The 489,794-nt window shown below is 38.7% G+C and overlaps 4 protein-coding genes, 1 long non-coding RNA gene and 3 pseudogenes across 36 annotated transcripts, besides 24 other annotated features; 4 read left to right on the top strand and 4 right to left on the bottom strand.

The window, feature by feature from the left end:
• Positions 7,082 to 8,281: an enhancer, noted in NCBI's record as "P300/CBP strongly-dependent group 1 enhancer chr14:61644987-61646186 (GRCh37/hg19 assembly coordinates)". NCBI's record gives its function as "activates an origin of replication core promoter dependent on BRD2, BRD4, P300/CBP, MED14 and CDK7 cofactors, with strong dependence on P300/CBP, by STARR-seq in HCT116 cells {active_cell/tissue: HCT116}" and the evidence as "EXISTENCE:reporter gene assay evidence [ECO:0000049][PMID:35650434]".
• Positions 8,396 to 8,897: an enhancer, noted in NCBI's record as "H3K27ac hESC enhancer chr14:61644371-61644872 (GRCh37/hg19 assembly coordinates)". NCBI's record gives its function as "activates a minimal SCP1, AML or CMV promoter by ChIP-STARR-seq in naive H9 embryonic stem cells {active_cell/tissue: H9 hESC(naive)}" and the evidence as "EXISTENCE:reporter gene assay evidence [ECO:0000049][PMID:30033119]".
• Positions 11,757 to 12,258: an enhancer, noted in NCBI's record as "NANOG hESC enhancer chr14:61641010-61641511 (GRCh37/hg19 assembly coordinates)". NCBI's record gives its function as "activates a minimal SCP1, AML or CMV promoter by ChIP-STARR-seq in primed H9 embryonic stem cells {active_cell/tissue: H9 hESC(primed)}" and the evidence as "EXISTENCE:reporter gene assay evidence [ECO:0000049][PMID:30033119]".
• Positions 59,905 to 60,199: a silencer, noted in NCBI's record as "tiled region #14232; K562 Repressive non-DNase unmatched - State 24:Quies". NCBI's record gives its function as "represses a minimal TATA promoter and a strong SV40 promoter by Sharpr-MPRA in K562 cells {active_cell/tissue: K562}" and the evidence as "EXISTENCE:reporter gene assay evidence [ECO:0000049][PMID:27701403]".
• Positions 81,717 to 82,631: an enhancer, noted in NCBI's record as "H3K27ac hESC enhancer chr14:61570637-61571551 (GRCh37/hg19 assembly coordinates)". NCBI's record gives its function as "activates a minimal SCP1, AML or CMV promoter by ChIP-STARR-seq in primed H9 embryonic stem cells {active_cell/tissue: H9 hESC(primed)}" and the evidence as "EXISTENCE:reporter gene assay evidence [ECO:0000049][PMID:30033119]".
• Positions 81,717 to 83,200: a biological region, named in NCBI's record as "MED14-independent group 3 enhancer GRCh37_chr14:61570068-61571267".
• Positions 82,001 to 83,200: an enhancer, noted in NCBI's record as "MED14-independent group 3 enhancer chr14:61570068-61571267 (GRCh37/hg19 assembly coordinates)". NCBI's record gives its function as "activates an origin of replication core promoter dependent on BRD2, BRD4, P300/CBP and CDK7 cofactors, and independent of MED14, by STARR-seq in HCT116 cells {active_cell/tissue: HCT116}" and the evidence as "EXISTENCE:reporter gene assay evidence [ECO:0000049][PMID:35650434]".
• Positions 84,464 to 85,380: an enhancer, noted in NCBI's record as "OCT4-NANOG-H3K27ac hESC enhancer chr14:61567888-61568804 (GRCh37/hg19 assembly coordinates)". NCBI's record gives its function as "activates a minimal SCP1, AML or CMV promoter by ChIP-STARR-seq in naive H9 embryonic stem cells {active_cell/tissue: H9 hESC(naive)}" and the evidence as "EXISTENCE:reporter gene assay evidence [ECO:0000049][PMID:30033119]".
• Positions 95,821 to 95,960: an enhancer, noted in NCBI's record as "active region_8485". NCBI's record gives its function as "activates an Ori minimal core promoter by ATAC-STARR-seq in GM12878 lymphoblastoid cells {active_cell/tissue: GM12878}" and the evidence as "EXISTENCE:reporter gene assay evidence [ECO:0000049][PMID:35858748]".
• Positions 97,024 to 97,525: an enhancer, noted in NCBI's record as "H3K27ac hESC enhancer chr14:61555743-61556244 (GRCh37/hg19 assembly coordinates)". NCBI's record gives its function as "activates a minimal SCP1, AML or CMV promoter by ChIP-STARR-seq in primed H9 embryonic stem cells {active_cell/tissue: H9 hESC(primed)}" and the evidence as "EXISTENCE:reporter gene assay evidence [ECO:0000049][PMID:30033119]".
• Positions 102,817 to 205,305, bottom strand: SLC38A6 (solute carrier family 38 member 6). Of its 23 annotated transcripts, none has more exons than XR_007063987.1 (18): positions 205,168 to 205,305; positions 203,912 to 204,042; positions 201,747 to 201,820; positions 170,594 to 170,646; positions 166,970 to 167,009; positions 156,027 to 156,105; positions 149,409 to 149,491; positions 148,867 to 148,925; positions 143,338 to 143,403; positions 143,047 to 143,100; positions 141,125 to 141,204; positions 140,383 to 140,483; positions 135,914 to 136,038; positions 134,619 to 134,763; positions 134,415 to 134,509; positions 107,623 to 107,720; positions 106,748 to 106,814; positions 102,817 to 103,000 (listed from the first exon to the last, which is right to left on the bottom strand). XR_007063987.1 is itself a non-coding variant. In XM_017021022.2 (17 exons), the coding sequence occupies exons 1-16, from the start codon at positions 204,892 to 204,894 to the stop codon at positions 107,631 to 107,633; spliced, it is 1,311 nt and encodes a 436-aa protein (XP_016876511.1). In that variant the 5' UTR covers positions 204,895 to 205,305; the 3' UTR covers positions 102,817 to 103,000; positions 107,623 to 107,630. The 23 variants fall into 23 exon arrangements, 19 of the variants coding, with proteins under 19 accessions (XP_016876511.1, NP_001166173.1, XP_047286958.1 ...); XR_007063988.1 differs by having other exon boundaries at positions 102,817 to 102,995; NR_033344.2 differs by lacking the exon at positions 106,748 to 106,814 and having other exon boundaries at positions 107,623 to 107,740; positions 204,859 to 205,305.
• LOC101927756 (uncharacterized) lies at positions 137,147 to 155,323 on the top strand. Its single transcript, XR_943921.2, has 5 exons — positions 137,147 to 137,234; positions 141,014 to 141,076; positions 145,214 to 145,359; positions 153,828 to 153,865; positions 155,197 to 155,323. It is a non-coding gene; the product is annotated as an uncharacterized LOC101927756 (long non-coding RNA).
• On the top strand, positions 204,860 to 215,109 carry TRMT5 (tRNA methyltransferase 5). 3 transcript variants are annotated; one of them, NM_001350253.1, is made up of 5 exons: positions 204,860 to 205,526; positions 206,664 to 207,319; positions 208,912 to 209,036; positions 210,424 to 211,075; positions 211,356 to 215,109. In NM_001350253.1, exons 1-5 carry the CDS (start codon positions 205,432 to 205,434, stop codon positions 211,439 to 211,441), a joined length of 1,614 nt encoding a protein of 537 aa, NP_001337182.1. In that variant the 5' UTR covers positions 204,860 to 205,431; the 3' UTR covers positions 211,442 to 215,109. The 3 variants fall into 3 exon arrangements, with proteins under 3 accessions (NP_001337182.1, NP_065861.3, NP_001337183.1); NM_020810.3 differs by having other exon boundaries at positions 205,471 to 205,587; NM_001350254.1 differs by having other exon boundaries at positions 205,471 to 205,706.
• Positions 205,202 to 205,581: an enhancer, noted in NCBI's record as "active region_8484". NCBI's record gives its function as "activates an Ori minimal core promoter by ATAC-STARR-seq in GM12878 lymphoblastoid cells {active_cell/tissue: GM12878}" and the evidence as "EXISTENCE:reporter gene assay evidence [ECO:0000049][PMID:35858748]".
• Positions 208,485 to 208,779: a silencer, noted in NCBI's record as "tiled region #5996; HepG2 Repressive non-DNase unmatched - State 3:PromF". NCBI's record gives its function as "represses a minimal TATA promoter and a strong SV40 promoter by Sharpr-MPRA in HepG2 cells {active_cell/tissue: HepG2}" and the evidence as "EXISTENCE:reporter gene assay evidence [ECO:0000049][PMID:27701403]".
• Positions 212,115 to 212,223, bottom strand: RNU6-398P (RNA, U6 small nuclear 398, pseudogene; annotated as a pseudogene).
• MNAT1 (MNAT1 component of CDK activating kinase) lies at positions 216,585 to 451,789 on the bottom strand. 6 transcript variants are annotated; one of them, XM_017021332.3, is made up of 9 exons: positions 394,849 to 395,193; positions 393,473 to 393,506; positions 390,181 to 390,333; positions 388,390 to 388,463; positions 378,122 to 378,225; positions 374,423 to 374,563; positions 367,703 to 367,828; positions 306,715 to 306,836; positions 216,585 to 218,321 (listed from the first exon to the last, which is right to left on the bottom strand). In XM_017021332.3, the coding sequence occupies exons 1-9, from the start codon at positions 394,856 to 394,858 to the stop codon at positions 218,201 to 218,203; spliced, it is 885 nt and encodes a 294-aa protein (XP_016876821.1). In that variant the 5' UTR covers positions 394,859 to 395,193; the 3' UTR covers positions 216,585 to 218,200. The 6 variants fall into 6 exon arrangements, with proteins under 6 accessions (XP_016876821.1, NP_002422.1, NP_001171434.1 ...); NM_002431.4 differs by lacking the exons at positions 393,473 to 393,506; positions 394,849 to 395,193 and adding an exon at positions 451,599 to 451,789; XM_005267688.4 differs by lacking the exons at positions 393,473 to 393,506; positions 394,849 to 395,193 and adding an exon at positions 451,599 to 451,789 and having other exon boundaries at positions 217,870 to 217,991.
• Positions 242,165 to 242,459: a silencer, noted in NCBI's record as "tiled region #14697; HepG2 Repressive non-DNase unmatched - State 23:Low". NCBI's record gives its function as "represses a minimal TATA promoter and a strong SV40 promoter by Sharpr-MPRA in HepG2 cells {active_cell/tissue: HepG2}" and the evidence as "EXISTENCE:reporter gene assay evidence [ECO:0000049][PMID:27701403]".
• Positions 252,025 to 252,319: an enhancer, noted in NCBI's record as "tiled region #12651; K562 Activating DNase matched - State 6:EnhF". NCBI's record gives its function as "activates a minimal TATA promoter and a strong SV40 promoter by Sharpr-MPRA in K562 cells {active_cell/tissue: K562}" and the evidence as "EXISTENCE:reporter gene assay evidence [ECO:0000049][PMID:27701403]".
• On the top strand, positions 266,387 to 267,568 carry SRMP2 (SRM pseudogene 2; annotated as a pseudogene).
• Positions 393,025 to 393,234: a silencer, noted in NCBI's record as "fragment chr14:61260034-61260243 (GRCh37/hg19 assembly coordinates)". NCBI's record gives its function as "represses an EF-1alpha promoter that drives an FKBP-Casp9 reporter gene in an ReSE screen in K562 erythroleukemia cells {active_cell/tissue: K562}" and the evidence as "EXISTENCE:reporter gene assay evidence [ECO:0000049][PMID:32094911]".
• Positions 395,939 to 396,468: an enhancer, noted in NCBI's record as "OCT4-NANOG hESC enhancer chr14:61256800-61257329 (GRCh37/hg19 assembly coordinates)". NCBI's record gives its function as "activates a minimal SCP1, AML or CMV promoter by ChIP-STARR-seq in naive H9 embryonic stem cells {active_cell/tissue: H9 hESC(naive)}" and the evidence as "EXISTENCE:reporter gene assay evidence [ECO:0000049][PMID:30033119]".
• Positions 405,283 to 406,685, bottom strand: MAD2L1P1 (mitotic arrest deficient 2 like 1 pseudogene 1; annotated as a pseudogene).
• Positions 406,057 to 406,557: an enhancer, noted in NCBI's record as "H3K4me1 hESC enhancer chr14:61246711-61247211 (GRCh37/hg19 assembly coordinates)". NCBI's record gives its function as "activates a minimal SCP1, AML or CMV promoter by ChIP-STARR-seq in primed H9 embryonic stem cells {active_cell/tissue: H9 hESC(primed)}" and the evidence as "EXISTENCE:reporter gene assay evidence [ECO:0000049][PMID:30033119]".
• Positions 406,558 to 407,058: an enhancer, noted in NCBI's record as "H3K4me1 hESC enhancer chr14:61246210-61246710 (GRCh37/hg19 assembly coordinates)". NCBI's record gives its function as "activates a minimal SCP1, AML or CMV promoter by ChIP-STARR-seq in primed H9 embryonic stem cells {active_cell/tissue: H9 hESC(primed)}" and the evidence as "EXISTENCE:reporter gene assay evidence [ECO:0000049][PMID:30033119]".
• Positions 432,435 to 432,484: an enhancer, noted in NCBI's record as "active region_8483". NCBI's record gives its function as "activates an Ori minimal core promoter by ATAC-STARR-seq in GM12878 lymphoblastoid cells {active_cell/tissue: GM12878}" and the evidence as "EXISTENCE:reporter gene assay evidence [ECO:0000049][PMID:35858748]".
• Positions 432,895 to 433,174: an enhancer, noted in NCBI's record as "active region_8482". NCBI's record gives its function as "activates an Ori minimal core promoter by ATAC-STARR-seq in GM12878 lymphoblastoid cells {active_cell/tissue: GM12878}" and the evidence as "EXISTENCE:reporter gene assay evidence [ECO:0000049][PMID:35858748]".
• Positions 451,496 to 451,565: an enhancer, noted in NCBI's record as "active region_8481". NCBI's record gives its function as "activates an Ori minimal core promoter by ATAC-STARR-seq in GM12878 lymphoblastoid cells {active_cell/tissue: GM12878}" and the evidence as "EXISTENCE:reporter gene assay evidence [ECO:0000049][PMID:35858748]".
• Positions 451,676 to 451,775: an enhancer, noted in NCBI's record as "active region_8480". NCBI's record gives its function as "activates an Ori minimal core promoter by ATAC-STARR-seq in GM12878 lymphoblastoid cells {active_cell/tissue: GM12878}" and the evidence as "EXISTENCE:reporter gene assay evidence [ECO:0000049][PMID:35858748]".
• SIX4 (SIX homeobox 4) lies at positions 462,199 to 477,011 on the top strand. 3 transcript variants are annotated; one of them, XM_005267759.3, is made up of 4 exons: positions 462,199 to 462,294; positions 462,503 to 463,338; positions 466,105 to 466,790; positions 472,347 to 477,011. In XM_005267759.3, the coding sequence occupies exons 1-4, from the start codon at positions 462,292 to 462,294 to the stop codon at positions 473,141 to 473,143; spliced, it is 2,322 nt and encodes a 773-aa protein (XP_005267816.1). In that variant the 5' UTR covers positions 462,199 to 462,291; the 3' UTR covers positions 473,144 to 477,011. The 3 variants fall into 3 exon arrangements, with proteins under 3 accessions (XP_005267816.1, NP_059116.3, XP_047287430.1); NM_017420.5 differs by having other exon boundaries at positions 462,199 to 463,338; XM_047431474.1 differs by lacking the exons at positions 466,105 to 466,790; positions 472,347 to 477,011 and adding an exon at positions 465,406 to 465,442 and having other exon boundaries at positions 462,199 to 463,338.
• Positions 462,717 to 462,786: a silencer, noted in NCBI's record as "silent region_5816". NCBI's record gives its function as "represses an Ori minimal core promoter by ATAC-STARR-seq in GM12878 lymphoblastoid cells {active_cell/tissue: GM12878}" and the evidence as "EXISTENCE:reporter gene assay evidence [ECO:0000049][PMID:35858748]".
• Positions 464,065 to 464,134: a silencer, noted in NCBI's record as "silent region_5815". NCBI's record gives its function as "represses an Ori minimal core promoter by ATAC-STARR-seq in GM12878 lymphoblastoid cells {active_cell/tissue: GM12878}" and the evidence as "EXISTENCE:reporter gene assay evidence [ECO:0000049][PMID:35858748]".

Raw genomic sequence — 489,794 nt, 5'->3', positions numbered from 1 at the left:
GACCTCTACTCTATAAAATAAACCACAATTATGCAAACATTTTACAGCCTTAATCAGTAGCCCCTTCAAATGCAATGGTCTAAAAGTGCACACTAGTCTGGAATTGGAGATCATTGCCAACCTTCCATTACATTCTTTTCATTATGTTGGAGCAACTCTCCTTTTTGTAATCCTTATATATCCCCTGGCCTCAAAGAGAACACCCTGAACCAAAGACAGGTCTCAGAGAATTCTGACAGTTTTGTTTATGTCAAAAATAATGAAAGATGACAAGCTATCACATTTAGGCTTGTAACATGATAATTTGCTTCAGGACTCCCTGCTAAGATTAATTTGGAGACAGGGAAGAAGAAGGAAAAAGAGGAGGATGACAAAGAGGAGAAGGAAGTGGGGGTGGAGAAGGAGAAAAAAAAGAAGAGAAGCTATCAGATGCTCTCCTGGAAAGTAAGGGAGAGGGACTGGCAACTTGGTAGGTGATTTTTACTTAGCCAAGGGGCAGGAGAAAATCGAGTAAATCTGTGTGTGTGGGTTTTCATCTCATATTCTTTATATTCTAAAGGCATATTTGGCTGAGGTGCATTACAGTGAGAAAAAATAGAACCTGTTGGTGATAATGCCTCAGGTATGGAAGATGTGGTGAGAAAAACTACCCTCTACTGTATGCTCAATGTCACCACCACCACCACCACCACTACTGCCACTATCACCACTACCTCCACCACCACCACCACTACCACCACTATCATCACTACCTTCACCACTACCACCACCAACACCAACCACTACCAATAACATCACCACCACAACCAGCACTACCAACAAAAACACCACTGCCACCAACACCAGCAACATCACTACCATTATTATTGCCGTTATTACCACCACCACTACCTCCATCATCACTACCATTTCTACTATCACCAGTACTACCATTACTACCGTTACCACCACTACCACCACCCCAAATAAGGAAACATAATTTCTCTGGGTTAAACTTGTATACCCAAAGTAGTTACTTGCTTTCTTTCTCTCAATCCAAACCAATCAGACTGTAGACTTCAACTTTTCTATTTTGCAGGGATTTCTTCTCATTCTCAAGCTAAGGTCCTGACACACCAAAGGGAAACTGAGTCTCGAGGAGAGGGATTCTTTTGTGAAATGGTCCTTGGTGCTGGGGTTGGTAGTAGGAAGAAGCCAAGATAATATGGCAAGCAAGCAACTTCTCTCTTAGATGGACTTGGGGGAAGTCATACGAGATTTTCTGCCAACAGACCTGGGTACAGAAGACAAAAGCACTTAAAACTTTTAGCTTCAAGTAGAAACCAGCACACACAGACCTTTTTTTGAAACAAAAAAGGCTTCCACCTTCACCAGCCAGCCTTAGATGGGATGGAAAGAAAGTTTCATATAAAAGGTTAATTTCTATCTATTGGTGGTAGCTTCCTGGGACACTGTACTGAAAGTTTTCTTAGGGCTCAACCAAAGAAAGGAATACAAAGACCACATATGCACACACACACACACACATACACACACACACAGTAATCAGTTGTTCCTGCATGCCCATGAGGGAATGGGAGAAAAATGAAGACCTTTCCACCAATTATTTTTCATCTCCAACCCCCTACTCTCTCTCCCAGGTAGCCGTGTGTCTGATAATTCCACATTTCCACATGATCACTTCCTAATGTGCTAGCATCAGAGGCTTAATACCATCTTCTGAGAACCAAGAAATGCATTGCTAATACATTGGTTATTGGTTCACCTGACTAAACCATACAAAACGAGAGGTGACTTGAGTCAAAGCCTTGAACGCCAGCAGGATTGGAGCAGGGGTCAGTGCTTGCCTCATAATCATGATGCCACTCACTGAGCACTTACCAGGTACACTTACTGCTAAAGGCGTCCTTACTGCTAAAGGCAGAGAGGAAAACCCCAGTTCTTTACTCATATTCTTGAGGACAACCCCAGAACACAAGTGTTTTCTCTGTTTTATAGACGAGGAATGTGAGCATCAGAAACTTTATCAACTTTCCCAGAATCATGCAGATGTTAAGGGAGAGAGTTGGGATTTGAACCCATTCCATCTGGTACCAAAGCTCTTAACCACTAAGCCAAACTGTCTGAAAAAAATGACTCAGATAACTAGTCACACCCCCACCTTAATCATGTCACTCTAGGAAAAAACTTCTAAGTTGCTAACAGAGTTGTGTTTTCTTTAGGTTTGGGTAAAGGGTTAAAAATGCAAGGCCCTGTCCAAACCACACTAGTGACTTTTCCCTTTTGTTGCATTCCAAGCACACATGTACTTTCCGCCTGCTCCAGGGGTTGTAACATCCTTGCAGAGGCTGCGGCTTATGACCTATCATCACCTTCAAGATCAGCCTGGAAAGTAAGAAAAATATTATGTGAGAGGTTTTCTCTCCCAAAGCCAGTCTTAGGGAACTAGCCATTTTCAGAGGAAAAGCAGGATTGTGGAAGAGCCAATACACAGTGGGTTTATTTTAGCCCCATGTGATGCAATAATAATAATAATTATTATTATTTTATATATATGTATATGTATACATATATATATATAAAGTGTTGCTTAAGAAAAGACTGTCGAGAATTAAGAGTCGGCTGGCTAGGGTTTTAAGAACTGGTATGCAGCAAAACAGCCAGAAATAGTTCTTTAGGGGAAAAGAAATCTCAAAAGAAAAGAAAGCTCCCTAGGTTTGGGCAAGGGCAATAAAGCATATGAAGGTGTGTGCACAGTGCCAAAAGCAAAAGAATCTTCTACTAAAACCACAACTCCAGTCATATGTTATTACTTACACTATAGTTGACAATGACTGGCACAGGGCATGAAACGATAAGTCTGGTGGATTTGGCATCGCTCTATGTTAACAGGAAACTGTGTTCTTTTGATTCCATTGATTGGTTTCCTGTTGAAGGCCATTCATGGCAGAGCAGAGAGTATACAAGACTATCGTCCAATTTCCATTTTTCCCGGTGCCTCTTGCTTCTGGCAGGGGAAGCTGGCAGCCTTTATTTGAGGTGATCAGGGCCCAGTCGGGGGCAAATAATGCCTGCAAGGCTGGTTGTAAATGTTGCATTTAGCAGATTAGGTTAGGGAAGGAAGAAGCCATTGAAATGCAAAAGCATACACATGTACAAACAACCACAGATGAAGCTCCATTTGTTTGGTGGCAAACGTATAAACTTGATTCATTCACTGCCATCAAATCAAGGGGCCAAGACACAATGTAGCAGCTCTGCCTCCCAAGGAGAACTTTGGAAATGTTTCAAAGGGGTAGACTGGCACATGGGAGAGGAAGAATGAGAATAGTTGGAGTTTGGCTGAGCTTTGGGTTTCCTTCCTTCATGGTTTCAAAGCCACAGCATCTTGATAAGTGTCTGAAAACTTGGTGGAGGATAGGATGGGTGGGCTTGAGTCTGAGAAAACCCACAGTGATTTGCTGGTGTCACCTGCCTGGGGATGTCCACATGCAGGCTTGGTATTCTCAATAACATCATGGACAGAATTTTATATTTGATGTATATCATGCATACTTGTCATTGATTTGATTTCAGGATGGGATTGGGGATATTTTTGTTTTGGCCTTCTGTTATTTTAATATCATTTCTGAAATAAAACAATTATTTAAAAATGACAAAGAAATGCAATTCATGTTGATAATGGGCTTCCGCTGGTCCCTGGTAAGGCTAGACCACCACTTCTGGGACATTTTCGTCCTAGGCATTCCCCTCTGTCTCTCAGCAATCACCAGGCTGCCAGCCAGGGTACAGATTCTCTGTTTCTTTAACCAGAGACATGATGGGCTCAGAGGTTCACCCTGAATGTCTCTCATAACACCCCTCACTGATTTAAGCCAGCAGCACATCACATGCTCTGTCTCCTTTTTCAAGAAAAAGTAATAGTAACAACAATAATAGTAATTTATCTCATTTCCAGGTAAGGAACTGTAGAGCACACAGCATATACGGGAGTACATTATGGGTATTTACTCAATCACAGATTCTGCTGGGTCTGGCTTAATTCATATTGTTGGATGGCCACCAAGCTAAGAGACCCTTTTTAGCCCTGACCTATGAAACACAAATCCCTTTTCTTGGAGCTATAAGTACAACATCTACATTTCTCCTACACACACACACACACACACACACACACACACACACACACACACGTCAAAATCATATTCTCTGCAACCAACAAAGCTTTGATCTGCCACTTCTGATTGGCTTTGGTGGGTGGCCTGAAGCCAGACAGATAGAAAGAAGCCTTAGGGGCCGAGCACGGTGGCTCACGCTGTAATCTCAGCACTTTGGGAGGCTGAGGCAGGCGGATTACCTCAAGTCAGGAGTTCAAGACCAGCTTGGTCAACATGGTGAAACCCCGTCTCTACTAAAAATACAAAAATTAGCCGGGTGTGGTGGCGCACACCTATAATCCCAGCTACTCGGGAGGCTGAGGCAGGAGAATTGCTTGAAGCCAGAGGGCGGAGGTTGCAGTGAGCCAAGATCACACCACTGCACTTCAGCCTGGGTGACAGAGTGAGACTCTGTCTCAACAAAAAAAAAAAAAAGAAAGAAAGAAAAGAAAGAAAGAAAGAAACAGGCTTCAGAAGGAGTAGCTGAGGCCTTTCCAGCAGGATGAGGCTTCTTGGGAATGTGTAGGAACAGGAGGCAGAATCTGAGCTGAGCTCCCCTCCCGTCTCTTATTGAGTGGGGGATTGGGTGCTGGGAGTAAGAGCAGAACTCTGAGAACCAAGCAAGAGGGATGACAGTGATTAAGAAGAGAGTTGCGGCCAGGTGCGTTGGCTCACGCTTGTAATCCCAGCACTTTGGGAGGCCGAGGCAGGCAGATCAGGAGGTCAGGAGTTTGAGACAAGCCTGACCAACACGGTGAAACCCTGTCTTTACTAAAAACACAAAAATTAGCTGGGCGTGGTGGCGCACACCTGTAATCCCAGCTACTCAGGAGGCTGAGGCAGGAGAATCACTTGAACCCATGAGACGGAGGTTTCAGTGAGCTGAGACCGTGCCACCACACTCCAGCCTGGTGATAGAGTGAGACTCCGTCTCAAAAAAAAAAAAAAAAAAAAAAAAAAAAAAGAAGAGAGTTGCTGGGGAGAGTCTGGTCGAGCTGCACCTTGGTGGTCCCTGGAGATTATCAGGAAGCGCTGGGCTGGTTCCAACTCTCTCTTTGGTTAGCGTTACCCACTCTCACCTGCTGCTGGCTCTTCTGGCTCCAGCCTCAGCCAGCCTTTAGCTGAAGACTTCCCATGGCTGTCTCTCTCCTTCCACTTTTCCTTTTCTTCCCTTCCCCTCCATTCCTACCTTTCCTCTCTCTCTCTCTATCTCTCTTTCTCTATCTCTCCCTCCCTCTCTCGTTATTGTCATGTTTTGTTATCGGCTTTTTTTTTTGAGACGTCGTCTCGCTCTCGCTCTATCGCCCAGGCTGGAGTGCAGTGGCACGATCTCGGCTCACTGCAAGCTCTGCCTCCTGTGTTCAAGCCATTCTCCTGCCTCAGCCTCCTGAGTAGCTGGGACTACAGGCGCCTGCCACCACGCCCGGCTAATTTTTTTTTTTTTTTTTTTTTGTATTTTTAGTAGAGACGGGGTTTCACCGTGGTCTCAATCTCCTGACCTCGTGATCCGCCCGCCTCGGCCTCCCAAAGTTGTTACTGGCTTTAATAAAGACTTCACTCTGAGGCTACCTGTCCTGGATGAATTGCTGTGTAGCAGTTCCTGGGAGGTCAGTTGGGAGGACAGAGCCTTGAAGGGTGGTCCAGAAGGTAGGGTCAAGACAGCAGGCAGATGGCCAGAGAGGGTGTGTGGCCCAAGGGTGTTGGGGAGTTCTGCCCTGGGTTTAGAAAATACAGGCTCCAGTCAGGCAAAACTGCCTTCCTCTCAGCAGCAGGGTAGCCAGGCAGCCTTCAGCTCTTCCTCTAGACCAAGTTTGTCCAACCCGCAGCCTGACACAAACTCATAAACTTTCTTAAAACATTATGAGATTATTTTTAAGGTTTTTTTTTTTTTCTCATCAGCTATCGTTAGTGTATTTTATCTGCGGCCCAAGACGAATCTTCTTCCAGTGTGGCCCAGGGAAGCCAAAAGATTGGACACCCCTGCACCCTCCCAGCCCTCCTTGAATCCGGGTCACTCAGGTTCTGGAAGCATCTCAGTCCTTGTCCTTCACTCTGGCTTCTTGGAGGTTTGGGAGATGCTGGGGTCCCAGCCGCTCACTGCAGCTCTTGATGTTGGTCCAGTTGATCTCGTCTTTTCGGGTGCCCACCTTCTCTCTAGCCATGCCTGTTCCCATCCTGGTTGAGTCCTTCCCTGGGTCTCTTGATGTTCTGTTTTCCATCTACCCAGCTTATAGGACTCCCTCCGGGGGCCAGTGAGTGGCAAGCCCAGATGGGAACCCAGATCTTTGATAACTGATGCTTGGCGCATTGTACTCCTCAATATTGCTTTCCTTTGCTTTGCAAATTCCTGCCTGTTGGCCACAAATAATGCTTTGTAAGACATAGCCTGAGATTTATTATTCCAAGTCAAGCAGAAGTCATGCTAATCTGGTGAAAAGTGTTTTCTGTTTGTTTTGTTTTTCTGTTGGTGGTTTAAGATCCTACTGGAAGGCTGGACACAGTGGCTCATGCTTATAATCTTGGCACTTTGGGAGGCCAAGGTGGGAGGATCGCTTGAAGCCAGGAGTTTGAGACCAGCCTGGGCAACAAAGTGAGACCCTGTCTGAAAAAAAAAAAAATTAAAATCTTACTGGACTTGGGACATTGCTTTCTTGTTTTCAGACACACTTCTGGAGTTCATGGTTTAACTGACATCTTCTACATTTGCATTAAGAAGGCTTTTACTTGGATGAGGCTTAGAACATACATAATAGGGGGATCAGGGACACCCTCTATTTTTCCCCTTCCAAGCAGGCCCACACCCCTGCCTATTCTTCCAGGAAAGGGGAGAGTCAGGACTCCAAGACAACCCTTTGAACTGCTGAAGTCCAGTGCCACTGACGAGTCACATTCCTTTGTCCTCCCCCCTGGTGCAGCAAAGTGTGCATGTTCTCACCATCCTGGATCTGTTGCATTTCTGTTAATAAGTCAAAAGGGTCGAATTAAAATGTACCATTTGATTGGCCATTCCTTTGTTGTCTTTCTCTTCCACTGAGATAAATGCCACCAGGGCAGGACTTTACATTGTTCCCCCACTACATCTCCCGTGCCTAGAATCTGGAAGACCAAAGGTGCTCAACAAATACTTGTGAAATAAATGCGTGAGTGATGGCCCCAACTCTTACATTCTAAATTTCTGTCGTTACAAGAGACAAAAGGGCAGAGTCCATTTCGGCTGCCCCCATCCCTTCATCCCCAGAGTTATGAAACTACAAATCCTGAGACCTCAATTCTCCTCATTCCACTCGGAGATGATTCCCACCTCTTAATGTCCTTTCTTTTTGGCCTTGTTTTTCTTTCCATTCTTGCATGTCTTTAACTCTTCTACTAATAACACAAGTGACCCCATTTCCTCTGTTGTCTCCAAACCACTATCCATGCCATTTTCCCTTCAGTTTGCCTTTGGTGAGAAAAAAAAAATATTCTCCCAGAAATGTGACTCAGAAGTAATCAATGTAAATGTCATCCAAGGCCATGGGGAATTTCTTGGCCATGAATCACATCCCTTGTGCTGAGAACCTGGGTTATAGTCATGGCAGAAAGTCCCAGCACCCAGAAACACCCCCTTCCTCCCCAGCCCCATGCCCACTGGATGCAAGAATTTCTCCTCGTCCTTTTTTGTTGTGGCTGTCCTTGGGCACATTGGGCAAAGGCTCATGCAGGCTTGTTTCCCTTCCCAGCTTGGTTCTGTGACTGTTGCAATGGACTTTAGCGCCTGGCAGGAAGTGCCTGGCTCACCTCCGCTCCAGCAACTGTGGCTGCCACTGCTGATGGAGGAATGAGAGACACAACCCACGGCCAGGTTTCAGCACAGGCTCAGGACCAGGGCACCTCAGATTTTCCATGCCAGCTGGAAACAGGACATGAAAGGTACAGGTTAGGAAGGAGCTATGGCTGGCGAGTTCAAAGGCCCCATTCATGAAGTTTAAAAAAAAAAAAAACACTTTCGGTATTTAGATTGCTCTGCCTTCTTTGTTCTTTCACTTTTTCTCTCAAGTTTGTAGAGCAGGTCCCAGTGCATGAATTTGAAAATAAGAAAGAAAGAAAGACAGGAAGGGGCGGGGGGAGGAAGGGAGCCTAAAGCTCATCAAAACCTGCACAAAGGTGACACTCATGCATATGCTATCAAAGTGGAAGGGAAATACATCTGTACCCACACATAACAGGCAGTGACAAGTTTAGAAATTGTTATCCCGGTCATGGGAAGGTCATTGACAAGTTTTTCAGGTCTCCAGTAAGTAGGAAAATGATTGGGGCAGACTGAGTGTCTAGCAACCTTGAATGAGAGAAGCAGAAAGGCACAGGGGTAGGCGCGTGGGCTTGGAGCCAGTCTGTTTGGGCATTCCAATTGTAGGAAGTAAATGAAATAAACCACACAAAAAAGAATCATCCTGGCACATGATGGGCTCTCAACAAATACCAGTGAAAGTAATGAATGAATATGTGAAGTGCTTCTCAGAGGCCCAGGGCACGGAGGGGTGCTCACTGAAGAGCAGCAGCAGGAGTAGTCATGCTTGAGCCCAATGTTGGAATCCCTTCCTGTCACTCGGCTGGGTTTGACTGGGAGCAGTCGGGACACCACAGGACTAGGGGAAAGAGGAGGATCCACTACACCCAGAGCATCTGCTCTGCCGGTGAGCAAGGCTGATGACACAGATCGCAATGGCAGTGACAGGAACAGTGAAGGGTCACTGTCTTTAGAAAAGGCCATGTCTAAATGGGTGCAAACCTAGCCAATCCCCTCCAAAAGAAAGTTCCCAGCTTCTCTGACCGGGGACTTTCTCCGCCAGCACCCAGGGGATGAAGGAACAATTTTCCTTTATCCTGTGCCTGCAGCACAGCACGGCACAGGCAGAGCCTCCTGTTTCAAAGGCAAACCTTGAAGTTTACAGTGCCCTCTACCTGAAGAGAGTTAGTTTAAAAATCAAAACGTGGCAGAAAGTCAGAGCTGGTAGAGAATTTGAATATTACCTAGGTAACCCCATATTCACTGAGGCTCTGCATTACTCAAAAAACCCACCTGGAGGCCAGGCGCGGTGGCTCATGCCTGTAATTCCAGCACTTTGGGAGGCTGAGGCGGGTGGATCACCTGAGGTCAGGAGTTCGAGACTAGCCTGGCCAACATGGTGAAACCCTGTCTCTACTAAAAATACAAAAATCAGCCGGGCGTGCTGGTGGGCGCCTGTAATACCAGCTACTTGGGAGGCTGAGGCAGGAGAATCACTTGAACCCGGGAGGTAGAGGTTGCAGTGAGCCGAGATAGTGCCACTGCACTCCAGCCTGGGTGACAAGAGTGAAACTCTGTCTCAAACAAAACAAAACAAAACAAAACAACCCAAAAACCCACCTCAAACTACTTTAAGCAAAAGAAGAAAATTCCTTGGCTCACAACACCCAACTTGCAGAAGACAGTGAGTTGAACTGGCTTTAGGAACTAGTAGGAACAGGGACTTAAACGTGGTCAGAGCTCTTATCTTAACTTCTGGTATTTCCAGACTCATTTCCAAGCTGTGGGACATTCCTCAGAGTCAGTTTTTTCCATCCGTGTAATGGGAATATTAACTTTCCTATCTACCTCCCAGAATTATTAACATGATCAAATGAGAAAATACATGAACAGAGGTACATATACAGTTGGTTATTAACACTTGTTTTTAAAATGTGAATTTATTGTGATTGAATTAAAGTATTGGGGACAATGTGAACATAATTCAAGTTTCTCATAGGCAATTTTATCTGCAAGAGAAAACTAGATTAACATAGAAGATGGCACCCAGCTGAACTGAGTCTTGTCAGGATTCACAAAATGCCACATGCACATATTCCACGCATCTGCCCTACTACCTTGCAGATGTGTTATTCTAACTAATCTACTTATCACAACCAACTGGGTCATCCTACGAGGTTATATTTTCCTATTCTTTCACATTTGTAAAGTGTTGTGTATTAAAAAGAATTCATTCAACATCTCCAACATGTCTAAGCATCACAAGCAGGGCATGGGAAAGAAAAGCTTTGTGTATTGAGGGGGGAAATTGAAGTAAAGCATTTTGAGAGAATCAAGAGAACCTATGCTATCTCCCAAGCAACAGACCATAGAAATAAAAGAAATGTCTGTGGATGGAATAAGTTCAAGTGCTGAGAAATCAATAAGAATAAGGCATGATCCACCCACCTTGGACACCCAAAGTGCTGGGATTATAGGCGAGGTCAAGAGATCGAGACCATCCTGGCCAACATGGTGAAACCCCATCTCTACTAAAAATACAAAAATTAGCTGGGCATGGTGGCAAGTGCCTGTAGTCCCAGCTACTTGGGGAGGCTGAGGCAGGAGAATCGCTTGAACCTGGGAGGCGGAGGTTGCAGTGAGCTGAGATTGCACCACTGCACCCCTCCAGCCTGGTGACAGAGCAAGACTCCGTCTCAAAAAAAAAAAAAAAAAAAAAAAAAAAAAAAAAAAGGCATGAAGACATAGAAGAGATGGAAAGATGAGCATTGTTGAAACCGAAAACTAGGTGGTGAAAAATAAGGGCAACCTCGCTCACAAAGAGAAAGCACTATCTACGTGCAAAAACCTTAATGGAAATTACCACATTCTGCAGAAATGACACCTTTTGTTCTATGAGGGGCTGATTTGGTGATTTCAAATATCACCACAATTTCCAAAGACTTCAGCTATTGAGTGAAGTCCTCAAGTGTGGATGAGAAAACTGCAAAGGAATTTCCAGCAGGGATACAGAAATTAACTAAAGAAGAAAATGCTACATTTTCAAATTTTCAATTTTGATGAAACGGATATCCATTATAAATGCATGCTTCAAATGGCCCACATTTCAGAATTTTAAGGCTGCAAAAAATCAAAAATGTTGGTGATCTTTCTTCTACTACTTCATCCTAACACAAGCAGCAACCCTCTCAGCTCCCTCTTCCATCAGCAAATGGCAGGTATTTTTAAAGATAAAGTGCCATATTTATTGTAGTATTTACATTTTTTTCATTATTTAACATGCACAAAACTGTGCTATCATTTTTATTAAGTTCCTATCTTTTTTATATTACCAACAAAGTGTTTAGGTACTGTGCCCCTGACCCTGTCTTTTCTCTAAGCCTGTGGTTTTTATTGTGCAATTTTGCATAACACAGTGAGTTTTAGGAATGCATGTATCATGTTATAGCAGAACTATCTGGATCTTTTAATTCCCACACATCTCTCCCTCAGCCATGGTTTGGCGACCACAGGCTACAGGTGTGAACCCATAATTCAAATCTGCCACTCCCCTCTGGGCCCCAGGACCAGAACCTCTCAAACTCCTCTTCACCCCTGCAGGCCTTCAGGGCCGAATCAAATTTCTTGACAACTCTACACTGTGCAGCTACTTTTGATGGACCCTCCGGAAATCGCTTGTCCTTTTTCATCTTCAACACCACTGATCTTATCCTTTCTTACTTAAGGCTCCTTGCTAGGCCTTGTATCTCTGTTGTGGTTCCTAGTGTTTTCTTTCCACTGAAGAAGTACCTCCTCCCCTTCCCCTCATCAGATGGTGCTGACTGAGCTGACAGGACTTAATTGAAGCTGGCATTATTTCCGATGAGAGCAGCGATTGAAAACTAGCATAGCTCTTGTGTGACACCGACACACACTCTCAGAAGGAGACTCAGCGGTGTGCTGGAGAGCCGCTGAGCTATTGTTGAGCTGTTCTGGAAGGCTTTGGCTTTCCTGCAGGACCCTAGATCTGTCTCTGCAAAAGCAACCTAAGACCAGCCCTGCATGAGGTAAGAAGAATGGGATGGAAATCAGGCCCATAGCTACCTAGAAAACCACATTTTAACAGCTGCCATTTATGGAACGCTTTTCCTGGGGAATTTCATTATTCTTTCCTGACTACCTAACACATGTCAGAATTTGGAAAGTTAAGGAAATACCCCACTGGGTAAGCTTTAAAATGCGAGTTTCTAGCTCTTCCTGTTTCTAAACTCCAGTAGCTTTGTCTACATAAGAACACCACTGTGTGGTTCAGTAAAGACAACCCTAGAATGAAAGGTGTAAATTATGTCACTCAGTGAAGTAGAAACTTCCAAAATATTTTAGTACTAAAGAGTCTAAAGGTTGAGATCAACAGAATTCTCCTGAAATCTGGCAGACGTCCTTTAACCCTTTAAGTTCAGCTGAAGTGTGTATGGCTTAGGAATGGTTTTTAAGGGGATAACATTGAATTTGATTAGCAATTAGGAGAATTGCACTTGATTCCAAATTCATCTCCTGACATGTTGGCATCTGAATATTTCAGCTCTAAATTACAGACCTCAATAACATAATGCTAAACAGTATCTAACACCAAAGTGAAAACACAGTGTGTTTTAGTCATTTTCTGTTGGTGTAACAATTCCACAGACTGAGTCAAGAAAATAGTTTAGGCCAGGCGCCGTGGTTCATGCCTGTAATGCCAACACTTTGGGAGGCCGAGGCAGGTGGATCACAAGGTCAGGAGATCGAGACCATCCTGGCCAACACAGTGAAACCCTGTCTCTACTAAAAATACAAAAAAATTAGCTGGGTGTGGTGGCAGGCGCCTGTAGTCCCAGCTATCGGGAAGCGGAGCTTGCAGTGAGCTGAGATCGCGCCACTGCACTCCAGCCTGGGTGACAGAGTGAGACTCTGTCTCAAAAAAAAAAAAAGGAAAATAGCTTATTCAGCTCATGATTCTGGAGGCTGGAAAATCCAAAAACATGGTATCAGCATCTGAGGAGTCATCCCGTGGTGGAAGAGCAGAAGGCAGAAGTGAGCCTATGAGACAAAGAGAGGAAGGGGACTGACTTTGTCAGGAACCCATTCCCATGATAACTAACCCATTCATTCAAAAATGGCATTGATCCATTCATTGCCAATTGTCTACCAAAGGCCCTACCCCTTAACTCTGCTACGGTGGCAACCAAGTTTCCAACACGTAACACATTCCAACCATAGTACACCATTTATACCCTGAAGAATGTGTGTGTATTGAGAAGGGTGATTGTGGAGACACATTTAAGTAAGAAGTGCAGTCTTTTAAAATGAGGCCAGACATCCACATCAAAGGTTAGGGATTTGCCTAGTGTATTAGTCCATTCTTACATTGCTATAAACAACTACCTGAGACTGGGTAATTAATTAAAAAAAATGTTTAATTGGCTCACGATTCTGCAGGCTGTATAGTCTTCTGCTTCTGGGGAGACCTCAGGAAACTTACAATCATGGTAGAAGGTGAAGGGAAAGTGAAGAGGAAGCAGCTACATCTTCACATGGCCATCAGAGAGCAAAGGGGAAGGTGCTACTCACTTTCAAACAACCAGATCTCATGAGAACTCTATCACAAGACAGCACTAGAGGGATGGTGCTCAACCATTAGAAACCAGCCCTATGATCTAATCATCTCTTACCAGGCCCCACCTGCAACACACAGGATCACAATTTAACATGAGATTTGGGTGGGGACACAGCTAAAACATATCACCTAGTGATGTTCTTGCTTGGAAAAGTAGTGGGGTCCTATATGTAAGAGTGAGCTTTGCTGCCAGGCTGCCTGGGTTTTATACTTGGCCTTGACATCAACAAATTACCTGACTGTCATGAAGTCACTTTCTGTCCTCTCTTTCCTTAACTGTAAAATAAACATAGTAACATCTGATTCATAGATAACTATAAAAATCCAATGGAGAGTTCATGAAATCACCAGGTATATAGTATGCACTCAATGAATGTCAGCTATTTTTAACCATATCAAACTGCCTTTTGAATAGTCTAGAATGATGTATAGTTTCATTCAGAGTAATCACCATGGTGAATACTCTGAATGAAACTATACATTATTACTATTATTATTATAATAGACATGGTGAATCCCTTCTTATTTGTTTAAAAGGTACAGTAGTCCTAATAATAGTAACTTCCTAATAGGGTTATAAAGATAAAATGAGTTAATACATGGACCTGGTACATAGTGGGCACTCAGTAAATGGTACCTGTTATCGACCATCTCAAACTGTTTGTGACTAGAATAATGTGGGAAAACATTCAAAAATATTTGTCGTTCTTATTTTATGAAAGGTGCAGTCCTCGGCCTTTTCTGCCTATTTGGATCCAAGTACAGATTTTGGTTCTGATAAATGACTTATTTTAGCCTGAGTTCATGAGGTCATACTTGAAAGAATCAGAGCTGAATGCTGGTTGATTGTGTTAAAAGAGGAGAAAAAACACACAGAGTGCACAAAATTATAGAAAATACACCAGAACCTCTAAGAATTTGCTGGTCCCCTCCTTCTGCAAGGGGCCAGCACCCCTCACTCATGGGGACAAGAATGTGCTAAAGTCTGCTCCTAGCAGGCTGCCAGAATTGATTTTGCACATTTCTTCCCAACTCCTCTTTCAGTGACACATTTTACGGGTCGGTAGCCTGAAATTGGCAATGGTAGGAGTATTTACTTGATGAAAATTGGCCAAGGCTATGAATCAGGAATTTTTTTGAAGTCATTTATACAAGATTTTTTAGCACATACTGTGTGATGGTGTCAGAAAATTTGTTTCTTCTTGAACAAATCCTTTTTCCAGAGATCCTCTAGAGACTAGGAACTGTCTGCCTCCTCAGCTGCTGGCTTATCTGTGGGAGCCTATTATCTGGTCCTCTGCAGTGCTGTTCCTCCCGATGGGCTGTCCACCTTTTCTCCAGGAAAGAAGGAGGCAGGAGGACCCGCTTCTTTTTGCCACTTTACCCCCTCAGTCACCACAATATCATCACACAAACTGCAAAGACACAGGCAGATTTCTTTACTGGTGGGTTGGTATACTTTCAGAAAGAAACTGTAGCACAGGAGGGACAAAGGCTGAAACTGAAATAAATTTGTACTTAATGGGTCCAGAACCCATTCCCAGAGAGAAAATGACATCCCCTCCTCTGGGAAAACTCCACACCTACCTGTACTCATGGGAAGAGATCTTACTCCTGGAATGCTTACCGAAAGCTGCAGTTTAAGGAATCCCTCCCCTGCAATCTTTAGCAGGGTGAACATGAGTGTTTATTGACACTTTTAGCTTGGGAGACAATGAGAACATGAAGGAGTGTCTGTAATTTCATGGATGAGGGTGGACATGGATCCTCGAGTTCAAGTTTATTTTGCACCATTCCCAGTTTCTGTACTAGTTGACCTCTTAAAGTAAGTACACCTCCACAAGACAAACATTAATTTTCTCAGATTGCACCAACCTAATAATACAATCTAAACCAATGATTCTCAACTCTGATTGTACCTAAGAATCAACCAGGGAGTTGTTTTTTTTTTTTAAATGCTGATGCCTGGGCTACACCCAGCATTGGGTTTTGGCCCAGCCATTGTTATTTTTTAAGGTTTCCCAGGTGAATCTAATGCGCAGCCAGGTTTGGAAACCACCAGTCTAAATCCACGGTGGGGAACGAGCAGTTCCCTAATCAGCAGGCTTGGTCTCAGAATTGGGCCTTTGTTCTCATGTCAAAGAATTGGTCTTTTAAAAATTCCTTTGATTCAGTAGTCCTCCTCTGATTGAAGTGTCAGGTGGGAAGGAGAAGACATAAATTACCAGTCCTTCCAACATGCACAGTTCACTTGGTCATTAATCTTTCTGCTTTACCTAGTGATTCAGACATAAACTCAAACTTTGTAACTGCTAAAAGGTAGCACAGCTGATCAGTTTGAGTTTTATCTCTCGTCTTGACTTTTCCCCCTTTGAGGTCCTAATTATCAAAATTACGAAGAGAACCAGTAGATAAGCATGAGAGGAGCCTAAGAAAAAACAAACAAAAACAAAGAGAACCAGTAGAAAACAGTAGAAAAAAATTTTGAAGACCCAATTAATTGACTGTTTGAATCATTGCCTTATAACTGTCCTTCACCGTCTGCCCTTGGCTGGACAGACAGAGAGATTCTCATACTTCCCAGTAACTTACATGTCATTGGACCAGGGCACCCCAAACCAAATTTTACTGTCCTATTTCCATTGACAACTACCTCTGGAAGTTTCTGTAGCCATTCATCCCAAATCAGTAGGAATTTCTCCTCCTAAGACCTTGGCCTTACATTCATTGAGTTCTTCACTGAGTTCATTGAGGTCCTCCGGTGGCCTCCATCCCCTTCCATGACCAGAACAGTCCAGACTCAGAGAGAGGCTTCCCTTCATAGGGAGCTGCGTGAGGGGAGAGAAAGAGTTTGTCCCAAAAATCCTGAATTAGAGTGGAGATACCCTACCGAGGGGTCCCAGAGTAGAAAGAGCCAGAGAGCTGAGTTGGAGCAAAGTCTGGAAACAGGACAGAAATTGAAGATGAGAACCCTGAGGTCTAGAAGAATAAGTGGAGCTGAAAAGGGATCCATTTGCTACATTCAAGAATGGGATTCATGCACAATGATGTCAAGTAGAGGTTCCTAACTCAGCTAGAGGACACTGGGCTTGGTTGGGGTGGCGGAGAAGAACCAGGTGTCAAAAGAAGGCTTGGAGACTTGCCCAACCTAGATTTGAACTACTCTCAGCTCAACAGAATCTCTCATCACTCTGAAAATTGATTTCATTTCCAGGAAAAAAATTATGAAAACTTTCCTGTCAGTGTGACAGGTGAGGTATAAATACTGAAAATAGATTCATATTTGTGGAGATAAATCCAAGTGTTTTGTTTCCCATGTAAAATTTAAACAAAACACCCAAACAGAAAAAAAATTTCCATTTGGAATGCAGTCTGGGTTCCCCAGATGTTTTGAAATGCTTTGCCAGATATTTAAACACAACCCAAAGTATGTTTGGCTAGTACTTCCTTATTAAAATTTTGGGTAAATTTGAGGGAAGGTGTATCCATATATTTCTGATTCATTTGCATTTAACTCATCAAACCAATATTTAGATGCCACTTCATTTCAAAAAATCTTTACAGAATTAAAAACCAGGAAGTTCTATTTTACAAAGCGTAAACAAATTTGAACATCAAACTGTTCTTATTGGTGGGATTTGCCTAGACTAAAGAGACTGAATTAATTCTAAACTTGGCAAAATACAACCCCCCACCTCTGTACCAGACTGACTCTGTCATTTGCAGAAGGTCACAAAGTTGTGCTCTTGGGAGAATATATATATATATATGTATATATATGTGTGTGTATATATATATATATATTTTGTTTGTTTGTTTTGTTTTGTTTTGTTTTGTTTTGAGACGGAGTTTCACTCTTGTTGTCCAGGCTAAAGTGCAATGGCGCAATCTCAGTTCACCGCAAACTCTGCCTCCCGAGTTCAAGTGATTCTCCTGCCTCAGCCCCCTGAGTAGCTGAGATTACAGGCATGAGCCACCACACCTGGCTAATTTTGTATTTTTAGTAGAGACGGGGTTTCTCCATGTTGGTCAGGCTGCTCTCAAACTCCCAACCTCAGAGGATCCACCCGACTCAGCCTCCCAAAGTGCTGGCATTACAGGCGTGAACCACCACGCCCAGCGGGAGAATATTTTTTAATGTATTCTTGATTTGCATACAAAGCTTTGTTCATACCAAACTGGAGAAGAAACTTTAAAAGTATGAAAAGTTTCTGTTCTCTGTGTTGTGGTTCCAATCTCAATTTCTCATGGGATTCTACGGGACAGAACCAATTTTCTCATTACTAGAACTCAGGCCTCTTGAGGAAGAGATAGTCCTGCATATGGCACTCTTAGAGGAATAGGGTGAAGGGTTTTATTCATTGACTACAGTGTCTGCAATGGCAATAATTTATTTTTCCATAAATTGTAGTGATCATGTGAATGGCTTGTTACGTTTAAAGAGAAAGTGTATAAAATCCCTAAATGGTTTTTCATGATAGCTTATTAACTTTTTTTGTCTTTAGTCATTCAGCTTTTCTACTGAGAAAGAATAATATATGAAATGCTGGCATTGCAAGTACCCAGGAGTTTAAGTAAAGATCACCTAAGATTGGCCAGATGACCAAAACTTTTAAATTATTAGTCTCTTAGTCACTAAAAGGGATCCAAGCACAAAAACATTAGACTTAAGTTCAAGTGGTAATATGGAATGACATCAGAGTACCAGCCAAAAGTTGGGAACAAAAGACAACATAAATGCGGGTGTGAAGTAACAAATTCTTTATTGAAGGAATTCTTTTTAGCTCCAACAATTGATAGGTTCTATTATAATCAAACCCTTTATAGCAGATTGATTTCATTAATCTTAACCGCTCAAATTCTTCACATTTCCCTGCATCCACAGAGTGTCGTGTCATGTGGCTTTGTAGGGCCTTACCACTCTGGGATGAAGTACCATACCTGGTTTTGTTTTTTTTTTTTTCAGTTATAAAAATTTATAATTTTATTGAGTTATAATCTGTATACAATAAAATCCACCCATTTTTAAATGTATAGTTTGATGAGTGTATACAGTTGTATAGTCACCACCACAATCAAGATATAGAACATTTCCATCACTCAAAAAGGTATTCATATGACCCTGTGCAGCTAATCTCATTTCATCATCTCCAGCCTCAGGCAAAGACTAATCTGGTTTCTGTTACTATAGCTTTGCTTTTCCTAGAATTTCATAAAAATTGAAACATACAGCACGCAGTCTTCCATATCTGGCTTCTTTTTCATTTAACATAATGCCTTTGAGATTCACCATGTTATTACATGTATCAGTAGTTTACTTCTTTTTGTTATTGAGAAGTATTCCATTATAAGGAAATACTATAATTTGTGTGTACATGAATAAACAAATTTTTTATTTGAATTATTTTCAGCTTTTAGCTACTGGAGATGAAATTGCTATGAACATTTATGTACATATCTTTGGGTGAACACATGTTTTTATTTCTCTAATGTAAATATCTAAGAATTGAATTACTGGGTCATATGATAAGTATATATTAAATTTTATAAAAAGCTTTTAAATTGTTATTCAAAGGACTGCACCATATCACATTTCCCATTAGTAATGTAAGAGAGTTCCAGGTGCTCCATGTCCTCACCAATGTGTAGTATTATAAATATTTTTAATTTTAGCCATTCTAATGCATGTAATGGTACCTCATTGTGTTTTTAATTTGTGTTTCCCTAATGATGAATGAGCATTTTTCATGTCCTTATTTAGCATTTGGATATCTTCTTTGGTGAACTGGCAGTTCAAATCTTTTGCCCATTTGTTTCTCATTTACTATTTGAAACTCATTCAAAAAGAAATAGATAGTAATCCATTATCAGTTAAGGAAATTAGATTTGTACTTATCCTTCTCACAAAGAAGGATCTGATGACTTCAGTGGTGAACTTAACATTAAGGTATAACTATTACCAATTCAACTGGGAATACTTCCCAGTTCATTTTATGAGTCCAGCTTTACCCTGATACCAAAACCAAAGACATTACAGAAAAAGAAAACTAAAAATAAATTTCTCTCATGACATAGCCCCCACACCCAAATTTAACAGATTTGAACAAATCAAATCCAGTAATATATAAAAAAGGTAATACATCATGACCAAGTGGTTGGTATTTGTCTCAGAATGTAAGTTTGGTTTAATACTAAAAACTGTTAGTGTAATTCACCATATTAACAGACTGAAAAAGTAAAATTGACTAATTATCTCAATAGATGCACATAAAGCATTTGACAAAATTCAATTTCGATTCATGATAAAAGCTCAGCAAACCAGGAATAGATGGGAATTTCTTCATTCTGATCAAAAATCAGGCATGGAAGACCTACAGGTAACATTATAGTTAGTTGTAAAAGACTGAATGCTTTCCTCTAGGATTATGTCCTATCTTATTACTCTTACTACTTATATTCATCACTGTACTGGAGATCCTGGAAATGGGGCGGAGGTTGGGTAGGGTGGAGGCAGGGGGTAGAGGAAGCATGGCCAGTGGACAAGAGGAAGTAAAACTTTCTTCCTTTGTAGGCAACATGATTATCTACATGGAAAATCCTAAAGAATTCTCAAATAGGTTACAAGAATGAATAAGTAAGATTAGAAAAGTTGAAATATGCAAGTTTATTAAACAAAGATCAATTGTATCTTTTTTTGGTCACTATATTAGGGTTCTCTAGAAGGACAGAACTAATAGGATAGATGCATATATAAAGGGGAGTTTATTAAGGAGTATTGGCTTACACGATCACAAGGTCCCACAATAGGCCATCTGCAAGCTGAGGAGCAAGGAAGCCAGTCCGAGTCCCAAAGCTGAAGAACTTGGAGTCCAATGTTCAAGGGCAGGAAGCATCTGGCACGGGAGGAAGGTGTAGTCTGGGAGGCTAAGCCAGTCTAATGTTTTCACGTTCCTCTGCCTGCTTTTATTCTGGCTACACTGGCCGCTGATTAGATTAGCTGATTAGATTAGCTGATTAGATTGTTACCGCCCAGATTAAGGGTGGATCTGCCTTTCCCAGTCCACTGACTCAAATATTAATCTCCTTTGGCAGCACCCTCACAGACACACCCAGGAAAAATACTTTGCATCCTTCAATCCAAACAAGTTGCCACTCAGTATTAACCATCACAGTCACAAAGAGTTAGGACTTGAGAATTTAAAATATAACATTTGGGCTGGACGTGGTGGCTCACGCCTGTAATCCCAGCACTTTGGGAGGCCGAGGCAAGCAGATCACGAGGTCAGGAGATCGAGACCATCCTGGCTAACATGGTGAAACCCCGTCTCTACTAAAAATAAAAAAAATTAGCTGGGCATGGTGGCGGGCACCTGTAGTCCCAGCTACTCGGGAGGCTGAGGTAGGAGAATGGCATGAACCCGGGAGGCGGAGGTTGTAGTGAGCCAAGATTGCACCACTGCACTCCAACCTGGGCAACAGAGTGAGATTCTGTTTCAAAAGAAAAATAAAATAAAATAAAATGTAACACAATGGCATCTAAAAACATGAAAATACCTAGGTATAAATTTAACAAAATGTGTGCAACACCTGGATACTAAAACATAAAACTTCATGGAATGAAATTAAAGAAAGACAGGTTAATAGAGAGATATTCCACATTTATGAGTCAGAAAACTCAATAATGTTAAAATCTCAGTTCTTCCCAAATTAATGTATAGACTCAACACAATCCAAATCAATATTCTAACAGATTTTTTATAGAAATCAATAGTTATTTAAATGTTTTTATTAAAATGCAAAATTATTTTGAAAAAGATAAAAGTTGGAGGAATTACACTGCCTGATTTTAAGATTTATCACAAAGCTACATAATTAGGGCAATGTGGTGTTGGATAGACAGATAGATCTGTGGAACAGAATGGGGGCCTAGAAATAGATCCACACATATATTGTCAATTGATTTTCAGTGAAGGTGCCAATGTAATGCCATAGGGAAAGGAAAGTCTTTTCAAAAAGCCACTGGATGTCCATAAGAAAATAAAATGATTCTTTACCCTAATCTCACATGTTATACACAATTTATTTACATAAATGGATAATAGAACTAACTGTAAGAGCCGAACTATAAAGCTTCTAGAAGAAAATATGTTTTTAAAAAATTGAACTGGGTTAACACAAAGACTTTATTATACAGGATATAAAAAGTGCAAACCTTGAAAGATAAAAATTAATTAACTGGATTTCTTTAAAATCATAAACTTTAGCTCTTCAAAATTCACTGTTAAGAAAATGAAAAGCAAGCCACTGAGTTGGAGAAAATACTTGTGAAACGTATATATTATAAAAGATTGTAGCCAGAATATATAAAGAACTATTTAAGCCATTTAAACAGGTGTGTAATGGTATCTGATTGGGGTTTTAATTTGTTTTTTCCTAATGATTAATGATAGTAAGTAATTTTTGTTTTTTGGTCTGTTTCTGTTTTGTTCTGTTCCGTTTTTAACCACCCATATCTCACTGTTGGTAAAGTGTTTGTTCAAATCATTTGCCTATTCTTTTCTTTTTATTGGGCTCTTTCCCCTTATATTTCTTTTCTTTTCTTTTTTTTTTTTTTTTTTTTTTTTATTTGAGACAGGGTCTTGCTCTGTCACACAGGCTGGAGTGCAGCTACAGTGTTGTGATCTCAACTCACTGCAACCTCTGCCTCCCAGTTCAAGCGATTCTCATGTCTCAGCCTCCTGAGTAGCTGGGATCACAGGCATGCACCATCATCCCCAGCTAATTTTTTGTATTTTTAGTAGAGATGGGGTTTTGCCATGTTGGCCAGGTTGGTCTCAAACTCCTGGCCTCAGGCAATCCACCCACCTCAGCCTCCCAAAGTGCTGGGATTACAGGTGTGAGCCACCACACCCAGCCCTCTTGTATTTCTTTTAATGTCTGTTGGATCTGTAGTGCTGTCTTCTCATTCATGCCAGATATTGGTGATTTTGGTCTTCTATTTTTTAAAATCAGTCTCACCAGAGGTAGATCCATTTTATTAATTCTGTCAAAGCTTTTAGTTTTATCTCTTTTTCGTCCATTTTGTTTCATTTATTTATGCTCTCATTTTTATTATTTCTTTCGTTTTTATTTTTTAGGGGTTTAGTTTGCTTTTCTTTGTCTAGTTTCATAAGGAGAAAACTGAGGTCATTGATGTGAGATCTTCCTTCTTTTCTAATTTAAGCATTAAATATTACAAATTTCTCTCGAATCATTGTACTGGTTGATTTCACAAGATTTGATACATTTTGTTTTCATTACCATTCATTTAAAAATACTTTCTAATTTTCCTTACAATTTCTTCTTGGATCCATGAAATATTTAGAAGTGAGGAGAGTTTTGATTTTGTTTTGTTTTGTTTCTTGTTTGTTTGTTTGTTTTTGAGACAGGGTCTCACTCTGTCAACCAAGCTAGATGGCAGTGGTGTGATCATAGCTCACTATAGCCTCAACCTGATGGGCTCAAGTGATCCCCCCACTTCAGCCTGCCGAGTAGCTGAGACCACAGGCATGCACCACCACACCTGGCTAATTAAGAAATGTATTTATTTATTTTTTGTAGAGATGAGTTTTTGCTATGTTGCCGAAGCTGTCTCTCAAACTCCTGGACTCAAGCAATCCTCCCAGCTCAGCCTCACAAAGTGCTAGTATTATAGGCATGATCCACTCCCCCTGGCCAGAAGTGAGCTTTTAAATTTCCAAATATTTGGGAATTTTCCAATATCTTTTTGTTTAGAGCTTAATTTTTGTGGTCAGAGAATAATACATAGTATATGATTTAAATCTTTTAAAACTTACTGAGATATGTTTTACAGCCTAGGATATGGTCTGTCTTTGTAGATATTTCATGTTCTCTTGAAAAGAGTATGTATTTTGCTCTTGTTGGATAGAGTGTTCTCTAAATGTCAATTAGGTAGATTGATGAATAGTGTTGTGCAAGGCTTCTATATTTTTACTAATTTTTGTCTACTTATTCTGTCAATTTATTGAGAGATAAATATTGAAATCTCCTATATTTGTCTTTTTCCTTTTAGTTCTGATTCTTTACTCTTATTTTTATAATAGTTTTGGGTATACAAAGAGAGTACAGAGCATTCCCACATGCACTGAACCCAGTTTCCCCTGCTGTTAATATCTTACATTACTATAGTTAATTTGTTGCACAAAGGAACCAACATGCCTTTTAACCAGACCCTATAGTTTATTCAATGTCATTCTTTCTTTCTTAGTATCCGTTTTTTGTTCTAAGATCTAATCCAGGATATTACATACCATTTAGCCATTAAATCTCCTTAGCCTCTTCTTGTCTATGACAGTTTCTCCAGACTTCCCTTATTTTTAAGGACCTTGACAGTTTTGAGGAGTTCTGGTCCAATATTGTGTACACTATTCCTCAATGTGGGTTTGTCTGATGTTTTTCTAATGGTTAGACTGATGCTATGGGTTTGGAGAAGGAAGATCACAGAGGTGAAGTGCCATTCTTATCATGTCATATCAAAGGTACATGCTGTCAATGAATTATTATTGATGAAGTTAACCTTGACTACTAGGCCAAGGCGGCATTTGCCAGGTTTCTGCACTGTAAAGTTACTTTTTCTCTCCTTTCCGTACTTCACTCTTTGTAGGTAAGTCACTAAGCACAGCCACACTCAATGGGAGGGTGAAATATATATTATTTGGGATACTTCTACAAGGAGATTTGTGTCTTCTTTTTTATCTATTCTATCATTTTTATATCCATGTTGATTTAAGGCCATGTATTTTATACTTTAGGATATAATCCAATACCACATTATTTATTTTGTTGCTCAGAATGTTCCAACTTTGGCCATTGGGAGCTTTTTCAGCTTGGCTCCAATTCTGTCAGGTTTTGCTTCATGTTTTTTGAAGTTCTCTTATGAGGTGCATACATGTTTAGGACTGTTATTTTCTCCTACTGAATTTATTCCTCTCTCATTAAGAAATGTTTCTGTTTGTCTCTGGTATTATTTCTTCTGTGTGCATCAATATACATTGAGTTCATGGGTAGTCTGATTAAAAATAAAACAAAAACCCAGGAGGTTTCTGGAAGATCTTTTGCTCTGATCGGGGTTATCCTGGTTATTTCAGTCTAGGGCTACAAAGCAATGCTTGAATCACCATCGGATCAGACCTATCAAGGAGAAATCCAGTTGGCAATAAGGAGCTGGATTGCCTAAAAGTATTTTCAAATATCACAGTCTTGAATTTTCTCAAACCAACAGGAAATTAAAATTTATTGCAAACTCCTATATCAAGGCTCACAAACCAGAATGAGTAAAAAATGAGATGATGAAATGTCAGGACTGATTTATGAGGTTTTGGTTTGTGAACTGTTTGGTTACTCCCTATCTGTCTTTTTCTGTCTGTCTCAGTTTCGTCAAAACTTTTCCCAAATTATGTAAATCATGCCTGGTGGGGCCCATGATTTCTGCTCATATTGAGGACAGAAAACTGTCCTAATGCCCTTCTGTCATTCCTTCCTCCGTTCCTCCCTGCCTCTTTCTTTTCCTCTTTTCTCAATCTCTTTTTGCTTTCCTCGTTATTAAACATTTATTTATCGATTGCCCACTATGCATAAAGTCTGGTAGTACAGTTGCTCTCAAACTTTTTTGTTCATGATCAATACTAAGAAACACATTTTTATATCAAAACCCAAAACCCAGCTCTCTCTCATATGCACACACACACACACACACACACAACCACACACATTTCACTGAACAACTCTCCTGTAGGCACATTAGTCTGCTCAGGCTGCCATAACAAAATATCGTAGACTGGGTGGCTTAAACAGAAATGTATTATCTCACAGTTCTGGAGGCTAGAAGTCCAAGACCCAGATCCTTCAGGGTAGGCTTCTGGTGAGGGCTCTCTTCTGGCTTGCAGACGGCCACCTTCTCACTATCTTCACATGTGTGTATATAAGAGGGAAAGAGAGAGAGCATGCTCTCTGGTGTTTCTTCTTAGAATGACACTAATCCTATCAGATCCACCCCTATTACTTCATTTAATCTTAATTACTTCCTTACTCCAAATAGAGCTACACTGGGGGTTAGGGCTTCAAACTATGAATTTGGGGGTGAGGGAAATATACATGCACTAAATAACACTAGATATTTTGCAATCAGAAATTTTCTGTTCTATTTCATTCTGATTATTTTAATTTAATGTTGGTGACACTTACTAAACTAATTTCATGATTTGCTACTGGGTCAGGGCCTATATTTGAAAAATGCTGCTGGGAAGAATATAAGGAGTTAAAAGGCAAAGTTCCTACCTTGTAGAGGCTTACATTCTAATTGGGAGAGTAGGGCATGGCCTCCAATTGCAGCAACCTGTGGCACTATGAGACATGTGTTTATCAAGAGCAGAGCAGGCTGGGCGCAGTGGCTCACGCCTGTAATCCCAGCACTTTGGGAGGCCGAGGCAGATGGATCACGAGGTCAGGAGATCGAGACCATCCTGGCTAACATGGTGAAACCCTGTCTCTACTGAAAGTACAAAAAAATTAGCCGGGTGTGGTGGCGGGTGCCTGTAGTCCCAGTTACTCAGGAGGCTGAGGCAGGAGAATGGCATGAACCCAGGAGGTGGAGCTTACAGTGAGCGGAGATCGCACCACTGCACTCCAGCCTGGGCGACAGAGTGAGACTCCATCTCAAAAAAAAAAAAAAAAAAAGAGCAGAGCAGAGTTTGCCTGGGGTGACATGGAGATACTGAGTGGAGGAGGTGGGGTTTGAGTCAGGTCCTGGTGGGTGGATAGACCAGGACCCACATTAAAACCATGTCCTTTGGACAGTTTGCCACGGGATGCACGTCTTCAGGATGCCTGCCCTACATCTGCAGACCCTCAGAGCCCTGATAAATGTGAAAGGAGGCCGGGCGTGGTGGCTCATGCCTGGAATCCCAGCACTTTGGGAGGCCGAGGTGGGCAGATCATGAGGTCAGGAGTTTAAGACCAGCCTGACTAACATGGTGAAACCCTGTCTCTACTAAAAATACAAAAATTAGCTGGGCATGGTGGCACATACCTGTAATCCCAGCTACTCAGGAGGCTGAGGCAGGGGAATCGCTTGAACCCGGGAGGTGAAGGTTGCAGTGAGCCGAGATAGTGCCATTGCACTCCAGCCTAGGCAACAGAGTGAGACTCCGTCTGAAAAATAATAATAATAATAATGTGAAAGGAATGGATGTTGGCCTTCCTACCTTAGTAAGCAGCGTGTCCCCTGCCTGGAGGCAGCTACCTGAGTGGTGGGAATCAGATAGCCCTGCCAACCTGGCCAGCCTGCGGGGGAGCCTGTCAGAGCCTCATAACTGTCCAGTGGAGTGGTGTTCAAAAGTTCCTACGACTTTCATCTCAGGAGACTGAAGTTATACTGCCAGGGCTACAAGTGGGGCAAGTGAATTTATGGGCCTCATCTTCACCTACCTGTGGACATTGCAAGGACAGAGCCTCAGAGCACCATCCAATTCAGGACAATTTTGACACGAGTAACAGGTTCGGGCTGAGAACAGCCCCACTCAGAAAATGTGTGGTGTCGAAAACAGTAAGATCAACAACTATGGGTTTGAATCGCAACTCCAGCACAGTTGAGAGACTTTGGGCAAGACGCCCTGTCATTCCTCATTTCTCATCTGTAAGATAGGGTAGTATCAGCCCCAGCCTCATAGGGTCATTTGAGAATGGGCTGAATTAGCATCTGTAAGGTGGTTAGAACAGTGTCTGGCATAATACACAGTATGAAATAGTATGTTAACTAAAGCCACCATCACCGTTTATTAAATCCTTTTTATATTGGCTACCATGCTAATTGCCTGAGATATGTTATTTGATTTGATCCTCACATCAACACTATGAGGTAATATTATTATCTGAAAGAAAAAGAAACTAGGATCTAGAAAATGTAAATAACTTCCCAACAGCAAGCAGCTGGTGAATGACAAAGTTGGGTTTGAAAAGTGATGGTGATGGTTTTAAGCATTGTAAATGCAGATGATTTTGTTTTATGGTTATATAAAATATTCACATGGATCCAGAGTCAAATGTACACAAATTTAACTTCTGTCCCTGTCTCTTCCATCCTATTCTTGTCCTTCCTATATAGACAACTGTTTTTTAAAATTGTTTTTCAGGCCAGGTGCAGTGGCTCACGCCTGTCATTCCAACACTTTGAGAGGCTGAGGCAGGTGGATTGCTTGAGCTCAGGAGCTTGAGACCTGCCTGGGCAATATGGGGAAACCCCATCTCTACCAAAAAATACAAAAAATTATCCAGGTGTGGTGGCATGTGTCTGTGGTCCCAGCTACTAGGGAGGCTGAGGTGAGAAGATCTCTTGAGCCTGGGAAGTTGCAGTGAGCAAGGATGGTGCCACCGCACTCCAGCCTGGATGACAAAGTGAGACTCTGTCTCAAAAAAAAAAAAAAAAAAAAACCACACAAATAAAATAAGACTGTTTCTCTTTTTCTTTAAAAAATCTATAAGCATGTATTGTATGTATAGGTATATGTGTTTATATGTATACATATATAATATGATTGTTCTATGGTAGGGAGTTTGGTTCTATGAGAGAGTTTGGTTCCAGGACCCCCACAGATACCAACATTGGAGGATGCTCAAGTCCCCAATATCAAATGGCGTATAACCTGTGCACATCCTCCTATGTACTTCAAATCATCTCTAGATTACTTATAATACCTAAGACAATGTAAATGCTATGTAAATAGTTGTCATACTGTGTTGTTTACAGAATAATAACAAGGGAAAAAACTCTGTACATGTTCCATACAGATGCAAACAAACATTTTTGTTTTTTTCCTGAATATTTTTGTTCCTTGGTTGTTTGAACGCAGGGATGCAAAACCCATGGATAAGGAGGGCCGACTGTACTCCTATTCTTCGATAAACAGTGGCAGGCTGTCCAAAATATATATATGTATTTTTTTTCCCACTTTGCTTTTTGTTTTTTACTTACCAATATTTACCTTCTGAGATCATACCCAAACCCCCATTATTTGCTTCAGTTGCAGAGTACTCCATCGTGTGCCTGTATCATAGTTTATTCAACTCATTCCCATTGATGGACATACAGGGGATTCCAGTCTTTGCTTTACAGATGATGCTGCAGTGATTAGCTTTGTGCATACAACTTTTCATATATTTTCCAGTGTATTTTGAAATAGATCCCTGAAAGTAGGCCTGCTAGGTCAAGAGGGAAATGTAGACATGTTTTTGCTCGATCTTGCCAAAGCCCCTTCCATGGAAGTTGTAGCATTTTGCACTACTATGTCCCCACAGTCTTCCCAAGAAATATGTTTTCAAATTTTCAAATTTTTGTCAAGCAAATTTTTAAAATAATTTTTTCCTTCTTAGAGAAACAATATGTGTTATTTTTAGACATTTTTGGGGAAAAGGCACACTCTGAAATTCTCAGCAATCCCTTTTCCTAGAATTGTTTTGCCCTTAAATATTTAATGGCTAGTCCTCACGTGAGAAATTCAGGACCCTTCCTTCCCAGTATCTCCAGGTAATCATGGGAGGGTTTGCCCAACTCTTTTTGTCATGCCATGCTTCGAGTTACTATTCTAGCTGAATCCATGGTGCCTGCCTGTGCCCCTGCCCTCCATGAAGCATCTCCTTCACTCTGAACACATCCATGTCTTTCTGATCTAAATAACCACAATCCAAAGCTGTATATGGAGCTGACGTTACTGAAGGCTGTGGCAGTAGAGGGGTCACATTCACACAGCAAGAGTCCACAAGCTTCAGAGGAATAGCAGACAACAGCAGCCCCTGGCCTCCAGCCCCCAGCAAGGAATTCTCAGTGCCAGAGCCCTGGCCTCTAGATGCCCTGGGCTTGCTGTGCTCCTTCCTCAAATACCCACATCTCTTCCTTCCCACTCGCAAATCCAAGCTTCTCACTTTACTATGCAAAGAATCTTAGCTTCCATTGTCATACCAGCTCCCTCTAGTTTGGAGTTTCTATCATTTTTGCTCATAAAATGGCTCATCTCAGCGTTTTGATGACCAAAACGCTTTTTATCTATAAAAGAAATTCTACCAGCATATAAACTCATTTTCCTCCCAATTAAATTTTAAAAATATAAAGAATAAAACCCTAATCCTTTCACCTAGACAGAGATAAACATTGTCAACAGATTGGTATAATTCATTCAGGACTGCCCCCTAGGTTGTGTGGGACACTAGGTACAGATTTTTTGCAAAACTTCTGTCTATAAGAAATATCTGAGTCACCCCAAATCAGCAGGTCAGCACCATCCTAGCTGCCCAGTGTTGAACAATCCCATGAAAAAAATCCTTGCCAGGCAGCAGGAACACTCCTAAACCTGGAGTCCAACCAGGATAACCCCATAAACACAAGTTCTGCAGCTCCCTGGAGCATCTGGTTGACTCCCAACACCCAGAATAGGGAGTGGCACAGGGTCAGGGTATCCCAAAAAAAGGAGAAACATGGGCCAAGCGCTCCACTTGGACATCCCTGCTGGTCTTGTCTGGTCCTGGACACCAAAGAAGACTTCCTTGGAGAAAGGTACGTAAAGCTGGGGAGTGGGGCAAGGATGAGTCATGGGGCCCAGTATAGGGCACTGTTTATCAGTCTAAGGATGGTACCATATCTGCTAACAAAGCTGTGTAAACCAATGCCAGGATCTCATATCCCGCGATGCTAATCAAATTGGTATGGTGCAAAGCACACATATCTCTTTTATTATTATTTTATTTGTTAACAGTGGCCTAGCTTATGGGATTTTATTTATTTAATTTTTAGTTTTTAATTTTTGTGGGTACATAGTAGTTGTATATATTTATGGGGGTACATAAGATGTTTTGATACAGGCATGCAATGTGTAATAATCACATCATGGAGGATTAGGGTATCCATCCCCTCAGGCATTTATCCTTTGTGTACAAATGATCCAATTATAGTTATTTTTAAGTGTATAATTAGATTATTATTGACTATTGTCACCCTGTTGTGCTATCAAATACTAGGCCTTATTCATTTTAACTTTTTTTTTTTTTTTAACCCATTAACCATCCCCGCCTCCCCCTCACCGCTCCACTACCCCATACCTCTTTCAGAAACTGTCCAGGGGATTTTTTTTTACCACGGAGTCAGAGTTGAGAGCATTCAACTTAATAGTGTTTAAAATCCTTGCATCTCCCTTCCTGGGAAATTGAGATTATAATATTGAAGGAACTGGCCCCAAGCCACCCAGTGGGCCAAGACTACAGCCCTAATATCCTGCATGTACCCACACCCCACTCCCTACTTGCCTTAAGAGGCTGAGTGTCTAGGCTGCTCAGTTCCTTCCACCTAGCACGATTTAAGTACTCCTTTCTTCTCTCTCGCTCTTTTTTTTTTTGTTTTTGGTTTGAGATGGAGTCTTGCTGTGTTGCCCAGGATGGAGTGCAATGGCACGATTTTGGCTCACTGCAAGCTCCACCTCCCTGGTTCAAGCAATTCTCCTGCCTCAGCCTCCTGGAGTAGCTGGGATTACAGGTGCACACCACAACGCCCAGCTAGTTTTTGTATTTTTAGTAGAGATGGGGTTTCACCATGTTGGCCAGGCTGGTCTTGAACTGCTAACCTCAGGTGATCCACCTGCCTTGGCCTCCCAAAGTGCTGGGATTACAGGTGTGAGCCACTGCACCCAGCCCTTTCTTCTCTTTTGATGTAGTTTTTAGGTACTTTACCTGCCAGTAACATCTCTGCTGTTACGGCCCTTACTAATCTTTACGCTATCAAGCTAAACGTGTGCTCATGAATAGCTGGGAAGGGTCTTAAGAAAGACACAGCCTTTTTCGACTAATCGGCATTAATCATTTCCTTTGGTTAAACTGGCTGAGACAAAACCCAGAGGGGTGCTTGTTCTTTTTTATAATCAGTGAGACTCCATGAGGAAGTGCAGGTGATGTGACTTCCAGGCCTATTCTCCATGGTGCAGAACCAGGCTGAGAGCAGAGAGGAGCTGAGAGCACACATTTCCCTCTGCTGATGTTCAATTACAGGGCTGGCTGGCTGACAGCTGACGGGTCTGGTTCAGACATTGTAGCTCAAGCTGGGATTTGGATTCTTTCAAACCACCTACACATAAGGAAGGGAAAACAACAACGTGATTTTCTCTGACACTTTCCCTGAGTTCCTTTTCCTTTATTATTGTTAGAAATTCCAGAAAGAAAAACACTGAATTAAGCATTACATACATTCCTCTCTGGATGAGAACTGGGTGTATGGATTCTTGGGTTCATGATTGAAATTCTTGTATACCAAGTACTTGGTAGCCCACGAATAGCCAGAAAATCTTCATGCCTACCTTTCTTTGGCTATAAAATGGGGTCAACACATTGGCTTCGAAGGCCGAGCTACTCATTCTAGCCTTGCTTGAATTTTCCTGATAGCTTGTTGGGATGGTTGACAAAGATGTGTCCTCTCCTAAGTAGAAGCTAACCTGAGCTGGAATGTCAGTCAAGTCCCGGCAGGAGCAGATGGCACACTTGGAAGAGAGTTTTTGAATAGATGATTTACGGATGTGTGGGTAAACCTACGAGAAATGAGGAAGTGTCCTGGGGCTAACGACAGCACTGTGGCCTTCCCATCCCCAGGCCTGAAAGGACAGGAAGAGAAACTGGTTTTAGGAATCTGGTGAGACTTGTCATCGTAGGAGCTGTGGTCTTCAGTAGAGATGCAGCCCCTGCCAACCCACCACCCAGCAGGGAGGGCTTGGGGAGTAAATACCCCAAACTCACTCAACGCCCCCCTCTGATCTCCTACTGTGCCTCCCTTTGGCTAAACCCAGCAGGAAACCAGAAGGCAAGAGAGCCCAGCTGCTGCAGCCCAAAGAGGTCAGCCTCGGGGTCACAGAACAGGGTGGAGAAAGAAAGTGAATCCCATAGGGCAAAAGGAGAATATCCCCTAGAGCTGGACAAACAGCCCCATAACCCCCCACCCCAATAACAAGTCTCCAAATATGCATCTACAATGTACGCACCTCCTTCAAGGTTGGGTCCTGATGCTCACTGTTAAACACAATGATGTACATAAAATCACACAACCAACTGTAAAGACCTACACATATTCCAATTTATTACTATGGTTGTTGTTATTGGAATTAGAAACCTAGCCATTAGATGTCAGGGACTAAGCAAATAGAACAATGTAGCAACTGTCAGCCCCCGAGGCTGTTGTCAGGCTCCCTCCGCCTCCGTGCTTTGGTGCCTGTGCCCCATCTGTGACCAGGTGGCCCCACTGGAAATTCCAACAGCATAAGCTACAGTCATTCTGCCTGCTCAGTGTTGATTTTCCTCTCTCCTCAGCTCCTGCAGGGTGGAATGTCAGCTAAGTGGCAGGGAGCCTGCTCACCAAGGGGCTGGCTGATTGCTTAGGAAACCCATCCCTCTACTGGAATTTAATAAAAACCACCCACCAGACACAGGGTGGGGGCATTGGCTCTTTAAATGATGCTTTTCTTTAAGGGGGAAAAAAATCTATCTGTGCCAGTAAAAGAAAGAAGAGAAAGAATCTAGTTATTCAAAGATGGAAGAAAAAAATGTTTTTAATTTGTAACTTTGCTAATTTCATTCTGCTGCTCAAAACTCTTTGATGGCTATCATTGCCTAGGGAATATATTTCAAATGCTTTAGCCTGAGATCTGGCCTCAGCTTTTCCTACCAAACCTTTCATTACTCTCCTTCAATTATCCTTCTTCCATCAAATTGCATGACTCAGAGGACATTTTCTGGGCAGTTCCAGGTATCCTCCCACACACAGCTTTTTCATGCTGTAGACCAGTAGTTCCCAACACAGGCTGTTCTTGCCCCTCGGGGGACATTTGGCAATGTCTAGAGACATTTTTGGTTATTACGCAGGGCCAGGGGTGCTACTAGCATCTGGTAGGTAGAGTCCAGGGATATCGCTAAACATCATACAATGCACAGGCCAGGCCCTGACAACAAAGAGTTATTCAGCCCAGCATGGCAGCAGGACTGAGACTATGCCCAGCTGTCTCCCCACTGTCTACATCTTGTGTATTCATTGATTCATTGATGAACCTTGTGTATTCACCACAGTGAAACCTGCATTGTCCAGGACACTAGCCACTTATCACATGTGGCTGTTGAGCGCTTGAAACGTAGTTTGTCCAAACTCGATGTGTTGTGTCAAATGTTAATCAGATTTCAAAGACTTCATATGAAAAATGGAATGTTATTGTTCCATTGATAATTTTTATGTTGATTACATGCTGAGATTATAATATTTTGGATATTCTGGGTTAAATAAAATACACCATCAAAATTAATTTTACCTTTTTTTTTACTTTATTAAAGTAGCTACTAGAAAATTGTAAATTACAGATATAGCAGAATTGTAATGTTATTAACACTGGTCTAGAACAGGGATTGACAAACTTTTTCTGTAAAAGGTCAGATAGGAAATAATTTAGGCTTTGTAGGCCTCTGTCCCATTTCTCCTCCTCCTCCTCTTTCTCCTCCACCTTTTAAAAATACAAACTTTTTTTTTTTTTTTTTGAGACAGTGCCTCACTACATCGCCCAGTCTGGTCTTGAACGCTTGGCCTCAAGCAATCCTCCCACCTTGGTTTCCCAGAGTGCTGGGATTACAGTCATGAACCACTGTGCCTGGCCAAAATATAAACCTTTTAAAAAATACAAAACCCTCTTAAACTTTTTAAAAATATAAAACCTTTTAAAAACACAAAAGAAACATTCTCAGTTTGAGGGCCATATAAAAAACAGACCTTGGCCCCAGATTCAGACGGTGGGTCACAGTTCATAGCTCATGGCCCTGTGGAGGTCAGTGAGCTCCTGAAGCAACCCTTCCCTCCTGTCCTTTCACAGTGGGCTACTTGGACTTCACTGCGTCCTTCCTCCCATCAAGTCTGGTATCTGCATCTCAGCCCTTTCTTAATCCTTGGCTCCTAGAAGTTGATATAGTCTTTCCAGGCCGGGCAGTGGCTCACACCTGTAATCCCTGCACTTTGGGAGGCTGAGGCGGGTGGATCACGAGGTCAGGAGATCGAGACCATCCTGGCTAACACGGTGAAACCCTGTCTCTACTAAAAATACAAAAACTTAGCCAGGCATGGTGGCGGGCGCCTGTAGTCCCAGCTACTTGGGAGGCTGAAGCAGGAGAATGGCGTGAACCCAGGAGGCGGAGCTTGCAGTGAGCCACGATCGAGCCACTGCACTCCAGCCTGGGAGACAGAGCGAGACTCCGTCTCAAAAAAAAAAAAAAAAAAAGTTGATATAGTCTTTCCCAATGTGGATCCTCCAGAGAGACTGGCATGATGCCTCACACCAAGCATGGCCTGATGAGGGAGGCGGTAGCATACAGGGGTGAGGCGCCCAAGCTGTGGCAGGGTCTTGACCTTGCCCTCCATGACCTTCCATTTTCCTTACTTCTAAGTGGAGCAAATGACAGAGTCTCACTCAGAGAGTGAGTGTGATGATGAACGCAAAAATAGACAAATGGAGCACTTAGTACTTTACTCTGAACATGGTGTGCTTCTCATTATTATTGTTAACATTTTTATATGAGTCATTATTGTAATTTTTGAAACTTACATGTTTGTTGAGTTACAGAGATGAAAGAAATGTGAAAATGATTCTTGTTATTCTTCTTATTAATGGTTACTTTTAAAAACCGAGTTTTTATTGAATTGCATTTTAAAGTCCATAGAACTATGGTCTACTACTTTCAAAAATTTGACTGTTTTTCCAGTGAGTTACATACATGCATAAATGTGTATATGTTGGCAGCTCAGAATTAACAGAGTATTTTTTTAAGTTCTAAATTCCTCTCAAATGGGAACGAAGTGTTCTCCTGACCCTTTCTACACTCCTTATTACTGTCGACATCTGCAACTAATTGTTGATCTATAAGTCAAAACTGTGACCAATGCAAAAAACCTTTAGCAAAGCCTGCCTGGGCTTGGGTGACCCTTCTTAATGTATTTCAGATTAAGACTGAAACAAGCCACCTTTTAACTGTCCAACTGAGCACCAAACAGTAGCGGTGAGTATTTATCAAACATCAAATAATAACATGATCAGATAACATGCTTACCAGTGAAAATCTAATTTAGAGCTTTAAAAATGTTTCATTTGAATTTTCAAAACCCAGACTTTTTGATAGGTACAAAGAAATACATTTTCAGCGTGCAATTTGATTGACTAAAGTAACTATGTATCAACAAAATCAAATTTTGACCATCTGAATATCTTTGTAGTAAATGAATGGCGTTTTAAGAAACCACAGGAAAAGGCAACATCCCATTCTGGTCAAGAATTTGGGTTCTGGAATAAACACACACAAGTTTATGCCCCAACTCTGCCATTTACTAGCTGGGTGATGCGGGGCAAGTTACCCAACTTCCTTGAGCCTCATCTGTGAAATGGGGGCAACAGAAGCTTCCTTGTAGAAGAATCCTTATGATAAGCATTTGAAGGGAAGTGTTTGGCACACTGCAGACTATGTTTCAAACACTAGTAACAGAAAGGCTACAAAATGTATAGTCTAGACAAGCAACAGCATCCTTTAAAAAGTTAAACTAGGCTGGGTGCAGTGGCTCACACCTATAATCCCAGCACTTTGGGGGGATCGCAAGCACTTGCTGAGGATAGCAAGACCCTCATCTCTACAGAAAGAAAAGACCTTCAGCTCTACAGAAAGAAAAGAAAAAAGAAAAGAAAAAGAAGGAGGGAAGGAAGGAAGGAAGGAGAAAAAAGAAAGAAAGAGAGGGAAAGGAAGGAAGGAAAGAAAGAAGAAAGAAAAAGAAAGAGAGGGAAAGGAAGGAAGAAAAGAAGAAAGAAAAAGAAAGAAAGAAAAGAAAGAGAAAGAAAGAAAGAAAGGAAAAAACAGAGAGAAAGGAAGGAAAGAAGGAAGGGAGGGAAGGAAGGTAGGAAGGAAGGAAATTAAACAAACTAAATAAAGATAATGGACATTATAGCATTACAGGCTATTTGTGTGTACTAACTGGTTTAGTTTGTATTCTTCAGAATAGTTAAAGGAATAAATCTGTTTTCCTCACTTTGCAGCTGACTACCCAGAGTTGCTCTACAGGAAGCAGCATGTTGCAAATCAACAACCACGTTCCAATGTGGGGCTCATCCACCGCCATTTGTTTTCTTGGCCCAGCCTCTTAGTTCGAGGGCCACTCCTCCCTGCCTGCCAGGCACAGCTACCTGTCACTAGATTTCAGTTTCATTCCCTCTGGCAAATGATTACTTATCTCTTCAAGCTCTCTCCCAGGGCAGAGCCTACATTTTCTGTCACCCTCATCACACCCTCCAAAATTGGTAAAAATCTATACATCCATTTTCACAAGATGTGGTAAAGTCAAAGAAACATAAACTTCACATCTAAAATACAATTTTGTTTATTTTGGAATCCATGTGATTCCAAAATCAGATTTTATGGGATCAATATTTATGAACTTTTAAATTATCGATAGCCTTGAGAATGAGGATTCGATTTTTATTTTTTTTCTTTGACATCTCCTGCATGTCTCGAGCTCTGGGCCAGCCATCTGTGTAACTGCAGACATTGCCTTCCACTTCAGCTGCTACTTCTTAGCCTTGGACCACTATCCTGTGAAATGAGAGGGCAGAGGCAGGATCCCTGGAGCCAAAGACGCAGGGGCAGTGGCCATATTCACCTCAAATGGACAAGCTCCTTCGGCTGGAGCATGGGTGCGCTTTAGCCTCCTTCCACCTATAGGGTTCTGAACCTGTTTGGGGTGGAGGGGAGTGCACCAACCACAGGTCCACACTAAAGCCCTCCGCCCCTTTAGACAGCTACAGCCACTCCCAGCCAAAGGCCAGGCCACTAAGGAGCCCTGAACACCACATCCTCTGGGGCCACACTTAGGAGGAAAGTTGTCTTCCCACAGCTGAAGCCATTGATAGGCTGAGCTAGCCCCTCTTCTATGATCAAAACTGTGTGTGTCTATTGGGCAATCAAATATCAATAGTGACTGAAACTCCCATTTCCTTCTAGCCCAAGCATGCTCTGCAACAGGGGAGGAAAGGGTGGCTATTGACTAAGTGTCTCCAAGGTGCTTTCACAAGATGCTTGGTGCTTTGTATATATTATCTCATTTAAATCACAACCACCATTGGAATAAGGCATTTTAATCCCCATTTCATGGCTGACAAAGTTGAGGTTCAGAAACGTTAAGTCATTTGACTGAGGTCCTGTGGATCACAAGTGGCAGGGTCCAACCCAAGAATGACTAGAATGTTCATAATCAGACTGCCGCAGCAGGCCAAGACGGGGTGGGCAGAGGGGGTGCCAACACTGCTCCATAATCCCACTCCTGATGAATGGACAGCCATCTATGTCAGGGTCACCGTGACTGGGTCTTTGTTCCAGTGCTGAATGCATGCACACACACCCACACACGTGCACACACACACACTCACATGCACCACAGGGTGCCGGAGTAATGTGGCTGTTTTGATCTGCTCTGAGGTTCCTAACTCAAGCACTGAAGTCCTGGGCTCGGCTTGAATTCAACCTGAGCCGAGAGCTGGCCAGGCCTCAGAAACGCGGGGCCGTCCATCACTTACGTCTCAGGTCTGCTCCTCGGAGAGCTGGAGTTGACCACAACTGCCTTGGCACAGTTCCACTGTGAGGGAGTCACAAAACTGGCATTTAAGTCCGGAGCGGAAAAAACACCCCAAGCTTGTTCGTTTTTCTGACAGGTGCTGGAGCCCATGAAAGGTCAGATTCCAGCTCACAGTCACATCCTGGCTTAGCCGGCTCCAGGCACACAAAGGCCTGTCTGTCTCGCCCCAGCGTGGGGAGTGGGGATGGAGGCCAAGGGCTTAAAATGGCCGCCTGATGGCCTGCTCCTGCTGATCCATTCCTTCACGCACATTGGCCTCAATGAAGCATTGGGAAACCCAGCTGCCAGGGATGTGTGAAATGGGAGGAATGAAGAAGAATGCAGGCTTTTTTCTTATTTGGAATTGCAAGAGATGTTAACCCCCCGGCAGCCCATGAATCCATGCCCTGACATCAGCCTGCTGTGGCTCATTTTGTAAGAGCCCCGGGGACACGTCTGTTTCATGTTCAAAGCCTTACCAGGCTGGAAAATTGAGTGAGAGCTGTCCCTCCAAGCCCTCAGCAAGGATGTTGGGAAACGAAGGAGTTTATTCTCTTCCTTGCTGGTGCATCAGGGATAGCTCAGAATCGCGGTGTTATTGGAACAGAGGGCGTGTGTTTAAATGCACGTAGCCACATGCTTTCATCCAGGAAGGTTTATTTTTGCAGCCTTTATGAAAACATCCTCCAATTCAAAATGGCTCCAAGGACCCACAGTCCTGTATTTTAAGTTTCTCACCAGCTGCTGTAGGCTGAGATTCTTTACCGCTTCTAACTTCTTCAAAAGATCTCACCACCCTCTCTTGTCACATGACTCCTTCCCCTCCCTCTCTGTCACCTCCCCATAACTTTACGCCAAATTATAATGCTGACAAGAAGCCAAGAGTTACAGCAGCTGCTGCACATCATCCTTGTAAAGAATCCTGGGTGATATTGATCATATAATAAAAACTTCAATTGACAGCTTCTTTTAAAATAACAAGCTCAGAGTACCAATACAATTCTTAAAACAAAAAACAAAAAAAAAAACTTGCTTTTGAAATTAAAAAACAGTGGTTTTGGAATAATTTTCTCCCCACCAGTTGAAAATCTCACCCTGACAAGAAACTTTCTCAGTAAAATAAGCTGTAGACTGGAAACTGGAGGCCTGGCCTCTTGTCACAGCTGTATCATGGAGTTATTCTGCATCAAATATGTTCATAGTCAGATGATGGGGAAGCCCCAGCTTTCTGAAGGGGTGATCACCAGCAAAAGACTGACTGCAGAGCTCTCCTATGTGTCCTGAATGTGTCCCCAATCCCTAAAAACCCTGTCCTTGCTGCCTTCTGTTAAGATTCCACCCCATCACCTCCACAAATGATTGACTCAATGAGCTTTTGCTCGCAGCCTATGTGAAAAGGTACAGTGTCCTTGGGGCCTGTCCCACAGCCACTCTGTAATTTCATGTCTCCATCTCTCAACAGGAAACACACTCATTCCCCTAGGAAGCATATTGATGATCACAACTACTATGTACATACATTGTGCTAAGTTCTTTTCAGGCACAGTCGTGTACTTTTTCCACCATTTTATGAAGTAGGTATGTTATAACCTATTTTGTAGAATGTATCCCATTTTATAGAAAAGGTGCCCGAGGCTCAGAAAGGCCCCCTGATATGGTGGAGCGAGCACACAAGTCCATATCAATCTGACTCCAAAGATTGTACTCTTAGCCACCACCCTGTAGGGCCTCCTAGCATAACTGGGACTATGAGGAATAAATACTCTCCAATAATTTTTTAAAGAGCACAGTAGAAATGCTTTCGTCAAAATAACTACCATTCGTTGGGCCTTCAGTACATGGTGGGAACTGCTAGGAGCTTTGTGTAAATCTCTTGTAACATTCTCATAGGGTAGGTATTCACGTTCCCATTTTACATGTTAGTGGCTTGATGACACCAAAGACAAAACAAAATCCTGGGCTCAATCCAGGAGTAAGAGACCTTGGCAATTCAGCTGGACGATGTACAGTGCAAATTTGGCAGCATTCAAAAGTCTTACTGCTACAGCTCTTTTATTATTATCAGAAATAATAACTATGGCATTTATTGAGCCTGGAATGCCACATGCTTTAGGGCTCCCTTCCTGGTAGGCTGTGGTCATGCTTTGGATATGTCAGCTTTCCAAAAATGTGGTTCCTGTGATTTCCAGACTGCCTGGGGCTCCGTGTGTGTGTGTGTGTGTTGGCACACACCCCATGATGTGTGTCTGTCACACTGCAGGGAGCTTTCCTTCATTTAAACAGCCAATTAAAACCCACTTTGGCACTTAACGCATGTCACTGCTTCTCGGCACTCAGCTGGCTTCCCAGCAGGCCTTTAATTTGATAAAGAGCTTCTAATAACGACTAACAGAGGGCCTGGTAAGTTAATTAAACCTTGCCCTTTATTTTGCTTTCAAGGTGTGCCTCCTCGTAAAAGCCCAAGTTTTGTGCTTGCAAATGACTTTAGACAATGTTCCATGCTTCAATGAGAAAAGTATGTCTGTCATGTCCTGGCAAGTTACTCTTAAAGTCTCAATTTCAGCATCATGTCAGGCTTTCACGGAGGCCAGAAGCAGATGGAAAAAAACCTCTGCACCCAATTGTAGGGAGGCCAGATTTAGCAATGGAAGATGAGTTTCCTCTGAGAGTACAACGCTGAAAGATGAGCTGGCTGTCATATCGAACTCCATTTATCCCATTTCTTTAAAGTAATCTGAGAGTCCAGATGGGTTGTATAAACAGAAGAGGAGGTTCCTGGGAGTTCACTAGCTTAATGAAGCCCGTATGTTTGACTCATGTAATAAGTATTTAATCATGCTGATGAAATTCATTTAAACTCCAGCCACACACGCTGTTGCTGAAGCCCTGATAATACCCTACATCACTCGTGCTGGCAGCACTGGAGCAAGACAGGTGACAAAGAAAATTGTGGCATTTCACAGGGTAAATAGGCTTTGGAGGGTCTGCAGGGGAAAGATAATGAGCCATGGGGGGCTGACTTGTTAGGCCATTGCCTCTGAGTCCTTGGAGCTCCCCTCTGTACGTGGCCATGGTGAGGTGCTAATGGCAGGGTAATAACTCACACATGCTTGCTTCTTCCTTTCTGAGTGATTGATGCAGAGAAGGTGTACCCATCAGGAAGCTTTCTGCTGCAAGTAACAGAAACCTCAACTCCACTAGCTTGAACAATCTGGAATTTTTCTGAATACATATTACCAGAAGTCCTAATATAAAGTGCTGTGAGACCTGGTTATTTCAGCAGCTTGAGCATATCCTCAAGGCCTCTGGTCCTTTCCCTATCTCTGTGCTGTACCTCATGATGTGGTCAGTTGTGGTCCCAGTCCAGAATATTTTCTGCTCATAGGCCAATGACTGCCAGTGATATGGTGATATGGTTTGGGTGTGTCCCCACCCAAATCTCATCTTGAATTCCCATGTGTTGTGGGAGGGACACAGTGCAAGGTAATTGAATCATGGGGGCAAGTCTTTCCTGTGCTGTTCTTGTGATAGTGAGTAAGCTTCATGAGATCTGATGGTTTTAAAATCTCTCTCTTTGCCTGCTGCCATCCATGTAAGACATGACTTGCCTTGCCTTATGCTATGATTGTGAGGCTTCCCCAGCCACGTGGAACTGTAAGTCCAATTTTCCTTTGTAAATTGCCCGGTCTCGGGTATGTCTTTATCAGTAGTGTGAAAACAAACTAATACAGTAAATTGGTGCTGAGAGCGGGGTGTTGCTGAAAAGATACCTGAAAATGTGGAAGCAACTTTGGAATTGGGTAACAGGCAGAGGTTGGAACAGTTTGGAGGGCTCAGAAGAAGACAGGAAAATGTGGGACAGTTTGGAACTTCTACACAGAAGTCGAGAATTGAGATTTGGGAACCTCCACCTACATTTCAGATGTATGGAAATGCCTGGATGTCCAGGCAGAAGTTTGTGTCAGGGGTGGGGCCCTCATGGAGAACCTCTGCTAGGGCAGTGCGAAAGGGAAATGTGGGGTCAGAGCCCCAACATAGAGTTCCTACTGGGGCACTGCCTAGTGGAGCCATGAGAAGTGAGCCACTGTCCTCCAGACCCCAGAATGGTAGAGCCACTGATAGTTTGCACCGTGTGCCTGGAAAAGCTGCAGACACTTAATGCCAGCCCATAAAAGCAGCCAGGAGGGAGGCTGTACCCTGCAAAGCCACAGGGGCTGGGCTGCCCAAGACCATGGGAACCCACCTCTGGCATCAGCATGACCTGGATGCCATGGAGTCAAAGGAGATCATTTTGGAGCTTTAGGATTTTACAGCCCTGCTAGATTTCAGACTTGCATAGGGACTGTAGCCCCTTTGTTTTGGCCAATTTCTCCCATTTGGAATGGCTGTATTTACCCAAGGCCTGTACCCCCACTGTATCTAGGAAGTAACTAACCTGCTGTTGATTTTATAGGCTCATAGGTGGAAGGGACTTGCTTTGTCTCAGATGAGACTTTACACTTCAGACTTTTGAGTTAATGCTGAAATGAGTTAAGACTTTGGGGACTGTTGGGAAGGCATGATTGGTTTTGAAATGTGAGGACATGAGATTTAGGAGGGGACAGGGGCAGAATAATATGGTTTAGCTGTGTCCCAAATCTCAACATGATTTCCCATGTATTGTGGGAGGGACCTGGTGGGAGGTAATTGAATCATGGGGGCAAGTCTTTCCTGTGCTGTTCTCATGATAGTGAATAAGTCTCATGAGACCTGATGGTTTTATAAAGGGGAGTTCCCCTACACAATCTCTCTCTTCACCTACTGCCATCCATGTAACACGTGACTTGCTCTCCTTTGCCTTCTGCCATGATTGTGAGGCTTCCCCAGCCATGTGGAACTGTAAGTCCAATAGCTTTCCTTTGTAAATTGCCCGGTCTTGGGTACATCTTTATCAACAGCATGAAAATGGACTAATACAGATGGGATCACCATGATTGACTATTATCTCTGAGTGGCAATGGGGCAGTGTTGGTTCAAAGCCAGCTCCCACCAGCTCATGCAAGCTGATAGTGCACATCTCCTCCCAGCTTTGCGTTTAGTGACTTCATGTTGGTAGCTTGAAATTGGGCATGATGGGCAACACCACAGGAATTGGCAAACACTACATAGCAGGGCTTTTTCTCCTGAAAAGCCAGTTGGCAAACATTTACCTGCATATCACTGTGACAAGGTCACCTTCCTTATGGCTGGATGCCAGAATAAAACCAGGGTTCTTCTAGCAAGAGAGAAAAATGGTAAGGACATTCAGAATGTGCAGTAGACAGGGGAAACTATTCCTGACCTTCTTTTGACTAAAAAGCTGTCTGCTGTGCCAGCAAAAATTCATGTACCAACCTGACCAAGCTTATCCATGGATGGGACTACCATTCTGATGTTTGTCTTGCTCTGAATGTCTGCTTGTCACCTGCTTAGGGTTATTGACCGTGATTCTGGAAATCATTTTTGTTATACATGACCCCTCTGACTTTGTGGTTTTCTCTACTGGATTAACAATGATAGCCATAGGTGCTTTTTTGTTGTCCTTACTGCAATGACAGCCCTGTATAAAGTTATAGTCAACAAGAACTTGCAGAAAACCATGAGGCCAAGACTAGGAGTGATACGAAGGAGCAGAGGTCCCCAAGGCACTACAGAGCCTTCCATGACTCAGTCGCTGATCAACAGCACCTTGTTGTAGCTGTACATTGAAACTGGATATCTTCACGGCTTTGGAACTTTTAAGTCTCCTGAGCATTGTTTTTAAATACAAATAAAATCTGGCTTTAAAAAAAAAGAAAGAAAGAAAAAGAAAAGCATCTGTGCTCTTCACAGCCCTGCCTCCCCATACACACCCATCTCCATGGGTTCTGCACTCCTGATGTGTTACCTCCCTGAAAGCAGGGTTGCATAGCTTTTATACCCACTTAGTTACAGATATTGCACTTGGTAGACCCCCACTTCTAACACACAAGAATACACACAGTTGCCCCTCTCCAAGCACACACACCCTTCCTGCCCATTTTGATGGGAGACAGAAAATCACCAAGCCTTGGAAAGTAGGTTACAGGGGGTGACTCCCCCCACCCAATGCCAACCAGTGATGGGTGAATGGTGGGCATGGAGGGCAGAGGAGCCCCTGATAGAAGTGGTTCCTGGAACAATATCAGATGTTTCCCCTTCTCCCATTCCCACAGCAATGTGTCTCCCCCTCTTTCTCCTGGAGGAGAAGGTTTGGCCAAACAAGGATAAAGTTCTTGGTGGGAGAACTCTTTTTTTTTTTTTTCTGGGGGAGACAACATCTCCCCCAGAAAGGCTTGGGTTGCCCTCTGCTCATTCTCTTTGGAAACATAGCACTCGCAGTCTGAGGAAGACTGAAGCAACTTACAAATGGGAGAACCCAAAGTACCCTCAAAAGTGTCCTAAAAGAGCCTGCTCAAGTAGGAAGCACTTGTCTTGTTGGTTGGCTTCATTTTTCTTTCTTTCATTTTTGTTGCTGTTGTTTTTGTTTTGAGATAGGGTCTGGCTCTGTCACCCAGGCTGGAGTGCAGTGGCAAGATCATGGCTCGCTGCAGCCTTGATTTTCTGCGCTCAAGCAATCCTCCCACCTCACCGCCCAAGTAGCTGGGACTACAGGTACACACCACCAAGCCCAACTGGCTTCATTTTTCTACCAAAATTAAAAAACTTCTCTAAGAAGCTTTTGATTTCTTTTCAGCTAAAATGATTCTCCACACTTAGTGGGCATCACAGTCACCTAGGAGAGTCTGCTAAGATGGCAGTTTCCTGGGCTGTTCTTCTGGTAATCTGGTTCAATAGTTAGGGTGCTGGGACCAGAAACCTGCACTTTTAGCAGGCATTCTCCGCCACCCCTGACCCCACCTCTCAGTGACTCTGAGGCAAGTTGTCTGAGAAGCCCTTCCATGAATGGGAATAAAATGTTCCCTTTGGTGGTCTAATCCAGAAGTTGGCAAACTGCAGCACACTAGCTAAGAAAGGCTTTTATAGCTTTGAATGGTTAAAGAAGTCAAAAGATTATCTTGTAATATTAAAATCATGCAAATTTCAAATTTCAGTGTTTCTAAATAAAGTTTTATTGGAACACAGCCACACTCTGATTATGTCATGTTTGTGGCTGCCCTCACACTATAGCAGCAGAGTTGAGTCATTGTGATGGAGATCATATGGCCTGCAAAGCCTGAAATATTTACTATCTGGCCCTTTATGGAAAAAGTCTGACAACCCCTGGTCTAACATGTTCCATTATCTCTCAATTCCCTGGCAGGAGGGCTTCCAATGAGTTAGTTCTGAGCCACTGACCACATCAGAGCCTTGCAGCCTTAGTAATAGTCTGCAGCTTTATGTCATTTGGCTCAAGGACTGAAAACAATGGCCAGGTGTCTTTCTGAGTGCAAAAGAGCCCTAGAGAGATGACGACTAGAGCAGGTAGTGGTGTGTTTCTTAGTGATATGCTGCAACCCACCCCAACCAGTAACCATTGTGCCATGATCCATGGAGCGTTGACTCCGTCCACAGCATGTGCATGCCCATGGCAGGGTCAGTGGGAAGTGGATGCAAACACACACATCTCATGACCCCTGCCCCCCTGGAACTTATACTTTAGCTGAGAAGAAAACACAGAGGACTTCTAGGCAGGGCAAAAATAGTGGTGGCTCCATTTCAAGCTGTGGGGCTTTTCTCAAATCAGTTCAGGAATGTGTTCAAACATTTACCATCCCAGGTCAAAACTCTGTGAAGTCAGTGTCCTCCATGAAAGAGGAAACCACGAAGGAGAGCTTCCAGGACTGCAGGCCTTGCCTTGTGACCCTGGCAGGTCCCATCCAGGCAGTATATGTTGGCAGAATGCCTCTGATGAGTAGGGCCCAGCATGGGAACTTAAGTAAGAAGGGCACTTGGAGAGAGGGCTGAGCCAAGAGGACAGAAAAACACACAGAGAAGGTGATCTTGAGAAGAGTAGCAGCGGGGAGGACATGGAAGCGGGGAAGGGGAGGATGGGCGAAAAGAATGGCTCACCTCCTGGTGGGGTTGGGCTGGGGTGTTTAGGCTGAGAAGGTAGGGTCGGTCATATTGTGGAGAGCTCTGAGTGCCAGAGTCAGAAACTGGTACGTACGGAAATCCATGGGAGAGGAGGAGCCATGAACAGGTTTTTGAATGTAAACTTTACATTAAAGTATAACATATAAAATAAGGGCACAAATGACAGGTGAATTTCCAGAAGGTAAGCACATTCATGTAACAGTGGGTCAATTACCTGCAATACCCCTACCTGTGGGGATTCTCCTGTTCCTGTAACTTATATTCAGTTAGTAATAACAGTGACCACCATGACTTACACTTACATAGAATGTTTTGATTTACAAATTGTATTTATGTACATTAAGTCTCTCAACACCGTGTGATGGGTACTATTACTATTGTTTTTATTTTACAAAGGCATAAAGCAACAAGATCATGTGAGTATTAAGCAGAAGAATTTGGATTCCACCCTTTGTATTCTTACCCCATTATTGGTGCAGCCATTAAGATAATGTAGATAGATATTTATTCATATAGGAACATGATCAAAATATATTATGAAGTTAAAGAATAAGATACAGAAGGGTTATGTAGTATATATCTTATGGAAAATATAATAGAGCAGTAAAGGATACCAGAGTCAAATCATCTGTGTTTAAACCCTGGCCCTGACACTTACAAGCTGTGTGACCTTAGACAAGTCATGCAAATTCAGAAAGGCTCACTTTTCTTTTTCTATTTATTTATTTTCTTTTTTCTTTATTTTTTCTTTCTTTCTTTCTCTCTTTCTCACTTTCTTTCTCTCTCACTTTCTTTCTCTCTCCTTCTCTTCTCTTTCTTTTTTCTTTCTTTCTTTCATTCTTGCTTTCTTTCTTCGTTCTTTCCATCTTTCTTTCTTTCTCTCTCTTTTTTTTCTTTCAGACAGGGTCTCACTCTGTCACCCAGGCTGGAATGCAGTGGCACAATCATGACTCACTGCAGCTTCAACCTCTCAGGCTCAGGTGATCTTCCCACCTCAGCCCCCTCACCCTCAAGTAGCTGAGCCTCACTTTTCTTATCTGCAAAATGGGAATAATAAGTGTCAGGCCTCTGAGCCCAAGCTAAGCCATTATATCCCCTGTGACCTTCACGTACACATCCAGATGGTCAGTTCCTGCCTTAACTGATGACATTCCACCACAAAAGAAATGAAAATGGCCTGTTCCTGCCTTAACTGATGAGATTATCTTGTAAAATTCCTTCTCCTGGCTCATCCTGGCTCAAAAGCTCCCCTACTGAGCACCTTGTGACCCCAACTCCTGCCTGCCAGAGAACCCCCCTTTTTCCTTTACCTACCCAAATCCTATAAAACGGCCCCACCCCTATCTCCCTTAGCTGACTCTCTTTTCAGACTCAGCCCGCCTGCACCCAGGTGAAATAAACAGCCTTTGTGTGTTGCTCACACAAAGCCTGTTTAGTGGTCTCTTCACGTGGACACGAGTGAAGTTTGGTGCCGTGACTCGGATCGGGGGTCCTCCCTTGGGAGATCAATCCCCTGTCCTCTTGCTCTTTTCTCTGTGAGAAAGATCCACCTACGACCTCAGGTCCTCAGACCGACCAGCCCAAGAAATATCTCACCAATTTCAAATCTGGTAAGCGGCCTCTTTTTACTCTCTTCTCCAACCTCCCTCACTATCCCTCAACCTCTTTCTCCTTTCAATCTTGGCACCACACTTCAATCTCTCCCTTCTCTTAATTTCAATTCCTTTCATTTTCTGGTAGAGACAAAGGAGACACGTTTTATCCGTGGACCAAAAACTCCGGCGCCAGTCGTGGACTAGGGAAGGCAGCCTTCCCTTGGTGTTTAATCATTGCAGGGATGACTTTCTGATTATTCACCCAGGTTTCAGAGGTGTCAGACCATGCAGGGACGCCTGCCTTGGTCTTTCACCTTTAGCGGCAAGTCCCACTTTTCTGGGGGAGGGGCAAGAACCCCAACCCCTCCTCTCTGTGTCTCTACCCCTTCTCTGCTTTTCTGGGGGAGGGGCAAGAACCCCTCAACCCCTTTTCCTTCACCCTTAGCGGCAAGTCCTGCTTTTCTGGGGGAGGGGCAGGAACCCCGACGTCTTATCTCTGTGCCCCGATCCCTTATTTCTGTGCCCTGACCTCTTATCTCTGTGCCCCGATCCCTTATTTCCGCACCCCGACCTCTTACTCTGTGCCCCAACTCCTTATTTCCATGCCCCGACCCCTTCTCTGCTTTTCTGGAGGGCAAGAACCCCCCACCCTTTCTCTGTGTCTCTACTGTCTCTTTTCTCTGGGCTCACCTCCTTCACTATGGGCAAGTTTCCACCTTCCATTCCTCCTTCTTCTCCCTTAGCCTGTGTTCTTAAGAACTTAAAACCTCTTCAACTCTCACCTGACCTAAAATCTAAGCATCTTATTTTCTTCTGCTATGCCGCTTGACCCCAGTACAAACTCGACAGTAGTTCCAAATAGCCAGAAAATGGCACTTTCAATTTTTCCATCCTACAAGATCAAATAATTCTTGGCGTAAAATAGGCAAACGGTCTGAAGTGCCTGATGTCCACGCATTCTTTTACACATCGGTCCCTCCCTAGTCTCTGTTCCCAATGCAACTCGTCCCAAATCTTCCTTCTTTCCTTCCCACCTGTCCCCTCAGTCCCAACCCCAAGCATTACTGAGTCTTTCTAATCTTCCTTTCCTACAGACCCATCTGACCTCTCCCCTCCTCGCCAGGCCGAGCTAGGTCCCAATTCTTCCTAAGCCTCTGCTCCTCCCCCTATAATCCTTTTATCACCTCCCCTCCTCACACCCAGTCCAGCTTACAGTTTCATTCCGCAACTAGCCCTCCCCCACCTGCCCAGCAATTTCCTCTTAAAAAGGTGGCTGGAGCTAAAGGTATAGTCAAGGTTAATACTCCTTTTTCTTTATCCGACCTCTCCCAAATCAGTTAGCGTTTAGACTCTTTTTCGTCAAATATAAAAAACCCAGCCCCGTTCATGGCTCGTTCGGCAGCAACCCTGAGACGCTTTACAGCCCTAGACCCTAAAAGGTCAAAAGGCCGTCTTATTCTCAATATACATTTTATTACCCAATCTACTCCCAAAATTAAATAAAACTCCAAAAATTAAATTCCAGCCCTCAAACCCCACAACAGGACTTAATTAACCTCGCCTTCAAGGTGTACAATAATAGAGTAGAGGCAGCCAAGTAGCAACATATTTCTAAGTTGTAATTCCTTGCCTCCACTGTGAGACAAACCCCAGCCACATCTCCAGTACACAAGAACTTCCAAACACCTAAACCGCAGTGGCCAGGCGTTCCTCCAGGCCCACCTCCCGCAGGAGCTTGCTACGAGTGCCAGAAATCTGGCCACCAGGCCAAGGAATGCCTGCAGCCCAGGATTCCTCCTGAGCTGTGTCCCATTTGTGCAGGAACCCACTGGAAATCGGACTGTTCAACTCACCTGGCAGCCACTCCCAGAGCCCCTGGAACTCTGGCCCAAGGCTCTCTGACTGACTCCTTCCCAGATCTTCTCAGCTTAGCAGCTGAAGACTGACACTGCCTGATCGCCTCGGAAGCCCCCTAGACCATCACGGATGCCGAGCTTTAGGTAACTCTCACAGTGGAAGGTAAGTCCGTCCCCTTCTTAATCAATATGGAGGCTACCCACTCCACATTACCTTCTTCTCAAGGGCCTGTTTCCCTTGCCTCCGTAACTGTTGTAGGTATTGACGGCCAGGCTTCTAAACCTCTTAAAACTCCCCAACTCTGGTGCCAACTTAGACAATACTCTTTTAAGCACTCCTTTTAGTTTTCCCCACCTGCCCAGTTCCCTTATTAGGCTGAGACACTTTAACTAAATTATCTGCTTCCCTGACTATTCCTGGACTACAGCCGCATCTCATTGACGCCCTTCTTCCCAATCCAAAGCCTCCTTTGCATCCTCCTCTTGTATCCCCCACCTTAACCCACAAGTATAGGATACCTCTACTCCCTCCTTGGCGACCAATCATGCACCTCTTACCATCTCATTGAAACCTAATCACCCTTACCCCACTCAATGCCAATATCCCAACCCACAGCACCCTTTAAAAGGATTAAAGCCTGTTATCACTTGCCTGTTACAGCATGGCCTTTTAAAGCCTATAAACTCTCCTTACAATTCCCCCATTTTACCTGTCCTGGAACCAGACAAGCCTTACAGGTTAGTTCAGGATCTGCACCTTATCAACCAAATTGTTTTGCCTATCCACCCTGTGGTGCCAAACCCATATACTCTCCTATCCTCAATACTTCCCTCAACAACCCATTATTCTGTTCTGGATCTCAAATATGCTTTCTTTACTATTCCTTTGCACCCTTCATCCCAGCCTTTCTTCGCTTTCATTTGGACTGACCCTGACACCCATCAGGCTCAGCAAATTACCTGGGCTGTACAGCTGCAAAGCTTCACAGACAGCCCCCATTACTTAAGTCAAGCCCAAATTTCTTCCTTATCTGTTACCTATCTCAGCATAATTCTCATAAAAACACACGTGCTCTCCCTGCTGATCGTGTCCAACTAATCTCTCAAACCCCAACCCCTTCTACAAAACAACAACTCCTTTCCTTCCTGGGCATGGTTAGATACTTTCACCTTTAGATACCTGATTTTGCCATCCTAACAAAACCATTAGATAAACTCACAAAAGGAAACCTAGCTGACCCCATAGATCCTAAATCCTTTCCCCACTCCTCTTTCTGTTCCTTGAAGACAGCTTTAGAGACTGCCCCCAACCCAGCTCTCCCTGACTCATCCCAACCCTTTTCATTACACACAGCTGAAGTGCAGGGCTGTGCAGTCGGAATTCTTACACAAGGACCGGGATCGTGTCCTGTAGCCTTTTTGTCCAAACAACTTGACCTTACTGTTTTAGGCTGGCCATCATGTCTCTTTGCAACGGCTGCTGCCACCCTAATACTTTTAGAGGCCCTTAAAATCACAAACTATGCTCAACTCACTCTCTACAGCTCTCATAATTTCCAAAATCTATTTTATTCCTCACACCTGACACATACACTTTCTGCTCCCCGGCTCCTTCAGCTATACTCACTCTTTGTTGAGTCTCCCACAATTACCATTGTTCCTGGCCTGGACTGCAGTCTGGCCTCCCACATTATTCCAGATACCACACCTGACCCTCATGACTGCATCTCTCTGATCCACCTGACGTTCACCCCATTTCCCCATATTTCCTTCTTTCCTGTTCCTCACCCTGATCACACTTAGTTTATTGATGGCAGTTCCACCAGGCCTAATCGCCACACACCAGCAAAGGCAGGCTATGCTATAGTACAAGCCACTAGCCCGCCTCTTAAAACCTCTCATTTCCTTTCCATCATGGAAATCTGTCCTCAAGGAAATAACTTCTCAGTGTTCCATCTGCTATTCTACTACTTCTCAAGGATTATTCAGGCCCCCTCCCTTCCCTACACATCAAGCTTGAGGATTTGCCCCCACCCAGGACTGGCAAATTAGCTTTACTCAACATGCCCCGAGTCAGATAACTAAAATACCTCTTAGTCTAGGTAGACACTTTCACTGGATAGGTAGAGGCTTTTCCTACAGGGTCTGAGAAGGCCACCGCAGTCATTTCTTCCCTTCTGTCAGACATAATTCCTCCGTTTAGCCTTCCCACCTCTATACAGTCTGATAACAGACCAGCCTTTATTAGTCAAATCAGCGAAGCAGTTTTTCAGGCTCTTAGTATTCAGTGAGACCTTTATATCCCTTACAGTTCTCAGTCTTCAGGAAAGGTAGAACAGACTAATGGTCTTTTAAAAACACACCTCACCAAGCTCAGCCACCAACTTAAAAAAGACTGGACAATACTTTTACCACTTTCCCTTCTCAGAATTCAGGCCTGTCCTCAGAATGCTACAAGGTACAGCCCACTTGAGCTCCTGTATAGATGCTCCTTTTTATTAGGCCCCAGTCTCATTCCAGACACCAGACCAACTTGGACTGTGCCCCGAAAAACTTGTCATCCCTACTATCTTCTGTCTAGTCATACTCCTATTCACCGTTCTCAACTACTCATACATGCCCTGCTCTTGTTTACACTGCCAATTTACACTGTTTCTCCAAGTCATCACAGCTGATATCTCCTGGTGCTATCCCCAAACCACCATTCTTAACTCTTAAAGTAAATAAATAATCTTTGCTGGCAAGGCTATGCTGAACCTCCTTAGGCACTCTCTAATTAGATGTCCTAGGTCCTCCCAATTCTTAGTCCTTCAATACCTGTTTTTCTCCTTCTTTTATTCCGTTTAGTTTTTTAATTCATACAAAACTGTATCCAGGCCATCACCAATAATTCTAAATGACAAATGTTTTTTCTAAAAACCCCACAGTATCACCCCTTACCACAAAATCTTCCTTCAGCTTAATCTCTCCCACTCTACGTTCCCCCGCCGCCCGTAATCCCCCTCGAATCAGCCCTGAGAAACATCGCCCATTATCTCTCCATACAACCCCCCAAAAATTTTCACCGTCCCAACACTTTACCACTATTTCCTTTTATTTTTCTTGTCAATATAAGAAGACAGGAATGTCAGGCCTCTGAGCCCAAGCTAAGCCATCATATCCCCTGTTACCTGCACGTACACATCCAAATGGCCGGTTCCTGCCTTAACTGATGACATTCCACCACAAAAGAAGTAAAAATGGCCTGTTCCTGCCTTAACTGATGACATTATCTTGTGAAATTCCTTCTCCTGGCTCATCCTGGCTCAAAAGCTCCCCTACTGAGCACCTTGTGACCCCCACTCCTGCCTGCCAGAGAACAACCCCCCTTTTTCCTTTACCTACCCAAATCCTATAAAACGGCCCCACCCCTATCTCCCTTAGCTGACTCTCTTTTCAGACTCAGCCCGCCTGCACCCAGGTGAAATAAACAGCCTTGTTGCTCACACAAAGCCTGTTTAGTGGTCTCTTCACGCGAGTGAAAATAAGAATATGTATTCATCTGTTTTCACACTGCTGTGAACAACTTCCCTGAGATTGGGTAATTTATAAAGAAGAGAGGTTTAATTGACTCACAGTTCTGCATGGTGGGGGAAGCCTCAGGAAACTTACAGTCATGGTGGAAGGGGAAGCATTCACCTTCACGAGGAGGCAGGAGAGAGAATAAAAGAGGAACTCACAAACACTTATAAAACCAGCAGACCCTGAGAGAACTCAATCACTATCACAAGAACAGCATGGGAGAAACTGCCCTCGTGATCTAGTTACCTCTCTCCCTTGACACGTGGGGATTACAATTCGAGATGAGATTGGGGTTGGGACACAGAGCCCAGCCATATCAGAATACATACCTCATATGGCTATCATGTAGACTAATAAGGAAACCTATGCATGATAGGCAGAATAGAGGCCCCTCAAAGATGTCTACGTCTTTGGGATTCTGCTGTCAAGGCCTCATCCCAGCCACATAAATCCAGGTGAGGCTAGGAGGTGTGTTCTGAGCCTCTCAGGAGCAGAGAAAACCATTTGCAGCTGGTGGCTGCCTTAGACTCATCCGAGGAATTGAAGGGTTTGATGTGTTCCTGCCTTGTCCCAGCCCATATTCTGGAAAATGCTTTATCTAAACAGCCTGGCTTTAACTGTTGTTTGGAATTTTGACTAATTTTCTTAGTGCTCCTTAAATATCTGAATTCCCAATAACCCTCATAGAAGAAGGCTGTACAACTTACTAAGCACACGAGAATTTAAATCATGTGTCCAATTCTTGGCTCTCCCTGTTACTAGTATGTGATCTTGGATAATTATCTAATCTTCCTAAAGCTCAGTTTCCTCATCTGCAAAAATCAGGCAATAGTGTGCTCCTGACAGGCTGTCGAGAGGGTTCAATGAGATGATATAAATAAAGTACTTAGCACAGTGCCTGGCAGAGAGTAAGTGCCCCAAAATGCTAGCATATATTATTAATCACCCACAGTATGCCATCACCCTGAGAGCAGGGGCTGCTGAAACAGTGCCTCTCCCACACCCAACAACATCCCGAACAACAGGGCCCCAACACATCCCATAGTCTCCAGCACAGTCTTGTGCACAGGCAGGCTACAGAAGCCCATGAAGGCCGCCAGAGAACAGAAAGATGAAGCCACATGCAGCAGCCTGGTAACCTTGGAGAAGCAGCCCCGGCATCCCAGAGACCTGACAAGTCCTTCTGCTGCTGGCTGCCACATTTGGAGCTGAGACAATCAGCCTGGCTTACATCAGTTCTCTTGAGTGGATTGTGGAGGGGCTGCTATGGGTGAGGGCGGGTGGGCTTGGTGCCGGACTGACTGCTCACTTTTTCTTCCTTCCCCATGCATGACAGAGGAAAAGGGACTGGACTTCACAGAGTGATTGGTGTTGCATTTTGTCTGTGATTTTCCATAGATGGCAGCCTCTCCTGATAAATTCCCAGGCACTTCTTGGGGGTGTAAGTGAGTGAAGGCTCTTTGCCAAGGACCTCTGACTCCCAAAGCTGGCGAGGCTGGGAGGCATTTCTCAGTCTCCCTCCCACTCTGTCTTGGCTGTGCCTCTTCCCTGCTACCCCCCTGACCCTGAGGACACCACTGCACTGATGTAGCGCCAGAGCAATGCGAAGGCACCTGAGAATAACAGAGATGGACAGCCATCTTCTTTCATTTTTGACCTCTTGGAGCTAAGACATGACTTTGAAAAAGCTCAAGGCCCTTCATTGTACAACACAAAGCAGGCTCAGGGCACCAGCTGCTTCATGATTGTTCTCTTGCTATGGAAGGCAACCCCAGCCCCCTGGAGTCTTATGCCAAGAAATCAAGATGTATGGATTATTTGGATGGAAGGAAGGAAGGAGGGAGGGAGGGTAGGAAGGAAGGAGGGAGGGAGGGAGGGAAGGAAGGAAGGAAGGAAGGAAGGAAGGAAGGAAGGAAGGAAGGAAAGAAGGAAGGAATTTAGGTCAGGAGAGGAAAGTTTGACCTTGTAGTTTGGAGGCAGGTCTATTCTAGATAGGCAATATATCTGAGCAACCAGCAAAGCCATCGAGAGAGCCCTGTGGCTGATGCTGTGGCCGGCACCACATAAAGAGCTAAAAGTGCCAGTGAAATGGATGTGGCTGCTGACCAATAACCATCATCCCCTGACAGCAGGTGCAGGGGGCAGAGGGACAAGTGGAACCTCTTTGTCTTGTCATTGCAGACCAGAGTGCCCACAGCGATGTGAAACCTATTTGTCCTGGAGGAGGAGGGAGGAGGGAAAGGGAAAAAAAACAACTGGCTCACTCTGGCTCCATAAATCACTGGAAGGGAGAGCCCTTGCCTGGTGAAGTTGGAGATTCTACCTGGAAGCTCCCTGATGGTGCACTGAGCCGGGGTGTCGTAAATCACCAGGGCTCCGCCAATGGCAGCCCTGCCCACTGGCCCATTGAAAAGGGGCTGGTTGTTTTGCTGGCAGCTGATGCAGTGCACTGTCCCAGAAAGCCGGGGACAGGTGTCTGCCAGGCCATGGACCCAGGCCTACTTTGTGTGCTTCCCTTGGGTGTGATGGGGGGAGAGAGGCGGTGGATTGCTGTCCCTGGGAACTTGGCCCGGTGGCCTGGCATAGCCGGAATGTCCTTGGCCAGCTCTTTGTGAACAGCCAGAGGCAGTCAGGAGATGCATCTCATGATCAGATGGCCTGGGCTTGTGGAGTCTTTTTCCCAGGTTTCAGAATCATCTGAGGTCACTTGAGTGTCCTTGCTGTCCTTGTTAGATCCCTCAGGTAGCTCTCTGAGTCCTAATTGTTCAGCTTGTGCTGATTTTGTTTAGCCTGGATGGGCATGCCCCAGGGGTAGATGTGTCCACATGGACCTTTAATAGTTTACCTCATTGTCCCAACCATCAAGGAGAGGGGCCATCCCCCCAAAAAGGGACAATAGCTGCCCCCTTTTACCTCCCCAGGTGGGCTACATGTATCCCCACCACCACCCTTCATCACCCTCAGAATCACATCCCTGCTCACACACCTGCAATGCCTCTTCCATCTGGCAAACGCTTGACAATGCTACTAGGCCCTCTTTGAATGTCCTGACTTCTGGACCTCCCATGACATCTCTCATCACCACCTACCAGAGAACCAACAAGAGCACTTCTTTCCTTCATTTGTTTAGTAAACAATTATTAAGCCTCTACTATGTCCCAGATGCTGTCAACACAGGAGAACACAACATGGATGCAACCTCTGCCCTCATGGAGCCAGTGGATTAGAGACACAATACACATAATAAATAAGATGGTTCCTTCAATTCATGTTTTCAAGGAAATAAACAAGAAGCTGAGAGCAAATAATGCAGTTTAAAGTACAGAAGCTGCTATAAAGGGGGTGACAGAAGAAGCCTCTGAGGAAAGGACATTTCAGCGGACACTGAAGATGGAAAGGAACAGGCTGTGCGTGGTACAGTGGGAGGAGCGGTCCAGACAGAGCGGGAAGTTTGTGCAGACAGAAGATCAGGGAACAAGGGGGACAGGGACCCCTGTGTGAGGGGAGGGGAGCACATGGTCTTGGGAAGGAGGTGGGTAGAAGTCTCTGCCCGGGTGCACTCATCCTTTGGCATTTGCCTCTCCCTTGGCAGGTCTTTCATATTCACCTCATTGGTTTACTGCCCTGGCCTCCACACTGAGTATGAGCCCTTCCAGGGCAGGGCTGCGTCGCATCCTGTGTGCATCCTTGCCCATTCGATGAGTCACAAGTAGACAAGCTGCCTATTGGGCCCTGAATACCTGAGTAGGTTTCATACCTGCCTGGCCTATCCCCTCTCCCTCCCTTCCAAAGGTAAACCAGAAGTCCCTGCTGGCCCCTCCTGTAGGAGAAGGGGATGCAGAGCCAAGTGGCTGGAGGAACTGGCCTGACTTTCATCCTGAGATAACCCTGGTACCTGAGACACAAAGTCCACAGGCTTGGAACTGCTGCAGACTCTGGGTGCTTTTCCAGCTGCTGGTGATACCAGGGGTTCTCAGCAAGGCTGAGCACCTTTTATGGACTCCCCCTGTCTTGCATGCCTGCCTGGAACTTGTGATCAGTTTCTGTCCATTGTTTAGAAAGTGTTACCATATATAATAGCTGCTAAGAACAAAAAATGACATGTGCTCATCAACATAGGATTAGATGTGTGGCAACCAGCATTGATCAGATACACACTTTCCATTTCAGTTCACCACGTGTTTCGGTGTCAGGCACAGGGTTGCCAAGAACAATGTGGCCCCTACCTTAGAGAGACTATGGTCTGGTGGAAAAAAAAAAAAACAAAAAACCAAACAGATTTGTGAACAATTAAATCGTAGAAAATATTTTATTTTATTTGCTATGATGTAGACTTCAGTTCAGCTTACAGATAATCAATTTTACCTGGGGAGGAAAGGAAGAGTAGGGGATATTGGAAAGGTTTCCATGCAGGAGAAAGTGAGTTCACATCAACCAAGCAGGCAGGAGAGAAAAGGCCCTTCAGGGAGAGGGAGCAGTGTGAGCAAAGAAACAGGAAATGGTATGTTTGTTGCATTAACTGTAAGAATATTTGACAAGGTTTGAGAGTCAGAGGCCAGGGGCAGCAGTCAGGCTACGGAGGGATTTGTGTGCTGGGCTCAGGAGCTTGGGCTTGATCCCACTGGCATAGGGAGCACCGCTGAAGAGCTTTAGGTAGGAAAGGGGGTGGTAAGGTCATATTTACCTCAGGGAGAGATTGCTGGACTGGCAGTGTGGAGACTGGAGGAGAAGAGTTCAACTCAGGAGGCCAGGCAATTAGTCCTGGCACAAGTGAGAACTGTCACTGGGCGTAGCCAGGGGCTGGGAAAGAGGGAAGATTCTAGAGGCCTGAAGGAGTTGGAGTCAGCAGGACTGAATGCTGCATTGGAGATGGAGAAAGAGGAGAAGTGAGGGGTTAAGGCCAGGCTGTCAGGGTTCTCCTGCAGGAGACAGTGAAAACTTTCATGAGGCAGAATGTAGAGGAAGGAGCAGATTTGGCATCCAGTTTGGACAGCTTGAGTTGGTCATACTCAGCAGCAGACTTAGATCCTGGCAAGGGGTCTCTTCCATAGGCCCCACATTTTGGGGGCTCCATTCTAGCCCTTCCTGGGTCATACCACTTTCCATGAGCAAGACAAGTTAGTGGGACCATGGAGACGGGCCCACCTCGATCCAGCAAGGCCTTCTTCTAGAACTTGCTCCAGGTAACAAGCCTGGGGGTGCCCAGTCCAATGACCCCAGCCTGTAGCTTCTTCCCGGGTGTGTCCTCTGAAAGATGGCCCACATTTCTGATGTGAACTCCCCAGCTTCCAGCAGTGGCCAAGTGGCAGTTTTCTGGTGGGGTGTGGAAATGCAGCTTGGATGTGCAGCCTGGGTTGTCCACATATGTACATGTGTGCAACTCCTCTTGCAGTGGGACAGAGTAGGGGTTTGGAAGATAAGAGGTCTCCATTTATCTCCCACAAATATGAGGGACAGACCTGGAGACAACCTGCAGGGTTATCTGAAATCTTCTCTTTTCCAGACTAATTATAGTATCAGCCCCCTACCTTACCTAAGCTGATCTGACTCCATTTCCAGACCCCTCATTGTCCTGTTACCCTCCTTTGAATTGACTCTAAATTTTACGTAATGAGGAGGCATACAGATAGCTTCTGTATGAACTCTACAGTCAGGGATAACCGGAGTATGTGGATTCAGTTCCACTTGCTGCATCCCCAAAGGCACTGATGGAGGCAGAGGTGACTCCAGGATACCTTAGCGGGTGGGAGAGATGGGAGCTACCTGGGGAAGGGTTTGGAGCTGGCAAGATGTAATTCAGAGGAGCAGATAATGAGAAAAGGATGGAGAGAAAGGCGTAAAGGCATTCAGGACTTGCCTTTCATAGGATTCCAATAAAGACAAAGGAAGGGTCTGCTTTGCTTTCAAGCCTGTGGTCCTCACCCAGACTCCCCTGCAGGGGCTCCCCTTTGTCTCTTTCATGAAAGCCAGTAGGTCTCCTTCACCCTTTTTCTCTGCTCTGATTACAACACAGAGCCTTCTCTTTGGGAGCAATAGCCATCTGGATTATCTTCTCTTCGTCTGGCCACCTCATCAACTCATCATCTTTTTAATAATCTCATCTGAAAACATATCCTTTCTCATTTGCTTCTTAATTTCCCCATTGTCCAGTGACTTTTCTCTCTCTCCCTTTCTCTGAAACCTTATTCTTATTACTTTATAGAACACTGGGGGATAGATTGCCCAGAAAATATGTACTATAAAGTAAATGCATATGGTGATATCTATGAATTGCCCAGATCCAGTCCATCTGTGCAATGTCACAGGCCCAGCTGTTTACTTGTGCACAGTGCAATTGCAATGGCTTTATGACATGGGCACTGGCTTACAAGCTACTCTGGTGCTGGTCAGGAGCTTCATGTGCACAGTTAACCTTAGATCACTGTGATTAATCAGAGTGCAGCCATGGTAGATCACAGGCTAGTCCCCTGGCAAGGCCAGCAGGAGCACTCCTCCAGCCTGAGCAAGCGGGGAGCAGATTTTAATTCCAGGCTGTTAGGTGCTGCCTGACATTGGTGTCCCTGTGGTGTTTCATAAGCCCTGACAGTTCCTCACCATTGTTTTAGGGAAAGCAGGCACTCCTCTCACTTTACCACCCCATTGCCTTCCCTGGAAATGAACACTTTCTCCCCACTTTGAATCTTGTGCCAGAAGGAAGGAGGGGAAATGACTGCACATTCCAAAAAGGTCAAAGATGGTCTGAAAGCAAAGGATGCACGCGTCTGCATCATTTCCAACAGCCCTTTGCAGTTCCTTTTAATTAGCTCAGTTTATGTTCCCCTCAGGTGGGGAGAAGCCCAGGATCACTCTGTCAACAGTTCTATCTATAGCAGAACCCCCATCCTTCACCCCGGCGTCTCCACTTGCACAACACTCGCTGACCCCGAGACTCAGCTGTGAGAATCAATCATCTCCTTCCAGAATTCATCATTCAGCAGCTGCGGGGCCTCAGCTATTTTTATCACCGCAGGAAGCTGGTGGCCAAGGACGTGCTGGGCTACCTTTGCAGGAGGTGTTGCTGTAGAAATGAGCTGTGGGTTGTCAGGGCAGCTGAGCCTCTGCCTCAAGGTTAAATCCAAAGTGCCTGACCTGGAACAGGAGAGCACTTGATCTTCTTCCATTCTGCAGCAAAGTGCCCCAGAGGCATATGCTGGGGAAGCAGATGTCCCAAGGAGGGGACACTGTGGAAGGACTCCGGATGGGAGGGAGAGGCAAACAGAGTGGACATGTGTGAACATGTACCTGGGTTTCTCCTACCCAGACTGGGAAATGGGATATCTTAACCCTAGGCAGCTGGCTTCAATCACCTGCACAGTACCAGCCAAGGAATTCCCACTTTGCTGTGTTCCCACCAACCACCAACCCTTGTGGGGCGCCTTCTATGTACCAGACCCTGGACTGGGGCTGAGGCTCCAGGATCTGCCCTGGAGTTGTCTCGAGTCTAGAGGAGAGGACAAATCAGACGCAGTATCACCAAACCCTGATGGCCACTTGCTCCAGTCACCCCAGGTCCTTTGCTGTGTTCCAGGGGAGGAAGCCATGGGGTGTAACAGCAGGTAACTCGGAAGGATTTTCTATTTGTAAATGTTCATCCGATACTCTAAACAAGCTCCTTCAGCACAGGCCTCTGAGATAAGGCAGTATTTTTAGTTTATTTAGAAATCATCTGGCTTGTTAGCTGTGCACATGTGTGCTTTGCTCACAAAGTGGGAAAAGCAGAACTCACTAGCATCCTAACAGAGAGAAGAGGGAAAGATGTCCCCGATTCCCTGGACATCTCTCATTTCAGAAAAGGAAAGGGGGGTAGTACTCGAGGCTCTGCTGCTGTGAGCCTCTGTAGCCTTTAGGAAGGGGGAAAGTGACCCTATATTCTCTGCTGGAGGGATGGGGGGATGGGGAAATGGAGGCTGTTCATCTCTTCCAAACTCCAACTGTTATAGGAAAGCGGTCCCAATCCAGATCCCAAGAGAGGGTTCTTGGATCTCACGCAAGAAAGAATCAGGGCAAGTCTGTAAAGTGAAAGCAAGTTTATTAAGAAAGTAAAGGAACGAAAGAATGGCTACTCCATAGACAGAGCAGTCCTGAGGGCTGCTGGTTGCCCATTTTTATGGTTCTTTCTTGATAATATGCTAAACAAGGGGTGGATTATTCATGCCTCCCCTTTTTAGACCATATAGGGTAACTTCCTGATGTTGCCATGGCATTGGTAAACTGTCATAGCACTGGTGGGAGTGTAGCAGTGAGGATGACCAGAGATCACTCTCTTGGCCATCTTGGTTTTGGTGGGGTTTAGCTGGCTTCTTTACTACAACCTGTTTTATCAGCAGGGTCTTTATGGCAGGGTCTTTATGTGCTGACCTCCTATCTCATCCTGTGACTTAGAATGCCTTAACCATCTGGGAATGCAGCCCAGGAGGTCTCAGCCTCATTTTACCCAGCTCCTATTTAAGATGGAGTTCCTCTGGTTCAAACACCTCTGACACAATGACATAGAGAGAAATGAGTCTGGGTGGGTCCAGAAGTCCAGTTCCCTACTGAGCAGGGGAGAAGGCCAGTTTGCCCACCGCCAACCACATCTGCTGAGGACAAGCTAGGGGTATTTGCTGAGGGGTGCCTACCCAAGGGGCCCTTCCTGGTTATAGAGGTGGAATGAGAGCTACCCCAGGGAAAGTTGCAGGGCTTGGGGGAAGAATTTGCTTTGAGCACTGGAGCCAGTGGGAGCCAGGCTACGGAGAAGCACCGGAGGTCCTGGGAGGTTTATCAACTGCCCCAGGGCCCTGGAGTCCCCCAAGGCCAAAAGCTCCCTCACACCCTGGGCTCTCTGTGGCTGTGACTCTGACCAGATATTTTACTGACCTAAAATAGTCTCTTCCACAGACAATGTCAAGTTAGCAAACTGTTTAAAGAATAAAGTCACTCAACACTCTCATTTAGAGCTTCAGAGTGTGCAAATTGACATAACCTTTCTGGAGGACAATTTGGCAATTAGTATGGGACCTTAGAAATATTCACACTCCTCGAGCTAATAATTTCTGCTTTGTAAATTTCCCCAAAGCAAAGAATATCCAAAAATAGTGGAATGGAGAAATGAATGATGGTGCATCTTTTTGATGAAATCCAGTGCTGCTAAATATTTAATGATATGGGAAAGTGCTAAAAGTGTAACGCTCAATTTAAAAAGGCAGAATAAAGAATGTATGTAGAGTATGATCTCAAGATTTTTGTTATTGTAACAGTTGCTATAAGAACGGTCCTTATTTAAACAAAGTCCTTTATAAGCAACTTCCTTGCATTAGAAGGAAGACCATAGGGGAGGGGGGCAAAGAAACAGAAGAGATGCTTTGGGGGCCGCTGGTGGGGAGGGCTGGGGGAGGGGCATGGAACCAAGGGGGAAGCCAGGAGCCTGGAGGTGTGAGTCTGAGGCCTCCCAGGGTGAAGAAGTCACAGATACTCTGCCTGGTAGCTGCCTGGAGGACACAAAGATGCCTGGTGTTTTGGCTGCTACTGTGGTTTCAAACTAACTCCAACTCCACCCCCTCCTAAAATTTTCAGTGAAGTCCACCCCATCAATAATTGATCTGTGTGAGTGCAGATTTAGGGTAGAAACCCAGGGTAAGACGTACTCTCCATCTGTGTTCATGAAAAACGGAACAACACCAGGAAATTAGCTATAGAAATCCATGCTTGGGGGCAGGGGTGATCCTGAGGACTGAAGACCCCATGGAATTTCCAGAAGGCTTGGGGAGGACTTTAGACTTCTAGAGGGCATGGAACAGGGTTGAGCCTCTCCAACAGTGTGAGAGGCTGGGGAATCCTTACTGATATCCAACATGGGTATAAATGGGCATATAGGCATATACAGATACAGGGCTGGAGGAACAGTGCCAGTACCCCGTGGCACTCCCTGGCAGTGGGATTATGGTGATATTTATTTTCCTTTTTATATAGCTTAGAATTTCAAATTCTTGTAAAACAAACACCGATTTTATAATTTTTTTTTAAGAGTCAAAGTTTCACTCTGTTGCCCAGGCTGGAGTGCAGTGACACAATCATAGCTCACTGTAACCTTGGACTCTTGAGCTTAGGTGATCCTCCCACCTCAGCCTCCCAAGTAGATGGGACTACAGGTGTGTACCAGCATGCCTGGCTAATTTTTTTATTTAGCCATGTCGAGACAGGGTTTTGCCATGTTGCCCAGGCTGGTCTCTAACTCCTGGGCTCAAGGGAACCTCCCACCTTGGCCACCCAAAGCACTGGGATTACAGCCATGAGCCACCGTACCCAGCCAGATTTTATAATTTTTTAAAAACTAATAAATGTAGATACAAAGCACTGCCATTCCATGTTGCTTGTAGAGTCTGTTTCTGCCTCTGGGTTGGTGAGAAGACTGTGGGCCCAGATCCTGCCATGGACTCAGACTCTTCATGTAACTGAGGTCAGTGCTGGGATCCAGGGGCCCTGCCCACTCACTAACACACCAGAGATCACATGAGATCCCCAAGATGGAACTCAAAGACATATTGGACACCTTCCTGTCTGGGCTGCAGCCTGGAGCATGCTATGGGTCCCAGAACAGGGTCCATGAAGAGGAATGTATTTCCCTGCAAATTGAGGCACGGTTGCAGTTGCTGGAAGGACATAATCAACGATGGCATCCTGGTTTCTCTGCCTCCCTTTGAGCTTCTCTGTTTATGCACATCTCCTAAAGGCTTGCAAGTCAAATGCCATTTCTTGCTGGTTTTTGTCTTTGAGTATCTTTCCTCTCCTAAAATAGAGCAGAAGCCTACAATGCAGGGTTAGTTTTCTTTCCTCCCTTCTTTTGTTGAAGGGAAATTCTGCACATAATACATAGAGAAGAAAATACAATCAACCCATACGATCATTGTGCTTTTGGGTGGACAAGGCAAATATTTCTGTCTTCGATGACAATACATATTTGTAATATCACACTTGGAGCTTTTCTGCCGTTGCCTATGTGGGGATCTGAAAGTGTTTTCTACTCAGCCATTCATCTTCAAACCATCTTTCAGGAAAAAGACAGGAAATTGAGAAAAATTATTTGCAGGCTTATTTTTCTGAATGATGCCCTCAAACGTTTTTTGACTGTGGCCCAACTCAGGCTTGGCAGAGGTCCCCACAGCCATCTCCCTCTGCCTGCCCCCTCTTTCCAGAAGAAAAACAAAACTCAGTGATAATAAAGAATATTAGAGGAACAGACAAGAACCTCTTATTTACTTTATAAAAATATTGTAAACATTATATACATGACTTTATGCTATATTGTTCCTTATTACTCATTTTGCATAGTTTATTATAATTATTTAACATAAATATTTTTATGTTGTATTCTATTTTATAATGCAAAACAATATTTTAAAAGAAGTTTCGTAATGCTTAATGTTTCTTGGTAGGATTCAAGTAAATAGCCTTTGGTAGGGCTTAATAATGTTTACAGCATTGGGCATGGTTTGCACATAAGATCTTGGCATTTGAGATTTCGTAATCCCTGCTCAGCCCTTCTAAGGAAGGAAACCGCCTCTCATATTTTCTTTTGCCTATTTGCCTAATTTCTCCCTCAAAGAAAAGAAAAAGTAGGAGTTAAAGAAAAGGCAGAAGTGAAATTCAATAGTCAAACAACCCGGCACCACACCCCAGGCCTGGTAGTTAAAGATCAACCCCTGACCTAATCGCTTATGTTATATATAGATTCCAGACATTGTATGAGGAAACATTGTGTAACTCCCTGTTCGGTTCTGTTCTGTTCTGACCACCGGTGCAGACAGCCCCCGTCACGTAGTCCCCACTTGCACAATGTATCACGACCCTTTCATGTGGACCCCTTAGAGTTGTAAGCCCTTAAAAGGGACAGGAATCTTGACTTCAGGGAGCTTGGTTCTTGAGATATGAGTCTACCAATGCTCCCAGCTAATTAAAGCCTCTTCCTTCCTAAAACTGGTATCCGAGAGGTTTTGTCTGTGACTGGTCCTGCTACATTTCTTAGTTCACGCTACATTTCTTAGTTCCCTGACCGGGAAGTGAGGTGATTAACGGATGGTCAAGGCAGCCCCTTAGGCAGCTTAGGCCTGTCCTGTGGAGCATCCCTGTGGGGGACTCCAGCCCTGTGACACGGATCCTGAGAGCACTCCCAGTAGGCCATCGCCCAGGTGGAATGCTTTGCCAGAGCAGTGCGCGGCAGACCCCCATGGAGGATTAACACAGCGGCTGAACACTGGGAAGGAATCCGTGCTTGGAGTCCTGACATCTGGAACATGGTAAGACCGGTCTTGGAACTTGCCCACTCCATCTGAGTGGAAGCATGGCCTGATCACCCACGGTGTGCCGTTATCAGCACTTTGGTTTTGGTTTTGATTTTGACTGGATTTGAAATGTTTTGGTTTTGATTTCAGTTCTGACTTTTGGATTTGAACTGTTTTGGCTTTGATTTCGGTTCTGACTCGGCTCAAATTGCTTGATGAATGAGTAACTCCTTATCCGTCCTTTGGTTTTAGATTTAATTTTGATCTGGTGTGAATTGGTTGGTGAGTGAGTGACTTTTTGCCCCTTTTCCCTTCCCTCTTTGTGGTAAGAGTGTTGTTTTGTCTGCTGAGAGAGGAAAATGGGTAAAACACAGAATAAGCCTACTCCGTTAGGAACTGTGTTAAAGAATTTCAAGAAAGGATCCAATGGGGACTATGGAATTGCTATGACACCTGGAAAGCTTAAGGCTTTGTGTGAGATAGATTGGCCGGCATTAGAGGTGGGATGGCCATCAGAAGGAAGTCTAGACAAGTCCCTAGTTTCAAAGGTATGGCACAAAGTAACTGGTAAATCAGGACACCCAGATCAGTTTCCATACATAGATACTTGGTTGCAGTGAGTTTTAGACCCCCCACAGTGGTTGAGAGGACAGGCAGCAGCAGTGTTAGTGGCAAAGGGACAGATAGCCAAGAGGGGGATCTCGTTCCACCCGCTGAGAGAAGTCAGCTCCTAAGGTTCTGTCTGACCCAACATCACAGGATGCATGGCAGGCAGTGGCACCAGTGGTGCCCCCCCTTACCGAGAAGAGAGACTCCCCACTCCTGAGCCCACAGCACCTGAGCCTCCACAGGACACACACACCCCTAGACCACCCAGAGTAGACAAGAGAGGAAAGAGAGAGAGAGGCAAAGAGGCAAAGAGAGAGAAAAAGAGAGAGAGAACAAGAGACAGAGAGACAAAGAAGGAGTGAAAGACAGAGAGAGAAAGAGAGGCAGAGAGAGAGGAAGAGACAAAGACAACAGGAAAGTCAGAGAGAGAGACAGAAAGTCAAAGACAGAAAGAAAGAAAGAGATATACAAATAGTTAAAACAACAACAACAGTTTACCCTATTCGTTTAAAAGCCAAGGTAAATTTAGAAACTTTAATTGATAATTAAAGGTCTTCTCTGAGACCCTACAACACTCCAATACTACCTTGTTGTCAGTGTAAACAAGGGTGTAGCCCGAAAGCACTGAGGCCACTGACAATCCGTAGCCTTCCTGTAAAAATCCTTAATCCAGTACCCCTTGGATGGCCTAAATACATTCAATCTGTAGCGGCAACAGCTTTGCTAACAGAAGAAAGTAGAAAAATAACTTTTAGAGGAAACCTCATTGTGAGCACACCTCACCAGTTCAGAACTATCCTAAGTCAAAAAAAAAAAAAAAAAAAAAAATGGGTGGCTTACTAACTCAAAAATCTACAAGTATGGGGCTTTTCTGTTAGAAAAAGATGATTTAACATTAACCACTGATAATTCCCTTAACCCAGCATGTTTCCTAATAAGGGATCTCAATCTTAATTAATTACCAAAGGTCTGACTAGACCTAGGAGGAAGAACTCCCTTCAGGACTGGATGATAGATGGTTCCTCCCGGGTGACTGAGGGAAAAAGACACAATAGGTATTTAGTAATTGATAGGGAAACTCTTGTAAAAGCAGAGTTAGGAAATTTGCCTAATAATTGGTCTGCTCAAAGTGCCAGCTGTTTCCACCCAGCCAGGCCTTAAAGTACTTATAGAACCAGGAAGGAACCATCTATACCAATTCTAAGTTAATTTGGACTAAACAAGGGCTTATTAACAGCAAAGGATAATTGAAATCCCAAACTTACAAGGTTTTCAACAAAAGTAAAGTTTGCTAAAAGTTAACAGTGTAACATGTATTATCCTAACTTCTAATCTTACGGCCTTAGGCAGTCTAGTCCACAGACATGAAGAAAGTTCACTTTGGAAAAGAATGGTTATCATCTTTAGGGGAAAAAAAGGCGGGGGGAGGGGGGAGGAGAATTTATGTAAAAGAATGTTATATGGTAAATTATTTTCCTAAAATAACTGGTTATTTAAAGAAAGGGATGTTTGCAAGAAGTCAGAAAGTTGAGGCATGTCGAAGAATTGTCTGTGAAAGTCGTGAAAGAAAAAAATGTGTTATAAAAAGGAATTTATGCAAGAAATGTTGTATAATTTAAAAGTAATTAGGCCTCCTGAATGTAAAACTATTGAAGAAAGTTTATGTGCAAGGTGTATAAGGAAAGTAAAATATACTTTTAGTAAAAGGATTATAAGGAGACATAAGAATGTGGATTTTTACCTATATTAAAAGGTTAAAAACAAATTTTTGTTTTGAAGGTTTAAGCAAGTTTTAAAACATTAATCGTAACGAAAATTCTGTGTGTCAATATATTGGCTAAAGTTAAAGGGGTATCATCCAGTTTTTCTGTGAACTGGACATCAAAATAAAAACACGATGGGTTTTTCTTAAAGCACTGACCTGCTCTTTAACAAAAATTATAAAAGGTTAAAAAGAGTCTATAAAAATCTTACCTTATGGTCAGACATTAAAAATTGAATAAATATGTCTACAAAGTTTTATTAAAACTAAGTTTAACATTAATAACACTAATATAAAGGTGAAATTTAGCTTATCTGGTACAAAATCATACGGAAAGCATTGTCAAATATAAAATGGTGTTTGGCTTTCTTTGGTCTAAAAACTAATAAAAATAGGTGCTAAAGGAAATTTCTCAGTAAGAAGGCACCAAGGACTATAAAGTCCACTGCCGATGTCCCCACATTTAAAACAAAATGTCAATTTCTTATAAATTATATACTTGGTTTGTTTTCCACTTTCCTTTCCCTCAAAACTAAAAGGCTTTTAGCACATGTACCACCCCTAGAATTTCCAGTAAACCAGCACCAGCCTGAAGATCACATTCTCATCAAAAGGTGGAAAGAAGGAAAAATCGAGCCAGCCTGGGAAGGACCCTACCTTGTGCTGCTAACCACCGAGACTGCTGTTCCTACAGCAAAAAGGGATGGACTCATCACATCCGAGTCGAGAAAGCACCAACCCCTTCAGAGTCGTGGGCCATAGTCCCAGGGGAAAACCCTACCAAACTAAAGCTAAGAAAAATTTAACTCTTTCATCTATTGTATTACTCTTTTTTCTTTCCTTGCTCTATTGCTGACCATCTAGACATAACCAAGTCAATTTCACCTCAAACTATTGCATTTAATGCTTGTCTTGTTATACCCTGTGGGGACTTGCCAAGTCAAAGACAGCTCTCTACTTCAGAAAAGTACCTCTGTCCCTCCTGACTCTCCTCAGACTAGGCAATAGTAAATTAGGACCATTTAATCTGAGGAGATTTTGATAAAGACTCCAGTGTCAACCAGGAGTCTTGCCCCCCAGTGTAGAGCTTTCATGCCATAGTTGGTCCAATATTCTGTGGACCACTAAAGAGCAAGGATGGACTGCCCCAACTGGTTTTTGTAATTTCTTAAAACCATACATTCATTTCACTAGAGGATCACAGAAGTTAAAGACTTAAAACAAACTTTGACAATTAAGACAGGATACCAAGATGCAAATGCCTGGTTGGAATGGATCAAATATTCTGTCCGCATGTTAAACAAAAGCAATTGTTATGCTTGTGCACATGGCAGGCCAGAGGCCCAGACTGTCCCCTTTCCACTAAGGTGGTCCTCCAGTTGGCCAGGCATGGACTGCATGGTAGCTCTTTTCCAGGATTCTACAGCCTGGAGTAATAAGTCATGCCAAGCTCTCTCTGCTATATCCCGAAGTTCAGCACCTTGCGGGTCGCCCCTGAGGGCCATCCAGCTTCTGTCTCCCAACACTAAGTTCACTTCGTGTCTCTCATGACAGGGAGGAAACTTAGCACTCCTTGGAGACCTGAAGGGATGCAGTGAGCTTAAGAATTTTCCAGAGCTTACCAATAAGTCAACCCTTTGTTCATCCCCAAGTGGATGTGTGGTGGTATCATGGTGGACCTTTACTGGACACTCTGCCGAATAACTGGAGTGGCACTTGTGCTTTAGTCCAATTGGCTATCCCTTTCACCCTGGCATTTCATCAACCAGAGGGAGGGCAGGTAATAAAAGAAGGATGGATCCAGTTATCGGACAGAAGAATAGCCATGCCACAAGTGCTAGGAACCACAGTCGTACTGGCTGTGCATGAGACCACCCGCGTAGGCCAAGAGTCACTTGAAAAGTTGTTAGGCCAGTACTTCTACATCTCGTGTCTGTCAGCCCTTGCCAAAACAGTAGTGCAGCAGTGTGTCATCTCCTGGCAGCACAATGCTGGGCAAGGTCCAACCGTCCTGCCTGGTATACAGGCTTATGGAGCAGCCTCCTTTGAAGATCTCCAAGTAGACTTCACCGAGATACCCAAATGTGGAGATCTCATCCCTAGGTTTGGACTGCCTTTATGAATTGGCTCAGACAACGGGCCAGCGTTTGTCGCTGACTTGGTACAGAAGACAGCAAAGGCGATCGGGTGTAGATCAAGGATTAGAATGCAGCCCCCTTGCAACCACAGTGAAAAGGACCCCAGACTGTCGTCTTGACCACTCCCACAGCCGTGAAAGTAGAAGGAATCCCAGCCTGGATCCACTACAGCCGCATGAAACCCACAGCACCTGAGACCTGGGAGGCGAGACCAAGCCTGGACAATCCCTGCAAAGTGACTCTGAAGAAGACAACAAGCCCTGCTGCAGTCACACCCGGAAGCTGACTGGTCCATGCATGGCCGAAGCATGAGGAAACTCACCATGGGACTTATTTTCCTTATATTTTGGACTTGTACAGTAGGGACTTCAACTGACCTTCCGCAAACTAAGGACTGTTACCAGTGTATACATCAGGTCACTAAGTTAGGTCAAAAAGTTAAAACTGTCTTTTTGTTCTATAGTTATTATAAATGTGCTGGAGCTCTAAAAAGGACTTGTTTGTATAATGCCACCCAGTACAAGGTATGTAGCCCAGGAAGTGACCAGCCTGATGTGTGTTATAACCCATCTGAGCCCCCTATGGTCACAGTTTTAAAAATCAAATTAAGAACAGTCACCTGGTAAGGTCTAAACCATACTAAAAAGAATCCATTTAGTAAGTTTCCTAAGTTGCAAATTGTTTAGGCCCACCCAAAATCTCCCTGGGACTGGGCAGCTCCAGCTGGACTATACTGGATATGCGGGCATAGAGCCTACACTAAGCTACCTGACCAACGGGCAGGTAGTTGTGTCGTTAGGACCGTTAAGCCATCCTTTTTCCTACTGCCCATAAAAACAGGTGAGCTCCTAGGCTTCCCTGTCTACGCTTCCTGAGAAAAGAGCATAGCCATTGGCGACTGGAAAGATGATGAGCGGCCCCCTGAAAGAATCACACAGTACTATAGTCCTGCCACATGGGCACAAAACAGCTCATAGGGATACTGAACCCCCATCTACATGCTCAACCGGATTATATGGTTACAAGCTGTCTTAGAAATAATCACTAATGAAACGGGCAGAGCTTTGACTGTTTTAGCCCATCAAGAAACCCAAATGAGAAATGCCATCTATCAAAATAGATTAGCCTTACACTACTTGCTAGCAGCTGAAGAAGGGGTCTGTGGAAAATTTAACCTAACCAATTGCTGTCTGCATACAGACGACCAAGGGCAAGTAGTTGAAGACATAAAGATATATACAAAGCTGGCACATGTGCCCATGCAGGTGTGGCATGGGTTTGATCCTGAGTCCATGTTTGGAAAATGGTTTCCAGTGCTAGGAGGATTTAAAACTCTTATAATAGGAATTATAATAGTAATAGGAACCTGCTTGTTGCTTCCCTGTGTGCTGCCCTTGCTCCTTCAAGTAATGAAAAGTTTTGTTACTACCTTAGTCCATCAAAATACTTCAGCACAAGTGTACTACATGAATTACTATTGATCTGTCTTACAAGAAAACCTGGATAGTGAGGATGAAGATGAGAACTCCCACTAATAAGTGAGATTCTCAAAGTGGGGAATAAGGAAGGAGACCACCTCTCATATTGTCTTCTGCCTAATTTCTGCCTCAAAGAAAAGAAAAAGTAGGAGTTAAAGAAAAGGCAGAAGTGAAATTCAATAGTCAAACAACCTGGCAGCACATCCCAGGCCTGGTAGTTAAAGATCGACCCCTGACCTAATCGCTTATGTTATCTATAGATTCCAGACATTGTATGAGGAAGCATTGTGTAACTCCCTGTTTGGTTCAGTTCTGTTCTGTTCTGATCACTGGTGCGTGCAGCCCCCATCACATAGCCCCCTCTTGCACAATGTATCACGACCCTTTCACATGGACTCCTTAGAGTTGTAAGCCCTTAAAAGGGACAGGAATCTTGAGTTCAGGGAGCTTGGACCTTGAGACGCAAGTCTACCGATGCTCCCAGCTGACTAAAGCCTCTTCGTAAAACCAGTGTCTGACAGGTTTTGTCTGCGACCAGTGCTGCTACACTTCCACTGGCCTTGGACCATCACTCAGCAGCTGTGTTTTCCTGGGAGACAACAACCTCGACATTTCGAACATGGATTCTTTTTGCTTGGAAATGATGCCTAAGCATAATGGTGCTCACATTCTCAGAAAACAGACACCTATTCTAATCATGCATTTTCTCCTCAGGTCTTCTGAGGAAATGATCTCTTTCCAGACCCTCATTTGCTTTTTCCAATCAAGGATCTTGAGGTAGTGAGTAGGAGGCAGTGGAGAGACCTGAGGAATGAAGATAGAGAAGTTAGTTTACCAACTAAGATTCTTCCTCAAATGCCTAAGATCATCTCCCTGGGGTTTTACAGTTAGGATTTTGAGCACTGAGTCAGAAGAAAAGTGCTGGCAAACAGAGAAGTGGAGTTTAGGGGAAGACCAAGCCATGTTCACGACAAGGCCTGAGTAGAGGAAGAAAGCCAAGACACACCGAGGCAGCAGGTGCAGGCTCAGAAGGCCGCCTCACAGCAGGGAGACCTCCCGCACAATGAAGAGCACAGTCAGGGAAGGAGCAGCTGGCTTACTCACTGAGGGATTAAAATCGATCCCCACGGTCCAGAGACACAGAGAATTGCAGCAAATGGAACTGCTCAAGTGCTTCAATCCCCAAGGGACTGGCACTCTTCAGCTTCCTTACTTCTCCTTTTCTTCTAGAATCCAGTTTGGATGCAAGTTCCTCTTGGTTTCAGTGAAATCCTAGGCCTTTAAGGAAACAGTTTCAGTGAGGGGTCCCTAAGGCTTGCTGACTGTAAAATAAACAAAGCCCAGTGGTGAGGGACTCCTTCTTCCACACTTCTCTAAAATTTCAAGGCCCTTTAAGAACACTAGATTCTTTCATATACAACTTAAAACTCAAAGAAGCACTAACTGTCTTCACTTTTTTTTTTTTTAAGATGGAGTTTCACTCTTGTTGCCTAGGCTGGAGTGCAATGGCGCGATCTCAGCTCACTGAAACCTCTGCCTCCTAGGTTCAAGCAATTCTCCTGCCTCAGCCTCCCAAGTAACTGGGATTACAGGCACCTGCCACCATGCCTGGCTAATTTTTGTATTTTTAGTAGCGACGGGATTTCGCCATGTTAGCCAGGCTGGTCTCAAACTCCTGACCTCAGGTGATCTGCCTGCCTTGGCTTCCCAAAGTGCTAGGATTACAGGTATGAGCCACCTTGCCTGGCCTCCATCTTCAGTTTTACAGATGACAACATTGAGGTGCAGAGAGGTTAAGAAACATTTTTAAGGGTACCGAGGTGATAAATGGCAGAGGCAGGCCTGGAGTCCAGGTGATTCCAGAGCCTGGGCTCATACATCTGCAAGGGTGGATGCCCTGGGCTGGGGCATCGACCTCAGGTCTTGAATAGCCCTGGAGAAGTGAAAGAAAGGGCAACAGAGCCAGCTGCAGAGGGGCTGGAGGAATGGGAAGGGGAAAGCTGCCATAAAGGAGTGTGTTCAACCAGGCAGTGAATGACAGGCACCTTCTGAGACTCTGTCCCCATGCTGAGCACTGAGGAGGGCACGAAGGAACAGAAGCAAGTAGTCCTTCAGCTGTGTGAATGAGGCTGGATGAGGGCAGAGAAAGGGGCAGCCCAGGGGCTGAGCTGGGGGCCCCGCTGTGTGGAGCAGGAGGACTCCCAGGGCCCTGCTCAGGGAGTGGGGACAGCCCCGTGGAGAACACACATCCTGGCTGAGGAGACGCTCCAGGACAGGCAACATGGGGCACAGCATGATCAGTACATCTCACAGGGAACATGCTGCTGTTCACTTTAACAAACACTTTAGACACTGAGGTTAAAGTCACCTGTGCACAAAGGCCGGGCACAGATCTTTCCATGAGTAACACAATGGTGTGCAGAGTAACATCTGGGCTGGTTTTCATTTCATTTTTTTTCTTTTTTTTGAGACAGGGTCAAGCTCTGTCTCAAACAGTGAGGAGCGCAGTGCAGTTGAGTGCACTGGTGCAAACACAGCTCACTGCAGCCTCGACCTCCTGAGCTCAAGCGATCCTCCCACCTCAGCCTCCAGAGTATCTGGGACTACAGGTGTACACCACCATGCCTGGCTAATTTTTTGTATTTCTGTAGAGACGGGGTCTCACTATGTCGTTCAGGCTGCTTGGGTGGTTTCATTTGTACTACAAAAGTAAATATTGAAAAATTTGTGACATAGAAAATAGAAATAAACACCATGAGACTCTGGTGCAACTCACTGGACAATGACACAGAGCTTCTGATTGCAAAGTCTGCCGATTCTTTGTCTTAGGCACTCTGTCACCAAAGCAGCAGCTCAATGGGGCTGCACCAAGGCCCCCATCCCCACTGCACTGCAACCTTGCCCCCTTGCAACTCTCTAGGCTTCCCTTTGCTGTGTGCAAGACTACCTGTCAACCTGTTCCTCCTCACAGGGGCCTTTATACACCCACCGGAGGCCCGGCCTCGCCACTCGGGAAGTGCCCTGGCAGAGAAGATAGCACTTACCCAGTTGACTATGGGTCTGGCTTTCATCCTCCATTGTAGCTAAGTACCTGTCTCTGAAATTAAAACAGTTTGGTGGATTCTCTCCCCAGGTTTTATATTCTTCCAGGATTGGGCACTGTCACTGCACTCTGGAAACCTCTGTGAACCTGGTCTGGTCTTGTCTGCACACAAACAGAAATGGCTAGATGGAACCAAGGCCAACGGAAAGGGTTTGGCCAAGCCCCAAAGAAAATAAAACGATTCGACCCCAAGGAGGCAGACAGTCCTGATTCCGGGCACACGAGGTAAACGCCAAATGGAAATCCAACTGTTGCGGAGAGTGATTGCTCAGATGGGGCAAATGTGCTGTGAAATCAGCCCTTGGAAAATCATCTGGCGTTCATCTTAGTGAAATCCAAAAACAATGACTGCCTCCCCCAGCCTGCTCCAGAGGGAGCCTCAGGAGCTCCCCTCGTCGAAGCCCGGAAAGCCGCGGCAGGAGCGAGGCCCCGGGTCTTCCGACTCAACCCTTGTTTATTTACGAACCTGCCCTGCGTTTCTTTCCCGCTTCAGTTCATCCTTCACCCCCGCTTCCCACCGCCTCCGCCCACCACGGGAGGTCCAGGGCATTCATCATGCCTCTTGCATGACAGGCAGCAGAGACACAAATAAAAATGGGACCGTTAACTCCACGGCTACCAGGCACAGGGATGGGGGCCTAAGCTCACACATTTGGGGGCCTTAGCAAATAAATCCTGATGTGTCCCCCAAAGACTTCCTGCTTCACTGGGGGAAGGTTGGGCAACCTAAGATTTTACTCTCAGACATGGCAACAAAAGTTGCAGTACAGAGAATTAGAAGGGGTTGCTGATACTTCCTAGAAAAGAGACTGAGCCTGAGTTGGGCTTTTCATTTCACAGTGCACATTCGAAACCGCCAGGGAAGCAGCTCTGGTCCCTGGCCCCTGGCCCCTGGGGCCTATTTTTATTCTGGCAAAGTGGCCTGAGTTCATCTACATTCTTAGAGGGGCAGGAGTTCAGCCCAGGGAAAGACCACGTCCCCACCAGCCAGGAGGCTTCTGAGTCTTTCCCGCACCACACTTTCTATAATTGCTCCCACAGACAATGTTGGAGCTCTGAGTAATTGAGGAGTTAGTTGCCATATGATGGGCTGGGTTTTGATATTGCTAAAGATCAAGGGACATGGGAGACTTTTTGGAGGACTGATGGTTTCTGTCCCCAAATCTCACATCTGCCCTTGACACTCTCCTAGAGTCTGAAGCCAACCCACTCTGGGTCTGTGATCTCACTTGGAAAATTCAGATGGTGGGGCTGAAGCGAAGTTGGAGAGAGTGGAGGGAAGGAGCGGGAGGATGTTTGTAAGCTGCTTAGCAGATCAAAGTGACAACGTGTCACATTTTCCAAGCTGGTTTCCAAAGCACTATGTTAACGGATCTTCCAGAAGTCCATCTCTTAACAACCTGAAAGAGGTTTGGTTCTCAATGTTTTCTGCCACAACACACAAGATGACGATGGTCATAAGAGTGGCATACTTCTGTGGACTAGCCCACTCTTGTGCACAATTCCCCACCTACAGCTGCCTCCTACTCTTTTTCTTTCCCACCCAGGAAAGCAAATCGGAATAAAAGTGAGTGTGACAGGCATTATTATGGGGTATCTTAGAATCCACTCTAGTTAAAAAAATCTTAGTGTATGAATCATTCACAGACTTTCATACTTGGCCAGAAGGGACATGACTTTTACATGGGACCATGGTTTTACTGGGACATGGTTTTTCATGGCAGAGAAAGATACCCACAGCTAGCATCGAGCTTGCTGAGGGCTTGTGTTTGATCCCTGGTCAGCAGGGCTGGCTGTCCAAATTTCAGGGTCTGGCATGTGGGTGTGGGAAGAGAGCACATCACCCTGAAGCTGGTGTCCCCGCTAACTTATGTGAGCATCAGCTCTCTTCACCCCTGGTTGTTGTGGGCTGAGAAATCCCACATCTGGCAGGGTTCAGAGTAACTCAGGTATAATTACACTGTCAAGGTGACCAGGCTTAGGATCACAGGGCTCAAAAGAAGGCATGAGACCTGAAAATGGAGCTGCACTGTCAGGCCACACAGAGAGTAGATGAGGCAGAGAAGGGGGCTGGCAGGAAGGGTCTTAGGACTTTGGGAGGAACAAGAGAGGATAGCATGGGGAAATAATGTCTGTGAGAATTCTCAGAAAATGGGGTGGAAGGATTCTCTCAGCCTCTAGAACCTGCTTTCTATGTCCCACAACTTGGGCCTCCAGAAAGCTGGTAACATCTTTCCTTTCCTTCCTGCCTCCAGCAGACAGTGCAGTTGAAAGCTCAAATTTCAGGGCTGCAAATTGAGCAAGGAGGGTAGTGACAGCAGTCCACCACACCACACACCAGCTGCCTTCTTCCCCCGAGGCCACCAAGCCCTGTTCCTCACACCATGGCCAGAGGGCCTTGGACCAACTATTACTTGGGAACGCAGCTGCCCTCATCAACAGGCCCAGGGGTCTTTTAAGTGAGTAAGGTCTTCAGACGTGACTGAATCCAAAATGGGCAAGGGGAGTCAAGGTTTTACTCTTAGTTTCCTTAGCATGCTTTCCACAGGTGTTCCACCGTGGTAAGTGCAACAGACACAGCCCCCCTCACGAGTGGTTCTTCCTCTGGTGGAGGCAGGCAGGAAATAAATACAGAATCATCAAAAATCAGCTCCAAGATGGCAAGAGTTTTTGTCTGTTTCCCCAGAACACAGAATGGTGCTTGGCACATGATAGGCGCTCAGTAAACAAATATGTTAATAACCAAGGGAAAGTGTCGGAGTGCTAGGTGCCATGGCCAGAATGAGAGTGTGCTGGGACACAGATAGGCCAGAGGTTTTGCCCACAAGTTGCAGCTGCAGTGAGAACACGTCTGATGATGTACTGCTCAGCACAGGACGGTTCCACGATGAATGTGTCAGTTTCCTCGGAATACCATAAGAAGCCACAGACTTAAACAGCAGAAACTTACTGTCTCATGGTTCTGGAGGCTAGGAGTCCAAAATCAAGCTGCTGGGGGGTTGTTTCCTTCCGAGGGCTGTGAGGGCAGGATCTCTTCCTGGCCTCTCTCCTTTGCTTGTGGATGTGGCCGTCTTCCTCTCCCTTTGCATCATCTTCTCTCTATGTGTGTCTCCATGTCCAAATTTCTCCCTCTTGTGAGGACGCCAGTCATATTGGATTAGGGCCCATTCTCATTTTAACTCTTCAAAGACCCTGTCTCCAGTTAAGGTCACACTCTGAGGGACTGGGGGTTAGGACTTCAACATACGAATGAAAGGGGGCCCAATTCAACCCATAACAGTAAGGATTAAATACATAGTAGTTATTAATGATGATAATAAAATCAATAACAAGGAAAAAGTAGAAATAAAAACCAAAACAAAGCCATTAATAACAAAGTCAAAACTTTCGCTTTATTAGCACCAAGCAACTCTTCCAGCAGCTCCATGTAGCCTATGGGACAAAGGCCAAGTTCCCTGGACTGGCAGTCAAGGGCTTCCACGGGGAGCCTCCGCCTTGTTTTCCACCTTCCCTCCCTGCCTAGGCAGTGTCTCCCAGTGCTCACTTCATCTCTTCGTGAACATTGCTGGGGCTGTGCTGCCCCTACAAAGCCCTTTTTCCTCTTCTCTGCTTATCCAGCTTCAGCTCATCTCAGGAGCCCAGATGCGGGTGCTGCTCCTGCAGGAAGTACTTCCTAAACATTGTCTGCCAGTCATCATGCAAACAACCTCAAGACAACTCTGAAGAAAAAAGGGGCTGCTTCCAGAGTGGGGAGGCTCAGGGAACCCAGTAGGGAAATGGGGACCAGCAACAGCAGGAAGCCATCAAGCTCCCCTAGTCCTGCCAGAGCTGTAGCTCTGGAGGAACCTGCCAGTGCCAGAATCACAGCAAAACAGGGAGGAAGCAGGGAAAATAAACCCCGGCCTCACTTTTCCTCTGCTCTGTGACCTCCTGCCCACTGCTCCACCAGCAAGGCCACTGGAAGCTGGGGCAAAGGGCCTGTTGCTGCAGCCTGCAGCCATTGCATCCAGGACACATGGCAGGGAAAAGTGGACACAGGGGTGAGTAGGGGGCAGACAGAATAATCAGCACACGTACTGCCTGTGTCAACCTTGCCCTTCTCTGAACCCACACAGTATTGTTTTTTAATCTGGACCACTTGTGTGCCCCGTAGTCCGCCAGGGCCACCTTGGCTAGGAAGCTCACTTCCAAGTGTGTGGCCATCAACTATGGCTGGAGTATGAGGCCGAGAGCAGAGAACACATCAGATGCCTCCTCTGTGCCCTGCCTGCTTCCCCGACCTGCAGTGCTGAGTACAGAGCCAGGCTTGTAGTACGTGCTTAGTAAATCAGAGCTGAACACAAGTGGGGGTTTTGGAGATGAAGCGTGGGTGGGATCCATGCAACTACATATTGAAAAATCACTGGCTCTGGAAGAGCAATTGTCAGGCCCATTTCCTGCTGCAGACGAGCCAGGAGACACTCGGGGCTTGGCAACCTGACAGTGGAGGAGCAGCCAGGGAATTTAGCAGGAGACAGAGAAAATGAGCCCTGCGGGGCTGGCGAAGCCCCATCAAAAGCAGACTCAGGCAGAGTCTCCCTTCCCCGATTCAGGGGCCAACACCGGGGTGGGGTGCCGGCTCTGCTTGCTCAGGTCCTCTGTAAGCCAGAGCGTGCGGGAGTCAGGGAGAACAATGCATCATTTTGGAAGCTGATGCTTCAGTCTGAGGCCAGGCATAGCTTGAGGGCCACAGAAATTGTTGCCTGAGGAGAGCACAGATGTGTCAGTCCTGGCACCTGCCATGCCAGGTCAAAGTTGGCCTTTGGCCTCAGCGGGTTTGGGGCTGGGGATAACCCCTGTATGCACCAGCAGAGGGCACCTTAATTGCAATCTATCCATAGGCTGGCCACTGATGTGTGTGGTGGGCATCGCAGCCTCCACTCCAGCATGGTTTTCACCCCAGAGGACCTGCATAGTCACTTCATTTCCCTTTCCAATTCAGGAGTGAGTGTGTGACCCAATTCTGGCCAAAGAAATTTACAGGGAGTCCAGGTGCAGTGGCTCATGCCTGTATTCCCAACATTTTGGGAGGCCAAGTGGGAGAATTGCTTGAGGCCAGGAGTTCAAGACCAGTCTGGACAACAGAGCAAGATCCCATCTCTATAAAAAATAAAAAAATAAGCCAGGTGTGGTGGTGCATACCTATAGGACTATCTACTGAGGAGACTGAGGGGGGAGGATTGCTTGTGTCCTAGAGTTCAAGGCTGCAGTGTGCTATGATCGCACTACTGCACTCTGGCCTGGGTGATGGAGCAAGACCTTGTCTCTATAAATAAATAAATACTTAAAAAAATGTATAGGGAAGTCTGCTGGGTGCTTTTTGAAAGCAGAATGACAATCCGTCTTCTTCCTCTGAACAATGTGTCTCAATATGATGCCTATGACTGCTGCTACTGCCATCTTGCTACTACCCAGAAGATGAAGCCAAACCTGATGCTCGCAGGACTGAGACGGAGAAAGAATGTCAGTCTTTGATGAGATAATATAGCCTCTAAAACAACCAGCCCTCAAACCACATTATTCCAATATTTCAGTTCTGTGAGACAATCAGTGTTCTAATTGTATATATAATAGGCTAAATATTAAATTATTTATATTAATATAATTATATATTACATATAATTAGATATAATACACTAAGTATAAAATATAATATATAACATATATATATATATATATTTTTTGGTAGAGATGGGGTTTCACCATGTTGCCCAGGCTGATCCACCTGCCTCAGCCTCCCAAAGTTCTAATTCTTTAAGTCCGCATCAGTGGGATTCCCATTACTTGCAGCTAAGAGCATTCTATTCAATGCCACCTGAGAGATCATTAGCTAAGCCAGGTAGACTAACTCCCTCCAGGACCTGTTGAGGACAGGCAGCCCACAAGCAGCTGAGGAGATAACTTTAACAGTTACACAAACATGTATTTTAATAGCTATGTGATTGTTTTAACAACTTTTAATTTTTAAATATAAGCAGGATGTCAAACCTATGATACAATATTTCCTTCTGAAATCTGTTATTTAAGTAAAAGCATGAATTATTTGTAAAGGAGAATATTAAGTACACTACAGTACTGATGGGGGTCAGGACACACTACACGAAAGTACGGCACCTTGGTATTTGAGGAAACAGCAGAAGCAGGAAAGTCACCGTCAGACTTTCTCCCATCTCTCTCCCTTGAAGAAGGTCATAAGACCACCGTTTGAAAGATGCCTTCCCTATATCCAGAGGAAATGAATGTCCTTATCTCTGAAGACACTGGGACACAGAGAATATGAGCAAATGGGCCTTGCCAAGTCCCCCTTCCCTGTTGATTCCCATTAGATCAAAACTTTTTGTCCTCCAGTCATACTTCTTCATGACCGGATATCCACACTTCATCAAACCTAAGCATAAAAATACACAGGTTTCCCTGTTTCTTTGGCTCTTTATTTCTGAAAGCTCCTGTGTCACATAAAATTTACATTGAATACATTTGTCTGCTTTTCTCTTGTTAATCTGTCGTTTGTTATAGGGGCTTTGGCCATGAACCTAGTGATGGGTGTAAAAGAAATATCATCTCCCCTGTAGTATAAATTATATGAAGTGAAATAATGGAATGTGACTGTCTGAAATGCTGGCCAAGTGGATCAAGGCTACTGTGGGGTTGACTGGCCAGTAAGGAGGCAGAGGAGCAGAAGCACCAAGAGCAAAGGACTTTCAATTCAGCAACTATGAATTGAGCATCTTTTATGTGCCCAGCCTGGGCCAAGTACTAGGGTTGCTGCAAAGAAGACGGTGACTCGTCTAGCGGCCCTGATGCTTCCATCTAACCAGGAAGATGGACATTAACCAAATGACTTCACAACACATTATTTAAATACAGAGGTGGTAAATCCATGTGGAAAACAGAGGGGTGTTAGGAGTGCATATAACAGAAACACCTGACTTCAACCAGAGGGAATGGAAAGGCTGTGGAGACAGAAGTGGAAAGCTGTCTGGGGCTGCCCCACATTGGCCTTGCTCAGCTCCAGGCCATCAACATCCTTAAACAGGCTTTTGCTCTGGGAAGCCAAGTAATTTTGTCCTCCCACCAGAAAACTGGCATGTTGAAGTCCTAACCCCCAGTCCCTCAGAATGTGACCTTAAGTGGAGATAGGGTCTTTAAAGAGGCAATTACGGTTAAATGAGGTCACGAGGGTGGAGCCTAATCCAACAGGAGTGTGTCCTTTTAAAAGAGGAAGACATAGACATATGCAGATGGAGGACCACATGCATTTGCAGAGAAGACAGTCTTCTGCAAGCTGAGGAGAGAGGCCTCAGAAGGAATCAACCCTGCAGACAACTTGATCTTGGCCTTCCAGTCTCCAGAACTGTGAGACAATCCATATTTGAGCCATCCAGTCTGTGGGACTTTGTTAAGACAGCCCTAGCAAACGAATATAGCAGCCTAAGTGAGGAGTTTTTGTCCTTTGCAATCGAAAGAGCCCTACTAATACTGGGAGCAAACAGGCTCCATTTTGGGAAGGGAGGATCCTGGCTGGGCCTGAAGATGTCACTGGGGCTGTCTGGGCACAGGACAGCTCCCTTTGTGTCTGTTCAGCCTCATTGTTCTTCCCATCCCCCCACACGGGGAGATTTGCAGCAGACACCCGCTTCCCTGCTGCATGGGGAGCAAGCTGGTAAGGAGAAACCCCCGCCCTGCGTGGTTATGGGCTCCCTGATGTTCTAACTGTGGATCAGTTATAACAGTCCTGCAGGGAGGAGGGGGTTTACTGCCAGGAAGAAAAACCCCAGGAACCCAGCCTTTCTGCTTCTCGGGACAGTGGGGGCCGTGGGGTGGAGTGAGATTCTCCAGCCATGACTCATGCTAGGTTTCATGAGTAAGGGAAGTTAAGAGAGTCATAATGACTGTACTGAAAAGCAGTTAAGTCCATCTTCACAGCAGCATTACACGGAATTAAAAACTGCACAATTTGATCCTATTTGCAACCACAGCTGCCATAAACTAACATATAAGCAAACTGAGCAGAGTGAACTCAGTGCCCCTGATTCAGGCTACGCATATGGGCCTGTATCCACAGTGCTTTGAGCTTCAGCAGAAAAGACCTCACCCTTCCATTCCGTTCCTATTCCTCCGAACCACTGAAATCACATGGGTGTCTGCCCTTTGGGTGGGGACACCATCAGAGCTGGCCTCTGCCAGGGGAAGAAGAATAGGGGCCTCACTGGCCAGGCCTCAGAGATTCTGAGAATGAGACTCACTGTTGTACCGGTAAGAAGAAAACCCGCAGGCTGCTGGAAAGGTGAATTATTTGTAGCCATGGCTAGAGCTGACTTCCCATTCCCACACTTCCAGCAGAAGAAAGACTTGGACAGACAGCACTGAAAAAATCCTGGAGAAGTGGCGGGCCCAACAGGGAGAAATGCAGGCTCTTTCACAGAGGACAGGAGATTGACAGGTGCTAAGTAGGGTGTGTGAGGCCCGCCAGGGGCTTGTGCCGCACACCCATAGTCAGAAGTGGAGGGAACCTCTTCCTCTCCATTAGCCAATGCTCTGGACACTGGGTATCGAGTACTTTCAATCCAGCTAGTTGGCACCATTGCTTCCATATGTGTGCTGGAATTTATTGAGTACCAAGTGTTTACAAAGTGCAATATTACCCACAGAAGAAAGCTTCAAAAACAGGAGCAGACTACTTTCGGTGGCTCTGCCTTTGACCTTTGTGCAGATCAGCAGCGGCAACTGACCTCCCTACGCCCTTTTTCAGTGGAGTAAACAAGAGGCAGGGATGGTCACAGAAAAGGGAGTTAGTCATCCAACCCCTTTAGTTGTCCCTGAGCCCACCCAAGCCCTATTTGCTTTGTGCTAACCTGGCCTCCAAAGGCAACAACCAATATTTGCTGTGTGCCTTGCCAGGGAGACATACAAAGCAGCCCATGTTGGAGTGCGAGCCAGCAGGATTTTTTTCAACCTAACTGGAGGAGACATGTGCACGTGAACTATTACCAACAGCACAGGCATTGTGGATAAGAGCCAGGTGAGGGACCTAGACTTCTGAGAACCAGGGAGAAGCCATTTGCTCTCCTACTTCCTCAAGTCACCCTTTGATGACACCCGTCCATGCCTCCCCATGAGGCCAAAAGGAGAAAACAGAGCACAATGAAAGAGACCATATTCTCTCAGCAGTCTCTACTCTCATACCTCTACCACCCTGTCCCAGAGTGGGAGGGAAACCTTGAACTGCTAAAGGAGCTCACTTCCCTTCCCTAAACAAGTCTTAACAATGAAAACCAAAACTATTTCTTGAGGGCCTACTCTGTGTCCTGCACTGTTTGGTTATTCTTTCCAATCTTCATAATAATTCTGCAATACAAGTGGTATTTCCCCATTTCACAAGTGTGAAAATACAGACAATGAAATTGTTAAGTCACTGCCAGGCAGGATGTAATGCAGGAGAGTCTGATGACAAAAGTTTCCTCCCCAGCCTGCCTTGAAATTGCTCAATGTTTCCATAATCAGTGATTACAACTCATTCGATTTCAGGAATAATAAATTTAGAGTGTGTCTGAAAAGGAGTTGAGCAGCTATAAATAAATACTTGTGTACATTCTCTTGAGCGAGATCCAGGAAATGGTCAGGAGCCACAGTTCTTCTACCTGGAATCCATTTTTCATTCAGGACACAAATCGGCAGCCTGCTGATCTCTGTGCATCACAATGCAAGGAGAGTGAGGCTGTCAGCACTGTTTCCTTGAATCCTGCTGTGCAGTGGCAATTTATTCTAGGAAGCACGCTGCAGAGCATGACCAAAAATAGAAATGCAGGTTTTGCATATTTCATTTCCTAATGCTAGTAGCACTATGACACTTTTGATAGAAGGCTGGGATGGCTGCTATGATGTATCAAACTTTATTGACACTTGATGTGTCCCAAGTTGGCTTGAAATGCCAGGTACCTCAAAGGGGACAGTTTCCTTGAGAAAAGCACTTGCTTGAGAGTCTAATATTTGAAGCACATTAGCCTCACCTGATGCATTAAGTTTCTAAACCTAAATAGGCACCAGGACTAATGTGCTCTTTAAGGCTTGGGCTGTGGTCAAGCATGTGTTTTGACTTCATGTTTTGAAACCATGAGGATAGCAAATTAAGGAGACAAAAGATTCATACAGGTCAATTCCTGACTCGGATGGTTTGGGCTGTCCATCCTGGAGACCAAGGCCCAGTTCTGACAACGGTTACATGCTGGAGGCTGACAAAGCTGAGCTACAGAGCATGCAGAGATCTTGGAGGCAGCACCCCGTCCATGCCAAGGACACACAGAAAACCAAGACTATTTGTTTCTTCTTCCTCAATTTGTTCCCACTCCGTCCCTGCTGGTGTCTGACTTGCGACCATTAGGTATGCATCCCTTTGAGTTAATGCAGACCATCACAGGTCAGCAGCTGAATAAAGGTAGTAGATTTTTCATAAACCAATTATATTCCATTTTAAAAACTGTATTTGAAATCCTTTCCCACTATTTTATTATTGTTAAAATATGCTTTCTTTTAGAAAGCATGGGTAATATTAGGTGGGAATGCATTTTCTTTTTAATGTTCTCACTTAGCAAAATAAAAAGGTATCACTTTGTCAGAGGTTACCAAAACTGGGGGGAATTCTACTGGTCTAGGAACCTCTGCATTAAGACATCATTCCCAGAAAGCTTGCATTTTAGGATGCAGACCCTGCATGGTAAGCCTGGGACAGCCCAGTGAGAATGAGCTCACAGGTTCCTTTTTCACTGAAAAATGGGAGCCCAGGTTCAGTGAGCACAGGGAGAACCCACCCACTGAAATCCCCTGGAGGTGGGAGTGGGGGCGAGGGGCACTGGGCAAAGACACACTGTGATTATTTTGATCATTTTGCTAAGGCTCCTCCTGTCTTCCTCTTCCCCAAACAAAGGGGAAAAAAAACATGAAAATAAATCCCCCAAGGAAAGAGAAAGGGAACTGGACAGGTTATGGTTTGAAAGTTTTATTATGGGTGATTTACCATCCCTCAAAAAAGATGGGTTATTATCAGGGCATCTCTTATCAGGGTTTTCTCTCTCTCCAAAATCCTGAACAAGAGGAAATTGCCTCAAAATGAAGCAAGAATGGGTCTAGATAGTATTTGCTGTTCCTCTACCTTCTCTATCTTTCGAGGCTCAAATTAATCTTCATTCTGACACAGTTCCCGGCTCCCACAGGCAGGCCCAGTGGTTCCTTCCTTGATGCACCCACAGTACTTTATCCATACCTCTAGTGTTGTCCTTCTCATTAGGTATTTCTAAATACTCTATTTTCTTCTGATTACAAAACACAAAAGTTAAAAAGCAGACCCTTTGAAATAACAATAACACTATGTGCCTGGCCCTCTTCTAAGCAGATCACAGTTATTACCCTGTTAATTCTCTCCATAACCCAGTGTCTCAGCAACCCAAGTGTCTCCCTAAATTTATAGCTGGAATCTTTCTACCTCTGATGCCTGACACAGTGTTGGCCTCAGTCAATACCTAATAAATAATTTTGAGTTTACAAGAAAGACAAGAGTTTGATTTGGATATTTCACATGTTGCCAAATTTAGGAAAATGGGTCTGTTCAGGTGACATTTGGGAGCTTTCTCTAGCTTAAAGAGCTAGTATTGTGGGCACCTTTTATTAGTCCGTTTTCACACTGCTATAAAGAAATACCCAAGACTGGGAAATTTACAAAGAAAAGAGGTTTAATTGACACAATTCTGCATGGCTTTGGGAGGCCTCAGGAAACTTACAATCATGGCATAAGGGGAAGCAGGCACATCTTACATGGCAGCAGGTGAGAGAGAGAGAGAGACAAGAGAGAGAGAGGAACTGTCAAACACTTTAAACCATCACATCTCATGGGAACTCACTCACTATCATAAGAACAGCATGGAGGAACCACCCCCATGATCCAATCACCTCCCACCAGATCCCTCCCCCGATACGTGGGGATTACAATTCGAGATGATATTTGGGTGGGGACACAGAGCCATACCATATCACACCTGTAATTTACTTGCACACTTTCTTGTCTTATTGGGTGTTTGTATACATATGTGTGTCAATACACTCATAATTTACCAATTTATTAATCATTGGCTGCTATGGGTAATTCTGAAAGTGGGTGGGTGTGTACAAAATTAGCTATATGTGTGTGTGTGTGTCCCAGAAGGATTGGCAAATTAGTAATTTATGTCTCTGTCAACATTTCTATTCTGAAACTAAAATATTTACTTACTTAACTAACTTTTGGCTTTACTAACAGCTGTTAGCACAACAAACTGGTGCTTGATGATGTAGGAAAAATAATAAAGCATGTGGTAATTCAACTGCTTTTTAAAAAACACATCTTTGCTGGGAAGGCAAATTGGAGCTGGAGGACATCCAGAGAAATGCAACATATGGTCAAGAAAATGGAATGGCTTCTATACAGGCAAAAAAATGTCTTTTTTTTTTTTTCCGGGAAAGATAAAAAAAGTTAAAGGGAAAAAAGCTATAAAGTTATAAAATTGTGAAAGACACAAAGAAGATAAACATGGAGAGTTGGTTTCAAATTCCAAAATAATGAAATTACTTGTCCTTTCTACCTTGGATGTCAGGTAAATTTAGATAAGTAAAATGAAATATTACTTTTTACATATTGGGTAGGAGGTTAAAAAGAAGTACTACTCCATACACAGTGATAACTGGGAGTTGATGATTGGTTTAGGAATGGGTGGATGAAGGAATCATAAGAAATTATAAGAGAAAAATAGGATGTTGGGGGAGGGTGATAGCTTCCTAAACTGATGATGCTGACATTGTGGCAGACAGCTATGCCTCTACCAATCATGCCTGAAACAAAAGACTATGTTGATGGACTATGAGTCAATAGATAAATATTTGTTTAAACTTACATTTCTATATTTCCTATTGTGTCTGTATAGTTTGATTTACATTAGTATGAGGAGTTTGATTTTCATTAGTATGTATAAATTATTTCCCTCTGACCAGTTTCATAGGGTCATTATTTTATAAAAACAATTGGCTTCCAATAAATGGTCTTATTTTGGCCAGGCATGGTAGCTCACGCCTGTAATCCCAGCACTTTGGGAGGCCAAGGCGGGAGGATCACCTGAGGTCAGGAGTTTGAGACTAGCCTGGCCAACATGGTGAAACCCCCATCTCCACTAAAAATATAAAAATTGGCCAGGCAAGGTGGCAGGTGCCTGTAGTCCCAGCTACTTGGGAGGTGGAGGCAGGAGAATTGCTTGAACCCAGGAGACAGAGGTTGCAGTGAACCGACATCGCTCCACTGCACTCCAGGCTGGGTGACAGAGTAGGACTCTATCTCAAAAAAAAAAAAAAAAAAAAAAGGGCGGGAGTTCCAAGATGGCCTAATAGGAACAGTTCCAGTCTACAGCTCCCAACGTGAGCAACGCAGAAGATGGGTGACTTCTGCATTTCCAACTGAGGTACCGGGTTCATCTCACTGGGGCTTTTCAGACAGTGGGTGCAGCCCACGGAGCGTGAGCCAAAGCAGGGCGGAGCATCGCCTCACCCGGGAAGTGCAAGGGGTCGGGATATTCCCTTTCCTAGCCAAGGGAAGCCGTGACAGATGGTACCTGGAAAATCGGGACACTCCCACCCTAGTACTGCGCTTTTCCAATTGTCTTAGCAAACAGCACACCAGGAGATTATATCCTGTGCCTGGCTCGGAGGGTTCCATGCCCATGGAGCCTCGCTCATTGCTAGCACAGCAGTCTGAGATTGAACTGCAAGGTGACAGTGAGGCTGGGGGAGGGGCGTCCACCATTGCTGAGGCCTGAGTAGGTAAACAAAGCAGTCAGGAAGCTCGAACTGGATGGACCCCACTGCAGCTCAAGGAGGCCTGCCTGCCTCTGTAGACTCCACCTCTGGGGACAGGGCATAGCTGAAGAAAAGGCAGCAGAAACTTCTGCAGACTTAAACCTCACTATCTGACAGCTTTGAAGAGAGTAGTGGTTCTCTCAGCATGGAGTTTGAGATCTGAGAACGGATAGACTGCCTCCTCAATTGGGTCCCTGATCCCCAAGTAGCCTAACTGGGAGGCACCTCCCACTAGGGGCTGACTGACACCACATACAGCCAGGTGCCCCTCTGAGACGAAGCTTCCAGAGCAACGATTAGGCAGCAACATTTGCCATTCTGCAATATTTGCTGTTCTGCAGCCTCCGCTGGTGATACCCAGGCAAAAAGGGTCTGGAGTGGACCTCCAGCAAACTCCAACAGACATGCAGCTGAGGGTCCTGACTGTTAGAAGGAAAACTAACAAACAGAAAGGACATCCACACCAAAAGCCCATCTATATGTCACCATCCTCAAAGACCAAAGGTAGATAAAACCACAAAGGTGGGGAGAAACCAGAGCAGAAAAGCTGAAAATTCTAAAAATCAGAGTGCCTCTTCTCCTCCAAAAGAACGCAGCTCCTTGCCAGCAACAGAACAAAGCTGGATGGAGAAAGGCTTTGATGAGTTGAGAGAAGAAGGCTTCAGATGATCGGTAATAACAAACTACTCCGAGCTAAAGGAGGATGTTCGAACCCATCGCAAAGAAGCTAAAAACTTGAAAAAAGATTAGATGAAAGGCTAACTAGAATAAACAGCATAGGAAGACCTTAAATGACCTGATGGTGCTGAAAACCATGGCACGAGAACTACGTGATGCATGCACAAGCTTCAGTAGCTGATTCGATCAAGGGGAAGAAAGGGTATCAGTGACGGAAGATCAAATGAATGAAATGAAGTGAGAAGAGAAGTTTAGAGAAAAAAGAGTAAAAAGAAATGAACAAAGCCTCCAAGAAATATGGGAGTATGCGAAAAGACCAAATCTACATCTGATTGGTGTACTTGAAAGTGACAGGGAGAATGGAACCAAGTTGGAAATCACTCTGCAGGATATTATTCAGGAGAACTCCCCCAACCTAGCAAGGAAGGCCAACATTCAAATTCAGGAAACACAGAGAATACCACAAAGATACTCCTTGAGAATAGCAACTCCAAGACACATAATTGTCAGATTCACCAAAGTTGAAATGAAGGAAAAAATGTTAAGGGCAGCCAGAGAGAAAGGTCGGGTTACCCACAAAGGGAAGCCCATCAGACTAACAGCTGATCTCTCAGCAGAAACTCTACAAGCCAGAAGAGAGTGGGGGCCAATATTCAACATTCTTAAAGAAAAGAATTTTCAACCCAGAATTTAGTATCCAGCCAAACTAAGCTTCATAAGTGAAGGAGAAATAAAATACTTTACAGACAAGCAAATGCTGAGAGATTTTGTCACCACCAGGCCTGCCTTATAAGAGCTCCTGAAGTAAGCACTAAACATGGAAAGGAACAACCGGTACCAGCCATTGCAAAAACATGCCAAATTGCAAAGACCATCGATGCTAGGAAGAAACTGCATCAACTAACGAGCAAAATAACCAGCTAACATCATAACGACAGGATCAAATTCACACATAACAATATTAACCTTAAATGTAAGTGGGCTAAATGCTCCGATTAAAATACACAGACTGGCAAATCGGATAAAGAGTTAAGACTCATCAGTGTGCTATATTCAGGAGACCCATCTCATGTGCAGAGACACACATAGGCTCAAAATAAAGGGATGGAGGAAGATCTACCAAGCAAATGGAAAACCAAAAAAAAGCTGGGGTTGGAATCCTAGTCTCTGATAAAACAGACTTTAAACCAACAAAGACCAAAAGAGACAAAGAAGGCCATTACATAATGGTAAAGGGATCAATTCAACAAGAAGAGCTAACTATCCTAAATATATATGCACCATACAGGAGCACCCAGATGCATAAAGCAAGTCCTTAGAGACCTACAAAGAGACTTAGACTCCCACACAATAATAATGGGAGACTTTAACATCCCACTGTCAACATTAGACAGATCCATGAGACAGAAAGTTAACAAGGATATCCAGGAATTGAACTCAGCTCTGCACCAAGTGGACCTAATAGACATCTACAGAACTCTCCACCCCAAATCAACAGAATATACATTCTTCTCAGCACCACAGTGCACTTATTCCAGGATTGACCACATAGTTGGAAGTAACGTATTCTTCAGCAAATGTAGAAGAACAGAAATTATAACAAACTGTCTCTCAGACCACAGTGCAATCAAACTAGAACTCAGGATTAAGAAACTCACTCAAAACCCCTCAAATACATGGAAACTGAACAACCTGCTCCTGAATGACTACTGGGTACATAATGAAATGGAGGCAGAAATAGAGATGTTCTTTGAAACCAATGAGAACAAAGACACAACATAACAGAATCTCTGGGACACATTCAAAGCAGTGTGTAGAGGGAAATTTATAGCACTAAATGCCCACAAGAGAAAGCAGGAAAGATCTAAAATTGACACCCTAACATCACAATTAAAAGAGCTAGAAAAGCAAGAGTAAACACATTCAAAAGCTAGCCGAAGGCAAGAAATAACTAAGATCAGAGCAGAACTGAAGGAGATAGAGACACAAAAAACCCTTCAACAAATCAATGAATCCAGGAGCTGGTTTTTTGAAAAGATCAACAAAATTGATAGACCACTAGCAAGACTAATAAAGAAGAGAGAAGAATCAAATAGATGCAATAAAAAATGATAAAGGGGATATCACCACCGATCCCACAGAAATACAAACTACCATCAGAGAATACTATAAACACCTCTACAAAAATAAACTAGAAAATCTAGAAGAAATGGATAAATTCCTTGACACATACACCCTCCCAACACTAAACCAGGAAGAAGTTGGATCCCTGAATAGATCAATAACAGGCTCTGAAATTGAGGTAATAATTAAGAGCCTACCAACCAAAAAAAGTCCAGGACCAGATGCATTCACAGCCAAATTCTACCAGAGGTACAAGGAGGAGCTGGTACCATTCCTTCTGAAACTATTCCAATCAATAGAAAAAGAGGGAATCCTCCCTAACTCATTTTATGAGGCTAGCATCATCCTGATAACAAAGCCTGGCAGAGACACAACAACAAAAGAGAATTTTAGACCAATATCCCTGATGAACATCAATGTAAACATCCTCAATAAAATACTGGCAAACTGAATCCAGCAGCACATCAAAAAGCTTATCCACCATGATCAAGTGGGCTTCATCCCTGGGATGCAAGGCTGGTTCAACATATACAAATCAATAATCATAATCCATCAAATAAACAGAACCAAAGACAAAAACCACATGATTATCTCAATAGATGCAGAAAAGGCTTCCGACAAAATTCAACACCCCTTCATGCTAAAAACTCTCAATAAACTAGGTATTGATGGGATGTATCTCAAAATAATAAGAGCTATTTATGACAAACCCACAGTCAATATCATACTGAATGGGCAAAAACTGGAAGCATTCCCTTTGAAAACTGGCAAAAGACAGGGATGCCCTCTCTCACCACTCTTATTCAACATAGTGTTGGAAGTTCTGGCCAGGGCAATCAGGCAAGAGAAGAAATAAAGGGTATTCAATTAGGAAAAGAGGAAGTCAAATAGTCTCTGTTTGCACATGACATGATTGTATATTTAGAAAACCTCATCATCTCAGCCCAAAACCTCCTTAAACTGATAAGCGACTTCAGCAAAGTCTCAGGATACAAAATCAATGTGCAAAAATCACAAGCATTCTTATACACCAAAAACAGACAGAGAGCCAAATCATGAGTGAACTCCCATTCACAATTGCTTCAAAGAGAATAAAATACTTAGGAATCCAACTTACAAGGGATGTGAAGGACCTCTTCAAGGAGAACTACAAACCACTGCTCAACGAAATAAAAGAGGACACAAACAAATGGAAGAACATTCCATGCTCATGGGTAGGAAGAATCAATATTGTGAAAATGGCCATACTGCCCAAGGTAATGTATAGATTCAATGCCATCCCCATCAATGCCATCTGTGACTTTCTTCACAGAATTGGAAAAAACTACTTTAAGGTTCATATGGAACCAAAAAAGAGCCCACATTGCCAAGACAATCCTAAGCCAAAAGAACAAAGCTGGAGGCATCACACTACCTGACTTCAAACTATACTACGAGGCTACAGTAACCAAAACAGCACGTTACTGGTACCAAAACAGATATAGATGAATGGAACAGAACAGAGCCCTCAGAAATAATACCACACATCTACAACCATCTGATCTTTGACAAACCTGAGAAAAACAAGAAATGGGGAAAGGATACCCTATTTAATAAATGGTGCTAGGAAAACTGGCTAGCCACATGTAGAAAGCTGAAACTGGATCCATTCCTTACACCTTATACTAAAATTAATTCAAGATGGATTAAAGACTTGAATGTTAGACCTAAAACCATAAAAACCATAGAAGAAAACCTAGGCAATACCATTCAGGACATAGGCATGGGCAAGGACTTCATGACTAAAACACCAAAAGCAATGGCAACCAAAGCCAAAATTGACAAATGGGATCTAATGAAACTAAAGAGCTTCTGCACAGCAAAAGAAACTACCATCAGAGTGAACAGGCAACCTACAGAATGGGAGAAAATTTTTACAATCTACCCATCTGACAAAGGGCTAATATCCAGAATCTACAAAGAACTTAAACAAATTTACAAGAAAAAATCAAACAACCCCATCAAAAAGTGGGCAAAGGATATGAACAGACACTTCTCAAAAGAAGACATTTATGCAGCCAACAGACATGAAAAAATGCTCATCATCACTGGCCATCAGAGAAATGCAAATCAAAACCACCATGAGATACCATCTCACACCAGTTAGAATGGCGATCATTAAAAAGTCAGGAAACAACAGGTGCTGGAGAGGATGTGGAGAAATAGGAACACTTTTACACTGTTGGTGGGACTGTAAACTAGTTCAACCATTGTGGAAGGCAGTGTGGCGATTCCTCAAGGATCTAGAACTAGAAATACCATTTGACCCAGCCATCCCATTACTGGGTATATACCCAAAGGAATATAAATCATGCTGATATAAAGACACATGCACACATATGTTTATTGAGGCACTATTCACAATAGCAAAGACTTGGAACCAACCCAAATGTCCATCAGTGATATACTGGATTAAGAAAATGTGGCACATATACACCATGGAATACTATGCAGCCATAAAAAAGGATGAGTTCATGTCCTTTGTAGGGACATGGATGAAGCTGGAAACCATCATTCTGAGCAAACTATTGCAAGGACAGAAAACCAAACACCGCATGTTCTCACTCATACGTGAGAGGTGAACAATGACAACACTTGGACACAGGATGGGGAACAGCACACACTGGGGCCTGTCTTTGGGTGGGGGGTGGGGGGAGGGATAGCATTAGGAGATATACCTAATGTAAATGATGAGTTAATGGGTGCAGCACACCAACATGGCACATGTATACATATGTAACAAACCTGCACATTGTGCACATGTACTCTAGAACTTAAAGTATAATAAATAAATAAATAAAAGGTCTTATTTTAAGTGATGAATGATGCCTCCTAACAGAACAACCAGCAGAACACTAATTAATGCATAGGCTTCTTGGCTGGTCTCTCTTATAAACATTAGCCCAAGTTCTGCTTTCAGCCACCACACATCTCTCTCTCCTGTGGTTCCAAATCATGTAAGTGATCCTTCTGCTAATAAACTCTCTTTGGCCTTGGGCTGGGCACACTGAGTCCTGGCACCCACTCCCTGGATGTCCCCATAGGGACATGTTCTATATGCAAAAATGGTGACGATGAAAAAGGGCTGGGACTTCATGGATTTTGGTTTGGTGAGCTGTTACCACTCCTCTGGCTTCTCCTGACAGAGCCTTCACTTAGCAGATCATCACATTTCACCCTTCAGAGCATGAGACTTGTACTAATGCTGCAGCACTACCCAGCAGGGAGCCAGCTTTCCCATGGTCACTGGATGTGTGTGGTGTTCCACAGAGCCAGGGCTGCGCCAAGATCTTCAGCTCCAAGTAAAATCTTGGAGACCTTTGCCTTAAATGGTAATTACTCTGGCAAAGGTCCTTTATACCTTGCTCTAAATGTTATCCCACCCAAAGTAGAAAATGACTTGTGGAAAGTCTTTCTTGTTTTAAAAAATAGCTATAGCTATAGTAAGGGCATAGCAGCTTTAGAAATGGAACACGTATATTTTTTATAGGCCATTATGAAATAAACTTGCAGTAACTAATTCTTTCTCACACCCATTTGCCTCTTTCAGAGACCCTGCAGGATTTAACATCCCAAACCAAATATACTGTTATGTGTTCCCAAACTATTTTTTCTCAGGGCTAAAGGGAAATTCCCATGAAGTGCTATTTTTCCAGAATGTAGCCCCCTGTCAATGCCAAAGAGAATACTTTAAAAATGATATTTCTCAATATTAGGGCACATTATGGATACAAAATCTTAGCCCAAATCCCCTTGGTCATATAAAACATGTCACATAATTGTATTTTCGGTTAGGAAGGAGTGTTACAAAATAAATATTTCCCCATTAGAACATACTGGGAAATGTTTGCTGACACCTACACTCAAACCCAGCAGGTTCCCTTGGAAGAGTTTGGCAAAGAACAGGCCCCTCCTTAATGAGGTGCTGGAGTTGGTTGAAAATTCAATATTAATTTACAAAAAATGGTTGCATTTAAGAAGTCAAAACTGAGGCCTGCTTGTGGGCGTCTGTGCCTTCTGCATTCTGGGTCTGTGAAATATCCTGGGTCAACCGAGGATCACTGTCCTTGATTGGATTGCATCAGTCTTTCTCTTTCTAAAGCAGTCTGTGGAAAACATCAAGAAGGGTTTTGTTTTGTTTTCTCAGAATTTTTTTTCCTTTCTCTATTTCTCCTACTGGAAAATTCTTACCACAATTGTTGATGGTTGTTTCATTTGATTTTAAGAGATGCATGGCCGCAAGGGCCGTGGGAGTACAAATCAATAGCTGTGATCACTGCTGGATCCTCTTGGAGGGTTTTCCCCTTTTTTGCCTGTAGCACACAATCTACATAGTCCTTGAGGGGAGCCTTACCTGGCCTGGTTCGGGCTTTTCTCTAGCTGCCAGATTGAAGTGTGACAACCACAGAGGTGGCTGTGGGGCTTTTGCTCCTCTCCTCTTGTCCCCAGAAGATTTAGAGTCCGCATTCTCAGCTACTCGGGTGCTCTCAGTTCCAGATCCAGTCATTTCCCCTCTAGCTCCCCTGTTCTTAACAGAGTCCCTCTCCATACTCACTCACTCACTGACTCACTTAATTCACACAATACTTTGTCTAGATCTGTGACCTTAATTTGTAAGTGCAGTGATGGTTGCACATTAGTTATTATGCTGGTCCTTCCAACACAAACTGCATACATTTTCATCCTCTAAGGTCCTAGAACTATTTTTCTGCACTCTAATGCTGGAATTTCAAGACACCAAAACAAAACAGGTGGGATTTAGAGGCAGGCTGGCCTTGGAGGTGGTCTTTCAATCACAATCCGCTCTGACTGCTCTATTCAGATCTTGGGAATGAAGTTTCGACAACATCTGGGACTGAAGTCAGTTTACATATTTTGATACCATGTCAATCCAAAAGGAATTCTTTTGGAGGTGTTTGGGTTTGAGGTACTTGAGCAAATGATTCTAAAGTATATTTAAGAGAACAGATATGTGAGAATAGCCAAGAAAATTTTTAAAAAGAGAATAAGGGCAGGGTCCATGCTTGATTAGCTATGAAAACACAGGAGTTCCCCTCCTGCTTACTATAAAGAAAGCTTAAAATAGTGTCTCTCCCACCCTAACAACAACAATAAAGTCAGATGACCAAAAACCCATACCTTTTCTTGAGTCCACCAGAAAGCTGAGATCACACGGAACCCAAAAGCCTGAAATCTAAGGAAAGGCTGCGTCCCCAAGAAGAGATGTGGCTGAGTATGGGAAGAAACACTGGGTGCCATACAAAAACATAAAAAGAATTCATCTAAAGCTTTTAACAAATTACTAAAGGCCAGAAGCAGACTAGCATGAGTGTAGCACCCCTGGGGGCTGCAGACACAAGAGGAATTGGTGCCCACTTGCAGGCTCTTCTCCACTCCCTTCCACCTACTGATTGAGAAAGGACTGAAGGCAGGGTGGGAGAGCAAAGAAGCCTCCCTGCACAGTGCAGGCCCAGGAAAGAGGGGCAACATTGCTGAAGGAAAGGCATAAGGCTACAGCCACACCCTCCTCCCACCTAAGCCACTGGGGAGGGACAGTACAGCCTGTTGCAGTCAGGGCACAGGTGAAGACCTACTGCAGCTTGGGGAAGGGGAAAGCCAAAACACCCTTGATCCCTGGGGAACGGGCAAGAAACAGTCCTGAGCCCCAGATCCAGACATTCTCTCCTGCACATGACACAAGGCAGGGTTCAGCTGCCACAGGAGGAGGAGGAGGAGGGGCAGGATTTCTGAGAAAGCCTTACTCCTAAGATCCAGGCATACAGGGCCTGCCAAAGCCTGAGAGTGTACTAGGATCAAGCGCACCCCTGACTCCCCAGCACTAAGTAACAAGCAACAACATTCTACCCCAAGGCTGAAGACTTCTCATTAAATATTAAAACTTCTGAAATCTTGAAATTGTTTAATTAATTGAGTAATTTAGCCCTAGCATAGATTAAGGAGACATTAAGAAAAGTTCAGAAATACAGAGTTCACAAATTCAAACATACTTAAGAATTTAGTAACTCTGAAGAAAATGTTAGCTAGTACCTCGTACCTTAAAACAAAATTAGTTCTATATGATTATTTTATTAAAAAAAAACACATAAGAGTACCAGTAAAAAATGTAAATACTGTTACCATTTTGGGACGGGAAAGTTATTTTGAAGTATCAACCAAAGACAGAAACTATAAAGCATTGTTTAATAGACTATATACAAATGGGGAAAAAATTCAGAATAGAATAAACAAAGCAAAAACACAAATAAAAATTGGGGGAAAATAGCAATATACATGGCCATTATACCTTAATATATATGATGTATAGATCCACAGATGTTAGACAGATAGATGCCTTAATATAAAAGGAGAATCATTTGAACCTGGGAGGTGGAGGTTGCAATGAGCTGAGATCATGCCACTGCACTCCAGCCTGGGTGACAGACAGAGACTCCATCTCAAAAAAAAAATTATATATATATACACACACACACACACATATATATATATATATATATATATATATATATACATACACACACACATATATATATATACACACATATATATATATATACTTATATATATAAATATAAATAAAATTATGAGCTCTTATAAATTAAATAAAAAGTATGTTCCTTTCCCTCAAAAGAATTATGAACAAAAGACAATAGCAGTCACTCACAAAGCAATAATCACAAACAGCTAACAAATATTTACAAAGTCACTGAACATAAGTAATAACTCAAAAATTTCACAAAGATAATAATCTAAGTTGGTAGTATGCCTGGAAATCAACATTGTCATAAAGGCATATGACTGATGGTAGTATAAATTGTCACAAGTTTTTTGAGGGAGAGGTTAAGAAATTTGGCAGTATGAATCAAAAACCTGAAAAACGTACCTACCCTTTGATATAGCAATTCTACATCTAGAACTTTAAGGAAATAATTAGTTAAAATCCAAAAGATTTATATGTATAGATATGCATAGCAGTGTTGTTTATTATAAATAAATGTTAGAAGCAACCTAAATGTCCAGTCATGGGAGATTGGTTAAACAGATTACAATAAATCCCTATAAGTTAATGCCAGGCAATAATTAAAATGATTAAATAGAGCAACATCATGGACATGGAAAAATGTTGACAGTATATATGTTTAAGTAATAAAGTAACAGGACAATATAAGCAGTATAATGCCATTCCCATTTTTTAATACATACACACACACACACATGCGCGCATGCACACACACACACACATTGTTGATAACAACAGAAGGAATAAACTCTGGATATCAGGTAGAAAATAGCCTTATTAGAAGGTAGCTTATAGACTCAACAATAAGGCTGGTGAACTAGGGTCGGCAACAGGGCAGGAACAAAGGGTGGTGAGGCAACCAAGAACACAGCCAGCTCATATCATGGTCCAGCCTGGTAGTGTTATAAACAAAATCCCACCATCCCCGGACACAAACCTCTGCATTGAGGGACTCCTGATTCAGCTGTCCTCATGAGAAATCTCCAACAGCCACCTGTATAATTTCATTACTTCCTTGAAATTTGAGCCCAGCATGGGAGCACCTGATCGGTCAAGACTCAGTCATATAGTTATACCTCCCATGAAATAGAGAGAAGAAATATCTATCTGGTCCCTTTAGCTTGCTGGTAAAGACATATATTTTGAGATTCTCCTCCAATACTGATAATGTTTGAATGCTGGATAGTCAGAAAGCAAGAATGATAACTCCATAAATACACACACAAACACAAACACACACACAAACACACACACATGGAAAACTGGACATTCATAACATGTCATGATTAAGAATTCACATATTAATTAGGTCGGGTTTTTTGGTGATGGTTTGGGATTTTTTTTTTTTTTTACATAAACAATCCTATTGTCAGTGAGTAGGGACTATTTCATTTTTTTCATTTCCAATCTGTATGTTCTATATTTCTTTTTATTGCCTTATTGCACTGGCTAGGCCTTTCAGTAAAATGTTGAACAGGAGTGGTATGAGAGGATATTCTTATCTCCTAATATTAGGAGAAAACATTCAGTCTTTCAGCATTAGGTATAATATTAGCTGTAGGGTTGTTTTTTGTTTTCATTTTTTTAGATGCCCTTTATCAGCTTGAGGAAATTTCCAATTCCTATTTTGCTGAGAATAACTATCATGAATGAATGCTGACTTTTGTCAAATGCCTTTTCTGCATAAATTAATATAATCATGCAGCTTTTCTTCTTTACGCTGTTAATATAATGGAATAATTATTTTATTATTTAAAAATTAATTTAAAAAATCAAACTTGCTTTCCCAGCATAACCCATTTGTTCATGTTGTATTCTTCTTTTCATAATTTCTAATATTTTGTTGAGTATTTCTGCATCAATGCTCATGAGAGATACTGGTCTATAGGTTTCGAAACTGTCTTTATCTGCCTTGATATCAGGGTAATGCTGGCTTCATAAAATGAATTGAGATGTTACCCCCTCTTTTATTTTCTAGAATATATCGTATATAATTAGTGATAGTTCCTCTTTAAATGTCTGGTAGAATTTTCCATTGAAATATCTAGACCTATTCTTGTTTGTTAACTGTTGAATATTTCAGAGGCTTATAAGTACAATTCAATTTCTTTAATATATATCACTATTAAAATTGTATATTTCTTCTGGGGTGAGTTTTGATCATTTGTATCTTTTAAGAAATTAATTCATTCATCTGTGTTGTCCAATGTATGGTCATAGAGTTGTTTATAGCATTCCCTTATTATCTTGTTATTGTCTATGGGATCTGTAGTAGTTTCCCTCTTTCATTCCTGATATTGGTAATTTGTATCTCCTCTATTTTTTGTCAGTCTGGCTAAAGGCTTATCAATTTTATTGATATTTTATAAGAAATAGGTTTTGGTTTTATTGACTTTATTGTTTTTCTGTTTTTCAATTTCATTGACTTCTACTCTTATGAACACTTTTTTATGATTGCATTTTATCTCCATTATTTGATTTATAGTTGAGAAATTTTTTAGTTGTTGTCCTAGCATTTACACAATACATCTTTAATTGATCAGAGTTTACCTTCAAATAATATACTGCTTCATTCATAATGTAAGGATCTTAAAATAATTTCTCCTCAATTCCTCCCTCCCAACCTTTGTATCATTGTTACGATACATTTTACTTTTACCTATCCTATACACACATAATACATTGCTACTATGTTTACTCTTGACAGTCATTTATCTTTTAGGATCATTTAAACATTTTACATGTATCTTAGTTTACCTTCATTTAATCAATTTCCAGCGCTCTTCATATTTTTGTGTCTTTAGTTACGCATTTCTATCTTGTTTCACATTTCTCCTACCTGAAGAACTTCTTTAACATTTCTTCTCAAGTACATTTATTGGCAATACATTCTTAGTTCTTGTTTCTGTATTCCTGCCCCTTCCTTGGGACAGAGAGGTATTTTGTTCTGTTCTTCCCTAAGTTTTGCCAGTAGACTAAAGGAAACAGTATTTTTCCCTTTCTCCTGTAGATTAAGGCTTTTTTTCTAGAAAGGAGAAAGGGTGGGGTTCATGCCCCTTTGCAGTGGCTATTTTCCCTTTCCCCCATACCTGCACTGTGAGGGATTCTTTCTCAGGACTTTGGCCAGTCTTTTCTGGTGGGATACAGTGCCTGGTGGAGTCCATGGAGAAAAGTCTCCAAGAAGGTGCAAACTCCCTCTACATATGCATTCCCCAGGGTCTCCATACTCTCACCAGTCCTCACTCATTCGCCACCAATTCTTTACCTACTCCTGCTGAGTTCTTCTGTTGGCTACATCTGCTCCAGGTAAGCAAGGGCTTGTGTCCCATGCTTCTTCATAGGCCTCCTCCAGTCCTTAGATTTTTAGGCTAATTGGCTGCCCTGTGACCTCAGCTCTCCAAAAAAAGTAGTAAACTTGCAGTTTGTCTGGCTTTTTTTTAAAAGTTTAAGTGACACTCTTCCTAGACCTTCACATGCTGAGATTTTATTCTCTTTTCACCTGTCTAGCCCACAGGGCCATTTCATTCCTCAATAGCTTTTCACACCCACAAGAATGCCTTGTGGTGTAGAATTGGATAGAGATAGTAATAAGCTAACAAAAAAGTGTTCCTATTGCCCTGGAGGCATCATCCTCCCAGGGGAGAACTCTATTTTGTGAAAGGTCAGATGTCCAACTGAGGAATAAGCCTGGTCTCTTGGCCCACTCTGGGAAGGGCCAGTAGCGAGTCTAGCTTGCAGAGAGGGCAAAGACTCTAGCAGCATCCCCATGTTATGTCAGGATTTCCCTCTTTGGAGCTATGGGGACAGTGAAGATTGTGTTTTAGCTTGGGCAGGTGAAAATAACATGGTTGAGAAGCTTCATTTATTGGAAATAGGAATGAGGAGCCAGAAACAGAATCTCATCTTACTGCATACTGTGTACCTATTTAGGTGTCTGAGCTGCTCTGGCCTCCAGATTTGACTTCATTCCCAAACGAAAAGGAAGAAGGGAAAGAGATGCTCCATTCACCGGTTGTATGTATGGGGCCTCTACAGCAGGAGACTGTGAAGTAAAAGTTGAAATTGATTGACTGGTTGTTTATGAAGAGCTAATGAAAACCTGACTGAGAATAGGTTGGTACACGGGTCTCTGTCTCTGCTGCACTGTGGTTTTCAAGGTTTCCTGGACTTGGGAGGAGGGCATAGAAAGTTGCTGGGCAAATCGCACAGTCTCCCCTATGCTAGACTCAGAGCTGCCTTCCCTAGTAAACATCACCATTTTCTTGCCTTCAAAGATTTCAATGCTTTGTGCGTATGTATCAATGAAATTGTTTACAAATACTGCTATAGAAGAGCAACCTTGTTTCCTTACTGGGTTATCGCAGTCCATTCATATCTGCATCCAACATGTTGCCTCAAAATACCCCAAAAAGGCAGCTTTTGTTACCTATGCTTTACGAAGAGGAAAACTGAAGCTCACAGGGAATGATCAGTCCAAAGTCACTCACCTTCTAAGAAAAGGAAATACCCTGGAGTAGCACTAGGGTACCCAGGTGGGTTCACATGATAGGGAGGGACACCGGTAGCAGGGAGACACTTCCAGTGACAGATTTTCTTGCCTTTGTCACTAAAACCTCCTGTTGGCATCTAAGCCTGGATATCCATCAGGGTCCCAACAAGAAACAGATGACTTCCCAAAAGGAAAGCTTACCAGAAGGACTTACACACTGTAATAAGCAACATTTAGGGAAATCCCCATGGAATAGTAAGTACCACTGTATTAGTTTGCTAGAACTGCCACAACAAAATACCACAAACTGGGTGATTAAACAACATCATTTATTTGCTCACAGTTCTGGAGGTTGGGAAGTGCAAGATCAAGGTGTGGACACGTTTGGTTCTCCTGAGGCCTCTTCCCTTGGCTTGTAAACAGTTGCCTTCTTGCTGTGTCCTTGCGTGGCCTTTCCTCTGGGTGCACATCTCCATGGTATCTCTTCCTTTTCTTACAAGAACACCAGTCACATTGAATTAGGGCTTAATGGCCTCATTTTAATTTAATTACTTCTTTAAAGACCCTATCTCCAAATACAGTTGCATTCTGAGGTCCTGGGGATTGGGGCCTCAACCTACGAATTTGGGGTTGGAACACAATTGAGTGCATAACAGCTAATAGCAATGAAGGGGGCTACCACCCTATGACTGAAGGGGCAAGAGGAGGTGGAGGTTTCCAGAACCCAGAACCTGGCAAGCATGGCTACACATGGGGAGGGCCACCTGAGGTGTAGTCTACCCACAGTGGCCTGGCAGGCAGGGAGGAGGCAGCAGACACCTTGACCTCACTTTCCTCCCTCTGTAGGCTCCCACTGGTGCTGCTCTCTGGCTGAACCCAACAGGAAGCCAGGGGCAAGGGAATCCATTGCTACAGTCCACTAGGTGAACCTCTGGGCTCAGAGCAGGAGGAAATGGTAGAGGGCCAAGCTCAAACTATTTGGTGTGGCTTGCAAACCAAACTCTTAAGTTCTGCTCTGAAGTGATGGTGATTTATGAGAGGCACATTTGATTGCCTGGTTTTTTCAATTATTCCCGGATATGTTCAAAGGTGAGAGGACACTGAGAAAACACTGTGTCTATAGGGTCATTCTGAGGAAACACTGTAATAAAACAGCCTTTAGAGATGACTTCCCTAAGGCTAGGGTCAGGAGTCCCTTCCACAGGGCTCCAGTGGACAGCAGAGAAGGCCCCTGTCCTGGAGTGCAGGCAGAGGCAGCTGCATGGACAGAGGCCCAGAGGCATGATCCCTGCAGTCATGAGCAGGATGTGGCGTGGTGACTAGAAAGGGCCTTGAGGAGAGGGGTAGAAACCTAGGGCAGGCCTGACCCTTCTCTACTGTTCATCTGAGCAACGTGGAAGGCACCTACAGGCGTCTGCAGGTGAGTCTCTGCTTCAGTCAAGCAAACAGGAATTAAACTACAATGCTACTACGGGGTAATGAGTGCTGCAGAAGCACACTGAAGGGGCACCTAAGCTCGGCATGAGAGCCCAGCAAAGGGTTCTGGGAGTGAGTACTCCTCTTGGAGGAAAAGTAAGAGGTGGCCAATGAAAAGGAGTGTGCCCTTCACTTGACTAAAACAGAGACTCATGGAACAAGAAAGCCCATTTGCAGAGACCCATCATGGCAACAGGTCTTGGTACAAGTTAAAAAACAAAATCAAAGCAGTCAACAGGACTAAAGACATTCTCTGAATTTCCAGTGAGTAAGTAGGCTCACTGGAGCTGTGACAGGCAGACCAGTTTTACGATTTCAGCCGTATGACAGAAGACAACAGCAGGGGATGGGGTGGTTATCCAAAGATCTCAAACTTTTCAGTATGTTTTAGGTGAGGGTGGTGCGGGGGTGCTAATATTCATCCATCCATTGATGCACACTTTGGGGGACACTGTGTTAGGAAGTGTGGGGATGCAGAAAAGCAGAGGTGATGGTCACTGCCCTGCAGTTGTTTACAGCCAGGCACCTGGGACTACACATAAACACGAGGCACTACAGCACTGCTGTGCACTCCCATGTGGCATCTTCCTGAGGCACAGCCTGTCTCTCCCATGTTACCGATACCACGTTCCACAGAAAATGTAGTACTACACAGCCTACCCCAGTGGTTCAGAACCTAAGCTTGGAATCAGGATTCCATCCTGACTTTTAAAAGTTTGACACTGGATACATTATTTAACCTCTCTGAACCTGTCTTGTCATCTGTAAAAGAGAAATAATAAAGCCTTCCCTTTGGAATTGTGAGGGTAAAATGAGCTAGTCGCACAAATTAAGTACTCAGTAACAAAAGTACTTAGGGATTCAGGAGAGAAATTTTTTTTTGAGACAGAGTCTCGCTCTGTCGCCCAGGCTGGAGTGCAGTGGCGGGTATTGGCTTACTGCAACCTCTGCCTCCCGGGTTCAAGCGATTCTCCTGCCTCCACCTCCTGAGTAGCTGGGATTACAGGCACACACTACTACGCCTAGCTAATTTTTGTATTTTTATTAGAGATGGGGTTTCACCATGTTGGTCAGGCTGGTCTCGAACTTCTGACCTCTGGTGATCTAACCACCTCAGCCCCTGCTGTGGGATGGGTGGTCAGGAAAGGCTTCATGGAACATGAAAGACTTACGCTGGACCTGGGAAGATGGGTCTGGGATTTCTATGAGTGATGAGCAAAAGGACAGTTCAAGCAATGACCCAAAGCACTGGTCAAAGTAGAATAATTCCTGTGGTCTCTGGGCCCAGATCCTTGTCCAATTTACCTTGGTTTCCATTCTTCAATCAAACTTCCTGGCTCAGACAACACCCCATCTATGGCCCCTGCTTCCAGGTCTGGCTAATTCCTCTCCTGCTCAAAACGCCTATGATTTGCTACTTGCCATGTGGCCCTCTAATTCCATCCCAAGGCTCCAGAGGTGCAGATCTGCAAACCAGCATGATTAGCCACCATTGCTGGCTTCCCATTCAGCATATAAATCTAGTGCCTGGGATTACCTCATGCCAGAAAACCGAAATCCAAGTCAGATGGTTAAAGCATTAATAGCAGTGAGTGTTGTAAAGACTCAACAATGTGAACCTTCCCAAAATGAACCATCCTGACCTCCCTCGCGCTGACAATGCGTGTGTGACATCATGTGTAAATGAGCCTTAAATTTGAACCAGGTGCCGAGAGCTGTCTGGCGTCTCCTGGCTGCTGTATTAACCACTAACATGCACAGGGGGATTCTGAGGCAGTAAAATGGAGCGAAACCAACAGCAGTGACCAGGGCCCGGTGCAGCAGCTGTAGCAGAGAACATTCAAATCACACCCACCCGACTGGGCCTGGGCCCCCGGGTCCTGTAAAGCATATTTCCGGAGGGCTGGGGAGCCTAGGGAATTTGGCTGCCTTCATGCAGAGACAAAAGCTCCCCATGCAAATCAAACCACTTCGACTTGCTTCCCAGACTTGATTCTGAGCTGTTTTGATTTGCATCCATGAGGGTAGAACTCAAGTTCAGACTGAAGCTGCAGTTGGTAAGAACCAAAACCTATTGCATGCAGGTACAGGCAGTGTAAGATATATTTTTGGAAGGCACAATTTCCAAAGGAGAGAGTCAGCTCCAAATTCTCAGGTGCTATGACTTTCACCAGGCTGGGACCTGGAGAAAAAAGTGTGCCTTTGTCCATTTGGCATCACAGAGTCCCTCAGCTGAGCCTCTCCCCACAATAGGTCACATAACACGCCAGCTCTAGAGAACACGAAATCAAATTTGGAGGGATGGAATTAGGTGTGTATAGTGGGTGGGTGTCCTTATCATTGTCAGTCATAGGTATGAGAAAGTAGATGAAGAAGAGTAAAAGCAAGTTAGGAAGAAATAGTTCTTTAAAAAATTAAGCCTGCATAAAATTAACAGGTTATGTTGTTGTTGTTGTTATTGCCTTTTAATGCTTATTGTTCATGGTGCCCAATCTCAGGTTATTAACAGCTTGGCCATGTTAAAACCTGTATCCTGATCATCACTAGCAGGCCTACAGCAGAGACTGGAGACAGTGAGGATAAGAAAGAGGTGTACCAAGTGATCCTCTCTTGCTGGGGACTGTTCTAGAAGCTCTACACATGCTGGGGAAAGGAGCAGAAGCCAAAGACAGGTGAAACTCCCATTCCATGGATCCCACAGGATTTCAGCCTCAAAGAAATCCTTCGTTGTTCAGGGCACACTCTTAAACCATCAACACTCACCAAGTATACTGCACTGTACCATGAAGTCTCTGAGGTGGATGGGTAAAGTAGGGATGGGAGGCAGGTTCTGGATGGAGGATACAAAGGAGTTGGCAGATGTGGAACCTTTCCTAAAGGCTGTCGCAGGGTGGTTAGACATACAAATATACAAGAATTTGTATATTTTATCATTTAGAGAAATTAAATGTAGCATCAAGATGTTGAGCATAGGTTTCCTGAGTAATGGAGCAGTTACATTAAGTCATAGTCAGGTAAGTCCTTCTAGAGGAGGTTGAGTGTGGAAACAGGTTTTGAGGGAGAAGAAACGCTTTGGAGGGGAAAGAGAAAAACAACATGAATGGTTTGTGCAAAAGTTTGGAGGCAGGAGGCCGGGCACAGTGGCTCACACCTGTAATCCCAGCACTCTGGGAGGCTGAGGTGGGTAGATCACCAGAGGTCAGAAGTTCGAGACCAGCCTGACCAACATGGTGAAACCCCGCCTCTAATAAAAATAGAAAAATTAGCTAGGTGTAGTAGTGTGTGCCTGTAATCCCAGCTACTCAGGAGGTGGAGGCAGGAGAATCGCTTGAACCCGGGAGGCAGAGGTTGCAGTAAGCCAATACCCGCCACTGCACTCCAGCCTGGGCGACAGAGCGAGACTCTGTCTCAAAAAAAAAAAAAAAAAAAAAAGTTTGGAGGCAGGAACTCATAGGAAGTCTCTTAAGATGCCAGAGGTCTTGACCTGGCTCGGTGGCTCACGCCTGTAATCCCAGAATTTTGGGAGGCCAAAGTGGGCGGATTGCTTGAGCTCAGGAGTTCGAGACTAGCCTGGGCAACATGGTGAAACCCTGTCTCTACAAAAAGTACAAAAATTAGCTGGGCATGGTGGCGCATACCTGTAGTCTCAGCTACTCTGGAGGCTGAGGTGGGAGGATTGCTTGAGTCCGGGAGGCAGAGGTTGCAATGAGCTGAGATCACACCACTGCACGCCAACCTGTGCGACAGAATGAGACCCTGTCTCAAAATAAATAAATAAATAAATAAATAAAATAAAAAATAAAAATAAATAAATTAAATAATTAAAAAAAAAAAGATGCCAGAGGTCTTAATAGGATCTGAGGGCATGAGGAATTTTCCAAAACTCCAGAAAAAGTTCCTCATATGCCCAGGAGCTGAGACTTAAGAACAAATCAAGTGTGGTTTTTAGATAACTAGCCCTTGAAGGCCTAAAGTGCTTCTTTTTAGCTTTTGGAAGACGATGGCACTAGTCCAATGCAGAGAGGCAATTAATCTTTCTCTACCACTTCTACTTGATGTAAAGTCCAAGCTCAGCCTGGGTCCAGCATTCTCTACATCAGGATCCTACCCTTCAGCTTTACTTCTCAAATTGCTATTACATCTGTGCTCCTGGCAAAATTTTTACTTGTCATCTCCAAAGTATACCTTGTATTTTCCTGTACATATTGTTAGTATTTTCTTTCCAAACAGGAGTATCTTCCTTTCATTCTCATTTCTACTTTGGTTATCCTTCAATTTTACTTCAGTTGTTGCTTTCTTCACAAAGTCTTCCCCACTCACCCAGAAGGCAGTGAACCCCACCTCTATGAGCTTATCCAGCAGAGCTTTTAATGTTCATATTACTCACCAAGATATGTCATTCTTTCAACAAGCACGCACAGATGGCCTCATGTGCATGTGGCACATGCAATAGCCACACCCTGCGCTTCAGGGTATTACCGTCCCAGGTATTGTATAGAGGTCACCTCCATTGGATTGTAAGTTCCAGTAGTTTACCAACTAAAGAAAAATACTGTACCTACCTAACAATGCTTTGTGACAGGGAAAATCAGCTATTCACAAATGAGGCTGGAAATATAATTTGAGAATTTGCTCTCGCCAGAATAAAGTTCTAGATTGCTACAGTAGGGCTCTCTGATTTATTAAAAGCAAATTACTTTTTGTTTTACTATAGAAGTAACAACATTATGAAATGTTTAAGTAACTGAGTGTGGGAGTGATTAGACATCTTTTGGGAGAGTTGAGTAGAAAAAAAAATTGAGGAAAGCCATTTTACACTGAAATTAAAATGTATGAATACAAGTCTATTTATGTAGTCTCATGAGCTAATAAATTGAGAACCATTCTGGATGAATGAAAGCAAAGAATTTATTTGAATGCAAATGAATGACAAATCTTTAGACAAAGACAAGGAGAGGCTCCAAGTATTTTGCTTCCCTGTGAAATGTAAATATTATTATGGTATAATCCTTACTGACTTTTGATATATCATATAAACTTAGGAAGTTATATAGTAAAAATGTCCTGTGTTTTTTTCTGAATTCTGAAGTGTTGACAAAAATTTTGCAAATTTGTAAACCAGAACTTATTTAGATATTTTTCGCTCCCAAAGGTTAGGATTAGTAATGACTGGGGAAAGAGTCAACTAGGTCATCAACGAATTTTGTAATCAAGATCTGTTTTTGTATCTACTTCTTTCCACCTATAAGATAACTGAAGTCAATGAGCATTAGAAGTGAAGAAATCTTTACTGAATTTTTGAATATAGACTGGTTATTTAGACTGATAGTTTCCAAGTGTTGGTCTATGAGAAAGTTTTCACTGGTCTTTGATGAGATAAATAACTATGTAGCAAGTTTTTCACAAAGGTTATAACCTTCCTTAATTTTTTATATTGAAAGTGGCAAGTTTAATATCCTTAATCAATTTATAAAATAAAAAGTCTGCAATCTTATCAATGTCCCAAGATTCATTTTGACGTTCTAAAGTTCCAAAAGAAATCTCAAATCTGGGAAACACTGAATTAGACTACTGATGGTCTAAGCTATATTTGGATTTTTAAAAATTGTGTTTGTAGAAAGTCACAGAACACAGAAATGGATTTCTGACATTGTTTCGTAAGACATCCAAGTTTTCTCAGTCTAGTTGACAACTACTGGAACACATCCCTGCTCTACTTGAAGACCCATATACCTTTCCTTTGTCCAGAATTTCCTCTGAAATACTTAACAAAGGAGAAACAACAGTGCTGTGGCAATGAACCATGACTCAAGAGGACACAAGGCCGGCCAAAATACTGTCTGGCTGATGTAACAGAACAGATTTAGGTGCCACATTTTAAATGAATAAAGCAGCCTTCAACACAGTCAATATTGACTATGTATCTGCTATGAGCAGAACCTTTTTGTAGAAAAAAACTCCAACAGTTGGATACACTTTATTTACATGGTAATTAAGCACACAGCCTTTATAGTCAAACTTCAGTTTCTATTCTTAGGATGGCATCTTAAGGATGTATAACCTTGAACAAGTCATTTAACCTTACAGTCTCTCTAAACTTTAATTTCTAATCTATTAAATGGGGAATATAACTGTGCTTACCTCAGATTACATGAGAATGTGCTTGGCATAGAACCTGGTCTATACACCGAAGTGCCAGCTCAGTAGTGTCATATTATTTTATGAGACTAATGATCTTCCATTCATTTAAAGTATGAAACTTTTTCAGATTTTAGCAGGTTGGAGAACTGGGTAAGAAAACCAGGGAATTATAAAATTTGTTTCTACTCTTTTTCCATGGGAGTGCTCTTCCCTAGGGGCCCCACTCCCTCTGATTCCTACTGCCACCATCTAAGTAGAAGTTGAGTTGAAGGCCGGGTGTGGTGGCTCATGCCTGCAATCCCAGCACTTTGGGAGGCCAAGACGGGCAGATCACCTGAGGTCGGGAGTTCAAGACCAGCCTGATGAACATGGAGAAACCTCGTCTCTACTAAAAATACAAAATTAGCTGGGTGTGGTGGCTCATGCCTGTAATCCCAGCTACTTGGGAGGCTGAGGCAGGAGAATTGCTTGAACCTGGGAGGTGGAGGTTACAGTGAGCCGAGATCACAGCATTGCACTCCAGTCTGGGCAAAAAAAGTGAAACTCCGTTTCAAAAAAAAAGGAAGTTGAGTGGCTCTGATCCCAAATACATACACACACACACACACACACACACACACACACACACACACACACACACACACACAAACAGGTTGATCTATGGCACGTTCTTGGAGCCTGATTTCTGAACTACCAGGCTTTGTTACAGAGAACCTAGCAAGATGACCGTAAGGGGAAATGTTAGAAATTCTAGAACTGCTCCAATCTCCAAGATCTACCTCTGTGGAGGTCTGGTCTCTTGTCTCTAAAAAGAGGCATTCCCCTACAGGTACAATTGATGACTAGTAAATAATGAGCCCTTAAAGCAATGAAATGACAATATATTGCCAATGAGATGTCAAGGAAAGTTCAATACACTTTGAGAATTAGGAAAAGTTGGTTCAATCACATCCCTCATATGAGGATCGTCCCACAACCCTCCTGATGTGCCCACGGACTCTGGGAGGAAGCAAGTGGCTTACATTTTTTCTTGGCCATCTCTGCCTTTGAATTTCACTTTTTGAGGTTTCTGGATCACCTGGATAGCATAAGGCTGTATGTGTTCTGTCCCATGTGAGTCTAAAGAAGGGTTTACATGCACAATTCTGTTCACACAAGGTATTTTTGTGTCTACTGACTTTATTAGTTTCAGGAGACAGAGACAGGCAAATTAAAACTGAATATTAAACGCTTCTGTTCTTAAAATGCCCGTCAGCCACTTTTCCTCTAGACTCCCACCACTGGGTTAGCACTCTCTGCCTCTTTCCCTTTGCTTTTCTCCAGTTCCCAAATTCACATTTTCTCTTTTATGCAGAGTGGTTTAGCTATCTCTCTCACTTCCTCTCCTCTTGCCAACCATTTTCATAGGGTCACATTTTTTTTGATTGAGGTGAAATTCACATAACATAAAATGACCCTCTTTAAAGTATACAATTCACAGGCATTTAGTAAACTCACATTGCTGTGCCACTGTATAAGAATTCACCGTTCATACCTAAATGACTTATCAAGATATTCCCCACCACCACCAAAAAAAAAAAGACATTAAGGATATTTCCCTTACTAAGAGAAGTTCTGGTGACAGCTGCATCAAGCAGCTTCTTATCCTTTTGGAGAAAGGGACAACATTTGTGAAAGAAGAAAGAAAGAAAAGAAAGAGAAGGAAGGAAGGAAGGGAGGGAGGGAGGGAGGGAGGGAGGGAGGGAATAATAGGCTTGTTCACAGAAAGTTCTGTGGACAGAATTGTGTCTCCTCCAACCCCTCAATTCATATTGAGGCCCTAACCCACAAGTATTTCAAGATGGGGTCTTTGGGAGATAATCAGGGTTAGATTAAGTGATGAGGGTGAGACCCTCATAATGGGATTAGTGGCTTTATAGGAAGAGGAACAGAGATCACTCTTTCTCCACCATGTGAGGACACAAGAAGGCAGCCATTTGCAAGCCAGGAAGAGGCCCTCACCAGGACCAAAATAATTCTAGCCAGCACCATGTTCTTGGACTTCCCAGCTTCCAGAGCTATGAGAAATAAATTTCTGTTAAGCCATCCAATCTATGGTATTTTGTTATAGTAGCCTGAGCTAAGGTAGATGGTGACTTTTACAAAAAATAATTTTCAACTTTACTTACTGCTTCATGGAATGTCAGTAACTTACTTTGCAAATTATTCAGCAAATATAAATGTATTTACAGTTGACCTTTGAACAATGTGGGGGTCAGAGGTGCCCACCCACCACACAGTTGAAAATCTGTGTACAATTTTTGACTCTCCCACCAAAACTTAACTGCTAATAGCCTACTGTTGACTGTAAGCCCTACCAATAACAGTTGATTAACACACATTTTGTATGTTATTTGTATTATATACTATTTTCTTACAATAAAGTAAGCTAGAGAAACAAAAATGTCATTAAGAAAATCATAAGAAAGAGAAAACATATTTACTATTAAGTGAAACTGGATCATCATAAAGGTCTTCATTCTCATTGTCTTCATGTTGAGGAGGCTGAGAAGAAGGCAGGGGAGGGGTTGGTCTTGCCTTCTCGGGGTGGCAGAGGCAGAAAAAAATCCCCATATAAGTGGACCCACACAGTTAGAAAACCCATGTTGTTCTAAAGTTAACTGTATATTTACATATAAATATAATTTATATGTGAGTCACAAAATAAATACGACCAAATGCTAAGTTTCAGTGGTAGGTATATGGGCATATTATTTCAACTTGCATTCATGTTTAAAATTTTTCATCATAAAAAGATGGTAAAGAACTTACAGAGGAGAGCCTTTCCATTTAGCTAATTTATACTTAATTATTCAAACAAACCAAATTTGATAATAGATCCAAGGATTAGTTGGCCTTTCTGAGTTAATGATAATACAGGATCCTGGAAGAAAAATATAAATGAATGGTGTCTGCTATGGGTTAAATGTTTGTTCCCCCCAAAACTCACGTTGAAATTTAATTGCCAATGTAATGGTATTGGGAGATGGAGCCTTTAAGAGGTGATTAGGCCATGAGGGCTCCACCTTCCTCAGTAGGTTTAATATCATAATAAAAGTGCTTTCAGAAGAAAATATCTGCAAACTACCCATCTGAAGTGGGATTAAGAATCAGAATATATGAGGAACTCAAACAACTCCATTGGAAAAAATATAATAATCCAATCAAAAAATGGGCAAAATATTTGAATAGACATTTCTCAAAAGAGGACAAACAAATGGCTAACAGACATATGAAAAGGTGCTCAACATCACTGATCATCAGAGAAATGCAAATCAAAATTGCCATATCATCTCACCCCAATAAAAATGGCTTTTATAAAAAATACAGATAATAATAAATGCCGGAGAGGATGTGGAGAAAAGGGGAAAGGGGACCTTTATGCACTGTTGGGGGGGATGTAAATTAGTACAACCACTGTAGAGAACAGTTTGGAGGTTCCTCAAAAAACTAAAAATAGAGCTACCATATGGTCCAGCAATCCCACTGCTGAGTGTATACCCAAAAGAAAGAAAATAGGTATACTGAAGAGCTATCTGCACTCCCATGTTTGTTGCAGTACTGTTCATAATAGCCAAGATTTGGAAGTAACCTAAGTGTCCATCAACAGATGAATGAATAAAGAAAATGTGGAACATATACACAATGGAGTGCTATTCAGCCATAAAAACAATGAGATCTTTTCATTTGCAACAACATGGATGGAACTGGAGACCATTATGTTAAGTGAAATAAACCAGACACAGAAAGACAAACATCAAATGTTCTCACTTATCTGTGGGATCTAAAAATCAAAACAGTTGAATTCATGGACATACAGAGCAGAAGGATGGTTACCAGAGGCTGACAAGGGTTGTGGGGTAGTAGGGGCAGGGTGAAAATGGTAAATGAGCACAAAAAAATAGAAAATATGAGTAAGACCTACTATTTGATAGCATAACAGGATGACTATAGTCAATAATTACTTAATCGCACATTTAAAAATAACTAAGTATAATTGGATTGTTTGTAACACAAAGGATAAATGCTTGAGGGGATGGATACCCCATTCTCCATGGTGTGACTGTTTCACATTGCATGTCTGTATCGAAACATGTCATGTACTCCATAAATATATACACCTACTATGTACTCACAAAGATTAAAAATAAAAATAATAAAAATAAAATAAAATAAAAGTGCCTTTGGAAGCGGGCTTTCTCTTTTCACTTATGTGTCATTTGAGGAACAGTATTCCTCCCCTCCAGAGGGTGGAACATTCAAAGGCCATCTTGGGAGTGGAGACAAGGCCCTCACCAGACACCAAACGTGTTGGTACCTTGATATTGGATTTCCCAGGCTCCAGCAACACAAAATAGACTAAGCATCTCGCCTAAGAATATCACACACAATCACACCCTTTCCTGGAAACAGCAAACATGCAAAGGGGACAATTCTCACATGGGACTCATCAGAAACGCCACTCATGGGAAAACTCCCTAAATACACAAGATTTAACAAATATTTACTGAGCACCAACTACTGTGAGAGATGCTAATATGTAATGTCATAGTTCCTGTCTTTGGGTTAATTACAACGGAGTCAGAGAGGTAAAGTATTTAAATGTGAAAAGCTAAATAACAACACAAAATTGAAAGGGTAATTCCTACATAGTTGTTGTGAATATAAATCAGTATATCTTCTTTTTTCCTTTTTTTTTTTTTGAGACAGGATTTTACTCTGTCACCCAGGCTACAGTGCAGTAGAGCAATCACAACTCACTGCAGCCTCAACCTCCCTGGGATCATGTAATCCTCCCACCTCAGCCTCGCAAGTAGCTCGGACTATGGCCACACGCCACCACACCTGGCTAATTTTTGTATTTTTTGTAGAGAGAGGGATTTGCCATGTTGCCCAGGCTGGTCTTGAATTTCTGGGCTCGAGTGATCCACTCACCTCAGCCTCCCAAAGTACTGTGATTACAGGCATGAGCCACTGTGCCCAGCCAATAAAATCTTTAATGAAGGTCAATGTAGTAATACCTACCAAAATTAAAAATGCACATGCCCTTTGACCCAGAATTCCAGTTAAATGGATAGAAATATATACTACAGATATATTAATATATGTGCTAAATGACATATGTATACAAAGATAACATTTGAAGCATTATATAAAATTGCAACATTTGAAAATAAAAAATCCCTCAATATGCATTGATAGGAAACTAGCTAATTAAATTATGGTCTATGCATTAACAGAATACTATGCAGCTGTTAAAATATTTAGGGAGTTTTGTGTATACTGATACAAAATAATCTCCAAAACATAATGCTAAATCAAAAATAGACAAGTGGGACAACATCCAACAGAAGAGATTCTGCACAGCAAAAGAAATAATCAACAGAATAAAAATCTTAAGGAGAGAGAAAATATTTGCAAACCGCATATCTGATAAGGGGTTAATATACAAAATATAGAAGGAACTACAACAACTCAGTAACAAAAAAATTAAATTTTAAAATGGGCAAAGGACATGAAAGAAATTTCCCCAAAGACATACAAACGACCAGACATTATATGAAGATGCTCAACATCACTACTTATCAGGGAAATGCAAAACAAAACCACAATGAGATATTGCCTCACACCTGTTAGGATGATCATTATCAAAATAACAAAAAACAAATGCTGGCAAGGATATGGAGAAATTGGAACCCTCGTGCACTGCTGATAGAAACATAAAATAGTGCAACCATTAAGGAAACCAGTATAGAGATTCTTCAAAAAATTTAAAATAGAACTACCATATGATACAGCAATCTCACTTCTGGATATTTAAACAAAATGATTGAAAACAGAATCTTGGAAGAGATATTTGCACTCCCATGTTTGTTGCTGCATTATCCACAATAGCCAAGAGGTGAAAACAACCTAAATGTCTATTGGCAGATTCATGGATAAAGAAATTGTGGTATACACATACAATGGAATATTATTCAGCCTTAAAGAATGAAGAAAATTCTTCCATGTGCTGCAATATGCATAATACTTGAGGACAATATGCTAAGTGAAACAAGCCAGTCACAAAAGGACAAAATACTACATGATTCCTTGGTACAAGATGGCGAGAGCAGTCAAACTCATAGAAGCAAAAAGTAAAATGGCAGTTGCCAGGGACTGCAGGAACAGGGAAATAGGGAGTTGCTGTTCAATTAGGCACAGAGTTTTAGTCATGCCGGATGAAAAAGTTTTAGGTATCTACTATACAATGTGCATATAATTAACAACACTATATCGTACACTTACAAGTTTGTTAAGAGGGCAGATTTCATGTTAGGTGTTGTTTATTTTTTGTTTTAGCACAACTAAAAAAAGTCATAATGTTAAGTAAAGAGAAGTCAAAGGGGCAAAGGATTTCATGTTGTATGCCAACATTTGCGGGTGTATATCCGTGTATTCTCCTTGTGTTTGTGTATTCTCTCTCTCTCTCTCTAAGAGAGGCATAGAATATACTGGGAAGAACACAGAAAGTTGTAAAAGTGGTTGCTTCCAAGGAGGAAAACTGGATGCTGGGGATAGAATTGGATGGGAGGGTATTTTTGTAAATTTAAAATCTGTACCATGTGCACATTACCCACTCAAAAACTGAATACAAAATTACAAAAGTAGTTTATGAAAAAAATACGAAAAATCTTACAAGGTACTAATGGTATACCAAAATAATCATACAGATAATAAGGGGTAGACTAGAGTGGAGAATAAAGTGTTTACAGAAGTGGGATTTGAGCTGGGTGTTGAAGAATGAGAAGCATTTGGATAGGTGGAAAATAAGTCACATTCTGGGTATGTACCTGGAAGTGGGAGTAGGGAGAGGAGTAACAATATAGAAGAGGGTAATAAAAGGCAAATCAAGTGCTAGACAGAAAAAACAGTTTAAGGGTATTGTAGAACATACGTAAGAAAGGGCTCAAATATAGCTTAGTGGATGAGGCAAGGGAATCTGGGATTAATGGGGGTAGTAGCGAGCCATTATCTGGGATTAATGGGGGTAGCAGTGAGCCATTATCTGGGATTAATGGGGGTAGTAGTGAGCCATTATAGGTTCTTGAGCAAGAGAGTAATACTATGAAAGCAGGATTCCAAGGAGACCAGAGAACAGTAACAGGCAAAATGGGCTGGAAGACATACATCTGCTAGCAGGTAGATATGGCAATCCAGTAGTTGTGCATTGGAGTCATCTGGGAAGCTCTAAGAAGTTTATCGATGCCTGGGTCGTAACCCTCAGAGATTTGGATTTAATTGGTTGGGGTGGAACCTGCATGTGGTAATTTTTGCAAAGTTGCCCAAGTGATGCCAAAGAACAGCCTGAAGTGATAATCACTGCAATACTTCAGGCACAAAGAGATGAAGGCTGAGATTTAGATAGGAGTCTGGCAGGAGGCTGGGTCAGCATAAAAGCAAATCTAGGAGGCATTTCAAAGAAGAACTGACATTGTGACAGATTAGAGGTAAAGAGTAGAAGGACACAGTCTGTTAGATTCCTTTATGCATTCATTCAACAAATATTAAGCCACTCCAAAGTACCAGGCACTGTCCTAAGCTCTGAGGATTTGGTTATAAATAAGACAGTTATGTCCCAGTTCTTATGAAACTTTCAGTCTAGTGGACACAGACAACACATAAACAAGATTTCCAGCAGTGACCTGTATAACAGGGTAAAGTTAAAAGCACTACCATGTGTTGGGGGCCATAAGACGGTCATGACCATAAGACAGGCAGGGCAGACCTCTCTGAGGGGGTGACAGTTGACCCGAGGCTTAAATAAGAAGCCCGGCTTGCAAAGGTCTTTGAAAATTATGCTCTAAGTAGGGAAAACAGTAAGTGTGAGGGAACAAGCTTGGTGTGTTCCAGGGGCAGAAAGGCCAGTGTGGCTGGAGAATGAAAGATACATTGACATCAGAGAAATAAGTAGGTACAGACAAAATTGAGCCTTGTAGGCCATGGCATGGATTTCATTCTAAGTGAGATGGAAAGCCCTTGGAGGAAATTAATCAGGGTAGCAATATAATCTGATTTGAATTTTTAAACAACTACTTTGCAGTATGAAAGTGGACTGTAGGTAGCAGGAATGGAAGCAAGAAAGCCAGTTGGGATGTTGGATGAAAACAGGGGCTGCTGACAGATATGAGAAAACTGTAGTGAGGAATGGATTTGGACATGTTAAGTTTGAAGTGATTGTGGAGCCCCCAAGCAGAAATGTTCTGAAGCAACTAGAAATACAGAAAACAGATAGGAGTTTAGGCTGTACCCACTGATTTGGGGGTCACTTCCAAGGGAAGTGAGGAAATGCAGGTTAGATGACACTACAGGAATATTAACAACTTCATCCAAAGTATAGATTAATAACAACTCAAGAGAAATACTGATAGCGGTGGGCTGCAGGGCCCTCTGGTTAGTCTTGTCTCATTTAACATTTTTATCTGTGAATGGGATGAAAAAATGTAAGTATGATGAAGAATGTCACAAAAGCGGGAATGGTGACTGATGCACTAGAATCAAGATTCAAAAAAAAGATCTCAACTGCTTAAGTGGTGCACTGAAGCTAACAGGATGAAATTTAACACATAGATAACAGATACATATGTATGTATGTATATGTGTACCTATACATATGTGTATATATATATATGTGTGTGTGTGTGCATGTATATTCCCTCATATTTAAAAAATGTAAATCAACAGCACAAGTACAGGGTTCTAGAAACCAGGGTAATTTACCTAAAAAAGGCCTGCAGCTTTTCTGACCACATACTTTATAAGCCAAAAGTGTAATGTCATTGCTAAAAATGCTGATGTAAAGTCAAAATATGTGGATAATATTTACTATGAAACTACAAGAATTACTTTTTCCGGGGAAAAATACATCAGTAGTGAAAATAAATGCATTGGTCAGGATATTTCTAGAATACCGTTTTCTAGTCAGGCTGCTGACTAAATGTCTGAAGCAGAGACGGCAGAAGAGACAACATGGTTGGAAGTTATGTGATTTGAGGGACAGTAAAGTAATAAAAGTGTACGTATATTCAATGCTTAACGGCTTACTCGAGTTTTTCCCAAATATGTAATCTCACTTGAAGGAGAGTTTCCTCTGGTTGAGAGAAAACCCAGTCAAATATTGAGTCTTCAGCAAGTTCAGAGAATAGTAACTTGTCCAAAATTAGAAAGATATAGAAAGAGACAGAAGCTGGGATTCGAACACAGGTAATTTTGACTCCAAAATCTTTTTTTAAAAACATATGTATATATTAAAAATACATGTATAATTTTTCATTTAAGCAATTTCACTTATCAAGTTGGTCTGAAAATGTTCAGTCAGAAAAATAAAAGTTGTATCTGAACTTTTTTCAAGCAAGATGTATGTATGTCTTACATAGTTTCATGACCTTGGGACTAGCTCAACTTCTAGGACATAATATGTGCTAAGAATTTGCTGAATGAATTAGCCAGCCCTTTTGCTTGTGTTGTGTATCTGTCCACTGATGAACACTAGATAAAATATATACACAGTTGACTCTTGAACAACATGGGTTTCAACTGCACGGGTTCACTAACAGTTGACTTTTTTCAATCAAATACGGATAAAAAATATAGTATTTTCAGGATGCAAAATCTGCGCATGTTTACACAGGGTTGATATTTTGTATATGTGGTTCTGCAGCAGGACTTGAATGTGCATGGATTTTGATATATGAGGGAGATCCTGGAACCAATCCCCCAAGGGATGACTGTACACTCAAACAAGTGAGAAACATTTCTCTGCAAGTCTTTTTCTTTATAGCATCCCATATTACAATGTCTTTTCATCCATCTGTTTTTGTGTTTTTTTTTTCTCCCTGGCAACTCAATTTTCCTTTCTACCCATTTACTTTGTACCACAGGTGAATAAACCTCTTATTCCCACCTGCCCACCTGGCCATCAGCCAAGATGAGTCTTCCTGTTCCTTATAATTGCTTGTCCTGACTGACAGCTTGGCAAAGCAGGACAACAGATTACTGTGATAATAAACACATTTATCAGATTGTTTAGGAAGGGTGACAAACAGAAAGGATTCTGATTGCAATAAAGAAACCATGTCCACAATATCTTTATTCATCCTCCATCAAAATTTTGTTTCCTACTTTTCCTACCTCCTTATGGAAAAAATACAGGAAGATTATCAGAAGAATAAATTGTGTATTTGAGTTTTTTAAAAAACAAATTTCTCAGTACAATAAAAAGATTCTGAAATGTTCTAAGGTCAAAAATTATGACACCTAAAATCTAGGCAGAAAAATTTGCAGGAAGTAAAGTATGTTTAACATAGGGCTAATTCTAACACAGCCACAGAGAGCTGTTAACATGCCAAAAAGAAAAACAGGTTAAAATTAATTCAGTTTGAGTCCCTCTGTTTCTAGCATCTATTTTCTCTCTGTATATACTGTATTGGCAGTGTCAGCACTACAGCCAGCCAGAGTGGAAGTACTCTCCACACCTAGCTACCCACAGATTACCCAGTAACCTGAGCCTGCAAACATGCAGGACAGAGAAGAGAGAAGAGAAAAATCTGTTTACCTTAAAGATAGATCTTCCAAACTCATTAACATCTTATACAGTGTTTGCCATTTCATTTGTGTTAAGATAACCTTATTCCCAGGCCCTAAAATGAATCATTTCAGGGTCAAATGGCTGTAGCACTTCCACCAATGGGTGGAATACACATTTCAAATACAATATAGAACTGGTTTAAAGGACACATTGAGAAAGAAATGTCTCTTTTTCAACTGATCTCTGCTTACTTCACTACCCCAGGGATATGAGAAAAAATTGTAAAGTTCTTAAAGGTAGATGCTTTATATGTAGGTAAATATAGAACAGGAGATTTTGCAAAGATGAAAATGTTTTAAAAAGGAGCACATGAAGACCAATGCTTAGCTCATAACCCATCTGAAGGCACATACAAAGTTCACCGGAAAATGGATAATTCGTTTCTGCTTTTCCACTGATGGATTTACCAGTATACTAAGCTGAAGTTTAAAAAATGCTGTGGTAGGAAGAAACACTACAGTACAGTAGCAAACAAAGCCAGAGAGGTTGGGTTGATCCAGTAACGTGCTACCCGTCAAATGCCAGATATGGAATTGCTGGATAGCAGAGAATCTTTAGTATTTTCAAGACCTCGATTCTATACCTAGATTGTATTGAATTTCAGATCCTGCTTCTAGATGGAAAAGCATACACACACACACACACACCCCAAAGATTTCCAGACCTTGGGTGTTTAAAGGGCCTTCACACAGTAAATCAACCTACTGCTGTCTTGTTTTCTCTGCAACCAGACTGAAATAATATAGCACAAGCAGAGGTGTGAATTACCCCCATTCATCTTAATGGAGTGTTAACTTCAAAGCCTTGTTTTAACCATTTAAATGCTAAGCTCATGAGTAAACATTCTGTTAAAAATAAAAAAGTACAATTTAAACATTCACCCTCAACATACGAAAGTAATTTATAGTCTTGGCACTTCGTCTTTTAATTTAGCAAACAAGTCTCCAAATGTTAGAAAAGTATATATTTTCTGCTTTACTTAGTTTTATTTTAAATAGTTATTACCTAATAAATTATGAACATTAAGCCCATAATGAGAAGGCCCATATTTCCCAGGAAAAATTCTGAGGGGCATTTGAACAAGGTTTTTTTTGGTAATCTTGGCTGAAGGGGGCACTGCTCTCACCAGCCATCTTATTAACCTCATCTAAATGCACAGAGAAAGTTGTGACTCAAAACAGGCAACTAGATAAGGCAGAACATTAAAGTAAAATAAAAATGAATACCTGCACAAATAATTTTTCTTGCTACTAAGTTTTGTGCAGTGTTCAACAGACTGTCCCTTTGCCAAACCTCCCATGATCCTATCTCATGAGCAGGTGACAAATGTATTAATTGATGCCCAGCTGTCATCACACTTAACAATTGCCCCCAGGGGGCATCCTTGCATCTGTTGCAGATTTAGGGTTATTTTGGTATTACTGGAGTTAGACTTATTTAAGTAGCTGCACACCTATCTGTATTTGGATCCATAATGTCATAAACAGAAGAAGAGGGTACGAGTAGTAGGATATCGGATTGACTGGCTCTGGCTGACCTGAAGCCACATGGGAGGCCATGTCTGGCTGTGGCCTGGGACCATTCTAAGTGCCTAGTTTCAGGAAGGCATTATTAGTAGGAGAGTACAGCTGAGGTAAACTGTGGGAAAGCACTCAAAACGTGCACCTGGGGCCAGTTCCCCTGTGAGTGAAGGCTAGAGAAAGATTCTGAAAATAATTCTCATGCAAGATGAAGAAATTCAAGGTATGTTTCCATGTCCTTAGTGGAAAGCAAACTCATTTCATTGGTCCAGATAAGGGAATGGACAAAGGGGATAAACATTTAATCTATCAAAAGAGTCTGTTTTGGTCTGCACCTAATTTATACAGAGCATTTAATTCTATCAATATGACCCTGTATAATAGGCATTAACTCCATTTTACAGATGTGAACATGGAGGCTTATAGAGGTTACGTAGTGTGCCTTACACTGAGACTTGAATCCAAGTCTTTCTAACCCAAGAGCTTGGTCTTTTACCATTACACTACACTGTTCTCCAGTTGCTAAATATCTTGATCTTCTCAAAAGAGAAGCTCAGTTGTCAATTTTTCGGCTTATTTCCTAAGTGAGAAGCAAAGGTGCACCTGCAAAAGAGTGTATTTCCATATATGAAAACCGGCACTTTGCATGCAATTCTCTACTTTACATGTGTACTGGGGTAGGATTACATTTTTACTGATACACCCTGGCTTTAGTAGAATTTCATGGGAGGAGAGCCCTAGGTTCTGGTTCCTAACCTGAAATAAGCCATGTCAATGAGAAGCTGCAATGATTTATAACCTCCAAACAAAATATTATAGAAATGATCAACATTTTGTCTCTGCCAAGTAGAATGTTGCCTGTTTTAGTGACCAACTAAGAAAACTCAGAGAAAGGACTTTGAAGTACACAGGCAGTCATCACAGGTCTATCTCATAATGAACAGAAGAGGAAAGTTATAAAAGTTTTTAGATAGGATTTAGAGGGAGGGCAAAATCCCTCTAAATTCTACCAAGTAGAACAATCTCAGTTTTGTTATTAGTGACTGATGCTAACAAAATTAAAACATAGCTAAGAATCAATTTTGTATATAAATTTAATACACTGATTTCTTAAAACAAACAAACAAAAGATTGACCCAATATATTTAAGAACATTTAAACACTTCTGCTCTTTGAAAGACACTGTTAAGAGAATAAAACAGCAAGCCACAAAATGGGGAAAAAAAAATCTTTGCAAAACACATATAAAGAACAGAAATTGGCTGGGCATGGTAGCTCATGCCTGTAATCTCAGCACTTTGGGAGGCTGAGGCGGGCAGATCACTTGAGGTCAGGAGTTTGCGACCAGCCTGGCCAACATGGCGAAACCCTATCTACTAAAAATACAAAAATTAGCTGGGTGTGGTGGCGTGCGCCTGTAATTCCAGCTATGCAGGAGGCTGAGGCACTAGAATTGCTTGAACCCAGGAGGTAGAGGTTGCAGTGAGCCGAGATTATACCACTGCACTCCAGCCTGGGTGACGGAAGTGAGACTCTGTCTCAAAAAAACAAAACAAAACCCCAGAAATATAAAATCTAAAAAGAATGCTTAAAAGTCAACAATGAGAAAACAATTAACAAATGGTGGTATGTGCCTGCAGTCCCAGCTACTCAGTATGCTGAGGCACTGGGATCACTTGAGCCCAGGAATTTAAATCCAGTCGGGGCAACATAGCAAGACCCAGTATTTAAAAAAAAAAAAGGCAAAAGAGAGTTGAGCTAAACAGATACTTTACCAAAGAAAATAAACAGATGGCAAATATGCATATGAAAAGATGCTCAATATCATATTAGGGAACTGCAAACTAAAACAACGAGATACCACTACATGCCAATTAGAATGGTGAAAATCTAAAACACTGACACCACCAAATGCTGGTGAGGATGTAAGACAACAGAAACTCTAATTTACTGCTCTCTGGAATATAAAATGTTACAGCCATTTTGGAAGGTAGTTTGGCAATTTCTCATAAAACTAAATACATTCTTACCATACAGTGTAGGAACTGTGCTCCATGGTATTTACTCAAATAAGCTGCAAATTATGTCTACATAAAAACCTACACAGGGGCTGGGCATCGTGGCTCATGCCCAGCACTTTGGGAGGTCGAGGCGGATGGATCACCTGAGGTCAGGAGTACAAGACCAGCCTGGCCAACATGGTAAAACCCCATCTCTACTAAAAATAGAAAAAATTAGCCAGGCGTAGTGGTGGGTGCCTGTAATCCCAGCTACTGGGGAGGCTGAGGCATGAGAATTGCTAGAACCTGGGAGATGGAGGCTACAGTGAGCCGAGATCACACCATTGCACTCCAGCCTAGGTGACAGAGTAAGACTCTGTCTCAAAACAAAACAAAACAAAACAAAACAAAAAAACCTGCACACGAATGCTTAGAGCAGCTTTATTTGTAATTGCAAAGACTTGGAAGCAACCAAGAGATCTTTCAACAGGTGAATGGATAAACAAACTGTGGTACATCCATACAATGGAATACTATTCAGTGCTACAAAGAAAGGAGCTATTAAGCCACAAAAAGACATAGAAGAAACTTAATTGCATATTTCTAAACGAAATAAGGCAGTCTGAAAAGGCTACATACTATAGGATTGCAACTATATGACATTTTGGAAAAGACAAAACTATGGAGACAGTAAAATGATCAGTGGAAATGTACAAAGACGAGCAGGTACTATTCCTACAGAAACTACTCCAAAAAAATTGAGGAGGAGGGACTCCTCTTAACTCATTCTATGAGGCCAGCATCACCTTGATACTAAAACATGACAGAGACACAATAAAAAAAGAAAACTTCAGGTCAATATCTTTGATGAACATTGATGCAAAAATCCTCAACAAAATACTTGCAAACTGAATCCAGCAACACATTAAAAGTTAATCCACCATGATCAAGTACACTTATACGGGATGCAAGGTTGGTTCAACATATGCAAATCAATAAATGTGATTCATCACATAAACAGAACTAAAGACAAAAACCACATGATCATCTCAATAGGTGCAGAAAAGGCTTCTGATAAAATTCAACACTTGGGGGAGGAGCCAAGATGGCCGAATAGGAACAGCTCCGGTCTACAGCTCCCAGCGTGAGCGACGCAGAAGACGGGTGATTTCTGCATTTCCATCTGAGGTACCGGGTTCTTCTCACTAGGGAGTGCCAGACAGTGGGCGCAGGCCAGTGTGTGCGCGCACCGTGCGCGAGCCGAAGCAGGTCGAGGCATTGCCTCACCTGGGAAGCGCAAGGGGTCAGGGAGTTCCCTTTCCGAGTCAAAGAAAGGGGTGACGGACGCACCTGGAAAATCGGGTCACTCCCACCCGAATATTGCGCTTTTCAGACCGGCTTAAGAAACGGCGCACCACGAGACTATATCCCACACCTGGCTCAGAGGGTCCTACGCCCACGGAATCTCGCTGATTGCTAGCACAGCAGTCTGAGATCAAACTGCAAGGCGGCAACGAGGCTGGGGGAGGGGCGCCCGCCATTGCCCAGGCTTGCTTAGGTAAACAAAGCAGCCGGGAAGCTCGAACTGGGTGGAGCCCACCACAGCTCAAGGAGGCCTGCCTGCCTCTGTAGGCTCCACCTCTGGGGGCAGGGCACAGACAAACAAAAAGACAGCAGTAACCTCTGCAGACTTAAGTGTCCCTGTCTGACAGCTTTGAAGAGAGCAGTGGTTCTCCCAGCACGCAGCTGGAGATCTGAGAACGGGCAGACTGCCTCCTCAAGTGGGTCCCTGACCCCTGACCCCCGAGCAGCCTAACTGGGAGGCACCCCCCAGCAGGGGCACACTGACACCTCACACGGCAGGGTATTCCAACAGACCTGCAGCTGAGGGTCCTGTCTGTTAGAAGGAAAACTAACAAACAGAAAGGACATCTACACCGAAAACCCATCTGTACATCACCATCATCAAAGACCAAAAGTAGATAAAACCACAAAGATGGGGAAAAAACAGAACAGAAAAACTGGAAACTCTAAAACGCAGAGCGCCTCTCCTCCTCCAAAGGAACGCAGTTCCTCACCAGCAACGGAACAAAGCTGGATGGAGAATGATTTTGACGAGCTGAGAGAAGAAGGCTTCAGACGATCAAATTACTCTGAGCTACGGGAGGACATTCAAACCAAAGGCAAAGAAGTTGAAAACTTTGAAAAAAATTTAGAAGAATGTATAACTAGAATAACCAATACAGAGAAGTGCTTAAAGGAGCTGATGGAGCTGAAAACCAAGGCTCGAGAACTACGTGAAGAATGCAGAAGCCTCAGGAGCTGATGCGATCAACTGGAAGAAAGGGTATCAGCAATGGAAGATGAAATGAATGAAATGAAGCGAGAAGGGAAGTTTAGAGAAAAAAGAATAAAAAGAAATGAGCAAAGCCTCCAAGAAATATGGGACTATGTGAAAAGACCAAATCTACGTCTGATTGGTGTACCTGAAAGTGATGTGGAGAATGGAACCAAGTTGGAAAACACTCTGCAGGATATTATCCAGGAGAACTTCCCCAATCTAGCAAGGCAGGCCAACGTTCAGATTCAGGAAATACAGAGAACGCCACAAAGATACTCCTCGAGAAGAGCAACTCCAAGACACATAATTGTCAGATTCACCAAAGTTGAAATGAAGGAAAAAATGTTAAGGGCAGCCAGAGAGAAAGGTCGGGTTACCCTCAAAGGAAAGCCCATCAGACTAACAGCGGATCTCTCGGCAGAAACCCAACAAGCCAGAAGAGAGTGGGGGCCAATATTCAACATTCTTAAAGAAAAGAATTTTCAACCCAGAATTTCATATCCAGCCAAACTAAGCTTCATAAGTGAAGGAGAAATAAAATACTTTATAGACAAGCAAATGCTGAGAGATTTTGTCACCACCAGGCCTGCCCTAAAAGAGCTCCTGAAGGAAGTGCTAAACATGGAAAGGAACAACCGGTACCAGCCGCTGCAAAATCATGCCAAAATGTAAAGACCATCGAGACTAGGAAGAAACTGCATCAACTAATGAGCAAAATCACCAGCTAACATCATAATGACAGGATCAAATTCACACATAACAATATTAACTTTAAATATAAATGGACTAAATTCTGCAATTAAAAGACACAGACTGGCAAGTTGGATAAAGAGTCAAGACCCATCAGTGTGCTGTATTCAGGAAACCCATCTCACGTGCAGAGACACACATAGGCTCAAAATAAAAGGATGGAGGAAGATCTACCAAGCCAATGGAAAACAAAAAAAGGCAGGGGTTGCAATCCTAGTCTCTGATAAAACAGACTTTAAACCAACAAAGATCAAAAGAGACAAAGAAGGCCATTACATAATGGTAAAGGGATCAATTCAACAAGAGGAGCTAACTATCCTAAATATTTATGCACCCAATACAGGAGCACCCAGATTCATAAAGCAAGTCCTGAGTGACCTACAAAGAGACTTAGACTCCCACACATTAATAATGGGAGACTTTAACACCCCACTGTCAACATTAGACAGATCAACGAGACAGAAAGTCAACAAGGATACCCAGGAATTGAACTCAGCTCTGCACCAAGCAGACCTAATAGACATCTACAGAACTCTCCACCCCAAATCAACAGAATATACATTTTTTTCAGCACCACACCACACCTATTCCAAAATTGACCACATAGTTGGAAGTAAAGCTCTCCTCAGCAAATGTAAAAGAACAGAAATTATAACAAACTATCTCTCAGACCACAGTGCAATCAAACTAGAACTCAGGATTAAGAATCTCACTCAAAGCCGCTCAACTACATGGAAACTGAACAACCTGCTCCTGAATGACTACTGGGTACATAACGAAATGAAGGCAGAAATAAAGATGTTCTTTGAAACCAACGAGAACAAAGACACCACATACCAGAATCTCTGGGACGCATTCAAAGCAGTGTGTAGAGGGAAATTTATAGCACTAAACGCCTACAAGAGAAAGCAGGAAAGATCCAAAATTGACACCCTAACATCACAATTAAAAGAACTAGAAAAGCAAGAGCAAACACATTCAAAAGCTAGCAGAAGGCAAGAAATAACTAAAATCAGAGCAGAACTGAAGGAAATAGAGACACAAAAAACCCTTCAAAAAATCAATGAATCCAGGAGCTGGTTTTTTGAAAGTATCAACAAAATTGATAGACCGCTAGCAAGACTAATAAAGAAAAAAAGAGAGAAGAATCAAATAGACACAATAAAAAATGATAAAGGGGATATCACCACCGATCCCACAGAAATACAAACTACCATGAGAGAATACTACAAACACCTCTACGCAAATAAACTAGAAAATCTAGAAGAAATGGATACATTCCTCGACACATACACTCTCCCAAGACTAAACCAGGAAGAAGTTGAATCTCTGAATAGACCAATAACAAGCTCTGAAATTGTGGCAATAATCAATAGTTTACCAACCAAAAAGAGTCCAGGACCAGATGGATTCACAGCTGAATCCTACCAGAGGTACAAGGAGGAACTGGTACCATTCCTTCTGAAACTATTCCAATCAATAGAAAAAGAGGGAATCCTCCCTAACTCATTTTATGAGGCCAGCATCATTCTGATACCAAAGCCGGGCAGAGACACAACCAAAAAAGAGAATTTTAGACCAATATCCTTGATGAACATTGATGCAAAAATCCTCAATAAAATACTGGCAAACCGAATCCAGCAGCACATCAAAAAGCTTATCCACCATGATCAAGTGGGCTTCATCCCTGGGATGCAAGGCTGGTTCAATATACGCAAATAAATAAATGTAATCCAGCATATAAACAGAGCCAAAGACAAAAACCACATGATTATCTCAATAGATGCAGAAAAAGCCTTTGACAAAATTCAACAACCCTTCATGCTAAAAACTCTCAATAAATTAGGTATTGATGGGACGTATTTCAGAATAATAAGAGCTATCTATGACAAACCCACAGCCAATATCATACTGAATGGGCAAAAACTGGAAGCATTCCCTTTGAAAACTGGCACAAGACAGGGATGCCCTCTCTCACCGCTCCTATTCAACATAGTGTTGGAAGTTCTGGCCAGGGCAGTCAGGCAGGAGAAGGAAATAAAGGGTATTCAATTAGGAAAAGAGGAAGTCAAATTGTCCCTGTTTGCAGACGACATGATTGTTTATCTAGAAAACCCCATCGTCTCAGCCCAAAACCTCCTTAAGCTGATAAGCAACTTCAGCAAAGTCTCAGGATACAAAATCAATGTACAAAAATCACAAGCATTCTTATACACCAACAACAGACAAACAGAGAGCCAAATCATGAGTGAACTCCCATTCACAATTGCTTCAAAGAGAATAAAATACCTAGGAATCCAACTTACAAGGGATGTGAAGGACCTCTTCAAGGAGAACTACAAACCACTGCTCAAGGAAATAAAAGAGGACACAAACAAATGGAAGAACATTCCATGCTCTTGGGTAGGAAGAATCAATATCGTGAAAATGGCCATACTGCCCAAGGTAATTTACAGATTCAATGCCATCCCCATCAAGCTACCAATGACTTTCTTCACAGAATTGGAAAAAACTACTTTAAAGTTCATATGGAACCAAAAAAGAGCCCGCATTGCCAAGTCAATCCTAAGCCAAAAGAACAAAGCTGGAGGCATCACACTACCTGACTTCAAACTATACTACAAGGCTACAGTAACCAAAACAGCATGGTACTGGTACCAAAACAGAGATATAGATCAATGGAACAGAACAGAGCCCTCAGAAATAATGCCGCATATCTACAACTATCTGATCTTTGACAAACCTGAGAAAAACAAGCAATGGGGAAAGGATTCCCTATTTAATAAATGGTGCTGGGAAAACTGGCTAGCCATATGTAGAAAGCTGAAACTGGATCCCTTCCTTACACCTTATACAAAAATCAATTCAAGATGGATTAAAGATTTAAACATTAGACCTAAAACCATAAAAACCCTAGAAGAAAACCTAGGCATTACCATTCAGGACATAGGCGTGGGCAAGGACTTCATGTCCAAAACACCAAAAGCAATGGCAACAAAAGCCAAAATTGACAAATGGGATCTAATTAAACTAAAGAGCTTCTGCACAGCAAAAGAAACTACCATCAGAGTGAACAGGCAACCTATAAAATGGGAGAAAATTTTTGCAACCTACTCATCTGACAAAGGGCTAATATCCAGAATCTACAATGAACTCAAACAAATTTACAAGAAAAAAACAAACAACCCCATCAAAAAGTGGGCGAAGGACATGAACAGATACTTCTCAAAAGAAGACATTTATGCAGCCAAAAAACACATGAAGAAATGCTCATCATCACTGGCCATCAGAGAAATGCAAATCAAAACCACTATGAGATATCATCTCACACCAGTTAGAATGGCAATCATTAAAAAGTCAGGAAACAACAGGTGCTGGAGAGGATGTGGAGAAATAGGAACACTTTTACACTGTTGGTGGGACTGTAAACTAGTTCAACCATTGTGGAAGTCAGTGTGGCGATTCCTCAGGGATCTAGAACTAGAAATACCATTTGACCCAGCCATCCCATTACTGGGTATATACCCAAAGGACTATAAATCATGCTGCTATAAAGACACATGCACACGTATGTTTATTGCGGCACTATTCACAATAGCAAAGACTTGGAACCAACCCAAATGTCCAACAATGATAGACTGGATTAAGAAAATGTGGCACATATACACCATGGAATACTATGCAGCCATAAAAAATGATGAGTTCATGTCCTTTGTAGGGACATGGATGAAATTGGAAACCATCATTCTCAGTAAACTATCGCAAGAACAAAAAACCAAACACCGCATATTCTCACTCATAGGTGGGAATTGAACAATGAGATCACATGGACACAGGAAGGGGAATATCACACTCTGGGGACTGTGGTGGGGTCGGGGGAGGGGGGAGGGATAGCATTGGGAGATATACCTAATGCTAGATGACACGTTAGTGGGTGCAGCGCACCAGCATGGCACATGTATACATATGTAACTAACCTGCACAATGTGCACATGTACCCTAAAACTTAGAGTATAATAAAAAAAAAAAGAAAAAAAAAAAGAAAAAGACTTAAAAAAAAAAAAAATTCAACACTGCTTCATGTTAAAAACTCTCAACAAACTAGGTATTGTAGGAACATACCTCAAAATAATAAGAGGCATCCATGACAAACTCATGGCCAACATTATACTGAATAGATAAAACCTGGAAGCATTTCCCTTGAAAACTGGCGTTAAGACGAGGATACCCTCTCTCACCACTCCTATTCAACATAGTATTGGAAATCCTAGCCAGAGCAGTCAGGCAAGAGAAAGAAAGAAAGGACATCCAAATAGGAAGAGAGGAAGTCAAACTATCTCTGTTTGCAGATGACATGATTCTATATCTAGAATGGTCTCCACCCAAAAGCTCCTTGAGCTGATAACTTCAGCAAAGTTTCAGGATATAAAATCAATGTACAAAAATTACTAGCATTCCTATACACCACCAATAACCAAACTGAGAGCCAAATCAGACAATCCCATTCACAATTGCCACAAAAAGAATAAAATACCTAGGAATACAGCTAACCAGGGAGGTGAAAGATTTCTACAATGAGAATTATAAAACACTGCTTAAATAAATCAGAGAAGACACAAACAAATGAAAAAACATTCCATGCTCATGGATAGGAAGAATCGTTATCATTAAAATGGCCATATTGGCTAAAGCAATTTACAGATTCAATGCTATTCCTATAAAACTACCAATGACATTCTTCACAGAACTAGATAAAACTATTTTAAAATTCATATGGAACCAAAAAAGGGCCTGAATAGCCAGGGCAATCCTAAGCAAAAAGAACAAAGCTGGAGGCATCACATGAACCCACTTCAAACTATACTACAGGACTACAGGAACTAAAACTGCATGACAGTGGTATAAAAACAGGCACATAGACCAATGGAACAGTATAGAGAACCCAGAAATAAGGCCACACACCTATGACCATCTGATCTTCAACAAAGCTGAAAGAAACAAGCAATGGGGAAAAGACTCACTATTCAATAAATGATGCTGGAATGACTGGCTAGCCATATGCAGAAGATTGAAGCTGTACCCTTTCCTTATACCATATATAAAAATCAACTCAAGATGGATTAAAGACTTAAATGTAAAACCCAAAACTTTAAAAACCCTGGAAGACAACCTAGGCAATACCATCCCAGACATAGGAATGGGCAAAGATTTCATGACAAAGGCACCAAGCAATTGCAACAAAAGCAAAAATTAACTGACAAATGAGATCTAATTAAACTTAAGAGCTTCTGCACAGCAAAAAAAACCAAACAGCCTACAGAACAGGAGAAAATATGTGCAAACTATACATCCAACAAAGGTCTAATATCCGGCATCTATGAGGAACTTGAACAAATTTACAAGAGAAAAACCACCCCATTAAAAAGTGGGCAAAGGACATGAACAGACACTTCTCAAAAGAAGACATACATACATGCTGCCAACAAGCACATAAGAAAGCTCAGTAGCACTGATCATTAGAGAAATGCAAATCAAAACCACAAGGAGATTATCATCTCCCATCAGTCAGAATGGCTATTAATAAAAAGTCAAAAAATAACATACTGGTGAGGTTGTGGACAAAAGGGAACATTTATACACTTTTGGTGGGAGTGTAAATTAGTTCAACAATCGTGGAAGCACTATGGTGATTCCTCAAAGAGCTAAAAGCAAAACTACCATTCATCCCAGCAATCCCATTACTGAATATATACCCCAAGGAACATAAATTATTCCACCATAAAGACACATGCACGTAAATGTTCACTGTAGCACTGTTCACTGTAGCACTATTCACTATAGCCAAGACATGGAATCACCCTATATACCCATCAATGACAGACTGGATAAAGAAAATATGGTATATATATATCATGGAATACTATGCAGCCATAAAAAATAAGATCATGTCTTTTGCAGGAACATGGATGGAGGTGGAGGCTTTTATCCTTAGCAAACACACACAGGAAAAGAAAACCATATATTGCATGTCTTCATTTCTACGTGAGAGCTAAATAGTAAGAACTTATGAACACAAAGAAAAAAACAACTGGGGCTGGTGGGTAGAGGGTGGGAGGAGGGAGAGGAGCAGAAAACGTAACTAATGAGTACTGGGTTTAATACCTGGGAGATGAAATAATCTGTATAACAAATTCCCGTGACACGAGTTTACCTATGTAACAAGCTTTCACATGTACCCTTGAACCTAAAATAAAAGTTAAAAAAAAATCAGTGGTTGCTAGTGGCTGCCAAGAATGAAACCTAAGGTAAACTATGAACTTTAGTTAATAATAATAGTTAATATTGGCTCATCAAATGTAACAAATGTACCACATGAACGCAAGAGTTAATAATAGGGGAAACTGTATGTTGGGGTAAAACGGTATATGTGAACTCTGTACTTTCTGTTCAGTATTTCTGCAAACATAAAACTACCATAAAAATATTAATTTAAAAAACAAAAGATCAACCCAATATATTTAAGAGCATTTCGAGTTTGTTTCTTTTTTTGATTAAAACTGCCACACTCTTACTTCCCCATACCCACTGCCATTTTGTTCTGCTTTTCTGTTAATAATTTTTATTAAAATGTTATTTTTCATCCAGGGTGTCTTCCGGAATAATTCATTCTTGCAACTAGGGGTATATTATTCTTGTAAGAAGTAGGAAAATATTTCTTTTATTTATTAATCCAATCAAAAATGATGAGTGCTAAACTAAAATTCCCAACCAAAATTCCAAAGATGAGCAAAACGAATGCCTGTGGAAATAAGAAAAAAGATAAAAGATAAGAAAGATAAAAGAAAAAAGATAAAAAAATACAATTGGATTATTTGTTAAATCTCTACTCTCTGCAATAATGTATTCTATATTTTAAAATATATTGACTTTCTTGATGCAGGTAAAATAATATAAACTGACAAACTATTTCTTAAAATAGAAGTCTTGAAAGAAAGAAACAAAAACAACCTACCCCAAGCTTTTTCCATGACAGAAAATCCTCTCTGCTAAGTTTAAGATAAAATAGTCCTGGGAATATAAAAATCAAACATGTTGATGTACTGGCACCTTTAAAGTGGAGGGAAAAAAAAGAGAGGATATTGCTGGATTCAGATGTGAGGCTGGGTAGCAATTTTATCAATTTTATTATGTGAACTTTTTGAAACAGAAAACTTACCAACTACACCAAATACATTTCTAATGTCAGGAACATATATTGCAAGTAAAACGATGATAATATTGAGTGCTAGAGTGATCAAAAAATGGCGAATCCATGAGAATGGAAAATTGGAGAAAAACATCATTGTTACAGCTTTTCTGGCCTGTATTACAGAAAAATAAACATATAGCGAAGAGGAAATGTCAAAGTCCAGATATTTGCTGAGAGAAACATATACAACAACCATGATATTTTTGCCTCCTACATCATTTAGATTTCAAAAATACAGCATAAACTATTATTATAAAGTATTTATACACATAAACTGTTTATATACTAACCCTTTCTGTGTAAGCTTCATAAAAATACTTAGCTTTAATGCTAGAAAAAGTTTTCACATGCAATTTTTTTAGGTTGCATAATTTTTAAAATTACCAACAATAAAAATATGAAAAAAGTCTCAAAGAATGATTTTCATTAAATGCAACAGATTAAAAAAACAGACAATTTATAATAGAAAAAGAAATCATGCCATGGGAAAGAAATACCACTTACTATTTTATTTTATATGTTTCACAGCCTGTAAATATGAAAAAATAGTTCACTACACTTCCCATTGCTAAGAGCACAGCAGGCGGTCACATGCCAAAAAATTTATCCAGTCCCTGCTGTAATCTTGGCACTGCAGCCCACACAGGGAGGAGGCTTGAAGCCCCAGCTCTTACAAAACTCAGCATTAGAGATTCAAGACATCCATGCAGATGCATTTATACCCAAAGCCTTTGTTCCCTTTTTCTCAGAAATTCTTAAGATTCTCAAGTATAGCAACCAGATGCAATGAAAATCTGTTTTGCCCCTTAAATTACAATTCTAGAGCAAATAAAATATTTTCACCAAGATTGAACTAGAATGCTTATGTGAAAATAAATTTACAATAAACCCAGAAGGAGCTTATTTTTCCTGACTTGACTTTTTCCTCTTCATGCACATTTTTTTGAAAACAGAATACAGAATTAAAGGGGGGAAAAACCCAAAACTTTAGAAGAACTATAGTTTCTAAATTGGAAACAATGCTGTGGGAGAACGTAAATCTAAACTAAATCTCAAAAAGCACAAATTAGCTTAGTGGCTCACTGTTATTTTTATGCTTTTACGGGGCCATATGCAAGTATGAAGTCTTTGATCAATTACTTGACAAGTGAATAAGATATACAAGACTAGATGTGATTCAAACATTCTATTCTGCAAAGAATTAGTGTTTCCCTATTAGGAAGCGTCTATACTAGGCAACAAAACCCTTTAAGAGTACTTACAGGGAAGTGGATTAGAGGGACTGTCAAAAGCACAGCAAATAGTATGCATAACTTCACAGTCATGACAACAACATCATGTGATAAGTATTTACTATAACCTTTTAGTAATTCTGACTCCACTTTGTCTGTAAATAAAATAATAAGGATCACATTATAAAGTACTAAGGTATCAATAGTAACAAAATTGTTTTCCTTTGCACTAATGGATGATAACAGATTTTAGATTCCCATTACCAAATCCTGGCCTTTCCCCTAGCCTATGAAACACAGAGACATTAATTAAATATCTTCTTGAAACCTAACACCCTTTTTCCTTTAATAAAAACCAGAATAAGCAGAACCTCTCAAATTATGACAATGAATATGTATACTAAATTATCTCTTTGGAACTTTTCCATAATCTAAGGGTTTGAACATTTGTGCTGTTTGTTTATAAAGTGCTTTCACACGTGTTGTTGAATTTAGTCCCCATGATAACAATATTAATACGCAGGTAGGTCCAAAAGTGTTAAATGATTTGCCTAAGATCACATAACACAAAGGGGCAGTGCCATACACCTACTTCTTTTTGGTGCTAGAGACAGCATCTTTTCCTCAATACCACAACGTTTTCTAGAATCTCAGAGCTTGGTGCATGTTACGTTTCATCTGTGGATTCATGTTTTATGAAAAAAAGAGAAGTGTTAGGGAAATGTCTTACTTAGTAGGCCAGTGTGTGGTGGTCAGCAATAGGATTTATACATGCCGACCAAGCTTTGCTCCAGTGTTCTTGCATTCTCACAATGTCTCCCTAACCTCAACCCAGACAAGGGGAAAGAAGACTGAGGGTGCTCAGAAACACTGGATATCAGTGTTTTGTGGGAAAATATCAGTTTGTACTTAAAATAGAATGGTGCCTTTTAATTTGAGAGTGTTTCAGAAAGGATACTTTGAGGGAAACCAAAAACAAAAGGAAACATACCTCTGTTCTCAGGGAACTTTAAGAAGAGATGAGATGAATACACATAGCTATGATAGAAAGTGTGATATACACATGTAAGTGGCCAGAGAGTTCTAAACAAGAGCTATGGAGATTCTAAACTGTGATGACATAGAACATGTTCAAACCCCACCAGTAACTAGCAACTTACACTGAGTCTCTCAGTTCCTACATCTTTAAAATGGGGATGGCCATATACTAAACTATAGGGTTACTGAGAACATTACATGAGTCAATGAATGTGTGCTGATGTTCAAAGATGTGGGGGAAGAGATTCTCTAGAAGCAAGGAGCAGCACAAACAAAGCAAAGGGAATGTGCATCTGAGAAAATAAGTGGTCTAGTAAGTACTACAGTGGATGAAACAGTGTGTGGGTGATAGGGCTGGAAATGCATTTCAGACCTAGTAATACAGTTCTGCATGAGATGTGGCCTCAACCTGGTAGGCCACAGAAATGCAATAATGACTTACAAAGAACAGTGTATTATGATCTGAACTAAAGCAGGAGTACGGATTGGAAGAAAAAGAGACCCCAAACAGGCATAACAGCTACTGTTACAATCACTGAGAGGTAAAGAGAATCTGAACTAGACTAGTGATAATGGAAACAGGAGAGAAATGAATTGTCCAAAGTATCAAAAACATACTTTACACAATGTGGGATTTGGACTAAGTAGGAGACTAAGAAGAGCCAGGAAATCTGGATTCTATTTCCAAATCTGTGAGATACTTGTGAGTCTTTGGAGAAATATGGCAAACTATTTTATTTCCATTTTCTGAATCATAAAATGAGCTATTAACACTTCTTGCTTAACAACCTCATAGACTTTTTAAATGGCCTGGTTATTATGCAACATTTGGGCACTGGCCTGGCTCACCAGAGGAACCCTTTTCTCTTCCTTTCACAGCTGTAATCAGAGCAAGTATCATTAATCTAGGTACATACCTATAAGTCCCTTTAATCTGACAAATTTAGAAATTAAACTTTAGGAGCTCTGGATAAAAGGATCCAAAGCAGCTCCTGAATCTTGAAGAACTAGATTTATTACAAATTCAAAATAGATGTCACATGTCCACTTTCTACTTTCCCAGGATGAAAACACTTCTTCTGAGCCAGTCACTCTGTGTTCTTAACTGAGCCATAACATATGTGAGGGATAGAGTGGTGCATGCTTCCCTGGATTCAGACAAATCTCTACAAATCTCAGAAAGGGCCTAATGGTGATCTCTGCAAGTTATATATGCCATTGAAGTCAGGAGGCTGTCCTGTTTAATACACATTGTCAAACAGGGTATTAAGTTTACAAAGATTATCACAAAGTAGCAGAAATAACACTGGATTAGTATTCAGGAAACCTGCCTTTAATTCTGTGACAGGTCACTTCACCTCTCTGGGCTTTAGTTGTTCATCTGTAAAATGAATTGGAAGCCTTAAGTTGAGGCTAGCCCTTATAAGATCTCAGGTTCAACCAGCAATTTCTTCCTATGACACAAAGCTCCTGTTATCCTGGTAGAAAGATATGATCAAAGGTTTTTCTTGGTTATGATTCACAATCCAAGAGCAAATCAATATCTGCCTCTTCTGTCTTTGGAGAAGAACTTACTACTTTTGTATCATTTATTCTATTTATGTATGTATGTATGTATGTATGTATGTATGTATGTATGTATGTATGTATGTATCTATCTATCTATCTATCTAATCTATCATCTATTCATCCACCCATCTATCTGCCTACCCACCTACCTATTAATCAATCATATACCTACCTACCATGTGATTTTCTTAGATGTGTATTTCTCTATTATATAAAATTTGCATACTCTGAAGAATTTGCATTAGTGGAGAAGAGATTAAATCAGAGACAACATAATGGTTTTACTTGATATTAGACAAATCCCTGTCTAGGAAACATGCCATCTACATGATGAAAACCTTTAGCCTTTGTGTTCAAGCAGCAATGTTAGATAGATAGATTATACATAGATACATACATAGATAGATGCCTAGAGCTTAAGTGAGTCATATTTTTCTAAAAGATCACCTTAACAAAAACTTGGAATAAAGGAAATCTGGCTTCTATAGCACAATTTCTGAGTAGACAACACAGTAATAAAGGCATTGGCTTTGGAGAGAGACAAAACTAGATTCAAATCCCAATTCCACTATTAACTGGCTTCAAGTATCTGGTCTAATTACTCAACCTAAATGAACCTACACTGAGCTTGCAGAATTGTTATAAGGATTAAGTTAGGGAGTATATATAAAATACCTGACACTGTCTTAAATGTTAGCTCAATAAATGTATTAGCTTCCATCCTTCCTCCACATCCCTTTCAATCTAATACAGCTACAATTTAATACAGTTTCTAAGCACCTAATGGTGATTCATCTAACAATTTCTCAGCCAGCCTGGATATTGGCAAGCCATCTGAGGTTTCTTCCAGATAGTTCTATTTATCCATAGGGAGAAGAAGGAGGTCAGTTTTTTTGGACTTTTTCTTATTGCTGAAGATCCCTAAATATAATAGTGTTTGTGCCAGGTAGCAATTTTAATAAAAGAAATATATAGCTATTCCACTATACAAAATATTTTTGGATCCCAAGAGACCCTGTTACAGTATCTTATTGACACAGAAAAGTCTTATTGAGTTCAAGTCTGTATAAAAACTAACAAACCCAACATCCAAAAATAAAGTTTATATATTTAAGTAATTTTGTTTTATTAATGATGATCAGAAAAGCTTGACAATCTGTTTTAACTTTCTTTGTAGCGTCTCTAGCAGGGCACCATGCTCACATTGGAAATAATGCTTTTCCTGATGGTGTACACAGAACTTTACTTTTTCTTGAGGTTCTTATCAGAAGAGGAAAAAAAGTCAACATACAAAGCAGACAGTTTTTGCAAAAGAAATAAAACACAATTTTATTTTTGTTGCATAAATTTAAAAGAACCTGTAAAAATAATTAAGGAGGAAGGTCATGGTGCATCATAGAATGCACATCTGCTGAATCCTGTGATAATTAGATCTGAAGGCAGAGATGTCTGACATCTAAGTATACAGATATAGTTCTGTGTAAAACCCTTTCCTTTCTCAACTTGTTCTTTTGCAATTAAGATGACTGACTCACCCAACCCCCACACTTCTGAATTAGACTAATATATTGAATTCAAAATTTAAGAAAAACAGAATCATTAAAATTGCACATTTTTTCTTATAGAAAGAATCATGTCCCTAAGCCTGAAGTTTTACTTAAGTGTTTAAGAAAATTTTCATAAGAAGTCATTAATCTTAAACCTGAACTACCTTTCTAAAAGAAAGATAATCCAATTGTTTAGGCCTCAAGAGCCACCACAGTACTGCATTGTAATTTGGTGATCTGAGCAAATTAACTTAGTAATAAAAGGCATAGGTAAAGTCTATAGATTGGCGTGAGGCCATCTATGTAACTATTATTTTGTCATCTATAATTTTAAAATGTACTTACCATAAAAAGTGAGGTACCCAAAGAGTGCAGATATAAAATAAATGAGAAAACTTAAAGCAATTGCTGTATTGGTAACATTCTGCATTCTTTTCTTTGAAGGACTAAAAGACAAAAATGACAAAGGTAGAATAAGTGATCTGAATTATATGTAAAGAAACAAGTATGTCCTAAGCTGGTCGAGAGAATTCCTCATTCAAGAACAACTCCATCAATAACTATACACTAGAAGTCCTCATTCGAAATTAGTACACAAAGATTACACTTCTTCCTTTTTTTTTTTTTGAGACAGAGTCTTGCTCTGTCGCCCAGGCTGGAATACAGTAGTGTGATCTCGGCTCACTGTAACCTCCACCTCCTGGGTTCAAGCGATTCTCCTGCCTCAGCCTCACAAGTAGCTGGGATTACAGGTGCCCGCCACCACGTCCGGCTATTTTTTTTGTATTTTTAGTAGAGACGGGGTTTCACCATGTTGGCCAGGCTGGTCTTGAACTCCTGACCTCAGGTGACCCGCCTGCCTCGGCCTCCCAAAGTGCTGGGATTACAGGCCAGCCTCAAAGATTACACTTCTAGGAAACATTCTTAACTTGGACAGAACTAACTCTTGTTTGTTTTGTTTTAAACTAACACTTAGGATCCACTGATGAGAGGAAAGGATTAATAAAAGAGGATGTCATTCAATCCGAAAGCCTTAGAGGTAAAAAGATACACAATATATTTAAAATATTCCAGGATTCTACAGTACCTTTGAAGTTCACAGTATATGGGCAATATTGAGGTATGGCAGAGAAATGAAAAAGCCATGGTTGGTAAGGCATAAGCACTCTGAAAAAAATTTTAAAGAGACAAAATTATTAAATGCCACTCTACTGAAACCATTATTTCATTTGACAACAAACTCAGTTCTTTAAAAAATCAATTTGATTACATTTATTTCATCTTTAATGAGTCTTCTCTTTATAAAATAAGAATTTTTTAAAAGAGAAAAACACTTGTGATCCAGCAAATATTTTATTTGATAGTGGGCTTGCCTGTACTAGCCAGAATATTTTTTATTTGGCTGCCCATACCATGCTGCTTTTACTACAATCACTACTTCTACATTATCTGGATAAGATTTTAAAAATTACATAAGATAAATAATATTTAAATGAGATAAAAATAACATTTTAGAAATGCTCTTTTTTAATTCTCTGTCTTCTAAATGTACGCACAATTTAAATGTATCTTATTACTCTAAGCAGCACTAATAGTTAATGCTCTTGAACCTGCTTTCATGAACTCAATCCAAGGGAATACTGAAAATATTAATCACATTTTAATATTGCCAGCATCTTTGATTAGGATCTCTTTCAATGGGAATGAATATCATTTATTCTAGACCTACAAACTCTTAAGAGATCCAATGTAATATACAAATATAAGGTTTTGTTTTGTTTTTATTATTAGAATACTTAAGAGTCAGAGTAAAGCAAAAAAAGTTACCATTTAAGTGAAAATACCATCTTTACCAAATAGACGATGGTGATCTATTTTCTCCTTTCTGCTCTAAAAAAATTTCCACTTAACTAACTTCAGGCTCTTAAACAAAAGAAATTCCAGAAATGAAGACCTATCTTGGGACATAATGCCTAGAGTCTTAAAATATCTGAAGGGGGTTAGGAGAGAGGAAGCTGTAGTGTTTCCTGAGGCTGGACTAGGAAAATGAGAGTTTAATTCACAAATTCTCCATTTCATATATTGCTCAGTTTCCTGGCTTGTCAATTATCCTACCTAGATCTTTACGGCACCTGGAGGTCTTTACCATGTAAAAGATGTGGTAATCTCCCTTTTGGGACCAGAGAGATATTTCTCATTTAAAAACTAGAGATAAAAAGGAAAATTCTGCATGGTGGAGTAACCAAGCTAACATTCTACACTAATAGAGTTTTACATGAGCAGGGGGGATTCTAGCATCTGGGAACTATACAAAATAGCATTTCAGCAGAGTCAGAAAGTATAGACAAATAAGCCTGCAGCAACAGGGAAGACTTTGAGCTCTTCTAGAGTGGTAAAGCAGAGACCATCCATGTCACAGTTCTTGTCTCCTCTGCTGATGCTCAGGGGCTCTTACAGGCATTTCCAGTATCCTATGGCTTTTAGGGAAGGCAAAGGGACTTGGTCTCCTAGTCTCTACTCCTGGCATCATGAATTTCAACTTTGGAATGTCGGCCAGAAGATATATTGGCAGTGCTCAATCCCTAGTCCAATGATGAGGCTGTTTAGCTACAGACCAAGGTTCTACTCACAGGGGAAGAGTTTTTGATATAATTGGCTATTTAGCTTTACAAGTGCAGAGGGCAACAGGAAGTTGGTATACACAGAGGACCTTATTGGCCAGACCAGACATTCGGTAAATCTGTTCTTTCAGGCAGAGGCCCATTTAAAACAGGCTCCATTCAAAGGCATACCAGGAAAAAAAAAAAAAAAAAAAAAAAGGTGGCTGTTTCATAATAGGCCACCCTGTGTTAAATAATAGTAGTCTTCTGGTAGGCAATCCTATACTTAGCACTTTCATGAAAATTAATTAGTCACAGGTACAAAGACCTAAGAGACCCTGTTACACAAACCTCTTAAAACTTGAAATGTGAAAAATCAACTAAAAGTATCTGTTAATAACTTACACACCTCTTTGGAGAAATGAAAGAGCTTTGGCTTACAATCATCTGTAACATTTGAAATCTGTTTAAGAGCATTGAGGGGAAAAAGAGAAACCAACAGCCATTAAATTTCAGAATATATCAATAAAAATGATGAATTTATTATTACTAGGCTTTCAAATGAAAGTATTTCAAAACAAAGTTCTAAAATGCAATATAGCCATTACTTTTTCATCAATCAGAAAAGAATCATTAGTCTTTCTTTTCTTTTTAGTTAAAATAAAAAGGAAGAAACTGAAAAGAAAATATAAGCTATTACCTGGAAACCTTTCTCTACATAATTTAATGTCAGAGGACAAGGGATGGACCATTTTTTAATTATTACCTAAAAAAGTAAACAGAATCAGCACTCAGATCATTTCTTATAAAATTAATAAGAAACTGAATTGAAATAGGTCAGTATCATTTCAATTAAATAAGATGCTAATAGAAGAGTCTCTGCTTCTGTGACTTTTCCCGGTTAGAATGGGGTCAACATTTAACATGGTCACCTGTGGTAGGGAGGCGGTTGGAGACTGCAGGGTGTTAAGTAGAGATCTCCCCCATTAAAGACTAAGGGTACTCCTGTGTCAACTTTCAAAATTCCAACAGCATCAAGGCATTTTTTTTTAAGTGCAACTCAAAACAGGAACATGATGTTTTCAGTGACTGTCACACAGGAATATGGTTATTTGTAGAGTAGGTATTAGTGAATAGAGAAACATTTAACAGCAGTTTATGGAAAGGCCACAGGAAGAAATAAGTACAGACTTTATACTCAGAAGGAGCTCAGGGATTTCTGATGTACACATTAAGTGCTGCCCCTCCTTACTTTTACAGATCTGAATTATTTTTGGTTAATGTGGAGAAAGCTGGCTGGAATAGGAGCATATAGCTAGGGAACTCCAGCTGGTAAAAACAAACAAACAAACAAAAAAAACATTAAAAGAAATCCAGAGGGATGCTGTTTCCCAGAATTAATCAATGAAAATGTTTCATGTTTTTACTCTTAATTGTGGCCATCCTGTTATCAGACCTATAGCTGTGGCTCTGTCAATATTACCATTGTTGCTGTTGTTTCAGGGCACATAATTACTCTGTAAATGTTTGCTCCAGGGTGAATCCCAGTGCACAAAAGGACAAGAAAGAATAAAGGAAGTATTTGTTCTTTGTAGGAGACCAATATGTAAACACAATTTCTATTCCTACTTGGTATTTACCTAGTTTTGGATTTTGACTAATTTAATCAAAATTTTACACAGTGATAAAACAAATATAAGGAAAACATATACTTTTAGGATTAAGTTAATGAGTGAACTAAAGAATCACTCTTAATTAAAAACCTCACCAAGAAAAAAATTACTGTAGAAGGATAAACTAGACAAGCTGCTTTGACATTTCTAGGTAAGTTTTCAATATGACATAAAATGAAACGGTCAACTTACCAAAAGGAAATAACAAAATCAAAAGCAATAATCTCACCATCATTATCTTTATAGGTTTTCAAAGAAAAACAACAACAACAAAAAAAAACGATGAGGATGAGGTGAGGGTGAAACTGCTCCAAATTCAGTTTCTTTTCTTGTTTTTTTTAAGACAGGGTCTCACTCTGTCACCCAGCCTGGAGTGCAGTAACACAATCTCAGCTCACTGCAACCTCCACCTCCCAGGCTCAAACCATCCTTCCACCTCAGCCTCCCGAGTGCCTGGGACTACAGGTGTGTGGCCATCACACCCAGCTAATTTTTGTGTTTTTTGTAGAGAATAGATTTTGCCATGTTGCCCAGGCTGGTCTCAAACTCCTAGGCTCAAGTAATCCGCCTGTCCCAGGCTCCCAAAGTGTGGGATTACAGGCGTGAGCCACTGCACAGGCCCAAATTCAGTTTCTTATATTTTCCCCTAACTAACAGTGGTAGTGTTGGCAGAAAAAATCATTTACTGAGGACTTGCTGTGCACCAGGTACCTAGATAAACTCTGTATGTGAGCTGCCTCATTTATCAGTTGTTATTTCTTAAGCTTTCAAATCAAAATATTTCAAAGCAATGCTCCAAAGTGCAATATTATCATTAATTTTTATTAATTTGAAAAAAATAAGAAGTAGCCTGATTTTATATTAATAGACAGTTCAGTTACTACAGCTAATTTCTCTGCAAAGATCCATCCCAACTCCAAGCCTGTATGGTGGTATGGGGTGGATAGAGATGATGTCCCACAAAGCAGAAGTACAGAACGGGAGTGAAACGAGACCCAACAACAGAGAGGAAAGATTAACAGGAAGTCCTTGCTTAGGTTGGTAAGAAGGTAAGTCTTGGGGTTGGAATGACAAAGGGAAAAAGGAGACTAAGTATTAAAAATATTTGTTCACTTGCACAAAAGGCCTCCCTTCCTTCTCTCTGCTCTAAGCCCTTTGCTTCTTTTGTGGCTCAACTCAAGTTGTATTTCCTCTAAAATCCTTCTTTACTCTAGCTCTCAGTGAGCCTTCTCTCCTCTCAACTCTTGAGACTCTTATTCTGAAGCAAATATATCAATACTTATTTATATATTGCACACACTGTTCTCCATGTTTGAAAAGAAATTTATCTCCCCTACTAGATTGACAGATCCTTAAGACTAGTGTCCAGGTTAAATTTCCACATCCTAAAATGCCTAACATAGTGTTCAGTAGAAGCAAAGCTTCTGACTAAAAACCATTTAAATAATTCTCTATTTCAGGCCAGTGCAGTGGCTCACGCCTATAATCTCAGCACTTTGGGAGGCCAAGGTGGGAGGATCACTTGAACATAGGAGTTCAAGGCTAGCCTGGGCAACATAATGGGACTCTGTCTCTACCAACATTTAAAAAAAAATTTATCTGGCCAGGCGCGGTGGCTCACACCTGTAATCCCAGCACTTTGGGAGGCCCAGGCGGGCGGATCATGAGGTCTGGAGATCGAGACCATCCTGGCTAACACGGTCAAACCCTGTCTCTACTAAAAATACAAAAAATTAGCCAGGCGTGGTGGCGGGTGCCTATGGTTCCAGCTACTCGTGAGGCTGAGGCAAGAGAATGCTGTGAACCTGGGAGGCGGAGCTTGCAGTGAGCCGAGATGGCGCCACTGCACTCCAGCCTGGGTGACAGAGTGAGACTCCATCTCAAAAAAAAAAAAAAAAAAATTATCCAGGCGTGGTGGTATGCAGCTGTAGTTCTAGTGATTCAGGAAGCTGAGGCAGAAGAATCACCTAAGCCCGGCAGTTTGAGTCTGCAGTGAGCTATGATCATGCCACTGCACTCCAGTCTGGGTGACTGGAGAGAGTGAGATTCTGTCTCTTAAAAAAAAAAGTTGTCTAACTGGATTACCGACGTATTAAAACGTTGCTTAGAATACTAATCTGTACTTAAGATAGAACTTTTAGAACGAATGGTAATCCGCTTGTGCTCTAAAATACACCAAAAAAAAAGTAAATTTACCAAAAAAAGGTAAATCCATCTTGATGGTATCATTCTGAGACAGATATAATTTATTTTTAAAATTGCAAAATATTTTAGAGGGGGCAAAAATTTAGGTTAAATTTTTTTAATGAAAATACAGATCTGGGAGAACAGATAAAATATAGGTTTTAGTTTATATTATTCAAAGAATATAAGAAAATAATAGTTCCTGAACTGATTTTTAAAAAATATGATATAAATGCTATACATATTTACAAACACATATTGACAAGAATAATAAATGAAAAACTGGTATCCTTCCAAAATTCTGGGTTAATATATATACGTTTCCTTTTCCTAACCACTATGTATTTTAAAAGATAACATTCAGAGAATCTAAAATAAATATGGTGGCTGGGCACGGTGGCTCACGCCTGTAATCCCAGCACTTTGGGAGGCCGAGGTGGGTGGATCACTTGAGGTCAGGAGTTCAAGACTTGCCTGGCTAACATGGTGAAACACCATCTCTACTAAAAATACAAAAAAAAAAAAAAAAAATTAGCATGCACCTGAAATCCCAGCTACTTGGGAGGCTGAGTCAGGAGAATTGCTTGAACCCAGGAGATGTAAGTCACAGTGAACTGAGATCGTGCCACTGCACTCCACCCTGGGTGACAGAGCAAAACTCTGTCTCAAAATAAATAAATAAATAAATAATAAAATAAACATGCCAATTAAAAAGAGTATTTAAAAAAGCATACAGAGTATTCTTCATTGCCCCACTGTAGATTAAACTGTGCTCACAGGTAAAAATCTGAGCAGATGGTTTATAAGGCATTACAATAAATGTAGAATATGGGTATTATTTCCATATGGCTGCTACATTAGAAATCTGCATTGAATTAAAGAGTATCTGTCATGACAGAAACAAAACTACAGTAGACATATCATATCAATACATTTAACCTGCTTTAAGCTATTGGCTATGAAAACTAAATTACTCCTATCTATGCAATGATTGCATTGCCAATTATCTGTGAGAGAAAAATTCAATATGTTATCTATACTGATTCTCTTTAATATCCATACATTCATTTGCATATGTAGGCCACTTCTAACCACACTTCTCAACAATCAAATGATGATGGAAATATTTAGTTTTTTTCTTTTTCAATATGGAGCCTACAAAGTGTATGTTCAATTCACTTATCTGTAAGATATAAGTCAGACAACTGGGGAGAGAAGAAGAGGAATGATTTTAATGTTGTTAAATTCAACAAATGATTAAATGTAAACACTGTTAAATGTTTTTAGTTTTAAGAGCATTCAATAGAGAATAAATGCTTATATATACTAAAATCAGAGTCACTTCCACTTTGTTTAAATAATTTAAAGTTATTTTATCCCTGTGTCTCAGAAGATAGCTTAGCCTAAGTTAAATGCACCCTAGGTTGTTTTGACAGCTTTGAAATCTGGATCTTTAATATGGCTTAACTACTGATGTGCTGTTCTGCTCTTACATATGGCTGTTTCTTTCATGCATTTTCAAAAACAAGAAAGAGTTGAACCAAGCTTATGAAAAGCTCATTTGGACATGTATATTCTTGGAAAGTTAAAAATGTTTATTTCTACTTAAGGTTTGACATTTAGATACTGATTATGGAATAAACTGCTATACAAAGAAAAAAGACTTAAAAAATTTCACACAAAGGTACTATCTTTAGAATGTTAAGATGTTTTAGAAGAATTAGAAGGAAATAAATTTAAATTCTTATCTTTATATTATTTTATAATATCAAAATAAGTTAAATTTACCATCTGATATTTTTATATAATAAAAATGAGCTAATTAAAAAATAAGGAATATATCCCACATGTGAAGAAAAATATTTGTAGTAGTGTTTTTATGAGAATTTATCTATGCTGAATAAACCAGACAAAATAGAATTCAGTCAACCCAGTTCTTACTAGATCTCCTCAATGTAGTACCAGAAGCTCTGTTTTTTTATTAATGGAATAAAGTTTCAAAATTAAGATGACTAGTCTCAAACAGATTTTACAGATTAGAACCAGACTGATTCTTCATACAGTATGGTACAGGAATAAATTTACACACCTACACAAAGAATTACACTCCATCTAGGATTTTAACAGAATTGGCACGCTCTCCTCTCTAGTTAACCACAAGAAATGCTGAATTTGAAATGCTGTTCTAGCTAAGCCTCTTCAAAATAGATACAATGAAGGAAATAATTTAATGGAACAAAAGTGCTTTTAATAACACAGTGAAATAAAATGAGATACCCTTCCCAACACAAAACAGTTAAAAGTAAAAAAGACTAACACAATGAGTCCAATTTTAGTGAGGAGATAAGCAATGTATTATATTTTAAACTTACCACAAGAGCAAAGAACATCATAAAGAAAAATGATAAACTACTTGTGTAGCCAAGAAAGCCTGTAAAATAACAGTAAAATAAAAAGCAATTTATAAGGAAAGCGATTTTAACGTACAACTAAAGCTATACATCTTAGGCATGTTTTCTATTATAGTGGTTGGTATCTGGGGCTTAGGGCTCAGAATAACAACATTCCAACTATCTGTCACAGATCATTTATGTAGCTCTGTACAGCAGAATTGGAACTGGCTTACCACTAATGGTACACTGTAAGGAAAGGCTGCTCTTTAATGTTCCGCTGTAAAGATTTTATTTTAGTGGGGCAGACAAAATACTACTGCAAACCAAGTAATAGGTTAACTAGGCAGGGCTGAAGGCTGAACAACCTAAAATAAGGCCAAGTTTAAAATTATACACAACCACCATCCTTCTGCCAAAAATGTGGTACTGTGAAATTTTAAAGCCCCTTAATATTTGTCTCTCTTTCCCTCCCTCCCTTCTTTCCTTTTTCTAAACAAATAATGTGCTCTATAAAGACTTACCTATTTTGGGAAGAAGTGCAAGAGGGAACACAATGCCAACACATATGATTATTAGTAGTGTTTGTCCATCAAGATACCAATATCTATTATAAAAAAAGTTCTACTTTAGGCATGGGACTCCAGTGTTTGTTCTGACACACACACACACACACACACACACACACACACACACACACACACAGAGTTATAACCATTACAACCAGCTATTAGGAAAAGCCTACTTCCTTTCATTAAAATGTTCTTGTGGGATCCTATTTTTCTTATTAATGAATTGACATTTAGAAATGAATAAAAACAAAGAGATGCCATTTCCAACTACTGAATTAATAAATATTTAAAAATAAGATAATAGTCAACATTAGTGAGGAGTGATGAGGTGTGTAAAAAGCTGGTGAAAATGCAAATTATATAAATTACCTTTCTGGAAAGCAATTTGGCAATAGATATAAAGAATTTTCAAATAATTATATACTTGAAAACACTTATAAAAGACTATTAAAAATAATAAGAACATACACTTTTTGTAAATTTTTATTTTATTTAAGTTCCGTAGAACATGTGCAGAATGTGCAGGCTTGTTACGTAGGTATACATGTGCCATGGTGGTATGCTGCACCTATCAACCCGTCATCTAGGTTTTAAGCCCTGCATGCATTAGGTATTTGTCCTAATGCTCCCCCTCCCCTTGCCCCCACCCACCAACAGGCCCCAGTCTGTGATGTTCCCCTCCCTGTGTTCATGTGCTCTCATTGCTCAACTCTCACTTACGAGTGAGAACATGCGGTGTTTGGTTTTCTGTTCCTGAAGAACAAAGACTTTTATAAAAAGATGTTTACTGAAAACATTTAAAATAATAAAAATTGAAAACAAACCTCCAAGACCATGATAATTTTGAAATAACAATATACTGAATATTCAGTAAACATCATATATTTGTGTGTATATAGCATGATAATTTTGAGGAAAAACATGGATGCATTAAAAATGGAAAGGAACTAAAATATATTGATAGCCATTATCTCTGGGTGGTAAAATAATAGGTCATTTTTCTTCTTTATAGTTTTCTATATACATTTTTCCAAATTTCAGGAAAGGGCATTAATCACCAATTGTAAAATATTAAAATTTTCATATAAAGGCATTAGAATACAGAATGAGAAAAAGGTAGGTTAACGTGATTTTGTATTTGTTCATTGAAAAAAACAAAACTGGATGCACATATAAAGCCAGAAGGATATACTTAAAATACCAAAAAGTAGATATTTTTATGTGATAGCAATATGAGCAATATGTGAGATACATATGTAGACATTTTTAAAAGTTAAAGTTAATTCCCAAGACCTCAATAGATTTGTATGCAAAGGAGAAACAATTCATGAAAGAAATACAACTAGTAAATACACATGAAGAAAATCCAATCACTGGTGCTAATTAAAGAAATAATGAGACTGTTTCAATTAATCTAGCAAAATTAGTAAACAAAAATATTCAAGGATGTGGCACAACTGGACTTCATACATTGCTAGTGATCGTGCCAATTAGTACTATCTCTTGGAAAAACAATGATTATATGTAGCAAGAGCAATAAAAATGTAGTGGCAATCTAAGAAAATAAAATAGAGAAAATTCTATGTATGTGAAGCTGTTGAATATATTATTATAATATTGAGAAGCTGGAGGAAAACTCTATATACCCAACATTTGAAAATATTTAGAACAGCATACTCAATGGAATGTTACGTGGCTTTAAGAAAAAACACAATGAATAAAATGGAAAATGATGATGATATAAATATAATTATTAACTATAGTTTTGAAAGCTTTTGCGAAAAATTCAAAAGAATTAAAAGGACAGTGACTAGGTTAGAGATGTTATGCATGATTTTTCTTTGCTTTTTTTTCTCAATTTTCTTTATCGTAGCTGTCAGATATTTACACTTAAGTGTATACACATACATACACACGCACAATAGTAACAAAGTAAAACTTATGCAAAAATGGGAGCTTGGGGCATCAAAGACCAATAGGGACTTTTTCAAATTGTTTGGTAGATAATCTCAAAATTCCCACTTTGCAATAACGCATCCTCTTTCATTCTCTGCCAGATACCAGTCTCCCACTGCCATGTTAAATTAGGCAAAGGTCTTCTACATGGATTTCAACCAGTGGCTTCTAACATGAACTTAATTGTTACTGTTGGGTGCTGACAACTTCCTCTTTAACAGAACAAGAGAAGGAGCAGCTGCAGAAACAGCACCATGATGACACTTTTCCCTTCTCCACCCTAATTTGTATCATTAGGAAATACATATGCCAGAAACTATAACCTATGCATAAGTATTTACAGCTTTAGTGGACCTGAAGCTTTGCTCTCTCCATTTGCACATGCCCCTCAATTCCTGGTATGCAGGAAGTACTAAAAGAGTACACATATCAATAATACAAAAATGATACTCAACGTGTTTATCTTCTAGTCACTCTTGAGTAAGAATCAAAACAGAAACTTCAAAAGATCTTTCATTGAGGAACACCTGGCAACCAAATTTCTGAAGCTGGCAAAAGGCCCAGGGCTCTATGTCTGAAATGTGTTTCCTTCTGGGACCCAATGTTAGACCCAGACAGTTGCAGTGCCAGGAGGAAAAATGCCCAAAGGAGTACCAAAGGAGATTCCATCTGTTAGTTTTGCTGTCTCTCGTAGATAACAATACCGCATTATACACTTGAAAATCTGTTGAGAGTGCAGATTTCATGTCAAGTGTTCTTACCGTAATAAAATAAAACAAAAAATTATTATAAGCCAATTTCACTCTTTAAAAGAAAAAAAAATGTCACGAAGCTAAAGTTGTACAAAAGGGAGCATTTAATCCCCAGGACCAGGACTCTTTTCTCTTGCACAGGAATAAAGGAACACTTTTTGAAATTCTGTACACCAGTTACTTTATACTATTTCAGATCACAATTCATTTATGTCCATAAAAGTCATATAACTGACCAAAGCACTGAACTGTGGGACTGAAGATAACTTTACCTCCTCCCAGCAGTAACTCAGAATCACAGTTATGGAATGTTAGAGCTGGAAGAGACCTTAGAGATCATCTGGCTCAACAACTTCATTTTATATGTCTGTAAAATCAGCAAAAGGAAGGTGACAGTAGCAATGGAAATACTTTCAGATACTACCTCATTTATTTCAAGATCATGCTTTGCATTCTCCTTTTCATAGGATTGAACTTTAAATTCTTAATATAAAAATAATTATACTGTAAAATGTAATTTCTCTATCCTTGTCTTGGCTACTGGTTATCGTTAATCATTTCTTATCCTTAATAATTCATCTTAATAAAGCCAATTTTAAATACAGTGCTTTTCTTTACCATTCATTAACAATAAAGGCAACACAGTAAAGCACAGTAAAATTAGTTTAGATTTCACATGTGTGTCACAGACAAATGAATTGTGTTTCTCAATGGATATTTTCTAAAGAACAGAAATTATTAAACTTACAAAATAAAACTGCTGCCTGAGAAAAACAAACTAGTAAAAAGAAATCTCAAAAAGTACATATTAAATACATTTATTTTGTAAATAAGCATTTCAGAAGAATGTACTAACTTTAATTTTTTCCTAAGGGGGGAATAAAGAACGATCTAACAGAACTCCTGTTTTCCTACTGTGATCTAAATATACATTCTCTTTAAGCCAAAAGAATTAGAGTAAAAACCTTTATACTTCCTAGAGAACTTGTTTGATCTGTGGATTTAATCCTGTATGATAAAAATGTTCCAAGTATGAAATATAGAGTATAAATCCTTAGCTGTATTGCAAATGCTTTGGCATGCAGATGTTTTTTTCCATATTTTAATGAAAACCAGATTTATTTATAAGTCGCTTTAATTTCATTCTCGAAAGGAATGGAACAAGAGTATCATATGTTCTGAATTAGGATCTTACTCACATCCCATATCAATTATGTAACTAAAATGCAAGACAACTTAATTGTGTCAATCATATTCCCCGACAAGATCATTAAATGTTAACAGAGAGCTTCCAACTTTAACAGCCACAGATTTTAAAAATGTAAGTTATTCTATGAAATATATAGATATATCATGAAAGTTCAGTATAAGTATTATAGCTTCTGACTTCTATTAGAATATTATGAACACAGTTTCATTCTGATATCTTTATAAAGATTTATATTTCAAAGGTACACCAAGCTCGCAGATAACCCAGAAAATTAGCATACCTGAAAGATCTTAATTAAAATTTATTGTATATCAAACCCTAAAATAAAAGCTTATCAATATCATGTTTCTCTCATAGAAGAAATACTGCCTACTGTAAGTCTATCTAGAAAAAAACTGTCCTTTATGGATAGTAAAGTCAATTATCATATTTTGTTTCTTACTTATTTTCTAGCATCAAGCTTTCAAGACTAATGATTTATCTGCATTCAAGTAAGTTAATATAATTAGCCAAAAATAAATGAATATATATTACATTTAAAACAAGATAAGGTTGTTAAAAAGATGTACAATTTTAAAACATAACAGAGATGATGCAAACTGACCACAGTATTTTGAAGTATATGATTTTAAAAATGTATTTCTAACATGTAAAAATAACATTTTAATCAATTTTCTATTAATATGAATGAGATGGAAGTTCATTTTAATTTTTATTTAAAAAACAAAAAAATCAATGCAACAATGTAAATCATTTGCCAATTATTTAAAATGAAGCTACGGTAAAAATATCACTTTTAGAGAAAGAAGACCTAAATTTCAATACCAGTTCTGCCACATACTACTTTAATTATTTCTAAAATATTACATATATTTCTAATCCCTCCTCTTTCCACCGACATATGACAATAAAAGAATATAAATAGGAGCCACCAAATTCAGGATCAAGAAAAAAGAAAACACTTGTGACAACTGTTGGAATTAACACAGTTATATTAATTCAAATGTGTCACATTTGACTCTGAGCTTCCTGGCAGTCAGGGCAAAAAGGGAAACACCACGTTTAATATAGTAATTATTAGAATTCCTTAATTCTCCACACTGTGCTGTAAGTTTGTGTACACACATGCTTGTTTATACACATGCTATTAGCATGTGTATATATATCTTACTTGATCATCCCAGCAACTTTATTGAGAAGGCAATATTGGTACCCCCATTATATCACATAAAAAAACCTAAGGCTCCAAGTACTTTATATAGTCAAAAGAAGTTAAATTAAGTTCCTGAGATTATTGAATATTAAATGGATAGAACACATATCTCCTTACTCTTAGTCTAGCCCTCTTTATTCTACCTCATATTGCCTTGAGTTCTTAACCCTAAAATATAAATTTCTCACATAGAATTTGAGTAATAGAAGGTGCCCTCAATGTTTTTTACAGCAGATACAAAAATGAATTTCACATAGCTATTTCTTATAGGAATTGTTTATCAACCTAAGCATAAAATCAAAATGTAACTAGATAAAGCTGTAGATAAAATAAGGTAGTTTTGAGTATCAGATGTGATAATGCATGTGGAAACCTCATTAACTGTAAAGTATCATACAAAGGAACAATATCTTCTGATGAAGAGAAATCATTTAGGACTTCTACTTGTCTTTTTTTAACTACATTTTCTTGATGGTTTCTATTCAGATCTAAAGTACACCACACTTTTCTTACAAATATGTATTTGCAGTTGTCTAAGTAGAATTCTTTAATGGAAGCTGAAATGTAAAAGCTAAAAACTAATTTTTGAAACCTTTCCTTGCATTCCAGAACAAGTTCAATTATTGAAGCAGAACAACCCAGTATTCAAATCTAAAAGTCTGACAGGTTTTGTACTGTGGTTTGAAACTTAACTATGTGAAATAACTTGATGGCAATTAAAATGATTTATTCTGTCTTTTCAAGTTCCTTTTTCTAGAATGTTCTTGTTCTACACAGTGAAAAGTACAATTAATTTTGTTTTTTCCCTATAAAGAGGTGAGTCAAAAATGTAAGATGCATTTTTTAAAGAAAGATAAAAGAGATACAATGTAGTTTAGTATTGTTTATAATATTGTTCAAAAACAGGAAATGAAACAATTAAGTCCTTGCAAATAATTTATTTTTTTGCCATGGTATATAATAGGAATTTCAAACAGGTATAGTTGTAACTGCCACATTTTTTATCACTATGATTTGCTGAGAAATGACAGCAATATCATTCACTCCCCTCCTTTGTTTAAGACCCGTACTGTCAGTATATTCAACCTTCTCCCATCCCCAACCTGTGTCTTGCATATCCCCAGAAATTTACCCTTTATTCCTCCTTAAGAGCATCTCAATCTCAGACCTGTCTTAGCCTATCTCACACCCCCAAGGAATGCAAGGATTATATCTGGTGCTTCATATGGTTCACAGAACAGCGCTTTCATATGGGTAATCAAACATTGGCTGAGTAGTTTCTATTCTATTACTGCTTCACTTCTGCCTAATTTGTAACTGTCTTGAGGGCAAGGACTACATTTATTTTACCTGCCACTACAAGTATTGCCATTTACAGCTTAATACATATTTATCAAATTAATACATGAACGGACACAATGTAAAATACTTTTTCTTACCTACTATAGTCTCCAGTCAAAAATTCTGCAATAGCAGCAGGAAGCTCTGTTTTAATAATTAAAAGATAAGATGACATAGCTGCAAAAGAATAAATAGTGTTCCTATTAGAATTCTATGATTCTTAACCATTTAAACAATAATCCATCTAGGAAAAGAGATGTCCATTAGAGCTATGACAACATATGGAAGATTAACATATAACACACTATACCAAAGATACATACACACACACACACACACACACACACACACACACACAGAAAAGTAACTGTAGAGAAGAATAACAATTGTTAAGTTCATTAAGTATCTTTTGTTTACATTTCAAGTCCAAAGCAAACTAGGTAAGAGAAACAGTCTTGATTACAGGCTACTTTTAAATGAAATTTTGTACAAAGTTTTACAAAAACTCTCTTATATGTTATCACTCCGTCTAAGGCATTAGAGGTTAGTTTAGCAACAACAGACATAGACACAGAAGTTTAATAGGTATGGCTAGTAACTGGATTATCTGTTCCTTCTTACTAGAGAAAGATGCCTCCCCACAACAGAGAAGTCTCATTCCCTCTGTCCCTTTCTTTTCCTCTCTCTACTACCCACCCCTGCATTATGAACACATATAATTATAGGATAAAAAAGAATACATAATGAATTACATTTAAAATTAGTCTCTAAAAAGATTAGAGAAAGTTCAATATAAACCATTAAATATATTAAAAAGACAAAACTTCCAACTTTTATTCCATTTTATTAACAGGGTTCATCTATATTATGTAATCATAACCTGAAGCTAGCATTATTTCTCACATTTAATCTAACAGAGTCCGATAAATAACTACCTTTTATAGCACTTTAATAACGATCCTAATTCTGATGTAGCTATAAAAACAAATTCTATAAAAATACTAGGAAAAGTTTTAATATGGTTACAGAATACAGAACTCATTCATATGTAAATACTTGAGTTTAAGCTTAAATATATAGAAACTCAGAAGATTTGTAGTCAGAACTTCAATTTAACAGAGTAAGATTCTCTTTCCTCCCAGAGATTATGTTTGTGTGTATGTGTTGGGGCCAAAAAGGAAACGCCCATGAAGAACAAAGAGTGTTTGGGAGGCCAAGGCGGGCGGTTGACGAGGTCAGGAGTTCGAGACCAGCCTGGCCAACATGGTGAAATCCTGTCTCTACTGAAAATACAAAAATTAGCCAGGCGTGGTGGCAGTTGCCTGCAATACCAGCTAACCTGGGAGGCTGAGGCAGGAGAATCGCTTGAAACTGGAAGGCGGAGGTTGCAGTGAGCCGAGACTGCACCACTGCACTTCAGCCTGGGTGAAAGAGCAAAATTCCACCTCAAAAAAAAAAAAAAAAAAGAATAAAGAGTATACTTTGTGTGCACATTAATTTTATTACTTATTTATATATCAGGAAACATTTCACTTTCTCCTTACAAAACTTACAAAAGCTAAGAACAAAAATGAAAGTCAAGTTTCAATGGCAAAAATCTGGGGAAAAATTGATTAAAAGGCTCAAATAGTTTAAGAAGAATGTATATTTCTCAATCAACATCATTTGAAAGGAGCTGAACTTCATGATTACAATGCTATGTGACCATTTAACTTGAGGAAAAAAAGGATACATGCTACTTTGCGTGTAAATTTGTATGGAGATAGATAATACTATAGACACAAAAACATACACTCTCAATTTTTTTTAGTAAAATAACATGTATTTATGTCAAAGTAAAATTTAGAACAGTTAAATAATCACTTCTCTGTGATGAAAATATACATATACATATTTTTTCAGTTTACAACGATTTCTTTTTCCCTAGCAGAAGTACAGCTATGTCTCAGTGGGTTGACTAAAATCCACTGAGACATTTCTGCAAAATCTTTTAGTTATGGGGTATTACAACTGATTGTATGTGAAAATGTGTTCTGTATTGTTCATATTCTCGTAAGGAAAAATGCTATCAATTTGGCACAGAACAGAAGGAAGGTTTAGACTAACCTTCTCCATTCAAGGATTTGGAGTTTTTATAATATTTTACCGATTCCAAAGAACTCTACACATATGGTGCAAAGATAAAAATTGTGAACTGAATTTTCTGAAACCGGCCTAGACTTACTTAAATATATCTTGTGAGAGAGACAGAAAAGAAAAAAGACAAAATACTTTGAAAACAAGGAAAGCAGACTTCCTATAAAATGTAATTTATTATCTGCCCATCTTTCTTTCTTGCTTGGATTAATCCAACACCACATGCATTTCTAAAGTTTCAGACATTCATCTCTTTCAGTAATTTTCTATTATTTCTTTTGGACCTTTAGCTGTAGAAAGCTTCAGTGAATATGAGATCCTATTTCTTTCTAATATAATATCTGTCATTCTTTCCAGAATTTCTATTAGCCCCTGGCTAATCATCTGATCACTTTTATCCTTTGTTGTACCCTCAACTCTTTGGTTTTCAAATGGGAGTACTATTTCATTAGATTCCAGTCTGAAGAATCATGTATATTTTAAGAAATATGAACTCACCAAACGTGTTTCTCTCTCAAAGAAGACCTCACATACAAGATACAAATATAATAAAACATGCAAAACATTGCTTCTTTTCTAGAGAATGTTAGTATATATTTTAAGAGTATACAACCACAGAACTTACTATAGGGGAAAACCCACACGGATTAAGCCAGTAAAACAAAGGCCACCACCATTCTATTCACTATGAAAATTATTTTTTTCTTAATCACAAGTAAACTTTCATGTAAGAACTAGCTAGCACTTTAACACATTATATTATATATAATACAGAAAAGAAACAAAAAGATTACCAAATACACATTAAGTTAGGAAATATATCTTAATTAAATTCATACAAAAGAACAATCAGCTCAATAAAATGAACTGGAAAAGTTTTAAAGATATACTATTGATAGGAATGCTCATATTGCCTTTGTTTTTAACTAAAAGGTTTACTAGATCAAATAGCTGTCTGCCACAGTTTTTGTCTTATGTCTTTTATAAATGGCATAAGAAAGTGTTTAAGCACTTATCTTACAGACCAATCATAAGCAAAAATTTGCAAATGATTTTGGGTGACATGGACACCTAGTATAGATTCCTAAAACAAGACACACCATGTTCTACTCTAAATTAATAGCTGCAACTGGGTCATCCACAAGAGCCATGCATATAGTTAAGTGGCCCCAAACCACCAAAGCCAAAATCAGTGCCAGAAGATATACCTTGATGTCAGGTATTCAGCCATTATAAATCACTTAGTTTTAGCACATTAACTAAATAGGTATTCTTTTCTACTTAATTTTAAACTAATATAACTCATTTAATAGAAACTTCTCTGGGAAAAAATAAAACATCTGTCAACTGAAAACACAGAAGTTGAAAGCACTCTTTAAAAACAACATGGAGAAGCAACAGTAATATTAAAAAGTGACTAAAATGGGGTAAAATCTGATTAGGTAATAGCAAGTTGCAAGGTGTTAATATCTGCTGATCTAATTATAAAGTGAAATAAATGAATTGGGCCCGGGAGGTTGAGAGGAGAGATGTTAGAAACACAGAAACAGGGAAGGGACTCTGGGCAGAGATCCATGAAAACAGCTAACATCTTTGTTTTTTAGATGCCTACTGTATGCTTGGTAGTATTCTACACAAGTTATTTCCTCACTTAATCTTTACACAAACCTGTGAGGTACATATTACTTATTTCACAGAATATAAGGAAGCACAAAGAAGTAACTTGCCCAAGCTAGTGATGGTGCAAACAGCCCGCCTGGGTTGAGAAACTCGTTCTATTAACTAGTATGCCATGAGAAAGTGCAGGAGCAAAGTGAAAAAGTAAACCAACAAAACAAAGACAAATAAGGAAAGTCTACCAGAAGTACCACTCTTCAGAATTATTTTTCTTTTTTAAATCAGTATTTAAACAAACTACTTTTGAATGCTGAGATTAACAGTTGACTTCAAAGGAAATGAATATCACAGAGAACATTAGTCAGAAGCTTTAGTAACACTTAGAATTTTCATTTCATCTTGAGATATATTTTCAATGTATTTCATTTTTCAGTATTGGAGCTCCTTTGGTGATGTGATTAGTTCAAAATTCATGGAGTTTCATGATGAGATTCTATTGCATCTACTGCTATGACTCTACTGTATTTACGGCTGTGATTGTAGTTCTGAAGAGGAAGTTTCCTATTCTCACGTATTTGAAATATTAACACTCCACTGAAATCCAAAAAATAAAAATCAGTCTCTGTGCTTCCAAATACTGTATTCTTATGAGTTATTTTTCGCAGCACTCTGAAAATGCTTCCCAAGTTGTCGTTATTAAGCATACAAACTTAAAAAAAACAAACCAACCCTAATTGGAGTTTGGGCCTAAGACATCATTACAGTTTATGAAGATAAGAATCTTTTTTGTTAAACATGTAAAATATATGTATGAGGACAGAATTACTTACAGCTATTTTTAAAACAGAATTAGGTTTTCAGCACTTGGGGGAAGTTCAGCAATTCTTAAAGGATTACTCAGCCCTAAACAAACGGATGTGCTACGGGGAAAAAATAAGTTTGCCTTTCTGTCTCAGAGAGATTCAATTTTATTTCAAACATGTTTTTAGTCATGGATACTAACTGGTTTATTCTATTCAATGTGTCTCATTAATCTGGTGGTCCCACAAAATATCTAAATGCCACTGAAGTTCTATATGCACTCAAATAGTACAGAACACATGCATAAATGAAAATCAAAATATATGGGGGAAAATGCTCCCCCATGACCCTAGAAAAAAATGTATATCTTTGTCTTATCATTTTCAGGATCTTAAATTTGATTAAAAAATGACCAAAATATCTACTGTTCTGAAAATTTTATAATTTTCAATAGAAATTACTATGAAAAATATTTTCAAAACCTTAAAAAAGATACACTACCAGTAAATGTTGTCAAATGAAGTGCTTGTGAAAAAGACTCTCCAAATTTCCTGTACCTCTCCTATTCTAAGGCAGTGCTTTCTAGAATTTCTAGACAAGTCTCAAGAAAGCTGCAGTTTCACCACAGATAAACTGACCAGCAGATGGCGATGTATCTGCGCGCCCAATCCTAGTTTCCCAAGAGACAATACAAACTAGTATATCTGAAACACTCTTAGTACTTTACTAGCCTACCAAAAAGTAAATAAATAAAATGCATGAATGAATATACAGGAAGAAAGCAAATCCAAGTAGTTTCTAGCATCTAATATTGTGAATTTTTCAAATACTGAGAATTTGAGATTTTTATAATTCTCAATTGAAAATGATCTTATTTATACCTTTCTGAGATTTAGAAATGGGGTTACCCGAGTCCATAGATTACCAAACTGAGGTGTTAATAAAGGCTGCAAGAGTAAGGTGTGTGGATTCTGTGCCAGACTGAAACATCTGGGTCATTCTAGCAATTTCAGGAGGTTTCAGTAAGACTACTAATGTTTATGGTTTTCCTTTCACAAAACGTAGTAATGATTAAATTTTTAATCTCCTTTAAAGAACTGGGGCTTTGAAGAATTAAGGAAAGCATATGCTATTCATAGTAATCCTTCATATTTATAAGAGCAAAATAAGAATATAACATCCCCCTAGGAGCTACTCATCTTTCCACATTTTGAATTGGGCAAGTTGTGAAACCAGAAATAACATCAATTGACTTCACTGTTATCATGTGCTTGTAAGAGTTAATAAGACTTTTTCTGGCTTGACTAAGAAGATGATTGGGATGTAGTGTTTGATTTCTAGTGATAATTCTAGCCTACTGAATGGTTTACTTCAGGAGTTCAAATGAATGTGAAACCAACTACTTACCTTAGTTTTTAAGAAAAGAATCACATAATACAACACTGTTACAGGAACTATGTGAAAACTACCTTATACTTACTTTCTACTACAGTTATTAATCTTTTATCTTTAGTTAGGCTGCCAAATTCAAACTCTCTAAGCCAGAATTGTCCCCTATAACAGCATTAAATGTTAAAACTTCCAGACACATCTTTTCTGACTTTGGGTCCCAGTAGCAGTGGCTCTCAACAAATGCTACTCCAGCACCTGAGGAAATGGGCTGCAGAGGGTTACCTCTGGCTCTAGCCAATGTTGAGCCTGTTATTCATTAGTATTGGGAAGATATCAGGAATTGCTTTTAAGTAGTAATTTACTATATGGTTCCCAAATTTCCAAAGCCAAGGATTTCTATAACCTTAGAATAAGAGTGTTAAATCTAGTGTGTTGCATTTTTTTCCATTATAAAATTTAGAGATTTACAGACAGTAGATTTTTTCAATCAATTTGTCAGACCACACTAGAGCCTTGTGACTAATACTTGGTGCCTGATTAATCTTGGGGGAGAAAAACGATTTTCTGTGAAGTTCTAACAGTAGACGCTTTCCTAAAAACTATATGCTCACTTACATATACTGGGCTTTCTCTTCCTGGTCAATCAACTCTCTTTTTGCTCTTGAAGGAGTACTAAGCCAGGTCACTAGCTTTTCCCCCTCTCCCCTCTTAGTCCTTTCTTTCTTCCTATAATAAATGTTATTTACTAAATGTATACTATGTGCTAAGTACTAGGGATGTAAATAAATGAGCACATTAATTTGATTTATGGAATATGGAAATGTGGGAAATAAACTGGGTCTTTGGCGAAAGACACATGAAACAAATATTGATCAAGGGCAATCCATGGTCATTTTGCTTTTAAAGGCCTTCCATTTCAATTTTTTTCATGGATTCACCACAGGAATTGTATCTCATGAAAACTGAGAAGTATTTAAATGTTACAAAGAATAAGAGAGTTAAGAAACATTAAGATATGATTTTCTTAACCTGAAAATAATAGATATTTTACATATATGTGTGTGTGTGTGTGTGTATATATATATATTATTATTATTATTATTATTATTATTTTTGAGACAGTTGCCCAGGTTGGAGTTCAGTGGCGAGATCTTGGCTTACTGCAACCTCCGTCTACCGGGTTTAAACGATTTTCCTGCCTCAGCCACCTGAGTAGCTGGGACTTACAGGCACACAACCCCAAGCCTGGCTAATTTTTTGTATTTTTAGTAGAGACTGGGTTTCACCATGTTGCCCAGGCTGGTCTCAAACTCCTGAGCTCAGGCAATCCTCCCACTTTGGCCTCCCAAAGTGCTAGGCTTACAGGCGTGGGCCTCCACACCCAGCCTATTTCAATATATTGTTAACCCATTTTACATAAATGAGATCTAACTCTCCCCAGTATTTTGAACTTTTAAATTTTTATATAATTCTAAACTAGAAGTCATTCTATGGTCTTTCAAGTTTCTTTTTTTATCACTTACATAGTATATTCAATTGTCTCTTTGAGGCAAAATCTTAGGCTTTTAAGCAGAACTTTAAAAACTGTCCAATTCATTCAACAAATACTACTTATTGAGCTCTTCTCAGAAACTAGGTAAAGTTAGGAAAACAAATAAAAACACATAGTTCCTGTCCCCAAGAAGTTAGAAAATCTTCAACATTTAATCTTTTCACATTTTTCAAACATTTGCTATATCATAGCAGAAAGAATAAAGGCCAACTGAGCAAGGTTTGAATCCAAGCTTCATTATGGGATAAATGTGAGCAAGCTACTTATCTCCACTGCACACTGATCTCTTCTCTATAAAATGAAGATAATATCTATATTGAAGAGTTGTTATAATTAAAGTATCTAGTAGAGTGCTTGACCTAAATAGAATCTATTACATTATTTTTCAGTTTTAATGTAAACAACCACTGCAAAAGTCAGATAATTTATACTAACAAACATTCTTTTAAAAAAAAGTTATCTGAACTACATTATTTGCAGACAGGCACTTAAGATGTGTAAAAATTCAATCTGATTTACACTTAATATAATCTTTTAAATATCCAATATATTTCCAATTAATAAAGAAAATAATCAAAATCCATTTTAATGAAGTAACATTGGTCATTGTACGATTAACTTATTTATTATAATAAAACTGTATATATATATATATACTTATTTAATATAATGACACAGTATATTAAATATCCTCCCAAATAAGTATGTTGTTTGCAAGCATACATGGACTAGAAGTTCCACAGATTCTGTATATATCAATCAAGAAACTACTTTTTAAGGCTAGGGTTCCTAGACTTTAACCTAAGAGGAGGTTCTAAAGGGTAGTCCTAAGAACTGAAGTTCCCTTTTGCTTAGTGACAAAAAATAGCATCCATGAATGCTTTTAGGGCAATAGTTATTGATTTGTTAAAGATACCTAAGAAAGGGCCAAATCATCTTTTGAACCAAGTATAACCCTCGCATTGAACTTTCCTGTAATAAAATACGTTAATACGTTAAAATAATTAATATGCCTCCCAATGTGCCAAATTTGAATTCAAATTTTGGGGTAAGAAGGGACCTTAAACTCCCTGCTTCCCACTCTACCGTCCAACAATTTAACAAAGAGGGAACTGAAGCCAAGACAGTGAGAGTGAGGGATTTCCACAAGACACATGGCTACCCAATGGCAGAGACTGGAGTAGACAGAATTCAAGGTATCTGACTTCCAATCTAGTGTTCTGCTCACAAGAGCAAGCTTCCAATTCTATTATAATAAAGAAATGGTTTATGTACATCTGGCTACGAAAAAAGACAGAAAAAACTCTGAAAATATGTATTTGGTTATTACTGACTGGGCACTTAATACACTTTTAACCAATGTGAAGAAAATCATGAGGATATCATTCTAAAAACTAAATAAGCATTACTAGCTTTTCTAAATTTAAGGGACATTAAAAACTGCTGTGACCACTCTAAATCACCTTTTTAAAAAAAAGTTCTAAAATAAGCAAGCAAGCAAACCAACAAAATTAAGAGTTGGGAAAACTCATGATTTATCCACCTCCAAATGCAAGAATCCTTTCTAGAATTCTGGCAACTGACCAACCAGCTCTGTTTGAATGTTTTCAGGGCTAAGGAGCATTTTCAAAGGGATGTAGGCCATCCTCATTATCACACAGCTTAGTTACAAGGGTACTCCGAATAAGAAAACCCAAAACAGCTTCTCTGTAGATTTCTATACATTAGCACCAGTTCTGCCCTCTGGAACAATACTTGAATTAGTCTAGTGTCTTTTTTATATTTCATGTTCAGTCTTTCAAATACCTGAAGCTAGATGCCGGTCTAGCATTTCCCTTTTCTCTTCTTGATAAATATATCTAGAATATTTAAGGTACTTAGAAAGAGATTATACAAATCATTTCAGCTCTATTCTGCTCAACAAGTTTATCAATTCCCAGGTGTAATAGGTGCTGGGAGTACAAAGAGAAATGAGGCATACTTTTGAGCTAAAGGAACTTAACAATATAGTGGGGTACAGGAGCATACATACAGAGAAGTTAAATCTAGTAGCAGCCAAGTGCTACAGTATAGCCATCTCCAATAACAGTTATAAACAAGATTAGAGAACAAGGAAGGAATCAAGGTGAAAGGGACAAAGAATACAACAGTGGGCCTTGTGCCAGGGTCACAAATTTGGATCTAAATTGCTGAACTGAACAGTCTACATAAACTGTTAAACAATGGTTCAATCTAACCTAAACAATATGTGATAGTTCTTAGAATCTATACAGAGAGGATAAAGAGGGATTAAAAATATAAAAATATACATCATATTCAGAAACATTATCAGTGCACAGTTAAGCAATACTTAGTTGCTAAATAAATTATTCCAAAATAGATCTTAAAATCAATGACTATAATAAATTCATAAATGAAGAGACTGGTTTTCTTGACTTTCTACTGTGAAGTGTGAAGTAGTGTGTGTTAGGAGAAAATTATTTGGTATGGCATGCAAGAAAGCATTCTTTTTATTCATATTTTTTCATGAAAATTCAAAGAATTAAAACAGGATTCTAAAACAATGGCAGCACAATTCACTGGTGGAATGTCAATTTTTCCTTAACCAAAAAAACCTATTAACGATGGAATTTGATTGAACAATACTTAAAGTGATATAGCTCAGACCTCTTGATTATGAGAGCTGAAGTTTATTAAAACTGTCATCTTTGAATTAAACTGTTACATGTAAAAAATAAGATTAAAATGTCCTCTGACTATACAATCCTGTATAAGATCCAAAGTACATGTCAAACTTTTCTGTGTATTTTCCTTTAAGAGCATTTATTTAGCACTCCAGTCAATGATAAAAGAAAACGAAGATATTGTTCAGCACTACGCAACTTCTTTACAACATATACACACATGATACCCATATTTTGGATTTAAATGTTTAATACATTTACTCAGTAACTGTCTATAATTAACAGTAGTTTTATTTCTACATAGTTCTCAATATTGAGATCATTTCTAGAATTGGTTATTAATAGGAACAAGATACAGGATAAATGTGAGAATGCTTATTTATCTCAGATTTATTTATGTTTTAAACCACTTGGTCATTTTAAATTCTTGGTTACAAGAGGACACTGTTGTCCATACTTGCTTGTTCACAGCCCACGGAACACTAATCCCTCTAAAGTAGTATCTGCCAATAGGGTGATTAGAACAAAAGTAGAGGGAAAATATTTTAAAATCACCAGGAGAGCTTTTCCAGACTGTATCCTACCTTCAGAATCACAGAAAGCCAATGTTTTAGAGGTGTGTTGCAGACCTAATAACACGACTGCAATCAGGGTTTAGCTCAAACTGAATTTAGAAGCTACTGTCACAAGTGCTGCTAAAAAGGATCCAAAAAAAAAAAGAGTAAAGAGGCCAACACACAGGCTTCTGAAGATAGCTATGTCTACAGAAGTTCCCAGCTAGATCTGTAGTAAGATAACAATTCAAAGGACATTATTGCCATCACATTTATGTATAAACAGTGCACTTGCAATTGCTTACCTCCAATATTCTGAATTATTATGGTGCCTGCCACCACCAACTGTAAAAGAACAGAAATATTCAGAAGATAGAAGGGGAAACAATATAAAAGGATCAGTATTTTATTAAAATCCAGTAACTATTACTAAAAAAGCAGATGCAGAAGTTGTGAGGAGAAACTAAAAAGAAATCTGCCAGTCATTTGAAATACATAAAATTAATAATCATCACATTAAAAAGTATTTCTTTAATAGTTCCAAAGTTACTATAAAGAAGTTTTTGAAATTTTTCTTGGCAGTCACTTTTAAATTGTTAAAAGTGTTAAAAGCTAGTAATCGATGATTATCAAGTATAAAAATTAAAAGTGTGGGAGTGGTGTCTCATTCCCTTCTTGCTGGTTTTATCACACTGCTTAAATAAGTAGAAAAAGACCGGCTGGGTGTGCTATGCCAATGCTATATTGCCTAAAAGGAAATGATATAAGTTTTCTGACTATATCAGCATCCCAGACTTTGAGCATCCCAGTCCCAGAGATTAATAAAGTCTAGAGCCCAATTACTCTCAAACCCTGAAAATATAGGCAAAATGTTCCAAACTCAATAATGTGAATTAAGCTGAATATAAGACAATGGGAGTTGGCAAGAACTGTAGGATATTGGAGAATTCCTCCCCCTTCAATGGGGCAGGTGCTACTCAGCTCTGGCCAGTTGATAATATGTGAGAATGTGGATCCAATGTAGCCAGATCTGATTTTTCAAAGAAAGTCAGAAATGAAATTTTTTCATACTTTAATGATGCTTAGTTGGTAATCAGTTAAAAATAAAAAATATTTGAGCCATATAAAATGTGCCTGAGGACTAAATTCAGTCTGTAGGCTTGTTAGCTTATCATCTTTGATGAGATTCCTGGGGAACTCAAGGTAATCAGATATGCTTAGAGGAAACAGTAAAACACTGTGCTTCCATGTGGGCCTTTCAATCACTCAAGTCTTAATGGATCGGAACCCCAACGTATGCCTGGAGCTGACTAGCTGTCTAGAATCATTCAGTTCTACATGAATTGGGAACAGATAATCTTTCATGCCCATCTTTGTTAGGAATTCTATCAGTGGCACAGCATTTGCCTACACTGAAAACAATCTAAGTTATTAGGACCTAGGAGCCTTGAGGTTTGCAGAGGAGGGCTAATGATATGAAAATCTGGCAAAGTGTCTTTGGAGATGTGGTGATTGCCACTTGAACGCTCTCCAGAAAAAATTCTGCATTTCAGCCTATGTAAAACTTAGTTCCAAAATGTCGAAGTTATTTGTGAAAAGACTATTTTGAACTTGTGTATACTATCTTCAGTACAAATGATACCTACTGTCAGTAGTAGGTATACATGAAATTTGGTTTTATTTTCAATTAATATATTGCAAAAAACAGTAATATTAACTTATTGATGATTATTCTTTCATTCTTTGGCTGAATTTAAGCATTTAATATCTTGAAAGCTAGAATATCTATCTATCTACCCACCTGCCTACCTACTTATATTTTTAATGCCTAGCACAGTACATGGTACAAAGTATTTGATCAATAAATATTTGTCTGGTGAATAAATACCAATTTATAGACATTGAAATAAATCTTTAACAAGTTCAAAACATTTCAAAAAATTTCTTTATCATAATATTATCCCATATTATAACTATATAACATCTGGATAGAAGGAAATGGTTAAGTTTCAACCCAACTGTGGAAGTGTGGAGAAAATTTAAACAAGCAACCAAACAACAACTCCTCATTCAGAGTATGCTTTGTCTAGTGTTCCTGCCTACTATGAACTTTTTTGGTGCATGTATTAAAATGACAACACAACTACTCTAAGAGGTTTAGGAAAAGAAGACTCTCAGCAGTCCCTACTCTTTAAACTTTGCTGCTATACAAGCAACGCAGGAAATATGAACATGAAATGACAGTGATGTCAGTGTTGATACTTAGAGTTATGTTTATAGGTTATGTTATATTAATTGTGGAATTTTCTCATACAAAAAATATTTTCTTCTTTGTTTAAACTAGATGGAGGAAACTGATCCCTGGCTACACCAAACATCCTAATCCTCTAGAACAGAAACATTGCTACTAAGGAAGATTAACAAAACCTTTTACCCTCAAGTAACATATTCTGTTTTGTTTAAGTTTCAGGTGACTAAGGTCCAAGCCATGATGCTATATAGTATATGATTTAAGCATTCCTTTTTGTACTTTAAAAACAAAGTTAGGGCCGGGCGCGGTGGCTAACGCTGTAATCCCAGCACGTTGGGAGGCCGAGGCAGGTGGATCACCTGAGGTCGGGAGGCCCAGACCAGCCTGACCAACATAGAGAAATCTGTCTCTACTAAAAATACAAAATTAGCCAGGCCTGGTGACACATGCCTGTAATCCTAGCTACTTAGGAGGCTGAGGCAGGAGAATCGCTTGAACCAGGGAGGCGGAGGTTGTGGTGAGCTGAGATCATGCCATTTCACTCCAGCCTGGGCAACAAGAGCGAAACTCTGTCTGAAAAAACAAAAACAAAAAACTCCACCAAAGTTAACTGGAATGTAAATACAGGTTTTCTTTCCATTGTATAGCTATATATATTTCCTCCAGACTCACTTTCAGAAGTTAGTTTAGCCAGTTACAGATAGAGTATCCTTTTAGAATAAAAATAAAACAAAAAATGGTAAGTATGTGAAGTAATGCAAATATTAATTAGGTCAATTTAGCCATTCTACAATGTTTACATATTTCAAAATGACATGTTGTCCATAATAAATATATACAATTTGTATTTGTCAATCGAAAACATAAAAACACAAACAACAGATTTACAAACAAAAGAATTCCTGTTTGGAGCCAAAATGAATATGAATTTTAGAAGTATAGTAGTTCTTCAGAAATTAAAAAATATATATACTATAGCACTAACAGTAACGTTCAACTCCTGATTACTGGTGGAAGACAATTATTTTTCTCTACCTATTAAACTAGTGTAGTATCCCTATTGCAAGTGGGTGCCCCATAAATACTGCTGTTATTTCTCTTATTCTGAGTAAGAAAAGCAGTAGATCTAGAGTTCTAGGATGTGGTACTGGCTTTATATAATAGTTGACAAATAGGTCCCTTAATTTCTCTGGTCCTTAATTTCCTCACCTATAAATGAGAGGATAGCTAGATAATCTTGTAGCAATGTTCAATTCTTAAGTGATATGATCTTCTGATTACTGGTTTTGTAAATAGCCATGCTACAATTTGAATTCGATGTTGCTTTTCTTTTCTTGTCTTTATGAGGGTTTACTCATATGAGTACATAATCAAAATTAATACAACTTAAAACAGGTCATCGTTACTCTTTTAAAGTCATTCAAGTCATTGTGCTACTTTATTAGGATGAAAAATATTAAAAGATTCAAGCATTGAATTAAATGTATTGATGCATTTTTAGGAAGGACACAAAGACTTCTCTTTCTTTGCCTGCTCCTATCATTCTCTCTTTTCTCACTTTAGTTTCCTTTTATTCCTCTAATGTCTTCCTCTTGTATATACTTGTCTCTTTTAACTTGAAACAAAAGGAAAAATGCCACTTTGGGTTTTGGACACAATGAGGAGGAAAAAAAATTACCTTTCCAGGTAATCCAAATGCAAAGAGTCCAAGATCTTCATAAGATGTTACAGCTGTTAAGAGAAATTACAATGTTCACTTTTACACAAAACTATTTATGTGTCAGGTCCTAAAGAGAAGAGCAGGTCCTACTACAAACTAAATACAGTATAATTCTTATGATCCAGGCCAATCAGGACTAAACACAAAATGAGAAAATTCTCCCTAACATCCTCAAATAAAGGCAACACTAAAAAGGATGGTTGGCTTTAATCAGCTGTTTTATGTAAAAATCTCTGGTAATTTTCATCAAATCTTTCATTTCCATCCCAAAACATAAGCCACAATACCTATGATTTTCAGATGTCTTTGTAAAACATGTCTTTTTCTCAGTAGTGACGGTTTTTACTTTTTAAGAAAATCACCAAGGATTCTTTTATTATGTTTCTCTATCTCATTTCTGAAAGATTCTTTCTCTCAAGCTGTACATATTAAAAGTTATTTCCGGACACAGAAGATGGGTGATTTCTGCATTTCCAACTGAGGTACCGGGTTCATCTCACTGGGGAGTGTTGGACAGTGGGTGCAGGACAGTGGGTGCAGTGAACCGAGCATGAGCCGAAGCAGGGTGAGGCATCACCTCACCTGGGAAGTGCAAGGGGTCAGGGAATTCCCTTTCCTAGTCAAAGAAAGGGATGACAGCCGGCACCTGGAAAATCGGGTCACTCCCACCCTAATACTGCGCTTTTCCAATGGTCTTAGCAAATGGTACACCAGGAGATTATATCCCGCACCTGGCTCGGAGGGTCCTATGCCCACGGAGCCTCGCTCATTGCTAGCACAGCAGTCTGAGATCAAACTGCAAGGCTGCAGCGAGGCTGGGGGATGGGCGCTGCCATTGCCGAGGCTTCAATAGGTAAAGAAAGTGGACTGGAAGCTCGAACTGGGTGGAGCCCACCACAGCTCAAGGAGCCCTGCGTGCCTCTGTAGACTCCACCTCTAGGGGCAGGGCATAGCCAAACAAAAGGCAGAGAAACCTGTCCAGACTTAAATGTCTCTGTCTGACAGCTTTGATGAGAGTAGTGGTTCTCCCAGCACGCAGCTGGAGATCTGAGAAGGGACAGAATGCCTCCTCAAGTGGGTCCCTGACCCCCGAGGAGCCTAACTGGGAGGCACCCCCCTGTAGGGGCAGACTGACACCTCACACGGCCGGGTACTCCTCTGAGACAAAACTTCCAGAGGAACGATCAGGCAGCAACATTTGCTGTTCACCAATATCCGCTGTTCTGCAGCCTCTGCTGCTGATACCCAGACAAAAAGGGTCTGGAGTGGACTTCCAGTAAACTCCAACAGACCTGCAGCTGAGGGTCCTAACTGTTAGAAGGAAAACTAACAAACAGAAAGGACATCCACACCAAAACCCCACCTGTACGTCACCATCATCAAAGACCAAAGGTAGATAAAACAACAAAGATGGGGAAAAAACAGAGCAGAAAAACTGGAAACTCTAAAAATCAGAGCACCTCTGTTCCTCCAAAGGAAAGCAGCTCCTCACCATCAATGGAACAAAGCTGGATGGAGAATGACTTTGACGAGTTGAGAGAAGAAGGCTTCAGAAGATCAAACTACTCCAAGCTAAAGGAGGAAGTTCGAACCCATGGCAAAGAAGTTAAAAACCTTGAAAAAAAATTAGACGAATGGCTAACTAGAATAACCAATGCAGAGAAGTCCCTAAAGGACCTGATGGAGCTGAAAACCACGGCACGAGAACTACGTGATGAATGCACAAGCCTCAGTAGCCGATTCAATCAACTGGAAGAAAGGCTATCAGTGATGAAAGATCAAATGAATGAAATGAAGCGAGAAGAGAAGTTTAGAGAAAAAAGAATAAAAAGAAATGAACAAAGCCTCCAAGAAATATGGGACTATGTGAAAAGACCAAATCTACGTCTGATTGGTGTACCTGAAAGTGATAGGGAGAATGGAACTAAGTTGGAAAACACTCTGCAGCATATTATCCAGGAGAACTTCCCCAGCCTAGCAAGGCAGGCCAACATTCACATTCAGGAAATACAGAGAACGCCACTAACATACTCCACGAGAAGAGCAACTCCAAAACATATAATTGTCAGATTCACCAAAGTTGAAATGAAGGAAAAAATGTTAAGGGCAGCCAGAGAGAAAGTCGGGTTACCCACAATGGGAAGCCCATCAGACTAACAGCTGATCTCTTGGCAGAAACTTCACAAGCCAGAAGACATTGGGGGCCAATATTCAACATTCTTAAAGAAAAGAATTTTCAACCCAGAATTTAATATCCAGCCAAACTAAGCTTCATAAGTGAAGGAGAAATAAAATCCTTTACAGACAAGCAAATGCTGAGAGATTTTGTCATCACCAGACCCGCCCTACAAGAGCTCCTGAAGGAAGCACTAAACATGGAAAGGAACAACCAGTACCAGTCACTGCAAAAACATGCCAAATTGTGAAGACCATCAAGGCTAGGAAGAAACTGCATCAACTAACGAGCAAAATAACCAGCTAACATCATAACGACAGGATCAAATTCACACATAACAATACTAACCTTAAATGTATATGGGCTAAATACTCCAATTAAAAGACACAGACTGGCAAATTGGATAAAGAGTCAAGACCCATCAGTGTGCTGTATTCAGCAGACCCATCTCATGTGCAGAGACACACATAGGCTCAAAATAAAGGGATGGAGGAAGATCTACCAAGCAAACGGAAAACAAAAAAAGGCAGGGGTTGCAATCCTAGTCTCTGATAAAATAGACTTTAAACCAACAAAGATAAAAAGAGACAAAGAAGGCCATTACATAATGGTAAAGGGATCAATTCAACAAGAAGAGCTAACTATCCTAAATATATATGCACCCAATACAGGAGCACCCAGATTCATAAAGCAAGTCCTTAGAGACCTACAAAGAGACTTAGACTCCCACACAATAATAATGGGAGACTTTAACACCCCACTGTTAACATTAGACAGATCCACGAGACAGAAAGTTAACAAGGATCTCCAGGAATTGAACTCAGCTCTGCACCAAGTGGACCTAATAGACATCTACAGAACTCTCCAACCCAAATCAACAGAATACACATTCTTTTCAGCACCACACCACACCTATTCCAAAACTGACCACATAGTTGGAAGTAAAGCACTCTTCAGCAAATGTAAAAGAGCAGAAATGATAACAAACTGTCTCTCAGACCACAGTGCAATCAAACTAGAACTCAGGATTAAGAAACTAACTCAACACCGCTCAACTACATGGCAACTGAACAACCTGCTCCTGAATGACTACTGGGTAAATAATGAAATGAAGGCAGAAATAAAGACATTCTTTCAAATCAACAAGAACAAAGACACAACATACCAGAATCTCTGGGACACATTCAAAGCAGTGTGTAGAGGGAACTTTATAGGACAAAATGCCCACAAGAGAAAGCAGGAAAGATCTAAAATTGACACCCTAACATCACAATAAAAGAACTAGAGAAGCAAGAGCAAACACATTCAAAAGCTAGCAGAAGGCAAGAAATAACTAAGATCAGAGCAGAACTGAAGGAAATAGAGACACAAAAAACCCTGCAAAAAAATCAATGAATCCAGAAGCTGCTTTTTTGAACAGATCAACAAAATTGATAGACCGCTAGCAAGACTAATACAGAAGAAAAGAGAGAAGAATCAAATAGATGCAATAAAAAATGATAAAGGGGATATCACCACCGATCCCACAGAAATACAAACTACAATCAGAGAATACTATAAACACCTCTATGCAAATAAACTAGAAAATCTAGAAGAAATGGATAAATTCCTTGACACATACACCCTCCCAACACTAAACCAGGAAGAAGTTGAATCTCTGAATAGACCAATAACAGGCTCTGAAATTGAGGCAATAATTAATAGCCTACCAACCAAAAAAAGTCCAGGACCAGATGCAATCACAGCCGAATTTTACCAGAGGTACAAGGAGGAGCTGGTACCATTCCTTCTGAAACTATTCCAATCAATAGAAAAAGAGGGAATCCTCCCTAACTCATTGTATGAGGCCAGCATTATCCTGATACCAAAGTCTGGCAGAGACACAACCAAAAAAAGAGAATTTTAGACCAATATCCCTGATGAACATCGATGCAAAAATCCTCAATAAAATACTGGCAAACTGAATCCAGCAGCACATCAAAAAGCTTATCCACCATAATCAAGTCGGCTTCATCCCTGGGATGGAAGGCTGGTTCAACATACGCAAATCAATAAATGTAATCCAGCATATAAACAGAGCCAAAGACAAAAACCACATGATTATCTCAATAGATGCAGAAAAGGCCTTTGGCAAAATTCAACAGCCCATTCATGCTAAAAACTCTCAATAAATTAGGTATTGATGGGACGTATCTCAAAATAATAAGAGCTATCTATGACAAACCCACAGCCAATATCATACTGAATGGGCAAAAACTGGAAGCATTCCCTTTGAAAACTGGCACAAGACAGGGATGCCCTCTCTCACCACTCCTATTCAACATAGTGTTGGAAGTTCTGGCCAGGGCAATCAGGCAGGAGAAGGAAATAAAGGGTATTCAATTAGGAAAAGAGGAAGTCAAATTGTCCCTGTTTGCAGATGACATGATTGTATATCTCGAAAACCCCACCATCTCGGCCCAAAATCTCCTTAAGCTGATAGGCAACTTCAGCAAAGTCTCAGGATACAAAATCAATGTGTAAAAATCACATGCATTCCTATATACCAATAACAGACAAACAGAGAGCCAAATCATGAGTGAATTCCCATTGACCATTGCTTCAAAGAGAATAAAATACCTAGGAATCCAACTTAGAAGGGATGTGAAGGACCTCTTCAAGAACTACAAACCACTGCTCAATGAAATAAAAGAAGATACAAACAAATGGAAGAACATTCCATGCGCATGGGTAGGAAGAATCAATGTCGTGAAAATGGCCATACTGCCCAAGGTAATTTATAGATTCAATGCCATCCCCAACGAGCTACCAATGACTTTCTTCACAGAATTGGAAAAAACTACTTTAAAGTTCATATGGAACTGAAAAAGAGCCCGCATTGCCAAATCAATCCTAAGCCAAAAGAACAAAGCTGGAGGCATCACGCTACCTGACTTCAAACTATACTACGAGGCTACAGTAACCAAAACAGCACGGTACTGGTACCAAAACAGATATATATACCAATGGAACACAACAGAGCCCTCAGAAATAATGTCGCATATCTACAACTATCTGAACTTTGACAAACCTGAGAAAAACAGGAAATGGGGAAAGGATTCCCTATTTAATAAATGGTGCTGGGAAAACTGGCTAGCCATATGTAGAAAGGTGAACTTGGATCCCTTCCTTACGCTTTATACAAAAATTAATTCAAGATGGATTAAAGACTTAAATGTTAGACCTAAAACCATAAAAACCATAGAAGAAAACCTAGGCAATACCATTCAGGACATAGGCATGGGCTGTTAAGGACTTCGTGTCTAAAACACCAAAAGCAATGGCAGCAAAAGCCAAAATTGACAAATGGGATCTAATTAAACTAAAGAGCTTCTGCACAGCAAAAGAAACTACCATCAGAGTGAACAGGCAACCTACAAAATGGGAGAAAATTTTTGCAACCTACTCTTCTGACAAAGGGCTAATATCCAGAATCTACAATGAACTCAAACAAATTTACAAGAAAAAAACAACCGCATCAACAAGTGGGCGAAGGATATGAACAGACACTTCTCAAAAGAAGACATTTATGCAGCCAAAAAACACATGAAAAAATGCTCATCATCACTGGCCATCAGAGAAATGCAAATCAAAACCACAGTGAGATACCATCTCACACCAGTTAGAATGGCAATCATTAAAAAGTTAGGAAACAACAGGTGCTGGAGAGGATGTGGAAAAATAGGAACACTTTTACACTGTTGGTGGGACTGTAAACTAGTTCAACCATTGTGGAAGTCAGTGTGGTGATTCCTCAGGGATCTAGAACTAGAAATACCATTTGACCCAGCCATCCCATTACTGGGTATATACCCAAAGGAACATAAATCATGCTTCTATAAAGACAAAGGCACACGTATGTTTACTGTGGCACTATTCACAATAGCAAAGACTTGGAACCAACCTAAATGTCCAACAATGATAGACTGGATTAAGAAAATGTGGCACATATACACCATGGAATACTATGCAGCCATAAAAAATGATGAGTGCATGTCCTTTGTAGGGACATGGATGAAATTGGAAACCATCATTCTCAGCAAACTATCCCAAGGACAAAAAACCAAACACCACATGTTCTCACTCATAGGTGGGAGTTGAACAATGAGAACACATGGGCACAGGAAGGGGAATATCACACATCCCTGCTGTGGGGTGGGGGAGGGGGAGGGATAGCATTAGGAGATATACCTAATGCTAAATGATGAGTTAATGGGTGCGGCACGCCAACATGGCACATGTATCCATATGTAACAAACCTGCACGTTGTGTACATGTACCCTAGAACTTAAAGTATAATTTAAAATAAAAGTTATTTCCCCTTTTTCCTAAGCAAAAGTTTCTAATCAATATAAGGTAAACAATGTCAACATGCAGATTGATGTAATTTTGGTCACTAATTTATGACCCTCTAGCTATCTGACATCTCTCTGTATGTATTTTAAGTTAATCTGTGTAGGCTGATCAGGGGTAAATTTGTGATCTTAGGCATTCTGAAAGATTTTAAATTGCTTAAATGCTCTCAATACTAACATTGCAACTCCTAGCAGTTTAATCCACCTGCCTTATTGTAGCTTTTGAATGGGCAGACTAAATTTAAAGAAGTAACCTTTTTTTCTTGGAAAACTTTTGAACGCTTATGGTCTGTAAGAATAGAGTCCTCTTAGAATAGGTAAAGCTTAGCACATTTCATGGTTGTCTAACAACTACCCATGCTGGATTAATTCAAATGGAACAATTACTCAAGAACATCCCTACTTCTTACTATACAGTACTTGCATACCACATTGTCCAAATGTTTCATTGGCAATGGTTTCTGAAAACTGGATATGTAAATAAAGTTAAAGTATAAATGTATGATACTTTCAGAGATATTCACTTCTCCAGGTGTCTAGAATGATGATAATGTGTTCACAAAAAATAATACTCTTATCCCATAATTGGCTGGGCATATACTTTCTTTTGTCATCATAAAAGAGTATTCCATTTTCATGTCACATGTTTAATAAATGTGGTCACAGAAAAGATGAAAATTAAATGGCTCAAAAAATAACCAAAACTATGTCTTTAGATCATATAGCTTTATGTTTTAACTAGTGATGCTACTATTTGTATAATCCTATAGTTTGAAAAGTGCTTACACTAAAGAGAATAGCAGATACCAAGGCTTGGTACAGCAATACATATCTTTTATTGAGTTAAAGATATGGCTCATCATTTCTCAAAGCTAGTTCCAATAAATCTTCTCAAGATATACATGGGTTTTCTTTCAACTGCCACTGTATAAACAAAAGAACTCCTCGGTACTTTCATAATCAAAGACCTACATGTATGTAAAAATAAGCATTTTTTAAGCCAGATACAGTCTTTACCTATCATTACTACAAAGTTAGAAAGAAGTCAGTGGAATGCTGAAAAAATAATGAGATCTACTAATTAAGAACAAAAATTTTAACTTTATTATCAGAATTGATCAACGAATTTGGAAACTTCATGAATGATACAGCCCTTTTCTAAAATGTATTTACATACTGCTAAACAATGCACAAGGGCAATTTAGCTTTGAATTTGAGATATATAATTTGATTTATGAGTAGCAAACTTTATGCTTTAATAATAAAAGACTAATAATTTTACAAGGGTGGATTTGAGACATATTTTAGAACATAAAATTAAGTTACAAAACTAAGAACTAGAATTTTTTCCAACTATGTGAAATGTCAACATTCTTTTTTTTCAAATCACATATTCTAAAGTAAAAGCTATCACAAAAATTAGTAATTATTTTAATCAACAAATCTTTAATATTCTTAAGCTTAATTGATAATGTTATACATGGGCAACATTCCTTATATTTAACATCCCAAAGCCTTGGTATATATATTTTAAACCTGAAAATTATGTACATATCATTTTCTAATTTGGCATTGAGAAGGTAATTTTGTTCCATATTATATGAACCAAGTCTCCAGAGCATCTCTGATATGTCACTTATATCGGTGTTCATTTTCAGCATCCGTTTCATATTACAATTAAATATGTACATTCTTATTTTTTTGAGACAGGGTCTTACTCTGTAACCCAAGCTAGAGTGCACTGGCACAATCACAGCTCACTGCAGCCTTGAACTACTGGGCTCAAGCAATCCTCCTGCCTCAGCCCCTGGAGTTGCTGGGACCACAGGCACATGCAAATACACCAGGCCCAGGCTAACTTTTCATTTTTTACTTTTTGTATAGGCAGGGTTTCACTATGTTGCCCAGGTTAATCTCAAACTCTTGGACTCAAGCCATCCTCCTACCTTGGCCTCACAAAGTGCTGGGATTACTGGTGTGAGCCACTGCATCTGGTCTGTTCTTTTATTTTATTTTATTTTATTATTATTAAAGTTTTAGGGTACATGTGCACAATGTGAAGGTTAGATACATATGTATACATGTGCCACGCTGGTGTGCTGCACCCATTAACTCGTCATTTAGCATTAGGTATATCTCCTAATGCTATCCCTCTCCCTTCCTCCCACCCCACAACAGTCCTCAGAGTGTGATGTTCCCCTTCCTGCGTCCATGTGTTCTCATTGTTCAATTCCCACCTATGAGTAAGAACATGTGGTGTTTGGTTTTTTGTCCTTGGGATAGTTTGCTGAGAATGATGATTTCCAATTTCATCCATGTCCCTACAAAGGACATGAACTCATCATTTTTTATGGCTGCATAGTATTCCATGGTGTATATGTGCCACATTTTCTTAATCCACTCTATCATTGTTGGACATTTGGCTTGGTTCCAAGTCTTTGCTATTGTGAATAGTGCCGCAATAAACATATGTGTGCATGTGTCTTTATAGCAGCATGATTTATAGTCCTTTGGGTATATACCCAGTAATGGGATGGCTGGGTCAAATGGTATTTCTAGTTCTAGATCCCTGAGGAATCGCCACACTGACTTCCACAATGGTTGAACTAGTTTACAGTCCCACCAACAGTGTAAGTGTTTCTATTTCTCCACATCCTCTCCAGCACCTGTTGTTTCCTGACTTTTTAATGACTGCCATTCTAACTGGTGTGAGATGGTATCTCATTGTGGTTTTGATTTGCATTTCTCTGATGGCCAGTGATGGTGAGCATTTTTTCATGTGTTTTTTGGCTGCATAAATGTCTTCTTTTGAGAAGTATCTGTTCATGTCCTTCGCCCACTTTTTGATGGGGTTGTTTTTTTCCTGTAAATTTGTTTGAGTTCATTGTAGATTCTAGATATTAGCCCTTTGTCAGATGAGTAGGTTGTGAAAATTTTCTCCCATTTTGTAGGTTGCCTGTTCACTCTGATGGTAGTTTCTTTTGCTGTGAAGAAGCTCTTTAGTTTAATTAGATCTCATTTGTCAATTTTGGCTTTTGTTGCCATTGCTTTTGATGTTTTAGACACGAAGTCCTTGCCCATGCCTATGTCCTCAATGGTAATGCCTAAGTTTTCTTCTAGGGTTTTTATGGTTTTAGATCTAATGTTTAAGTCTTTAATCCATCTTGAATTAATTTTTGTATAAGGTGTAAGGAAGGGATCCAGTTTCAGCTTTCTACATATGGCTAGCCAGTTTTCCCAGCACCATTTATTAAATAGGGAATCCCTTCCCCATTGCTTGTTTTTCTCAGGTTTGTCAAAGATCAGATAGGTGTAGATATGCGGCATTATTTCTGAGGGCTCTGTTCTGTTCCATTGATCTATATCTCTGTTTTGGTACCAGTACCATGCTGTTTTGGTTACTGTAGCCTTGTAGTATAGTTTGAAGTCAGGTAGCGTGATGCCTCCAGCTTTGTTCTTTTGGCTTAGGATTGACTTGGCAATGCGGGCTCTTTTTTGGTTCCATATGAACTTTAGTTTTTTCCAACTCTGTGAAGAAAGTCATTGGTAGCTTGATGGGGATGGCATTGAATCTATAAATTACCTTGGGCAGTATGGCGATTTTCATGATATTGATTCTTCCTACCCATGAGCATGGAATGTTCTTCCATTTCTTTGTATCTTCTTTTATTTCATTAAGCAGTGGTTTGTAGTTCTCCTTGAAGAGGTCCTTCACATCCCTTCTAAGTTGGATTCCTAGGTACTTTATTCTCTTTGAAGCAATTGTGAATGGGAGTTCACTCATGATTTGGCTCTCTGTTTGTCTGTTATTGGTGTATAAGAATGCTTGTGATTTTTGTACATTGATTTTGTATCCTGAGACTTTGCTGAAGTTGCTTATCAGCTTAAGGAGATTTTGGGCTGAGACAATGGGGTTTTCTAGATATACAATCATGTCATCTGCAAACAGGGACAATTTGACTTCCTCTTTTCCTAATTGAATATCCTTTATTTCCTTCTCCTGCATGATTGCCCTGGCCAGAACTTCCAACACTATGTTGAATAGGAGTGGTGAGAGAGGGCATCCCTGTCTTGTGCCAGTTTTCAAAGGGAATGCTTCCAGTTTTTGCCCATTCAGTATGATATTGGCTGTGGGTTTGTCATAGATAGCTCTTCTAATTTGGAGATACGTCCCATCAATACCTAATTTATTGTTTTTAGCATGAATGGGCTGAACTTTGTCAAAGGCCTTTTCTGCATCTATTGAGATAAACATGTGGTTTTTGTCTTTGGTTCTGTTTATATGCTGGATTACATTTATTGATTTGCGTATATTGAACCAGCCTTGCATCCTAGGGATGAAGCCCACTTGATCATGGTGGATAAGCTTTTTGATGTGCTGCTGGATTCAGTTTGCCAGTATTTTATTGAGGATTTTTGCATCCATGTTCATCAAGGATATTGGTCTAAAATTCTCTTTTTTGGTTGTGTCTCTGCCTGGCTTTGGTATCAGGATGATGCTGGCCTCATACAATGAGTTAGGGAGGATTCCCTCTTTTTCTATTGATTGGAATAGTTTCAGAAGGAACGGTACCAGTTCCTCCTTGTACCTCTGGTAGAATTCGGCTGCGAATCCATCTGGTCCTGGATTCTTTTTGGTTGGTAAGCTATTGATTATTGCCACAATTTCAGAGCCTGTTATTGGTCTATTCAGAGATTCAACTTCTTCCTGGTTTAGTGTTGGGAGGGTGTATGTGTCAAGGAATTTATCCATTTCTTCTAGATTTTCTAGTTTATTTGCGTAGAGGTGTTTGTAGTATTCTCTGATGGTAGTTTGTATTTCTGTGGGATCAGTGGTGATAACCCCTTTATCATTTTTTATTGCGTCTATTTGGTTCTTCTCTCTTTTCCGTTCTTTCTTAAGAAAGCTTTCCTTCCAAAAATCTAGAGCAAGAAGGCTTTTCAGTGTTACATATGGGGATATATCAAACACCTGCTTTTCAAATGACCTATTTTACATCAGTTTCTCTGTCAGTGAGCAAGTCATCAAGGTAATACCCATCAAAAAGGCTAACCGGAGTATGTCTTATTTTTATGCAACAAAATGAAGTATAGATAGTATATTTAGCAAATGTAGCAAGCAAATACCTTCGCTGTGAACCAAAACCATAATACTGAAAGATTCCAAAAAGAATTGGTCTTTCAATTACCTGAAATTTAAAACTTATTTTTAATTTAAAAAATTAAAACACAACAGTTACTGTTTGAGAAAATGTAATCAAACTAACAGTTTAATGAAGACAGTTTGAAATGCAACTCTGACAATAATGGGATACATTTTAGTAACCTCAAACTTGCTCCCTGGGTCTATTTTTTTTAGTTTTATAAGAATATCTCTAAATGCAGCAAACTTCCAAATTGAGAAGAAAAAACCATTAGGCTCTTAAATGGAGACTGACTACAATGGTCAAATCCTAATTCTAGCTTTCCGGTCAGCATATCTAGCTAGTCATTCCTTTCTGTCACTGCCATCAGACTTCTTTTGTTGCAAAAATTAGAAGCACTTTTCCATTCCTGAGACAACATGAATATGAGTAATGGCTTCTTGCTTAACATTGAGGCTTTACTAAATAAAATGTGTACACAGTCAGCCAAATGTTTGATCTCCACATACTCACTTTTTAACAACAAAAAATCTGCAGCATCTCAGCATATAAACCAAATCAACACTAGGGAAATACTTTTAAAATTCTGCTCTGTCATTTGGGCAATTTCTTAAAATGCTGAAAACAGTGTAAACTGGTATTGACTGTTGAAATGCAATTTGAACAATGAACCTTTAAAATATTTAAAACATTTGACCCCTAAGAGCTTGTCTTAAAACTAAAATCAAGAGAAATCATTATATGCAAAGATACTCAGGGGGTATTGTTTCAACTGGAAAAACAAAACTAACCTAAATGCTCAACAATGAGAAAGTGGTTACATAAATTATGGTAGGTATTTTTGATAGAATAATATGTAGCCATTTAAAACTATATTTAAAATATTTAAATGCCCATATTATTTTAGGTGAAAAAAATACATAAAAAGACTAAAATGAATTACAAATGGTCACAAACTTTTTTCTTTTTCTTTCTTTTTTTGGCAGGGAACGGTTTCCAATAGTCTATAATGAATATAATACAAGTGGTAGAATTTTATTTTTAAAAACCATATTTTTGTACAGTTCCATTTTCTCTACCAAATATCTGGTTGGTTTTATTTAAGGTGTAATTTTAATTTTCTCTGGTGTTTAGTAATTGAAGTACTACTTGGTCTACTAACAGGAGATTTTTTTTCAGCTCTTTCCTACCATCAAAGTTTTATGAAAGATGTTTTGAGAGATACAAAAATAAGATGTGGTGATGTCCAGTTACATTAATAGCATATTCCTACAGAACAGGAATAACAGTAATTATGACAATTACAAAATTAATTGAGTCTTTTACAAGAATTGATACAAACAGTACTTGGCATGACTGACCTCAAGTAAACAAATGACTGAAAGCAATCATTAGCAGTTTATTTTAGGAAACTTTTTTTGATATTAAAGAAATCAATGCTACGTTTTGTGAGAGCAGAAAGGCTATAAATCTTAAGTAAATTCGGGGAAAATTTCTTCCTTAATGTACCATCAAGGCACACTTTAATGCTATAATATTTTGGCGAGAGCAAGAGTTTGGCCTCCACAGGAATCGTTTAGAAACCTGCTTCCCATGAAATAGTGGAATATTTCCAGCTAGTCATTCCAGTGTTCTGTTTTGCATTTTTTCCTCAATGAAATAGGACAATTAATAAACTCTGGTCATAGTAAAGAGCCCAGGTTTCAGCAGCAGCAATATTATCTTTGGATCTGGGTTGAGGGACATGAGTTATTCAAATACAGTTCAACTCTCAGAAAGCTGGCCATTGGGAATGTACCCTTATTATTTTGAAATTCTTGTCTTTCTTGTGTTTTCTATCATTTTCCTCTGATCTTTTTTTTTTGTATTATTTGCCCATGCAGGTCATTCATTTTTTGAATATTCACTATGCAATTTCATTGACACTTCTGATCTTTCTTAGTATGTGTTTAGATGCCAGTGTGCCAACTGAATGTGGCATGATTTTAAAACACTCAACACAGAAAACAGAATGCTAGAATACTAGGAACATTCTTTCTCATGGCACAGAGGATGTGATATTGCATATATAGAGATGATTCTGGGATCTCAGTATACTACTTAGCTCTTCAGTGAACAATATTTACAGTTATATCCTATAAATGGTAATAGTTTTCAACTTTTGGCTTCAACCTATGGATAAAAACAAACAAATATAATTATAAAACAGAAAGTAAATATTGTCAATCTGACAATGTAAAGGTACAGCAGACAGACTATAGGAAATAGGAATAAGGAAGGTGAAAGAACAGAAGCGCTAGTATAATAAAGGCAGAAGATAAAAAGATACTGACTAAAGTTGATGGAACAAAATTAAATGTTTATATGTATTTAATTTAGAATTACAAAATAATCAATGAAAGGACAATCGAATATAAACTAATGAATATTAGAAGGAAGAAGGGGAGGGATTAGTGTAGCTGAGCTTTTGCTAACCTTCTGCAGTGAAGAGTCAATAGATAATCTCTTAAATCAATAGATAACCAAAAGCTATTATTTAGACTTAGAGAGGCAATCACCAAAAAAATTAAAAACAAAACTCTTTACATGTTGCTAACTCTGGGAAATGCGATAAAACTAGGGAAGAATGGGTGGGGAACTGTTCTAAGTTCTGCATAAGTGTGTGCACACATGCACACATACATGTAACCATATATTACTTTTGATAAAAATAAAAAGGAAAGGTTAATGTAAAAATGTTTAACCCTGCAGAGATTCACACCCATCCTTCACTGCAACTCAATAACAAAAAATTCAGCTTCTGCTTAAGGGAACACTTAATCTAATGTCAAGGCAAACACTACAAAGGAATCACTACACAAGGGGAGCACACACATAATGTTGCCAGGGTTTCTCAACCTTGCCACTACTTTTGGGCCCAGATCATTATTTGTTGTTGGGGGCTGTCCTGTGTATTGCAGAATGTTTAGCATCATTCCTGGCCTTTACCCACTACCTGCCAATAGCCCCTTGCCTCACCCTGCCCTCCCCAATCCCCGGCTGTGACAATCAGAAATGCCTCCAGACATTGCCAAATGCCCCATGGGAGAAAAACCAAGTCCAGTTTAGAACCACTCATTAATAAGAAGGATGAGACAAGTACACAAATTCACTTTAGATAGACCCATACGATCAGCCCACTTAGTTTAACTGTGGGTTTACTGAACTATGATCCCTGATCAAAAGAAGAAAAACACATCAAAATATAGTTTGGACAGCTCACAACCATTCCAAACCATAAGAAAATGTCCACAGTGAGCTTTGAAATGGGAAACATATCTATTGCCTTTCAGTCAGTTTTAATTCTTCTGTGATTGTCGGTGAGAGTACCTCATAGTGCTGAATGGAATTCATTACATCCCTAAAACAACTCATGTCCTTCATAAGATACCCAAACGATGCTGAGGGAATGGGGAGAGAGGGCTGTCAGCTCTTTATTGAGAAATGGTATGTGTCAGTGTCCAGTACGTCATGTAGATATTGAACACTGTATTTGATAAGCTATGTAAAGAATTTTTTTTTTCCCTTGGAAGTGGAGTTTCACTCTTGTCGCCCAGGCTGGAATGCAGTGGTGGCAATCTCAGCTTATTGCAACCTCTGCATCTCGGGTTCAAGCGATTCTCCTGACTCGGGCTCCCGAGTAGCTGGGATTACAGGCGCCCGCCATCACGCCCGGCTAATTTTTTGTAGTTTTAGTAGAGATGGGTTTCGCCATGTTGGGCAGGCTACTGGTCACGAACTCCTGACCTCGTGATCCACCTGCCTTGTCCTCCCAAAGTGCTGGGATTATAGGCGTGAGCCACTGGGCCTGCCCAAGAATTTTTAAAGATACGTTTGACTACACATAATTTTTGCCTTGCATGTTTATTTTGGAACTTATGTACTCTCTTTGTAGCTTTAATACATCCATCTATTCATCACCCATGTATCCAGCTTTTATTAAATACTCTCTGTGTGTCAAGCACATGGCAGATGCTACAAACATTGGTTAATGGTTTGAATATATATTAAATTTTCCAGAAATACAATTACCATGTAAATGCAGAAAAGACTATAATTTGTTTTGTTTGGAACTTTGCAAAAAATTGTTTCCTAAATGGAAAGTCACATCACTAACATTTACTTTTTGTGTCTTCTTTATTTCATTGTTATGGCATTATATTATGTAAGTAGTGTATTAGTTTCCTAAGGCTGCTGTAAGAAATTATCACAAACTTCATGGCTTAAAACAACAGAAATTTATTCTTTCTCAGTTCTAAAGTCCAGAAATCCAAAACCAGTTTCACGATGTCTAAATCAAGGTGTCCACAGGGCCACTCTTCTGAAAGCTCTAGAAAGAATCCATTCCTTGCCTCTTGCAGTCTCTGGTAGCTGCTGGCATGCCTTGATTTGTGGTCATGTCATTCCAATCTCTGCCTCAGAGGTCATGTTGCCTGCATCTCCTCTATGATATTCCCTCCATGATACATGTGACTGAATTTAGAGTCCACCAGGATAATCTCTCCATCTCAACATCTTAACTCAGTCACATCTGCAAAGTTCTTTTTTGCCATATAAGGTAACAATTACAGGTTTCAGGGACTAGGATGTGGCTACCTTTTCGGGAAGCATTACTCAGCTCACTGCAGTAGGGTATAATACCTATGGGAATTTCATTTCATATAGTAAAGGGAGCATTTAGAAAATGTTATAAAAAGAAGGTATTCAGAATCAGTGCTCCAGAGGGTTTTAAAACCTTTTTGCCTTAAAAAAGAAAAAAAATGAGGAGCACACAAAGGCCATTTCACTCCTTCTTTATTCCATTATCATTACTCAAAATTACAATCTTCATAAAATAATTGTAACCTTCTTTAGGAAAAGGAAGACAGAAGACTACGTTTTCTTTGCCAGAGAAAGAGATTATGTTCTGGGCACTAGAAAGGACCAAAATTCTTTTTGGAAGCAACCAACAGTGGATTCCAGTATCTACTTTGACTCTTTTTCAACAACCTCAGTGGCTTCTCACTGCTTCAGCAAAAACTACAAATTCCTTGGGATCTGAGACTTGTCTAACTCTCCAGTTTAATTTTCTCCTTTGTACTTTATGTACTACTAATAACAGTAAACTATTTTTGGTACTTTGAATACAATAGGTAGTATATGGCTTTGTATCCTTGCACATGCTGGAATATTCTCTCTTGCCTTGTCTGCTAGTCAAATTCCTTTTCAGCTTAGTTGTCCATGAACATTTACTGACCCTCACCCTCCAACTAAGGGAAAGTTGAAACGGGAGAGTCCCCTGATCCCCCACGAAGGGCAGGGCCTGCGACAGGGCTGTGGCTTGTCTGTTCTGTTCGGCTGCTGCACTCTCAAACCCCTTACAGGAGGCGGAGCTCGCAGACCGGCAGGTGTAGGGGGCGGGGAGAGCGCTTTTGGGCTCCAGCCCCACAGCAGCATCTAGGAATACATGCCTGCAACTCCTGAAGCCCCAGTGGGCATGCTACAGTGCTCTTTTAGCTCTGCCTTCCACAGATTGCTTAAGTATTAACCAGCCCAGTGCCCTCTTCGTACCCAGATTCTTTTCCTGTGTCCAGGAAGAATCAGGTCACAGACGGATTTGAAGGATGGTGAATGTGGGAATTGTATTAGGTGATGGAGGTGGCTCTCAGTGAGATGGATGGGGAGCTGGAAAGGGGATGGAGTGGGAAGATGATCTTCCCCTGGAGTTCTGCTGTCCCATGGCCAATCTCCTCTCCAGCTGTCCCCAACCGACCTCTCCTTGACGTTCAAACACTCCTTCTCTTCTCTCCTTTACTGTGCTCCTCTTCTGCTCCTCTGTTTGTCTGCTCTCCTGCCTGTGGACCTGGAATTTGGGGTTTATATGGGTACAGGATGCGGGGATGGCAGGCAGAAGGCAACATTTGGACATGAAAACAGAAATGCCTGTTCCCAATTAGGGCCATGGGTTTCCAGGCTTGGGGGGTGGGGGCCTTTGCTGGGGAACCACCCTCTTCTACCCAGTATTTCCCTGCCTCCTGCCCATATCAAAGTCACTCTCTCTTCTAAGATATCACTATGCCTTATACATATTTAAACTGTTAAATTTATCATACTAGATATAAATTATTTGCTTATGTATTTGTTTCCCCTATTAGACTATGAGCTTTTTCAGGGAAGTAACTGGCTCTTATTTATCTCTTTCTTATTAGTAGACAAGAGTATTGAATGAATGAATTTCTAGCCTGTGCTTCAGTTCTAAGCCTTGTCCACCTACATATAAGTCTAAAACTGAACTCATTTTTATTTTGAACAACCTCCTCCTACTGTGTTCCTATCTTCATTGATGACACTATCATTAATCCAGTGGCTCAAGCCGGAAACCTGGGAGATACACCAGACATCTACTTCTCCTTTATTGTCCACATTTACTCAGATATCAGCTCCTCTCAACTGGAACTCTGCTGCACCCCACCATTTGTTAACCTGTTTCTTTCTTTTATTCACCTTATTACTACCTTGGTTCAATCCCTATTTTATTCTGACTTTTTTAACAGCCCGGCCTGACTGCTAATCTACTCAAGCACTGTTAACACAAATTAAGAGTTAGACCGACAAATGAGAAAGACAATCCCTTTACTCAGAGGAATAAGAAAAGAGTTTCCATCCTGAACACAATCCAGAGGGCAGGCATGACCTGGAGCGAGGACTGTGCCTTTGTGAAAAGAACAACTCCAGCCAGGCAGTGGCTCACATCTATAATCCCAGTACTTTGGGAAGCTGAGGTGGGCAAATCGCTGGAGCTTAGGAGTTTCAGATCAGCCTGACCAACATGGTGAAACCCCATCTCTACAAAAAGTACAAAAATTAGCCAGGTGTGGTGGTGCACACCTGTAGTCCCAGCTACTCAGGAGGCTGAGGTGGGAAGCTACTCAGGAGGCTGAGGTGGGAGGATCACTTGAGCCTGGGAGGTGGAGGTTGCAGTGAGCCAAGATTACACCACTGCACTCCAGCCTGGGCAGCAGAGTGAGATCCCATCTAAACACCCCCTCCCAAAACCACAAAAAACCTCACAACTCCAATCTGTAGATGGTGCTTAGATCTGCTGCTTAGTTATGTCCTGGGAATTCCCTCCACTTCTTTCCTGTGCCTGATTCCTTGTTTCTTTGTTACTCTCTAACTTTGGTAAAGGGTATACTCTATTGTTCACTAAGTAAGGGTGAATAAAAATTTTTGAGACCTTGTATATATGAAAATGTCATTGTTCAAACTTCACACTTAAGCAACAGTTTGGCTAGTTATAGAATTCTATATTAAAATCATTTCCCCCCAGGAATTTTGAAGGCATTGTTTTATAGTCATCTAGTTTACAGTATTGCTCCTAGGAAGACTTTCACTACTGTGGTTCTTGATTCTTTGCAGGAATTTTTTTTGTGTTGTTTGTTCCTTCTCTCTGTAAGCTTTTAGAATATTATCTATATAACTGGATTTCTGATCATTCACAGTATGTCTTGGGTAACAATTATCTTACAAGTATTATACTGGATACCGGGAGGAAAACTTTTAATCTTGAAACTAATTTCCTTCAGTTACATCAATTTTTGTATTATTTTGTTAATAATTTTCTACCATCCCTTTTACTTTTTTCTTGTTGCAGAATTTCTATTATTTGCATGTTGGACTTCCTGGACTGATCTTCTAATTTTCTTATCTTTTCTCTCCCATTTTCAAGCTTTCTCTTTTTTTCCACCCCCAGGAAACTTCTGTAACTCTCCCAACCCAACAATTGAACTAATTTTGACTTCTAGGACTTTTGGTTTTCTGAATATACCCTTTTTATAATTCCTTATTTTTGTTTCAAGAATGCAGGATCTTCTTTTAGTTCTCTAAAGTTATTAAATGTAGCTTTTTAAGTTTTCATCTGGTCTTGTATTGTCTGTTTCCTCTTTTCCTCTGAGTCTGTTTCTTTCCTTGTGTTTTCTTTAATAATTTTAGGAGCAGTTTTAGGTTCACAACAAAGTTGAACAGAAAGTACAGAGTTCCCATATACCTCCTGCCCCCAACACATGCACAGCTTCCCCTACAATCAACATCCTGCACCAGAGTGGTACATTTGTTACAATCAATGTATCTATATTAACATGTCATTATCACACAAAGTCCATAATTTACATTATAGGGTTCACTTTTAGTGCTGTACATTCTATGGGTTTTGACAAATATATAATGACACGTGTCCACTTTATAGTATCATACAGATTCATTTCACTGTCCTAAAGGTGAGGGTGCTCTGCCTATTCACGCTCCCTCTGCTAAACTCTGGCAACCACTGATCTTTTTTATTTTCTGCATAGTTTTGCCTTTTCCAGAATGTCACATACTTGGAATCATACAGTATGTAGCCTTTTCAGATTTTTTTGTTTTATTATATACATTTAAGGTGTACAACATGATGTTTTGATATACACAGAGAAATGATTACTAGAGTCAAGCAAATTAACGTATCTACCCTCTCACAGTTATCTTTTCTTTCCTCCCTCCCTTCCTTCCCTCTTGCCCTTCCTCCTCCCTTTCTTCCTTCCTTGTGGTAAAAGCACCTGAAATCTACTCTCTTGGCAAATTTTCAGTAAACAATATTACATATAGTCATCATGCTGTACATTAGCTCTGTAGACTTATTCATTCTACATAACTGCAACTTTATACCCTTTGATGAACATCTTCCCATCCCCCACATAACCACTGTTCTACTCTGTTCATATGTATTTGACTTTTTTAGATTCCACATGAATGTGAGATCATGCAGTATTTTTCCTTCTGTGTCTGGCTCATTTCATTTAGCATAATGTTCTCCATGTCTATGCATGTTGTTGAAAATGGCAGGATCTCCTTAAGTCTGAACAATATTGCACTGTACGTACATATCACAATTTTTTATATACTCACTTACTGACACTTAGGTTGTTTCTCTAACTTGGCTATCGTTAATAATGCTGCAATGAACATGGGAGCATAGATATCTCTACAAGGTACCAATTTCATTTCCTTTGGGTATAAACCCAGAAGAGGAATTGCTGGATCACATGGTTTCTTTCACTTGACAGTATACATTTAAGATTCCTCCATGACTTTTCATGGCTTGATGCCTCATTTCTTCTTCTTTTTTTTTTTTTTTTTTTTTTGAGATGGAGTCTTGCTCTGTCGCCCAGGCTGGAGTGCAGTGGCACGATTTCAGCTCACTGCAACCTCCATCACCTGGGTTGAAGTGATTCTCCTGCCTCAGCCTCCCAAGTAGCTGGGATTACAGGTGTGTGTCACCACACTTGGCTAATTTTTGTATTTTTAGTAGAGACGGGGTTTCACCATGTTGGCCAGGCTGGTCTTGATCTCCTGACCTCAGGTGATCCGCCCACCTCGGCCTCCCAAAGTGCTGGGAGTACAGGCGTGAGCCACCATGCTGGGTATTTTTTTTTTTTTTTTTGAGACGAGGTTTTGCTCTTGTCGCCCAGGCTGGAGTGCAATGGCATGATCTCAGCTCACTGCAGTCTCCGCCTCCGGGGTTCAAGCGATTCTCCTGCTTCAGCCTCCCAACTAGCTGGGATTACAGGTGCCCGCCATCATGCCCAGCTAATTTTTTTCTGAGACGGAGTTTTGCTCTTGTTGCTCAGGCTGGAGTGCAATGGCTTGATCTCAGCTCACCGCAACCTCCAACTCCCGGGTTCAAGCGATTCTCCTGCCTCAGCCTCCTGAGTAGCTGGGATTACAGGCATGCAGCACCACGCCCAGGTAATTTTGTATTTTTAGTAGAGACAGGGTTTCCCCATGTTGGTCAGGTTGGTCTCGATCTCCCAACCTCAGGTGATCCGCCCGCCTTGGCCTCCCAAAGTGCTGGGATTACAGGCGTGAGCCAAGGCTCCGGCACCTCATTTCTACTTAGTGCTGAATAATATCCCATTGTACAAATATATCAGTTTTTAAAATTCTTTCACTTCTGAGGAACATTTTAGTTGCTTCCAGATTTTGGTAAATATAAGGCTGTTATTAACATCTTTATGGAGGTTTTTGTGTAGAAATATGTCTTGAACTCATTTGGGTAAATACCAAGGAGCACTACTGATGGATCCTATGATGAGATTATATTTAGTTTGGTTAAAAAACTGCCAAACTGTATTCCAAAGTAGCTGTACCATTTCTTATTCCCACCAGCAATGAATGAGAGTTCCTGTTGTCCCACATCCTCGCCAGTATTTGGTATTGTCAGTGTTTCAGATTTTTGTCATTCTAATACATGTGTAGAGGTATCTCATTATTGGCTTGTGTGTGTGTATGTGGCTGTTTTAGTATATATCTTTCACATTAAAGGTTTTCCTGAAATATCTGGTGATACTTGGCTATTTCTTGACGTAAGTGTGATGCATTAAAAGACTAAATACAAGCTCTGTGTACACAGAAGAGGCTTATTGAGTGGTATGCTTAACTATATGATGATTAAACAGGAGGTACTCAGCTCTTTCTTGAAGGGCCCTCAACTATTTTTACCTGTAGGTCTTTTCTCTTGGGCAGGAGAAATTCTGTTGAAAATATTCCTCCAATCCCTTAAGTGAAAGTAGAAGACTTGCTGCCAGCAGTCTCAGAACTCCTACTAACTGGGACTCTCCTTCAGTTAGTAGACTTTCACTTAATCTCCCTGTTTTCAGTAAGGTGATCTTGGCCTTAACTACACCTAATATCTATGATTGCTGAGTCCTTTTAGTTTACCTTCTCCAGAAAATAAGCTTCCAGGTTCCTATAATAGTGGGGAAATGGCAGCACAGTGTTATGAAAGTGGACTCTGGAGTTAGCTTGCCTAAATCGAATATTAGCTCTTCTAACTAGCTAGCTGTGCAACCTTAAGCAAGCTAGTTAATCACTCAGTGCCTCAGTTTCCTATCTCTAAAGTGGATGTAACAATTTCTACCTCACATTGCTATTGTGAGAATAATACATGCAAATCTCTTAAAACAGCACCATGAAGACAGTATGCTAAAAAATGTTATCTGGCCAGGTGCGGTGGCTCACGCCTGTAATCCCAACCGTTTGGGAGGCCGAGGTGGGCAGATCACCTGAAGTCAGGAGTTCTATACCAGCCTGGCCAACGCTGTAAAACCCCGTCTCTACTAAAAAATACAAAAATCAGCCGGATGTGGTGGTGGGTGCCTGTAATCCCAGCTACTTGGGAGGCTGAGGCAGGAGAATCACTTGAACCCGGGAGGCAGAGGTTGCAGCGAGCAAAGATCCACCACTGCATTCCAGCCTGGGCGACAGAGCAAGACTGCCTCAAAAAAAAAAAAAAAAGTTTGGAGGCAGGAACTCATAGGAAGTCTCTTAAGATGCCAGAGGGCTGAGACATGAGAATTGCTTGAACCCAGGAGGCGGAGGTTGCGGTTTGGCTAGATCGCGCCACTGCACTCCATCCTGGACAACAGAGCGAGACTTTGTCTTAAAAAAAAAAAAGTTATCTTTAAAGAAAAAAAATATAACAGAGGGAGCAACATTATTATATTTCCCACCTCACACTCAGTCCCCAGATGAATATATGTTCACTGAGTAGAATACAGGCAGGATTACCCAGCACTATTTAAAGTTATTTTCTTCCCCACTTTTGAACTGTATGAATTAAAATGACATGAACTTAAATACCTGTTATGATTTAACTCTACTGTAATCCTGGGGAGGGGTTATGGCGTGATCTACACAGTAGCAATAAGGAAGGAGAATTAGGCAGATCCGAGAAATATTTACAAAATTAATTTATAACTGGGTGAATGTACGAGGTGAAGGAGATATAAACTGGTGGTACCATTCACGGAGGTACGGTACAGGAAGAGGAGCACATTTGAGCCATTAAAGATGAAAGATAAGTTTAATTTTAAACACGTTGAGCTCACAAAGCCTCTGGAACATCTAAATGGAGATCTCCAATATCAGAGGTAGCTGATATGTTTCGGCAGCATGGATGAGAGTCGTCAACCTATTTTTGGTAGCTAAGCTATAAAAGTTTATAATGTTATTCAAAGATAGTAAAGTACAAGTACGGATAAAGATGGAACCCTGGTGGGGTAGAGACTGCTGGTTGTCTCTTCCCTTCTTCTACCTGAGTAACAGAACCCTGACTTTTAGTTGGGCTCATTGCCACCTTTAATAAACGCTACATTTTCTAGGTCCCTATGCAATTTAGTATGGCCATCGGGCATATTAAGTTCTGGCAACAAGAAAATGGAGTCTTAAGTGAGATTCAGCTGGTAGGCATCCCTTTCTCTCTTTCTGCTCTCTAGAACACGGATGCGATGTCTGCACTCCACAAGTCGTCCTAGACCTCAAGGATGGGGAAGGCACACACAAGAATAATGGAACAGAAAGGTAGATCCTCCTTCCTTGATGACACTGTAGATCAACCGTTGCTGTTTGTAATTTTAAATGAGATTGTATAAAAAGACCTCACAGAAGAGGTAAGATTTGTCAAAGCCTTGAAGGTGATGAGTGAGCAAAGTCATGTGGGAAACTGGGGGAAGAAACGTCCAAGAAGAGCACAGAAAGCACAAAGGTATGGAAGCAGGAGACTACCCAGCACGACTGGGGAAGAGTGAGCACAATTTTAGAGCCAGACTGTGTGGGTTTGAATCCTGGCTCCTATACTTCCTAACTGGGAAGTTACTTTCACCTCTCTTGGACAAGTTACTTTAACCTCTCTGTGCCACAGTTACCTCATTTCAAAAAATGGAAATAATATTGATACGTACCTCATAATATTATTATGAAGATTAAATGAATATTCATATTCATAAAGTCCTTAGAATGATGCTAAGTGCTATATAAGTATATGTTACATAAGATAAAAATTAAAAGTGTGACTGAAACCAGTGAGGGAGTACTGGAAGATAAATCAAGGAGATAAAAAGGGCAGAAGACTTGTGTTGGACTTTGTAATGATTTTTGCTTTTACTTTGATTGAACTGGGAAGCAACTGGAGGATTTTGAGCAAAGGAATGCTATGACCTAACTTACATTAACAGATCATTATGGTTGTTTTGTTAAGAATAGACTGCAGGAAGTAAGAGTGGAAGTAAAAACAAAAAGATAAACTATTACTTTTGATGGTGGTAATAGTAACTGAAGATGGGTGGTAGCAATTAAATGAGAAAATTATCAGATTATTAATTTTTTGGCCAGGCACGATGGCTCATGCCTGTAATCCCAAGCACTCTGGGAGGTCAAGGCAGGAGGATTGCTTGAGCTGGTGTTGGAAAACAGCCTAGGCATCGTGGTAAGAGCCCATCTCTGCAAAAAATTAAAAAATGAGCCAGGTGTGGTGACGCACATAGCCTGTAGTACCAGCTGCTCAGGAGGCTGAGGTTAGTTAGGTGTGGTGACGTGCATGGTGATGTGTGCCTGTGATTACCAGCTACCCGGGAGGCTGAGGCAGGAGGTCGAGGCTGCAGTGAGCTATGTTCACGCCACTACATTCCAGCCTGGGCCACACAGCAAGACACTATCTCGAAAAAAAATTTTTTTTGAAGTGAAGGGAACAGTATGGCATGGACTGAACATGCAGGATGAGGGGAAAAAGGGGAGATACAGAATAACTTAAAGATCTTTGGCCTAAGCAATTAGAAGAAAGACATTACCATTTACTTAGATGGGAACAGTAGAAAGTGTAGATTGGTAGTATAAAGATGGGGAGTTTTACAAATCTGAGCTGTTAGACATCCAAGTGGAGATGTCACGGAGGCAGCTGGAGATGAGACTGAAATTCAGGGGAGAGTTCCAGGCCAGGGATATAAATTTCAGAATCACCATGAGCCCGATAATGAGTGTAAAAGAAAAGAGATCACTCACACCTGTAATCCCAGCACTTTGGGAGGACAAGGTGGGTGGATCACTTGAAGCCAGAAGTTTGAGACCAGCCTGGCCAACATGGCAAAACCCTGTTTCTACTAAAAATACAAAACTTATCTGGGTGTGGTGGCACACATCTATAATCCCACCTACTCAGACGGCTGAGGCAGGAGAATCGCTTGAACCCTGCAGGACGGAGGTTACAGTGAGCCAAAATCACACCATTGCATTCCAGCCTGGGTGACAGAGTGAGACTCTGTCTCAAAAAAAAAAGAAAAGAAGGGAAAAGAAAAGAGATCAGAGGAATAGTCCCAGGGGTACACCAATGTTTAGAGGATGGGGAGATTAAGAGAATTCAACAGAAGAGAAAAGGAGTGTTTGATGAAACAGGAAGAACTAGGAAAGCGTGACTTGTCTTTCAGAGAGCAAGGAGTTATCAGCTCTGTCACATGCTGCTGACTGAGAACTGATCATTGGATTTAGCAATGTGGAAGTCACTGCTACAACAGTTTCAGTGGAAAAGCCTGATAGGAGTGGGAGGAGAGGAACTGGAGACATCTGGTTTAGATAATTCTTTTTCTTTTTGGAGACAGGGTTTCACTCCCGTCCCCCAGGCTGAAGTGCAACAGCATGATCTCAGCTCACTGCAACCTCTGCCTCCCTGGCTCAAGTGATTCTCCTGCCTCAGCTGCCCCAGTAGCTAGGACTACAGGCTCATGTCACCTCACACAAATTTTTGTATTTTTTTTTGTAGAGATGGGGTTTCACCATGTTGCCCAGGCTGGTCTCAAACTCCTGACTTCAAGTGATCCTCCTGGGTCTGCCTCCCGAAGTGCTAGGATTACGGGCATGAGACACCACACCTGGCCTGGTTTAGACAATTATTTTAAGGAGTGCTGTCATGAAGACATGAGGCATATTCAAAAGATGCAAAGTAAAAGAGATTTTTATGATGACAGAAATTAGACTATTTGTAAAATGATAGGAAGGAAATGGTAGAAAAGGGCCAAGAAATAAGAAAGAAGGGAGAAAGTGGCTGGAGTGATGTAGGCAAGAGCAGGTGGGATCATAGCACAAGTTGGGGGGTAGGCCTTAGAAATAAACACAAAGAATTCATCCCAAGGAACAGAGTATATAGGCACAGATAAATAAGTGGTGGCAAGAGCTTATAAAATTCTTTTATGATTGCTTCTATTTTTTCAGTGAAACAGAAAGCGAAGAATATCAGTTATGGGTGAAATCAAAGAAAAAAGTGTCGAAGGTTTGACAGGAGAAGATATAAAAAAGCAATCTCCTAGATAGCAGATGAATGAGCTAAATGAAGTGATGAACCAAAGAAGTGAACCAGAATTGTGTGATAGCATCATAGGTACACTAGACGTTGAATTATAGTGATATCAGTCTGCATGGTTGTGCTTTTCCTCAGGAAGATTCAAATGCATGGGTGCAAATGTGAAGCAGGCAGAGTTATATTTAACTATGGTTGGAATTTTACCAGGGAAATATGATGGTTCAAGGGATAGGCAAGGGATTAAATAACATACTACAAAACCTCAACTGGATAAAGAGGGAAGTAAGAATGAGTGTGGGGGGTCAGTGCAAAGGTGGTAGAATCAATGAATTGATAGAAGTCTTGGTAGGGGTGAAAACTGTCAGAGTTGAAGTACTTGAGAGGGTGAGTTAGAAACAAAGGAGATGGTGGTGGCAGATGGGCAGATACTAACAAATGCTATTTTGGTAATGACAAGATCAGTGGTATGACCATAGGAGAAAATAAGTGGCCAGTGTAGGTAGAGAATATGATCATTAGAGAAGAAGAGGTTCAGGAACTGAAAGCATTAGAAGGATTAGCTACATGCATATTGAAATCATCCAGAATTATAACAGGGGTAATACTGAAGAGAACTAAAAGGTGAGTAGAAGCTAAAATTTAGCTAAAACTTTCATGAAATGACAGGAAATGGTCTAGGAGTCTATAGATGACAATAGTAAGGAGAGCCGTAGATGGTATACATTCATGAGATTAAAAGCTGGGGGGTTCAAGGAGAGGAAGATGGTTGAGAAGCAGAAATGTGGGACAAACAGGACACCTATACCATCTTCAAATTAGTATGAGAGACATAAAGAGAAAAGACTGACCACTTGAGAGAACTACAGGGAAGCCTCAGAGGAGGTTCTCGTAGTGTAAGAAACAGACAGAAATGTTCAGAAGAGAATTAGAGACATGTGAGTTTTGCTGATGATTGACTGTGAGTTCCAGAGAGCACAGTGGAAGGGTTTCAGGAGTTAGAGAGCAGTGGAAGACGAGGTCAGAAACAGATGACAGCCATATGGGATGAGTCTGAGAAATGAAAGATAACCTAATATACTTGAAATGACTAACACAAATTGAGATAGATGGTATAATGTCATAATCCAAATGGTCTCAAGGCAAATAATGGTGACAATCCAGTGAGTAGTAGGGATCAACGACTAGGGAGTTGTGGTTCGGCCAGAGGTATGCAGAGTTCTAGGACTCTCACTCTCTCCAGTTGACAGTGACATGGAAGCCAGTGGAGGGGAGCTGTGGGTTTAGTATCAGAGCATGAGAAGTATTCCAAAAGAATGGCAACGAACCAACTATTTCTGAGATAGTAGTGTGTACAACACCCTGCAATCTTTAGGGATTTTTGCCCCAGTGGGCATTTTTGCCCCAGGGAGCACTCATTTGCCAAGGACTTGACATTTCATATACATTATTTTATTTCACTCTCAGAACAATTCCAAGAAGGAAGTGTTATCATTGCCATTTTACAGATGACAAACGAAGGCTAGAGAGAATAAGGTTCTTTACATTCCACCTCAGCTCCCATGAAAAGTCCTGATAGACCCCAAACGCTCCATAAAATCTAAAGTAGAATTTCATGTGAAGAAATCCTTTACTTTTATAAAGATGAAAATTTCTCTTTACCCTTTACCACCAGCAAATAAATGAAGAAGTTATTTCATAAAAACTCATGATAGCTCTTTCTCTTACCAATGAATTCAATCTGAGCATAATAATCCTTTATGACAGTCCAACAAACTGTTGGGAGAGAGTTAGTTACGTATTATACTCTAGTCTTTATATATGAATGTATGTATTGAAAAAAAAAAAAAAAAGGAAAAGCCTACCTCCACAGAGAATTTTACAAAGATTGAAGGAATTCAATCAACGGAAGACAGGTGAGTCAATGTGCAGGCAGAACCATGAAGTAGTTAGTTCATGGGCCCAAGTAGGCTACAGAAATCAAAGAAAAAGAAAAAAGAAGAGAAACAGATATATTCACTTCATACGCCCCAGAGTTACAGAAAAGAACAAACACAGTGTCAGAATCTTAAAGTTAAATACATGTGAACCGAAGGAGTAAAAAATTAAAATTACTTAGAAATCTCCACACACTGAATACTACTCCCACATAACCGAAATAAAACATTTTACTTAAATTAAAACTAAAATGAAGTTTTAAAATGAAGCTTGAAAGACATAATTGCCACATAGTTGACTAAAGTATTAATCTTTTAACAGAATGAATTGAAAGAATCTACCAAGATGTTAAAGTATCACAATTAAGTAAAATTTTTTTCACATTCAGCAAAATTTCAATACATGCAATTAAAATTCAAGTTTCAGCAGGATTTACAAATATATTTATCTAAAGCTATTATTCCTAAATTCAGGATGCTTTTATGAACAACCTGTTACTTTAGGATTAATATTTGTACTGCTTCCTAGTATTTTCATCTGTCTGCACATTCACCCAAGCCCCTTGAGAGCAAAGGCGTGCACTGGATGGCCAAAGCACTGTTAGAAGTTGTGGCTATAAACTATGAATCCTAAACTAGATTTGCATAAGAATCACTTGGAGGACTTGTTAAAAACATATCTGGCACTGGCTGGCCAAAGCACTGGTACAAGTTAGAGCTATAAACTATGGATCCTAAACTGGTTTTGCCTTGTTAAAAACATATTCTTGAGTCTCACCTCAGATTTTTGAAATTAGAATCCCTGAGGCTTAGAGCTCTCTGTGTATAAAAAGATCTATGAGTATTTCTGATGATGGACAGGTTTTAGGAAAACAAACTAGAGCAGTGGCTTCAGAATTATTCTGAAGAGTCTTAAAATTCTTAAGAAACATCACTGGGCTTCACTCACCTGTTTCAGCACAGAATAGTCTCACTGATATAGTTTGGTTTGTCAGACCCCTCCAAATCTCATGTTGAAATCAGATCCCCAGTGTTGGAGGTAGGGCCAAAGGGGAGGTGTTTGGGCCCTGGGGCCAGATCCCTCATGAATGGCTTGGTGCCTTCCTTGGGGTAATGAGTGAGTTTTCACTTTTATTAGTTTCATGAGAGCTGGTTGTTAAAAAGAACCTGGCATGCCCCTCCTCTCTCGCTTCCTCTCTTGCCATGTGATCTCTGCATATCCTAGCTCCCCTTCACCTTCCACAATGAATGAAAGCAGCCTGAGCCCCTTACTAGATGCAGATGGAGCAGAAAAGCCCCTCATAAGAAGGGCCATGCTTCTTGCAGAGCCTGTAGAACTATGAGCAAAATAAACCTCTTTTATTTATAAATTATGCAGCCTCAGGTATTCTTTTATAGAAACACTAAATGAATTAAGAAATCCATTTTTATCTATTTTGTGTATCTACTTTTCTTCTTAAAATCTGAACATCACAAGGCCAGATAAAGCAAAACGAACTCATCCATATAAGAATTAAACCCATGATTTTGGCATCAAAGCTGACCTAATCCAAAGACAAAAGAGACTAGACAGATAAAAAGACCAGGACTGATGAACATAGAATATTTGTTAATGACAAAAGGAAAATCTTAGAAAAGCACTTCTATAATTCATATACTTTTATTTACTGGATCCTAAAAGAACTTATTCAATACATGACTGAATTGCATAATAAAATTCCAAATGGGAAAAAGTATATACACAAATATATTGAATTAACTGCACATACTTATTTCTCTTAGGAAAAAACTACCCTATTCTAGACTTGCAATTAAAAATACAAAATGTGTCTAAATAAATTAAAGCTTTGTGACCTTACTTCCTACAATCCTAATTCTGCCATCCCTACCTCTGACTAGCAGGCAGATGGGGGCAGGGAAGGCAACAGTAGCTCTGAGAAGGTGTTCTCTCCTTGAGAAAATGATTTCTCCATAAGCATAAGGTTTGGATCCTTTGAACACCTTTTAGACCCTCCCATGATCTACTCTACTCCAGAAAATTAGGTTGTGTTGTGGAGGAAAGCAGGTAAAAATGCTAATTACCTCCTCCCATCCTGTGCTTGGATATTCCCCCACAGTATTGGGTCTGTATATCCTGGTTTTTCAAATTCTCCATTCCGATCACCCTATCTAATAAAAATGTATGCTCACTGGATATTAGATTTGAGACATCCAGTTCTATATGTAGATACAAACTCAAGAGACTCCTTTATTAAATGAAGCAGCATAACATTTTTACTCACCTGTCTGAATACACATACTAAGCAGAAGATGGACTGAGTAAGAAGCCAGGAGAGCAACTGTCAGCAGCAAGAAGCTAAAACATAAAAGAACACCTGGTCAAAACCTCCCAAAAGTTTGTCTTTTGTATGGTGTCTCATTACAAAAACAAATTGCTTAACAGTCAAATATTCACAGGAACTATCTCTGAGTAGCAGAATTATGTTCATTAAGGAAATTAAGAAGATACTTTTCTACTTTTTTGTATTTACCAATTTTATTTAAATGAAAATATACTGATTTTAAAATAAAAAAAAATAAAAACCAAACTTTTTTAAAAATACAAGCAAACTTCCTCATTTTGCAGTCTTGTCTGCTGACTGCTGAATCAGCCATTAAATAATCTTGTAATATTTCCTTTTTATGACTGGTTTTCTTCTTATTTTAAGTCTAAACAGAAGTTTTACTTATGCAATCTCATTGTCTTCTCTTTTTCCCTTCCTCCCTCTACTTCCAGTGATATTGACCTCCTTATCATACCTTCATCTTATTAAGGTGTACTTAAGATTTATTTAGGCTGTATTTTCTAGCATCTATTAAACGCACACACTCTCCAAACCAAACTAAATTAAAATAATGTAGTTAACACACCTCTAATGATGCAATTTGAAAAATGTGCAAACAATGTAATGATTGAGGTCCTCTCACCAACAGTGTGAAAGAAAAAACTTAGATAATTTCCTATTCATTTTTAGGAAGACACCAGCAGGACAAGCTTCTATACAGCTATCCCCAGTGAACTGCCCCAGTCATTGAAGAAATTTTCTCTCTGTGGTCCAGTTAATACTTGTTAATAAATAAAATTGAGAGGTAAAAGTACAAATGTCATTAAACTGACATCAGGAACTTCACAAAATAACACTTTAGCATCACCAAAAATGATGGTTGCTATGACTGGGTGAGCACACATTCAGCAGTATATATCTGCATGTAAGACCCTGGTGCATAAATTATGATTTTTCAAAGAGAATCAAAAAAAAAGTCCTCTGACTATGTCTTGCTTAAGGTGTCACATATAGTTTTTAATTTTAAAAATAATGAAAGTTTGTGAGTACATTCCATAATAAAAGCAAGTTGGGTTACTTAAAAGTTGCTTTGCTTATCAAAAAATTTGGAATAAAAGCAGGAAATAAACATAAAAGAGACTCCCTAGGCATTTTAAATTTCCTAGTAAATAGATCTGCTTCTACTGACAAAGCCAATTTGTTAATTCATTCTATTAGCCATGTGGTGCTAGATGCTAAGAATAAGGTCCAGTTATAAAGGATTTTTCTATTTTTTAAATTTTTTAGACAGGATCTCACTCTGTCACCCAGGCTAGAGTGCAGTAGCCCAATCATGGCTCACTGCAGCCTCAACCTCTCAGGCTCAAGCAGTCCTCCCAAGTAGCTAGGACTACAGGCGCACTCCACCATACCAGGCTAATTTTTGTATTTTGGGCAGAGATGGGGTTTCACCATCTTGCCCAGGTTGGTCTCAAACTCGTGGGTTCCAGTGATCCGCCTGCCTTGACCTCCAGTTGTAAAGGATTTCAGTTTAGTGGGAACATTAATTTCCAAACATATCATTGTAACAATTATAATAACAGAATGAATATACAAAGTACTATGAAAGCACAGAATATCCAGGATTGTCTTCTATTTTGGGCAAACTGGCCTACAAGCTAAGTCCTGAAACATAAAAAAGAACAGGCACAAAACACATGTCTGGCCTCTGAAAGTGAAATAAGACTACTTAACAATACAAAGAGACAGCGAGGAATGAAAAGATTATGTGTTGTATTTGCACTCACAAAATTGCTATTTGGAAGTTAATCTGCATGGCTTTGATTCACTTTGGCCAAGGAGATACAATGAATATGCCACTCTTAAGTGTCATATTTCATTATAAATGAAATGTGGATCAAGTTCCCATTTTTAAAAACTAGTCACACTTCTGTGTATTTAAGAAGCTATGTAGTAGCCCTCCAAGGTACACACTAGCAACAAGAATAACAAGAAAAATGCTAAAACCCCAGAAATAACTAACTAGAAATTGTATAATAGCAGCTTCTGGAATCTATCTCTCTACTTCTCCGTATATTATCAAAATGGAAAAAAAAATTTGATGCTAAAATATGAAGACTCACCTAAATCCAAAGACACCGGTATTAGCCAAAACATAAGCTAAGCCAAGGATGCCACTTCCCATGATGGCATTCATCAAATTAAACACTGATAAACCAAATGAAACACCTGGGGATCGCTGTCTGTGAAGTTCCTGTAAGCACACAAATTTAGTAGTGTTAAATGTTTGGACGGTGAAGTTAAAATTTCGTAAAGAAATTCCATAAATGAAAGATTATGGAAAAAAGCTGCAAACCACCAGGGTTTGTATGACACACTCGTTGCTTAACCAACACTAATTTCCTTTCCTTTCCTTCCCACCTCCCACTACTGCAGCTCCAGGAATCTAGGGTTTCTTAGGAAAATGATTTCCACCAGTACACAAGACAGGCAGAGTTCAGGAAGGGCCATGACTAACCTTGTGACTGCAAGAGATGAAGATAGGATGGGAATGGAGTGGGGAGAGAGAGGAGGGATAAGGCCTCAGCTCATGTGATTACTAAAGAATTGCTGAGTCAACCTGGGACTGCTGTGGGCAGTTGTTTCTCCTCAATTACTAGGACTGCACAACTAATCTCTACTTATATATCTAATGAATTAGTTCTACCAAACTGGAAGGATGGTCAGGAATATCTTGCAATGACAATATTATAAACAGAAGCAATTCACGTTGTTCTGGCAGTATCCCTGAAAACATCCCCCTCCCCACAAACAGCACCGGGAACAAAGTCCTGGGAACAGTGTCTAGGACTCGAGTTAAAAAGCGGAGTGCCCACTGCACAGGCTTTAGGGTCAGGAACGTGCTATGCACTTACTACCAAGCCACTTCCATTCTACCGCTAAGAATTTCTGTATTAAAATGTTTATTATTTTCCCTCCCCCCATGACTAAGTCGGAAGAGGAAAATCCTGTGACTCTTGCAAAGACCTCACGAGACTGGTGGAGAAAATAAGGTGACAAAAATACTAACTAACAGCAGTGAGTACATAATCCTAGGGCCGCTCATCCCATCATGTTCGCAGCTTCCACTCAACGCTGCATCTCTTCCACCCGACGCTTTTCATCTTTTCTTTCTAGAGTATGCTAGGCTGCTATCACGTTCATAACTGCGCCAATCTCATCTGAATCTCGGCGGCTGCCTTCAGACCCCATCCCCCAGGGTTCAGGCTCCAGCATCTCCCCTGTCCCGGTGCGGTCCTCCTTTTCTGGGTCTTATTTGGCAGGCACTTGAGGGAAGCCGGAGGGCGTCAGCGCGGGGAAGCGAACACAGCCCACTTACGTTGCTTAGCAACGGACTCAACTCTTCGGCCTCCGCTTCTTCAGGCTGCTGGACAGAGACATACCAGCCCCGCTCAGCGTTGAAGCTCCCCCAGGACGCCTCCATGCTGCTCTCCAGCTGACTACCAGTTCCATCTACGAGCCTCTACCCCTGCCCTGCGCTCCAGTCGTCGGTCGCGCCAGAGGCGGAGCTTTGAGCCCGGCCCTTCCGGCATTCCGTACTTCACCAGGGCCTGGAAGGAGAGGAGCGAGTCGACTTGATCTGATGACGCGCGCCCTCTTCGCGGCGAACAGTGATGATGTCATAGAAGACCCGCCCATCCACCCGCGACCCACATCCGATCGGTACCGGAGCGGGAGGTGAGGGGTCGGCTCGCGGATCCAGCTGCAGAGCGACGTGGGGAATTGGAATGGTGCTTTGGTGAGGTGGCGGCCGCGTTAGGGGCTAATGGTCCAGGGGAGGTACCAGCCCGCCCAGGGCTGCTCTCTGCCATGTGCTGCCTGGGCACAGAAACATCGCGAGGTCACCCACCCGCCTAGGTGCTGAGCTTAGTTTCGAGGTTCTGGATAGTAAGGAATGTTTCAAAAGCCTTTCGCCACATTTTACTGGTGGGAAAACCGAGACTTATAGTAATTTATCCAGGGTCACCCAGCTGGTCAGCTGCTAGAACCAATTTGATCTCTGACGGTGAAGTTAGACTTCGTTGCTTTACAGGATTCTGGGACAGGGCCCTTTCCCCTTACAAGTAAATTCTTTGGTATTTTAGAAGACAGTGAATAACTGATACTATGCATATAACAATCAGCAAAGCTCTCGTCCTCAAAATACAGAAGCCTCTAGTTAAAGGCAGGACATGTGGCAGTAAAGCATCGAAAACAAACAACAGAGCAATATATTAAGAACACAAGCACCGAAGTCAGTCAAAACTAGGTTTTAATCCATGTTTAGCCACTTATCAGCTGGGAGACTTTGGGTGGGTTACCTTACGTCTGAGCTTTAGTTTACTTATTTACAAAATGAGGGTGCAATACTGCACACCTCCCAAGATTCATAATGTACATAAAGCATTTAGCGCAGTATCTGACACAATAAGCACCCATGAGACTATCCTAATAAATATCACCACTAGTAATGGTCATGTATAATGACTATTTCATTTACAGATGACCATTTAACTCATACTTCAGTCTTCCAATCCCAAATGTATTATCTAGAAAATTGTGGGTGAAGAGGATCATTGAGTATGGCTAATGGATCACTAAGCCCTCTGAACTGGGAGCAGATGGGTTGAAGGTGTAAATTTAATATATACCACTATTATCTACCACTAATACGACTTCCTGAAGAAGTCATCCTAGTCTGGAAAAGATAGTATACTTCCCACACATCACTAAACGTTTTATTTGTCAGCATTTAGCCCGTTATTTGAGATAGTAGAATTTAGATTTTTATTCTCAAAAGCTGTCGTGTGTGAATTTTTTTTTTTTTTTTTTAAGGATCTTATGGAGGCCATTTGGATTCTCAGGAAGATTTCTGAAACTGGAAAGCCATAGCATAACTGAATCAAAATCGTTGATTCCAGTAGCTTGGACATCCCTGACACAGATGCTTTTGGAAGCACCTGGTATTTTCTTATTGGGTCAAAGAAAAAGATTCTCAACCATGCCAGAAACAGAAACACATGAGAGAGAGACTGAATTGTTTTCACCACCTTCTGATGTCCGAGGCATGACAAAACTTGATAGAACAGCTTTTAAAAAGACAGTCAACATTCCAGTGCTTAAAGTGAGGAAAGAAATAGTCAGTAAATTGATGCGATCCCTAAAAAGGGCAGCATTGCAGCGCCCAGGCATAAGACGTGTGATTGAAGATCCGGAAGATAAAGAAAGTAGACTAATCATGTTGGATCCCTATAAAATATTTACTCATGATTCCTTTGAGAAAGCAGAACTCAGTGTTTTAGAGCAGCTTAATGTCAGTCCACAGATCTCTAAATACAATTTGGAACTAACATATGAACACTTTAAGTCAGAAGAAATCTTGAGAGCTGTGCTTCCTGAAGGTCAAGATGTAACTTCAGGGTTTAGCAGGATTGGACATATTGCACACCTAAACCTTCGAGATCATCAGCTGCCTTTCAAACATTTAATTGGTACGTGTGTCATAGTAATATTCATGTATTTGAAGGGAATTTGCAAATTGTTAATTTTAGCTTTAAAAATTATTTTTTTTAATGCCAAGTTACAGAGGCAGAACATTTTATCATGTTAACTTTAAGCTAGATCTTGAGCTACATACCCTCTTTTGAGGGCCATTTTGAAATATCTTCTTTAGTCATAGCAAGTTCCAAATACTGGTCCAGGCTTTTGTGTACAACAATACATCAGTGTAGATTAAACTTGAATCACATGCTTTGGCAGCTACATTGAGGAGAGATCTTTTTGGTACACAAGACTTGTTAGGCCTTCAGGGCTATGTTAAATACTAGGTTTCATAAATTTGGGTACTTTATAGTCAAAAGTGCAAGATGTTTACTTATGCTTTCATTGATTCAACCAATTGAGCCTCTTCTATATGTCAAGCACCATACTGTCCTGTTACACATTTCTTTTGTTTTTATTGATGAAGGGAGTAATAATGGATAGTGGTAACATAAATACTTAAGCAGATCCTTGTAATTGTGACTGGGTACAAATGTCAAGTCTAGGCTTTCCTGTGAGTCACTGCCTACCCTAACTCAAACATTCCTCTGGCATTCCTATTTTATAAACTTTCTTTCATAGAGGCACTCATACATTAAAAGTGAAACATTTTCATACAGTAGTAATTTTAAAGCTTTTACTATAGACCTTCAGAATAGTTTTTAAAAATTTATAAATTTCATTCCTCATTTCAAACTAAATTCTGTACCTTAAAAGTTGAGTTCAGATACATGAAGCAGAAAGGGTAAGAACAATGATTAATTCGTTTATTGATACTATATTAAAAAACAAGTATCTGATTATCAGAAATGGGACAAATGCTGGTTGTATTTCAGGATATTGTATAATTGGGTACTGTGTGCTGATTTACAAATCAAGTTATGCAATGAGATAGCATATAGATTTTTATAACTTTTTTAAAGTGCTAACTAAAAAAATAGATTCATCAAATGGCCATGAGTATGCCAGTTCTGTAGCTTTTTTTGCTCTGAAGTAAATGAACATTTAATTTAGATAGGACTGTAAATAATCTATGTTTCTTTTTTTTTGGAAACATTGTTTTGCTGGCATATATTTCTAAAGTGGGGGCATTTGTTCCAAAGCCATAGTAAAACAGACATTTGGCTTGAGGCCAGTGGAACCGGCAGATGTTTTACTGTTTTCTGAGGCCATTTGTTGCCAGGGTCCTTTACATCTCTTTCCATTCTTTCCCAATTCCTTGTGATCTACCTTTTTGGTTCCTTGTTTATTGGTTCATTTGAAAAGATTTAGTAAAACATGGAAAAAACATTAGGTAGACCCAAACTCCTCAAAACGTTTTCTTTAAAAATGTACCCAACATTTTGTGTGTGCATATTAGCAACCGTCAGACATTAACTTTAGTCATCTGTTGAATTTTTTAAATTGCATGCCACATTACACACAGTAGGTGCAGTCTTTATCAACCAAAAGAAATACAACTCATTTCTGTTTCATATTAACAATGTTAGCTTTTATTTTGCAACCAATAGGCAGTATTATGGATTTTCATTTTTTCTTTTAGGCCAGGTTATGATTGACAAAAATCCAGGAATCACCTCAGCAGTAAATAAAATAAATAATATTGACAATATGTACCGAAATTTCCAAATGGAAGTGCTATCTGGAGAGCAGAACATGATGACAAAGGTATATTTTATTATCTCCAAGTAAGGTGTATATCAATATTATGTTTAGAGTCAGAATAGATGACAAAGATTTAAAATACTTGTAACATCCAGTGTTGGTGAGTATGTGAGAATGTGATCACTTATGTATGCTATTGATGGAATAACACTGATAAAGCCTTTTCAGAAGAATTGGTTAAATTCTCATATAGTGATACAATGGAATATTTCCATCATTAAAGGTTTTTTAGCTCCATATTTGTTAAAATAAGTTGTCCATCGATAGGTTGACAATGGACAATTGCCAGAAAGCAATATAAGTGACAAAAAGCAAGTTATAGAACAGTATGTATAAAATAGTTCTCGAGATATATTTAAACCTTCTAGGTTATACCCAGAAAGACTTTTAGTTGGCAGAAATTTGCAGAAACATTTCCACCTCTGTAACCTTAATAATTTGGCCGGAAGCATCTGATATGGTTGGGAGAAGGAAAAAAAATATACATACAAATTGGGAATTAAGGTCCTGGAAAGCAGAAGATGGAAGATGTATCTATCTATGAGATTTATAGAACTTATGAACTTTCTGGCCTTTGATTCTTCATGCATAAATTAATGAGTTTAAGATGATGGCTGAGGTCATACTTCATGACTGTAACTTAAGTTTTATTTTCTGTTTTTTAAGGTGTCTACTACAATAGACCCAAAAGAAACGTTAAAAAGTCTTTTGTTCAAGAATTAGCTTCACTGTATATATTTAGTTTACCCATGAAAACTCAAATTTGGGAAAGAGAATCTGGGAATGATTCATTCTATACACTGGCTCTAATTTATAGACATCAAATTTGCAAAGTTCAAGTAGCTGTCGAAAAACATAGTAAAATACCTCAAAATTGAGTGACACATCTACCATGGCTCCCTTTTACAAACACAAAACTAAATAAGGAGGGAAGCTTGTTTGCTGCATAGAAGTACTGTCTGCAACTTGGCTACCCAGCATGAAGATATGGGTGGTGTGTTGTTTCAAAATTGTAGGTCTTGCCTTGTCTATCTGGTGACATAAGAGTATAATTAAGCCAGTTAATTGGCCTGTCTGAAAAATTCCTCATGTGATATGGTAACTACTTTATGGCCATGGCCCTATAGGATTGAGATGGAGAGCCATTTGGCTTTAAAGAGATGACTTTTTCTCACGAATAAGTCTAATGCAGTATATTAACTGGCCTTAGGAATAGCATAAACACCAGGAGTCTAATTAAAATGCCTTTAAATGCACTGTTGTTTGGCTCTTACAGTAGTAAACTTAAATGTGTATGTGTTTGCCTGTGTGTATACACAACCTATCCAATATCAATGGTTAGGATTTAGGACCAAGGAAATTAACCAAAAAGCATAACACCTTTTTTCAGGTTCGAGAAAACAACTACACCTATGAATTTGATTTTTCAAAAGTCTATTGGAATCCTCGTCTGTCTACAGAACACAGCCGTATCACAGAACTTCTCAAACCTGGGGATGTCCTATTTGATGTTTTTGCTGGGGTTGGGCCCTTTGCCATTCCAGTAGCAAAGAAAAACTGCACTGTATTTGCCAATGATCTCAATCCTGAATCTCATAAATGGCTGTTGTACAACTGTAAATTAAATAAAGTGGACCAAAAGGTGAAAGTCTTCAACTTGGATGGGAAAGACTTCCTCCAAGGACCAGTCAAAGAAGAGTTAATGCAGCTGCTGGGTCTGTCAAAAGAAAGAAAACCCTCTGTGCACGTTGTCATGAACTTGCCAGCAAAAGCTATAGAGTTTCTTAGTGCTTTCAAGTGGCTTTTAGATGGGCAGCCATGCAGCAGTGAGTTCCTTCCCATAGTGCATTGTTATAGCTTTTCCAAAGATGCTAACCCTGCTGAGGATGTTCGGCAAAGGGCTGGAGCTGTGTTAGGCATTTCTCTGGAGGCATGCAGTTCAGTTCACCTGGTAAGAAATGTGGCCCCAAACAAGGAAATGCTGTGCATCACGTTTCAGATTCCTGCCTCTGTCCTCTACAAGAACCAGACCAGAAATCCAGGTGAGCAGTTTCTGGGAAATTAAATGTAAACCTTGCCATTCAATTGTAACTAATTCCTCCCAGTTTTACAAATTTTAATGCAGTATTAGTTCAGTCTAATAGAAAGCTACTGTGTTAGTTCAGTCTAATAGAAGGCTATTTCATTAAAATAGTAAATCTGCAAGAATGTTATTTCATGTTTAAGTTGACTAGATTAAAAATGCCTATATTGTTTGTTTTTTTAAGAGTATTTTCAACTGTTAATATCTTACCTAAAATAGGTTTTCTGGATTTATTACAGAGAATCATGAAGATCCACCTCTTAAAAGGCAGAGGACGGCTGAAGCCTTTTCAGACGAAAAAACACAAATTGTTTCAAACACTTAATTGGAAATGTTTTCTCCATCTCCCTACCAGACTTACATGTAGTGAAATAGAATTTGTATTATTTAATAAAATTTTAGGGTTTGGTTTTTACTATTGAACCCTTGTACTTTGCCTTATTTTACAAATTGAGGATTACCAATTAAACTTTAACTGAACTAAGGCTACCAAATACATTCCCTGTTATCTAAATTATAACATACAATTATTTTATAACAAAATATATCTAATTTTTATTGGATAAATATGAATAAATATTTTCTCTCAGGGAAAATAATTTTTGAAAGTAGGGTGATTGAGTACTAACTAGGAAGGTATTAACACCACTTTGTAGTTGTCCTTTACGTAACTACTCCTTTACTGCCAATTAACTATCACCATAAAAGTAATAAAAAATGAAATTATTTAGAACGGGGCAGGCAAACTACATCCTGCAGGCCAAATCTGTCCCACCACCTGTTTTCATATGGCCTGTGGCCTAATAATGTTCTTACGTTTTCCATTGGTTGAAAAATAATCAAAAGAACATTTTGTGACGTGAAAATTTTATGACATCTATTATGTATCAGTTTTAAAAATTAGAATTGTATGAAATTAAGAGTTTCAGAGTTCATAAAGTTTGATTGGAACATACCATGCTCATTTGTTTACATATCATCTGCAGCTGTTTTTTGTTTTTAATATGGAACGCTTCACGAATTTGCATGTCATCCTTGCGCAGGGACCATTCTGATCTTCTCTGTACCATTCCAGTTTTTTAGTATATGTGCTGCTGAAGTGAGGACTGCAGCTGCTTTCTTGAACAATAGCAGAGTTGAGTGGTTGCAACACACACTGAATGTGACTGTCATCACTTCACACTGCTGTTTGACACATCACAAATCACTGATGTGGTTGTAACGACAGCATTTTGAGTGCCATGTATATCACATGAACCCACATTTTATTTTTTATTACCAGAGCATATCTATTATAGCAAAACAAGAAAAGTGGACTTTGTTGTTATTTTTAAAGTACAGTAGGGTGTGAATTATTTTGATGTTGAATTAGACGACAAAGCATCTATATAGCTAAGCTAAAAGAATAACCATTGACATTACCAGACAAACCACTCATCACAGTATTCCCAACTCACAGGCAAGCAACTGTTAGAAAAATTAGAAAATTTAAAATGGAAATAACAAAGCAGAATTTCTTCACAAAATGAAAATGAGGCTGCAACAACAGTAAGTCTCTAAGTCAATCATTTGTTAGCCAAGCAAAGCCATTTATTGATGGTGTGAATTAATTATGTTTGGATGCAGCAGCTGAATATATCCAGAGAAAATAAACTTAAGATTACTGGCCTTTGGCAAGAACAGTTGCTTAAAGAGTTAAGGACATTGAAAGCGACATAAATAGTCACTTTAAAAAGGAAATGATTCTGGATGGTTCTTTGACTCTATTTTTATTTTTACTTAGAGACAGGGTCTTGCTCTGTTGCCCAGGCTGGAGTGTAGAGACACAGTTACACCTCAATGTAACCTTGAACTCCTAGGCTTGAGATCTTCCCATCTCGGCTTCCCAATGTGTGAAGGTTACAGGTGTGAGCCCTTATATGTGGCCCTCGTGAATGGTTTAGCACTATCCCCTTGGTGGTGTCCTTAAGATAATGAGTTATGAGATCTTGTTGTTTCAAAGTATGTGGCACTCGCCCCCCACACTCTCTTGCTCCTGCCTTCGCCATGTGAAGTGCCTTCTCCTATTTTGCCTTCTACCATGAGTAAAAGCTTCCTGAGGCTTCCCCAGAAGCAGATGCCAGTGCTATGCTTCCTATAGCCTGGAGAACTGTGAGCCAATTATACCTCTTTTCTTATAAATTACCCAGTATCAAGTATTTCTTTATAGCAATGCAAGAATGGCCTAAAACACAAGGCAAAACAACTTTGATATGGTACAGTCATTTTGACAATCGATATTTGAATCACAATATTTGATGACAATATCCTTACACATTTGTCATACTATCAAAGAGAAAGAAACAAGATTTCCATTCCCACAAATTTTAGTGAGTATATTTTCTGAGTTCAGCATTTTTAGGGACCTAGGTGCAAGTGCAAAGGAAATTTCCCTGTTTCAAAATCTATTTAACTGCAATTGAGGTGATTCAACCTAATTTTCAGTAAGAAGTGATTAAAATAATGACATGCTAAAAGGCAAATTTCAAGGGAAGAAATGTAAAAGAATTTTACAAATGCTTTCCAAGTGATGAATATGCTCAGTTAATTTCATATGCTCCTGGATTGATAGCAGTATTTGGCAATACCTATCTGTATGAGAAGACATTTTTAAAGATGAAATGTGTAAAATCTTATTACCATTAGTATTAATGGTTAATGATGGTTAATGATAACCATTAATAGGCAATCATTTACAACTGATTTTGATCACAGGGAACACTTACTTAGAACCCTGATTAGAGGCAATGTTATTCTCACCAAAAAAGGCATTACAAAAAATTGGGCTATATTTTGAATTTTGTCAATTAAAAAAGCGTGGGAGCAGTGTGAAGGAGAAGAGGCAAGAACGACCCCTGGACCGACCAAAGCCCGCGCGCTGCTGCGTCCCACACCCGGTGCCCACATCCCGCCGCCGCCGCCGCCGCCATGCCCAAGAGAAAGACTGAAGGGGATGCTAAAGGAGATAAAGCCAAGGTGAAGGATGAATCACAGAGAAGATCTGCGAGGTTGTCTGCTAAACCTGCTCCTCCAAAGCCAGAGCCCAAGCCTAAAAAGGCCCCTGCAAAGAAGGGAGAGAAGGTACCCAAAGGGAAAAAGAGAAAAGCTGATGCTGGCAAGGAGCGGGAAGGTGCTGGAGATCCCAAGTGAAGTGTGTGCATTTTTTATAACTGTACTTCTGGTGACTGTACAGTTTGAAATATTCTTTATCAAGTTTTATAAAAATGCAGAATTTTGTTTTACTTTTTTTAAGCTATGTTGTTAGCACACAGAACACTTCATTGTTGTTTTTGGGGGAAGGGGTATGTGTCACTAATAGAATATCTCTGAAGCTGGATTGATACGGGGAAAACATCTTTCCCTTCTAGTTTTGAGAGACTTCCTCTTGGCTCCCAGGAGGAGGGATTTCCTGACTTTGACACACATGGCCACCTTGGCACAAAAGCCTTGTGGTATGGAAAAACAAATTCGTTTTTATGTCTTCTTTTCCCTTTCCATCTTTCAGCATAGACTTAATCCCCTTAAGCCCAGACATCTGTTGGGACCTGACCCCCGGTCATTGGTTACCAGTGTGTCTGGCAATCTGGACTTTCCAGTGATGCCACTGAGATGGCACCTGTCAAAAGAGCAGTGGTTCCATTTCTAGATTATGGATCTTCGGATAAATTCTGCCATTTTCATTTCACTTCCTGAAAGTCAGGGTTGGCTTGTGAAAAGTTGTTAAACAACATGCTAAATGTGAAATGTTAACCCTCTAAACTTTCCCTGTTCAGAGCATCAGATGAGGACTTCATTGGGTTTTATAGCGGCTGATTTTTGGTAGTCCATTGAAGAAGAGAGTTTGAAAGTTGTATACTGTTAATGACTGTCTGCCCATGTCCTGCCTGAAATACCATGATTGTTTATGGAAAGTATCTTTAATAAAGCTGGATACAGTTTGAAAGAAAAAAAAAAGTGTGGCAATTTGTTTTAGCTTGTTCTGTAAGTACCTACATAATATCCACGATTTTGCTTGTTACCCTGCAAAGCCTAAAATATTTACTATCTGGCCCTACAGAAAATGTTTAAGAACCCTAATCTAGATCATTAATTACAAATTCAAATGCCTTCAGAAGTCTGGCAGGTCATGTAAACAAATGAAGGCAATAAATGATAAGCAGTATAGGGATGTAATGAACTGGAACACTCATTCTTACTTAATTCAAATTGTTTTGAAACAGCCCAAGTATTGTACACTGATGTCCTAGGTTATAAAGTATGTGTACAAATGATGTTCTTATTTATACATGTAAAGTGGTAAGACTCTTGTCTCCATTTAGTTACTCTGGACAAAATATGCAATATGTAATTGTAAAGAAAACAGAACTAGATGTATCTATTAACGTTTTAACTTCCCCCTTTCAGAGTGGATAAGTGATTATTCATTATTTAAATCTAGGTCCACCCTAAACTTTCAGATGTGATACCTAGTAAATGAATTCCTGATGAATCTACTAGAAAATGACAGCTAGAAAGCTGGAAAGCTCATTAGATACAATTTTTAATTTTGTTAACTTTTTGACAGGTTTTCTACCACCTTAATTGGATTTTAAAATAATTATCTGACAACCTGTTGAGAGCCTAAAGACAACTTCTAAGAGAAGCATAGTTGAAATATTCATTGAATCAAATTAAGGAATACTAAGTAATCATGTATACTAACTATGATGTAAATGTATTCTGTACCATTAATATCTGCTTAAGAGGGAGTATAGTTATTAGTAAAATCATTTTCTACATCATGAATTTCTCAGAACTTCTCTTAGGACATCAACAAGATCATTTAGTTGATGTCATTTATATCTCATAAAAGATCTAGATACTTGATCTGTAGAACCTCCTGGAAGTCTTATGAAGTTCGACTACCAGGACTAGTTTTAGCACAGCAGTTGTTTGACAGTCATCTCTAGAGCATGGCTTCTGGAGTCTGGCTGCCTGAGTTCAAATCCCAGCTCTGCTATTTTTAAGTTATATGACTGTTGGCAACTTACCTAACCACTGTCTCAGCTTCCTCATCTGTTAAAATGGGGAAAATACTAGTAGAACTGTTTTGAGGATTACGTAATACACAAAGCATGAAGCAGTGCCTGGGACACAGGTAATACAGTAGTTGTTAATTATTACTTCTGTACTCATAAAATACTTGAAGACTTAACTCATGTAGATGAAAGATATGTACAGCCTTTGTCTCTAAGAGTAAATCACTTGGATGGTAGGGGATAAGCACATCAATTTAGAATATTTCTGTTGTTTGGTAAATTCAGTGAATTCACTAAACCTCAGTGAATTGTCACTAAGTTATTTTTCACCATTCCCTTTGATCAAATAAGGTCAGTTAACTTCTAAATTTGGCCTATTGAACAAAGTACAGCAATAGCAACTACAAAATATTTACAAATGTATAAAGGTTTTGGAATTTATTTGCCAAACCAGGTGCATGCAATTTCCACAATAAGGCAGGCTCAAAACAAGCCTTAAAAGCCTTTGATATGTTTTATTAATTAGTTCATTCTTTTTAAAATACATTTATAAAAGGTATGAGAACAAGCAGTAGTGTTTCTTTTCAAAAGACTGGATTCCTTATTTTTGCAATTGGCTGCTGCAAAGCCTTAACTCTACATTCAATGTTCTAACTATTCTTTGAACAGATTTATAGACTGTACTTAAAAACACTAATCCTCAGTTCGGGAATACCTAATAGATACAGGAATAGGATATGCAGTCTGGTAGAATGTAGATGGAACTGGACTTTGAAAAAAAAAACCTGCATTCTAATTCTGGCTTTTTACTAACTTGTGAATATGATCTTTGTCTACTCAATTATTTGATGCCTTGGTTTTCTCATTTAACAAAGATAGAAGTACAATAAAGATGAAGATGTATTGCTAAAATTAATTAATAACTGCTTAGTAAAATAAGATGGAGTTGTTACAGATGGATAGTCCATCCTAATGTAACCACAAGTCTTGTTTCACCTAAGTTTCTACCCATAAAACTAACATCTGTTGTAATAGAGATTTGATAGGAAATCCCTTAATTTCCTTAAGAAACTATATCCCATATCCAATGCTCTATGTAACAGACTCATACAAGGTTGAGATGCTGCAATATCATCCTATTCATATCTAAACTCTTTAAGCAAAACCCTGGTAATAAAAGCCTTTGAAGTTTCAACAAAAAAACTGTATCAGTATACAATTTATACATAGGGAACTGTACTTAAAATGTACCTTCTCCAGTCTCCAAAGGATTCATCATAAAATGAGCTTACATTGGAGGTGAAAGGTATCATTTAAGTATTAAATTTTATTAACTTCTTTGAATGTGTCACTAAAGCAGGTTAATGCTGGGTTTTGTTTTATCCTGAGTGTGGCTCACAGCTGGGAACTATAACACCTTGATCAAGGTTTGCCTCATTTTCCACTGCTTAAAACAGGCATTGAGTCCTTAGTATTGAGGGAATGACATTATCATGGGTCAGGTTTTTCTTGCCATAACTTGGTCAAAGGAAATATATCCACTTGTCTGGACTAGTATTAACAAGACATTAGGAAAAAGGGGAACATTTTATGAGAAGAAATAATAGACTTGGATATTAACAGTAAATGTTGTAATCAAAATGGTATTTAAAATGTGTTCAAGTAAAACACTGTAATAAGAGAAAAACCACAGAACTTAATATAAATTATAGCTTTATTTTTTAAAAAGATTTTATAAGTCTGTCACAACCTCAAACACATATAGGTGAATTATTTATTCCTCTCTTCCATCAGATGAGGCTTATCGTGTCAAATCCTCTGAAAAATATAAGTAAAAATTATTTTTCACAAATATATATCCCCTATATTACTCAACTTAGTTCTGAAATTTTCTCCTTATAAATACTTTAACACAGCTGCTAGTGGAAGGACTGTGTTGTGCAGCTGCACATAGCTATAATTTTATAAGTCTGCTTTACTTTTGCTAGCTCCCTGGTTCAGCTCCAAGGTCCAAATCTTATAAATGGTTAACTGGGCTGCCAGAAAAGCCCACTGAATGCATCCTGTAGTGCTCTGTGACAAGCAAGAGAAGAAGTATAGCCTCCAGCAAGGTCCTGTGGTGAGGCAGCTCTGACATGGTTTAAATACCTAAAACAAAACAAGAAGTGTAGCATTGATATACAAAGCAAATATAAATAGGTAACATTTTAAAAAGCAATAGTAAAACTGATTCAAGTTTTAAAGAGGAATTCCGAGATTGAAATATTCAGACTTTTATTATAAATAGATTATTATCTTTCAAAAGGAAACATACCAACTGTACATGGAGTGCCTAAACTAGTATTAAATTACATAGCAAATTACCACGGGGTCTAAAAACAGTTCTGAAAGAGGTTTCAAAAATAATTCTAAAATATTCACTGCTTCACGATTTTCAGAGCTGATTTGTTTTGTTGGCTGTTTTTTGGACACCTAACTAATGCTCTCCTTCCTGGCATATGCTTAAGAAATACACAGTATCACAATACTATTATAGTACTGATATTTCTACATAAATTTGTTTTAAAGCAAACCCTCAATAGCTAAACAAATGGAAGAGGGGAGAAAACGTATGAGTTACTTCAAAAGTACTTTAATATTCCAAGAATATATTGTCTCATTCCTTGCAGGAAAGGAAACATTAGAAAATTACATGTTGAAGAAATCTCTGAGACTGAGCCTGAGTTCAAAATAATGTCTGAAAAAGTAAATACAGAAAAGTCTCATTGATCTCAACAATATAACAGTACAATTTTTTTCTGCAACCACACAGTTTTTTTAAAGCAATTAAACATTTATATCTTGACAAAAATAGACAAAACAGGCCTAAAAAACATTGGACAATCTAGCCAAAGAAGGGCAACTTAGCATGACTACTAACACTTCTGGAAACAAATAATTCCAGCTTTCTTTTAATGCTTAGTTTAAGAAACTAACTTGTTTCTTCAGGAAGTAAAGGAGCTTCACCCACCTTAGAATTACTGGTATGGCAAATGAATAAATCAGGTACCAGAACATTTTAATAACTTGGAACCTTTTTCACTCATTCATTCAAACTTCCTGTGTGTCAAAATCTTAATGCATGAGCAACTTATAACTTCTAACATAACAAGTCTGTTTTTCATCTGTATCCATGTTTAATAAACCTGTGTAGCTAAAACATATAGAGCAATATAAGAGTCCAGTAGAAAAAATGGGTCAAGGTAGGATGCAGCTAAGTTCCTGGAATTAGCTATAATTTATTCACATTGCCACAAATCAAGGTTTTAACTCAATTATTTGCTTCTCTGCCAAGGGCGAAAGGGGAAAGCGGAAGGAAGAAGAGAATATTTATTGAACAAAAACAAAAACATTTTTGATAGTATTTTATAGCCATAAAACATATCTCAGATATGTTTTATGTAGAATACTAATGTACTATATGTTACTATATATAATTATATACATAAGATACTAATATAGTCAGTGTAATATAAAAATATAAATAGAAAAAGGATGAAATAAAAATATTTAAATAAAAGTTCTGGCTGGGTACAGTGGCTCACACCTGTAACCCAGCACTTTGGAAGGCCAAGGTGGGCGGATCATCTGAAGTCAGAAGTTCAAGACCAGCCTGGCCAATATGGCAAAACCCCATCTCTACTAAAAATACAAAAACTTGGCTGGGCGTGGTGGCACATGCCTGTAATCCCAGCTACCCAGGAGGATGAGGCAGGAGAATCACTTGAACCCAGGAGGTGGAGGTTGCAGTGAGCCGAGATTTCGCCACTGCACTCCAGCCTGGGTGACACAGCGAGACTCCATCTCTAAATAAATTAATGAATGAATGTTTTAATATTTTCTCCATATACTGTATCTTACATATCCTCATGGGACACATCCCACTTTAGAGACTACTATTATTAATTAGTCATTGTTGTCTGGGTGTGGTGGCGCACACCTGTGAGCCCAGCACTCTGGGAAGCCGAGGCAGGTGGATCACCTGAGGACAGGAGTTTCAGACCAGCCTGGCCAACATGGTGAAACCCCGTCTCTACTAAAAATAGAAAAAGTAGCCAGGCACAGTGGCAGGTGCCTGTAATCCAGCTACTTGGGAGGCAAGAGAATCACTTCAGTCCATGAGGCAGAGGTTGCAGTGAGCGGAGATCGCACCACTGCACTCCAGCCTGGGCAACAGAGTGAGACCCTGTTTAAAAAAAAAAAAGAAAAATAGTCGTTGTTAAACTCTTGATAGAACCTTAGGTCGCATAGGATTGAAATAGGGATTCACCACACCTACCCCATGGCCATAAAGTTATCTGCTTATTACTTTCCAAGACACAATAAAGTATCAACTGTTAAGATTCTGATGCATGAGAAATGAAGTAAATGTTAAGTTACCTCAGAAAGGTCTAAAAATTAACCTGGCTTCACAGGGAATTCAATAACTATCATACAAATAATAAGTGAGTAATATTTTTATAGGTAACTTGGAAATGAAATGTTCCATTCCTGATACAAGTTTCCAGCTAATTTTTATCCGCACACCAGATGATAATGTATCACCCTTTCCTTTCCTCAGATCCTCAAAAGAAAAGCATAGTCTTAGCTTCAATAGATGTTCACTTATGGTAAAATTCAAGCACCACAGTAGAATGTTTGTCAACCTTGAAAAGCCAAACATCATAAATGAGAATTGGTTTTCATAGCTGTAATACAAACCACTGTGCAACTAACTGTTTTGATTCATCACATTTTGGTACAGCTTGCTTCTGGGAAAGTTGAGTCATACCATATCTGGCTTGGCAATTTGAGCATAAACTTGCAGTGTGCATACAGCTTTTTATATGTTATCCTGAGAAACCTGAAACAGCTGCACTGCTGGCAGGAAAACAGAGGACCACCAGTAAAATATTCAAAACAGTTGCATCTTTTAATTTATGGCCATGTTTCCATAAAGAGTATATAAAACAGTTCAGCTTTATAGGTAAAATGTTATAAACAGTCATACTCCTTGATGCCATAAATGTGTAAAAAAAGTTTTATCTAAATGATTAGTGCTTGAAAATAGTATTTCTTGAACATAGTCATAATCCAGAGTAATGAGCAAATTTTTAAATTTGACTTATTAATGCTAAGTTGTACAATTCTCACTGCCAAAACCAAGTCAATTAAAATTTCTTTGCATAGCACTGAAGAAAATGCCCTTCCCTTCTAGCAATCATTTACATTAAACATGTCTGTGAGTATGAGTCGTTGAGAGTCCTGCTTATTTACTTTGCTGTTTTTGATCTCTAGGGCTGCACAAAACTGTTACTGTGAAGTATTTCAAACTATTTTCACCACGGCAACCTACATTAATGCCAATAAAAAATAAAACAAAGTTCATTTTTGTTATTCAATTGTGGGCTTTTATTTTTTAAGTATCTTAATGTTCTTAAAACCTTTAATTATTGTAGCATGTCGAAGTATTTTAAAGAATCTGCCACATTGAAACAGCACAATGAAAATTTAGTGTTTTCTGTACTTTTCTACCTTAATCCACATCTGTGTTTTTATTCTTTCATGACCATTACAAGTACATCACTGAACAGGATTCCTGGGGTTTCTGGCAGAAGTCAGTATCATTTCATGTATACCTTTATAAAACAGAATGAGGAAGAAGTCTTAGCCAAATTTACTTCCAAAAGTCAAGCTCAGTTGGGTTTGGGAGCCTGGAGGTAATTGCTCTGACTATTTAGCCAATCCCATGACACTATTCCTGTTTTTCATGGGTTTATTTTAAATATGTGTAAATCGTATAAGCAGAAACCAGGAAAGTAAAAACGAGGTTTGCTTATTTTGGTACCTATACCTTATTTTTACTGAAAGCAGACTAAACTCAAAGACTTAAAAAATCATACCTTTGATTATTTTCTTAATAAGGTCAAAAAAAGTATGTTTTTGAAAGCATGTCTAAGATAATTCTTGTACAAAGGACATCTTATGCCCTAATTTATGCTCTGTCTAAAGCTGCCTTCCTATCCCATCAAAATCCCTTTCAAACAGACCTTGGAGAAGAGGGAGGGAAAAGGAGCAATGGATCCTGAGAAGGGCGTAAGATACGATTAAGCATTAGAAAACCACACTTGAAGGTTTGTTCCTGAACTTTGGTTTCCTACACTGTCATTTTCTTGTGTTATATTTTGCAGCTTTTGCTCCCAAAGAAAGTGGAATAATTTACACTTAGCTTCAGAAAGACTTCAGTTTCTTAGTTCTTTAACATAGGAGTGCTTCTGAGATTACTCTTTTCCTATTTCCCTTCCTTTAAAAGCACTATATTGACCATCTGGCTGAAGTCTTGGACTCAGCTCGTTTTAGTGCTACTTAACAATGCTTTGAGTTCTCAGCTAGGGGCAGAGGGCAGGGCTTGTCACTCAAGACCAAGAGGCAAGCACTCTTCCTGTCCAGTCATAATATGTTTGTGACAATCCTTAAAGCACACTGGCTTGGAATTAATATTGAAATGAAATGTAAAGTTCATATTAGTTTCCTCCACCTCAAATTACCGGGCCCTATGGAGAGTTAAAAACTTGGATTGGTTCAAACTAAGAAAGGTAGTGAACTCTAGAGACTAAGACTTTCTTTTTACAAGGTGGCCCGTTTTTTTAGTCTTCATTTAAAGCCATCATGCATTAAACAGACCATTTCCAAACAGATCTGTGTCCTAGCCCACAAAATTCAAATCTAACTGCCATTAAGAGAGATCAGCCAGCTGATCTCAGCTATCAAGACCCACAGCTCTTGTAGGAAGTTCAGCCAAAGCTATAAAGATTTACATTAACAACCTGAAGCCTACCTCAGTGAGATTTAAAAACAACCAGAGCAACAGTGCGCTCACACAACTATCACTAAAAAGCAAAACCATTCTGAAAACTAGTTAATGGTTAGGTGTCTTAAACTAAGCACAGTACCAGAATAATAGACAAACTGTTTATAGAGTGGTAACCATATATTCTAAGATAAATGAGAAAAGACACTACATGTCAGAAATACTATTCATAATTCTGAGGGCAGCTTGGTTATAAAAATACATGGCCGGCTGGGTGTGGTGGCTCATGCCTGTAATCCCAGCACTTTGGGAGGGCGAGGTGGGCAGATCACGAGGTCAGGAGTTCCAGACCAGCCTGACCAACATGGTGAAAACCCGAATCTACTAAAAATACAAAAATTAGCCGGGCGTGGTGGCACGCACCTGTAATCCCAGCTACTCAGGAGGCTGAGGCAGGAGAATCGCTTGAACCCGGGAGGTGGAGGTCGCAGCGAGCCAAGATCACGCCACTGCACTCCAGCCTGGGCGACAGAGCGAGACTCCATCTTAAAAAAAACAAAAAACAAAAAACATATGGCTTCATGAAGTCCAAACAAAAATGTAACAAACTTCCACAGGCAGTCATATGTTACTCTTACACTTTACCATCTAGCCAGCTAGTGAGAATACAATTTGAATAAACTAATAATAAAACTGAATTCAGATTTACATCAATACACTTGGAAAGAGAGTGAATAGTTATGCCAGACATTTAGACCAATCAAACACCAAAACTCATATTTGGAAATTAAAAGACACATGGTTTCCAAATGAACACAATGCTTTATTATTACTCATATTTAATAACTGAATATAGATTGCTCGGAGAAGACTTTCTGCCTTATAACTGGAGTATAAGTCCAGTTATACTATAACTGTGTAATTTATTGCTATCAAAGAGCACACCAGGTATTTTGGATAGAACAGTTATTACTGACAGTTAATATAATTACATAATGAAAGGATTACTTCCTTGATTTAAGTGTGAACTATAGAACACACAGAAGATATAGCTACTTAAGTATAATATATTCTATGAACAATGTTGTTGGTAGTGCTGATTATCTCAAAGGATAGACCTCTAAGGATAGATTCTGTCTATATACTACATACATTTAAACACAGGAACATCTCAGGAACATGGGCTATGAGATAGATAGAGCCATGAAAAACAGATAATAAACAGTAGCTAATAGGCCAAAAGATATTTGATAAATTTTAAGTATATTCTTCCAAGTCAGATGTTTATTTCCACAAGAGATTAATACAATGTTTGTCTAATTTCAGTATTGCCATTATATGCTTAGATGACATTACACAGAAAAATGGCATAAATATTGTTTTTATTTTTTGATTCTTAAAACATTATGATACTCATTTCTATTAATTTATTCAGAATAATGACTGGAAGAGACAGAGTAAGGCAAAGTTTCATTAAAAAATCTAAAAATAGCAAGTAATATGAGCCTAGATTTTGTGTATCCCAATGAGGAACAAGTGTCACTTCTTGGAAATTCAGTAGATATTATAAAAATAAATGTACTAGCTTCTGAATTTCTTTGGTAATATTCCTTAAAAAACCTAGTGCCTGATTCTGGTTTGTCTAATGTAATTTTTTACTAGAAATTCCATGTTAGTAACAGCTATGTGCCAGAATTTTCATCATATCTTTATAAAGGCAGGATGAGTAATTTATCTCCAAGAGTGAGGGGACAAAAATGCAGAAATTTAGATACATGCAGCTCATTCATTCTCAAAAAAAAAATTACTGAGAGCCTACTATTTGCCAGGTATTGAAGTAGCCCTGATAATAAGACAGAGAACAAAGCCTTCGTGATCTCATTGACCGTATAATCCAGCAGAAAAGAAACATATTAAATAATGAATATTACAAATGAGAAAGTAGGGCTTGATGAATGTGGATAAAAAGAGAAGCCAACATGAATAAGATCAGAACAGGTTTCCCTAAAAAAATGACAGTTAAGCTTAGATCCAAAGAGATAAAATTAGCTAGGAAGGCAAGGGGAGTATAACGGTGATCCAGAGAGAGGGAAGAACATATATGAAGGAGTAAGGAGACACAGTACATATTGAGAATATAGGGGACAGGTGGTTTCAGCTCAGGATGAGGCTAGAGATGTAGGCAGAAAGTACACAAAAGATGGCCTTATAGAAAATGTTTAAAAACTGTGGATTTTATTCAAGGGCACTGGGAAGCCACTGAAAAGTTATTATTAGAAAGCTGATGGCCGGGCGCGGTGGCTCATGCCTGTAATCCCAGCACTTTGGGAGGCCGAGGTGGGCGGATCATCTGAGGTCAGGAGTTCGAGACCTGCCCGACCAACATGGAGAAACCCCATCTCTACTAAAAATACAAAATCAGCTGGACACAGAGGCGCATGCCTGTAATCTCAGCTACTCGGGAGGCTGAGGCAGGAGAATCACTTGAACCCGGGAGGTAGAGGTTGCGGTGAGCTGAGATCGCACCATTGCACTCCAGCCTGGGCAACAAGAGCAACACTCCGTCTCAAAAAAAGAAAAAAAAAGAAAAAAGAAAGTAAAAAGGAAACCTGATAATGTAAATGGTCCACTTTGGCTGCCCAATGGATTAGAGAAAAGCAAGAGTAGATACAGAGAGATTCCTTAGGAGGATGTTTCTCTAGTCCAGGCTTGATGCAATGGTGATTTGAATTAGGGTGGTGGCAGTGAAAATAATGAAAACTACTGGTTTAGAAATATTTCAGTGAGTGAGTGGGTGGATATGGGGGTGGGAATATGAGGGTGGGAAGGAGAAAGCAGTGTCAAGGTCAACTTCCAGGTACCTAGTCACATAATCACATAGATCAGGGAAGATGCCCTCACAGAGAAATAGAAAACTGGAGAAGCAATTAAGGGTGGGAGAGGAAAGAAGGGAAAGATCCCAACTTTGGTTTTGGACTTGAGTCTGAAGTGATTATAGTAGAGACATATGCATGGTGATGAGGAATGGTAGCTGGATATATGGGCCAAGTGAAAAGAAGAGAGTTATGAAATGAAGATACCAATTTGGAGTTACCAGAATTTAGATGGTATTTGAAACCATAAAAATAAATGTTAATATTTAAGAAGAAGGGATAGAACGAGAAAAGAGGAGGGCCTAAGGCAGAGGCCTAGAGAACTACAATGTGTAATGGTCTGACAAAAGAAGCTATTTTGAAGTAAAGGGTAGTAAATGCAGCTATCCCCTGCTATCCCCAATACCTCATAAACTCTCTTCCCCTCCTTTCTAGAGTTGCAAAAAATGTAGACACAAGGGAGGTGTAAGCCACCTGGAAAGGAGGAAAACAATAATAACAGAGACAAGGTAACCTATTTGATTCCCCCACCTAAGGACTCCAAAGGGCATATGCATAGTATTTACAGCAGACGTGTTTCTTATAGCAAAAGAACAACAGAAACAACCAAATGTCCATTGACAAGAGAATGGATAAACTTGTTATTGATACAATGGAATACTATCAGAAGTGAAAATAAATAAGTTACAGCTATGTACATGCATCAATACGACTGACTCTCAGAAACAATGCTTAGCAAAAAAAAAAAAAAAAACATAAAAACCAAGTTACATAAGAATATGAAGAGCATGGTTCCATTCATATTAAATTCTGAACATGCAAAGCTAAACATGGAATATGTAAATATGACAAAGCTATAAAGAAAAGCAAGGAATGATGTCAGAAAGATGGCTAAGTAGGAAAACCCAGCCTTCGTTTTCTTCACAAAGAACAATAATTGGACGCTACCCATGAATGGGAATAACTGGAAGAGCTCAGGAATCTACTTAAGAAACTACAGCAATACACTGGAAGAAAACTCCCATAAGTAATGACACAAAAATTCCATAACCACACAAAAGAAAGAAACAGTTCATTCTGCCTTTATCATCCCATTCCCAAGGCTAGCACTGATCAGCATAGAAAAGGAACTCCCAAGTTTGTAATCACTGGCATGGCAATGGAGAGCAGGATGAAAGAGCAGCTTCCCCAGACTTTCAGGGTACTGCCTGAGAAATCAGCAACCAGCATTAGTTATACCCCACCCAGATTGCTGAAGAGACTGGCATGGGTGGAAACAAAGAAGGATGGGGGCTATCAGTATCAGCCATATAAGCAGAAATCATTATTATCCTTAGTGGCCTGCTCTGCACAGGATTCCAGCAGCCTTCTCTGCTGAGGACCTCAACAGCCCTTGTGGCTACCACAAGAGATTTCACCCCTGAGGATACCACGGTGTTCACTGAGGTGGACCACGGCAGCTTGCTCTGCAGAAGACCCTAACAGGCTTTTGCTGGCTGCTGAGGAATCTAGCAGTCAGCATAGCTACAACAGACCCCCTGCAGGTTTGGCCACTGGGCATCCCACAGTTTTCTGCCTTCCCAATCTCCAGGTGCCTAAGTGGTGACGTGTGCCTGTAGTCCTAACTACTTGGGAGACTGAGGCAGGAGGGTCACTTGAGCCTGGGAGGTTAAGGCTTCAGTGAGTCATAATTATGCCACTGCAGTACAGCCAAAGTAACAGAGTAAGACCTTGTCTCCCAGGCGCAGTGGCTCACGCCTGTAATCCCAGCACTTTGGGAGGCCGAGGCAGGCAGATCACGAGGTCAGGAGATTGAGACCATCCTGGCTAACACAGTGAAACTCCGTCTCTACCAAAAATACAAAAAGAAATTAGCCAGGCGTGGTGGTGGGCGCCTGTAGTCCCAGCTACTCAGGAGGCTGAGGCAGGAGAATGGTGTGAACCCAGGAGGCGGAGCTTGCAGTGAGCCAAGATCGCGCCACTGCACTCCAGCCTGGGTGACAGAGCGAGACTCTGTCTCAAAAAAAAAAAAAAAAAAAAGACCTTGTCTCGAAAGAAGGAAAAAGAAAGAAAGAGAAAGAGAAAGAAATACTGTCAGAAAACTTTCTAAATATGGGGAAAGATATAAACATCAAGGTACATGAAACATAAAGATGTAAAATCAGATTCAACCCAGAGAAGACTTCACCAAGACACATTATAATCAAATTTTCAAAAATCAAAGACAGAGAATTTTTAAAGCAGCAAGAGAGAAGCAGCATATCACATACAAGGGAAGCTAAATAAGACCACTGATGAATTTCTCAGCAAAAATCTTGCAGACCAGGAGTAAGTGGGAAGAGTTTGTGAAAGAAAAAAAAAATGCCAACCAAAAATACTTTATGCAGCAAAGCTATCCTTCACCAATGAGGGACAAAGACTTTTCCAGACAAACAAAACTGAGGGAGTTCATCACTATTAGACTTGTGTTACAAGAAATGCAAAAGGGAGTTCTTCAGACTTTAACAAAAGGCCACTACTTAGAAACATGAAAGTATAGAGTGGGCACGGTGGCTCAAGCCTGTAATCCCAGCACTTTGGGAGGGTGAGGCGGGCAGATCACCTGAGGTCGGAAGTTCGAGACCAGCCTGACCAACATGGAGAAACCTTGTCTGTAGTAAAAATACAAAATTAGCTGGGTGTGGTGGTGCATGCCTGTAATCCCAGCTACTCGGGAGGTTGGGGCAGGAGAATCACTTGAACCTGGGAGGCGGAGGCTGCAGTGAGCTGAGATCGTGCCACTGCACTCTACCCTGGGCAACAAGAGTGAAACGCCATCCCCAAAAAAAAAACATCAAAGTATAAAACTCACTGACAAAGGTAAATATATAGTCAAATTCAGAATACCCTAACACTGTACTGGTAGTGTGTAAATTACTTATAACTCTAATATAAATGTTGAAAGACAAAAGCATTTCCAGAAAAGAACTAGAGCTACAAAAATTTGTTAATGGATATATAATGTAAAAATACATACACTGACACAGAAAACATAAAATATAAGAGAAGAATGATATGGTTCGGCTGTTTCCCTACCCAAATTTTCATCTTGAATTGTAGCTCCCATAATTCCCACCTGTCATGGGAGGGACCTAGTAGGAGGTAAATGAATCACGGGAGCAGATCTTTCCCATGCTGTTCTCATGATAGTGAGTAAGTCTCATGAGATCTGTTGGTTTTATAAAGGGGAGTTCCCCTGCCACATGCTTTCTTGCCTTCTGCCATGTAAGATGTGTTTGCTCCTCATTCGCCTTCAGCCATGATTGTGAGGCCTCCCCAACCATGTGGAACTGAGAGTCAATTAAACCTCTTTCCTTTATAAATTACCCAGTCTCAGGTATATCTTTATTAGCAGGATGAGGACAGACTAATACCGAGAGTAAAAGTAAGTTTTTGTATGTTTTTGTATGACTAGCGTAACTATAAGATGTTTTATGTAACCCTCATGGTAACAAAAATGCAAAAACCTACAGTAGATACACAAAAGATGAAGAGAAAGGAATAGAAGAAACATGCCACTACAGAAAATCATCAAATCACAAAGAAAGACAGCAAGAAAAAAGGGACAAAAGGTCTCCAAAACAACCAAATAACTACAACACCATTAACAAAATAGCAAAAGTAAATCTTTACCTATCAATCATTACTTTAAATGTAAATAGACTAAATTTGCCAATCAAAAGACATAGAGTGGTTGAATGGATAAAAAAAAATAAGACCCAATTATATGCTGCCTGAAAGAGACTCACTTCACATTTAAGGACACACACAGAATGAAAGTGAAGATACTCCATGTAAATGGAAACCAAAAAGAACAGGGACAGGTAAACTTACATCAGACAAAACAGATGTTAAGTCAAACCATCACATGAAACAAAGAAGGTCACTAGATAATGATAAAAGGATCAATTAATCAAGAGGATATAACAAATGTAAATATATGTGAACCGAAGTCAGAGCACCTAAACACATAAAGCAAATATTAACAGATCTAAAGGGAGAAATAGACAGCAATACAATAATAGTTGGGAATTCAACATTTCACTTCGAACAATGGATAGATAATCCAGAAAGAATATCAGTAAAGGAACACTAAGCTGGAATTACACTTCAGACAAAATAAACCTAACAGACGTATACAGAAAATTCCAGCCAACAGCAGCAGAATACACATTCTTCTTGAGTGCAAAGAACATTTTACAAAATAAATCATACGTTAGCCCAGAAACCAAATCTTAACACATTTAGTAAGACTGAAATCATATTGAGTAATTTTTATAACCACAATGATATGAAACTAGAAATCAGTAACAGAAGAAAAACTAGAAAATTCACAAACGTGGAAATTAAACAACACACTCATGAACAATCAATGGTTCAAGAAGAAATCAAAAGGGAAGTTTTGATTCTCAAGAAAAATATCTTAAGAATAATGAAAAAGTAAACATAACACACCAAAATTTATGGTATGTAGCCAAAGCAGTCCTGAGAAATTTATACTAATAAAAGACAATACTTAAAAAGAAAAAAAATCTCAAATAACCTGATATTACACTTTAAAGAACTAGTTAGTGTAAGGAAGCCCAAAGTTACAGTCAGGATGGAAATAAAGATCAGAGTAGAAATAAAATAGAGATTAGACATACAATAGAAAGAAAAAAAATCAATGAAACTAAAAGTTGGTTTTTTTAAAAACATAAAACTCACAAACCTTTAGCTAGATTAACTAAGAAAAAAGAAAGAAGACTCAAATACATAAAATTAGAAATGAAGGAGGAGATATTACAATTGAGGCCACATAGGTATGAAAAAAATCACTAAACAATTATACACCAATAAATTGGAGAACTCAGAAAAAATGGATAAATTCCTAGACACAGACAACCTACCAAGACTGAATTATAAAGCAATAAAAATTGTAAACAAACCAATAGAAAGTAAGGAGATTGAATCTTTTATTTATTTATTTATTTAGAGACAGAGTTTTGTTCTTGTTGCCCAGGTTTGAGTGCAATGGTGCGATCTTGGCTCACTGCAACCTCCGCCTCCTGGGTTCAAGCAATTATCTTGCCTCAGTCTCCCAGTAGCTGGGATTACAGGCACCCACCACCACGCCCAGCTGATTTTTGTATTTTTAGTAGAGATGGGGTTTCACCATGTTGGCCAGGCTGGTCTTCAACTCCTGACCTCAGGTGACTCACCTGTCTCGGCCTCCCAAAGTGCTGGGATTACAGGTGTGAGCCACCACACCTGGCCTGAATCTATAATTTTTTTTTTAATGTCATTAAAGAAAAGCTTAGAACCTGATGGCTTCATTGCTGAATTCTCCTAAATGTTCAAAAAAGAATTAATACCAATCCTTCTTCAAATTTTTCTAAAAACTGAAAAGGAGACAATACTTCCAAGCTTATTTTATGAGGCCTGCATTACCCTAATACAAAAGCCAAACAAGGATATTAAAGAAAAGAACTATTACAGTCTAATATCTATAATGAACACAGATGTAAAAATCTTCAACAAAATATTAGCAAACCAAAATCAACAGCATATTAAAAGAATCAATACACTATGATCAAGTAGGATTTGTCACAGGGATGCAACATATGGAAATCTATGAAAATGATACACCACATTAACATAATGTACAAAAACCATATGATCATCTCAATAAATATAAAAAAAGCATTTAACAAAATTCAACGTCCTTTCATGATAAAAACTATCAACAAATTACATATAGAAGGAATGTACCTCAACACAATAAAGGCCATATATATATAAAATACGATAGCTAACATCACACTAAACTGTTAAAAGTTGAAAGCTTTTCCTTTAAAATTAGGAATAAGCCAAGAATGCCCACTCTTGCCATTTCTGTTCAACATAATACTGGAAGTTATAGCCAGAGCAATTAGGCAAAAGAAGAAATAGGAAAAGTTACATTGTCTCTGTTTGCAGATAACATGATCTTATTTATAGAAAACCCTAACAACTCCACCAAAAAACTGTTGAAACTAATTGATTCAGTAAAGCTTCAGCATGCAAAATCAGCATACAGAAATTAGTAGCACCTCCATACACTAACAAGGAGCTGTCTGAAGAAGAAATCAAGAAAACAATCCCATTTACAATAGCTACCAAAACAAACAAAAACAAAACAAAAAACCCCAACAATTTAAAAACAAATTTAACCAAGGAGGTGAAGATCTATACACTGAAAACTATAAAACTCTGATGAAAGACATTGGAGACAAAAGTAAATGAAAAAATATTCCTTATTCATGGAATGGAAGAATTAACATTGATAAAATGTCCATAAAATCCAAAGTGATCAACAGATTCAATGATTCCATCACTGAATTCTAATCACATTTTTCTATCAAAATTCTTATGACATTTTTCACAGAAATAGAGAAAAGAATCCTAAAATTCATGTGGAATAACAAAAGACCTTGAATAGGCAAATAAAGCTTAAGGAAATGAACAAAGAGGCATGTAAATATCACCTGATCTCAAAGTATACTACAAAGCTAAAGTAATCAAAACAGCCTGGTACTGGCATAAAAACAGTATACACCAATGGAACAGAACAGAGAACCTAGAAAGGGGCTAATATACAAAATATATAAAGAACACAAACAACTCGATAGCAAGAAAACAAATAACCTGATTAAAAAATGGGCAAATGACTGGAATAGACATTTCTCAAAGGAAGACATACAAATGGCCAAAAGGTATGTGAAAAAACTTTAACATCACTAATCACCAGGCAAAACAAATTAAAATCACAATGAGGTATCACCTCACACCTGTTAGGATGGCTACTATGAAAAAGGCAATATATAACAAGGGTTCGCAAGGGTGTGGAGAACAGAGAACCCCTAGTACAGTGTTAATGAGAATGTAAATTGTAAAGCCATCATGGAAAACAGTACGGAAGTTCCTCAAAAAATTAAAAACAGAACTACCATATGCACTCCTTATTAGTGTTTTGAAAGATGAAACATGAAAATTTATGTAAAGCATCTGGTACATTCAATTATGTGTAAGTGTTCTTGTCCACCCTCTATCTTCTATTTGATAATTTCAATACAAAGCATGCTTTCACAAAAGATAGATCTTCCATAGCCCAAATTTCCAAAGCACTTTTACCCTCTGCTAATAGTATGTACCTCTCCTTTCCCAACCCTGTGACCTCCTACGTCTATTCCAACAATAATATTGTTGCTTTCTATCTTTCCCCTTTTACTGTACCTCTATTATGAAGATCAAAGTGGAGATTTCAAAGGATAAGAAGAATCTTGCTTGCTAATCTTTTATCACAGGGTAATAGAGTAACCCAAGGGTGCCAATACCTACACGCTAACAGACATGGGGAAAAATTTACATATATACATACGTATAATACATTTGTATAGATTCAAACATATACATACAGATCTATATTTCACAAATACTATGTATACCCTTATAAGTTTTATTTCAGAAGTGAATTTACTACATTATTTCCACTCTCACTGCCTCTCCTTCCACTTGTTCCTCATATCCTTGTATTTTGACTCTGGTTACCATTAAATGGCCATTTCTTGGACCTCATCCTCCTCAACATTTTCCTCCACCTCTCTAATAGTGATAGCCCCTGGCCGTGAAATGCTTCCAGTTTCTGATTTCCATAATATCAGTCTATGCCCCGGGCCACACTCCTACTACTCTGACATATCATTCCCCACAATTCTCTTTTTCTATTTCCTAATTACTAATTTTCTTCTTGGTTTACCTCCTCTCTTTCCTGATTCTTGATTCTGTCTCTGAAATGTATGGCTTCATTTAATGCTTCTGTTCTACTAAGCCCCACATCTCTTTTGGTCTGTCCTTCTATCTTAATTATAGTCCAATATGTTTATCTGCATGGGTGGCCCTTTGTACCTGGGTATCCCACTGGCACTACAAAGATAATATTTTCATAATCGAACTCACCTTTCTTTACAAACCTAACGCTCTGTCTGTGTCTGACTTTCCTTAATAGTTTCAGCATCCTCACTGGGGTCATCTTGGAATGCTCTTTCTCCTGAATACCAGTGTGAAACCTGTATCATAATCTCTCTATAAACATCTATTTACCTCTCACATCATCTTCATTGCCACTATTGTTACCGTATTTCAGGTCTTTATTACCTCTTTCACAGACTAATGTGAATAGTCTCTTAATTGATCTCCCTATTTACAGTATGTTCTCTCCATTCCAACCTATTCATGGTTACCAAATTAATCTTCTTAGAGCAAAGCTCTGCATGACTCTCACGCAAAAAGACATTCATTGGATTCCTGCTATATGTAGCATGAAGTCCAAATTCCTTAGCCTACCATTCAAGGCCTACTGTACTTGATTCCAACCCACCTTTCCAAACATATTTTCCATTAACCATCTCCATGTACCCTGAACTTAAGCCAAAGTCAACTGTGAGGTTTTCTGTTACCCTCTATTAAAGGAGACAGGTCTCAGTCCTGTTAGAGGTAGGAAGCTGAAACTGGGCTTGCAGCCCTGCATGTAACCTAGATCTACAAAATACTCTTCTGTCTATGAAACAGCTCCTAGGAAAATTTTGCTTACTAGCTTGGGTATAGTCACAAGAAAGCTTGCAACCCATCTGGGGCATGGGTGGAAAAGGAATCACACATAAGGAATGAGACTACCCAAGCCTGCTCCACCCGCAAAAAATTAAGAATAACAACTGGTTCAGACTCAGTGAAGCCAACAGGAATTTGTCAGAAGCAAATATGAATCTCTATAACAGTATGCCTTCACGATCCAAGACCCACAGGAAAACAACTCCCACTAAAAAAAAATTCACAGTAAAATGGAAAAAAAAAATTTAAATGAACCTCACTTATAAAAGAGTCAGAAGACATGACCAATGGCAGGACTGACACATCCACAATCATAGATAATAAACTGAAAGAAATTCTAAAAGAAGTATATTTAATGTCAAAAGAAACCACGAAAGGAATAGCTGCCATACGGCAAGGAAAGGACAATATGAAAAGAATAGGCATTTTCTTTTTTGAAAGAATCAAACAGGAATCTTGGAATAAAAGTTTCAATGGACAGGTTAAGCATTAGATTATCCACAGAAGGACAGAAAATAGTAAACTGAAAGACATATGTGAGGAAAACACAAAATACAGTAGAGCTCTCCCCCGACAAAAAAAGGAAAATGTGAAAAAGAACCACTAAAGGAAATGTTTCAGCAAGAAGCAAATTAAACTCCAATGGGAAAAGCAGGATGTAAGGAGCAAAGATGAGCCAAAAACAATAATAACAATAAGACAAAGTAGCAACAAAAACAGCAAAAAAAAAAAAAAAAAAAAGGGAGGGGAAGCCTGAGTTTAAGCATTCTAAGGTCTTTGTTTTGTTCAGAAGGAGGAAAGATATTAAGTTTAGAATTTTTTGATGTTTGCAAATAATATTTCTTAATTCTGGGTAGCACAATTATTATGTTATTATATTACTCTCTGTGCTTCTCTATGTTTGAAATATTTAACAACTGTTTTAGATTACACCTCTTCTGGATTGTCCAGATAGAATTACTTCTTTCCTCCTCTGAATTCGCAAAGCACTTTATCGCTACCTCTCTTCTACGTACCATGGCTACTTAAAAATGTTATACATTCCCCACTAGATAAGTTTCTTGATAGCAACATAAATATTTATTTGCCATCATTTTAAAAAATCATCCTAACTTCTAATCAGAAAATACAGAATTTTTAAAACTAAATTAGGTTCTGATTAGTTAAGATATAGCTCTAAAGTGCAGCCATGATAATAGCTGGCAAATAAAAATAGGATATGAAAACAATTATCACCACAAATTATGAAGCTTCGTCGAAAGATGAAAGGGGTTTGAATGAAGGGTAAGCTATACATCAGGGGTGTCCAATCTTTTGGCTTCCCTGGGCCACAGTGGAAGAAAAATTGTCTCGGGCCACACATAAAATACACTAACACTAACGATAGCTAATAAGCTAAAAATAAAACAAAACAAAAAGTCATAATGTTTTAAGAAAGTTTACGAATTTGTGTTGGGCTGCATTCAAAGCTGTCCTGGGCTGCATGTGGCCTGCAGGCCATGGGTTGAACAAGCTAGAGTATATATCAGTCACTGGGGTGGACGAGGTTTTCCTGGAAATTAGAAAACGTCTATAATAATAAAAGGGTGATAGGGTATATAGTGGAAAATGACTTTATTTAAAATATAAATACTTGCATTTTCTTAATGAGTATATTTGAAAATTGCTTTGAGATTTAAATTTATCCCATCTCATAAACTGAACTCTTAGTGTGTTAACCAATTTTATACTCAAATATATATACTACAATAGAATACAACTATGAGTGCAAGGAAAAACAAAAAATTCAAACAGGACTAGACACACTCAAAGCTAAATATTTTTTAAGGTATTTATTTTTCCATTCAAAGCAACTTCCCCTCAAAAGCTTTATTTCATACACTAGAATCTGAATCATGTCAACAACTTAGATAAATCTCTAAAGCAAACAATAACAAGCAAAGACAAAGTCAACTGGATAAAATAACTGATGTTTTCTCTTAATTATGGAAAATTCTATTTTCCAGCCAGTAAAAATTGGTTCATAAAATATCTAAGTCAAAGGACTAGTGACTATAGCAGCAAAATCTGAAAAAGTTCCAAGAGTTCTAGTTTAATGTATAACAATTTCAAGTTTTTAAAAAACATTTTTAATACTTAGGCCCACAGAAAACTTGTACTTTCTTCCAAGAGTAAAACCACAATATCACTTTGGAAAAAACATCACTTTAGAAAAAAAAATAATCTATGCCCACTATCAGAAGTAATGTGCTAATGCAATCAATGGTACCAAAAATGAAGCTTTTCTGAAATAGAATGCTTTAATAGATTAGCCAGTTAGTTGGTTAAATATCATTTGGACCAAAAATTTCATGTGTAAAGAAAATATTTTCCTCTTATTTTAAAAATTGTAGCATTATTTTCAGTATTCTGTTTTGCTTCCAGAGTACATTTTTTGGCAATGCCTTGTAACTGTGCACATGCTGGTATAATATTTTAAATAAAAATACATTCTAATGAGTTACATATGACTTTTTTCTAAAATCATAAGTTTTAAAAGTTAAATTTTACAGAACCTGCTTCAGTACATTACAAAAATGCTTTATCGTTAAAAATGTAGACTTCTTATTTCATCACTTTAAAAGGTTAAAAGAAAGAAAAAAGCCCTACTGTTTTCTTGAATTCTACTTTTGAGAGAAAAATTATTTCCACCTGTCATCCTTAGGTTCAAAACAGGCCACACAGTTTTCCTACGCCAAGAACATGCTTTGGAGAGAACCCGCTACAATTAGTCAACAGGAAGTAAAGAAGAGGAAAAAATCCAAAGTTTATTCTTGATATATTTTGTTCCTAATTGGACTCATTTGCAAAAACTAATTTTTTATGGAACAAAAATAATTTTCAAAAAAATATAAAATAAATATCAAGAGGATAAAAGTCCATCCTTCTTTAAAGATATACTTAAAATTAATTCTACATGTGATTATTAAAAATAAATTTTAAATGCTTTGTAAAATAAGTGAGAAGAATCATGGGTAAGGAGATTATAGTAAGAGAAGTAACACAGAATCCTAAAACTGGAAGGAAATTTTGAAATCATCTTATCTTGCTGTTTCTTTAACAGATAATCCTAAAACTGGAAGGAAATTTTGAAATCATCTTATCTTGCTGTTTCTTTAACAGATAAAATGGCTGATACCTAGATATGCTAAAAAATTAATTTTCTTGAAAAGAATTCAACTATTCAATTAACATATCTTGAACACTTACTATGTACCAACTACTATGTTAAGTGCTAGATGAGAAGACAAACAGTCCCTGTTTTCTAGGAGATATAAGTCTAATAGGAAGAAAAACATAAAAATAAACCATTTTTAATGATAAGAGAACTGGTCACCCGGAGAAGTCAGGCGAGTACAGAAAACATAATGAGTAAGTTGATACATGAAAGGAAAATGATAATTTGCCAGGTAGGTAAAGAAGCAAAGAGGGTTTTCTAGAAATGAAAAAACTCTACAATGACTTGAGGCCTGAGAGAATATGATGTATTCTCAGTGTCAAATCCTGAGGGTTCTGTATGCCTCGAATATCTTTTTTTGTTTGTTTAGAGACAGGGTCTTGCTCTGTCACTCAGGCTGGTGTGCAGTGCCACAATCATAGCCTTGAACTCCTTGGGCTCAAGTGATTGTCCCATCTCAGTCTCCTGAGGAGCTGGGACTACAGGCATGCACCACCATGCCCAGCTAATTTTTAAATTTTTTGTAGAGACAGGGTCTCACTTAGTTGCCCGGGGTGTTCTCGAACTCCTGGCCTCAAGAAATTCTCCCGCCTTGGCCTTGGTAAGCGCTGAGATTACAGGCGTGAGTCACCATGCTCAGCCCCTTCAGTATCTTTTAAAACAGACAATGGGGGCTCAAGAAAAATGTCAGCAGGTGAATAATGCGATTGGGCTTGAATTTTAGAAATTTACCTTTGTAGAAAAGATAGATTGGAGAAAGAGAGGGTAAAAAAGGAAGCAAAGAGAAAAGATTATGAGGGCCTCTATGGGGCTACAGCTCTACAGGCCTTAACTGTCCAATTACATGACATAGCAGCAAGAAGAAATCTTTCCACCTGTCATCGCAGGTCTGGAGCCTGGAAGATTTGCTGAGGTAGGAAGTTTCACTAAAACAATAGTTAGAAGTTAACAATGAAGGTAAGTTCCATTTGGAGCATAAAGAACTGAGTGAAGTACTGGTCAGACACAGGTAGAATGACAGAAGTGTCCAGGATCCATTTGGAAATCTGATTTTCAAACTAACTAAAAAATAAATCTAGGCTTGCAATTTTACATAATTTTTATTTTTCAGATAGAGTCTCACTTTGTTGCCGAGGCTGGAGTGCAGTGGCACAATCTGGACTTACTGCAACCTCTGCCTCCCGGGTTCAAGCGATTCTCCTGCCTCAGTCTCCAGAGTAGCCAGGATTATAGGCACGCATCACCATGCCTGGCTAATTTTTGTGTTTTTAGTAGAGAAGGGGTTTCACCATGTTGGCCAGGCTTGTCTCGAACTCCTGACCTCAGAAGATCCACCCGCCTCGGCCTCCCAAAGTGCTGGGATTACAGGTGTGAGCCTGGACAATTTAACATAAATTATTGTACCTTTTAAACTGTTTTCTCAGAGCCCTTGGGTTCTGAGCAAATACCTTTGGAGCACTATGGGGTTAGAATTGGGAGGGAGGTCCAAATTATCAGGGCTCTGGACCTGTCATTCCCACTGTAATGGAGTAGTTCTGCTTTTGACTATTTTATATGTTGGGGTCCTAGGAAGATATTGTTTTTAAAAAAACAGCTGTGTTCCTTTAAAAAGTCTGAAAACGATTTGCTATGTACTGAATTGTGTTACCTCTACCCTTAAAATTCTTCTGTTGAAGCCCCTACTCTCAATGTGATAGTATTTGGAAATGGGGTCTTTGTGAGGCATTCAGGTTTACATGAATTCACGAGGGTGGAGCCTTCATGACTATATTAATGCCCTTACAAGAACAGATACCAGAGAACAAACTTGCTGTCTCTCTGCCACATGAGGACACAGATAGAAGGCCAGGAAGAGAGCCCTCGCCAGCAATCAAATCAGCCAGGACTTCCCAGCCTCCAGAATTATGAGAAATAGACTTCTATTGTTTAAGCCACTGAGTGTGTGGTATTTGGTTATAGCAGTTGAAGTAGACAAATAGACTATTACCATATAGCTTTAGAATCAAACATTTGATGTTAAATCCTACCCCCATAGTACTGGTCTCAGGAAAGGTATGTGGCCTGTTCAGGGTTGTTATAAATTATCAGGAACGATATACAAGAAGTGCCTAAAAAAGAGCCTACCATACACACAGGTACTCAATTAGTGATAGTGAATGAGAACAAAAGGTCAAGGAATGACTTCACACAATAACTTTAGCAGAGGAAGAAGAACTGGCCAAAAGGATTCAGAAGAAATCAGAGGAAGAAAAAAAAAACAAAAACAAAAACAAAAAGGAAGTAGTGTCATAAAGCAAATGAAAGATACAGTTTGAAGAATAAGAGAATGGTTCGATAGAAGGGTAAAATAAGAAAAGGACCGCAAGTTACCCACCAAATTTTGTAATTAGCAAGTCGATTGTGAATCAGCAAAATCAGATTCTAAGTAAAAGCCAAATTCCACTAGGTTTGGTGGATGAATCAGAAATAAGGAAGTAGAGAGAGCAAGTATAAGACTTTTTTCAAAGGTTTTTCATTGAATATGGAAGAAAGAGCAGTAGTCAGAGGAAGATTCAGGGTTGATGAAGCGACTATGTGGTTTTAAGATGGAAATTTGAGTATGTTCATGTTGTAAAGGAAATATTTCAACACAGAGAAGATGATCTCAATCTGAAAGAGGGAGGGAGACCAATTTGATGGTCTAATATCCCTGAGTTGAATCAAAAGTAGGCCATGGAACACAGGTGGTGGGACTGGCCTCAAAAGCAGGACAGGCCTTTCTGCCAATAAGAATGGACAGAAGGAGTTAGCAATGTGTACAAGTATGGACGAGTTTATAGTTAGAGTGTGGCTTTGGAGAGAATGTATTCATACATACGTTTTCTCTGTGTAGCATGTTGAAAAGTTAGTTGCTGAGTATAAAGAGGGGAAAGTGGAGTGGGAGATTTAGGAAACTGATGATGTGGGAAAGCCACTGTGGGATGTGAGAGAAGAAGCCACCGTATCTGTGTGCAAAATGATACCTGAATGGCACCAATCTGTTGTTTATGGGATCTTCTCCAGCTTCTCTCGGCAGAACTAATTTAACAATAATTCATACATGTTTTAAAATTTCTAATTATTATTTGTATTCAAATGTTATATATTGTCACAATATAACGAAAACACTAAAATACTAATGTATTTAATATAATTAAAACAGTAAAAATACTAATGTGTTCATAAGGAAGAAAAGATGTGATTATAAAGGAATTTTAGAAAGTGCCCCCAGTGGCCTAAGCCCTTCTCTCATGTAACAGAGAAAAATGACCAAAGATTTATTCAACTTTGAGACTGGGCCCATATTGTAAAGTGATTCCTATAAGGAATCTATTTGGTATTCAAATTTATTCCAAAGAAAAACAAAGAAAATAGATAGTTAGAATTCCTTTATATAAAGATGCTCTATTTTTTTTTTCTGGCAAAGGGCTCTGGATAGAGATAAAATTACCTGACTCCCCTCTTACATAATAAAAAGATTATCATGACACATTATAGACTCAAAAGATGGATTTAGAAAAAAAACTGAAAGTGCTGCCTGTGTCTCAAAAAAACATTTTGGGACACAATAGGAAGCTATAGGTTTGGAAATATTCTTAACCCCTGAAGTATACCTTGAACAAGAAAGTATACTACTAAGCTTTGAGTGAAAAGCACTTGAGCCTACATGATGATGGTAAGTGGTTCTTAGTAGCTTTGAAACTCTGATTCAGGTCTTCACATTAGCTGCTTAATTGCACTGACTGAATTTTTCATTAGCTGATGAAATATTTTATTAGCTTTGGGAAACTGCTATAATCATATTTACAGTAAGAGTTTTCTAAATATTTATTTCCTTGGAGCAAAGAGTTAACACTTTTTAAGAGCTATGTTTGCATGAAAACTCTTTGAGTCCTCTCATTATTTGTACATCTATGAATAATTCAGACAATAAAATGGAATAAAAATTAAAACCAGAGATAATTTCTCCTAGAAAATTATGAGTTCTAGAAAGTGAAATTAAAGTGCCTCGCTTACCAAAATCTTGACAATTTGAAGTTTTATAAGTTTATAAAATTTTATAATTTAGGCACTTCTTGTATATTGTTCCTGATAATTTATAACAACCCTGAACAGGCCACATACCTTTCCTGAGACCAGTACTATGGGGGTAGGATTTAACATTAAATGTTTGATTCTAAAGCTATATGGTAATAGTCTATTTGTCTACTTCAACTGCTATAACAAAATACCACACACTCAGTGGCTTAAACGATAGAAGTCTATTTCTCATAATTCTGGAGTCTAGGAAGTCCTGGCTGATTTGGTTGCTGGCGAGGGCTCTCTTCCTGGCCTTCTATCTGTGTCCTCACGTGGCAGAGAGACAGCAAGTTTGTTCTCTGGTAGCTGTTCTTATAAGGGCATTAATAGAGTCAGGAAGGCTCCACCCTCATGAATTCATATAAGCCTGAATGCCTCACAAAGGCCCCATTTCCAAATACTATCACTTCCATACAAAAGGACTATAGAAACTTACGATCTCTGATAAGGAAGGGCACCTGGCTGACCCTTTGTCATTTTCTTCAGGGTAAGAGTCAGTTAACTGTCTACTTTCTTAACACTACAAAATAGGAAACATTCTACCTCCTCTACTAGTTAATATATTCTGATTTGCTCACATTCCTGGTCCAAATCACCAGATGTACTAAATCATTAGTTAATTATAGAAATGCCAGGAACAACTGTAAAATAAGCATTTTAATACCCTTGCATAGTTTCTGGAATGACATTGCAGTTCTAGTTAGAAACCTATAATTTGTTCATCCTATATACAAAACTTATATGAATAACACTTAAGAATTCTATGATAATGCAGCTACTTTTAGTCCATGACTAAATCTTGCTTCGGTTATAATTAATCCTGGAAAATTCATTGCTTGAGAAGGCAGGGCTCCATATGGAGTTAACCTTGTTTTAAAACATGCTAACAGTCTCCCTTCCTCTCCATACCTTGCATAAATCTGAAAACTTAAAATGCTACATTCAAAAGATGTATATATTTTAAATTAGGCATGGGTGCCCTAGCAACCAGCAACATGGAGGGCAAAATAATGCATTTATTTGTTTTGGATAATTTTATGTCTCTGGTGGAAATGTTTAGGAATTAAAAAAAAAAAGAGAAACAAATCCTTCCACCTCTCCCCACTCCCTCACTGCCCACTGCCTGAACAGATAATTGACTCTAACGAGATGATATGAAAAACAAAAACAAACAGTTGAAAGATTAGCCAGAAGATGACCCTAATTCTGCTGTTTATAAGCCATATGGCCTGGGGCAAATGACTTTGCTTCAATTTCCCCACCTGTAAAATGAATGCAGCAATAATTATACTTGCCTTGCTTATCTCCTAGAATTGTAGTTAAGAATCAATGAAATGATGCTTTGAAACTGTGAAGTGCTCTGAAATTTTATGAGTGTTCATATTAGCAAAGGCACATTTACTCAGCTAATTTACAATTACTGTTTCCAGTAACAATTTAGAAAGTGACTCAGATCTATAGAAGTTAAATCTGAAAGCTGAATAATTTATTCAGTATGCATCAGAGGAACCACAATTGTTGATTTACAAATACACATGGTTCTCTGGGAGGCGGAGGTTGCAGTGAGCCAAAATTGCGGCACTGCACTACAGCCTGGGTGACAAGAGCAAGACTCCGTCTCAAAAAAAAAAAAAAAAAAGCGCACACACACACACACACACACACACACACACACACACACACACACACTACATGTGGTTCTAATTCAATTAATACAAACTTGTGGAAAGTCAAATGACAAGATAACTAAGAGATTATCAGCCCATTAAAAATACATCTGTAAATTAAGTGAATTATGATTTAGCTCTACTGACAAAAGCACTGCGACAGTGAGGTTAAACTTGATTTTGCAGTAGTAATGAATAATCCCAAAATTTCAGTAGCTTTACCAGAGGCTTATTTCTTGCTTACTTTAACATATGTTAAAGAAGCTTTAATTTTAATTTCTAAAATGCATTGTAGTGGTCATTTCTTATATTGCAAACTTGTATCTACTATTTTTTTATTCATAAAAATGGGCTGATTTTTACAAATTTTCGATTTAATATAAATATCACTGCAAAAGAAGGGCGCTAAATCAGAGGCTCTTAAACAAAGTCAAAGAAAACCTTACTGTTTTAATAACTGTCAACGATTGTCTTAGGCACTGATAGTGGAAAAAACAAATGTCAGTACCGCGAGATTACTATATGAATATCACTATTTTAAATAAGACTAAAAGAGTCCAAATTTACAAAAAAAAAAAAAAATTAAGAGAGAAATAACAATAAGGGCCCCTTTCTTGTGACAGCAAATGGTGATAGGATTTTTGGCACTGTAAGTAAAGCTTACTATCCCCCAGTTAGGGTTTTGCTTCTGGGCACTGCTTGAGGGCAAGATGGAAGAAGTCCAGAATGACAAGTTTTCCTGTGCTAACACTACTGGAATAAGCAGCAGCAGCAACAAATGGTTAAATAAAGATAGATGTGCTTTTTGGCTGAACTCTTTAAGACAGACAACTTAACGGTAATCATTTATATCAGAAAAAACTATTCCATTTAAAAGTATGTTTCCCTAAAAGTATTTTCATCAGCTTAAAATTTTTTTAGTGGAGTGTGGAAAAGAAGATATGAACCAACAATCCCTAACTTTGAATAGAGAAGCAGCTTTCATTTATTGACTTTTTTTTTTTTTTTTTTTTTTTTTTTTTGAGATGGAGCCTCATTCTGTCGCCCAGGCTGGAGTACAGTGGTGCGATCTCGGCTCACTGCAAGTTCCGCCTCCAGGTTTCATGCCATTCTCCTGCCTCAGCCTCCCGAGTAGCTGCAATTACAGGCGCCCGCCATTACGCCCGGCTAATTTTTTGTATTTTTAGTAGAGACGGGGTTTCACCATGTTAGCTGCGATGGTCTCCATCTCCTGACCTCATGATCCGCCCGCCTCAGCCTCCCAAAGTGCTGGGATTACAGGAGTGAGCCACCGCGCCCGGCCATTGACTTTTTTTTTTTTTAAGAAACAGGGTCTAACTCTATTGCTCACACTGGAGTACAGTGGCACAATCTTAGCACCAGCCTTGAACTCCTGGGCTCAAGTGATCCTCCCTCCTCTCCCTCCTGAGTAGCTAGGACTATAGGCGCATACCACCATACCTGGCTAAGTTTTGTTCTTTAAATTTTTGTAGAGATGGGTTCTTGCAATGTTGCCCAAGCTGGTCTTGAATTCCTGTCCTCAAGCAATCCTCCTGTCTTGGTCTCCCAAAAGGCTGAAACTACAGGTGTGAGCCAGTGTGCCGAGCCATCAGAAACTATTTCTTAACAAGGTAAATCTTTAAGGAGAACAAACTTTTGTTTCACCATTCTAGCTATAAGTGTGACTACATTTTAAACTATGTTATTGAAAGCATCCTAGTCAGTAGTATTGACCATAAATTCATTAATACAATTTCCTGAATCACAGGGACTAAGAGATCAAGGGAAAAATGGACTAGCCAGAGAAATATTTCCAGATGAGGAACAAAACAGTAATACAATTAAATGAATTTTTGATCTGTTAAATTCACCATTGTTTATTATTTAAATACCACATAATCACTAAAAACCATAAAAACTAGAAATAACAAAACTTCTATATACTATGAGAATAAACGGAATTTTATTAAATTACCAATACTTAACACAGGCATTTCCCAAAAACTTTTAAAGAATAATTCAAATATTAACACTAGGTGGGAACGTCATACAGTTAACATTATCTAGAGTTTCAAATATTTCAATAGAAACTATATATGACTAAAGTTCAAATCTCACTCTAACTTTTTTTTTAAATTGAGCTTCTCAGGCTATTCTAATTTTGACCCTTCTGATTCTGTAATGTTGAAGAGATTTGTGAGAAGGAATAAGGAAGAACTGAATTTTAAACCCATCCTTTTAGATATCTCATCATAAGTTTATTAAGCCATTGAATTCAGATAAATAAGTAAGAAAGCTTTGAGACAGACGGCCAGGTGCAGTGGCTCACGGCTGTAATTCCAGCACTTTGGGGGACCAAGGCGGGCAGATCATGAGGTCAGAAGATTGAGACCATCCAGGCTAACACAGTGAAACCCCCTCTCTACTAAAAATACAAAAAATTAGCTGGGCGTGGTGACAGGCACCTGTAGTCCCAGCTACTCGGGAGGCTGAGGCAGAAGAATGGCATGAACCTGGGAGGCAGAGCTTGCAGTGAGCCAAGATCGTGCCACTGCACTCTAGCCTGGGCAACAGAGCGAAAATCCGTCTCAAAACAACAACAACAAAAAATAAAGCTTTGAGACAGCCAAATGCCTAGGCAGATAAAAAGGGGTCTCCAGAGCCACTGCAAAAACATGCCAAATTGTAAAGACCATCGAGGCTAGGAAGAAACTGCATCAACTAATGAGCAAAATAACCAGCTAACATCATACTGACAGGATCAAATTCACACATAACAATATTAACCTTAAATGTAAATGGGCTAAATGCTCCAATTAAAAGACACAGACTGGCAAATTGGATAAAGAGTCAAGACCCATCAGTGTGCTGTATTCAGGAAACCCATCTCACGTGCAGAGACACACATAAGCTCAAAATAAAGGGATGGAGGAAGATCTACCAAACAAATGGAAAACAAAAAAAGGCAGGGGTTGCGATCCTAGTCTCTCATAAAACAGACTTTAAACCAACAAAGATCAAGAGAGACAAAGAAGGCCATTACATAATGGTAAAGGGATCAATTCAACAAGAAGAGCTAACTATCCTAAATATATATGCACCCAATACAGGAGCACCCAGATTCATAAAGCACGTCCTTAGAGACCTACAAAGAGACTTAGACTCCCACACAATAAAAATGGGAGACTTTAACACCCCACTCTCAACGTTAGACAGATCAACGAGACAGAAAGTTAACAAGGCTCTCCAGGAACTGAACTCAGCTCTGCACCAAGCAGACCTAATAGACATCTACAGAACTCTCCAACCCAAATCAACAGAATATACATTCTTTTCAGCACCACACCACACCTATTCCAAAATTGACCACATAGTTGGAAGTAAAGCACTCCTCAGTAAATGTAAAAGAGCAGAAATGATAACAAACTGTCTCTCAGACCACAGTGCAATCAAACTAGAATTCAGGATTAAGAAACTCACTGAAAACCACTCAACTACATGGAAACTGAACAACCTGCTCCTGAATGACTACTGGGTACATAACGAAATCAAGGCAGAAATTAAGATGTTCTTTGAAACCAACGAGAACAGAGAGACAACATACCAGAATCTCTGGGACACACTCAAAGCAGTGTGTAGAGGGAACTTTATAGGACTAAATGCCCACAAGAGAAAGGAGGAAAGATCTAAAATTCACATCTTAACATCACAATTAAAAGAACTAGAGAAGCAAGGGACAAACACATTCAAAGCTAGCAGAAGGCAAGAAATAACTAAGTCAGAGCAGAACTGAAGGAGATAGACACACAAAAAACCCTTCAACAAATCAATGAATCCAGGAGCTGGTTTTTTGAAAAGATCAACAAAATTGATAGACCGCTAGCAAGACTAATAAAGAAGAAAAGAGAGAAGAATCAAATAGATGCAATAAAAAATGATAAAGGGGATATCACCACCGATCCCACAGAAATACAAACTACCATCAGAGAATACTATAAACACCTCTATGCAAATAAATCAGAAAATCTAGAAGAAATGGATAAATTCCTTGACACATACACCCTCCCAACACTAAACCAGGAAGAAGTTGAATCTCTGAATAGACCAATAACAGGCTCTGAAATTGAGGCAATAATTAATAGCTTACCAACAAAAAGAAGTCCAGGACCAGAGGGATTCACAGCTGAATTCTACCAGAGGTACAAGGAGGAGCTGGTACCATTCCTTCTGAAACTATTCCAATCAGTAGAAAAAGAGGGAATCCTCCCTAACTCATTGTATGAGGCCAGCATCATCCTGATACCAAAGCCGGGCAGAGACACAACAAAAAAAGAGAATTTTAGACCAATATCCCTGATGAACATTGATACAAAAATTCTCAAAAAAATACTGGCAAACCAAATCCAGCAGCACAGCATATCAAAACACTTATCCACCATGATCAAGTGGGCTTCATTCCTGGGATGCAAGGCTGGTTCAACATACACAAATCAATAATCATAATCCAGCATATTAACAGAACCAACGACAAAAAACACATGATTATCTCAATAGAGGCAGAAAAGGCCTTTGACAAAACTCAACAACACTTCATGCTAAAAACTCTCAATAAATTAGTTATTGATGGGACATATCTCAAAATAATAAGAGCTATCTATGACAAACCCACAGCCAATATCATACTGAATGGACAAAAACTGGAAGCATTCCCTTTGAAAACTGGCACAAGACAGGGATGCCCTCTCTCACCACTCCTATTCAACATAGTGTTGGAAGTTCTGGCCAGGGCAATCAGGCAGGAGAAAGAAATAAAGGGTATTCAATTAGGAAAAGAGGAAGCCAAATTGTCCCTGTTTGCAGATGACATGATTGTATATCTAGAAAATCCCATCGCCTTGGCCCAAAATCTCCTCAAGCTGATAGGCAACTTCAGCAAAGTCTCAGGATACAAAATCAATGTGCAAAAATCACAACCATTCTTCTACACCAATAACAGACAAACAGCCAAATCATGAGTGAACTCCTATTCACAATTGCTTCAAGGAGAATAAAATACCTAGGAATCCAACCTACAAGGGATGTGAAGGACCTCTTCAAGGAGAACTACAAACCACTGCTCAATGAAATAAAAGAGGATACAAACAAATGGAAGAACATTCCATGCTCATGGGTAGGAAGAATCAATATTGTGAAAATGGCCATACTGCCCAAGGTAATTTATAGATTCAATGCCATCCCCATCAAGCTACCAATGACTTTCTTCACAGAATTGGAAAAAACTACTTTAAAGTTCATATGGAACCAAAAAAGAGCCCGCATCGCCAAGTCAATCCTAAGCCAAAAGAACAAAGCTGGAGGCATCATGCTGCCTGACTTCAAACTATATTACAAGGCTACAGTAACCAAAACAGCATGGTACTGGTACCAAAACAGACATATAGACCAATGGAACAGAACAGAGCCCTCAGAAATAATGCCACATATCTACAACCATCTGATCTTTGACAAACCTGACAAAAACAAGAAATGGGGAAAGGATTCCCTATTTAATAACAAATGGTGCTGAGAAAACTGGCTGGCCATATGTAGAAAGCTGAAACTGGATCCCTTCCTTACACCTTATACTAAAATTAATTCAAGATGGATTAAAGACTTAAATGTTAGACCTAAAACCATAAAAACCATAGAAGAAAATCTAGGCAATACCATTCAGGACATAGGCATGGGCAAGGACTTCATGTTTAAAACACCAAAAGCAATGGCAACAAAAGCCAAAATTGACAAACAGGATCTAATTAAACTAAAGAGCTTCTGCACAGCAAAAGAAACTACCATCAGAGTGAACAGGCAACCTACAGAATGGGAGAAAATTTTTGCAACCTACTCTTCTGACAAAGGGCTAATATCCAGAATCTACAATGAACTCAAACAAATTTACAAGAAAAAAACAAAAAACCCCATCAACAAGTGGGTGAAGGATATGAACACACACTTCTCAAAAGAAGACATTTATGCAGCCAAAAAACACATGAAAAAATGCTCAGCATCACTGGCCATCAGAGAAATGCAAATCAAAACCACAATGAGATACCATCTCACACCAGTTAGAATGGTGATCATTAAAAAGTCAGGAAACAACAGGTGCTGGAGAGGATGTGGAGAAATAGGAACACTTTTACACTGTTGGTGGGACTGTAAACTAGTTCAACCACTGTGGAAGTCGGTGTGGCAACTCCTCAGGGATCTAGAACTAGAAATACCATTTGACCCAGCAATCCCATTACTGGGTATATACCCAAAGGATTATAAATCATGCTGCTATAAAGGCACATGCACATGTATGTTTATTGCAGCACTATTCACAATAGCAAAGACTTGGAACCAAGTCAAATGTCCAACAATGATAGACTGGATTAAGAAAATGTGGCACATATACACCATGGAATACTATGCAGCCATAAGAAATAATGAGTTCATGTCCTTTGTAGGGACATGGATGAAGCTGGAAACCATCATTCTCAGCAAACTATCGCAAGGACAAAAAACCAAACACCGCATGTTCTCATAGGTGGGAAATGAACAATGAGAACACACGGACACAGGAAGGGGAACATCACACACGGGGGCCTGTTGTGGGGTGGGGGGAGGGGGGAGGGATAGCATTAGGAGATATACCTAATGTTAAATGATGAGTTAATGAGTGCAGCACACCAACATGACACATGTATACACACGTAACAAACCTGCACGTTGTGCACATGTACCCTAAAACTTAAAGTATAATAAAAAAAATGCACACACACAAAAAAGGGGTCTCCGGAGAATCTCTGAACAGCCCCACAAGTGTTTACATCAGATGCTTTCGTGCAGATGAGGGAACCTGCCCATGACCTTGTCTGAGCATGCCCACATGCGCACTGGGGGAACGGGGTGGAGCCACCAGTAGCAAGGAGGATCCTGGCCTCCTCAGTTCCTGTGTGGTGGCCTGGGATTCAACCTGTGAGGTTGGGGGCCTGTTAGCAGGAGTCCATCTCACTGTGCTGGGTTTTTTGTTTCTTTTTTTCCCTTTTAGCCTAATAATATCCTGTTCTACTCACCTTTCAATGTGTCTGCATGCCTAAATTTCCCTGGTTGCGTGACAAGAGCCCGGTTTTAGCTGAACTAAGGAGCAAAATTCGGCAACAGCTTGATGTTCAATTTCCTTATCTACAGGGAATTTCAAATCCAATACTGCATCTTCAACTATATGTTTGAAAAAAGCAGCATCTGTGAGGGCCCAAATCTATGTATATAGAATCTATTGCTTTCTGATTTCTCCTCCTACCCTGCATCATACTCTTATTCCTGGCATTTCTCCATCACTTGTCATTCTGTGAGCAGAAGCCATAATATATTTTTGAATTTTTCACAATGTCCAAACACATTATGTGCCCATAACACACTCACAGTATTTGTTAAATGAATTTAAAATACTGAAAATAAGAGAAGATACTACTTCTTGAAGACAAGGAATAAAGCAACACATCTGGAAGTAATTTCTAGTTCCTTCAACTAATGGAAAATGAATAAGCAACAGTAAGAATCAAAATGCAACTTTTTATCAATGTCACATCTAAGTACATTCTTGCACTTTATATAAAGTATTTCAATATCAACTATAATGCTAAGAAAGAGAGAAAGAAGAAAGGAAGGAGGGAGGGAGGGAGGGATGGGGGCTAGGTAGGTAGATGAGGGAGGGAGGAAGAAAGAAAAAAAAGAGAGGGGGAGAGAGGTGGGGAAGGTGACAATTGCCTGAAATATGGCCCCTATCTACGTAACACAAATGGTCCTCTTCAAGAGTTTTTTGACTACATATAGTGAAACTAACTGACAGCATCAACAAAAACTTAGGGAAAAGGAAAACACATTTACCTAGATAATCTCTTAGGTTCATTTAAAATTCTTCATTTAAAGCCTCTCTAAAATTAAAGAAGTTAGGCTACTTGTGAAATGTTAAATGGAAAATGAATAATAAACAACCACAAATACAAAGGTACTAAGGTACAGAAAATCTACTTCACTAGAATTCCTTAATTTAGGGAAAGCACCTCTATATTTGTTTACACACTTTGTTTAGAAGGAAACCCTTGATAAACTAGGGAAAGTGAGGCATTCTGCCCCTCCCAAGAGCATTTAAATGTGGGAGAAATTGCCTTCCACAGGCAAGGGAAGTAATTTCTTTATGTTCCAGAAAGAGAGGAAGGAAAAAGACAGAAGAGATGAAATGAGCAATGTGACATATGGTCTGTATTAGTCCATTTTCTTGCTGCTGATAAAGACACACCCAAGACTGGGCAATTTAGAAAAGAAAGAAGTTTAATTGCACTTATAGTTCTACATGGCTGGGGAGGCCTCACAATCATGGTAGGAGGTGAAAGACATGTCTCACATGGCGGCAGACAAGAGAAGACAGCTTGTGCAGGAAAACTCCCTTTTTTAAAACCATCAGATCTCGTGAGACTTATTCACTCTCAGGAGAACAGCATGGAAAAGACCCGCCCCCTTGATTCAATTACCTCCTACTGGGTCCCTCCCACGACACATGGAAATTCGAGATAAGATTTGGGTGCGGACACAGCCAAACCATATCATGGTCATAGTTTACAGTTGGGTGTAAAGGTGCAGATACCAGGATGAAATCAATTTTCAGACCCAGACAAAATAGGGCCAGGAAGGCACCAAGGAAAGGAGGCTCATGCTTACATGTCTGTTTCCAGTGATGTCCTAAAATCCCTGTAAGAAATATGCATCTCCTGCCTTTGACAAGGTTTATCACTGTATATTCTTTAGGACGGCAGTAACTCAGATAAGTTGCTCTTGGAAGAACACTTGCCCAGTAACAGCATCTCTACGAATGAATTGTCAACAACTTGGACTTTGAACTTCTGAAACCAATAAACTCTCTTTCTAAGCAGCTTATGTACATCTCTACCTTTTGGCTAATAAAAGCTTCCCTTTACTCTTCCCTCACTGAATGCACTTGTAGCTTGCCCTTTCATCCATTCCACTTTATAATCCTTATTTCTCATTCCCAAGAAAACTAAACATATTTAGAGATAATTTTCTCTAGTGTCTTTTTTTAGGTTAACATAGGTAATATGATCCCTCCTGGTAACCCTTAAATCTTCCAGACAATGTGCGTAGATTTTCTGGGGAATTCATTTAAGTGAAAAAATTCTATATACAAGGTAACAAAGGGTGGGACAGAGCCTCTCAAAGGAATACCATAGTACGGAATTAGAGCAGGGAGATAAACAAGGAAAACAAACAATTATGGGTAGGACTTCAGACTGTCAATAGCTATGGGATTGTCTAGATCCATGTTTTAGATGTGATTATGCTTTTTACTTAAATAACAAAGGAAGGACATCTCATTTTCTTAAAAACTAAAATTCTTATTAAATAAATAAATGGGATAATTTGTCAATCATGTACTCCCTTATTTTCTTTACATTTTTCCTTAAATTCTTTTTAAGAATTTAACCTGTGACTTTCCCTTGGTGTTAAGAGCACAAATAAAATCACTGGGACAAAACATCTTACCCGCTACTTTGTTTGCTTCAAAACATCAGAAAACCAAGTAGTCTTCCTTAAAGATAAACTGAATTTTTATTTCAATAATTAGGAAATAAATGCTACACTGAACTAAATGCCAAAATTATACGGAAGAACGGCAATACAACAATTTATCATTGTGTCGATATGCCTAATTGATCAAATTAGAAGAAGAAAAAAAGGAGAGAAAGGAAAGGTAGAAAATCTCAATAGACCTAAAATCAGTATAATACAAATAGATTCTAAGGGACCGGACTTTCTATATTATACTTCAATATTCTACCAGTCAGTATTCTAGGCTCTTCCATATATTACCTCATTTAGTACTCAAAACAACCCCATTAGATATCTCCATTTCATAAAGGAGGAAACAAAGACACAGAATGTTAGGTAGGTTACCTGCCTAGGGTTATAAACCAAGCAAAACAGCCAAGATTTGAACTCAGGCAATATAATTCCAAAAATTCTCTCAACTCCTACACTGTACTGCATATTATTATTATTTACAAAGTGATTCATATATCTTCAAAGTTTTGTTTTTAAGATTATGGTTATATTTATCAAATCAAATTTTCTGAAAATGTAACACAGTATACACCAAATTATGATGCAAAAACACTGATATTTAGCTATTCAGAAATAAGTATGATCTCTAACACATAGCTTTAAAAATGATAAATCCTAGAGCACAGGATAAGAAATAGATAACAACTGTATGGTCATCTATTATGTTTAACTATTGGGAATTAATGTCAGTAGTGCAGAATAAAATTCTTACCTGGCATTCAGTATGAGATATATAAATATATAAAAACAGTTAAAAATAGTTTTCTAAAGTGGTAAACTAAAATCTATCTAACATTTAAAGAATAAAGAAAAGAAAAAAACAGAGCTGAAATACCTGCACACTCCACGTAAGACAGTTTCTTGAACTATATTAATCATTATTTAACCATGTCTTTAAAGGAGGGAAAAAACCTCCAAATTTTCTAAAAATGGAAACCTCTTTTAAAAAAATGAAATGAAATGCTGTACTAAGTGGAATTACAGTTCTGGAATGCAAGTGTTAATTATTTTATGATGAACCAACAATGAACACCTATAGCATAATTTAAGGCTGCTGTAGTTTTACAAGGATAGAAGAAAAACTAAATATTATTCTCTAAAAAAGTGATTTTATACTACAAATGAAACAAAAATTTAAGAAATATGAGCGAATTAAAAACTAGTATGTCAGTCTTATTTTAGACTAAACTTACATAAGAAAAAAGATAACAGAACTCTAATGTAACCTAATATATAGGTTTGTACAAGCAAAAATTAAAGACATATACTAGAAAACTTGATAATATAAAATTGATTAAAACTAACATCCTTATAATATGAAGTTTTTATCAGAAAAAATTAGTAAGAGTAAGAAGTATGAATATTCTAGAAATGGCAAATATTTACACACAAACTTAATTCAATGGACAAATAACACACTTAATTCTCAAAATGACTGAATTAAAAAATTTAAAAAGTAGGCTCAGTATCTAAGGGAGTATATAATTAATTCACCATTGTTTTTTTAAAAAAAAACTTTGAGGATGTTTTTAAAATCTTCTACCTTGACAATTAAGCAGCTCTTTTCAGAGTGTCAAAGGTTATAGATATATACACACACACCATATATATACACACATATATATATATGCATTAAAGTAAGTAGTACTATTCTCCCACACTGACTAAATCAAAAATATTAAGGGTCTTACATATTAAATATACAATTCAGGTCTACGATATGTATCTACAGACATATTTTTGAAATAAGAAAAAAGTTAGAGAAATATGAATAAAAAACATTTCAAGTTACACCCAGTGCTGCAATGGGCTTTGTTATCACAGAATCTTTTACAGTCTACCTATTTTGGTCCAGCCCAGCTGCTGTGGCAAGTGGTAGTGGTGAATCAGAAGGAAGCGGCAGCTGCACATACTCTCTGGCAGCAGAATAAATGCAGTCCCTGTCCCCAATTATTTCTCTCCCTGGCCTTTCCCTGACACAGGCAACAAAAGTGAGTAGTGAGAAAGCAAGCCTGAGCAGCTGCCTTAATCATTCAGATCCCTGCTGCAGCTCTCACACAAAGACTTGTGTCTAAGTGGCATATTCTATAGGCTGTGCAAAACTCTGAAGGAAGCCTGAACCCTATGAAAGTCATCACAGAGCCATCCAGACACTCAAGCCAAAAACCTTGGAATTTTCCTAGACTCATTCCTTACCCTGCACCTGAAGTCAGTGGCCAAGTCCTTTCAATTCTATCCCTTCAGTCTCAAATCCATTCCCTCAACTCCATCCTCACTGCTTACAACTCTCTTATTTTGGCACTTTATTTTACTTCAGGCTTCTCAAATACATGATCCATACTGCTGCCTTCAGAAGTATTTTTTCTAAAATATAAATCTGAATATCTCAATTATTTAAACGTCTTCCATAGCTACCTATTACTAAGAGTGTATGGTTCAGAGCCTAGTTACTGAGATAGCAGTGGTTTTCAACCTTGATTTAAGACACACAGGAACAAAAAGGGGGAAAGGAGTATTACTCAAAATACTTAATATGATAAATAAGATTCTTCATGATTTGATCCTAACTAGTTTCTTGTCACTTTATGTTACAAACCCTGTGCTCCAGTCAGACTGAACTACTTACATTTCCCTCAAGGCACCCTGTTCTGTCAAATCTCTGAATCCTTCTGTTCTGACGGAATGTTCTGTTCATGCTACTAGGAGACTCTTACTTATCCTTTAAAATGAAGTTGAATGTCCATATCTCTATGAAATGTTCCTTGACCCTCTCTTCTTATGTCTTGTTTATATGACAATCTCCCTTTTCCAGACTGTCAGCTTTTGAAAGAGGAATTATGGCTAATTGGTCTTCATAATTCTTCCACCCAGCACAATTACATTTAATATACTTCAGAAGGAAGGAGAATCTTGGCACTTGGCAATATCATACTTCTCTCCATTATATCTCTTAAATTCTCTTCAGTTTAAGAAGTCATTTCAGAACATCTGTGCCATCAAGGCATTGTGGGATGAGGTATGAGGGGACAGGGTAGAGTATAGTGAGATGGAGAAACAAAAATGAACAAGAGATGTTCCCAGACTTAGAAAAGCTTATCTAGAGAAGGAAATAGACTCAAATAATAATAATAATAATAATAATAATAATAATAATAATAAAGACGGAAGAAGAATCTTTAGTAATAAAGATCTCGAAGGAGGATATCCTCTTAAGCAAATACTCTGGAATTGACTGATGATAGTGTTTGTAACACAACTAAAACTAAACACTGCCTCAATGACCTCTACTTTTTGACCTGGAAAAGTAATTAAGGAAGCCAGTTTTACTTTACCAAAGCATGTTATATTTTTCTGACCTCTGAATGCAAACAATTTGAGTTTAAAGAGTGAAATAAAATTAAGACCTTTTGGCATTAGAAGGTTAGGTGTTTGTTTGTTTTAGGTTGAAAGAGGGTGGTTCCTGTCAGAATGTTTCATGGCTTGGGAATCAGAGACCCTTCTAGATGTAAAACAGTAATAATAAATACTTATTTCAAAATTTAATTATAAATTGACAGGAAAGATATAAAATGTTTCCTCATAATTTTCTTATTTAAAATTAGAAATTCCTCAGAGTTAACAAACACTTCTGTCTAATGCTCACTATTATTATTACAGATAGGCTCACAGCTAAATGTGTAATTCAGGAAAAGAAAAGGCAATATTCCCCAGGTCAAGAAAACGTTCAGGACTCGATAATCAAAAAGCTTTGCTTATACTAGGAATTACTGGGGATAATAGGCAAAACACATGGTTTTAAAGGGAGTTCAGTGAGGAAAGAATATTCTTTTCAACAAATGGTACTGGGACCATTGGGTATCTCTGTGCAAAAATGATGAACTTGGACCTTTAGCCCACACCACATACAAAAATTAATTTAACATGGATCTGAGGCCCAAATGTAAGAGGTAATATTACAAAACTTTTACAGGAAAACATAAGAGGAAATCTTCTTGGCCTTTGGTTAGGCAAAAGTGTCTTAGATACAACACCAAAAGCATGATCCATAAAAGAAAAAATTGGTAAGCTGAATTTCATCAAAATTCAATGTGTTATACTTCAAGAAACATCATTAAAAAATAAAATAACAAACCACACTCTAGGAAAACATATTTACAAAATATAAATATACATATATATATATATATATATATATTTTTTTTTTTTTTTTTTTTTTTGGGAGATGGAGTCTCACTCTGTCACCCAGGCTGGAGTGCAGTGGCATGATCTCGCCTCACTGCAACCTCTGCCTCCCAGGTTCAAGTGATTCTCCTGCCTCAGCCTTCTGAGTAGCTGGGACTACAGGCACATGCGACCACACTGGCTAATTTTTTGTATTTTTAGTAGAGACGAGCTTTCACCGTGTTAGCCAGGATGGTCTTGATCTCCTGACCTCGTAATCTGTAATCTGCCCACCTAGGCCTCCCAAAATGCTGGGATTACAGGCATGAGCCACTGTGCCCAGCCACAGATTATATTTAATAAAATGCTGATATCCAGAATATATAAAGAATTATAAGATATATATATATGGCAAGTGCTTTGTAAAATGACATTCTTTTTTTAACTATTAATTTTTTTATTTAAAAAATCACATAATCAAAAAATAACTTTTTGTAACTTTATAATAAAACAAATGACCCAACTTTAAAATGAGTAAAAGATCTGAACAGACATCATACCAAAGAAGATATATGGATGGGTAATAAACACATAAAAAGAAGCTCAATATCATTAACCATGAGGGAAAGACAAATTAATGAGATACCAATTTTTACTCGCAACAATGGTTATAATCAAAATGACAATAATAAACATTGCTGAGGATGTGGAAAATGGAAACCCTCATGCCAGTAGGAATGTAAAATGTACAGCCACTTTATAAAACAGTTTGGCAGCTTCTGAAAAGTTAAATACAAATTTGTTACATGATCCAGCATTCATTCCTAAGTATATATCCAAGATATATGAAAACATACATGCAAACAGTATGAATATTTATAGCAGCATTATTAATGGTGTCCAAAAAGTGGCAATAATCAAAAAGTCCATCAACTGATGAATGGATAAGCAAATAGATAACGTGTAGTATATCCATTCAATGGAGTATTATTCAGCAATAAAAAGAAATGAAACATGGATATATATACTACAATATGAACCTCAGAAACATGAAAGAAACCAGACACAAAAACCACATACTTATGATTCCATTTGTATCACATGTCTAGAATAGGCAAGTCTGTGGAGACAAAAAAGAGCTAAGTGGTTGCCCAAGTCTGGTGATGGGAAAGGGGGCTAACTATAAACTAACATGATGGATCTTTTGGGGTTGTCGAAGGTTCTAAAACTGGACTGTAGTCAGGTTTGGTACAAAATAAAATGCAGGCACTTTGTTTAAAAAGCAGGAAAACATTTTTTTCCTTTCTTCTAGGGTCTCTCTCTTGACCTGTTATGGTACTTTATTTGCTATTTAATGCTGTATCCCTCAGTCATGAGATACTCATTGGGTAAATGCAGACCCTCAGAGGCACACAAGGCACATACATCCAGTCCTGACCTTCCCTGTGTCCACAGCCTCACCGTGGGTAGAGGCAGCAACAATGAGCAGAAACAGAAAGAAGGTGGTCGAAAACATGTCTCAAGGTGGGAAGAATACGTGGTTCAAAGCCCCTAGAGCATGTTCAATTGTCCCATCAGACTTTACTTACAAAACGATAAATCTAAACATAAAATTATTAAGAATTCAAGATGACAACCACAGAGTATTAAACTCCAAGTACAGGGCACCCTTGTGAATTCAGGGCTCCTTTCTGGGCATGGGGCCCTGTGAGACTGTACTGGTTACACATACATGAAGTTGGCCCTGATTGTAGTGATGGTTGTACAACTTGGTAAATTTACCAAAAATCACTGAATCATATATTTAAAATGCGTTACCTTTGTGGTATGTAAATTTTACTTCAATAAAGTTTTTAAAAGTAGCTTTAAGTCTTTGGTAGTAGCACACTAAAATTAACGAAATTGGGTAGAGCATCATAGACTCTGCATGTCTACCCTTTGTCTTGAGTCTAAACCTCAAACAGTATCCCAGGCTGAGTGCCTTTTACAGGGCCAAATAAGCAATAGGTCCCAAAGGATGACCTCTGATAAAGGAGATGTATCTCAAGAAGGCCCACATCAAGTCAGAAGATATAGTTTTCCTTTTGAACATGTAAATTAACTTTGAAATAATAAGAACCATACATATTGGTCTTTGCCCACAGTCCCTGGCACAGGGCTAATAAACTTATAGATAGGGTGGCAAGGAGAATCTTTTGTTCTAATATTTGGTCTTTGACTCCATTTCTTGACACAGAGCTCCTAAATGCCTTAGAATTTCCTGGGTAATAGGAGCATCTTTTGTTTGAAGGAAGCAAATCTTATGGGTTCCTGAATGGCCTCAGGATGGGGTTGGTTCACAAGGGGAACCAACCATGCAGTTAGCAGGCTGGAACTTCTAGCCTCACCCTCTGACCTCTAGGGAAGGGAGGAGGCTGAAGGTTGAGTTAATCACCAATGGCCAATGATATAATCAACAGAGCCTACATAATTAAGCCTTCATAAAAATCCAAAATGACAGAGTTGGGATGAGCTTCTGCACAGCTGAACTTGTGGAGATCCGTGGCGGGTGCGTGGCATGTCAGAGGGCATGGAAGCTCTGTGCTCCCCAACTATGCACCTCTTCCATCTGGCTGTTCACGTATATCCTCTGTAATATCCCTTATAATAGTTGGATAAACATAAGTAAAGTGTTTCCCTGAGTTCTGTGAGCCGCCCTAGCAAATTAATCAAAACTGACGAATGGTCTGTGGGAACCCCCAATTTATATCTGGTTTGGTCGGAAGTATAGGTAAGAACCTACTACTGGTGACTGGCATCTGAAGTGGAGGGCAGTCTTATGGGACTGAGCCCTTAACCTGTGGTATATGATACTATCTTCAGATAGACAGTGTCAGAACAGAACTGAATTAGAGGACGCCCAGTTGGTGTCTACTGGACTGGAGAACTGCTTTGGTTGGTGTGTGGGGGGAAAACCCCACAACACCTGTCGTCAGAAGTATTGACTGTGGTGTGTGAGAGTAGGAAGCGCATTTTGTTTTTTTCATATCTCTTTCAACAACTCTTTGTGGGTAGAATAAGGGTGATTTCTGAGGTAATGAGTTTACCTCATAACTGGAGAAGACCTTTTAACTACTAGGGATTTCTAACCAGAGAGTAGGGCCAAATGAACAGTATTGTGATGAAAGTCCACAATCATGACTGAATTTCCATCAAAAGATCTCCTCTTACACTGAGCAATTCTATGTGCTAAAGTGCTTCTGACTGACCTACTCTATGATCCAGAGTTCTATAACATTACTCTGGCATTTCTGTGATAACATAATTTTTCTTGAAAGATCTTATATTCTGCCAAATGTGAACTTAAAAGTTAGAAGTGAAATCGGGGACAGTCCACACAAAATCTACAATATAAATCTCAAAAACATGAAAGAAGCCAGACATGAAAGATAACATAACCAGGGACCCAACAAAAACATTAATTATTCCTCCAAAAAGTATTAACACAGTTGATTTTTTAAAGCTTGGTTAAGTTCCAAATAAACAGATGATACAGTAAATATAGGTTTTATAAGAAACGTAAGAAAAAAGTGAATGTAACCTGATGGAAGGAAGTGTAAGGAAGGGATAAGGTTGCTAAGTTATAAAAACAAGCAAAATGAGCAAAACTTGGGAAGAATTCCACAAGTAGCACTTCCAAGACAGGATGCATGGCAAAACTAAGCCAAAAGGAAGAACATGGTATAACTAGACATCCTGTACAGCACTCTCTTTACTCCTCTGTGGCTTCATGCATCCCATTGTGTTTTTGTTTCCATATACAGTCATCCCTTAGCATCTGTGGGGGATTGCTTCCAGAACCCCACCCCCAGGATACCAAAATCTGCAGATGCTTAAGTCCCTTATATAAAATGGCACTGTATTTCCATATAACCTGTGCATATCTTCTCATATACTTTATTTATTTAATTTATTTTTCACCCCCCTGGACACCAGGGAGCATATACTTGGTTAGTTATAATACCTAATACAACGTATTATAAATGCTATGTAAATAGGTGTTGTCGTGTATTGTTTAGGGAATAATGACAAGAAAAAAGTCTGTACACATTCAATGTAGGCCCAACTATTGTTTTTCTCCCCAAATACTTTCAATTTGCCGTTAGTTGAATCTATGGATGTGGACCCATGAATGGACAGCCAACTGTATCTGAGTTCAGCTGCTATTATTAATTAACAATGTAACATATTTACTTACTGGGAAAAATCATGTGCAAACAAAATAGCTTCTACAATATGGAATCTACATTATACAGATATCATTCCACTATTTACCATTCATGTGTGAGCTAATTCATGTTATAAATATGCGTTCTAGAAATAGGCAATGCAACAGGACAGACTGAATTTGATCTAGTACCTACTTTTAATATGTTTCCAAGTTGTCAGCTTTTGCCCTCACTCACCCATTCCCTGCCTTGCTTTACCCAACATCCCCAATGTTGGACACCTTTCAGTGACCTCATCTGTGGAGCTGTCTTTCAGAGTAGTTTTCTCTGTATGGGTTTAGTATTTTATTTTGAGAGTCAGGGAGGGTGATGTTATTTGTGTAGCTAGTTTTACAGTACAGAAGAAAGATTTCACATACATATTATTGTTTCTCCATTTTAAAAGTAGATGAATAAATATTTCATTTCTCTTTTTCAAATTAAAAACCACTGTCTCAATTTATTTTTTCTTATTATAGCTCTAAATAGAAAAAAAAATGCTTCCCCACCTTAATCTATATCACAGTTTTGCTATTTTCAAGGCATGGAGTACAGTTTTTTTTTTTTTTTTTTTAAACAGGCACTGAATTTGAAAAGCTCTTTAATACTAGCACAAACTTAGTAATATAAATTCTGGGGTGAATTATAAACTTTACATGTATGTGACATATCAATAAACTGTATTGCAAATATCCCCCAAAGCAAACAAACAAACAAAAAACAGGCTATTATTACTCTCTACCAGTTTCATTACAGTTACAAAGACTGCCATAAATGTTTTTTATTTACAAACATCTACTGGTCTCAGAAGTTTTCATCACTAAAAAAATTAGACTATTTGAAACAGAGGTAAAATGCTTGTTTTCTGAAACAAACTTTTTGTTTTACTTTTTAAACTTCTTCTGCCTCCTTTAAAGTGGCAGTCATAATATTCATTAGTGTTCAAGTGCCAGGGATGTTAAGTCACTTACACCTCAAATGGGCCTTATAAATATATCTACTGTTTTTATCTTGTTTTGTTTTGTTTTAAGACAGTCTCGCTCTGTCATCCAGGTTGGAGTGCAGTCCTGGGTTCTCAGCCTGCAGAGTAGCTGGGATTACAGATGCACACCACCACACCTGGCTAATTTTTTTTATTTTTTGTGGAAACAAGGTTCCACCATATTGCCCAAGCTGGTCTCAAACTCCTGGCCTCAAGTAATCCGCCTGCCTCAGCCTCTCAAAGTACTGGGATTACAGGCGTGAGCCACCGTGCCATGCCATGTCCATCCGTTAATCCAGGGATTTTTTGCTAATGAAATAATTAGAAGATCACATAAAAATTTAGCAAGATTCTATTTATAAAAACAACAAATGAAAACTGACCTAAATGTCTAATTGAAGACTGGTTAAATAAATTATGTTATGAAATACTGTAAATGATGCAATGGATAAACATGTATCATTTAAAGTATTAATGTAAAGTATAAAATGTAAAGATAAGATATAGTAGGTTAAGACAGGTAGCAAATGTAACAGAAGCATTTTTGTTAAATATGTATAATAACAAAAATATGCAATATAACAAAAAAGGTCTAGAAGGCTATTAACGAAGATTAAGCTAGTGGTTCTCAAAGTATAGTCCTTAACCATCAGCATCAGCATTACTTAGGAACTTGTTGGAAATGAAATTCTGGGGTCTCACTCTAGCCCTACTGAATCACAAACTCTGAAGGTGCGGCCCAGCAATCTTTGTTTTAGAAAACCCTCTAGGTGATTCTGATATATGGTTTGAGACCACTACTCTAGGTCCTCTATTGGGAATCAGGATCCCTTTGAGACAGGAATAAAAACCATAAACTTTATTCCAGGAAAGTGTACATTTGAACAAATGCTCAATTTTATTCACAAATATGGGAAAGAAAGTATCTATGGTAGTAAAGTACCATTCCCAAGTAGAATGTATCTACTGAGCCCTAGGACTCTTCACCTACAACAAAATAACAGATACTTACTGCATATAAGTTGCCAAAATTAAATCACAAAAAAATGAAAGCAAACTGTGAATCAAACCTTCAAGTCTGGTATACTAATATTTCTTCCAGTTTGTCTTTATAAACTTTCTCAGATTCCAAGACTGACACAAAATCTCCTGGGTTTAACTTTCCAAATTTCTGAACTACTGAGTTTATACGTTGAACTTGTGGCCTTGGCAATGGAGAAATCTTACTTGATCACTATTCCATTTGACTAACAATCTGTATTTCCTAGCCTTAAGAGAAAAACTTGAAAGTTTTTTTTTTCTTTTTGTCCCCTCTCCCTCCCCTAGAAGTTTTAAGAAATTTATTTCAGAAACATCAAACCCTGTAGAGATCCCTGATTTCCTTACAGCTTATAGTAAGAACCAAGATCAATCTACAGAGACCTCAAGTTAAAGCTTCAAAGAAAACAAAAGGCCAAAAAATAAAAGATTTAACTACAACATTGGTAATCATCTCCTAATTTTATTGTTCCAAATCAATTTCAGATTTCTGTGGTAACATATGCATCTCTATAATAAATTTTAACCGAATAAAAATGTTAATGTTACTCTAAGAAAAGTATCCCAATTCTTTTTTAAAAACACTATATGCACACCTGCTATTCTCCTATCCATCCAAGCAGGAAACCATTTCTCCTTTACATCATGAGCAATAGAAAACTACTTATTAAAACATTAATCATAGTCCATTATATTCTGACTCACTGCCAAAAGTTCCCATTACATCACTGAAAATATCTATTAACCAAAACCTGCTTCTGACAAGTTACAGGAGTGTTTAAAATTTAGTAATGTAAAAGTCAGTTTAAAAAGAACAGTTACACAATTGATTTTGCAGTGGCAGCAAAAATAATTACTTTTTTTCCGACATTTATTACCAAAAGGGTGATTTAACTGGTGTTTCTACTGTAAAATTATTCAAAAATTATTTCAAACTTCACCTAGTGTTATTAAACAAATTTACTATGAAAGTATTAAACCAATGACTGAAAAGTGAAATTAAAGAATTTTAAAATGTGCTGAATACAACACTGTATGTAAAACTATATTGAGTTGTGTAAATATGGGTCTTGTTTAGAGCCATGTCTCACAGGAAATTGTAGCAAATGAAAACCATCCCCATTTTCCATTCCTGTTCTTTAGGATTTATGTTTTTACATTTAAAACCAGTTATAAAGAGAAACAAAAAACCATGGCAACATTACCTTCACGTCAGAATAATGACTACTTTGGGCATTCTGATCGTGTTAAAATAATTTAATATTATTAGAAACAAAGTTTAAATATATTTTTATTTTGTACCAACAGAACCAACTATCTAGTTTTCATCTGCTGAACTGTTTGGGGAGTAGTAACAGTGGCTTCCTAACTTAAGACAGTGCCACTCCAAAGCAGGAGGAAGAGAGGTGACATTTAATAAAGTGCCAAGAAAAAAAGCATAGGGGTGATGGGTTTATATTTCCTAAGAACAGAGACCACTTATGGCTTATGATTTTCTATATTATAAAAATCAATAACTCAACAGTAGAAACATGGTAATTTTTCTTCTGTTTGCTTATATTTTCAAAATTTTTCTATAATGAACATATATTACTTTTACAATGGGGAATACCCAATGAATTTATTTATTTTAACAGATACATGTGACTCCAAGATAACTGGGAGAGACCTCAAGAGAAAACGCTAACATGTCTTAATACATTATATTGTATGAATTCTCCTTCAAATTTAAATTATCATAATCTCTATTTCTGAAAATAGGAGTGAATGACAATCTCCAACAGTTTATGTAACATCTAATATTTCTTAGGTTTATGTTTTCCTTATTGTATTGTTTCCTACGTTTAATTTAGCTAGAAAATTCATGGTAGAAGGACTTAGAGAAATTAAAAGCATGAATTATATCTCAGTTAATAAGGAGACAGAAGAAGAAGAGAGACTTAGGTTACAATCATAGAACATGATAACGATAAATTACCAGAGTACTTTAACCCAAAAGCCAACATGTTTTACATTTGAAAGGTTGAAAGAGTCACCAAGCTATACATGTCTAATAATTTCCTAACAACTCAATCTCCTGATTGTTTTTCCTTTTAAAAACAAAAATTAGTCTCTCTAAATAGAAATACAATTTCTACAAACTTAATGAAAATAAAGTCATCTCTACTTGAAAGTAGTTCTTAAGAGAATATAAGGCGAGGCGTCGTGGCTCAATGCCTGTAATTCCAGCACTTTGGGAGGCTGAGGCAGGTGGATCACTTGAGGTCAGGAGTTCGAGACCAACCTGGCCAACATGGTGAAACCCTGTCTCTACTAAAAATACAAAAAAATTAACTGGGCACAGTGGTGGGCCTGTAATGATTACAGGTGGGCACCTGTAATCCCAGCTACTCAGGAGGCTGAGGCAGGAGAATTGCTTGCACCCAGGAGGCAGAGGTTGCAGTGAGACGAAATCGCGCCACTGCACTCCAGCCTGGGCGACGGAGCGAGACTGTCCCAAAAAAAATCAAGATTTTTCTGTTTTCAATCCATAATGGAAAGGAAAAAAAAGACAAAGACATTTCATTATTATTAGGTGAATATAAGGTGGATCATAAGAGTGTAAAGATGCAGAAAGTAGCCCTCTAGACACTAATTGTGATGATAAAAATAATCATGTAAGTAAAATCTCAGATAATGATAGCCTAGATTAATCTTTTCAAAGTTTTTTTTTTAATCTCCCCAAACTCTATTGGTGGGCTTGGGCTCTGCTGGTCCCACAGTGCTGTGGATCACCTGCCATGAAGCCCAGCCCCAATGGCCGCCCCCAGCCTCTGGCCCCACTGCCATTTATAGGACTGATTCTGCAAGACATGCAGTCTGTGGCCCACCCATGCCTTGTCACTGCAGGTGGAGCAGCTGCCCCCGACCAGTGCTCACAGTACTAGGATACCTTTGTCATCTGCAGTAAGACCTATGGCAACATGATGGCGTTGGATGGCATCATCCAGTATACAGAGAGGAACAAGTTCTCCTACCAGGAGATTATAGTCAACCTGCCTCTCTGCAGCCACCCCAACCTACAAATGGCGGTGATTATTGAGGACAGGAACAAGGGCATCCTGTGCAAGGTGAGGTAGTACCCCTCTGTGAAGTCTATGGTCCAATGTGAGAATGATAAGGATGTCATCCAAGTCTCTCAGAAGTTCCTGCCAGGCAAAGCTGTTGGCTACTTTTGCTCAAAGCTGAACTTACACATGGGTGATGGGTTTGAATTCATGAAACAGAATTAGGATGCCTTCAGTGTTATCAATGACTCCTCAGACCCCACTGCCTTGCTAAAAACCTCTTCAAGGAATCCTACTACCAGTTCATGAAGACAGTCCTCAGGAGGGCAGCCCTAAAGAAGCATGGCATTCTCTGCTGCCCAGGTGACTGCCAGTGGCTGTACCTGGACCTCACCAAAAAGACGCAGCAATTCTGCATGCCACTCTTTCCCATGGTGGGCTGCACCTACTGCACCATCCCCACCTACCGCAGTGGCCAGATTAGCTTCATGATGTGCAGCAAAACCCAAGCACCAAGTTCTGGGAGTCCGTGCGACAGCTGACACAGAAGCTGGTGGAACATACATAACTGAAATACTATAAATCAGATGTGCACGAGGCAGCCTTTCTGCCACCCAAATTTGCCCACAAGACCCTGAGTGATCTGAGCTGAGCCCAGGTGCTGCTGCAGATGCCAACCAGGACGTTGGACCAGGGAGCCTCCAGGGTTCCTGGTCCTCTCCAGCTCTGAGCCAGACCTCTTGCCGGCTCTGGCACACCAACCAACTGTCCAAGTCCCAGAATGCTGCCTGGCTGACATGCTGAGCAGACTGTCTGTGTGTCTGTCTCTCTCGGTGTGTAGCATTCAGCCTCCAACCCTATATCAGCTGTGTATAGCACCATCTCTCTGCCTTCTCTTGCCCCTTCACTTGGTTAGTTTCACCTAACATGTAACTAAACAACAAAACAAAAAACTTCCCAAACTCAAAAATCTATGAGTTACCAATATATTGTGCACAATTCAATGATTTTTAGTAAATTTACATCATTAAGCAATCATCACCACAACCCAATTTCAGAACATTTTCATCACTTCAAAGCAGATCCCTCATGCCCATTTGCAGTCACTCAAGTATGTATTTTTAAGGACAAAAATATATATATATATATATATATTCTCATCTGGATAGTCATTAAACAAGATAGATTTCATTCCACAATAATTTGGAACAAGAACCTTGACCATCCATTTTGCTAAAAGTACGTGTGTCAACATCCTTTCATCTTTTATGATGTTTGTGCACCATAATTTAGTTGATACATTTTTTAAGTGTATAAATGATATTGGCAAGTGTCCACATAAAGGTATTTGGAAGGGAGAAAATCATGTAAAAATGAACAATTGGCCGGGCACTGTGGCTCATGCCTCTAATCCCACCACTTTGGGAGGCCGAGGTGGGTGGATCACGAGGTCAGGAGATCGAGACCAACCTGGCTAAAACGGTGAAACCCCGTCTCTACTAAAAATACAAAAAATTAGCCCGGTATGGTTGCGGGCGCCTGTAGTCCCAGCTACTCAGGAGGCTGAGGCAGGAGAATGGCGTGAACCCGGGAGGCAGAGCTTGCAGTGAGCCAAGATCGCACCACTGCACTCCAGCCTGGGCGACAGACCGAGACTCCATCTCAAAAAAAAAAAAAAAAAAAAAAAAAAAAGAACAATTAATTGGATTGATCCTTCTAACTGGTGTTCACAAATCTAAAAGTGAGAATCTTTTGCAATTATGGAATAAAAAAGATGGTGGTCCTCTTTTCAACCAAATTACAAGCCATCAAAGTTTTCAAAGGTTTTAAATTTTGATCAAGCAAAGACAAAAAGAGTAAGAGATAATGATAAGCTTAAACCTGCTGATGTATTTGAAAGCCTGAATCCAAATTGAATTTTGATGATACAAATGCAAGTGGAACCAGAAGAAGTAACAAGCTCAGCCAGACACGGTGTCTCACGCCTATAATCCCAGCACTTTGGGAGGCCAAAGCGGGTAGATTACTTGAGGTCAGGAGTTCAAGACCAGCCTGGCCAACATGGTGAAACTCCGTCCGTCTCTATTAAAAATACAAAAAGTTAGCCGGGTGTGGTGGCACACACCTGTAATCCCAGCTACTTGGAAGGCTGAGGCAGAAGAATCACTTGAACCCGGGAGGTGGAGGTTGCAGTGAGCCGAGATCACGCCACTCCACTCCAGCCTGGGCAAAAAAGTGAGACTCCATAAAAAAAAAAACAAAAAAGAAACAAAAAAAAAACAAAACTCAAATCTATTAGAGATGTATTTGAAATATGGATTCAACATATACAAGTTGCATATGTCCCATGTTCATGTGTGACCACTGATGAGTGGTTAGTTGCATTCGAAGGGCACTGCCAATTTTGAGTACAGACACCATCTAAACCAAGAATATATGGAATAAAAATTTGATTGCGCTATATTTAAATCTGTTAAATTTTCTAATAAAATTGTTTTATACACTGCTTATTCATAAAAACAATGTAAAATTATTTAATAAAGGGGTTCATTGGACCTAGATAATAAATAGGAATGACTATTTTTTCCTGGTAAAATGAGGGTTAGAAACTGAAAATTCCATGAAGCATTACAATACTGTACCTACCCTAAGAAAGAAGTTAGAGGACCTCTCCATTTGCCTGAGGCTACGCCAACCTCTGCTCATACATAATTTCCCTTAGACCTTAAAAGTATGTTCCCTAAACTTTAGAAACAATTTGAGCGGTGACTTCTTCTATGTGTTTAGGGCAGCATTTCTCAAACTTTTCTTACCATAATTAACAGTATACTTTACATAAAAACCCACTACAAGTGGGTTTTACAAAAGTTTTAAAAGCCAATGCTTACAGGTTATTTTTTGTTTTTATTTTTGTTTTTTAATTTTTTTAAATTTTTTGGAGACAGAGTCTTGCTCTGTCACACAGGCTGGAATGCAGTGGCAGGATTTCAGCTCACTGCAACCCCCGCCTCCCAGGTCCAAGCAATTCTCGTGCCTCAGCCTCCTGACTAGTTGGGACTACTGGCATGCACAACCGCACCTGGCTAATTTTTTTATATTTTAGTAAAGACACAGTTTCACCACGTTGCCCAGTCTGATCTGGAACTCCTGAGTTCAGGCAGTTCGCCTGCCTCCGCCTCCCAAAGTGCTAGGATTACAGGCATAAGCCACTGCACCTGGCCTTTTTTAAATTTTTAGAGGCAGGGTCTCACTCTGTTACCCAGGCTGGAGTGCAGTGGTGTGATCTTGGCTCACTGCAGCCTCGAATTCCTAGGCTCAAGTGATCCTCCCACCTCAGCCTCCTGGGTAGCTGGGAACACAGATGCATGCCACCATCCCTGGCTAATTTTTACATTTTTTGTAAAGACGAGATCTTGTTATGTTGCCCAGACTGGTCTTAAACTCCTGGGCTCAAGCGATCCTTGTGCCTTGGCCTCCCAAAGTGCTGGGATTGCAGGCGTGAGCCATAGCACCTGGCCCAATGCTTACATTTATATAATGCCCTTGGTGAGTTTACTTTTTATTTTATTCTATTTTTAAAAATGTATATAACCTACAGTCTAAAAAACACTGATAATACAGCTCTTCAATATGTCATTTTTAAATGTTAAAGTTGAGGGTTAAGATGATAATGGATAAATTATTTGTAACAAATAAACAAAACCACCTTTCAAAGCAACAACAGTAGCAAGCTCATAAAACAGATGGAAGTGATAGAGCCAACATCAGGCTATAGATGTTAACTGTAACAAATGAGGGGATAAAGGCAACAACTAAGCCTTCCTAAGGAAGAAGACCTGCTTCATGGAAAAGTTACCACAGCGCTCCAAGAAATACCCTCCTGCTGTTGACTCAGTTGTAGGGAGATGAGAGCTGTCCAAATGTGTCTTGCAACTCCTCTCCCGCTCTGGTATGCAGAGCTGGGAACCGATGAATGCAGTAAACAGGACAGTAAGAATACTATTGCTTCTGACTCCTTTACTTTCTTTTTAAGTTAAGTTTGAGGTAAAATTCAAGGCATGAGATATGAAAGTTGACTGAATTTCACTTAAATCTAAAGACAGCTAACCATTCTTTGGCAGGATATTTTTAAAACATTTTAAAAGTACCAATTCCAAAAAATCTGATGCTAAACCCATCACAAATTAGCAAAGCAGCTACACTGCATGCCTTCAAACACAAGGACAGGAGAGACTAAGCTATTAATAAAACTACCAGGAAGTAACACCTACATTGGGTAAGGAGGCTGAAACAAAGCAAGAGGCAACAAATGGTGAGATTCTATTTTCTTTTCATATTCCGTAGCCCTAGATAGGGTAGATTTTAGGGTTTGATGAGGTGAACAAGGTGCTGATTAAAGCCAAAGGAAAAATGTGAAGAGACACCAAAAACATGGCAATCATTATGGGAAATCTAAGAAACACAATAAGTTTAAAATATGTGGCTCAGCTGAAAATAAGATTTTCATATTCACCATGAATATAGGGAAGATGACTCAATTTTCAAAACGTAATATAATTGCATTAAGAGATAATAGGGCAAGTGAAATAAGGGTAGAGAAGAGGTTTTAGATGGCTAAATCTTCATTTCTCATACTAGGAAGTCAAGAGACAGCTATAAAATTGGAAACCAAGGAACTGCAGTATGATGATGTTATTTAGAAATACAGAGGTAAATAGTAGAACAAAAAGCTAAGATTTAGAAGCTGGGCAGAGTAAAAAAAGTTACACTGAGACAAGCAGAATCCAGGAACAGCAATCTGCATTAAAAATTACCTGAAATAGCACCTTGCTCTCGGTCAAATAAAAAACAAACCTACATAGAATCAATCAGCATCTTCTCTCACCTTGAAATATTTCAGAATAATCAGCCAACGCTGGCTGGTCATCTAGTCCACATTTTGCCATCTTATTGGTAATTTTCCTTCCAAAAACATTATTCCCTTCAAAAATCCCTCATAAACTAAAATTTGATTTGCTACCCATGTTCACTCTGCTCTCCCAAAGTATAGCCATTTGATTCTAGCTTCAATAATCGCACTTCTTTTAACCTTCTATATAGGACCTATCTTGACCACTACTTAAGTTTGTGGATATCTTTTTTAAATCTCCCTAAGGCTCTATAGCCTACTTAAAATAATGTAACCAAATAGGATGTAGAATTTTTTATGACTAAATTAAGATAATTTGGTCAACACAGAAGCTACCTACAACACAGAAGTCCATCCCCAGAGTGGACTCTATTAGGCAGCTGCATACATAGCATATTAGACAGCCAGAACAGATTTTTTTTTTTACCATATCTGTGCCTCTACACAACTAAATTATTTTCTGTAATAACCATGAAATTAAAAATAACAATCCAGACACACCATTCAAAGCTGGGGAGCCAAGATGGCCGAATAGGAACAGCTCCAGTCTACAGCTCCCAGCGTGAGCAATGCAGAAGACAGGTGATTTCTGCATTTCCAACTGAGCTACCGGGTTCATCTCACAGGGAAGTGCCGGACAGTGGGTGCAGGACAGTGGGTGCAGTACACCGTGCTTGAGCCGAAGCAGGGCAAGGCATCGCCTCACCCGGGAAGCGCAAGGGGTCAGGGAATTCCCTTTCCTAGTCAAAGAAAGGGGTGACAGACGGCACCTGGAAAATTGGGTCACTCCCACCCTAATACTGCGCTCTTCCAACAGGCTTAACAAACGGCACACCAGGAGATTATATCCTGCACCAGGCTCGGAGGGTCCTACGCCCACAGAGCCTAGCTCATTGCTAGCACAGCAGTCTGAGATCAAACTGCAAGGCGGCAGCGAGGCTGGGGGAGGGGCACCTGCCATTGCTCAGGCTTGAGTAGGTAAACAAAGCAGCCAGGAAGCTCGAACTGCGTGGAGCCCACCACAGCTCAAGGAGGCCAGACTGCCTCTGTAGGCTCTACCTCTGGGGGCAGGGCACAGACAAACAAAAGAGCAATAACCTCTGCAGTCTTAAATGTCCCTGTCTGACAGCTTTGAAGAGAGTAGTGGTTCTTCCAGCACGCAGCTGGAGATCTGAACACCGACAGACTGCCTCCTCAAGAGGGTCCCTGACCCCAGAGTAGCCTAACTAGGAGGTACCCCCCAGTAGGGGCAGACTGACACCTCACACGGCTGGGTACTCCTCTGAGACAAAACTTCCAGAGGAATGATCAGGCAGCAGCATTTGCGGTTCACCAATATCCACTGTTCTGCAGCCTCCCCTGCTGATACCCAGGCAAACCGGGTCTGGAGTGGACCTCCAGTAAACTCCAACAGACCTGCAGCTGAGGGTCCTGACTGTTAGAAGGAAAACTAAAAAACAGAAAGGCCATCCACACCAAAAACCCATCTGGACGCCACCATCATCAAAGACCCAAGGTAGATAAAACCACAAAGATGGGGAAAACACAGAGCAGAAAAACTGGAAACTCTAAAAATCAGAGCGCCTCTCCTCCTCCAAAGGAATGCAGCTCCTCACCAGCAACGGAACAAAGCTGGATGGAGCATGACTTTGACGAGTTGAGAGAGGAAGGCTTCAGAAGATCAAACTACTCCGAGCTAAAGGAGGAAGTTCAAACCAATTGCAAAGAAGTTAAAAACTTTGAAAAAAAAATTAGACGAATGGACAACTAGAATAACCAATGCAGAGAAGTCCTTAAAGGAACTAATGGAGCTGAAAACCAAGGCAAAAGAACTACGTGATGAATGCACAAGCCTCAGTAACTGATGCGATCAACTGGAAGAAAGGGTATCAGCGGTGGAAGATGAAATGAATGAAATGAAGCGTGAAGAGAAGTTTAGAGAAAAAAGAATAAAAAGAAACAAACAAAGCCTCCAAGAAATATGTGACTATGTGAAAAGACCAAATGTACATCTAATTGGTGTACCTGAAAGTGACGGGGAGAATGGAACCAAGCTGGAAAACACTCTGCAGGATATTATCCAGGAGAACTTCCCCAATCTAGCAAGGCAGGCCAACATTCAAATTCAGGAAATACAGAGAACGCCACTAAGATACTCCTCGAGAAGAGCAACTCCAAGACACATAACTGTCAGATTCACCAAAGTTGAAATGAAGGAAAAAGTGTTAAGGGCAGCCAGAGAGAAAGGTCAGGTTACCCAAAAAGGGAAGCCCATCAGACTAACTAACAGCTGATCTCTTGGCAGAAACTCTACAAGCCAGAAGACAGTGGGGGCCAATATTCAACATTCTTAAAGAAAAGAATTTTCAACCCAGAATTTAATATCCAGCCAAACTAAGCTTCATAAGTGAAGGAGAAATAAAATCCTTTATAGACAAGCAAATGCTGAGAGATTTTGTCACCACCAGGCCTGCCCTACAAAAGCTCCTGAAGGAAGCACTAAACATGGAAAGGAACAACCGGTGCCAGCCACTGCAAAAACATGCCAATTTGTAAAGACTATCAAGGCTAGGAAGAAACTGCATCAACTAACGAGCAAAATAACCAGCTAACATCATAATGACAGGATCAAATTCACACATAACAATATTAACCTTAAATGTAAATGGGCTAAATGCTCCAATTAAAAGACACACACTGGCAAACTGGATAAAGAGTCAAGACCCATCAGTGTGCTGTATTCAGGAAACCCATCTCATGTGCACAGACACACATAGGCTCAAAATAAAGGGATGGAGGAAGATCTACCAAGCAAACGGAAAACAAAAAAAGGCAGGGGTTGCAATCCTAGTCTCTGATAAAACAGACTTTAAACCAACAAAGATCAAGAGAGACAAAGAAGGCCATTACATAATGGTAAAGGGATCAATTCAACAAGAAGAGCTAACTATCCTAAATATATATGCACCCAATACAGGAGCACCCAGATTCATAAAGCAAGTCCTTAGAGACCTAGAAAGAGACTTAGACTCCCACACAATAATAATGGGAGACTTTAACACCCCACTGTCAACATTAGACAGATCAACGAGACAGAAAGTTAACAAGGATATCCAGGAATTGAACTCAGCTCTGCACCAAGCGGACCTAATACACATCTACAGAACTCTCCACCCCAAATCACCAGAATATACATTCTTTTCAGCACCACACCACACCTATTCCAAAACTGACCACATAGTTGGAAGTAAAACACTCCTCAGCAAATGTAAAAGAACAAAAATTATAACAAACTGTCTCTCAGACCACAGTGCAGTCAAACTAGAACTCAGGATTAAGAAACTCACTCAAAACCACTCAACTACATGGAAACTGAACAACCTGCTCCTGAACTACTGGGTACACAATGAAATGAAGGCAGAAATAAAGATGTTCTTTGAAACCAACGAGAACAAAGACACAACATACCAGAATCTCTGGGACACATTCAAAGCAGTGTGTAGAGGGAACTTTATAGCACTAAGTGCCCACAAGAGAAAGGAGGAAAGATCTAAAATTGACACCCTAACAACAGAATTAAAAGAACTAGAGAAGCAAGAGCAAACACATTCAAAAGCTAGCAGAAGGCAAGACATAACTAAGTCAGAGCAGAACTGACGGAAATAGAGACACAAAAAACCCTTAAAAAAATCAATGAATCCAGGAGCTGGTTTTTTGAAAAGATCAACAAAATTGATAGACTGCTAGCAAGACTAATAAAGAAGAAAAGAGAGAAGAATCAAATAGACGCAATAAAAAATGACAAAGGGGATATCACCACCGATCCCACAGAAATACAAACTACCATCAGAGAATACTATAAACACCTCTACACAAATAAACTAGAAAATCTAGAAGAAATGGATAAATTCCTCGACACACACACCCTCCCAAGACTAAACCAGGAAGAAGTTGAATCTCTGAATAGACCAATAACAGGCTCAGAAATAGAGACAATAATTAAGAGTTTACCAATCAAAAAAAGTCCAGGACCAGATGGTTTCACAGCCGAATTTTACCAGAGGTACAAGGAGGAGCTGGTACCATTCCTTCTGAAACTATTCCAATCAATAGAAAAAGAGGGAATCCTCCCTAATGCATTGTATGAGGCCAGCATCATCCTGGTACCAAAGCCGGGCAGAGACACAACCAAAAAAGAGAATTTTAGACCAATATCCTTGAGAACATTGATGCAAAAATCCTCAATAAAATACTGGCAAACCAAATCCAGCAGCACATCAAAAAGTTTATCCACCATGATCAAGTGGACTTCATCCCTGGGATGCAAGGCTGGTTCAACATACACAAATCAATAATCATAATCCAGCATATTAACAGAACCAACGACAAAAAAACATGATTATCTCAATAGATGCAGAAAAGGCTTTTGACAAAATTCGACAATGCTTCATGCTTAAAAACTCTCAATAAATTAGGTATTGATGGGACATATCTCAAAATAATAAGAGCTATCTATGACAAACCCACAGCCAATATCATACTGAATGGACAAAAACTGGAAGCATTCCCTTTGAAAACTGGCACAAGACAGGGATGCCCTCTCTCACCACTCCTATTCAACATAGTGTTGGAAGTTCTGGCCAGGGCAATCAGGCAGGAGAAGGAAATAAAAGGCATTCAATTAGGAAAAGAGGAAGTCAAATTGTCCCTGTTTGCAGATGACATGATTGTATATCTAGAAAACCCCATCATCTCGGCCCAAAATCTCCTTAAGCTGATAAGCAACTTCAGCAAACTCTCAGGATAAAAAATCAGTGTACAAAAATCACAAGCATTCTTATACACCAGTCACAGACAAACAGAGAGCCAAATCATGAGTGAACTCCCATTCATAATTGCTTCAAAGAGAATAAAATACCTAGGAATCCAACTTACAAGGGATGTGAAGGACTTCTTCAAGGAGAACTACAAACCACTGCTCAGTGAAATAAAAGAGGATACAAACAAATGGAAGAACATTCCATGCTCATGGGTAGGAAGAATCAATATCGTGAAAATGGCCATACTGCCCAAGGTAATTTATAGATTCAATGCCATCCCCATCAAGCTACCAATGACTTTCTTCACAGAATTGGAAAAAACTACTTTAAAGTTCATATGGAACCAAAAAAGAGCCCGCATCGCCAAGTCAATCCTAAGCCAAAAGAACAAAGCTGGAGGCATCACGCTGCCTGACTTCAAACTATATTACAAGGCTACAGTAACCAAAACAGCATGGTACTGGTACCAAAACAGACATATAGACCAATGGAACAGAACAGAGCCCTCAGAAATAATGCCACATATCTACAACTATCTGATCTTTGACAAACCTGAGAAAAACAAGCAATGGGGAAAGGATTCCCTATTTAATAAATGGTGCTGGGAAAACTGGCTAACCATATGTAGAAAGCTGAAACTGGAGCCCTTCCTTACACCTTATACAAAAAGTAATTCAAAATGGATTAAAGACTTATATGTTAGATCTAAAACCATAAAAACCCTAGAAGAAAACCTAGGCAATACCATTCAGGACATAGGCATGGGCAAGGACTTCATGTTTAAAACACCAAAAAAAATGGCAACAAAAGCCAAAATTGACAAATGGGATCTAATTAAACTAAAGAGTTTCTGCACAGCAAAAGAAACCACCATCAGAGTGAACAGGCAACCTACAGAATGGGAGAAAATTTTTGCAACCTACTCATCTGACAAAGGGCTAATATCCAGAATCTACAATGAACTCAAACAAATTTACAAGAAAAAAACAAAAAACCCCATCAAAAAGTGGGTGAAGGATATGAACACACACTTCTCAAAAGAAGAGATTTATGCAGCCAACAGACACATGAAAAAATTCTAATCATCACTGGCCATCAGAGAAATGCAAATCAAAACCACAATGAGATACCATCTCACACCAGTTAGAATGGCAATCATTAAAAAGTCAGGAAACAACAGGTGCTGGAGAGGATATGGAGAAATAGGAACACTTTTACACTGTTGGTGGGACTGTAAACCAGTTCAACCATTGTGGAAGTCGGTATGGCGATTCCTCAGGGATCTAGAACTAGAAATACCATTTGACCCAGCCATCCCATTACTGGGTATATACCCAAAGAATTATAAATCATGCTGCTATAAAGACACATGCTCATGTATGTTTACTGCGGCACTATTCACAATAGCAAAGACTTGGAACTAAGCCAAATGTCCAACAATGATAGACTGGATTAAGAAAATGTGGCACATATACACCATGGAATACTATGCAGCCATAAAAAGTGATGAGTTCGTGTCCTTTATAGGGACATGGATGAAGCTGGAAACCATCATTCTCAGCAAACTATCGCAAGGACAAAAAACCAAACACCGCATGTTCTCACTCATAGGTGGGAATTGAACAATGAGAACACATGGACACAGGAAGGGGAACATCACACACCGGGGCCTGTTGTGGGGTCGGGGGGTTGGGGGAGGGATAGCATTAGAAGATATACCTAATGTTAAATGACGAGTTAATGGGTGCAGCACACCAACATGGCACATGTATACATATGTAACAAACCTGCACGTTGTACACATATACCGTAAAACTTAAAGTATAATAAAAATAAAAAATAAAGAAAAAAATAACAATCCAGAAAAAGCACACAGTGAGGCTTTCCTTTTATAGCACTTTGTACACATAATTATTCCAATAAAAAAATTTAAACGTAAAATAATCTTTATATCATGAAAGAAATAAGTAACAAACTAAAATATCTATTAATTTTTTAAAAATGGCACAATTTATAAGCACAAAATGGACTATCACATTATAATTTGTTTTGAGCTTTGACTTCTGCAGATTTGTCAATGAGTGCATTAAAATTGGTTGTTTTTACATAGTTATGTTCAATAGATGTTATAGTTAGATTCATCAATTTATCTCTGCTCATAGTCACCTGGAGAATACTTTTTGTTAATTTTAATTACAAAAGTTTCTTATCTGAAGAAACAGATATTCAGATAACTAGGAAATATCTTAGTGATAAGGATGAGTTTGGCAGAATATAAAAAATTTTATTTCACAATTAATTCTAGAAAGTGCAATACTGTTGCAATCTTTGTTTCATTAAAATTGATTCTAGCAACTTTTTTTTTTTTTTTTTTTTTTTGAGACACAGTTTCGCTCTTGTTGTCCAGGCTGGAGTGCAATGGCACAATCTTGGCTCACCACAACCTCTGCCTCCTGGGTTCAAGCAATTCTCCTGCCTCAGCCCCGTGAGTAGCTGGGATTACAGGCATACACCACCATGCCCTGCTAATTTTGTATTTTTTTAATAGAGACAGGGTTTTTCCATGCTGGTCAGGCTGGTCTTGAACTCCCGACCTCAGGTGATCTGCCCGCTTAGGCCTGATTCTAGGAACTTTCAAATGTCCCCACAATTGAAAACTTTAAACACAAATAAAACTTCTCAGAACCTAAGTTCTGTTTCTTCATCTTTTTTTTTTTTTTTTTTTTGGTGAGACAGAGTCTTGCTCTGTCACACAGGCTGGAGTGCAATGGCATGGTCTCAGCTCACTGCAACCTCTGCTTCCCAGGTTCAAGCGATTCTCCTGCCTCAGCCTCCTGAGTAGCTGGGACTACAGGCGCGTGCCACCACACCCGGCTAATTTTTGTATTTTTAGTAGAAACGAGGTTTCACTATGTTGGCCAGGCTGGTCTCGAACTCTGGACCTCATGATCCACCTGCCTCGAGGGTGTTGGGATTACAGGTGTGAACCACCGTGTCCAGCTGTTTCTTCATCTTTATAATCACTGAGCTAACACTGTTTACTTCAAATGTACTAACTCAGCAATATGTAGTACCATAGGGGAGTTAAAAATAGAAATTTTGTTAGAAAGGAGCTTGAAAAATTCCAAAACCATATAAATTTACTCTTGAGTGAGGCTAAATATAGCTAAGTTTGTGGCTATTGGGGTTGGGGGGTGGAAAGGTGGAGCTTGGGGATGATTGTAAAACTCAAAGTTCTCTGAACTAATTTCTGCATACATAAAATGTTATTAAAGAACGAGAAATAAAGATGTTAATAGCTTACATATATACTATTAGATTTAAAAGTAATTACAGTGATTTTTGAGAACTTGGACCAACAAAAGATTTTTTCAGAAACGAGTATTTGAAAACCAACATTGTTTAGAACTGTCAGTACATGTTCATTTTAAAAAGACTTTTATTCAGTTTTATTATTTTAAAAAATCTCTATAAACAACACAACCCCTTATTGCTTGCAGCTTTGTTGTTCAGATAAAACCCTAGGAGCAACCATTTGCTCAGATAAAAACCTTGGAAGTAATCTTCTCTTTTTCATACCCCCCTTAACCAATCCATCAAAAATTATTTTGCCCCTGCTATCAAAATTATATCCATAATCTGACCACTTTCTTATGAACTATACTGCTACCATGCTGGGACAAGCCACTACCATCTTAGCAGGACTACTGCAAATTTTCTTGCATTCACGCTGCCCCTTGCCACCATTGCCCACCATCTACTCTCTGATGACAGACCTTTCTAGATGAAAGTAATATTATGGCAACTTCTGTTCAAAATTCTCCTATGACTTCGCATCTCCTTCAAAGTAAAAACCCAAGTCTTGACCATGGTCTATAAAGACCTGTATCATCAACTAGGTCTAGCCTGCCCCCTTACATAAAAACCTGCTACCTCTCTGAACCTATTCTCCTACCATTCCCTATATTTACTCCTGCTCCAGACATTCTGCACTCCTTCCTCTTCCTTATTCATATTCCCACTGGTGCATTTACAGTTCCTGCTGACTCTCCCAAGGATATCAAATGACTCATTTCTTTGCTAATTCAGGTATTTGCTAAAATACCATCTTACAAAAGATTTCAATCACCAAAAATAGCACACTACTCCAATCACTATCCATCCTTTTATCCTTTATTTGTCTTCAAAGTACTAATTATCATATGGAATTTTATGTGTCAACTTGACTGGGCTAAAGGATCTCCTGATGGCTGGTAAAACATTATTTCTGGGTGCGTCTGTGAAGGTGTTTCCAGAAAAGATTGGCATTTGAATCAAAAGTCTTAGTACAAAATATACACCCTCACCAATGTGGATGGATGTCATCCAATCCAGCTGAGGGCCTGAACACAGCAAAAAAACGAAGGAAGTGTAAATTCACTCTTTCTTCTGGAGCTGGGACATTTACTCTGTCCTTGGACATCATAACTCAAGGTTCTTGGGCCTTCATACTCCATGACTTTCACCTCCACCCCCGCTAAGTCTCCATTCTCAGGCCTTCAACCTCAAACTGAGAGTCACATCACTGGCTCCCTTAATTCTCAGGCCTTTGGATTCAGCGTGAGTTATACTATGAACTTCCCTGGTTCTCCTGGTTGCTGATAGCATATCATGGGACTTCTCAGCCTCTATAATCATGTGAGCCAATTCCAAACATGAACATCCTCTTATGTATCTCTAAATGTCCTATTGATTCTTTCTCTGGAAAACCCTGGTTTATCTGCTATATCTAACAGGTGTTTCTAATATTAGAAATATCTAACAGCATCTAACATATTCAATAATGTACTGTTATTGTTGGTTTTATTACAGTTGAATTTTAAGTTTCATCTCAAATGTTAGATCTTTCATAGAAACATCTAACAGCATCTTAACAGATTCAATAATGTACTGTTATTGTTGGTTTTATTACAGGAGAATTTAAGCTTCATGATAGTAGACATTTACTCCTCTGTTTGGCTCACTACTGTTTTCTCAGCACCCAGAACAGTAACTGGCACACAGTAGGCACTTCATAACTATTTGCTAACCGACAACCAAATGAATAACAAAAGTAAAAGAACTGCTGAACAGTGAGCCAAGATCATGCCACTGCACTCCAGCCTGGGCAACAGAGCGAGACTCCGTCCAAAAAAAAAAAAAAAAAGGAACTGCTGAACAATCTATTGTTTTCTCAGTTAACCTGAGCTATACAATGAGGTTTCATTTCCCAATGGAGACAATTTTAAATAAGATCCACGGGATCTACTGAATTCTACCACGATACGGGAGAAGTAAACAAAGTCCAATAATAAATTGAATCTGCTTTTTTAAGGGTCCTGTAAAAATATAAATTAAAACATTTTATTGTAATAATTTACTTTTTTTAACTTAGTGCTTTCTTTCTGAGATTAATTTTAGAATATATCTCATTTTATATATTTTTAAATTGATGTTATAATTTAAGTCCTCACTACAAAAAACTATTCTGGAACCAACTACACAATTATATTTCCTCAGTGACCTTGTAATCTCATGAGCATTCACTCTAGACTAAACAGCCTCATTCAGCTGCCCTGTGTCTGACTGTTGATGAAAGAAGATTGTTTGACAACTGCTTCAAGCAGAAACATATTTTTTCCATAACTGCATAAAAAAGATTTAAAACTTGCAAGACTAGAGCCAGGTTAGAATTTTAAGCACAAAGATTCATGTTAGATATGTGAGTTCATTTCTAATTTAAATGCCCCCAAAAACAAACAAACAAAAAAACAAATACTAAAGACATTTTGCTGTCATAACCAGAAAAAAAAATTAATTTAGTAATATTTTCATAATTACCACCAAGTATAGTATAAATTATATGTTATATACACATGCATATTGCAGTTTTTTTGTGATTTTTGTATTTTTCCACATTCTTTGATTTTCTGATGCCCCAAGACTTTCTGTAAAACTAACATATAAACTTAAGGTCGGGCACAGTGGCCCACGCCTGTAATCCCAGCACTTTGGGAGGCCAAGGCGGGTGGATCACAAGGTCAGGAGTTCAAGACCAGCCTGGCCAATATGGTGAAACCCCATCTCTACTAAAAAATACAAAAATCAGTCAGATGTGGTGGCGGGTGCCTGCAGTCCCCGCTACTCGGGAGGCTGAGGCAGGAGAATTGCTTGAACGTGGGAGGCAGAAGTTGCAGTAGGCCAAGATTGTGCCACTGCACTCCAGCCAGGCGACAGAGAGAAACTCCATCAAAAAGAAAAAAAAAAAAAAAAAAAAACTTACATGGGTAGCATCAAAAACAAAACAAAACTTAAATGAAACAACTACGTTTTCACCATTCTTACACAATCCATATATAATAAGTCAATATTATAAGGTAAAGACGAAGGTAAAGACTATGACCAAAAAGCAGTATACAGAATGCCACATTCTCTCATGGAAATTTTGGAATATAAGTAACACTTTCATATGTAAAAATTCTAAGTGATTTCCAGAAAAAAGCACAATCACAGTGAAAGCAGATTATACAAATATTCTATATCGTGGCTGTGCTGGTGGTTACAAACTGGATGTGTTTGTCAAAACTCATTGGAATATACAATAAAATAGGTATTTTATTGTATGTGAATTATGCTTTCATATAGCTGATTAAATTTAAATTTCTTAAGTGTTAAGATTTTTAAAGTATTATAGATTGCCTCAATTATTTTTCACTGGTAGAACGTAAACTAATCCATTTAAAACAAATTTCCTGAACTTGAAGTTTTCAGCTGAAATTCTACCTTTCCCAAACGCTATTTTAGGTAGGTAGCTATCTAGGAATATAGGAAGTACTTGCTATTGAAAAAATTTTTAATAATATTATACACCATTAGGTTCAAAAACTACATCAATAGATGCATAAAAGCATTCAATAAAATTAAATGTGAAGACGAAGATTTAATATATATTCATGATGCAATTCCTTCATTGTGATTTAGAAAATACATATATGTGATACAAAAAAACACTTAAACAGCGAATATAATACTTAATGATGAAACACTTGAGGCATTCACCAGAAAAAAAAACAGAAAGAAACTACAGTTATTAGAATTATACTTGGTCTAAAAGTTCTACAAGTTCTAGCCAAAATACAATAAAATATAAACCTAAAGTCACAAATATAGCATTGAAAAGAAAAAAAATTTTTTTTCAGCTGACTGACTCCTAGATAAAAACCCAGATATTCACCTAATAGAACTAGGTATAGAAACTATTAGAATTCAGTAAAATATTATGTAGAAAATTACATTTAATAGTTTTCATATATAACAGCAAGAACCAGTTAGAAAGCATGATGAAAACTTTATCACAACAGCATCAAAAGTAGAATATAATGAAAATTAATTTCCAAGAAATGTGTGATATATATAAAAACTAAGTATATTTTAAATGCCCATTCTTCTCTGATCAGATTGTAAGTTTAAATTCCAGGTACAATCCCAAAAGGATTGGTGTTTGATTACTATATAGGGGGATGGATGTATCTTATTAGCTAAGTTGTTGGTGGCTTTTGATGTTTCATTACTTGATTCACAGTATTTTATAAAAATTTTCAAATGTACACAAATTTTGAAACAATTATGGAGTGCTTTGTTGCTTTTGCCAACAAAGTTTACTTCAAAGTATAAATGTATAAAAATGCTTAGAATATTTTGAGAAAGATAAGTAGCAAGAGAAAACCTATCTCGCTTGTAGTAGGCAGAATTTAGACATGGCCCTCAATATTCTACCCCGTTGTATCCATTCCTTGCATAATTCTCAGTCCTTGGGTATAAATAGGACCATCAATTTGACAGTCTTCATTGCTGTGATTATATTATATATAAAAAATGATTTTGCAAATGTAGTTAAAATCCCAAATAAATAGATTATGTATTAATGAAAAATGATAATGATCCTCTGGGCCATCGGCTAGTCCTAATCTTTTTGCTGATGAAAGCTCTTGCCTGGATGTTGATATCTGCTTTACTGATCACAATGGTGGTTGCTGAAGACTGGGGAGGTCATAGCAATTTCTTAAAATAAGACAATAATAAAGTTTGCTGCGTTGATTGACTCTTCCTTTCACAAAAGATTTCTCTGTAGCACATAATGCTGTTTAATAGCATTTTACTTACAGCAGAACTTCTTTAAAAATTAGAGGCAATCCTCTCAAACCCTATCACTGCTTTATCAGCTCAGTTTATATAATATTCTAAATCTTTTGTTGTCATTTCAACAATGTTCACAGCATCTTCACCAGGAGCAGATTCCATCTCAAGAAACCACTTTCTTTACTCATCCCTGAGAGTCAGTTTCTCATTTGTTCAAGTTTTATTATAAGACTGTAGTAATTCAGTCATATCTTCAGTCTCCACGGCTAATTCTAGTTTTCTTGCTATTTTCACCCCATTTGCGGTTACTTCTTCCAACAAAATCTCAAACATGGGGTTGGAATTAACTTCTTTCAAATTCCTGATAATGCTGATATTCTGACCTCCTCCCATGGATCACAAATATTCCTAATGCACAAATATTCCTAATGGCTTCTAGAGTAATGAATTGTTTCCAGAAGGTTTTCAATTTGTTTCATCCAGATCCATCAGAGGAATCACTATCTATGGCAGCTATAGCACTATGAAACATATTATTTAAATAACAAGACTGAAAAGTCAAAATTACTCCTTGATCCATGGGCTTTAGAATGGATGTTGTGCTAGCAGTCATGAAAACAATATCCATTTCCTTGCACATATCCATCAGAAGTCTTAGGTGACCAGATGTAATGTCAATGAGTAGCAGTATTTTGAAAGAAATCTCTTTTTTCCGAAGCAGTAAGTCTCAAGAGTGGGCTTCAAATATTCAGCAAACCATGCTGTAAACAGACACACTGTCATCCTGGCTTTTTCATTCCATTTATAAAGCACAGGCAGAGTAGATTTAGCATACTTTTTAGGGGCCCTACAATTTTCAAAATGGCAAATAAATATCGGCTTCAATTTAAAGTCACCAGCTGCATTTGCTCCTAAAAAGAGAGTCAGACTTGCTTTTGAAGCTCTGGAAACAGGCATTGACTTTTTTTTTTTTTTTTTTTTTTTTTTTTTTGAGACAGGCTCTCACTGTATCACATCACTACACTCCAGCTCAGGGTCACCCAGGCTGGAGTACAGTGACATGATCATGGCTCACTGCAGCCTCAACCTCCCCAGGCTCAGGTGATTCTCCCACCTCAGCCTCCTGAGTAGCTACCTCCCATCACCATGCCTAGCTAATTTTTGTATTTTTTGCCATGTTGCCCAGGCTGCTCTCGAACTCTTGGGCTCAAGCTATCTGCCTGCCTCAGCCTCCCAAAATCCTGGAATGAGAGGTGTGAGCTACCATAAGTGGCTGACTTCTTTCTGGCTATGAAAATCCTAGATGGCATCTCCTTCCAATAGACGGATGTTTCATCTACATTGAAAAATCTGTGTTCAGAGTAGCCACCTTCATCAATATCTTGGTAGATCTTGCTGAAGCTTCCACATCAGCCCTTGCTGCTTCACCTTGCACTTTACGTTACGGAAATGGCATCCTTCCTTACATTTCATGAACCAACCTTTGTTAGCTTTAGAATTTTCTTCTGTAGCTTCCTCACCTTTCTCAGCCTTCATAGGATTAAAGAAAGTTAGGCTTTGGTTTAAGGGATTGTTCTTGCTTCTTCGATCTATCCAGACCACTAAAACTTTCTCCATAGCAGCAATCAGGCTGTTTTGCTTTCTTAACATTCATGTGTTCATTGGAGCAACACTTTTAATTTCCTTTAAGAACTTTTCCTCTGCATTCACAACTTGGCTGTTTGGCACAAGAGGTCTAGCTTTTGCCTATTTTGGTTTTTGACATATCTTGCTCACTAAGCTTAATCACTTCTATCTTTTCATTGAAAGTGAGAGACATGTGACCCTTCCTCTCACTTGAACACACAGAACCCTCTGCAGGGTTATTAATTGGCCTAATTTCAATATTGCTGCATCTCAGGGAATAGGGAAGTCCAAGGTAAGAGAGAGAGAGAGAGAGAGAGAGAGAGAGAGAGATGGGGAAACAGCCAGTCAGAAGAACAGTCAGAACACACACATTTATTAACTTCACCTTCTTATACGGGTACAGTTTGTGGCAACCAAAACAATAATAATAGTAACAGCAAAAGATCACTAATCACAAATCACCACACAGATAAAATCATGCAAAAGTCTGAAATAGTGTAAGAATTAACCAAATGTGAAAAACAGACATGAGGTGAGTACATGCTGTTGGAAAAACAGCATTGATATACTTGCAATATTTGCAAAAAGTAATAAAACGAAATGCAATAAAATGAGGTACACCTGTATTTTTGTGAACTGGACCCTATTCTATTTCTTCAAGAGTCATAGATTTTTTAATTGCTTTGCCAATAAGAGTAATAGATTTGTGATAATCAATTACTTTTGCTCAGCAAGTTGGTTTTTATGAATGCAGTCTATGGCCACACAAGAAAACAAAATTAATAGTGCTAATAGAGATCAAACAAGAAATTTTCTTCTAATTACCATCAGGTTCTAATTAACTGACTTAATTCAATACCACCATAACTACTACAATTATTTTCACTACTGATGATATAATAATAGTTAGATATTCTCTGCTAATAGAGATCAAGCAAGAAATTTTCTTCTAATTACCATCAGGTTCTAATTAACTGACTTAATTCAATATCATCATAACTACTACAATTATTTTCACTACTGATGATATAATAATAGATATTATCATGTCTTGTGACTCAGGACATTAAACCTTCACAGTTAAAAATCATTTTTAAAGTTTGCTGATTGATAGTACAGAACTTATGCCAGTTATGTCAACATAAGACAGAAATAAGTACGTGCATCTATATCTTTGTATTGCTTTGTGATAGAGCATTGTAGCTACCACAAAGCAGTATAAAGACAAGCTCTACATGAAATTAAGATAAAAATTTCATTCTACAAGATCAGTGGAACATAATAGAGAACCCGGAAATAAAGCCACATGTTTACGGCCAATTAATAATCAACAATGATACCAAGTACGTACACTGGGGAAAGAATTCCTTCTTTAATAAGTGGTGCTGGGAAAATTGGATATTCATATGCAGAATAATGTAACTGGACTCCTATCTCTCACCATATACAAAAATCAACTCAAGGTGAATTAAAGACTTAAATGTATGACCAGATGATATAAAACTACTAGAAAAAAACAAAGGGGAAACACTTGAGGACATTGGTTTAGGCAAAGATTTTATGGCTAAGACCTCAAAAGCATAGGTAAGTAAAACAAAAATAGACAAATGGAACTATGTTAAACTAAAAACTTCTGCACAGCAAAGGAAACAATCAACAGAGTGAGGAGACAAGATGTTGATTGGGAGAAAATATTTGCAAACTATTCATCTTACAAGGACCTAACATCTAGAATATACAAAGAACTCAATTCAACAATAAAAAAAGGTAATCTCATTAAAAAGTAGGCAAAGAATATGAATAGAAACTTTTTCAAAAGAAGACATACAAATGCCAACAGGTATATGAAAAAATGCTCAACATCACTAATCATCAGGGAAATGCAAATATAAACCACAATGAGATAGCATCTTACCCCAGTTAGCAGGGCTATTATTAAAAAGACAAAAAATTACACATGCTGGTAAGGATACAGAGAAAAGAGGATTCTATTGGTGGGAATGCAAATTGGTATAACCATTACAGAAACCAGTATGGAGATTCCTCAAAAAATTAAAATAGAACTATATGATCCAGCAATCCCACTACTGGGTATCTAACCAAAGGAAAAGAAATCAGTATATCAAGGACACCTTGCACTTACATGTTCATCACAACACCATTCACAATAGCAAAAACTGTAGAATCAATCTAAGTATCCATCTATGGACAAATGGATTAAAAAAATGTGGCGCGCGCACACACACACACACACACACACACACACACACACACACACACACAATGTATTACTATTTAGCCATTCAAAGGAATTAAACCACGTCATTTGCAGCAACATGGAGGGAATTGGAGTTCATCAGGTTAAGTAAAATAAATCAGACACAGAAAGACAACTTTTGCATGTTCTCACTCACATAAAAACTTGATCTCATGGAGATAGACACTAGAATATAGCAGAGGCTGGGAAGGGTGTGAGGGCGGAAAGGAAAAATAAAGAGAGGTTAGTGAATGAGTATAAACTTACAGTTAGATAGAAGAAATAAGTTCTAATGTTCAATAAGAGACTAGGGTGACTACAGTTAGCAACAATATGTTATATATTTCTAAGTAGCCAGAAGAGAGGACTTGAAAGGTTACCAACACATAGAAATAATAAATACTCAAGGTGACGGATACCCCAAATATCCTGACTTGATAATTACACATTCTATGCATGTAAAAATATTCACATGTACCCCATAAATATGTAAAATATTATGTATCAGTAAAAGAAAAAAATTTCATTCTGCAGAATTTTGGTAGCAAACAGCTTCATTTAAATCATGCATAAGGAAAATTTAAGAATACACACCTTAAATAAAGATATTTTATCATAAAAATGTCACAACATGTCATAGAATGAAAGTAATAGATATTCCCATAAAACTGAGAAAGGCATTCTGAAATATCATATTAGAGAAGTCATTCTTACTTCTCAGCTTTACATATGATTATTTTACACAGAAATTTAAAGATATATATAAATTATGTATTTACATAATGCATATATTTACATAAATATAAACTAGCAGTGCTTTTAATAAAACCGTAACTCTTATATGAAACTACTTAAATATTTCATCATGTAGTATTTTCATGGCCGGTATCAAAGTTTGCCTGAAACCATATATATGACAAATTTATATCTACCTTAAATACTCTGTAATTTTTAATTATTTTTCACTATTCAAGTATTTGAGTAATACAGAAATTTACTCATAAACATTCATTAAAATGTGATATGAACTTCTAAGAATCCAAACCAAAATTTACAAAAAATCATGCGGATATAAATTATAAATGTTTAAAATCAAGTTTTAAATTTCTTACTTATAACTAATCTGTCAATTGATTTCTTGGGAATTTTAAGAGTAGGTTCAGAAGGTACATTATCTTTATCTGCTGGAGTACATGAAAGAAATAAAATAATAACAATAAAGTTATCTATTCAACACTTTGCCAACAAGTCTTTTTTTTTTATTTCCATAATCATTCACAAATGAACAGCTCACATTAAATAAATCACTTGTATACTTAGTGAAAATAGTAGTTATGGCCAGGCGCGGTGGCTCATGCCTGTAATCCCAGCACTTTGGGAGGCTGAGGCGTGTGGATCACGTGGGGTCAGAGTTCGAGACCAGCCTGGCCAACATGGTGAAACCCCGTCTCTACTAAAAATACAAAAAATTAGACAGGCATGGTGGTGTGCGCCTGTTTTTCCAGCTACTCAGAAGGTTGAAGCAGGAGAGTTGCGTGAACCCAGGAAGCGGAGGTTGCAGTGAGCCGAGATCACGCCACTGCACTCTAGTTTGGGCAATAGAGACTCCATTTCAAAAAGAAAAAAGAAGACAGTAGTTATATTTGATTAATAACTTGAAATGGATGAATCTAGTTGTGTCACAAATGCTCATGATTTGTATCAATTAAGGGAATAACTCTTCTTTGAGTGGAAGGTAGTAAAATATTAACTAGAAAGCTAGATGATTATTAAAAAGAGAGTCTCACATTGACAATCAATTAGACTTTCCTAAACTAACCACTATGGCCATAATCTAGGGAATTTCAATTAGCAGTTAAGTTTTCCCACTGCTTGCTCCCACTGGCACAGAATAAAACATGTTTATGTATTGTTTTGAGCACACCAGAAGAGTACTGCCAGTACAATTTGAGTTATAATTATTTACTAATGATACCCTGTGAATGAGAAATTCACAAATATTCTTCATCTATTTCTCTAGTTTAACTAACTTCATTGTGAAAAGATCTCAGTAACAATCACCTAAAAATCTCAACGCAGTATTCTTTTGGTTTTATTCCTTATCAAAGTTTTATAAAAGAACAAAAATATAGTTCTTGGGAGACCAATGCCTCCCAAGACCTTATGTCATCCACTCCCAAAAATACATAATTAAAATTATCTTGAAAGTGCCTGTGTCCACATTTTAGAAACAAATAAGGTGTAGCTACAAAAAAACTGTACTACTCTTAACTTCACCATGTCACATAGTTTCAACGCAGATATTGGAAAACGGAAACGAGATGATTTCTTTTGTTTTGTTTTGTTTTGTTTTGTTGAGACAGAGTCTCACTATGTTGACCAGGCTGGTCTTGAACTCCTGGTGTCAAGCAATCCTTCCAACTCAGCCTCCCAAAGTGCTAGGATTATAGGCATGAGCTACCACACATGGCTGAGATAATTGATGTATTCTCTATTTGCCTCTAGAGAAATTAAACTAGTTCCCTTTGTAGGAAAACAGAATATAAAATGGAAATTTTGTTACAATAAGGAAAGGAAAGGAGAGAGCACTAGAGGCTAGAAGTTTTGGGTTGGGGGAAAGACCATTGTAAAGGGATAACTGGAGCTTATTAGATGTAATCTTCTAGCAACGACATGGACAACTGTTAGGATGAATGTGAAAATATTACAGCTTTACAAAACTGATACCTTATCCTCATACCTTATGAACAGCACCTCAAATCATTCTTTGAAAAGTCACTTCACAAAGCAACTTCTTCAGTTCCTTTCTAAATGTTTCTAAAAATTTAGTTAGGTAAAAATATATTTTTAGGTCTACAGTAATAAGAAAAACAATAAGAAAGCAGATAGCTTCAGATAATAATTCCAGAAAAGAAAGTTAACTTCTGATACAAGAACTCAATTTAGGATTTACTTTGGCACATATCTAAGTATAAGGCCACAATATATCAACAAAGAGAAAGCTTGAGCTAATCCTGGCTCTAATAACTAAAGTCCTCTGTATAGAATGTAATCCCTTTGTCAAGGTAGAAGACTGAAGAGAAGGGAAGTATGAGTTACACATTCTATTTTGGTAGATAAATAGTTCCTGGACCAAAAAAAACAAATTATTTAGCAATTCTGATATCACTACTAATTATCTAAATTCCTTCACTATTTAGCCACAGATGGCTAAAAGAAACTGTTACGGCCAAGATTTACTGCTTGAAGTGTATACATGTTTATTTGTAATCGTAACAATTTGCCTTTTTAACTGTTGTAGATATAAAATGTATGTACAGTCTTTATGGACAAAGACAAAAGTCTACTTCTAGGATCTTGGAACTAATTGTATTATAAATATTCAATGCTTGATGAAGGCCCTACCACCACCACCACCACCAACAGACACACACACAAACACACAAAAAGTGCTCCTCCCTCCCTTCAAATCAGATGTTAAGTATGAAAAACTTGGGAAAAGTAAGAACACTAAGGTTATACCTTATCTAAAGGACACATCCTACATTTAAAACTCCAACCCATAGAGGTAAAGGCAGAAAGAAACACAAAAAGGGCTCCAAACAAAGTGTTGCCCAAGTTTATTTAATTTAATAACTTACTGGGAAAAAATAGACAATCAGGCTAAACCTACTTTACAGGGAATTCTAACCCTTATTTAAATCTTCATGTTCTAAGAAGTACCACCACCATAGAAGACTAAAAAAGAAAGATGAGGAGGATATTCCATGAAACAGACCCAATAAAATCAGCAATAATGAAGCACTAAATGCAAGAGGAAATAAATTATTTTAAAAAAAAAAAACATCCAAGCCTCCACTGCTACGGAGGAGCAAAGATTGGGTGCCAATGGAGGAGGGGTAGAAAACCTACTGCCCGCATTCCTAGTCCTACATTGAAACAGGAAAGAGAAACCAACCACTGAGGAAAGGCAGGAAACCAACTCACACCTAGGGTCCTACACTGATGCAAAGCATAAGTCTAGGGGAGAGGCAGGAAACAGCCCTGTGCCCAAGATTCCCCACCTGCAACAAAACAAGACAAACTTCAGTTGCGAGTCTGGGGAGGGACAGAAAAGCCACCTGTACCCTGAAGTAACAGATACAAATTGTTGGCCTCTGGGAAAGAAGTAGGAACACTAAGAAAGCACCATCCTGATCCTCAGGCACACAGGTCCTCCTATGACTAACGTTGGAAAAGGAGAAGCAAGAAAAACCTTCTTCCCACCATAAGACTTATTCTAAGTAAAAAGCAAGGGCAATCTACTATAGGGGAGCAACACCAAGAGAGAAGCCCTCTGTGGCTCAGGCTTACAGAGCCTGTTGAAAACTAGAGGGTAGAACAAGAAAACCTAGAAAACTCCTTCCAGCACTCCAGGCCTCACACTAAAAGCAAGGTGGCAATAAATTGTGACTAGATGAATTTGAAGCCTGTGGTACATTGATAGGAACTGGAGCAACAAAAAACCAAAACCAAGATCAAAATACAGAATACTCAGCTCTTGACACTAATGGCCTAGCAGAAAAAGGCATGTAAATATTTCTGTGCATAAATATTATTTATCTCAGAATCTACTATTCTGTCATACAGAATGTCCAATATTCAAATAATAACTAAAACAAACAGGAAAACAAATGTATCATGAGGACACAAAACAGTCAACAGAATCAAACCCAAAGATAAGAGGAGGAGTTAAGAAAATACTATGATTAATAACTTAAAGGATCTAATGGAAAAGGTGGATAATATGTATGAACAGGTAGGGAATTTAAGAAGTGAAAATCATTTTTAAAAAGTGAATGAAAATACTAGATATAAAAATTGCAATATTAAAAAGAATTCCTTTGATGGCCTTATCAGCAGAATGGGCAAAATAGAAGAATAAGTGAACTTGAAGATGGGACAAGAGAAATTATCCTAACTTTTAAAACAAACTTTTTTAAAAAATTAAAAAGCACAAAATAGAGCATACAAGAGGTGTAAGTAAAAAAGATAATCAAAAGGTATAACATTGTAAGATTTAAGAGACTAATATCTTTTTTAAAAAAATTAGTCTAAAAGCCAGTATTATTACTAAGTTTTATAACTCACATTTTGTTTTCTACATAATTTAAGAAACTAACACATTTAAAAAAATAATTTATTAATAATCTTGGACACACAATATATAAAGATGTAATTCTGTGGTGCTGTCAACTAAAAGGGGTGAGGACAGAACTGTTTAAAAGCAGAGTTTCTGCATGTTACTGAAGTTAAGCTTGTATAAATTCAGAGTGCTACAACTTAGGATAATAAATGTAATCATCATAATGACAAAAGAATAGCTCAAGAATATACACAATAGAGGATAAGCAAAGAATTTCAATGTGGCACTAAAAAATAAACACAAAGAAAACAGTTATATAGGAAATAAGGGAGAAAAAGCTATAAGGCACATGTAAAACAAATAAAAAATGATGGAAGACCATCCTTATCAGTAATAACTTTAAATGTGGCTTAATTAAACCCTCCAATCAAAAGATAGAAATTGGTAGAATACATAAAAAATAAATAAAACCATGATCCAACTATATGTTATCTACAAGAAACTAACTTTGGATTCAAAATCACAAATAGGTTAAAAGTAAAAGAATGAAAAAGGCTATTCCATGCGAATAGTAACAAAAACAGAACAGAGGTAAATACTAATATGAGGCAAAACAGATTTTCAACTTTAAGTGTTCATAAGACAAAAGAACATAACATATTAGTTAAAATATTTACTTACCTAATAACAGACCATCAAAACATATGAACCAAAGGGAGAGTTTTACAATAATAGTTAAAGCCTTCAATACTCCCCTCTCAATAATAGATAGAAAAACTAGACAAAAGATAAATAAAACAGAGGACTTGAACAATAGAATAAACCAACTGGACTGAAAAAACATATATGGAACACTATACTCAACTACAAGAAAATACACTACACATTCCTCTAAAGTGCACATGGAACATTTTCCAGGACAGGCCATATTTTAGGCCATAATTTAAGTGTTAATAAATTTTTAAAAAATTGGTATCATACAAAGTATCTTCCCCAATCATAACAGGATGAGGTTAGCAACCAATAATGGAAGAAAAACTAGAAAATTCACAAATTTGTAGAAATCGTACAATACACTATTAAATAACCAATGTTTCAAAAAAAATCGCAAGGAAAATTAGAAAATAGTTGGAAATGAATAAAAACAAGAACAAGCCATACCAAAACGTATGGGACACAGCAAAAGAGTACTAAGAGGAAAATTTATAGCTATGAGTGCTAACATTAAAAAACAAGAAAAATCTGACCAAGCACAGTGTCTCACACCTGTAATCCCAGCACTTTGGGAGGCCAAGGTGGGCAGATCACTTGAAGTCAGGAGTTCGAGACCAGCCTGGCCAACGTGGTAAAACCCGGTCTCTACTAAAACTACAAAAAATTAGCCAGGAATGGTGGTGCACGCTTGTAAATTCCAGCTACTCAGGAGGCTGAAGCAGGAGAAGCACTTGAATATGGGAGGCGGAGGTTGCAGTTAGCTGAATCATGCCACTGCACTCTGGCGTGGGCAACAGAGCAGCAAGACTTTGTCTCAAAAAAAAAACAAACAAAACAAGAAAAGTCTTAAATCAACAATCTAACATTACACTTAAGGAACTAGAAAGAGAAGAACAAACTAAACCTAAAACTAGCAGAAAAAAGAAAATAATGAAGATTAAAGCAGAAATAAACAAAATAGAGAATAGAAAAAAGAGAAAAATAAATAAATTGAGGTGATTCTGTCAAAAAGATCAACAAAATTACCAGATCTTTAGCTAAACAGACTAAGAAAAAACGAGAGAAGACTTAAATTAGTAAAATCAGAAATGCTAAATAGACTAAGGAAAAAGGAGAGAAGACTTAAATTACTAAAATCAGAAATGAAAGTGGAGCCATTATTACCAATTCTAAAGAAATTAAAAGGATTATAGGATTATATGAGAGAACTATGAGCAAACTGGGTAACCTAGATGAAACATTTAAAGAAGAACTATCACCAATCCTTCTCAAATGTTTCTAAAAAAGTGAAGAGGAAGAAACACTCCCTAACTCATTCTATACTCTGTGTGATGGTTAATAGTGAATGTCAACTTGATTGGATGGAAGGATGCAAAGTATTGTTCCTGGGTGTGTCTGTGAGGGTGTTGCCAAAGGAGACTAACAAGAGTCAGTGAGCCGGGAGAGGCAGACGCATTCTCAATCTGGGTGGGCACCACCTAATCAGCTGCCAGTGTGGCTAGAATAAAGCAGGCAAAAGAAGGTGGAAAGAGCAGACTTGCTGAGTCTTCCAGACTTCATCTTTCTCCCATGCTGGATGCTTTCTGTCCTCAAACATTGGACTCCAAGTTCTTCGGCTTGTGGACTCTTGGACTTAAACCAGTGGTTTGCCAGGGGCACTCAAGCCTTCGGCCACAGACTGAAGGCTGCTCTGTCGGCTTCCCTACTTTTGAGATTTTGGGACTCGGACTGGCTTCCTCCCTTGCTCCTTAGCTTGCAGATGGTGTATAGTGGGGCTTCACCTTGTGATCGTGTGAGTCAATACTCCGTAATAAACTCCCCTTCATATATACATCTATCTATTAGTTCTGTCCCTCTAGAGAACCCTGACTATACATTCTGATATAAAAGCCAGACAGAGACTACAAGAAAACTAAAAGCCAGTATCTCAGATGAAGAGATGCAATCAACAACATACCAAGAAGATTTTACATCATGAGTACGTAAATTTATGCCTGGGATGCAAGGTTGGTTTAACAAATGCAAATCATGGTGTATATGTGCCACATTTTCTTAATCCGCTCTATCATTGTTGGACATTTGGCTTGGTTCCAAGTCTTTGCTATTGTGAATAGTGCCGCAATAAACATATGTGTGCATGTGTCTTTATAGCAGCATGATTTATAGTCCTTTGGGTATATACCCAGTAATGGGATGGCTGGGTCAAATGGTATTTCTACTTCTAGATCCCTGAGGAATCACCACACTGACTTCCACAATGGTTGAACTGGTTTACAGTCCCACCAACAGTGTAAAAGTGTTCCTATTTCTCCACATCCTCTCCAGCACCTGTTGTTTCCTGACTTTTTAATGATTGCCATTCTAATTGGTGTGAAATGGTATCTCATTGTGGTTTTGATTTGCATTTCTCTGATGACCAGTGATGGTGAGCATTTTTTCATGTGTTTTTTGGCTGCATAAACGTCTTCTTTTGAGAAGTGTCTGTTCATATCCTTTGCCCACTTTTTGATGGGGTTGTTTGTTTTTTCTTGCAAATTTGTTTGAGTTCATTGTAGATTCTGGATATTAGCTCTTTGCCAGATGAGTAGGTTGTGAAAATTTTCTCCCATTTTGTAGGTTGCCTGTTCACTCTGATGGTAGTTTCTTTTGCTGTGAAGAAGCTCTTTAGTTTAATTAGATCCCATTTGTCAATTTTGGCTTTTGTTGCCATTTTTTTTGGTGTTTTAGACATGAAGTCCTTGCCCATGCCTATGTCCTCAATGGTATTGCCTAGGTTTTCTTCTAGGGTTTTTATGGTTTTAGATCTAACGTTTAAGTCTTTAATCCATCTTGAATTAATTTTTGTATAAGGTGTAAGGAAGGGATCCAGTTTCAGCTTTCTACATATGGCTAGCCAGTTTTCCCAGCACCATTTATTAAATAGGGAATCCTTTCCCCATTGCTTGTTTTTCTCAGGTTTGTCAAAGATCAGATAGTTGTAGATAATGCAGCATTATTTCTGAGGGCTCTGTTCTGTTCCATTGATCTATATCTCTGTTTTGGTACCAGTGCCATGCCGTTTTGGTTACTGTAGCCTTGTAGTATAGTTTGAAGTCAGGTAGTGTGATGCCTCCAGCTTTGTTCTTTTGGCTTACAATTGACTCAGCGATGCGGGCTCTTTTTTGGTTCCATATGAACTTTAAAGTAAGTTTTTTCCAATTCTGTGAAGAAAGTCATTGGTAGCTTGATGGGGATGGCATTGAATCTATAAATTACCTTGGGCAGTATGGCCATTTTCACAATATTGATTCTTCCTACCCATGAGCATGGAATGTTCTTCCATTTGTTTGTATCCTCTTTTATTTCATTGAGCAGTGGTTTGTAGTTCTCCTTGAAGAGGTCCTTCACATCCCTTCTAAGTTGGATTCCTAGGTATTTTATTCTCTTTGAAGCAATTGTGAATGGGAGTTCACTCATGATTTGGCTCTCTGTTTGTCTGTTGTTGGTGTATAAGAATGCTTGTGATTTTTGTACCTTGATTTTGTATCCTGAGACTTTGCTGAAGTTGCTTATCAGCTTAAGGAGATTTTGGGCTGAGACGATGGGGTTTTCTAGATATACAATCATGTCATCTGCAAACAGGGACAATTTGACTTCCTCTTTTCCTAATTGAATGCCCTTTATTTCCTTCTCCTGCCTGATTGCCCTGGCCAGAACTTCCAACACTATGTTGAATAGGAGTGGTGAGAGAGGGCATCCCTGTCTTGTGCCAGTTTTCAAAGGGAATGCTTCCATTTTTTGTCCATTCTGTATGATATTGGCTATGGGTTTGTCATAGATAGCTCTTATTATTTTGAGATATGTCCCATCAATACCTAATTTATTGAGAGTTTCTAGCATGAAGCGTTGTTGAATTTTGTCAAAGGCTTTTCTGCATCTATTGAGATAATCATGTGGTTTTTGTCTTTGGTTCTGTTAATATGCTGGATTATGATTATTGATTTGTGTATGTTGAACCAGCCTTGCATCCCAGGGATGAAGCCCACTTGATCATGGTGGATAAGCTTTTTGATGTGCTGCTGGATTCGGTTTGCCAATATTTTATTGAGGATTTTTGCATCAATGTTCATCAAGGATATTGGTCTAAAATTCTCTTTTTTGGTTGTGTCTCTGCCCAGCTTTGGTATCAGGATGATGCTGGCCTCATACAATGAGTTAGGGAGGATTCCCTCTTTTTCTATTGATTGGAATAGTTTCAGAAGGAATGGTACCAGTTCCTCCTTGTACCTCTGGTAGAATTCAGCTGTGAATCCATCTGGTCCTGGACTCTTTTTGGTTGGTAAGCTATTGATTATTGCCACAATTTCAGAGCCTGTTATTGGTCTATTCAGAGATTCAACTTCTTCCTGGTTTAGTCTTGGGAGGGTGTGTGTGTCGAGGAATTTATCCATTTCTTCTAGATTTTCTAGTTTATTTGCATAGAGGTGTTTGTAGTATTCTCTGATGGTAGTTTGTATTTCTGTGGGATTGGTGGTGATATCCCCTTTATCATTTTTTATTGCATCTATTTGATTCTTCTCTCTTTTGTTCTTTATTAGTCTTGCTAGCGGTCTATCAATTTTGTGGATCCTTTCAAAAAACCAGCTCCTGGATACATTAATTTTTTGAAGGGTTTTTTGTGTCTCTATTTCCTGCAGTTCTGCTACACCATGGAATACTATGCAGCCATGAAAAATGATGAGTTCATGTCCTTTGTAGGGACATGGATGAAACTGGAAATCATCATTCTCAGTAAACTATCGCAAGGACAAAAACCAAACACCACATGTTCTCACTCACAGGTGGGAACAATGAGAACACATGGACACAGGAAGGGGAACATCACACTCTGGGGACTGTTGTGGGGTGGGGGGAGGGGGGAGGGATAGCATTAGGAGATATACCTAATGCTCAATGACGAGTTAATGGGTACAGCACACCAGCATGGCACATGTATGCATATGTAACTAACCTGCACATTGTGCACATGTACCCTAAAACTTAAAGCATAATAATAAAATAAAATAAAAACAAAAAACAAACAAAAACAAGAAAAAAAAACAGCTCTGATATGTAACAACAACAACAAAAAAAATGCAAATCAATGTTATACAACTCATCAATAGAATGAAAAATAAAAACCACATGATCATCTCAATATATATGCAGGGAAAGCATTTGACAAAGTTCAAAATCTTTTCATAACAACTGTCAACAAAATAAGTTTAGAATAAAATGTCCTGAACAAAATTGAGGTCATTTATGAAAGGCCTATGCCTAACATTATAATCAACAGAGGAAAAGTTTTCAGTTTTTGCCTGACCCCAAGACAAGGACGTCCACTTTCATCAATTACATTCAACATAGAATTGGAAGTATTATAAAGAGCAATTAGACAAGAAAAATAAAATACATCCAAATAGGAAATCAAGAAGTAAAATTATGCCTCTCTGCATATGACATGATCCTATATGTACAAAATCATAAAGATTAGACCAAAAAGTTAGAATTAGAAAATGAATTCAATAAAGTAGCAAGATAGAAAACAGACATGCAAAAATCAGCTATATTTCTTTATACTAATAGTGAAGTATCTGAAAAAAAAATCAAAACATTACATTAGCTTTTTTGTAATCAAAACAGACATGCAAAAATCAGCTATATTTCTTTATACTAATATTGATATATCTGAAAAAAATCAAAACATTACATTAGCCTTTAATGTAATGTAATCAAAACATTACATTAGCCTTTTTCAAAGGCTAATCAAAAGATTAATCAAAAAGATTAAGATACTTAAGAACAAATTTAACAAAGGAGGTCAAAGCTGTACACACTGAAAAATATGAAACACTGAAGACAACATAAATAAACGGCAACAAATCCCATGTCCGTAAGAATAGAGGAATATTGTTAAAATGTCCATACTACCAAAAGCAGTATACAGATTCAACAAAATCCCTATCAACATTCTCATGGCATTTTCAATACAAACAGAAAAAAATTATAAAGTTCACATGAAACCACAAAATACCCACAAAAAACAAAACAGCCTTGAAAAGGAAGAACAAAGTTGGAAACACCAAATTTGCTGATATCAGATAATATTACAAAGCTATAGTATGGTATTGACACAAAAACAAACATATACACATTGGAACAGAATAGGGAGCCCAGAAATAAACCCAAACATCTGCAGTCAACTAATTTTTGATAAGGGCATGAAAACATACAATGGAAAAAGGCTAATATTTTTAGTCAATGGCACTGAGAGAACTATACACATACAAGTGAATGAAACTGGCCCTTATCATACACCATATTAAAAAACATCAACTCAAAATGGACTAAAGACTTAAAAATAAAACCTGAAACCATAAAATTCTTAAGAGAAAACATAGTGAGAAAGATCCTTGATGTTAACTTTGGCAATGGTTTTCTGGATAAGACACCAAATACGCAACAAAACTGAAAATAAACAAATAGAGCTACATCAAACTAAAAAGCTCTAGACAACAAAGGAAATAAACAACAAAATGAAAAACCAACCTACACATTGGGAAAATATATTTGCAAACTATACAAACTATACATCCAATAAAGGGTTAATACCCAAATTATATAAAGAACTTGAATAGCTCAAAGGCAAACAAAACCAAATAACTCAACTTAAAAATGGGCAAAGGACCTGAATAGTCATTTCCCCAAAGATAACATATGAATGGCCAAAAGGTGTATGAAAAGCTGCTCAACATCACTAATCATCAAGAAAATACAAACAAAAACCAGAGTCTCTTAATAGCAGAATTGATTAAGCAGAAGAGTGAACTTGAATATAAGCTATTTGAAAATACAGTCAAAGAAAACAAAACAAAATTAACAATAAAAAACAATGAAGCATGCCTAAAAGATCTAGAAAATAGCCTCAAAAGTGCAAATCTAAGAGTTATGGGGCCTAAATAGGAGACAGAGAGAGAGATGAGGGTAGAACGTTTATTCATAAGGAGAATAACAGAACATTTCCCAAATCTAGAGAAATATATCAATATTCAACTATTCAAGTACAAGAAGGTTACAGAACACCAAGCAGATTCAACTCAAAAAAGAATACCTCAAAGCATTTAACACTCAAACTCCCAAAGGTCAAGGATAAAGAATTCTACAAGCAGAAAGACAAAATATACAAATAACATAGAATGGAGGTCCAATATGTCTGGCAGCGAACTCTTCAGTGGAAACCTTATAGGCCAGAAGAGACTGGCATGAAGGAAAAAGCTTTTGCCCTAGAATAGTATATCCGGTGAAAATGTTCTGCAAACATGAAGGAGAAACAAATAAAGACTTTCCCGGACAAACAAAAGCTGAAGGTTTTTATCAACACCAGACCTGTCTTACAAGAAATGCTAAAGGGGGTTCTTCAATTAGAAAGAAAAGAACATTAATGAGCAATATGAAGTCACCTGAAGGTACAAAATTCACTGGTAATGGTAAGTACACAGAAAAACACAGAATATTCCCACACTGTAATCATGGTAGATAAACTACTCTTAAGTAGGAAAACTAAAAGATAAATCAATTAAACATAATAACTACAACTTTTCAAGACGTAGTACAATAAGATATAAATAGAACAACAAAAAGTTAAAAAGCAAGGGGACAAAGTTAAAGTGTAGAGTTTTTACTAGTTTTGATTTTGCTTATTTGTTTGTTTGTTTGTTTATGCTATCAACCTTAAGTTGTCATCAGCTTAAAATAATGGGTTATAAGATAGTGTTTGCAAGCCTCAACAAAATACTAGCAAGCTGAATTCAACAACATGTTAAAAAGATCATTCACTCATCATGACCACATGTGATTTATCCCAGGAATACAAGGATGGTTCAACATATGCAAATCAATCAATATGATATATCATATCAACAGAGTGAGGACCAAACCATATGATCACTTCAACTGATGCTGAGTAAGCATTTAATAAAATTCAACATTCTTTCATGGTAAAAACCCTCAAAAACCTGGGTATAAAAGGAATTTACCTCAACATAATGAAAGCCATATATAACAGACCTGCAGCTAGTATACTGAATGGGGGAAAACTGAAAGTCTTTCTTCTAAGATCTGGAATACAGCAAGAATGCCCACTATCACCACTGCTATTCAACACAGAACTGGCAGTCCTAGCTAGAGCAATCAGACAGGAGAAAGAAATAAAGGACATCCAAAGCAGAAAGGAGTAAGTCAAATTATTTTTGTTTACAGATGATATGATCTTATATTTGGAAAAACCTAAAGACTTCACAAAAAAACTATTAGAACTGATAAACAAATTGAGTAAAGTTGCAGAATACAAAATCAGCACACAAAAATCAGCAGCATTTCTATATGCCAAGAGTGAACAATCTAAAAAAGAAATCAAGAAAGTAATCCCATTTACAATAGCTAGAATAAAATACCTAGGAATTAACCAAATAAGTGAAAGATCTCTACTATGAAAACTATAAAATACTGACGCAAAAAATTGAAGAGGACACACACACACAAAAGATATTCCATGTTCATGGATTGGAAGAATCAATAATGTTAAAATGGCCATAGTACCCAAAGCAATCTACAGATTAAATGCAATCTCTATCAAAATACCAATGACATTCTTCACAGAAATTAAAAAATTCCTAAAATTTATATGGAATCACAAAAGACCCAGAATAGCCAAAGCTATCTTTAAAGAAACTTTAAAGATATAAAACTTCAGGAATTATATTACCTGACTTCAAATACTACAGAGCTATAGTAACTAAAATAGCATGGTACTGGCATAAAAATGGACACAGAGACCAATGGAACAAAATAGAGAATCTCAAAACAAATCCATGCATCTACAGTGAACTCATTTTTGACAAAAGTGCCAAGACCATACATTTGGGAAAAGAAAATCTCTTCAAAATATGGTACTGGGAAAACTGGATATCCATATGCATAAGAATGAAACTAGACCCCTAACTCTCACCACATACAAAAATCAAATCAGGATGAAACACTTAAATCTAAGACCTCAAACTATTTAACCTACTAAAATTAAACATTGGGGAAACGCTCCAGGATATTGGAGTGGGCAAAGATTTTTGAGGAACACCCCCACAAGCACAGGCAACTAAAGCAAAAATAGGTAAGTAGGACCACATCAAGTTAAAAAGCTTCTGCAAAGCGAAGAAATCGATGAACAAAGAGACAACCTATAGAATGGGAGAAAATATTTTCAAACTACCCATCTGACAAGGCATTATTAACCAGAATATGTAAGGAACTCAAACAACTCAACAGGAAAAAATGTAATAATCCAACTTAAAAATGGGCAAAAGATTTGAACATACATTTCTCAAAGGAAGATATACAAATGGCAAACAGTCATATGTAAAAATGCTCAACATCACCAGTAATCATCAGAGAAATGCAAATCAAAACTACAATGAGATAGAATCTCATCCCAGTTTAAATGGCTTTTATCCAAAGACAAGCAGTAACGAGTACTGGAGAGGATGTGGAAAAAAGAAAATCTTGTACACTGTTGGTGGATATGTAAATTAGTACAACCAGTATGGAGAACAGTTTCGAGGTTTGTCAAAAAACAAAAATAGAGCTACTATATGATCCAGCAATCCCACTGCTGGGTATATACCCAAAAGAAAGGGAATTAGTATTTCAAAATGACATCTGCACTCCCATGTTTGTTACAGGACTGTTCACAATAGCCAAGATTTGGAAGCAATCTACATGTCCATCAACAGATGACTGAATAAAGAAAATGTGGTACATATACACAGTGGAGTATTATTCAGCCATAAAAAAGGTATGCGATCCTGTCATTTGAAACAACATACATGGAACTGGTGGTCATTATGTTAAGTGAAATAAGCCAGGCACAGAAAGACAAACTTAGCATGTTCCCACTTATTTGTGGAAGCTAAAAATTGAACTGATAGGGAGTAGAAGGAAGGTCACCAGAGGTTGTGAAGGGTAGTGAGGAGGTGGGAGAGGATGTGGGGATGGTTAATGGGTAGAAAAAAAAATAGTTAGAATGAATAGGAACCAGTTTTTGGTTTTGTTTTGTTTGTTTTTGTTTTTGTCACCCAGGCTAGAGTGCAGTGGCACAATCTTGGCTCACTGCAACCTCTGCCTCCCAGGTTCAAGTGATTCTCCTGCCTCAGCCTCCCAAGTAGCTGTGATTAAAGGTGCATACCACCATACCCAGCTATTATTTTGTATTTTTAGTAGAGTCGGGGTTTCATCATGTTGGCCAGGCTTGCCTCAAACTCCTGACCTCAAGTGATCTGCCCACCTCAGCCTCCCAAAGAGCTGGGATTACAGGCATGAGCCACTGCGCCTGGCCAAGAACTAGTATTTGATAGAACAACAGGGTGACTATAGTCAATCATAATTTAATTGTACATTCGAAAATAACTAAAATAATATAATTGGATTCTTTGTAACACAAAGAATAAATGTTGAGGTAATGGATATACCATCTACCTTAATGTGATTATTACACATTACATGCTTGTATCAAAATATCTCCCATAGCCCACTGTATATATACCTACTATGTGCCCACAAAAATTAATACTTAAAAAAATCTTCTCTATCTTAAATATATATAATTTTTCTTTTTTAATTATATCTTAATAAAGCTAGAAAACACTATGAGCCAATATCCTTTATGAACACTAATGCAAGAATCCCTGACAAAACACCAGCAAACTGAATTCAGTATATTAAAAGATGGGCCGGGCGCAGTGGTTCACACTTGTAATCCCAGCACTTTTGGGGGGCCAAGGTGGGCAGATCACTTGAGGCCAGGAGTTCGAGACCAGCCTGGCCAACATGGTGAAACCCTGTCTCTACAAAAAATACAATAATTAGCCAGGCATGGTGGTGCATGCCTGCAGCCTCAGCTACTCGGGAGGCTGAGGCATGAGAATCACTTGAACCCAGGAGGCAGAGGTTGCAGTGAGCCAAGATTGCACCACTGCACTCCAGCCTGGGTGACAAAGTGAGACTCTGTCTCAAGAAAAAAATAATAATAATTCAACATTCTAGGAACAGAAGAAAGCTACCCGGACATAAGAAAATCTGTATATGAAAAATTTTGACAAAATTATTGGAAAATGCAAAACCTAGTAACAGAGGAGTACTATTTTAAACACGTGAACTTCACGGACATTAAAAGTAAAGATTTTGAAGTAAATTTATTTTAAAGATACACGATTCTGGCTCTTTGTAAGAGATAAGAAATAAATGTCTACATCATGTATAACTTTTTACATTATAAAACGCAATATTGTCTATCTCTTCAAACTTCAATTTTAGCATTTAAGACAATTGTTTAATAAATCTGTTATCTCAAAGGGGGTTTTAGGTTGTTTTACATCCTGTTGGCTTCATGCTTGCAGGCTGTAGGACTTTAAGAGAATAAAGAACTGAATAAAATTTAGCCTTAAGATATTAAATATCATTTAAATGTAACTTTACCTTGGAGCCTTGATGTTCACATGTAAAATATTATGCAACATGTTCCAGATTTTGGTTTTGTTTTTGAAGATGCATGTAGGTTTTATTATTTGTTTCATCTTTCTTGTTTTTGTTCTTGGGGTCTCTGACTTTTTCTATTGCTTTTTAGTTTCTTGGACTCGATTTACCCACTTTTTTTTCACAGTATATTCTTTCCACTATTTTCTTTTGTTAAGCAACAACAGTTTCTGGATCAGCCTTTCATTCAATAGTTCACATTTTAAAATCAGACCAAGAAATGATTTGCTCCATCTAGCAACATCTGTGCCTGCGCTTTTCAAGTATACAAATACCCACTTGCTCCCATGAGAGAGACTATAACCATCTCTCCATCCCTCACAAAAGCCAGGATCCCAGGTTCATTTCCAGAATGGATATATATAATATGACTGTTGAACCACAGGGCCAGCCTTACATTATACCTTTCAACAAAATATATTTCATGGCTCATGGCTCATAAATGTAGTTTCACTGTAGACAGTGCACAATGAGTAAATCTACCCTTTTTCATGGCAAGGAGCCCAATTCATATTTTTATTGGCTTACTACTAACTAAATTAAGCCCCAATTTCTTTAAAAAAGAAAAAAACACTCATGACTGAAAATAAACGCCATTTCAATATGGCTGCCAAGGACAGACTTCTAAAAGAACGAATGTATTCCAGGCTCAATCTCAAGAGACCTAACAAGTCCACAGAAAAATTAATGTACTAAATAAAACAATTTGGTATTGAGTACTGTTCATTTTTCACAAAACAGTAAAGTTCTATAAACTGAAAATCTAAGAATGTTAACATGTCAGTTAAGAACAGCAATAAGTCCCACATATCAGCTCCTCAATGTAAAGTTCTTTAGGACACATACCCAAGTCTTCCTAGCATCTCAAGCTCAGGAACATGTGGTCCATATGTCTCTATCTGCAGTGGCTGGTATTCATACAGAGCTTCTTCAAGCTTGTGAATAGGTGCCAGTGAAATATGTTGACCCTGTTAGAAAAATGAAGGAACTTAATACCTCTTATTATTATTTTCATATTGCTACTTATTTATAATCATTTTAAAGATGAATTAAATTCCTCACATTAGAAGTATTAGCCATTAGTTGTGCTGTTCCATGGGTACAATGCATTGCAGCATAACCAAAACCCACATAATAGAATTAATAGTCATTTACACATGATTTAAAAGAGGAAAACCAAATCCATCATTAAATTCAGATTTAGCGTTAAACAGTATAGTTGTTCAATGTCCATGGTAGAAGTCATCAAATACAAGAGACTTCAAAAAGTTTATGAAAAATACATATTATTTAAAAACTATGCATGGATTTTAAAAACATTTGCACCAAAACAAACTTGTATTAACTTGTTATAACATGTCTGAACAGCACCTAGTTGGAAGCACAAAGAAGCATAAGACCATTTGAAAAAAGCTCCTATCAGAGCAATGTGAATTCTACTAAATTGAAAAAAGAACAAACATCTATGGTGAAGACTGGATGGAAGAATGGCAAAATCATTACAAAAAGTTTATGGGGACAATGCCCCAAAGAAATCAGCAGTTTACAAATGGATAACTCATTTTGAGAAGGAGCAAGAAAATGTTGAAGATGAAGCCCTCAGTGGCAGACCATCTGCATCAATTTGTGAGGAAAAAAAAAAAAACTTGTTCATGCCCTAATTGAAAAGGACTGATGATTAACAGCAGAAACAATAGGCAACACCATAGACATCTCAGCTGGTTCAGCTTACACAATTCTGACTGAAAAATTAAAGTTGGGCAAACTTTCCACTCAATGGGTGCCAAAACTGTTGCACCCAGATCAGCTGCAGACAAGAGCAGTGCATTCAGTGGAAATTTTAAGCAACTGTGATCAAGATCCTGAAGCCTTTCTTCAAAGAACAGGAGATGAAACATGCCTTTACCAGTACTGAAGACAAAAACAATCAAAGCAATGTCTACTAAGAGGTGGAAGTAGTCCAGTCAAAGCAAAAGTGGACTGGTTACAAGTAAAGGTCATAGCAACAATTCAAAAAATTCACAATTCAAAATACTCATGGCATTTTGCTTATTGAGTTTCTGGAGGGCCAAAATACAATACCATCTGCTTATTATTATGAGAAAGTTAGCTAAAGCTTTAGCAGAAAAATACCTAGGAAAGCTTCACCAGAGTCCTTTCCCCACCACAACAATGCTCCTGCTCATTTCCTCTCAACAAACAAGGGCAATTTTGCAAGAGTTTCCATGGGAAATCATTAGGTATCCACCTTACAGTCCTGACTTGGCTCCTTCTTACTTCTTTTTGTTTCCTAACCTCAAAAAATTTGTAAAAGGAACCCATTTTTCTTCAGTAATAATAATAAAAAAAGATTTCGCTGACATAGTTAAATTCCTAGGACCCTCAGTTATTTAGGGATGAACTAAATGCCTGGTATCATTGCTTACAAAAGTGTCTTGTTCCTGATGGAGCTTATATTGAGAACTAAAGTTTATATTTTTTATATTTATCTTTTAATTCCATTTTCCACAAACTTTTTAAAGTTCCCTTGTGTACAAGCATAGTCTATCCTCACATTTTTCTATTTTTACTAAACAACTTTGACATTTTCGGTAATCAGTGTTTTTGTTTTTGTTTTTTTTGAAAGCTCAAATTAGGGAAGAAAGCTAATAAAATTATTCTCTGCAAAGTTGTGCCACATAAATATCTATTCTCTGAAGTCTTTACATGATATCAAACTAACTTACCAAATGTGTATTTATTTCACATCACACACACATATACAAATAAAATAAGAAAATTTTATGCTGAAAACTAAATTGGATGAAAACATCCACTCTATTTTTCTGAGAAGAAAGAACTACTGGATAACTAAAATACAAAGACCCTACAGATCATATTTGAGCAAAATAAAGTGCCACTCAGGTATATATCATTACATTGAGATTTACATATCTATCATCCACGTGGGCATAGAATTCTAATTTATAAAAATACCTACATTTTATATAGTCTGTGTTTGCTGATTTTAACCCTAGTTCTCTTGTTTTTCTTGGTATAGTTCTATCAATTTCTCTATTTCATAACTTTTTATAAACCATTCTTGCAGTTATTAATTCCTCCAATTTCTAGTTTATAAATTTTTTTGTTGCTACATCCCTTAGTTTCCTTTTTCCCCTAAATTACTAAGTTGGATGCACAGTACACATTATCTATTTTATTATTTTAAAAAAGGTAAAAGTCATGACTTAAAAGTCATAAAATACAATTGTAGCAGTGAGAAACAACCATCGAAGATCCTTGCATCTGGATTACAGTTTCTCTCTTCAACAAGTTCAATAGTATGTAGCATCATCCTAGCTAGTTTACAGGCACGTTGTAATAGGCACCTCTGACACTGTAATGTCAAAAGTACTTCACCAAAAACAGGCGAAGGATTTGAACAGAGATTTCACCACATAAGATATACATATTGCCAATAGGTATATGAAAAGATGCTCAATATCACTAGTCATTAGGGCAATGCAAGTCAAAGCACAGTGAGATACCACTTCACACCCATGGCTATTTAAGATGGCTATTATTAAAAAGAAAAACAGAAAATGCTAAATGTTTGTGAAGATATAGAGAAACTGAACTCTTGTGCATTGCTAGTGGGAATGTAAAACGGTATAGCTGCTGTGGAAAACGGTATGGCACGTCCTCAAAAAATTAAAAACAGAATTACCACATGATCCAACAATTGGATGGATTCTGGGTATATACCCGAAAGTGAAAGCAGGGTCTCAAAGAAATATTTGTACACCAATGCATATTTACAGCAGCATTATTTTCAGTAGCAAAAATGTGGAAGCAACGCAGTGTCCATCAAGGAATAAATGAATAAACAATATGTGGTGTGTATATACACATAAATACAATAGAGTATTATTCAGTCTTTGAAAGGAAGGAAATTTTGACATATGACAACATGGATGGACCTGAAGATATTATGATAAATGAAATAAGCCAGGCATAAAAGGACAAAAAGTATATGACTCCACTAATAGAAGGTTCCAAAGTAGTCAAATTCATGGAGACAGAAAGTAGATCAGTGGTTACCATAGACTAGGAACATGGGAAAGAGCAGTTAGTGTTTCATGGGTACAGGTTGAGTTGAGGAAGATGAGAAATTTTTGGAAATGAACGGTGGTGATAGATGCAGAACAATTTGGATGTACTTAATGTCACAGAAATGTACAGTTAAAAGGGATTACATGAACTTTTATGTTACATGTATTTTACCACAATTTTTTTAAATGAGTTTTGGATATTCTAATTTCCTCATTTGCTTTGCTAGAATTAAAATACACAGGAAAAAGAGAAAAAAAGTGTAATGTCAGAAATTTCATTCATAGTATTTTAACCCCTAACCTCCATGTTCCACAGCCTTTCTAAATAAACATGAAACTGTTAAGCTAAATCTTATACTATCATAGAATAATCCAATTTCAGACCAATGATTCAGAGAGCATTGCATAGGTTAAGAAGACAGTGCCTGAGTGGGATATTTTGAGACTTGTTCTGACATCCCTATTTCAAAGTGTCTTCTTCATAAATTGTCAGACACTAAATTCTCCTGCCATTTGATAAAAAATGTCCAGCATTGGTGTCACATGTTTTAGCTATGGGGGTAAAAGGGAGGGGAGAGGAGTAAAAGAGAGGAGGGTAAGTGAGGGAAAGGAAAAATACTGTGACAATTAAAGAAGTACATTTACAGTCTCACCAACACTCCGTGTGCATTTCAGAAATTAGACAGCAAGGTCCAGAAAGGCTCACACAGAATGGGTATTTTCAAGAGCTGGATTACCTTCCAAGGAAGATAATACTTAAGGAAGACAAGCTTTCTTAAGTAATTGCACTGGAAAACAACATACTAAAACTAATCATTACCTAAACATTAGCAACAATACCCAAATTACTAAAGTTATGATGTCTTATAATTCAAAGTCTTCTCTGAAGTTTGTGGGGACATCATTTACAATAGCCAAAAAGGTCACTGAATAAGAATAGTTAACATTATTTATTCTGTGCTAGGCACTATGCTAAAGGGTTTTGTATGTATATCTCAGCATCCACAATAATTTCATGAAACGTTACTATTTAATAAAGTACGATTAAGTACTATTAATGGTACTTAATCATACTTTATGAATGAGGAAATGGGGGTTAGATATTGTGACTGAGCAAGATCATACTGTAGTTAATGGCAGTTTGATGATTAAAAGCCAAGTCTGTCAGATTGTAAAGCCTGTGCTTTTTTCCCCTAACACCTTCATTTTGTGGATATGGAAGCTATTATCCTCAAAATGTAAATTTTTCTAAGGTCACATAGAGTTAGATCTCTCAATTACTGCCCAGTGTGGGTTCCACACACTGCCTTTTAATATCCTATTTTTAAATAATATAATCATGGTTGTTCAATTTAAAAGTTTTAATGGCCGTAAGTAAATCCTAGGTGGTTTAAACCAATTTTTTATATAAATTCTAGTAGCTCAGGTACATAAAATACCATAGGCTCAAAAAGGAGTATTTTTTAAAACTATAACATTTAGAGAGAAATAAACATTACTCAGTGGTAGTTCTGTTTGCCATAAGTACGATAAGACAAAGTTCATAAATGACACACAAACTGCCCTTCCAACATTCCATCTATCTTTCCCTCGGAAAAAACTCATGAGATAGATGCCATGGTTCTCAAGCCTAAAGCTGGGGCAGAACTTAGAGAACAATGACTTACACTCATTGATATGTTTTTTAAATTTTTAAAATCACCAACAGAGCAGATAATGGCTTAACAGGTCACATGAGAAAGTATTAAGGGTTTTAAGTGACTGGGAGGAAAAGGGTGTTTAAAAGTTTTTTAGATGAAAAGTGCTTATTGGTGATATTTCCACCCAAACAGTAAGGGTGATAGATATTATTCTAAATTATCAGAAAAAGGAGGATTCAAATTAAAGAACTCAAAGTGCATGATATACTAATTATAAGTTATATTTGAATTAAATTTGGTTGGGTGCCAAATGGTATGGTATAGACTTAAGTGCTATAGAGTATTGAGAGGAAGAATCAATAAAAGATGGAAGAATGAAAAAGACAGAACAGAAAAAAAGATAGAATATCAAGGGGGAGAAAAAGATAGAATAGGAAGAAAAAGAATATTGAGAGGAAGAATATTGAGAGGAAGAATCAATAAAAGATGGAAGAATGAAACAGTGCAACTTGTGCCAGACCTCAGAGGACAAAGTCTACAAAAGCAAGGCAATGGGGAGGACAGCGATATTACCAGAGCAGTATGTTGTGTCCTGAGACAATAAGTAAACCTGAGCAGAGACAGGAATATGGAGAAAGAAGGGTGGGCAGAGAATGAATCAGTATAGATAGCTTAAATTACAGCTAGAAAATACTCCAAGGCTAATTTGAACTCAAATGGGTAAGAAATCAGAACTGTCAAAACAATGTCAGAATGTTTTATCTCCAGCATATTACTAAATAAATGATAAATAAATAATGTTTAATATGAAAAGAGAGCGTGAATACACTGCTGGTAAGAGAGCAAATTATGGAATTGCTTTCTGGATGAAAAGCAATTTAGTAAACCTTTAAAATCTTCACATATTTTGACCTAGTAATACCATCTGTAATAATTTATAAGAAAGCAATGAGAAATATAATCAAATTCTTATTCATGTCTGTTCATCACAGTTTATATTGTCAAAAACTAAAAGGAAACTAAATGTTCAATCAATAAGTAAACATCAGTTTAAGTAAACATCAGTTCAATTATAACATAAAACAGTGTGCAGCCATTTAAAATCATGTTTAAAGAGAAATTAGTAAAATGTTAAGTACATGATCATTATGCTCTAAACTATTTTTAAAATCTGCCTAAGAGCCAGGCACAGTGGCTTATGCCTGTAGTCTTAACATTTTGAAAGATCAAGGTGGGATGATAGTTTGAGCCCAGGTGCTTGAGACCAGCCTGGGCAACATAGTGAGCCATCTCTACAAAAAAAAAAAAAAAAAAATTAGCCAGGCATGGTGGTGTTCACCTGTAGTCCCAGCTCCTCAGGAGGCTGAAGCAGGAGGATCACTTGAGCCCAGGAGATCAAGGCTGCAGTGAGCTGTGATTGTGCCACTGTACTCCAGCATGAGTGTCAGAGCAAGATCTTGTCTCAAATAAAACATAATAAAATAAAGTAAATCTGCAACTGCAAAAGAAAACTAAAGAAAAACTATCCCTAGGTGATGAAATTATTTATCTTTGTTGCACTATTTTCTGAATTGTCCAAAATGGGTATAAAATGGGTATGTTTTATATTTATGGCTATAAAAAAACTACTATTGAACAATGCCACAGAGAAAAAATCAGAAAAAAACATACTGCAAGACAAGTGGCCTGGTTTCTTCAGTAGGTCAATGTCACGAGAAACAACAACAATAAAGATGACAAAGTATAAAGTGGATGGGAGCTATTCAAGATTAAGACAGAATTAAGATGTTTAATAAACATAGTGAGAGTCACTGGCTCAGTACTAATTTGGAAGGGAAAAAACAGCCATGAAACATTTTGGCAACAATTGGGGAAATCTGAATATAGACTGGGTATTAAGCTATATTAGAGAATTTCTGTTAATTGTTCGGTGTGATTATGGCATTATGGTTATGTATGAGAATGTCCTATGCAGGAAAAGGTCAGTGAGAGATGCCAGATGAAGAATTTAAAAGTAAAATTTCATGGAAATTGTAATTTACTTTAGAACGGTTCAGGGGAAAAAAAGTGCATATATATATGTGTGTGTGTGTGTGTGTGTGTGTGTGTGTGTGTATGTGTGTGTGATGTAATACCAAAATATTACAGATTATTGAATCTAGGTATTAGGCATGTGAGTATTCATTGTCTTATTTTCCAACTTTGCTATTTTTGAAATTTTTCATTATAAAATGTTTAAAATAGATCATGGAATATTTGTTAGTTTTGAAAAAAAAAATGGCTATGTATTTACAGCAAAGAAAAATATAATAGCACCAAAGAAAGAAGAGCCTAGAATCAAGTAGGTCAAGTCGGTAGCTATTTTAGTGATTAAGGTTAAAGTAATATGGTCTAGATCTGAGTAATAATGGGGGGGAAGAGAAAAAAGAATAATAATTATAATTAAAACTGCAAGAATCGGTAGCAATCTGCTATAGCTGAGGTGGGAAGCAAAATGTGAAAACCAGAGAGAGCTGATTAACAGAGGCAGGAAAACTAGGAAAGGGAAAGGTGGAAGAGTAATGTAGGATGGATGCATGTCCCTTCCAAATTTCATGTTGAAATGTAATCCTCATGTTGAAGGTGAGGCCTAGTGGGAGGTGTTTGGGTCATGGGACTGGAGCCTTCATGAATGGCTTTGTGTCCTTCCTTAGCAATAAGCAAATTCTCTATTAGTTCACGTGAGAGCTGGTTTTTAAGAGGTACTTCCTTCTCTCTTGCTCCCTCTCTTGCCACGTGTGCCTGCTCCCCCTGTGCCATCCACCATGAGTAAAAGCTTCCTCATACAGCCTGCAGAACCATGAGCCAAATAAACATCTTTCCTTAATGAATTATCCAGTCTCAGGTATTCCTTCATAGCAATGCAAAACATACTAATAAAAAGAGAAAATTTTAAAAAGACAAAATGCAGACCAGAAGAAAATACTTGCAAGCCACATATTTTATAATTCGATCAAATTCAGAATACTACCTATAAAGAATTCTTAGAGACTGGGTGCAGTGGCTCAAGCCTGTAATCCCAGCACTTTGGGAGGCCGAGGCGGGTGGATCACCTGAGGTCAGGAGTTCAAGACCAGCCTGGCCGACATGGTGAAACCCCATCTCTACTAAAAATAAAAAAATTAGCTGGGCGTGGTAGCCGGCGCCTGTAATCCCAGCTACTCGGGAGGCTGAGGCAGGAGAATTGCTTGAACCTGGGAGACAGAGGTTACAATGAGCCGAGATCGCACCATTGCACTCCATCCTGGGCAACAAGAGTGAAACTCTGTGTCAAAAAAAAAAAAATCCTAGAATTGACTAATAAAAAGACAAAATGACCCAATTAAAAGTGGCAAAAGATTTTAAAAGACCAGATGGCTAATAAGAACATGAAAAGATGCTCAACATCAATAATATTCAGAAAAATGCACACTAAATGCACACTCACTTGAATGACAACAACCAAACTGACAGACAATAAAAAGTGTTAGTGCAGAGGTGAAGAAACTGGAACCCATGGACACTGCAGATGAGAGTATACAATGATGCAGCCACTTTGAAAATTAGTTCAGTAGTTTTTCTTAAAGTGACAAGTAAATTTACTTTATGACTTAGTTAATTCCACTTATAAGTATCTACCCAGGAGAAATGAAAACATATGACCACACAAAGACTTGTACATGAATGTTCATAGCAGCTATTAATAGCAGCCAAATAGTGGAAACAATCTAAATGTCCACCAATTGTGAATGGATAAATAAAATGGGGTGGTACATTCATATAGTATGAATATGAATTCCTTTATTAAACATTCACACAATATGCTGAATTTTATTACTATTCAACAATAAAAATGAATGAAATATTGGTACATGCTACAACATGGATGAACATCAAAAACGTTATGCTACAAGAAGCCAGATGTGAAGGACCAATATATTACATGATTCCACTTCTAGGAAATGTCCAGAAAGGGCAAAATTACAGAGACAGAAAGTAGATTAACAATTGCTGTGGGCTAGAAGTGTGAATGTGTTGTGTCTGCAAATGAGTATCAGAGACCTCTTTGGAGTGATGAAAACATCCTAAAATTGGATTACTGAAATGGTTACAAAATTCTGTAAATTTACTAACAATCAATACATTGTATATTTTAAATAAGTAATTCTTATGGTAAGTAAATTATATCTTGATAAAGCTATTAAAAATAAAGAGTTTAAGATGGTGGTTTAAATCAATCCACCATTGCTGCCTATAAAATATCCAAGTAGAAATGTTCAGTAAAGGCAGCTAGAAATATAAAATAAACTCAAAAGAAATTTTGCTATCAGCATCAAAATGACAGGCAAGGTCACAAGAATAAGAAATGGGTGTGGGGGAATATATAAAGAGTGAGGTCTTAGCACTGAGTCTTGAAAAATACCATTAAGTAATTCAGGTACATTTTCCTGACTTTGAAAAGTACGGCACAAAACTAAAGCCCTTTCTGTTTTTGTTACTGTTGTCATATAATTGATAAAGAAATAAGGCTTTAAAAGTAAAAATGTAGTGAGAAGAACCACAGAAAACCATGCAACTTTAGGTAATACCCATACCTGGGGGGAAACGCATGCAAACTGTACATTCAGTAGTATATATAATTAGTGTTTTTATTCCTCTACAATGTAACAAAATGGAACCTGTTTCTTTTCTAAAATATAGCTTAGAGCCCTATATTTCCATCATTTGCTAGTCAAAAAATATAAGCTTATGAGAAAAAAGGTTTTCTAAAATTCAGCTCATTTCCATATAGAGCAACATAGGAACATTGGAAGAACAATGCAAATGCTGACACGGGTAGTTATACATGGCAGTATTTTTAATAATCTGTATTTTTAATAATCTGAAATGTATTATTTAACTTTTCTTAGAAAGTTTAAAAGCTACTACAAAAAATTGTTTATAATTTACTAAGATTTGTCTGTTAATCTATACACTACAAATATTATCATTATGCTTTCTCACCAAATAAAGAGCAGAGTATCTTTTGTGTTAACTCTAAACACATACTATGTTAAAATAGAAACACACATTTAGAATGCAACAAACCATTTAGAATAACACTATTAAAGAAAATACATTATTATTTAATGAAAATGGCAATAAAAATAATCAATTAGTATATAGATTGTTGAGATAAACAATAATAAAAATACTAAACATGAAAATCCAGTTCTATACCAATCAGTATATGGTTTTCTGTTAAGTACCATAGAAGAGGTTGTAATTACAAAGTGCTGACAATTTAGGCCGATAGGTTAAATGATTCTGCAAATCCTTTAACACAATTTTAAATTCAGAACTCTTTTAATTGATCTATCTTGCTTAATGACATTTATCCATCAAACTACCCTCATCTTCAACATATTTGCCAATAAGCCCTGTAAGCCTGTTAAACTCTGTGTAATTGTCTGTTTTGAATCTGTCTCCCATTAGAGTGTAAGGCCCTATGCTCATGCTCACTGTCATAGGTACCTCACTGAGCAGCTTGGCACCAAAAAGCTGCTCAATATTTTGTTGAATTAACGAATAATATAAAAATATAACAATATAGGCCAGGTGCAGTGGCTCACGCCTGTAATCCTAGCACTTTGGGAGGCCGAGGCAGGCGGATTGCTTGAGCTCAGCAGTTTGAGACCAGCCTGGGCAACATGGTGAAACCCCGTCTCTATTAAAATACCAAAAAAAAAAAAAAAATTAGCTGGGCATGGCAGTGTGTGCCTGTAGTCCCAATTACTCAGGCAGGAGAATTGCTTGAACCCGGGAGGTGGAGGTTGCAGTGAGCCGAGATCATGCCACTGCACTCCAGCCTGGCAACAGAGCGAGACTCCGTCTCAAAAAAAAAAAAAAAAATATATATATATATATATGTATAAAATAACACAATATAAAAAAGTTGTCATGTGATGTAATAGTATGAACACTAAGGCAACTGCAAGATGATCACGTTTCCATAAATTTTAAAATGCTCTTACTAAGCGTAAACAATTGGAATTTTGTTACATAGTCTTGTGTACTATGAGAGTACATAAGAAATAAATTTCTACCTTCTCTAGACTTTGATTATTTTTTTCTTTTCACTTATTCATTACAGTCAATGGATGCTTTTCATCCTAGGCTGTGAATGTGTTTTCCAGACATCTTAGTAGTTATTTTAACAAAATTTCAAATAACAAAACATTGTGCTTACTCTGTGGCATTCATCATCCATTCATACAACAAATATAACCACCTACTGAAAAGAACATCAGGAAACAAAACAGATCAAGCCCCTGCCCTCAGGGAGCTCATATCCTAGTAAATCACATTACAGTGAGACTGTGCATTCCACTTTTATTTCTTAGGGTCATTTAATTACAACAACAACAAAAAAGATGGTAGTGTTTGTTTCATGAACTGAGTCCTCTCACAATGTTAAATCTGTCAAATTCTACAGAATATGTTACCTTACTAAGTGGAATCAGAAACCAGAATATTTCATTCTGGTAGCTTTAAACTACTGTAATTCTAGTGACTATTTCCAAAGAAAGTATCTCCAAGCAGCCTTTTAGAAAATCAATTGAAGTAATTCTGAATGACTATTTCTGTTTTGGTAATGTTCTAATAATTTAAATATGTGTGGACATGTGTGCTGTGTATGCATGTATATACACATACATATATGTCTATTTGTACATATGTATATGGATGTGAATATATTTTCTAATAGTGTGTGTGCCTACACATATTTTTGCAATGGGATAGAGTACTTAAAGAATATACCTGGCACTGTCTATAAGCTGTTCATTCTGAGTAACATTTCTTTGGTAATTCAGTTGTTTTCAATTTATTTTAGAAGCAAGCAGAGAGATTTTTATACTATGCTGTTCTGGTCATTATAGGGTGATGTCAGCCTGTCATCACTGCAGCAGCTGCATGGTAATAACTTCCTGGTAGCACACAATTTCATGGCAAGTATAATTCATTTTTCCCCATATAAATGATTTTTCTCTAATTTCTTTCAAAATGTAAAGTAAACAGTAAAAAGACAAATGAGGGACAGGGCCTACAGGCTGAGATGTAACTATGTACTTCTCCTGGCACTGTCTCTAAACTAGAATGAACTGAGGTGCAACATTTAATTTCTCTATGTTTCATTTTCACCATGTGCAATGAGGAAGGGGGGAGTGTATAAGTGAGGAGACTGAAACAGTAAGTCTAACTTGCTATCATTTCATGACCACTAAGTGGAAATAAGCCACTGACTCACAATGTATCATAAAAATACATAAAATTTCCCTCAAATTTAATGTAAAGTAATTTGATTCTACATATACTAAAGAAACAGCCAGTAGAAAAAAATGCACAAGACTAAGACCCAGATTCCCAACTCTATTAGAATCATCAGACTACATTCTTTTTCTGAATGTATGTTTGGGAATAAGCAGAATATAACGGTAAAAAAGATACATATATGGTAGGCTCTTTTAAGCATTCTAATGGTGACATACTTGCACAAATCAGCCTTTAAGAGCACTCTTTGTCTTTTAAAATGTGATGCCTAATAGTTAGATTACCAATTTTCACAAAAATTTTCTTCTAAAACTGGCTTCTTCAAAATAAAAAAAGAGGTTTCATCCTGCAGACACAGCACCATATTTTTCTAGCTCTTCAGCAACGTTCAGTTCTACTCAAATACACATGATATGCTTGAAAACATCAAAGACAAATTTCTATAACTATCTAGCTAAGGGCTTAAGTTTCTTGCTCAACATTAGAAATAAAATGGCTCTAAATACATCTTCACTTGGCAAGCCAAGTCTCTGAAAATGTTTCTAGCAAATTAGCCCTGGAAACTCATCAAAATCTGTTTACTACAGTGAAATTCCTTAAAGATTTGTTAGCCAAATTCATTTGTAATCTCCTCCTTAAACACATACTCTAATTAGTGTTCCACACAGAAAAATGTCCTTTAATAATATTTCAACTCTAATTTTAGAATTCTTATTATATCAATATAAATTTTTCCTTAAGAACTTCAAAAATGAAAAGTAACCAATTTTGAAAAGGTTGGAAAAAAATTAGGAAATAGTATCTTCCATTAAAAGATCACTAGTAAAAGGTTAGTATCATTAAAGATCCTCAAATAATATATAATTACAACTAAACTCTGGATATTTAATAAGCATTCCTATAAATTCCTTGTATTGGCTTAGAACTAATAAGGCTCATATAGACACTAACTACAGTGATATATTTGTGGTCACATGCAATTACTTTTGAGAAAGGCATGAGTCTCAAAACTACAGGAGAACACAAAACATAAAAGGAACAGCATTGTCTCCCTCTGCTTTAAACTGTTTTGACTATAATTTCATTCGTACAAATTTTTCCCTCCCTGAAAAATGCAAAAATAAAAATAGGAAAGGAACTAAGCTAGTCATTTTCCCTCAGTTAGTTCCACATGTGAAACATTTGAGAAAGATCAAAGTGTTACCTAGAAGGGTCCTAAATTATATGACTGACTTAGTTCAACACAGCTATACTGTGACATGCACAAGGATTCCGTTCTAAAGTTAGATTAAGGCAAAAAAAAAAAAAAAAAAAGGTCAAAATAACCCCTCAAAAATCCCTCAAATTGCCTATAAAGTATACTGTACATTGTTCTGTGCATATTTTAATCTCTTTATGTAAATCTAACTCAGCTAGTTTCTCCTCTAGCATTGGAACAGATCACCTAAGTAGGTGGCTTACATTTGGCATCTATGCTGTTTCAAAATTTTTCTTTACCTTGGAGAAGAGAGGCATTTTTGCTACTTTTGTTGTTTTCAACTTTAGTTGAATTCAAGCAAATTAAATGCATGTACGATATGATTCTACTGAATATGACAAGCATTTGAATTTTCATTCAGCAGAGTTCATGGAAGAAATGAAATTTGGGAGAACCTCTGAAGGCTGAAACAGCCCTGAAATGGAGGGGAAGAAAGAGCGTTCCCAGTGAACGGAATTTCAATACCCAGAGGAGCTTCAGTACAGTGGTGAAAACAGAAGCCAGAATACAAAGAGGGAATGGAAGGAAGAAGAAACACTAGGCAAACATTATTTTCATTAACTTATAAGACAAATGAAAATAGGGAAATATGCCAGTAGCTTAAAGGAAAAGCAAAATACAAGAAAAATATTTTGTTTATTTTGTTTGTTTTTGTTGTTATAGGTTTTATTTTTTCCTTGGGCACTGATAAATGTGATACAATGTTGAAAAGTATTATTTTTACATTATTTCTCTGATGCTTGTCTTATTACCAAACTACCATTTGTTGCCAAGAGGACATAGTGTCCAGCAAACCATATCTGTTTCTATAAAAAGATCAGAAAAGAAAAACATCAAGGAGACTATCTGATTAGACAAAACCTGCCTCCTTTAAAAGAGTCTGCATTAATTTTAAGAAAAACAGTATTCGCAAGAAATTTTCTGTAAAAACTTTCAGGCATAGAGCATTTTAGCTCACTTTCTTTTACTAATTTCAAAAATAATTTCCAAGAATTCCTAACTTGGCACTATAAGTGAACTTTATCCAACAATGACAACTTATACATAAGTCCAAATTTCCTAATGTAATATAGAAATGGCTTTATATAAAATTATCTACAAATACTACTACTATTACATAAGCAAAACAAAAATACCATGTAAGATTAGTAGTCTTCTAAAGCAGAAATATTTTTCCGTGAAAAGATAGAAGTTTCTTTACGCCATTATAGAGACTGAATAATTTAAGAGACCACATTTTATTTAGATTTGACTCTTCTGTGCCTAGTACAGTAGTTGGTATGTATCAGGAATATTTGTTTCATGAATGAAGAAATGTTTTAAAATGATCCCTCTAATCATCTACCCTATCTCCAAAAAAACCTACATAACAAATGTCCTCGTTCTATTTGAGGTCATTTAACAACAGAAGGAGTAGTTGTTTTGCCATTCCCATTGTAGAAAATAAGTGAAGACCTAAGCCAGACTGTCACTGATTTTACCTTTCTTCTGTCCTAAAAAGAAACAACAAACACTATGAATACTCTAACCATCCCAATCTAACTTCCCCAAACCAAATGCACATACACACAAACACCACCACCACCGCTATCACACTCATAAAACCACCATGCAATTAAATCTACTCTAAAATGCAGAAAAGAACAGAATATTTAAGACACTGACTTGATACCCTTCTCACCTGAAATTTCACATAAATTGTCTTTTATTAAAGTCAGGCAGATATGGAATGGATTACTAACAGTGCAATTGCACTAAAATGATACAGAAATATTTACTGAACATCTACTATGTGCCAAGCACTGTGTTAGGCATTACATACACATTTGAGGTAAGTATGTTTTACCTGTTTTACAGGAAAAGAAACTGAAGCTCTCCAAGACCAAGTAACCTACTCAGATTTTAAACCCTATCCTGCTAAAATCCACAAAGCACTTCTCTATTATAGAACTAAAATATGAAAATTTATTTATTAAACATTTGGTAGATGTTAGGCACTGTGAAGATATAGCAGAAAGTATACCACCACAACTGTCCCTATTTTCAAGCATTTAACAGTATCTATTTAAATTTTCATTTAAAATATATTATATTTATTAAACATTTTTAAATATAATGTGCTCATTTGTTTAAAAAAACATTAGTATATAAGTACTTTTTAAATGAAAGCTACTCTAGTTCATTAAAGCATATCAATTCATTTTTAGAAAATATTTACACTCAATTTTTCCATAACACATTCAGATTAAGGCAAATTTCATCTTTACTGAGATGTGCTACAACCTCATTAGATACTCACTTAGAAGTTGTCTTGTTTTTATAACAAGCAAAAATAATATTTTCTTCAAACAATATAAAATTGATGGCTTGTCTGTTAATGAATGTTAAACTGCATATCCTTTGAAATATGAACCAGTTTAGTAAAAAGGCTATTTCAACTAAGAAGAGTAATTCCTGGCAATGCAGAAGTAAATTGCCTTTCTAGAAAGCTGACTATACTAATCAATCCTTTAAATCACAGTTTATTGTACTTTAACAAATCACTCTTCATAATTAAGAGACATGTTTTATGAGACGAACTACAAAAACAATACAGCAAAATCACAATCCTTTATAAATTTTTCATCTGAGAACATAGGTGTGTGATCAGTGAGCATAGTGGTGGTCCCACAAATACAAGAATACACAGACTATCACATTTGTGTCCATTTTTTAAAATTAAAAAAATAACAATTTTATAGCCCTCCTTTCACTAATTAGTTAATTCATGGATAGGTATATTTAGTAAAACAATGCCCTAGAGGACAAAGAAAGCAGTTCATATGAGAGAGTTTAGTAAAACAGCTTTGGAGCCCTTCTGAAAATTACTTGATAAAAGTACTAACATTCCGTCAGTTGTTGAGACAGATGCTACTGCCAATCAGCTGCATTTGCTGAAGCACATTCTAAAGATTACTAATTAATCCCCACACTGAAACCAATGGTTGCCTGTCATTTTGCTATGATCACCATTTTTTAAAAAATAGTCACCAAAAAGAAACGAGAAAAGAGTCATGAAGTACAGCTCTAGATAAAATATAACCCCAGGTAAGCTATGCATCTACTTAGTTATATCTTTTCAGGTATTCTTTATATGAAACTCAATGCACTGGCTGGAGTCCTGGGATCTTACAGCCTCTCCACATTCTATTTCTCATTTATTTCTATTTATCACAAATGTATAAAAGTATTTTTGAGATATTTAGGAAAAAGAATCATACTGTATAAGACTGCATTTTCTTTGTTGTTGTTGTTGTTGTTGTTAAATTTCGAATCTTTCGATCACAAACTCAAGATAAATATGACTTGTAGAGACATTTTCCAGATTACACCCATATTTTTATTAAAACTCATCCACACTCCCCTGCCTTTACTCCCACCATGCACATATCCCTGCACACTTTGTTCTACCACCATCATATCCTACCTTCATTATGTGAACACTCTAAAGAATTTAACAAATATTAAAATAGTCAACGCTTCCAAATCTTGGCAATTATAAAATATCCTGAAGATCCTTAAAACTATACTAGCACAAGATGCCAAAGAAATTATTTTTAATCTGTATGAAAACATATTAACATATGTAGATAAAGATAAAAATATATTTGAAGGTTCTTATGATTTTCCATCTTTTTAATGTTTTAAGTTAACATTGATTTTTGAATCTCAAGTAACTCTATGATCTACCATGTTTCTAAAGTTGCTTTCATTCAACTGTACATGCCCTGACCTCCACAATGACCTCTACAAAAGCAGTTGTGCACTTTACTGTGGTGCAAATCCTCACGGACAAGTTGAACCTGTTCTTTTTGGCACTGAGCCCTTGTGCTGAACACACAGCTGAGATTTATTATAAAAGGGGAACTAAGGGGCATTATTTCACAACATTTATCCTTCACATACAGCCAAGTATAATCTTTTACAACCTTTGAGAGCTCTTAAATAAACAGATTTTCTCTTAATTGCACAAAGAGTTTTTTATTTGTCACCAATCGTATGGCATATTCAGATTTATTTTACATTAGGAAAAAGCTAGCACACAAAGCATATGTGCTAACAGTTATAAAAATTACTCTCCTTGCTTAATATTTATTTAAAAATCATAAGACTTTTAATCTTCAGATCTGAGGATAATTACTTGCCTTGCTGTCTTTAGCAAGAGCAAAGTAATAAAATAATTAGTAAAAACCTGCCTTCAAAGATCTGTATTTTAAACGGTAGGTTACAAAAAGCCCAACTTGCTACAACACTCTCATAGGTCTTTATTTTTATACTGTCTTGTGTTTTCTTTTTAATTTCAAAGTTCAATTGTAATTCGGGCATTCCCATAACATTTTAAAAACACTTCTCATTCTAACAACTTTGAACTGGACTCTGATATACAAGACTGCTGCCCAGCAACTTTCTCAACTCAACACATCTGATATCATGTGGGAGGGAGGAATTTCATGAGTTCTAAGAAATATCTCTAATAACAGGAATTACCACACCATTTAAGTTAATTCTTCAAGATTTGCTAATTGATCTAGCATCAAGACTTGCCTTGTTGAAAGCAAAAAAACAAATACAACCTCAAAAGTATTCTATCCTGAAAGTCAGGTTCAAACTAGCTTATCAGCTAATTGCTCAACATTAAGGACACTAAAATATGTTGATTCAGGTGAATATTTTCTTGCTCGAAATTCTTCTAATTTTTTCATTAATAGCAAGTGTACAGACAATTTTTAAGATGCCTGTAGACCTTTTCAAATTTTTTTAAAAAAATAATTCAATATTAAACTGATTTTTTTTAATGGTGAAAAAAACCTAATGACATGATTTTAGGCATTGGGAGCTCCACAGTGAGCAAAACAGGCATGTTCATACATAGTGCCAAATATGCTTTGTCTTCCCTTAACAAAGAAATTTCTTTCTTTAAACTTTAACATTTTGAACAACATAACCTTATTGTTCCAGTTCTAAGGAAGATGTTTTAAATAATTTATATCCTTAATACAGTCTCCCTATATCCAATGAATTCATGTAAATGTTCATGAGTTTGAACGTTTTTACATTTATTACTAAAACAGAAAACATTTTTTCTGGAAATATACAATCTTTTGGAAAAAAGCAATTACTTTTAAGTGTTTTTCAAGTGTTATATCTTCAAATAGATATAAATTAGCATGGAAATTACTAACCAACTATATTCATAATATTAATCTGCACTACATGAGACAAGATAAAAATTGATAATATCTATAAAAGATTCATTAAATATGTAAAAAAAAGCCTCAAGATCCTACACTATGTTCTCATATTATGTCAGCACTGGTGGTATTTTTTAAATGCCTAAGGCCTCTAACTCATTTTGAAATACATGTGCTTCAAGATTTCCATAATACCCAAAACTATTCTTGGTGAAGTAATGAGTTAACTACAGGTTAACCAACAAATAACTTAAAGAACAATCTTATTCTATATTTATTTTGTTTCTTCATACCACAACAGCTTTCCCATCTATATATCTTCTCACCAGCAAGAACACAAGCATATACACTATCAGCCTATGACTCCCCATATTAAATGTGCCCTTAGACCAACACAATGTTAAAAGCATGGGGCTTTAGAGTTCTGAACAGTCAAATCCTAGCTCTACCTTGAGCAAAAATAACTTTAAAAAAAAGTCTCAGCTGGGCATGGTGGCTCACGCCTGTAATCCCAGCACTTTGGAGGCTGAGGCGGGCGGATCACGAGGTCAGGAGATGGAGACCATCCTGGCTAACAAGGTCAAACCCCGTCTCTACTAAAAAACACAAAAAATTAGCCAGGTGTGGTGGTGGGTGCCTGTAGTCCCAGCTACTCAGAAGGCTGAGACAAGAGAATGGCGTGAACCTGGGATGGGGAGCTTGCAGTGAGCAGAGATCGCGCCACTGCACTCCAGCCTAGGCGACAGAGTAAGACTCTGTCTCAAAAAAAAAAAAAAAAGAAAAGAAAAAGAAAAAAGTCTCAGTTTTACTTGTAAAGAATTAAATAAATAAATTTAAAGGATATAAAAGAACTGTCTACAAAATGCTACCCACTATTATTACTTCATCATCATCATCAACAGGAAGAGAAGCAGGAAGAGAGGGAATATTTTGCACATCTCTACAGACTGTTGTTTAATATTACAAGATAAAATCACTAACTTCCAAAAGCCTGAAAGTTAGAACTCAAGGCATCTTCCTGCAGAAACAATGTTACAAATGATGTTACAGTTTAAGACTGACAATATACAAAACACATTAATTATCATAAATTTAGTCTCAGGCCCTGGGAACAATTCAGGAGAGAAAACTTGATCTTTCTTAAAGTTAAGCCTAGCCTTGGGCAAAAATTTAAAATTTCTTAAATTATAGCTTTTTCGCATTTTGTCTTTTGCATTCTTACCCAGCACTTAGTAACTTTCCCAGGCGTTATATATTCCCATAACATAGTATCAATAAGCTCTTAATTGAAAACACTCCACTCAAACCTACTATGAGTTTTAAGAGTGATGCCTGATCTTAAGTCACCAACCTACATATAACACAATCAAAACTTCCTGGTATCAGTAAGGTGTCAAGAGGAAAGAGACTGAACTGCATGATTTTACTCAGCAGACCTCTGGTTCTGATTATACTATTGCTTAAAAAAAATTGTGAAACTTTTTTTCTTGAACAAAATAAAAAACAGTAGTGCGTTTAAAGAAATGAGTTAAGAACCATTCACTTCTCATTTTTTGTCTTGATTAATGTTTTTAAATTTTTAGTAAGTGTCAACAGAGATTATCTGGGCCAATTTTTTTCATCTTCATATTTCCCAATGTAAAAATCTGATTCTCAAAAGTCACTAACATCTTTCACAATGACTCAAATTAGAGTAGCATGAGGAATTCCATGAGGACTTGGAAAGGCACAGAAAACCTGGGTAATGTGAATGTCTATAAATAATGAAATTCATGGAATCTCAGAAGTAGACATAATATTAAAGATCATCTCCAATCCTACCAACCACTGAATTTTTAAATCCCCATGCCAATATCCTTACCTATGGCTAGACATCTCAAGACCTACCAAGATAGTCCAAAGCACCAAAATAGGCAAGAGATATGCCTGGGTCTCCAAATAAATCCACTGAAGTATACACCTTACATGAATGACAGATGAAATATATGTGACAAGGACAAAATTCAATGTATCTATTAATGCACACAAACACAGTAATAATCTCACAAAAGCTTAACCAGAACTTTACTTCTCTACAGATTCCTTGTCCCTTAAGACTTTCTAGTATACACAATTCTTACGAAAGGCAGATATGGGCATACTTCGGAGATATTGCAGGTTCGGTTGTAGACCCTTGCCATAAAGTGAGTCACACACATTTTTTATTTCCTAATGCATGTAAAAGCTATGTTTATACTCTACTATAGTCTAGTAAGTGTGCAATAGCATTATGTCTAAAACACAGTGCACATATCTTAATGTAAAATACATTATTACTAAAAAATGTTAACCATTTGAACCTTCAGCAAATTGCATCTTTTTGCTGGTGGAAGGTCTTGTCTGGATGTTGATGGCTGCTGACTGATCAGGGTGGTGGTTGCTAAAGATTGGACTAGCTGTGGCAGTTTCTTAAAATGGCACAACAATGAAGTCTGCCACATTGATTTACTCTTCCTTTCATGAAAGAGTTCTCTGTAGCACATGATGCTGTTTGAAAGCATTTAACGCACAGAACTTCTTTCAAAATTGGAGTCAATTCTCTCAAATACTACCACTGCAGAGTGAACAGGCAACCTACAGAATGGGAGAAAAGTTATGCAATCTATCCATCTGACAAAGGGCTAATATCCAGAATCTACAAAGAACTTAAACAAATTTATAAAAAAAAAAAAAACCCCATCAAAAAGTGGGCAAAGGATAAGAACAGACACTTCTCAAAACAAGACATTTATGCAGCCAACAAACACATGAAAAAAAGCTCATCATCACTGGTCATTAGAGAAATGCAAATCAAAACCACAATGAGATACCATCTCATGCCAGTGAGAATGGCAATCATTAAAAAGTCAGGAAACAACAGATGCTGGAGAAGATGTGGAGAAATAGGAATGCTTTTACACTGTTGGTAGGAGTGTAAATTAGTTTAACCATTGTGGAAGACAGAGTGGTGATTCCTTTAGGATCTAGAACTAGAAATACCATTTGACCCAGCAATCCCATTACTGGGTATATACCAAAAGGATTATAAATCATGCTGCTATAAAGACACATGCACACGTATGTTTACTGAGGCACTATTCACAATAGCAAAGACTTGGAACCAACCCAAACATCCATCAATAATAGACTAGATAAAGAAAATGTGGCACATATACACCATGGAATACTATGCAGCCATAAAAAATGATGAGTTCATATCCTTTGCAGGGATGTAGATGAAGCTGGAAACCATCATTCTCAGCAAACTATCACAAGGACAGAAAACCAAACACCGCATGTTCTCACTCATAAGTGAGAGTTGAACAATGCGAACACATGGACACAGGGAGGGGAACATCACACACCGGGGCCTGTCAGGGGATGGGGGGCTGGGGGAGGGATAGCATTAGGAGAAATAACTAATGTAAATGACAAGTTGATGGGGACAGCAAACCAACATGGCACATGTATACCTATGTAACAAACCTGCACATTGTACAAATGTACCGCAGAACTTAAAGTATAATAATAAAAAAAAACTGCCACTGCTTTATCAACTAAGTTTATATAATATTCTAAACCCTTTGTTGTAATTTTAAAAATAATCAAAGCATCTTTACCATGAGTAGATTCTATCTCAAGAAACCACTTTCTTTGCTCATCCCTAGGAAGCAACTCCTCATCCATTCAAGTTTTATCATGAGATTGCAGCAATTCAGTTACACCATCAGGCTCTACTGCTAATTCTAGTTCTCTTATTGTTTCTACCACATCTGCAGTTACCTCTTCCGCTTAAGTCTTGAACTGCTCAAAGTCCTTCCATGGGGGTTGGAATTAACTTCTTCCGAAACTTCCAAAATATCAACTAGTAATGTTGACATTTTGAAAACAACCTTCATCTCCTCGTACATCTGTCAGAGCTCTTGAGTGATCAGATGCATTGTCAATGAACAGTAATATTTTGAAAGAAATCTTTTCTGAAGAGTAGGTCTCAACACTGGGCTTCAAATATTCAGCAAGCCATGCTGTAAGCAGATACGCTGTCACCTAGACTTGGTTGCGCCCATTTTAGAGCACAGGTGGAGTAAATTTAGCAAAATTCTTAAAGACCCTAGGATTTTCAAAATGGCAAATGAGGCCGGGCACAGTGGCTCATGCCTGTAATCTCAGCACTTTGGGAGGCCGAGGCGGGCGGATCACGAGGTGAGGAGTTCGAGACCAGCCTGGCCAATATGGTGAAACCCCATCTCTACTAAAATACAAAAAATTAGCTGGGCGTGGTGGTGAGCGCCTGTAGTCCCAGCTACTCAGGAGGCTGAGGCAGAGGAAACGCTTGAAACCAGGAGGCGGAGGTTGCCACGAGCTGAGATCGTGCCACTGCACTCCAGCCTGGTGACAGAGTGAGACTCCATCTCAAAAAAAAAAAAAAAAGCGAATGAGCACTGGCTTCAACTTAAAGTCACCAGCTGCATTAGCCTCTAAAAAGAGAGTCAGCAGCCTTGCCTTTTGAAACTTTGAAACCGGGCATTGACTTCTTCTCTTTAGCTACAAAAATCCTAGATGGCATCATCTTTCAGTAGAAGGATGTTTAATCTACACTGAAAAATATGTTGTTCCGGGTAGCAACTTTTATGTTATAGAAATGGCATCTTTCCTTAAATTCCATGAATTAACTTCTGCTAGCTTCAGACTTTTCTCCTGCAGCTTTCTCACCTCTCTCAGTCTTCATAGGACTGAAGAGAGTTAGGGATTACAACCTGGATTAGACTTTGACTTAAGGGAATATGGTATGACTGGTTTGCTCTTTTACCCAGACCACTGAAACTTTCTCCATATGAACAATGAGCATGTTTCATTTTCTTATCATTCATGTGTTCACTAGAGCAGCACTTTTAATTTCCTTCAAGAACGTTTCTTTTGGAGTAGCACTTTTAACTTTTCCTTTGCATTCACAATTTGTCTCAGTGTTCAGCACAAGAAGACTAGCTTTTGGCTATCTTGGCTTTCCACAAGCCTTCCTTAGGAAGCTTAATCGTTTCTAGCTTTTGATTTAAAGTCAGACATATGTGACTGTTCTCTTCACTTGAACACTTAGAGGACACTGTAGGGTTGTTAATTGGCCTATTTTAAATATTGTTGTGTCTAAAGGAATAGGGAGGCCTGAGGAGAAGGAGAGAGATGAGAGATGGGGCAATTGGTGGAGTAGAACACACGCAACATTTATCGATTAAGTTTCCTATCTTATATGGGTGTGGTTCCTGGCAGCCTAAAACAATTACAATGGTAACATCAAAGATCATTGATCATATTTCAGCACAACAGATATGATAATAATAAAAAAGTTGGGGGGAGGGGCCAAGATGGCTGAACAGGAACAGCTACAGTCTGCATCTCTCAGTGAGACCAACGCAGAAGGAAGGTAATTTCTGCATTTCCAACTGAGGTACCCAGTTCATCTCACTGGGACTGGTTAGGCAGTGGGTCCAACCCATGGAGGGTGAACAGAAGCAAGGGTGGGGCATCGCTCCACCCAGGAAGTGCAAGGAGCTGGGGGACCTCCCTCCCGCAGCCAAGGGAAGCTGTGAGAGACTGTGCTATCCAGCCCAGATACTACACTTTTCCCACGGTTTTTGCAATGTGCAAATCAGGAGATTCCTTCATGTGCCTACACCACCAGGGCCCTGGGTTTCAGACACAAAATGGGGCAGCTGTTTGAGCAGACAGACACCAACCTAGCTGCAGGAGGTTTTTTTTATAACCCAGTGGCACCTGGAACCCCACCAAGACAGAACCATTCACTCCCCTGGAAAGGGGGCTGAAGCCAGAGAGCCAAGTGGTCTCATTCAGCAAGTCCCACTCCCACAGAGCCTAGGAAGCTAAGAACCACTGGCTTGAAATTCTCGCTGCCAGCACAGCAGTGTGAAGTCAACCTAGGTCAGTCGAGCTTGGTGCGGGGAGAGGTATCTGCCATTACTGTGGCTTTAGTAGGTGGTTTTCCCTGACAGTGTTAAGGAGACTGGGAGGTCTGAACTGCGCAGAATTCACCACAGCACAGCAAAACAGCTGTGGCCAGACTGCTTCTCTACATTCCTCTTCACTGAGCAGGGCATATATGAAAGAAAGGTAACAGCCCAGTCAGGGGCTTACAGACAAAACCCCCGTCTCTCTGGGACAGAGCACCTGATGGAAGGGGTGACCATGGGCCCAGCTTCATCAGATTGAATTGTTCCTGCCTGCCAGCTCTGAAGAGGGCAGCTGATCCTGACAAGAGGAATTCTCCCAGCACAGTGCACCAGCTCTGCTAAGGGACAGACTGCCTGCTCAAGTGGGTCCCTGACCCCCGTGCCTCCTGACTGGGAGACACCTCCCAACAGAGGTCAACAGACACGTCATACAGGAGAGCTCAGGCTGGCATCAGGTCGGTGCCCCTCTGGGACAAAGCTTCCAGAGGAAGGAGCAGGCAGCAATCTTTGCTATTCTGCGGGCTTCACTGGTGATACCCAAGTGAACAGGGTCTGGAGTGGACCTCCAGCAAACTGCAGCAGACCTGCCGAAGAAGGGACTGACTGTTAGAAGCACTAACAAATAGAAAGCAACAACATCAACATCAACATAAAGGACCCACACACAAAAACCCCATCCAAAGGTCATCAGCTTCAAAGATCAAAGGTAGATAAATCCACGACGATGAGGAAAAACCTGCGTAAAAATGCTGAAAATTCCAAAAACCAGAATGCCTCTTCTTCTCCAAATGATTACAACTCCTCTCAAGCAAGGGCACAAAACTGGATGGAGAATGAGATTGATGAACTGACAGAAGTAGGCTTCAGAAGCTGGGAAATAACAAACTCCTCTGAGCTAAAGGAGCACGTTCTAACTCAATGCAAGAAAGTTAAAAACCTTGACAAAAAGTTACAAGAACTGCTAACTAGAATACCCAGTTTAGAGAGGAATATAAATGACATGATGGAGCTGAAAAACACAGCACGAGAACTTCGTGAAGCATACACAAGTATCAATAGCTGAATCTGTAAAGTGGAAGAAACGGTATCAGAGATTGAGGATCAACTTACTGAAATGAGGCATGAAGACAAGATTAGAAAAAAAGAATGAAAAGAAACAAACAAAGCCTCAAAGACACATGGGACTATGTGAAAAAAGCCCAGGAATATACAGATTCAAAAGCACATCCAAAAGCTTATCCACCATGATCAAGTTGGCTTCATCCCTGGGATGCAAGGCTGGTTCAACATACACAAATCAAAAAATGTAATCAATCACATAAACAGAACCAATGACAAAAAACACATGATTTTCTCAATAGATGCAGAAAAGGCCTTCAACAAAATTCAATACCCCTTCATGCTAAAAACTTTCAATAAACTAGGTATTGGTGGAATGTATCTCAAAATAACAAGAGCTATTTATGACAAACCCATAGCCAATATCATACTGAATGGGCAAAAGCTGGAAGCATTCCCTTTGAAAACTGGCATAAGACAAGGATGCCCTCTCTCACCACTCCTATTCAACATAGTACTGGTAGTTCTGGCCAGGACAATCAGGCAAGAGAAAGAAATAAAGAGTATTTGAATAGGAAGAGAGGAAGTCAAATTGTCTCTGTTTGCAGATGACATGATTGTATATTTAAAAAATCCCATCATCTCACCCCAAAAACTCCTTAAGCTGATAAGCAACTTCAGCAAAGTCTCAGGATACAAAATCAATGAGCAAAAATCACAAGTATTCCTACACAGCAACAATAGACAAGCAGAGAACCAAATCATGAGTGAACTCCCATTCACAATTGCTACAAATAGAATAAAATACCTAGGAATATAACTTAAGGGGGACGTGAAGGACCTCTTCAAAGAGAACTACAAATCACTGCTCAAGGAAATAAGAGAGGACACAAACAAATGGAAAGAAATTCCATGCTCATGGATAGGAAGAGTCAATATCATGAAAAAGGCCATATTGCCCAAAGAAATTCATAGAGTCAATGCTATTCCCATCGAGCTACCAGTGACTTTCTTCCCAGAGTTAGAAAACACTACTTAAATTTCATATGGAACCAAAAAAGAGCCTGTATAGCCAAGACAATCCTAAGCAAAAAGAACAAAGCTGGGGCCATCATGCTACCTGACTTCAAACTATACTACAAGGCTACAGTAACCAAAACAGCATGATACTGTTAACAAAACAGATATATAGACCAATGGAACACAACAGAGACCTCAGAAGTAGCACCACACATCTACAACCATCTGATCTTTGACAAACCTGACAAAAACAAGAAATGGGGAAAGGATTCCCTATTTAATAAATGGTGTTGGGAAAACTGGCTAGCCATATGCAGAAAACTGAAACTGGACCCCTTCCTTACACCTTATACAAAAATTAACTCAAGATGGATTAAACACTTAAAGGTAAAACCCAAAACCATAAAAACCCTAGAAGAAAACCTAGGTAATACCATTCATCATATAGGCATAGGCAAAGACTTTATGACTAAAACACCAAAAGCAATGGCAACAAAAGCCAAAACTGACAAATGGGATCTAACCAAGCTAAAGAGCTTCTGCATGGCAAAAGAAACTATCATCAGAATGAACAGGTAACCTACAGAATGGGAGAAAATTTCTGTAATCTACCCATCTGACAAAGGTCTAATATCCAGAATCTATAAGGAACTTAAACAAATTTACAAGAAAAAAACAGCAACAACAACAAAAAAAACCCCATCAAAAAGTGGGCAAAGGATATGAAAGACACTTCTCAAAACAAGACATTTATGCAGCCAACAAACATTAAAAAAGGCTCATTATCACTGGTCATTAGAGAAATGCAAATCAAAACCACAATGAGATACCATCTCACACCAGTGAGAATGGCAATCATTAAAAAGTCAGGAAACAATAGATGCTGCAGAGGATGTGGAGAAATAGGAACACTTTTACACTGTTGGTAGGAGTGTAAATTAGCTTAACCATTGTGGAAGACAGTGTGGCAATTCCTCAAGAAACTAGAACCAGAAATACCATTTGACCCAGCAATCCCAAAGGATTATAAATCCTTCTACTATAAAGACACATGCACACGTATGTTTATTGCAGCACTATTCACAACAGCAAAGACTTGGAACCAACCCAAATGCGCACTAATGATAGACTGGATAAAGAAAATGTGGCACATATACACCATGGAATACTACGCAGCCATAAAAAAGAAAGAGTTCATGTCCTTTGCAGGGACATGGATGAAGCTGAAAGCCATCATTCTCAGCAAACTAACACAGGATCAGAAAACCAATCACCGCATGTTCTCACTCATAAGTGGGAGCGGAACAGTGAAAACACATGGACACAGGGAGGGGAACATCACACACCAGGGCCTGTTGGTGGGTGGCAGGCAAGGGGAAGGAGAGCATTAAGACATATACCTAATGCATGCAGAGCTTAAAACCTAGATGATTGGTTGATAGGTGCAGCAAACCACCACGGCACATGTGTACCTACGTAACAAACCTGCAATTGTTCTGTAAATGTATGCCGGAACTTAAAGTAAAATAAAAATATTAATAATAATAATTTAAAAGTTGGAAATATTGTGAGAATTACCAAAGTGTGACACAGAGACACAAAGTGAGAATATGCTGTTGGAAAAATGGTGGCTGATAAACTTGCCCCATACAGGATTGCCAGAAACCTTCAATTTGTTTAAAAACGCAGTATCTGCAGAGCACAATAAAGAAAAGCAAAAGAAAACCAGATATGCCTGTGTATCCTTGCCGAGAAAAATGCATTGACATTAATCACCATGGTAGTACAAAGAAGTACAAATTCATAAGTACTTAAGCAGCTTCTTTAACAGCAGAATTTTAATCAAGATCTCACCAGATTGTTTCTTAACTTGGATGAGTTCATCCAAGGCTTTGACTTACTTTACATTCTTGTTTACTGCTCCCAGTAATTCTACTTGATGACCAGACCAATGTTTGTCTTTTCATGTATTCACTAGATGATAATCTGCTTAATAGAAATTCCCATAAAGTATGAACCCAAAAAAGAATAAAGTTAGTTTTAGGTTCCCTGTTATCTGGAAAATGCAATTATCCTTTAAGTAATCCTTTAATGACTTTAAAAGTCATTAATATTTCTTACCAGACCATGTCATTATTTCTGATTAGCCTATTTATGGCTTAAAACAGATCATTTTCCCTTTGTTTTTTGACAACTTAACATTTTGGCAGATTCTACATCCAGATTTAAGAAATGTTTATCTTATATTTGGAGCCAGTCACCTAATCACTCTCTTTCTTTTTACTTTGTTGCTGTTCTTGGTTTCTTTTTATTTGCTTGTTTTTAAGTTAATCTACCATGTTATCCATGGAGGAACTCATCTTTGCATTTGACAACATCTAAGAAGGCTGCTCAAAGATTGAGCATTTCATTATATTATCTTATTCTCACAAACAATACACTGTAAGGTTATTCCAAGCATGAATAAGGTTATTTGCCCAAGTCCCAAAAGCATAACTCACAGAGCCAGAATTTGAAGCTCTCAAACATTAAAACCCAACACCTATCTCACTGCTATTCTGCCTATCTTCTGTATAAAGGCAAGGAAAAAAGTCTCTTGGTTGTGCCATGAAACATAGTAACAGGAGGCTACAATTATTCCCCATTAGTTCTCATTCTCAACTCAAATGCTCCTAGTGGAAAAGTACATGTTACTACTATGCAGAACATGGAAAATAACTTGAATACCTTTGATAAAACAGTGAAACTTTGCTAGAATGGGTAACAGCAATGAAAAAGTATGTGTTATTTACCATTTCAAGGATAAAAGGCCATGCATCAGAAGTAATTACATTTGTGGATCTAATTTCTAAAATGAAAATCAATAATACAGAAATAAAAAGACTATTTTACACAGCCATATCATATCAATAATCTTCATTAAAGAAACTAAATAAGGCCAGGTGAGGTGGCCCACACCTATAATTCCAGTACTTTGGGAGGCTGAGGCAGGTGCATCACCTGAGGTCAGGAGTTTGATACCAGCATGGTCAAAATGGTGAAATCCCATCTCTACTAAAAATACAACAACTAGCCTGGTGTGGTGCCAGGCACCTGTAATCCCAGCCACTCAGGAGGCTGAGGCGGGAGAACCACTTGAACGTGAGATGGGGAGGTTGCAGTGAGCTGAGATCATGCCACTTCACTCCACACTGGGTGACAGAGTGACACCCCATTTAAAAAAAAAAAGAAAGAAAGAAACTAAGGATACACAACAGCAATATAGGACCTCCTACCGAAGAAAAAATTATTTGTTCAGTATCTAACATTATTTTCTGTATCAAATTCCTTACTGGTGGTACAATGGAAAAAGAATTATAGAATCTACAGCCATATACTCTCACTCTGATTTCCACTGTCCACCTGTGCTTAGTGATCATATCTGTAAAAAAAAGAAGGGAATTAATAATATCCACAGTGCATATTTACATGCAAGTTCACTGAATACTATAAAATGCTCTTCAGTCTTAAGATCTTATTAGTATAATAACAGACATATTAGAAATCTAGGACCACAGGCAGTTCAAAACACTTCATTATATTGACTTTAGGCGTATACTAAAAAGTCCATTCTCATTAGTAACATTCATCTTTAGAGCAGACTATAACTCAACAAGACTATCAGGATTCAGAAATTTTGAATATCTATCATTTATTGCATTAATTGTACCATTCAATTTAAATTTGCAATCCTCCAAATATATTGTTAAGCAATGATCTGTAAGAAGGAACGTTTTGTATCTTACGGAAAAGTAAGCCCCAGAAATGAAAAAATTACAGCAAAGAAATCTATAATTGTGTTTATATTACATGAGTGATTTGCTGTTTCTCCAAAATAGCATGTAAGTCAGTGATTCTCAAATGTGCAAAGTATTTCCATGTGCTTAACAAGAAAACTATCCAAAACAAACACTGTTTAAGAAATTTCTTATTATTTTATTTCCTTTCCATCTGTTTTTGTCCTTCTTTTTGGGTCCCACTCACCTTCTTTCTTTCAGTTGCCTGGCTATTGCTCACAGTAACACTTCTAAAAGAATAAGGCAACAAAATTAGATACTCAGTGGGGAACTCTAGCCCAAAATATTACTTGACAGTGACATAGTCCAGAGTTAAATATTTATAGACATTAACTCTTAAAGAGACTAATACATGTCTCAATGCAAATACTAAATATACTATGGTATCTTTTACCTAGTCTTAAAGATTATCATTCAATATTTATCAAAAGGAAAACATCTTATTAAGATTATATAGTCCTCCAGAAAAGTCAATACTTTAATTATTATAAGCCTTATTTTTATATGTGTTTTTATGTGACATATATAGAGTAAATACATCTATAGGGGATATGTTTATGAAATCCCATGAAGCAAGAAAAAAATCTGAAAGCAACAGTACATAACGCCACAACATGAAGTAAAACAAAAAAATTAACACGGTATCACCATTTCTTATAACAAAGATGCTTAAGTAGTCATTCCTCAGAGAGGTATTATTGAATTACATGGCAATAAAAGCTTGAGGAAAATTATATAAAACTTGAGGGAATCATATAAAAATAAATTCAGGCTGTAACTATTTTTAAAACACAATGAAAATCTAAACTACCAGTTCATGCTAAAGCCCAAAAAGGGTGACAAAATTAGTAAAGTTAAAGCCCTGCTGGGCCCTAAAAATACAGAAAGATGAACACAAAGAGAAAATCTTAAAAGCAGCAAAAGAGAAAATACTTATCACACACAATGGACCCTCAATGAGACTAACAGCTGACTTAGCATCAGAAACCATAGAAGTCAGAAGGTAGTGGAACGATATATTCAAACGGCTAAAAGAAAAACACTAAACCAAGAATTCTTTATCCAAATAAACTACCCTACAAAACTGAGGCAGAATAAAGACATTCCCAGGTAAAGACTGAGGAATCTGTAAAAATAGTAAAGATGTCCTGCAGGCTAAAAGGAAATGATACCAAGCAGTAACTCAAATTCTCACAAAGAAATGAAGAATACTCAAGAGGTAATTACATAGACAAATCTAAAAGACTGAATAAAAACTTTTCTCTCTTTATTCCTCTTAACAAATTTACAAAACAGCTACAAAAAAAAACCTGTAAAACTGTATGGTTAATCTTACAGCATATAAAATATAATACATATGACAATGGCACTCTCCAGGAGAGGAAAAGGAATGAAGCTATACAGAATTAAATATTCTACATATTACTAACACTGAATTAGTATTAATATGAAGTCAATTGTAATAAGTCAATATGCATATTGTAACCCTAGGTCAACCAATATAAAAACACTTAAAAATATGCATAGTAAAAAGAAAATAATTTAAATGTGCACAAGAAAATATCTATTTAACACAAAAAAGAGCAATAAATGAGGAAGAGAAGAACAAAAAGCACCATGAGAAATATACAAAACAAACATTAAACGTAAATAGCTTGAACACTATAAAAACAAAGACTATCCAAATGAAAAACATCCAGCACACATTAGAATCAAAGATATAAAATAGGTTGAAAGCAAAAGTGTGAAACAAGATAAACAATGTAAACAATAACCATAAGAGAGCTGAAGTAGCTGTACTAAAATAAAACAAGTCTTTTTTTTTTTTTTTTTGAGACGTTGTCTCACTCTTTCACCCAGGCCAGACTGCAGTGGTGCGATCTTGGCTCACTGCAACCTCCGCCTCCTGGGTTCATGCCATTCTCCTGCCTCAGCCTCCTGAGTAGCTGGAACTACAGGTGCCCGCCAACACACCCAGCTAATTTTTTGTATTTTTAGTAGAGACGGGGTTTCACCGTGTTAGCCAGGATGGTCTCGATCTCCTGTCCTCATGATCCGCCCGCCTCGGCCTCCCAAAGTGCTGGGGATTACAGGTGTGAGCCACCGTGCCCGGCAAATAAAACAAGTCTTTAAGACAAAAACTGTTACTAGAGACAAAAGCATTTCATAATGATAAAAGGGTCAATATCATGAAGATATAAAAATTATAAACATACAAAAGGAGTCTCAAAATACATGAAGCAACGCTGGACAGAATTGAGAGAGAAATAAACAATTCAACAATAATAGTCAGAGATTTCAAAACTCCACTCAATAATTGATAGACAAACTAGACAGAAAATCTGTAAGGACACAGAAGACTTCAACATAACCATCAAGCAACATGATGTAACTAACATCTAACACATTCTTCCCAAATATAGAATAAAATTTCAAGTACTTGTGGAACATTCTCCACAATAAAAAATATATTTGGCCATAACATAAGTAACGGTAAATTTTAAAAATTGGGATCATACAAAGCATGCCCTCAAACCAAAGTGGAATTAAATTAGAACAACAACCTCTAAATAATCCATGGTCAAACAAGAAATCACAAGAAAAAATTTAAAAATGTATCCAATTGTATGAATATGAAAATACAACATATTATTGTAGCAAAAGCAGTATGTAGAGGTATTATAGCTTTAAATGCCTATTTTTAGAAAAGAAGAAAGACCTCAAATAAATAACCCAAGTTTCCACCTTAAGAAATTAGGAAAAGAAGAGCAAAGCTTATAAGCAGAAGGACAACCATAAATATTAGAATGGAGATCAATGAAATGGAAATCAAAAAAAATTTTTTAAAAATTCTTAAAACCAAGGTTGATTCTTTGAAAAGATCAACAAGACTGTCACACCGCTAGGTTGATGTGCCAAGGGAAAAAAAAGAGAAGGAACAAAACTACCAAAATAAGAAATAAAAGAGTGAACGTGATCCTGACCCTACAGAAATTCAACTTAGAAGAAACTGACCAATTTCTAGGAATACTCAAAATATCAAGACAAGGAATGAAGGAAAAAGAAAAAGGAATAGGAGAATGGGGAAGGGGAGGCAAGGGGAGGAAAGGAAGAGAGGGAGGGAAAAGAGAGGAAGGAAAAAGAAACGGGGATAGAAAAAGGAAGTGTGAATAGGCTTATTATTAGTAAAGAAATTGAAACAGTATTTGGAAATCCTCTCATTAATAAAAGCCAAAACCAGATGGTTCACTGGTAAATTCCATCAAATATTTCAAGAAAAAATAATACCAATGGTTCAGAAACTCTTCTAGAAAGCAGAGGACAAGGGAATATTTTCCAAAACATTTTATGGGGTCAATATTATCCTCATACTAAAGTCTAACAAAGCCACACTAAAACAAGGATGAAGCACAAAAACTTTACACTAAGTCAAAGAAGCTAGGCTCAAAAGACTACATTTTGTATTATTCTATTTATAGAAAATGTCAAAAAAGATAACTATACAGAAACAGAAAGTAGAGAAGTGGTTGCCTAGGGCTCGGAGTGAAAGCAGAAGTAACTATCAACTATCACAAGGCATCTTCTGCAGGTGATAAACTATTCTAAAACAAGATTATGGTTGCAGATCTCTTTAATATTACTAAAAAATTATTAAATCATATGCTTAATGTGAGTGGATTTTATTGTATGTAAATTATACTTCAATAACTGTTTAAGAAAAAACCGGTTCAGTGACTAGATCAACAACATCTACCTAGACTAATCAAGATTAAAGGCAGAGTGCTGGGAATTTGCTAAAAATTAGCAGTGTAACTCTTATAGGCATTTAAAGAATTAAGAAAATATTATAAACAACTTTATGTCAACAAATACACTTTAGATGAAATTCTCAAATTCTTTGAAAAATACAACTTACTAAAAAAAATAGAGAAAAGCTGAGTAGATTTTTTAACTGAGTTTATAAAAAACCTATATACAAACAAATTAGAGTCCCAGATGGTTTCACTACTGAACCCTATAGAAACACATAAAAAAAAAACATTAATTTCATACAAACTCTTTCAAACATAAGGTAGTAGACCCCACTTTCAAGTGAAGCCAATGACGCTAACAAAACCATTGCTAGCATTACTGATAAAAACATTATATTACTCCAAAGCTAAACAAAGACATCTACAGGAAAAGTATAGAGCCATATCCCTGATGAATACAGACACAAAAATCCTTAATAAAAATATTATCAAATTGAATTCACATATATCATAACCATGTAGAATTTATCACAAGAATGCAAAGTTAATATATAAAAATGAATCAATTTAAATCACTAACAGTATAAAGAAGAAAAATGATATTTAATAAACACAGAAAAAGCACTTGACAGAATTCAACATCTACTCATAACTTTTCAAAAATTTCAGTACTCTAGAAATGGAAGGAACTTTCCTCAATCTGATGAAAGACATTCATGAAAATTCTACAGCTAGTATGACATATAATGTCAAAAGACTAAATGATTTCTCTCTTAGGTGGGGAATAAGGCACTGCAATAGGGCAAGTAACAGAAATAAAAGGCAGAGAAGTAAAACTGTCTCTAAATGCAGTTAACACAATTGTTTATATAAACAATCCTAAAAAATCTAAAAACGACTACTCAATAAGTAAAATAGAAAAGCTCATCGCACGCAAGCCCAATGTAAAAATATACATACCAGGATTAAGCAATAGAAAATGAGATTTGAAATAACTATTTCCTTGAAAAGAGCATCCCACACATAAAATACTTAGGGAAAAAAATGACAATAAGTCTAACACAAACCACTGAAAACTACAAAACATTGCTGAGATAAAGAGGCCCTAAATAAATGAAGCATACCATGTACATGTAGTGGAAGACTCAGTATTTTAGATCTTAATTCTCCCCACATTGATCTATAGATCCAATCAGAATATCAATTATACTTTTACCAAGAATTTTTGTAAAAACTGACAAACTGAATCTAAAATGTTAAGGATATGCAAAAAGCAATCTTGAAAAAGAAAAAGAATTGGAACACTTATACTACCTTAATTCAAGAATTACTATAGTAATCAAGATAAGTTATTGAAACAGAATAAGGAAAACAGAAATAGACCTAAACTTATATGCAGTCAATTGATTTTCAACAAAGGCACCAAATATGTGAAAGCAATCCAATGAAGAAAAGTATTCTCTACAAATACAACTAAATGTTCACATGCAAAAAAGAAACCCAAACAGGTACTGTATACCATACATAAAAATTAATACAAGATGGATCAGGAACCCAACTATAAATGCAAAAACTACAAAGTTTCTAAACAGGAGAATTATCGTTGTGACTTGGGGGAAGGAAAAGGTTCCTTAGATAGGACACAAAAATTACCTTAAAAGAAAAACATTCATAAATCTGACTTCATCAAAATTTATAACTTCAGTTCATCAAAAAACATTACTAAGAAAAAGAAAAAGTGAGCCACAGACAAGAGAAATTATTCATAAAACAGATGTCTGACAAAGGACTTATGTTCAACACATTGTAAAACATTTTACAAATCAATAGTAAAAGCACAAACAACTCAATTTTTTTAATGGACATAAGATTTTAATAGAGTCATCACAAAAAGAGATATAAAAAAGGCAAACGAGGCCGGACGCAGTGGCTCATGCCTGTAATCCCAGCACTTTGGGAGGCCGAGACAGGCGGATCACGAGGTCAGGAGATTGAGACCAGCCTGGCCAACACGGTGAAACCCCGTCTCTACTAAAAATACCAAAAATTAGCCGGGCATGGTGGTGGGTGCCTGTAATCCCAGCAGCTTGGGAGGCTGAGGCAGGAGAATAGCGTGAACCCGGGAGGCGGAGCTTGCAGTGAGCTGAGGTCGCGCCACTGTACTCCAGCCTGGGCGACAGAGCGAGACTCCATCCCAAAAGAAAAGAAAAAAGGCAAACGAATGAATAAAAAATGCTGAAAACCATTAGTTCTCCAGGAAATAAAAATCTAAATTACAATGAGATACTATCAATCATCACCAAAATAACTAAAATTAAAAAGATTGACAACATTAAATATGACTGAAAGTGCTAGGATTACAGGCATGAGCCACTGTGCCCAGCCAGCTGCTTTACTAGTAATAGTCAAAAACTATAAACAGCTCAGGTATTCCCCAACAAGAGAATTGCTAAACAGATATACACACATTCCCTGACTTATGACGGTTTGACTTACAAGTTTTTGACTTCATGATGACGCAAAATCAACAGGCATTCAGTAGAAACTGTAATTCGAATTTTGATCTTTTCCTGGGCTAGCAACATGCAATAGGATGCTCTCTCATGATGCTGGGCTAATGTAAGTGTTCTGAGTACTTGTATTAAGGAAGCCTATACTAAATTATGATGTTCAGCAGGTTAGGTATATTAAATGAATTTTTGACTTATGGTATTTTCAACTTATGATGGGTTTATCTAGACATGCCCCATCAAATAAATTGAGGAGCATTTATATTCAAACAAATGGAATATTACATAGCAATATAAAGCAACTAATTCTTGATATACAAAACAACAAAAACAAGTCTCAAAATATTCTGCTGCTTCTCCTGCATATGACCATTATACAATAACAAGACCAGATTGACCATTCCCCACTTAAGCAACTAGAAAACTGAACAAAATAAGAATCAATGGTTTCCAGAAATTGAGTAACAGCCAGTACAGAACTGTGAGCCCCAAGGGAAGAAAAACAAATGAAATGAACCCTTTGATTGCCCTGGCTTCCTGCATGGGGGCCATTTCCAGGCTATAATACATAGAGAAGTAACCCAAACAGAGCCTAGGAATCAAGGAGACGAAAATCAGACTTCAGGGATCCCAGGGCAGCTATAATTTGCAGGGCAGATTACCAGAGAGGAAAATGCCACACAGAGAAAAAACTCTAAAGTGGGAGTTAACAAATATTTTCTGTAAGGAGCAGATAAGTATTTTAGGCTTTGCAGGCCATATGATCTGCATCATAACTATCCAATGATGCTATTATAATGTAAAAGCAGAAAAATATATGTAAATGAATGAGAATGGCTATGTTACAATAAAACTTTAATTACAGTAACAAGTAGCAGGTGGGATTTAGTCAGTTAGCTGCCGTTTGTCCACCTCTGCTCTAGAGAATTTCACAGTGATGTCCTCAACTTTTGTCTGGGTTTTGAGCTGCACATGAGTGGAAATTACTGAACACCAAGAAATGAACCTGGAAAGCAACGTATTAAACAATTCTCAAAGCTCATACAGAAACAGTTCATATATTCCCAATAAACAAGGTAAAAAGACCTCTCAATAAATACATATGGCATCAGATAGGGTCTTCAGAATAGTATCACCATGAAAGTGGAGCTAAATTAGCCTAACATTAAAATCTGTTCTTGTACATGCTAACAATGCTTAAAAGCAAGATTTGCAAGGATATAATAGATTATAGCTAACTTAACTGCATCCCCAAAGTCTTATAATATTTAATGGAATACCAAAAATTACCAGGTATTCCAAAAAGACAGAAATATGTAACGCACTTCAGGAAAAAAAAATCAGTCAATAGAAGCAGACTCAGAAAGGACAGAAATGTGAAATTAGCAGGACAAGGATATTAATACAGCTAGCATAAATATATTCCACATGTTCATGAAGGTAGAGAAGAAATATGAATGATGAGAGAAATCAAAGGTGCAAAAAAGACCCAAACAGAACATCTAAAGATTAAAAACACACACAACTTTATGTGTTGTATGTGTTAAAAACACACACAACTTTATGTGTTGTATGTGTTAAAAACACACACAATTTTAAAATGAAAAACATAACAAATAAGATAAATAACAGCTTAGACACTACAGAAGATCACTGAAATTGAAGGCTTAATAATAGCAGCCACCTAAAGTACACACATAAAATATAGACTAGAAAAATAATAGACAAAGGAGAGACAGAGAGTGAGAGAGAAAGGTGTGAGAGAGGGAGGACAGAAAGGGGAGATACAAAGGGAGGGAAAGGGAAAAGGAAATGGAAAGGGAGAGAGGGAGAGAGAGAAAGAGAGAGAGAGAGAATCAGTAAGAAAACAGGAAATTTTAACATCAAGTAACTTGACCTAACTGACATTTACAAAACATTCTGCCTAAGAGCCAAATAGAAATTATCTTCAAGTTCACAAAACAATATTCACCAAGACAGACCACACTCTGAGCAATTTTTAAAAATCTGGGCCAAGTGCGGTGGCTCATGCCTGTAATCCCAGCACCTTGGGAGACTGAGGTGGGCGGATCACCTGAGGTCAGGAAATCAAAACCATCCTGGCTAATACAGTGAAATCCCGTCTCTACTAAAAATACAAAGAATTAGCCGGGTATGGTGGCACATGCCTGTAATCCCAGCTACTCGTGAGGCTGAGGCAGGAGAATCGCTTGAACCCAGGAGGCAGAGGTTGTGGTGAGCAGAGATCATGCCATTTGCACTCCAGCCTGGGCAACAAGAATGAAACTCTGACTCAAAAAAAAAATCTTAATAAAAGATTTTTGAAATCCTTTAACATATGTTCTTTGACTATAGTAACTAGAACTCAATAACAACTATGATGGAGTATAAGGACTGGGATCAAGGGCCCCAGCTGCTGCACTCTGCAATCCATCTCTGCATTTACACCAAGGCCATGATTCCCATGGGCTGCTTCCAGCCAATGACTGAGTAAGGCAGGAATACTAATGTAGTTCCCTGGTTGGGTGATATGAGACTTCTCTGACAGAAAACTCTGGCACAAGAACTCCCCAGTCAACTTACCACTTTCCTTAGAAATACACTGTAGTATGAGATGCTTTTACCCACCCTCGTTCTTTCTTAACTTGGGGTCAAACCTACATCAGAGTCTGATGACTCTCTTAGTCTCCTACAGCTCCCTTTTCATTTTCTCACACAGGCATTTTTCCCTAATAGATTTTTTGCACATTTAAACCCATGTTGGCATCTGCTTCTCAGAGGACTCAAACTGTTGCAAGATGTCAAAATTTTGCAGATGTAACTAAAGAAACACGTAAAAGAAAATGTATAACATTTAATATCTGTAATTTAAAACTTGGAAAAACCTCAAATCAATAATCTAAGTTTCTTTCTAGGGATCCGCAGGATGCCGCTTTTCCAGCTGGAAACCTCTGTGGCTGGTGGCACCTTTTGTGCAAGTTTTCTTGGGCCCGCTGGGCTCATTCCACCCCCTCGGCCTGATACGCTGTGCACGGCTCATGCCATCAGCCCAGATCCCACACCTGCCAAAGGCGAGTCTGGCACAGAGCAGTGACGGGTGCATGAGTGAGTGCAGGGTCTGGCAAGAGCGCACAGCCAGGCATGCCAGCTGCTGCAGCAGGGTGGGCAGCTCCAGGCACTTTCTCCATGCAAGCCTGAGGCTGGATCAGATGCACCGCAAGTGGCTTCCACTGCAGGCACCCACGTCTGGACAAGAGGAACATGGTGACACTGGAAAGCTTGGAGATAACAGAAACCACAGAGCCCCAAAGAGGGTGTCATAGCTCTGGCTCTGGGAGCTCCTAGGTCTGGGTTTCCTGCAGAGCTGCAGCTCTTCTCTCCTTCTCATCACCCCCAAACATGGTGAGCAGGGGGACGTATTTCAGTCCTGTTTGTGTTACAGCTCTTTCAGTCCCGCCATTCACCTGGTCCAGAGTTTTTATCCCACATCTAGGAAGAATGAGGTATGTGGACAACTGGAAGGTGAGCAAGGCAGAGAGGAGCTTTACTGAACAAAAGAACAGCTCTGAGGAGACTGGAAGGGGGTAGCTCCTCTCTGCAGGTCATCTAGACAAGTGTCCAGCTCTCAGCAGAGTGGATAGCTCCTTTCCACAGCTGGTAGTCCCAACGTCTGTGTGAGTCTGGCTGGGTCTGGGATTTTTATGGGCTCAAAAGGAAGTAAGTGCATGCTAATTGGTCCATGGGTGGCCACGGGCAGGCTCATAAAGAGCACAGTAAGTTCTCACTCTGGGGCTGCTGATTCCACTCAGAACTGACAGGCCAGGCCCCAGGCTTCAGACTGTTCCTGGCTTGAATGTAGGATTTCATCAGGGACTCACCCCTTTCCACCCAGAAGCCCATCTGCCTCCTGCCACAATCAATCATGTTGTCCAGGGTACCCACTCTGCTTGTGGGAGGGGCACCTGCAAGGTCACACAGAGGGACCCATCGGCCTCCCTCTCATGCTCCTCATTCCCCAAAGTCCAGAGGGGGCTGAGGTGACAGGGGGCTGGCAGGTCAGTGCTGCCCCAAGCATGGGCACACCCCACTGGGCTGCCACCACACCCAGGCTTGGCCCAACTTGCTCTACCCTGGAACAGGCTCAGGGAGCAGGAAAAGGCCAGGCAGCAGGAGCAGGCGCTTCCAAGCCTGGAGGGGCAGTGGGGCTTCCCAGACCCCCGAGAGTGCAGGGATGCCCAGATCCACAACCACAGGTGGGCAGCTGCAGCTGCCAGCAGGAGCACAGGGCTCCTGCCCCACCATCTCAGAATGGGGCGGGACTCCCACCTGTTCCCAGCTCCCACTGGCTCCATGTACAGGGCAGCGCCAGCCATACCTTCCCCACTGCAGCTGGTGTCTTTGCAGTGACTGCTGCTGCCATCCCTTCCACCTTTAGAAACTAGAAAAATAAAGCAAATTAAATCTTAATTAAAGAGAAGAAAAGAAATAATAAAAACCAAATATCAATGGAATGGAAAACAGACTAATAGGAAAAAAAAATCAGGGCTCAGTGTAGTGGCTTATGCCTGTAATCCCAGCACTTTGCCAGGTGGGAAGATTGCTTGATCTCAGGAGTTCGAGACTAGCCTGAGCAACATAAGGAGATCCTGTCTCTCCTAAAAACAAAAAAAAATTCGCCAGGTGTGGTGGTGCCCTCCTGTAGTCCCAGCAACTCAGGAGGCTGAGGCAGGGTAACTGCTTGAGCCCAGGAAGTAGAACCTGCATTGAGCAGTGATCGCCCCCACTGCCTTCCAGCCTGGGTGACAAAGTGAGATACTGCCTAAAAAAAAGAAAAAAAAAATCAATGAAAGCAAAAACTGGAAACTGGTTCTCTGAACAGATCAAGAAAACTGATAAACCTCTAGCCAGGCTGATCAGAGGGAAAAAAAAGTGAGAGGTCATAAATTACTAATATCAGGAATAAAAGAGAAGCATTACTAGAGATTCCTATAGGAATTTCCCAACTTACAAAGGCTACAGGTCTTTCATGTGTTCATTAGAAGCCTATTACTAAAAATTCTCAATCTTAAGAACCGTCTTATAATGCTTTGTTAACCCACAGAATCTTAAATAGTATAGCTAAAAGCTCTTGCTCCTTTTAAGAATATTTAACACCTCTGAGCTAAATATCCTAAGAGTCATAAGTCCTAGACCACTCTGAGACCAAAAGGAAACAGACAGCAAAGTAGGGACTCAGTGGAGGCTCCAAACTACCATGGCAGCATCTAGGAGAGGCTCTGATTAAAAGTAACAAAAGAGGGCAAGATGGCCAAATAGGAACAGCTCCTGTCTGCAGCTTGCAGCAAGATCAATGCAGAAGGCGGGTGATTTCTGTATTTCCAACTGAGGTACCTGGTTCATCTCACTGGGCCTGGTTAGACAGTGAGTGCAGCCCATGGAGGGTGAGCCAAAGCAGGATGGGGCATCGCCTCACCCAGGAAGCGCATGGGGTCAGGGAACTCCCTTCCCTAGCCAAAGGAAGCCATGAGGGACTGCACCGTGAGGAACGGTGCCCTCCAGCCAAGATACTATGCTTTCCCCACGGTCTTTGCAACCCACAGACCAAGAGATTCCCTCAGGTGCCTAGCCACCAGGGCCCTGGGTTTCAAGCACAAAACTGGGCAGCCATTTGGGCAGACACTGAGCTAGCTGCAGTTTCTTTTTTCATAACCCAGTGGTGCCTGGAATGACAGAGAGACAGAACCATTCACTCCCCTGGAAAGGGGGCTGAAGCCAGGGAGCCAAGTGGTCTAGCCCAGCGGATCCCACCCCCACGGAGCCCAGCAAGCTAAGAAACACTGGCTTGAAATTCTCACTGCCAGCACAACAGTCTGAAGTCGAACTGGGACACTTGAGCTTGGTGGGGGTAGGGGCATCCATCATTACTTAGGCTTGAGTAGGTGATTTTCCCCTCACAGTGTAAACAAAGCATCAGGGAAGTTTGGCAGTGCCACAAAGCTGCTGTAGCCTGACTGCCTCTCTAGATTCCTCCTCTCTTGGCAGGGTATCTCTGAAAGAAAGGCAGCAGCCCCAGTAAGGGGCTTATAGGTAAAACTCCCATCTCCCTAGGACAGAGCACCTTGGGGAAGGGGAGTCTATGGGTGCAGCTTCAGCAGACATAAACGTTCCTGCCTGCCAGCTCTGAAGAGAGCAGCAGATCTCCTGGCACAACACTCAAGCTCTACTAAGGAACAGACTGCCTCCTCAAGTGGGTCCCTGACCTCCGTGCCTCCTGATTGGGAGACACCTCCCAACAGGGGTTTAACAACACCTCATACAGGAGAGCTCTGTCTGGCATCTAGCCAGTGCCCCTCTGGGACGAAGCTTCCAAAGGAAGGAAGAGCCGGCAATCTTTGCTGTTCTGCAGCCTCCGCTGGGGATACCCAGGCAAACAGGGCCTGGAGTGGACCTCCAACAAACTCCAGCAGACCTGCAGCAGAGGGGTTTGTCTGTTAGAAGGAAAATTAACAAACAGAAAAGAATAGCATCAACATCAACAAAAAGGATGTCCACACAAAAACCCCATCCAAAGGTCACCAACGTCAAAGACCAAAGGTAGACAAATCCACAAAGATGAAGAAAAACCAGTGCAAAAAGGCTGAAAATTCCAAAAAGCATAACACCTCTTCTCCTCCAAAGGATCACAACTCCTCACCAGCAAGGGAACAAACTGGACAGAGAATGAGTTTGATGAACTGACAGAAGTAGGCTTCACAAGGTGGATAATAACAAACTCCTCTGAGCTAAAGGAGCATGATATAACCCAACGCAAGGAAGCTAAGAACCTTGAAAAAAGGTTAGAGGAATTGCTAACCAGAATAAGCAGTTTAAAGAAGAACATAAATGACCTGATGGAGCTGAAAAACACAGCACAAGAACTTCGTGAGGCATACAAAAGTATCAATAACCAAATCGATCAAGGGGAAGAAAGGATATCAGAGATAGAAGATCAATTTAATGAAACAAAGTGTGAAGACGAGATTAGAGAAAAAAATAATGAAAAGGAATGAACAAAGCCTCCAAGAAATATGGGACTATGTGAAAAGACCAAACCTACGTTTGACTGGTGTACCTGAAAGTGACGGAAAGAACGGAACCAAGCTGGAAAACACTCCTCAGGATATTATTCAGGAGAACTTCCCCAACCTAGCAAGGCAGGCCAACATTCAAATTCAGAAAATACAGAGACCACCACAAAGATAATCCTCGAAAAGAGCAACCCCAAAACACATAATCATCAGATTCACCAAGGTTGAAATGAAGGAAAAATGCTAAGGGCAGCCAGAAAGAAAGGTCAGGTTACCCTTGAAGCCCATCAGACTAACAGTGGATCTCTGCAGAAACCCTACAAGCCAGAAGAGAGTGGGGGCCAATATGCAACATTCTTAAAGAAAAGAAATTTCAACCCAGAATGTTATATCCAGCCAAACTAAGCTTCATAAGCAAAGAGGAAATAAAATCCTTTACAGAGAAGCAAATGCTGAGAGATTTTGTCATCACCAAACCTGCCTTACAAGAGCTCCTGAAGGAAGCACTAAATATGGAAAGAAAACACTGGTACAGGCAAAAACAAGGCAAATTGTAAAGACCATCAACACTATGAAGAAACTGCTCAACTAACGGGCAAAATAACCAGCTAGCATCATGACAGGATCAAATTCACACATAACAATGTTAATCGTAAATGTAAACAGGCTAAATGCCCCAATTAAAAGACACAGGCTGGCAAATTGGATAAAGAGTCAAGAACCATCAGTGTGCTGTATTCAGGAGATCCATCTCACGTGCAAAGAAACACACAGGCTCAAAATAAAGGGATAGAGGAATATTTACCAAGCAAATGGAAAGCAAAAAAAAGCCAGGCTTGAAATCTTAGACTCTGATATAACTGACTTTGAACGAATGAACGAATGAATGAGAGAGAGAGGGAGGGAGGGAGGGAGGGCGGGAGCAAGGTAGGAAGGAAGGAAGGAAGGAAGGAAGGAAGGAAGGAAGGAAGGAAGGAAGGAAGGGCACTACATAATGGTAAAGGGATCAATGCAACAAGAAGAGCTAACTATCCTAAATATATATGCACCCAATATAGGAGCACCCAGATTCATAAAGCAAGTTCTTAGAGACCTACAAAGAGACTTAGACTCCCACACAAACTCCCTCCCAATAGTGGGAGACTTTAACACCCCACTGTCAATTTTAGACTGATCAAAAACACAAAAAATTAACAAGGATATACAGGACTTGAACTAGCTCTAGAGAAAGTGGACCTAACAGACATCTACAGAACTCTCCACCTCAAGTCAACAGAATCTACATCCTTCTCAGTGCCACATAGCACTTATTCTAAAACTGACTGCATAATTGGAAGTTAAACACTCCTCAGCAAATGCAAAAGAACAAAAATCATAACAAATGGTCTCTCACACACCAGTGCAATCAAATTAGAACTCAGGATTAAGAAACTCACTCAAAACTGCCAAACTACATGGAAATTGAACAACCTGCTCCTGAATGACTACTGGGTAAATAATGAAATTAATACAGAAATAAAGAAGTTCTTTGAACCAATGAGAACAAAGACACAACGTACTAGAATCTCTGGGACACAGCTAAAGCAATGTTAAAAGGGAAATTTATGGCAGTACGAAGTGGGAAACATCTAAAATCGACACACTAACATCACAATTAAAAGAACTAGAGAAGAAAGACCAAAGAAATTCAAAAGCTAGCAGAAGACAGCAAATAACTAAGATCAGAGCAGAACTAAAGGAGATAGAGACACAAAAAACACTTCAAAAAAATCAATGAATACAGGAGCTGGTTTTTTGAAAAGATTAACGAAAAAGATAGACCATTATCCAGACTAATAAACAAGAGAGAAGAATCAAATAGACACAATAAAAAATGATGAAGAGAATGTCACCACTGATCCCACAGAAATACAAACTACCATCAGAAAACACTATTAACACCTCTACGAAGATAAACTAGAAAGTCTACAAGAAATGGATAAATTCCTGGACACATACATCCTCCCAAGACTAAACCAGGAAGAAGTCAATTCCCTGAATAGACCAACAACAAGTTCTGAAATGGAGGCAGTAATTAATAGCCTACCAACCAAAAAAAGCCCAGGAACATACAGATTCACAGCTGAATACTACCAGAGGTACAAAGGGGAGCTGGTACCATTCCTCCTGAAACTATACCAAACAATAGAAAATAAGGCACTCCTCCCTAACCCATTTTATGAGGCCAGTATCCTGACACCAAAATCTGGCAGAGACACAACAAAAAAAGAAAATTTCAGGCCAATATCCCCAATGAACATTGATGCAAAAATTCTCAATAAAATACTGGCAAACTGAATCCACCAGCACATCCAAAAGCTTATCCACCACAATCCAGTCAGCTTCATCCCTGGGATGCAAGGTTGGTTCAACATATGCAAATCAAAAAACATAATCAATCACATAAACAGAACCAATGACAAAAAACACATGATTTTCTCAATAGATGCAGAAAAGGCCTTCAACAAAATTCAATACCCCTTCATGCTAAAAACTTTCAATAAACTAGGTATTGACGGAATGTATCTCAAAATAACAAGAGCTATTTATGACAAACCCATAGCCAATATCATACGGAATGGGCAAAAGCTGGAAGAATTCCCTTTGAAAACTGGCATAAGACAAGGATGCCCTCTCTCACCACTCCTATTCAACATAGTACTGGTAGTTCTGGCCAGGACAATCAGGCAAGAGAAAGAAATAAAGAGTATTCAAAGAGGAAGAGAGGAAGTCAAATTGTCTCTGTTTGCAGATGACACGATTGTATATTTAGAAAACCCCATCATCTCAGCCCAAAAACTCCTTAAGCTGATAAGCAACTTCAGCAAAGTCTCAGGATACAAAATCAATGTGCAAAAGTCACAAGCATTCCTATACAACAACAATAGACAAGCAGAGAGCCAAATCATGAGTGAACTCCCATTCACAATTGCTACAAATAGAATAAAATACCTAGGAATATAACTTACAAGGGATGTGAAGGACCTTTTCAAGGAGAACTACAAATCACTGCTCAAGGAAATAAGAGAGGACACAAACAAATGGAAAGAAATTCCATACTCATGGATAGGAAGAGTCAATGTCATGAAAAAGGCCATACTTCCCAAAGAAATTCACAGTCAATCCTATCCCTATCAAGGTACCATTAACTTTCTTCAAAGAATTAGAAAAAACTACTTACATTTCATATGGAACCAAAAAAAAAAGTCTGTATAGCCAAGACAATCCTAAGCAAAAAGAACAAAGCTGGAGCCATCATGCTACCTGACTTCAAACTATACTACAAGGCTACAGTAACTAAAACAACATGGTACTGGTACCAAAACAGATATATAGACCAATGAAACATAAAAGAGGCCTCAAAAATAACGCCACACATCTACAACCATCTGATCTTTGACAAACCTGACAAAAACAAGCAATAGGGAAAGGATTCCCTACTTAATAAATGGTGCCAGGAAAACTGGCTAGCCATATGCAGAAAACTGAAACTGGATCCCTTCCTTACAACTTATACAAAAATTAACTCAAGAAGGATTAAAGACTTAAACGTAAGACCTAAAACCATAAAAACCCTGAAAGAAAACCTAGGTAATATCATTTAGGACATAGGCATGGGCAAAGACTTCATGACTAAAACACCAAAAGTAATGGCAACAGCCAAAACTGACAAATTGGGATCTAATCAAACTAAAGAGCTTCTGCACAGCAAAAGAAACTGTCATCAGAGTGAATAGGCAACCTACAGAATGGGAGAAAATTTTTGCAATCTATCTATCTGACAAAGGGCTAATATCTGGAATCCACAAGGAACTTACACAAATTTACAAGAAAAAAAACAAACAATCCCATCAAAAAGTGGGCAAAGGATATGAACAGACACTTCTCAAAACAAGACATTTATGCAGCCAACAAACACATGAAAAAAAGCTCATCATCACTGGTCATTAGAGAAATGCAAATCAAAACCACAATGAGATACCATCTCATGCCAGTTAGAATGGCGATCATTAAAAAGTCAGGAAACAATAGATGCTAGAGAGGGTGTGGAGAAATAGGAATGCTTTTACACTGTTGGTGGGAGTGTAAATTAATTCAACCATTATGGAAGACAGTGTGGCAATTCCTCAAGGATCTAGAATCAGAAATACCATTTGACCCAGCAATCCCATTACTGAGTATATACCCAAAGTATTATAAATCATTCTACTATAAAGACACATGCACACATATGTTTATTGCAGCACTATTCACAATAGCAAAGACTTGGAACCAACCCAAATGCCCATCAATGATAGACTGGATGAAGAAAATGTGGCACGTATACACCATGGAATACTATGTAGCCATAAAAAAGGATGAGGTCATGTCCTTTGCAAGGACGTGGATGAAGCTGGAAACCATCATTCTCAGCAAACTAACACAGGAACAGAAAACTAAACACCACATGTTCTCACTCATAAGTGGGAGTTGAACAATGAGAACACATGGACACAGGGAGGGGAACATCACACACCAGGGCCTGCTGGGGGCAGGGAGCTAGGGGAGGGATAGCATTAGAAGAAATACCTAATGTAGATGATGGGTTGATGGGTACAGCAAACCACCATGGCTCGTGTATACCTATGTAACAAACCTCCACATGTATCCCAAGAACTTACCTCCACATGTATCCCATATGTATCTCCATGTACCTCCACATGTATCCCAAGAACAAACCTCCACATGTATCCCAGAACTTAAAAGTATTGAAAAAAAAAAAAAAGGAACAAAAGAAAGCAGCAATACATTCTTAGCTCTAGCCATCATTAGGAATGGAGGCTGGGAGAAGATGCCAGACACTCTCTCAGCAAAAATGGGAAGAGCTTCTAGTGTAGAAAAATGTTAACAGGAGGCACGGCACTGACAGAATGGGAATGTATCCATTCAGTTGAGTATGTTTAAGAAAGTTAGAGAGTATGCAAAAATAACTGAATGTAATCCTTGGTTTTCAAACTTAACCACAGCCCCTGAAGTTGTGGCAAATTGTATTCTGATACATAAACAATCTGTGATTTAAAAAAAAAAAAAGGCAGAAGAAGTGGTGAGGACCAAAATAAATAGCAATAAAAATTGTATAGGAATTATATAACAAAATGATCAACCAAAGAAAAACCTAATATTATTTCCTACATAATAGTAACACAAAAACCACAGTTAACTCAAGGCAATACTGATGGTGCATTGATAAAATTCCAAAGGAAAACTAAGTCTGCTTAGCTGAAAAATTAAAATATTACATTAAAAATCATCGCAGGAAATATCTGGTCATGAGCATTTGCAGATGGAGCCTTATAAGATTCCCAAACATTTGTGGCAGCCGGACTTCTCAGGAAAATACTGAATCATAGCTCTAAAACAATCACCAAAAAAAGAAAATTTATTTCAACATTTACAAATACTAAATTTTAGTGTCCCTTAACTTATTCAACAGATCACTAACTAGTAAAAAGCTCTAACACATCAAAGTGAATCTATGTATCTGAATTTCATATAACCTTCTAGGAACCAAAGAATGAATGTGTGTTTTGAAATTAGTGTGCAAGTTCATCAGAAGAAAATTCCTGACTGAAAACTATGGAATAAACTTGGCTAAATTCATACCCTCCATTCTTTTGCTAACAATTCTTCCACATACTCATTTTTAAATGTGAAATTCCTTCGTCCTTTCCATTTTTCTGAAACTCTACTTTTCTCTAGGTTTAATTTAAGTCTTCCATACTCCACTCCTCATAAATGAGAATACCACTATCAACCCTACAGGATAGTTTTCACGATTAAGTGAGTTAATGTTCAGAGACTGATTGAAACACATCTTCCTTCTTTTTCCCTAATTCTAATTCTTGTAAAATTACTATATCCGCAACACCAACAGCAACCACTGCTTTGCAAATGTTATAGGAACTTGATAAAACTCTACTGATAGGCAGATTGGCACTCAATATAATTATCTATAAAGCTGAAATCTGCCTCATTACATTAAGCAATGCAGTATACAGTATGTAGAATACTTTGTAGGAAAATGTTTGTTTCATAAATTAAGCAGAAAACCATTATTTCTACATCCTAGGCTAAGAATATTTCTGCATTTGCAAGCACCTTTAATGTTACCCTCAGTGGGACTAAAGGAATCAAAGCTTCCCACCACTCATAGAATACTGATTTTACCTTGTCCTCATTACAAAGTAACTGATATAACTGAAAATCCAGACTCATTATTTCTGCCTATGCTCATGTCTAGACAGATCATGAGACAAATTTTCTGGAATAAATTCAACCACTGCCATAAATTCTGAAGCCAACAGTTTGACTATTAACAATTTTTCCTTTACCGTGGTAAAGGAAAGAATATTACATAAAACTCATAGAGTATAATTCATTATTTGTGAATTTTCCCAACTATTGACACTAAATATTTCAGTGTTTTCATTTAAATATCCATAGAACAATTGAATTGTTACCTAGAAATATAGGAATATATAAGAAAGAGTTACTAGGCATTTGGGGCTTGTAATATTGTGATTTATGATAAGAAATACAAATGGTTTTCATCCCATTTCCTGGTACTCATCTCCTAAAACGTTTGTAGTCTCCAAAATGGTGTCTTTTTGTATGCTAATAAGATGGCTGGGTGGTCCTGGATAGCCTCAGAACAGGGGCTTATTGCAAAGGGAACCAACTTTGTAATTAGTGTGTTGGGAACTTTCAGTTCCACCAACCTCTGGAAAGAGGTGAGGGGCAGGAGGTTGAGTTAATCACCAGTGGCCAGTCATTTATCAATCTTGGCTATAGGAAAGAAGCCCCCATAAAAACCCAAAAGGACAGGATTCATGGAGCCTCCAGGTTGCTGAACACATGGAGGTGCTAGGATGGTAGCCCACCCCGAGAGGGCATGGAAGATGCACGTCCCTTCCCACATACCTTGCCCTATGCATCTTTTCCATCTAGCTGTCCATCTGTATTCTTTGTAATATTCTTTATAATAAATCAGTAGACATAAGTGTTTCCCAAAGTTCCATGAGCCACTCCAGCAAATAATTGAACCACAGGAAGGGATCGTGGGAACCTTCAATTTATAGCCAGTTAGTCAACAGTACAGGTTACCACCTGGAGCTTTCGATTGATGTCTGAAGTTGGGAGCAGTTGTGTGGTACTGGGATCTTACCCAGTGGGGTTTGCACTAATTCCGGTTAGTGTCAGAATTGGGTTAAACTGTAGGAAATCCTATTGGTGTCTGCTGCAGAAATGGTTGGTGTGGTACAGAAAAGAAAACGAAATAACAACCAAAAAAAAAAAACACATTTTGGTGACCAAAAGTGTTCTGTGCTGGATATGTGCAGCAGGGGAAAATGAGTTGTTTTTTTCCTACTATATAGGAGTCTATAGATAAAATAACTAGTAAAAACTACACGGTACAAAATTAACAGTTATAAGTCACAAACTCTACCTTCAATCACAATTTACTGGGCTATTATAGTTTTTATTTGTATCTATACCTATTTATACTTAGTATCTTTACAACGAGCCAGGCATCCTGAGAGTTTTATAAAATTACTTCACAAAATACTCAGGAACTCTATAATGTAGGCATAATCTCTTTTTTAAGAGTTGAGTAATTAAGGCTTAAAGAGGTAAAGTGATTTGCCCAAGACCAAACAATTAGTATATATAGTAGAGAAGCCACAATTCAAACTTCTAATAATATAATAAGGACGACCTGTTTTAAACAATTCTGAAATAACAAAATTCAAATTTACAGTTTTAATCATGAAGCTATTCATTTCATAAAAATTTTATTTAGGTCACATTAAAATACTCACCAAGGATTATCTTAAGTTTTAAGAACCTCCATTTTCTTTAAAATAGAATGGAATTAACCAAATTTCTATTTACTTACATGTAACTCTTCAGGGATATCCATGTGAAAATTAGAATATACTGCTAACTTTAGTGAAATAACATAACTGGAGACATTTAAAAGCTAAGAGAAAGTAATCACCTGATACTCACCTAGTTAATTATATGCCATAATAAGATCTGATAAGACTATTATTAATTTGATTTACATTTCAAAATACCTTTATAGATTCAAATTAATGCTATGTGCATATCACAAGACTTGAGAAAGGGCACATGACTTCTTTAGTTGTTATACTTGATTTACTACCTAAGTGCAAATTATATATTAAAAATAGAATAAATTAATAACACCTGGTCAAGTTTTGTTTTTTGTTCTTTGGCAAAATGGTAAAGCACCTAAGCTGTTTGGCACAAACTTATGGCTTTACAGGACATAACTGACTGCTCAATGTAATTTTTATTTTCTTTTTCAGATACGAACGGGTATTAATTTTCTATAACTCACATATTTTATCAAGGTTAGATCTTCCAATGAGTTCAGAGGAATATGCAATGCTTGAAAGCGAACAGCTAAATACTATCTGTTGCACTCAGAAAAGGCAATTTATATCACAAATGAGTACTCTGCTCCCTTCTGGCTCACCCATAGATAATATTTTTTTAAACTCTTCAAACATCAGGGTTAAAATACTTAAAAAGTTTTCCCCTTTGTTAATGCATGGTATGTTTCTCCATACTACTCCCCAAACCAACCACAGACTATCAAAAGTACTTAAAAACAATTCTTTTGTTTTTAAGTACTTTTATCTTTTGACATCCATAGGTTATCTTTGTGATCCATAAAACAATTATCTTTTGACATAAAAACAATTATCTTTTGACATCCATAGGTTATCTTTGTGACTCATTTTATTTTCAGTTTGCAAACAAGCAAAATAGAATGAAGAAGCACCAGATCCTCAGCCGTAGAATCTCAATCCTAATTTATGAGATGACCAATGTGCCTTCGCTTGTTCCCAAAAGACTAAGATTTACTTGCATGGATATTTATTGACACAAATTATCTAGTAATGAATCAGGGAAAAAAAAAACTTTGAGGTCTGTTCACTGGTTCAACTAAGAATGATGTAATGAAGAATAGTAACCATAACCATAAGCTAAGTAAAAATAATTAGAAGTATTTGTAAAATGATAAAGAAATAGAAGGCTGCATAATTATATTGACAGGATTTGAACCAAATAGATCAAAATAACTAACACCTGGCCAAGAAACAAAGTTGTAGCTCTCACTTTAAGAGTTCAAAAGCTATCACCACACAGAGGGCACAATAATCTATAAAATGAAGTTTCTGTCCGGGTGCGGTGGCTCATGCCTATAATCCCAGCACTTTGGGAGGCCGAGGCAGGTGGATCATGAGGTCAGGAATTCAAGACCAGCCTGGTCAGTATGGTGAAACCCCGTCTCTACTGAAAATACAAAAAAAAATTAGCCGGGCATGGTGGCATGCACCTGTAGTTCCAGCTAAGCAGGAGGCTGAGGCAGAAGAATCACTTGAACCCAGGAGGCAGAGGTGGCAGTGAGCCAAGATCACATCACTGCACTCCAGCCTGGGGGACAGAGTGAGACTCCATCTCAAAAAAAAAAAAAAAAAAAAAAAAAAATTTCTCCTATTCATGCATAAAATAGTGATAAGTAGAACCTTCTTAAATTCTGAAGTCACAAATTACATTAATTTCTCTAAGACCCTATGCCTAACATTACTCCACTCCCTGACAGTTTAATTCCTAGAAAATATACTTCAAATAATAAATCCGGCACAACCTTCATAATATTCCTAATCAAAATATGTTCACTGACTGACTGAACCCTACCTATGTGAATATATAATAATAAAATCCTCATTTCTTAGTCATTATTTTATGCCCATTTTGAACCCTTCAACTTTCTCTAGGTTTATTAAACAAATAAATTCAGTCTTTTCTGTCACATCTCAAAGGATCTATTTCCAGAAACCTTAATCATATTTATACATCCTTCCTTGGTTCCTCTCCAAGTTGAGCACATCCGACTTCATTTTGTGTTTTGACTTTTTTTAAGTAGAGCAGATCAGGAAAAGAAAGTTATTATGCTGACTCCTGCCCCTTAAATTACCTAGGTCATACAATCAGCCCACTATTAGAAACAAGAGTTCAAATCTTAGCTCTCAGAGGACACCTGAATCAGAATGTGTAAGTTTATTAATATTTTCATTAATTAAATGAGATGTAATAGAAAGAGAATGAGTTTCAGCATCATCTTTTAAATGTGACCTAACCTCTCAAAGACTCAGTTTTCACATTTGTAAAAATAGGAATACCATCTATTTTATGAAGATATAAAAACAGAAAGTAATACTTATTATAAAAAAGAACTATCATAGGTCACAAATTCTTAAGTAATGTCTGTATTCTTGCATATCCAGCAGCCAGACTATGCTGGCTTATAGCAGGCGTTCAACAAAATCAACCCCTGGGATATAGTTGCTTAATGTTACTTTTCATCCTTCATTCAGGATTGATTTTTCTAAAGACTATAAAAATACTTAACTTCATAAACATTTAGACTTTCATCTGTATTCTGTGTCAGTCTCCACATTCAGTAAAAAATTGACACTAATGAATTCATGTAAATACTATGCCATTCTAAATTTTACCTTTCCCTTGAACCAACTGTGATTTTTATTTCCAGTTTAGCCATTCTAGTGGGTATTTAGTGCTGTGTTGTGATTTTAATCTACATATTCTTTCACCAGTCACTAATGAGGCTGAGGATTGGCTATCCTATTTTTAGAAATGCCTGTTCCAGACTCTAGATCACATATATGAGTTATTTATACCTTCTGGATCTAAGCCTTTTATTAGTTACATATGTTGTAAATAACTTTTGTCACTTTGTGGCTTGTTTTTTTCCCACTCTCTTAAGGATGTTTTTATTGTTTTACTTTTCTATTATCCATCTGGAATTGATCCAATGGGGTGGGGGTAAGTGATCCAATATTTTAACACACATTGAGAGTAATATAACTTAAGTATGTGACAGAATACTTATAACAATATTCAGCATTTGGTTCAAGGGCATTATAAAATAATTCATTTATATATCTAACTACGAAAAATAACAAACATTAATGGTAACATTATGGTTGCTAATTATTACTATTTACCACATGGCTAGCATACATTGGGCACCAGCTTTAGCATTTTATGTATAGATTTCAATATTCTAAACAATCATATGAAGTTAACATTTCTCATCTTCCCAAATGAGAAAACAAACTCAGAAGAGTAAAGCAATATCTTACCCATGGAAACATATCTAATAACGGTAAATCTGGGATTTAATCCTGTTATGCCCATTTTCTTTCTTCTATACTTTATTGCCTCCTAATTCAAATACTTTGGTAGTTCCTTATTGAGTAGTATTTGTCTTTACATTATTTCAAGATGTGTTAATACTTCCAACATTTGAAAGTTTGAAACTGATCATGAATATCTGATATTATTTAAGTACCTACATAGCCACAATCATATAAAACTATGTTAAAATATGAAGCCTCTGCCCTCAAGATGTTTATAACCTAATAGCTAGTACACATATGACAAACAAGGTAGGCAATTTTAAAATTCAAAGAAAGTAGCTGGATGGGCAGTTGGGGAGAAAAATGAATAGATACATAAAAGGAAAAGAAAAATATTCATATATTACAAATCAAAGCTTGGCATTTTTATATTTATCACAATCTCATAAGAATGGTGATTTATTATTTTTTTTTTGAGATGGAGTCTCACTCTGTCGCCCAGGCTGGAGTGCTGTGGCTTGAGCTCAGCTTACTGCAACCTCTGCCGCCCTGGTTCAAGCGATTCTTCTGCCTCAGCCTCCCAAATAGCTGGAATTACAGGTTCCTGCCACCGTGCCCAGCTAATTTTTGTATTTTTAGTACAGATAGGGTTTCACCATCTTGGCCACACTGGTCTTCAACTCCTGATCTCGTGATCCACCCGCCTCACCCTCCCAAAGTGCTGGGATTACAGGCATGAGCCACCGCGCCCAGCCTTGTTTATGTTTTTGTTTGAAATGGAGTGTCACTTTGTTGCCCAGGCTAGGGTGCAGTGGCACAATCTCAGCTCACTGCAACCTCTGCCGCCCTAGTTCAAGCAATTCTCCTGCCTCAGTCTCCCAAGTAGCTGGGATTACAAGCGCCTGCCACCAAGCCTGGCTAATGTTTGTATTTTTAGTAGAGATGGGGTTTTGCCATGTTGCCCAGGCTGGTCTCAAACTCCTGACCTCAGGTGATCCGCCCACCTCAGCCTCCCAAAGTGCTGGGATTATAGGCGTGAGCCACCATGCCCAGCCCACAAGTACAGTGATTTCTTAGATATAAAAGGTAATGATGCAAGAAAGAAAATTAAAGGTAATAGAAGTCTTAAATACCACTCAGAGAAAGACATTCAGAAGAACATAAAGGCAATGTAAAGATAGAAATTTTTTTTCCTCTCCAAATCTATATGCCTTGCAGCAGAATGTTAAACATTATTACAAACAAACTCAGGGTAAGATACCCCTTCAGGCAAAAAGAAAATCTGTGCAACACATTCCCCCTCCCCAATCCCCACTCAAAAGTAATCAGATAAACAGAGAGCACTGCTGCTAACAAGCTCTCACAGAATTCAGGGATAGCTAAAGGGAGAGTACTCCAAGTAGTGAGTTTTCAGTTTTAGAATTTGATCCCTTTGTCAGTCTTCAAGGTTGTTGACCTTAAAGCCAGGGTGTAAGACCCACCTCTTCATCCAATACTTTAAAAGGCAGAGTAGAGGGAGGTTTATTAAATTTGCTCCAAGATGAGCTGAGATTGAAACTTCTTTCATCATTAAAAGTGTGCTCCTCAGCCGGGCACAGTGTAATCCCAACACTCTGGGAGGCCAAGGCAGGCAGGTGGCTTGAGCTCAGGAGTTCCAGACCGGCCTGGGCAACATGGTGAAACCCCATTGCTACCAAAATTACAAAAAATAGCCGGGTGTGGTGGCACACACCTGTAGTCCCAGCTACTGGGGAGGATGAGGTGGGAGAATCGCTTGAGCCCAGGGGACAGAGGTTGCAGGGAGTCCAGATTGTGTCACTGCACTCCAGCCTGGTCGACAGACCAAGACTCCATCTCAAAAACAAAATAAAAAATAAAGTAGGCTCCCGCCTGAGCACACTGGCTCACACCTGTAATCCTAGCACTTTCGAAGGCTGAGGCGTTCCAAGATTGCTTGAGACCAGGAATTCAAGACCAGCCTGGCCAACATAACTATACCCTGCCTCCTCTCCAAAAAAAAAAAAAAAAATTCTTAAAAACTAGCCCAGAGTGGTGGTGTGAGCCTGTAAACCCAGTTACTTGGGAGGCTGCAATAGGAGGATGGCTTGAGCCCAGAAGTAGGCTACAGTGAGCTAGGATCTCACCACTGCACTCCAGCTTGAAGTAACAGAACAAGATCCTGTCTCTAAAAATAAATTTAAAATAAATAAATAATTTAAAAAGTATGCTGCTGAAGCAACTTTGCCACAATGGATATATTTCCTAATCTCCTCAAGGAAATACATTGCAGAGTATTTTGTTCATATCATGTTCAGGTTAGCAGATTTATTAATCAGTGATCTTCAAAAACTTTTACATCTCGCCATTCCAATTCATTTCATTTTTAAATAAATAGAACATTACGAAACACAGAAAGACCACCAGCAACTATTCTGTCTAGGTGAAAAAAGGTTGTAGATCTGATGCTGCCTCTCTTTAGGCCAAAGAAAAGCACTAAGACTATCTAAGAGGGCTAGCCAGGTTATATAAATTTCAAAACATACCACAGGTAAAAATTAAAAGATAAGAACACAGAAGAAGAGAAATACATAATTTGTAATTCTCATTGGTAATGGAATGTAAAAATATGATAGAGTGATGGAAATTTAGATATATCTATAAAAACAATTTTTTTATTTTGGCTGTACATTGCATCAAATTCTTCTTGACCCAAATGTGAATCTCCCAATGGCAAAGCAAAATGCTCTGAAGTTAAGAAAAATGAGAATAATTTATTCAAAAAAATTTTTTGAATAATTACATAGTACAATATTTAGTCCCCACAAGAACACATAAAGTTATGCCACAGAACACATTGTGTCCTTAAGGAAGCTCATCTAAAATGAGACCGGCATGGAAAATAGCCAATTGCAATACAAGGCAGGAGCTACAATATATAATAAAAGTACATATAAAATGTTAGGGGAAGCATCAGAATATGCAATTAAATTCCACACAAAAGAGGGTTCATGAAAATCACACTTGATCGATGCATAAATTATAAGTAAAGTTTTCATAAGCAGTTAAGTATATTCCAAACAGAGTAAACACCATAAAGTCACAGAAACTTGAAAGTACTTCAGGATCTTCATTCTATTAAATGTGAGCCTAATATGTAAGATTCAGTCATTCATTTAAAAATATTTAATGAAGGTCCACAGTGAACATTCATTAAATAGGTACTAGAGACAAACATCATTCTAGGTACACAGAATTTATATTCCAGTGGTAAAGATAAACATTAAACAGTGTACCCATAAGACACTTTCTGATAGTGATATATGTTATAAAGGGTTAAAAAGCATAACATGGGCCAGGCGTGGTAGCCCATGCCTGTAATCCTAACACTTTTGGAGGCCAAGGCAGGAGGATCACTTGAGCTCAGGAGTTTGAGGCCAGCCTGGGCAACATAGTGAGACCCTGTCTCTATATTAAAATTTTAAAAAGCATAACATAATGTGGATGGGGGCAGGAGAAAGATACTTTAGATAGAATAGTCAAACGGTCAGTGTGAATTGAGCATAAGGAGCAAGGCAGAGTAGGGAAAGTATTCTCTTAACAGTATCTTTTGTCTGTTTCTAGAAAATGCTGTTTCTTACCTTAGGCCTTCTTTACTGCTCTTTTCTCTGCCTGTATTTTTGCATGGCTAACTCCATTTTACCATTGACTTCTTAGTACAAATGTCACTTTCTCAGAGGTGAGAAAGTAGATAATATTCTGAATTTTATTCTAAGTGTACTGGGAAGACATAGGAAGATAGTAAGCAAGGAGGTGATGAGCTGATTTGTTTAATATTGTTTATTTACCATCATTCATTTATTTAGGAAACCACCCAAAGGCTTATAGACTAGATTATGGGGTACACAGATGAATAGAGACACCAGGTGGAATGTTACTGTGATAGTCCACTAAAGAAATGATGGCAATTATCCTAGGATGATAAGAGGTGGAGAGAAGTGGGTAAATTCAAGATAAATTTTAAAAGTAGAGCCAACTTAATACCGAAGTATCTAGATTTTCAAATTCTATAGTCAGCAACTGAAAAAAAAAAAAAAAGTTGCAAAAGACTTAAGATGAGTTCTTGTATCTTCTACTTAGACTGTAAGCCAGATCTTATTTTAATATTATATATACTATAAAAGGAAGAGAACTAGAAAATAGGAGCAGCTGCTACACATTTGCTAAAGTGGAAGCAACAGTAAAATTAAATATGACTTTATCCATTGAGGTCAAAGGAAAGAAACGGTCCTTTGCCTCTTAAAATTAGAGTATTATCTCTAATTTAAAATATACTTTGATAATGTTTTGAGGCATTCGTTCTTGCATACTCATCATGCTCAATTTACAATAGGGGATACATTCCTGAGGCTTGTAGCTACATTGTGTCATCTGAATACTAGACTTTATTCTTGAAAATTACTGAGTTTACTGGTCTTTTACCAGTAAACTCCCACCACTTCAATATTGCATGTCATTAACACTGACTTTGAAATGCAGGCATATAATGATAAAAGCCAAACAAAGATTCTGCAACCTCCATCATCTTGAATTTTAAAACTATGTATAAAAATGAATTTTATGTATATAAAAACTAGGTAAAGATTTAGGGAATTAGTATAGCCATTTGTGTTATCAACTCGTTATTATCAATAAAAACTAACCTCAATTATTGAGAGCTTACAATAAGCCAAGTACTATACTGTGTACTTTGTTCACATTATTTCCCAACACGTTTATGAGATCAGTATTATCATCACCGTTCCACAGATGGGAAAAAAAGGCTTATTGGAAAGGCAAAGTAATTTGTTCATGTCAAGCAGCTGGATAAATGGGTTGTTGAGAGTTGAACTCAGGTCTGTTTGGATTCAAAGTCCAAATCCGTAACCATGACTTTGTAGTGCTGCCACAACTTTTTTAAAACCAGTTTTTAATTGATACAGAGTAGTTGCATATATTTTGTGGTACTTTTGATACCTGTATGCATACAATATGTAATAACCAAAACAGGGTAATTGAGATATCCATCACCTCAAACATTTATCTTTTCTAACCACATTTTATACTACTCTAATGAGACTATTTTAAAAGATAATTAGGAATTTGAATGCTACATATTTAGAGTGGCTACATCTCAAACATCTAAATATTAAACACATGTTAAAGTTAATATGCCAAAGTATATATTTTCTAAACAAAAAAAAAAACCTGTAAAAGTATACAAAAACATCATTGGCTTATAAAATCTTTCCCTTGAATGCTAAAATAAACAATAAAATATAACAATACAATATAAAATAAATTTTTTGAAACCCAAATTAATCTATTCATCAGTCTAGAAACTAAAAATGGCTTTCAGAGTTTTTAAAAATATATATGTGAAGAAGACTGTTTAGAAGAAAACACTAATTGATACATTTGCTTTCCCATTTCATATCTGCAGATGGTAACTACTCTCCAAACAATATTTATAAATTTTTTTCTACACTACAAGCTTAAAAATGTAAGTAGAGTAAGAAAGTCATACAAACCCAATTCACATACAAAAAAATTGTGTTGTATACTCTGAAAATTATTTGTTTCACTTTCCTCATACTGCACCCATCCATATTTCCAGACACCTAAAACTAGATCAGACACTGTTCTTAAACATCTGAACATTTCGGTTTACTATAGAAATCGTGTAAAATTATAAAGCATAATCCTTGAAAAAATATCTTTCAAACAAGCAATTAAAATAAGGCTTACCATTTTGATGCCTGTGGAAAACGTCACTGGTTTTACAGGTTTGGGTTTCTCAAGTTGCATTTCTAATTGGGTAGATCTATCTTTATGCTGAGCCAAAAGCAGAGCAACAGGGAGATCAGAACTCTCCTGTAAGAATAGTTCAAGTTCAATAAGAAATGTAAAAAGGGAAAACTAAAAACAACAAGACTTTTATTTTAAATTATGTCTTTTCCATAAGCATTTCATGTCAAACTAAATATTCACATTATGGAGGACACTTTACAAAAAATATTAACATTCCATAATAAGAAAAGGCTGTTGTAGATTCATAAATCAAAATAACCTGCAAACAAGTATTTTTATAAAATCCACATTAAAAGTTCCTATTTCAACTAGCAAACCAACCACATTTATTAAAACGAAAAAAATAAGCTAATCACAAAAAGAGTAGTACAAAGTACTATAACTTAGATCAGATGTTTATCTAAGACGCATTCTTTTTACCAGTAAATTTAGACCAGTTTGAAATTGTTTCCCATTAGATTTCACCTGAGACCGTTTGGAAATGATCCTTGTTCTATTTTGCACAATGAAACTATTGTAAGTACAACCAAAAGTATATTTATTTTCTCCTTTACTAACTTACTTTTAAAATTTAAGTCTATGTTTTCTAACTTAAGTAACAAAATGACAGTTAAACATTTTAATATATTAATTATAAGCACTCAGACACATTTTAATACCATAAGCAAATTACTAATTTTTATATGTAGACTGTTATTTATTCTGTTTAACAAGAAGTCCTCTTACATCTTTAAAGTGCTGTGGAGTTAAGGTCTAAACTAAATGATATCCAGACATTTTCCTTTCTGAGTTTTCAGTTAAATAAGAATCCAAAAACATATGCAGAAGGACGTACCAGGAGGAAGAAGAGATCTCTCTCTCTCTTTCCTACACACACAAACAAACACACACACACAAACACACAAGCAGAGAGAGAGATTGAGAATTTTCTGTATCATAAACAGAGATGAAGGTCAAATACATTTTTATCTCCTATACCAGGATAATGTGCTAAAACATATTGTTCAAAGAGGCTATAGATGTTAAAATAGTGACTACACAGAATTTGATCCTGAAGAAACTCTATTGTTAACATTTCACAGCACAAAGCAAACATACAGATTTTAATTTTCTTTCCAAATCTAGCAACTTAATAATTTTTTAGGCACAAATGTGGTTAATTAACAGACTTAAAGGAATTGGTTTAAGGTTACAGTATAGAAATAACTCAAATAAGCAACTTAATTCAATAGAATTGTCCTAGAATAAAGTTGCACATCAAGATTTTATAATAGAAGTGTTTTGCAAGAGCAATGTTACAAAGTTTAAAACTTTTAATAGTAAATGGAAGAACACAAATTTTATTTATTTATAAGATGTAAACTTATTAAGGAGCAAAATCATTAAGACCTGGCTTTAACAATAATGAAGGAAAAGTGATGAAATATAGTACGAGGAGAATATACTAGAATACCTTTTATATTCTACACCAAAGCATTAGTAATGCATGAGTAACTGTATTGCTAAGATTCCTTGCAGCTATTCTAGATTTACATTAAGAATTTTATAATAAAATATAAAATTAAAGAACATTTTTAATGGGCTGTGATCAAAAAAATATCTTTTAAAAGCTATTCTATCTTTTCACATGTAGAAACTAACAAAAGAAAAATAAATTTCCTTAGCTAAAAAGTTAAAAGTATTGCTTTTCAATTTATACTCTAAATCAATTCAAGTGCTCTTCTTTAACTGGTATTTCCTTTAAAAAGCAAAAATTCTTACATAAAAGCAACGTATTAACTTCAAAAAAAAAGTTGCTAGTCAAGACTTTAGCTTGTTTTAATCCTGGTTTCACATTCACATAAAAGGAACTGAATGTTAAAGTGTCTTGGTAAACAGCTGAAATCTAATAAAAACAAACATTCTAAGGATCTAAAACACTTTTGATATTGAAGCACAGAATTTAGTTCCAACCTACTTTATTCTATTTTAGCACTCAAATTTTGAAGCCTGGAAGCCTTACTAAGTGTTAAACTAGAATTAAGTAGGAGTTCCAACAACAAAAAATATTAATGGAGTAAAATAAACTATGTGAAACATGCATGCTCTGGGGAATATCTAACATGCAGATTTAGCCTTTCAAGTTATTTCATTCTTTGCATTACATTTTACCTTAAAAGGTTCCCTAACCTGTATTAATTGCCTGAAGGCACACTGTTTAATATTTAAAGAAATTTTAGTAAGAACTGCCTGTAATACTCATTAAAAGCTTTATAATGACCATTTTTAAAAGATTATTTTAACTGACTTTAAGCAAGCCATCTGGCAAACAATATTTCTAATAAAAATCACCTACTGCGTTTGACAACAATATTAGCCCATACAAAATTTAAGACATAAACTGAAGCGAATTTTCAAACAGGAATATAAAAAGATTTAATAAGCCAGGACCTGTTTAAAAATCTTTTTCCAAACTTTTTTAAAATTGAATTTACAGTTAGGATTAAATAAATGGACCTTTTAGCCAACATTACTGCAAATACTAAGCCATAAACATTAAGACCATAACATTAAAATCCCGTCACATACAGTATAATATAATGCAAATACTTTTTAAAAGGTTAAAAAGTGACTTTTGGCACAAAGACCAGAACCAAAAACAGGAGGAAAAAAATTCTAATAAGTAGTACTTGTGTAAATTAGGTCCAGAGATTAATTATAAGAATTAAGCTTCTAGACATATTTACAAATGCTATTGTTTTTTAAACAAAATCTCACACATGAACATATACAGAAAAAGAAATACGTTCTTTTACTTAGTTAATAAGGATTCAAGAGGATAAAAATAAATTTAATGAATTCATTAGTCATAAAAATTTAAAGTATTTTAACATTTATAACATTGTATAAAGACTGAAAAATAAACATAACAAAATCTAAAAATAAGTTTAAAAATGAAAACCAGAAATTCAAACTGCAGTGGTATTCTAAACCAATCTGTTGTAATTAATTGCACTAATGAATACAGTAAATTACTAAGAATTATTTAATCATCATGTTATATGATCTAAACACTGAGGAAAGTATGTGCAGTAATGACTTGCAGGTGAAGAAAACAGGAAGTGGGAGAAAGAACTCACAAAAATCAATATTAACTCCAGATTACACACAATGTACAACAATGGTAGTTTCACATCTTGCTTCATGCCTCACTGAATCAAAGGGGAGCTTCATGTCAATAGCAGCTCAATGAGGCAGCAAAACAGTACTTTAAAGACTAAAAGAATATGCGGCTGGGCGCGGTGGCTCACACCAGTAACCCCAGCACTTTGGGAGGCCAAGGCGGGTGGATCACAAGGTCAGTAGTTCATGACCAGCCTGGCCAAGATGGTGAAACCCCATCTCTACCAAAAATACAAAAAAATTAGCTGGGCATGGTGGCAGGCACCTGTAATCCTAGCTACTCGGGAGGCTAAGGCAAAGAATTGCTTGAACCAGGGAGGCAGAGGTTGCAGTGAGCCAAGATCACGCCACTGCACTCCAGCTGGGGCACAGAGCAAGACTCCATCTCAAAAAAAAAAAGGGAAAAAGAATATGCAAGAATAATTGTTATGCAAAGCTGGCTAACCTCAAAATAAAATCTAAAAACTTTTTTTATTAGATGGAACATAAAATGTTAAAAGCATATTTTCTATCAAAGTTCTATATTTGGGATTAATTCAATTAATTATATAGAAGAGAAGCATTATCCAAAAAAGAGCCTGTAACTCTTTGTATAAAATGATAAGGGGAAGAATCTTTCAATAAAACAATTATAATTAGTAACTATATACTAATAATTAGTAACATCAATTTACTAATTCATTTTTAAAGTTTTTAATTTCTCACCAAACAGCTACAAAAATATAAAATACAACATGTCATTTCACTGTTAAAGCCATACCTGCCACTTAATAGTTTCAAGAAAGAACTAATGAAAGTTGCTAGGGAAGGCGTCATTATTCTATTTAATATGCTGGTGTCCTCATTTTTAGAGCCAAATTCACATTCCAGTCATAGAAAATAGAGTTTTATGACAGTGTTTTCTATCTAAGCCTCATGAATGCCCTTACCCTTATTTTTCCTTTAGTTTCTCACCTCCTTATAATTTAAGTAATCTTGCTTTCTCTTTTTTTACTCCTGGTTAACTGACTTAAATGCTTTTTTGGCAAAAGCACAGTAGAAGAACACATATATACATATTTTCCCCAATCATAGGATAATAGCATTATCAACTAGACAAGAAAGTTAAGTGTATTAACACTGCATACACACACACACACACAAACACAAAAGCCTCAGGGAAATAAATTATATGAACATAAAGGGAAAGAGAAGAATGCAAAAAGACTTTCCTGGAGAGGAAGATTTTCCGGTTTGTGAAGTCATCAATATCATACAGGGTTATAAGTATCAAATAATATAGTAATAAATCCATGAAACACTTCATAAACCTTAGTTATTATTACTGTCATTATCTAACAAGGTTGACTACCTAGGAAGCTAATTGCTGGAAAACAATAATTTGCAAAAACCCCGCTATTTCTTTCAAGCAAAAATACACTATTTTTTTATGCAAAAATATAAAATATATTGTCACAAAGTAAACAGTCAATATAAACTTCAGCATGGAGCCAAAATGAGCTCATTATTAGAAAAATAGTATTAATCAGGAGAAAAGTGCTTCAGAAACAATGTATTTTAGTCAGTTAGCTTAAAGCCATATAAACAATCTATCAAGAATATACTGGCTCATCTCAGTTATAATGTCACTCTCTCATCTGAAAATAAAATGGATATTAAACAAAAATCTTTTTAAAAATATAGAAGTAAAATATACTAGAACCTCATTTTAACATCGTTCTTAGAGTTACACAAAGTAAGTAGTGCCATGTCCACAAACAATACTCTTATCTAGGAAATCACTTTAAATCCTTCATAGTAGTTGGCATGATATAAATAAATAGGCATAAGGGTAAGACAAACTACAATATGAAAATGAAAGTCATTTTCATAATTCTTATCACTAAACTCACATTGGGATAGAGACTGAGTATCCCAAATGAATTTATATTATGCCAAATTCTAGAAAAACATAGTTTTCCCCAGTACATACTGTGTGGACTAAAGATGGCCATCACACTCCCATTAGGAGGTGAGATCTATATCCATTCCCTTTGTAACTGAGTGGGCTCTTTTACTAATATGGTGGAATCAGTGCTGTGCCAGTTTCCTAGCCCAAGCCCTAAAATGTTAGCATCTTCTACCTCCTTATTCTTGGGATATTCTCTCTTGTAACCCTGAGCCAACATGTGAGAAGTACAATCACACTGTTACAGAAATTGATGCAGTTTCTGATGTAGTCAGCCCCTTCACTAGATTCACGGTAAGGACTCCCCTCTACTAGACCCACTGCACTCAACTCTATGTGGGAGGGAGCACGTGGGTGAGTCAGCGCAGATCTAGCCAGCTGCTCCAAGCACCAATACAGGAACAAGTTTTGCATGGGGCCCGCAGTCAGACCAGACACAAGCAAGCAAGTGCAGGACCCAGCCATCCGCCCCAGGCACGGACACAGAAGCAAACTCTACGTGGGGCCCACAGCCAGACCAGGCATGTTGCCTCAAGGGGAACATGGCAGTGCCCAGGTGAGGGGGCCCACAACCCCAAAGCCCCAGGGGAAGTGTTACAGTGCTCCTTTAGTTCTGCCATCAGACAACAGTGTGTTGGCAGCTCAGTTGGCTTCTGGCCTTGTCACCTAGGGCAGCTGCTCTCCACCAGGAAGGGCAAAGTGCCAGTGTGACAGCCTTTCTGGGTACCCACACTTGGTGGGTCCCAAGCTCTTGTCTGGCATCCAAGAAGAATGAGGTCACAGGGATGGTTAAAAGATGGCGAAGGTGATAATTTTATTGAGCGATGAAAACAGCTCTTAGCAGAGAGGGGAGCTGGAGAGGGGACAGGAAGAGCAAGTCGTCTTCCCCGAAGTCAGGTTGTCTCTTCCTCTACTTACTGAGTCTGGGGTCTTTATAGGCACAGGATGAGGAGAATGTGCTGAATTAGCTTATGAGTAAGCAAAAAAGGTTGAAGTGAAGACACTACTCAAAGATGGGCATGACAGTGTAGAAAACCAATTAGGAAAGGGTAGATATACATAAAATAGGTGAAGAGTGGGGATCAATCAGAGGAAAGCACACCAAACAGGAGGACAAGTTCTCAATCTGGTCCAAGGATTTAACTTGTAGCTTGGCTTTCAGGTTTTAAACTGTCTTCAACATGGAGATGGGGTTTCTCTGGGTACCCGTCCCTATCTGCCTAGGCATTTGGCTGCCTCCTGTCGCTATCAAAACCACATGGAGAGGTGTCCTGAGAATACATTAGGGAAGCAGAAAAGCCCAAAAGAACCACTTAAATTCCTAACCCACAGAATTGTGAGCATAAAAACATATTGTTCAGTGTGGATGGAGGGCAACCTCTTATTCAGCAATAAATACACTGATATCAATACATAACCAACAAAACTAAAGGTGAACCAGATTACAAACACTGTGGAAAAGCCCTTTAAATGCCATCATCCAGCCTACTAGGAAAGGTAAATCCTGAAGAATGTTTTTTACAATCACAATTAGCATTAATACATACCAGCTCATCTAAAAAAGCCTGCTTATTCTTCCTTTTTAGAATCTGCTGCAGTTGTTCTTCTTTTTGTATAAATAATCTTCTTTGTTCATTTTCCTGTCGTTCCACTTCTAAAGCTTCTTCCAGTTCTTCCTGTTCTCGAGTCTAAAACAAAAATTTATATATGGCGTGGAATAAATTTAGGAGCCAAGAGCAATCATATACCACACTCTAATACTTTCTTTATTGGAAGCATAAAACACACTAGTCACTTATTATTTAATAATGTAGCAATTCCATATTGAAGAAAATAGAATTTACTTTATTTCATGTAGACACGTTACTATTAAATAAAACAACTATTCTGTTATACCATACTAGTGGAATTTTGCTATACTAAGGCCACTGGGAACATATTAAGGGAATTTGAGGGATGAGTTTAGAAAGATGACTAGAGGCAGTAAGGTATACATAAAGATCAATTGGGTTCAAGACTGACAATAGGAGGACTAGTTAGAAGTATATTCAAATAACCCAGATAAGAAATAAGAGCCCTACGCAGCGGCTCACACCTGTAATCCCAGCACTTTGGGAGGCCACGGCGGGTGGATCACAAGGTCAGGAGTTCGAGACCAGCTTGGCCAACATGGTGAAACCCTGTCTCTACTAAAGATACAAAAAATTAGTCAGGCATGGTGGCACATGCCTGTAATCCCAGCTACTCGGGAGGCTGAGGCAGGAGAATCGCTTGAACCCAGGAAATGAAGGTTGCAGTGAGCCAAGTTCACACCATTACACTCCAGCCTGGGCAACAGGGCGAGGTTCCATCTCAAAAAAAAAAAAAAAAAAAAAAGAAAGAATAGAAATAAGAGCCCTAAATAAAGTAATAATCTAATTAGAGTGGGGATGAGGCTTAAAAATGATAAGGAGTGATCATCAACAGAATATAAAGACTGACCAAATATGGATTGAACACTTGGATGAATGCTGGCACCATTCACTGAAACAAAGAGCATAATAAGAGACAAAATAGACTTTAATTAAAAAACTGTCAAAAGAGACAAAGAACATTATATAATGATAAAAGGATCAACATATAGAAAGATATAACAATTATAAACAACTAAATATGTAAAGCAAACATTGACAACTGAAGGGAGAGATAGACAGCAATATAGTAACAGTAGGAGACTTAACTCACATTCAGTAATGGATGGAACTTTCAGAAAGAAGATCAGTAAGGAAATAGGAGTCTTAAACAACTTTATAATTCTGTATATTTCTGTTATAACAACTAACAGAAATATACAGAACATTCTACTCAACAGCAGCGGAATACACGATCTTCCCAAGCACACACAGAACTTTCTACAGGATAGGTCACAAGTTAGGTCACAAAACAAGTCTTAACAAATTTAAGAAGACTGAAATCATACCAAGTATCTTTCCTGACCACAATGGAATAAAACCAGGAATCAATAGCAGAAGGAAAACTGGAAAATTCACAAATATGCACATATGTGAAAATTAAACAATACACTCAAATAATCATTGGGTCAAAGAAGAAATCAAAAAGGAAATTAGAAAATACCTCAGGACAAACAAAAACAAAAACATAGCATACCAAAACTTGAGGGATACAAAAAAGCAGTACTAAGAAGGAAGTTTCTTGTGATAAACACCTACTTTAAAAGAGAAGAAAGATCTCAAATAACAACCTGGCTTTACATCTCAAGGAGCTAGAAATTTAATAACAAACTGAGCTCAAAGTAAGCAGAACAAAGGATTAAAATAAATAACAAACATTAGAGCAAAAATAAATGAAATAGAAAACAGAAAAAGAACAGAAAAAATTAACAAAATTAAGTTTTTTCAAAATATAAAATTGACAAACTCTTTGCAAGACTATGAAAGAGAGAGAAGACTCAAAATCAGAAATGAAAGAGGAGACATTACAACTGATGCCACAGAAATAAAAGGATCATAAGAGACTACTATGAACAATTATACACCAACACTTAATTATATTACGCTTCAGTTAATCTAGAAGAAATGGACAAATTCCTAGAAACATACAACCTACCAAGACCAAATTATGAAGAAACAGGAAATCTGAAAAGACCTAGAACTAGTATGGACACTGAATCAGTAATCACACCTCCTAACAGAGAAAAAGCGGCAGTGGTGAATTCTGCCAAACATTTAAAGAAGAATTAATATCAATCCTTCTCAAACCTTTCTAAAAAATTGAAGAGGGAGACACTTCCAAACTCATTTTATGAAGCCAGCATTATTACCCTGATACTAAAACCAGACAAAGGTACCACAAGGAAAGAAAACTGTGAGCCAATATCCCTGATGAACAAAAATGCAAAAATTCTCAACAAAATACTTATAAACTGAATCCAACTGCACATTAAAAGGATCATACAACATAACCAAGCAGGAATTATCCTTGGGATGGAAAGATGGTTTGACATACAAAATCAATTAATATACATTAACAAAATAAAGAATTAAAATCACATAATCATATCAATACATGCAGGAAAAGGCTTTGATAAAATGTAACGCCCTTTCATGATAAAAGTGGTGGCTCACATCTGTAATACCAACACCTGGGGTTAATGAAACATTTTACCTACGCATACCTATTTTGCATGTATCTTCTGATGTTCCCAGAGAAGGTTACTAGGCAAAGAGAGTAACATTAATGACATACTGATGCTCTCAGAAATAAGATACTTTTAAAAGAAAGCTAGGCTAGCTATGAATGGAATGAAAATGTAGTATCAATTCATTGAGAGTTTTACAGCAGGAAAGAAATGCTGATATAAAACACTATAAGACTACAAGGAGGAAGTCTCTTCTAAATACAAAATGAAAATATAAGCTATGTGATCCAAATATACTTGTATCCTTTTCACTGATTATTACAAAATCCTGATAAAGTATCTCAAACGTAATTACCTCTGCTTTCCCCTACAACTAGAAAGCCAAACTGTACTATAGAAATGATAGCTAAAGTGTATAAATTAGACAATTGCTCCTTTGCATGCATACAATTTTTTCTTTATAGAATACATTCTAATACATATAATAATAATGACTCCTGAGATATTTTCAAAACAAACTTCAACATGAGATCAACTAAAACAAACCAAAATCATATTTATATCTAGCAATGTTACTCTTTCGGTAAAACAAAAAAGGTAACTAATTGAGAAACCAAAGTTAACCTTAGTTTACAAATGTGTTCCTCTGATCTAATCATGAATTCATTTTAGTTTCTAATAAATAGTGTTTTTGTTTTATCTCCCTCTTGGTAGCTCCATCACCGTCTGTCTGGGTTTTCTCTCTCCTTTAGAGAAATTAATGTCCAAGGATAAAAATGAGCCTCCAGTGTTTTGTGACCACTGTCCAAATGCTCACTTACCAGAAGATTATACAGGCAGATAAAACTAGCGTTAACAATCACCTATCTTACGGATCCACTTCCTTAAGAAAGCACAGTCTAACATAATGCTGTCAAAGTGGTTTTTGCTACAGTAATGTGTGCCTGCCTACCTACATACCTATACAGCATATATTCATATTTCTGGTCTAAATTTCAGCTAAATTTTCTATAAATGTAACTGGTTTAAAGGAAGATGGCTTTTTAAAGTATCATGTGGAAACATTTGTTTCTAAGACAAAATAAGAAGAAAATACTTAGCAACCGACCAGCTTTAATTTATTTTTCTGAATAACATCTTTGTTTTCCTTTTGGTATATCTCCATTTTCTTTTTGGTGTTGTCCAAATCCACATTGTTGGTCAAGTTGAAAACTGCATTAGAAAGGAAACGATGACATGAAAAATATTTTTAATATAAATCTTGAGTAGACAATAAAAAACAAATACCACAGTGACTCATTTGTTAGGTTGTCATTCTTTATAGCTCTATTTGTGACCTTTTAATCAGCTACCTATTTTAGAGACTAGCTCTAGTTACGGCAAACATGTTTTCCAAGCCAAACACAAGGACAGACTGTCTGACTCGCACAAAATACCTAAATGTCAGGATCACTCCAGAAAACCTAAGATATGTGCTTAGATCTGATTTTTATAGTCCCCTCTCTAGCTTTAAAAGCATAAAAAAATTGTTTAAATTTTTTTAATATAAAGAGTAAGTCTGGAATCTACTACAAGAATCAGAATTTTAAAAAAAGAGTTAAAAAATCATATATTTTTATAATTTATATCAAACAAAAAACAGGTTTTATCCCCATTCCAATTGTCTCCAACATGAGTAGACACAGGCTTGAATTACTTCCCTTGTAGTCTAGCTCTAGAAACGTATGAAATAAAGGAGTTGGAACTTAAGAAGAAAAATAAAGGATAAACTGGCACCAAAACTTAAAGTAAAAGAATTTCTTAAGAGAACCACTGAGACATGTTTAGATACTACTAAATTTTCTGTAAATTACAACTCTCTTTTTATAATTCCAACTCAAAATAATTTGAATTATGAATGCCATATTCCCTTCTAATTTTCCATATGTAAATCAAAGTTACTATAATACTCTGAACAATTAAAAAAAGACCTTCTTGCTATATATAAACTCATATGGAGGAATCCATATCAGTAAGACTCTCCTGTTCCATAATTCAATTCAAGCCTCCTTTAGCTTCCCTTGTAATCTTTCTACATCCATTATTAGCCCTTCCACCCCTTCTCCAATTACTTACCACTGCTTCCTGCTTCTTGCCCTACAAACAAGACGGATCTACCCTAAATAACTCTGCTCTATCCCTTGGGTTTCTACAGATTGCTTCCCCATCTCACTCTTTCCTTTAATAGCTTATAAGAGTTGAAAAGTAACACCGGAGGACCAACACAGAGTTGCTTGTTTTGTTGAGTAAAGCCATCAAACAGACTCAAATGACCAGTTTGATCTATAATTTCATTTTTTTCTTCTCAAAAGGCCAACTTATTTCAGAACATCAATTTATCATAATCACTGTTGAAAATCCAGGCTCATTTAGGTATAAAGGCAAAAGTCTATTCAGTTTTATCATACGCAATTTTAAATCTGGAAGAATTGAGAGAAAATGAGAAGCAATTATCCTCTAGCAACTTCTCCAGTTTTTTAACATAAAGTGGGAAAGAAAATAAGTCAGGGAATCTGGCTAGGATGCAATGTGGGACAATCTTCATAAATCACACTCTAGTCCTGACACAAAACAGTCAGAGGGAGGCTCCAGACAAGCAGCACTCTCAAAAAGTTACCTCTGATCCTTAGTTAAAATGGTGATTCCACTATCTTTACCAACCACTCAAAATCTACCTCTTGTATTTAATAGGCCATCCTCTAAGCAACCAAATCCAATGATCTTTCACAACTCTCACCATCCTCAACATCTACCAGATCCAACCTCAGCCTCCCAAGTAGCTTGGATTACAGACATGCACCACCATGCCTGGCTAATTTTTGTATATTTCAGTAGAGACAGGGCTTCACCATGTTGGCCAGGCTGGTCTTGAACTCCTGGCCTCAAGTGATCCACCCGCGTTGGCCTCCCAAAGTGCTGGGATTACTGGCGTGAGCCACCATGCCCAGCCATTAACCTAGGCTATCTGATTCCAAACCTGAACTTTTATCTACAATGCCTACAAAACTAGTTGTGTCATTTCTCTCAATGCCTGAAAACCACTGCTACCTAGCAGTCCTCTGCATTTGTATGCCCCTACACTTTCCCATTTCCATACCTGTGATTAAACTGTTCCCTACCCATAGGGCTCATCTCAGTACCAACCTCAACCCAGAACAACAGTGAATATCCACATATGACTCACCCTTCTATACCCATTTTAATGACCAGCTCCTCCTTATGAGACACTTTGCAGTTACAATCTCTCCATCCCTGAATGCTTACAATACATTGTCTAATATCGCTCTGCTGGCATTTACCCACTTCCTACCCTGTATAATTATTTTCAATGTGCACATCTTGTCTGACCTATTAGAATGTTCCTTGAGGGCAGTTTCTAGGTCTGATTCATCTTTATTATCACTTCCACTACTTCTAAGGCACTCCTATTAGAATGGCAAAACTCCAATGACAACATAAAATGCTGGTGCAGATCTGGAGCAACAGGGACTCTCATTCCTTGCTGGTGGGAATGTGAAATGGTATAGCCACTTTGGAAGACAGCTTCCTAGTTTCTAACAAAACTAAACATACTCTATCATATAATCTGGCAATCAAGCACCTAGGTATTTATCCAAATGAATTGAAAACACATGTTCACACAAAAACCCACACATGAATGGTAACAGCAGCTTTATTAATCATTGCCAAAACTTGGAAGCAACCAAGACATCCTTCAGCAGATTTAAAAAAATGTAATATTATTCAGCACTAAAAAGAAATCAGCTATAAAGCCAAGACACAGAGGAGCTTTAAATGCATATTGCTAAGTGAAAGAAGCCAATCTGAAAAGGCTACATACTGTATGATTCCAACTATATAACATTCTGGAAAAGTCAAAACTATAAAAACTAAAAAGAACAGTGTTTGTCAGGGGTTGGGGTAGGGAGGAATAAACACACAGAAAAACACAAAGGATTTTTAGGACAGTTAAAATGACTCTGTATGATATAATGGTAGATACACATTATTATACGTTTGTCAAAACTCATAGGGTATACAGCACCAAAAATGAATCCTAGTGTAAACTACAGACTTTGTGTGATAATGATATCTCAATGTAGGTTCATTGATTGTAACAATGTACCACTCTGGTGCAGGATGTTAATAATGGGGGAGGCTGTGCACTGTGCACATGTAGAGGGAAGAGATATATAGGAATTCTCTATACTTTTTGCTCAATTTTGCTGTGAATCTGAAACTTCACTAAAAAAAAGTCTACTTTTAAAAAAAAAGAAAAAAGAAAAAACTTCTCATCTGGTAAGGGCTCAAGAAATACTTGTTGAATTATCATGAGAGAAAAAATAAACTAATACCCAACATTTATAATTACTTTTATAATTATAGATTTAACTAAAATAACCTTTATAATTACTGATTTGAACATGGCAAAGGAGGAAGGTTCAAAAGGACAGGACTAAATTATCTTGGTTTCTTATGGTATGAATCTACTGAAAAGTAAGCGGTCAAATTGATATCCCATGTAGAGCTCTACTAGTATGTTCAAAACAGTTTAAAAAACACTGTTTATTAGCAAACTAGACAGTTTACTACTGATTTTAACTTTTCCATTAAATAGAGCCCAGAAATAGGCAAACTTAAATCCTAAGTGAAATTAATCTGTTTTTATATAAGCAATTTCTTTTATGCTTATCAAAAACTTTATGAGTTCTGGATCACTTGAGGCCAGGAGTTTGAGACCAGCCTGGTCAACATGAGGCCCCATCTCTACCAAAAAAATAAAATTAAAAACTTTTAAAATTAAATTAACCAAGTGTGGTGGTACACACCTGTAGTCCTAGCTACTTGGGAGGTAGAGGCAGGAGGATCATTTGAGCCCAGGAGTTTCAAGCTACAGCGAGCTATGATAGTACCACTGCACTTTAGCCTGGGAGACAGAGTGAGACCCTATCTCTAAAAAATAAATGAATAAATAAAAATTTAAAAAAGAAAACTTTATGAATTCCAAAAAAAGTAAAATAATTTGTTTCAGATTTTAATTTAGAAGCAAAGGTAACAGCAATAATAAATGCAAATCATAATCAGATAATACAAGTCTCTTCCTTTAAAAAGTAAGAAAAGAACCATAAAAGCGAATTACTATTTTAAAAGTTTTCAGATGAAGCAGGTCTCATTCATACCCAATGAATCAGGTTGGTACAATAGCCGTGAAGAAAAAGGAATAGAAGCTAATTTGCTATAACAATCATTTGACCCTTTATCTGTTTACTGGTTTAGCTTAGATGTTGACCTGCCTTTAGTCAAGTATTAAAAGCAAACAAAAAGCCTATTGTATTTTCTGAAAGATTTAATGTTATTCACGTACAATTTTGAAGTCTTTTTGACATCCAGAATTTATAATTAAAGCCCTTAGGACTTTCTCACCCTTTTAAGATAAGTATTCTCTGCACCAAAAGAATAATCTGTTTTGCACCAAAAGAATAATCTGTTCATTATGAAACTAAGAATAAACCTTTGAGATAATCTCTGGAGCCATAAGGAACAAGAATTTTATGTATAGATTGTCATAACCACAGAAAAGAGTCTATTGTTAATGCCATAAGAAAGTCCATCTTCATGTGTGCCCCTTCTATTGAAAATGTTTGATGCTATTATTAAAATTATAATGTTTTCATTTTTATATTCATATTCAAAAGATTCATAATGAAATTTATACAACAAAATTACTTCAATCTCCAATTTATGAATCCTCAAACACTGACCCTCTGAGGCACCCTAATAATTCTAGTTTTCTTACTCCAGATTTAAACGTTTATCTTCAACAGCACCCTTCTACCTATAAGATCGAGTTCAAATGTCTTTAATATCCTTCAAAATATGGCCCCAAACTACTTTTTTTCTCTCATCTCTAATAATTCCATAGAACTCCATGTTCTAGACTCAGAAAGTAAGAAAATCCTATATTTACAATTTGGCTCCATTCTTTACTAGCAATGCAGTCTTGGGCACAATACTTAAGCTCTCTGTGCCTCTTCTCCAGATGCAAAATAGGAATAAAAATGCCTGTCTCTTAGAGTTTCAAAAATTATGAGATAATGTGTGTACAGCTCAGTCTGGTACTTAGTAAATGTCCATTAAATTAACATTTTATACTTCTGATTAACACAAATAATACAGATATCACAGACATCTAACTATCTTTAAAAATATGAATACAACACAAAATAGAAAGCTATTGAAACAAGATTTTTACAGGAAGTTTTCGCTGGGTGCGGTGGCTCACGCCTGTAATCCCAGCACTTTGGGAGGCCAAGGTGGGTGGATCACAAGGTCAGGAGTTCAAGATCAGCCTGGCCAAGATGGTGAAATCCCGTTTCTACTAAAAATACAAAAAAAAAATTAGCCAGGCATGGTGGTGGGCGCCTGTAATCCCAGCTACTCGGGAGGCTGAGGCAGATAATTGCTTAAACCCGGGAGGCGGAGGATGCAGTGAGCCGAGATCGTGCCACTACACTCCAGCCTGGGCGACAGAGCGAAACTCCGTCTCAAAAAAAAAAAAAAAAAAAGTTTTATTTATATGATGACAAACCGAACAATGCCATACAACTAAGTGGTGGAGCCACACTCTAACAAAACTTAAAAGGTCTAAAACTAAAGTTTTCACTTTATCTCTCATTTCTGCAAACGCTTCACCCAACAAAACAAAATAATAGAAAATACTGCCTATTCTCCCGGGTTTACCTGATTAACACCATACAACTGCATGGGGTCAGGTCATAATATTTGAATTTATCTTTGCCTACTCTAACACACTTCCTACATCAAATCAACCACTTGAATATTCTATGTCTAAAATATCCTCTTTATCTATCCCCACTGTGACTATCTACTCCAAGCCCTCATTATTTCTCATCCAAATTACTGTAATGGCCCCTTGAAAAGTCATTTCTCACTCTTTAGTATCTCCTCTTAGCCACAAGATAAAATCTTAACTGACAGCCCAGTTTACAAAGCCCTCTTTTTTTTTCAGTTGACAAATAATAATTGTATATATCTATGGGGTACAATGTGATGTTTTGATATATGTATTCACTGTGGAACTATTTTATCTAATTAATTAACATATCCATCACCTGACATGCTTATTTTTTTGTAGCAAGGACATTGAAAATCTACTCTTTTAGCAATTTTGAAATATACAATACATTATTATTAATTATGGTCACCATGCTGTGCAATAGACCTCAAAAACTTATTCCTCCTGTCTAATTGAAATTTCATATCCTTAGGCAACAAAATAATAAAAAATACTGCCTATTCTCCAATGTTTACCTGATTAACTCCATACAGCTCCCCTTTCCCCACCCACCATCCATCCCACAGCCTCTGGTAGCCACCATTCTACTCTTTACTTCTCTAAGTTCAACTTTTTTAGATTCCAGATATAAGTGAGACCATGCCATATTTGTCTTTCTGTGACTGACTTATTTCACTTAGCATAATGTCCTCCAGGTTGATCCACGTTGTTGCATATTACAGAATTACCTTCTTTTTTAAGGCTGAAGTATTCCATGGTGCATATGTACCACATTTTCTTTATCTATTCATCCAATGATGGACACTTAGGTTGATTCCATATCTTAGCTACTGTGAATAGGGCTATAGGTTATAGACCCAGAAGTGGGATTACTGGATCATATGGTAGTTCTGTTTTTAGTATTTGAGGAACTTCCATACTGTTCTCCAAAATGGCTGTACTAATTCACATTCCCACCAACAGCATACAAGGATTCCCTTTTCTCCATATCCTCATCAACACTTATCTCATCTTTTTGATAATACCCATTCTAACAGATGTGAAATGATATCTCATTGTGATTTTAATTTGCATTTCTCTGATGATTAGTGGTGTTTAGCACATTTTCATATACCATACGTATGTCTTCTTTTGAGAAATGTCTATTCAGGTCCTTTGCCCATTTTCTAATCAAGTATTTTCTTGCTACTGAGTTGACTTCCTTATATATTTTGGAGATTAACCCTTTATCAGATTTCTGGCTTGCAAATATTCTCTCCCACTCTGTAGATTACTTCTTCACTCTGTTGTTTCCTTTGTTGTGAGGAAGTATTTTAGTTTGATACAATCCCATTTGTCTATTTTTGCTTTTGTTGTCTATGGTACTAAGGCCTCCTTAATCCAGCCTGTTTTTCAGGCCCCATTTTTAGTCATCCCTCATGTTTTACCCACCTATAACAGACTACTTGCTCATTCTCCAACATGCTCAACATTTTTCTATCTCGGTGCCTTTTTCTTTTGTTACAAATGTTTTTCCAAGCCCTTTCTATCTGGTTAACTCTTCTTCTTCTTTTAAGATCAAACTCACATGTCATCTCTTCTCTGAATGTCACCAAACCACATCTCTATTTCCCAGTGCTAGGTTAATTGCTTTATCTGTATTCCCATAGCATTTTATAAATGCCTATTTATAAGACTTATCACATTACATTATAGTTATTAGTTAACATAATTATCTCCCCCTTTAGAGTCTGAGCTTATTGAGGGCAAATACCACATATCCCCATCCATAAAGCAGTTCACATAACATAATTTAAAAACTTGCTGAATTGAACTGAAGTTCAGAAAATAAACTATAAATCCAAGAGGTTACTTCCCAAAAATCATCAATATCTTTAAATAGAGTAGAACCACTCTTTAATAAACACAATGAGGATTTATAGTTGAACATTTAAATAAGTTTGTTAAAGGAGAGAAACACACACATACACCTGTCTCTCTCTTCAAATACTTTAACTTAAAACATATATAGGAAGTATATAGTCATTCTCTAACTTAATGACATAGAGCAAATTCTAGATTTTAGAGTTTTGCTTCTTCCTTATATAGGCCATAACTGTCATCTATATTGTTCAGTTTCCTTTTCTGTTTTCTGGTTTTTTGAGACATGGGCATGCTCTGTTGCCTAGGTTGGAGTGCAGTGGCGCAACCATGGTTCACTGTAGCCTTGGACTCCTAGACTTCAGAGATCCACCTCAGCCTCCCAAGTAGCTGGGACTACAAACGTGTGCCACTACACCCAGCTACTTTTTAAAATTTTGGTATAGATCTCATTATGTTGTCCAGGCTGATCTCAAACTCCTGGGCTCAAGCAATCCTCTTGCCTTGGCCTCCCAAAGTGCTGTGATTACAGGCGCGAGTCACTGCACCTGGCCAATTTCCATTTTTTAAGAAGTGACTTAAAAACCTGAGAAACAGAATCCTTCTAGAGTTTTACAATTTTTTCCCCAACCTTACACACTTTAAATATTTAAATTACATATAATATTAAATATGTATTTAATTACATAACTACATAACTACAATAACAAGTACAACTGGCATAAGAAGGTTGATGGCATTCACAATGCATTCATTATGCTGTGGGTATCAGTGAGTACCTTTTATGGAAGAACTGGGGAATGACAGTTACTTCAATGAGACAATTAAGTGGAGGTTGCTTAAGAGAGTTTCCCGATACTGCAACTGAAGACAGTCCTTCATGAATACACATAATAGCAGAATCACTTTCAAATTAAATGGTCTGAGCCACAGCTTCTATATTTTGGTAAAGAAAGCATTACATGTTGTATACCCCCAATATCCAGACTTGCTCTTGCCTATCAATTCTAGTACCAATTATGGGCCCCATGTTGTCCACACCTTCAAATTACTTTATCTTGGAGCAACACACACACACACACATATATATGCAGTGTGTGTGTGTATATATATATATATATTTTTTTAATCATAGCTCAGTCAGAATCTTAATCCCAGAATCAAGATCTCCTTGTAGTTCATCCCCTAAACCTATTCCTCACCTTCTCTGTATATGTTTCTTTTAGTTATCCTGACTGCCTGCTTGTAATTGTGACCATGTATTCAACTTGTACTGCAACACCTATAATTTCCTTTCCCTTTATTGCTTGACCAGACTTTTGACTAATCACATTACCTTTAGAATATATGTAAGCTACTTTTCTTCCCAATTGCTATCCAACAGCTTGTCCTATACTTAGTATCTATATAGAGCCAGATTTCTACATACCTTCATACTTGCCCAGTTCTTGTAGATTTCTTTCTGGTTTTTCTTCTCAGTCTACATTCTAACTTTTCCACTTTGCCTTGTCACTCCCAATTCTACCATCTTTTCAGCTAAAATCCATAGTCACTCATGATTGCTAAGATAACATACAAAGTGCAATGAGTACATGCAGAATGGAAAAGCAGTGGCTCTTATGGCACTGAAAGATCCCAGAGAAACCCTAAATTATGTTTTCCACATGCTTTTGCTATGGCATAACAAATGAACTTAGACATATGAGAAAAGTTTCAGGTAACAGTTGAAACAAAAAGATTTTCTGGATTTTCTAGTAAAGAAATTAAAGGAATTAGAATATTTATTATTCCTCAGGAATCTGAATTGTTAAGTTTATCATATATAAATCTTCTAAAGAATGATCCATTTTATTATAATCTTATTTTTAATAGTAAATATTGAGTACAGTTACCTATTAAGTTTGAAAGAATAAAAATGATTGCTGTTTGATCCTCATAGTCTCATTCTAATGTTCACAGTATATAACCTTTGTGTCATTTCCAAACCCGCACTTAGTAATAATTACTGCAAGTTTAAAAAGCAGCATTATTTTTTAAATCAACATATAACAACTTCCAAAGTTTTTAACATCTCTGAAATTTTATTTAAGAAAACTGAAATCATTTTTTCTTGATAAAATCTTCCTTTTGACTAAACACATCAGAAAGAAAAGGCACAAAGATTACTCCAACCTCTGATTCCAGAATAATACTGATTAATAGAATGCCACTTCAACAGTCAACTGCTTCAAAGTACTTTAAGACTACTATATCCACAGAAGCACAAATAATGATAAACATATGGCTTTAGTCACTATAAATATGGTTAATAGGAACCCCATTTTTGAAAAATCAGAATATGTTTTCCATTCATTTAAACTACTCTAATATGTTATCAACACACAGATGCATGTACCCATATAGTCTTCCTCCCCAGCTATGAAGTGTTACTATCTCTATTAAACATATTTTTCCTAAAAGACAATATTAAATAGGTTCTTTACTTAAGTATGCCTTCAATTTGACAAACATGACTCAAGTGCAAAAGAAAGTAATTAGGTAAATGTTAGCTATCACAACAAAACCTGTTAAGAGGTTTTTATGTGAGATGTTCTCCTAAGCATTTAAAAGATAAAAGCACATGGTCTTATAGGCTAGCATACATCAAATTAAAAACGTACCAATTTCTTCCACTTCTTCCAAGAAATCATTGTATTCTCTTAGACTAGGAAAATCTTCTTCCCTTTTATTGTATCTTTAAGAAAAGAAAAAAGAAATCTACATATTACATATCATTGCTTTTAATATTATCTAACTGGTTTGCTTGTTCTGACCTAATTCATATATGATACATGGAAAAGAATTGCTTACTGTGTAAAACATCGTTCTCTATTTTTTTATTTTTATTTTTTGAGATGGAGTCTTGCTCTGTTGTCCAGGCTGGAGTGCAGTGGCACAATCTTGGCTCACTGCTACCTCCATCTCTCTGGTTCAAGCAATTCTGCTGCCTCAGCCCCCCGAATAGCTGGGATTATTACAGGCGCACACCACCATATCCACTTAATGTTTTTTGTATTTAGTAGAGATGGGACTTCACCATGTTGGCCAGGCTGGTCTCAAACTCTGATCTCAAGTGATCCACCACCTCGGCCTCCCAAAGTGCTGGGATTACAAGCATGAGCCACCGCGCCCAGCCTAAAACACTGTTTTTCTTGACACCAGGTTTGTAACCAGACCAAAAATGCAATTCTTAAATTCTTATGACTACGGAGAAGAAGTAGGATCAGGAGAAAATGGTACAATATGCAAAATCCTTGTTAAGACTTCAGGGAAAGATAAATTGGGAGCTTGAAAGATTGGGAAATGAGCTTAAGCAAGACATAACATTGGAAATTATGGTATTATTTACTTCTAAGGGATTCACTAATTTCCAAAACACAAAAAATTGAAGCGACTCCTCCATTTTTCATGACATAGTCTAAAAAATACTGGATCAAGAAAATCTGTATATATTGTAATGTACCTGTAAAGAATCAGTAAATTGCAAGGAATTACCAATGAAAGATCAAAATCTAAGAGACTACCTTGCAGAAGTTATACAAACAATAAAAGAGCCGCTAGGCGGATTGATAAAGTATTATTGGTTATGTACCTAGAAAGATGCTGCTAAAACACTGGTTACCTGGGTTGAAATGTATACCACCAAAAATAAAAATAAACATATCAATTATTTCTCATAATAACAGATAAAAGGAAACCCAAAACTATTAACAAAGAGTAAAGAGTAAAGCCTAAATTGTAAATGAAAAAGACAGATTAATAATATATAGGTATATATATACATATATACACACATATATTTACTATGCCCATGTGTGTATATCTATATACACAAAAATACACATACCAAAATAAACTATAGCTAACACGTAATTTTCTCTAATAGCCTTCAAACTTCAACTTAATGTTACCTCCTCTGCCCACACCTGACATCATTGACCACAGCAACACTGAGTCACTAACTATATAGCACTATTCTCAATCTATAATAAATAACATTTGTTTTGGTTTACTTGTTTTTTTGTCTTTTTGCTATCCTATGCTACTGTATGGTAAGTCTCATGAGGACAGAGTTCATAGCTGTTTTACTCATCACTTCATAACTACTGCTTAACATGCATAACATGTTTACACATAGTAGTGTTTACACATAGTAGGTACTCAATACATAGTAGGTACTCAATACATGTTTATTAATCAAAGAATAAATACAAATGAATAATGAAGCCATCAATCAAGAGGCTCTTCTTTAACAAAGATAAATAATATTACTCAGTTCTCTAAGAACTTAAATGAATTTATAGTTATTTACTTGCTAATCTGTCCACATTTATGAGCAAATAATAATCAATTACTGACATAATTGTTAAAGTCCTCTTTGTTGACTGAATCATTCGAGCAGGAATACTTACATCTTTAGCACTTTTTTCCTGATCTCAACCTCCTTGTCAACAGTGGGATCTTCAAAGAGTTGTACCCTGAAGTTGCTCTTTCTGAGTGGAGTACCACACTCAGGGCAGTTTCCAGCTCCTCTCACAAACAGTAAATCTACACAACTTTCACAGCTGTAAGGACAGAAATAAAACATAACATTTAAGCCAATGTTCAAATCTACAACACATCTGAATAGTTTGCCCCTATGGGATAAGGAGAGTGAGACTTGAAAACTAGTCACTTCTATTTAAAATCTTACCAAAAAACTTTCTGGAAAATGTTCTTTTTCATTTGGAGCTTACTTTTCAGATATAGGTATCCCAAGTGATACCAGTTTAGTTTTACAGATCAAACAAATTTATAAATTAAAACAAATTGAGTGAGAGACTAGGAAGAAGAGCAGGATAGGGAGAAGTCAAAGAGCATGTAAAAGGCTACTGTATGGTCACCTCCATCCCCAGTCCCAATATCATCCATAGACCTGGGCAAGAGAAGCCTCTGCCAGGGGCCTGCTCTTTAGAGAGCCCTATATACCCCAAGCACTAAAACAGATGTTTTTTTCTTCCTTTCCTTGTAAGAATGTCTTTTGAAAGTTCAGTAATCAACTGAGCAAATGACAATTACAAGAAAGAGGTGCTAGCTGAATGAGGCCTCACTGGCCAGAGGATAAAGAACTTTGAGCGCTCCAGTATGTGTGAGGGAGAAAATGAACACAACTTCTGCCATGAGAAATCCCAGAAAGAGTGGCTGCTTATAAAAGCTTTATTCGGTTAAAGTTCGTTGCCCCAAATAAAGCAAACCGAATTCCCAGGCAAGCCAGGTTTCCCAGATACCTGCATCCCCTTTTCTGGTAGTGCAACATTAAGAAGGGCTTACAACTTCCTAGAAGACTTGAGTTGAAAAAACAATGAACTGGAGAGGCAAACCTCTCTATAACCAGATTCCTGGGGACTTGGTGGGATCTGTTAATATACTGTTTTAGATGGGTCTAGGTACCACCCCAATCATCCCTGCCCTACCCCAACAGATCCATACTACCACTCAGTCAGGCAGGTTACAAAGATGGATGGGAGGAGAGAGCAGTTCCTTTAGCCTCTGAGTCTTGAGGGTATAGGCTGCTGGCAACTCAACATGCTGTGTAGGAAATCAGGCTGGGCCAAGGATGTGGCTTGATTTATAACTTTTAAATATTCGAATGTTTTGATAAATATTTAAACATTTGTAGTCCTCCAGGTGTAATCTTGCCCAATTCCATATGTGTTAGGACCACACAGTCCTAATCACTCCTTTTGTTGGCAATATCTGACATCATCTTATTTATTTCTGTGTTCTGTCTCCTAGACAAGGAAGTACAGTATATTTCATAAAGACAGAATGTTGCCTATCTTGTTCTCTATCCGCAGTGCCTAACGCTAAGTACTCACTAAGTAAACTTCACAAAACAAAAAAATGAATACAAGACAAAGGGAAAAAGAGAAATTCTAATGAATAGGGAAGAGTTGATTTCTTCCAAGTGTGTATTTAACTTACAGAATAAGCTAAATAAGAAAAGTAATAAGAAAAATAAGAATTTTTAAGGTTATTAGTAAAATACTAACATTGATCTTTAAATATATACATACACACACAGACATATATATACACACATATGTATATATATACCTATTTTATATATATATATATATATTTTTTTTTTTTTTTTTTTTTTTTTGAGAATGCAGTGAAGTTGTCACAGCTCTCTGCAGCCTTGCCCTCCCAGATTCAGGCAATCGTCCTACATCAGGCTCCTCAGTAGCTGGGATAACAAGCACACACTGTCACGCTCTGCTAATTTTTTTATTTTTTTGTAGAGACTGGGACTCCCCATGTTGCTCAGGCTGGTCTCGAACTCCTGGGCTCAAGCGATCCTCCTGCCTTGACCTCCCAAGGTTCTGGGATTATAGGCATGAGCCACCACTCCTGGCCTATATTTCTATCTTAATAGTGTCACTAAAAAATAACAGGGAAAAATTCCAAAGATCATAGTGTCATTAGCAAGATCAACTAAACCCCAGATAAACCACTCTGGACTTAGGAAGTTTCAGAGTGGTGCATTTTCACTATTCTTTGTGGTTAGAGGAAATTAAACCCATCCATGGAAGGTGAAAACAGGCAAACTTTACAACTATACTAACTAAAGATATTTATAAGTAAGCATCTATCCAAAATAGTCAAAATTACAGAGCCACAAATAACATTAATATATCTCAAGGTCTTGGAGATTAGACTCAATCAATAGTTTAGTCAGCAAGGTAATATAGAACATTAATATTTCTAAACGTTATATTGTATATTAGACATAATATATTGTTTCCAAAATCAGTTGTACATCTCCACTTTTTATAATCTGCCTTGTCATAATAATTTAAATAGTATTAAAATTTTTTATTGCAGTTTATTTTCCTACGTAACATTTTCCATTTCTAATTTTAACTGTGAAAAGAATATTTTTTCTTTAAAGCTTATAAAATATAGAATTATATAGAAAAATAACTCAAAGTTCTACTTCATTGTGTTCTGTATCTCACTTCCCACGGGTAATATGCTACTGTTGAGTTTAGTGTTTGTGTGGCCACATCTTTTTCTACATATTTACAAAATACATATATAAAAACTAATCATTAAAAAAAAGAACAGGCCAGGCCTAGTTGCTTACGCCTATAATCCCAGTGCTTTGGGAGGGCAAAGCAGGAAGATAGCTTGAGGCCAAGAATATAAGACCAGCCTAGACAACATGGCTAGATCCCTCCCTCTACAAAATATAAAAATTTAAAAAAAATTAGCTAGATGTGGTGGTGCATGCCTGTAGTCCTAGCTACTCAGGAGGCTGAGGCAGGACAATCACTTGAGCCCAGGAGTTCAAGGTTACTGTCAGCTGTGATTAGCCACTGCACTCCAGCCTGCGTGACAAAGCAAGACCTATATCCAAAAATAAATAAATAAATAAATAAAATAACAGGAAAAATAGGCTGGGTGCAGTGGCTCACACATGTAATCCCATCACTTTGGGAGGCCAAGGCAGGCAGGTCACTTGGGCCCAGGAGTTTGAGACTGGCCTGGGCAACATGGCAAAACCTCATTCCTACAAAAAAACAAACAAACAAACAAGCAAAAAACAACAACAACAACACCAACAAATTAGCCGGGCATGGTGGCACACGCTTGCGTCCCAGCTACTCAGGAGGCTGAGATGGGAGCTACTCAGGAGGCTGCAGTGTGCTGTGATCATACCAGTGAACTCCAGTCTGGGCGACAGAGCAAGACCCTGTTTCAAAAAAAAAAAAAGAAGAAGAAGAAGAAGTAGTAGTTGATAATTGCTAGTTCATTTTATCTGGCAACAGAGCAACCAAAACAGCAGTATATGGGCAATCTTTTGCCTCTAGGAGTGCTAGGAATTTTTTCAAATAAAACTTTACATTCTGCAGAAAACAGAAAAATCTGCTGAAGAAGCCCAAATTTTCAGTCATTATCCATTTCCAAAAATATTTTTATGGTTTTTGTTTTTAAAAATCAGAATGACATCCTTTTTCTCTCTGAATGACATATTTTTAGCAGATTTTATTTTATCAAGAATATTCTCGTCAAAATTTTAGTCAATTGTTCACTTTACTTTTTAAAGAGCAACTATATTCCATGTCAAATTTCAAATATTATTAAAACATACTGGCCTAAAAGAAATATTCATAGTTTGTCAAAAACTCTATACTTAAGACTTTCTGTGAAGTAACCTAGTTTTATCAGCACTTTCCATTCTTCGTTAGCTCCTTGGCTTTTAAAAATGAAACAGAAACCTATGGTCTTGAAAGCTAAAAAACAAGTAATAACATTGTAAAAGAAAAATTTTATTTTTACAATAAATTCTTCCTTAAGCCCATGTGTACTAAATTCTGTAAGAAAGAAGCAGGATATTATTTTTTAAAAAATTTCCTCCCAAAATAAACCTAACTTGTCTATACAAGAAAATATTGATTGAAGTGCCATATCTTTGAACATTAAAACTTTAGAAACCTTAATTCAACTAAATCATTTGCCAAAAATCTCTGCTCTAACCGAATCATAGAAATTTTAGAGGTAGAAATGACCTAAATGATCACCAGTTAATTAAAATATTATCAACATCCAATAATGAAATGCGTTTAAGGATTCATGGAAAACACATGAAAAAAATAACACCTGGTGCATTTTAGAAAAGGCAGTCAATTTACAAATAGACTTTGTTCCAATAGTTTGCTTACAAATTAGCTACTTGGAACTCAAAATACATTTTTCCCAAATAAACTATTTATATGTGATGGTTAGGGTTTTCAACTAAACTGGCCCAAAGAAGATGAACAAAATATTAGACATTTTCTTTTCTTATTTTTCTCTCCTTCCTAACCGTCACCATGAGTTGATGATATCAGCTTTCAAGTGGGAATTAAACTGGAATTTTAAAAGAATATTCTACAAGTTTTAGTCCCCAGAAAGTAACCAATTGAATCTTCACCTTAAAAAGGTTTCACATTTTCTTAAAGCCCAGATATTTGTAATTTTAAAAAACTTATGACCTCAAAATGAATAACTTTTGATAGAAGGGGTATACAATCTTAATAAAAGTAGAGACTTACTTATTTGCATACATGGATTTCAAGCCAATTAGCCACGGGATCCAGTTAACTTTGTCTACGATAATCATTTCTCATTTATCTCAGCAACTAAAATAGGAATGTGTTACATTTACTTATGTGGCATTCTCAATTTAAACTTTGGAATATTTGCTGTTAAATTTCCTCATCAGTCCTTTCATACCTTTAGGCTAAATTGCTATGAATCACTTGATACCTAAAAGGGAACTCAGAATCTATGTATTCCAAATCCTGAGAAAAAATTTATATAAACTACCTCAACAAAGTGCTTTTGGAATATGAAGCAAAAGAATTCATCCACAGGTAGAGAAGTGATGGCCTGGGAGCAGGTATTAAAACATTATGAAGAGATAGTAGACTTTCAGAAGAAAAGATATTGCCCTCAAAATTTAAAAAAGCATGTTTACCCATTTTTTCATTATCTTAGAACTCAAAATTAATGTCTAATCAATCTTCTGTTGGCTATTATCATTTAGCATAGCAATTTTCAACTAACAAGCAAATAATATAAGGTACAAATTCAAATAGTATATTTAAGTCCATTCTGAGCCAGAAAAACGGAGCTGTGTAAAAACAAATATTTGTACTCAAGGGAAAAGGAAAGAGTTAATAATTAAATAAAGCTGTGCCAGAAAAACTCACTTTCAAAAAAATGGGTTTGTATCCTCCTGACAGACAGCAAGGACCATGGAATCTATCCAGTTTTCCTTTTTGCCCCTTTGCCAGAAAACTCCTAAGCCAAATTTAAATCCTTTATGGAATAACACTATAAATATTTTCTAGAAAGAGGTTGGAAATATATGAAGGAACATAGAAAGAAAATAACATTAATTAGGGCTTTTGCGATATGATGTAGATATTATTTTCCTTACTACATAGATGAGGGCACTAAGCATGGAGAAGTCAAATAACTGGCTTAAAATCATATAACTAGTAAGAATTCACCATTACCCTGTGAATCCCATATTTCTGAGACAGGACTCAGTCAATTTAGGAAGTTTATTTTGCCAAAGTTAAGGACACACCCTCAGGAGGTCCTGATGACATGTTCCCAAAGTGGTCGAGTACAGCTTGCTTTTATACATTTTATATTGATAATCATGACATACATTTTATATTAATAATCAATATGTGTAAGATGTACATCGGTTTGGTCCAGTAAGGTGGGACAAGTCGAAGTGGGGGCTTCCAGGTTAGAAGTAGATGAGAGACAAAAGGTTGGATTATTTTGAGTCCTTGATCAGCCTTCCACTGAATACACAATTTAGTCTGGCTCAGTGAATCTGCATTTTTACATAAACAATAGGGCAGAGGAAGCAATCAGAGATTCATTTGTCTCAGATGAGCCTCAGAGGAATGACTTTCAATAGAATGGGAGGCAGGTTTGCACTAAGCAGTTCCCAGCTTGACTTTTCCCTTTAGCTTAGTGATTTTGGGGGTCCCAAGATTTATTTCCCTTTTACAGTCCTCTTCATACTCTACACTTTCTCCTTCTATCTTATTCTTACAATTTTTACAATGACCTATGAAAATAATCATCCTAAGTATCTATTTCTAGCCTAAAAATCTCTCCTAAATTCCTATTACACACTGCCCATTGCACAATTACTCTTTGATATCCCACAAGTTACCTCAAACTCAACATACTCAAAACCAATATTCTTCTGTCTGTGTCAGATACACCAACTTTGTGCATAAACATTCATATACTATGGTGAAAATAGAAAAAAAAAGAAAGAAAAAGTAACTCTATTACAAAAGCATACTTTGAATACTATCGTAAGCTTTCAGCCAATGAGCAACAGCTCAACAAATTATACTACATACTCCTAGCCAGCATGTGTTAATAACACATCATATTCCAAATGCTCTAAGCCAAGAACATTTTCTGAAATATGTGGACTATTCTGTAGCCATTCTTTCTGCCACTGATGAACAGTTTCATCCTGATAGCTAAAAAGGGTGTGCATGTGATAGTGCTGGATGTTAAGATTTAAGACATTAGAGGCTCAAAGCCCCTTCAGGGATATGGTTGAGGAAACAAGGTAAAAGCTAGAAATTGGAGGGAAAAGTCTGTCTAACTTTATGAAGGGCTTCAGAAATAATACTGCAGACTGGGAGAACTGACAATTACAGGCATGCCTCATTTTATTGCGAATTGCCTTATTGGGCTTTGCAGATATTTCATTTTTTACAAATTCAAGATTTGTGGCAACGCTGCCATGGAATGAGTCTATCGGCACCATTTTTCCAACAGCATATGCTTACTTCACGTCTCTGTTTCACATTTTGGTAATTCTCACAATATTTCAAACATTTTCATTATCGTTATATCTGACATGGTGTTATGTGATCAGTGATCTTTGGTGTTACCATTTTAATTGTTTCAGGGCACCATGAAAAGCACCCATATAAGACAGCAAACTTAATAAATGTTGTATGTACTCCAACTGCTTCACCAACTGACTGTTCCTCCAACTCTCTCCCTCTTCTCAGACCTCCCATTCCTTGAGACACAACAATATTTAAATTAGGCCAATTAATAACCCTACAATGGACTCTTAGGTGTTCAGGTGAAAAAAACAATCACAGGTTTCTCACTTTAAATCAAAAGACAGAAATGACCAAGCTTCCTGAGGAGGGTGTATCATAAGCTGAGATAGCCCAAAAGCTAGGCCAACTGCACCAGTTAGCCAAGTCATGAATGCAAAGGAAAAGTCCTCGAAGGAAATTAAAAGCACTGCGCCAATGACACACAATGTTAAGAAAGCAAAACAGTCTTATCATTTATACAGAGAAAGTTTCAGTGGTCTGGATAAAAGATCAAACCAGCCACAACATTCCCTTAAACCAAAACCTAATCCAGATCCTAATACCTAACTCTCTTCAATCCTATAAAGGTTGAGAAAGGTGAGGAAGTTGCAGAAGAAAAGTCTGAAGCTAGCAGAGGTTGGTTCATGAAATTCAAGGAAAGATGCTGTTTCCATAACATAAAAGTGCAAGGTGAAGCAGCAAGTGCTGATATGGAGGCTTCAGCAAGTTATCCATAATATCTATCTAAGATAATGATGAAGGTGGCTACACTGAAAAACAGACTTTTCAATGCAGATGAAACATCCTTCTATTGGAAGATGCCGTCTAGGACTTCCATAGCTACAGAGGAGAAGCCAATGCCTGGTTTCAAAGCTTCAAAGGCAAGGGTGTCTTTTCAGGAGATAGTGCAGCTGATGACTAAATTGAAACCAATGTTCATTTGTCATTTTGAAAAATCATAAAGCCCTTAAATATTATGCTAAATCTATACTGCCTGTGCTCTATAAATGGAAGAATAAAGCCTGAATGATGGCGCATCTATTTACAGCATGGTTTGCTTAATATTTGAACCCACTGTTGAGACCTATTGCTCGGAAAAAAAGATTCCTTCCAAAATGTTACTGCCCATTGACAATGAATCTGGTCACCTAAGACCTCTGATGGATATGTGCAAGGACATGAATGTTGTTTTCATGCCTGCTAACACAACATCCATTCAAAAGCCCATGGGTCAAGGAGTAATTCTGACATTGAAGTCTTGTTATTTAAGTAATACATGTCATAATGCTGTAGCTGCTACAGACAATGATTCCTCTGATAGATCTGGGCAAAGCAAATTCAAAACCTTTTTGAAAGGATTCACCATTCTAGATGCCATTAAGAACATGTGTGATTCATGTGAAAAGATAAAAAATATTAACATTAAAAGGCATTTGGAAGAAGTTGATTCCAATCCTCACAGATGACTTTCAGGGTCTGACTTCAGTGGAGAAAATAACTGCAGATATGGCAGAAACAGCGAGAGAACTAGAATTAGAAGTGGAGCCTGAAGATGTGACTGAATTGCTGCAATCTCATGATCAAACTTGAACAAATGAGGAGTTTGGGCTTCTTAGGGATGATTCTTGATATGGAATCTACTCCTGGTGAAGATGCTGTGAACACTGTTGAAATGACAAGAGATTCAGAAATAACATATACAGTTAGTTGATAAAGCTGTGGCAAGGTTTGAGAATTGATTCCAATTTTGCGAGGAATTTTCCAGTAAGTAAATGTTATCAAACAGCATCACATGCTCCAGGGAAATCTTTCATGAAAGGAAGAGTCAATAAATGCAACGAACTTCATTGTTGTCTCATTTTAAGAAATCACCAAGGCCACCCCAACCTTCAGCAATCACCATCCTGATCAGTCAGGAGCCATCAACATCTGGGCAAGACCTTCTACTAGCACAAAGATTATAGTCACTTTCGAAGGCTCAGATGATTGTTAGCAATTTTTAGCAGTAAAGTATATTTTAATTAAGGTATGCACACTGTTTTTTAGTCATATTGATATTGTACACTTAATATACTACAGTATAGTGTAAACATAACTTTCATACACACTAAGAAATCAAAAAGTTTGTGTGACACACTTTATTGTGCTAGTCACTTTATTGTGCTATTTGTTGTATTATGATATTTGCTTTACTGTGGTGGTCAGAAACCAAACCAGCAATATGTCTGAGGTATGTCTGCATACGAGTAATAAGGGAAAGCACCATGGCCACAGGAGCATTCAGGACTTTGGAGACTTGAAAGAACGATGTCCCACTAAACCAAGCTAGCATTTGCATACAGACCTTTACTATAATTCTACTTCGGGGAAAGGAAGGGCAAATTCAACTAATACTCTGATTTCCATTAATGCCACTGCACTAAATAAGGTATGTCTTTACTTCCACCATGATTCAAAGGAGTTAAAAATACATGTAACTAAGTATGTCCAAAAACAATGTCAGCAATTACCTGAAAAGGCTATTATTAAAATGCTTATCCCTTTTCCAAATAGGTATCTATAGATGCCAGATAGTCTTCATTTATTTCAACCAAAACATACAACAGACTCAACACAGAAGCAGATGTGAGAATCTAGTTTTCTTCTCTTAAGCCAAGCATTTTTAAAAGATTTGCAAAAATGTAAAACAATGCTACTCATCTCACAAAATTTTTTTGTTTTGGAAAATATAGTTATGTTTCATAAAAATACATTGTGGTAACATGTAATAGGTTTATAATTTTTGATGAATAAATGAACATTTCAAAGTTTCCAAATTTTAATTCCTAATATGATAAATGTTAACAGATATAACTTTCATAAATAAGAGGTCTTGAGGGTCATCAATAACTTTTAAAATTATAAAAGTTACTAACACCAAAAAGTCTGAGAACCACTGTTACATGTGACCAATAAAAGATTGCTTATAATGAACAAATGAACTCAAAGGAATGCAATCATAATTTAAGTGTTCCCCAAACTACCCAAGCCATTAAGATTTTCTCATTTATTAGTACTAAAATATTTTTTAAATTTTCCACTGTTACTATTGTTCTAGCTCTCTCTTCACTTCTTATTTTGTTTTTCTACCTCTTTCTCTTGATTAGAAATGCTACATGTTTGTCTAAGTTGTATAAAGGCCCTTTTAAAGAATCACTATAAAGAAACTTGAATTTCACAATTTTTTGTGTGTTTTCCAATTTACTAATTTCTACTTTTCTATTATTTATTTTATTCAATTTTTCTTAATTATATTTTGTTTCTATTTCTTAGAGTTTAACACTGGGTTTATTTTCATTATTTCACTCTTCATATCCACAACAGTTTGTACTTTTCTACTATTTTTAAGAGGCCATGAAAAAATATATATAATTCATTTTTTAAACTATTTCTTCTAGGTCAATATTTATCAAGCATCCATTATTATGACCTTTTAAATAGAATAAAATATAACAACTAGTCAAGATGCTATTTCTATTCATTAGGTCCTCAAATATTTAAGCTAAACAGTTGGCTATCCTCTCAGTACTATGCCAGGTGCCTTGTCAAATGCAAAGCTGAACCCTCAAATGTTTGATGAGTACAAGAATATACATTCTTGTGAATCAATTAAAAACAGTTGATACTAGCAAATAATTATAGACTAAATTATATAAGCTATATAAAGCAGATGTGTGAGAATAAACTATCATCTCCTACCTCAACAACAGAAAATTCCAGAAGATCCATACAGAGAATGTGGGGCTATGAAGGCAAGAACTGTATTTGGTTTATGACAAGCAATGCTTAACTCAAGGTGAAATAGTTCTAAAAATACAATGTTCTCATTTTTGTTTTCTTGAAAGCAAAGTATATCAATGTTTGCTCAACATTTGCTAACATTTTCAATTAATCATTTAAATCCCTAATAAACACTAGGGAAAATCAATTAATAAAATAACAGACAAGTTTGAGACCCGTTCCCCAGATTGTTTCAAAACCTAAGTTATATTTTATATTTGTAATTTTTTATTTTTCTGATTAGTATTGACAACTATTTTTGAATTACACTAATAAAGAGGGGGAAATGGAAACCTTTTAAAAAATCAAATGGCCACCCAACAATCAACTTAATTAAATGAGTTATTATAGGTAAAAGAACTTAAATCAATTCCTGATACATAGTAAATGTTCACTGAGTGCTAGCTGGCTGGGCGTGGTGGCTCATGCCTATAATCCCAGCATTTTGGGAGGCTGAGGCCTCCTGAGGTCAGGGGTTTGAGACCAGCCTGTCCAACATAGTGAAATCCCATCTCTACTAAAAATACAAAAATTAGCTGGGCATGGTGGTACACACCTGTAGTCCCAGCTACTCAGGAGGCTGAGACACAAGAATTGCTTGAACCTGGGAGCCAGAGGTTGCAGTGAGCTGAGATCACACCACTGCACTGCAGCCTAGGCAACAGAGTTGAGACTCGTTCTCAAAAAAAAAAAAGTGTTAGCTATAGCTACACATTTATCAAGTCCTTTCCACTTGACCAAAGAATTCTTACACTTTCCAGAAACTAACTGTAAAAAGAGTATTTTCGTTGCCTGGCACGGTGGCTCATGCCTGTAATCCCAGCACTTTGGGAAGCCGAGGTGGGCGGATCACAAAGTCAGGAGTTCGAGACTAGCCTGGCCAACATGTAGAAACCCCATCTCTACTAAAAATTAGCCAGGCACAGTGGCGGGCAACTGTAATCCCAGAAGGCTGGGGCAGGAGACCTGCTTGAACCCGGGAGGCGGAGGTTGCAGTGAGCTGAGATCACACCACTGCACTCCAGCCTGGGTGACAGGGCAAGACTCTGTCTTGCGGGGGAAAAAATATTTTCAGCCTTGTGTAGTGGCTCACATCTATAATCCCAACACTTTGGAAGGCCGCAGCAGGAGGATCATTTAAGTCCAGGGGTTCAAGACCAGCCTGAGCAACACAGCAAGACCCTCATCTCTATTTAAAAAAAAAAAAAATGTTTTTAGTTAGCTGGGTGGCTGGGCGCAGTGGCTCATGCCTGTAATCCCAGGACTTTGGGAGGCAGAGGCGGGTGGATCACCTGAGGTCAGGAGTTTGAGACCAGCCTGGCCAACATGGCAAAACCTCGCCTCTACTAAAAAAAAAAAAAAAAAAAAAAAATTAGCCAGGCATGGTGGCACGTATCTGTAATCCCAGCTACTAGGGAGGCTGAGGCAGGAGAACGGCTTGAACCCAGGAGGCGGAGGCGGAGGTTGCAGTGAGCCGAGATTGTGTCACTGCACTCCAGCTTGGGCGACAGAGCAAGACTCCATCTCAAATTAAATAAATAAAATAAAAAATAAAAGTAAATTAGCTGGGCATAGTGGCCTGTAGTCCCAGCTACTTGGGAGGCTGAAGTGCAAGGATCGCTTGAGCCCAGGAAGTTGGAGATACAGTTAGCTGTGATCGCACCACTGCATTACACCCTGGGTGACAGAGTAAGACCCTATCTCAAAAAATACGTAAATATTTTGCTCTTTATTTAAAAGTAAAACTAAAGGCCGGGCGCGGTGGCTCACGCCTGTAATCCCAGCACTTTGGGAGGTCGAGGCCAAGGAAGGCAGATCACGAGGTCAGGAGATCGAGACCGTCCTGGCTAACACGGTGAAACCCTGTCTCTACTGAAAATACAAAAAATTAGCTGGGCGTGGTGGCAGGTGCCTGTAGTCCCAGCTACTCGGGAGCCTGAGGCAGGAGAATGGCGTGAACCTGGGAGGCAGAGCTTGCAGTGAGCCAAGATCACACCACTGCACTCCAGCCTGGGCTAGAGCACAGCTTTGCTGGTAATAATACATTCTTCCAAATTTGTACCAACATAATGGTATGTATTATTATAACAAAGTAAGAGAATATGCTACTTTGAAGGTACATAACTTTGCTTCTAAAAAGCATGGTCTACATAAAGACCATGATTTAAAAATAAAAGCTGCACTAAATATGATTTTCTCCTTTTACAGATAGCAAGACAAAATGACCTGTCCAGGTCATAGTTTAAGTGCAGGCCAGAAATCTGTCACCTAATCTCTGGGGATCTCTCTACCAACTGAATAGAATGTTACAGGTCTAGCCAAACCCCACAGCTTCAGAACCAGGAGATCTCATAGTGTTATTTATCTGTGGTTCTGGAGTATTCAAACCAACAGGTCTTATTAGAAAGCTTAGACCCACTTGACAATGAATGATTAGGTTTATGTTACTCTATGGCAAATCTAAAGGTCATACCAAATTCATTATCATCACCTACGAACATCTACTAGGGATTTGTTATAAGTAGTAAATCCGTCTAATGAAGTATGAAATATAAAGCCATACTATAAAGAAGTATAAGATTTTATCCCTGCCTTCAGGGATGTATTATATAGTTAGGAAAGAACACACCCATAAAACAACAGAACAAAGTTATGTCTGCTAAGTGTTAATATAAGTGGTAAATTCATTCCTGAGCAATTATTTATTGAGCAACTGAGAGGGAGCAGAGCATACTGGTTAAGGGCACAGACTCTGAAGCCAGTTTGCCTGCTTTTCCTTATTTAAATTATTAAACCTCTCTGTGCCTCTGTTTCCTTCCTTGTGAGAAATAAAAAGAATACCTACATAGGGGTAAAAACCTAGCTTTCAGAGCTGATGAGATTTACATTAGTTAATACAGGTAAAATGCTTAGAAATATACCAGACACATAGTACACTCTCAATAAACATTAGCCATTAGAAATATTACTTAATACAAGGAATACCCAGTAAGGACCAGATTTCAAAGGAGCCAGTAACAAGGATTACAACTGTTAAAGGATTCAAGAAATAGGTTGAATTGAGCTGGGCCATGAAAAATGTGCTGGCCTTGAAATATGAAAGAAGGATGACATTCCAGGCAGAGATCACAAAAAAAATAAAGGTATCAATACACACAGTGTATACATGGAACAATAAACACAACGTTTTGACAAAAAATAAAAACAGTCCATGTAAGGTAGTCCTTCTCACCCTTTTCTACCACAGTATTCTTAAATGATAAAGAATGAACTTCCTGGAAAATTGGGGAAATGGCCTCAAATGGTCCCCCATAAGCTCAACATGTCTTCAAATTGTATCACGTTTTAGCTTAAAAAGCTAAAACTTCATGAAAGTTCTATTTGACTCCATAATTCAAACAGCCTTATTTCATTGAAAAATGTCCTCAAATAGTTACCAGTTATTCAATTACTCAATCTTTTTCATATTCTTTAGGTAAAATTGACATTCCAGGAAGATGTCTATGGATTCATGTACCACCAACATAACAGCACACTGTAAGGAACAAGTATACTTCTGTTAAAAAAAAAAAAAAAATCACACACACACACACACACAAACAAAATCCATGCATACATGGAAATACGGCATAGGAAAGAGGTAGTATTACAAATCAATGTGGAAATAAATGACTACTAAATAAATACTTGAGACACTAAATAAATGCTTTCTAGATAAGGAGAGATGCTTCTAGATAAGGAGAGAAAAAAACTAGATCCCTATCTTTCACCCTATACACAAAAAGAAATCCCCTATGAACAAATGACTAAAGATCAAAGAGAAAACTTTAAACTTTTATCAAATTATAGGAGAATATAATTACGAGATCAGGGCAGAAATTTCCTAAAAGTAACTAAAAAAATTTAAACCATGTAAAGGAGATTGATAAATTTCATTTTATCAAAATTTAAGGCCAGGTGTGGTGGCTCACATCTGTAGTCCCAGCACTTTGTGGGGGCCAAGGCTGAAGAAGCACTTGAGGTCAGGAGTTTGAGATCAGCAAGACCCCATCATCTCTAAAAACAACAATTTTAAATTTAAAACTTTTCATAAGTGGGAGGGGAAACACAATACTATTAAAAGACTTGCCACAAACTAGAAAACAATTTTTTCATCATACATAAAAGATAATATTCATACTATATAAAGAGGTTCTACAAATCAATAAATGATGCTATAGAAAAATGAGTGGATTATATGAGCAGGCAAATTACACCACACAAATCCACTTGCTTCTTTTTTTGTTTTTAACAAACTTATTTCCTCACTTAAAACTTGATTTTATAAAACACAAAAAAAAATTTTTAAGAGTTCTGTATCACAGAACATCAAGCAGTACAAATATCCATCCCTTCACAGGTTCAAGTTACATAAATTAAAGTCAAATAATTGGAAACTGATTCGATAGGGAAAATTATGCATGAAATGAAGGTCAAAAGGAGCTACACAGCAATATTTCATTGTTTATAGATTATTAGTTACTTTCAGGACTTTAACAAAGATTCTGAATATTTAGACTTCCTTTGCTGTATTTTATAATTAAATATCTCCCTACCTATACTGAGTCAAGCTACTTGACCAAAACATCTGATTTAGGAAAGCACTTAGCTTTATAGCACAAGTTTTTCCATCTACAGTTACTATCTTCAAAGGAATATACATCACAATGTTGACAAAAAAAAAACCTCCTGGTTCCTTTTGAATAATGCACAATAAATTCATGATGTTAACTCCATGGTGAGTCAAATAGGTACCAAAAAAACAAAAGGAACAATTACACACAGTTCAGTAAGTATCATTTTGGTTTTCTCCATGTATAAATTAACCAATGAAATAAAACATATCAACTATAGATGACTTGATTTCAGGAAAACCACATTTCAAAATTACAATTACATTATTTCCTCATGTCATCTTCAGTCATTGACAGGAATTTTGTAGGCCACCATGCTATTTACTTTGTGGATTGTAGTAGTAAATGAACAAAGGCAGACTTCCTCAGAATTGGTAATAAACTGTGGTCCCGACTCTTCCCATTTTTCAGGTACAACCAAATCTTTGTCTGTGTAAATCAGCAGATCAAATGAACAAGAAACTTCCAACAGTGGCAGAAATGTCACTGTAGCTGTGATCTGTCTGATGACTGAACGGATTTCATCCTGAATAGCTTTCTGAGACTTTTCTCTGGGTGCACTGTCATCTTTTGCAGTCTTATCACACTCAATATCAAACTGTCATCTTTCCAGGACCTCACCACTTTCAATATTTGAGATAACTACAACCAGTTTCTGAACTGAACACTTGTATAACCAATCTTTTAGTTGTTCCACCACATTATTTAGGTATTTTATGAGCTCAAGATCAGTAGTTACAAGCAAGGTGAGTCCGTATTTCTGCACTCGAGTAAAGATTTCAGATGGATAAATGCCACGCTGATATAAAATGCTGTTGATGCCGAATGAGAAGAACTCGTCCACGATTTCGGCACTCCCACGCAGGGTGATTCCCTGCTCCCGGGAGAGCTGCAGCGCCATGGCCAGGGACACATGGCCAGGGACACAAACAAAGGCACGCGCTTTCACTACACGGACAGCAACCACAGCGGCTCCAACAGCACTTCCCCGCCAAGAGTTTCAAAAGTAAAGACCATCCACTTGCTTCTTAGAGTAAGTTCACTCTAGCAGGAAACAGCTTCTTTTTTTTTTCTTTTTTTCTTTTTTTTTCTTTGAGACGGAGTCTCACTTTGTTGCCAGGCTGGAGTGCAGTGGTGCGATCTCGGCTCACTGCAATCTCCACCTCCCGGGTTCAAGCGATTCCCCTGCCTCAGCCTCCTGAGTAGCTGGGATTACAGGCGTGCACCACCACACCCAGCTAATTTTTTGTATTTTAGTGGAGACGGGGTCTCACCATGTTGGTCAGGATGGTCTTGATCTCCTGACCTCATGATCCTCCTGCTCGGCCTCCCAAAATGGTGGGATTACAGGTGTGGGCCACCGCGCCCAGCCGGAAACAGCTTCTTAAGGATTCTACTTATTTTGTTTCCACGGGAAACTTTCAAGAGAAGAAGACAAACTATAGTCCCAATGCTGTAGTTGATTTCCTGGCCATAACAGATCATCATCCCTCTTTAGAGTCCCCTCATCCTCTGCTAGCACTTATGCTGGTGTAAGCAGCTTGCCAGTAGAGCGATCCAGATCCTTTTATCTAAGAGGTTTGAAACTCTGGTTACCATGCCCTTTTTAGGCAATGGCTACTGTATTTGTACATTTATTAAAATAATGGGCTTAGGAACACCATGAGACATATCAGCGGATCCCCTGAATGCCAGACATATTCTTCTCTGTCCATACCGTGATAATGATCAGAGTCAATTACCCTTACCAGGATGGTGACTCCTTTTCTTCCCTAGTGATTTTGGCAAGAGGAGCCCAAAGTGACCAGACAGCAGGCATGGCTTAAAATTTAATGGAACTCTCATTGTGTCTGTTCCCTAGTAGGGCATTTCTACTTCTGGAGACAAGAACCTCTAAGCCCACAGGGTCTAAAGCTATATGAATGGAAAGCATAAATTCCTCAAGTAAGGATTGGGTATGATAGTAAATGAGACCACTCCTATTCCATCCCTTGGTTGTTGAACCCGTGTACATATTACCTGTTGAGGATACTTAATATAATGAATATCCATATGATGGCCAAGCATTCTGGAGGGATGAAACCCATCCTTGTAGAGGATCACCTCCAATCTGGCATCTCAGTTGTACCTTTATGAGCCCATTACAACTGTTCTATCAATCCAGAGGATTATAGGTGGAGCAGTATGAGTTAAGACCAGTGGATTCATGAACTTTGGCCCACTGCTACACATCTTTCCTGTAAAGTGCGACTCTTGGTAAGAGACAATATTACTCAAGATCCCGTATTAGTGGATCAAACACTCTGTAAGTCCTCAGATAGTGGTGCTGGCTGTGGACTTATGGGCAGAAAAAGCAAACATGTGGACCCAGAATATGTGTTAATCCCAAACTAGAAGAAATGCTGTCCCTTCCAAGGTGAGGGAAGGTACAGTTTTAGAGGCTTCCACTTGATCTTCCCCCACTAGGAAAGCACTTAACCAAACTGGTCAAGGAGCCAAGTTGAGAATTCTGCCAACTACCATGTATGTTGATTCCAATTACAAAACTAGGAACCAGAGAAAGGACTCTGATAACAGAGACACACTGTGAGTTAAATCTGGGCCAGAACTCTATTTATTATAATTATCTGAGTCTCATACACCCCTCCCCATTCTAACAAGAGTAGGTCATAGCACTTTAGGTCCCCAGATTTCAATGTCATTTCACTCTGACCAATAATTCTTCATAGGTTTGCAGCCAAAACTGAATCACTGAAGATGACTAGCAGAGCAAGCATCAAGTAGTAACTGGGCTGAATAGTGACTCAGAATCTTAAAAGAATCAAAACAAACCCACTATCACCAAGTTAGACCCAGCACAGATTTCAAAGTCTGCCTGGCATTCCTTCAGTTGTTGCCAATAGAAATGAATTCTCAGACTGCTCTGGTTTGCTCCAGAACCCAGCCTATTAAATTCAGCCAACTAAGCATAACCATCTAGCTATTTGTATGGCTATTATACTTGTTATGGTCTACTTTGTTCTCATCCTAATCTTTCCACTAGAAGATGCTTCTATAGATAGCATCTATAGAAGATAGATACTCCTAATGCTATGTTTTATATTCAGTTAGATACTTTGATGGCACAAGAGCAGACTCTATGGTAAACAAAGATGTAAACATGAAAGGTATCAGTGTAGAGATAACCTTTTCCCAATATTTATTATAATCTTTTCCCAATATGTATTATGGAATGAGAATGGGGGGACTAAGCAAAAAGAGGACCTCAACAGGCTAGCCATACAAGCAATTAAAAAAACATCCAATATGAAGGTAAAGAAAACAATTGTAAATTTAAAAGTATGCAGAAAATACATGAGATTAAATCAAATACCTTTATTTGGACTGCTTATGCTACATCAAAATTTTAAAATAGACTGAAAAACAAAAATTTTGGGGGGGGAGAGGTGGGGTACAAGTAAAGACGAGGTCTTGCTGTGTTGTCCAAGCTGGTCTCAGATTCCTGGCCTTAAGCGATCCTCCCAACTCAGCCTCCCAAAATGCTGAGATTACAGGCATGAGCCACTGCACCCATCCAAAAACAAAATCTTATATGTAGTAGAGTGTCAATAATGGGATTATACAAAGAGAAACACATACCTTACCTAGAGAGCTAGTTTCCTAAAGCTATTTAAGCATATTTCCCCTTCTCCCAACTACTCAAATTAACTTCCTAAAACACTATTCAAAGGCTGGGCATGGTGGCTCACGCCTGTAATCCCAGGACTTTAGGAGGCTGAGGCAGGTGGATTGCTTGAGCCCAGGAGTTCCATACCAACCTGGGCAACATGGCGAAACCTTGTCTCTACTAAAAATACAAAAAAATTAGCCGGGAGTGGTGGTGTGCACCTGTAATCCCAGCTACTCAGGAGGCTGGGGTAGGAGAAACACCTGAGCCCGGGAAGTCAAGGCTGCATCAGGCAATGATCATGCCACTGCACTCCAGCCTAGGCAAAGAGAGTGAGACTCTGTCTCAAAAAAACAAAAACCAAAACAAACAAACAACAACAAAAAAAACCACAACACTATACAAGTCCATTTAAATTTAAATGTTGTACACCTTTTTCCTGCCATGATCACAATCACTGTATTCTCATGTCCTCCCCATCACCCTCTGGAACCACTTATAGTGAATATGATCCAAAGTATTCTCAATACGTAATACATACTCATATTGCAGACACTTCAATCAGTGATACTAGTTCTGGAATCCCACCATCTTTATCCTCAGTTATGGCCTCCCCTAAAAGTATCTGCTCCTCCCCCCCCAGGACAGTTTTCAGCATCTGGCTTATATGGTCTGGTCTCCCTGTTCACCACTATACCTATCATCATTTTTGGCAACTTGAACATCCTCATAAATAAGCCAGGCATTATCCTAGACATTTAATTCCTTGGACTGCCTCACTCCAATGATCTCTTGCCCCATCCCACTTAAGTCACTCACCCTCATACCTTCAGCCTGCAATCTTGTCATTATCAATATATATATATCTCTCTGCTGGGTTGTCTGTTTCTAGCATCTCACTCTCTGAACACCTTTCCCTCTCCTTTCAGATGACTTGCATTAAATACCACTACTCTATCCTTTGACCTCACAAGGAGCTCCCATCCACTGACACTACTACTTTTCCCTATTTATCACCCCTCTCAAGGTCCTAACCTCATCCTTACACAAGCATACATTACAGCATCTAGAATTAAAACCAATCCTTTGCAAATGCATTTAACTCACTTGCTCCTCTCCACTGTTGTTCCACCTGATCCATCTATGGTTGAAGCCATCTATCTACCAGTCCATGACTGTATCTGAGCAGCTAAATTTTGCTGAAGAAAAACATCTCATAACCTTACTGAAGTTCACACTAAAATTATTCACACTAAAATTAACACCACAGATCTCAGATGAAGACTCAACACTGCCAGACATTCCTTCTACAATTTTTAATTAAAGTCATTTTCCCATTCCCTGAATGAACCATTTCATACTTTCTTCTCTCTCCTCAGACTTCTCACATTTCCCATTCTCACCTCAATCATAGCTAGTGACCTAGCCTCATACTATAGAGACAAAAATAATCTCATTTCTAAACACCAATGCCATCAATCTACCTGTTTCTATAACCATATTAACTGCATTCCTTCAGGTTAAAATGAAAAAAATATCTCTGTTGTTATCTACAAGTCAATACCTCCCCTCCAGTTATGCTCTATATCCCACTTCCTAATCCCTACTCAAGTATTTTACTTTTATAATTATCTCCCCCTTCTCCTGCATTATGAGTTTCTTCCTCTTCTGAATCATTCTTATTGGAATGCAAGCATACCTTAATATCAACAACCATTTTTTTAAATTGACTCTACATTCCTTTGCAGCTACTACCCAATTTCCCCATTCCCATTCACAGCAAAATTCCTGAAACAAGAGTTGTCTATACTGCTATGTCCCATTCTCTTTAACTCATTCTGATTAGTCTTTTATTCCTGACTTTCCACTGAAACAATTCTCATGAATTTTACCAATATCCTCAATCTTGCCAAAGCCAATAGTTAATTAACAGAGAAGAATTTTCTGTCCTCATCCAATACCACCTCTTAGCAGCATTAACTGACCACTTCCTCCATCTGGGAACACTTTATTCTCTAGACTTCTGTGACCTCACACTTAACTAGTTTTCCTATTACCTGTCTCTCTTTCTCTGTTTCTTTTTCTGGCTGCTTCTCCTCTGTAAACCACCTAAAAGTTGAAGTGTTCCAGAGTTATGTCGTGGGCATTCTTCTCCCCCTACAAATGATCATATCCAGTCTAAACAGCTGTAAATGTGCCTCCCAAATCTGATTACGGCCCTGATCTCATCCCTCAGCTCAACCAACCACCTAATCAATGACTCCTAATCAATGACAAAACATGACAAGTTTTGACTCCTAAACAATGACAAAACATAACAAGTCCAAAGCAGAATACTTGATTATTTCATACTGCTCTATCTGCTCCTCCCCCAGTTATTCCTATTTCACTAAATGTCACACAATCCACATAGTTGCTAATGCCAAAAACCTAGGAGGCTTCCTTGATTTTTCCACTTCCTAATTACCCACATCTAATTAATACCAAGACTGATGACTCTACATCTAAAATACAATCTAAAATACATCTGCTTTTGGCCATTTGCACTGTTATATGCCACTATCACTTATTACTTGAAGTACTGCTAAGATTTCCCAACTGTTCTCCTTACTTCGACTACTTATCCCCAACACTTACCCACCTTCTTCCTCCAAATGTAGTCTCTACAGAACAGCCAAAATCGTATCTTTAAAATGAAAATTAGCTCATTTCTCACCCTTGTTCATGACCCAATGGTGTCTCATATTAAATAGCATAAAATACAAATGACTTACCACACCATTGAAGATACTACATGACCTGACCCCTACCTAACTCTTCAGCTTCATTCCTATCATTCTACCCCTCTCTTCTTTCTTTCCTTCCAACATGCCAAGGTTATTCAAGCCTTAGGGCAACTGCATTTGTCTTCTCAGCCATACATTCTGTTCTTCCCAATCTTCCCATGGCTGCCTCCTCTCATCACTCAAGTATCAAATCAAATGTCACCTCTTTAGAAAGACTCTTACTGGAAAAATTATCCCTACTCCTAAGTCTTCCTCCACTTGTGCCACAAAACAGCCAAAATTCTTGTTAGAAATTGATCTGTCTTTTAAAAGATCTTATCCATCAGACAATATCTCCTCCTTAAAGAGGACTTTTTTACCATCCAATCTAAAATTGATGACCCTGTTATTTTCTCTCATAGCTAATTATGCCAGATTGTCTCTTGGCAACTTAAAACCATTTTCATCATTCTGTGCTCTTCCCAGGGACTAGAAATCTGGAAACTACATTCATTTTCCAAAATCCCTAAGACCAAAGCTCCAGTTTTGCTTCTACCTCTTGAGAACATCTTGAGAAACATCTGAAAAGCTTTGGAAGGCAAAAAGACAACAGAAGCATTACTGTTCCTTCAACAGCAAAGGACAGCACATGGGCATCAGCATATGACACATTAGGTTTCACTCACAGCTTTCAGGTACTCTTCTGTGAACCACCTGCTTCAAACATAAGAGACAAGTGGAATCAGCAGCAGCAGTTTTTCAACAATTCCTGTTCTTTCTGACTTTCTGAATGGGGCAGTTTCTCTTACATTACTGTCTAGCCCTTCCTAACAGGTTTGTAAGCCTGTAATTGCCTGAAGTAAATTCTTCATGGCTTGAAATATCTAGGGTGGTTTTTGCTTTCCTGACCAAACCCCAATTGATATATATCCTGCTTTTTATGGCCCACTTATCAAAATCAAGAATCTTATATTTCTTAATTTTTGTGTTTAATATCTGTCTCCCCAAATATATTATTCCATGAACACAGTGATCACATTTGTTATGCTCATTATTGGTATCTCAAGCCCTGTGTTTTGGTGCAAATAGTGGTTGAATGAATGTAACACCTTAGTAAAATACTTCCACTCACTACATCAAACATAACAACTCCAACTCTCAAAGTTTCTCTACAGTCTATCACAATTTCAACTTATTAAAATAAAAAACAGGCCAGGCGTGGTGGCTCACGCCTGTAATCCCAACACTTTGGGAGGCAAAGGCGGGCAGGTCACGAGGTTAGGAGATCGAGACCATCCTGGCCAACATGGTGAAACCCCCATCTCTACTAAAAATACAAAAATTAGCTGGATGTGGTGGCGTGTGCCTGTAATCCCAGCTACTCAGGAGGCTGAGGTAGGAGAATCGCTTGAACCAGGGAGTCAGAGGTTGCAGTCAGTGAGCCGAGATCACGCCACTGCACTCCAACCCGGCGACAGAGAGAGACTCTGTCTCAAATAAATAAATAAATAAATAAATAAATAAATAAATGTTTTAAAAAATTAAAAAAAAAAAACAGCAGCTCTTGGACTTTGCCTTCCTTACTTCATTTGCTTATTCAGACACCTCAAAGCCTTGGGATTACTCTTCATTTCTACCTAGCACTCTGGAACTCTTCCTCTTTCACTACAACACAATCAAGAAATCTCAGACTAGCTTTTTACTTTTAGACGTATAAGATTATATACTTTGTGATTAACAAGAAATGAGGTTATCCTGTGATGAAACCACTAATGCAACCTGAGTTTCTAATCTAAATATCTGATTTTGATTTTTTTTTGGAAAGCCAAGAATTGGCTTTTTTTTTTTTTTGAAATGGGGAGTTTCACTCTTGTCCAGGCTGGTGTGCAATGGCACAAATCTTGGCTCACTGTAACCTCCGCCTCCTGGTTCAAGCAATTCTCCTGTGTCAGCCTCCAGAGTAGCTGATTACAGTAGTAGAGTACAGGCACCTGCCACCACACCGGGCTAATTTATGTATTTTTAGTAGAGACAGGGTTTTACCATGTTGGTCAGGCTGGTCTCAAACTCCTGACCTCAGGTGATCCACCTGCCTCCGCCTCCCAAAGTGCTGGGATTACAGGCATAAGCCACCGCACCCGGCCAATTCATCATCTTTTAATTTATTTATGTCAATTTCTTTAGAGATGTGGGGGTCTCACTCCGTTGCCCAGTCTGGAGGCAGTGGTGCAATCAGAGCACAATGCAGCCTTGAGCTCCTAGCCTCAAGCAATGCTCCTGCCTCAGCCTCCTGAGTATGGTTTTGATCTTAATTTTAAATTCCCTAGTGATTACCCTGTAATAAAACTCATAATCAAAAATAATCTTAGAGCCCTTAAAAATGCGCTCTTTAATTCATCTAAACAAGTGTTCAACAAGGGAAAATGAAACCTTCCAGTACAACTGAAAGCAAGCATAAAATTGCTCTCCATTATTGTTTAGTTTTACAGAAAACTCCTATTATTCAGAGAACTAAAATACCTTCAAAGAAAATTTACCCATCATAGAAAATGGACACTTTTTCACCGAATTCAAAGCAATTCAATAAATATTCATTAGGTGCCCATCATGTAGCAGGCACTGTTTGAGGCATTAGGAATACTTCAATAAGCAAAACAATGATCCCTGCCCTCATAGAGCCTATATACTAACATGGACAGATAAATTACGTAGTGTTAGAAGAGAAGAGCTAGGGAAAGAAGAAAATGTAGGGCAGGGTGAAAAGTGCTCAGGATAGTAGAGAGAGTGAGGTAGGCAAGGATTGTAATAAGATCAGAGAAGCTGGAGAATGATCATGTAAGACAGAAGGGACGCTATAAGGACTTTGGCTTCTACTCTGCATGAAATGAGGAGCCACTACAGAGTTTAGAATACAGAAGTGGCAGAACATAAATTACTTATTTTAAGGCTCATTCTTGGCCACTGTGTGTGAAAGCAGACTATAGGGACAAAGGCAAAAGCAGGCAAACTAATGTATGAGCCACTACCATAAATTCGTGAAAAAGAAGTAACAGAAGGGAGAGTAAAAAGTGGACAAATTCTCACCTTATACAGGCATTAACAGAAGAGGAAACAGAAACTACCAAAAAGCATGAAAAGGGGAAACAATCAGGGAAATGCATTTTAAAACCACAGTAAAATGCCACTTCACATCTGAATTTTTTTTTTAATTTTAAAGTCTGACAATACCAAATGCTGGCAAAGATGTAAAAAACAAAACAAACAAACAAAAAAACCCTCCATACTGCTGATAGGAGTGTAAACTGTACAACCTCTTTAAAGAACAAAACGGCATTTCCTAGTAAAGTTAAAAATGGACATGCCTTATTACCTAATAGTTTTATTCTACGTATATATACTAGAGAAACCATAACTCATATACACCAGTGGACATATACAAGAATGTTACAGCAGTATAATTTCCTATAGCAAAAAAGAAATTTGGAAACAATACCTATGTCCATTAACAGCAGAATGGATAAATAAAATGCAGTACAGTCCTACAATGGAATACTATATAACAGTGGAAATGAACAAATTACAACTATGTGCATTAACATTGTGAATATCAAAAATATAACTCATAAACACAATGCTGAATGAACAAAGTAAGTTGAAAAGAACAAATATACAAATTAAGAACCCTTGTGCCTTTTGGTAGAAATATAAAATAACGCAACCATTTTGGAAAGCAGTATGAAGATTCCTAAAAAAATTGAAAATAAAACTACCATATGATCCCACAATCCCACTGCTGGGTTAATATTTCAAAACATATTTGAGCAGAACAGAATATTTGAAAAGAATATGTGAAAGGAACAGAATATATGAAAATAACAAATATATAAATTAAGAACTCTTGTGCATTTTGGTGGGAATATAAAATGGTGCAATCATTATGGAAAACAGTGTAAAGATTCCTAAAAAAAACTTTAAAATAAAACTACCATATGATCCAGCACCTCTGGGTAAATATTCCAAAGAATTCAAAGCAGGATCTCAAAGAGATATTTGCATACCCATGTTCATTGGAGCATTAACACAACAGTCAAGAGGCAGAAGCAACCCAAATATCCACTGATGGATGAATAGATAAGGATACTATATATATATAATGAAATATTATGCACCTTTTAAAAAAGGAAATCCTGTCACATGCTAAAACATGGATGAACCTCAAGAATATTATGCAAAGTGAATAAGGCAGTCACAAAAAGACAAATACTACATAATTCCACTTGTATGAAGTATCCAGTCAAAATCACAGAAACAGAAAGTTAAAAAGTGATTGTCAAAGGCAAAGGGCAGAAAAGAAGGGAAAATTAGTTTAATGGGTATAGAATTTCAGTTTTACAAGATGAAAAAGTTCTAGAGATTCATTGCACAACAATGTAAATATACTTACTACTGAACTATACACTTAAAAATAAAGGTAAAGATGGTGGCCAGGAATGGTGCCTCACTCCTATAACCCCAGTGCTTTGGGAGGCCAAGGAAGGAGGATTGCTTGACCTCAGGAGTTCAAGACTAGCCTGGGCAACATATCAAGACTCTGTCTCTACAAAAAAAACATTTTAAAAACACATTTTAAAAACTAGCCATGTATGTGCCTGCAGTCCTAGCTACTCAGAAGGCTGAGACGGGAGGATCATTTGACCCCAGGAATTCAAGGTTGCAGTGAGCCTTGATGGTGCCACTGCACTCCAGTCGGGCAACGGAGTAAGGCCCTGTCTCTAAAAAAAACAAATTTTTTTTTTAATTTTTAAAGCAGTTAAAATGGTAAATTTCATGTTGTGTGTTTTTTACCACAGTAAAATAATTCTTAGCCAGGTGCAGTGGCTCACACCTATAATCGCAACACTTAGGGAGGTCAAAGCAGAAGGCTCACTTGAGCCCAGGAGTTCAAGATCAGCCTGTGCAACAAAGTTAGACCGCCATATCTGAAAAAAAATAAAATAAAATAAAAAAATTGGCCAGGCCTGATGGCATATGCCTGTGGTCCCAGCTACATGGGAGGCTGAGGCAGGAAGATCACTTGAGCCCAGGAGAACAAAGTTGCAGTGAGTTATGTTGTCCCACTGCACTCTACCCTGGGTAACAGCAAGATCCTGTTTCAAATTTTTTAAAATATATCTTAAAAAAGAACACAAATATATAATGTATACACTTATATAGAATCCACAACTAAATAGTATACTGTTTAGAGATCCAACAATATCTGGCCAATCTATGAAGAAAAGAAAAAGAATGACAAAATTCAAAGAAGTAGTCATTTCTATGGGAGGAGGAGAAAATATAATAGAAAAAAGATAGAGGGTTCAAACTTACCAGTAATACCCTATTTCTCAACCCAGGGGGTTAGTGCACAAGCATTTGATTTGTTTTCATTATTCATTAAACTATACATATTATATATACACTTTTTGTATGCAAAAAAATAACTTAAAAATGTAAACTCAACATTATAATCTTAGGAGTAGGGTAACTTTTTGAAAATGCACATAGCGTTGCCATCATCCACATTCTGATATAAAGGAGAAAAACAAAAAGGGTTTATACAAAGTGTATTATGGCATGGTGATTCAGAAGCAAAGGTTTGTCATCAATGAGGCCTAGCTGAATCTAGGCTGAGCCATTTACTAGTTTGTTTCCTTAGGCAAGTTACTTAGAATCTCTAAGCCTCAATTCCCTCATCCATAAAAAGTGGATATTTACAATACCTACCAATTAGAGTTATTATAAAGATTAAATGAGATAACGAATAAAGAGCATTCAGCATTATGCCTAGGACACAGTAAACATTTCTGTATAAGTAGTAGTAATTTTTAAAACCCTCCCAGGTTATTCTCATCTCCCTCTTCTCCACCTCCATTTGAAAGATTTTGATATTACCTGAAAGAAAGGTTAGAAAAATCCTGTTCAGAGATATAACTCCTAAAACCTTTGTAATTTGTCCTTGTGTTTCTGTAGAACATATCATTTAAAACCAAAACAAAACTTTTAAGAAGTCAACCAAGACCTTTAAAAGTCAACCAGGGAGAAAGTTATTAAACATGTAACTCTTCAAAATTGCAAATACTATTGAAGACAACCACCTATTTATGAGCAGACACATTCCGGAGCTCTTAATAAATGAGTAATACAATAATATTATACACTCAACCTCAAGCAGGAATGAAGTTAGCCATAATTCAAAAAACTAAACTGGGCCAGGCGCGGTGGCTCACGCCTATAAACCCAGCACTTTGGGAGGTCGAAGCAGGTGGATCACCTGAGGTCAGGAGTTCGAAACCATCCTGGCCAATGTGGCGAAACACTGACTGTACTAAAAATACAAAAAATAAGGCCAGTCATGGTGGCTCACGCCTGTAATCCCAGCACTTTGGGAGGCCGAGGCAGGCAGATCATAAGTTCAGGAGATCGAGACCAATCTGACCAACATGGTGAAACCCCGTCTCTACTAAAACACAAAAAAAATTAGCTGGGTGTGGTGGCGTGTGCCTATAGTCCCAGCTACTTGGGAGGCTGAGGCAAGGGAATCACTTGAACCAGGGAGCGGAGGTTGCAGTGAGCTGAGATTGTGCCACTACTCTCCAGCCTGGCGACAGAGTGAGACTCCATCTCAAAACAAACAAAAAAAATAGCCAAGTGTGGTGGCATGCGCCTGTAATCCCAGCTACTCAGGAGGCTGAGGCAGAAGAATCACTTGAACCTAGCAGGCAGAGGTTGCGATGAGCCAAGATCACACCATTGCACTCTTGCCTGGGCAACAGAGCAAGTCTCCGTCTCAAAATAAATAAATAAATAAAATTTAAATTTAAATTAAAAAAAAAACTGAACTGTTCTTGCCTCCAAGATCAATTAGAAAACCCGGAAGGGTCTCACAGATATAATTACCACTTGGATTTTATTTACTTTCTTCAGCCATCCTCTATGTATCTTAAGTCCCTTAAAATAGGCCCCAAAACTGGCCTCAATTCTCCCCACAAGTGTAGAGTATCCAAAAAAGATCCCAGATGGACAAACTGTAGTAAAAAGAAATACTGAGCCAGACTAAGGCAGTAAGCTGGCCAGACAAAGCAAGGTATGTTAGACTACAGGTTTGCAGAGTAACCTGAATGTTCCAGGAACTCACAAAACCATAAGTCACAAATCTACAAAGCACAAGGGTTTCTTGTACATATTACCATTGAAATGCTCCTCCACTTTGCCTTCCAGAATGTAGTTTAGGTTTATATTGCATTTCCAATCCAAAAGTGTATTGTTAACACCTCAAGAAGCATATGGAAACCATTTCCCTGAGCTGTTCCTATATTAAAAATGTTTACTATAAGAGAAACAGATCTCTGAATCCAAACCTTAACAACTTATTAAAGCAGAAACTCTCAAACTTGATTTACTTACAAACAATAGTTTTTATTATTGAATTGTTTCCTTATATTTTCTCCATATTATCTGAAACCATTTCCTATTTCTAAAAGAATATTTATTCTTGCATTTGTATTACTGTTTCAAGTTTTCAACTATAATGTATTTGAAGTTCTAACAAACACCTACCCAATTCATCTTGTTGTTCAAAATAATTAAATTATATTAATAAGCCTCCCCAAAATGAAATCTAGTCATACAATGAATAGTATTAGATATTCATTAATTGTCCCATATCTAAAAGTTTCTCAAAAAGATTTTTGTTTTTTTTGAGACGGAGTCTTGCTCTGTCGCCAGGCTGGAGTGCAGTGGCGCGATCAGCTCACTGCAACCTCTGCCTCCCGGGTTCAAGCAATTCTCGTGCCTCAGCCTCCCGAGTAGCTGGGATTACAGGCATGCGCCACCACACCCAGCTAATTTTTGTATTTTTAATAGAAATGGAGTTTCACCATGTTGGCCAGGATGGTCTCGATCTCCTGACGTCATGATCCACCGGCCTTGGCCTCCCAAAGTGCTGGGATTACAGGCCTGAGCCACCACGCCAGGCCACAAAAAGATTTTTAAAACAAGACGAATACCCAAAAAAGGAGTAAGGGGGAGTAATTTGTATTTCTTTTTTTTCTTTTTTTTTTTTTGACAGAGTCTCGCTCTGTCACCCAGGCTGGAGTGCAGTGGCTTTATCTCAACTCATTATAACCTCCGCCTCCCGGGTTCAAGCAATTCTCTGTCTACGCCTCCCAAGTAGCTGGGATTATGGGCGCCCACCACCAAGCCTGGCTAATTTTTGTATTTTTAGTAGAGACAGGGTTTCACCACCTTGGCCAAGCCGGTCTCAAACTCCTGACCTTGTGATCTACCCGCCTAGGCCTCCAAAGTGCTGAGATTACAGGTGTAAGCCACTGCACCCAGTGGAGTTTGTTATTTAACAGATGCAATCCTTTTACATTATCTAAATCATCTTCTTAAAAATCACTTAAAAGAGAAATTAGAAAGTTAAAATTTTCATTTTAAAAGAATTAATCATTTTTAAGTTATACATTTAATTTTATAAGTCAAGATTTTATATATTTCTAAGATTATAGGTTTTAAATTTATAGAGGCAGATTTTGAGGATTCTACACTTTAATAAAGAATATATCCAACCTCTGCTAGAGTCACAACCATATGACAAATAAAAGCTCAAAATTTTTAACACAGTACTGTATGTCTTAGATTGCCTAGAGGTATAAGATTTTTATATTCAGTCTAACCATAAATAGAAGCCATCATCAATAATCTAGTCTGGGTAGGCCTCTGTTTTCCAATGATTATTTTAATCTTATGAAAGCTCTATTGTTTTTTAATTTTCCAAACATGTTTTGTGTGTGTTATACAGCTTTCTTGTCACTAGCTTCTCCAGCACTAGACATAGCATCAGACTGTTTAGTTATATTCCAAACTTTGTTTTTAATTTTTTAAATTATACTTTAAGTTCTGGGATACATGTGCAGAACGTGCAGGTTTGTTACATAAGTATACACATGCCATGGTGGTTTGCTGCACCCATCAACCTGTCATCTACATCAGGTATTTCTCCTAATGCTATCCCTCAACTAGCCCCCAACCCACCGACAGGCCCCAGTGTGTGATGTTTCCCTCCCTGTGTCCATGTGTTCTCATTATTCAACTCCCACTTATGAGTGAGACGTTTGTTTGAGATGGAGTCTCTGTTGCCCAAGCTGGAGTGCAGTGGCACGATCTTGGCTCACTTGCCCAAGCTGGAGTGCAGTGGCACGATCTTGGCTCACTGCAACCTCCGCCTCCCAGGTTCAAGTGATTCTCATGTCTCAGCCTCCCAAGTAGCTGGAATTACAGGCATGCGCCGCAAGCCCAGCTAATTTTTGTATTTTTAGTAGAAACGGGGGTTTCACCATGTTGGCCGGGCTGGTCTCGAACTCCTGACCTCAGGTGATCCACCCGCCTCAGCCTCCCAAAGTGCTGGGATTACAAGCATGAGCAACCGCGCCTGGCCTATATTCCAAACTCTGGTCACAACCTTCTGAACTGGGAGCTCTCAGTCCCTCATTATACACACTGCCCCTTTGATCTCATCCAGATCTCCAATCCTTTATATTTCCTTTTTCTCCTAATTACAGCTTACTCCTACTTACACTTCCTTTTATAATCAGGCCAGACTCCAAAGACCTACCATTTCAGCTACTACCATTTGCTAATTTATTTATTTGCCTATTTATTTACGTATACACATTCCTTGCCTTGTTCCAGAAGAGATTTCACTGAATCTTGAAAATTACATTCTTCACTTGGGCATCAAAATCCAGAATGTGAGAATTATCTTAGACCGCTTCTTCTTACCCTCACAGCCACAGAATCACCAAATCCTCTCAATTTACCATCTAAATCTGTCTCAAATCTTCCCTACTTTCTTCAATTCAACTCTAATGCTTTAATGTCTTCTTCATACTTAAGGTAAAACAAGGGACCAAAAGTATGGGTTCCAACCCAAATAGCCCATTAACTTCTGGCTGTTTGTGATAAGCTTTAAGACAATTAGCTTCACTATCTGATAGACAAAAACAGTCACTGGTATAGCAGACACAAAATCATAAACAAGAGAAAAGAAAGAATGTACTGAAGAAAAATGGCATTGATCTTCCAGAAAAAGAGGGCTACACCAGGATTATGTATTTTAAGTACATAAGTATATAACCCCTTTTATTTTTGAGCTTCAACATTATTGCAGAAAATAACATGTACACATAAACTTTTCACTTTACATATATAAGTAGTTTAACAGATATATCATACCACTAACAAATATTACATAACACTCTAAAAAGAGAACAATTAAGTCAGGCTTAACCGCATTAAAAAGTGATCATTAAAAGACAGTACTGTGTATAGCTAGCAAAATCAACTATTTTCCATGCTAGGCAATGACTCAAGAATTACAAACTGTCACCAATACCTGCATTAAACATAAACCCAGACAGTAAGCAATTGTCATGGAAAGATAAATCCATGTGACTATATCTCTGAAGCTTAAGCAAAACTAGTTTACATGAAGCAAAACAGTTTATTAAATAACCATATCTAAAGCAGCCCTTTGTTTTGACAATAAGTAATTTAATCATTTTTCCATCACTGTGGATCTAAAAGGTATGTTAAAATGTTATACTCCGCCAGGTGGATTAATATGGATTTATTAAATTATGCTTAGACTAACACTGCTTCCTGGTCATTGTAGTTCCAAATTAAAGATAATGATAGGTTTAGAGAAATAATTGTGCTCAATTATTACTCACCAAAAATTCTGAGTTTTCACTGCTTGATGACTTACACTAGAGTAGGAAGGCAGACGATACACACAGCACATTCATAAACTGGGATTTAACCGAGTGAAAATTGAACTGAAAGAACATTAAGGTCTCTAACCTTACTAAATTACAATGGAGTCCAATACATAAAATGCTTTAGTCAGGGAAAATTAGACAAGTCACTTAATCACTCTGTACCCTATTTTATTCATCTATAAAATAAAAATATGGACTAGATATTCTCTGAGATCTCTTCCAGCATAAAGAGCATATGATTCAAAGGAATTATTATATGTACCTATGCTGGAAAATAATAAACCACTCCACTTTAATTATTCATTTAAAATGATATAGGTTGTAGCTGCTGCATTTATTAAAAAGTCCTAACCAGCAATGCAGCAATGGCCATTTCATCTATAAATTAATTAAAGATAAATGATAAAGATAAGTGTGATCATTTTGAATCTCAGTAAGAAATTTCCATTAGCACCAATGAAAATTGTGTAAATTAACTCCCTACGCATGACTTTTTTCTTAACTTCCCTAATTTAGTTTAACTGGAGAAAAAGCCAGGTATGAATCTGCAGTGTTTCAATGCTGAAACAGCTTTAAAAGAAAAATATATTCTTTTATCTATTAAAATTAAGAAGTTGTACTAGATGATTTATAAGGTTCCTTTTGGCTTTAAAGTCCATACATGATAATAAGCTATCTCTGTACAACAACTGATAAACCAAACTGCAAACTGAGCTACAAGAAATTATGTTTTCTTTATTTTGTTTATATAAATTTACCACTGAGCTCAGTAAAAATTTCCGGCCAAGTGGTAGTCACAATTTAGTTTTTGGTTTAGCATATAGAAAAATTACTGACAAAATACCATAATGTAAGGGAAGGAAAAAAAAAGAATATCATAATCATTTTACCACACAATGTCTTTTTTTTTTTTTTTTTTTTGAGACAGAGTCTCGCTCTGTTGCCCAGAATGGAGTGCAGAGGTGTGATCTCTGCTCACTGCAGCCTCCGCCTCCCAAGTTCAAGCGATTCTCCTGCCTCAGCCTCCCGGGTAGCTGGAATTACAGGCATCCACCACCATGCCTGGCTAATTTTTGTATTTTTAGTAGAGATGACATTTAGTAGAGATGTCATTTAGTAGAGATGACATTAGTGGGCCAGGCTGGTCTCGAACTCCTAACCTCAGGTGATCCTCCCACCTCCACCTCCTAAATTGCTGGGATTACAGGTGTGAGCCACTGTGCCTGGCCACAGTGTCTTTACATACTTCCCATCATTCACTCTCCTGATAATCTATTTGAAACCACCTATAATCCATCATAAGATATTACAGAAAAGAATTCCCTAAAAATTTTTTCATGAAGCTGAGTCTTGCCCAGAAAGCAATAAATACATCAAATAATTCTTTAGGGTTTTTTCCTCCTGAGATTTTGGGATGAGATTTCTAAACAAAGAGAGATGATTATGGTGTCCCAAACTTCAAGTCACTGACTCAAATCAAAGCAGCAATTTGCTGTGTTAAAAGAGCAGATGATTGATGTAATAGGAAAAGAAGGAAGAAACTTGAAGAAAAATAGAATCAGTAAAACATGGGAAAAAGAAAAAATGAATATCTGATTTTTTAATGTTGCAATGTATAAAGCACTAGAATTAGAACGTACCAGTTCACAGATCTAGATAGTTTGATCCCACTTACAGCCGGGACATTAATTTATATATGCTAAAAACTGTCAAACCACACAAAATAGGTTAAATAACTAAATAACACATTTAAACAAAACCATTATTTACAAAACAAGATATAAGAAAGGGAAAGCAGCTCATAACACATTTAATTAGTGTTACACTTGATAAGGAAAGAAACCTAATTACTAGGGCAAAAGATAAGATCATTCTGTAACTATGAATATGTTTGGCACATAGTCTTACCCAAATATTTGTTGAATAAAAGCAGCAGTGAAGACTGTAAAAGGAAAACATAACCCTAAAAAGAAACATGCAATAAAGGAAATATAACCTAAACAAAGAGAGCTGCTTTGCAACTTTTTGAAAATATCTAAATTTAATAAGCATCAACATAAATTTTTCAGTGCTGTCATAGTTTAAGCTACTACCTTAGTGCTAAGGATTGAAAAATAAACAATTTGAAAACCTGAAAATTAGATAATCCCAAACTTTAAAAGTCACTTTCTTCTCCTCAATTATTAAGGGCTCTCAGGTAAATTATAGTTTTCACTTAGAGAACACTGTTCAAAGAGTTCCTACTTGAAGGTTACCCTGAAATGTTTGTCTTAGTTAAAACTCAAATGTATTGTGGTATTGTGATTTAAGGGCCAAGTGAATATCAAATGATTGGTGACCCCAGATGACTATCTGAACTTGACTATTCCTAGAATCTGGTATGTGGATAACCTTCTACAACAGGGAACCCTTCCAACCCTAACTTAACTCAGTCTGTGGGCAAAAAAAAGTACCACAAGCCAGTACACGTTGCTTCACACTCTAAATTAAATAAATAGATCATGACACACAATCCATGCCCAAAAACAAAGAAGTAAACACATTACATATTAATACATTTTCCAAAGGAGTTATTCATAAGCGTCTAGCAAGAAAAAAAGTACAATGGCCAAAAGAGTTGAGAAAAATTCATTTTCTTGCACCCAAAATGTGCAAAATCTTTGGTTTTCTTTGTGATATTTTGGAGACTTTGCTAAAGCTGCTGTTGAATGAGAACACCTAGGCTACCATCATGAAAATCAATAATGCACCTGGTAAGAACACAAAAGACTGACTCACCTGTGTGGAATCCATTAGCCTTTGAATAAGCCCAAGTCTGGTACCAGAGGGCACAATGTACTTTCTACCAGACAAGAGGAGAACGATTTTTCCTTGTCCTGCTTTCCAGCTGCCCAAAGAATAGATCTCATAGTAATTGTAATATGACTCTTTTACAGAAATAAGAGGTGGATAAAGTGCTTACAAACAATAGCTATTTCATACAATTGTATTTCTAAATTTTCTTTCAGACTTTTATTGCTCAGAAAGTTAAATAATGTTAAATGAAAACTTTAACCTGTGTGTTTGCTTAAAGCACAAACATTAAGAAAAAAAATGCTTTATGTCTGTATTCTTACAATCATATTGGAGACTTGCTGCTAAACACAAATATGAAAGGCAGTGAGGTGTTAATTGTAACCCCAGTGAGTTAAAACTAATAGAGCCTTTATGAAATCCTGCATGTTACGCAAGTGTGGTGGGGGAAAGGCACTTTTGTACACTGTTGCAGGGAATTAACCAGTGCACTTTAAAAAAAAATTAGAAAGAGCTATCAAAATTTCATATTTCTAAATTTCCATCAACAGAAGCAATATCCATATAAAGAAATATTACCTGCTAAAAAGGAGGTAAAGCATATGCTGATACTCAAAATCTACCACTAACTGAAAAAAAAAGGTAAAGGTATAGTATGATTCCATTTCTGCAAATTTCAAATAATATGACCATATCATTTCATTAATGCATAAGTTTATATTGTCCACTTGGAATAGATATATTTAATTGTACCAAAACTGTTTGCAACTTTAATCTTTCACATTTCAGTTTCTCTCACTTCATATTCTCCCTACCCAAGCTGGCTTGAATTTTCTACTACTTAAATAAATTCTAATCAGAAGACCTACTTCCATATTATACTATGCTCTCTGGGCAGAACAGAACTTTAAATAAGTAAAAACTGTTCTTATAATTTAAAAAAATTTCTTTTAAATAATAGAATGATTATAAATATTTGACCTAAGGCTAGATATGATTTTATTAACAAATCATCCACTAGAGAAATATTATGCATAAAGCAGTTTTACTTATAAGTCTAATTTCTTTAACTTAGGCCTAACTAACACTTACAAAGCAAAGATTAAGTACAGTATACCTGCAATAAATAGTATGGCATGTAGAAAGTTACTTTTTAAACAACAACAGGAAAAGTCTCCTTTTGAGAAGGTTATTGGTATACCTTCTATTCAAAGCATCAACAATTTCCAACATTCATCAAACTGGCCAACTAAAGAATGCATCTCATGTTAATGATGGCTACTCATCAACTCCATGCTGTTGAGAATATGGAGCCAAAATGTTACCAGATCTAGCAGTTTTTCAACAAAACTGAGAGATCCAAATTTTTACATGATGTCTCCTCATTTTTACATGTTGGCAACTAATTCATTTTTTGTTTTGTTTTAATTTAAATGCTGTGCAAGCCAACACTCCAGGGCCAAACAAAATTAATTTCACCCTCAGGTTTCAAGTTTCAATCTCTAGGAAAGGTGCTGGAAGCTGAGGAGAGAGAGAAGAAAGAAAAGTAAAATAGGCAGAGACCAGACCAGAAAAATCTTTACATGATAAGCTAAGGAATTTGGATTTTTAGCATATATTACAGTAGCATTTTTCAGGCTTATATTTCTTTAATAACAGAACTCTTTCTTCATACTAAATGTTACCCAGAAACCTAATATGTAAACAGATAAATGGAGACTGCTCTAGTTTAAGGGATGACAATGAGCAGCTGCCTCAAACAATCTCTCAGAGTTTCAGTTTGAAATCTCTCAGGCAACACAGTTTGAAAATACTGAACTACAGGATGATGTGGGGTCTGTGTGTCAGGGATTACATAAAGCCAGAGGAAAACGTGGTGCGTCTTCCTAAAACATCAATTTTATGCAAAGGTTAGGGGTATGAGATAAAAAATTAGGAAGGCATATACTTTTTGTTTTAATACTAACAGAAAATATTAAAAAATTAAAATCTTACATGCATTTTTAAGGTCAACCAAAACTTCAAAGGGGCTTTCAAAGCGACACTTCTAGTTGCACCTCCAGACAAACTAGGGGTACAAATTTGTTTTCCTCCATTGTTAATGTTACTTTTTAAAATGTGAGAAGCATTGGTGGAAGACACAAGAAACCACCAAAGAAGTTTAAGCAGGAAGTATCATGGTTAAAAGGGGAAGACTATTTTTTGTTTTGTTTTCTGAATTTGGGGGTTTTTTTTTGGAGGGTTGGGAGGAGTGGGCGGTAGTAAGCAGTATCCATGTTAATTAAGCTTGAAGCAGTCCTCGGCCAGGAGACAGTTGAAATAGTCCAAGTGGACCAGGCAACGTGGCTCACACCTGTAATCCCAGCACTTTGGGAGGCTGAGGTGGGAGGATCACTTGAGCCCAGGAGTTCGAGACCAACCTGGGCAACACAGTAAGACTCTGTCTCTACAAAAAGATAAATTAGCCAGGTGTAGTGGCACACACTTGTAGTTCCTGCTACTGAGGAGGCTGACATGAGAGGATTGCTTGAGCCCTGAAGTCAAGGCTGCAAGAAGCCATGATCTTGCCACTGCACTCTCACCTGGGCAACAAAGCAAAACCCTACCTCAAAAAGAAAAAAAAAAAAAAGTCCAAGTAGAGATAAGGAAGACATAGACTACAAGGGGAATAGGATAAAATCTGTAATTTGGAAGTTATTAAGGAGACAGTTATGGGCACAACTTCGTAGGGCTTAGAAATAAGCCTAGTACATATAGTATGACCTCAGATTTCTTATTTGAATATCTGGTATATTTGTTGGTCCCACTGCCCTCTACCATCTAAATTATGCTCCTTAGATGGTTCCAACAACACTCATCATAACAATTATTGTAGTGTATTGTAACATTTTGTTTGTCTATCTTCCATACTTAGCAATGAGACCTCAGGGCAAAAATTACCTCTGATTCAACTTTGCATCATCAACTCCTTGTACACAGGAAGTCATAAAATAAAAATTACAAAATAAGTAAAGCATCAGAATCAATACACTGCCAAGAGCAGAAAAAAACCTAAAAGCACGGAAATGCATGAACAGTTTTCTCCTATTTCCTATTCTACATATGTTCTAGTTAAGGACAGAAAGGGAATCTCTGTGACTCATCAGTATTTCTCAGACAAATGCCACAGGGGTAAAAATTTGGAAAGTATTAACTGAAACTAAATTATAGTTTGTCTCCTATATTCTGATGTAAACTAGGAGTAACATGAATGATATTCTAGGAAATCTTGCCCTAAAGCCCTAAGCTCATAGCTGCTGTTTGGTTCAAATGCTTAGGAACAGTCTATTAAAAATATCTTTGAAACAAAATATAACTTTATCAAACAAGACATTTCAGTGTCTCAATTGATGACCAGAAAATGTCAAACATTCTAGCCTGTGTGTGGGTGTGTGTGGACAATAAAAAAAAATGCACTAAAATACTGCAAAATCTGGAACTGCATTTAGATAAAATTTTCATAGTGGCTTGATACAGTCTATATATTAATATAACTTGGAATTATCACCAAAAACTGAGGAAAGAGGTAAATAAGAGTAAGAAACTGTCAGATCAGTATGTATTTCCATCTCAAACACCAATCCCTCCAGATTCCACAAAATAAATTACTCCATACACCGTTAGTTTTAAACAGGAAATTTTTAGCTTCTTAGTACTCTGTGTTATGTTTCTGAACAACTTCTGCAGTACCAGAAAGTTGCATATGATTTCTTCAAACTAACAAGTCAAATAGCCTGTTCTCTCTCAGTGAAATGTGAGAGCCAGTCACTTGGGAACTCACAGCTGATGACATCTTAAAATCAAGTTCTAGTCCAGGTCAAATACACTAATGGTTTAACCAAGCCAAAAACTAAATTCAAGAGAAACTGTAGGCTACTACTTAAACTGGAAGTGAATATCCTGTTGTCATTTACCTCCAAATACAAGACAGCATGATTGATTTTGCCCAAAAAAACGCAAGGGCATTTATACATTTTAAAAAGAAACTATATGGCATCAAAATAGACATGGCTCTATTTTGTAAAACACATTTCTGTATTAATAATTAAATCCCCAAAAGACCACAGCTTTAGGCCACAGGTATATAGCCAGAAAGAGCACATGAATGACACCTTTGTGAGTCAAATGGTATCTTCCCAGTAACACTAAAACTTTATACTTGCTTTATTTTCATTTTAATTGATTTCCAGTTGGCAGAAGTTCCTACCACTTACATCAAGATTTTTCCATCCTCCAGCTTAACTGTTAAATGGTAAGCAATCCATAAGACACTGTGAAGTATAAAAATATACTATTTTTTAAAATTCTTCCATGATCACTCTTGAATATTCAGCCTCCTTAGTAATGGGAAAAGCACTTCTTAGCTCATACTCTATAAAAGTTCAGAATTTCATGTACAATAACGCATGTTCCAAGAGTAACAAAACATTATCTGACAGTAACTTTTCCAGACAAGTGTAGCATACTCCAAAATGCAGAAGTTCTATTCTAAACTTTTTTCAATATAACTCTGTCTTTAATGCATATGTTCAACAAATGTGTATGGTTGTGTACTATCACTGAAACTTTCCTTAATGACATAGACAGCTCGTTATGAACAGAGGTTCCCACATTGTGCTATATGTAAGTTAACAAAACTCAATCTTTCTTATCCCATAGTCCATTAAATAGGCTATCAAATAATCTAAGCATCATAATGAAAGAAATAAAAAGTCTACATTTCCCAAAAAAAGACAAGTATTTACGTTTCAGAAGCATTACACAATGGCATCACATCATGTGCATACTTACACAAATTCACTTATATATGTTCAGCAAAAAGAGACAGAGATACATTTTTAGAAAGCGGTCCCATTTCCCCAGCCTCTCCTCTCAGTGACTATCTCTATACCCCAGAGTAATCATAAAATGAGAGATGTCACTCTGCTGTTCCCTCTGTTGCACTCAGTTTCAATGCCTCTCCTAGGACAAGCATCTTATTGGACTATATATGACAGTGTTTAAAGGTAAGTCTTTTCAGTATAATGCCAAAACAAGAGCCAATTACTTCATCTGCTGTTCAGGTGAGGAATACTGATTTATTACTATGCTGGAAGGAAAACTGGCTGCGCTAGGTTTAATGAAAAATTATTTACCCATATGGACAATTTCTGATCCTTAATATTAAGGGTAATCTTCACTATATTTTCTGCTTTACATGACTTTAGAATACAAATTCCAGGCTGTGTGCAGTGACTAGCCTACAATCCCAACACTTTGGGAGGACGAGGCAGGAGGATGGCTTGAGCCTAAGAGTTCAAGACCAGTATGGACAACAAAGCCTGACCCTGTCTCTACAAAAAATAAAAAATTAGGCCAGGCACAGTGGCTCACGCCTGTAATACCAGCACTTTGGGAGGCCAGGGCGGGTGGATCATGAGGTCAGGAGATCAAGAACATCCTGGCCAACATGGTGAAACCCCGTCTCCACTAAAAATACAAAAAGTAGCCAGGTGTGGTGGCACGTGCCTGCAGTCCCAGCTATTCTGGAGGCTGAGGCAGAAGAATCACTTGAACCTGGGAGGCAGAGGTTGCAGTGAGCTGAGATCACTTCACTGCATTCCAGCCTGGGCAACTAAAAAAAAAAAAATTAGGTAGGCATGGTGGCACACACCTATAGTCCTAGCTACTTGGGAGGTTGAGGCAGAAGGGTTCCTGAGCCCAGAGGTTTGAAGTTACAGTGAGCCGTGATCATGCCACTGCACTCTAGCCCAGGCAACAGAGTGAGATTTTGTCTCTGGAAAAAAAAAATACGTATATACAAATTCCACATAAGATTCAACTCCACTGTATTTCTTACTTACAGAAACAAATCTATTAACAAGGTGAAAGTATTTTTATAAAGAATTAGTTTCTCAAATTGCTACTTCATGCGTTATAGAATGTAATCCAGACCTTAGTCAATGACAGGAAGCTTACAGGATTCTCACTAAAAACACTAAATTATTATCACATCTTACATGATATTAAAATGTTTACCTTTACAATACTACTAGATTCCCCCTTGATTACTTCTGAATAAAAGTAGTTCATATGCCTCTGAACAAAAGCCACTTCTCTAATGACAATGGCTTGTTGAACATGCGCCCTTAGAAATTTCTCCCTATTGCCAGGCGCGGTGGCTCACGCCTATAATCCCAGCACTTTGGGAGGCCGAGGCGGGCAGATCACAAGGTCAGGAGATCGAGACCATCGTGGCTAACACGGTGAAACCCCGTCTCTACTAAAAATAAAAAAAAAATCAACCAGGTGTGGTGGCACACGCCTGTAGTCCCAGCTACTCAGGAGAGCGAGACAGCAGAATCGCTTGAACCTGGGAGGCGGAGGTTGCAGTGAGCCAAGATCGTGCCACTGCACTCCAACTCCAGCTTGGGCGACAGAGCGAGACTCGGTCTCAAAAAAAAAAAAAAAAAAGAAGAAATTTCTCCCTATTATTAAAAAAAAAATAAAATCCCTAATATGTGTACAGCTTTTGGCAATGTGCCTTTTGTTTTAATAAAGATGAAGGGATTCTATTAGTTATCTGTTGCTGCATAACAAAACACCACCAAGCTTGACAGCTTAAAACAATAAACAATTTATTATCTCACAAAATTTCTCAGTGTCAGGAATCCAGGAGCAGCTTATTTGTCAAGATATCAGCTGGGGCTGCAGTCATCTGAAGACAGGACTGGGACTGAAGACTAAGATGGCTCACTGACTTGGCGGTTAGTAGAAGGTCTCAGTTCTTAACCACACGGAACTTCATAAGGCTGCTGACGACACATAAACTGTCTTTCATGACAGCAAGTTGCCCAAGAACATAGAGAGTAACCACATGGAAAGCCACAAAGTCTTTGTTAAAGACCTAGCCTTGGAAATGAGAAACTTCTACCATATTCGATTGGTTATACAAGCAACCCTGATACAATCAGGGAGAAACTAAGCAAGGACATAAAAAGTAGGAGACAAAAATCACTGGGAGCCCTCTTGGATTCAAGGTATTCCAGTGATAAATATACATATGTGGTTGGTGTGGTTTTACATATGGCCACAAATTCTTTATACTTCTTTCATCAAAAGGGGAAGCCCAATTCCCCTTCCTCTGAATGTGAGCTGTATTTAGGACTCTGAACAAACAGAATGCAGCAGAAACGATGGTGTCTGAATGATGTTCATAGAAGACATCGTGGCTTCTGTTTGTCTCTCTCTTGAATCATCCACCTGAGGAGAAGAAAGCTACTATGTTGTGCGAACACTGAAGAAATCCTTAGGAGAGGCCCATGTGACAAAGAACTGACACCTCTAGCCAAAAAATAACAGTAAAGAACTGAGGACTCCTGACAAAAACCACATGAGTGAGCTTAATACAGTCAGCCCTCCATATACATGGGGTTTTGCATACTGTGAATACTGTATTTTCAATTCTTATTTGTTTTGTTTTTTGAAATCCACATATAAGTGGACACACACTTCAAACTCATGTTGTTTAATGGTCAACTGTTTATCCTCCAACTCCAGTCAAGCCTTCAAATGAATAGAGCCCCAGCTGAAACTTGATTGCAATCTCATGAGACACCCTGAGCCAAAACTACCCAGCTCAGCCATGCCCAAATTCCTGATGCACAAGAACCGTGAGAAAATAAATGTTTGTTATTTTAAGCCATTTAGTTTTAGGATAATTTGTTAGACAGCAATAAATAACTAGTGCAAGCCAGGTGCGGTGGCTCACGCCTGTAATCCCAGCACTCTGGGAGGCCAAGGTGGGTGGGTCACCTGAGGTCAGGAGTTCAAGACTAGCCTGGCCAACATGGCAAAACCCTGTCTCTACTAAAAATACAAAAATTAGTCGGGCATGGTGGTGCGTACCTGTAATCCCAGCTACTCGGGAAGCTGAGGCAGGAGAACTGCTCCAACCCAGGAGGCAGAGGTTGCAGTGAGCCAAGATCACACCACTGCACTCTAGCCTGGGCAACAGAGTGAGACTCCATCTCAAAAAATAATAATAATAAGTAGTACAATGGTAGAGTAATATGAAATTTCTTACAAAATTAGTTACTGAGTCAAAACTTAAAACAGCATTCTCCAAAGTGTTTTTTGTTTGTTTGCTTTGAGACAGAGCCTCACTCTGTCACCCAGGCTGGAATATAGTGGCACACTCATAGCTCACTGCAGCCTTGACCCCCTGGGCTCAAGCAATCCTCCTACCCCAGCCTCCAGAGCAGCTGAGACTACACAGCACACACACATACAAATAAGAAGATAAAAATTAAAAGAACTCCTCTGTGAAAGTATTATGTATAATTTTTTTCTTTTGTCAAAACATTTTTTAATATTATCTTGTGGCATTTTTTCAATAAAACATAATAGACATGCTTAAAATAAATCTATTTTAAAATACATTTTTTAAAAAATGCAAATATTAAAAACTATATTCCTAATCCCAAAGAATATAGAAATAGATCCTTAACTGGTCCTCACTTATGCTCCAATAGATCTCAAAAATACAGCATCTGGCATGTCATACTTCATAAATCCCATCACTTTTGAAAGCTTTTTTGTCCCATATCTTCTATTCCAAATCCATTCTAGATCAGTAGCAAGAAATAAGATCAAATAAAACAACATATTTTGGTAACATTATCTGAAACAGTACCAAAATATGATGATTTTTTTAGAAACATGTCAGTTAACACCAGGAAGTAAACACAGTAGAACTATTTATAAAGAAATTATATCTAATATTGGTAAATTTCAAGATATTTATATTTTAATGAGCTGAATTGTTTATAAGTAAACCAGTTAGTGCTAGATGCAGTTTGCTTCAGTTACCTGAAATTAGAACAGCAAGTTCATTAAATATATATAAATCAGTGGTGCAGAGGCACTGCACCATATTGATGGAGGCTTCATTGATTTTCAATGATATAACCACTATCATATTTGTGTTCTAAAAAAACTGAGTGAGGTATACAATCACTTGTCCTCATCTCAAAATTCTTTTTTTTTTTACATATTCCAACTTAGTAAATGAAAAGAAAACCTAACACTCCAAACATTTCTGATAAAGTCTGTTAAATTTTAAATTTTCTTATCTTTTTGTAGAGAATATATATATTTGTTTGTACATGTAAATAATCTATATTTCTTTAAAAATAAATATGAAAAATAAAAATACTATAAAATAAGTTATCCTACAAATCATTTCACTGCATCAACAATACAATTCATTTAGGCTTCCTAGTTGACATCTGATTATACCTCAAAAACCAAATACTATGTCATTGCTTATATATCATCAATAAAAAATAAAGATGTGGCAAATACAATATCAGGAAAAATATCATTATTGAATATTCAAAGATGCTTTTTATCGTAAGCTAGCACCCTAGAAAATAAAATATAAAGAGAAAATTGTTCTAAGTAGATCAAAATGATTTTTAATATTGTAGTTTTTTCATCTTATGCATGAGTTTGAGTTACAACCCAGTTGCATTACAGTAAAAAAAAATGTATTTAGTCAACAGGTAATCAAAATGTAATTGAAAATTAATTTTGAAATTTAATTTCTGAATGGGATTTACACACAAAAAAAGAGACTGGAGCTGTCCAGGTGGGCTATGCAACCATATATCCTTTCTTAGGCTTCAGTTTCCCCATTTGATTAAAAAAAAAAAAGAAGGTGGAGGGAGACATAAAATACAACTAGAAAGATGTTTGCTGAGCTCCTTCCAAATTTAAATTAACTAAGTATGTCAACTTCCTATCAATCCTTTTAATAAAACAAATAGCATTTTGTAAGCTGTACTTTTGCACAAACTTTCATACTAAGCCTGAGAGCCAAATCAGACAACACATTCCACTTTCCTAAAGGGGCTAATATTTAGATAATTTCTCTTCAGTGGCTGCTTTAGACAAAACCATTTCCATATTTGGAACCACGTACAACATTTGTATATTTGGTATCACCCAGACATTTTTGTTCCCCTGATGCTAACTTTGCAAAACCTGTACCCAACCAACCAAAATGATTTGCTTCCCCAAAGGACCTTTTCCTAAATCAGCAGAACAGCTAAAATCAGGCTGCAAGATTTCAGATTTATGTTTCTTTAGCAAATAGTAATTTTTTTAAAAAATAGCTTATTTAACAATAAAGCCCACTTTCACATCTTAACTACAAAGAATATTTCTATAACTATAAACTTTCCTTTTCCTCCTTGTTTCAAAAAAAAAAAAAAAAAAAAAAAGGCTGGGCGCAGTGGCTCACGCCTGTAATCCCAGCACTTTGGGAGGCCGAGGCAAGCGGATCACGAGGTCAGGAGATCGAGACGATCCTGGCTAACATGGTGAAACCCTATCTCTACTAATAAAATACAAAAAAGATTGGCCGGGCGTGGTGGCAGATGCCTGTAGTCCCAGCTACTCGGGAGGCTGAGGCAGGAGAATGCCGTGAACCCAGGAGGCGAAGCTTGCAGTGAGCCGAGATCGCGCCACTGCACTCCAGCCTGGGCGACAGAACGAGATTCCGTCTCAAAAAAAAAAAAAGAAAGAAAGAAAAACGAATTTATTTTTAATGACTCAAAAGAAGAACTAAGACACTATAAAAGTAATGGGGGCAGAAACCATGTCTGCCACATTCACTGTTGTTTCCCCAGAACTGTGTTTTCAACCCTCTTAGACCACAAAATTTACCTAGATAGTATAAAATACTGGTCCCCACCTCGAAAGACTATGGTAGGGCCCAGAAATCTGTACTTTAAAGAAGCACCCCAGATGATTCTTAGGATGAGGTAAGTTTTGGAATCACTGGCCTGGAAAATGTATTGAGTGTCTGAGAAAGACTGCAAATACGTTTATTAGTAAACACCAACAACTAGTAAATTACTGTTGTCTTATTTTTTTCTTGGAAAATAGGCTTAACACATTTGAAACCTGAAGAAAATCATTAAAATCTCATTTAATTTTCACTCAATTATTCTCATTCTATTTGCTGTCTCAGGAACAAGTTGCTAAGTAAACTGAAAATAAATTGCCAAAAGATTCCTGAAACTTAAGCTGAAAAACTATATATTTTTTGCACATAGACTACTGAAAATAACTCTTTATAGAGTAAATTTACTTGAATTCATAGATTTACTTGAATTCTTAAATTTACTCGAACTGTGCCTCATCTAATCTTCATAGTAACTGTAAGGTATCACTACTAGTGAACCCATTGTACAGATGAGAAAAAGTTTTAATAAGAATCAGTAATTTTCCCTAAATCTCATAGCTAATAATAAGTAGCGAACCTAGGATTCCAACCCAGGCAATCATACTGTCAGTATATATTTGTTAGACATAATATTTTTATGCCCACAGCAGAAAAAAAGCAATGAGAAAAAATTAATTCCATTTCTATTTGTATTTGTATCCCTAAAGGAAACTAATGAACTACTACTTTAGATCCTTACAGAATAAAATAACTTGCATTTTAACAAATAAGTTTGAATGTCCAATAGATAGCTTCACCTGTTTGACTCTTGGAATACAAGTTTGAGAACATAACTTCCATGGAAAGAGAATGTTCACAAAGCCAAAGATGCTATGAAACTTTCTGATACCTGCAGGTACAAATCTGGATAGATTTCCTCCAAAATTCAAAACTATATATAGTCATGCACTACACAAGGACATTTTGGTCAAAGACAGACCACATATACAATGATGTCTGTTCCTTAAGATTATAATACAGCTGAAAAATTCCTATCACCTAATGACTTCGTAGCCATCCTAACATCTTAGCATAACACATTACTCACCTGTTTGTGGTGATACTGGGGTAAACAAACCTACTGTACCACCAGTCGTATGAAAATATAGCATATGCAATTATGCACAGTGCATAATAGTTAATAATGATAATAAATGACTACGATACTGGTTTATGCATTTACGATACTGTGACTTCTTAATTGTTATTTTATAGTGTACTCCTTCTACTAATAAAAAAAAAAGTTCATTGTGAAACAGCCTCAGCAGATCATTCCGGAAGTATTCTAGAAGAAGGCATTGTTATCACAGAAGATGACAACTTCATGCATGTTATTGCTCTCGAAGACTCTCCAATGAGAAAAAACGTGGAGAGGGGAGACAGTGATATTGATGATCCTGACCCTGTGTAGGTCTAGGCTAATGTATGTGCTAATGTGTAGGTTTGTATCTTCATTTTTAATGAAAAAGCTTAAAAAGTAAAAACAAAAATAGGGCCACGTGTAGTGGCTCACGCCTGCAATCCCAGCACTTTGGGAGGCCAAGGCGAGAGGATCACTTGAGCCCAGGAGTTCAAGACCAGCCTGGGCAACATAATGATACCTCATCCCTACTAAAAATCAAAAAACTAACTGGGCACAGTGGCGCCAACCTGGAGTCGCAGCTATTCAGAAGGCTACAGCTGAAGGATTGCTTAAGCCAGGGATGTCAAGACTGCAGTGAGCCGTGATCATGCCCCTGCACTCCAGCCTGGGTGACAGAGCAAGACCCTGTCTCAAAAAAAAGGAAAACCTAAATTTAAAATATTTTCTTCTTTTTTTTTTTTTCTGAGACAGAGTCTCGCTCTGTTGTCCAGGCTGGAGTGCAGTAGCGCAATTTTAGCTCACTGCAACCTCTGCCTCCCAGGTTCAAGGGATTCTCCTGCCTCAGCCTCCCAAGTAGCTTGGGACTACAGGTGGGTGCCACCACACTCGGCTAATTTTTGGTATTTTCAGTAGAGACGGTGTTTCACTGTGTTAGCCAGGATGGTCTCGATCTCCTGACCTCATGATCCGCCGACCTCGGCCTCCCATAGTGCTAGGATTACAGGTGTGAGCCACCATGCCTGGCCTTAAAATGTTTTCAATAGAAAAAAAGCTTAAGTCTTATAGAATAAGGACATAAATAAAATACTTTTGTACACCTGCATAATTTGTGTTTTAAGCTAGGTATTACAAAACAGTCAAACAGTTCAAAAGAAAATAAAAATTTATAAAGTAAAATTGTTACCATAAGCTGGGGTTTATTATTGAAGAAAGAAAATTTTTTTATAAATTTAGTGTAGCCTAAGTGTACAGGGCTTATAATGTCTACAGTAGTGTATAGTAATATCCTAGGCCTTAACATTCACTCACTACTTACTGACTCACCCAGAACAACTTCCAGTCCCACAAACTCCTTTCAGGGTAACTGCCCTATATAGGCGTATCATTTTTTATCCTTTTTTACTGTAACTTTTCTGTGTTTATATATAATTAGATACACAAAAACTTACCATTGTGTTACAGCTGCCTATGGCATTCCGTACAGTAACACACTATACAGACCTGTAGCCTAGGAGCAATAAGCTACACCTTATAGCTTAGGTATATAATAGACTATACCAGGTACTACACCATAAGCACACTGTATGATGTTCACACAGTAAAACTGCCTAACATGAGTTTCTCAGAATGGATACCCATCATTAAGACATAATTTTGGGCAGGGCGCATTGGCTCACGCCTGTAATCCTAGCACTTTGGGAGGCCAGGGCGGGCAGATCACAAGGTCAGGAGATCAAGACCATCCTGGCTAACATGGTGAAACCCCATCTCTACTAAAAATACAAAAAATTAGCCGGGCGTGGTGGCGGGCACCTGTAGTCCAGCTACTCAGGAGGCTGAGGCAGAAGAATGGCGTGAACCTGGGAGGCAGAGCTTGCAGTGAGCCGAGATCGCACCACTGTACTCCAGACTGGGCGACAGAGCGAGACTCTGTCTCAAAAAAAAAAAAAAAGACATAATTTTGTGTGTGTGTGTGTGTGTGTGTGTGTGTGTGTGTGTGTGTGTGTGTGTGTGTGTATATATATATATATATATATATATATGAAATGAATCTTTAAAAAGGATTCCCAGTATAGAAGGGAATTAGAGGAGAGTAGAAACATTACAAATAATATAATTAGTAAATATCTTGTAAACATAGTTTTAAAGAACTATAAGTTACGCTCAGTAAGTAACTAAGTATATTAGCACACTGCATCTTAAAGACTAAAGTACACTAATAGTCATTTTTGATCAAGCAAAAAATATATGTTAGAGCCATATAATAAGCAATCCGTAATGAAGTATTCATATTCTGCAGAGTGATCAGCACCATCCCTCATACTGGGAAAAAAAAATTACAGCTAATACGAATAGTTTTATTAATGTTGCAAGGTCAAAGAAAAGACTACAGACTACACTGATTTTTTCTTCTTTTTTTTTTTTTGAGACAGAGTCTCACTCTGTCACCTAAGCTGGAGTGCAGTGGTGCGGTCTCGGCTCACTGCAACCTCCACCTCCCAGGTTCAAGTGATTCTCCTGCCTCATCCTCCCGAGTAGCTGGAATTACAGGCATGACCCACCACGCCTGGCTAATTTTTTGTATTTTTAGTAGAGATGGGGTTTCACCATGTTGGTCAGGCTGGTCTCGAACTCCTGACCTCGTAATCTACCCGCCTCGGCCTCCCAAAGCGCTGGGATTACAGGTGTGAGCTACCGCACCCAGCCAATAATTTTCTAATTAACTATTAAATTACACAAATTTTAAGAGCTTCAGGGGGCTGGATGTTACCTATTATAAACAAGTGAACAAACCAAAGTTAAATGGCTGGCCTATAACTCGCTAGTCTATGGTGAAACTAGAGCCTAGATTTTCTAACTTGAGATTTGGTGTTCTTTCTACTCCTCAACCTGTCTCTGGATAATTAAGATACATACAACACCAACTCTTACATATGTTTGAAAGCACAAACTACCTCCCCTTCAGAAGAATCTTGAGATCTTCACTGTAATTACCAGTCAGAAGACAGGAGGCACCAATTCTCTAAGCGCTGTTCTGCAGCACTATACTGCTAATCAACCTCAAAACACTCCATTAAAAGAAAAGAAAGCTTACAAAAATATTAGGGAAGGAGCTGAGGTAGTAAAAACAAAAAAGTAATCAGAACTATACAACAAAAAAGAAAATGTTAACAGGGTACTGCCAATTTTGAGGCAAAGAAAATAAACAGGGGCCGGGCGCAACAGCTCACACCTGTAATCCCAGCACTTTGGGAGACCAAGGTGGGAGGCCAAGGTGGGCAGATCTCTTGAGTCCAGGAGTTCAAGACCAGCCTGGGCAACATGGCCAAACCCCATCTCTATTAAAAATACAAAAATTAGCCAGGCGTGGTGGTACACACCTGTAATCCCATCTACTCAGGAGGCTGAGGCATGAGAATTGCTTGAACCCGGGAGGCAAAGGTTGCAATGAGCCAAGATCGCACCACTGCATTCCAACCTAGGCAACAGAGCGAGACTGTCTCAAACAAAAAAGAAAAGCAAGAGGTACATATAGAACTGAGAAAATCTGCAAGACTACAGGAGGAAGTAAATGCTTAACAACAGTAAGGCCAGCTTTTGCTAACAAATATGATGGAGTAACTGATGCCAGACTAGCCTTCCCACCATGAGCAACCATAAAATAAAGTGCATAATACAACTGTTTACAGGCATTAGACAACAGGCAGGACAGGACATCCCTGAGAGATGGGAAACTCACAAGGTGAGCCCTACAAATACCTCAGCTTTCTATATGGCAACAATTGCCATAACCATGGCCCAGCAAGCAAGAGTTTAACAAGGGAATAGTGATTGTGCTAAGCCAAATAGGCAGAGATCAGAATGCAGGGTAGTTGATGTGGCTGAAATCCACAAGGCAGAGAGGCTAGAAGACATGTAGGATTCCCCCATAAATCCTTGGCCAAGAAATAGGCTGCACATGTGTAGGGCAAAACCAATCAAGGCTTAAAAGAGAGTGGTTAAGAGAGGAAAATACACTAGAGTTGAGGAGTACTGGGTATACCTAGAGTTCCCACCAGCCAGAGCAGAGAAATCACATTAACACCTTATTAACATCTCAGATATCCAGCTGAGATATCAAAAATGCCTCAACTAAGAGTAAGAACCACATCCTAGAATAAGGCATATTCTAGGTGCACCCTAACAAAGACTAAAATCAAGCCCCAACAAGTTTTTGAAGGGATTAAAAATGTGAGGTTGAGTTACACTAAAGTAAGGAAACAATGGGTTCTCCACATATCATTCTAGCAAAGAGTAAAACCAAGCCTACACAAGTTCAAAGTTATCTGCCAGTAACTGAACTACCTGCAAGAATTTTTAAAATCAACACTTTTCACAAAAATACAAAATCCAGAATCTCTATAATATACCACCTACAATTAAAAAGTAGTAAACATGCAAAAATAAATAAGCAGAAAACTGTAACCTACAGTCAAATAAAAGCAGTCAATAGAAACCAACCCTGAGATGGCTGGGCGTGATGGCTCACACCTGTAATCCCCGCACTTTGGGAGGCCGAGGCACGCAGATCACTTGAGGTCAAGAGCTTGGGACCAGCCTGGCCAACAGGGCAAAACCCCATCTCTACTAAAAATACAAAAATTAGCCAGGCATGGTAGCAGGCACCTGTAATCCCAGCTACTTGGGAGGCTGATGCAGGAGAATCACTTGAACCTAAGAGGTGGAGGTTGCAGTGAGCCAAGATCATGCCACTGCACTCCAGCATGGGCAACAGAGTGAGGCTCTCTCAAAAACACAAACAAAAAAGAAACCAACCCTGAGATAGCCAAGGAGTTAACTCTTACAGACAGAAACCTTAAGATTGACTATCATAAATATTTTAAAGGAATTAATGGAAAATATGTTCAAAAAATTAAAGGAAAATGCATTCAAAGAACTAAAGAAAAATATATTCTTGATGAGTATATAGATGGGAAATATCAGAGAAATGAAAACTATAAAAAAGATAAAAATGAAAACTCTACGACCAAAACAATACAATAAGAAATGAAAAATCTATTGGATGAGATTAGAAATGGCAGACAGGCAACAGTGAACCTGAAGATAGATCAATAGAAAATATATAATCTAAAGAACAGGGAGAAAGAGATATGAGTAAAATTAACTTCTCAACAGAAACACTAGAGAACAATGAAATGATATCTTTTGTATGGTCAAAGAAATGCCAACCCATAATTCTATATTCAGCAAAAATATCCTTCAAACACTAGGGTGAAATAAAAACACTTTCTTATAAACAAAATCAGAGTATATTCTTCACCAACACACCTACACTATAAGAAATGCTAAGGAGCTGGGCGCAGTGGCTCACGCCTGTAATCTCAGCACTTTGAGAGGCTGAGGCAGGCGAATCACCTGAGGTCAGGAGTTCAAGGCCAGCCTGGCCAACATGGTGAAACTCCATCTCTACTGAAAATACAAAAATTAGCCGGGCATGGTGGCACACACCTGTAATCCCAGTTACTCAAGAGGCTGAGGCAGGAGAATCGCTTGAACCTGGGAGGCGGAGGCTGCAGTGAGCCGAGATTGTGCCATTGTACTCCAGCCTGGGCGACAGAGCAAGACTCCGTCTCAAAAAAAAAAAGAAATGCTAAAGAATGTTCTTTAGGCAGATGGAAATCAATATGACTATAAAATCAGATCCAAAGGAAGAAGGGCAATATCAAAGATAGTAAATAGGTGAAAATAAGAGACTATATTTCACCACTTCATACCCACTAGAATGGCTATAATCAAAAGACAACTATAACAAGCATTGGCAACTACATAGAGAGACTAGAGCCCTCATTCACTGCTATAAGATGGTACAGCCACATTGGAAAACAAACTAAACAAAGAGTTACCATATGATCCAATAATTCTACTCCTAAATATATACATGAGAGAAACAAAAACATTTGTCCATACGAAAACTTGTACATGAATGTTCACAGCAGCATTATTCATAACAGCCAAAAAGTAGAAATGACTCAAATGTTCTTCAACTGATGAATGGATAAAATGTAGTATAGCCATACAATGGAATAATATTCAGCAATAAAAAGAAATGTTGTACTCATACATGCTACAACATGGATGAACCTAGAAAATATTACACTATGTAAAAGAAGCCAGTCCAGAGAACCACATACTGTATGATTCCATTTATATGAAAGGTCCAGAATAGGAAAATCTACATAGTCAGAAAGTAGATAACTGGTTGCCTAGTGCTATGGGAGGGGGGAGTTGAGGAGTGTGACGGCTAAGTGGTGAGAGGTATCTTTGTGGGGTAATATGTACATCTCTGAGAATATACTAAAAGCCATTGAAACGTACACTTTAAATGTGTGAATTTTATGGTACGTGAATTATATTCAGTGAAGTAGTTTTTTAAAAACATACCTTTCCTTAAAGACAACTGACTGTTTAAAGCAAAAATAACAACAAATCACAAATACAAATAAAAGATATGCTGAAAGAAACCACTAATAATAATAATAACAATGAGGAGTTAATTGTTGGCCATAAAAGGTGACTGTAATCCCAGAACTTTGGGAGGCTGAGGTGGGTAGATCACTTGAGGCCAGGAGTTTGAGACCAGCCTGGGCAACACAGTCAGAGACTAGCTCTACAAAAAAAAATTAAAAATTAGCTGGCTGTGGCAGTGCACACCTGTAGTCCCAAATTCTGGGGTGGCTGAAGTGGAAGGATCCCTTGAACCCCTGAGTTCAAGGTTGCAGTGACCTGTGATAAAGCCACCACACTCCAGCCTGGGTGATAGAGTGAGATCCTGTCTCTTATTTAAAAAAAAATAAAAATAAATAAAAAATAAAAAGCTACCGGCTAATAGGCCAATACTTTAAAAAATCCAATTATTTCAAAATAAGGCAGGAAAGGAGCAAAAGAACAACAAAAAAACCAAAGGAATACAAGGAAACATGTAGACTTAAACCCAATGATATCAATAATTAGATATAATGGACTAGTACACCAATTAAAAGGCAGAGATTGTCAATCCAGATAAAATGGCAAGACCCAGTGAAGTAGAGTCTCCCAGAGACAGACACAAATTGGTTGAAAGTAAATGGATGGGGGCCAGGTACAGCAGCTCACTCTTGTAATACCTACATTTTGGGAGGCCCAGGCAGGAGGATCACTTGCGCTCAGGCGTTTGAGACCAGCTTGGGAAACATAGCAAGACCCCATCTCTACTAAAAATTAAAAAAAAAAAAAAAAAAAAAACCCCAGGCGCAGTGGCTCACGCCTGTAATCCCAGCACTTTGGGAGGCCGAGGCAGGAGGATCACGAGGTCAGGAGATCGAGACCATCCTGGCTAACACAGTGAAACCCTGTCTCTATTAAAAATACAAAAAATTAGCCAGACGTGGTGGCCCGTGCCTGTAATCCCAGCTACTCGGAAGGCTGAGGCAGGAGAATGGTGTGAACCTGGGAGGCGGAGCTTGCCGTGAGCTGAGATCGCGCCACTGCACTCCAGCCTGGGCAACAGAGCGAGATTCCATCTCAAAAAATAAAAATAATAAATACATAAATAAATAAATAAGCCAGGTGTGGTGCCATGCACCTGTAGTCCTAGCTACTCAAGAGGATGAGGCAGGAGGATCATTTGAGCCCAGGAGTTTATGATTGTGCCACTGATATTACATGGGTTAAAAAATTTTTTTAAAGTAAATGAACGGAAAAATGCACACTATCAAATAGTAAGCACAAGAAATCTGACAGTGCCAAATTATTATCAGACAGAATCTTCAGGAAAAAGCATATTACAAGAGACAAAGAGGGCCATTTCATAATGATAAAAGGAGAAATGTATTAGGAAGGCATAACAATCCCAAATATGTACCCAACAAGAGAGTTCCAAAATGCATAAAGTATGACAAAACTTACAAGAAAAACTGACAAATCTATAATCATAGTGGAGTAATTCATAAGATGAGTAGATAAAATAAATTAATAAAGATACAGAAGATCTGGTAATGCTATCAACCAAGATGGGTATGGTAATATGTACCACGTTTATAACTTATACTACACTACACCCAACAACCACAGAATGTATATTCTTTTCAAATGTACACTGATTGTTCACAAAGACAGGCCATATGCTGGACCATAAGCAAGCTTTCAGAAAACTTCAAAAGACTGAAATTTTATAGAGTATATCCTCTTATCACAACAGAAAATTATAAAATAATATATCTAGAATGTTCCTGTTCTAAATCTTCCACCTAAAATAAGTGCCTTTTCCTAATTTTCTACCCAGAGGGGGCTCTGTTTCCCAATTTGCACAAAGGTACTGAATAAGATCAGTATATTAAATGAGTTAACACCACTTATTATTCTTATCAACAAATAAATTCAAACTTAATCTGATAAAACTTTTAAACATAACTAACAATTTAGAGGAAATACTGAGAACAGAAGAACATATTTAACAATATCACAGAGATGCAATAAGCAAAATTCGGACTCTTCAGGATAAACTATCCAGTAACATCAGTAAATGAGAGAGAAATAGGAGAACAGAAAAAAAAGGGAAAAAAAGAAAGAGAAAGATGTTAAGTAACTATCACAAAACATTGCCTTTATATATCAAGATGGTAGGTACTTGATTTTGCTTATCTTGTACTTTGCGTCTCGTGCGTGATGAAAAAAGTAGATTTAGCACATAAAATTTCCAGAGACAGGTTTTGCCAAGAATGGTTGGGATAGAAATTAATTTTTTTTTAAGATGGAGTCTTGCTCTGTAGCCTAGGCTGGAGTGCAGTGGTGTGATCTCGGCTCACTGCAACCTCTGCCTCCCAGGTTCAAGTGATTCTCCTGCCTTAGCCTCCCCAAGTACCTGGGATTACATGCCCATGCCACCACACCCAGCTAATTATTGTATTTTTAGTAGAGACGGGGTTTCACTATGTTGGCCAGGATGGTCTCGAACTCCTGACCTCAGGTGATCCACCCGCCTCAGCCTCCCAAAGTGCTGGGATTACAGGCGTAAGCCACTGCACCCAGACAGAAATTAAATTATTAAAGGCTGTAGTTAAATGAGAATTAGATACCACTGCCTCCATCTAATTCTATATGCCTTCAGAATGGAAGGCCCATTTCTTGAAATAGGTGGCCTGATAAAGAAAAAAAATTACCATTTTCTGTAATTGAGACAATGTTCATCCTTGAACAGAAAAAATTAAAAAAAGAACATGAAATCCAATCTTCTTCTATATGCATACAATCAATTCATTTGTGCATTTGCTAGATTAAATTGATAAGTAGGGAAATATGCTTCTTCAATTGCTAGCAGCTAAGAGACAAAGGTATTTAATAATGTTTCACCTCTTTTCTCTCCTCTCTGCTCCTGTATTTTCTCCCATAAGTAAAACTCCTAGTTAATTTTTCCATAACCCTATAGTTCCTCTTTTATGAAGCACTACTCCTACTCACTTTATCACTTGCCTCCAAAAAGTCTTTGCTACTTGAGGACATGAAAAAAAAAAAAATAAGTTAATAAAATCCTGCGGAAGCCAGCCTTCAAGATAGCCCAATGATATTCACACTCTTGGTATTCACACTCTTGTGTGTACTCTCCCACATTATAACACTACAAAACACCAGAGGTGATGGTATATCACTTCTATCATTAGGTTTTAAAAGGCTCTACAGCTTCCAGTTCCCTTCCTCCCTCCCTTTCTCTCTTCTCCCATCCATCTCTCCAATCTTCCTTACCTCCGCTCATATCACTAGTTCTGGGAGAAGCCACGTCATAAGTAGCCCTATGGAAGAGTCCATGGGGAGGAACTGAAGCCTCCTGACAAGAGCCACATGAGTGACCTTGGAAACAGATACTCCAGGCCCAGTCAAATCTAGACTGCAGTCCTAGCCAACAACTTGATTACAACATCCTAAGACCGAGCCAGAATCATTCAGCAAAATAATACCTGCTCTTCTCAGACTAACAAGCATATTATAAAAATGCCTATATTCAATCCCATGAAATATATGCCATAAAAACTCAACAAACTATCAAAAAATTTTTCATTAAGAGCCAAAATGAGGCTGGACACGGTGGCTCACGCCTGTAATCTCAGCACTTTGGGATGCCAAAGCGGGTGGATCACCTGAGGTCGGGAGTTCAAGACCAGCCTGACCAACATGGAGAAACCCCATCTCTACTAAAACTACAAAATTAGCCAGAGGTAGTGGCGCATGTCTGTAATCCCAGCTACTCGGAAGGCTGAGACAGGAGAACTGCTTGAACCCGGGAGGCAGAGGTTGTGGTGAGCTATCACGCCATTGCACTCCAGCCTGGGCAACAAGAGCAAAACTCCATCTCAGGCCGGGCGCAGTGGCTCACACCTGTAATCCCAGCACTTTGGGAGGATCGAGGCGGCTGGATCACGAAGTCAGTAGTTCGAGACCAGCCTGGCCAACATAGTGAAACCCCGTCTCTACTAAAAATACAAAAATTAGCCGGGCATGGTGGCATGCGACTGTAGTCCCAGCTACTCGGGAGTCTGAGGCAGGAGAATCACTTGAACCTGGGAGGTGGAGGTTGCAGTGAGCCTAGATCATGCCACGGCACTCCAGCTTGTGTGACAGAGCAAAACTTCGTCTCAAAAAAAAAAAAAAAAAAAATCCAAGATGTTTTTCTTATCAGAAAAGCATCTGATAAGATGCTTTTAAACATCTTTTAAAATGCAAGATTTTAAAAAATAATATTAGCCAATATAGGCAAAGTTGTGTGGCAATAGGAATCTCCATACAGTTGTTGGTAACATAATTGACAAGATCTTTTTTTTTTTTTTTTTGTAAGATAGGGTTTCCCTCCTGGCTAACACGCTGAAACCCCGTCTCTACTAAAAATACAAAAAAATTAGCCGGGCGTGGTAGCGGGCGCCTGTAGTCCCAGCTACTCGGGAGGCTGAGGCAGGACAATGGCGTGAACCCGGGAGGCGGAGCTTGCAGTGAGCCGAGATTGCGCCACTGCACTCTAGCCTGGGCGACAGAGCGAGACTCCTTCTCAAAAAAAAAAAAAAAGGATAGGGTTTCCCTATGTTGTCCAAGTTGGTCTCGAACCCTCCCTCCTCAGCCTCCCAAGTAGCTAGGATTACAGGTAGGAACAACCATGCCTGTCTTGACATAATCTTTTTTGAGAACAACTGGGCCATATTTATCAAATTTAAAAGCCACAAACTCTGACCCAACAATTCTACTACTGGACATTACCTTGTGATTTTTACCTGTTATATCTTATGATATACTGGCCTAAATGCTCAAAGACATATATGTACATATATATGCATATTTATGGATGCTTACTCCAAGGAAAAACTGGATAATTAAATATTAATTTTAAAAATTGGGGTAAATAAATTATATTTGAACAATGGACTACTATCAAATTGTTAAAAGAGGAAAACATATGCATATTGATCTAGAGAGATTATCCAATATACATAATGAAAAAAGCAAGGAAATATATATATATACACACATATATATATGTTTATGCTATATTCCTGTTTATGCTAAAGGAAGAAAAAGTTTTCTACCCAAACACACCCATGTTTGTATATGCATAGAAAATATCCGAAAATATACACAAACAACCTAAAAGTTGTCACCTCTGGAGAAGTGAACCACAGAAATTTTTACCTTTCACTTAATAACTTACGTTGCTTTTATTATTAATAGCTTATATAATTTTAAATTTTTTAAATGATTGCCAAAAAAATCAGTGAGTTCTCTCCTCCATTCAGAAACAGCAGTGTGTTAGCCTAGATTAAAGTACTTCTTTAAAAGGATGATTAATTAGACAACATGCTAAAGAGTTCATATTAAGAAAATTACAACAGAGTCCTTATAATTAAAGCTGTATTTTCACATTTCATAGTGTACTGAAATCATTTAAAGCTAATCATTATTGTGCAAGTATTTCATAGCAGGCCAAATAAGTCCTGTTTTAATTTTATTTCTGCTTATCACCCATGCCACACAAAGAATAATAATAATAAAATAGCCAATATATAGTAAACAAATATTATGTGACAGAATACTAAATATCTCTAAATATTTTCCATATATTATTTAATACTTAAGGACCGTGATACAAGCAGCACTATTTTCTCTATTGTACCAACAAGAAGAACGGCTAACAAAGAGTTAGTCATTTCCCTAAGGCCACAGAGCCGGTAAGAGTAAAGAATGTGAAATCAGACAGGCTCATTCCAAAGCTTGTTCTCTCAGCCAATACGCTACAGCTTTTCACTCATTTTGTTCACATTTCAAGTCAAAAAAGGACTGTAAAATGTAGCCTGTTATCTAACAGGTTAGCAAATTAACCACATTAAATGCAACACCAGAATGAATTAGACAAAAGTCTTAACTCTTAGATCTTAACAAAAAGGGCTGAGGATACAACAAAAGCAATTTCAATTAAAATAAATATTTTATACTTGCCCAATTAAAATGCCATTTATGTTACTGAAATCGTATAATCTTCCCTGAATGGCTAAGTGCTGCTAGGCCAGAAAATTACATTTAGCATCCTTCTGGTAAATTACATTTAGTTAGTATCCTTCCCAAAAAAAAAAACAAACTCTCTTTCCTGTTCCACCATAACAAACCTGATAAAGAAAAATGGAGAGAAATTGAACGAAATCTCTCTAAAAACAGTCTATCTACAGTGTTTTTCCATGTAGAATTCCCTTTTCCATGCATTCTTCTTGATTACTTTTACCTTACTTCTAATCTTAAATCATTCAATCACAGCTCTACTATACTTCTTTGCAGAGTAAAGCAAAGGAAAATAAAGATCAATTAGAAAAGTTAAGTAAGCTAATAAATTCCATATAATAATTATAGCTACAGCTAATCATGCAATTTATGCTTACCTAAAGACCCTGTCATTGCTCTACATTTTTGTCAGCACTTGGGGGGTTGGGAGGAGACCTTGTCTACACACTGTAGATTATCCATTATTTTTTGCCTCCAATAAACCTGAAAGAAACTACAGGAATATATGCTCGCCATTACATGGCACCTTTTTATCTCAAAGTGCTTTCTAGAACCACCTTCACTAAACCACATCTGACAAGAAATCTGGCAAGAAACACTTTGACCAATCCCTGTTTCAAAATACACAAACTCAACCTCCCTCCTTCTGCCCCCTTCCCCTGAAAATGGGCGTTCTAAAGTCAGACTTCCTGGGTTCCAATTCTCTCAAGGCCCACTTAATAAGGGACCTTGAGCAGTCTCGATTTCCTTCCCTGTGAAATGGAAATACCAGTATCTACTTCATGGGACTGTTGTAGGAATGAACTGAGATAATTCATGGTAAGGCGCTTAGAACACTGTCTGGCACAAAATGTGCACTCAAATGCCAGCCATTATTATATCTTCAAAATTAACTACCTACAGTCCGGGTTTTCTTCATTTTAGTGATGGGAGTCTAACCGAACTCCATCAGGACAAGTGGGCATACACACAGGGTTTTTTAATTAACTCATACAATAAATAGCAGCAGTATATACTCAAGCAAATTTTAAGTTTTCATAGCACTTTCGCACTTTTTCAATAAAAACATTTCATATGAAATAAACACTCCAATCCCCCACGCTTTTAATCAGCGATGTCCAGAGCCCAGTAAACAACACAAAGCCTGGAAATACAGTCGGGATACTCATTGGCTATGGAAGGGGGAACCTGACAAACTGCTGGATGCCACACTGAGAACCCGCAGTTCAAAGCAGGCCAGAGCCGCTCGGGGCTAGCGGCTACAGTCTATTTAAAGTCACAACGCCTTCTTTTCCCATTTTCCTCCCCAGTGTTGAAACTAACAACGCCCTTTGCTCCCAAGACGAGGCCTAGCATCTCCCGGTCCTCTCCTCCCACCCAGCGCGTCTCTCCCCCAGGGAATCCACTGCCGCCCAACTCACAGAGTGTGTCCGCACACATTCACCATCAGCTTCAAGGAGGGGTTCCGATATTTGGTGGTCTTACACCGAGGGCAACCCTGATCGTCCATGGCGGTTTCCCTCCTACAGACTCTCGCAGGCGCCTGTTTCAGCCAGAGCCACCTACAAGCCCCCTCAGACGCGACCAAGCAGGTTCCTACCAACAGGCGCTTGGCAGAGACGGTCCCTTCGCGAAAGAGCACCGGCAAGGGGCGAGGCGCTGCAACACAAACGTTCCGGCAGTCAGTTCCCCCGGTCTTGCATCTAGGGCTTGGTCTTAGCCTTCCATAAAGCAACTTAATACCTTGAATTTGACAGGGGAACTTTTAAAATGGCAAATTATACAAAGCCTTATCTCCACGCACCCAGTTGCATTTTTCAAGGTACTGTGTCACAATTAGGAAGATAAATTCCATCTTGTTCTGTCTGGAAACATTCCCATGATTTCAAAGATTTATGAGCGGTGTACTTACTTTCTTTTGGACCATTTAATAGCCTGTGCTTTATACTTCTTTATAATTGCATAGTCATGTCAGCTCAGCTGATAATATGCATTCGCAGATACAAAATATGAAAAAGCTATCTACTCCATCAGACAGTATTTATTTCCCCAAATACCTAGGAAAAAATCATATAAGAATACATACAGAAAAATTTAGTTCTGCAATTCCAAGATCTGATAGCCTGAATATCTTTGTAAATTGTAAACCATGTTCATCACATTTATCAAGAAGGCAAATTGAAGTCTGTAAACAGCTCTATTAAATAATAAGCTTTCCCACTGTAAAGGACACATCTTATTCATCTCCAAAATAAAGATTTGTTGATTCTTAATGAGTAAGTAGACTAAGTGAAGAATTAATGAATGACTATCAAACAATAGTGTAATGTGAAAATTTTTAGTGTCAAACATTTTTTGTAACCACCTTCATCTGACCCAAACTCCATCAGAAGGGAACATGCAAACTAGATTTTTCAAATAATCTGATACAATGAGTATAAGCTATAAACATTTATAGTAATTTTAACTCATCATAGAACTTGTGTTCTTTTCAATAAAAAGTAATATTCAATTCACATTTTTAAACAGTGAACCTGGTAGGGAACCCAAAACCCAAAAATACAGTTGGGATTTCCATGGGTATAGAGAGGGATGCTGACAAACAGCTGGATACCACACCCAGGAACCAGCAGATCAAAGCAGGCTGTGACAGAGCTTTACATTAGTATGAAGACATCAAGGATTCATCTAATAAATAAACCATATCATCTCTTTGATCATAATATTGTTCCTCAACAGGAGTTAACCAAACATAAACTTACTAAAATAGGTAACACCAAATACTATGCTACTATGCTGACCCGGAGGCTTATTATGCTGCTGCTATTGTCTTATTGAAAGACCACATCCAGACCAGTTACATGATTCAGAGTGAAGCTCTTCAAGAACAAAGGCAACTCTAGTACTTTATATTTTGGACCATTTAATAGCCTGTGCTTTATACTTCTTTATAACTGCATAGTCATGTAAGCTCAGCTGATAACATACAAGAAACTTCTGGTGAAAGAATGAATATGTCATATGTGCAAATAAAATTTTTAGCCAATACTACATTGAGGTCATCCACTCAGATGGCATTATAGTTTATTGCCACTAGGACAATTTTTGTGTGTTTGTTTGTTTGTTTTGAAACAGGATCTCCTTCTGTTGCCCAGGCTAGAGTGCAGTGGCCCGATCACAATTCATTGCAGCCTTGAACTCCTGGGCTCAAGTCATCCTCCCACCTCAGCCTTCTAAGTAGCTGGGACCTCAGGCACTAGCCACCAGTCCCAGCTAATTTTTTATTTTATTTTTTTAAGAAATGGGATCTCACTATGTTGCCCAGGCTGGTCTTGAATTCCTGGGCTCAAGCAGTCCTCCTACCTCAGGCTCCCAAAGTGCTGGGATTACAGGCATGAGCCTGTAATGATGCCCAGCTATCCAGGACAGTTTTAATTACGTCTTTGAAGATGAGACCCCAACCACGTTGCGAAGTGAATTGCTTTTCCTTTCTCCCAAAACTTAAGATTAAGGCAAAGAAAGCACTAAAGATTGTGAGAAGCAGCAATGCTACAAGCTTTATCCTTTTCCTAGGTGGGAAACTACTAACTTGGAAGCATGGTAGCAACAGCTGACTTGGAAATCTGTCAGATAAGCTTTACTTATGGACCTAAAGACAGTAGAAAATAGCACTTATAGATTTGGTCTCTAGTACCAAGAGAGCTGAATTCAAGTGCTGGCTTCATCACATGATTTATATGACCTTGAGCCTCAGTTTTCCCAATTCTAAGTTCAGGATAGTACTTGTAAAGAATAAAAGATACTTCATTTAAAACACCTAGCATAGAGTAAGAGCTTAGTAACTGCTGGCCATTATTAATGGTAGCATTAGGATACTGGCAGTAGTATTATCTAAAAGAGGCGGGACAATATAATAATAAGAGCCCAACCTTCTTTTACATCAGTCAGACCTGTGTTTGAAGCAAATTTCCAATCCTCCCGTTCCTGTTTCCTTCTTGCATATAATACACTTCATAAAATTGCTGTAATGATTAAATTACATGACATAGACATACATAAAGGCCCTAATACAATGCCTCATACATTACAGAAGCTCTGAAATGTACATCATTATCACTGGTGGGGATGAATAACATGGAATGGTCAGAGAGCTTTGAGGAGGAAAGCACTGACGGCACCAGGTTCCTAATTCAAATGGAACCTCAGCCTATGTAGAAAACCACCAAACTCAAGTTTCCTACATTTCTTTTTTTTTTTAGGAGAAAATAATTTATCAACCATAACATATAATTTTGAAAGGTTAAAAACACATTCGTCTCAACACAAAAATTCAATCATGCTTAAGTTCCTTCCAACGTGTTCATCCAAGGTGAACCTTCATATGTTTACAAATTCTTTTTCTTTATGAATTTTTGTTGACTAAGAACAAATTTTTTTCATTTTCTGAACTTCAAAATTATGCATTTTTCTATATGCTATACATATGAAACTTACGCTTCCTATGTATTGTTTTTGTTTTACTACTTTATTTTTTTTAGGTTTTTTATTATTATACTTTAAGTTATAGGGTACATGTGCACAACATGCAGGTTTGTTACATATGTATACATGTGTTGTGTTGGTTTGCTGCACCCATTAACTCGTCATTTACATTAGGTATTTCTCCTAATGCTATCCCTCCCCCATCTCCCCACCCCACGTCAGGCCCCGGTGTGTAATGTTCCCTGCCCTATGTCCAAGTGTTCTCAGTGTTCAACTCCTACCTATGAGTGAGAACATGCGGTGTTTGGTTTTCTGTCCTTGTGATAGTTTGCTCAGAATGATGGTTTCCAGTTTCATCCATGTCGCTACAAAGAACATGAACTCATCCTTTTTCATGGCTGCGTAGTATTCCATGGTGTATATGTGCCACATTTTCTTAATCCAGTCTATCACTGATGGACATTTGGGTTGGTTCCAAGTCTTTGCTATTGTGAATAGTGCTGCAATAAACATACATGTGCATGTGTCTTTATAGTAGCATGATTTATAATCCTTTGGGTATATGCCCAGTAATGGGATGGCTGGGTCAAATGGTATTTCTAGTTCTAGATCTTTGAGGAATCGCCCCACTGTCTTCCACAATGGCTGAACTATTTACACTCCCACGAACAGTGTAAAAGCATTCCTATTTCTCCATATCCTCTCCAGCACCTGTTGTTTCCTGACTTTTTAATGATCACCATTCTAACTGGTGTGAGGTGGTATCTCATTGTGGTTTTGATTTGCATTTCTCTGATGACCAGTGATGATGAGCATTGTTTCATGTGTCTGTTGGCTGCATAAATCTCTTCTTTGGAAAAGTGTCTGTTCATATCCTTTGTCCACTTTTTGATGGGGTTGTTTGACTTTTTTCTTGTAAATTTGTTTAAGTTCTTTGTAGATTCTGGATATTAGCCCTTTGTCAGATGAGTAGATTCCAAAAATTTTCTCCCAGTCTGTAGGTTGCCTGTTCATTCTGATGGTAGTTTCTTTTGCTGTGCAGAAGCTCTTTAGTTTCATTAGATCCCATTTGTCTATTTTAGCTTTTGTTGCCATTGCTTTTGGTGTTTTAGTCATGAAGTCCTTGCCCATGCCTATGTCCTGAATGATATTGCCTAGGTTTTCTTCTAGGATTTTTATAATTTTAGGTCTAACATTTAAGTCTTTAATCCATCTTGAATTAATTTTTGTATAAGGTGTAAGGAAGGGATCAAGTTTCAGCTTTCTACATATGGCTAGCCAGTTTTCCCAGTAGCATTTATTAAATAGGGAATCCTTTCCCGATTTCTTGTTTTTGTCAGGTTTGTCAAAGATCAGATGGTTGTAGATGTGTGGTGTTATTTCTGAGGCCTCTGTTCTGTTCCATTGGTCTATACATTTCTGAAGACAGCTGAATCCCAAAAGTGGAAAAATTGAGGCCCTTATTTCTCTTCCCAAGTCTGCTCATCCTCTAGCATTCCTACCTCAGTTAACAGTAGATTCTATGGGAATGGGACAGTGTTTCTCAAATGCAGACCTTCTTTTCCAGCCCCAAGGCTATGGACCCAGGTTGGGCTTTCCTCATCGGAAGAGGATACTTACTGTTTTCTCCCTTTACTAAGGACAGCATCTCTACTCCACTTCTTTTGGGAAATAGTCCTTAGTCCCTCACCCCACATGTATGTGGTTCTACTAGGTCTGTTAATCACAATGCCTGCCCCCTGGCACAGGGGTTGGCATGACACCTTTATTGGCTGTGAACTTCCTCAGGAACCAGAAACTCCGATTGAACTGGCCTAGGCAAAAAGTTGAATTTATTGGATCACAATATCAAACAATGTGAAGAGCAGGAGTGCAGCTGGCTGGACTTGAAGACCTGCTATCCCATTTCACTTGCCTCTGTCTTTCTCATCAGGTTAGTTTTCAAAGGAGCTTTCTCCAAAACCTTAGAAACATGGCTCCCAGTAGCTCCAAGCTCACATTTTACATTTTCATCAAAGAGGCTCTGCTGCTTTTCCCTTACTGCCAATTTGAACAATTCTTCCCTAGGCCAGTTCAAGTGGGGTCTCTGGATCCTGGGGAAATTCATATCACCATAAAAAAGTAAGAGTGCTGCTATGCTTGGGAGATGACTAGAATCTGGCACTCAGTCTCTGCCAGGATGTCTTCTCTCCACTGTAGCCCATGTGACTCACTAGGTCACTCTTCATCTCACCTACTGCTTATCAGTGTCCTAAACATGCAGATACCTTGATCACTGAGAATTCCCAAGCATTATTTCTAAGATTCCCTCTACTAGTCTTCCTTAATTCTTCCAGTACAAGTTTGAAAACTCCCAGCAAAAGATTCTGAGTGTTTTGGGGCAAGTGCCCATCTTGGGTCATCAATGGTGGCCATGATATGACACACAGACATCACCACTGTATATCCCACAGCAAACAGCATTTCATTCAAAGTCCATAATTTGTCTCCAACATGCCTTTTAAGCTAATAACCCACATTTACATACAACCCACACTCCAGACACACTGGATTACTATTTCAAAAATATACCACACACCTTCACAGCTCCATGCTTTTCTCATTCTGTTTCCTCTGCTTCTCATTAACCTTTATCCTTATCCTCTCAAAATTATTGTCCTTAAAGACCTAGCTAAAAATTCACTCCCAATTGCCCTCCTCCTCTCAAAATCAGACTCTTTATCCTCACCAATCCCATATCCTATATTGTTACTTATCTTTGTCTTATCTCCCCCACAAAATTTTAAGCTCCTCAGGAACAGAGACCTCAATATATTCGTCTTTCTATCCTTTGGTACCAAACCCAGTGCCTTGAACTTAAGGCTCAGTAAGTGTTTGGCAAATAAATGATCCTTCAGAAATATTCACTACATGTCATCAACCATCACTAAATAATAATGGATGGGAGATAACTTTAGAACCTAATTTCTCTAATACACTAATAGTACCAGTACATATGCTTTTTTTCCCCCTGGGACAGGGTCTCGCTCTGTGTCCAGGCTAGAGCTCAGTGGCATGATCATGGCTTACTGGAGCCCTGGCTCAGGTGATCCTCCCACTTCAGCCTCACAAGTAGCTAGGACTGCAGGTGAGTGTCACCACACCCAGCTAATTTTTGTATTTTTTGTAGAGATGGGGTTTCACCATGTTAACCCAGGATGGTCTCAAACTCCTGGACTCAAGCGATCCATTCACCTGGGCCTCCCAAAGTGCTGGGATTACAGGTGTGAGCCACCACACCCAGCCCAAACTCACTGATGAATGAAGAAATCTCCATTCTTGATGGCAAAACCATCAAATATATTCAAGCAAAGTGTAAAATTTTGTGCTGCACCTGATTTTCTTCAATATACTAAAATGGCCAAAGATTTTTACCTACACTCATCACTGTCTTCAAGCTGGAAGGAAAAGACACAGAACAAGCAGCTTGGTTTTTTGCTCTTCACTCTCACACAATCCCAGCCTCAATCCTGTTTTCCCAAATCACAACACAGATTGATTTTTATTTTTATTTTAGATTCAGGGGGTACACGTGTAGGTTTCTTACATGGATATATTGCACGATGTTGAGGTTTAAGCTTCTATTGAACCCTTCAACCAAATAGTGAACATAGTACTCAACAGGTAGTTTTTCAACCCTTGATCCCCTTCGTCCCTCCCACCCCTTTTGGAGTCCCCAGTGTCTGTTGTTCCCATTTTTATGTCCACATGTACCCAATGTTTAGCTTCTACTTTTTTTTCCCCCCTATCATCCAGGCAGCAGCCTCAAACTCATGGACACAAGCAATCCTTCCACTTCAGTCTGCCAGGTAGCTGTAACTACAGACGCTCACCACCATGCCCAGCTATTTTTTTTTTATTTTTTGTAGAGACAGGGTCTCATTATGTTGCCCAGGCTGTTCACAAACTCCTAGCCTCAAGCTATCCTCCCAGATTGGCCTCCCAAAGCACTGGGATTACAGGTATGAGCCACTGCACCCAGCCTAGCTCCCACTTATAAATAACATGCAGTATTTGGTTTTCTGTTTTGGATTAATTCACTTAAGACAACAGCTTCCAGCAGCAACCATGTTACTACAAAGGACATGATTTCATTCTTTTTTATAGCTGTGTAGTATTCCATGAGCAACACAGTTTTAGACAGCATATCAATACAACAGACTCAATGTTCACAGCATGGCACACATAGGAAGTAGAAGCAAGTATTCATCAATTTTACAACACATTTGGCAAAACCAGTGCTCTGGGATAAACTCTACACACCTTCAGGTCTAGTATTCCATTCCAATGTAACTGACCATGTTTGAGTCTACTTTGAATTGCTGGCAGAATGAGCTCTGAGTGTCAACTGGCTAAAGGAACCTGGATCTTGGTGTGGATTTCACAGCTGGTCCTACTGGAGGTATGGAATAGCAATGTAGCTAGCTACAGGCTACAGATGTCATAAAAAGCCACTGTTGCTTCTATATAATCTGTTGAACTTGATGCTCTAGAGGCAAATATACAGAAGACATGCAGAAGTGGTTTTCCAAGTCAATGCACTATATTTGATTGATAATAATTCTGAAGCAGACTCCTGTGACCTGGTTTGGGATGGCTCCAAACATAGCCAAAGGAATTTTCACTAGGTATATACAACTAAAAAGTCTCCTACTTTGCAATATCAGGAAGAAGATAACAAACATTTACCAAGGATTAATTACTCACCAGGTGCTTTCTGGCACATCTTATCTCATTTAATCCTCACAACAACTTAGTCGACTTTTTATAGTCAAGTAGCTAATAAATGGAAGAGCTAGGATTAAACCTGTGTCTAGCTATCTGATCCTCAAATCCACATCCTTTCCACTAAACCACACCATATCCTGTCTACTTTGTTCTGAGAAATGTGCTTTAAAATTTCAAGGAATTAAATGCAACATGGTCTCCTGGATTGGATCATAGGACAGAAAACAGACATTAATGAAAAAAAAAACTGGTGAAATCCAAATAAAGTCTAGAGGTTAGTTAATAGAAATGCGCCAATGTTAATTTGTTTAGATAAATATAGCATTATCATGTAAGATGTTAAAATTAAAGGGAACTAGGTGAAAGGTAAGTGGAAACTCTACTATTTTGGTAACTTTTCTGTAAATGAAAAGCATTCCAAATAAAAAATATATTTTTAAAAAAATTTGGCCAGGTGTGGTGGCTCATGCCTCTAATCCCAGCACTCTGGGAGACTGAGGTGGGCGGATCACTTGAGGTCAGGAATTTAAGACCAGCCTGGCCAACATGGTGAAACCCCATCTCTACTAAAAATACAAAAATTAGCTGGGTGTGGTTGGCAGGTGCCTGTAATCCCAGCTACTCGGGAGGCTGATGCAGGAGAATCACTTGAAACCAGGAGGGGCAGGTTGCAGTGAGCTGAGATCATGCCACTGCACTTCAGCCTGGGCATCAGAGAGAGACCCTGTCTCAAACAAAAACAAACAAGCAAACAAAAATTCAAGGAAGTTCTGAATCTCAGTTATTGTCCTGAAGCTTGGTACCTAACTGGATGTTTCCAGTGGAGTAGAAACACATGGTCTTGGCCGGGCGCGGTGGCTCACGCCTGTAATCCCAGCACTTTGGGAGATCGAGGCGGGCGGATCACGAGGTCAGGAGATCGAGACCATCCTGGCTAACACGATGAAACCCCATCTCTACTAAAAATATAAAAAATTAGTCGGGCATGGTGGCACGCGCCTGTAGTGCCAGCTACTCAGGAGACTGAGGCAGGAGAATCGCTTGAACCCGGGAGGCAGAGGTTGCAGTGAGCCAAGATCACGCCACTGCACTCCAGCCCGGGCAACAGAGTGAGACTCCATCTCAAAAAATAAATAAATAAATAAATAAATAAATAAGCAAATAAATAATATGGCCTTTTCTGTTGTTATAAATTTTAAATCTACCAGCGATGTCAACACATTAGGGTAATGCAAAAACAAGTTAAATCCTACATCAAATGACATCTTGATTGACCAGCAATAAAATAAAGCCTGTCTACAAAAAAAAAGAAAATCTCACCAAGTTTATCATGACGGCAGGTGACCTAGACAGCTGCTTTGTAATATGCTGAAGTAGGCAGCTATGAGTAGCTGGGAAGCATACACAATACAAGGCCACCCTGAAGCAAAGGTTAGGATGATGTCATTAAAATGTTGAATTTTGAGAGGCCGAGGCGGACGGATCACGAGGTCAGGAGATCGAGACCATCCTGGCTAACGTGGTGAAACCCCGTCTCTACTAAAAAATACAAAAAAAAAAAAAAAAAAAAAATTAGCTGGGCGTGGTGGCGGGCGCCTGTAGTCCCAGCTACTCGGGAGGCTGAGGCAGGAGAATGGCGTGAACCCAGGAGGCGGAGCTTGCAGTGAGCCGAGATCACACCACTGCACTCCAGCCTGGGCGACAGAGCGAGACTCCATCTCGGGGGGAAAAAAAGTTGAATTTTGAGAAAGAGCAGCAGCAGGCAAACCCAACTGACCTACAGTAATCAAAGAAGCAGAAATGGATCATCCCTTTTGGAATTAAGATCTTGTGCAAATTACAAAGGAAAGAGACACAACTGCAAACAACAAAAGACTCTACCCCCACTTCAGCATCAAACCAGAGGGCAATCTGTCTATGCTGTGGAAAAGGGCTTCTGATCCTGCACTGATCTGGATGACACCCGCACATTCAGTGTTTCTAGCCTATCATCGTTAAAAAAGAAATACTCATATACTTACATTAAAAAGTTCATGTAGAAAACTTAAATTTCCATATTTAAAGCTTAGATCTCTTCCACACGACTCATCCAGGATAAACTTATGGTTTAATATTCTACATGTTTAATTATACCATGTTCAACTCAGTTGGGTTGCCAGCCCTCCACGTGGCTTAAGGTTAAGTACATTTTTTGAAGGCTTCTTGTTTTTGTCTTCTCAGTGTGCTATTTATGCTGCTAATTATAAGGTTTTCAAGCATTTTTCCCTCTTTGGAATTTTAATTTACTGTAAATGCTTGCCCCTTAGAACATTTCCTAGTGTCATTTTATTTTTGACCGTTTTGAATACAAAATCCTTGATAAAGACATCCAAAAAGAGGGAGAATGGGGAACAGGGACATACTGGGGGGCTTCTGAATTGTCCTCTGAAGTTTTGTCATCTAGATGCTGAGGGTGGTCTCTTTGTTAAAAATTTAACCATCCAGACCTTAAGGCCACACAATTAATATTCCCTCTGGAATTGTAGGGCCTCTGTTTGAAAGAGTTGTCCAGTTTTCAGGCCACATTAGGTAATTTCCCGCCCAGGAGCGTGGCTTGGAAAGAATGTCGGTGTTTTCCTTCAGGTATAGGTGCCTGGGGGTCAGGAGGGGAGGGAAAGGCGAGGGGTGGAGTGGGAGGCGGGTGATCGACAGGGATAGAAACTGTGTCTCCTCCTCCCTCTGAATGCGAAATAGCCAATGAGGTGGCTAGGCCGGGCCGGCCCGGCCGCCACTGCCATATAGTATGCAGCAACCGGAGGAGTCACGTTGGGGGAACGGCAGAAAGCAGCTATCCGTTTACACTACTTTGCTCTAACAGCTATCTTAATGGTGACTGCGTGGCCGGGGGGAAACCTGATCGGCCAGATACAGCCGAAACCAGGAGGGAGGGAGTGGGCTTTCCGGAGGGGGAGAGGAGGGAGGGAGACGAAGGAGGAGGAGTAAGAGAGGAGGAAAGAAAGAGGAAAAGAGTGCGAGGGAGTGAGGGAGGGAGGAAAATAAACAACAAAAAATGTCCTCTTCCTCCCCCACCGGGCAGATCGCAAGTGCGGCGGACATCAAGCAAGAGAATGGGATGGAAAGCGCCTCGGAAGGGCAGGAGGCGCACCGAGAAGTGGCGGGGGGCGCGGCGGTAGGGCTGAGCCCCCCGGCTCCAGCCCCTTTTCCCCTGGAGCCGGGGGACGCCGCGACCGCTGCCGCCAGGGTGAGCGGAGAGGAAGGGGCAGTGGCGGCGGCGGCGGCCGGAGCGGCGGCGGATCAGGTACAACTCCACTCGGAACTTCTGGGCAGGCACCACCACGCCGCCGCCGCCGCCGCGCAGACCCCGCTGGCCTTCTCGCCCGACCACGTCGCCTGCGTGTGCGAGGCACTGCAGCAGGGGGGCAACCTGGACCGCCTGGCCCGGTTCCTGTGGTCCCTGCCCCAGAGCGACCTGCTACGTGGCAACGAGAGCCTGCTGAAGGCGCGGGCGCTCGTGGCCTTCCACCAGGGCATCTACCCCGAGCTCTACAGCATCCTCGAGAGCCACAGCTTCGAGTCGGCCAACCACCCGCTGCTGCAGCAGCTCTGGTACAAGGCGCGCTACACCGAGGCCGAGCGAGCCCGCGGCCGGCCGCTGGGAGCCGTAGACAAGTACCGGCTGCGCAGGAAATTCCCCCTGCCCCGCACCATCTGGGACGGCGAGGAGACGGTGTATTGTTTCAAGGAGAAGTCGCGCAACGCGCTCAAGGAGCTCTACAAGCAGAATCGCTACCCTTCGCCCGCCGAGAAGCGGCACCTGGCCAAGATCACCGGCCTCTCCCTCACCCAGGTCAGCAACTGGTTCAAGAACCGCCGGCAGCGCGACAGGAACCCCTCCGAGACCCAGTCCAAAAGGTGAGCGCCAACTTTCCTCCTCCTCCCCCTTCCTCTCCCCCACCCCCTTCCCGGCTTTCTTTTCCTCCAAGTGCTCGCAAACATGGCGCTTACCTTCCCCACCAGCCTGGTCCGGCTGCCCACCTCTCCCCGCCCCCTACCTCGCTCCCCGGCCGGCAGAGGTAGGGGGCGGCGGAGGCGGGGGGCGGGGGAACCTCCCTCCTTACCCTCCCCCTCTCCCCCCAGAAGTTTCTGGTCGCCCGCCTAGGTCTCAGTCCCCGCCCCCACCTCGGCTGGTCACTGCTGCCCAGCTTCCCACCCCCATCCCGCTGGCTTTGAAGTTGCCACCCTCTCCCCGTTTCTGGAGGGGCTAACGAAGCAAATGTGGACACCGGCACCGTAGCTCTCCCTGCCGCCCGAGGCCCGCAGAGACTGCCGGCGCCGGCCGGGGTCTGCACCTCCGCGAGGTCACACCGGGCCTGGCGCGCGCGCACGCTCCCGGATCCCCAGGGTTCAGCCGCCCCCCGGGCCTGCGCTGGAGGTCGCGGTGGCTGCTCTGGTGAAGGGAAGAGAGTGTTGTGGGACTGGCGGCGCAGAAGGGGTCTCGGAACGTCGAGGTTTCATATGACAGAGTTAATCATTCACCCTGCCCCTATGGTTCCCTTAGCGGCCGCGGCAACGTGGGGTGCTGGTGCAGCTCGGCTCTGTCATGTTTTGAAACCTGATTCTGAACTCCTTAGGATCGGGTTTCAGCGCAGCCGGGGTAGCAGGGCTGAAGGGCTGCTTCCTCCCTCGGCCCCCGAACGCTGCTTGGCTCCCTCCTGGTACGGTAGTTATGGGTGGGGGGCAGGCCGGCTTACGGCGGGCGGCAGCAAAGGAGTGGGGGCGCTCCCACCCCACTGGGTTTGAGCTTTTTGCCTGGCAGACTGCTTTCCCCCTCTGGTAAAAAAAATACCGGATTTTCCACCTCTTTTGTGCGTCCTCCCGAGTCAGACACTTGGTGTGTGCGTCTGTGTGTTTTGTTGGACGAAACAAAGTAAGGAGAAGGTCGCCTAAAGACCTGGTGTCTCCAGCCCCGCGGGGATAGGAGAGAAAGAATCCAAAAGCAGCTCGAAGGTTCTTCTCGGGGAAGCAAACTGGGAGCCGGGGATCCAGCCCGCCTGCGCCAGGTGAAGGTGATCACCAGCGCATTCCAGAGCCGGTCTCAGCCCGCCCTTGCCGCTTCTGGGCCCCTGTGGGGGTCCGACGGCTCGGGCTCCGGCGTTCCTCGCCCAAGGCTGGGAGGGAGGCTTGGTGCCCTATCCGGCCCTCGCGGTAACCAAAACAAAAGGTGCACCGGGATGTGCGTGCGCCTTCCGCAGATATGCGGAGAGGTCCAGAGAAGGCGCTTTGGTTACGCCGAGCCACCTGCCCTGCGCCCACTAGAGGCCGCGGATCCCGCGCTCGGAAACCAACGGAATCCGCAGGGCCGGGGCAGAGGGTGGCAAGGGGGCACCGCGAGCAGGCCAGCTGCTCCGCCGCCTCCGCTCGCGAGCCGGGCACGCTCCCTGGGACTCCCCCACGCTCCACTGCTGGCTTCTTCGTCCCCCCCGCCCCACCCCATAAACTCCACACCCACCCCGCCGCCGGCCCAGTTGCCTGGTTTAGGCCCCTCTCCGGATCTACCTCCCACCCGCACCCCCGGTGAGTCACCCTCGCAGACGGCGACGGCGGCTCAGCCTCAGCTTGTAAATCAAAGCGCTTTCTGCGCTCCTGGCCCCGCAGCCCAAAGCCCGGGTAATCCCCTCCCCTCGGCATGAAAGCGAACCGACCGCGGGGCACTGCGGGGATGTCGGATCCTCTGCTGGGCCAAGTCCTGCTGCGCTTCCAAAACGCCTCTGTTCTGCTCTCGTTTGCTCTCCCTCCCAGCCTCAGACCAAATGGGAAACCCCATCACTACCCACCCCCCAACCCCGATTTGGTATTTCTCCCAAGTCAGAGAGCTGAGGAACAGGGTCCTGCCTGGAACAGAGGGACCAAGGACGTTGGGGAAGAGGTCTAATAGTTAGAAGGCCTCTGAGTGACACCCTTTCCCTCCCACCTCACCAGGGCACTGGATGGTGTTTGTTAAATAGGCCCCTTTGGCTTCCTTTGGATTCAAAGGCGACTGCACATAACTGTTCTTGGGTTGAAAGTGCCTTTTCCTACAACAAGGACAGCCACTTTGTTGAATGAGAGAGTTGTCAGTCTGGTGGAGTAGAAGTTTGGGAGCAGGTGAGAAAACGATCTCTTGTTAACTAACTGACCAAAAAAGAAAAGCTGAGCACTTCCTACCTCCTGCTCCTTTGGCAGCTTCATTTACCTCCAAGATAACACTAATCTGAATTGGTTTGAGGGGAGGGGAAGGAGTTCCTAAACAGGAAAGACCGACCACCTCATTTAAGGTGTTTTTTTCTATGGTGTCAGTAGCAGCATATGTAACAGTAAGGAATAGCACTTCTACACTGTAAAATCAAATATGTTCTTCTCCTGTAATGCTGAATTTACATCTTGCAGATGTCTGGACTTTCCCTGAATTTATTGTTATTTTAAATGATTGGGATCTGAGAGTTTATCTTCCCAGATTCTCTGGCTGGTCGGAATCTGCTGAAAGGCCTCTTAGTTTAAATAGGACTAGCAGATATCCTGCTGTGCTTTCCTTAAATACTGCCTTTAATGGATTTAGAAGCTGGTTTTCCAAACAAGTGGCACTGTGTAGAATGTCATCCCCCTGACCTTCTGAACATTTTGATTTCCCCCTCCATACAGTGAGTCAGATGGCAACCCCAGCACTGAAGATGAATCCAGCAAGGGACATGAGGATTTATCTCCTCACCCACTCTCCAGTTCATCTGATGGCATCACCAACCTCAGCCTTTCCAGTCATATGGAGCCAGTATATATGCAACAAATTGGAAATGCTAAGATATCATTAAGCTCTTCTGGAGTTCTGTTGAATGGAAGCTTGGTACCTGCAAGTACTTCACCTGTCTTCCTTAATGGAAATTCTTTTATTCAGGGACCCAGTGGAGTTATCCTTAATGGATTAAATGTGGGAAATACACAGGCAGTGGCATTGAACCCACCAAAAATGTCATCAAACATTGTGAGCAATGGTATATCCATGACTGACATACTGGGGTCTACTTCCCAGGACGTGAAGGAATTCAAAGTCCTCCAGAGTTCTGCTAACTCAGCAACCACCACGTCCTACAGCCCCAGTGTCCCTGTCTCATTCCCAGGCCTGATACCCAGCACTGAGGTGAAAAGAGAAGGCATTCAAACAGTGGCTTCCCAAGATGGAGGGTCTGTAGTGACTTTTACTACACCAGTGCAAATTAACCAGTATGGCATTGTCCAGATCCCCAATTCCGGAGCAAACAGCCAGTTCCTTAATGGGAGCATTGGATTCTCTCCACTGCAGCTGCCCCCTGTGTCAGTGGCAGCTTCACAAGGTAACAATCTCATTTGGTACCTTAATGCACCAGCAAATGTGTTCATCAGCTGCTGTAAGTGACGCATTTGGTGATAGCTATAGATTGATGTTTCTGTTCAGGTACCTTATTAGCTGCCGAAGCTGTAGAGTAGCCTTGATGTGATTCTCCTCTTTCACAATACCCATGTCATATCCAGGTTGCTTTATTCCCTTGCATCATGAGGATGGGCTTTTATTTTACTAACAACTGAATGGAAAAATACAGTTCATAGCAAGTCCTGCCAGTTCTACAATTACAGAAATATGATAAGTCAATCAGTGCTTACAAAATAACTCACTGCTTGGCATTTTAATATTAAAAATTAATAAAATTGCTAAGAACACAAAATTAGTCTAGCAGTTGGTAAGAATGCATACACTTTACCTAAGCATTATTTATTTGACCAAAAAATGTTTTAGAAGAACAAGCTAAAAAGACCGGATCAATTATGTTTGAATCCTGTTTCCTCCTATAATGAAGACTAACAGACCTAAAAGAAAATCAGAGGAATATGCCATTGGATTTCTATCGCTCAGCATATATACTAACCCCCTAAATGTGTGGGTTTATTTGTGAAGATAATAGTAAGCCTTATTTTATATGTTTGTGGCTTTACTAACAGCAATCTTCCAGAGAAAGCACTTAAATGAAATTCAGGAAAACTGAGGCTGATATATTAGTTCTTCACTGACTTTAAGCAAGCCTGGATCCTCTATGTCATTTTCTCTTTAAAGAAATAGAAATGGTTAGAATTTGGCAGTGGAGTTTGCATAATCCCTTGAATTCAGGAAGGGTAGATCTTAATGCACGTTTGCCTTCTTGTAGACAAATCTGAAAATCCAGATTTTTACAAAACCAAAGTAGTAATTGTTGGCTTTAAAGGTCTGCTTCCTATAAGATGGTTTTACCACCCCCCCAAAAAAATCAATTTATGCACAACTCTCTTGTTACCACAACTATGGTCTATGTCAGCTTATTGAAGGAATTAATGGAAAAATTGTTCTAAATTTCATTCTGTACATTTGCATTTCTTTAGGCAAAATGGTACTAAAACAAGACATTCCTGCAGCATACTATTCAGTTCATCATTGTTCCAAGTTATGGAAAGAGTTAAGTTACTATCTAACATAGGGCAAAAATATGAAAACCACAGGGAAAGCCAAAGTGCTTAGTTTGATAATAATTTAATGTGGATCTAACCCCTTTTCTCTCATTTGGAAAATTTCCAAACAGGTCACATTTTAAAGGCAACAAATTTGAGCAGAAAGAATGAGTTATGTATGTTGGGGGAGGAGAAAAGTAGAAATACTTTTAATTGTGTAATCTAGAGGAGCACTGCCATAGAAAATTATTATGAACTAATAGCTGAGTTTTTAAATGGGACATTTAATAGGAATAAGAATAGCATTTTCAGTTAAAATAAGTAAGATCAAATCTTAGACTGTCTGGGTGAGTTGAACAGACAGTCTAAGTTTAACCAGATAGTTAAGTTTAATCCAGTAAGCAACATTTCTATGGTAGTTAGGTATTGCAGTTCTCAATAAAACATTTTGGGGATTCAGTTTTTTCTCACAAACAGATACTGAGCCATTCTTTAAAATGTCTTGACAAGATAGACTTATCTTTCTATAGTTGGGATTTATGTGGAAAAGTAGAATATCTACATCTTTTACTCACTTTACAGTCTGAGCAACTAAGATTATTATTATTATTATTATTATTATTTTTAGGCGGAGACTCATTTTGTCACCCAGGCTGGAGTACAGTGGCGCGATCTCGGCTCACTGCAGCCTCTGCCTCCCGTGTTCAAGTGATTATCCTGCCTCAGCCTCCCTAGTAGCTGGGACTACAGGCGTGCATCACCATGACCGGCTAATCTTCGTGTGTTTAACAGAGAGAGGGTTTTGCTATGTTGGCCAGGCTGGTCTTGAACTCCTGTGATCTGCTCACCTCAGCCTCCCAAAGTGCTGGGATTACAGGCATGAGCCACAGCGCCTGGCCTGATTTTTTTCTTATCATTACAAAGTAATGCTTTGTATCTATATGGTTTTTCAGTTGGATTTTTTTATCTTAAAATTGTTGTTCAATTTTTACTTCAGTTGTAGTTATGCTCAAAAATCAAATTTTAGATCAAATTCTCTTTTATATATGTTATAATTTCTACAAATTCAGAAGTATTTATATTCAGTAGCAGTTGGGGAAAATGTTGCATGTATTATGCTATTTATGGCTCTATAAAAAGATAACTAATCATTTTGTTCATGCATACATTGGCAAACAATTTCATAAACATACACACAATAAACTAAACATCTATTTGAGATGTTTTTTTGCCACAAATCAGCTGCCTACAAGAATTTTAAAGACGCCGGGCACAGTGGCTTACGCCTGTTAATCCCAGCACTTTAGGAGGCTAAGGCGGGTGGATCACCTGAGGTCAGGAGTTCCAGACCAGCCTAACATATTGAAACCCCGTCTCTACTAAAAAAAACAAAAATTAGGCTGGCATGGTGGCACATGCCTGTAATCCCAGCTACTTAGGAGGCTGAGGCAGGAGAATCGCTTGAACCCAGGAGGTGGAGGTTGCAGTGAGCCGAGATCACGCCATTGCACTCCAGCCTGGGCAACAAGAGCAAAACCCCTTATCTCAAAAATAAATAAATAAATAAATAAAAATAAGAGTTTTAAAGCATACTTAAGTTGAAGGCAGTGTTTTCAAATAAAAGCAGTTTTTTCATATGTGTGGTCTGAAACAGAAATGTAAGAGAATAACTGAAACATACTTAGAAATGTTTTTCTTAACACTGGTATTTCTGTGATTAAACTTTCTAGTTAAATGTTTTAAAAGGGTTCATATGCAGTGTTTTCTTTTTACTTGAAGACATTCCTTTGCATTAAAAATATTTGGAAGACATAAACAGCCCTGTGGCACTTATTTATCAATAGAGGTGATAATATAATCACAATATTCTAATACTTCAGGAAGGAAAATGTTTTAGGTGAATTAATTACCTTTAACATTGGGCTGCTCTCTCAAAAAAGTAGTTTACTGAGGCCAGATGTGGTGTCACGCCTGTAATTCTAACACTTTGGGAGGCTGAGGCAGGAGGATCACTTGAGCCCAGGAATTCCAGACCAGCCTGGGCAACATAGTGAGACCTCATCTCTACAAAAATTTTTAAAAAATTGGCCAGGCGCGGTGGCTCATGCCTGTAATCCCAGCACTTTGGGAGGCCGAGGCGGGTGGATCACAAGGTCAAGAGTTTGAGACCAGCCTGACCAACATGGTGAAACCCTGTCTCTACTAAAAATACAAAAATTAGCCAGGCATGGTGGTGCGTGCCTGTAATCCCAGCTACTCAGGAGGCTGAGTCAGGAGAATTGCTTGAACCCAGGAAGCGGAGTTTGCAGTGAGCCAAGATTGCACCACCGCACTCCAGCCTGGGTGACAGAGCGAGACTCTGTCTCAAAAAAAAATTTTTTTTTTAAATTAGCTGGGCATAGTAGTACGTACCTGTAGTCCCAGCTACTTGGGAGGCTGAAGTGGGAGGGATTGCTTGGGCCCAGGAGATCGAGGCTGCAGTGAGCCACGTTCACATAATCCCAGCACTTTGGGAGACCGAGGCTGGCAGATCACTTGAGCTCAGGAGTTCGAGAACAGCCTGGCCAACATGGTGAAACCCCATCTCTACTAAAACTACAAAAATTAGACAGGCATGGTGACATGCATCTGTAATCCCAGCTACTCAGAGGTTGAGGCAGGAGAATCACCTGGGAGGTAGAGGTTGCAGTGAGCAGAAATCGTGCCACTGCACTCCAGCCTGGGCAACAGAGCAAGACTGTCTCAAAAAAAAAAAAAAGAGTTGACTGAACATCTAATTCAAGATGAGGATAAACAGCCCACCTATCACAAAAGTTCCCCCAAATCTACCTTTCCTTCAGTGACCATATTTGAGGTCCTAGATTATCTAATTGCCATCATCTCATGCCTATGTAAGGAATCAGGAACAAAAGAGTGTTATTTGATGGTAGTGGGGGGTCTAATTCGTGTACATTGTCTAAGTGATCTGATTTGAACATCTCAGCTTTCTACTTAACATTTTTTTTTCTACTTCTGGTCTCTATAGACCATTATAGTAAGAGTCTCAAAAGATACAAACCTTTTAGAGAAGCATTAGCTCTGATCCTTTATGTTAATCTGTATTTTAAAAAGCACATTTCTTATTACCATTAATTGTTCCTATTACTACAACACTGAAAATTCAGAACTGGCACAACAAAAGGCAAAAAAGCTTTTGAATGTTTTGTTGACTTATTACTTTATGGCTAGTTTGGTGAAAGTTTGCAACTTGTCTATACAGGTTTATATGGTTAAGTTTTAAGCCCCAGGGTAACTCATTTTATGTGGTAAGTTCTGCATTGCCATTTATTTATATTTTATGTCAGTTACTGAGCAGTCAGTCCTGAATGAAGGTGCATTTGTGTTTTCTAATTCTAACTGGCAGAGCTAGCAATAACTATCAACTAATTGAGAGATGTCAAGTTACTAGTGAAGAAACAGAAACTTGACTGAATCAGAACTTGGAAAAGATTTTTTTTTTTTCACACTTGGCTTCTAACTAGTAGTTCTCAATCCCCCTTGGTCATCAGAATTACTTGGGAAGGTGGGTACTCTAGAAGCCCAGTCCCCACCATTACTCAATATACCCGTGTAACAAACATGCGCACATGCCCCCTGAATCTAATTTTTTTTTTTTTTTTTTTTTAAAGAAAGGGCCCGGGTGCTGTGGCTCACGCCTGTAATCCCAGCAATTTGGGAGGCCGAGGTGGGTGGATCACAAGGTCAAGAGATTGAGACTATCCTGGCCAACATGGTGAAACCCCGTCTCTACTAAAAATACAAAAATTAGCTGGATGTGGTGGCGCATGCCTATAGTCACAGCTACTTGGGAGGCTGAGGCAGGAGAATCACTTGAACCCAGGAGGCAGAGGTTGCAATGAGCCGAGATCGCTCCACTGCACTCCAGCCTGGTGACAGAGTGAGACTCCATCTGAAAAAAAAAAAAAGAAATAATAAGCAACAGAACCTTTGACATGTTCTATCCTCAAGACCGTTCGAGGTCATGAGACATAAAAAGTAAAGGTTTGGAAGTCACTGTGTTTTCTAAGAAGCTGATGAAAGATGGGGAACACAGGCACACCTGCGACTCAGGAACGCAAGTAGTTTTTTTGGCTGTGTTGTTGTTGGGGTTAAACATAAAAGATGTCTCCATACAAAATATATCTATATATATATTTACTTGGAGAGGTAAAAACAGATGTTCTAAGATGTACTAAGTTACACTTTCAAGGAGTAGAGCCTGGGAATCTGTAGTTTTAGGTGCCCAAGGTAATTCTGAACCAGAATTGGGCTAAATGATTGTATGGAAGTGTTGCTTCTTTATAGATACTGTACCTGAGAAAAAAACGTGTGTGTAACTTTTTTTCTTTCCCTCTCACTTCCATCAGTGATAATCAGTACTTTATTTTTTTTAGGTAATATCTCAGTAAGCTCAAGCACTTCAGATGGAAGCACATTTACAAGTGAGTCTACCACAGTCCAGCAAGGAAAGGTTTTCTTGAGCTCTCTTGCTCCCAGTGCAGTGGTATACACGGTTCCTAATACAGGCCAGACTATAGGATCTGTGAAACAGGAAGGCTTGGAAAGGAGCCTGGTATTTTCTCAGTTGATGCCTGTCAATCAGAATGCACAAGTAAATGCAAACCTGTCTTCTGAAAACATCTCGGGGAGTGGCCTGCATCCACTGGCCTCCTCATTAGTTAATGTATCTCCAACTCACAATTTTTCTCTCAGTCCCTCTACACTACTAAATCCCACTGAGCTAAACCGCGACATTGCCGATAGCCAACCAATGTCTGCACCGGTGGCAAGCAAATCTACTGTGACATCTGTCAGCAACACTAACTATGCAACTCTTCAGAACTGCTCCCTTATTACTGGTCAAGACCTATTGTCAGTCCCTATGACTCAGGCTGCCCTTGGGGAAATAGTTCCTACAGCTGAAGATCAGGTAGGTCACCCCTCCCCAGCAGTACATCAGGATTTTGTCCAAGAACATCGTTTGGTTCTGCAATCGGTAGCTAACATGAAAGAGAATTTCTTATCAAATTCTGAGAGCAAAGCAACAAGTAGCTTAATGATGCTGGACTCTAAATCCAAGTATGTCTTAGATGGCATGGTTGATACTGTCTGTGAAGACCTGGAAACAGACAAAAAAGAGCTTGCCAAGCTCCAGACTGTCCAGCTGGATGAAGATATGCAAGACTTATGAACTTTATTTCCTCCTCACCTCTTTTTGGCATCAGCGGCAAATCTTTTCATGAAGCCCCAAGGACACAAAACATTTTCCCATTTAAAGGAAAACACTCTAGTTTTGCAAGTATATGCATACAAGAGACTTTAGATTGATCTGCATGAAGATCACAGTTAAGTATACAGGAGTAGAACTGCATTATTGCAGCCTTTTTGTTCACTTATAAATTTCTCTTTTAAATAGATGGAGACAAAGGACAAGGTGAAATGTATCAAGTCAAAGTGAATCATTTAGTTGACTCTATAATTCTAAGGTCAAAATGGAACTTGATAGTTTTTTAAATTAAAAAATGTATACACCTAACATAGAAAATTAAAGATAGCTGCAGACCATTAGAAATAATACAATTGTTTTTGTTTACTTTTACTCCATGGGCATTGAAAAGGTTAAGAAACATAAATGGTACATATTTTTAAAGTTAAGTAGCATGCATATATATATGCACACACACCTCTTTTTCAGCATTTTTTGAGAAAGTCTTGGGTCTCAAACACATTTGTCTCAACACATTTCCAAATGTGATTTCTAATAGCTCAGTGTGGCTGAGAAAGTGCGGAACTCCACTAAAAACTCTGAAACTTCAGTATAAATGTAAATATATCAGTTCTATAAGCAGGATTTGAGTAATTACAGTGAATTTTATTTTTAATGTATATGTTTCTCTTCAGGCGCTATGAACTGAAAAATATGTTTTCTTACTGTTTAATTTATTTTTATTGTTTGAACAGGAAGTGAACATAGTCGTTTCCAACAAAGTTTTACTTTTTGTAGGATTTTAAAAATAATGATTTTTACCAGGAATCTATTAAGGTCAATATTAATAACACTGAAACAGGAAATCTAACTCCCAATATTGGAATTTTGGTACTTTTTTTCACATCCTTGTTCTTTATTTAGCAACTCTGATTCATTTAAATATGTTTTTTATAGAATTCTATGTGCCTTTTTACCTCGTGGCCTTTTTATTGGTAGTAAGGTACAGAAGTGTCAACAGAAGCACTGATGGTTCTTTTCTACTATCTAACAGGGTTAATTTCACCACAAAATTGCTTTAAATCTGAAGAACTTAAGTTTCACTAAATAATATATATGACATTTATCACACAAATGGATAAACAACTAATTATTGTTGATACTTTTCATTACAAGGAAAATAAGTTATAAATACCATGTCAAATTGATTATACAGGCTATGAAAACCATTTTAAAGGAAAGAAAATATGTAAATTCTATTGAGCAAAATTCTGTCCTGTTGAAACTTAGTTCTAAAGGTTTTGAATCAGTTGTTACACTCTGACACATGACTGTTGTTTGCACTATATTATCATGTCTTCTTTAAAAGTAAATATTTTTGGTTTCTGTAAGAAGCTTGTTTAATAATGTTGTAAGCCGTGGCTATAGTTTTATCAAGACTCTGAACACAAGATGTAACAATGCAAATAAATTTATGTAGTGAGTAAAGTTGCTCTCTAGTCTCTGAAAAGCAAAAAAAGTGAGAAAATAATTTCTTCAGAGATAACTTCAAGTTGTTGAACATAAAGGTGTTAGATGTTAGCACATCTTGCTTTTTTTTTTTTTTTGAGATGGAGTCTCGCTCTGTTGCCCAGGCTGGAGTGCAGTGGCACGATCTTGGCTCACTGCAAGCTCTGCCTCCTGGGTTCACGCCATTCTCCTGCCTCAGCCTCCCGAGTAGCTGGGACTACAGGCACCTGCCACCATGCCCGGCTAAATTTTTGTATTTTTAGTAGAGACGGGGTTTCACCGTGTTAGCCAGGATGGTCTTGATCTCCTGACCTCGTGATCTGCCCGCCTCGGCCTCCCAAAGTGCTGGGATTATAGGCATGAGCCACTGTGCCTGGCCACATCTTGCTTTTTTTTTTATGATCAGAACAAAGGGCCCACTCTAGTTCTCTACATGTCAATCAATCAAGCATGTTGAATAAGGGACATAGAGGATTTAACTTTTGTTATCATAAATGGAACTTGCAGGCATATATCAAGAACCCTATGAAGAATTCCTCTCCCATCATTTTGATAAAGAACTACATCATTTTTGATAGAATTGGTGAATGTTCCTAAACTGCTGAAGCTACATGTTTTTTGTTTTGTTTTACAAAGTCAGGTGTTTGAGAGTTCTTTTCCACTCTACTACTACTCATAGAGCTTGTTTTTTCTTTGGGTGTGTGCTGATCCTGTTACTGAGATTAATTACATGGCTCTGCAGTGTAGTTTACATAAAAATGATGTTTTCCACTTGATTGCTGCAGATATCAAGAGTTTGTTATTTTCAAATACCCATCCAACAAGAGAGATGGGGAGGTTTTTAGTTATATATGCTATATATATATATATAACTGGAAATGTTTTATATGTTTTCCGAAAATACAATAAGCCTCTCTTTTATTCAGTGTTCTTCCTCTTTTCTCCCTTATGAAAAAGAAAAGATAGCACAAAACTTAAGACTTACCTAGGAAACCCATTCATATTCCCACCATGATGTAATTATAACCCTACAATTACTTCAGGTAGCTACACAATATACCAGGTAAGAATCAATGCACAGTATAAAGAACTTATTGTTCTTTTCTATTCTTTCAGTTGAATAAGGGCCAGTTGGTATGCAGCCCATGTATATGTGAATGGAGTAAGATAAACCCCATGATCTCCTTGCACAGAATTGCAAATGTCTTTTGCCATACCAAGGGCCAGACTCAGAACCCTTGGAGTCATGTGGCAGAATTTCCCTCTTACATAAACCAATGCTTGAAAATGCTGCAAATGACCCTCTAATGATCCCTGAAGATCAAAACAGGGGTAAATGACTCCCTGCAAAACCCAACCCATGCTGCTGGCTGTGGGATTTTTGGTGTAAGCCTATCTATGCACTCTATCAGCCAGAATTTGGCATTTAGCTCTTAGTTAAATCTAGTAAAGGACAGTCTATTGTTTAAAGAGAAGGTGCATTTGTTCCTCAATCAAGCAAGAGCACCTGTGTTGTACTGCTTTATATCTCATGTATATTTATAGTAATGAAAAGACTTTTTAAATTGTACACGTTTCAGTGCCTTTCTTGTGTTATGAAAGGCAGGTAGATATTATAGCCATAGGTAAAAATCCATAGTTAAATTGCACACTGACCTTAAATCTCTCTGTGTATGCCCTTGTATCTTGCATGTTAAAAGTTGGATTATTGGGCATGTGTGGCAGCCTGCCCTGCTACATGCTAGACAAGTGTGCTTTAGTACATAGCCACAAGTTCTTCATTCTTTAAAATGTTTTGACAGATCATCTCATAATAAAAATAATTCAGGAAAACTATGGGGAAATAGTTACATTTCACAAAAGATATTTTAAACTCTTTGTAAAACTTAGATAATAGAGCCTAGCAGTTACTTTGTATCTAATTGATACATTTTATGTTAATTTACCACCATACATTTTATTAATCAAAATTGTATAGCATGTGACTCTTTTGGCTTTCAGAGTTCTCAAAAATATTATTTTGTTGCATGTACTGTATGTTTAGAGGCAACCAATTATATACTCAATATGGTTTTACTGTGCCTTACACAAAGAGAAACTCTATACAGAATGTATATCATGGGGTGGGGTAACAGAGTCTTTACTGCACTGTTAGGTGATGGCACACAGAGCATGTCCCAGAACATTTCTGTGCTTAATTACCCAACCAAAGAGATCTGAAGTATGTATGTCGTACTGTAATGGGGGTTTATGCCTGGACAATTAAGTGTTTTATTTGTTTTCTGAAATGATGTGAACTTATTTTTCTAAACACTATGCTAAATAAACTTTATATTTATACATACCTTGCATTGAAAATTATTTGGGAAATATTGTGTTTTTTTAAATATGAATGACTCATCTTACTAGAAAAGAAAAAAGAAATAATGTTGGTTTTATTTATCTCTGGAAAAGGGAAGAAGAGGAAGGGAAAAAACAAACATTCCAAAAGCTGGCAAATGGTTATAAGGCCAATTGGAGTGATTTTGGAAAAATAATCTTTGTCAGTCGTTGTGCAGAATTATGCAATTAACTGTACTACATAGAGGTAAATTATTAGATTGCATCCTCCTTAAAAGGAAGAAGTGTACCTTCCCCTTCCCAGCATTTTTTGTTTTTTGTTTTTTGTTTTTTTGTCCCTAGAGATGAGTGTGATGTTTGGCACACGGCAGTTACTCTGTAGGGTTTAATGGAATTAAATTGAAGGGTCCAAAGACCTCCTATTTTCAACCTTATTGAAAGAGTTCAATATCACCCATCCCTAGGGCACTGCCATTAGCCAAAGTCTGGTACCACCACGGTTGGGTGCACCAATAGTTTCACTGAAAGTAACAAGTAGAACTGCGTTGCTGCTAACTATATAGAAAATTTGGCCTTCGTACAGTTTGGTCCTAATTTTAAAATTACATAACCTGGTTTTCTATGCTTCTACACTGAAAAGAAGGGGAGGTTAATAAAATAGATTGGAAACCAACTGTACAATTCTGTAAAACTAGTTAAAGCCATCAAATTAAATTCAGATATTATATCTAGACTTTTATATTCTTGATATTCCACTCATTTATTTAACAATTTTATATGTAAGTAAACCAGTTAACATGAACAGAGTTTCAATGAGTTCAACCACTCCAGCCAATGAAGTGGTTACATTTTAGAACATTAAACAAATATTTTTAAAAATTGGACAAGATCATTGCTGTACGTAAAACATTTGTGGCTCCTCAGAAACTAGCAAATTAAATAAAAACCCTCAATGGGAATTCAAGGCCTTCAGCTATATGGTTCCACCCCACTTGTTCACTTGCCCTTAAGAAACAATAAATGGGCCAAGCACAGTGACTTAGGCCTGTAATCTCAGCACTTTGGGAGGAAGAGGCAGAAGGAGGCGGAAGGATCACTTGAGCCCAGGAAGCTCCAGTGAGCTAGGGTGGTGCAACTGTACTGCAACCTGGGTGACAGCAAATTCCTGTATCAAAAAAAAAAAAAGCAATAAATGAAAATTTACCTTTGCATATCACCATTTCCAATACAGTAGATAGTAAATAAATAAACAAGACACATTCAGATAACGGTCAGTGTTATAAAGTTGACAACAAGGAGTAATGAAATTGATAATATGAAATGTTAGGGTGGGAGACATACATTAGATTGATCAAGGAAGTTCTCTAAGGAAGTAACATTTCAGCAGAGGTAATTGAATAAGGAGGAAGCCAGCCAGCAAGACCTAGAAAAGAGCATTCCAGACATAGGGAACAGCAGGTACAAAGGCCCTGAGGGAGGGACAGAGTGTCTGGATTACGGCGCTAACTCCAGGGGTCATGCGATAAATCTAGCCAGAGAGGTAGGCAAGGGCAGATCAAAGGTAGAGCTTTATTGGTCTCAAATAGTTTGAATTTGAGTCTGAGAAGCCACTCATGGCTTGTAAGCAAGGAGTAATATAACATGATTTACACTTTAAAATGTTGCCATGGCTAATCTGGGAAATGGAGTTGCAGGAGGCAGGAGAGCCGGAACTAGGAAACTATTACCATGTTGCCCTGAGCTGTCAGACAGGAGATACTTCAGGAGCTCTTGAACTGCACCTAGGGCAGTTTGCCCTCCAACTGTCTCCAGAATTTTGTGCTCTCCAAGACTTGTGTCTATTCTGCTGCCTGCTGTTAGCCAAAGCCACTTACTGCTACTGAAGATGATTGTCACAGCCTGAACCTGTCCCCTGGTAGATCCAGCTCCCTAATAGATATTTTCAAAATGTCCCAGTCCACCTAAGATTCTACATGTGGAAAATTAAACTCTCATCTCCCTAAGCCTGCCCCAACTCTGTGTTGTTCATTTCAGCAACATGTATTCACCCAGATGGCCAGACAAAAATCTGGGATTCACTCTGGAGTCTTGTCTCCCTTTCTTCTCCCTACCTTTATCAGATCACAAGTCTATCCAAGTCTGCTCTTTTACAGTCTTTTGATTCAGTTTCTTCTTCTCCATTACTAAGGTTACTCCTACAGTTTAGGCACTTACCATTTCTCTACTGAATTATTGCAACTGCTTCCTACCTGGTATCCTAGTGTCTGGTCCTGATTTTGGCCACATTACAACTACATCCAAATGGAACTTCCAGAATTCAAGACTTAACCCAGCCTCGTTTTCCACTTTAAAACCTTCCATGGCTCTTCATTGCCTATGAAATACCGTTTAAACCCTTTACCATAAGAAGTCTCCAAGATCCAGGCCCTGCCTCTCTGCCTACTCACATCTCTAGCCACATAAAACTGTTCGCCAAAGGAACCAGATTCCTTCATAACGACCCAATCCCCAAGACTCACTCAATGTCACATCTTCAGGAAGCCTTGTCTTACTTTCACAAGTAGAATTGTGCATAGCCCATTCTGTGATTAGACAGGGATTTATACCTTCCTTTAGTGTGGCACTAATGTACTTATCACTGTAAGTATATGTTTGCCTCTTTACATATTCATCTTGGTTTCTCCAGCATTTAGTATTATGCATGGGACATAGGAGGCACTTAAAATTTATTTGTTGAATGAATAGTGATGGTAACAGGCATCCATAACTTTAAATCATTTCATTGCTATGGATTAGGGAACTATATTGCTAAACTGGTTAAAATATTATCCCTATGTAGAGCACAAAAATAAATCAATACATTTTGGGGTAGACCCTGAGAGTGGTTCCTCAAATCTTTTAACATTAGTGAATGGTCTTTATGGTAATTATTTCATTACTATTCCAAGGTTTTTCTGCTTAACATGCAAGTTTAAAACTGTGTTCCAGATGATAGAGGCTAAAGATTGACAGGCAAATGGGGCATTAACAAAAATGTACTCACTGAGCTTTTTTTTTTTTTTTTTGACCCTTTTTTAGATCAATGTTTCAAAATACCAGTGATGTGCAGAAAACCTATTTATACTTATGTATAGATAAACTTTCTAAAAATATTTTCTCTGTGGCTATATCCACATTATTTGCATTTGAACTAAGCAGATCTCTAAAGAGTCTATGAAGAATAGTAAATGAAATGTAGAGGTAGGCATCAAGAAACCTGGATTCTAATTAGCCTTGAGATTTAGGAAATATCAGTTCACCTCTCTGGGCCCTGTATTTTTTCTGCGAAATGGGTATGTTAGATATTATTATAAAAGAAAAAAATGGTTTAATAAAATTCATTTACCCCTACAGAGTTAAGTTCAAATCAATTACAGAGGGGAAGCACATGGTGACCTGCTAAGAGCTGCAAATGGAAGATAAAATAATTGGGATGGGGTCAACAACCTGTGACCCACCAGGATTATTTAGAGGTGTACAGCTAGGTGAGGCAGGTCTGGTTCTGTACTTGTCCACCTCCTTCATCTGTATCCACTTTGCCCCCTAAGGGATGTGTCATTTCCTCAGGCATTGGCCTACCTCCTCAAGTGCCTTAAGTGATCTCTCTGGTGTTGATGGTTAACAGTTTCAGATATGATTATCCCAACCCTCCACCCCAGAGCAATTTACTTTTTTTTTTTTTTTTTTTTGAGATGGAGTCTCACTCTTTCACCCAGGCTGGAGTGAAGTGGTGCAATCTCGGCTCACTGAAACCTCCGCCACCCAGGTTCAAGCAATTCTCCGGCCTCAGCCTACTGAATAGCTGGGATTACAGGCACCTGCCACCACGCCCTGCTAATTTTTGTATTTTTAGTAGAGATGGTGTTTTGCCATGTTGGCCAGGCTGGTCTCGAACTCCTGACCTCAGGGGATCCACCCGCCTTGGCCTCCCAAAGTGCTAGGATTATAGGATTATAGCATCCAGCTATAATTTACATTTTAAGGAAGGCTTTTAAAGACATACACAAAAGGAACCAAGCTGTAATAATGGCTGATAAACTGTAGATTAGTAAAATTGAGCATTTTTCCCTATTTGTAAGTGCAGCAGGGTGTGTGTGTGTGTGTGTGTGTGTGTGTGTACATTTGGGGGATTGGGAGAGAAGGATGGATAAGGGGAGAGGCAGAGAGATTGTCACCCTTTATCCATTTCCTCTTTTGTGTGCTCCACTTCCCTACTGGGTATCAAGGCCCAGGCAGTGAAATCTAAGCTGCTGGAGCCTCTGAAAGCAATTAACAGTGTAGTTTCCCCCACACCTATCTTATCCACAGCCTGGGAAAATTCCCTTTCAGAGAATTCCTGTGTTGAAAAGATAAGTCATTAGCTATAATGAAACCATAAAATCTAGCCACTAGCCATAGAAAGACAAGCGTTGTTTGGTTGCTGGTTTTTTGGTGTTTGTTGTTTAAGATGAGAACTACTTAGGAGATGTGCCAAAGGAAAACCAAAAATATATTTTGTTGAAAATTAGGGAACATAATGAATTTTGTATTCACTTTATTTAATAAGTACATTCTTGCTTATGTTCTTTATCAAATGGATGACCTTAGATAGCTTAGTAATGAGTGCATTACCCATTACTCAGCAAATTAATCTTATTAACACTACATAGGAAGGAGGATGGATTCAATCCTGTCCCTAAATGAATAATCATCAGGGGTCTTAATCTCAAAAGATGTTGGAGGGCCAGGCACGGTGGCTCATGCCTGTAATCCCAGCACTTTGGGAGGCCAAGGCGGGTGGATTGCTTGAGGTCAGGAATTCGAGACCAGCATGGCAAAACCTTGGCTCTACTAAAAATACAAAAATTAGCCAGGTGTGGTGGTGGACACCTGTAATCCCAGCTACTGGGGAGGCTGAGGCAGGAGAATCACTTGAACCCAGGAGGTGGAGGTTGCAGTGGGCTGAGATCTCACCACTTCACTCCAGCCTGGGTGACAGAGTGAGAGACGCCGTCTCAAAAAAAAAAAAGATGTTGGAGTGTTCTATCCCAATTATACTAAATAGATTTGCCTAAATCTCTTCAATAAACACACACTAGTTTTTTTTCTTCTTCTTCTTGGAGACGCAGTCTCACTCCGTCGCCCAGGCTGGAGTGCAGTGGCATGATCCCAGCTCACTGCAACTTTCACCTCCTGGGTTCAAGCGATTTGCCTGCTTCAGCCTCCCAAATAGCTGGGATTACAGGCACGTGCCACCACGCCCAGCTAATTTTGTGTATTTAGTAGAGATGGGGTTTCACCATGTTAGCCAGGTTGATCCTGAACTCCCTACCTCAGGTGATCTGCCCACCTCGGTCTCCCAAAGTGCTGGGATTATAGGCTTGAGCCACCGCGCCTGGCCAACACACACTAGATTTAAGAATATATGCAATCTCAGCTAATGAGAGTTTTTACTTCTATTCTTATTACAGTCATTCTCTGATATCTTAACAAACACATATCTGACTTTCTAAGACTGAGCACAGACTTTTTTTTTATATACGGTAGCAAACTAGCAGTGTTGTAATACTGAGTTTTCAGTATTATAGTGAAACTATGTTAATACAGAATTTGTGTTATTTCAAAGAGTGATGAATTAGGCTAAAATTTACCTTTAGCTATTTTATTTGAAATGGTACATATTAATAATATAAATTAAATGTATAGACAACATCATGTCCATATATAAATTATCTAAGGTGGGGATACTTTAACAAACATCTTAAATCCCTTGGAAACCCTCTCAAATACAGTAGCCATTGATTGCTAAATATAGAGTATTTCTCTCTGTTTATCATGCAGATCCATGAATATACATATACACATATATATGTGTGTGTGTATATATATATATATATTTATATATATTTTTTTGAGATGGAGTCTCACTCTGTCACCAGGCTGGAGCACAGTGGCATGATCTTGGCTCACTGCAACCTCTGACTGCCCGGTTCAAGTGATACTCCTGCCTCAGCCTCCCCAGTAGCTGAGATTACAGGCATGCACTACCATGCCTGGCTAATTTTTTGTATTTTTAATAGAGACGGGGGTGTTAGCATGTTGGCCAGGATGGTCTCTATCTCCTGAACTCGTGATCCGCCTGCTTCGGCCTCCCAAAGTGCTGGGATTACAGGCATGCGCCACCATGCCCAGCTAATTTTGTATTTTTAGTAGAGATGGGGTTTCTCCATGCTGGTCAAGCTGGTCTCAAACTCCCAACCTCAAGTGATCCACCTGCCTTGGCCTCCCAAAGTGCTGGGATTACAGGTGTGAGCCACTGTGCCCGGCCCATGGAAATATTTTCTAAGTTATTATATGCCCTATAAATGAAACTGCCTTTTCTTTCTTTTTTTTTTTTAAAGACAGAGTCTCACCCTGTTGCAGTGCAGTGGCATAATCACAGTTCACTGTAGCAATCCCCACAGGTGTGCGCCACCACATCTGGCTAATTTTTTTTTTAAGAGATAGGGTCTTACTATGTTGACCCACTGGTGTTGAACTCCTGGCCTCAAGCAATCCTTCTGCCTCAGCCTCCTAAAGTGTTGGGATTACAGGCAAGAACCACCGTGCCAAGATAAAACTACCTTTTAATTTATTTCTGTAATTCAAAATGATTAATTAATTCATACTGATAGACCTCTTTTCAGTCTTTCTTAGTTGGATTTCTCCATGAAAACTGTTAGATACATCTGTAAATCAAAGTAATTATTATGAGGAAAAGGAAATAGTTAAGCGCAATCTTTGATACACTATCCTAAATCTGATCACATTGCCTCAAATACCTGATGATCATATTACCTTACATGCATACTTCCCAGAGGTCTGGGTAAACATAAGCCACATATTTTCCCCAAACATTTTCACTGATGTACAGAATCTGGCAACATTCAGTGGATCTTTGAGCTCTTGGGTGCTAACCTGATGAAGCCCAAATCTTGTCAATGCCAATGCATTTGTACATAAACAAAAAACCGGGCCTCTGATTTGGATGCAAGCTTCTGTATGACAGGAGCAAAACTGTGCTAAAGAAACTCCTGGGCCAGTCGTGGTGGCTCACGCCTGTAATCTCAGAACTTTGGGAGGCCAAGGCCAGTGGATCACCTGAGGTCGGGAGTTCGAGACCAACCTGACCAACATAGAGAAACCGCGTCTCTACTAAAAATACAAAATTAGCCAGGCATGGTGGCGCATGCCTGTAATCCCAGCTACTCGGAAGGCTGAGGCAGGAGAATTGCTTGAACCTGGGAGGCAGAGGTTGCAGTGAGCCGAGATCACACCATTGCACTCCAGCCTGGGCAACAAGAGTGAAACTCCATCTCAAAAAAAAAAAAAAAATCAATGTAGGGACACATGAAAAACAAGGAAATATGTTACCTCCAAAGGAAAAATCATAATTCACCAGTAACAGACCTCAACCCTAAGAAAATGTACGAAAATGCCAGAAAAGAATTCAAAATAACAATCATAAGGAAACTCAGTGAGATACAAGGGAATACAGACAGATAATTCAATGATATCAAGAAAAACAATTCATTATTCTAGTGACAAATTTAAAATGAGATGGATATTTAAAACAAACAAACAGAAATCTTAAAGCTAATGAATTCAGTGAATGAAATAAAAATACAGCCAAGGGCTTCAACATCAGACTAGAACAAGCAGAAGAAAGAATTTCTGGACTTGAAGACAGCTCTTTTGAAATAAAAAAAAAGGAAAGGAAAGGAAGGAAAGAGGGAAAGAGTGAAGGAAGGAAAGAGGGAAGGAAGGAAGGGGAAGAAAGGAAGGAAAAGGGGAAGGAAGGAAAGAAGGAAGGAAGGAAGGAAGGAAAGGGGGAAGGAAGGAAAGAAGGAAGGGAGGAAAGAAGGAAGGAAGGAAAGAAGGAAGGAAGGAAGGAAAGGGGGAAGGAAGGAAGGAAGGAATGGAGGGAGGGAGGGAGGGAAGGAGGGAGGAAAATAATGAAGAAAGCCTGCTGGATTTATGGGACACCATTAAGCAAACAAATACTCATCTTATGGACATTCCAGAAGAAGAGAAGGGAAAGGTGAGGAAGATATATTTAATGAAATAATAGCAGAAAATCTCCCAAGTCTGGGGAGAGAGATGGATATTCAGGTTGAGGAAGTGCAAAGAATCCCAAATAGATTCAACCAACAGGTTCTCTCTGAGGCAAATTATAATCAAATTGTCACAAGTCAAAGACAACAAAAGAATTTTAAAAGCAGCAAGACAAAAGTATTAAGTCACATATAAGGGAAATCCCATTAGATTAACAATGAATTTCTCAGCAGAAATCTTTTTTCTTTTCTATTTCTTTTCTTTTCTTTCTTTTTTTTTTTTTGAGACAGAATCTCATTCTGTCACCCAGGCTGGGGTGCAAAGGCGCAATCTTGGCTCACTGCAACCTCCACCTCCTGGTCTGAGCGATTCTCCCACCTCAGCCTCCCAAGTAGCTGGGATCACAGGCTCCGCCACCACGCCTGGCTAATTTTTGTATTTTTAGTAGAGATGGGCTTCACTATGTTGGCCAGGCTGGTCTTGAACTCCTGACCTCAGGTGGTCTGCCCACCTCGGTCTCCCAAAGTGCTGGGATTACAGGTGTGAGCCACTGCGCCTGGCCAGAAATCTTACAGGCCAAAAGAGAATAGAGTGATATATTCGAACTACTCAAAGAAAAAACTGTCAACCAAGAATAGTATACTAAGCAAAGCTATCCTTCAGCAATAAAGGAGAAGTAAAATCTTTCACAGACAAGGAAAAACTGAGGGAATTCATCACCAGTAGACTGCCCTTACAAGAAATGCTCAAGGGAGACTTACATCTGGAAATGAAAAGAGGACAATCACCATCATGAAAACATGCAAAACTACAAAACTCACTTATAGAGCTGATACACAAAGGAGAAAAAAAAATGTATCACTATAGAAAACCACCGAACTGAAAACTTTTTCAGTAAATAATAAAAGATAAAGAAAGAAATAAAGAACATATCAAACAATCAGAAAACAATCAATCAAATGACAGGAATAAATCTTCACCTATCAATAGTAACTGTGAATGTAAATGGATTAAATTTCCCATTTAAAATATATAGACTGGCTAAATAGATGAAAAGACAAGACTCAACTATATGCTCCTTACCAGAAACTTAGCTCATCTGTAAAGATACACATAGACTGAAAATGAAGGAATGGGAAAAGGATATTCCATACAAACAGAAACCAAAAGTGAGCAGCGTAGCTATCTTTATGTCAGACAAAAGGGATTTCAAGTTGAAAACTGTAAAAAAAAAAAAAAAAAAGACAAAGAAGCACATTATATAATCATAATGGGAATCATGCAGTAAGAGAATATAACAATTGTAAATATATATGCATCTAACACTGAAGCACCCAAATATATAAAGTGAATATCATTAGATCTAAAGGTACAGATGGACCCCAATACAATAATAGTTGGGGACTTCAACACCCCCCTCTCAGCACTGGACAGATCATCTAGACAGATTATCAACAAAGAAACATTGAATTTAAGCTGCATCATAAGCCAAGTGCAACGGCTCTTACCTAGGATCAAGCTTGTAATCCCAGCACTTTGGGAGGCCAAGGTGGGAGGATCACCTAAGCCCAGGAGTTTGAGACCAGACTGAGCCACATGGTGAGACCCCGTCACCACATTAAAAAAAAAAAAAAAAAAAAAGAAAATTAGCCCAAGCATGGTGGCTCACGCCTGTAATCTCAGCACTTTGGGAGGCTGAGGCAGGCAGATCATGAGGTCAGGAGTTTGAGACCAGCCTAGCTAACATGGTGTCTCTACTAAAGATACAAAAAATTAGCTGGGTGTGGCGGCACGTGCCTGTAATCAGCTACTCAGGAGGCTGAGGCAGGAGAATCACTTGAACCTGGGAGGCAGAAGTTACAGTGAGCCAATAACGTGCCGTTGAACTCCAGCCTGGGCAACAGGGCAAGACTCTATCTCAAAAAAAAAAAAAAAAAGAAAGAAAAAGAAAAGAAAGAAAGAAAATTAGCTGGGCATGGTGGAGCACACCTGTAGAAGCAGCAGCTACTCAGGAGACTGAGGTAGGAGAATCACTTGAGCCCAGGAACTTGAGGCTGAAGTGAGCCATAATCATGTCCCTGTCCTCCAGCCTGGGTGACAGAGTGAGACCATGTCTCAAATAGAAAAATAAATTTAAAACAAAAAAAAAAAAACTGTACCATAGATCAGAGACCTAATAGGCATTTACAGAATATTTAACTCAACAGCTACACAATATGCATTCTTTTCATCAGCCATGGAACATTCTCACAGATTGACTTACATTAGGAAATAAAACAAGTCTCCAAAAAGAAACTTCTTTTTTTTTTTTGGAGACAGGGTCTTGCTCTTTCACCCAGGCTGGAGTGCAGTGGGCATGATCTCAGCTCCCTGCAATCTCCACCTCCTAGGCTCAAGTGATCCTCCTGCCTCAGCCTCCTGAGTAGCTTGGACTACCATGAGTAGCTACCTGAGTAGCTTGGACTGAGTAGCTTGCGCCACCATGCCTGGCTAGTTTTTGTATCTTTTGTAGAGACGGGGTTTCATGATGTTGCCCAGGCTGGTCTCAAACTCCTGAGCTCAAGCAGCCCTCCTGTCTTGGCCTCCCAAAGTGCTGGGATTACAGGTGAGTGAGCCACTGCACCTGGCCTTATAAAATGTTTAAACATCAAAAGCATATCAGGTATCTTATTTGATCACAATGGAATAAAATTAGACATCAGTAACAAGAGGAACATTAGAAACTATACAAATACATGGAAATTAAACAACATGCTCCTGAGCAACAAATGGGTGAAGGAAGAAATTAAGAATAAAATTTAGGCCAGGGGCGGTGGCTCACACCTGTAATCCCTGTACTTTCAGAGGCTGAGGTGGGAGGATCATTTGAGGCCAGGAGTTTGAAACCAGCCTGAACAACTAGACAGCATAGTGAGATGCTGTCTCTAACTTTTTTTAAAGGAAGTCTTAGCCAGAGCAATCAGACAAGAAAAAGAAACAGAGAGCAATCAAATTGAAAAAGAAGAAGTCAAACTATCTCTGTTTGCCAATGATACAATCTTATACCTAGAAAACTCTTCTAAAAGACTACTGCATCTGATAAATGAATTCGGTAGTCTCAGGTCACAAAATCAATGTACACAAATCAGCAGCACTGCTATACATCAACAATGACTGAACTGAGAATCAAATCAAGAACTCAATTACTTTTATAGTACCTACAAACCAAATAAAATACCTAGGAATATACTTAACCAAGGAGGTGAAAGATCTCTATGGGGAGAACTATAAAACACTGTGGAAAGGAATCATAGATGACACAAACAAATGGAAATACATTTCATGTTCATGGATTGGAAGAATCAATACTGTGAAAATGACCATACTGCCCAAAGCAATCTACAGTTTCAAATAAATTCTATGAAAATACCAACATCATTTTTCACAGAATTAGTAAAAACAATCCTAAAATTCCTATGGAACCAAAAAGAGCCTGAATAGCCAAAACAATCTTAAGCATAATGAACAAATCTGGAAGCATTGTCATTACCCAACTTCAAATTATACTATGAGGCTATAGTACCCAAAATAGTATGGTACTGGTATAAAAGTAGATACATAAAGTACAAGAATGAAACTGGATCCCTCTCTCTCACCATATACACAAATTAACTCAAGATGGATTAAAGACTTAAATCTAAGACCTGAAACCATAAAAATTCTAGAAGAAAACCTAGGAAAAACTCTTCTAGACATTGGCTTAGGTAGAGAATTTATGACTAAGACCCCAAAAGCAAATGCAACAAATAAATAAATAAATGGGACCTAATTAAACTAAAAAGTTTCTGCACAGCAAAAGAAATAATCATCGTAGTAAACAGACAACCTACAGAATGGATACAAATTTTTGCAAATTATGCATTCAACAAAAGACTAATATCCAGAATCTATAAGGAACTCAAACAAATCAGGAAGAAAACAACAAATGATTCCATTAAAAAGTCAGCAAAGGATATGAATAGACATTTCTGAAAAGAAGATATACAAATGGCCAAAAAAAAAAAATGAAAAAATGCTCAACATCACTAAATGTCAGGGAAATGCAAATAAAAACTACAATGAGATCAGACCTTACTCCATCCAGAATGGCCATTATTAGAAAGTCAAGAAACAATAGATATTCATGTAGATGTGAAAAAGAAACACTGATGGGAATGTAAATTAGTACAACCTCTATGGAAAACCGTATGGAGATTTCTCAAAGAACTGAAAGTGGATCTGCCATTTGACCCAGCAAATCCACTACTGGGTATCTATCCAAAGGAAAAGAAGTCAGTATATCAAAAAGACACATGCATGTGTATGTTTATTGCAGTGCAGTTCACAATTGCAAAGATATAGCATCAACCTAAGTGCCCATAAACCCATGAGTGGATAAAGAAAATGTGGTATGCATACACATATGTATATACCATGGAATACACACTCCATGGAATACTACTGAGCCACAAAAAAGAACTAAATACTGTCTTTTGCAGTCACTTGGATGGGACTGGAGGCCATTATTCTAAGTAAGTAACTCAGGAATCGAAAACGAAATATCACATGTTCTCATTCATAAGTAGGGGCTAAGCTACAAGCATGCAAGGTGTACAGAATGGTTTAATGGACACTGGAGAACCAGAACAGGGGACAG

This window comes from Homo sapiens, chromosome 14 (assembly GCF_000001405.40).
Source record: "Homo sapiens chromosome 14, GRCh38.p14 Primary Assembly".
NCBI lineage: Eukaryota > Metazoa > Chordata > Mammalia > Primates > Hominidae > Homo > Homo sapiens.
This window is presented reverse-complemented; position numbering and strand designations above follow the sequence as displayed.

What these genes read in the sequence shown, in the direction of transcription:
- SIX4 (NM_017420.5), top strand. Translation starts at nt 462,476, where the DNA reads ATGTCCTCTTCCTCCCCCACCGGGCAGATCGCAAGTGCGGCGGACATC. An exon ending in TCCGAGACCCAGTCCAAAAG is followed by an intron (nt 463,339 to 466,104) that starts GTGAGCGCCAAC and finishes CCCTCCATACAG; the next exon opens with TGAGTCAGATGGCAACCCCA. An exon ending in GTCAGTGGCAGCTTCACAAG is followed by an intron (nt 466,791 to 472,346) that starts GTAACAATCTCA and finishes TATTTTTTTTAG; the next exon opens with GTAATATCTCAGTAAGCTCA.
- SLC38A6 (NM_001172702.2), bottom strand. Translation starts at nt 205,272, where the DNA reads ATGGAGGCGTCCTGGGGGAGCTTCAACGCTGAGCGGGGCTGGTATGTC. An exon ending in TTGACTGGAGACTATAGTAG is followed by an intron (nt 149,492 to 156,026) that starts GTAAGAAAAAGT and finishes TTTTTATAATAG; the next exon opens with ATATTGGTATCTTGATGGAC. An exon ending in TCTTTCATTTCTCCAAAGAG is followed by an intron (nt 141,205 to 143,046) that starts GTGTGTAAGTTA and finishes AATTTTTTTCAG; the next exon opens with AGTGCTTATGCCTTACCAAC.
- MNAT1 (NM_002431.4), bottom strand. Translation starts at nt 451,687, where the DNA reads ATGGACGATCAGGGTTGCCCTCGGTGTAAGACCACCAAATATCGGAAC. An exon ending in AGGAAAAAAGTGCTAAAGAT is followed by an intron (nt 388,464 to 390,180) that starts GTAAGTATTCCT and finishes CTTTTCTTAAAG; the next exon opens with ATACAATAAAAGGGAAGAAG. An exon ending in AGAAAAATAAATTAAAGCTG is followed by an intron (nt 374,564 to 378,121) that starts GTCGGTTGCTAA and finishes TTTTTGTTTTAG; the next exon opens with ACTCGAGAACAGGAAGAACT.
- TRMT5 (NM_001350253.1), top strand. Translation starts at nt 205,432, where the DNA reads ATGACGCGCGCCCTCTTCGCGGCGAACAGTGATGATGTCATAGAAGAC. An exon ending in GCCTTTCAAACATTTAATTG is followed by an intron (nt 207,320 to 208,911) that starts GTACGTGTGTCA and finishes TTTTTCTTTTAG; the next exon opens with GCCAGGTTATGATTGACAAA. An exon ending in AGCAGAACATGATGACAAAG is followed by an intron (nt 209,037 to 210,423) that starts GTATATTTTATT and finishes ACCTTTTTTCAG; the next exon opens with GTTCGAGAAAACAACTACAC.